Source organism: Mus caroli, unplaced genomic scaffold (genome assembly GCF_978045245.1).
Source record: "Mus caroli unplaced genomic scaffold, Mus_caroli_1 scaffold_4, whole genome shotgun sequence".
Classification (NCBI taxonomy): Eukaryota; Metazoa; Chordata; class Mammalia; order Rodentia; family Muridae; genus Mus; species Mus caroli.
In genome coordinates this window covers 79,163,912-79,707,716 of record NW_028227259.1, presented here as the reverse complement: position 1 = coordinate 79,707,716, position 543,805 = coordinate 79,163,912, and the positions used below count along the sequence as shown (strand labels likewise).

Below are 543,805 nucleotides of genomic sequence, written 5' to 3'. Positions count from 1 at the left end.
AGAAAGATCAGTTTGAGTTACTCCTAAATGTAAACTTAGACTCTGAAATCAGATCTGGATTCAGATTTCATTGCCACCGCGTACTATAGCCCTGAGAAGGCTGTTTAATCTTTCTGGTACCACTTTCCTCACCAACAGGTTAAACAATGAAAGAACTCAGTCCACAGTGTGGTTTCGAGGATTTGACTAATGAGGAAAACTCTGTGAAGTGATCCACAGAGCCTGGCACCCAGTCAGTCTAGATCCAGATTGACATCAGCACCCAGGAAGACTTGTTTTGTTTGTTTGTTCCTTGCCCTGCTGGGGATCAAACATGGAACCTTATATACGCTGGGCAAGAGCTGCACTCCGGAGCTATACTCCCCACGTACATGGCTATGCCCATTCCTATACCTCTGCTTGTCATGAGATCAACAAGACATAGATCATGTGGTAAGGAAATCTGGAAGGCAAGAGTCCAGATGTGCTCATAGAAGAATTAGAAGTGAAGGAGCCAAGAGACAGGAGGCGTGAGAATTCCTCCGGGAACCGGGCTGGCTGGGTCTCTGCTGTCTCCTACACGCAGATTGTAGCCATTATTTCTCGTGGTCTCAACAGTCTCTGCTAGTCTCTCAATGTGATTCCAGTTCCCAGGAGAATCAAGTGGGCTTTACTTTCTGCAGGCAGCTGAGGCCCATAGGGCCAGTACGTGGGGAGGATCTACTTTGTGCTACATACACAGATACTCCCGTAAATGATCTCAGTGGCCCAGAGTCGCCTCCTCCTTCCCCAATGAACCCTCGTGGGTTCATTGCTGCAACTTCCAACGGCCTATCCAGCTAATAAGACAAATATAAACCTGGACCCATGGGGTCCTCACACCCACATCCACACTCTGGCATCTGCACCGGTCACAGGAGCCCTTGGGTACTGTTGCCTGGCTCCATCTTCACACAGTCTCGCTCACAGGCTGCCTTTTAAAGGGAGCTTCCGCAGGGGACTCTTTCAACCCTCAGATAGGAATTTCATTAACAAATGGCGAATGCAGAAAGAAAAATGAAGAGCGTTCGAGGGAGCCTAACATTGTCTCATTCGGGCCGGGCCCTCTGCTTTGGTTGTTCCTTGTTTGTACATTCTGTGTCCAAAAGAAAATAGCTTTTCATTAATTGGGCCTTGGTCCAGGCTCTGAGGTTTGGCGTGTTGCCCGCAGAGCTGTGAATTCAGCCTAGCAGACCAAAGCCTTGAGAGGCGGCAACGTCTAACGAGTCCAAATAAGGAAGCTGGGGAAAGAGCCAGGGGCCTGATGCTCTTCCATGTCTCTCAGCAGCACCTAACGTGCCTGCGATCTTGGTGGCTAAGGGGACAGGGCTGAATGAAAAGTTCCAGCAGGCTCTCAGAAGTCACCACCTAAGCATCAAACCTGAATAACCAGGACAGACGTAAGGTCGGGCGACTTTCAGTGGTTCCCGCCTGCCCACGCTGCAGGTTTTTCAGGTCCCTGCTTGAGCGTGCACTCTCAGGCGTAAATAAAACGTGCGATCAGCAGCCACGTCAGCCAGCAGGCTATTTAAGCCGACAGGCACCAGCATCCGCTGCTCCCCAGCCCAGAGCTCGCCCAGACTTCCACGTAAGTAGCTGTCTACGGTCGGCCTTGAATGCTGAGAATGAACTTGTCTAGAGATGGGCCCAAAATACTAGAGTTAAAACATTTGCTCTTTTTTTTCTTTTTTGTTGGACAACGGTGGAGGTAAAAGGGAGAAAAAAATTAATTTTTACCCCCTTGCCTGCTCCCCCGCTCCCCCCCCCCCCCCGCCCCCAGTCCCCGGCTGTGGCGAGGAGTCAGAGTGCTGTTGCTAAAGATGTGTGCCAGATCGTGGATTCGAAGCAGGGAAGCAGAGAGATGCTCATGGTTGTTTTACTGATTGTTTATTTCTATTTTCATCACCCGGGTAACTGTTATTTATCATTTCATCATTTAGATACCAATAACCGTCGCTCTGTTTGCTATCTAAAAATCAAACACAATGTTTAAAATATGTATTTTTGTGTTGGTACGTGTTTGGGGTGCAATATCTGCATCGAGGAGAGGTGTCTGGACTTTGAACTTGCAGTGTTACATGCTCCTATGTCTTGTTCTCCCATCTATTTACAGTAATGGAAACAGTGTCCATGTAAAGAGACAGATGCTGTCCTCTGGCATTTCCAGAAGGCAGAGTTGTGTAATTTTTGAATTCTGATGCTGTCCAGGTATTCAAGGTGAATTTTTAGGTGGAGGAAGAGTCACTGAATAAAAGGAACAGGGTATCACATATTTTAGATCAAAAAGCCTTGAAGAGAGATGTCAGCCGTTCCCTGCCACTTGTCACAGCACAGGGCAGGTACTGAGGAAAAACCCACAGGCTGGGGAGGTGAGAGAGAAGAGGGAAGCCAGCTCACAGAAGACTAAACAGTGTGTTGCAAAAATGCACACAGCACCGTAAGGAGGTAAGCTGACACCAACAGCCTAGTCCATCTGTTTAGGTCGAGAGGTCTGTGATGAAGGCTATGTGATAACTCATACCTGTCATCTCAGCACCTACTAGGCTGAGGCAGGAGAATTGCCCTGAGGTTAAGGCTAGCAGAACTTCAGAGCAAGATCCTGTTTCAAATAAGCAAAGCAAGCTTCAGAGTGTGACCTTTCATGGGCCCATCAACCATCCCCACACCGACAAGGTTTTTTTGAGACCATGTTTCAATATGTAGCTTGGGTTGTAGGCCAGGCTGACCTGAATGCACCAGGACTCACTGAGTGCTAAGCTTATGTTCAACTCCAACACACATTTTTAAAAAGGATCTTCTTTCTTTTGTGTTTTAAATGTTTTTACTTGACATAGAATTTTATCACATTTTTCCTCCCATTCCTCCCTCCTGCCCCGCCTAGCTACGTTCCCCTGAGACCTTCCCATACCCCTCCCTTACTGTCAAGTTAATAGCCTTTTTCTTTATTATTGTCATATGTGTGCATTAATATATACATATGTACACATATACATATATACACTATACACATATACATACATGTATACATATATACATATAGGCATATACACACATATTCATATATACACAGATACATATATACACAGATACATATATACACATATACATACATATATACATACACATATACATATATACATATACACATATAAGCATATACACAGATACATATATACACACATATACATACATGTATACATATATACATATACACATATAAGCATATACACATATATGCATATACACATATACACATATATACATATATACATATATACATACACATATACACATACACACACATACATATGAAAGCTGAGTCTATATTTGTTGATGGTATATATGTGGTTTCAAGGCTGGCTTTTGCATTGGACAACCATTAACAGAACTCATCCTCCAACACTCTTTTGAATCCAGTTTCTAGACCCCTGGGGAAGCCCATGGACGCTAAATCAGAGTTGTGCCATGCGTATGTGTGTGTATGTGTGGTTTTTGTTTTCTTTTGTTCTGTTTTTAAGGAGCTTAAAGCCACTAGTCAGGAAGCTAACAGATTTGTTAGGCAGGGTGATGGGTTTACACCGTTACCACAGCAGGCACTTCCTAACCACCAAACTGAAGCTGAGTACCATGTTTGTAAGGGTCTTGTTCCAGGGAAGTGGGGTTTCTCTGAGCAAGATTTGGGGCCTGGGAACAAAGGAAGATACAAGTTACAAGGGTGTATAAGAGGAAGGGAGGTGAGAGACAGCAGAGGTTATGTGTGAGCCCATCCTCATTGGTGGCCTGGAGAAGAGACTTGGGGTGTGGAGGTTACGGAGAGGCAGATGAGATCCAACTGAGTGATGGATATTTTTGATTTCCCCTTCCTCTTGGTGTTTTGAAACCCAGATTGGCTTCAAACTCACAGCAGTCCCCCTGCACCATCCTCTAGTGGTGTCCCCAGGAAACATTAGGTTTCCTGGCAGCCCTTGGCCAAAGCATGAGTGAGTGACATTTGTCTTTCTGACTTCTGCCATTCCTACTATCCTCCCCCTCCTCCTCCCACCTGTGTGGATGCAGGTGCTTGTGTGGGGGTGGGGATGGGGCCACAGGGCCTCACTGAACCTGCCCTGGCTACTGAACTTGTCCTGGCTAGCTGCCTGTGTTTTAGAGTTTGACCATCTGTGTTATTTCCAAGGTTTCATTCTCTCAGGGATTTGTTTACCACTCTTTGGCATACCAATTAAAGTTATGATGTTAATAGACAGTAATTGCTTAATGAACCCTGGATTATTAAATACGTTCTAACAAGATAACCTATCTGGGAGTTCTTTGAACTCTTTCTTTCTTTCTTTCTTTCCTTATTTTTTTATTTTTGCTGCTGCTGTTCTTTTATTGTTTGTCTGAGTCAGGGTCTTGTGTAAGTTGCCCATCTGGCCTCACATTTGAAATGTAGCTGGGGCTGGCTGCCCTTGAACTCCTGATCCTCCTGCCCCTGCCTCCTGAGTCCTGAGATTATAGGCTTGTGCCATTATGCCAGCTTTGAAATGCTGTCTAAATATAATTATCACTTTAATTTAAAGCTAGCAATTAGGAAAGTCACTTTCAGGTAAAAATATATATAATTCCTATTCATCAAAATTAATTCCAAACAACTGAGAGAAAGAATATCAAGATTATAGGTTTTCAGTCTAAGTCTAAGAACGGGTCTTGCTAAATTTCCTTTTCTGAACAGAGGTAAAGCTGAACCTCAGAATAGAGCTTCTCAGAAAAGACTAGGCTGGGAGCCTCAGGGCAGTAGGGGTCAACACTGGGTACCACTGCTGTTCTGCAGCTGGAACTACTTCCTGCCATTTACAGTTCATGGAAAAAAAAAAGGTTTTAGACAAGCAATGAGTTCACACAGCTGGCAAAACTCATGTATAGAAGTGACAGAATTTCTTCTTTAGGTGACTTTTCTTTGAATACATCTCCTTTACCGTTATTTCCAAATTTTGTGTAGAATGGCTTATTTCAAAGGTTCTTAGATTTTTGCTCTTAGTGGCTATGCTGTGTAACCTGGATTAAGTTATTTGGACACTGATGGATTCTTCAGACCTTCAAAATGCTGAGTGAGTGGGGCAGTGGGTAGTGGAAATGTGGCTTGTGGTCTGGCGGGATGCACAGAGGATCAGCCTACCCCCATCGGCATGGAAGGACCACTTTCCTGCCTGCTTACCTAAGACATGCTGGTGGGGAACAGGCTTACTAAGGTTACAGATGAGCCCCACTGTGCAATGGAAGATGTGTGTCCCGGTAGAGGTGCCACAGTCTCCTGGAGACTCACAGGCCCTGATTTCAGTTAGAACCAAGATAGGTTTGCGGCTTTAAAGCTTTTGGTCCCAGGCATATGTGAAATTCAGAATGAGTGAGGTATGACCAACCAGGTGTAGGTTTGCCTCTTCCTTTCAGTTGCCCAGAAAGTTCCTGCATCTGTCCTCATGGAGACGTCGAACAGTCTCCTACAGACACCAGCACAGACTCGCCCTGGCAGAAGACAGTGCACACTACAGGGCAGAGCAGAATACAGAGGCACAGGGACCTACCTCCTCAGCTACAATAAGGCAGGACTGAGATCCGAAGACTGGAAGTCTTAATTAGGGTTTTAAAGTGTATTCTCTCTTTTTAAATGTATTCATTGTGTGCCTGGGGTGCATAGGCCACAGCCTGTGGTCGGAAGACACCTTGAAGCTGCTTCTCTCCGGTCATAAGGAGTTCTGAGGACTCAATCCACATAGACTTGTCAGCGAGTGCTGGCTGGGCCATCTCGAAGGCTTACAAGGGGATTATAAATAATGGCCTCTTCCCTTCCCTGTTGAAAATACCTGGCTGGAGCAATAATTTATCTAATCATCTTTGAATAAAGCCCATGAAAGTTCAAGAGGGCAAACTAATTTCCCTGGGATCTTAGCATTCAGCCATGCAGCCTCGGGGACCCACCCCGCACCCCCCTCCCCGCCCCTCAATTGCATCTGTGCAGAGGCACATTTATGTCCATTGCACGCGAGTTCTCTGAAGGAAACATTGCGCTTACACCTAGAGAAAGTGAACTGCTAGAGGCATCACCCTAAGAAAAAGTGTTCAGAATAAACATTGGGGCCTTGTTTATTACTAGGGGGTTGTTCCTCACTAGGGTGAGGTAGTCTGTTTGATTACTAGGTAGTGGCAAGTAGAGCACTATCCAACATAGGGAAGTTAGGCTTACCCATCTCCACGTTTCTTATACTTCACTCCAGTGGGTTTCATAAAATGTGACCAAATCTGAAAACCCTGCCAGTTTGTTTACAGTTGAACCGGTCTGTTCTCATAAGATGGAAACAAAGTAACAAACTCCAGGATAGACCTGGAGTCAGTTCTAATCTTAGAGACCGCTAAGCAGGAAACTGATGATAGCCATTCTGGCCATTGGATCTAGATGGATCTAGATGGAAATTTCCTGGAGTTCTTAAGGGCATCACAGATCTGCTTACATGATGTAGTCTTTGTTGATGTAGTTCCATTTCCTGCTAGTGTGGCTCCTCCCTAAGGAAATTTACATAGGCAGCCCTCCTTAGTGCCCAGGTTCCCTCCACACTGTCCAACTTCCTAGTCTACTGGTGCCTGGGAGTGAAACTTGCTATATATATAAAACTAAGTGATTCTGGAAGTACCTGTCAGTTCATTAAGCAGCCCTCTCAAAATTTGTCCTTTTGAGGGGTAGTGGAGAATTCTGGGAATCGTGATGCAGAGGGGGAAGGGGGCAAGAGGCTCTATTTCCTTCTTTCCTTTTAAAAAATTACTTTATTTATTTTTAAAGATTTATTTATTTATTTTATGTATATGAGTACACCATTGCTCTCTTCAGACACACCAGAAGAGGGCATCAGATCCCATTACAGATGGTTGTGAGCCACCATGTGGTTGCTGGGAATTGAATTCAGGACCTCTGGCAGAGCAGTCTATACTCTTAACTGCTGAGCCATCTCTCCAGCCTGAGGCTCTCTTTCATTTGTGAGCTCAATCTGGGTCAGAGTTCAGACTCTAAAGAGCTTCTGCATGAGCAGACAGCCTCAGGGACAGATCTGTAAGAAGCCGCAAGAGGACCTGATGCTATATAACTTGGCTAAGAGAAGACTAGAATTCACTTAATCATTTGCTGCTAGAAGGCACAAGAGCCAATGGCCAGTTACTCGCACTGACCTTCAAGGAAAAAGATTCAAGCTCATGGGTTTGAGCCACAGCACAAAGCACGCTACATTGTATGCCATGAAGTACCCGGATAAATGCAAAGGTACAGCAAGATACACAGGCAAGTTCTGGAAAACGGACCGACTACCAATCTTTCAATTGTTATGTCTTTGTTCATTTGTTTGTTTAATTTGGCCTTCTATTAAGATGTAAGACATCCACTAACTAGGGGCTGGAATGGTGGCTCAACAGTTAAGAACACGGGCTGCTCTTCCGAAGAATTCGAGTTCAATTCCCAGAACACACACAGGAGCTTACAACTGCCCGTAACTCCAGTTTCAGGGGATCTAGTTTGTTCTTGGGACCTTTTTGGGTGCACAGAGAGACATGCAGATAAAATATCCATACACACAAAATAAAATAATAATAAAAAATAGGCATCCATTGACTTATGCACACAAAACCCTTCCTTAGGTCTTATATCTTATGTTTCCTGTTTTTCTTTTTCTTTTGGCTTTTTGAAGTAGGGTTTACCTGGTTGTCCTGGAACTCACTCTGTAGACCAGGCTGGCCTTGAACTCAGAAATCCGCCTGCCTCTGCCTCCCGAGTGCTGGGATTAAAGGCGTGCGCCACCACGCCCGGCTGCTTCTATTTTTAATATAGATTTGTAACTTCATAGTCATAGCTTGTGTCGACAGCTTGCATGGTCATCTCTCCGGACTCTAGTTCCCACAAATGGTCCTGTAATGATCTTCTACTGTATGTTCACACACTAGTTTCTGGCAGTTGGGAGACTAGGAGATGTTAGGTTCCCATGTTTCCTTAAAACAGTGTGGAATGTGGAACCCACTAGAAAAAACAGAAACATAGTATAATAAGCTTTGGTCTAATATTTCAAACATCTGGGGGCTTCCCTAGTGTTTTAGTAAGAAGCTGAGTTCCAGTCATTCTAATAGATTCTAGAAACATTTCATATTTCCATATGGAGCAGAGGTTTTCTAGACCAAAAAAAAAAAAAGTATTCCAAGAAATCATGTCATTCTTTAGTTTTGCGTTTAAAAAACACTAAATCATTTAATGCTTGCAAAGTTTGACATCACTCAGTTCCTCAGCATCCTATCTTGAGCCACCAGGAAAGCTGGATCTCTACCTTGCATTTATACAGTGTTTGTTGTTTGGGTTCATAGATAATCTCACTGAATCCTACAAAAAGGACGTGAGACAACTGGCGGGTAGGGTGGCAGCAATGGCAGATGCAGGTATGGAGGTGCACACCAAGTGGGAGCTGTCCAAAGTCACACGGAGATTACATTACAGAGCCCAAGGTTCAGAGCTCAGAGTTCCTGAGGCTCCATCTAGTATCTTTCTGCAACATGTTTGAAGGTTAGAGAAATACCCTAGGCTCAGCGTTCCGTCCAAGCAGAACCTTCTAGTATATCTGTCTTCTTAGGTTTCTTGGAGATGTTAATGACTAGGCTAAAGTTTTACATCTGCTGTTTGTCCCACTAGCTGAACACCTGTTCATAAAAGCAGCTCTACTGGAAAAAAAGAAGTCCCATATAACTGAGTATCCTGGCAACAGGCAGCTTGGGTAGTTGGACTTTGGCATAACTTGGCATTGTACAAAGTGCCGGCGGTGTGCCGGTTTCTTTGTTGCCTAATCATAGCCATAAAATAAGGATGGTGGTTGGATCATAAAAAGTAATAATTGATTAAAGTGTGTTTGAACGAAGTGATAACTCCATTTTGTCAGAGTCTTCCCTGGACTTTTTAAAATACACGAGTCATCTGGGGGAAGCATCCTTGCTTCCTTCAGGCAAAGTGTAATGGCCTAAAGGGATACAGTAGGGCTCTAACCACATGATAATTTCCCTGTGCATCATTACATCTACATGCAACATTACATCCATGTGCAACATTACATCTACATGCAACATTACATCCCTGTGCATCATTACAGCCCTGTGCATCATTACAGCCCCCTAACTACTGTTTCCTAATGTAATTTGGATTGAGTAAAAATACTGTGGAACCACTATGTAGATTCTCAGAACAGATCGATAAATCACGGCAGCGCCACATCTCCAGAATTACAAATACACAACCATTTACAGGGTCAAGCAATGAGACCGAGAACATTTTCAGAAAGATACTCTAATTTTAATATTTGAAAGTGAAAAAAAAGTGACTGAACAGCTGCAGAATGCAAGCCAGGCTCATCGACTTCATTCTCCACAGTCCGTGTATAACTTATCATTATTGTGTATCTGTAATTACCAGACTGACTTCTATTACTGGCCTTTTTACTGTCAATTGACAAACACATCACCCTACTTGCAAGCTAGTGATCTGATGAAGCTAATTAATACTTTCCTAAACCAATTCAACTTGAGAAATAAATGAGCAACCAAATTTAGAAATATACTCTAAAACATATAAAGAAGTTCATTATAAAGCTTCCCTTTGTTGTATTTGGGACAATTCTTTTTTTTTTTTAATTACAAACTACAGAAAGTTGATGTATTTGTTATTTGTTTCCAACCTTGGGTATACAGATATTTTTAGCTTTAATAGTTCTCTTTAGGAAATTCAAGAATTTTATTCCATGAAAATCTCTGATGCATTAAACATCAAATATATGTAAAGACAAAAATAGATCATTTTTCATATTTCACAAATCTCTCTCTCTCTCTCTCTCTCTCTCTCTCTCTCTCTCTTCTCTGGTCTGAGGTTCCCTGGACACCTGGATGCCTGTAGGGTTCTCTAGGATGACTGTTTTGGGCCCCTTATTTATACTTGGGTGGCAGAACTAACTGTCTTTGATGTAATGGATATTTGCTAAGCTGTAGCACATGATGCTCTCAGTCCCACAGAAAGCAGAGGCCCTGAGCCAGTCTTACTCTTCCTCCCAGTCAAACGTTTATAAACTGCGAACGTTCAGGAGATGTGAAGCCATGGAATCCCCACTTACCTTTAACCACAAGTCTTCAGTCGTATTCTCCTTTAAGGGTTAAAGCGAGCTTCATCCTCATTACTGTGACCTGCATCTTGCTAATCTCCAAAGCAGCAGAGACAAGTCCCACAGGAGCTCCTGTCCCATACCTAAGTGACACATCTGATGGATAATAAGAGGGCCAGATGCCCCAGTTTGCTTGGGATGTGTCCACTGTGGCCTATTGTATAGCTGTGCTTATTAAAACCATCTATTTTACACATACATTCTAGCTTAGATGACAAATTATGTGGCTGCCCTAATTTCACAGGCTGAATATTAAAAACCACCCAGGTACTAGGGCGTTCCATGGGCCACCGAGCAGTCCTTTGGTGTGGGAATTTGGCACAGTGTAGTCATCAAATCAAAGCCTCTGTAGGCCTTGGACTAGGTCTCTTTCTCCCATCACTGGCACCAGTAAACTATTATCGAGGAAGACCATTGTATGGCCATTCAAAGGTTCTACGACTCAGATCGCCAGGAATTTAGAATCGAGATCATCCCAGACTCCTCTGGCCTCAAACCTTTGTGGATGAAGATGTAATTCCAGTCCTGTGGAAATGCGTGTCCTCTTACATTGTTCTGAATTGTTTCATGGGCATCAGATCGTCATTGGTCACTGGAGCACCCAGGCAAGGAGCAGTTTTTAGCCACACATTACTGGGAAAAGAACCAAGTTTCAAATAAGATAAAGGACACAGCCAAGGTTCTGTGGGGACTGGGAAGGAGAGTTTAAAATGGAACTGATCTCTGCTTCTCTGTCAGTGTCCTGCCTGCCACTCCACACTAGTTAATCCTTTCTTTCAGTAGGGAAGATGTAAATGTACCCTCTACAACGTATCCAGTCCAAATCCATAAGCATTCTCTTTGTAATGCATGCTACATAGTCAAAAGCCCCTAGTTTCTGCTTTTCACTAGCTGCCCCGAACCTTCACTGAGACTAAACTGTCCTAATCTGATAGTGCCACTTGGTAGTTTGCTAAGAGAATGTGATACAAAGTCGTAACTTGTGCCTTTCTCCTGGATGTCTTGGGTAGGGTGAGAAGGAAAGGAAAATACAAAGAATTTCTTGCCAAGGGTTGAAGAGGGATTCTGAGAAAAGGGGTGTCTGGGAATGGCGAAAACAATCGACTCCAAGTCAAATCGTGGCTCCAAGCTGGCTGCCAGTGCTCTGCTGGAGACAGCTTTCCAGATTGCCCTTTCTCTGTTCGGCTTTTTCTGGAGATCTCCAGACAGCTCTCTTTCTAGACAGCTTTCTCTTGCTATTCTTTGTTTGAGACAGCAATGTCTCCCAAGCAGTTCTCCCTTGCTATTTTTTTTTTAATCTGGTTAACTCATCTTTTGCAGATCGTAAGCCCCATCTTTTATTTTACACATCAGTCCAGTCATATACTCCAGGTTCCCTTTTGATTAGACTTTGAATCAGCATCCCACGACCCCAGCCCTTAATTCTTAGGAGACAGCAAGAATACACATTTTCTTTTAATACTGCAAAAGAATTCAGAGATCTGCCTGCCCCTGTTAAGCACAAACAATAAGCTATCTGAGTGGGGCCATGTCCTGAAATTATCATTTCTACTACACCTGGACCTAAATTAGCTCTGTCACAGTCTGACCTTGAACTCAGTCAGGAATCTTCCTGTCTTTGTATCTATCTGTCAAGCTTGCTTATAGTATAGGTGCCTCTATTCCTTTAAATCTGTGAAGACCCTGATAATTCATATTACATCTTTATATTTTGCATAGTTGAGGATTATATATTTTTGAACTCACGTTTTTAGAGTTCTTTTCCACAACCTTAAAGGTTGTCCTGAAGGTCCCAGCATTTACCATGTTACTGAGACATTAGCCACACCTTTGTCTCCCTGACTCATGCTGTCTTTGGTCATCATGGAGTCATTAATGTTAACAGGGAGGACATTCCTTGAAGGAAGAACATAAAATATGCACATTATTATATAGACACGTCTTATGCCCACAGCAGTCATGGACACTCATGGAGGCCCATGCCTGCTGGCCCTGTTCCAGAGGCAGGAACCATATCATCCTATCCCTATCAAGGCCATACTGGACTTGGTAATAGCTGGCTGGCCTTTTGATTATCACCCACTATTAGCAGCATGATTAATCCTGTCCCAGGCAGCCGGTGTCTACTCATTCTCCTCTGCCCCTTTATTCCACTGGTGATGCAATACAGCCTTAACAGTTATGTTTCCATGTCAGGATGAAGGAAGTGAAAACTAAATCCAATAAGAATTCACAAAACACCTGACAGTGTTTCAGGGACTACCCTAGATACTGGCGTAGTCAAAATTGCACTACAAACCCCCAAATCTGCAGAAGTTGCTCACAAGTCCCATTGATATCTGAACCAAAGCCTCATTTCCCAAGCCAGTTTCTAATTAAAATGGTCTTTTAGGAAAGCATTTGCTTTCCAAATAAGTAAACGGCTTCACGGGGGGGGGGGGGGGTATTTTAACAGGATACTTTTCTTTGATAGTTGTAATTATAGCTATAGTTGAATTTTAGCTATTCTCCAGTTGTGAGTTAGCCTGGGAGTCTATCTACAGTTCATATTCTTTCTGGAGGAAACTTTTCTGAATTCATGAACATCATTATGAAAGGCAGACTGCTTACACATGCAGATCACCCTCTTTTGCCCATTTATTTCCAAAAAGATTGGCTGAAATCATCACTTGCTTCCCAGCACACTCAGAGGAGCCTAAAGCTTTCCTGCCATCTTTCACAGTCCCCCAGGCTCCACAAAGGAGACTGAAACAGCCAGGCAGGCAGCAGGCTCTCAATGAAAAGAGCTCTGTGTCTGTGAGAATTGTATGTTAAGGGTCAACTAATGATCAACTCAGGGCTGGAAGCCATTCCCAGACACCTGTCCGGCCCCTCTGATAGTTTTTCATAACATCTTTCTGTTTTCTGAAGAGGATATAGAAAAATCCAAACCATTGCAACATAAGTTTCAGGAACTTCCACAATCGATTCGGCACAAATGTCGAATCTATGATATGATAGCAACAAATACACCCAGCGGCTCTTGCCAAAGGTAAGCTCCACCCTGTTCTGTAGAATGCTGCAACTTGTTCTCATTGGCACACCATGTTCTCCACCAATGGCATCCCTCAGCTAGATCTGCACTAATGAGAGAAGAGCATGTGAGGTAGGAGAGCCTGATGGTGTGAGCTGATTTTCCTGACTCGTCCAATGGGCTGGGTCAAAGCTGTATCTGCTCACTAAGAGACATGCCACCCGCAGATAGGGCATGGCCTCACACGTGATCCTGTGGCATCGCATAGCCCCTCTCCACAACTCCCCAGCAATGGTTATCTGTTCACTGGGCCACTTAGGAAAGGTGGTGTGGTAGTTAAGGGTGTAAGTGGAGAAGTCAGGCTTTTTGGGTTTTAGGCTCCACTAGGTCAATTAAAAGACTGGAGATCTGAGGCACCCAAGTGATTCTCCTGCCTCTGTTTCCTATCTTGCCATAGAATTGTTGGAATTACAGATGTATGTCCCCATGTCAGCCTTTGGGATAAAAAGTGGGGACCGGGGATAGAGCTTAGGACAGTCAGCACTTTTCTCCACCCCACCTCCCCTGGCCTCTTCTCCACCCTGTGAATATAGCCTCGTTAGTAATAAGGAAGAAAGAAAGTCAGGAAACCATGGTGAGGAATGAGCAGAAATTCATTCTTTATTCCTCCCCAAGTAGACTAGACAACTTAAAGCACAACTCCTGTATGACAGACAGAAGGTACCCTGAAGGTGAGTGACCCTCACCCAGCTTGCCAGGTCACGCATCAGCATCTTCTGAAGCTGCAGCCGCAGCATTTGAGGAAAGGTTCTGATTTCCAGCATTGGGCTTTACCCTTCCTGAGAGACCTAAAAAAAAAAAAAAAAAAAAGAGAGAGAGAGAGAGAGAGAGAGAGAGAGAGAGAGAGAGAGAGAGAGAGAGAGAGAGAAAGATTGTAACCCAGAAAGAGTTATAAATGGAGAAATGCTCTCTCCAGGTGTCCGATCAGGAGACAACCTTGCTGAATTGTTGGCTCTCATCCATTTAAAGAGCAGCTGCACACAACACAAGAAACACTTTATAGTTGTGAGCAATGCCTTGGAACACAGCCTGGGAGGTTACCCCAACACTACTTGGGTAAGGTGTGAGCAGCTGTGTCTCCTCTTTATGGGAGTGAAGAGAGTATTTTCCACTGAGTAGCATTTGAGATTTCAAAGTTTGTTTGTTTTTGTTTTTTTACTATATTAATTCAAACTTTACTTTGAAATTGGGGTGTGTGTGTGTACATGTGGAGGTCAGAGAAAAATCTCAGGTTACATTCTTCGGATCCTTCCTATCTTCTGTTTGAGACAGTGTCTCTCACGAGCCTGGAACTTCACCAAGTAGATGAGAATCGCTTGGGCAGCAAGCTTATAGTGATTTCCTTGTCTCCTCTTCTTGCCGTTGCCAGGGTTACAGATGTTAGCCACAACATCTGGCTTTTTACACGAATTCTGGGGATTTGAACCCAGGTCCTCAAACCCGACAACAAGCACGTTTCCAACAGAGTCCTCTCCCCATCTTGTTCTTAATTCTGCTATGTTTCTGAGAGAAGTAGGATTTCTAAAGGCAGAAGAAAGCAAACCTAAAGGAAGAATATTGAGAAGCAGCAAACTGAATGGAGAACAGCACAGGGCCTTTCTGAAAGCTCAGAAAATGTAGAACTAACAAAGAAACAGCACCTCATCTTTTTAAGACCCAGATGACTCAATGACAGATGTCCAATTCTGTGGCAAGTCCAAAGTATCAGAACGTTAGCATGATGTCATTTCCGCCCTTGCAGGCATGAGGCTCTTGGTCTGGCCCCTAGCAACCAGATGGGACAGCATGGGATTCAGGTGAAGTAGTCACCTCGGTCTTTCTGCCTTGAGCCATATGATGCATGTCCTAGAGTAGCATGCATGCATTCCTGTCATGGTGAATTACTAGTTCTGCCTAGGCTGTAGCTGTCACTCTGGTCAAAGGTGAAGAGGATATACTTGGACCAGATCCCCAAGAGACCTGAACTTTAGCTTCTTCATATGTCAGATGGTGTCAGAACAAAGCTTTAAAGGGCTACAGTCCATTACCTCTGTTGATTAATGTCGAGTAAATACAAGGGTTTTTAAAGAGAGGCACAGAAGCCTGTGTGAATATCATCCCAGAAGTCCAGGGAATGAGGCTGGAGCAACCACAGTAGGTCAGCAATGGCCCAGGTCACTTTGACAAGGATCTTCAGTTCTTACCACACGAATTCTTCACCAGAGGTGATGGATGATTACATCAGAGTCAAAGACTCAAATGGATAACTCAGTGATGGCATGTAATTTGTGACGTCCATATAAGGAGAATATATGTAGAGGCAGAAATCAGCCTTGATGCTCACGGAACCATCTGCTGCCTTTCCTCCTTCCTGCACCTAAGAGAAGAGGCAGAGTGTTCGGCTCTCCCCTGACCCCACAGACGGGTTAGTTAATGTTTCTTGACTGCAAAACAAGACCAATTCCACTATGGTTTCAAAATGAGGGCTTTGAGGGGAAACTCGAAAGACAAAGGAAAACCAGATCTCACCACACTGTGATCTCCTTTGCATATTCCATGGTCTAATAATCTCGCCCACTTTCTGTCCTTCCTCCTGACTCTTTCCATCCATCCTGGACTGTCCATCTGGGCAATGATATTTGCTTGTTCTGGTGGTGTGTGTGTCCCTGTGTGAGAGCACTTGCTTAATTCACTAACCCACTTAAACTGCAAAATCAAGTTCTGACTTCCAAGCGCTCCGGAAGAAGCAAAATAGTCACACTTTTAGCCTGTCAGGGATGAGAGTCCCTAGGAATTAGCTTTGCAGCCATTGTTCATCCTTGTTCTGGTGAGCAATGGACGCAACAAAGCTAGCCTAGAGACAAAGCCCAAACTCCCAAAAGGAAAATACTTCCAATCCCCGTTCTGAGCTGGAACAGGAAATGCTTTTACACAGTAAATAGTCATCAGATGGGGCCTTTAACCCTACGGGGTCACAGAAGCTGGGGATAAAAATAGCTTTGAGAGGTTTAGATGGTATTCATGGATGACGAGAGGACGCAGCTCTGGCAAGCATTAAAGTTGACAGTACACATGGTGACGGGGAGGAAGAGAGGCAGGATATTGCTGCTCACATGGGAGTTTTCCTAGAGAACCTTGGAAGAAAATGTTGATGTAAATGTCCTGTAAAGAGAAACAATCACACATTCTGTAGGTCAACAGGTCCAGCCCTTGTAACCACTCTAGAGAACCCCTGGCACCTCCAGAGAAATAAAATTATTTTTAAAAGCTAAAACTTATCTTTCAAGCTTACTCCCCTAAAATTATCTCAGTTTACCGCCTACTCGGATGTTGCGATGGCACAGAGCCAAGAACAGGTAGATAAGCCATAAGAGTTTCCAAACGCTCACAGTTAATTTCAGTAATTAAATGGTAAGAGATGACCATCGTTGGAATACTCCCCTTGTCTCTCCCACACTGGGTTTGGTTGAATGTGGTTCTCACTCAGGAGGTGTGGAGTAGTCCTAGACATAGCCGCAGATGGTCCCGAGACTTTGCTAGGCTTGACAACGACGGTTCTTTGCTTAGAGACAGTAATAACAAGGCTTCTATTTAAAAGAACACCTCTTCTCCTGGCATTTCTATCATGGATACTAGAATGTCGGGGCAAATAAATATTCTGCCTCCTCTTTTCAATTGGTCCATTTAGGGCTAGAGATAGAACCTAGGACCTTGTGTACGCTAGGTAAGCGTCCTATCCACTGAGCTATTGCCCAAATATTCTAGTTACTGTTCTATTGCTGTGAGGAGACACCATGACCTAACTTCTAGAAGAAAGCATTTAGCTGAGGGCTTGCTTACAGTTTCAGAGGGTTAGTCCATGAACATCAGAGTTGGAAATATGGCAGCAGACTTGGCACTGGAGAAGTATCTGGGAGCTGAAATCCTCGTGGCAGGCAGAAGACAGGGAGGGTGGAGAGGAAGAGGGAGCGAGGGAGACAGAGACAGAGAGACTGGGTCTGGTGTGGGTTTTTGAAACCTCAAAGCCCACCCCACAGTGATTTATTTTATTTATTTGTTCTCCAACAAGGCCACACTTCTAAGCCACCCACCAATGGGGAATCAAGCATTCATATGTATGAGCCCATGAGGGCATTCTCATTCAATCCACCACACAGGCTGACTTTTTGTTAGTTTCTAAGGGACACTGAAAGTTTGAGTGATCCCCCTTTCCATCTTCTGTAAAACATTAGTTAAGTAACCTCTGAGTAGGAAGATCCTGTCTTCCAAAGCAGAGACCCATCACTTCTCTTGGAAAAGTAGCCACACGGCATTTTTTTCTCGCTTGGGAAAATACAAAATATTTACAGAGTCAATTGCTTGCAGGCAGTTCACAATGAACACAAGAAAAATACAGGCAAAGAAAACTGGAAGATGTCCTAAGCAGTGATTCACCTGGATTATCAATGCAGCTCTCAGTTAGTGGCATGCTTGTCCAAAATGCATGCAACCCTGGGTACACTCCCAAGAGGCACACATGGGCAAGGGTGCAGATACATGCACACACACACACACACACACACACACACACACACACACACACACACACAGATGGGGGGGAGGTAGGCTCAGAAGTTCAGAATCTTTACCAACTAAATAGCAAGTTTGAGACCCTGTCTTAGGGGGGAAATCCACCTGCTTCACCCCTGTGGCCAACTCCAAACCACTGGAGTAGGTTTATGGTAGCAAATTTCTTTCTCTCTTGATTGGATATTAGGGGCACTACAGAGAAGTCATAATTCTGGGAGAGGGAGAAGATGTTTAAAAAGGGAGGTAGCCAAGGTTCATAGCACTTTGTATGAGATCGTTAATGTAAGTAGATATGTCCAAAGCAAAGGACTACAGGCTCACAGGACATAAAGCTGAGCCTGTGACACAAAGGTCAGCCCAGGCTTTGGAACGGATTTAGAAAAAAAGCCAGCTGGTTTTCATTTAACCTCTCGAAAGGGCTTGTGCAATGACTTCCCCAAGCACAAAACTAAAACACAATGACAGGACACACTGCTCTTCGAGGTGTTTCACAAGACGTGAACAACCGCAGCAGTTAACTCTGGTGTTAAGATTGAAGTTGACAGGGCTTCAAAGTAGTTGTTCGTTCTTTGTATATGAAATTGTTTAGGCTAAGTTCAGAGAAACTTCTCAATGGCTACTTTATTTCCTTACTGGAAACAGTTGAGGACCTTTACAAGGTCACCATTACCAGGGCCGCTTGATTCTTACAGTAAGACAGAAAAAAAGAAAGCAACAGCAAACATTTGCCTACCAGGGAGGGCTGAAATAATTGTGCCTGAGCTCTGCGGGGCAGTAACAAAAAACTGACGGTAGTACTCTTGTGTCCCCATAGCTAGAAGCCAAGTGTGCTTGTTTAGTGTACCTTGGAAAGCTAGGTGCTGTCCAAAGACCCTCCCACAGTCTCCTTAGCAGCCAACCAAGGCCAGCGGTCCTCTACCTACTCACCCTACCAGCCCTTTAAAATAAACCAGGACCTCCCCCACACAACCCCACTCAGTTTGGTAACAGAAAGCCACAGAAAACTAATAAAATAAAATGCACTTGATCCCATGTAGCGACATTAGCAACCCGTGAGTTATACACCAGCAGTTACAAAAAACCCGGGGAAGCGTGTACGCCCGTCTGAGTCACGTTCCTGCAGTGTGCTATTTCTGAAGGCCTGAGGATTCCACCGGGCATCAACAAAGGTCCTGGTGGAAGAATCAGCAGGACTGTATTAAATGGAATGGGCAAGAAGCAACACCAGAGGCAGCCGTTACCCCTGCTATGTTTCAGTTGACAGCTCGAATGGTGGTGGTGGCCTTGGTGGACAGCATAGGCTGGGATTAGTGTCTAATTAGTGTCTAATTAGAGACACACCCTTTGAAAACGGAGACAAGCCCCTCCCTCCCCTCACGCTGATACCCTCCTTTTTTTTTAATTTTTAATATTTTTATTACATATTTTCCTCAGTTACATTTCCAATGCTATCCCAAAAGTCCCCCATAGCGCCCCCCACTTCCCTACCCACCCATTCCCATTCTTTTGGCCCTGGCATTCCCCTATATTGGGGCATATAAAGTTTGCAAGTCCAATGGGTCTCTCTTTCCAATGATGGCCGACTAGGCCATCTTACGATACATATGCAGCTAGAGACAAGAGCTCCGGGGTTCTGGTTAGTACATCATGTTGTTCCGACAATAGGGTTGCAGATCCCTTTAGCTCCTTGGGTACTTTCTCTAGCTTCTGCATAGGGAGCCCTGTGATACATCCAATAGCTGACTGTGAACATCCACTCCTGTGTTTGCTAGGCCCCCGCATCGTCTCACAGGAGACAGCTATATTTGGGTCCTTTCAGCAAAATCTTGCTAGTGTATGCAATGGTGTCAGCGTTTAGAAGCTGCTTATGGGAAGGATCCCTGGATACGGCAGTCTCTAAATGGTCCATCCTTTCATCACATCTACGAACTTTGTCTCTGTAACTCCTTCCCTGGGTGTTTTGTTCCCAATTCTAAGAAGGGGCACAGTGTCCACACTTTGGTCTTCATTCTTCTTGAGTTTCATGCGTTTAGTAAATTGTATCTTATATCTTGGGTATCCTAAGTTTTGGGCTAATATCCACTTATCAGTGAATACATAGCTGATACCCTCCTAAGTTTCTCCCACTAAACTGAAGACAGATTGCCTTACTGTAAGGGGGCTAGCAGACCATGGGCCTGGAACCAACACTCAGTATTTCTACTCTAGAGTTCTGGCCATTGTTGGAAATCGTGGAATCTTTGGGTCCTCTGCCTCAATGTCCCTGACTGTGAGATGACTTTCAAAAGAGTATGTGTCATAGAAGGATGGGGAGGGGAAATGGGTGCTAACAGGAAAGGTATTTCTTTCCTTGTTTCCTTCTTTCTTTCTTAAAAGATTTATTTATTATATGTAAGTACACTGTAGCTGTCTTCAGACACATCAGAAGAGGGCATCAGATCTCATTACAGATGGTTGTGAGCCACCATGTGGTTGCTGGGAATTGAACTCAGGACCTCTGGAAGAGCAGTCAATGCTCTTACCCGCTGAGCCATCTCTCCAACCCAGGAAAGATATTTCTAACCTGATGGGCCACAGTCTTGGTGCAGAGTCGGGGATCCTTGGTACACATTTTAAGTAGAGGGACATCTAGTTCCCTGAAAATGATTTGCTGGTGACTTGGCAAATGCTTTGAGGCCCAGTCTCACGTAGTTGAAAAGCTCCTCCTGTCTGAAACCTCTTCAAGGGAACTAGAGGAGAGGTAAGAAGCCTTGACTTGGGAAGTAGGAGGTATAAGCCACAGATGAGAAGGTGGTTAGCTCTGAGCACACTATCCAGATAGTTTACCCCCAGGCACAAACCACATCAAAACCCGCTCGGGACTCTGCGATTGTTTGTTAATGCAACAAGCCAGGGTCATTCCCACACTACTGCTTGGCTAAGCCTGGACAGAATCTACGGCCAAGAATATCTTGAAGACCAACCGTCTTTACCTCCTAGTTTTCAACCGGGAGCATAGGAGGAGGGGAACACACCTGGTAGTTTTCTTAGCCCCAAGTCTGAAGCTACATCGGTATGGCGCAGCAGGAAGGTCGTTGCCGCGATATGCCGGACAACATTTGTTGCTGGAGAACTGGAAGCTGGAGGTGGACCTATTTTTCTGGGCTGAAGTCCGAGGTTTTAAATGATAGTTGATTTTGATCCCGATTAATTGGGTAAGGTTTGAAAGGTATCTCACACACATACAGGAGAACGTAGTGAGGTAGGTAGGCTCTTGGGATGGAGGCCTGGCATTGGGGTTCAGCTGCCTTCCGCATGCTCGTGGCTCAGCCTTCTCCACGCCACCACCCAGCAGTAAATCATAAATCATTATCGCTGTGTTTCCATTTCCGTCTCTGTACAAGTACATTGGAAAGATCTTTAAAGTATCATCCAAAATTTTATAGCTGTTATTTGCGACTAAGCGGGCAATTTAATTTTCCCTCTGTGATTTTAATGTCTTCACATTTTCTGCAGTACGTGCTATTTTGTAATCAGGGGGGCGGGGGGGGGGAGAGTAAACATCCATTGGTGGTATTGTTGTTTGTAAGTGCGATCTCCATTTCCCCAACTTGTGCAGTGAGCGTCTTTCCCCAAAGTGTGCGGTGCCCTGCGCTCCCTGGCAAAGCCCCCACGTGCTAGCCCGCGGCGGAGGCGGAGTGTGGCGGCCCGAGAGGCGTGCCCACGGCGACGGGAGCCCAGCCCTGCGAGCGTCCTCAGTCCCTAGGGCAGCTCCGGATCTCCGGAGGCAGCACTTCAGGCGCTTCCTCAGAATACTGTCCCCTCGGAGTGGCAGGCGGGAGGCGTCTTCTTCCTCCTCTCCATCCTTAGTCAGGTTGGGGACGGTCCCGGGGAAGGAGGGCTCCCCCCCCCCCAAACTCCGCAGTCAGCGGCGCGGGGCGCCTCGGTGGGACGGCGGGAGGGGGCAGGCGGACCTCGCTCACCCGGGGCATCTGGTTCCCCTGCAGACACGCACGGACCATGTCGGCGCAGACCGCGAGCGGCCCCACGGAGGACCAGGTGGAGATCCTGGAGTACAACTTTAACAAGGTCAACAAGCACCCGGACCCCACCACGCTGTGCCTCATCGCAGCCGAGGCGGGCCTCACGGAGGAGCAGACGCAGGTGAGTCCCCAAGCCTATGTATCCTCCGGGACTGGCGGGTTCCCGCGCCTGCCGCGGGCCTCCATCATATGTATCTCAGTCCCCAAATCATTCCGCAGTTCCCAGGGCGCCCAGTCCGTATCCACCCTACCCTGTCTCAGCACCATCCTCTATCTGGGTTTCCACTGCCTTCCAGATCCGGCCCCTTGCTTTCTCCTCCTGTTGTGGGAGCATCTCGATTGCTTTCCTTTCGGTTTCCAAGCTCAGTAACTCTCCCCGCTGTGCTGGAGAGCTTCGGGAAGGTTTATTCTCATCAGGGTTGTCATGGTTTAAAGGGACGTTAGCGATCAGCTATAAGGTCGGTCTTCCGGTTTGTCAGAAGACAAAACTAAGGCGGGGGAGGGGGTTGGGGGCGGGCGGGCGGGAAGGGTACTGGCGTGGGGATAGGGGTGGAGGACTGGACCTGCCAGGGACCTTAAGTTGCTCTTCCCGCCACATCACCTCATCTCTGTGCTGCACCTAACCGGCACACTGCCATACTTCGGTTCAGGTTTTGTTGCTGTTTTTATTAATCCCCTGACTCTGAGATTCATGTTCAGCTTTAGAGTCTTTCTCTGGAATTTACCAAGAAGGTAGCCCTCTGTTGCTATGGCCGCAGCACACGACCCCCTTGCATGATGATAATTTTTCTGTTCATAAAAGGCTTCCTCGCTATCCCATTATCCCCCAAATTTGCTTAGGGTAGAGACCACAGTGCCACCTGGCACAGTGTTGGAGCCTTTAGCCAACTCTCCCTCCAGTCCAGTCTACCCTCTAACTTCTTTCTTATTCCCTTTGGTCGTGGAAAGATGATTTGCCCCGTATGATAAACTATTTGGGAGTTGGTCCTCTTTCTCTCAAAGCATTTCACGCCTTTCAGTTTTCCTCTGAGCTGGGATATTCTTATCCCTTCATTTAATAGACTGGAGAAGGAGGGGCTTTGTCCTCTCTTCACCCTGCTCAGTTAAAGCTTAAAACCTTGTAATAGTGCTCCCTGGGATACTAGAACCAGAATCCTGAGCCCTAAGTCCTAGATGATCCTTGCTAAGCCGATACAACTTGGAGAATTTATCCATGGGTAATCCTCCCGGTCCCGGATCAAATAGAAAGGCTATTTAACCAGAATCAGAACCCAATAGAAGATGATTTATTGTAACCCAAGTCTAAAAGCTCGTGTTTCTGGCAACTCATCAAAAGACAAGCTGTTCTAGTCTTAGCATTTAAAAACCCATGCAGTATTTAATGATGTAGATAGAGATGTCTCATGTATTTAAGCTGTTGGATATTATGGATACAGTACCATCTAGGGAATCTAACCCTGACTTGGTCTCCAAGACTCTTCTGCCTGTAGAGCAGAATAGTCACGTTGCCTCTGTTGCGTGGTGGTGGAGATCCAGGCTAGGGTCTCGAGCATGTTGAGCCCATCCTGCCACTGAGCTGTGCTACCGGCCCCATGCTGACCTTTGGAGTGATAGATATCTGCCATATATTGTTTCAGATACTTGCTGAATCTTTGCTCATTTTGCCACTCCCTTAAGAGAGAAAGCACCATCAGCTCAACAAAGGAACTGAAGCACAGAGAGCTCAAGTTACTGAAACTGCAGCCAGAGCACAGCCTGCCTCCGTATTGGAGTCTCTAGGCCTCTCTCCCGTTGTCTATCCTCCCCTCTATCCGTTCCTCTGGAGGAAGGTTGGAAACAACTGTATAGGGTGGTAGGGGAAGGAAGGGCAGAAAGATCAGTTTACCCATGCATCAAGCAATGGTTATTCCAGGCTATTGCTAATCCTTCCCCTGGCTTCACCTGCTATTAGAGAATTGAAATGTAACTTAGCAGGGCCGGAAGCAAGGGCATCTGCCTTTCAGTGGTCAAGATCAACCAGTGCAGAAACCCACACGATGGGGGTATCTGCCATCCTCAAATGAACAAGCTCGGCAAGAGTGAGTGTGGGTGAGTCAGCCCCATGGGAGGGCCTGGCTTCCTCTTCCTGCCCTAGGCCAACACCTTCTTCCTCCAGAGGCCTGCTGCAGCCCAACGTACCCTCACCTCCCTGTCTAGACCTGTAGGAAAGTATCTGGAACCCAGAGCTCAGAGGCTCAGCATAGCAAGTCTCAGGAACGAGGCTTCTGCTTGCTCTGCCATTTCTTGCTGGACGGAGTCCCATCTCCCCATCCTTCTTAACTCCAAGCACTGCCTTCACGTGCGTGATTCCGTAAACTACTCTAACATTTACATTTTTAAGAGATGTCTTCTACAAAACAAAAAAAAAAGTCCTGCTGATATAAAAAGTCCAGTAATGAGATTGCAAGACAATTGCTTTCATCTGTAGTAGGTCTTTAAGGATGTTTAATAGAACTCTGTGGAGGCTGAGTTCTTACCTATCTGTGATGTCTACTGTCAGCACAGCCCCCGCCTCTCTTCCTTGCTAGTGTGGTCCCTCTTCCAGCTAAAATGATCACATATTTATCACCTATGCCAGAATCCCTTTTCCATCCTGACACCAGCCACCTCCAGAGAGAGAGCCTTGCTTGCTCTCTCCCCTTTCTTGGAGAGTGAGACAGGCAGGGTCTTCCTATGTAGTCCGAGCTGGCATGAACTGACAACTCCTCTGCCTCTGCCTGCTGTCTGTTGAGATTACAGGCAGATATCACAACACCCTGCATCATATTCCTTCCCTAAAACAAGGATTGTGTTACTAAAAGAGCTTCGCACAACCCACACTTGAGAGATAGTTACTAATCCACACTGTTCACACTGTGGCAAAGGTGAGAGAGACTTGGTGGCAGAAGCTTCCTGGCAGGGGACCTCCTTTTCTTTTTCTCCCCTACTGTCCATGAAGTAGGTAACATATCAACATCCTAATGAGATTTGAGGGAGGTGCACCTCAGAAATTGGTGTGAAAAACCAGTCATCCTGTTTATAAGTCACAGACGAATTTGTAGAACTCCTTGTAATAATCAGTCCTGCTATTGAGCTAAAGTCTTTGCTATGGGGAGGCACCTGCAGGAACTCAGTGCAGGAAGAGCCTCTTAGTCAGAGAACTTGACTGTATTTTGATTTGGGGACAAAGGAGCTTCTCTTATCACTAGTATTCTGTTAGTATTCTGTATATCTCCTAGATTTAATTTAAGTGAAATCCTACAGAATCCCACTCCCTTCTTCTTCTTCTTCTTCTTCTTCTTCTTCTTCTTCTTCTTCTTCTTCTTCTTCTTCTTCTTCTTCTTCTTCTTCTTCTTCTTCTTCTTCTTCTCCTTCTCCTCCTCCTCCTCCTCCTCCTCCTCCTCCTCCTCCTCCTCCTTCTCCTCCTCCTCCTTCTTCATTTTATGTATATGAGTATACCACTGCTCTCTTCAGACACACCAGAAAAGGACATCAGACCCCATTGCAGATGGTTGTGAGCCACCATGTGGTTGCTGGGAATTGAACTCAGGATGTCTGGAAGAGCAGTCAGTGCTCTTAATCACTGAGCCATCTCTCCAGCTCTACAGTTTTCTTCATATACACAAGTTTTCTTCATATACACAACAAGTTTTCTTCACGTACACAACTTGAGCACACACACATACACACACACGCACATGCGCACACACACATACACACACACTTAAGTACAGTGTAGCTGGCATTGGTTCTTGAAGAGGTTCCCAGTATTTTTATCTCTTTCTGGTGTTCTGGACTTGTTCCCAGAATCCAGTGTTTTCAGTTGTTGGATGTTTTATCAGTGGGATAAGATCCTCTAAAGGTCTCCTTCTGAAAAGAATGAAATGCTAGTTGTTAAGAGAAAAGGGCAAGAACAATGTTGTTTTGCCCCGACCCCTCCCTACCCCAGTGCCCAATTATCGTGTGTTCACTCAAAGTAAATACGTCTCCATCAATGAGCAGGAGTAATGAGAGCTCCCATTCATGAGCAAGCCAGGATGAATGTCTTTCCCAGGGGGTGGCTGCAACAAAGCGGGGAGAGAGACAAACAAAGCCAGGTGGAAAATTAGTATTTATGTGAGTCAGAAGCTACAAGATCCAGGGCTAGACAGGAAAGAAGCTAGCAAGAGTGCATTTTGTGACTAGCGGCTGGTCTGTTTAATTATGGTATATAATCATTGAATATTATATACATTATGTATACATGTTATATGTTGTATATTATATATTTTTGCCAGACAACAGCTGAGCTCTTCTCACACCTCTTCCCAACCCTCAGTGGCAGGACTCAATTTATTAAGCATTATTTAAATTATACCTAGCAAATTCACAAATGTGGTCCAGGTCGAAGCTATTTTGGGTAATCACTCATCGATATTCTGCATGTGAAGATGCGGGTGGCTCTTTTGAATGAGGCCAGCTGAACCACTTTGTCTTAAATGAGTCCTGATAGAAAGCGAGGGTTTTTTTTTCCCCTCCCTTCTAGGTTTTAATTAGTCTTTAAAGGTGGCCATTTATTCTGCTATAGTCCCTGGAAACCCTATTTAATCAGCATTCACCAGCTTCGGAACCCCCACAGTTACCTCATTAATGAAGCTGGTGCCCTGCTGCTCTGAAGCCAGACCCACACATACTGATTAATGTGCCCACTCTTCACAGAGTCCAGGGTTGAAGTCACTCTCAAACGAGCCTTCTCTTCTCCTTAAGATTAGTGATGCCCATGCAGGTGGGATTCATTTGGTAGGGTGCTTGCCTCTCGTGCATAAGCCATTGGTTCCATCTTCAGCACTGCGTAACCCAGACACCGTGAACAGCTGTAACAGCTCCCCAGTGTCTGAGAGGTAGAAACAGGAGGATCAGAGGTTCAAGCTCCTCCAGATGCGTAAGGAAGTCAAGGCTAGCCTATGCTACTTGGGCCTGTTTCAAAAGCAATAACAGGAAAAGATAGAAGAAATAAAAAATAAGACAAACCAATGTAATAATAATAATAATAATAATAATAATAATAATAATAATAATAATAATAATTCCAAGAGTGAATTGAGACATCCAGGGAGCAGGTCCCTTAGAGGTGGTTTTCTCTGGTGGTCGGACCCCTTGGTTTTCTGTTGCTTTGCTGGGCTTGCTTTGCTGCCACCCTCAGGATAAGGGTGGAAACACACCTGCTCCTGGCCAGGGTGAGACTCTTGCAAGTAGCTCTGCAGGTAGGTAGAGTGTCCTTACACAGCCCATGTTCAGCCCACTAAGCATCGATGGGAGAGTTTCTCAATTCTGGGGCCTTTCCTGAATGACAGCCTGTCCCCAGAGCTTGCTGTTCTGACGAGTCTCTTCTGTCCTGTGGTTCATTTTCTCTTGGGCTTATGCTCAAACTCTCCTCTAGCTCCCTAGATCTCAGGAGAGACAAGGCTCTTCTCCAACAGGGCCCAGCCTACTGTTGTGAGGCTGAAAGTGAGTGTCGAATAGGTGTTTCACACCGGACTGCCTCTGTCTGTAGTACACCTCTGTGTAATACAGCACACCCACAGAGTGGCCTGATCACAGCACTACTGTCTTTTTCCTCTCTGCCTGCCCTTTCATCCCCCTACCCCTAGACTAGGTAAAGCGTAGGAAACACACAAAGGACAATAGAGGCCACCAAAGCTTGCCTCTTTCTCTACAGATGAGCTGAGTGACTGATACTATTTTTAGGGGCTTCTCGTAGCTAGTCAGTGACACTAGAGGTGACTATTGCCTGTGCCTACACTGCTCATCTATCTTAGCCACCTGATCAATTAGACCATTGCTACAGCAATCTGACTGATCATTGCGGTTGTACTGCACGGCACGAGGCGCCAGGCTCAGGGGGAAATGGGTCATCCCATCTTCCCGGAGAATAGAAGCCTGCTGCTTCTGTTTCTGCAGCAGGGCCTCTTCCAAGCTGGTTTCTTCAAACCCCAGTTTCCTTCTGACCTGCTTCAGAGTTAGTCTAGTCCCAGGGCCCTCAATCCGAAGTAACATTGTAAAGGCAGCCTGGTTGTTTAGTGTGTGCCACAGCGCTTTAAAGCTTATTGAAATTTCTTGGACCTTCCCTTAGGGCCATTCTAGAAGCATCTCATTGAGGTGTCCCCAAAATCGGTGTACATTGGTAAGGGGGTAAATATTTGAGTGACACTGAGCCAGACAATTCCAGCTCATGGGTAAACCCACTGCACACCTCCTGCTTCTGTCCAACAGTCCACTCCATGGATTCCTAAGGAGTCGTGATCCAAAGTCACTTAGTGCTTAGTTGCGGTTTATTGAACCAATGGTTACCTGGATACTGCTGATGAGCAAAGGCCGTGCGGACACCAGCACCAGTCAGACATCATCTGGGGCATCGAGGCATTGTTTCAGTTCCTTTTACTCAGTCAACCAACATTGATTAGTCATGAGATTCTGTGTTAAGGAGTAAGATGCAATGACGGTAAGATGAGGTCAGCTCAGGCATTCGTTGGACCTTCCATTCCAGAAGAGCATGCGTGCGTGCAATTAAAGCAGTGATAGAGAAAGTTGTGTGACGTTGGCAAAGTACTAAAGAGGAAAACAAGGAGAGCCTGCTTTTACCACAGTGGTCCTGTTTAAGCTGAGACCAAAAGGAGAGCGAGGGGATCAGATGAAGAATATACTGCATGCACAGAGTTCCTGCGGCAGGGAAGGTTGGCGTCAGGGTGTGAGAACCTTCCCAGCATCCTTTGCGCCTCTCCTTCCCAGTTGGACCACACGGACAACTCCTCAGGGATGAAATAGACATTTTGGCTTTTCGGCATGTGACAGATAATTGTTTGTATCTCTGTCTTTCAGAAATGGTTTAAGCAGCGCCTGGCAGAGTGGCGGCGGTCAGAAGGCTTGCCTTCGGAATGCAGATCTGTTACGGACTAGGGAGTCGGGCCCTTGAGCTTGCTCTCGGAACTCCATCTGTTCTTCCTTCCCTCGGCTTACCCAGGCTGTTTTGATGTTTCAGTGCAGTGTTGAATGTCTCATTGTTTTGCTGTCCTGCTATTTAACACAATGTGTGTGTGTTTTTTTAATGTATATAACTAAAAAAAAAAAAATCCAAAATAACAGGAAGCTAAATGCAGTTCTGTGTAAAGCGATGGCTTGGCTGGGGGCAGGGATGTGGCTTGCATTTCCCTTTGGATTTTAATGAAAGATGATGTGGGAACCGCCTTCGTTTGCCCTTGACCATCACCTTCCAGTAGTAATTCATATGGACCATCCCCTTCAGAGCTGCCTGGCTTCTATTGAAAAGATAACAGAACAGGCAGGGGAACACCTCCTGAGTTCACTTCCCTGTGCCCCTTCCTTCTGCTTCACTAAACACACTGGTGGTTGAATGAGAATGTGGGTGTATTTGAGTCATTCAAATATTCATATATATATGTATATATATATATGAATGAATGAACAGTTCCTTCCCTTACAGCTGTGTTACCTTGGAAAGCAACCTAGTATAGCAGCTATGGATTCCAAGGGGCAGAAAAGCAAGTAGCTAAGGAAAAAAAAAGTTACAGAGTCTAGAATTTACCTTATTTAAGTGAACTTGTTAAATTTATTTTGATGAATAAAATGAACTGCTTTTTGTGTTAAAAATCATATTCTAAATAAAAAAAAATCTTTAAATTGAAAAATTCACGGAGTCTTTTTTTATCTTTTTCTCATTCTTTCTGTAGCTGAATAGAATGTTTATGAAGAAAGGAGGGCTGAAAGGGCCCCCATTTTCCAAATCTCCCAAGTGTGGTCCAGGATCTACCCCATCAGCATTAGCTATAAGCTTGTGAGACATGCAGAATCTCAGGCCATAGGCCTGACCTGCAGACTCAAGGGTCTGCTTTTCTCACAAGCTCCTCCCTTCCCGCAAGAGCCACACTGTTTCCAGGCTCGCCCACCCCCTTATTGTCTCAGCATGTGAATGCCTTAAGAGTGGTTATGTGTTCTATCACAGAGAAGAGTAACTTGGTTGCGGTGGATAGGAGATGTTTATTTACTTGGCTTTTAAAGAGGCAGCGGCTGATCCCACTGTGGTAGCACACACTGCACCTTTAATCCCAGCATTCCGGGAGGCAGAAGCAGATGGAGCTCTGAGTTTGAGGTGAGTTTCATGACAGCCAGGGCTACACAGAGAAACCCTGTCTTCAAAACAAAACAAAACAAAACAAAGGCATCAGCTCACCATCCCGTTGGCAATTCTGGGCAGTTAGAGTAACTCCAGAAAGTCACTGGTCCGTCTGTCTGTACACTTTGCTACCATTGGTTGGTTGATTGGTTTTGAGACAGGCTCACTATGTGGCCCAGGGTGACCTTGAACTAATATCCTCCTGCCCTCCATGCCCCCAAGAGCTAGGCTTTCTGGCAACTTCCTCCTGTATCTCATTGGCTGAAGTGGGTCACATGACCAGCAGAATCCGGGTTGTGAAGGTAAGAAAACAGGAAAGGATGGAGATCTGAAAGACCCTTTGAAATTCACACTAGACCATCCAAGTGTGATGCTGCGCACACTTCTGAACTCTCACCTACCGTGCTGGCTCAGCCTTCCCAGGTCTTTAAAATAGAGCCCATGAGTAGAACACCAAGAATCACTGCTAATACAAATGTTTACAAGAGCCTATCAAACATCCTCAGCCAGCTTCCTCTTCCTCGACCTTAAAGCAGCCCCTCTGTAAACAAATACACTAGGAACCACAAATACACCACGAGCCTAAACAGAATGCCCTGGCGTCTGGCGCATTGCCCTGTAACCTAAGTTCTGAGCAGCCATCAGCACCCAGGCTAAATTCTGACATCTTTTTGGAAAACAAGAAGGGCAAAAGCAGGGACAAAGCAGGAGTGGAGACATGACAGAGAGTATATGGAGAACAAGTTTTCTTTTTCAACGCATTCTCCTAGATGCTGTCTGTTCATGGTGGGAGGAGGAGGAGGACTGCCAAGAGGACTGCAGGGCAGCAGACATTGCTCAGACCTGCCCAAGGGCAGTGAAAGGGATTTCAATAAGGTCTAAGATTGGGTCAGAAATCAGTTTGTGCTTATGTATTTTTGGGGGGGTCACTGTGCTCTTGTGAACCTCACTAGATAACTTTCAGGAGTTGGTTCTCTTCTTTCACCATTTAAGGAACTCAGGTCATTGGTTTGGATGCAATCGCCTTAACCTTTTAAGCCAGCACACTGGCCAAAGGTCAGAAATCTTTCAAGTACATCGGAGCCATGCTGCAAGCAAGAACAACTCAGGACCAGAAATACTCATCAAAGTATGACTTTCTAGTAGAAGGACCACCACCCAAGCACCCAGAGTCCTTGAATAGCACATGCCGGGAAGCAACAAGATCCTTTCAGAAGTAAATTTGTTGCAAGGTCCAATCACCTTGAGTTGGCCTTTTTTCCCCCTTAAAGTGTAAAAACAATATGCGTTTAAAAAAAAAAAAAAAGCTTTGTGAATAAGCAACTATTACCATCCCTACAAGTCCCAGAGAAGACCGGGATGGCTTGTTTTGCTACATGAGGTCTGATGAGAAGTCAGAGCGTGGAAGCCTGGGAGGAGTTGAAGAAACAATTTCACATTTCTTGATTAAAAAGAGTCACATGCAGCAGGCACTGTCCTTTGCCTTGAACGAGTAACACTGACTTCAGAAACAAAGATAGCAAAAAACAGCAATACAAGCCAGGATCCCACCACCCAGAGGGAACCTCTTATTAATCTTAATGTTTTAGTGCAATATATGGGGGGGGGGGGTTTAATGACATTCACGGAGCTGTCCTAGAAGCAATGCAGTTCAACCCTTCCTTTGTCCTGAGAGATTGAAGAGATTCTTTCTAAGGGGTGGGGGTTGGAGGGGGGGGAGGAGATTGGCTCTTGTGTAGAGAAAACATCTTGATGTAGTAGGGAATTGTCGGGAGGAAGGAGTGAGGAGAAGGAGGAAGAGAAGAGGAAGATGCTGAGTGGCTTTAGTCCTGGGAACTTGAGGCTGCTTGGACATTCTTAGGAAGACAAGAGTTGGAAAAGAGGGATTGCTGACTCAGCAACTTCTCCGCTGCACCCAATGGGAACCAGAGAGAATCCGGAGTGCTGGGTTCGGGGACTTCACACTGGTTCTCTCTGGCTCTCCTTGGCTTTAGCATCCACTAGACTTTGGGAACTCCTGTACCTCAAGAGTTCCTGGTTAGAGCACCTACTGATCCATCGAAACACAACTCTGGCCCCCAAGGCTCAGGGAAGACATGAAGTCAAGGAAGTGGGTGCAGAAAGATTGTAAGAGTCAGAGGAATAGGACATCTGCTGTGAGATTTTGTCTCTGAGAAATAGCTAGGAAGCTAAGACCCAAGAAGTCTCAACGACATGGTTGTCTAAAGAGACCTGAGCAAGGAACACGGGGAAAAACTCACAAGGTCTCAACCCTTGACAAGGAACTACAGGCAATAAGGATACTAAGAGCTGGAGACGTGGTCCTCCCCAAGGAAGAGCCCCTCCCACAATCGATTATTCAATGTTAAGTGGTCATACATACACATCATACACATACAAAATACACATGCAAGTAACATTACATGGACTGAGCAGGTTGTATTTATGTATTTGGGAATGTGTGTGTGTGTGCATACAGAGGACCAGGGTTCAATTCCCTCCAGTTTCAGGAGATCCAATGCCCTCCAAGGGCACCTGAATGCATGTGGCCTACACAAATTTATGCAGGCACACACAAGCACATAAATGCAAGTGAATTAAAAAATGTTTCAGTAAATATTTATGCACATATACACACACACATACATACGCTTGCGTACAACCTTTACATTTTGATATGCCTGAGTAGCTCAATGGCTGGATACTTCCAAACCTCCCTGTGGCTAGCACACACTCCCCTCCAGTATTCTTGAATAAATACTTGCTAAATCTATATTTTATCTCTGCTACCCCAGATCTAATTGGGGGGGGGGCACTTTTCCGGATTTTTACGTGTCAGCCGGCCTTTAAATCTGATCTTTTTCCTTCCCTATCATGTTGATTCTGCTCCTCCTTCCTCCTCTGTGTTTCTTGCCCAGGAATCCTACAAGTTCTGCCTTTCACCCCCTGACCAGCCATTGGCTGTTAGTAACTTTATTGATCAATCAAAAACTAATTGGAGGCAGGAACTCTCCACATCTAGACATGTAGATTCCCATGTATTTAAAAAAAAAGTTTTAGAACCAATTCCCAACAACAAAACCCCCTCATACCAACTGTTTCACAGGTACCCCTGCCCAAACTCAGTGCCAAAATGATGTGCAACCATGAGAATAATAATAAAAAAAAAGTATGGGGAAACATTACATTTTCTTCCTGTGACAGGAGTGCTGGAAGGGATTGGCCCGGGGAACATGTCAGACCAGGATTTTAGGAGAGCAGACAGGTGTTATGATGCCTGGTAATGAGATGTGTTGCCTTCTATGAACAAGCATGCGAACAAAGAAACCGGTTCCCAAGACCCGCTTCCTTCCTCTCATCATCTGGGTTGCACCAAAGGCAGAGGTCCTGCCTGAAGAGTCTGCTCCTCTAGACGCAGGCCACCTGTGCTTCTGCTAGAGTCTGCTGCCTACGCTCGGAAAAACAAAAGAGCATAGGTTTGAATCTCAACTCAGCTAATACATCTAGGGAAAACATCAAACAGCCATGCGCTGACTCATAGCTTGTATGAATCATCCATAGAGCTCAGAGCAGCAATGCACAAGATTCTCTTTCTTCTTCCAGATGGACGCTCCCTTTTCACTCCTGTCTTTCTTTCTCTTCCTTCCTTCCTTCCTTCCTTTCTTTCTCTTTTTTTCCTTTCTCTTTCTTTCTTTCTTTCTTTCTTTCTTTCTTTCTTTCTTTCTTTCTTTCTTTCCTTCCTTCTCTTTCTTTTTCTTCCTTCCTTCTTTCCCTCCTTTCTTTCTTCCTTTCTTTCTTTTTCATTTCTTTAATCTTTCTGTATGGGAATTTAACATTTCCCCTAAAAGGAAGAATCCTTGGGGTACTATAATGTAGAATCCTTGAGGGGTATAGGTACTGTGATCTCAAATCCTTGGGGCAACTATAGGTACTCCTTGGGGCAACTATAGGTACTATGATCCAAAAATCAGAATACACACTGTATAAGAAGAATACACACTGTATAAGAAGTATTGAGAGAGTATTAGTATGGGCAGATAGAGTTGAGGCAGGTGGCTCAGATTTAGTTAGGCAACTAAACCAGGCCTCTCAACTCACATTCCTAAGACTCTTCTTTTCTCCTCATGGTCACAAAATAGCAGCTTTAAGCCAAGCATTGTTTTCCACCCACATCCCGTAGTCAGTGTCCAAACACTGAAGGAAAAAAACCCCAGCTTCTCTTTTAGATGTCTCTCCATTTATTTTATCAGAGAAGGAAAGTCTTTCCTAACATTTCTCTATGAGTCATGTCCTTCCTTCTCATTGTTAGGCCCCGGGCTACATGCCCCTCTCCATACCTATAGCTGGCAAATCAGAAACTTGGTGTTAATAACAGGAACTTACTAAATATTTGATAAATGGGCAAAAAGCAGGTAGGACCACCATGGTTGGCTTAGACAGCATGTTCCTGGGGCCCATCTTCCTAGGACATGCATTTGCTTGATAACTGGGGAAAACTGGCTTTTTCTTCCTAAGGAGGAATAAAAGAATTTGCAACATCGTTGCTTCTTAAAGCAGGGAATGGCTCAGGGGAAAAGGCTACTGTTTCCTACGGGTTAATGAAATAAGATCATAAGGAGGGCATGCAGAAATGGCTCAGTGGTAAGATCAAACACATGGCTGCTCTCCAGAGGCACAGGTTCAACTCCTATCCCATAGGATGGGATACAGTTCTAAAACGCCAACACATAAAATAATAAAATAATGGAAGGTTGGAGAAACTGTCCAGGCAAGAGTATCCCATGAGCAAAGAAAAAAAAAAAAACGATAAAAAGATTCTTTGGCACCCCAACTTAGACATGTCTCTTCCTCTACAAAGGGTAGCCATCATTCCTGTGTATTAATCAGGTGAGCCCTTTCTCTGAGCACTACAATATTTACCATGCTGGCTTACAAACTCTTGTTTATTCACCCCAGTGACAGAAGGCTTAGCAAACCCTACTTCCAACTCCTGCATACCAAGATCAGTCTCTTGGCTGTCTTTAGTTTGCTGGCAGAATGGAGAATGTTGTGGATCTAGAAGACTGCCAAAGGAGCCCGGCTCCCAGGATGGTCACATGAACAGAGCATCTGTCCTCCCACCAGTCCAATCCCAACTGAGATGAAATGCAAGAAGAAAAGTTTTTCTTTGTCTAAGCCGCCAAGAATCAGGTGTTTTGTTATGTGGTCCTCCAACATCAGCAAGCACAGCTCCTGACTAGCGTAAACCTCCTCAAAGTGGAAACCACTCCTGTTCTGTCTCCATGTTGTTCCTTGCCATCCCAATTTCTTGTTTTTCATTCCGTCAAATCTTTTCTACCAAATCGGCTCTGGCTTCTGGAGAAGAATGAATAAGAAAAGTGCCTTCTTTCATGGGTGGATTTGATTAGGGCCTTGTGGTTTGGACCATCAATCCACCCACATTTGCCAAACTATAGACATGGTGGCCAACAGCCTTGGTGAGAAGCTAGCAAGGGAGGACGTAGCACACCGGAGGCCAAGGTTAGGTCTTGTTAAACAAACCAGGGTGTCTGAGTCAGATCATTAAAAAGCACAGGCATGTGTTAGCACTAGCGTGTTCCTGGCTCTTTTAGATCTTGAGTTTCTGCCTAGAATTCCACAAACTATAAAATCCAGGGTGTGCGGAGCAGAGGGTTCCAGGCCACTTGGATGGACTCCAACTTTTGCTCTAACTCGGAACAAATGAATGTTGGCCCACAGTTGAATCACAGTGATTGAATCCAAAGAGGAAAGGGAAAGCCTAAAATTCAGCTCCTCCAAAATATTAAACATCTCAAGTCCTCACGAAAGTTAGAACATGAATGAGCAGAATTGAAGGGACCCGCTCTTACTTTGAGCTGTGAATGTTGCACTGCTGGGAGAGGACAGGAAGTAGCAGACAGGAAGCAAGAGTGGTCACTTCATCAGATGCAGTAGCACAGGTCTGTAATGGCAGCACTCAGCGAGTGTGGTCAGAGGGCTCACTCATTCCAGGCCAGCCTGGGCCTTTTAGAGGGTTCAGACCAGCTTGGGCTACATAATGAGACCCTGTCTAAAGTAACAACAGCAATGAAACAAACCAAACCGAGAAGTCACTTCCAAAATAGGTACCACCTGCAGGCTGTGATGCTCCAGGTCTGTGACGCTCAACTTTGCTGCAGAACGGAATCGCAAGGATGCTTTCAAAGCTACTTTTGGTCTGGACCCTACGGTAGAGATTTGGGCTCCACCGGGGTCAGCATCAGGAATTCTTTTGCTTTCTTTTAAAGCTCACTTGTGATTTTTAATGCATAAAGGAAGTTAAGAACTATGGCTCTCAATTCTAGAAGCTAGATCCAGAAGTGTATTTAGCAAGCTAATAAGCATACAACAAATTATCTGTTGCACATATAATGGTAATTTAACATCCTAGCTGAGATGCAACTCACATAAAATTCACCACTCAAAAGCTTGAGTTAGTGGCTTTTCCTCTATTATTCGTGAATGTCAATCACTGTTATCTACTTCCATGGCACACCTGTGATTGACTGAATATTTGTGTCCTCCTATAGGCTTAGATTTTTCAAAACCTACTTTAATAAGGGTTTTCAAATACTTTAAAACCGCTTCTAGCCCACAGTCCAAAGGCAGGGGAGAAAAGATGGTAAATAGGACAAGGGAATGTGGACCTGGTTAGAAGTAGTTCTTTGGGCTGATTCCAGTCTCCATTGTCAGGGTACCAGCAGTCCAGTTCAGTAGTGTCAGGATACCAAACACAAATCAACAGTGGTGGGACAATCCAGCAGAAACATCCAAGCCTCCGCTGCTGAATGGGCATGGGTCAGTGGGACAACCCGAACCAGCCAGGACTCCAGGAGTTCTCTGCTGTGCCTCTCTCAACAAAGTGAAGATCAGTGAAGACACAAGACCAATGAAGGATTGCAAGGCTAGCTGTGCAAGTGCCCAGTCACTGTCCATTGAGTCCTATTTATATTCTCTCCAAACATCACATGTCCTCTCACGAGTCTTGCCTCAACAAAACACCACCTGAGTCTGCATCACATGACACAACTAGAAACTCCCACTTCATCCTCCTGATCCTTATGTGTTGAAACCCTAACACTCACTGTGGTGTCTTCAAGATGATATAGGTCATGAGAGTAGATAGAGCCTTTGTGACTAGAACAGAACAGAGTTAGTGCCACAAAAGCTCCCTGCTCTGCAACATGTTAAAACGAAGACAGCTACCTGGAAACCAAGGAGAGTGATCTCTGCACACACAGGACCTGTTAGCACCTTGACTATGGACTTCCTCACCTCCAGAGCTGAGAAACAATCACATACATAAGCCGTCTTGTTTGTGATAACTCACCACACACCCCAGCTAACAGATCCTCCCAGAGATATCAAGGATGGTGGCAGTCAGTAGGTCTCCATCCTTGATGTCCTTCAGCTCCTGGAAACTGCCAACGTCATCTCTACCTCTGTTAAACTGTCCATCAAGAGCATTTCATCCACATTGCATTCCTCCTCCTCCATCTTCTCTTCTGCTTCTTTTTTAATTATGCCAGGATCTTAATCAGCAGCCCAGTTGTCCTCATGAGGCCAGGGGATTTCATGCTTCAATTTCTTGAGTTCTAGGCGGATGTGTGAGCCACTGTGCCCAGCCTATTCTGTACATCTTAGAGACGTGGAACATGGTGGTATAAGGTCTTTTTTCCTTCCTGGTATATGTTTTCAAGATTCCTTTATGTTGTAGGTAGATCAGTGTTTTATCCAGGGATGGGCAGGACGGTAGACACTTGTAATCCCAGCACTTGAGAGGCTGAGACAGAAGGAGCGTGAGTTTGAGGCCAGCTGGTTTTGCATAGTAAAACCTTGTGTCAAAAACAGAAACCCAAGAACAAAATCCAAATGACTTGATAAAATAACAAAGCAACAAAAATTTAAAACGGGTTCTTTGTACGCTTAAACAATACTCCATCTCGTGGCTCTGTTGTGTTCTGCCTGCTCATCATCTGAAAGCCGTCTGTGTCGATTCCACTCTTCCATGGCTGCGACTCGCACCCTGGTGAACTTCTGCATCCAGGTGTTCTATTTTCTGAACCTACATTCCTCACTCTTTGATACATAAGAACAAGTTGCCTAGTTGGAGCCCCTGGTAATTTCACATAACTTTCTGAGGAGCTGGCCAGCTGTGTTCAGCTGCTTCCTTCTGTACCTGGAGAGGGTTAACGTTCTCTGTTTAAAAAAATACATCAAAGTTGGGCAGTGGTGGCGCACACCTTTAGTCCCAGCACTTGGGAGGCAGAGGCAAGCGGATTTCTGAGTTCGAGGTTCTGAGTTCTGCAGTGTGGTACTCACCGACTGGTATTTCCCTAATGACTAATGCTGTTGAGCATTGCTTCATGTGCTGGTTGGCCATTTACCTACTTTCCTTGGAGGAAAAACCAACTTAAATTCTTTGTCTTGTTTTTTCCCCTTCCAGTTTTGAGACAGGGTTTCATTAGGGGAGCCCAGGTTGGCCATGAACTCACTCCTCTCCTCCTCTCCTACACCAAGTTCTGGAATCCAAAATGAGCTTTGCCAAGCCACGAGTTTTCTTTGCTCATTTTAAAGTTGGGTTATTTATCTGCTTGCTGAGTTGTAAGAGTTCTTTATAAATTTTGGCTAGTCGATCCTCATCCCATGTAATGTTTGTAAAGTATGTTTCCCCAATCTGGGCCGAACCATCATTTTTAAAATTGTTAATATTTTGTATATGAGTTTTTACCTACATGCATATCTGTGCATCATGTGCATGCCTGGTGCTTGTGGAGGCCGGAAGAGGGCATTGGATTCTCTGGAACTATGGGTTGTGGGTGGTTGTGAGCCACCAAGTGGGTGCTAGGAATCAAACCCAGGTCCTCTGGAAGATCAGCAAGTAGTCTTAACTGCTGAGCCATCGCTCCAACCCAGAACCACTTTTTTGATACTGCCCTTAGAAGCACAAAGTCTTTAAACCCAATTTATGTTTTTCTTTCTTTGGTTGCTTGTACATTTGCTTGTACATTTGACAACAAATATAATGGTCTGTTGTCCCTGTCCTTCTGCTTCTCTGAGCCTCAGCTCCCCTCTCCCATCCCCCACAGCCCCACAGCCCTGGCTTCTCTTGCAAAGCTGAAAGAAGAGGGGATGTCCCGACTGTGCTGAGGAAGGTCGATGCTTGATGGATGTAGGATGTGTGCTTCCGTTTGCAGATTGATGCAATCCACAGCAACGACCACCAAAATAAATCTTTAAATTAAACTTGCTGTCAACCTGACCTCTATCATACATCAACAACTGGGAGCACCGGCGTTAATGCATGGAAACTCTGTCTATAATCTGAGACTCTGCCATTGGTTAAAGAAGTCATAGGTCGTGTCCGAAGAGAGTTCAAAAACACTGGCAGCAACCTGCGAGCTCCTGCAGCTGGGTTTGGTGAGCTTTAATCAGGAAGCTGACTCAGAGCCCTGCTAGAGGAAAAGGCCCAGCAGGGGTGGCTCTAACACAGCCCCAGATGGAGCGGACTCTGCCAGGACCGGAGCAGCTGGCTGAGGGAAGCAAACCATCCATCCCTGTGCATCCCTGTGCATCCCTGTGCATCCCTGTGCATCCTCTCTCACAAGCAGTCCATTGCGTTGTCTAGTCCTGGTGCATAATAGTTATCCCATAAAGGGCACGTGAGCATCTGGCATCAAGGACCTTCCCCTCAAGCTTATCTGCTTTCTGCGCTCTTATTGTGCCCTTGGAGAAGAAAGAACAGAAGAAACCCAACTGCAGAACACCCGGGACTTCTGTATCATTTAATAACACGAGTTTATCTCTTTGGAGCCTGAGACTTATTTGGGGTTATTGTAAGTGATACCCAAAGGCCACGAATAGATTGAATGTAGTTTCTTTTCATTTCGGTAAACATTGATGGAGTGGCTTCAATGTGGCGGACACAGAGCTGGGCACTGAGATGTAGGGCTGAGGGAGACTTTCACTGCACAAACTCACCCAGCATCTGGCCTTTGTATTGAAGCTGAACACACAAGGCCCATATTCTGTGCCTTGAGTGGTGCAGTTGCCCCTCTGGTTTTCACACAGCATCAGGATGGAACAAAGTGTAAAGACCATGCAGAAGTGTAGAACGCTTGAGTTAGGGCCTCCGCCTCTTTTACAGAGAGGTATGAGGACAGGAAGAGCATCAGCTCACGTATGCTGAGATGTCCCTGCAGAGTCTCCTAGGTTACACTGTACATCCCAGAGTCTCTAGACTAGATGGTGCAGGGGCCATGACTGTGACACAGCTGTTCTGTTTTCCATTTTCAGCAGGTGTCAGAAGTTTGTCTAGGTGATTACATATCAAGCTTCCCTTGGAAAGTGCTAGAAGCTTTAGAAGGAAAACATTAATGGCATTCAAAGGCTTCGTGTTGAAGGGCTGGAGAAAACTGGCAGCCCTGGGTGGGGAGTGGTGGAGAGACTGGGCAAAGAGCAGATGGTCTTTCCTCCCAGTCCCATAGGCCACAGCCTGGATCGTGAGATTCCGTCCCATGGAGTGAGCAAAACCCCCAGGGAACTGTGTGCCAGTATAAATATGCAGCCTTGGGCTCCATGCCCAGTTGAGTAGGGCATGAGTAATGCACTCATGGAACAACTCTTAAAAACAGATTGCAGTGCTTTCCAGAGCATTGCCTCTCTGCAGATGCAGGGCTGACCTGGGCAAAGTTGAGCTTCAGCATGAGCTCCGAAGAATCACTCTCCATCCCCACCCATTGGGGGTCTGTGGCCTTTTCTCCCCCCATTCCCACCTCCTCCCACCCACACTTACCTGCTCCACATCTCAACCTTTAAGGGGTTCTCACTGGCTTAGCAATCCCCCAAGATCAATCACATAAGGACACCAGCAAGCAGCACACTTAGACTTTAAGATGAGCACCTGGCGCCTGTGCTCAGCAGTACGTTTGTGCTATGTGAACTCTGGAATTCCCTCCTTGCAGTACTGTGATTTTTTAAAATATCTGCCACCCTTTTTAATGACTTGGACTAGAATCTTTCCGTTTCATGGAAAAAAAAAAAAAACAATTTTAAAATTCCATCCAGTCTGGTGAACTTTTTGTTCCGAGGTACCCAGTGTCTCCAGAGGTGACCAAGAAATCGATAGTTGGGGTTGGAAAGTCTTAGGACTTAGCAGCAGGTGTGTGGCTGTTGGGACCCATCGGATAATCCCAAACTTCCCTCAGAACTGACCAAGGCTTCGCGGAGGGGCACATGAAGTTTGACATACCTCAAACTCTACCTTGCTGAGGAAAACAACAACAGCAGCAGCAACACCACCACCCTACTATTAGACAGCTTAAAATGTAACAGGCGGCACCGGCACGCCTTTAATCCCAGCACTCGGGAGGCAGAGGCAGGCAGATTTCTGAGTTCGAAGCCAGCCTGGTCTACGGAGTGAGTTCCAGGACAGCCAGGACTATACAGAGAAACACTGTCTCGAAAAACCAAAAAAAAAAAAAAAAAAAAAAAAAAAAAAAAAGAAAGAAAAGAAAAAGTAACAGGCAAGGAAAAAAACCTACTGATGATACAATTGCCCCTCAGTGTCCATGGGGCTTGGTTTCAAAGACCCACGTGGATACCTGAGCCAATGGATGCTTGAGATATTTGCATATAACCCATGTGCATCCTCCCATACTCTTGAAATCTCCTCTAGATTACTTACAACACTTACTACAACGTGAGTGCTATAAATAGTCGTCTAGAGAATAATCCGAAAGGGGTCTGTGCGTGTCTTGCACAGATGCAGATATCGGCTGTGCATGCAGACCCCGGACTTTCCCACATGGTTTCATCTGTTTTGGTTTCATTTCTAGTTACAGAACCTATAGATACAGAGGGTCCAATTGTAAAATATGTGGCCAAGTGATCCTTTGAAATACAAGTTTCTTCCTCTTTCTCCCTTTTCCATTCCTTCTATTCCCATCAAGCTATGCCCCAACTCTCAGGGAAAGAACTCGTCAGGAGAAAATGGGTACAGCTTGGAGGTGGTTTTGCTCCTAGATTCCAAAAGTTGAAGTATTCAGCGTATTCTAGGGTTGAGGTGTTGTGAAGGAGACCAAAAGAAGCGACTCCGTGAAATCTCTAGACTGGGAAGAGACATCCATAGCGGGGAGTGGAAAGCGGGGAGCTGAGAGGCTGTGAGTTCTAAGAACAGCAATGATGGAGTCTGGCTTGGCAACACAATCACCCAGAAGGGGTGAAAACCCCAGAGAGAAGCGGGTGCCTGTAGGCTAGTAGGATTGGCAGTAGCCTGGCACGCATCCCACGTTATCGTGCAGGGCAGAACACTCGAGAAAGCTAAACGTGGCAGGGAAACAGGAAGGGGACGACGCCGTCTCAGCAGTAACCAGTGTGGACCAGGACTAAAGGTCTTCCTAATTCCACAGGCCTGCCCCCGGTTCCCTTCACACATTATCTTGGCATTGAGGAGACTTCTGGGACTCCAGAAAAAAATATGAAGCTATTTTCCCACCAGCTGGATGGGAAAAGGCTCAAAGTCAGAAAGCAAGGAGAATTATAAAGTCTGTTTTTCATAGGTCTGACTTTGTGCCCAGGTCTCACCACCCGGAAGTTGTCTAGCGGCTTGAGGGAACAGGATACAGGGTGGCCCAGGGCTTCAGGAGGTTGCTATCTGACTGTGAAGGGCCAGTCTGAAGTCTCCTGGATTGACCAAGCGAGCGCCTCAGAGAAAGACCTGTAGACTCGTCCATTTCTCTGCCTAAGCAAAAGCATAGGTACGTCCGCAAAGCAACGTGTTGCTTCAGATCAGAAGGATGCCTGCTTCTCCCTGCTAATCTGGCCATTGCCTTCAAAAGCATGAATCACCTTACAGTTGCCATGACTTAGAACAGCTTTCTTCGGCAGCTTCACGTATGTTTGTTGGTAGGATGAATGAATCCTATGGTGAGAATTGCTAAGACACGGTGTTTACTTAACAAACAAGCTGAACTTTTGGAACTTTTCCTAAAAGGTAAGACTGATTCATCTGCCCATGTGGAGAGGATACTTATGGGAGTCACCTAAAAGAGCACGGGATTTTGGCAATGGATACAAAGTCTCCTTCTCGTCTGGTTCTTAATCTTCACGCCCTGCAAATAAGCATGTTTCAGCCTGATTGGATGATTCAGGATTTCCCCAAGAGTAGCCAGTGATCTCTGCCTCCCGTTTAAGTTTCAAGTTTACAGAGGGAGGGGGAAAAACTTAGCAAAACTTACAACATCTTACATTAGTGGGATACAGTTGATAAGTAATTGATGAGCCAAAATGGCTAAGTTATTCTTAATTAAAGTTCATGTTGGTGTGGTTTCCATTCTTGGTGTGGCATATTTTGTGTAGTGGCCAAGTGACCGTTGGAATCATGGCAAGCGGTTATTGTTCTAAAAGTCCTCTGTGCTCTCCCTACTCATCCCTCCTTCACTTGTCCCACTTCCACTCATCCCTCCAGCCCCAAAACCTCCGCTTTGGTTTTATTAATCACACCACTCCAGAGATCATAGAAATCCAATGGCTACAAGCATCATTTTTGGATTGCATCATTTAGTGGTACTGGGAAGGAAGCCAGGCTCCACCCCTGAACCACACCCCCAGCCTTTCATTGTATCTCTTTCAATCATGCTTGGGTTTTTTGTTTGTTTTTGTTTTTTAAGATTTATTTATTTTACATATATGAGTGCTCTATCTGCGTGTACACCTACATGCTAGAAGAGGGCATCGGATCATATTATAAATGGTTGTGATCCACCATGTGGTTGCTGGGAATTGAATTCAGGAACTCTTAACCTCTGAGCCATCTCTCCAGCTCTCATGGCCCAGTCTTTATCAGCAGCCAAGAAGATGCATTTCTGCAGCTGTGTGAGTTATTTTGCCATCCAGTGGCTTTAGATCAATGTTACATTGTAGCCCTAGTTCCAGGTTCGAGCAGAGTCCACACATGCACTCTCCCATAATGTGTAAGGATGCACTCTGACAGTATGAAATGACCTGGCTCTTCAACAGAAGCAACCAACACTAGAACACAACTTAATTTATTGTCCCTCTTGGGAACTACATGTGTTTAGTGTTGTTTTTGAGACAGTGTTTCTCTGTGTAGCTCTAACTACCTTGGAACGCCCTCTGTAGAGCAAGCTGTCCTCAAACTCAGAGATTTGCGTGTCTTTGCATCCTGAGTGCTGGGATTAAAGGCATGAGCAACCACCACCCAGCCAGGAACACAGTCTTAGTTCCCCTTGTGCAGAACTTTTGATTACATCAGACTTTTACTCTGGAATTTTTTTCCTTCACAATCCCATTTTTCATCAAAAGTTTTGACCACCTCCTCACTGGAATGTTATTGTTCTAGGATTTATATGATCTTTCCAATAGAGTAATAGTCAGCAACAGAACAACAAAGCAGTGAACACTAAGCTTAGAAAATTTCAGTCATGTTCTCTTTTTTAAACTTTTTTTAAAGACTTATTAATTTATTACATATAAATTTATTACATTCTGCCTGCATGTAAGCCTGCAGGCTAGAAGAGGGCACCAGATTTCATGGTTATCTCTCTAGATGGTTATGAGCCATCATGTGGTTGCTGGGAATTGAACTCAGGACCTCTGAAAGAGCAACGAGTGCTCTTAACCTCTGAGCCATCTCTCCAGCCCAATTTCAGCTGTTTTCAAATATCAGAGTCCTGCCCTGGAACATGAAGACTGTCACAGTTTACAAACTGGGGCGGGGGGGGGGGGGGCTCTTGGGTGCCAGCAGGACTGGATAGGAGCTTTCGTTGCAAGACAGTTTTTATAGCATACCACTTTAAATGAGAAGGTCATATTTGCTTAGAATGTTTGTCCACAGCAGATGGAAGTCCCCAGCCAGCCCAAGTAAATTGCACATATCTGAAAAACATCGTGAGAATTTTTTGCTCCTTTAAGCTACAATTCACTTTATCTTAAAGATAATAATGATTTTTTTAAAAAATCTCCTTTGGAATGTAAGTTTGAAGTTTTCTTTCCCCCATCCTTTATGGAAAGGCTCAAGGGATTTGGGCAGCAGCAATCAATTAAATGGGGTTTCCTCTGAGCTGTGCAAGAATCAGCCTGATTCTCAGGGCCTGCGTCCTTGTTTGGGAAATTTCCCTTTGCATACATGGTTGGCAATGCTGAGACCCTGTCCAGCCACTTCCAGTGTAGGACTTACAGCCTTCAGGCTAAAGGGAAGCCAAGAGTAGAAACTCACAGAGGCTGCAGAAATCTAGCAATCCAGTCTGAGCTGTGACTGCAGAACCAGTTAGGACTGCAAATGATTTTCTTCATGAGAATTCTGCAGCAGTTGTCCCCTAGATACCAAGGCTATGAGACTGGCTGTTTTACCAAGTGAGTTATAGCAGTCTCTCACATAGTTTAGAGGTCATCACCTTACGCAGTTTGCAAATACAGTTAGTCTCCAGTATCCTGGAACCCATATCCATATGTTCAACCAGCCAGTTTGAAAATGTTTTTGAGGGAAAACAAAAGTGTGTTTCCTGAAGATGTACAGGTTACACAATTCCCTAAATGACATAGTATAAAAAAACCAAACATTCATATTGCATCAGGGTTTCTGATGCCTACTTTTAGTTTCTGTAGGTAACTGCATGCATGAGTAATATTTTAGTCAGTGTTCTATTGCTGTGAGGAGACACCATGACCATGGCAACGCCTAAAAAGGAAACTATTTAATTGGGGGGCTGGCTTATAGTTTTAGAGGCTTAGTCCATTCTCATCATGGTAGGGGGCATGGTACCATTGACTCTGGAACCTCAAAGACCACCTATTCCAACAAGGCCACACCCACTCCAACAAGGCCACACCCACTCCAACAAGGCCCCACCTCCTAATCCTTCTAATCCTTAGCAATGAGGTCATTCTTATTTCAAACCACCACAGGTCCATACACATACTAGAAAGTAATGAAAATAAGTCTTAAACGTTTTTAAAGATTTGTTTATTTTTATTTTATGTTTATGGGTATTTTGTCTGTATGTTTCTGTGCACTATATGTGTACAGTGCCTGTGGAAGCCAGAATAGGAGGTTGGAGCTTCTAGAACTGAAGTTACAGAGGTTGTAAGCTGCCCATGTGGGTGCTGGGAACTGAATGTGGGTCCTCTGCAAAAGCAACAAGTACTCTTAACTGCTTAGCCTATCTCCAGCCCCAAGAAAAATAAATCTAAAAATAATTAAAAAAAAAAAAAAAGAGTCAGAGGCTCTGAGTCTGGTGCTGTTGTCCTTCTGTCTTGCCTGGGAGTGGGAGTAAACAAGGCTCCTCCAGGACAGCTTACGGACTGTTGGTGCTGTCTTTCCTAACGGCTTAGGCAGGCTTGTGTTCTATATGCTTCTAGATTCTCCGCTTGGGATTTTGTAACTAGCGCTCTATTGAGGTGCACACGTTTTTAACTGAGACATCTTTTTCTGAATGTGTTTGCATTCTTGAAAGGGGTAAATCCTTAGGTCATGGGAAAGTAACTCTAGAGGTGGAGCTTTACGCGTTAGGAAGCTGGTAAGAGAGATGGAATTTGGATAGGACCTAGCAATACGAATAAAAATAATGAGCGAGGATTTACCATGCGCCAACACTGGACCTACAGCATCCTTGTTGTCTTACTTCATCTTTACAGGAATGCTGAGGGTAAATGGAGAGAATATGAGCTCAGACCACCTACACCCACAGCTTACTGTCTCCTCGAGTGCCACCTTTCCTTTCAGGAATATGACTCCAGGAAACTTGCCCACAAAGATGAAACTGTTGTTATTATTCTGAAATATCTCGTCAGCCTTGCCAGCTCTCTAAGGCTCCCCTGGTCCCACCTTGCAGTATCTTGCCCTTTTTCTAATATTAATTAGCTCTTCCCCCTAAAAGAGCTGCCTTAAACCAGACCCCTCAAATCTCGGAAATATCACATACTGCCCTCCCTTCTGTATTCAGGAAGCAGAAGAAGGGAGATCTCTACATTGAAGGCCAGCCTGTTCCAGGCTAGATAGGGCTACATAGAGAGACCCAGGCTGCAAAATAATAATAATAATAATAATAAGTAATTATGATAGATAATGACAGTAGTATTAATAATAATTGGCAAAATCATTGAATAAGTGGAATGGTTTGAATTTGAGTAGTTTGAATGAAAATGGCCCCCATAGACTCCGGGTGAGGCATTATTGGGGGTGTGGCCTTATTGGAGGAAGGGTGTCATCAGGGATGGGCTTTGTTTCAAGCAAGAAGCTCAATCAAGGCACAGTGTCACTTTTTCTACCTTTTGTCTGTCAGAGTCAGGTGTAGAACTCTCAGCTGCTTCTCCAGCATCATGTTTGCCTGTGTGACACCATGCTTCCTGCCATGACGATAATGGACTGAACCTCTGCAACTATAAGCCAGCCCCAATTAAATGTTGTCCTTTGTAAGAGTTACTGTGGTCATGGTGTCTCTTCACAGCAATAGAACTCTGACTAAGACAATAAAGAATCCTTTATTTCTTTCCCATATTGTGCTCTCTGCGCTGTTCAATGCATACAGAGCAAAACCTTTTGGTTGAGACAGGTAGAAAGCACCAGACACAACAGATGACGCACAAACCACAGGGGAAATGCAACAGGACGGACAAAAGACACAGTAAGTGGAAAACTCAAATCTGCGCTCACTCTTAGTCTAAACCACCCCAAGAGGGGCAATCTTTGTATCCTCTAATGCGGCTTTGATGCTCCGGGTCCCAGCCACTTCTTAGCTCAGCTTTGCTCTGTTCCAAAGCTACACGGTGGGCTTTGGGAGGAAGAATGTAATAACAGTACTATTTTTGCTTCCGTTTTATTAATGATAATGGCCCAGAGAAGTTAAAGACACAGTAACTGTAATATACAGTTCTAGTCATGTATCTATACCGCTTCCCTCTAACATTTGAAGTCACATGATATAGTCATTTATAGTTCAGCCTACAATCAACCAACCATGTGGCAATCATTCCAGAGAAGCCTTAAAATGGCTCCCTGCCATTGGCTGTGTTTCAAGTCCGCCAAAGCCAGGAGGGTCTTTTCAAACACTTCACGTCCCACGGAGTATCTACAAACTTACCCATTACAGTTCATTCCACAATGCTGCCTACTCCTTGCACTGTGTTCCTGGCATATGGGTGTGTCTCATTGCCCTCTTATCCTGAAGGCTGTTGCTCCCTGGTCTCCATTCCCCAAGACCGGCTTTCCCTATTCCTGGCTGCATGCCTACCCTATCTTGCAATCCCTCTCGGGATGCCCATCATCCTGGAAGCCCTAGCACCTTGCCCATAGGAAACAGACAGGCAGGCAGATGCATGCTACAGTGAGTGGAAATGGTCTTTCATCCGGGAACACCTCCCACGTGGAAAAGGAAAAGTCTCACAAAGTCTGAAAGAATGGGTGTCTGTAGGCCCTTTCCTTACAGCCTCTGGGATAGCTGTTGCCAAGGCTGCTAGGGGTCAGGACCTCCTCTGATGGGCCCTTTAGAACTCACAGCCTTCTGAAGGAGGAAAGAAGAGTCAGCGAAGGTCGGGGAGTTGGTCCTTCCGTGACTCGCATGCTTGCCCACTCAAACCGTGCAGGTTCTTCCTGTGAGTGGGGATATGTAAATGAGCAGGGGTTGTATGGAGAAGTGTTACCTGCTTTTTTTACCAAAGTAAAAAACCTGTCCACAAGCCCATGGAAAGCAGCCAACAGCTGGCAAACCACTCCAGTTCCCCCATTTTGTGAGCCAATGCTAATAGGCCATCTTCCTTTCCATTAGCTTATTCTAGCCCTGTGTACTGGCTGGTTTTGTGTCAACTGGACACAAGCTGGAGTTTTCACAGAGAAAGGAGCTTCAGGGGAGGAAATGCCTCCATGAGATCCAATTGTAAGGCATTTTCTCAATTAGTGATCAAGGGGGGGAGGGCCCCTTGTGAGTGGTGCCATCTCTGGGCTGGTCCTGGGTTCTATAAGCAAGCTGAGCCAGGGGAAGCAAGCCAGTAAGAAATATCCCTCCATGGCATCTGCATCAGCTCCTGCTTCCTGACCTGCTTCAGTTCCAGTCCTGACTTCCTTTGGTATTGAACAGCAGTGTGGAAGTGTAAGCTGAATAAACCCTTTCCTCCTCAACTTGCTTCTTTGTCATGATGTTTGTGAAGCAATAGAAACCCTGACTAAGACACTCTGTAGTCTGTGGAACAAGTTTGATCTTTGCCATTGAAAGAAAGATGAAATTTCAAGACCTGTAAGTCATATAAAGAACTCAGAAATTGCTGGTTGTTTGTGAGCATAGAGGCCACCTGGGGCTGAGAAAAAAAGAAAAACAAACCCAGGTATGCCCCATAGTTAAAACAATCCTGGGAACCTCTTGACCAGAAAGATAAAGAGGAATGTGAGGACATAACAGGGCTATCTGAACTGAGTCAACAACTCACAGAACTCTGACACCCTGCACGTACATGTAATTTTTCTGCTGATGTTTGAATAAGCCAATAGTGTGTCGCTATGCTGAATTCCACACCCCTAAGCCCCTGACCCCATAAAAACCCCTAGCTTTCGAGCCTCGTGGCTGACATCCGTTATCTCCTCTGTGGGATGCATGTCAGTCCAGAGCTTCATCATTAAACTGCCTCATGTGATTACAGCAAGATGGATTCTCGTGTTTCTTTGGGTGCTCTCTCACTCCCGAGACTAGAGTGGGGGGAGAGGGGGTCTTACACCATCAAGATACTAACTTTCTCCTCTTTCTTCTTTGTGCACAACTACTTAACAAACCCTGACTAACAACAACCAACAAACAACCAATAACCCTCACTGCCTCTCGGGACCCTAGCATTTATACACCCTCTGAAATGTCCCCAGAATTCCAAAGGTCACACAATCGAAGAAACTATCTATCACTGGTAAATCGTGCCCCTGCTAGAACATGAAACAGATCACAGGTGCTATGGGCAATCTGAAGCAGTCCCGTATCCCACACTTGGGATTCAAAGGGAGACATATTCTTATATTTCTGTGTTTCTTAAAGAAACCAAAATTGGCACTACACAGGCAGGATGATCTGAAGTAGTTTGTGCCTTTTTGACATATCAAAAGGTTAATGGTAGCCTAGTGCTGTGCCACATGCCCGCCATTCTTATAACTTTGTCTTGTCGTGGAGGCATTGGGCCATCTCACATCATCACAAGAAGGATGACTGACTAGACACAAAGATATTGGGGGCACACTAGCAGTTTGCGTTGTAATGTTCTGAGGTAATGATAGCTATTGTGAATATGAGGTCAGCTTTATCTACATAGCGAGTTCCAGGACAACCTGTCTAATAATAATAATAATAATAATAATAATAATAATAATAATAATAATAATAATAATAAACAATAGTAATCATCATAAGTTAAACTATCTCGTATTTACTCATGTATAGAAAAAATATAAATGGTTTGGTACTCTCCATAGTTTCAAATATCCACAGAGCCTGGGAATGTACCACTCAAGGACAACAGGAGTTACTTTTGTAACGAACTGGTTGAGCTGAAATTAAGAAGCAATGCAAGAAAGCTTGTGCTCTCTCTGTCTACAGTCCAGGCATGCCTTAAAAGGACAAAAGATGCTCTGTCCCGTGTTCTAATTAACTTAACTCAGTAGCCTTCCATTGCCTTTAGGATGGAGACTAAAATAGTGAACCTGACCTCTGGTGCTCCAAGTACCTGGCTCCCACCCCACCCCACCCCACCCCAGCTTCCTCGGCATCTTACAGACATTTCTTTTAGAACCACATGGACCTGTTTCAGCCTATGGGGTGCTCTCCCATCTGCTATGAAGGATTTACTAGAAGGCTATGGGGAGTTCCTGAATCAGAGGAATAGCTGAGGGGCAGGAGACTAAGAGACACTCCAATGTGAGAGGTGGGAGCGCATGAGAGCACCTAGAAAGGGAGATGTCAGCTTCTACCCCTACAGCCCTCTCTACTTAAGACCCAAAGTTTCAGACAATGGCCACTAGGCCCAGATGGCTTGGTCACATATCCATTCTTTCACTGAGCTACCTTGAAGAAAATCCACTTCTTTTTTTTAAAACAGTCTCTTGAATAACCCTGGTAAACTGGAACTTGATATTTATACCAGGTTGGTCTCAGACTCAGAGAGATCTTTCTACTTCTATCTCCCAAGTGCTGGAATTAAAGGCATGGGCCACCACACATTCGCCCCCCCCTCCAAATAAAACTTTGTTGTGTTTTTCTTTTAAAGATTTAACTTTTGTTTCAAACGTGTGGCTGCTTTGCTAGTAACATACAGAACCGTACCATGTGCATTCGTTCCTGAGGTGGCCAGAAGAGGGGCTCAGACGTCGTCGAACTGGAAGTACAGGCAGTTATGAGCTGTCCTATGAGTGCTGCTGGCACCGAACCTGGGTCCTCTGCCAGCACAGCCGGTGCTCCTAACCATGGGACGTCGCTCAGCCCCCTTATTTATTTGTTCACATTATAGGGAATAGGATTTGTGCTCAGGGCCTCGAGCATGTCCTAACCCCAAGCTATGTGTCATCCCCCCACACCCACTGTGTAAAGCTTAAGGGACTTGAAGGTAACTCCTGGAAAGGAGATGGGAGATGCTCTCCAAAGGGAAGAAAATCATCGAAAGATAACCAGAAACTCAGCACACGTGTCTCTGAAACACATGTGTCCACTCTATGGAATGCCTTGCTGTCTACTCTGCAGTCACTTGGTCCTACTCAATGTTTGGGTTCCAGTCCAGCTGTCTCTCTTCATTAAAGAAAACCTCCCCCACTTTCCTAAGAGATGAAAGCTCTCTGTTCTGTAATCTTACATTACAGCATTACTATAATGGTATTATAATAGCATTATTACCATGGCTGTGTTACACTTACTTGTAACAGGATGTAATGGAGATGACCAGCCTGTAAGAGCAGAACTGGCATCTGATTGGCTCACTGTGCTGTACTGCCCACTCCTTGTACAGTGCCTCAAGAAGCAGTCAACAAACATTTACTTGACTGAAACACAAGACTGCACTTTCCTCATTGGCATTAATGACACCATTTCTCCCTCCCAGCAAACACAGTACATCTTAATACAAATTCACTCTTTATTATATGTAATTTTTCATTTAATCTTTACAGCACTGTGGAAAGACCTACTTTATATATAAAGAATCTGAGACATAGGGAATGGAGAAATTGGTTTAAGCTCAAATGCCCAGTAAATGGCCCAGGAGGTGTACAAACCCAGGTCCCTCTAACAGCAAACACAAAGTGAAAAATTATTGTTCTAATACTGCCTCTCAACACCCTTCCATATACAGGAGCTCCTTCACTGTAAAATACGATTCTGAGTAAATTCATCTTTATGCAAATTTAGGCAGGTCCCATAAAAATTAAAAATTTTAAATAGTGATACATGGAGAAAACTAAATTTAAAAACTCTAAGCAGATACAATTTGATAGATTTTTATGCTTGCTATTAAAACAATGCACACACATACATGTACACACAGAAACACACATGTACATATACACATGCACCCACAAACACACATACACACACACGAACATATACACACAGCACACACATACACACATGCACATATACACACACAAGCACACATACATACATATACACACACATGCACATATACACACACAAGCACACGCACATATACACACATACACGCACTCACATGCACGCACACACACACACACACACACACCCTCCAAGACACAGTCTTTTTATGGAGTAGGTCCTTTACTTCTGTCTCCCAAATTCTGGGAACACAGACACGTGCCGCATCACTAGTCTTTTCTTTTTAAACTTATTTATCTTTTTGTGACAGCATGTGACTGTTTGCTGTCCTCTGCTCTTGAACTCTTGGGCTCAGGCGATCCTCTCTCCCCTGCCTCCCCGAGTAGCTGGGATTGTAGATGCATGCCACATCACCAGTTGCCATGTAGATATCTCTTTTCTCTCCTTCGTGGTGAGTGGCTATGAGCATGGAGCGAGGCAGTAGAGACTGATAAGTTAAAGTAAGCTGTTCCCTAACAAGGACTATGAAATGCTCTCATCCTATCCAAAGAAGCTCTTCACATCTCATTTTTGTAGGTGGCGAAGGGAGACGGACAAGGCCGCTCTAAGAAGGACCTCGATGGTCAGGACTTTGTAGAGAAGGGCTGGAGACAGAATTCAGGAGGTAGCTGAGAGCAAAGCATGAGAGAGAATGGGAGCAGTGCAGTGCAGCGAGGTGCCGCAAGGGGGCCACCGAGATCCCAGTCTGAGGAGGGATAATGAGGCAGGCACTGCTTTCTCTTTTATTGCTGGGTAAGGTCCCCAAACTTGGTAGACAAGATCACACACGGTGCCATCTGACGCTCACAGCGGTGTTTTCTGGAAGTCTCATGTCTGGGAGGTGATCGGTAAGATGTAAATACCAAGGCTGGGAACAAAGTTATCTGTCGCACGGTCTAGATACCTAACTTGTGTCTACCTGGGGTGGCTTGCCGTAGTTAACGCACAATGGGTTCCGCCAGCTCCTTGACCCTGTCGGAACAGTGTGCTTTTAAAGCAGAAGGCTTGACTTTAAAGACGTTCGGGTCGTAGTATACAAGGTTCGCTGGGCTCCTGGAATAGGAGAAAAAGAAACCGACCCTATGTGAGGAGAACAGAAAAGGAACTGACATTTCCCAAGCACACCCTCGCCCCCATGCTAAGTAATGAGCATATTATTGTCCCATTGGGATTTCAAGGCCTCCATTAAACAGGTAAGAAAACGCAGGGTCAAAGACGCTATAAGCAAGATCTAGGGTCTGCAGGCTGTCATGTTCCAAAGGATTTGCTCTTTTCAAAAAAAAAAAAATTATGGTTTTGTTTTGTACTTTAAATCAACTTTCCCCCTTTCTCCAGACCCCTAGCCCTTCCTGTCCCACTTTAATCTTATATTGCAATACCTTGTGTGTGGATTAGCTAACTCCTGGACTCTCTCAGACACCTGAGAATGAGTCGCAGCGTAAGATACAGGCCACCGAGCATCTCGGATAGGGAGATAGTCTTCATGAACACGCTTGGATTTTGCTAGAAATATCGTTCTTTTACTAGGATTAGCAAGTAGGGCGGCAGGGGCTACCTGGAGAAGAAAACAAAAAAACAAAAAACAAAAAAGACACAAATGCCTTCCCAGAATTCCCTGCGTGCCCTGTCTTCCTCTCATTTCTCTCCTGCAACACTGCAGTAGTGCTCCCTGCTAACCCCTTCGCCTCTGCTCTTAGGCCGAGCAGTCCAGCCTTGCTCAGATGGCTGCAGGAGAACCGGCAGCAACTTGCCTCCCCCATCCCCACTCCATCGGCACAGCCCCCCACCAGGCAAGTACTTTCTAAAGCTAGGTTGGAGCACACCACGCTCAGGTGCTAGCCCCCTCCGAGGAACCCTCGTTTTGCTGACATTGGAGCAGGTTCCTTCCCGTATCTGCAGAACCCCCATGAAATCTGAACCCCACGTCTCTGACCTCATCTTTTCCCCCTCTCCATCAGGACACTGTGACCCTTGGCAGCCACACGGGGCCTCTGTTCTAGCTCTTTCTGCCTCAGGACCTCTTCATTTGCTAGTTCTGTGTGAGACATCTTTCCTCATTCTTGGCTGAGACACATATGCCTTGTTTCTAGATTCAGACCTCAGACCCTCACGGAGGGAGGGATTCCTGGTCTGCAGAAACAGATCATGCGTTCTAATGGGCCATCTCTGTGGTACTTATTCAATCTTCCTTTCTGTTTGTCTGTCAGAGACCATCTTACAAGCCCGTGTGCTATACAACTGAGCTTTGCCTCAAACCTGAGGTCCTCCTGCCTCAGGATCCTGAGCACAGAGATAATACATTTTTTTTTTTTCACCGTACCTGGATCACTCAATCTTCCTCATGATATGTATCTACAGCACAAATTTATTTGTCTATCATCTGCTTTTTCCATTACACTATGAACTGCTCAGAGGAGATTGTTTGCCTATGACCTAATAGGTGCCAAATGAATACATGTTGCCTGACTATTCGCCTCTTGTCTGACTTTGAAAGGCACGTCTTCCATATTGTTTCTTTATTGGTAAAAATGAGAAGGCTGTTGCATGGCAACCAGCCAGTCCTCCCTGTCAAGAGCAAAGACTCACACCCAGCTCACTAACTTCAAAGCCCACATTCTTTGCCCTCCACTCCTCTGCCTTCCTCCTTATCACATTGGTAGTCCTCCCTTCCCATCATAGAACACGTTCAACATTATCTTTTCTGATGATTTTGGCCTAGGCCTTGTGGAGGCAAAACAGCATCTTAGGAGCAATCAGAGAGCAAGCCAACAAGGGAAGGTGGGGGTGGCTTACGGGGCGGATGGGCAATTCACTCCTTTCTCTTTCATAGCATAGGCCCTCTATTTTAATCCTTGGGTGGGCAAGGTCTACAATCCTTGGGGTTGCAACAGCACTCAGGGTAGAGAAGGAAATCTTGGTTTCCAACTAGGAAAGAAAGAGAAAAACGGTACGTAAGTGCGTGTCCAGTTCAGCATTATAAAATATGGTCTGAGCTCTTGACTGAGCTCCAATAGCTCAACAGAAAGGATGAGAATCCTTCAGTAATTCTGGAAAGGATCAAATTCCATCTCACTCAAACTGGACTGTATGGGTTCCACGGCAGCTATACACAGACTTAATTTTTACATGGCAGGCATGGGAGAAACAGCCAGCGAACCAGCCAGTGAGGTGACATATTAACTCAGAAATCCGTGGTATTGCTGATCCTTGGTGGGATGAGTCAGGAGGTAAAGTGCCTGTCATACAAAGCTGATGACCTGTGTTCAATCCCCAGGACCCACATAAAGACAGAAGGAGAGACTGTCTCCATAGGGCTGTCTTCTCACCTCTGAAACTGCGCCACGGCATGGTTGCATGTGCGCATGCGTGCACCCGCACATCGGTAAATAGTTGTGGTGAAATTTTTAAAAATAAAACACGAGGTTGGCCAAGAGAAGGTGTGGCTGTATTTATTGTATGTGTGCACCCAAGCGAGAAGACTGTGTCCTAATTTTTTAACCCTTTGAGGAAAGGGGCTTTCTGCTTCACAGATCGCCACGGTGAAGGACATTTGCCTGCGCAGCTGTCGTCTAATTGGACGTACTGTTTGGCGTACTGTTTCCGTCCCTGTTTTGCTGACGGAAGTGCCAAGACATTGGAGGCTCAAGAGTGTATGTTTATATAACTAGGAGGCGGCAAAGCTGGGATTCAAACCGAGGATGGTGCATGTCTCAACACCATGAAGACCTAATTGAGCATTTAAAGTGCCTCGTTTGAGTAGAGCTTTGTTTGCTACGGGGCTGTAGGTGAACTGAAGGGCTATGTCTACTGCTGCCTTTAATTAAGCCTTTCAGTCAAAAGGGAATTAAAGCAATCAATCATTAGTCAATTACACAAAGTAAAACAGGACAAAGAGTAGGAAGACAATGGGTTCTAAGCTTTCCGTGGAATGCAGAAGTCCTGCAACAGCCAAAACGGAAGTGAAAATGTGAACGACAATTATCTCTTGATGGCTCCATTCTCTTCTGGTCTGTATGTTTAATAAAGGAATAAGATGACAACTTTATTATTTGTAGTAAGTTTTAAACTATTAATATAAAACTGAATGCATACTTAAGTGTGAATATTTGAGAGAATTGGGTCTGTTATATGTATAATTGAGGAACTGAGTGAAGATTGTGGCGTTAAATAAAAGATTTTGTGATTATTCTCAGGACATTAAAAAAAAATAATAACTTGGGGCTGGAGAGATGGCTCAGTGGTTAATAGTACCGACTGCTCTTCCAGAGGCCCTGAGTTCAATTCCCAGCAATCACATGGTGGCTCGTGACCATCTGTAATGGGATCCGATGCCCTCTGCTGGTGTGTCTGAAGACAGCTACAGTGTACTCATATAAATAACATAAATAAATAAATCTTAAAAAGCAAATAACTTCATTTGCAGCTGGAGAAATGAACTCGCTCAGAGAACGGAGCTCAGAACCTGGGTTCAATTCCTGGCACCCACGGAGTGGCTTGTTTTCTGTTCTCTCTGTAGTAAGTTGGGGGTGGAGGTGGGAGGATAGGGAGACGGTAGTGAGGAGTTCCACCTACAATACAGTGGAGCCACCAATTGCCATGCCTCCCCACCTTGATGGGCTGTATGCCTCAAATCATGAGCCCGAGTAAACCCTCCCCAAATTAGCCTCTTGTCGTGTATTTGGTCACCGGAGAAGTAGTAACCCGCACAGAGCGTTGCACGCTAAGGTCAGCCACCACTTACGGTCTTTGGAGGAATGTAGCTGGGATTGGTGCCTTTGGCTATGGACAGTCGCAGAATCCGGGGAGAAGGATCAGAGTAGCGAACGGTGCCTGGTACGGTTTCTCTGAGGGGGCGATACGCAAATGGAGACAAAATGTGACCTTTGGCTGGAAGAACCGTAAGAGCTCCTTGCTACAACCAGCCTACAGGTGTGCGCATGCTCTTTTCCCACACGCAAGCGAGACCTTTTTTTTTCGGGGCGGGGGTGGGCGGGGATGGGGGCGGAGGGGACCAGATTGCTGTTTCTCACTTATCCACAGTATGGGATGCATTTTATGTGTCACAATGTATGCAAATATTCTTGTATGTACAAAAGTCCAAGACACCACTTCTATGCCTCATTCTGATTTAATTCTTCAAAAGTTTGATTTCATTAGGGGAAAAAAAAAATCCTAGGATTATAATGTCCCATTTTGGATGGGTCCTGACCTACGGCCTGCCAAAAAAACTCACTTCCTACCAACACCTTATATTAGTTCCCTGAAATAATTAGTCCCCTCAGTCCCCACTCAGGATGCTCTGTGGACCATTCTCCTCTGTAGTGTAGTATGTGATAGTCCTTGTCTTAACTCTCAGACACTTAGCCAGTTATCACAGGCTGCGCACCATATATTTCTTTCTCTGATCAAAAATATACCAAGCAATCAGCAAATCTACAAACTTACCATGGCAAAAAGCTTTCCTCAAATAAGTGATGCCTTTCTAAGGATACCGAGCTACAGCTCTTGTTATTATAATTAAGATAATTAACATACATAAAACACACCCTTTCAAAGTATACAACTAAGTGGTTTCCAAAATATCCACACAGCTCAACCATCAGCATTAACCTGAGGGTATTTTCATCAACCTGAATTCATATAGTCATACAAAGACCCAGAATAATCGAAAATGATCATGAATACAAAGAACAAAATTCAAAGGCAGTTCATGATTTCAAAGTCTACTAAAAGGCACTGACAATCATGATGGTGTTATTGCATACAGACATTTAGGACCTGGAGGAAGGTTTGGCAGAAGTAAAAGTTTGCACGTCTAGTCAACTGGGTTTTTGACAAGGATATGAACGGCTCAGTGTATGTTTGAGTTTGATTTGCTAGTGTTCTGTGATGCATCCGTGAACATGTCTACTTGCAGGGGAGAGTGGTTTTGTAGCTTTTACATTGTGTACTGGATGTTTCTAGGTGCTGTAGATTACAAGCAGGAGCTGTCCTACCAGGCTGAGAGACTCCCTTTATTATCTAATAGCGAGAAGCTTTACTGTAAACTTTTTTGCTCCAGTATACCCAGTCAGATCTGAGTGCTGCTGTCCATCCCCTCCACCCCCGACCACCCACACCTGCTGCAGATATTCAATGGTTTTACCCAATGTCTTTGGATATGAACAGCCATGTCCGCTCAGGCTCAGACCCACTCAGACTAAAGCTGTGACCCTTAAGCAAACTCCGGATTTCTGCAGAGCTTAAGATACTCCACCTCTTTATCAGACTTTGTGCTTTGAATCTGTTGGGTTTGGCCAGCTTCTGGATCCGTTTGGAAGGCCGGGTAACCAGCGCAGGAGGAGAGATCTCCCAGATAACAGACTCTCTTCCGCAGCTGTAGTAATATTGAATTCTGCAAATAGCAGAAGAGAAAGAAAGAAAACAGAGACATATGAATTCAAATTATTACAGGCTTCTTCAGCATTGATCCCAGGCTGAGGAGAGCAGCAGGAAGCTTACATGTGCACTACTGGGTAATTCTCTTCACGGGGAAGAAGTAAGTTGCTTTAGAAATCGTTACAGCTGTCAAGTTTTCAGTTTCTATTATTCTACTCTAAAATAGGTAGTTTTCCTGCAAATCTTCCAAATGGATAAAAAGGTATATTGATGAAAGGAGATGGTTAGCTCTTTTTAAAGTCAAATACTTCTAGGAGTGGTGGTGAATACCCATAATCCTGTGCTCAGGAGGCTGAGGCAGAAAGATTCCATTTGAAACCAGGCTGGGCAAGACACATGCACACAAACACTCCATTGTAAAAGAAGAAGAAGAAGAAGAAGAAGAAGAAGAAGAAGAAGAAGAAGAAGAAGAAGAAGAAGAAGAAGAAGAAGAAGAAGAAGAAGAAGAAGAAGAAGAAGGAAGAAAAGGAAAGAGATAGGGAGGAGAGGGAGGGAGGAAAAGGAGGGAGAGAAAACATCAATTTTACAGTGGACCCCAAAGCTACACTGACCGTGCTTCCAAGCTTTCTGTGACAGAACACGAAGACGTCGTTGGGTGTACCATATGTTAACTGAAACAACAGACTATGCTGAGCTCATTATCTGTCTTCTTTCTACAAAGTCAGACTTTGGTGGCCCTCATAATGGGCAGGTGGGAGAGGAGGCAGGGTCCACCACCAGGGGAGAGTTTGCCAAGATGAAGCAAGCACTGGAAGCCACGCATCTCACTGTCTTTTAGAAGACTGTGAGCTCCCACGGACATTTTTCCCCCTAGCGGTTTTCTTCTCACCCTGTTCTTAGTTAAACTGTGACTTTCATGGTTTTCTGGGTTGAGAGCAGGAACTAAGCAGTAGATGGAAAAATATGGAAGATGTTTGGCAGCTTAGCGGACCAAACAGTCCATCTGGAGTTAGAGACGGGGTGGCTCCTTTGAGCAAGAGCGGAACTTCCTTCTCTGTTACAACAGGATCAAGGATTCCTAAGCGAAAAGGGACGGAAGAACTTGATTTGACCAAAACGTTGCTGACAACTACACCCACACTGCAGCCTGCTCTTGTGTGGCTTAGCTTGAGAGGAGGAACACATAGGAAAAAGTCCCCACTGAGGATAGCAGAACTATGGGAAAACTGAGGAGAGTAGGCGATGGAGCCTCATCAGATGAAGACTTAGAGCGGGCAGAATTCATACAATCCTATATGCTCAATAGAGAGGACACAAGGATCTTTCATACAGACAAACCAGAGGCCATTATATGAGAACTCAAAGAACCCTTTGGACAAGGGTGACTTAAAAAGCAAAAATGAAATGCATTCTCTTTATCCTGACACTGGAAGATTAGTGCAACTCTCTCCCTCCAGCAAGGAAACTTCTTTTTGCAGCTAATAGAGATGATCAGGGAAGTGGTCAAGATGCCAAACCTGACTAACAGACCTACAATGAAATCCCTGTGCTTGAGGCTCAAGGGACATTATGGAAGAGTGGGAGGAAAGACTGCATAAGCCAGTCGACCAGGCCGTCTGTCGTGAGGCTGTGCCTTCTATATATGACAGGGAGACTTCTACACATGACATCTCAAAACTATGGTAACCTTAACAAGAGCTTCACAATGACATCGCTGGCTGACATGTCAGTGGGAAATCTCACAAGGCCCAGGCCCTAAATGAAGAGCTTACAGGGGAGAGGGAAGATCAATCTTCTTTATAGACAAGCCCACAAGTTAGAGAAATTATCCAACCCTAAGAGGTCAGTCCAAAGCACAAAACACATATGAACAACTTTTAATGGACTCATCAGACTGTAGTTACATCTATTTACTGTTCCATACACACACACACACACACACACACACACATATATTATGCCATACATTTGAGAGGGAGTGGGGGAGGAACATGGGACATTTAAGTGAATTGAGTGAATTTGGAGGAAGGAAGCAGTCCTTTAAGGTTTTTGTAGACATGTGTAGCAGAATTTTTCTCCCAATTAATTTAAATATTAATGCAACAAGAAGTCTGTGATTGGACAGGGAAAAGGGAGGCAGGGCTAAGAGTTTCAGAGACAGAGACAGGGACAGGAAGAAGGAGAGAAGGAAGGAAGATGGAAGAGAAGAAAGACGATCCAGATTCTGTGTGGCTTTAAACAGTCACAGGTAGATATGAAAGTCATATACGGATAGAATAATTGGGATAACTTGTCTAATCTAGATGGGTAGCTTGTATCATTATCAATTGGCTCTGAAATGATGGTGTAGGTATCTTATGAATTGAGAATTTATTGATATATAAATCTGACTGATTAATTATAAGCTTCTAGAGTTTTGATTTACTGGGTTAAGGATTTGTGACAACTAGCCACAGGGGGTAGTTGGCTGAGAAAGTACAGGCAGCTTTGAGGCAGGCAAACCAGAGCTGAGAGGACCGTTGACTGAGGTTAGCCAAGGCAGTGAGACCACTGGGACAGAGAGTAGCTGATAGCGAGGGATGGTACCAGTTTTTAAACGTTCCCTGCAACAGACATGTATACATTTCAATTCAAATTCTTTAGAAGATTTTCTTCTGTTTTTGCTTTTTGAGACAGGGTCTCACTATATAGCCTAGAATGGCCTGGGACTCACTAAGCAGACCAGTCTTCATAGAGGTTCAAACTCAGAGACCTGCCTGTTTCTGCCCCCAGTGCCTGGATTAAAGCTACCTGCCACCACACCTCGCTTATACTAGATAATTTGATGGTGCATGAATGTGCTGAAGGGAGTAGATTAAATGCCTCATGTCTGTGGGAACTTAGCCTTAAATATCTAAAATCAGACAAATGCTGCAGACTGGACTCAGTTGGTCTCTCAACCCTCGGGAGAATCAGGGTCCCGGTACTCGGGTAGGCAAGGAGTCGGCAAAAATGACAGACATGAACACAGAGAGTGCTGGATCTGAATGTAATTTCTCAAAGCAAACATCAGACTTATATTACAGAAGAAAACAAGGAAGTTAGGTCATACATTAAGGTCATTCAAGGTACATTGAGATTATCTGATGCAAAATGACTCTACAAGAAACAGAGAAATGCATACATAAAATTTAGCAGGAATCAGGCAGTATTTACAGCTGGGATAAAAATCAGTCCTACCTAAGGCCAGCTTATTCTTAGAACCCAGGAGCAAGGGCTTTATGCCCTGGCCATAGTTCCAATTCTAGTCTTTTGTATAATTCACCTTCTTCCTAGGCCATTGTAAACTCCTGTATATGGGAGTGAGTTAGTTGTTATTTTATGTTTCTGTAGGGAACCTCCATTTAACAGGAATCCACCAACTTTCTTCTAATATGTAATGTATCTGCCATACATGACTGTAGTGAGAATTCTAAGTTTACTTTATTGAGCTAGCCATGAGATTTCTAATTCTTATCCAGTAAACTGCAATGCCTGATTTCTTTCACTATCTCTCTGTCAACATTGGAGGCTTTTCATCTGAATGAGTAGCATTTTTACGAAATTCAAAGCTCAAGGTCGGCTCAACAATTGCCTAGGATATTAGAACACTGGTGGAGGTCAATCTAACTTAGCTATTTGTCAAATCATTCCTTGGAGGCATTTATAATAAAACAATACTGAAAGAAAGCACTCTAAATACTTCACTGACTATCGAAAGGACATATCTGGACCACATCCGTGTTATGGGACCAAAGACTCTCCAGGAGACAAATTTCTGTGAAACTTTTTGCTTCTGGAATACAGCCAAGCTTTTGGACTTGTCACGTAGACTCCACTGGAGTGGATGTGGCAGACAGAGATTCTAGCTGAGTGTGATGACACATACCTTTAGTCCTTTCACTGGGGGAAAGGGGTGTAGATTTCTGAGTTTGAGGTCAACTTGGTAGACAGAGCAAATTCTACAACAGCCAGGGCTATATAGAGAGACCCTATCTCAAAACAATGATAACAGCAACAGCAACAACAAAAAACAGTTAAGAAGGCAAAACCATAACCCTAACAATTTGTCTAAATAAATGATGAAATATATATATATATATGAATGTATGCACAATTTATTATTTTTTTAAAATAAAGTCTTGTTATGTAGCCCAGGCTGGCCTCAAACTCTGCATCCTCTTATCTCAGCTTCCTGAGTCCTGGGATTAAAAGAGTGTACCACCATACCAACTAATCTTTTTTTGTTTTGTTTTGTTTTTCGAGACAGGGTTTCTTTGTGTAGCCCTGGCTGTCCTGGAACTCACTTTGTAGACCAGGCTGGCCTCGAACTCAGAAATCCGCCTGCCTCTGCCTCCTGAGTGCTGGGATTAAAGGTGTGTGCCACCACTGCCTGGCATCAACTAATCTTATTTCTTTCTTGAAGAAATTTTAGGAAAGTTTTAAGAAGGTCTAGAGACCGAAAAGATTAAGATTTCCTTTTCCTCCCTGTCAGCCCATTCCAGATCTCTTCCAGAGTCTCTTTTGGGTCCACAGAAGAGAAATGGATTTGTTGCAATTTTACCTTGAAAGCATCTCTAAAAAGTGGCAAGCCCTCCCAACAGTCATTGTGTCTTACGTACAATTTCACAAGATGTTTGCTGAGTTGTTTATAGTTTGTGATAATACATCAAACAAACATGATGGGGAAATGCCACCTGCTGGGAAAGATGATGACATTAATCATGTATAACTGACAATGACATTAACCGTGTATAACTGACATTCTCTTGGTTCAAACAAATGAGATAATTTCCTTTAAGGATTTTGGAAAACTGTTTCAAAACTTTAAAAACAACAACAACCACCAAGCACATCAATGTGTGCAGCCTATGTAAACATCATTTCTGAAACAAAAGTCTACTCCAGCCAACATTAGATTGGGAAGGAGTCCTGCGGTGCTGGAGGGTTTTGTGTGGCAACCTCCAACCGGGAACCCAGTGAGCCCGAGGTAGGTAGAGAGAGATAAAAATTTGGAGGCCTTGAATCACAGGAAACAAAACCCTTAGAAGATGATGTGTTTAGGGAAGGATACCCAGTGGGGAAACCACAGAAGCTGTTAGGGAGCAGCAGACAGGATGGAAACAAGGACAGAAAAGATCCAAGACCCCCCTGAGACCAGCGAGAGGAAGGGCACGGCCAGTCCTCTGAGGGAACCGGGGCAGCTTTCACAGACCCTTTCAGCTTCTAAAATGTCTCCCATAAAACAGTTTGTATATATGTTTGCCTGGGGAGGACTATTTCTCCAGTTCCTTAGTTGTAGTTCTTGGTGTAGGTTTGAGACCTCATGTCCCCTCACCTCACCCCATTTCCATCCACGTTAGCACCTCTATTGTTGTCCTTGAGAGGTCAAAAATTTGAAACAGAGCAAGGAGGGGCATAGGGAAATGTTTGGAGGGAGGAAAGAGGAAGGGAATGATATAATTATATTAATTATTAATCTCAAAAAAGCTAAAAGTATTTTTCTAAAAAAAAAAAAAAATGAAGTCCCTGGCTTGAAGAATTAAGAGCCTCTGTAAGAATTCCTGAAAGATAACTTAAGAAGGTGTTTTCTTAAGTAAAGGAGATGCTGGGGCCAGATGTGAGGTTTAGTGATAGAACCCTTGTTTAAAATGTGCAGGGCCCTGGGTTTAACACCCAGGACCAGGAAAAAACAAAATAATAATAGTAATAATAAATCATAATAATAACTTTAGTTTTTTCTGTTTGTTTTCTGTGTATAAGTGTTTTTCCTGCACCCATGTATGCGTATCAAGTACATGCCTGGTGCCCACGGAGATCAAGAGGGATTTTAGGATGCCCTGGAACTAGAGTTTAGAATGGTTGTGAGCTACTATGTAGGTTCTGGGAATTGAAACCAGGTCTTCCCGCTGGAGCAGTAAGTGCTCTTAAGCATAGAGCCATGTTTCCAGTCCCTCAAGAGAAAACCCTTTAAACAGAAGGTAAGATGCACATGTTGTGCAAGCCTGAGGACCTGAGTTTGGGTCCTGCACCCCCGTAAGTAGGTGGAAACAGTTATTCACCCCACCTGTTGCCCCAGAACTCTATGAGGCAGAGACAGACAGGTCCCTGGGACTTGCTGGCAACAAATCTAGTCCCAGGTGCAATGAAAGGCCCATTTTCAAAGAAATAAAGTAGGGAGTGATAGACAGGACAGCATAGATCCTGCTCTGGCCTCTGAACAGACACACAGGCAACTCCCACCCCATGTGAGCATAACATACACACACATTAAAAAGCATTAATGGCCAAGGCATTAGGAAATAGAATACAAATCTTCAAGGCTATTGTTAAAACTCATCTTGTTCCAGATAAACTTACCTGTTAGAAATAGGTTGGGGAGCTGGGCACGGGTGGCACACACCTTTAATCCCAGCACTTGGGAGGCAGAGGCAGGCAGATTTCTGAGTTCAAGGCCAGCCTGGTCTACAGAGTGAGTTTCAGGAAAGCCAGGGTTACCCAGAGAAACCCTGTCTCGAAAAACCAAGAAGGAAGAGGAGGAGGGAGACCACCATTCCAACTGAAGTGTCCAACAAGGCATCTTTACTCTTGCTCAAAGGGGTGTGCCCAGGAAGGAACTGCCAGACAGGAAGTGCCCAAGAAGCACAAACACACCGAGGCAGGAAGTGCATTTGATTTTTATTCTAATGTGATGTCTGTGTCTTTTCCCCATTGGCTGGGGTCCGACCTCACAGTCTCATTCAGTTGTCTAGTCAGGAGAGTACAGATGCACAGACAATGGAGGAAGGGGAAGGAATCACTCTGAGTAAATTGGAGTTTTACCAGGTAGTAGGATTAAAATATTTCCAAGTCTTATAAGGTGAGAGAGGCAAAAAGATCTTAATTCCTTGTCCTAAATAAAAGTTTTTATAGTATTTAATAGAAAAGATTAATTCGCTACTTCTTACAGTGTGAGACAAGAAACCACCCTATAGCACAGTAAGTTTGGATTCTGGGTTCAACAGTTTACAGCTGGCGAGAGAGTCGGGCTCTAAGTTTGTTTTCCTTGCGGAGTCCTGATGAAGCACCCTGATGGTTTGCCAGCACCAACCTGTTAGGGACATAATGTCGGGAGACCAGCCTGGGCTGAGCAAGGTCCTCAATTCTCTTGGATAGCGTAGCTTTCAAAGCAGCCTCAGAAACAGGGCGAATGGGATCTTGATTTCCCCAAAACAGCCTCCTGTTAACGAAGCAGAAAAGTAGAATATGGTTTTAAATAAAATCCTGCTGACAAGCAACTCAAAGATGGCTCCTAACACCTGTATAGATTTGCCTTCGAGAACCTTCTCTCTCTTTTATAATTGGTTATATATATATAATATATAAATTATATAATAGATATAATATATAATATATAATATATACAGTACACAGTATACAATATATAATATATAAAATGTAACATAATTTTTTTTAGTGCTAACACACATGCCAATGGCATGAATGTAAAAGTGTTGTTTCTCTTCTTCTGCCACGTTGGACCTGGGCATCAAACTCAGGTTGTCAGATTTGGCAGTAAGCATCCTCACCTGCTGAGCCATCCCTCCATCCTCATCTCTCATAGAATTTTATAGTTTCCTCACACCAGAAAGAAATAAGCAATGCACACTAAAACAAAAATGGATTAAGATAGCTTTGTCTACTGTGTTTAAGAGCAAATGGTAACCTTGGGTCAGTGAGATGGCTCAGCTGGTAAAGAGGCCCTTGCTATACAACTCTGGTAACCTCAGTTGGAACCCCGGATCCCACAGTGCAAGGAACAGACTGAGTCCCCAAAGTGTCCTCTGGCACACACACACACACACACACACACACACACACATGCACAGGGAAGGGAGAGGATATAATTACTATAAATTTGATGGTTAAATTAAATAAAATTAATAGGTTAAAATGAACCTATTACAGATAAGATAGATCAGTTTTGCCATTTTGAAATTAGCAGTATAATTTGTAGTCAGGTTGGGCACATAACATCCACACAGTGCTCCCTTTTTGGGTGAAACTCTGCATCAGGTGGTCATAAAATGAAAGGGTAACAGAATAACGTTAATTGCAACCCTTTGTGGAACATTTACTGTGTGTGCCAGGCCCCATTATGAGTGGTTTAAAGACATCTATAACACTTAGTCCCACTAGCCCTGTGCAACAGGGATGCCTGCTGTTCCAGGCTGAAGAAGAAACTGAAAGACAGTATTTACCTGATAAAGAACTAGTTCCCAGAAAGTACAAAGAGCACTTGAGATTAAGTAAGAAGACAAGAACTCCAATAAAAACCTGTCAACAATCTCTGTGAATTTGAGGCCAGCCTGGTCTATCGAGTTAGTTCTAGGACAGCCAAGGCTACATAAAGAAACCCTATCTCAAAACAAACAAACAAGCCCCCCACCACTAAAACCAAAACCAACAACAAAAAACCCACTACCAAAAACTTGTCAAGAGTTCTAAACAGATGTCGCATCAAAGGAACTATGTGAAGGCAGCTGTAAAACATGTTCAACACCTTGTCATACAGGAACTGCACTTACTACAGCGAGCTAAGGTTACATGCTTCTTAGAATGGCTAAAAGCTAAAACGCTGGGAATACTAAAAGCTGACAGAAATAGGAGAGACGATAGGGACTTGAGTCCGTGGACAATGAGGACAGAAAACAATCCAGACACACGTTCCCTTTCAATGTTAAATATACACTTAACATCTGATTCAATAACTATGCTCGAATCCCAGATACTTACCCAGCTGAAGTTAAAAAACACCAAAACCTGTACATAAACCTTATAACAGCTTTGTTCATAATTGCTAAATATTAGCACCAACCCTTCATATAGGCCCAATGATAACCCGAGGTTTCCATACAAAGGAGTGTTACTGGGTTCATGGGGATATGTTAAAAGGAAATGAGATTTCAAAACATCGACATACATGGAGAAGCCGAGAGTGTCTTTTGCCAAGTCAAACAGGCCCCCGTGGAGTTGTACCTCAAGATTCCAGCTATATGGCATGCCAGAGAAGGCAAAACTGTAGAAGCAGAAAGCAAATGGAAGGCTGCCCTGGGTTCAGAGAGGGGGAAGGGAGGAAATCAACAAAGGACAGAGTGGGTTTAGGGCAGTGAGCTATTCTGCATCCATTGTTTGTCAAACCCCAAAGAACCATAGGACACTAAAAAGTAAACTCTAGGACTGTATGAATGCTGACTTCTCAATTGTAACAGTTAACCACACCATTAACAATGTAACTACATTAACACTTAGTGACTAGCAGGGAAGATTGGAGGAGAGGAGTAACTAGACTCAATTTTTCTGTACATCTAAGACTTCTCTAAGTAACATGCAGGGCTTCACTCGGGAGCCAGAGAAGAAAAAAGGAAGTCCTTTAGTCAAGTGTGAAAGACCGTGGTCTGGGCTGCTGGAGACCCAGAGAACATCCTAGGTGAAGGCTCCGAGTCTAAATGAAGAGTATGCCCAGAGGCTGCCAAGGTGGACTTGCAGGATGGACACAGGAGTTTCAAGGGAGTGCAGAGTCACACCTGGGGCAGTGTTTCTCAAAACTCTGTTTATTAGAAGCATCCTGGGAGCTTCTGAACACCCCCAAAACTCTACCCCAAACTAATGCAATCTGATTTCTGGGTATGGGATCCAGTAGTCTTCAATCCGTATCAAAGCCCCCTACATGCTCCTCATTTGCAGACAAATTCGGAGACCACTGACCACGGTTAGCTCTTCATGTCTTGAGTCCCCTTGGGTTAACAATATTGGCAAAGTGAACCCAGTTAAGAAGAGATAGCGGCTGCACCTGAGATGCTTATGTGGTCGATGGAGCCAACACAGTCATTGCAAACACAGCCATGTCATATTGCCTTACCTGTCTGGAGTTCCCCATTGCTTTTTCGGTTTAGAAAGATCTTGAACTCTTTTCCTAGAATAAAAACTAACAAATACAAGCCAGTTAACTCAGAGCATGCTTAAGGAATATTTTTACAACAGACGACTCCTAGTCCAAGACATTTTCTCTGGGGAGAGGTAAGTGGGGCGTCTTAGGCTGCTGAGAGGGGGTCTGAAGAGATGGCTCGGGGAAGTGGTTAAGAGTGTGCCCCGTTCTTGCTGAGTACCCGAGTTCAGTTACCAGCATCTAGGCTGGGTGGTTCACAACTACCTGTAACTCCAGTTTCAGGGAATTCAGCTCGAGAGAGCCTGAGCCTCCGAGGGAACCTGTACTCATGTTCGCATGATGATACACGCACATAATGGAAAAATAAACTTCCAGACCCTTTCTACCATCCCCATCACAGCCACCAGATGCACTGGTATCCATGGCCCCTGCCTCCACACATGACCTCCGGTACTCTTCTCTGGTTACAACGTGGCCGTTTCACTGATGAACTTGCAACAGCTATCGTGATATTCACTAGATCAAACCTTCAATATCAGTCAGCACTCTAGCAGGTACCACTGATTGGAGAGGATGTGAAGGTGGGACGTGATAGGGGCAGAGGTGGAGACGGTGGTGGTGGATATGATCAAAGCATATTGTGTAATCCAGCATGGGGGGGCAATCTAGTGTGCGAGTTTCAGGCCATCCAGGGCTATATTGTGAGACACTGTCTCAAAATAAAAGGGGGGGTGTGAGAATAAAGACATAAGAATAAAGGATACTTTAAAGAAAAAATTATCCTGAGAGATACCAAGTTGTTCAACTATTGTGGACTAAAAAAGTCTTACTTCCTGATGGGAGGTGGTGACACACACCTTTAATCCCAGCTCTTGGGATACAGAGGCTGGTGGATCTCTGAGTTCCAAGACAGCCAGGGGCTACACATAGAAACTCTGTCTTGAAGAACGAAAGAGAAAGAGGTGTTACTTCTAATAATATAGACTACGTTTTATATAGATACACAATAAAGACATGAATATGCAACAAAGGAAAGGGCCTGCTGGCTCTAGAAACAAACTCTGGGTACCTTAACAGGACAGGGAGCACAAGTGTCATATCCAGTTGTAGGTGGCTTGGTGACACTTGCGGTGAAGGGACTGTACACACGAACTTCAGAACTAACTAATGGGATGCACTTCTGGAAAGTGGGAAGAGGCAATGGGTAGTAAGTGTAGTAACTTCCCAAGATGAACACGAGAAACCCGAGCCATCTAACTGGAGAACGAGCTGGAGGTGTTTGTTTATTCCGCTGCCTCCTGTGCCTTGGTTAGAAGCAGGGAACACTGGGATCTATTCACCTGCAGTTTCATGCAATCTAAGACACAAGAAAGGGCAGGTCTAGTATGAAATGTGCCAACCACGGTGTCCCAGCCGCTCCTTGCTGGGTCTTTCTTCTTCTCTGTTTAGTTTTATTACTTTTTAAATATTATGTGTATATGAGTGTTTTGCCTGCTTGTACCTCTATGCGCCCTGTGCATATGGTGACGGCAGTTGTCAGATCCGTCGGAGCTGGAGTTACAGATGGTTGTGAGCGGCGATGTGGGTGCTGGAATCGAACCTGGGTTCCGTGAAATAGCAGCCAGTGCTCTTAAGTTTTGAGCCATCTCTCCAGCCCCTTTCTTACTTTCGTGTGCGCTTTTTTTTTTTTTTTTTACTTTGGTGGTGGGTTGGCTTTAAGGGAACACTACGACTAAGCTACATTTCCCCAGCCCTTCTTCTTCCCTCTTCCCACTGGAACTGTGATACAAAGGGAAAGCAAGGGATCTCCCCAGAGGCCCCAAGGCAGGCGTCTGCTCCAGGAGTCAAGCGTCTGGCTTTTCTGGTCACCAGTTCAGGGATGAGAGTGCTATTATCCTCACAGTCTTACCATTTCTTTACAAGGTCACGGGTAACTGGGTGTGCTAAAAGAAAATAAAAGCGAAAATTAGATTCAACAGGAATAAAAGATACAAGATAACATCACAAATCAAAAGAGATCACAAAAGTAACGATTGGAGAAATAATATTGGAGTTAAATACATCATGCCGTGTACTAAAATAAACCAAACACAAGTCAAGGGGTTCATGTTTTTTAAAGCTGGGCTGGAAAAAAAAAACGATTTAATAACTGAATTTTAATTTTCTAGGGTTAAAGTTGACCAAGTAGATTAAAATATTTAAAACCCAAAACTTATGTGTGTGTCCAATAGAATATTATTTGGATGTAAAGAAAAATAAAATATGATATTTGCAGGAAAATGAATGAAATCAGAATTGTACTAAGCAAAACAACTTATATGCTCATGAGGACAAAGATCACTTTTTCTTCTTATATGCATATATTAAAATTTAAATTTTATATATGTGTGTGGCTGTGGGATTTGCCATAAAATTATGAGAGGGAACCATAGAAGGCAAAAAAAGGTCTCAAGGAAGGGGATAAAGAAGGTAATTGACTATATTATCAGCACAGAGTCTGACAGGAAAATGGATTTGGGGGAGAAGGATTGGGGAGGAAGATCAACAACAAAGATGTCGCAAATGCTGAACTGCGACCTATTGCTTTGCAGGCTGCTAACTTCAGTTTTTGTTTTTTTTAACTCTGCGTGTAAAACAAAAATCTATAGAAGAAACAAAACAGTCAATAACTATCGGACAGCAAACAGGATAAATGTTTGCCAATGTTAGATATTTGAAGGCTACAAAAGGACAGAACAGGAAACATATTGAAATATGCACCAAGACTTAAGCAAGCTAAGGATATGAGTCAAATTCAAATATGAAAATTCACAAAAGGCAAAAAAAAATTTTTTTTTAAATCGAGCTTACTTATAATCAAAACAATGAAGATGAAGAGTGAGATTTTTTTAAAGCTATCAAATTAGTAAAATGTCTTGGCTGGAGGTGAATGAGATGCACACCCCATGCACAGAGGGCACCAGTTTTTAAGTTAGTGCGCTCTGAAGGGTAAGCTAGGATTGTGGGTCAGCAGAGGCTTCATGCTTCGTGACCCAATTCCGTTTCTAGAAACGTACCCTGAGGAAATCGTTCCAAATGTGGGCAAAGATGTATGAAAAAAAAAAAAAAAGACTCAGTGTGGTGTCTTTGACAGTGAGAAACTGGTAAACTAGAGATATGTAAACCAGGAACCAAGTAAATGAAAATGCAGGCATAGAAGTTCAGGGTTTTGGTAGAAAAATGCGGTCAATTATAAGCTCGCCATCTCCGGAGACCTGTCAAAATAGGCATCATAATGACAGACTTTTCCAGACAGAGTCTCTTTGTAGGAGCTTTCAATCACATCTGAAGGCTCAGAGAACACAGTCTGCACTCCCCAGTGTTTTCCAAAAAGGAGAGCAGGTATATGCTGGCATCTGGGAGATACTGTTTCAACTCCAGCTTTGTTAGTGTCTTCAACTACATGAACTTGGGCAATCAAATTAAGTTCTGTGAGATTCATTTTCCCTCTTTCAGATTGGAGGAGAATAGATCTGTGAAAAAAATCTACGTAAAGATCTGTGTGAATTTGATCTGGGTAAAAATCAAAGATAGGTCAGACAGACAGATACATAGATACATAGATAGATAAGATAATAGATAACTCATTGACGTGTGTGCATGCAGGTAAAGCACCTTGTATATATGAATGGTAATTTAAATTACTACTTACAACTTTAGTGTACCAAAGGCTCTATTAGATCACTGTGAAAGAGGAAAACTCCAGCCAATGGCTGCCTTAACTCTTATGTGCAGTATGACAGATGTGGAGAGAACACAGATCAAAGTGCCTGTCCTCTCAAGGAGGTGGCAGCCTGATGGAAGAGACCTGTGGTAAACTAGAAAGATGAGAGTGTCAGAAGCCATCTAGGAGAGGCTAAGGCTAGCAGGTGGCTTTCCTGGAGGTGGCCCATGTGCAAGGCCTATGATGGGTGAGCACTGAAAGTCAAGGTCCCAAGACACCGAAGATTGCTTCTTGCTGCTGATATGCCTTTTTCCTGTCACTATTACATAATCTACTGTTTCCTGGGCATCACCCCACCCAGTGGGGCAGATTTCCTGCAGATCAACATAAAGATGAACTTTCCTGAATTAACACTGTTTAGATGAATTAATGATTTTATAGAATTCCTAATTTGATTAAAATAATTTTAGGAAGAAAATTTTCAGAGGTGGTTTTTGTTGTTTTCCCAGAAAGATATAACAAAGTTTGAATCAAGAATGGAATGTGCCCACTCCTCACAGAATGGTAAGAAAAGGCTGCATAATAAGGAATAAAATGAGCTTTCACAATTACACTAAAATAGGAAATAGACTTGGGATAAATTTGTGATCAAGAAAAAAAAACATTCATTCTAGGTTGGATCCAAGGATGAAGCCACAGGTGTGCACTAAGGCAAGGCCATGGGAAAGTGTGGCTTTGAATTTATAATGAGCTTACAGAATGAACGATAGCTTTGAACTTACTACTGACATCCTTCTGTGACTCCCCTTTTGTGTAACATTTTATCTATGAGTAATTTTCTAGAGAACTTTTGTCTAAGAAGCTGTTTAAAAAAAAAAAAAAACAGAAAGAAGAATGAAAGTGTGGCATTTGGGGCTCAGCCCCATCCACCAAATGTATATATCTATAAGTGTGTTTGTCTATCTGTATGTATACACATACATATATGTGTAGGTCTGCGTACATGTATGTGGAGTTGATGAGACAGGCAGTTGGCCTGTGCATGGGTGTGTGTATGTCTGTATGTGTTGCCTGTATAAATGATGTTTTTCCTTTGTTTTCTCTCTGGTTCATGAAGAGTTAGAGTTCCAAGCCTCTTGTCTGGTCAGTGAAAGGTCCTTGAGCCTGAGGATAAAGAAACCTGTGCTTATTGAAGCACAAAATAGAAAGAGAAAGGAAACCAGCACTTATTACAGCACAAATAGTCAGATTATCAGGCCAGGAACCATCAGTCTTTGACCTTCATCTGACGCTGTGTCTCAGCTGGTACCATTCCCCTAAAGGTCCAGGCATGCCCTGGCACTCCGGCATTTTTGGTTGTTCTTTCTAAGGCTAGGCTCATTCTGACCTAAGGAAAGGAAGCGGGTACTTTACGACACTGTCGTGAAGCTGCCATCCGCGGAAGCTGTGGCTTTTATCCCCTGGGCTTTCCCTATGCTACTAACTGGCTCTCAGCTTCAGATACACAGGTCTATGTTAGTTTAATGCTGAATCCATCCAATGGATTATCTGTAGATACCATTAATAGGAACAAATAACAAAACGGTTACTCGTTCACGCTGTGTCTCTCAGTGAGCTTCACTTTTCATAGAGGACGCCCTTGAGGTTGCCTCATAACCTGGCAGGATGTACTAGCTCTGCGGTGGCCAGTGGTAGGCAGTGTCCCAAGCAAAACAGCGCAATATCTTTTCCGACGTGGTCTGCGGATCAGACTCACCTGGCGATCATTTAGAAATCCTGGGTCTCAGCCTGCATCTCAGATCAATCAAATCGCAATCTCTGGAGATGGGACACAGGTGTTTTTTTCTTTTTTTTCTTTTTTTAAGATTTATTTATTTATTACATGTAAGTACACTGTAGCTGTCTTCACACACTCCAGAAGAGGGCGCCAGATCTCGTTACGGATGGTTGTGAGCCACCATGTGGTTGCTGGGATTTGAACTCTGGACCTTCGGAAGAGCAGTCGGGTGCTCTTACCCACTGAGCCATCTCACCAGCCCCCGACACAGGTGTTTTTAAAGGAGATAGATTTGGGGGTTTTTACAAGGTTGTGTTATGGCTAAGAGCAATGGCTCTGAAGTCAGACTGACTGAAACCAAATCCTGGCTCTAGGCTCTGACCTTGAGCCTGTGGACTCCAGCTCTCTGTTAACTTGGTGAAATGGGTCCACAGGGTAAGTGAAAATTAAACAAGACGGCGTACATATAGAGCTGCGTGGTGCCCAAACAGTAAATATCCAGCAAATGGAAGCCACAATTCATTTCCAAAATGTGTAAGTGAAGATGTTTAAGTTTCCACAAATTAAAAAAAGAATGCACTTGTAAGCCGAACTGTGACCATGCCCTTCTTTCTATTCCCATCGACTTGTGTGTATATGTTTTCCACCCATTTGAGGTTGCTTATATGAATACACACAGGAAAATTTAAATTAACAATTAATTCAAGGAGGGAGGTAAACACTCATGGGAGAAAAAGAAAAGTCAAACAGAACCGGAGAAAGCACAGAAAAGGCCAACACAGTGTCACATGCGGCGTTCTGCCCTGCAAGCCGGCTCACCAGCTTTCCTTCACACAGAGAGTTCCTTTACTCCTGATGTCGTTTTTTTGGTGGTTTCTAGTCAACTGAAGGCTGGAACTATTAAATAGAAACTTCTAGAAGTTGGCAATTTATACGTTTTAAACAACTTCCTTTCATTACAACATGTTACAATTGTTCAGAAAGACTTCCGTTTTAATCTCATACTACACCTAATTTATTTAAGTCAAGCTTCACCATAGGTCTTCTACATTTTAAAAACCATACTGTACATCAGTTGAGGACAATGGGCGTTCTCGGGCATTTGGAGAATGTCTTAGAATGTCTTCCCTATGGACAAGAGGGGAGCTATTGCGTTAAAATGGGGGTGACTTTTGGAGGGCTTCAAGAGCCTCGCTAGCTTTATCTTTTGTTTTTATTCTTTCATACAGATTTTTTTTCATAATATGTTACTAGTTCTTTGAGAATTATGTACATGTATACACTGTATTTTGATCATACACCCTACTCCTTGCCCTAACTCCTCGAGTTTGCATGCTCGTCCATATCTCATACATCATTGAAGTTCAAACATTGGGAGGAGGGTTCAAGGGTTGTACCGGTTTGTGGACTTTGCTGAGCAGGTCTGGGTAGATGACGTCTTGGTCTTCTATATTTGCCTTCCATGCACACAGGAGAGGCTCCGTGGCCTCTGGTGCGCTGACTTTCCCCTTGTCTGAGATGTGCTGGCACTGTTTGGTAAGGATCCTCTTACGGAGGAGGCTGGCACTGTTGAACATCCGAGGCGCCTGGCCATGGGCCTCCAGAAGCTGCAGGAGATGGGGCTTCACGATCTCAGGGCACGCAGGTCGCAGGCAGGTTGGTTGCTGCCTCAGGGTCGGGGGAGGGAGTGGGGAGGTTTTGGTAGTAAGGAAGGGAGGAGGTGGGAGCAAGGCGGGGCTTGTTTAGGCAGCACCTTCTGTTGGTCAAGTATTGACATACTGACATCATAAAATTTGTCCTATGAGATCTTAAAGGTGTCACGCAGGGCACAGATTAAAGCACTGTTGACCATGGAAAAGTGAACAGAATTTCTATGTTCCTATTTTAAATATATATATAATCTGTATGGGGCAAGTGAGTGTGTACATGCCTAAAGAGGCCAGAAGTGGGTGTGGGGTGCCCAGAGCAAGTGAGTTGAGAACCTGCTGGCTTGGGTGCTGGGCTCTGGGGTCCTAACTCCTGCCCTCTGGAAGAGCATGAGTCATCTCTCCAGCTCCAAGAAGTTACTCTTGAGGTAGTTCGGGAAGTGAGATTAAACTCAGAACACTGAGGAAGTTTCCAGCTAGGTACCACCAGGGAACATTCTTAATGTATTCCTAATGTATTTGAAAAAAGAGGTTTTCTTGCATAGGAGTTTCAGAAAGAACCTATTCATCACTTTCTAAATGACAATAAACAACCGTCAAAGAAATTTGGTTAGCTTGAATAAATGCAAGAACAGGATGGTTACATAGTACTCCCCTACAAAATCGTGATTTAAAAATGGGAGAAGAAATTTAAAACAGATTTAGAAAATGACTGGAACTCACAGAGACCCATCTGCCTCTTGTTTCCAGAGTGCTGGGATTAAAGGCATGTGCCACCTCGCTTGGCTTAAATTTTATTTTATTTTTTTAAATCAACATTCAGCAGAATAAAGGGCATGAGCTTGTAGAATGAAGAAAAAAGAGAATTCAGTTGTCACACGAACAATTTCCAGGGAGAACATGAAACGCAGAGCTCCTTGTGGCCCAATGGGATGCAAACAATGAAAAAGATTGGCGGCTACAACCATTGGGGGAAATAAAGGAGGGACAACGGCAATGTCTCCTGATCCAGTCTAAATGCCCCACTAGTAGGAAAGCTAGAGACCAAGTGTGATGTTCTCAGAAGCACACAGTGACGAAAAGAATTTGCTCTGAACTGAAGCAATCCTCAATCTAAAAGGGTGGTGTGCACAAAATAAGGCAGTGGGGAGCACAAGTTAAGATTCTACAAAACATGCAAAGAGTGGTCTATTTTAGCGAATATTTCTAATGAAGAAACAATGTATCATAAAGACAGAGCAGTGAGTGTTAGTAATAGTCCCCAAATGTGTGACCCTGTGTCCTAATTGGAACAATTAAAGGATAAAAATAATTTAATACCATTTTTTATATACTGTCTAGCCTAGCCTAGTATTACCTAACTAACTAGCCCAGATTAGCCTTGAATTTGTGATCCTTCTGCCTCTGTCTCTGCCTCTTTAAGTATTGCAATAAGAGCATGCACCATGAATCACTTTCTAAAAGAGATGCAGCTTTGAGATGATTAGGGAGCTTAACTGTATATTGTGGGTTTTTGAAAAAATAACTAAATTTGGTTATAGTAATGGCATAGTTATTGTGAAGTTTTAAATCCTTAGCAATTAGAGGTATTTATGGGCAAAATGCCATGGTGTCTGTAAATTTCCCTAAAACAAATTTGTCCTGCAGGATGCCCCCCAAATTTGGAGGAGGCATTGAAGAAAATGCCTAAATTAAACAGGATTGCAAGTGGGCAGTAGTGAAGCACAGGCCTTTAATCCCAGCACTCTGCAGGTGGACCTCTGGGAATTCGAGGCCAGCCTGGTCTACTTAGAGAGTTCCAGGACAACAAGGGCTACACAGAGAAACCCATCTTGATTTTGTTTTTGTTTTTTTCGGGTGTGTGTGTGTGTGTGTGTGTGTGTTTGTTTGTTTTTGAGGTTTTTTTGGTTTTTTTCGAGACAGGGTTTCTCCATGTAGCCCTGGCTGTCCTGGAACTCACTTTGTAAACCAGGCTGGCCTCGAACTCAGAAATCCGCCTGCCTCTGCCTCCCAAGTGCTAGGATTAAAGGCATGTGCCACCACTGCCCAGCAGAAACCCATCTTGAAAGAACAAAAACAAAACAAACAAAGACTTGATTCCAAAAACCTATTATTGAAACTAGATGATGGATACACAAGTTTTTATTATTATTATTGCTTTATTTGTTTATTTATTTAGTTAGTTATTTAGTTAGTTAGTTTTTCGAGACAGGGTTTCTCTGTATAGCCCTGGCTGTCCTGGAACTCACTCAGTAGATCGGGCTGGCGTTGAACTCAGAAATCCAACTGTTTCTGCCTCCCAAGTGCTGGGATTAAAGGCGTGTGCCACCACTGCCCGGCTTTATTATTACTATAACACTCTATTTTGTGTATTTGAAGATTTCTTAAAAAACAAAACAAAACAAAACCTGAAAAAGTGTGTTCAGTGTCCCAGAGTGACGCTAGTGATGTTAACTATGCATGTCACACAAACAAAGATCGGAACAAAAACATTTTAAATAAAATACTAGAAATAAATATTTTCATACAGTTCCAAGCTGCCAGGAAATACATGCCCACTAGTGCCACGGTGGCCTGATGGTTATGGGGGTAGCCAGCCGGTCTCTGAAGGGATATGAGGCCTGTTCTAGAAGAATTACTTCATGCTTGGGACTATAAATTTGGTCGAAAGTCCATAGCTCAGGAGACCCTAGGCACGAGGGGAAGCTGCCATTGTTTTGTTTAATGGTCATACTGGCTCCAGGAGCTTCTTTTTGTGGTAGGCAGAAGCTAAACCTCAGAGTCTAAACTGGTCAAAGGGCCAAATAGAAGTAACTGAACAGTTGTAGACTGGTTTATCCAACACCCAGGAAGAATGTAAGAGCAGTCAGGGTAGAGAGCCGGTACGTTCTGGCTTCTGGATAGAACAGAGCTGTTTCACACAGGTTTTCAGCAGCTGTGGGTACGGGTGCAGACCAACACATCAAGCCAGTCACCATTCCATCATGGACGGGGGAGGAGCCCCAAACCCCACCCCTATTGAGGAGACACTAGAAGTTGATTTAGTGGGAGTCACTCTACTTCGGGGTCTGGAAGCTGGTAGATTACTCAGGCCCCAGCAGATGGCATGAGCAAATTGGACTCTGGATTATTGATAATAACAATTTTGAAAAATAGGACATGAAGTTAGGAAAGAGATGAAACAGGGCTCACAAGTCCCTAAACTCACAGAGCTCATGTGCCTCATGGCAGGAGACAGTAGCGGGTAAACATGAATATCACATACTGCATGAGTGCGTGGATGCTTCAAAAATTAATCTCAAACAAGGAAACCTGTGGCTGGGGATGGGTTTTTTAAAAAAGGCAGAAAAAGAAAAATAATTCTAATGATGTCACTTATTGTAGTGTTTTATTTTAGTCTCACGTGGACAGCTAAAGACAATTATGAATACACATTTGCCTATTGTGTTTCTCTCTAAAAGCTTACATATTTAAATAGGCAACAGACCTTAGCAGTGATGTGTACAGCAGAAACAACTGTATTAAAACACAGGCTCCCTGCAGGTTCTCACTTGAGTCATAAATCAATTGGTCAGCTGTGGTATCCCTAGTACACTGTAAAGCCAGTACTTGAGAGGCTGGGGCAGGAGGAGTTTCAGTTTGAGGTTAGTTTGAGTTTTGTAGTAAGACTATCTTAAAAAACAAAACAACACCAAGAACAAACTAAATAAGTCAACAATTAAGTAACAAACCAAGCCAGGCAGTGGTGGTGCGTGCCTTTAATCCCAGCACTCAGGAGGCAGAGGCAGGCAAGTCTTTGTGAGTTTGAAACTAGAGTGAGTTCCAGAGCATCCAGGGCTAAATGAGAAAATCTGTCTCGAAAAACCCAAATAAATAAATAAATAGGCGAAGTGGTAATCCCAGTCCTTGGGAGGCAGAGATAGACAGATCTCTGAGTTTGAGGCCAGCCTGGTCTACAGAGTGAGTTAGTTCCAGGATAGTCGGGGCTACGCAGAGAAGCTCTGTCTCAAAAACTATAAATTATAAAGATACACACACACACACACACATATATATATATTACAAACTTTAAACACTAAGGGTATATATAACAAATTATAAACACTAAAGGTCTAGTGCTCTCCCCAACAATATCCAACTTTCTCCTCTCGTAACTGAATGCTCAAGCTAGAACCCCATGACTCAAGAGCAGCAGGGTTTCTTTGGGGACAGCAGGGAAGACTTTTACCCATCCAGTCTGTCCTCTTGCTTACTGACCTGCAGCACAAATACATTGGGGCTCCCTGCCTCTGAAATGTTTCACTTCTCCTGACTTTCTCCCATACAATGCCAGTCCTGCCTGGTCCAATTGGTCAATGCAAGTGTTTGTACAGGCTTTGAAAGCTGGTCCCAAGATTCCTCATCTGCAAACCAAAAATGGAGAGAGAGAGAGAGAGAGAGAGAGAGAGAGAGAGAGAGAGAGAGAGAGAGAGAGAGAGAGAGAAGAAGGAGAAGGAGAAGGAGAAGGAGGAGAAGAAGGAAAGAAGAAGAAAGAAGAAGAAAAGAAAGAAGGAAGAAAAAAGAAGGAAGAGAAGAAGAAGAAGAAGAAGAAGAAGAAGAAGAAGAAGAAGAAGAAGAAGAAGAAGAAGAAGAAGAAGAAGAAGAAGAAGAAGAAGAAGAAGAAAGAGGAGGAGGACAGGAAGGAGGGAGAGACAGACAGAGGGGGAGAAGAGGGACTGGTTGACATTAAGTAGAATCCCACATCACTTGTCTGGACTCTGTAGAGCAGCAGTTCCCAGCAGGTGGGTCTTGATCCCTAGAGTAGAATGGCCCTTTTACAGGGATAGCATATCAGATATCCTGCACATCAGATATTTTCATTATGATTCATAAAGGTAATGAAAGTAATTTTATGGTTGGGGTTCACCACATGAGGAACTGTATGAAAGGGTCAGTTTGGAGCTGAGACAAAAGGATGGACCATCTAGAGACTGCCACACCCAGGGATCCATCCCATAATCAGCATCCAAATGCTGACACCATTGCATACGCCAGCAAGATTTTGCTGAAAGGACCCTGATATAGCTGTCTCTTGTGAGGCTATGCCGGTGCCTGGCAAACACAGAAGTGGATGCTCACAGTCAGCTATTGGATGGAACACGGGGCCCCCAGTGGAGGAGCTAGAGAAAGTACCCAAGGAGCTAAAGGGGTCTGCAATCCTATAGGTGGAACAACAATATGAACTAACCAGTTCCCCCAGAGCTCGTGTCTCTAGCTGCATATGTAGCAGAAGATGGCCTAGTCGGCCATCACTGGAAAGAGAGGTCCCTTGGTCTTGCAAAATTTATATGCTTCAGTACAGGGGAACGCCAGGGCCAAGAAGTGGGAATGGGTGGGTGTGTGGGGGTGGAGGGTATGGAAGACTTTTGGGATAGCATTTGAAATGTAAATGAAGAAAATACCTAATAAACAAAAAAAATTTTTTAAAACTACTGTTAAAAAAAAAAAATGGGGCTGGTGAGATGGCTCAGTGGGTAAGAGCACCCGACTGCTCTTCCAAAGGTCCAGAGTTCAAATCCCAGCAACCACATGGTGGCTCACAACCATCCGTAACGAGATCTGGCGCCCTCTTCTGGAGTGTCTGAAGACAGCTACAGTGTGCTTACATGTAATAAATAAATAAAAAAAAAAAAAAAGAAAGAAAATACTCTGCTCAACTTGCTCTTCCTTATACCACACAGTCAAACAGAAGTCTCACTTGTGTAAGGAAGCATTAGGCGTGACTCCCCATCATTAACCGTAACACTGAGCACTCACCATCAGGCACCTGGCCATGCTCTTTCTGTTCATCCTCTGCCATCTTTAACCTTAGGTCACTCCTAGGCACTTATACCTTCCCCATGGAGTGAGGAAGAGAATAGGGTAACGATAAAGAGAAGGCTATGGGGTCTTACCACCCTGCTCAAATATCTGCTGTTACTGTGTGCATGGCCTTTGGTTGGTCATGTTAATTAACACTTCTGGGTTCCAATTAGCTCATCTGTAACGTGGGCACATAGAAAGTGCTTCCTCTAGCGGGTTGTCTTGAAGGTATGACGAAATGCTGTCAAATATTTAGACCACTCCATGGACACCGGTTCCTTGAGCTCAGTAGCTACTAACTGAACCTAGAGGATGACAGAAGCACCCATATAGAAGACTCCTTTCATCCACCTGTTGCAAGCTTTAGAGTAGAAAAAAACCCAAGAGTCTAAAGTCCCCAACCTGTCTTCATGTAGCTTAACACAGTAGAGAGGAAGATGGACAAGAGTCCAGTAATTAGGTCCAGGGTAGAGATGAATGCCTGTGATGTACTGGGTGAGCAGAGGATGTTGCCTGCTTTAGGGAGAATAGTTTGAGAGTCACCTTTTAGAGGACTTGATACTTAAACTGGGGTTTGGGGGTGGAGGAAGTGTGAATAAGAAGGAGGTGCCAGATACCTGCTGATGTGGAAGAAGGTGAATTCGAAGCGAACAATACAGGAGAGGAAGTCTGAAAGCCCTGTGGAGGACATGGATCATAGAGACACCAACACCATGGGGCCAGGGCGGCTGAAAACGGCAAGGAGGAAGGACTGCGGGGGACTTGTGCTTAGGTCAGATGACCTCCAACACTGCTGACTTCTACCTTCTTATAGAACCCAGGTCCATCAGCGCAGGGAGGGCACCACCCACAATACACTAAGCCCTCAAACCCAGAGTCACCTGGGATCTTGCTTCTTCACCTCTATGGGATCTAGCAAGGTGCAGCTGAAGGATCTGGAACAAGATGGCCGAGCACTTACTTCTTCCTCCCAGAGAGCATCAGAATGGTACCAGGTTTCAATCTTACTCCATAGAACCAAACCCCAGTGCTTTTAGCACAGCCTCTACAGCCTAGCAAACAGGATGATGGTGTGGGACCGAGTCATCGGTGGACAAGACTGCCACCTTCTGGAGGGAGGCTTCCAGGCCCTCAGAGTACTTGGGACCCAGTCATTCCTAGGGATAAATCTGGCAAGGTAATGAAGATGAAATGTCAACATGGAAGAAATTTTCACCTGGCCCTGCCTGCCTTCTAAGAAGTCCATACCAATGAGGGAGGGCAAGACAAGGAAGAACTCGACCAAGAAAAGTGCTGAGTGCCAGGAACAGAGGGGAGTTCTGTGTTTTCAAAAGCTAGTGTATGTGCTTGTAGTGGTAGAATGTTCCAGAAGACGTTATGCTGGGCTTCACTATATCGTCTTTTGTTTTGTTTATTTTCCTTCTTCCTCCACTAGCAATTACCTCCCTCAAATTGACTGTTAATTTTTAAAACAGATACATCTCTTGGTGGTGCAGTCCTGTGTGTATTCATATAAGCAATTTTGAATGAGTGGAAGACATAGCACATGATTGGTGGAAATATAAATAAGTCCATGCTCACAATTAGGCTCAGCTGTCAACTGGACACAAACCTAGAGTCACCTGGGAAGAGGAACCACAGTAAAAGCATTGCCTCCTTTGGGCATTGGACTGGCTGGGTTTATGTGTCATCTTGACACAGCTAGAGTCATCAGAGGGGAAGGAGCCTCATTTGAGGAAATGCCTCCAGATCCAGCTATAAGGCATTCTCTCAATTAATGATCAGTGGACGAGGGCTTAGTCTATTGTGGGTGGTGCCATCCCTGCGCTGATGGCCCTGGGTTCTATAAGAAGGTAGGCCGAGCAAGGCATGAGGAGCAAGCCAGTAAGCAGCACTCCTCCATGGCCTCTGCATCAGCTCCTGCTCCATTTGAGTTCCAGTCCTGACTTCCTTCAGTGATAAACAGAAATGTAGAAAGTGTAAGCTGAGTCAACCCTTTCCTCCCCAACTTGCTTTTTAGTCATGGTGTTTCATTGCAGCAATAAAATGCTTAGACAGGTATGTTTGTGGCACATTTTCTTGACAGCTAATTGCACACTGCAGCAATCTTCTGGAAGCTCTAGAGCTTCACCAACTGGCTTTGGTTCAAGTCTCTATTGTATTGTTTCAGCAAGGTCCTGGAAGCAGTGAGGGATTTAGATAATGAGATATGGCATGCTTTTGTTTTGCTTGTTTTGTCTTGTGTTTTGTGTTTGATGGGGTCTCACTATGTAGCTCTGGCTATCCTAGAATTCACTATGTAGACCAGGCTGGCCTCAAACACAGAGATCTACCTGCCTTTGCCTCCTGAGTGCTGGACTTAAAAGCATGTGCCACTGTGCCTGGCAGATAGATATGCATATTGTCCAGTGGAAGAAAGAATGCAGCAGGATTGTGCACTGTGCTACTGTGGAGGAAGAAATGGAAAATCATGCTTGTGCTTGCACAGAATTTTCTTGTGTTTCTATGAAGATATGCAAACTAGCAGTTCCCAGTAAAAGGTCAGAGAGGAGTTGGGAGAGGACGGTGCTGAGATGTGTACTTCTTTTTATGTGACTCTAGCCCTTGTATCTGGGAAAGTCTTACAGATTTCAAAATAGGTTTAAAAAGTTTTAAAATTGCATTTACACTGTGTGTGTGTGTGTGTTTGTACTAAAACAAGCCATCTTCTGACTGGAGTTGGTTCCGTCTACCACTGAATTTAGGTTGTCAGATCTGGTGGTGTTTTTTATCTGTTGAGCCATGTGGCTTTGCCTCAAAGTGTTTTAAATTCAGACAATTCTTGTCAGGGTGTGGTAGTGCACGCCTGTAATCCCAGCACTTAGGAGGCACAAACAGAAGACTCTGGAGTCAAAGGCCAGCATGAGTTACAGAGTCAATGCTGCCCTATAGAACTAAGGACATGAGGATACAGCCCCGCTGTGGGTTTGATCCCTGGCACTGAGAGAAGGAGAAAGATTTCACTCACGATGACTTCCGACTATACTCTTCTGAGGTCTTATTTAAAGCACTTCCCTAAATCCACACTGAATACTCTAGGGCAGCGGTTCTCAATATGCCTTATGCTGTGCCCCTTGAATCATCGTGTTGTGGTGAGCCCCCATTCAGAAACTATTTCATTGCTACTTCATAACTCTAATGTTGCTATTGTTGTGAATTGTAATGTAATTATCCGATGTGCAGGTTATCTGGTATGCTACCCCTGTGAGAGTCATTTGATCCCAAAGGGGTCGAGACCCACAGGTTGAGAATCCCTGCTCTACATGCATTCTAAGTGGTCTCTGTCCATTGTTTCAGGTAAGTGACTTTAAGGAACATTTTTTGAATGTGCTTTCTTGTGGTCTCCCCCCACCTGCTTGAACCTGCTTGCTCAAAGGTGGAGCTACCTGCTCATTCGTCCTGCCACGCCTACTGCTGAACCCTGTCGCTTTGTTGCTTGGAGGAGGCACACACGTGTTCGTCCTGCTACTGGACCCTGAGTTACTTGGCGGGAAATCGGGTTCCCTCCCCCTTCCTTTATAACTGAGTGTCTGGAAATAGTAAAATTGAGCTTTGATCAGAATCTTGTCTTAGCTTCATTCCCTTCTCTCGCCGCCTAGCCCCTCTTCTCTTCCAGGTTTCCAAAATGCCTTTCCAGGCTAGAACCCAGGCTGTGATCTGCTGGCCGGACACAACACTTTCTTTCTTTCTTTCTTCTTTCTTTCTTTCTTTCTTTTTTTTTCTTTCTTAGCTTTTCTTCTGTTTAAGAGGAGGTTATCATCGTCTGCTAATTCAGAAAAGTGAAATAACTGTCCCGTGAGGCACTCCAGCCTCTTTCCTTTTATGCTAAGGATATGTTATTGCTATGGACACATCCAAGCTCCCTAACCTCATAGACAGGGGCTCAAAAAACGTAATCTATATTATACTCACGCACCCACATCCCAGAGCCTCTATGTGGATACAGTAGTTCTAATCATTTCTATGGTTGTTAGGTGACCTGATGGTAGATAGAAACCATTATATGCTTTAACACTTTGAACTGAATCTTGATATATGCCTTATTCTTCATTGCACATCAAAGACAACACAGCATCTTCTAAATAGGTGCTCAGACAGTGTTTATTGGGTAGAAGCATGGCAGCATCCAGGCAGACATGGTGCAAGTCAAGGAGCTGAGAGGTCTACATCTTATTCCAAAGGCAAACAGAAGACTGGCATCCTTAGGCAGCTAGGAGGAAGCTCTCCAAAAGCCCACCCCCACGGTGACACACTTCCTCCAACAAGGCCACACCCACTCCAACGAAGCCACACCCCCTTATAGTGCCACTCCCTGGACCAAGCATATTCAAACCACCACACTGACTGTGAATGATCCCGGGCAAACAAGGATCCTAGCAGGAAAGAGCATGAGGCAGGTCAAGGAAGCTACACAGGTGAAGAGTGGAGAGGTGCGATAGGGAGGAAGGGGAAATGGGGTACGGGGCCTGGGAGCTGGAGGAGCTGTGAGGTTGACTCTCAGAGCGATTGGAAGCCACAGGAAAGACTGAGAAAACAGGACGCCGTTTGGGGTTTTAAATACCTTCTTTAGCTCGGGTGACAATGGGACTTCAGAGCATGAGACGAAAAATAAGAAGATGATTCTGAAAGCCAAAGTAGAAATCCAGGTGAGAAATAACCCTAGCCCGGGTGGGTGTTAGCATGGCCGGATGGGTGTTAGCATGGCCGGGTGGGTGTTAGCATGGCCGGGTGGGTGTTAGCATGGCCGGGTGGGTGTTAGCATGGCCGGGTGGGTGTTAGCATGGCCGGGTGGGTGTTAGCATGGCCGGGTGGGTGTTAGCATGGCCGGGTGGGTGTTAGCATGTTCTGTGAATGATTGTTTTTGTGAGTGAGAAAAAGAAAAAAGGAACCTGGGAAGAAGAGGAAACTGTTTTAGCACGAGCAAGCAGATGCTATTGTCTTAGATGGGAAACACCCAAGGAAGAACGGGGTTGGGAGGGAAAGGAAGACTTCCATTAAGCAGTACACTCTAGAGCTGGCAAGGTGGCGCAGCAGGGAGTCTCATGCATCAGATGCAAGCCCAGTGGTGTGAGCTGGATCCAAGCAACTCCACAAAGTTGTTTTCTGACCACCACCATCCCCCATGTGTGCCTTGGCATGCACATGCCCATATACATGCATACTACATCACGTGTACACACAAAATTCATGATTGAAAATAATAATACTAATAATGTACTTTATAATAGAGATACCAATACCCCATCTGACTGGAGATGTCCAGTAGGCTATTGAATATGAGAGTTGGAATTAAGAGAGAGAGAGAGAGTGAGAATATAAAAATTTAGCTTGGTGCTGGGCTTGGTAATACAGACCTATAATCCTAGCTACTAGGGGGGCCGAGGCAGAAGAATCACAAGATCAAACGCATGTCTGGAGACTGTAGCAAGACTATGTCAAAATAAAACATTAAAATATCTGCTGAGGTGCTCATCAGATGTAGTTATCTGACGTAAGCTTGACGACCTGAGTTTGATCTGAGGATAAAGGCAGAAGGGGATCTGAGATGTGGCTCACCAGGAGAGGGCTGCCCACTGTGCTTGAAGACGGTTAATGATTACGCTGTGTCTGGTTCTCAGTTACTCTGTACTGTGTGAAAATGGCGGCTTTCAGGCTGTATGCTGCCCCCACCCCCCCACCCCACCCCCCCACCCCCCCACCCCCGGGAAACTAGTTTACAAACAGACTTTGGTTCCAGCTTGGATGCAGCAGCAAAGGCAGATGGCTTTATATCTCACTGTACAGGTAGATACTGCCTGTTCAGCATGACCGTGAGGCTCAGGATGACAGGTGCGTCTTACAGGACCGAGGCACCGGCTGTAAACTTCCCAAAGTACATTGGGAACACATGAGCGGGACACATAAAAGCCATAACAGAAGAAAACAGGCTTGGGAACTTTTCAAAGACAGTCCAGACTGAAGAAGAGGACCATATTTTGAGCCCGTATAGAAGAGGACATCTAACTGCAATGGTGACCAACCCCACATCCTATCATGGGTCTCCACCGTGTGCACCGATGACCAGTAGGCAGAGAATTCCTGACTGTCCCGGGGCTCCACTCAGACCATCTCCATTATTGACACAGCATGTGTAATGTCTGTCTGTCCATCTGTCTGGATTGGAGCCTCCACAGGCCTGCAGTCCTTGCTTCCATGACTTCCACAGACCTGCACCTCACCTCTGCAGTTCACTTCAATTCTGAAACCGTGTCCCTTTTCTACTCTTGTTATTTAAGACAGGCTGGCCTCAGACTTATGGACCTCCTCCCATCCCTGCCTCCTAAGCCTTGGGTTTAAAGGTGTGTGCCACCACCCCAGGCTTTGTAAAACCGGGTTCCTTAATGTCTTAATCACCACAGTAACTCTCTGCTTCCCCTCCCCCACCCCTCCCCCACCCCATGTAATATTGCATACACATGATTACTGTGTGATCTGAGAGTTAATATTAGCAAGTAAGAATGAACTAAAAGAACCTGTGCTTGGCACACACTTTAATCTCAGTACCCGGGACCAGAGGCAGGCAGATCTCTGTGAGTTCAAGGTCAGCCTGGTCTGCCTAGGGAGTTCCAGAATGGAACAACCAGGGCTGGATGGAAAGACTCAATTTCAATGAGGAATGAGGAAGAGGAGGAAGACTTGACTTAGAGGGGGACCCCCCAAAAAATCTTCAAAATAGTTAACATAATTATTTAAAAGTCATGATTCCAGCAACCTCTTTTTCTGTCCTCTTGAGAACTAGTTAAATTAAGATCTCATTCCCTCCACTTAGTCGAGGCTGCTTGTGTTGAAGTCACAATGATCTCTTTCTGCTCAAAGCAGACAGACTGCTCCTGGCAGACTGGTGAGACAGCAAAAAGGAGCCAAGGCTTGGGATTGGCTCAAACATTGTTGATGCTCCCGGACAGGGCAATCAACTCAAATCTGCACCCTGATGTTGGTCTCCAGAGTCAGATTTCCTGGAGTTCATCACGTGATCTCCTGACCTCTAAGCCCTCATCCTCAGTCCTATTCTCATGAGGGTGTGCTGTCCCAGAGGACATAAGAAGTTCTGTGTTTCAAGGGAATAACCATATGTACAAAATGCTGCCAAGAGATTAAATAAGCTAATACCAATACTCCTACAGCTAGTGTCTACTGTATGAATATCGTGTACCAAAATCTGTTCTAGATCCCTCACAGGTTTCAACCCTGAATCTTCTTACAACACCCAGGACACAAAAGGACCCAGTGGATTTCATGACACAGAAGTCAGTAAAGAGTTTCTTCATCCAACAAAAATTATTAGGTTCTACATTCATGAGAGTGTGATGATGGCACTCTATTAGAGACACATATTAGAGTTGGATATGTGTGTTTTTTTTTTAATTAGCAGATCAAAGACTATTATTTTCGGTATGTGGAGAGATCAAATACTTGATCTAAGAGTGTCCTAGCTGAAGAAAGGTGACGTGATTCTGAGGTAGGAGGGGGTGCCCATGTACCTCAAGAGCAAATAAAACATAGGGAGCATGACAGTCCTAAAGTTAAGAACATGCCAGGTCAAGTTCAAGATCAGGTTAGCCAGCTGGAGATGTAGCTCAGCTGAGGAAGAGCATACTTATCAGTCACACACAAAGCCCTGGTTTCCATCTCCTGCCCAGCATAAACCAAGGATGGCAGTCTATGCCTGTAATCCTAAACACTGGGGAGGGAGAGGCATGGAGGAGGAGGAGGCACAAGGATTAGAAATTCAAGGTCACCCTTGGCTACATAATGAGTTTGAAGCCAGCCTGGACTGACAGAAATTTATCTCAAAACAAAATCAGGTTAAAGGTTAGGCTAGATCAAGTGAGGCTTTGGAGACCCTCTAATTAGACTTTAGATTATTAAGCCACACAAGGTAGGAACTACCTCTGGGGTGGTTGGGAGCAGGAAATCTTCATGTAATATACATGTAATATACATGTTAGAAGATGGCCCTGACCCCTCTGCGAACAATGAACTGGAGGGGAGGGCTAAGAGCCAAAGCACACAGCCACCTGGAGGCCATTGTGGTCAATGAGGCAAGACATAAAAACAACAAAGCAATAAATATAATACAAGATTAAAAAATACAATGATAATTTTGGTACTAATAAAGGTTCATAGTATATAGTTCAAAGCTAGGGTTTGTTTGTGGGGTTTTTTTTTTTTTTTTTTTTTTTTTTGGATACATTGAGCTTGCTTCGTGTGGACAGTCAAGTAGGAAAACCAGATAATTGAGTTGTAAGACATTAAAGCAATAATGTGAAAAGCTACTGGCAACGAGGCCATGGAACCGATGACATCATGCGGAGAATAAAGGGAAGTTCTAGAAGAATCCGAGAGGACTAAGCCATCGGTGGCTTCAACCTAAAGGCTGGGAAGAGAAGACTCCACACAAAGGAAATAGAGTCAGGAAGAGTTTGTGAGGTAGGATAACAGGGAAACTGCTATCCTGGCAGGAAATCTTGTATTCTGACAGTCAAACTGGTATTCCAACAGGGATACTACTATTCTGACAGCGATACTGGTATTTCAGGAAACAAGACAGGTTCCCAGGATAGGAAGAAATGTGTCAAACGAAGCATTCGCCTTTGCTTTGAGCAGGAAGAGATCATTGTGACCCCAATACAAGCAGCCTCAGCTAAGTGGAGGGAATGAGATCTTAATTTAACTAGTTCTCAGGAGGACAGAAAGAGAGGGCACTGAAATAATGACTTCATGTTAACCATTTTGAGGATTTTGGCGGGAAGGTCCCCTCTAAATCAAGCAGGGAAATAGAGTGGTACCTGGAAGAGAAGGGTTGTTGGGGGCTGAGGGAAGATCTGTGGTTGTTTCCAGGTACAGGAATTGTATAGTATTTGTATCTCAATGGGGAGGATGGTCCAGGAAAGAGGTGACCAAAGGATGCATCAGAGAGAGGTTAGATGGGACTGGTAACACAGCTCAGTGCGTGACTTGACAGAACCCACATAAAGATAGACTCTGCAGAATGGTTCTCTGACTCCACTGTGGTACACACACACACAACCACATATATGCATCATTGGTATATATCCATACACACACAATTATTTTTAAAAATTAAAGTTAGGGCCGGGTGTGGTGGCGCACTCCTTTAATCCCAGCATTCGGGAGGCAGAGGCAGGCGGATTTCTGAGTTCGAGGCCAGCCTGGTCTACAGAGTGAGTTCCAGGACAGCCAAGGCTACACAGAGAAACCCTGTCTCGAAAAAACAAACAAACAAACAAACAAACAAAACAAAAAAAAATTAAAGTTAGATGGGATGAGGTCCAACAAATAGAAGGCAGAAATGGCCACCAATAGAAGTAAAGACAGTATATCCACTGGCGATGGAAGAAAGGGGTCCCTTTAGGTGCAGCACTGTAGTTGAAGAAAAAAAGATAATGAGCCGGGCGTGGTGGCGCACGCCTTTAATCCCAGCACTCGGGAGGCAGAGGCAGGCGGATTTCTGAGTTCGAGGCCAGCCTGGTCTACAAAGTGAGCTCCAGGACAGCCAGAGCTATAAAGAGAAACCCTGTCTCGAAAAACCAAAAAAAAAAAAAAAAAGAAAGAAAAAAAGATAATGAGTGTGAGTAGTGTGTGAGTTTGTGTGTGCACATGCATGTGTGTGTGTGTGAGAGAGAGAGAGAGAGCGCGCACACGTGCTCGAGGAGGCCAAGCGAGGATGGCTGGGTGTCCTGTTTGATCATTCTCCACCTTATTCCTTTGACACCGGGGGCTCCTTCTGTCTGTCTCCCCCATCTTCCCCCTGCACTGGAGTTTGAGAATCACACTCACGACATGGGTGACTAGATCGGAACTCAGGTCCCCACGATTGCACAACAAGGCCTCTTCCCCACTCTTCAGACTCCATTTTGTATGCTTGTTGATGCGGTGTTAAAGGAAGAGATAGAGGGAAAGATGGACGTGCACACTGGCGAGTGAGGCATTAAGAAATGCAGCTTGAGATGGCTAAGGGGGCCATGTGAAGTTTCAAGGCTATGGATTTTAGAGACCAGGCCACACCAAGAGGAGAATAAGAGGAGGAAGTGGGTCCTGTGTGTGTGGGGGGGAGGGGGCGAGGATGATAAAGAAGGCATAGGGTCAAAGGTTGTTTCAAGATAAGAGTGCATTTGCTAATAGGACTGATTCATTAGAGAGGGAGAACCTGATGCTGTATGGAGTGGAGACAGATGTGAGATCAAAGTTCTTCAGGAAACAGTGGAATCTGAGGCCTAGGAGGAAAATGTGCTTCATAAAAAACAAGCACAAGTCTCCCCTGAAAGATGAGAAAAGACACTCTGAGCACTTGTGTCCGGGGGCCAATAAACTGCGGGTAAGCAAGTAAGTATCCATTTCTTGGTAAAATATAAGATGCAGTCTTCCATTGGGTGAAAGACAAAGGTGTGAAGCTTGGTGGAGACTAAAGGATGCACTTAGTTGTGGGCCTGGAGAGATGGCTCAGTGGTTAAGAGCACTGACTGCTCTCCCAGAGGTTCTGAGTTCAATTCCCGGCAACCATATGGTGGCTCACAACCATCTGTAATGAGATCCAATGCCCTTTTCTTTGTCTGAAGACAGGAACAGTGTACTCATACATATAATAAATCTTAAAAAAAAAAAAAAAAGAATGCATTTACACAGTAAGTAAAAGGGAATCTGCCAGGAAGCGCCCAGTACTAATTACAATTTGTCTAATTACAATTTGTAGTAATGAAGTTGAAATAAAACCAATCAGTACGGGGGCTAGAGAGATGTCTCAGTGGTTAAGAGCTGCTCTTCCAGAGGTCCTGAGTTCAATTCCCAGCAACCACATGGTGGCTCACAACCATCCGTAATGGGATCTGATGCCCTCTTCTGGTGTGTCTGAAGATAGTTACAGTGTAGTCATAAAAATAAAATAAATAAAATCTTTTTAAAAATCAGTACAATAATGTAATTTCGTATAGCAAGAGTGGAGAGCTCTAGGTATAAGAAGAGCTGGGGGTTACCAGGGTTGGAGATCTGTCAGAAGAATGGTGGCCAGCCAGAGCCAGTGAAGTGGTGGGAGACTAGGAAGGGGTGACCGCAGTGATAAACCCTAGAACTGAGGCCAGTTGGGAAGTGATCCCTAGGGAGAACATGGGCTGGCTGCTCCAGCACAAACGGTCTCTGGCAAAGAGCTGGAAGTGAGCTCAAGGGGCAGCAGCAAGGATGTTTCCGGTCAAGTCCCATCAGCCTTATGCCCTTGCAAGTTTGAGAGGGTCTGACCAGATGATGACCTGTTCCAAGCATCCTTTCAATATTTGTTCCCTGAATGTTTGGTTTTTCCCTGGGCCCGGACACCAGATACTGACAAAAACATTCTCACTTTGAGGATCTGTCTTTGGTTGGGGAGTAAGAGAAATCATTAAAAATAGAACAGCCGGGTGGTGGTGGTGGTGGTGGTGGTGGCAGCGCACGCCTTTAATCCCAGCAGTTGGGAGGCAAAGGCAGGCGGATTTCTGAGTTCGAGGCCAGTCTGGTCTACAGAGTGAGTTCCAGGACAGCCAGGGCTACAAAGAAACCCTGTCTTGAAAAAAAACAACAAAACAGAGCTGGTGAGATGGCTCAGTGGTTAAGAGGACTGACTGCTCTTCTGAAGGTCCTGAGTTCAAAACCCAGCAACCACATGGTGGCTCACAACTATCTGTAATGAGATCTGACCCTCTTCTGGTGTGTCTGAAGACAGCGACAGTGTAATTACAATATAATACAATAATCAATAAACAAAACCTCACGTGCAAATACAGGAATAGCTGGATGCAATGATGTACTTAGCCAAAGGATTATGAGAGGCTTCGAGCCCAGAGTGCCTCCAGTACATGGGAGGTTCAATCGTGGAAGTGTGAGGTGGCTTCTGTCATTAGGGTGTCAATTTCCCTTTGGATTCCTTGAAGTATAAAGAGAAGTGGCTGTAAAGCAGCAGGTAGAGTCAGGTTCCTTAAAACAGCGAACATTTAGCTCGGATTCAGCGGGGTCAGGGCTAAACCTACCTCTCAGAGAAGCCAGCTGGAGCCGTGGTAGGTATCTGGCTATCAAAGATGGGGAGGTCATAATCACTGCGTTGGGAAACAAGTCATCTTTTCCATCCTCCTGGCTCTCCGATGACTGAAGGGAATCACCGCCCCTTAGGGACTGGAGGGATTCACTGGTCTTGCGGGGCTCCAGGGGCTCACTGCCCTTGCGAGACCGGAGGGAATCACTGGCCTTGCGGGACTGGGGAGGATCGCTGGCCTTGCGGGGATCGCTGGAGTTGTGGGACCTGAAGGATGCGGAGGCCTCATGGGATTTGTGAGTCTTGGACCCTTCGTTGTCCTCTTCTTGTCCTTCCTCCCCAACCGCTTCGGCCTCATCACCATTTTGCACCTCCAGGAGCCTGAGCACAAGGGGCTTCCGTTGGAGTTCAGAGGTTGTGTGTGTTTCTGTCGTGGTCGTGGTGTTCTGCCCATCCGTCACCTCGGATCGCACGGATGAACCTGAGAAGTCTCCTTCCTCCATTCCGGTTAGAAGCTCCGACTACCCCGCTCTCAAACTCTCCGCCAGCCGCCCAAACTCAGTTCGCGGAGTGGACAGGTGATTCGGGGCCGCCGGCGCCTTGCCCGGGACAGACTCAGCTCCGCCCCCACCGCCTGGCCCCGCCCCGCCGGTCTGGCCTCAGCGCCTGGACCACCGGTTGCTATGGAGACGTGATGCTCTCCTAGGGTGCGTCTCTGTTAGACACCGCACCCGGAAACAGAGGCCGGAGAGAGGGATCCTGCTCCCGCTTCCGGTGTGAAGGGAGAAAACTCAACCACCCGCGGTACACATATGATTCCTGACTGGTTAGGTTTCCGAGGTTTCCCAACACTTTACAAAGGTTTCCCAACTCTTTACAAAGGCTGGAAGTGGATAGGAGATTTTTAAGACCGCCCCACCCCTCATCACTAAGGCAATAAGAAATCTGCAGTTGAGACGGGGCAGTGGTGGCGCATGCCTGTAATGTCAGCACTTGGAAGGCAGAGGTGGATTTCTGAGTTCGAGGCCAGCCTGGTCTACAGAATGAGTTCCAGGACAGCCAGGACTGCACAGAGAAACCCTATCTCAAAAAAAAAAAAAAAAAAACAAAAAAACAAAAAAACAAAAATAAAAACAAAAACAAAAAAACCCACCCCACCCCACTACCCCCCAAAAAATCTGCAGTTGGAATGAAGGCTGGGAAGCGGAGGACATTGATTAGCATGGCGATTGATCCGAGCTTAATATTTGTCAGAATAGTGTAGAGCGAATAATGTAGAGCGTTAACTGCTGCTTTACATGAAATTCTGCACGCCTTCACAGCAAAGTACTTCAGCGGGTTCTCAATACAAATGTACATTCAAGAACTTCTTGTGTACCTTCACAGGGCTCACTATCAAAGTGAGATTAGGATCTAGACTGTTAGATAGGCCCCAGTCCGGAGTGCCCCTCTGTAGAGGGCCGTTTCCTTGTGTGTTGGATACACATGTGTGTTTCCTCACCCCCAATAAACGCTTTTCTTCAACTGCTGATTCAGTCTGTGGTGCCTGAGGTGTCTGCTGCAGATTTTCCTGCCTGTTAATTCTATAGCTGGTGGAGAAAACGAACTTGACCAAGACGCCTAGGCTATCACTAGAGATGAATTAGTGCTATTGATCATGTAATTAATCCTCTGAACAGCACAATTGTGTGTACATCTATTTATTCATAGCGATATTTCTGAAATATACCAAGAGTTTTGTAGCCTTGTTAGGGCCCTTCCTCTCCCGATTCTCCCCCCCCCCCCCTTTTTTTTGAGACTAACTTACTTAGCAGTTCAAGTTGGCCTCGAACTTTGCAGTCCATGTTAGCCTCAAACTCCTGTGCTTGCGGCAATTCTCTTGCCACAACTGCTCAAGTAATAAGTTACAAGTGTGGGTCATAGTGCTGACTTCTCTGCATATCTACATTTGTTTGTTTGTTTGGTTTTGGTTTTTTGAGGCAGAGTTTCTCTATATACCCTGGCTGTTCTGGAACTCACTCTGTAGACCAGGCGCTCTCTCTCTCTCTCCTCTCTCTCTCTCTCTCTCTCTCTCTCTCTCTCTCTCTCTCTCTCTCTGTGTGTGTGTGTGTGTGTGTGTGTGTGTGTGTGTGTGTGCACTTGTTAGGATCAGTGCCCATGGCATCCAGAGGAAGGCATTGGATCCCCTTGAGCAGGAATTACAGGCAGTTAGAAGCTGCCAAAGGAGTTGGGAACTCAACTGGGAACCTCTGCAAAAGCAGTGCACCTCAGGTGTGGAGCCATCTTTTCAGCCCCTACTGCCTCTGTGTGTGTGTGTGTGTGTGTGTGTGTGTGTGTGTGTGTGAAAGCCTGGAAAGTGCTCATTTTCATCACCAAAATAGTATGAGATAGAAGGGAAGAATTGATGGGGTTTCAGTCCTCTGTTTTCAGTGGAAGGAATTAAAAATGTTAAGAAAGCAATCATCTGTGAGAATATACAGTTAAAGACACCATTTACACAATCTGGGGTACTTGAACTTACTATTCTATAAAAAACTAAAGACATTTTTGTGAAAGTTAATAGGAGTGGAACTAGGAGACTCATTCTAGGGTACGAATGTACCAGGTAATCTGTTGCATTAAAACTCATTTTTTAAAAATTGAATTAACATTTTGGGGGGCTGGAGTAGATGAGCTAGCTATTAAGATCCCTTACAGCTCTGGAAAGATGGCTAAGTGCTTAAGAGTGTTTATTGAGCCAGGCGTGGTGGTGCACGCCTTTAATTCCAGCATTCAGGAGGCAGAGGCAGGCGGATTTCTGAGTTCGAAGCCAGCCTGGTCTACAGAGTGAGTTCCAGCACAGCCAGGGCTACACAGAGAAACCTTGTCTCGAAAAAAAAAAAAAAAGACTGCATTTCCAGGGAGTCTAACACTACTTCTGACCTCTGCATGCTCCTGCATACGTGTGATGTACATACCATAATACACCCAGGCATCACACATATGCTTGAAAGTTTTTTTTTTTTTTGAAGACCACTTGCTGCTCTTGCAGAGAACCCACGTGATGGCTCACACGTGGTGCCACGTGGTGGCATCCTCTCCTGGACTCTTCAGAAACTAGGTACACATATACAGTACACTTTTGAGCATCCCTAAAGATTTTATTACATTTTTGTATATCTGTTGTATGTGTATGTATGCCTGCCACTGTGCACATATGGAGCTCGCTCTCTCTCTCTCTCTCTCTCTCTCTCTCTCTCTCTCTCTCTCTCTCACACACACACACACACACACACACACCCCTAATATGCATTCCTCAGTATGATGAACTTCCTAAGCTGACTGCTAAGCCCCCTTTTCTGGTATAGACAAATGTTAGAGTTCCACTGTTTCAAACAAAGTTCTAGCACTTCAGAGGTGCTCAATAAATGTTTACAAAGGGAATAAGCAAAACTGCATGCACCTCTTGGTGTTTTAACTGAACCTGTATTTTCTAAGCTTGAAAGGCTGGCAATGATACCAAGTTCTCCAAGGAAATAAACACCCCCTAGTGGGGCATGATGGGAAAATGACCAGCCAGGCAGCCCCTTTGACAACACAGTAGCTTGGGTGAGTTTCATTTCCCCTAGAGCTCTTGTGACATGTGTCTATGTCACTAGCTTAAGATGTCTCCAGTGCAGAGCTCTTTATTCAATTTCAGCATCGAGGAAAGAGAGTCATGTTGTCTCTCAATAGCTGTTCCCCAGAGGACAATCTCCAGCAAGCCACATCCCTTGTTAACAAAATCTAGAACTTAAGATCAGAATGTGATAAAACCTCCAAATTGCTCTCACCTCTGTTAAAGGCACCCAATGGTTTATATGTCCTAAGATAAAGCATATAGCATCTGAGTGTGAGCTGGAAGGGGGTCTTCATATGAGACAATCTTTTCAAAGGGAGAAAACCAGGGTGTTTAAGGAATGTGTCCATGGGTCCATTCATGGAGGGACTTGGGACAGAATCTAAAATCCCAGGTTTCCAGTAATCCTGAGAATCAATGGACGTTCCAGCTTCTTTGACGTTTTCTTGTCCGAGTGATGCGTATGATAGGACACTGCTAAGCACGATGCTATGGTGTTGAGTTTGAGGAAGAACTCAGTTCTCAGAGGAAGAATGTGATGTCTGTATACATATGTGTGCTGGCTAGGTTTTGTTTGCTTGTTTTTTGTTTGTTTTTCCGAGACAGAGTTTCTCTGTGTAGCCCTAGCTGTCCTGGAGCTCACTTTGTAGACCAGGCTGGCCTCGAACTCAGAAATCCGCCTGCCTCTGCCTCCCAAGTGCTGGGATTGAAGGCGTGTGCCACCACCGCCCGGCTGTGCTGGCTAGTTTTGCGCCAATGTGATACAAGCTGGAGTCATTTGGGAAGAGAGAACCTCAACTAAGAAACTGTTTCCATCACACTGGCCTGCAGGAGAGACTGAGATGCATTTTCTTGATTGATGATTGACACGGGAGGACGCAATGCATTGTGGGCGTCTCCCCCCCCCCCAGGCAAGTGGTCTTGAGTTGTATAAGAAAGCAGGCTGAGCAAGCTATGGGGAGCAAGCCAGTAAGCAGCACCCCTCCCTCCATGGCCTCTGCATCAGCTTCTGCCTCCAGGTTCCTGCTTCAGTTCCTGCCCTAACTTCCCTGGACGACGGGCTAAAATGTAAGATGAAATGAACCCTTTCCTTTCCACATGGCCTCATGCCTTAGTATTTCACCACAGTAAGACATACACCTCAGTTAAACCATGTTATTGTAACTTAAGCATGGCAGAGGCTGCTATGTGCTGTGAGCAGGGCTGTCATCTTCGCCATATTTGGTTATTTTGCCAGGGTTTCCTAATTTTAAAAGGACATATGGGCCAAATTCTCTCTCCGAATATATACATGTTAGTGAATTAAAGCAAAGCATTATAGTTGCAAATTGGACTTACTGTATCCAGTTCGGTATAGTTAATTGCTTGTACAAAATATCCCCAATGGAGCTGAACAGATGGCTCAGTGGTTAAGAGCACTGGCTGCTCTTTCAGAGGTTCTGAGTTCCATTCCCAGGAACCACATGGTGGCTCACAACTGTCTTTTATAGGACTCAGTGCCCTCTTCTGGCCTGTAGGTGTGAATGCAAGCAGAGCACTCATAGACACGAAATACATAAATCTTAAAAACAAACAAAACAAAACAGCAACAGAAGAATCCTAACGCCCTTTATGGTGGCATACATACACAGTGCCCAGGAGGCTGAGGCAGGGGGATTGCAGGATACACTGTAAGGCCTTGTCTCAAAAGACAAAACAAGGGGCTGGAGAGATGGCTTAGCGGGTAAGATCACTGACTGCTCTTTTGAAGGTCCTGAGTTCAAATCCCAGCAACCACATGGTGGCTCACAGCCACCAGTAGTGAAATCTGACACCCTCTTCTGGTGTGTCTGAAGACAGCGAAAGTGTACTTAATTGTAATAATAAATCTTTGGACCGGAGCAAGAGGGGTTGGCCAGAGCAAGTGGGGCCAATCGGAGTGAGCAGAGGTCCTAATTCAATTCCCAACAACCACATGAAGGCTCACAACCATCTGTACAGCTACAGTGTACCCATATATATAAAATAAATAAATCTTAAAATAAATAAATAAACTTAAAAAAAAAAAGAAGAAAGAAAGACAAAACAAATCTTGTGAAGAAAGCCTGTCTTAAAAACACATTTCTACCCTGTGTCTCATCTGGTGTATCAGGGTTCTTGTCTCCTCCTGCATTCAGTTAAGCTGGGAGCACTCATCTTCACTATTCTTATCCAGCACGTCTGTCCTTCAGTGTTAAGGGGACACTTAAAGGAAAGATATCTGCATTTTTATTCAAAAAACGTTTAAATGTTTTACTAAATGTATTGCTATTGATAAAGCACACGTGGGGGGGGGTAGGGGAGAAGTCAGTGAAGTCTTTGCTGTATAAGCCTGTCTATGTGGGTTTGATCCCTGGAAACTGCAAAAAACAAGACAGAACAAAACAACTCCCCCCCAAAACAAACAAACAAACAAACAAAAACAAAACCCCCAAAAAACAACAACAAAAAAAACCCCAACAACAACAACAACAACAAAAACCCTAGCATATAAGCCTTACGGTTCCTGAGAAAGGACACTTATAATCATCTTCTGACCTCACGTGTACACACAAGAACGTACACACAAAACATAAAGAGAAGCCACGGGTAGGATGAAGGCTTGCCAATACATTCTTTACTTTTGAGTAAAACCCTTAGCCCCGGGGTAGATGGCATGCTTAACATGTCTGAGGCCCAGGGTTCACTCTCGGCACAAATCTGCATTTCTCTCCAAATAATTTAAAAATTTTAAAGTTACAACTCTAAAGACTAAACAGAACAAAATCCTAGTGAATTGGCTAGCGTTCTCTGCATAGACACTCTGCATTGCGAGAATAACCATGGCTTATTTTTTATTGAAAGTGGAAAGTTTTGGCTGAGCCTGTCTTTCAGCCCCTCTGGTGGTAGGTGGATGGGAGCCGAGCAATGGGCCGGCGGGTCCTAGTCTCTTCTACATATCTGTGGCCAGATGTGTAATTAGGTCTTTGGCATCTTGCATGGTGGAGGGTATCTCTGAACCATTCTTGGTCACCTGAGTTCCAAACAAGAACAACTTTCTGTCGTTCCCCACTTCAGACAGAGCCAAAGCATCGTGGATATCTGTAATGTGATAAGCCGCTTCGAGATCCTTCTCCCAGGACAGAAAAAGAACAGAAGACATTGGTTAGTCTGTACTCTTTTGGAATACAAATACGCGTTCCTTATTCTAAAGGACTCTACCATCTTAAAACAAACAACACTGGGATTTTATTATAACCCCAGTGATGGTATGAATAAAAACGTTCTTGTCAGAATTATGCAAGTGTTTGGGGGAGGGTGACTTTAAATTTTTTTATTTCATTTAATTCATTGTTTTATTTGTTTGTTTTGTTTTTTCAAGGAGCCTTCCAAGTGTTGGATTTATAGGCACATGCTATTAAACCATACTCACCAATTAAGTTTTGCCCATATCAGATTTTTCAATTTTAGCACTTGTCACTGTGAGTTCTTTGTTGCTATCACTATTTACTCTGACCAAAAATTGTATATTAAATTTGTGGAATATATGGAGGCTTGTGGGTGTAATCGTATCTTCATAACTAACACACACACACACACAAATTAAATATTTAAAAAAATGGGAATCTCTGCTGGGCATGTGGCACACACCTTTAATCCCAATACTTAGGAAGCAGATGCAGTCAGATCTGAGTTTGAGGCCAGCCTGGTCTCCATAGTGTTTCTTCATAAACAGAACTATATAGAGAGACCCTTTCTCAAATAGAGGTGGGGAGGGGTGCAATCTCCAATTTAAAAATATAAACCATAAGCAAAGAAAAATGATAACCGCTGAGATACTGGAGAAAATGTTAGTGATGCATATAACCAACACATGGATTTTTTGCAAAAGATATTAAAGTACCCTTATGTTTCAAATAAGGAAAGAGAGAGGCTTCATGTCCAGCTTACTGGTAAGCAATATACTTAGTGTACAAAAGAACTTGGGTTTGATTCCTAGTACCACTAGGAAGAGTCAGAGGGGACATAAGAGGAAATAGGAAATCCAGAGATGTAGATAGAACTCAACCAGTAACAAACACCTTAAAAATAAATAAGGATAATGAAAAACAACGTCAGCCTCATCACAGTGGCAAAAGGAACAGTTACAGCAGTGAGTTTTGATGAGGGTACGGAGCTACTTGCATCCTGGTCGAAAAACCAACTCATGCAATTTAGGAATCTCTAATAAAACTATTTGCAAATCCGAAACCCCAGCACTTCAAGGTATGCACAGTTGAGAAATGCGTGTCCTCATGTATAAGGGCACACTCATCCGAGAGCTCATAGCAACACTCTTAACAGTAAACAGCTGGGAGTACTAAAAATGGGCAGCAACAAGAGAATGGCCAGAGTACAGTCCTTTCGGCAGAGTGCTACACAGCTCAAAGGATGTACTGGAGCTTCTAAGCCTTTGCAGTTTCCTCCTCCACTGGTCGGGATTGGACCCAGGACCTCGCACATGCTGAGCATATCCACTATCTTTGAACTATATTTTTTAGGCCCTGAGTCTTTGAAGCTTTCAGATACTTCACTTAAAAATGAAAAATCAATTATCAACCCTTCTTTTTCAAATGCCAGCAGTATGTCAGAATGTGCTGAACCAGCCTCTATCCTGTACATCAGTCCAGGTTCCTGCTAATGTAGGGGAGAGCATCGATCATAAGTACCTATTTTACTTCTGTGAACAACATCCCACCCATAGAAGACACAGGGAAAAGGCAGGCAACTGAGCTCTCCTTGATTGACAAACATAGCAACTGAGAGAAGAGTTTTAGTGTTCAGTGTTTGAATATCTAAAGGGTGTGAGTGTGTGTGTGTGTGTGTGTGTGTGTGTGTGTGTGTGTGTGTGAGTAGTAGAAGTAGTAGTAGTAATAGTAGTAGTAGTTGTTGAAGGAGGAGGAGGAAGAGGAGGAGGAGGAGGAGGAGGAAGAAATAGTAGTAGTAGTAGAAGAAGAAGAAAAAGAAGAAGAAGAAGAAGAAGAAGAAGAAGAAGAAGAAGAAGAAGAAGAAGAAGAAGAAATAGTCATAGTAGAAGATTTACCATTTTAGTGTTTTAAACCATTACTATCAAAAATTCCCCAAACTCTTTATCTCGATAAACTAAAGCTCTATCTATACTAAGCTAACTCCACCTTCCTCCCTCCTTCAGTCCTTGACAGCCACAGTTCCACTTGGGAACTCGACAGATTTGCTGACTCTGGATAAGCAGAATGGCTAGCTTATTCACTGAGGATAGTATATGCACTTTCCTCTGTGTGGTTGCATGCAGTAGAACTCCCTTCCCTCTGAAAGTTAAAGGAATGGGCTGTATGGAGACACCACGATTTGTTATGTATTCATCAGCAGATAGACACTGATAACTTCTAACCCATGGCTGTTGGAATAACAATAATGCTGCCATGACCACAGATGTATAAAAATAGATTGGCTCTCTGATTTTATTACTTTGGGGCATATACAAATGAAGGAGACTTGCTACAGCAAACAAATTCAATTTTTTTCCCTTAATAGCCTACACTCCTAAGAACAGGGCACAAGTTTCAAGTTTCCCCTTGGGTGTTTATTGCTTTTAATGCATGCATCAAATAAATTCAGTTTAAGTGTAACTGAGCTAAAAGAAGACTCTTTTTTTTTTATACATAGAAGCCGCTCAATTATTGTGTTGAATTCAAGCAGCAATCAATATTGGTTTGTTGAACTATGTTCATTGCACATGGTTCAATTCCTTCCATTCCTCTATGGGTCAACAGATAAGCAACTCAAGGGTGTGAAGGACACAAGATGAATAAATTGTCTTTCTATTGAAGTAGTGTATATTCCAGGAGATCTAATACAGATACAAAAAAAGGAGACTTATTTGTACAGGAGATTGAATACAGAGTGTATTGTTGTATATCTACCTATTAAAGCCAGGCATTTCTGAGTTAATAATGAAGCTATTGAGTGTGGGCTACATTCACATCGTTTTGGAGGAGAGTCCTGAAAGCCAGGCAAGGTGCCGTGCCACTGAGCCACAAAGCCAGATTTGCACAGGTTCTTACCTGTTTGTTGGCAAACACAACGAGAGGGAGCCCTGGATTTGGATTAATTAGCTGATGAAGGTATTTCTTGGCTTCAGGTAATCGTTTGTGATCAGCTGAATCTACCACAAAGATCAGCAGCCACCCCTTGGGGAGGTACATCTCCCAGTAGGAACGGAATGGCTCACTGCCACCAACTGCAGAGAGGAAGAAGCCATCACATAAACTCACAGGCATGTCCAGCAAGGAGGGGGCGGCAGAAGACATCTGGGCATGCTTGGGCTGTTTAGATAAATCTGGGTGTCTCTAGATGGTATTTAGGGCCATGAGGACAATTGAAGTCTTGTGGGGGGGGGGAGTAAAGTATAAGGGGAAGAGGCATGACCTGACTCTGGGTTATTAGTGAGGTGGGACAGTATTGCCACACAGGATCTAGGACTGCTAGCTAACTAGAAGAGGTTTGGGACTGCCTCCAATTTCATCCCTGATGATGCACATGGACTTGCTTTAGACCGCTGAGTATCTGTAACAGTGAGGGACGAGGAAGGATGATTACAGGAGATACAGGCGGGTGTCCTAAAGGCTTCCTCTAAGCCCCTTTTGTTGCCAGCACTACAAAGGGAGAAAATGGAGACAGCAGAAAACTACCCCACCCCACCCCACTGGCACCGGAGTATTCAACTACACATCATCCCTAAGTGCAGGAGAATCCCGCCCAGTGTCACATCCTGCAAGATCACCCCCTCAGCAGGGACCGAGGCTTCCAGCTGAAGATGCATGCTGATGAGAAGCAGAACTTACTCTCCAGGAACTCCATTTGCCTATCTTCAGAGTTGATGTGAACTGCATTTAAACCTTGGGTAGGAGCTGTGCTGTGCTGGACTCTGTTGGAAGCCAGCAAGTGGAGGACACTGGTCTTTCCTGCTCCATCCAGACCTAGTACTAGGATCTGCTTATTTTCTACCTGTGAAATAAAAGGTACACCAGTAAACCCATGCCAATCGGGACTGTGTTTTAGCTGGCTCCTGACAGAGTGTGCCTTGCTGTATTAGGACCCTATACCAGTAGAATTGCTAACCAGTCTAAACCCAGGCTATGGCTTTTGTGATATTACTCTCCTGTATCTTTTCTATTGTCCAATTCTTTATTAGTCTATCAATACACACACAAACACACACACACACACACACACACACACACACACTCGCATCTTAGAATGTATGTCCTGTGCAGTTCCATAGGTCTATGGATCCCAGACCAATTTCCATACATTTTTCTTCTTTTTTTTGTCTTAGCAGTTGGATAAACTGGCTACAAAATATTAGGACAAAGTTCCTCCCTTATGCTTTTGTTTGTTTGTTTCTAGGACAGGGTTTTTCTGTGTAACCGCTTTGGCTGTCCTGGAACTCATTTTGTAGACCTGGCTGGCCTCAAACTCACAGAGATCTGTCTGCCTCTGCCTGAGGTGCTGGTCTTAAAGGCTTGTGCCACCACCACCCAACTCTCTCATATTTTTAATAGAAGTATCATGATTAAGCAGGAAGGCTAAGGCTACAGGACTTGGAACTCATTGTGTAGATAAGGCTGGCTTTGAACTCACAGATCTACCTGCCTCTGCCTCTGAGGAGTAAAGATAAGTCCCCCATCTGGTTCAAAGGTGATCTAAAATAGCATTAGAATCCTAGCCCATCTCTTTTGTCTGTTGAATTTTTTGTTTTCTTGGGTCTCACTTTTTAGCCCAGAGCAGCCTTAATTCCCTCTAGTGCTGGCACTGAAACCACTCTCATCTGTTAAGAAAAAAAAAAAAAAAAAAGAAAAAACATCTGAGTGAAAGAAAGATGTTTTACGGTATGGCCTACTAAGGACTTATGTAGAAAGCAGGATCTATGAAGGCCTCAGATTTTAAAGACAGTATATATTTGGGTTTTGTTCTTTGGGAGAAAAATTATTTATGTTTATCTGGTGCACTCGTTTGAACCTGTGTGTGTGTGTGTATGTGTATGTGTGTTTGCATTGTGTTGCATGTATGTGCATGTGTGTGTGCATGTGTGTTACATGTGTGTGTGGTGTGTGTGTGTATGTGTGTGTGTGTGTGTGTGTGTATGTGGTATATGTGTGTGTATGTGTGTGTTCATGTGTGTTACATGTGTGTGTGTGTATGTGTGTTGCTTAGGTTTTACGTAGATGCTGGGGGTCCAAATTCAGGTCCTTGTGCTTGAGCAGTTGCACCGCACTGACTTAAAGAATTGGTATTTCCATGAGTATTTCATAGCCCTGCCCTAACCTCCTTTTCCATTCGAAGTGTTGCAGTGCCTTTCTGAGTCTACACTATGGTATGGACGAGGCCATTGAAAAATTTCAAAACTGCACACTTTAAAGTAATAGAGGCACTAAGAAATGGCTGCAGGGCATGCATTGTGTCCCCTACCATTTCCACTACAAGTCCTACCCAGGCTACCCTGTCACACTTCATCAATTCTAAGATCATCCCCATCACTGAAATTAGGATATATTTTATTCTGGTTGGTCATCTTTTGCTGCCAAAGCAGTTTTTCTTAGTGATATCTAAAATAAGGACACCCAAAGTTTTAGGAAATATTGTATTAAAAACTGTCCCCTACTCCTAATCCCCGGGCCTATCTTTCCTAGAAATTCTGCACTCAAGGCTTACATTTTGCTTATATTTTAAGCTGACGATACAGACTGGCTCAGCGGTAGAGTTCACCGCTTAAGTTCTGGGTGCTAATGGTAGCTCTAAGAATCAAGCCAAACCAAACCATAGGATCCTTCACGTTTATCATCTAGAGAAAGCTCAAAACACTGTAAATCAAGAGTTTAGAAGAAAATCTAATTTATTCTCCCCTAGGAGGGCGCGAACCCAGCCCACTACTAGAACTACTAGAAACTACGCAGTTTCTCACATTGGGTGAAGTGGCAGCGGCAGGCACATCCGAAGGGCAAAGTGAGAAGCCTGGCCCCGTGAAAAACACCCTGGAAGGTAAATACTCAAATCTAATTCTGAACATCACTGTTCTTTGTCAATAGTTATTTCTTTCATTATCTGTGCTTCTGTGGAGTCTGTATTTTACAAGGGATCAAGTCCTGTCAACAATTCAAATAGTTGAGAACCAGGAAGCAGCTCTGAGGCAAGAAACCAACTAAGGTTCTGACCTGGAGTTCTGAGACTAATTAAGCCTGCCACCCTCCCTTCTGAAAGCCATGCAGACAGTAACTACAGCGCCCGTGGGAAAGAACCAGGGAGCCCCCAACACATCATGTATTATTCAATATGCATGTTTTCAAGAACGCTATCTCTTCCAACAAAGAATATATTCACAGTAAGTTCGAGGAGGAGAGTTCAATATTGGTTTTGGCATTGTTTACGTGGTCCGCACGCTGAAGCGCTGCGGGACAGAGACAGGGGCAGTCTCTGTATTTCATCAGGACAATTAAGATTCCTGGTTTCTCCACCCTAGACAAGGAGGGGTAGGACCCGGGGACATAAGAAGGGGTAAAGTTGGGGACAGGAGGGGTGTGTTCGAACCTTGGCACTTCCCCCCATCCATAGACAGAAGCCCTCGGAAAAGACCCGATTCTCTGCGTACTTCGGCCACGATGACGTAACAGAGCCAGCGGGTCTGGATGCCCGCTGTGACCTCGGAAGTCCCGGTCCCAGGTCTCTTACCGGCGGCGGGTACAGGGTTTTAATGGAGGTGTTGGTGTTCTCCTTGACCTGTTCTGTGACCTGTTCCTTCTCTTTCTCCGTCCCTTGCTCCTTCTTGGCTTCCATCCCTGTCCCGTTCTCCTTGCCTTTCACATCATTTTTCCTTTTCTCTTCCTCCTTCCCTTTGTCTTTCCCATTCTCCTTGGTTTTCAGGTCCGCACTCTTTCTTTTCTCCTCTTCCTTCTCTTTTCCGGTTTCCTTGGTTTTCAGGTCTGCACTCTTTCTTTTCTCCTCTTCCTTCTCTTTTCCGGTTTCCTTGGTTTTCAGGTCTGCACTCTTTCTTTTCTCCTCTTCCTTCTCTTTTCCGGTTTCCTTGGTTTTCAGGTCCGCACTCTTTCTTTTCTCCTCTTCCTTCTCTTTTCCGGTTTCCTTGGTTTTCAGGTCCGCACTCTTTCTTTTCTCCTCTTCCTTCTCTTTTCCGGTTTCCTTGGTTTTCAGGTCCGCACTCTTTCTTTTCTCCTCTTCCTTCTCTTTTCCGGTTTCCTTGGTTTTCAGGTCTGCACTCTTTCTTTTCTCCTCTTCCTTCTCTTTTCCGGTTTCCTTGGTTTTCAAGTCCGCACTCTTTCTTTTCTCCTCTTGCTTCTCTTTTCCGGTTTCCTTGGTTTTCAGGTCCGCACTCTTTCTTTTCTCCTCTTCCTTCTCTTTTCCGGTTTCCTTGGTTTTCAGGTCTGCACTCTTTCTTTTCTTCTCTTCCTTCTCTTTGTCTTTCCCGTTCTCCTTGGTTTTCAGGTCTGCACTCTTTCTTTTCTCCTCTTCCTTCTCTTTTCCGGTTTCCTTGGTTTTCAGGTCTGCACTCTTTCTTTTCTCCTCTTCCTTCTCTTTTCCGGTTTCCTTGGTTTTCAGGTCTGCACTCTTTCTTTTCTCCTCTTCCTTCTCTTTTCCGGTTTCCTTGGTTTTCAGGTCCGCACTCTTTCTTTTCTCCTCTTCCTTCTCTTTTCCGGTTTCCTTGGTTTTCAGGTCCGCACTCTTTCTTTTCTCCTCTTCCTTCTCTTTTCCGGTTTCCTTGGTTTTCAGGTCTGCACTCTTTCTTTTCTCCTCTTCCTTCTCTTTGTCTTTCCCGTTCTCCTTGGTTTTCAGGTCCACACTCTTTCTTTTCTTCTCTTCCTCCTTCCCCTTGTCTTTCCCGTTCTCCTTGGTTTTCAGGTCCACAATCTTCCTTTTCTCTTCCTCCTTCCCCTTGTCTTTCCCATTCTCCTTGGTTTTCAGGTCCATACTCTTATTTTTTTCTTCCTCCTTCCCCTTGTCTTTCCCATTCTCTTTGATTTCCAGGTCCACATTCTTCTTTTTCTTCTCTTCTTTCTCTTTCCCTTGGTTGGTTTTCGGCCCTACCTCCTTCCCCCTCTCTTCTCCTTTCCCTATCTCTTTCCCCTTCTTGTTTTTCAGCTCCACAGACTTCTTTTTCTCCTCTTCCTTCTCCTTCTCTTTCCCCTTCTCCTTGCTTTTTACTTCCACGTCCTTCTTTTTTTCCTTCTCTACCTTTACTGCTGTTTCCCTAGTGCTCGAAGAAAACCTCTGACTCTCTTTCTTAGTCTTCCCCCTCTCCATCCCCGCCACCGCCTTTCCCTTTCTGTCCCCTGCGCGCCCGCGCGCTGGAGCCGCGCCCCGATCCTGGCAGGTGTGGCCCTGGTGTGGGGCTCAAGGTGGAGACGTAGGACCACAAGGCGTAGGCCACACCCATGGTCACCGCAGTCCTTGCCAGTGAGCGCAGCTGACGATCTGGCATTTCTGACATTTTGCGTAGGCGCGCCTGCCTGGGGCTGGCAGCTGATTTCGTTTAACTTGAGATCCCCAGGACTGTCCAGTGGAAGAGGGCAAGGATGCTAAAGGGGTTGGATCTAGCTCAATCTTGGGGAGCCTGGTGACCTTCATCAGAGAACTGGGAGAAACAGACAAGGACTGTCATGGCAAGAGGTCCTTAGGCACCCCTTGCTCCAGAAGGCACAAAGGCACTATTTGGCAGTGTTGAAGAAACTCCTAAAGAGTTTGAGCTATCTGGAGACGTCAACTCCCAATTTGCTCAACCAGTCGTGCCTCTAAGAATGCCTAGGGCACCAGAGTCCCTGGAAGACTCTCCATCTTCTCCCAGTTTCAACCACCACCCCAGAACACAACTTACACACACACACCCCGTCCCAATTCCACATGAATTCCACTGGGAGCCACAAAAAGGGCTGCTATTCACAACTGTCAGCCAAGGACAAAGATTGCAGGTCCTGACAGCTAGTCAGGAAAGATACCAAAACAACTCCAGAACAAAGCAAACAAAAACAGAAAGCAAATTGAGCCCAGGTTTAGTCACCCTCCTTGACCAGTATGTAGTAACTTAAGTGAGGTGGCATCTAGAGCTCATTGAGGAACTGACCCAGGAGACTGCATAATTTCACAATGTTAGTTTTTAGGAATGGGGGAGTAAGTCAGCGATAAAGACCCCGAGTTCCTGCTCAGTAAAGAGAGATTACGGACATTAGGACATGGTTGCCTCCTGCCTGGATCTTAGCACTGGGGAGCTGAGAAAACAGAGCTTAGGCTCAGACTGAAGAAGCTACAGGGAGTTTAATGCCAGGCTAGCATGTTGAGACCCCTTTCTCCCTCCACCACAGGGAAAAATACAGTTCCTACATGAAATTGAGTTTCTTTTGTTAGATATTCCAAATACACTAGTAAAGGAATGATGGCGAGTCCCAGGCGGCTTGAGTGATGGATGGGACGGGTTTTAAGGTTAGTTATCTTGAGTGGGCTTGAAAATATTAGGCTCAATACTTTACAAATGCACAGATCAATGTTGTGGATTTTTTCCTCAGATTTATTGTTTTATATTTATGTGTTTTATATGTGTATCACACATGTGTTGCCAGAGGGGCCAAAGAGGGTGTCAGATACCCTGGAACTGGAGTGACAGACAGGTGAACTGCTGTGTAAGCGCTGAGAACTGAACTCAGGGCCTCTGGAAGTGCGGTGAATGCTTTTAACTGCTGAGCCATCTTTTCAGCCTCTGAATTTTGACTTTTTAAAACCGAGTTCTCTCAATCCCACTAGATTTGTAGTTTTGTTAGGAGCAGCAGGAGACAATTTTAGATAGTCACCTTAAAAGAAAGTTCTTAGATATATTAATAAGGAAGTCCTTCATAAAATGCCAATACCCGAAACGTCGCTATTCACATTCACCGCTAGTCTATTTTAAAATTTATTTCAAAATGTGACACAGTGAATGGATGTTTTCCACATTGTTTATTAATGTGCATGCGCATGTGCGTGTACACACGCACACACACACACATACACACAGTGAACCAGCTAAAGACTTCCCCCAAATAGTTACACTCTCTCTCTCTCTCTCACACACACACACACACACACACACACACACACACAGTGAACCAGCTAAAGACTTCCCCCAGATAGTTACTAGAATGTTAATACAGATGAAGTTTAGATAAATAACTTATTTGAAATGAGGTTTCTGTGGCTTAGCAATGACTGTATCAAGTACTGCTAGCAATGCCAACTAAGAGGGCTATGTGTGTATTTCACCATGATGTCTTAGACCAAAATTCTCAAAGTTTAGAATATCAAGATTCTGTTGGTCAACATAAAAAAAAGTCCTTAAGCAAAGGAGATGTAACGGAATCAATTATTCCTGTAACAGAGTATTCAGTCCTCTGGAGAGCAATGTCGATCCCTCATAGACATTGCAGATACTGATTATGCTGAACACAAAAGTAGCCCCTATTTCTAATTCCACAGAGCAGGAAAGCCTTGTAAAACCCACTGGAGAAGTTCCAATAGAAATGCTCAAACACAGCAGCACTTTTATTAACAAGAACAGAGTAGTCCGATCACAGGAAATAGAGGTACGAAATAATTGATCTCTCGGGTGACAGAAATGAATACTAAGCATGGGGAGGCACCCATGTGTGTCTCACAACTGCTGAGTGTGAAAGTGACCTGCTAGCAGTGAAAGACAAGAGCAACATTTACACCACAAAATGATTGCAGACCACGTTACTTCGAAAAAGGTAACGAAGGTCATGTCCCATAACTAGAAAGGGGAGCCATCTGATTATTAATGGGGCCAAATGCTCTTGTGGCTTTCAATACCGCCTGATACTGTTTCCTCTTTAAGGTAAAGAGGTCAAAGTTTATGTTCTTGATAGTGGCCATTAAGTGTTCTGACTGAGAAGCCCAAACCCATTTGCCCTCAGAACACTGGGGCTAAGAGTCAACTACTTGGAACACTGATACATTTTTTGAGGTCTTCAGTGGAACTAAATCAGTATGTTAACATAATCTGAAAATGGAAACAACAAAGGTACAAAGGAGTCAGATGTGCACAAATATACACACAGGAGAGAGAGTCCCAATTCCAGTATCACAGGACAGAATTTATGGTTAAGATTATTTTAGACGGTGAGTTTCTGGCCACTCAGTTATTAAGATCCCTTTTCATCACATGATAGCTCTAAACACATACTTGGAATGCTCAGAAGATTCTACTTTTAGCCTCCTTGTAAGACATAATTTAAGGTGAGACTTGATAGGAACATGTATCTTCACACTAGATGAAACAGGAGAAACCCTGTCTATTTAAATCCTGGGAAACCTTAGATAATGTGTCGTATGCTGCCATCTTCAGGCCTCTCTCTGTAAAGCTATTTGGTATAAGCAGGCCAATTTGATGAGGCAGTCTGAGGAGGATGTCTTCCCATCTGAAGTGTAAGAAATCATTTCAGGACTATGGGGATGGAGGAGGGAGCTCTGTGCTTCCTGCTGTGTTACCTTTATTATGTTCCTAATGTCACTGACACTGGATTAAGGACAGCCTGCAACAAGTACACTGTCATCACCAGCCACTTTTCCCTCCTTTCTTCTTCTTCTGTTGCTGTTTCTTTTTGGTTGCTGGGGCGCCTGCGGGTTTCTGGTGTCTTGGGGGTACAATGTTACTTGCAGAGGACGATATCGTTGCCGCACTGCCGGGTCTCGGGGAGGTGGGTGGGCTGCTCACGGCTTTACTGGCATCCCTGAATTCATCAAACCAGAAAGGTTTTAGTCATTTAGAAATGTAATACAGGAGAAGGTGTAAGCACGTATGTGCATGGATTTCATTTTCCATACCTAATAATTTCCCACATGTTTTAAGGATGAATGTACCATCTCTCTAGCCATGACTCTCTTGAATATTTTAAACCATTTTATACCTAAAGAAAGTGTAATATAAGCTACATGCCAAATGTAAGTTTAGAAAATCAGCTTTAAATGACTTATAATTCTATATAGAACTAGTTCACATTTATTTAAATTAAATTCACATTTAAGTGAGTAGTAGTCTCTAAAGTAACTGTAATTACTTGTTAGGCTGTTTGGTGGTTTGTAGTGGTTAAACTCAGGGCAAGAGCTCTCTCACTCCCTCATCCCCACACTTCCTACAATACCCTTTTTAACACTATAATCACATAGTTATAGTGCTTGCTATAAAATCAATCAGTGTATTTTCTTCCTTTCACATACTGCAATCCTTATGAAGGGAAGAGGTCTGTGTTTCTCACACAGCATATGAGGGAAGTCTTAAGACTTGAACCAGCCTCCAGGATGAACTGCATTTGGAGACTACAGTTTTGCAGCCACAACTTACAGTTCAGAGGAGGCTCCTGCAGTCGCTCCCTGTGTTCCTTTTCCAATCTGGTCCTTCTTTTTACCCTTCTTTCTTCCTCGGTAATAAGAGCGCTCTCGCATTGGTAGCCATCTTTCTGGATCTGGGGTAACTTTTGGGTCATAATTCTTAGGCAGTTTTCCTAGAAATAATTGATAAATGAGAAATACACCTAGAACAGCTTCAGAATTGTCTAAATAGTGTGTTCATGGCTTGGAATAAATAACCCAACTGAAATTGGAGGTGTGGTCTTGTTAGAGAATGTGTCACTGGGGAGGTGGAACTTTCAGGTCTTATAAATATGCTCCTGCCTGGCCAGAGCCAGAGCCTCTGCTTCTTGCTGGCTGCCTGTAGAAGACAGTCTTCTCCTAGTGGCCTTCAGATCAAGATGGACAACTCTTGGCTCCTCTTAGCACCAGGTCTGCCTGCATGATGCCACATTTTCCACCATAATGACAATGAACTAATCCTCTGAAACTGTAAGGCAGCCCCAGTTAGATGTTGTCCTTTATACAGTTGCCTTGGTCACAGTGTCTCTTCACACTAACGGAAACCCTGACAGACAGCAGCACTCTGAACTTAGATAAACTCTTAAGGGAACACTAATGTAAGAAAATGTTAGTTCCAGTCAAGATAAAAGTCAGTGTTTGAAAATACCATGAGAGAATAATAGCATCTTTAGGTCCAGAGAGTTCTATTAGGAATACACTATTTTTATTGTTGAAAAAAGAATCTAAGCCAGGCATGGTAATGCATACTTGTGGTTTGAGTACTTGGGAAGCTGATGCAGGAGGATTGCCTTGAGTTTGAGGCCAGCCTGGGCTATCTCAACACAGAAATCTAACATGCATTTTTTTTCTTCAAAGTCTTACCTTTCTTTTTCTTCTTCTTCTTTTTCAAATCTCCCTGTCTAAAAAGAAATTGGGAATCATTATTATTCTTGAGATAATACACATTAAGTATAATATAAAACTTTTTACAATATAAATATTACCTAGTCTTTGAAAAGAGCTATCATGCCTAAATTACCAAAGTATCCTCTAAGTAGTGTGAGTAGTATATAAAGTATCTTAAAGTACCAGAGGTCTACTGCAGTTATTTATACAAACAGAAGCCTACCATGTTTTAGTGAGTAACTGTTTGGCAAGAATTTGAAAATCAAGAAGCTCTTTGCTACAGAATATACACAGGTAATCTTTTAGGAGGACACAGAGATCAAGTTACATTGGTTATGGCCCTAGAAGGGAGGCGGATGGATGGCAGAAGGGACACTCCTTACTTATTTTGCACTTCTTTTTAAAGACAAGGTCTCACTGTGCAGCCCCAGCTGACCTGGAACTCACTATGTAGATCAGGCTGGCCTTGACTCACAAAGGTAGCCTGCCTCTGCTTTCCAACTGCTGGGATTATAGGCATACCTAGCGTGTTTTTGTTTTCCCTTAAAAACATGTCTCATGTAGCCAAGGCTGTCCTTTAATTGATCCTCCTGCCTCTGAAGCATCGTGTCTTTCTCTCTCAACCAGACTGAGCATTCTTCTAACCATTCCACCTGCTATGATCCCAGCAAATCTCACATGAAACCTCCACTCCAACTGCTGGTGAAATGGTTTGGTTTTTTTTTAACTGGGTATAGTGACATTCATTTTTAATCCTAGCACTCAAAAGTGTATGTGTGTGTGTTTACAGACTTTGAATTAGAAAAACATTACCCTTGTTCCTTTGGTTGATTATCTCCAGTAACTTTTCCACCCTTCTTCCGAATGTAGGTAGCACCAGGAGAATTTTCAAGCGCCTCAACATCTACTTTTAGAGACATACTATCCGACGAGGGCAGGTGTTTGCTAAGACTGGAGTAAGACAGGTGTTCAGGAACACAACACACATTGGTATCTATCAACACATCTTTGCTAACAGAAAAATACTCTTTCCTGGATGGCTTTATCAACAGCAAAAATACTCTTAAATCTCCTATAAAATGACAAGTCACATCAAATACACAGTATATATTCTGAAGGGGAACTAATCAGCTATATCTTACCTCAGTGATGCAGTTCCAGGTACTTCCTAACTATCAGTGCACACAGGCTGGCTCAGTCAGAGGCTTTGACCAGTAGTTTCTTAGCAGCCTATATACAACTCAATTCAGGGAACATGGCTTGATTTGTGTAGCACTTTGAACCCAAACTCATCAACTAGGATATTTAATTTCTTCTTCAAGTCCAAGTTAGTACTGAACTCACTATACAGCCAAGGATGACCTAATTCTCCTGCTCCTGCCTTCCAAGTGCTAGGATTGCAGGAACATGCTACCATGTCCTGCCTGTTAAATCTTATCAGCAGTGTTTGCAATGTACAGGTATGTGACCCCTCCTCCACTCCATTACTGATACATAATTGTAAATTTTGCTTTCACTAAGTGGAAGCAAGTCTATGAGTTGAATTTTTTTTTTTTTTTTTTTTTTGGTTTTTCGAGACAGGGTTTCTCTGTATAGCCCTGGCTGTCCCGGAACTCACTTTGTAGACCAGGCTGGCCTTGAACTCAGAAATCCACCCGCCTCTGCCTCCCAAGTGCTGGGATTAAAGGCATGCGCCACCACGCCCGGCGAGTTGAAATTTCTAACAGAAAAATTTCTGCATGAAGTCCAAGTATTAGCAGAGCTCTGGTGCTCCCTCTCTAGCTAGACCGTGGAGGATACGCCTTTGCTTTCTCTGGATCCACAAGCGAGTAAGCAGAAATAAGCTGGGCTAGGGTGTGAATATCTTTTGAATTCTGTCTGAAAGAAGAAATAAAAAAGTTAATAAACAGTTTATAAAATCACCACTAACATAAACAAGGGGATCCCTTATGCCCCCGACGACAGGAACAAGGTGTGGATTCCACAGCATTTCCCAGAGCTTACTTCCACAGCTGTTCTAGGTCACTGACTGCCTCCTTCTTCCGGCCATATTTGAGCTTGAAGTTTGCAGCTTCTCTTATCAAGGATAAGTGAGCAGGGGATTTGGGCTACAGGTTCAACAAAACAAAACAAAATAGCAAAGTTTTAAGCTAAATATCTAGCCTGTGAGTGAAGTCCTACTTACTATAATCCCTTTAAAATGGGTCTGCTTACTAAATTCTTCATCTTCGTGTATGAAAGACCAAGTCATCAGTTTATAGAAAGAGCTTCTAAAAATACAAATGAGCTCTTTTGTTTCATCTTGCAGCTATACCTTATGTATAACAATTGTATTTGAACCTGGCATACTTTTATAGAAATTAATTTCAGAGTCTAGGTAGCCTTCCAATTTTTAAATAGTGACTCACTATTTTAGTTCTCTGAAATTTTTGGTTCAGTAGAACCCTTTATAACTGATGGAAAATATGCCCTTGTAACACTTTGCTCCACTCCTTTACCTGGTGGCTTTGGTACCACTGGATAGCCTGTGTGAAGACTTCGATGGCACTATCAATATCTTCCTCGTGGCTGTACATGGTCACCAATGCGGATACCTATGCAGCAAAGGTCACGGGAACAAAGTTATTAAACAAGATTCTTCCTTCACTCTCAAAACATAGCTTTTTCTTTTTTTTTTTTTTTTTTTAAAAAACCCACACTTTTTTTTTTTTTAATTTATTTTATTTAGAGTACACTGTAGTTGTCTTGAGACACACCAGAAGAGGGCATCAGATCTCATTACAGATGGCTGTGAGCCACCATGTGGTTGCTGAGAACTGAACTCAGGGCCTCTGGAAGAGCAGTCAATGCTCTTCCATCTCTCCAGCACCCTCAAAACATAGATTTTAAAAATTAAAAATAATAAAGAATGAATACAGATGAGTGGGATCTCTGCCAGTCCTTGATTCCCCATAAACTTTATTCTTTTTAGAGAACTAAATTTCTAGAAGTACTTTTCCAAATAAGAATGCATTTATCTATAATGCAGACCTCCTTCTAAAGCAGTATCAGTCTGCTAAGACAGAGCATGAGGAATGAGCATTTGATACATTTATACAAATACTGCCAGACAGGCAAGCGTCTGATGGGGAAGCTTCCAGCGCCGCTCAACTGTAATGTGGTCTAAGCTGCCAAAAGCTTACCCGGTGAATATGTGGGGCAGCAAAAGGACACGAAAAAGAAAAAGGTTGCATTTTTAAGAGACCTTGGTATAGCTGATGCAGTCTGGCCAGCGTGGTTAGAGGGAAACAACACACGTGATGGCTTCCTTGGATGTTAGCTTGACACAGCAGGAAGCAGGAACCTGGGCTGAGGAACTGCTCCTATCAGACTGGCCAGGGCTGCTCTGTGGGGCGTGTTCTTAGTTGCTGACTGACGTGGGCAGACCTAACCCACTGTGAGGAGTGCCATCTCTGGGCAAGTGGTCCTGAACAATATAAAAAACTGGAGGTGACTATGATCCTGGAGCAAGTCAGTACATGGTGTTCCACAGCTCTGCTTTAGTTCTGGCCCCCAGGTTTCTGTCAATACTTTATTGGTTTACTGTAACCTGTAAGCCAAATGAATGAACTCTTGCCTCCCCAAAGTGGTTTTGATCAGTATTTTATTATAGCAACAGAAAACTGATTAGGTCAGGCAAACAGTATCAGACTCTGCAGCTATTAAGAAGATAATAAAGAGTCCTCGCACAGTCTCTATGGAATCACATGTCACATGAAGTGGATACTTCTATTTTTTGAAATGGATAAATTCTTTAAATAGAAAAAGGCATATTTTTCAGTCATATAATAGTACAATTCTAATTAAAAAAAACAAAACCCAACAACGCTAGCATAAGCCTTACGCTATGAATGAAGAGAGAGCATTGTGGAGATGTCCCCATGTCCAGCTATGCACAGCTGTGCTAGGTGAAAGAAACAGGAAGAAGACAGTTCTTGTTCTTTTACCACCAAACCAGTGAATATTGGAAAGACAGTGTCACAGCTATGTAAACCTGAAAAGTTTTGAGCTATATAAATCTGGCTCTTTGAGACAGGGCTTCTCTCTGTAGTTATGGCTGGACTTAAACTCCAAGAGATCCTCCTGCCTCTGCCTCCTGAGTGCTGGGACTAAAGGCATATGCCATCATGCCTATTTTTTTTTTTTTTTTCTTTTTTTGGTTTTTCGAGACAGGGTTTCTCTGTGTAGCACTGGCTGTCCTGGAACTCACTTTGTAGACCAGGCTGGCCTTGAACTCAGAAATCTGCCTGCCTCTGCCTCCCAAGTGCTGGGATTAAAGGCGTGTGCCACCATTGCCCGGCTCATGCCTGGTTTAAACCTGCAATATTTGAATAAATTTATTGACCACTACTTTTAAGTTGTTTTAATAAAAACAAACAACAAACACCCCAGACAATAACAATACCATAAGCAATCTAGAAAAAAAAAAAGAGTTCCGATCTGCGATTGAGGCTGCCTTTTATGGGGAGTGTGGGGCCTAAATGAGATGTAACTCATTTGACTACCAGAGCACAGAATGAAGTATATCCCAGACAGACAGATTCCTGTTATTATGCTGCCTCATCACACATTAGGAGTCAGTACCAATGAAAGCGAACATAAGGCAAGTGCAGACAGGCACACAGAAACTCACCATGCCTGGCTTGTGCCTCAGCTCCTCTATACTTCTCAGGATTAGACACGCTTTGGAAATGTTACCTATGGAGAATAAGAAGAGTACCAGCACCACTAATGATAGAGCATACTGTGGAAAAAATACAAGAAAACTTACTTCCTGTCACTACTCCTTGGGAAAGAGATCATCAGTTATATTTTGCAATATCTCTTACTACATAAGCTCTGGGAACAGTGATCGAGTGCCCACTGCTCACTTCTTCAGGGACTGGCCTGTACAATATATACATATAGATACTGTTTTGCTCTGTTTTGTGTGCTGAGACTGTGGTGCACATGCTGAGTATGTATGTGACTGCACACGAGCATGGAGAAGAGGTGGGGTGGCCTCCTCCTTACTGTGCAGAGTCAGGGTCTCCCACTGAGACAGAGGCTTGCTGTTTTGGCTAAGCTGCATGGTTAACAACCTCCTAGGATCTGTCTGTCTCTAAGGGTGGAGTTTCAGGTACATACAGCCACGGCCGGTGTTTTATGTGAGTGTCAGGGATTCAAACTCCGCTCTTCATGTAACACAGCATGAGCTCTTTGGCCCTGCACTGTCTTCAAGCCTGAAACCATGTTTTCCTAAAGCTCCCAGAGTCACTAAAGGCAGAGCTGCTCTTGCGACTCCAGGCTGCTGAGTGACACCGCTTCTTTCTCAGATGGCAACCTGAAGGAGGTAGGAGCCCCTTCCAAAAGGCCTTGAAATGAAAAACTGCTGGTAGAATTTTATGCTCACTGAAAACTTGAATAACCCAAAGCCTTCACCTTTAATTCTCAACCCCATTTCACTAAGGACCTCTGCTCTCCTCCCTTTTTCTTTTTTACAGTTTTTCCTAAATGCCAAGTATTCTTCTCATTAACTTGTTGTCTAAGCCACTGTGGAGAGCCTGAGCCATCTGATATCTGTAGCTATCACGTTCCATTCATCTGTGCTGTTCTACAAGCACATGTATCTACTACAGCAGAGAAACTGAAACTTAAAACTTTGTTTCTGAGACAGAAAACAAAGTAGCCCACATTAGCTTTGAACTCACAATCCTCCTGCTTCAGCCTTCAGAGAGCAAAGATTATAGTCAGTGCTTTATGCCTAGCTGTAAATTTCATTCAATTTTGGTCAGTTTAAAATAGATACACGAAGATAGCAGCTAGCACACTGGACAACTCAATCCTAGATAACCAAGCTTAATTTTAAAAAAACGTAGTTTTCTGTTGCCTATCAAATGTATCAGACCTCATAATTTCTGTACATAGCAAAGTATAAAAAAAACAAAAAAGGAACAAGCTAAGACACTGCAACATACAAGGCAAAGGAACCCGTTTCTCACTTTGTACAGTCTCAGAGCCAGGTATCTCTATGTGAGACATCCTAGGAAAGGCAGGGCGATGCTGTGCATCACACGAAGCTCCTGCTCCTTATGGGCCTTTAAGGCCTGAGACTCGTTCTAACATAGGACCAACTCAAGGGAAGGCCAGCTTCCTTTCTGCTCAATCTGCTGAAGATCACAGTCAAGGATGCTTCAAACAACAGCTAAACTTTACTGAACAAAGAACTTAAAGTCAAAAATATTAATACCTTGGGAAATTTTCAATTGTGCCATGGTAAGCTTGATTTCAGCTGCATTTTCTGGATGTTGATCAGAAAATTCCTAAAATATTTTTTAGTTATGGGTAAAAACACATAAGTTTATTCAACTGTAAGACATTACAATTACTTATCTAGGCTGTATAAGAAGTTCAGCTTAAAGTATTAAACTTCTGATTTCAGGTCAAACTCTCCACCTGCCACCCCCTAAGACAAGGTTTCTGTGTGCAGCCCTGGCTGGCCTGAAACCCAACAGCTCCTCCTCCCTCTGGCTCCTTGGTGGTGGGATCAAAGGTGTGTGCCACCTCGAGAGACACTTTATTCAACACCAGTGCTTTACAGCAAGGTCTCCAAGCAAGGTGTAATGATATCACATTCGCAGAAAGTCCTAACGGAAATACTCCAGACTCTTGTTTTAAAGAGACGCTTCTCAGTGGGGTCCCTGCTGGGCAGCTTTCCCTCAGGGTGGCCCTATTTTTATCCCGTCCATTTTCCCAACCATCTAAACTCATGCAATACATAGTGTAATAAGACAACTGCTCTGGGAGCCTCAAAACCAAGTCAGTGCCTCCCTGACTGATGATGTGGCCTAGGACCCTCGGATGCATTAATAGATTGCTGAAATGGGGTGGCGGCATAGCTTGCTATTGCAAGCCTAAAGCTCAATCCCCCAATTCTTGCTGAATGGATCTCCAAATGAAAAAGTATTCTTCAGAATTCACACAAGTTAACATAAGGCAACACACAAAAAAGTTCTAGCTTAAAAGTCAACTACCGTGACTCGGGAACTCAGTGGTGCATTACCTCCTAGTCTGTGGGTTGTTACAGCATACATAACGCACCAGCACTGAAACAGCTTCACTACCTGACACATCAGTAAGCATGGAAGTTTCATGACTTACCTGAAGCAGCTCTATTGCTTTTGTATGCTGCTTTTCACGACAGAGCTGGGCGGCTTGGATTAGCACAGGCAGGAGATACTCAGGACTCTGCGACTGCAAGCTGGCAGCTATTTTTCGGCACTGTTCTGCCTAAAAGATGCCCCATCTTTATTAATAAGTGTATTAATAAAAGTAAACATTAAATAATCCAAAATAAAGGGATGGAGTAATCAGCTTGTAGAACAGTAGATGAAAAAAAAATGCAGGGTTAAGCAAATAAGTTTATAGCATCCATCTCATATTTTATTATTTTTATTTAGATTCATAGATTTATAACATACTGAATTAACTGATTTTAAGAGAGTTCTAAAAGCAGTAAGCAAAATGCAAGCTCTAAATGATCATCTGAATACCTAAATTCCAGGTATATGAAGTTTAGAATTTCTTCCTTTTTATGTTTTTTGTTTTTTGGTTTTCGAGACAGGGTTTCTCTGTGTAGCCCTGGCTGTCCTGGAACTCACTTTGTATACCAGGCTGGCCTCGAACTCAGAAATCCACCTGCCTCTGCCTCCCGAGTGCTGGGACTAAAGGCGTGCGCCACCATGCCCAGCTTAAAATTTCTTCCTTAAAGCAATCAGCAGATAGAAAAGCTACAGAAATATACTTCTTGCTGAAATGAAACATTAAGAAACCTTGACTCAGCTCTAATAATAAAAATATTATAAATGCTTCTCATTTGTGGACTAAAGTCTTGTGCTCTAATAGCATGAATTCAGAATCTAACTAGGATACAGATAAACAATTGAATCTGAGGCAGGCGGATTTCTGAGTTCAAGGCCAGCCTGGTCTACAAAGTGAATTTCAGGACAGCCAGGGCTACACAGAGAAACCCTGTCTCGAAAAACCAAAAACAAAACAAAACAAAACAAAACAAAAACAATTGAATCCCTTGGGCTGGAGAGATGGCTCAGCAGTTAAGAGCACTAGCTGCTCTTCCAGAGGACCTGGATTCTAGGGATCTAACAGTAGGCACACATGTGGCACACAGACATATATGCAAACAAAACACACAAAGGAAAAAGAAAGAACTCAACTTCTTAACAGTTAGGATTTGTGACACGTCAAGTGAAATAAAAGCTGGATCTTAGCTCTGAATGGAGTCTGTATTTCAGGAAGAGTAGTAAGGAAATCAGGGAAGGGCTGGGCATGCAGCACAACAGCATGAACAGGCGAGGCCAATCATCAGCACAGTTAGACTACCAGGAAAATGAGCCTCTTCCAGCTGTTAACACCCTTAAACTTACTAACGCCATATGCTGAGAGAAGGGGAAGAATTCACTTAAAATTATTAATACTAAGGAAGGAAATGAAACAAAACACACAGAGATCATACAAACACCCACTGTGCCTCATGTACCAAAGCAGTTCAAGGCCAGCCAGAAACAGAGACGTACCTGATTTGTATACATGGCAAGTAAAGCTTTGTTAAACTCGATGGCTTGCAGTTGTCTCTTTGAGAGCTTGAACTCTACTCCTTCTGCATTGGTTAACTTCACTTTCTTCTTGGAGTCAAAGACATTTTGGTCCTGACAAAGAAAAGTCCACCCACTATTAGCAGAAATTTCTATGTACTCTTTTGTGACTCTCCTTTCCACTTATTTATTTCACATATACATAGCAAGAAAGCTTGGATACACCTACTGGTTGGGGTGCCTAAACTAACAAGACATATCCACATTTGCCTTGGGTTTTCGTGCACCTAAACAAAAATCACTGCAATTCATTTTTCCCAGTCTAGTTATAGCTATGAAAAGGCAGACATGAAAGTCTTTAGAAGCCGGGCGTGGTGGAGCACACCTTTAATCCCAGCACTCCGAAGGCAGAGGCAGGCGGATTTCTGAGTTCAAGGCCAGCCCGGTCTACAGAGTGAGCTCCAGGACAGCAAGGACTATACAGAGAAACCCTGTCTTGGGGGGGGAGGGAGTCTTTAGAGAAAGAACAAGATTTTTGTTTTATCTTCCCATTGTTGATTTTTTTGTTTTGTTTTGTTTTTAGGTTTTGGTTTTCAGAAAGGGTTTCACTCTATAGCCCAGGGTGGCCTGGAATTTCCAGCCATTTCCTTCCTGCCTTGGCTGCTAAAGTGCTGAGGTGACAGGAGTGAACTGTCATGTCTGTTTGGTGTGTTTTGAGGACTAAATCAGGACACCACAAATCCTAGTCACTTAAGACTACAAAGAATATTCCTGCAGTTTCTACAAACCATGTCATTTTGAGTTTAGATACACAGTGAAGAAGGCAACAACCTTGCTTGAATCGTGGCTAAGTAAACCCCTATTCTTCTGCAACAGACACGCATGGAAGCCGCTCTTAGCAGACAACATGCATGTAGCGCACTATTTCCTCTGCCTAAGATCTCTTTTCTCAACTGGGCAGAAACACGAAGAATCAACTCCTGAAACTTCTTGCAGAGCAACCAGTGTGTACTTTGCCCTCTGAAGGCTCTCAGTTCAACCCCCAGCATGAGGGGGGTGGGGGGAAACCAAAATTATCGAGTAGCTTGCATTTCTTAAGAAAGCAAGACAACTAAGTCATATAGCATTCTGAAAGCAAATAATTTATTGCAAACATGTTCTTATTTTTATTTTTTGAGACAGTCTTATATGGTTGGGGGGGTTGGTTAGGGTGACACTGAATTCTTAATCCTCCTGCCTCTGCCTCCCAAGTGCTGGGACTACATGTGTGAGCTACTACTCCCCAAATGCCCATGCTTTTGAATCAAGTCTCTTACTGATTTATAGACTAAGTAAAAAATAAGTCCTTGATGCTTCAAACCAATTTGAAGCCAGAAGCAGTGGTATGCTTCCGCAGTTCCTGACAAACAGGCTCTGTCAGAAGGAACCCTTGAATCCTGGAGCTCATGGGCAGCCTAGGTTGACAGAACAGGATCCTGACAAAAAGAAGGGGCATTTCCTAATTAGTGCTCATATATTACTTGTTATAAATTAATTCTTCATGCACGCAATGTGAGACTTCTCTCAAACTTTGTCATGACTTTTTGAAAAGTTGTATTTTCAAGGTCTTCCATATGCTAGTATCATTTAGTGTAATCTTAAATTTTATTTTTGGTAGTTATTCCTTACTCTCAACTCATAAATTTTTCTTCATATGTAAAAATGCTGTTCTTTAACCTTTAAATCTTCAAGATTTGGCTTAAATTTACCAATTCAGAGACCTTTTCTCAAATACAGTAGTTAGGAATTATGAAGACAAGAAATTTAACATACATAATTATTTTCAACATAAGAAAGAGGTGGGCTGCCCAGCACCCACCTCTAAAGCAGGGTCTCACTCTATGCTCTGCGTTCAGCTTCCGAGTCCTGGGGTTATAGGCCTGTACTACTAAGCCTGGCTTCTCAGGATGAGATTTAAGTTTTTTTTTTTTGGTTTCTTGAGACAGGGTTTCTCTGTATAGCCCTGACTGTCCTGGAACTCACTTTGTATACCAGGCTGGCCTCGAACTCAGAAATCCACCTGCCTCTGCCTCCAGAGTGCTGGGATTAAAGGCGTGTGCCACCATGCCCAGCTAAGAATTTTTATTTCTTAAGTATTATCTATTACATGAAGTATTTTAAACATAAAGTAAAAACTAATAATGTAGAGTCAGGCATGGGAGCATAGACTTTTAATCCTGGCACTTAGTTTTAGGGCAGCCTCATCCACACAAAGCTTCAGAATAACCAAAGACAGACCTTGTTCCAAAAACAAAAACAAAAACAACCTAATCGAATAAAGTTCAACATATAAATTACATTTAGGTAGAGATGTGTATTTAATATTTCATAATTCTTCCTCACAATTGTATTTAAAAAACATTCATCCTCACAAATATTTCAAAATCCAGTACTGCTAAACTCAAATGCTAGCATCAATGTTTAGAAACCTATGACATCCCACCATCCCACATCTGGAGACCTCTATCAGAGTACAAAGGTACAATAAGGTCCAGGGATAACCTTTGGTGTCAGAAAAATGGTATCTTAATCCATGTTCTAACACTTCCTGGCAAAGACCTCTCCTACACACTGAACACAAGGAGTACTACCCAAAAAACAGAGTATTTCAGAACTCCACATGGGACAGGGGGGATGGCTCAGTTAAGGGTTCAAATCCTAGTATCCACATCCGGTAGCTTACAACCATCTATGATCTAGGTACAGTGTGATCGGATAGTTCTAGCCTCCCTGGGCATCTGCACTCACATGCATGGACATACACATACACAAAAGTAATTAAAATGAAATCTTTAAAAAGGAAAAAATGTGGGCTGGCGAGATGGCTCAGTGCTTAAGAGCACCGACTGCTCTTCCGAAGGTCCCGAGTTCAAATTCCATCAACCACATGGTGGCTCACAACCATCCATAACGAAATCTGATACCCTCTTCTGGAGTATCTGAGGACAGCTACAGTGTACTTACATATAATAAATAAATAAATCTTAAAAAAAAATGGCATAGTATGATAAAGCAAACATTAGTTGCTTCTCTTATTTTTACTAACTTGACTTCAAATTTCAACTTCAACTGTTTTTCCATCTCCTACTTGGCAATTAGTATCATAGTAATTTGATTAGCATAGCACTCTAAGTTACAAGTACCTACAGCCACACCTGTAATTTGTATAGAGGATAGGTGAGTAGGACAAACCAAGCACCTACGTATACCTTGTTCCCCTCCCTCAGGCACCCCCAAAAAAATTTAGCCTCAGGAAAGAAATGTAAAGCACCCATTCACTTATACACAGAGGCTCTAAACTAGGAAGGCAGAGCTTTACTAACGGCCAAGGCCTACAACTGCACAGATGATCTACTACTTGAATAAACATGGCAGAAACACCAATATTATGAATTAAAAATACTCTCCTCCATGATTTTGCTACACCTGGATTTCTTTTTGTCATGGGAAAGGAGATCACACCCTAGAATAAAGCTGGGATAATTATGTTCTCAGCATAAACACTATGTAGAAATTCCAGAGAGCTCCTACCTTATTAATGGTAATGATGTTATTTGCGATTACAGCAAGAAGTGCCACATCTGTTGGCCTGTGAACAAGCAAGTGTTAATACCAAAACCACTTTCCACAGCAGCCCATGAGAGCCCCGCCCCGACCGCTGCTGCACTGTACCGACTCACTTCAGCTTGATGATCTGATTGTAGAGCTGCAGCGCTTCCTCTGTGCGCCCCTGCAGCTGCATGATGTACGCCATCTGACCGTGGATGATGGCCAGTTCCGCCTGGGGGTCCTCCTCAGCCCCATCCTAAGAGCAAAGATGACACAGACGGATCTTACCAAGTGACAATCCTTATGACCCCGTGTAACTGCAGGGATCTTCCCTGAGACTCAGTTCTGAGAACTGCCACTGTAGACAACTGTGTATGGGACAATGGGAAGGAGATCTTGAAAGAATATGGCTACATACAATGTGGTAGTCAGTAACATGTGTTTTTGAGAATTTCTGCCCAAATTCCTAAAAGGTTTTCTTGCAAAACAAATTTTAAAAGAATGCTGCTTAGGACTGGAGAGACGGCTCAGTGTTGAGAGCAAACGCCACTCTTGTAGGGGCCTGAGTTCAGTTTCCAGGACTCACCCGGCAGCTCACAACTGTGTGTAACTATATTTCCAGGGTATCCAAAGACCTTTTCTGGACTTGCTAGACATTTGCTCTCACACACAGAGACATATACATTAACATAATGAAAAGCAAAATAAATCTTAGGGGCTGGAGAGATGGCTCAATGGTTAAGAGTACTGTCTGCTCATCCAGAAATCCTGAGTTCAATTCCCAGCACCACATGGTGGCTCCCAACCACCTACAGTGGGATCGGATGCCCTCTGCTGTCATGGAGGAGTACATGGAAATGGAGTGCTCAGATCCGCGAATCTTTAGAGGAAGAAGAAGAGCACCAGCAGCACACAGAAGCAGCTCACTGCCTAGACTACACTTAAAGAAAGCAGCAGCTGGGCTGCTGTCACAGACCTGCAATCCCAATCACAGGGACACTGAAGCAGGGGAAACAAAGGTCAAACCCCGCCTGGGCTACAGAGCAAGTTCAAGTCCAGCACAGGAGACTTAGTGAGACTCCCATCTCAAAGTGGGGGAGGGGTTTGCTGGGAATGTAGCTCAGTGGGACAATGCTGCCTAGCATGCATGAGAGCCCTAGGTTCAATCTCCAACACATAAAACAAACAAACAACAATAACAACATACAAAAAAACAGAGGCAGATAGCTTTCTTAATTCATGCTTGAGATGAAGCTAATGTAGCTTACACAGTGAAGAATTAATCTCCGATCCTATCAGGAAGATTGGCCGGTGTGCATGCATAGTGAATAGCCTAAGTTACGTTTTACAAGATTTAACTTTTACTTATATGTCTGTGGAGTGGCTGTAAGCCATCTGACCTGGAGCCGGGAACTGTACTCGGGTCCTCGGGAAGAGCAGCAAGGGCTCCTGACCCTTTGAGCTGCCTTCCCACCCCCATCTACTTTCTTATTTGAGATGGACTCTCACTTGCTTGGAATTTGCTGATCCAGGTTGGCTGCGGGCTCCTGAGATTACCTGTCTCCACCTCTGGAGGGCTGGGATTCATCACGCCCATGAACACAACAAACCCAATCCACAGCATCAGCTTACAGAGCAGGCCATATATATCTCCCCAGCACACAGTACCTGCTCTTTTACTAACCTACACTAACCCAGTGAAGGTACACTGGCTGGGTGGTATGAGATGCTTATTCCCAAACACACGATTTCATTTGCGTTTGAAGGAGAATATTAAAATTAAATATTTTTATATAAATATAATAGTTATATTCACTATTATATAAGCATAAATATTTAACATTATATTTAATATTATATAAATATAAAATTAAATAGCAAAAGAATCACAAGTGCAAAAAGATGCTTGTTTCAATGCAAATTATATAGAATACACAGAGAGATTTGCTGAAGGCAAGTTCCTAAAGAAAATCAGTATGTGCTTCCATGTGAACCAAATGCATGGGACCATCTCCCCACAAAGCTGAATGAAACCTCCTAAACTAGCAGTAGTCAAAAACATTACATTGGGGTTTTATGAATACTTACTGAATCTTCTGAAAATGAACGGCGACAAAGATCTATAGGAGAAAAACAGTTCTAAAATTAGCATCATTGGGCAAATCCTATTATTTTCACAGTTCCAAAAAGCAAAAACTAGTTCCTGAGCAGATTTCAAACAGTCTACCAACTGACATCTGTTCTTGGGCCTAAGATTTTTTTTAATTTTTCATATTAGATTTGTGTTTGTCTGCATTCTGTGCGCCTAGTGGTGACTTACATCTCTCAGGCCCACCACAGCTCTTTATGTGAGGACTGGACTGGGAGTGAATTCATTCAGGGCAAGCACTGCTGACCACACTAACCCCCAGACCCCATCAACAATTAACAACAACACAGAAACTTGTGCTATTTATATGTTCTTGTTCTCCTAAATATCCCTTCAATTGATCTGTTCCTTTGTTTTTTGAGACAAGATTTCTCCCGAAGACCCTGGTTGTCCTGAAACTCTCTATAGACCTAGCTGGCTTCAAACTTACAGAGATCTGCCTGCCTCTGCCTCCCAAATGCTGGGATTAAAGGTGTGCGCCATCACCACCCCGTTCAGTTGATCTTTATGCAAGCATATATGTGAATCTAACCTAAATATTTCTTTAAAATTCTAGAAATGGAATTCTTGGATAAGAAAGCGCACCAAGTGCATGCCTGGCGCCCATGGAGGCCAGAAGAAGGTGTCAGATCCCCTGTGACTGGAGTGATAGCTGGTTTTAAGTTAAACTTTAAAATCGGCTCCACACCACCCAAGCCTTCTTTCACTCTCTCCTCCTACTTTCCTATTTTCTGTTTTGGTGCTGGAGATTGAACCCCCAGCCTCTTGTTCGCCTAAATATCCCTTCAATTCATCTTCTGGATTGTTTGCTTTTCAAGAAAGGATTTCTCCAGAAGACCCTAGCTGTCCTGGAACTCTTTGTAGACCTAGCAAGGGGCTAACTAGACTCCTAGCATCCTGTTTTTATATCAAAGTCTTTAAAGCATGAAATGCATGTAGAAACATAATAAATGGGCTAAAATGTCCTTGAGTGGTAGTATAAATATACAGTTTATATATACACATGTACACAAGAGTAATATGTTTTACTTAGGTAGAAATAATAGAATAACAACTAATATGTATGGAATGATTTTCTTTAAAAAATTTTAAAATGTAAACTTTGGCTTCTATTCTGTGAATGTGTACACATGCATGTGTGCATGCTATGTCATGTGGAAGCAAGAGGACGCCCCGCCAGGATTAGTGGCAAGTGCCCTTGCTCGATGAGCCATTTCACTGGTCCAGAAATGATTTTTTTTTACATACTGTTTTGTCACAGTAAAATAATGCCAATTATTTTACATTTAGTATTCCTATAGCCCACTCAAAGACCTACTCTTTAAACTTAAACTTTAGAAACTTCTTTAACTCTTAAACAAAAATAGAGATAGGGCCAATGGGAAACAGGCTAGATAAACTCCTCAAAATTCTCACTACTCCAGGAACTTTCACCAAATAATTTTACAAATGTCAAATGCAATTTTGGGACTGTCTAAACTTATATAAGCCACACTGTATTTATAGACAGCATTAAAAACTCCCAACCTTCAGCTTTTTGCAGGATTTTCATGGCCTGGGTCAGCTGGCCTTGCCCTATCAGTGCACAGGCAGCGTTGTAACAGAGTTCGTGTGTGCCTTCTTGGAGACCCAAGTTCTCCTGCCACAGAGAGAAATGCCCGTCAGACAGTAGGCGTGCGTATGTGCTCACGGCTGCGTGGGTCAGAAGCATACTCACAGGAACCACTTTTTCCCAGTTGCTCTGGGCGGCAACGACCGCTGACAGGTTTGTTTTCCTCTCCTCATCGTAGTCGTCCTGGGAGTTCCGGACAAGATCTCTGTACACAGCCAAGCACTCATCGTAGCGTTCCAGGCGGTACAGCTGAGGGCCGAAGCGAGAGGTCAGAAGTGACTAACACAGTCTTAGTTTCCAGAGCACACTAATGGTTTCTGAAACTAAGCAGGGAATGTTAAAACACAGTATGAACAAGCCAAGCATTTATCTTTATATATTTTTAACTAGTTCTGTGTGCTAATACTTAGAAAAAGTTACTTGAGAAGAATCTATATTATAGTACATATTTGAAAGCTCTTTATCTTAGCTAAATGCCTAAAGTTTGTGAAAGGAAATCTTTGTGTAGAAGTCTATGCTGTTACCTAAATTGCAATGAAAAAGAAAAAGCCACACAAAATGATTACTAAGTGCCAGTAAACAGAAGAAAAAAAATAAATGCTAACCAAAGACTTAGAATCCCTTAGAAGTTCACTTTTTGTTACTCAGCAATCAGATATTGCACATAATGATAGTGGTACTAACAACAAAGTCACACAACAAAGTTAAGTTGATCTTAAAGGAGAGTAACAGGGTTGGGTGTGGTGGCAAATGCCTTTAAACCCAGCACTCAAAAGGCAGAGGCAGGCACATCTTTGTGAGTTCAATGCCAGGCTAGTCTACACAGCATATTCCAGGCCAACCAGAGCTATACAGTAAGAAAGACCATTTCTCAAAACAAAGTAAATAAACAAGAAGGACAGTAAGAGCTGCTACTCTGGGTCAGTTAGTTCCCTATGTGACCTAGACTGGGCTGGAGTCCACCCTACAACTACCCAGATAAGCCAACCTCTGTCCTCTCAGCATTAATACCACTTTTAGATCAGGCTTAATCTTGCCTCAAATTCTTAGAGGCTGGAGAGAGAGCTCTGTGGTTAAGAGTGCTTACTTGTTCCTGCAAAAAACCTGGGTTCAATTCCTAACACTTACATGGTGGTCCACAACCATCTGTAACTCCAGTTCTAGGGCATCTGATACTGTCTTTTGGCCTCCATAGGCACAAAACAAGCATGTGATGTACATACTATATATGCAAGCAAAATACCCATACATATATAAAATGAACAAATCTAATTTTAATAAATTTCAAAAAAGTATATTTTCAAGCCGGGCGTGGTGGCATAAGCCTTTAATCCCAGCACTCGGGAGGCAGAGGCAGAGGCAGAGGCAGGTGGATTTCTGAGGCCAGTCTGGTCTACAGAGTGAGTTCCAGGACAGCCAGGGCTACACAGAGAAACCCCTGTCTCGAAAAACCAAAAAAAAAAAAAAAAAAAAAAAGTATATTTTCAAAGGGCATAGTTTTACAAATAAAATATATATATAGTACAGAAAAAGTCTCCCAAATCCCTATCTTTCATAATTGTCCTATTTTAAACTTAGAATACTAGTTTAATATTAGAAATATTGTCTTAACTACATACATAGCTCAATGGGCTTTACCTTTCTAATCAGTAGTTCAAATGTTACACAATGGCCCCGAAGAAGTCCCAGTTTATAGAATACTGTGTGCAACTCTGCCAGTGAAGAGCAAGAACAGAGAACATATCCAACCCTCAAGAACTGGCTTGATGGTTCATTTTGTGGAGCATCAAGATTTCCTCATCCCTGCTCCATGTTAGGGGTAGAGCAATGCTTACTTCAGGTGATTGCCAACAGATATTTAAAGCAGTAGTTACCACTTGTCCATAAAGCTCCTTCAGTTTGTCTGTCTGCTGGGTGGCACTCTCTATTGTCTTCAAGGCATTCTCAATTCTGTTCAACCTGTACTCGCAATATGCCTTCTCAAAGGACAGGGAGTTACTGAAGGAGAAATCAGAAACAAAACCAAAAACATTTCTTCTTTGCATATAGCTGGTCCTTGCTACTTTGTGGGTTCCTCTTTTTCCCACCCTTTACCCTCCCCATTTGTTTCACTCCCTATTACTAGATAGGTGAGAAAGAAGAATTGGGGGGGGGGGTGAGGGATTGGAATCTAATTTTCTTCTTTTGGTTTCTTCTTTGAACATGGCCACTAACAACCACAACCCTCCCTGAAAGACCAACAACTGCCCAGCCCCTACCCCCAGACAGGGCCCTAGCGTTTACATACCTTCTGAAAAGTTCCCCAAATTCCAAACATCATACAATTTCAGAAATTATCAGAGGCTGGCAAAAACCATGCCTCAGGTACAGCACCCAACAAACATAGTCAGCTGCTATGGTCAGCCTACAGCAGCCCCATAGCTCTACACCAGGGATTAAAACAAAAGCACATTTGTGTGTGTGTGTATGTGTGTGTGTGTTTAAAGAAACCAAAACATGTCATGTTACATACATGTTAACCTACTGAATTGTCACATCTTTGTGACATCTTTGTGACTTGCCTCCCAATCACATGCCTTAAAGCAGCACAGCGTGCTACATCCATGTCCTCATCTGCTCTTTGTTTTCATGACTTCTGACAAAACTACTGGCATTTTGAAACAAGTATCAAAGAGGGCAATCATGGAAGAGCTCAATACAAGATTTCCTTAGCTACAGGTCAACTCGAATACTTAACGGGCTACATCTTGAGATTTGAGGATGTAACTCAGCTTGTCTAGTACCTCTGCAGCCCGGGGTCCATACCCAGCACCCTACAGCTGGGTAAAACAGTATAGCCAAAGCTGATGCATGGTGAAATCATTCCAATAATTAAAAATTTAACAGGCTGTGTTAACACGGCATTTCCTAAAGCTGGATGGCGTACATGTCTGCTATCTCAGCACTGTCTCCATAGGAGAAAGGTTCTTAAATCTACTTAATAAAATATACAATACTTGTTAACTTGTTCATGAAAATGATTTAAAAAAATAATTAGAAATAAAATATGGTATCTATAAGTGATTGGAAAAGATTCAATCAAACAAGCAGTTATTTAAACCACCAGATTTAAAACTCACCTACATTAACGTGATATTTAAAATTCATTTTGAAGTTTTGACTATAATCCCCACCCAGGAAAAACTTATCAAAGTAAATGTAAAAAAGTAGCAATTCAGGAAGTTCATGTGCAGTGAAATGATAAAAGAGATTAAAAAAAAAAAAGCCATCAATAATTGAAAACAAACAACTCAAAGGTCTTGGCCTGAACAATTAATGGATGGCAGTGGGTCAGAGGTTAGGTCAAGTTCACCTTAAAGACCTCTATCGCTGTAGCTGTTTATGTGCTGTTAGCTTACACATGTCTAGTGGATAGATCCCTAGAGTCTCCCTCCGGGAACCATTACCAGCCCCCAACTCTACCTTTGGAAACAAGAGTCTTATTTAGTACCTAGCCCAAGACGGCTTCAAACTAGAAATTCTGCCTGTCTCTTGCGTGCTGGATTACAAGCATAAATTGTATACGTAACTCGTTTCACAGTTACATTCTGCATTCTTTTATGTTTTACCCTCTTCTTAGCAGTTCAAAAGAAAGACAGCTCAGCCAGGCATGGTGGCGCACGCCTTTAGTCCCAGCAAAACAAGAAAAACCCAAGAAAACAGAAAACAAGCAAAGAAAAACAAAACACAAACAAAATAAAATTCTGAAATTCTTCCAACAGTCCAGCAAAAAGGAACCAAAATCACTACTTTGTTTTCCAACTTCAGAAAAAAACAACAAACGGAAAGAGAAGCAGGTCAAAGGTAAAGCGCAGAAGGGAGCAATGGGAGGTGAGCAATGGGCGAGGTGATAGTGATGGCCAAAGTATTTCCAATGACAGCAACGAACAATGACGACAGCCACGAACAGTTACTTACTTGGCTAACACTTTGGTGTGAGTGTTGATGACATTCAAGGCTTCTTTGAAACTTCCATTCTGGATAAGGCAGACAACTTTACAGTGCAGGGCAGTGACATCATCCTTGTTGATCTGCAATACTAGAGAACAGTGTTTAGGAAAGCCATTTCTAAATCCATTCCTCTTGCACACTTTTACTAAATACAGACGGGAATCCAGCTTGCCTAACGTATGTGAGGCCCTCAGTCTAATCTTCAGCACTGTAAAGCAAACAAAAAGTACAATGAAAGGCTGGAGAGATGGCTCAGTGGTTAAGAGCAACAACTGCTCTTCTGAAGGTCCTGAGTTCAAATTCCAGCAACCACATGGTGGCTCACAACCATTCGTAATGAGATCTGGCGCCCTCTTCTGGTGTCTGAAGTCAGCTACAGTGTACTTATGTATAATAATAAATAAATCTTTTCTTAAAAAAAAAGTACAATGTAGACGTGATTTATCTTTGGAGTGTTCTAAAGAAATATTCAAAATTTCCCTTTCCCATAAAGAGATCAAAGGGAAATACAAAGAACTCAGGCGGCCACGGCTCTATGCCAATAGCGTGTCAAGTGTCAAAATGACTAGGACCATGGTTCCCCTCGCTCCTAGTCAGCCACAGGAATCCAATTCTCACTTTAGGAGTCGTCGAAGGGACTTCTAGAAATTAATAGACAGGGCTGAAGGGACAGTCTTGGCTGATCAAAGAATTGCTACAGTTTTATACTGATATTAAATATTGGTTGTAGGCCCACTGAAGGGCTAAAGTGAATTCAAGTAAGCCTGGCAATCATCAGTTCTAATTAGTAGCTGTCTTCCTTAATGCACTGTGGCTGGCCACTGTGACTACTTTTATAGGAACTCAGGAACCCGAAGGTTTAAAGTGTATGTTACTGTGATAGCCTTTATGTAACTGGGGCTTTGTACAGCTGAAGGGTTTCGTAGTTACATCACCAAACCTGACACACACAGGTGTAGCTACTGTACAGAATATAGTACGGCCATATTACAGGCACATAGTGATGAATAACAACTTATGGAATCTCATACTGAAGGCAACTAAAATTAGAAATTATAACTTATGGGGGCTAAAAATGCAGGTCGGTTTCCTACGTTATTTTAAATGTCGGGACGCTCACTCACTCACTCTCTGGCTAAACACTACGGGGAAGACTTTGTGCGTGGAAATGGAGAACGACTTGACATTCACACCTCTTCCCTTTCCAATCTGCAACGCTTCCACCTTGTCTGCAACAGCGCGGATGCTACGTGTCGAGACAGGTTTCCTTCCCCGGCCCCGGCCCCGGCCCCGGCCCCGGCCCCGGCCCCAGCCCCAGTCAACAAGTTTCCTCCATGACACTGTCCTGATCCCTTCGCCCAAGATGAACGAAGAAAGTCAATCTGACATCTTTGCAAAATCCCGCCGCGGAGAAGACACGAAGAACAATTTGGAAGCGGTTCCGGACGCCATGGTCTCTTTAAGTCCCTCCTCCCCCTCGCGCCCGGTCTCGCGGGGACAGAGGGAAGTACACGTGGCCCTAAGCGACCGAGCTCGGGCCGCCGGTGGCCGTGGGGCAGCGACCCGCCCCCGGGCTTGGGGCCGAGCCTGAGGACGCAGCGATCCCCTCCGCGCTGTGCCGAGGGGTCGCACTCTCGACCCAGGCGACGTCCTCCTCCCGACAGCCCGGGCCGCCGGGACACTTACTCTTGTTGACAGTCTTGAGGGCACGCGTGAAGTCGCTGTTCTGCCCATAACGGTTCACCTCACTCCACAGCGCAGGGACTGACACCCCACCACTGCCGCCGCTCGCCATCTTGGAGGAGGTGGGGGTGGAGGGGGTGGGAGGAGCAGGGCGACCTCTGCCCCGGAAGAGGATCTCCAAGTTGACCCGGCGAAGGAGGAAGTTGGTGGTTGCTAGGCGGCCGGGAGTCGCGAGCTGGTCGGTCCCAGAGCTAGCGTCAGAAATCGGTTTTTAATTTTTTCTGTCTTGCGGCAAGACATTTGTTTGCCTGACGCCCCTACTCCTAATCCAAAGGTGACTGGAGGTAGGAGGAGTCAGATTCAGAAGGCGCTCGCCGAAACTGTTAGCCCTAAGCCGCCGGCATTCTGGGGAGACCCCTGTGCTCTGACTGTGGCCGGGCGACAGTCTTTGGGAGCGAAAACTCCCGATTCTTCGGGTGGTAGGAGGGGTACCTAATTTAAGGAACCGTAGAGAGGCTCTTGAAGGCGGCAGGTAGAGGCACAGCTGCTCATGGGTGCTTCGGGATTGCCATTTTAGGACACGAGCGGTGATTAGAACCTGGGACTGAATCTGGGAGAAGTGAAGATAGGTCTGGGACTGACGAAAATACAGTGAACGGCACCGTTTAACCTCCCTTTGAGATCTAGTTTCAGGAGCAGTGTGGGCTGGAAGCCCGAGGAGATGAGAAGGACCAGGTTCTGAAGTGAGTATATGACTTAGGTAGATGTCATACAATAAACTACGTCCTGGAGGCCTTCCTTAATGTACTTGAAGGAAACCTGTTCTCGCAGCCTAGCCAGTACACATTCTGCTTCCTAGGCTCGACTTCCTTGTGGAGAAGACCCGTGCATACTATGCAAGTGGTCTTAGCATTCAGCTACATCCTCTACAAGATTACACCCTCTACAAGGCTCTCTATTCCTGAGTATTGATCCTTAAGTGCTCTCTTTCAACGACCATGACGCAAAAGAAAGGTTTGGTTCAGGTCTCCCAAGTAGTAAGCAAAGTAAATAAGGTCTTTGACCAAACCTTCCTTCACTTCCCCTAGACTCAACCTCATGTTCTCTTAATGTTGCTACTTAGGTTTTAAACCACGTATCTACTTCATGTTTCTTGCCTGAGTCAAGTGCTGAAACTCTAGCTGATTGTCATATGTGTGGTCAGTATGATACATCATACTGAACTTAAGACTTTCTTTGGGTCATGATCTCATAGATATCAGCCACAGTAGGTTGGCTTTGTTGCTTTGGAACCTCAGTGAGGCGCTTCATCATGATGGAAATCATGCCATAGGGGCCCTAAGCCGCTCACTTAATGATTACTGGGAAGGAAGAAGCTGGAGAAGCCCCAGACAAAATGTCAGTTTTTTAAAAGTACACTCACACTAGGCACCATCTCTTAGGGCAGTGGCTCTCAGCCTGCAAGTTGTGACCCCTGGGGGGGGGGTTACAGATTAGATATTTAAATTACTATTCATAGCAATAGCAAAATTAGTTTTGAAGTAGCAACAAAATAATTCTATGGTGGTGGCTGTGGGGTCACCACAACATGAAGAACTGTATTAATGGGTCATGGCATTAGGAAGGTTGAGAACCACTGGCCTAGATGTTCCGCCACCTTTAAACAGTGCCAAAGGAGCCTTGACAGAACACCCAAGACCCCAACTATAGTGTATTTCCCAGCTGCTGAACATGCAGTAGTCTATTAAATCACCCAGTTCTGTATCCCCATCTTTGGGAATTTGCACTTTTATTCATTCAGTGAGTATCTCAGTACTATGTACATGCCTGTGATAGGAATTTACAGTTGCTGAGATAAATAGGATGTCCAGTGTCCTTGGATTATGCATTTCCTAGTTAGATGAGATAGACAATAAACAACAATATACTAAGTGGTGGTTAAGTTCTCTGAGAAACTGAGGATGACAATTGAGACTGGAGACCTAGTTTTTGTTTTTTTTCTTTAAAGATCAGAAAGTCTGAGTATCTGCATCTGTCTTAGGTGCTGGCAGAGCCTCTCAAACGACAGCCATACCAGGCTCCTGCCTGCAACCACATCTCGGCATCTGCAATAATATCAGGGTTTGGTGTCTGCTGATGGGATGGATCCCAAGGTAGGGTAGTCTCTGGATGGCCTTTCCTTCAGTCTGCTCCATTTCTGTCTCTGTGTTCCTGTTAGACAGGAACAATTCTGGGTTAAAATTTTTGAGATGGGTGGGTGGCAGACCTCAACTAGGGGCCATGTCTATCTACTGGAGGTGGTCTCTTCAGGTTCTATCTCTCCACTGTTGGGCATTTTAGCTAAGGTATCCACAGTGGGTCCTGGGAGCCTTTCCCATCCCTAGCATCTGGGACTTTCAGTGGTTCCCCTCTACCCCCAACTGCTACATATTACTATTCATTCTCCTGGCCCTCTGGACTTCTCTCCTGTCTCTTCCAATACCTGGTCCACACCCTCCCCCTTCCCTCTGCCATTCAGGTGCCTCCCTCCCTCTGCCTCCCATGATTATTTTGTTTCCCCTTCTAAGTGGTATGAAGCATCCACACTTTGGCCTTCCTTCTTGTTAAGCTTCATATGGTCTGTGAGTTGTTTTGTGGTTATTCTGAGCTTTTGGGCTAATATCCACTCATCAGTGAGTACATATAGGTATGTCCCCTTGGGTCTAGATGTACATACCTCACTCAGGATATTTTCTAGTTCCATCCATGTCTGCAAAATTCGTGAAGTTCCCATTTTTAATAGCTGAGTAGTACTCCATTGTGTAAATGGATACATTTTCTGTACCTATTCTTCCATTGAGGAACATCTGGGTTGTTTCTAGCTTCTGGGTATCTATGAACATAGTGGATGGAGCATGTGTCCTCATGATATGGTGGAGCATCTTTTTGGGTAGATGCCTAGGGATGGTATAACTGGGTCTTCAGGAAGAACGATTTCCAATTTTCTGAGGAACAAAAGCCAGATTGATTTCCAAACTGGTTGTACCAGCTTGCAATCCCACCAGCTATGGAAGAGTGTTCCTCTTTCTCCATGTCCTCACCAGCATCTGCTGTTACTTGGGTTTTTAATCTTAGACATTCTGATTGAATAGGTTGGGGAGAAACCCCTCTTCTTTTTTTTTTTTTTTTTGAGAACCCCTCTTAAAGGAAGAGGGGAGGCACATGGACTGGGGAGGCCGTGAGAAGGGGACATTTGAAATGTAAACATAATAATAGATCAGAAAGTCTGTCAAAAGTACTGTGTCATTATTCCATATTATGATCATTTAAAGGACTGAAGTTCCTTTCTCCACATCCTCGCCAGCATCTGCTGTTGCCTGAATTTTTATCTTAGCCATTCTGACTGGTGTGAGGTGGAATCTCAGGGTTGTTTTGATTTGCATTTCCCTGATGATTAAGGATGTTGAACATTTTTTCAGGTGCTTCTCAGCCATTCGGTATTCCTCAGTTGAGAATTCTTTGTTTAGCTCTGTACCCCATTTTTAATGGGGTTATTTGAATTTCTAGAGTCCAGCTTCTTGAGCTCTTTGTATATATTGGATATTAGTATATCCTATCAGATTTAAGATTGGTAAAAATCCTTTCCCAATCTGTTGGTGGCCTTTTTGTCTAATTGACAGTGTCTTTTGCCTTACAGAAGCCCCCATAATCAGCTACCAAACCCAGAAACTATTGCATATGCCAGCAAGATTTTGCTGAAGGGACCCTGGTATAGCTGTCTCCTGTGAGGCTAAGCCAGTGCCTGGCAAATAGCGCACAGTCAATGGAACACAGGGCCCCCAATGGAGAAGCTAGAGAAAGCACCCAAGGAGCCGAAGGGGTCTGCAACCCTATAAGTGGAACAACAATATGAACTAACCAGTATCCCCAGAGCTCGTGTCTCTAGCTGCATATGTAGCAGAAGATGGCCTAATCGGCCATCACTGGGAAGAGAGGCAGAGAGGCCCCTTGGTATTGCAAACTTTATATACCCCAGTACAGGGGAACGCCAGGACCAAGAAGTGGGAGTGGGTGGGTAGGGGGGGAGGGTATAGGGAACTTTCGGGATAGCATTTGAAATGTATATAAAGAAAATATCTAATAAAATAAAATGGTAGCCATTTAACTAGCATGCACAAGGCCATAGATTCAAATACTTGTTGGGTGGAAGAATCCCACAAAACACAAAAATCAACAAAAAACGAACACATACACACAACCACAAACCCCAAACCAAACCCACCAAAATCCCAAACACTACAAAGGACTATTTAATGTTTTGAAATGGTCTGACCCCACATATGCTATGGGTTGTATTTGTGGAAGGTCTCCAGGGAAAGAGAAGCCATGGTGAGGGTACACACACACACACACACACACACACACACACACACACACAGACTTAGGATTGATTAGCCTGACAGCTAGAGAAGCTAAGAAATCCCACACTGTCATATGCTGGCCAACTAGGCCATGTTCTGATGCATATGCAGCTAGAGACATGACAAAGTTTGTGTATGCTTTTACAGAATGCTCTCAGATACACACAGCATGGATTATACTGCACAGTAAGGAACTAAGGGCGTAGGAGGGTGTGGTCAGAGTAATTGCCCAGTGGTCAAGAGCTTTTACCATTCTTCCAGAGGCTCTGGATTTGACTCTCATAACCCACATCAGGCAATAACTATCTCCAGAAAAAAATATGACACTTCTAGTCTTCTGAGGGCACCAACACATGCATGTACCCACACCTGCCTACTTAAAAACAAATGGTGGAACTGATGACCAGTTAATGAATGATTCTATTAACCAGTCTATCCATGATTATAAATTTTGATGTGTCATAGGTAGGTTCAACCAGCCACAAAAAGAGCAGAAATATCAACACATAGCGATGAAATTCAAAGAACAGTAAGCCTGACCAGCTGGTAAAATTTAAGTCCCCTTAATGCTACTAATTAGCATTAAAAAATTATAATTCTCTAATTTCCAGTAGATATGTAGGCACAGCAGAGTGATAGTTTATGTTCACTGTCACCATGGAAACACACTGTTGGCTGTGACTCATCTTGAATGTGAGTGGTAGTATCCCAGGAGTTAGGGCATTAGAGCAGTGAAAAGCAGGAAGTGAACACCAGCATTCATTCACCTTTCTGCTTTCTGCCCGTGGGAGCATGACGGGTCTCTTACTGGCATGCCTTTCCCCTTTAAGACAAACCCATGCTCCAATGACTACTGCTAGGTGTCTTGGCAACAGTAACGTGAGGCGATTAATACAGCACAAGGCACACGAAGCTTTTAATCCAGCAGAGAGGTAACTGCTATAGCCACCATGGCTATGTGGATTCATGGAGAGATGAAGCCCAAGTAACATTTGAACTTTTGTAGGGGAAAAAGATGATTCGTCTTCCAAGGGCCTTGTGCATGCTTGAGAAGTGCTCTACCACCAGGCTAGATCCCTCACACCTTTCCCTTCCTGAAACAGAGTCTTACATGCCCCACACTGGCCTTGACCTTGTCAACCTCTTGAGTAGCTGAGATCACAGTTATGTTAACAGACCTTGCTCACAGCAGTGACTTTTAACAGCCCTTCAAAATACCTAAAGAACCTGTAAAATCAAGTGTAAGTTTTGTTTATGGACCTCAGGAAAGAGACCTGGCGAGCACCTCTTTCTTTTACCTCTAATCTCAACTTTTTGAAAACAAACAAGCAACTACCCCCCCAAACAAACCAGGGTTAAAGCATGGGCCAGGTTTCCTCAACACTGTAAAAACAAACCCCAACAAAGCACAAATACATTGCTTAGCTGGAGATTCATGTAGCATCAACTTAGATAATGACTTAGAATGTAGACCACACAGCGAGAATATTGTTATACACAAGTATTTTAATTTTCAATGTATCAACTCAGATCAAGCATTATCTACTGATTCACAACAACAAAAAGCTATTACTCTTTTTAAAAAGTTTACTTTTTAAAATTGTGTGTGTTGGGTGGGGAATGTAATAGTATTTGAAAGTAGGTGCATAAGGAAGCCATGGGGTCAGATCCCCGGATTTAAAGGGTATTTATTGTGAGGCAGTCTACACAGATGCTGGGAGCCAAACTCAGGTAGTCTGCAAGAGAGCCACACTGGTTCTTCATAGTGGTTCATACAGCAGACATATTGTTCCAGTTCCATAATTACATATTTACCCAACAGTGTATACAGAGGGTGAGAATAAATTTAGTAGTGTCATGCCAATTTTACTAACTATAAAGATTCCCTCCACGGCAAGTTGAGTCTCAATACACAGCTCAGGGTGGCCCTGAACTTAAGAGATCCTGCTGCCTCAGCCTCTGGAGTGCTAAGGTTACAGGGACATATCACTTTGTAGAGCTAGAAAATATTAGTAATATCCACTGACAATGTGCCAACTCATAAACACTGAATAATATTTGTTTATTAGTAACTGAATTGTTTTCTCTTATGTGAAATCATTTTGCTTGACTTTTTTCTTTAAATCCAAACTAGGACTACGTAACTTTTCTCCTAAAAATTAAATTGCTTCTTTACAAATTGCATTGTCTGACCTTCTTATCAGCCTGCTTTAAGGATATCCACGTGTTTAATATGCTCGCTCGAAGTTTGGCCCACACCAAATGATTGTTTAACCCAAATATCTGAGCAGCAAACTGAGCAGATCCTTCTGGAGAAAGTATAGTTGAACAGCCAATACCTATTGGATCAGAAAAGAAAAAGACAGAAAAATGAATTGGTAGCTTAAAAATTAAAAAAGATGATAATAAACCCAAATCTTATTTCTTAGAGATGCGTACTTAAGCATCTAAGCATAAAATAATTTAAAAACATAAGATCTGATTTAAAATAGTAGGCTGTAGTTAAAATATGTAGTCAAATATTAATAAATGAGGCTGGATAAAGACATTGAGATTGTATCTTGAAATTTTGGGCACACACAGTACTAAAAATTTTCAAGGTCTTACCACTGGGCAGTCGAAGAGATGACCACACATCCTGAGCGCCCCAGTCTGGTGTGATCGGGGGACAGCTGATAACCGGATATGCAGTATTGCCAGACAGCACTGGGCCTAGACCGTTGCTTCTGCCCGCCACAGAGACAAATACAGTAGGTACGCCATCCCCTAAGGAAAGTATAAGATGGTCAGGTCCTTTATAACAATAGCCAGGTACAAAACAGCGCGGGGCAGGTGAGACTGCAGTGGATAAGGGGTGTTTGCTGTCAAACCTGATGACCTGTGTGACCTGTGGAACCCATACGGTAGGAGAGAATCAACTCTTACAATTGGTACATGCATCTGCACACACATACAATAAAAATAAACAAAATAAGCTAGGCAGAACAGGCCTGATCATCTTTGAGATCTGTTGTATAAGAAATGTCATGAGGTCAGTGAGGAAATGGCTGGCTCATAGCTCCCTTCTGCTATTACTGCTTAGATTCAGCAAAAACGAAGAATTTCACCAACTAAACAGCTACCCTCATGTTGAGTTGTCCTTAAGTGGTGCCGGTAGACTCATTTAATAGTAATTAAGAGATTTTGTGGATACTTCCTAAATTATATAGTCTCTAGGAGCTGGGATTTATGCAGTATAGCACCCACAGTTCGAGTACCTAACATGCTTGAGACTACAGGCTCAAACTACAGTATCAAAAACCAACACCAAACATGCATATACACACTTCAATTTTTTTTTTTTTAAGATTTATTTATTTTATATTTAAGTACACTGTAGCTGTCTTCAGATACACCAGAAGAGGGAGTCATATCTCATTACGGATGGTTGTGAGCCACCATGTGGTTGCTGGGATTTGAACTCTGGACCTTCGAAAGAGCAGTCAGGTGCTCTTACCCACTGAGCCTTCTCACCAGCCCCACACTTCAAATTCCATAACAGCTTTGATATACAGAGGGTCTTACTCTGTAGCCCAGGCTCACTTTGAATTTACAATAGTCTTCCTGTTTTACTTTCCCAAACTGTGATACCCACTTCTGGTTCTATGTGGTAGTGGGTATTGAGTCCTGGGTTTCTTACATGCTAAATAAGCATTTTACCAACTGAGTTACACTCTATCTTCAGTCCGCCTAAAATTACATATATTTTTTTTTTACTGGCAAAGAATCCAAACATTCATTAGCTTATTAAAAGGATCTGAAGTTTCGAGAGAATCAAATGTCATTTTTTCTTGTTTAGAACCATTTTGTGTGTGTGTGTGTGAACAAATTCCAGTCATTTAGATCAATGATATCCTATCATTTATTTGATGTGCTATCTACTGAAACTAAAGCTTTCTTATATGCTTCTAAGAAATCTGACCAGGTACTAGAGAGGCTCTGCTGCCTCAGCCTCCTGCAGCTGAGTGAGGGCCCTCTTCTCCCTCCGTCGGAGCACACGAGAAACAATGCTAAGGAGCGCTGCTTGTTAGACAAGGAGACCACCCCTCCTCACAGGTCTAGTCTGTTTTCTAAGGTTTTACATGTATGGGTGCTTTGCCTCCATGCCGTGTCTATGCACATGTGTGCAGTGAACCACAGATGGCTGTATATGTTATATCACTAAGCCATGTTTAAAAAGATTATTTTAAAAGATTATATGTGTGCCCACATGAGTTTATGCATGCAGGTGACCATGAGGCCACAAGATGTCAGATCTCCTGAACCTGCAGCTCCAGGCAGTTGCTGCGATGCCTGGTGTGGCATCCAGCTGAGGCTGCTCTCCAGCTTCTCTATCCCTGCATTTAAGTGTTCTCCTTGTCCCCTCATAGGCTTCTACAGTGTCCCTTCTGAAGGTAAGTGTAAGAAATATATAGCATGACACATAGAAATAAATACGGGGAAAGCTCATTTAAGCATTATTGTTCAAAAATATGTATTTGAAAATCTTTTACCCAAATCAGAACTACCCGAAATTCCCTAGGCATTTAAAGTTTACCTTCATATTCTGCTTTAATCCTCAAAGTCTCATCTGGTCCTTTATGCGCAGATGTTACTCTAAGTTCACACGGAATCCCAAAATTTCCACAAGCCTTCTTAATTTTCTCACAGTGACCAAGGTCAGAGGTGGAACCCATCAGCACTACCACCCTGCACTGACTGTCTGACTTGAGAAGCAACTGGAAAAGAAAAACAGAACGATGAGAGATGGGTGACAGTTTATCTTGTGTGTGTGTGTGTGTGTGTGTGCGAGGGTGTTGAGCCTGGACGCTTTAGCTGAAAATGACCTTCAGTTCCTGATACTCTTGCCTCAAGTACCAGACAAATGGCTTTCCTTTTTCCTTACCTTCTCTTTCCCTTTTTGAAAGTGTCTCCAACAGCCCAGACTGACCTGACAGGCACTCACAGGTAACTGAGGATGGCCTTCAACTTCTGATGCTCCTGATAGCTGGGGTCTCAGGCTTGTGCCACCACACTTTGTTCTATGCAGTTGTGGGCAATCAAACCCAGGGCTGCTTTTTTTTTTTTCCGGTCCTGGAACTCACTCTGTAGACCAGGCTGGCCTTGAACTCAGAAATCCAACTGCCTCTGCCTCCCAAGTGCAGGGACTAAAGGCGTGCGCCACCACGCCCGGCTAAACCCATGTTAGGCAGGCACTTACAAACTGAGCTACACCTCAGCACCTGTATGTTTTTGTTTTGTTTTCTTAGACAGGTCACATTATGTACAGCAGGCTGGCTTCAACCTCAGAGATATGCCTTATCTACCTTCCAAGTGCTAGGATTAAAAGTCTGTGCCATCATGCACAGCTGATATTTTCTTTCTCAACAGACCAAATTAAGCTGTGCAAAACAGATCATTAAAAACAAAATAAAACCACCACCACCACTCACTATGCACAAACCTATAATCCCAACACCAAGGAGGCAGCTCAACCTGGTCTCCATAGTGAGGCCCTGTCTCCAAAAAACCAAGAACATATCCCACCCCCTACCCCCAGCTCTATCTCTAAGCCTTTTAATATTCAGAACAGTAGCAAAGTATACCATGCCAGAGGTTTTCTTCACTTTCTGTTGAATCTTTAAGTCATAAGTCAACCATATTAGGTTATCAACTTGTTAGTTGGCTTTTTGAACACTAAATATAACTAAGTTGGAAATACTTGTCTATGAAATGATTATGATTCATATGAATCATGTTCAACTCTCATGGGTTCAAAGTAGTAATATCCTAGAAATTTAGGTGAAGCACAGAGGTTAGACACAGGATCCCAGGTTTCCCACTAGCACCTGGGAACAGCACGCTTAACTTGGTGGCAGAGAGTTCTGGTCCACCAGTAAGTAGCCTGCTGTGGTCATTCCTTAAGGTGACACTTTTGTTCAAAATCACTGAAAACAGGATGTAAAAAGGCCTCTCTCACTTTATTCTTTTATTTCAGCCAGTTTCACTTAACCAGGTTCCACTCTGGCCTGGAACTTGAAACCCTTCATGGCTTGGCGTCCAGAATAGCTAACATTGTCGCTAAGCTCCATCACAAGTTTTGAAACATTTTTCATTTTTGCTGTGTGTGTACAAATGTGTAGAGGGGACACCCTCAGATGGTCCTCAGCTTTCCTTTCCCTTAAATTCTTTTTCTACTTATTTTCATGAGTGTACATGTGCACAAATGTGGAGGTCAAAGAGCTTTTGTAAACTTGGCCTTTTCCTTTCAGTTTTAAGTATCTGTGTTCTGGGGATTGTACCAAGGTATCAGGATTGTGTAGTAAGTGATTTAAACTCTAAGCCACTCTCGGTTGGCCACATCCATCCATCTTGCTTCCTCCCTTCCTTTCTTTTTGGCTTGGAATTTGCCAAGTTCGTTGACTAACAAGAGCGGGGATCAGGGGATCCTCCTGCCTCGAAAGGCACAACCTTGGGCTCACACACACCCGCCAGTACATCTGGTATTTCCTTTGTTGTTTTTTCATGGGTACTAGAAAATCAAAGCCAGGCCTTCGTTTTTTGTAAGGCAAGGAAACACTTTACCAACCACTGAGCTAACTGCTCAGTCCAATGGTGTCATGAAAGAAAATACATGATGTTATTACAGGTTTGTAGAGAAGGAATTACCTCCACTCGGTCTGCAACCCACTCAAAGTTTTTCTTTACCATCTGGAGTCCTTCTGGAGTTACTTCTTTGAGATCACGGTAAGACTAGAAAATAAAACGGAGTTTAAAAAATTACTTTCTCCTGCTATATTAAAACATGTTTCCTTCAAGTCAAGATCATGACACGTGTGTATAATAAGATGTATATGAAAATGCACCTTGACTTTCAAATGCTTTTGCAATGGGGAAAGTTCAATAGCAAAGTAAGTTTCATTTAAGGTCAAATGCTTTACTAGCAAAGTAACTGACTTAAGAATTACCATGTATACACACAGACAGGATTCTCCCTTGATTCTGTTAGAACTAAAGCCCCTTGTGGCCTCAGCCTTGACGTTGTGAGGCTCCAACATCAGATAAACACGGCCACTTGTTCTTTTGCTGTTCCAGAATCCCAAGATGATAAACACAAAGGAGATTTTCCTTCACTTCTACTTTTTTGGTACTGAAGGATGAATCCAGAGCCTTGTATGTGATAAAGAAGTGCTTGCCATTGAAAGTAATTTGTTTTTTTCAAAAAAGCCTTATTTTTGCATGTATGCTGTAGCTGTCTTCAGACACATCAGAAGAAGGCATTACAGATGGTTGTGAGCCACCTTGTGTTTGCTGGGAATTGAACTCAGGACCTCTGGAAGAGCAAGCAGTCAGTGTTCTTAACAGCTGAGCCATCTCTGCAGCCCAAGAAATGACTTTTAAAACTATCAATTAAGACTACTGTCCTTCCTCCTTCACCTCTATCACAGCTTGATAAATAAGCCGAACACCACATACCTGTTTGTCCTTCTGCTGGCTCCGATCGCCCGATGGCCATAGTCTCCAGGAATCATTATCAATGACATCAGCAAGAACAATCTCTTTGGTGGTTACATCAACGCCAAATTCAATCTAGAAGCAGCACATTGCCAAGGAAACGATTTGAAAATGACACAGTACTAAAGACATTTCTTAGTTACAATGTTCACTTTTATGTCACCTATTTTATGAATACCTTCATATCAACCAGCGTACAATCCTGGGGCAGCCAGGATTTCTCCAGAATTTCAAAAATAGCTTGTGTGGCATGACTCATGATGTCCACTTCAGTCTGCCCTATAACTAGGCCAGCAAAACAAAATTTTGCAGCAATGAGTTGCTCCTCCGACCACTGCGGATCATTATTGGCATCGTCCTAAGAATAAAGCACAGCAGTACAGTTCATTGCAAGCTGGCAACTTTCAACTTGCCAGAAAAAAAAAAAAAAAGTTCTTTCCTTTAAATACATATTCCTAAGAATTGCTATTTTAAATCTAATTTTCTCCCAGAATATTCTATGATTCAAGTAATTATTAATTAAAGTCTACTTTAAAATTGTATTTTTTATGTGTCTGTGTGTATATGTTGTGCTACACGTGTGGAGAGGAGACCAAGTTCTGGCTCTGGAAGAGTAGCAAGTGCTGCACTACCACTCCATACCACTCTATACCTCCATACCACTCCATACCACTTCGTACCACTCCATACCACTCCGTACCACTCCATACCTCCATACCACTCCGTACCTCCATACCACTCCGTACCACTCCATACCACTCCAGCCCCAATTTGACTACTCAAAAAAACCCAAAACCCTTATTACTTTTTTTTTGTCTTTTTAGGTCTATGTGTGTTTTGTCTGCACATATCCCATCTATACTCCATGTGCGCGCCTGTTGCCTGTGGACGCAGGAAGACTGTAGTGCACATCTGGAACTACTAGAGCAGCTGTGTTTGTGAACAGTCATGCGGTGCTAGGGCTCCTTGAACCTTGAACAAGTGCTCTTGCATGACGAGCCATCTCTCCAACCTCTACTGTTTACTTTTAATTATTCTTAGGTATTAGATGAGTCACTGATTCTAGGTAATGAAATAATTCATTCAAATCTGTCCTCTCCCTGCAAAGCCGTTTCTTATGTGCCTGAATGTCTTCCTACATGCATGTGTGTCACATGCATACAGTTTGAAAACAATGTCAATAGTGTATTTGTAATCAGGTAGCTGTATAACTTGTTATATATTATAATTAAATTTACAAAAATCCCAGCACTTGGGAAGCAGAGGCAGGCAGATCTGAGTTTGAGGGTAACCTGGTCTACAAAGCAAGTTCCAGGACAGCCAGCGCTACAGAGAAACCCTGTCTCCAAAAACAAAACAAAACCAAAACACAACAACAAACAAAACCATAAACTCCTGCAAACTCAAAATCACTTCCTTTTCATATCCAAAAATTTCAAATGTAAAAAACAAACAAACCGCCGGGCGTGGTGGCACACGCCTTTAATCCCAGCACTCGGGAGGCAGAGGCAGGCGGATTTCTGAGTTCGAGGCCAGCCTGGTCTACAGAGTGAGTTCCAGGACAGCCAGGGCTACACAGAGAAACCCTGTCTCAAAAAACCAAAAAAAAAAAAAAAACCAAAAAAAAAAAAACCAAACAAACCAATAACCTTTCTGAACAGGGTCTTATTCCATAGCTTAGGCTGGCCTTGAAATAGCAATTCTTCTATACCGTTCTTTCCTTTAAATTTTATTTGTAAGTAAGTATGGGTGTTTGGCCTGCATGTATGACTGCATCTGTTGGCCTGAAGAGACTGTCAGATTCTTGGAGTTACACAGGCATGAGCCACCAGCGAGCGCTCGCTAGGATCAAACTGAACCTCCTGAAGAGCAGCCAGTACTCTCCACTGCTGAGCCACCTGCAGCCCTGCCCTCATTACTTAAGCAATAGGCAGGAATGTGGGTATGGACCGCCAGGCAATGTGCAAGGCAATCTTTTTAATACGTTAACTGCTTGGTTTCTGCTCACTGAAACTTATTATGTTAGTCCATCATATCAAAAAAGACTCCCCCCTCCCCCTGCCAAACCTGATTTATCACTGCTTACATAATTCTACATTATCAACATAAATTTCTAGTAGGTCGCATATAGTTTCAGGCGTCTCCATGTTTATCATTTAGAGTGTAGTTTTAAGTCACAGAAAGCAATTACCTTGAAGAACATCTCCACTTTGGGTGGATAGAACTTGTACCCCTCCTGTACACCAGGGTTCCTTTTGAGGAAAGATCCAGTTGCTATTCTTCGGCACACCCACTCAATGGGGATCATTTCACACTGGGGTGCAATGAAGGCAGTCTCCCCACATTTCTTGGTGAAAGCAGTTTTTATACCTACAAGTTGACGATAAAAGGGGCGAAAGCAATGAATTTTTCTTTTAAGGAAGGTAGATAAACTCTAAAACCCAAAGTTTTCATCCTTTCATATTTTTCTTTCAATATCTTATGACATGGATGTATGTGGTTGTGCATTTCTACCCGTGAGTGTCAAAGGATCATGTACGTGGCTACGTGTGTGCATGCGTGCATGTCAAACACCAGTCCTCCTCCCTTTACAGAGTCTCTGGGGCTGAACTCAGAAAGTTAGTCTTGCATGGCAAGTGCTTTACCTCCTCAGCCAACTCAAAACATCTATCAAAAATAAATGCCGCCATGGGATTCAAGATGGCTCACAGGTTAAGAGTGCTTACTGCTGCGGGCGTGGTGGTGCACACCTTTAATCCCAGCTCTTGGGAGGCAGAGGCAGGTGGATCTCTAGTTGGAGGCCAGCCTGGTCTACAGAGTGAGTTCCAGGACAGCCAGGGCTACACAGAGAAACCCTGTCTCAAACCCCCCCCCCAAAAAGAGTGCTCACTACTACCCCAAAGGAGCAGAGTTTGGGTTCCATCACCAGTGACAGGAGGCACACAACCCACACAGGCCTAGCACCTGCACTCAAATGCACACACCCATACTATTATTATAAGATTAACAAAGTTAAGATTTTTTCCTATAGACTGGAATCAGTGTTTTACACTCCAGCCATTCATTCAGATTCAGTGCCCCCCCCCCCGACAACTTATCTAGATTGGTAGAAGGTCATCCAAGTGGCACTAAATTACCTCTAAAGATAACCTGACTACAGAATTCTCATGCTCTACAGTTCAGCATCATAGTAATTCTTATAGATTGATCAACTTATCAATCAGAACAGTCCTAAATTCTGCAGATACTTTTTCTTTAACTGCTTAAATCATCCCTGGAAAAGCCTCGCTCGGGGGTATCTGGAACTGCAGCTACTCTAGCCAACACCAAGGCAAGCACATGCTCTTACTTCCCTGCCACTGGAACCAGAGTTTCATGTGGTGACCTGGAAACTAACAACTTCTAGTCCTCCTCCAGGCCTGGAAGCAGTCAAGATCTTTGCAGAGAAGCTGCGTGGGGTTCCCAGCATTTGCACAGCTGTTTACCAGCAGCTGTGTGTAACTCTAGCTCCATGGGACACAAAAAAACAAAGCCTCATGATCCAAGGAGGAGAAGCACCCTAACTGCCCTCCTTCCACGTAAACATTCCATAGGTAAGCTCCAGTGTTAGTTCCACCTTTTACTTCCTTCAGTTTTTCACAAGGTCTTCCACTTAGAACAGGACAGGAAGGCACAGCTGCTATCTTCAAATATTTCTCAGGGTTTACAAGCAAAAGCAGGACTTACAATTCTGTACTGTCCTCCATAGGCAGAACAAAGCACAACTGTGCAGCATTCCAGGGAGTGAATTCAGGTTATTATTTGGGGCTGCTAATACCAGAAAGGTTTCTTTTTAAACCCCGGGAGGCTAAAGATGGCCTTGTTGTAGAGGGAAGTTCCACTGGTGATTCATGTGACTGATAAAGAGTGTAGGAAACTAAGTTTCTTTCTCTTGAATGTTTTCGCCGTGGGAGACAGTAGTCTGAATGCTTGGTCCCACTTGGTATAAAGCTTTGGAGGTGTGGCCTTGCTGGAGGAAGTTGGTTACTGGGGCAGGTTTGAATATTTCTCAGTGTGATGGTTTGTATATACTTGGTCCAGGGAGTGGCACTATTTGAAGGTGTAGCCTTGGGTTGGCATAGGTGTCACCGTGGGTGTGGGCCTAAATACCATTGTCTTAACTACCTTCAGATCTAGAGGTGAAACTGTCAGCTCCTCCAGCCATGTCTGCCTGGATGCTGCCATTCTCCTGCCTTGATGATAATGGACTGAACCTCTGAACCTGGATGCCGGCCCCAAATAAATGTCATCCTTATAGAAGTGTCTGTTCACAGCAGTAAAACCCTAACTTCTATACCCAGTTAGGTTTCTTTGCCTCTTTGCAGTGTAAGCTCTCAGCTATTCTCCAGTGTCGTGCCTGTCTGCTGCCTGCTTCTGCCATGATGGTTATGAACTCCCTGGAACTGCAAGCCCCAAATTAAATAGCAAAGTAACTAAAATGATGGGCCACATTGAAGACTGAACCTCAGGTTTTATGTAGGCCACGTAAGTACTTTATCACTGGGCTATCCTTAGCTTAAGGGTCTTTGGATTTTGGAAAGCATTACTTTCAAACCAGGAAGCTGTTAGAGTGAACCTTAAAAGCTCCTCTCTTCATTTTATTATATGGAAATTAGCCTGTGAGACATTCCCTATAGGTTAAGTCAAACACAGCCATCTCTCTCCCAGAGTCAGTTACCTGCTTTAGATGTAGTAACACATTAGATGTATACTGTATTCTTGATCGAAACAACTTCTCCCCTGGAAAATGACCCCTGTGAAGGGCAAAGGGAAGCACTCACCAGCTTCCTGTAACAACTGAAATATGCAGCTGGTGATCTTGTTGGAGATGGCGGCTTTGCCTTCCAGGTGGTTCTTCCTAGCTGCATTCCCTGCTGTGATCTGGTCCTTGGACTGCAGGAGGACTCTGCCTGGGGTGTCTAACAATTCATACACTTCTTTTGTTTTACCCTCGTAGAGCTTCTTCCCGACGTTCACTACTGTGGGAATAAAACATAATTGTAGCAGATTCTAAGATTTCCTCAATCGTAATGAATCCATTGCAATGTTGAACCACTCCATAGTGATTAGTGTCAATAAAAAATAATGAAACCACTTACACAGAACCTTGTGCTCTCATATAATTGTGTGCTAGTTTAATTAGAACTACAAAGATTAGAAAAGTCAGGCTCACAAACGTTGAGGTCACACATATAGCAAATGCACAGCTGGGGTGGTGGTGGTGCATGCCTTTAATCCCTTTAATCCCAGCGCTTGGGAGGCAGAGGCAGGCGGATTTCTGAGTTGGAGGCCAGCCTGGTCTACAGAGTGAGTTCCAGGACAGCCAGGGCTACACAGAGAAACCCTGTCTTGAGGGGGGAAAAAAAAAAGGAATAAAACACAGATCATCTGAGATCAACACCCCCTGTCTCTATCAGCTTGTCTTTGAACTGAAACAACTAAAACTATTGTAGCCATACTAGAATTTCTGTGCACACACTTGCAATAGATTCTTTACACTAACAGGAGGAAAATGCTTTATTTTCCCCAACTTTTCATTGCAGGCTAAATGAGAAAATTCAGAACAGTTTCTTCATTTCAAATTAATGTATAAGAGGTTCCTCTGTTCATCAAAAAAAAATAAAAAAATAAATAAATCAAGTAAGTAGTGGAGGCAAGGAATGGGGGCATAGCTCAGTGGAGTTTGCCCAACATGTAAAAGGTCTAGTCGAAAGTCTAGCACCAAAGGAAAGACAAACAAATCCCAAACCCAAAGAAAATGTTAGGATGTCCAGTTCAGAAGCTAGTTCCACACCCACTAGGCATGGAGACAACTACAGGCCCTCCTTTATTTACACTTCCATTAACTCAACTGGGCTATTTCTCCATCCTCTGCCATCGGTACCCTCTTTATTGAGGACGGAGGAAAGTACAGGAAATGTGCACAAAGGCACATTTTCTTTCCCGAGACAGGGCCTCATTCCATAACCCTGGCTAGCCCGGAATGCCCTTCCCAGACAAGACTAACCTCAAACTCAGAGACTCATCTGCTTCACTGTGATCAAAGGTGTGCACCACCAGACCAGGCAAAACCATCTAATTTTAAGTTACTCACAAGACCTAAGGAATGCTAGAGTCGCTGTAGTGGTGGCACACACCTTTAATCCCAGCACCTGGGAGGTGGAGGCAGAGGCAGATGGATTTCTGAGTTCGAGGCCAGCATGGTCTACAGAGTGAGTTCCAGGACAGCCAGGGCTACACAGAGGAAACCCTCTCTCAAACACCCGCCCCCCAAAAGGAATACTAGAGTCACTAGAGTCTACATTAGAATGAATTAGCTGAAAAAGCAACCAAGGTTTAAAGGTATTGGGATAGCTTCTCGTGTTCTCATCTGTAAAAACTCATTTTACTTCTCTGTGAGTAAACGTCTCCAGGCTTTTGCCTGTCTGCTAATCGTGGTCTAGGCCTGGAAGCTTCTAGCCTCTTGTACAATCTAATCATGGCCTAGAATGTTTTCAGCCTCTGAGACTTACTGCTGAATAAGCTCACCTTTTCTATTTCTTTCTGAGCTCTGGCTGGATGGTTCAACTCAGCTGCTCTGGCTCCAACTCATCTCTAGGCTGTGATGCAATCTGGCTTTTCTTTCCTCTCCCAAATTGCTCTACTTGACATCAAACCTACTCTAGCAATCTGTTCTAATCTTCTGCTTTCTACTCATTCTTTGGCCTGTTCCGTTCTGCCTTCACCTTTGTCTAGCTTTGTCTCTTTTCCACCTGTCACAGTACAACTGTGCCAGTGAAACTGCCTCCTTTTCTCTGCACGTCACCATAAGCAGCTTCCTTTTTTTCTCTCTTGTGAGAGTTATTTTGTCAAATCTTTCTGATTCATCAGATTGCCTGCCACTCAAATTAGACATCACTTTCAAACACGGCTGCTTCCTTCTACAAACTAACTTTACTGCTGTCAAAGTTGGAATTAAAGATATGTGCCACGGGCTGAGCTACATCACAACTAGAAACAGCACTCTTGAGTCAGTAACACATCCTTGGGGTTCCCAGTGTGGTCAGGTATCTTGCGACACTCATCCTCAGTACTGTTCCAATGTGTCTGTGTGCCAGGGCCTGTGCGCAGAACAGCAAATGCAATCTAGTTTCTGCTCCCAGGGGACCTGAATCTCAAAGGAAGCTGGCAATCGATTAAGACACTATAATAAAATACAAGGTAGAGACTATTCACAGCAGGCCCACCCTACAGAGAAGTCTAGAATGAAGTAAAAGCTGAATAGATGTGAAAAAAGATCAGAATTTAACAAGGGGTAATTGAAAGAGGCAAGACTAAGCAGCCAAGTCATGGTCAGCATGGCTAAGCACTTAGTGTTCCAGGACCATGTAGCTTGGTAGTGATTAAGACGCAACCAAGTAGATAGGCAAAAACAAAACCCCAAACTTAAAGAAGAGCAGATCAGGTCACACCACCAGCTGGCACAGGAAGCAGTTAAGTGTCCAAGAAGAAAAAAAAAAATCAATGGCCTATCACTGGTGCAGTGTACGGATAAATGGATGCAGGAGGCCAATTCCTTTCTTGGATCAAATTTTAGTTGGCCACAACTAAGTGAGATGACCTTTGGAGTGGACCAAACTTCATTTCTGGAACATCAGCTTTACAGCCTGTTACCTACAAAATACTGACTCCTCGCCCCAAACTACCCAGAGATAGTTTTCTTCTCATCAGAAATCCTAATTTTTGGTAATATTAACTATACTGCTGTGAGTGATTTGTTATGAAGCTTTCTTGTTTAAAACCATAAAAAAGGGCATCTTGTAAAAACTAAATACACTGGGGCTGGAGAGATGGCTCAGCAGTTAAGAGCACTGACTACTCCTCCAGAGGTTCCGAGTTCAAATCCCAGCAACCACATGGTGGCTCACAACCATCTGTAATGAGATCTGATGCCCTCTTCTGGTGTGTCTGAAGACAGCTACAGTTTACTGATATTTATATATATAAATATATATTAAATAAACCTTTAAAGAAAAAACAACCTGCTGGGCGTAGTGGCCCATACCTTTAATCCCAGCACTCAGGAGGCAGAGGCAGGTGGATTTCTGAGTTCGAGGCCAGCCTGGTCTACAAAGTGAGTTCCAGGACAGCCAGGGCTATACAGAGAAACCCTGTCTCGAAACAAACAAACAAACAAACAACAACAAAAACAACCCTAAATACACTATTCCAACCTACTTGCCTTTGGGTATCTAAGATTACAATTCTAATTAGCACTAAATAAATGTAATGTTTTTCCCTCAACTACGCTAAATTTGATTCTGGGTTGGCATTGGTGATAAATAACTTGTCTGACATTTCCACTATAGTTCAGTGAGGTAAAAGATGAATATTCTTCTATCTTCCTAACTTAACGTTTAGAAGAATTAACAAAGTTTAAAAAGCCCCTCATGGTTTAACTCCAGTTTTGAGCTGTAAATTTCCTTTCTGGAACTCTAATTTCCTTAATGTTTGTGTCCTCTTGAAAATCTCTATACTCAGCCTGACCCACTGTTGCCTTCCATCTAGTTCATTACTAACTCATTAGCTATGTAGATTTAACCCAAGAACCATGGGGCTGCTAAATACTAAAGAGCAACAGACAGACACAAGATACTGATTTAATATGGAAGACACGAGTTTTAGTCAAGACTTGATCCAAATTCAGTTCAAAGCACTTACATTGGGAGGCTCACGTGTACTCCTGCTTCAAGACAGGCCCTGGCTTCTGTGTATCCGTACTCAAGTGCACACAACCACAGATACAAAACCAACAAAGTAAAATAGAAGCCAGAGATTGCTCAGCAATTAAGAACACTCAGCTGTTTTACAGAGGACCCTGGTCCAGTTCCCAGGATCTACAGGGTAGTTTACAGCCATTCGAAATTAAACTATAGATATGAACACCTTCTTCGGACCTGTGTCAGCACAGGGCTGACAGATGTGGGGAAGAGGTTAGATTCTAAGATTTTTACAAGTTTAGAAGTACTGGCACAGTGGGTGATCTCAGAAAGTCTGGCCCTAATTCCCAATTTTATGGAGCTTTTCTACCTATAAACTTCAGGGTGGTTTTCATAGGTGGGAAAGAATGTGTTCGAGTTCGAACACGATCTGCTTCCTTATTAATCTAGAAACTTGTGTTGTTCCAAGACAGTGTTTTGCTAGTGGATAAAGTAACTTTGCACTCTCCACACCTATGGTGTGTTACTAGCCCACGCCCACAATCCCAAATTCCAGGGATTGCAAAGCAGCACCAGATCAAAAAATTTTGGACCTGTTTTCACAGTTTAAACTACGAAACTTGCAGCAAAGGGGATTATTGGCATATTAACTTTACCAGAATAAACAAAAACCCTGATAGATTTTTCTTGGTTGTTTATCTGCTTATTACAAGGCTTCTAGGCACTTGGTTAGTTTCTGGCCATTTCTCCTTCATGGTACTTTCCAACTCTGCTACTTTCCTTCCCGTCCCGGGGCCTTTTTAGGGGTATTTAGGTAGGCTCTGGGTGCTTAAGAGTTTAACGCACGTCTCCCAGCGCCTGGACCACGTGTGCAGGCTCCGGGCCCCAGGCGCCGTCTTGGGGAAGCCGATCGGGCACTTTGTCAGAAGGGCTGCAATCCGACCCCGGGGCCTCACGCGTCTGCGTCAAGCCTGCTAGCTCTCTGACGGAGGGCTGGGGGACCCTAGCGGGTCTGAAAGCAAGTTACTCACCTACGGCTGTCGCCATTATCCGAGGTGAACTAGAGGAGCAGACCGCGCGGGAAAAAAGGGCAGCGCTCTGGAAAACAAGAGCGATCACACGATCAGAGGGCGGGAAAGGGAGGTGCAAGCTCAAGGACACGCCCTAGCGCAGCGGCTACTAAAACTCCAGCCCCGCAGCCCACCGGCGAACCCGAAGTACCGGGCTGGCTGTGCTTGGGGCTGGAGTCGTGTCCCCAGGCTTCCCGCCGCGCAGGCGCGCTGACGCGACCCCGCTTCCGGGAGGCCCCTCCCCGCAGGCAGCCAAAAGTGGCGCGCATGCTGCAAGGCCCCCGCTGGCCGGAGAGGTTTCTGGGTTGGAGCGGACCAAGTCCTGACGGCTGGGGGACGGCGTGAGACCAAGGGGCACGCACGGCTCAGGTTTTCTGAGGGACCCTCGCGATCAGCTGCGCCACTCTCATCACCTACTCCTTGGGCACGGGAAAATAACGGAGCCTCCCACGTGCAGGGAAAGCAGCGATCCTGACCTCGGCCTCCTCCCCACCTCCTTGACTCCGTAGCTCCGCCCCTCTCTTCGCCCTAGTTGATTGGCGGAGAGCGGGAGGCAGACCTGGCCACGCCCCTTTATGAAGCGCGCCGCCGCAGTAGCGAGAACCTTGCCCGCCGGGGAAGGAGGCAGTCAGTAGCGCGAGCCTCTTGAGGCGTTCGATAGCGGAGCGGACAGCTGGTTGGTGCTTGGACCACGCCGCTGCAGCAGGTCCCTCCACGTGCTTTCCGAGGCGCCATGGAGCTGGAGGAGTTGGGGATCCGCGAGGAGTGTGGTGTGTTTGGATGCATCGCTTCTGGAGACTGGCCCACGCAGCTAGATGTGCCGCATGTGATCACTCTGGGACTCGTGGGGCTACAGCACCGGTAAGCAACAGGATGGAGGGGTGGGGGTGGAGTGGCAAGTATTTGCACAGTTCCACGAGCCGCTTCCCAGCTCTGTGCTACGGGGAACGCAAGACTAGGAGGGTGGATCAGGACTGGGAAGGGGGATCAGGGCTAGGAGGGTGAATCTCGAGAATCAGGACAAGTACCAACTCAGGATATTGATCAAGTGGGGGGTGGGGTACACTTTGCCTGCATAGACATTAACTTAGGCTGTCGCGTTGCTCCCGAATGCTCTTTACAGGTTAGCTCCCAAGAATGTGCATCTCTTGCCGCGGGTTAGTTACGCTGGAGTTTGCTTACACTAGCCAGGTTGGGAAGGGACCGTTCAGCTCTCCTTGAAACTAGAATTGTTCTAGAGATAAGCTTCTGTAGGGTGGTGGTGCTGAAGGTCCTGAAACACTTGAAGGTTTTTTTTGTTTGTTGTTTTGCACGGGGCCTCCAGCTTGCAAGAGCTTTGTTTGCAAGGGCAGAGCTACTGAGCAGATTGTCAGCCTGAAAGCAGTTAGAGGTTTGGAGATCGTGAGTTTAAAAGTAGGTATAGCTATGAGAAATTGGGAGATGCCTTTGGGGTAAACAAAGCACAAAAGACCTTTGCCTCCATAATTTCTTGACTTCACTGACAGTGTAAATCTGTTTATGGAAATAATACAAACTAGGGTTTTGTCTCTCTTCAAAAACTATTATATCACGGAGTTTTACAATACAGTAGCAACAATGTCTAGACCAGAGCTGGGCAGAAACCCTTTTTATCAATGTGGGTGCTACATGCATCACTAATTTATCCTTCCCTTATCAAACTTAGCCTAGAAGTTGTCCTTTTGCAGAGTCTCATTTCACATTCTGCATACTCTGCATACATTTATTTTTAAAAAAGCATCTGTGGCCACCCTGTGGTGGCACACGCCTTTAATCCCAGCAATTGGAAGGCAGAGGCAGGCGGATTTCTGAGTTACAAGGCCAACCAGGTCTACAGAGTGAGTTACAGGACAGCCCGGGCTATACAGAGAAACCCTATCTTGAAACACCCCACCACCACCACCCCCCCAAAAAAGTTGTTTTGAGAATGTGTGTATGTATATGGTGTAGGGGACTACATGTTTTGTGTTTGTTTCTTTTTTTAATTAGTTATAACTTGCTGGGTGCAGTGACTAGCTCAAAGCACTGGAGAGGTCTGCAGAGGCAAACTGATCTGGAACTTTTGAGACTACATAGCAAATCCCAGGCCTGCCATAGCTGCAATGAGGCCCTGTCTCAATAAACAAACAAACTACAACTTATTCTTAGTGACTTGTCACTATGTTATTATGTTTCCTATACTTGCTTTTTTGTTTTGTTTTGTTTTGTTGAGACAGTTTCTCTGTAACTGGCTGTCCTGGAAATGAGTTGGCCTTGAACTCAGAAATCTGCCTGCCTCTGCCTCCCCACTGCTGGGATTAAAGGCGTGTGCCACCACTGCCCAACCCTATACTTGCTTTTATATGAGAAAGCTATAAGATTAGATAGGGTAAAGACAATAAAGATAAGATGTGTTAGTGCTATCAACGGATTGTATTTTATTGTAGAGCCCATAATCTCAGCCCTGGCAAACATAGCAAGACTAGTCTACCAAAAGAGATTGACTTTATTAGGATAACTATTTAACTAAACCAAGCAAGCATTTGGTAGGAGACTAGTGTTGAAAATATGACTGTGGGTTGTTTTGCTTTTTTCCTTTTTCTCTTTTTTATTGCTTTTGTTTTGTTTATTGAGACAGAGTTTCTCTGTGTAGCCCTAGCTGTCCTACAACTCACTCTGTAGATCAGGCTGGCCCTGAACTCAGAAATCCTCCTGCCTCCCAGGTGCTGGGATTAAAGGCGTGTGCCACCCCTGCCAGGATTGTTTTTTTCTTTTGAATAGCAGTGATAAGCTAGTTTCTTGGGAACAAACATACTACCTAGCAACATAAGAATGTCATTAAGATTTACTTAGGTCTCAGTACAAATCTAGGCAAGGCAAGATTTTAAATTAGAAAAACTTCTTAGCCGGGCGTGGTGGCGCACGCCTTTAATCCCAGCACTCGGGAGGCAGAGGCAGGTGGATTTCTGAGTTCGAAGCCAGCCTGGTCTACAGAGTGAGTTCCAGGACAGCCAGGACTATACAGAGAAACCCGGTCTCGAAAAACCAAAAAAAAGAAAAAAAAGAAAAACTTCTTTATCATTCAGTAGAATTAATTTTAATTGGGAAACCAGTAGAACACCATGCCATGATGCTTAGGGAATATAATAATTGCCTGTTACCCTAAAACAGTAGATCAGGGTCAAAGAGGAGTAAGAGCACATTTTGAGGGGTGATGTGCTCAGGGTGGCAAGGGGGCCTCACATGGAGTAAGCACACACTGTCTACCAAGTAACACACCCAAGAACTAATGAACTAATGAGTGTATACTGCACTGATGAATGTAAACATGGGAATATTAAAACCTGAAACCTAGAGAGGTGATCATAGGTGAGTATATAGTAGCATTATAGACACTATTTCTTCAAAAGAGGTATGCTAGAGTTGGGTGGGGGTGGCGGGCACATTCCTTTAATCCAAGCACCCAGGAGGCAGAAGCAGGAGAATCTCTGAGTTCCAGAACAGCCAGGAATACACAGAGGAAAAACCAATCTGGAGAAACCAATACAGAGAGGTGTGGCTTATTGTAGAAGCCTCCATTTTTCACATCTCACATGAAGATGCACTCATATAAGTGTCATAAAAATCACCAGATACTGTTTGGGCTTGGAGACATCATGTCTAGTCATTTGCAGAGTTCTGAACAAAGTAGACTTCTCCAATCGCTCACTTTGATCTTTAAATCACCATCACATCTTATGGAGCATAGAGCAGTTTGGACCTATTTATTTTAAATTCCTCTCTAAAAAGGAATTTCTAGACACATCCCATGAATCAGCCCCCTGAAGGTTCTTTGTGTAGTGTGGATATGGCTTATTCTCCAAAGGTGGGCATGGGGGCAGTGTTACTCAGTGTGGCAATACTCTAGTGGTATCTTCAGAGATGGAGTTTACAGGAAGCTGAGCGGTTGGGCATTGTGGAGTAACAGTGGTCTCACTAAGTTAGCTCTCGGATAGCAAGCTGCTATAAAAGGGTGAGCCTGACCCTGGAATTCTAGCTATGCTCGCTCTCTCCCTCCCTCACCATTACACTTGACCTTTACGGTGAGGCCACACACACTGAGCTTCTCGCCAGAAGCTGGACTGAAGGGACTTCCCCAAACATGAACTTTCAGCCTCCCAGACTGACCAAAATAACCTTTTAAAAGAGAAAAGGTACATAGGCTGGGCATGGTGATGATGCACACCACTAACCCAGCGCTCGGGAGGCAGAGGCAGGTGAATGTCTTGAATGGAGGTCCATTTGGTCTGCAGGCCGAGTTCCAGGCCAGCCAGCCAGCCACAAAAACGCTGTCTCAAACAGAAAGAAAACCAAAACCAAAGAAAGTACAAAGCTTCTAGCTTTCCTGTATTTTGTTACAGTAAAGGAAAGGAGACGATTGATACTTTGTTAATTAGGAAATGAGCATGTCCTCGTCAGTGAGTGGTCCCGTTCTCAGAACGGGAAATTAAAACCAATGGCTAATAATACTACATATTTTTATACTTCTCAACATGTGTGAAACTTACCTGGTGGAGGTGAGGGTCCTGATGGAAGAAACATCCTGTAGAACCTTCCAGTTCTGTTAAGCTTTGAGGAAACCAGTTTGCAGTGGTCTCAGGAGATGTTTTCTTGACAGGTGTAGACATTGTTTCTGTAAAGAAACACCACCAGGAAAGCACTCAGTAGGGAGGGGTGTGCCCAGACAGCCTCCAAGGCAAGCATCCAAGGCCTCTTCCTGAAGTGTGTTGAGGAACACAGTGCAGTAGGAGGTTGAACTTTTGGGGTGCCAAGATTAAGGCTGTTGGTGTTAACAAGGCCGCTAAAACACCAGCTTAGTCTTGGCAGCCCTCGTAAACGTCTGGATCTGTTTTGTTATCTTTTAGGCTACAGGTAAGTACTTTTGTGTACTGAGCCAGTAGCAATCTCTTTGCATGACTTTCACTGGAGGTTAAAGGTGGGCCAACTCGTCTGACTACATTTTATAAATTAAAAAGATGGTACTACAAGATTTTCACCTTACTTGAATTACAAGAGTTGGGGTCTGAGTTGAGTTTCCTCTACCCTCCAGTGCTGTTACAGGTCACCTAAGCACAGGGATATGTATTACAAGAAATGCATCATTAGGCCATTTTGTTGCTATGCATGCAGGTCAGTCACTCAACAAGGTATCTTGGTTCAATCCAGAGACTCGGTAAACATTTGATATAGGAGGCTGCTGCCAGGGTAGCACAGCTCAGTTGTTTCACGTCATGGAGCCTCTATAAATAGTGACGCACTAAAATGATGATGCAAAGGACAGTCTAGCAAATACAGAATCCACTAGCAGGCGCCTGCTACCATTATCATCAGGTGCCACGTGCTGCTTCGTGACTGTGCTGTGCTTTTCATTGACTGGCAGTGTGGCCTTTTCTCCCACATGACCAAATGGGTAAGATTTTGTCTCGGGGTGCTTTATGGTAAACATCACTAAGCTATAGCTTTCTGCTGACTGCTCTGTAATCTTCCAAGATTCCTCTTAGCACATACAACCCATGCCCTCTGTTGTCCTGCAGCACAAGACTGTACTTCCATGAGCAAACAAGACACTTTGAATAGGGAACAGGAGGCAAGCATGGCCTCTGCCCTCTCAGACGTGTGTAACTCGCTAGTTCAGAAGCACAAGATTCTCTAGGATCCAGTTTCTGCATTTTAAATTGGCCGTGATGATCATAGCTATGTCATAACTTGTATGCACTAAATTCTTATATATAAACTGTTTAGAACAGTGTCCAGAATAGAAGTATGGCCTACGGTTCTAACCCATACTCTGGGATGCACTCAGTAGAATTGCATACAGATGTTCATCGACACACATGCAGTTACTCATAATGGCTGGAAAAAACCTGGGATAATATAGTAGAATGGAGTGGGGTGTGTGTGTGTGTGTGTGTGTGTGTGTGTGTGTGTGATGAGATGCACACACTCGTACAATACACCGTTCCGGAGTGATACAATGTTCCTACCACAAGCACAGTTAGAGATGGATCTCATAAGCACTGATACAAGAGAAGAACTTGACATTTAAAGTTCACACTAAGAAAAAAAAAAGCACGAACCTTACTTAGGTTGATCCATGATTGATTAATGATGGTCTTTTATGGGATGGAGTTAAAAGCTAGCAGGTTTGGGGGGATTGTGGGATCCAGAATGATTATTTTGTTGGGTTTTTTTATTTTTTGTCGTTTTACGTACTTTTGCTGTGTAACGCAGGCTGGCTTTGAATTTTTTATCCTTCTTAGCCTCCTGAGTATTGATTTGGGTGCTGGTCACATGAGCTTGCTGTCGAATTAGGAGCAGAGACTAGAACTTAGTTTGTCTTATCTTCAGTCTTGTGCACATTCCTGTATACAGTCAGCCATTTGTCTACATGCATTCTGTATTCGTGGTTTCAATCCATAAATACTGAGTTGTTGTTTTTTTTTAACTAGCTGTACTGAACAACAAAAAAAAGACTTTTCTTGCCATTGCTCTTTAAACAATAGTGTGACTTTATAGCAGTTACACTATATTAGCTATTAACAGCAATTAAGAGATGGCTTAAAATATCCAGGAGAATATATGTAGCTTATAAACAGATACCGAGCCTTTTTATATTAGGAACTTGAATATCTACATATTTGGGTTTCTTTATATTGCGTTGAACTTCCTCTTCTGGTATCTGGTGGGCTCGCAGTTTCACTCTATCCCAGGCTGGCATGGAGCTCCATTACATATCCTATGATGACCTCTGCTTCACTGTGGTCTCCCCTCAGCCTCCCGAGTACAAGGAAATGAGTTGTAACATCTGGACTTTAATTTATATAATTCTAAAAAGACTTCAGAGTTTGGCTTATCTTCATAGTTATTAAAACAGTATACTTATTACCTACCCTTTGAGAAAACCACGCTTTATAGCTTTTTAATTTGTGGGCCCCATTCCTTTTCTGTAAGTGCCCTTTGAAGGGCATGGTTATTGCAGTTACCTGACTGGGAACGCATCCAGTGACTTTTTGAGTTCTGCTTTTAATGAGCTGTGAACTAATTTCCCAGCATTCTCTACTCTCAGTTCACAAACATTGTATTTAGTGTAGTTTGTCAGGGATAGGGCTAAATACCAATGTTATCAGGAAAATGCAACAAAAGTTTTTCACAGGAAAAAAATAAAAGCCCTAGCACTTTCCAGGCCCTTACAGACTTCCTGATCTTCCTGTGTTTTTCTCTTGTTGCTCCCAGTTCCATAGCTTTCAAAATGACCTTCAGGTAATTCTTAAACATAAGGTCAGTGTGTGACCCCTTGTGGTATGTGTTAGTTTTCAAGTATATTAAATGAGAAATACTGAAGTGATTAGGAAAATTAATGAGGTGAGGAATTAGGAATATTTTGGTCAGGGCTTAGAAAGAAATTGAAGTTAGAAATAATATTTTTCTAATAATAATTATAGTCAGTCGAATAAATAATGGTGGTGAGTGGACTTTATTTTTACAAGACTTTTTTCTTGATATAAAAGAGCAAAGTTCTTAGAGGAAAGGCGTTGCCAGGGTTACCATGTTTGTGTTTGGGAACTCCAGGAGACCTGCGTTTTAGGATGCAGTCAGTTTCATCATGAAATCTTTGTTTTCTCTGAGGGCTATCATTTGTCTTTTGTAAAACTCTGTATTCGTGTTTTGAATTTTTATATGTAGTGGTATGACATTGTTTCCAGTCTCTGTCTATCCCAAACTGGATAGGTCTCCGGGCGGTTTCCTCGAGTGTCTTTGTTTCTGGCGGTCTCCTCAAACACTGCTTGATTTTTATTTATTTATTTATTTATTTATTTATTTTAAATCAGGTCAAACTTGTATCGGTGCTCTGACCTCGTTTTCAGACCAGTGCTTTCCAACTCCTGGATCATGTGTTGTTAAGGTGTATGTGTGACTTTCAGCATCTTCTAAGGGAATATGATTACCTGTAAATTAACAGGACCCTTTCGGTTATTCAAACACATTATCAATTCTTGTGTTTTGAATATAATTCACTTAACACACCAGGATTGTCATAAATCACTGAGAATTATAATAATTTCAGTAGGGAGGGGGTCAAACTTTTTTTATAACTATTCAATCTGAAAATAAGTCAAACTGCTGCCTGATATAGCTGCTTTCAATCAATAGGTTTTCATTGGATATTTACAAATATAGGAAGCTATATTAGTAATTTCTTTTGGTAAGAAATGGGAATAGACATTTTTCTTCCTCCTCCTATACTCTGTACCAAATTAGACATAGTAAGAAAGCTCAGGTAATATACAATAGAGTTCTAGCTTTCAACTACCTAAGGCTGAAATATCAAATACTTAAGACGGAAAATATCAAATGAACACTTAAAATCTGACCACCTAGACCGTGGCCTGGGGTAGCATCCACGGTGTTTTCTCTCCTCTGTTAGAAAACAGAGTAGCAGCTTAAATTTAATCTGTTCTTTAGTTGAAGGTTGTGCTGAGTCCCACTATCGGGGCAAAATTATCTCTTCCAATACATAGCCTTGAGACTGAGAACATGTATTCGTCAACCACATTTTAAGGCGGCCATGTTGGAACTGCCTCCTTCAGCGTCTCTTAAGTATTCTGCATTAAACTGCAAAGCAGTGTGCTGAGCGTGGAACTGGGATGGTATTTTCAGACCAAGTCTGTTTGTTTAGCACCTAAGCATGAACAAGGATGCTCCTGAGTGTAGTTTGTATGAAGGCAGGAGATCACTTTAGTAGCTTTAGCAGTTTTCATGCTGAAACAGTATTCCCCCAGAAGAGCCCCGGGTGTCCTGCGATTCAGTTAGTCTAGGCTAAACTCAAACCCATAAAGATTCACCTACTGCTTATGCATCTCGAGAGCTGGAATTAAAGGCAGGTAAGTATGTGCAATAATGGGTATAAGGAGAGCTTCTTCAGGCCTGAGCACAGAGCCTTGTTAAGGACATATTTGCACAGTGAGACCAAAATGAAGGTTGTGGCAACATCAGACCTCAAATGATAGACTGCATTCCGGAGTCATGTGGAGCTACTCAATAAGACACAGTCCTTCTCTCTAACCTTTGAGACAGCGTCTCTCTACGTAGCCTTGGCTGGCCAGGAACTCAAGACATCCGACTTGCTTCTGTCTCCTGAGTGTTGGAAGTAAAAAGCATGTGTCACCCACACCCTGCAATTCTCATTTTTAGTCACTCCACTGGGAATATACAGTTAGGCTCCTGGAAGACTGGTTAGGATACTTTTTGCCATAGATCAATATATAACTTTTTGTGCGTTTCTGCTTAATGTAGATTCATTAACATTGAATTCACTGCCAACAGCGACTGTAAGGCATGCCAAATGAAGGTTATCTGATGTCTTTTCTCAACAAAGCACCTAACCTTTAGGAGCTCTAGATAGCACTGCAATCGGGTGTTGTTCAAATAAGTCACCTCCAAGCAAGTGTACAAAAATGTGGGAAAACATCGTTGTTCATACCCTGTGGGTACTGAGATGGATCAAAAGTCCAAAGTCATCCCCAGCTACATAGGTGACTAGAGAGAGGCCCGTCTGAGCTACGTGAGACCTCTATAAACAAACACATTTCATTAGGCCCTCTATTAACTAGAGCTGGTACACTGGAAAATGCACTTGTATTTCTAGTGTTAATAAAGTAACCTTACCACAAGAGCTTAGCTTATAAATTATAAAGTACATTGATTTTTCAAATATATTCAACTGTTTCTTAAATGTTTTTCCAGCTTAGGTACATGGCATTTCATTTTTATTCTCTTAAATCTCTTGGGAAGGCAAATATTTGAGGAAGGATTTCTCTGCATATGTATGTGGATGTTCATTTTCCAGCTCGAAATTAAAAAAAAAAAACAACCCACCAATCTTGTTCACATTATGAAATAAAGGCAATGGTGTTGCGTTATCTGAGCTGACATGGGCAAACCTGAGCATGCCTTTGTCAGGATACTACAGATTTCCGTGCTGCCTTTTGCATAGCAAATGTCCCTTAGAACCACCTCAAGGACTGATTTTCTTATTGCAAAACATTAAGTTATGGGCAGCTGTACCTGTTGACTGTACCAGAGCCTCCCTCATATGCTAGGAGAGTAGGTTGTTGCCACAGGCTTTTGAAGAGAGATAAATAACTTCTCATTCATGAAAAACTTGATTTTAAAATTTTCTTATATATAAAAGCTCAAGACAAGAAGGAGAGCATGATTATTCTCGGGTACTTTAATGAAATCAATGTGTGGGGAGGTTATCTTGATAAACCAGTAAGTGGCCTTAATCATTACTGATGTAGAGCAGCCAAAGGGAGGGAGGGGAGGAGTTACTGTTGAGTAATGGGTACTCAAATCAAAATTGGCTAGGTTTTAGTGCCAAGTGATTTCCACGCATAGTGCAAGCCTGGGCATCTGTTTCTATCCCTATAACTCGGGAGACTTTCAAGATTGTAGTGGAACGATAAAATGGTTCCGTAACTGCAACGCTTTTATACCCCAGAGTTGAGCACAGGTTCACCATAGAGTCAGGTACTTGCTCTGGGTAAACAGTATATGCAAGTTCCCTTAAACCTTAAACACATTACCGCGATCTGCTCTCTGCTCCTCTTCCCACCCCATAAGAATTGAAGCTGGAACCAAGGCTTTTTTGTGTGTTGTTTTGTTCTTCATAGTAGCATTGTTCAAAATAGCCAAAAGGCAGAACCCTAATGCTCCCTGACAGGTGAATTACCATGCAGATTAGATCATACAGGAACCTGAAGGCTTGATGCTAAATAAGAGATAAATCATCTGTGATACTGCCTGCCTGAGTAATCACATTGAGAACGGAAACAAAGCAGTGGTTTTCCTACAGTGAGAATTGGGAGCGCCTCCTTGATGGACGAGGATGTTTCAGTTTGAGATAACAAGAGAATGCTGTCGCCTTCTCTCTTTTTTTGTTTTGTTTTTCGAGACAGGGTTTCTCTGTATAGCCCTGGCTGTCCTGGAACTCACTTTGTAGACCAGACTGGCCTCGAACTCAGAAATCCGCCTGCCTCTGCTGGGATTAAAGGCATGCACCACCATGCCCGGCTGCGGTCCCTTTTGTAAGTAGCCAGTCAGACATTCTAACTCTGAACTCTACTCTCAGCTCCAACTGCACCTGATCTTCCCCCCATGGGACTTTTTCTTGCTAAGAAGTGTAGTCTGAGTGTTAAGTTCCCTTCCGCAAACCTATGAAGCACAGGACGTCTTGTCTGGTAAAGCAGAGAAGAAAGGCTCCTAGAGTGTATGGCTCTACTTGCAAGTCATCACTGGCCTTTCTCCCGCAGCCCTGTGGTTTGAGTGGAAGAGGTGAGCCATCAGGTGGAAAGCTAGCTCTCTCCACCTTCCTATCCTTTACCACAGGGCAGGGGTTCTCAGTCAACAGGCATCGCCTCACCCAGAGGATTTGTCCTGTCTCCTAGTCTTAGCATTTCTGGTGCTGGAGACCAATGATTGAAATTTTAAGTCAGTTGACACAGTTCCCTCTGCATTTTTAGAACAGCCGACAAAAGGTTGCCTTACTCTTTCCCTTCCATTCATACAGTTCATAAACATAAGCGTTACTCAGCATTTTACATAATCTTACATCTTAAGTAGCATCTTGGGTTCTTGTAAAACATCATGAGGGTCCTCCCTCCCCCCGTGACCTCATCTAAGCACAATTGTTCTCCAGAGACATTCCCACAAATACCATGGGAGTTAGGGCTTCAATACAAGAATTTTCTGGGAACTGAGGTAGAATAATTTATTTTTGGCAGTACCCTATAATAACATTTTATTTTGTCTTACACTTGTAAACAGCGTTTTGCTTTACCTGTGTCAAGACATTGTTTTACATCTGAAAAGCTGTCTTCTGATCTGTGGCTTACTGAATCCTCTCTAGTGACTTCTCCAGCAGTGACTGACTGTAGGAACATAAGGAGATCTGTAGGATTCATTTTATTTTATATCCTTTCAGAGTTGGACTTTAAAGTCACTAGTACTCTGTGGGATCCTTTGCTTTTAGATTCTTCCACTTTGAGCACCTTTCCCTTAGGTCCCTGGTAGGTATTGATCCTATGTAAATCTCTTAAGTCTTCTCTGTGCAGGGACCCCGCCTGTGGGCAACTTTATCTGTAGATAGCTAACTTCCCTTTGAATGGAAATAGCTGCAGAAATACCTAACATACTTGTTCTACTTCCTTGAAAGTTTCAGTCCTAACTGCTTTTCCCTCTTGGCATTTGTGTCATTTAACCACAAATAAACCCTTTAGGAAAGTAGGGTTTAGAGGTTCTCAGGGCTGCCTTGCTCAGTCCGCCCATTTTAGGCAAAAAATGTGTGTACTTGGCTGCTTCAGGGTTCCATCACAGAGGCTGACTTAGAACTTAGATTCCTGGTGGAGAACTGGTTCAGCTCCTTTCACATCTTACCTGTTTGTGTGTATTGTGTCTCTATCCATTGAACTACATTTATTTTTAAAGAAAGGACTTCGTGATATTTCACAGAAGACCTCCCCCACCTCTAAGGATTTTTTGACTGCCACTTTCAGATTTACTATTTTATGTACTTGGTGTGAAAACTTACCTTCTGTGATCTGAGATTGCACATTGGCTTTTTGAAAACTTCATCTATTTTAAGAAATCCTACTTTACTTCTTACTTTGTAATTATGTAACTTTTTAAATTTGTTTTAACATTTTGGAGAACAAACATCCATTAAGTCTTTCGTTATCTCTCTCTCTTTTTTTTTTTTTTTTTGGTTTTTCGAGACAGGGTTTCTCTATAGCCCTGGCTGTTCTGGAACTCACTTGTAGACCAGGCTGGCCCCGAACTCAGAAATCCGCCAGCCCCTGCCTCCCGAGTGCTGGAATTAAAGGCGTGCACCACCACTGCCTGGCCATTTCGTTATCTCTTCAGGAACTGGTTTATTAACTGACATTTAAGGGGCCCGGCTGATGATGGTTCAGTGGGAAAGTAGCACGCATGCCCGACAACCTAGAGGTGTTAAGCTGGAACCCTTACTGCTCAGGGTACGTTTGTATAAAGCAAGGAGAGACAAAGAGTGGGGTCTTGGCCACGGTGGGAATAGGTCCAGATGCTTTCAGTTAGGAGACCATGAGCCTTGTGTGAGATGCCACTGACCTGAGTTGTCATTTACAGAAGTGGATAGGTGTAAAAGGGTCAGGGGGCAGTCAGGAGTGTAGAGTTGACTTCTAGCACTTCTAGAAAAAAGGACAGGGGTTAGCGGGGGAGAGAAGGAAGAAAAGGAAGGGAACTATCTTATCTACACTTAAAAACTAGAATATCCAACTGGCTAGAGCTAACAGGAAGGGCTGTGGAGCTGTGTGGTAGCACTTGGTCAGCAAGCCCAAGGCCGTTCATTCCTCAGAACTGCATAAGGTGGGGGATGGGGTGGTCGGTTATAGAAGTTAATTTTTCCTTAAAAAACAAAATAGAAGCAAGCAGGTGGCAAAAGGCTGCGGACACCAGCTAAAGGGAAAAAGAGAACTGTCACCAAAGATGGCCCCAGCTACTGTCCCTGGCTGCTTCACCGAGTTCTCTTAATAGATCTCCAGGCAGAGAGCCTGGCTGTGTGTGCAGCTGCTTGTCTGTACTGAGACAGTGATGAAATGGGAAATAGGCTTGTTTAGTCCTGCCCAAAGCTGGAGGGAAATCTCCATCTATTGACCTTGCCTGTGGCGTTGACACTTTGATGGGAAAGAGGAAGGTCTTTGTCACACAAGGTCCTCCAGGCAGCCTGTTTTCATTCATGGCATACAATTTCCTGGAAGAGCCCTAGTTCCTGGGGGCTCCATTACAGATTTTTTTGGGGGGGGCAGAGGGGGTCTTTTTATCTATTTAAGAGGTGGGAATATTAGATGAGAAATTAGGTCTTGTTTGAAACTGTGAATAACAGCATCCGGACAGCATTATTTGATATTTTCCCTTTAGAGTATAAAAATAAATCCTGAAGTATTCAGACCTGTCTATGTTTCAGTCATGTCAACCCAGCCGTAGTTAGTAGAGCAGTTTAGTGCTGTTTTAATGTGTCTTTGCTGTGTTGGGATGTAAGAAGTGGTGGTTTGGAAATTCATACCTGGTGCCAAATAGTATGTTGGGTTTTTGGTTTTTTGGTTTTGTTGTTGTTGTTTTTTGTTTTTAATCTTGATAGTTCAGGCTACATTTATCGGATGTATTCAGAAATTGTAAACACAGTGACAGACAAAAGAATGGCGTTTTTCTTTTTACCTTCGGCGATCTCTGGGGCGGTAACTGGGCTCAGGGTTGCCAGGCACTTGCTGCAACCATCCTTCTCCTCTGTTAACTGTGCGGTCGGTTCAGACTGCAGGATTGCGTCCAGGGCATGGAAGAACTTCATCGTCCTCGCGCTGTCTCCTGACCTGTGGGCATGCTTAACTGTCCTGTATTCGTACTTGAGATTTTTATACTTTGCCCGGCACTGCTTCCAGTCTCTGTATACTCCTAGTGATCGCAGCCTTTTAGCAACGTAAATAAAGACTTCTTTATTTCTCAGCGTTCGGTAAAGTTGTTTTCGTATATTTCTTTCTGCCCAGACACTTAGTAAAACCTTGACCTCCTCCTCGGTCCAGTGTTTCCCAGGTCCACTCTCCATGTTTAAAGTGACCTGGAAGTGATTTGCTATTTCTAGCTCATGTTTTTGTTTCCTAGGAAACCAGAGAGCTGGTTGTCCATGAGCTCCGAAGAGCTTGAGAGGGTGTAGTTTAACTGGTTCAAGCTGCCTAAGGGAGTAACTTGAGGATCTGCCAAATAAGCAGGCTCCCTCATTAAAGAAGCCTGCACCTAAATGGTTGCTAATCTTATTTGGGCTTCAGGGAAAAATTAACCTTGGGACAAAGGGGATGAAAAGTACTTGGTGGGGGGCAGGGAGTCTCTTTTCTTTTATAATTTTTGGCTTCATTGAATGTGTTGTTTTTGTTTTTTTAATTACTTGGAAATGGTTGGCAGTAGCTGTGGGGATTTTTTAAAAGGTTTATAGCAAATATGAATAGGTATGTACTTAAAAATAATTGAATTTGAACCTAATTGATAGCTCAGTGGTTAAGAGCACTTGTTCTTGCAAGGGAGGGGACCCAGGTTCTGTTCCCAGCATCCGTGTAGCAGCTTACAGATGTCTGTATGTAACTCCAGCTCTAGGGGATCTGACACCCTATATCGGCCTCTTTGGGGATACCCAGCACCCACATGGTGCATATACATACATGTATACAAAACACCCAAACACAGAAAAGCAAAAGGAAACGCATTTGCAAAGGCATTACGTTTTGACTGAGGTTTATAGCTAATAATCACTTAAAGGTTTATATCATGCTGGGGGCGATGGTGCTCGCCTTTGATCCCAGCATTAGGGAGATAGGGGCGGGCAGATTTCTCTTGAGTTTGAGGCCATCCTGGTTTACATAGCAAGCTCCAGGACAGCCAGGCTACATGGAGAAACCGGTTACCGCACAAGGAGGGTGGGATTGATTTGTTGGAGGAAGTTTGGAAAGTATAAAAACCAAGAGACAAAAAAAACGTTAGCCGGGTGTGGTGATGAGCACCCGTTATCCCAGCACACTGTATGTTAGAGCAAGAGGCGCCCATGATGTGGTATGCTGAGACCTTGCCTCAGAAAATTGTACTTGATGTGTCATGTCCAGTTTATGCAGCTAAGTATTCTTGCCTTCTCTGATATTGCTATCTACATACTTCAGTGCTTGAGGCTTTATTCAGAGGCAGATTATAGGCATAAGTTATCCAAATTCTGGCGTTAGGTTATCTGTTCTGAACACACAGTAAAACCGGTCATCTGCGCATTTGTTGTGTTACTTCATTTTCTTTATATTTCTCTCTGAATCATAATCATAGCTCCCGTTTCACAGGATTGCTATGAAAGCCAGATCAGATGATGTGACTGAAGGGCCTGGCATATCAATTAGAAGTAGATGACACTATCCTGTTGTCACAGGACAGCGATGTCTCGAGCCTCTCAGCTTATGGGTTCTTTTGGGAAGGGGATGCGTGATGAAGCTCTGCAGGAAACGTATCAAGTGGTCTGATTTAACAGGTGATGGCCTTTATTTTGTTCGCAGAGGTCAGGAGAGCGCTGGTATTGTGACCAGTGATGGGAGTCCAGTGCCTAAATTCAGGGTGCATAAGGTAAGTGAACATGAAAGACACTGATGCTGGAGATGACTGTTGCCAGCTGGTCAGTAATGTCTGCGGTGGTGGGGGCCTTTAATGTTGTGTGTGTGTGTGTGTGTGTGTGTGTGTGCAGAAACAGGTGGATCTGAGTTTGAGGCTAGTTTGGTCTGTGTAGTAAGACCCTGTTTCTAAGTAAGCAAGTAAGTAAATAAAGAGATAGATATGGGAGTGTAAATAAATTTATAGCTAGAAGCCATATTGGATAGATCTGCTTCCAATGGTTGTCTTCACATTTGTCAAATTAGGATGCATTTCTTTCCTGCGATCTTTTGCTAGGCTGGCTCATTCAAGCCAGGAGGTCTATTTAAATCTATTTAAATGTTTTAAGATGCTTTATTTTTTTTTAATGCCAATTTCAGTTTATATTTGACAGATTTCATTGCCTAGTAATAAAATCTTATTGCTAACTATCTGTCATAAGATAGAAGTGTTTCAGTATTGTGACAACCCTAAACTAATGAAGTGAATATCCTGAGTGCAATTTAGAAAGTGAATTCACGGGCCGGGCGGTGGTGGCGCACGCCTTTAATCCCAACGCTTGGGAGGCCGAGGCAGAGGCAGGCGGATTTCTAAGTTCCTGGACAGCCAGGGCTACACAGAGAAACCCTGTCTCGAAAGTGAATTCACCTGGGCTGTGGTGGCACTCACGCCCCCCACCCCCAAGAACTCAGAAGAGGGAGGCAGGGGCAGGCTAATCTCTGAGGACGTTCAAGGCTACATAGAGAAGCTTCCACATTCCAAAGTTAATTCATTCAAATTCTGGAGCACAGAGACAGATTGTGTCTAATTTGGGTTGCCCAGGGAAGGTCTTGTTTCTTCCCAATCCTAGTTTCTGTCTTTTCCCTAAAATCTACTTTTACTTTGACTTCTCAAGGGAATGGGTCTTGTAAACCATGTTTTTACCGAAGACAATTTGAAGAAATTGTATGACTCAAACCTTGGAATCGGACATACGAGGTACGCCACCACGGGAAAGTGTGAGCTGGAAAACTGCCAGCCATTCGTTGTTGAGACGCTTCACGGGAAAATAGCTGTGGCCCATAACGGGGAACTGGTGAACGCCGCTCGGTTGCGGAAGAAGGTAAGTTGGTTTTTATGAGCTCCTTTTTTTTTTTTTTAAAGATTTATTTATTTATTATATGTAAGTACACGGTAGCAGTCTTCAGACACTCCAGAAGAGGGAGTCAGATCTCATTACGGATGGTTGTGAGCCACCATGTGGTTGCTGGGATTTGAACTCCGGACCTTTGAAAGAGCAGTCGGGTGCTCTTACCCACTGAGCCATCTCACCAGCTCCAAGAGCTCCTTTTTGAAAGGAAAAAAGGAAAGGAAGTTGAAGATCTCCGATAAAGGGCATCTTCTAGTTACTGCCGCTGTTACCTCCCTGCACGAAGCCATTGCATCAGAATTGCCTGGCCTGCTTGCTCTAAATCCAGATTCTTGTACTCCCCAAGTGATCGGAGCAGTGCCACTTTGTGATTTGGAATGTTGGTGTATGGTTACTGTCAACAGCACAAAGCGCTACTGTAAACAGCTCCTTATGACTCTGTTCCTATGCTCAGAGTCTGTGACAGAGGAAAACTGAAGCACTGTTGCCTATGTCCAGACTCAGCGCGGCCATATTGCTGTGACCAAACGTGGGGTTTTCTTAAACCCACAGTTAGTGTCCTGTTCTTCCCATTCTCCCTCCGGTCTCCTACCTCAGGACCCCTGTGTTAATTCCATGAGACTGTCTCTCGTTCAGATGCCCGTCCCATGTGTAGGCCTTGAGCACTTAAGGGCCCACAGCTGGGCCTTGATCTTCCTACATCCCTCCTTGATTTCACTCATTTGGGAGCACAGTGGTTCACAGAACTTTAGGAAAATGTTTAATTTGTGCATGTTGGTGTGTTTTAAGAGACATTATGAAGGATTCGGAACAGGTGATTGGGGGGGCAGTGGGCTTGTGGGAGGAGGCATGGGGCTGCTGCCTTTTGGACATCACTCTCCACTGTTTCAGCACCCAGAAGATCCATGAAGCCAGTCCTTTTAGGTCTTCTGGACACATACATACATGTCTGCCTACATGATTAGCCTTTGGTCATCTTGACCTTTGACCCCTGTACTCTCTTTGCAGGTTTGGTCTAAGGCTGAATGTAGCCCTCTGGTCACATGATTGTTTTCCACAGTAGCTTCCCTCTATTCTTAAGCTGTCAAGAAGTATCTAGCCACCAGTCTTATCCTTATTATATTACTGTTCAAAATACACTTATATTTCAGTGGATTGTGTGCCAGGAAAGATTAGGCTGAGATCATTATGCACTTTTTGGCTCTCCGGATCTCTCAATTGTAGATAAAAGAACTATGTTTGGAAGTAGAAAACAGTGTCTATTCTGAACATGCATAGCCTCCTTTGTTATGTCCTAAATAACCTGTCAGTGGTTTGCATTGTGTTAGTTACTGTAAGAAATAAAGAGGCTGGCTGGGGTGGTACATTCCTTTAATCCCAACATCTGGGAGGCAGGCAGCCAGGGCTACACAGAGAAACCCTGTCTTGGAGGGAAAATAATATAAAGAGGATTTAAGCACCTTTTGTTTGTTTGAGGTTCTGGACATTGAACCCAAGACCTTATGTGTGCTAGCTAGGCAAGCAGTGTGCTACTGAGTGCCATGCCCGTTGCTGTAAGGGCCATGAGCATCTGAGGAGGCTGGTTTTGCAAGAGACTGGCGCTATCCCGCATAGGTATCAAGGGCAGTGATGTGTTTCTTTTATCTTTTTTTTGTGACCAAGTCTTACTGTAGCCCAGATCAGAGTGCCAGCTCTAGCTAGCCTCAAACGGCAGTCCTCCTACCTCAGTCTCCCAAGCCCTGGGATTGTAGGCATTTCCCCTATCTGAACAATATCATGAAAGTGGAAGAAGAAAGCGGAGCACAGAATGAGTATTCCTTGTCTGAAAGGCTTAGGTGAGAGGCCGTTCAGATATTGAAGTATTTATGTGCCCTTGTGAGATGCCAAGTCAGCATTGAAGGTTATATTTCATGGCACAAATAAAACACATCGGCTAGATAAAGATGATTTTGTATGATTTTCTTTTTTAAGCTGAGGGATTCTTTGCTCCATAAACATAGAAATTGCAAAGACACAAAGTGCAGCTCTCTTTCTGTCACAAGTTTTGAGCCTATGGTGTCAGGGCTCTCTACTGCTAGTGTTACTTAGTGCTCTGGGCTTTCCGTGCCAGGGACCCAGCGTCTAGTGTTACAGGCCTGAGCTCGGGGTGTTGGGTAGCCAGAGCCAGTGAGCTGTGGCAGCGTTTTGGAACCCCTCCAGCGCAGGTCTTGGCAGCTTCTCCACAGCTCTTGCTGTCTCTTTCCTCCTCAGTACTCTGCATGGTTCTTTCTGGTGTGTGTGCGTGTGCCCGTGCCTGTGCCTGCCTGAGTGTGTGTTTTGGGCCATGTGCATGATGGTGTCCTTGGAGACAGAAGAGTGCATTAGATCCCTAGCTACTGGAGTTGCAGGGGTTGTGTTTGAGCTGCCATGTTAGTGTTGGGAATTGGACTCTGAGCAGCTGGTGCTTGTAGCTACTGAGCCATCTCTTCTGCCCTTTCCCACAGTTCTTTATAGTTCTCTGGAGTCTTCTGGAGCCTATGATCCTGACCACCCCCTTAGAACTCTTTATCTTCCTTCCTGGGTGTCCCCGGGATGAGAAGCCCCAAGGGACTCTTGTGTTCTTCATTCAGTTAACCCAGCCTGCTGGACCCGTAATGAAAGGTCCTAAGTAGACCACAGAGCTAATCAAATGAGCCAGCTGATCCAATTGGTGGCTGTGCTGCACCATAGGGACAGCGTACAGGAAGGATGGCTCCTAGACAGCTGTCCAGAGGGTGAGAGGAGCCTTGCTCATATATTTTGACTAGCTGACTTGATTCAGAGAGGAGCTGTCCCTGAGGGGCTTATTAAATATCTCCTACATTAGTCATTTAAAATGCTGATTCCTGGCTTCTCTCCATGGTCAGAAGTGTGGATGTTCATTTATGCCACCAGCATTGGTGCTCTTTGCTACTGTTAAGGAAGGAATGTGCCCTATTTATCAGGATTGTGGAATGTGCCCTATTCATCAGGAAGGTAGAAAAGGCTGCAGGTCAAGCCATTTGCAAATCTACTCACCCTCAAACTTAAGTTCTGCTTTATATCTGCTAGGGTACTTTTTTTCTGTTTAGTTCTAGAAACTTCCCATTGCTCCTAACAGTGGACTGCTGCCGAGAGTATACACATGCCCTTAGTGGGACACAGGGGTTGTAACTGGGTATTTGTAGAATGCCTGGTTTCTATTACTGTGTGCTTTTGGATGGGGGGTGGGACATCTCATGGTCTAATGATGAAACTTTTCTCTCCTGTAGCTTCTGCGGCAGGGTATTGGGCTTTCCACGTCCTCTGATAGTGAAATGATTACCCAGTTACTCGCATACACCCCTCCTCAAGAAAAAGATGATGCTCCAGACTGGGTAGCAAGGTAACTATAGAACTGGACTATAGCTGCAGCTCTGGCCATGAGAGCTTTGCTTGTCTGTGTTTATAGCCTGTGATGCATTCAGTTCCTTGTAATTCCAGAATTAAGAACTTAATGAGAGAAGCGCCGGCAGCATACTCCCTGGTTATAATGCACAGGGATTTCATTTACGCCGTGCGAGATCCATATGGAAATCGTCCTCTCTGCATCGGCCGTCTTATGCCAGTCTCTGATGTAAATGACAAAGGTAACGAGCTTCAGAAGGAATTTGATTTTCGTAATGCTTTTTTTCAGGGTTGCTTTCTTCCTGTTGTCGAGTCTTAAGATCCTTGCCTTTCCTCCCCCAAAACTGGTTACAGGGAGCCTATAGATAGGGAGAAATAGGGAAGAAAGAATTTATGTGAGTGCATCCACGCTTTGTATGTGGCTGTGTGCTTAAGGCTGCTAGAAGGGACGGGGTGTCTGGCGTCATCCTCAGTCAGTCTACCTAAGCTCATGAGCAGGGTCTTGCCTGAACTTGGGGATTGCAGGATGCCAGGCTTACTCTGTGCGTCCTGGGATCTGAACTCTGGTCCTTGTGATTTCACAGCCCGCTCTTTAGCTTTATTGTATGTAGGGGGCGGGGGTATGTACACATGTATGTATGCATACAGGTTGATTAGAGGTCAGAGGTCAACTTCAATTATCGACTTCTGTTGCTTTCTATCCACTGGCCTAAATGCCTCTTTTAAAAAAAAAAATTACTTGAGGGGTCTGGGGATACATACAGCTGGTTAATCCAGTACTTGCCTGGGTTGTACAAGGCTCCTGGCTTCTGTCCCCAGGACTAAGCAGCAAACACTAAACAAGGAGCCCTGAACTCATTTCCTAAGTTGATTGTCTGGTAACTTACAGAGAAAAAATCCTCAGAAACTGAAGGATGGGTGGTGTCTTCAGAGTCTTGCAGCTTTTTATCCATCGGTGCGAGGTAAGTTGTATCCTATTCTTTTTTTTTTTTTGGTTTTTTTTTTTTTTTTTTTTTTTTTTTTGGTTTTTCGAGACAGGGTTTCTCTGTATAGCCCTGGCTGTCCTGGAACTCACTTTGTAGACCAGGCTGGCCTCGAACTCAGAAATAATCCTCCTGCCTCTGCCTCCCGAGTGCTGGGATTAAAGGCGTGCGCCACCAAGCCCGGCTCTCCCTCTACATTTATGAGAAAAAGTTCCCACCAATATTCCTATATTCCTAGCCTGTATTCTTAGCATGAATATGAGACAGTGAGGTTATAACTTTGAAAAAAACCCTGAGTTTTGTACACATATATGGAGGATACTGTGTCTCATTTCCCTTCTGCATCCCCACCCCACCCTACCCCCAAGGAGGGCTGGTGAGAGAGGAAAGAGCAGACTCTCTGTGAGGCCTGGTGACACACACCTAATGCCCAGAGCTTGGTAGTGGGGAACTTGAAACTCTTAGAACTCACTCTGTAGACCAGGCTGCCCTTGAGCTCATAGAGATCCTCCTGCCGAGAGCACTCCCTCCCAAGTGCCGGCATTAAAGGCTTGTGCCACCACTGTCCATCTGAATATTATTTTTGTTATTTATGGTGTGCATAGCAATAGTACTGACTTTAATGTTCCAATGCTACCTTCTGATTCTGAAAATCCTATCAGTCTTTAAAATGTCACTACTCACTTGATTGTTTTGTTTCCCCTCGTGTGTATGTGTTTGGTTTTGATCCTAGGTCTCTAACCCAGGCCACCCTGCAGCCCGTGGTAACTCTCCTTCCTCTTCCTCCCGAGAGCTGAACTTGCAGACTGAGACACTGCGCAGCTCACACCTTTTAGTTTTACTTTATGGTTGCATTTATTTATTTTTGTAGGGAGGGGCACATGCAACATCAAAGGCTATCTTGTAGGAGTTAGTTCTTTTTCCACCCTGTACCCTAGAGATCAAACTAAGGTCTTTAGGCTTAGCAGCAAACGTCTCTACCCACTGAGCCATCTCACTGGCCACAGGCTGGCTTTAGAAAGTAGGAACTCAGGAGCTGGAGAGATGGCTCCGTTGGTAAAGCGCTTGCTGTGTGAGCATGCAGACCTGAGCTTGGATCTCTAGCACCCAAGTAAGCTGGTTACATTATAATCCCAGCCCCTGGGGAGCAGCCGAGGAGAGGTGTCTGTCTGTTCTATATTGATTTTGTGTTGTGAAGGTGTATGTGTGCTACTAGGCACCTTTAAAGAGGTAAGAGGACAACTTGTGAGACTGTTTTTTTCTTCTACCATGTGGGCTCCAGAGATCAAATCTTAGATTGTCAAGGGTCCTTACCTACTGAACAATTCGCCAGCTCCTTAAGTCAAGCTAGTAAAAATTAATTAAAACACCCTCTCCTCTTTCTCTCAAAAAAGGGCAGAGTAACTTTCAAAGTGAAGTGATAATATAGATTGTAGAGAGAATGTGTGCACTGTCAAGACTTGAAAGTGGGCACATGGAGGAGAGTACTTACCGACCTCTTTATTTTTCAAAAATCAATAAAATACAGGTCCCTTGCTTTTAAAACCTTACATTTTAAAAGCAACAGAGAGATTAAAAATCTTTTCCTTTTGCCTTTTAAAAATTAGTATATATTCATTGTATAAAATGATAAGCTTCACAAATGTCTTCTGGTTGTTTGTGTGTTTTTCCTAAGATATTGCCATGAAGTCAAACCCGGAGAAATTGTAGAAATATCCAGACATGGTATCAGAACTCTTGATATAATTCCAAGGTCTAACGGAGACCCAGTGGCTTTTTGTATCTTTGAATATGTTTATTTTGCAAGACCAGATAGTATGTTTGAAGGTAAGTATATTTCTTCCCTCTGACTGTTTAAATAATGTCATTTATCTTATTGAAACATGAGAGCCCTTGGCCCAAAGGCTTCTGTGGCTCTGGGGAGGAACATGGCTGTATACTGTGAGTCTGTTACTGAGTTACAAGTCATAACTGCTCCCCTTTGCAACCGCTAGGTTTTGTTTTTCTTTAAGTGATAAAGATTGTCTCATACATGTTAAGGTGAAATTACACAAAGTTAAGACAGTTTGGTTTCCTTTCCAAACATTCCAGACCAAATGGTTTATACAGTAAGGTACCGGTGTGGTCAGCAGCTGGCAATTGAAGCACCTGTGGAGGCGGACTTGGTTAGCACAGTTCCAGAGTCTGCTACGCCTGCAGCACTGGGATATGCAACAAAGGTATTTACTTTTTTTTTTTGGTTTTTCGAGACAGGGTTTCTCTGTATAGCCCTGGCTATCCTGGAACTCACTTTGTAGACCAGGCTGGCCTGGGACTCAAAAATCCGCTTCCCTCTGCCTCCCAAGTGCTGGGACTAAAGGTGTGCGCCACCACCACCAACTGGCAGGTATTTTTAATTATGACCTGTGAGTTGGTCACCTGGCAGTGAAATAAAAAAATGTGACCTAATGGGATCTAATGTTGACTCCTGTGCATGAGTTATTAGACATCTCTTTCAAGAAAGAGTGGGCTGAGCCATGAGCGCATGCAATAAGTAGTTTTTAATCACCCAAAGATTAGAATATTGGCTCTAATTTTAAATGATTAACAGCACACAGAATAGATTTCACTGTGACATTTCCATGTGAGTGGCATTTACGGTGTTTTTATTCATCCCTCCCCCACCCGCTCTGCACTCCTGCTTCCCCACAGTAGCTCTCCTCTGCTTTCTTGTCACATGCCCTTTAGAACTAACTGTTGTGCTAACTCCTTTGTGAGTTTCCACTGCACTTCTTCCTTTCCTTGGTATACAGTCTATTTTCTCTTATTCTGACTCTTCGTAGGGTCACACAGAGGAAGTGTCTGGTCCAGCATCTTACTTGAAAGTAATTGTGGCCTCCAGTTTTTAAAAAGATAAAAAGGCTGTTTTGTGGTAGCATAGGCTTTCAACCCCAATGATAGAGAAACCAAGGCAGAAGCATTGCTTTGAGTTGGAGGCCAGCCTAGGCAACATAGTGAAACACTTCTCACACCAAGATGGCATTATGAATACATGCAGAATTGGTGGTAATATAGAGGAGCATGGGTACTTAGCTTCTAAATGTACATGTGCTACAGACAGCTAGTTACCTTGAGGAATGGCTGAATACCTTTTGTCTCTAACAGGCTACTAATGTGCATTTATTTCCCCTCCATCAGTGTGGGCTGCCATACGTGGAAGTGCTGTGTAAGAACCGGTACGTAGGAAGAACCTTCATTCAACCAAACATGAGGTTAAGACAACTCGGTGTTGCAAAGAAGTTTGGTGTGTTGTCTGACAACTTTAAAGGCAAAAGGATCGTTCTCATAGATGATTCGATTGTGAGGGGCAATACTATCTCACCCATCATAAAACTCCTCAAAGAATCCGGTGCAAAAGAGGTGAGTATTTTAAAACATCTGTGTAGCACCAACAATGAACCATATGCTGTTGGCATAAAAAGTGCTGTATCTGTGAAACTCTGCCTATCAGATTGCTCTATGGTAGTTGGGCAGCAATAGGGAAAACATGTGCTGACTACTCTCTTTTGGTTTGGTTTGGTTTTTTCCGAGACAGGGTTTCTCTGTGTAGCCCTCGCTGTCCTGGAACTCACTTTGTAGACCAGGCTGGCCTCAAACTCAGAAACCCACCTGCCTCTGCCTCCCAAGTGCTGGGATTAAAGGCGTGCGCCACCACGCCCGGCTGTGCTAACTACTCTTACACTATATCAAGTTTAATCTTTAATAGATTGAAAAGCTAAGGTTTAGGACTTGGGATGCAGTGGCAGAGGATCAAGTGTTTAAGGCCGGCTGTGGCTGTTGATAATCCTATCTCAAAAACGACAATCAAAAAGCCCAAACATTTTTCTCAATATAATATTTCTGAATTAATGTTATATATTGTTCCTTTAGACGTCATGTGTCTTAGCCTATTGCTGCGATTCAATACCACAACCAAAAAATGAGTTGGAGATGAAAGGTTACACTTCCATATCACAGTTCCTCATTGAAGGAAGTCAGGACAGGAACCTGGAGGCAGGAGCTGATGCAGAGGCCATGGAGGGTGCTGTTTACTGGCTTGCTTGCTCCTCATATAGAGCAAGCTTTCTTATAGAACCCAGGACCACCAGCCCAGGGATGGTACTATCCACAACAGGCTGGCCCCCCTCCCATCAATCACTAATTAAGAAAAATACCTTACGGGGCTGCCTCCAACTGGAACTATGGAGGCATTTACACACACACCCTTTTTTTTCCTTATTTATTTATTTACTTGCTTACTCACTTTACATCCTACTCACTGCCATCAGTCACCTTTGCCTCCAGACTTCCTTACCCCTCTCCCCCTATTCCTTTGCTCAGGTTCCCCACCCTGGCACTTCCAGTCTCTGTGAGGCCAGGTGCTTCCTCTGATGGAGGCATTTTCTTGATTGAGGTTCCCTCCTCTCAGATGACTTGACGTTGACAGAACACTAGGCAGCCCATCATGTTACTGTACCTTTAATAGACAAAAAATAGTTTAAAATATTTTTAAGTTCTTTGAAAAACCCAGAGAATGTGTGACTCAGTTCATTGCAGTGTTTGTTCTCTTTTAACAATTTGAATTAACATCTCCAAGATGCACATTTACCTTATGTACAGTTGTATTTTTAAATTTTAAACTTTATTCTAACTTTAAATATTTCAGTCCCTTAAATTATAGAAGATGCCATATATATTTAATAGTTGAATGAATTTGAAAATTGTGATGGAAAGCATTAAGAATGGCCTATATTTAGAACATTTCAAGAATACTAGGGTCTTCCAGGTTTTTTATGACTGATTATGGTTCTGCAAATCTCACTGTTGAAACTATGAAAGTTAAGAGTAGAAACAAGGGAATATAGTAAATTCAGCATCTGTTGGCTATAGTAAAAAAGAATTGCTAGCCACATACCTTGCAAATAGATTAAGTGTATAAAGTGACACTCCTGCCTGTGTGATACAATATAGTGTGGCCATTTAAATCTATATGTAGATTTATAATATGGAAGATTAAAATTAAAATGTAGCTACTGGTTATAACCATGTAAATGGACCAAACAGAAAGGATAAAAAAACAATACTAGACGGAGGGAGCTGTGTTATGATTAGTAAGATTTTCATTATAACCTAGCAGATTTTATTTTTTACTATGGTAGAATAAAGGTCAACAAAGTACCATTTAGGCATTTGAACAAAACAAAAGTAGCACTAGCAATGTACAGCCATTCAACAGGAATGCATAATCTAGACTATGAGAATATGATGTGATTTTTTTTTTTCCCCTACAAGGTGCACATTCGAGTTGCTTCACCGCCAATAAAATATCCGTGCTTCATGGGAATAAACATTCCTACAAAAGAAGAGCTCATAGCCAATAAACCAGAATTTGATTGTCTTGCAGAGTACCTCGGTAGGAATTAACATTTCTGTAAATAGTAACTGTTTTAAATTTTAAGTGTACTTTCGTATAAAACAGCAATCAGTGGGAAGATAAATTTGAGCACTGGGTTATAGTGGTTATGGTTCTGGCTATGCAAGTTTTGGGGGACCAGGGTTAAGTTTGTAGTGTTCCATGGGGTAGTTATGTCTGTAATCACAGAGTTCAGCGTGTGGAGACTGCATACCCAGAATAAGCATAACATTAAGCACTGTTGCAAAGAGTAAAGGGGATTGGGACACTTTATATTAGAACCGTAGCCAAGCAAGATCAGGAGACAGAGGATCTATCACATGCATTCCCAGTTTCCTTCTCCTTTAAAAGTTTGAATTGTCCTGGCTGGCTTGAACTTAGCACCGTCTTCTAGCCTCAGCTGACAAAGCAGCAGGTACTGCATGCAGGCTATGTCATCATGTCGGGCTTCCTTTTTTTAGGAAGGCTAAGAGAAGTTTTCATCCTTAGACGATGTAGCTGTGTTGTGGTGAGACATGTTTTCCCTTCCTCCTGCAGGAGCAAACAGCGTTGTGTATCTGTCAGTGGAAGGACTGGTTTCATCTGTGCAACAAGAAATAAAATTTAAAAAGCAGAAAGTGAAAAAATGTGATATTTCAATTCAAGAAAATGGAAATGGTTTGGAATATTTTGAAAAGACAGGACACTGTACGGCTTGCCTCACTGGGCAGTACCCTGTGGACCTAGAATGGTAGCTGCCTGGACAGATGTGTTGCTTCCAGACTGTAGGGTCATCAAGAAGTGGTTTACATACTGTTGTTACTCAGTTGGTACCAAGTGGATACCACATGCTTATATATGTATACTTTAAGCTTTGAGATTTTCTGAGGTTATTATTAAATTGCTATATTGAACATGAAGATTACATGTAATGCAACATCTGAGGATTCATTTTGTACAAGGACTGACTTTTCACGCAAGAGCAGGCAGGGGGTTAGTGGCCGTTCCCAGAACCATGCTTGAGAGGTTTAAAAGAGGCTAGATTGGGGGTGTTCTGTACAGGGGCTTTATAAAGTTTCATGAAGAATTTGAGTTCATTGTGCCCCATAGGTATCTAGTCTGTACGGTCAAGCCTGTAACTATGGCCTTGATCTTAAGATTCTTCCACCCCATACACGTGTGGCTCTGAGGACCAGTGTACAATTCTTAAAAAATGAAAACCTACATGGGAAGCTGAGGCAGAATCCTGAGTTCAAGGCGAACCTGGGCTTTCCTGTCTCAAGATAAAAAGTCTTTTCTGTGCCTGGGACCCCCCATCCATCGTTCATACACTTAATACCTAGTAGGAATGTGCGTGCCTGTTGTAGGATGTTTCACCCTGTGTTTTACAGTGCATGGCCATCAGCCTCTCAGAAGCTGATGATAATTACCTTTTGCTGAATTAGTTTTCAGTTTCACTGTGATGGGGGGAGATGTACAGGTTTACAGTCCTTTCCCATCTCTCTTTGGGATGTAATGAATGACTAAAAAATACATCTGGAGCCTTTTGTTTTTTGTTTTTTTCCTACACATGAGGAGAAAATATTTACTCTAGCAAATAACTTAGTACATTGGAAAGAGAAAGTTTTAATTTCAAATAAGACTTTATCCTAGGTTGATTAAACTTGACTGTTTGAATTGAGTGCTTGATCATTCACAGAAATGTATACTTGTATACATATTATACGTATGATTTAAACAGAGCAAATAGACACATACTAGGGCTGATTTTCTTAAAGGCCACTGTTTTGGGAATTAGATTGCCTGTACCCAAGTGTTAGCTCATAATCATGTTTTTTCTACTTTATTTTGTTAGGTATTTTGTTAGGTGACATTTTTAATTTTTTTATGATGCAGATTCAGTGGATTGAGGTGATTTACTAACTCCTGTTTGTGTAAGATTGTTCACATGGAAAAATAACTATTTCTATATTGTTGCCAAAATTTGTTATATACTTTCCAAACCCACTTAGAAATATAATATTTATTAATAACTGAAATTATTAGTCTACATTTGGTCTATAGTATCATGCGTTGCATAATGGCAGGTCAAGATAAAATGTTAGTACTTTACGGTCATGTGCTGCAGGGCCTGAGGTTATTGTGTGGCATAGACACAGGCAGATTGGCATTTCACAGACCCAGAGCCATTTCAGTGGGTGCAGCCTCTTACGTTAAATGCATTTCCCGTGGCAGTGAGGAGGGGTAAGGCCTTTAGGTCAACTTTTAAATGGCCTTTTTAAAATTTGATGTTTTACACAGAAACTCAGGGAAGGTTCTACAACCAAAATCTCTAATTTGACTTTTGTGTTTTCCATAGTTTTTATTTTGTTTTATTGGAATATTTTATAAAGCGAAATAATAACCAAGGTCGTTTGTACAACTTTCTTAATTATTTCTTCATTATATGCTTTTATTTTACAAGTTTCTGAATATGGATTAAATTAACATTTTTTTTTTACCAGTTTCAAGCCTTGTTTTCTCTGCTTTAAATGTATATAACTAGAGTACTATATGCTCAAAAGATGAAAAATGTGTTTGAACACAACGTCCCAAACTAATATAAACCTACTTTCTGTTTTGGCCTTTTTTTTCTTTCTTTTTTTTTTTTTTTGCTGCAAATATATGTAATAAATGTGTTTATGTGTGCTTTTTTAAAACAGTACTAACCTGGCACCAGCTGGTGAGATCCTGTTTCTCTGATTCAGGAATTTTAATAAATAGTCCATCTCTTGTGAGCTGGGCAAACATGCCAAGTAGGAGGGTAGTAGAGTAATTGGGAAATAGAATGTCAAGTCAACACCGTGTGGAACAATTTCTTTGGAAATGATGGAGGCATGGTTCATGGTTCAATGTAATTTGGAGGGCCTGAAACATCCAAACATAAAATGAACAAATCAATACATCCAGACAATGGGGTCCTATCTAGTGTTAAAGGAGATAGGCTGGGAAGCAACCCAAGATTGAGACACATATTAACACTGAGTAACCCAGTCATCTAGAAGCAGGAAGCTTGTAGGGCAGGGACGAAGCAGTTTACAGGTGTCTGGGAGGGTCGGATGAGCAGGGACGTGCCTTGAAGGCCTGGATCCTAAGACTGAAGCACGAAGCTCTCCTCAGTTCCCAGCCCTCTGGTTCATAGTGCTCAGAGTTGTTACCTAAAATCCACCCTTCTGGCCTGGCCTGGTGACTTGGTTTGGTTTGGTTTGGTTTGGTTTTTTTTTTGTTGTTGTTGTTTTGTTTTTCGAGATGTTTTGGTTTGGTTTGGTGTTTTGTTGTTGTTTTGTTTCATTTTGTTTTTCTAGACAGGGTTTCTCTGTGTAGCCCTGGCTGTCCTGGAACTCACTTTGTAGACCAGGCTGGCCTCGAACTCAGAAATCTGTCTGCCTCTGCCTCCCGAGTGCTGGGATTAGGCCTGGTTCAGAATTACCTTTTTCTTTTCTTTTCTTTTCTTTTCTTTTCTTTTCTTTTCTTTTCTTTTCTTTTCTTTTTTTTTTTTTTTTTTGAAAAAGGGTCTCAGTAGAATACTCCAGCTAGACTGAAACTCAGAAATATGCCTGCCTCCTCCTGAGCTCTGGAATGGATTAAAGATATGCACCCACCACGTCTGGGTTTTTTATTTTAGTCTTGTGGGAGGGGGCGCGTGTGCACTAAGTTATAGGTGATGTTTGAGCAAGTGCCTTCTCATAGAGCCATCTTGTCGGCTCCCTAAACATGTTTGCCTTAAGAGGGTCTTCCAGGACCAGTTGTCCGGGGCCAGGCTGGGCTCCAGCTCTGAGAAAGGAGAGAAGAACAAAACAGCCCCGAAATGAAAATAATGTGTCCTTGAGAGCAGATGGTGAGGAAAGAGGCTATGAACAGAGCTGAGGGTGAGTTACTCCCCAAAGTGAAGCCCAGTGCGTATCCCATAATATAAAAATAATATAAAAATGGCCTCTGGTCGGATAGGCTTAGGAAGTCTTGCCTGGGATCCTTTTTTGTCCCCTGTTGGACTTATCTGATTGTCTCACTCTATCTGCTGCTTGCTGTTGGGCTCCTGCTTGTGATAGGATTAACTTACTCACTAGAAACCCGTAGCTTGGCTGTCTTGGATTGGTCATGGTGTGTGCTCACAGCAATAGAAGCCCTACGTAAGACAGTGGGGAGTAGTGACTTGCTCTGAGGGGTCAGGCTAGAGAGACAACTGTCTCAGTGTTTAGACTCAGCTAGATAGACCTCACCACACTAGCCAGCAAATTCTCCCAGGAAACACTGGTCTACTGCCAACGGTACCAGCATAAGGAGACAAAACATGGAGAGATACACAGCTTTGCAGCAAGAATATGCTTGCCTGGTTTTGTTTTTAATTCACGTATATTTTATTATCTTTTTTTTATTAGGTATTTTCCTAATTTACATTTCCAATGCTATCCCAAAAGTTCCCCATACCCTACCCCCACCTCCTACCCACCCACTCCCACTTTTTGGCCCTGGCGTTCCCCTGTACTGGGGCATATAAAGTTTGCAAGTCCAATGGGCCTCTCTTTCCAGTGATGGCCGACTAGGCCATCTTTTGATACATATGCAGCTAGAGTCAAGAGCTCCAGGGTACTGGTTAGTTCATCATGTTGTTCCACCTATAGGATTGCAGATCCCTTTAGCTCCTTGGGTACTTTTCTCTAGCTCCTCCATTGGGGGCTGTGTGATCCATCCAATAGCTGACTGAGCATCCACTTATGTGTTTGGTAGGCCCCAGCATAGTCTCACTAGAGACAGCTATATCAGGGTCCTATCAGCAATGTATGCAATGGTGTCAGCTTTTGGAAGCTGATTATGGGATGGATCCCTGGATAGAAACTTATCCTAGGCAAATGGCTGGACCTGGCGGGCATTATCCTGGGTGAGGTAACACAATCACAAAAGAACTCAAATGATATGTACTCACTGATAAGTGGATATTAGCCCAGAAACTTAGAATACCCAAGATATAAGTTAAAATTTGCAAAACACATGAAACTCAAGAACGAAGACCAAAGTGTGGACACTTTGCCCCTTCATAGAATTGGGAACAAAACACCCATGGAAGGAGTTACAGAGACAAAGTTTGGAGCTGAGACAAAAGGATGGACCATCTAGAGACTGCTTGCCTGTTTTTAAAACAAAATCTCAAACATTTGATTTTACAAATGAAGCCTCAGGAGCTAGGTGCTGTGGTGAAAGCCTGCTAGCTCAGAAAGGCTGGAAAAGCACCCACTGGACCTTCCTCATTTCAGAAGGAAGAAACTAGTTCTCCACACTATCTTAAAAGCCCTTCAAACTGAGTGTTGCTCCCTCCTACTTCCTGTTCTTTATCTGCTCTGACTTCCTCTCACTTGTATTTTCCCTATGTTCACTCCCTGTCAATGGTTGCCATTCCACCTCACAACCTATGGTTGACTTTATTTAATCTAGTTTACAAGCAAACAGAAAGCTCTTGGATTAAAGGTGTGCACTAGGGCTGAGCCCTATAACTAGACAGGTTTTTTTCCCCAGTACACAGTCTTGGGGGTCACAGTATAAGATGCCTTGCAACACCTGTCGATTCACAAAAACAGCAGGCCTTGCTCTGGCTAGGACCACAGACTATCAGTAAGTTCACAATAAACGGCATTCTGTTCCCTCCTGTTGACAGACTTGTTTACCACTTTCCAGTTTCACGAACCTCATCCCGTAACACTTGTTTACCTTGCCAGCAAGATGAGTCTAAGTGTGGTGCACATCTGCTATCTCATCTGCTTTAGATGCTGAGGCCCTGGTACATGGAGTTCAAAATCTGCCCATGCTGTATCAACTGAGACAGCATTGAACAGATACTGAACTGAGATCCACCCTACTCTGCAATCCTTGATTTTTAGAAAGCTTTAAATTGAGCCGGGCGTTGTGGCGCACACCTTTAATCCCAGCACTCTGGAGGCAGAGGCAGGCGGATTTTTGAGTTCAAGGCCAGCCTGGTCTACAAAGTCTACAAAGTTCTAGGACAGCCAGGGCTAGACAGAGAAACCTGTCTAGAAAAAAAAAAGTTTTAAAATAGGAACTGGGGTTGGAGAGATGGCTCAACAATTAAGAGCACTGACTGCTCTTCCAGAGGTCCTGAGTTCAATTCCCAGCAACCACATGGTGGCTCACAACCATCTGTAATGGGATCCGATGCCCTCTTCTGGGGTGTCTGAAGACAACGACAGTGCACTCATATAAATGAAATAAGTAAATCTTTTAAAAATGTGGAGAGCCTTTTCGGGTGTTGACATTGGCCAAGGACAAGGAAATGGCCTTCTGGTAGGAATCTGACATTGGCCATGACAAGGCTTCAGCAAGAATCTAACTTTAGGCTATAATAGGGAATAGTAGGTTAAGGCAGGAATTTTAATCTTACGATGGAACAAAAGAGGTAGACTTCAGGCAAGATTTTGGGCTTGGACAAGGAAGTGGGCTCAAGTATTTTGGTTATTATGACAGGCCTTTTAAACAACTGGAGTAGTCACGGGACTTTGCTTACTGCCTTGTTAGCTCATTGTACTGCTAGCCCTTAATACTTGCATGTAATTTAAGTGGTATAAAAAGCAGATTGGAAAAATTAAATTTGCCTTCAGTCTCAATATTGACTGGGGTCATGCTACAATGTTGTCTACCCTTTTTTCTTTTTAATCCTCACTCCTGCGCTGGAGAACCTGTTGACTGACTGAGCGGGCTTGGTCAAAATAAAATAGGAACGGATGATTATGGATTATTACACTCTAGAAAAGTGTCTTTAACATGAGATAGCTCAAAAACAGTAGGAAGAAAAGAAGCAACTGGGAAGGAAAGGGGAAAACACAAATTATTGAAGGTAGGTGTCTTAGTCAGGGTTTCTACTCCTGCACAAACATCATGACCAAGAGGGGAGGAAAGGGTTTATTCAGCTTACACTTCTACAGTGCTGTTCATCACCAAAGGAAGTCAGGACTGGAACTCAAGCAGGTCAGGAAGCAGGAGCTGATGCAGAGGTCATGTTCCTTACTGGCTTGCTTCTTCCCCTGGCTTGCTCAGCTTGCTTTCTTAAAGAACCAAAGACTACCAGCCCAGGGATGCCACCATTGATATCACTAATTGAGAAAATGCCTTACAGCTGGTTCTCATGGAGGCACTTCCCCAACTGAAGCTCCTTTCTGTGACAGATGGGAAGAGGCCATGGATAATCACCATGTCTTCATTCAGAACGGAAGCCTGGTGGCCTTTTCCACTCTGCTCACGTGCCCATGGTCAGTCCTGGACATGTCTCTGCTTGTGTGAAGCTTATCTGTTGGAGTTGGCCAATCCAAAATGAGAGGGGGGACCCACCCTGTACCACTAAAAATATTTAAATGTTCAGAGAGAGTGGGTGAGGGGGACTTGGTTTTGAAAATCCCCTCTCCACTAGTGAGAGAATGTATATACTCCGTATATACTTTGGCTTTTAATAAAAGATGTTTGCTGTGATTCATTTCCAGTCTTTTAAATTCTTTATTCACTGGGAAAAAAACTAAACCAAGCTAAGATCCCTAGATAGAAACTCTTGCGCTAATAGAAAGAGGCATTGCGTCTGATACAGGCCTATAATCCCAGCACATGGGAGGCTAAGGCAGGAGGTTCTTGAACTTCCAGGTCAACATGGCAATATTGAGAAGAAAACAAAACAAACAAACCATGCTGGAGTCAGACATCTAAAGGATGAGGTGTTATGGGTTGGGTTAGCGAGTTAAAGAATTCCTTAAATAAAGCCGTGAAATACTGAAAGTATTGGAAAAAGCAGCTCACAATGAAGGTCTTTTTAAAGTGTAAACTTCAGGCCCTGACTGGAAAAGCTTGAACGCCTACAGGGATAAGGAATTGGGATCCCCCTTTAAAATCATCCCAGGTGGTTCTGATGTCGTTGACCAGAGACTGGAACAACAGAGCATCAAGGTGAACAGGAGGCTAAGAGGAGAGGTCCACTGGGCAGGTAAAAGATGGTGTTCTGGGCTAGAGAGATGGCTCAGTAGTTAAGAGCACTGACTGCTCCTGAGTCAAATCCCAGAAACCACATGGTGGCTCACAATCATCCATAATGAGATCTGATGCCCTGTTCTGGTATGTTTGAAGAAAGGTACAGTGTACTTAGATATAATAATAAATAAATCTTAAAAAAAAAAAAAGATGGTGTTCTTTCTAGAGAGAGAAAAGACAAGTGTGCTGGCTAGTTCTTTGTCAGCCTGATCCAAGCTAGAGTCATATGGAAAGAGGGAACCTCAACTGAGAAAATGTCACATTGGGCATTCTTGCTACATGACTGATGTGGGCAATGACACCCCTGGGCAGGTGGGCTGCTCTTCCAGAGGGCCCAGGTTTAATTCTCAGTATCCACAGGGTGACTCAACAACTAACTCCAGTTCTAGACGACATAATATGATCCTTTTGTGGCCTTGCTCCAGGCACCATGTGTTGCATAAACATGCACTTAAAAGACCTATACACAGAAAACACTTTTTAAAAAGGAGAGAAAGAAAAAGCAAGCTAAGCAAACCAGTAACCACCATTATTCCACAGTCTCTGATTCAGGCCTTGAGTTCCTGGGCTGACTTGTGATGGTGGTAGTGCTTTGATAAATCTTGGTTCCCCCAAGTTGCTTTTGGTCATGTTTTATCACAGCAATAGAAAGCTAACAAGAACAAATATAACACTTAAAAAGGTGTCTGGCGAGGCCCATAGTACACAGGAAAAATGTGGTTTCCAAATGGGTATTTCCTGCACTGTTTGGGGGGACAGATGAGAAGGCTGGCCTGATTCCATGACAGGCTTCAAATTAGCAGTTTAGGAGACTAGGCCTAAGGCCAGGCAAATCAGTTACTAGGAAAAAAAAAAAAAAAAAGGCTTCAAGCAGTCAGAACTGCCCTGCTATCTGAGACTGCCTGGCCACCTAGCCTGAGGTAAGGACAATGGGTCAGCAACAGTTTCCAGACTTCCTCTGCAAAGATTTCTAGACTTCCCAGTAACAATACCTAGAGATAAAGTAAGATAAAGCTCACCTACCCTGGAATTCCAATGTGCTTTCAATGGAGCCTGCGAGCTCACTTGCTTTTACTCTGTCCTTGTAATGGGGAAGACCCCACCACGCTGAACTTCTACAGAATAAAACACACTTTGTGTTTACATACTATTTGAGTCCAGGGTGTCATTCTTCATGGACCCTTACAAGTTTCTGGTTTCCAGCAGATAAGGACACACTCCTTTGTTTTTTAAGGCGCTGTATGTAGATAGTGCTTAGCCACTCCCACCTCTCCTTCCAACAGGAACCGATACAAAAATCCCTTCTCCTTTCCTCTTTACGAGGGCACAGTAACTCACCACTGTGGTCACCCTTCCCATTTATTGTAATAATTGTCCCCTCGGGAAAAAACACACATCCAGGCATACAGTGGCTTTAGGGACCGCTGTTGACCTCAGACAGGCCTGTGTTTCTTCATAGGGAAGTGTTGTTAACAGCTGCAGACGCCAGTTAGCAGTTTCATTCTGACAGGAGGCTTCCCTGGTATACTTCACCGCTGCCATGACGGTCGCAACCAATCTTGAGTATGTTCCCAGAAGGTGTGGAGGGGCTAAGCCCAATTTACTCGCCAATTAGGCGGTGATTACTTTACTTCAGACTTTGGGATATTTCTACCCGCACTTTAGGAACGAGGAGACTCCGGGTCTCAGAGAGATGGCTCTGCTGTCAAGGGAGCTCACTGGCCATCCAGAGGTCCCTTCTAGGTCCCCAGCATCCATGTGGTGGCTCACAACCACCTGAGACTATGCTCCAGGGAATCCGTTGGCCCCTGCAGCCACACGGGACACGCAAATTCACGCAGACGCACACGCAGGCACGGGTATGTTGCAATCGCACACGCCTGCACAGGCATGTTGCCTGAAGCGTACCGCAGGGCTGAATCCGCACGGACCAAACCCGCTGGGGCAAACGCGGCGGAGGTCCGTGCGCCACGCCTGGGCGGAACCCGTAGGAGAGAGCCCGCCCCCGACGCGGGCGTGACGTCGCGGGCGCCCACAGATGACGCGAGAGGTCTGTTTTACGGCTCCTGAGCGCCTGCGGCTGGTCTGGGAAGTGCACGCCACGCGCTGTCGTGAGAAGGTGGGGCGGGAGAGCGCGGGAGACTCGGGGAGACTGTGAGCTGCTGGACCCGGGTTTGGAGCGGCTATATGGGTCGACTCGGTCACCTGCTGCGCCACCTCCTAGCGTGGTCCGGAGAGCCAAGGAGAGGCTTTTGTGATTGCAATTAATGTGGCTGCTTGAGATGTATAAGATGCAGACGGATAATTTACCGATATTTATAATGCCCAGTGTAGGGAGAACCCTTAATATCAGGATCTGTTGGTGATTAAATGGCTTTATTTACAGTTGTACATTAGCGAGCTGCTAATCTTAAGGCTATAACACGAAATTTGCTTGTTAGTTCATCCCTTTTCATGGTTGATTTGTTTTTCTTTTTCTTTTTATTTAAAATTGAAGTGTGCGTGTGCGCGGGTGCAGCATGGTGAAGAAACAAAAAGGACCTTTCAGAAGTGGGTTCTCACCTTCCATTATGTGAGTCCCGTGATCACACTTAGGTTTTCTGGTGTGATGGCAAGTTAGTTCCTCCACTGACCTATCTTGATGGCCCAAGTCAGTCTGAAGGGAGGGGAGGGGGACAGAGAAGACCGGGACAGGGGACAGAGACATAAAATTCAATGGCTGACATGAATATCTGGACAAGACTGAATTTTGCCACTGGGAACTTTTAGATTCAAAGTAGAAAAACTCCTTAATTATAGATTTTGTGTGGTGAGTTTTGTAGTTAGTTATAAAAATAACATTTTAAGAACTAAGTTATAGCCGGACGTCTTAGCGCACACCTTTAATCCCAGCACTCGGGAGGCAGAGGCAGGATTTCTGAGTTCGAGGCCAGCCTGGTCTACAAAGTGAGTTCCAGGACAGCCAGGGCTATACAGAGAAACCCTGTCTCGAAAAACCAAAAAAAAAAAAAAAAAAAAAAAAAAAACCTAAATTATAGACTTGTTATTCTACTGCTGTGAATTATGTTAGTAGATTATATTTTCTTGTGAGAAAATAGCAGTTACACATGCGCTTGCTTTTTAGAGAAAAGGCAGCTTTTAAACAGACTTTTTTTTTTTTTTTTTAAACTTTAGGTATAACAGTGTTTTACCTGCATGTATGTAAGTGCACCATGTTCGTGCCTGGTGTCTTCAAAGGCTGTCAGATCACCCAGAACTGGAACTATGGACTGTATTGAGTTCCCAGTTGGGTGCTGGTATGGAACCTGTGTCTTCTGAAAGAGCAAGGACGGTTTAACTCCTGAGGCACATCCTCAGGTCCAAACTAGATTTTTGTCAAAATATGTATAATACATTAATGTGGAAAATTGGGTGCTTAACAAAATTTATTTGGGTATTCTGTGTTTTTTTTTTTTTTTTTTTTTTTTTTTTTTTTAGATTTATTTATTATATGTAAGTACACTGTAGCTGTCTTCAGACACTCCAGAAGAGGGCGCCAGGTCTCGTTGCGGATAGTTGTGAGCCACCATGTGGTTGCTAGGATCCGAACTCTGGACCTTCGGAAGAGCAGTCGGGTGCTCTTACCCACTGAGCCATCTCACCAGCCCCTGTGTTCTTTTTTTTTTTTTTTTTTTAAAGATTTATTTATTATATGTAAGTACACTGTAGCTGTCTTCAGACTCCAGAAGAGGGCGCCAGATCTCGTTACGGATGGTTGTTAGCCACCATGTGGTTGCTGGGATTTGAACTCTGGACCTTTGGAAGAGCAGTCGGGTGCTCTTACCCACTGAGCCATCTCACCAGCCCCTCTGTGTTCTTATATAGGCAAAAATATCGGGAGATACTCTACTGCAATAGCCTTTTTTTTCTTTTTTTGGTTTTTCGAGACAGGGTTTCTCTGTGTAGCCCTGGCTGTCCTGGAACTCACTCCGTAGACCAGGCTGGCCTCGAACTCAGAAATTTGCCTGCCTCTGCCTCCCGAGTGCCACATTTCAATTTTTTTGTATCCTTTTTGACTTTGTGGGTTTAAGAAGGCCTTTTCTTTAACTCAGCTGGATGGTAATTAAATGACACAATTGAAGATTAATTCTATTCTGAATCAGTAAGTAAACCGCTTAACTTTGAACAGGTAAAGAATTGGAATAATATGACACTTGATAAATCTTATTTTTCTCTGATATATGTTAATAGGATTCAGAGGAAAGTCTCCTTTGCTTTGAAGGAAACTAGGAGTTACGATATTTTTGTTAGCATTGATCCCTAGTGGTTTTTTTGTTTGCAGTTTTTTTAAGACAGAATCTCTGTGTGTAACCCTGGCTGTTCAGGTACTCTTTATATAGACCAGGTTGGGATTAAATGCGTGCTCCATCATGCCTGTTTTTTTGATTTTTTTTGGGGGGGGGTTGCTTTTTTTTTTCTTATATGTGAATGTCACATCTTTCCCACATATTTAAGTGTGATCCAGTGTTCATTGACTGTTGTCAAATTGATTTTTTTTAAATGTCATTGCTTTCAGCAAAGTTGCCACAGGTATTTCCTAAGTTTAGAGCTTCAGTTATGTATCTATGCTACAGATTTTGTTTGTTTTAGTAACACAACGTACTGCTGTTACCAAAGGGACAGTAGGAGATCATTTATTCTGAGCCAAATATGAGTGATCAGGTTTCAGGACCACAGATTTAGGTTACCCTAAAAATCACATCCCAGGGTAGAAGCAGGTCTATGAACTTGTACAGTTGAAAGACAAAGGAAAGTAAAATACCAAGGCTTTTCAAATACATTGGTGAGAATTAGGTGGATTCCAGCAAATCTTATAGGTTTGGGGTGGGATCAGATGACGTTCGTAGCTCTGGGCGTGGTGGGAGCTAAGGTACTTATCCTCACAGACACTTCAGGTGATAGCCACAAGGACATTGGGTGGACACAGGTGGGCAGTAAGCCTGCTGCCAGGAGAACCCAAGATAGTTGATCTTTGAGTATGCAACATCCCCAATCTCTAGCCTCCCGCACTTTCACAGTCAGCCGTGCAGAACCTTAAATAGACAGGTCTTACCTGGGCACTTCCTTTCAGTTCATTGTTTTGCAGTGTTGGGGACTGGACTTGGGCACACTGGCAAACGATCTGTCACTGACCTAGTTACCCAGCTGATGGTCATTTTTGCTAGTAGACAAGTTCCCTCCTCACCCCCTGACAACTCCCCTAACGTTTGACTTTTCTTTCTGTGTAGATTTCTCGGCCACCAGTGTTTAGACAAACCTCAATAAAATGACTCTTCAGGAGTTGGTGCTTCGGACTGCCTCTGTCTATATGGACAGAACAGCTGTATGTTTTGACGAAGGCAATAACCAGCCTCCAGTGTGCTATACCTACAAGGCTCTGTTGAGCGAGGCTTCAGAATTATCCAATTTTCTGTTAGCACACTGTGACTTTGGAGGAATTCGGGAAATTGGTCTCTATTGTCAACCTGGGATAAACTTACCCTCCTGGATTTTAGGGTAATATTTCTAGTATAAACTGATATTACTCTAAGCCAATTTAATAGTTTTTAGTATATAGTATACTTTGTAAGCTATTGTTTTATTTACTGTTGGATTCTTCTGTGTTAGCTTGTTATTTTCTAAAGAAGTCGAAGTACACATTTCCTATGGTATTAATTTCTGATCATGTACATTAGTTAATTTGAGCTTATTAAGGACAGACTAAAAGTTTTTAGTAATACAATATTTAAATATGTCAAAAGTATAAAGGCCTTATTTGTCTGTCAAAAGAAAACAGGTAAAGCATTTTATAATTGTCTTCAGGTAAAACAAAACAAAACAAAAACCAAACAAACCATTGAGCCATCACTCCAGAGCCTGTTAACTCTCTTAAAATGTTATCTTTCGGACGGGCGTGGTGGCGCACGCCTTTAATCCCAGCACTCGGGAGGCAGAGGCAGGTGGATTTCTGAGTTCGAGGCCAGCCTGGTCTACAAAGTGAGTTCCAGGACAGCCAGGGCTATACAGAGAAACCCTGTCTCGAAAAACCAAAAAAAAAAAAAAAAAAAAAATGTTATCTTTCTGTATATTAAGTGCTAAGAGCTCTTTCTTTTTTTCAATACTGAGTACTGAACCCTTGAACATGCTAAACAAACTCTGTACAATTGAGCTGCATCCCCATCCCGGGTGGGCTAAGAAGTGAAAATAGAATTTTACAATATCCCAGGTAGTCATTGGGTACAAGATAAAATAACTACAACCAAGGCTCAGCCCTAAACTTTGTGAAATTCTAATGAACAGCGAAGCTCATAGAGACATCAAGTGCTCATGGAGAACTGTAGTCCTTGTCCTAACCTTATACTTGCTCTGCAGGATTCTCCAGGTCCCCGCAGCGTATGCGCCCATTGATCCAGACTCCCCACCGTCCTTATCAACTTACTTTATGAAAAAATGTGACCTAAAGTATGTTCTCGTTGAAAAACAGCAGCTTAGTGTAAGTCTGGCCATTGCATGGTGGGGGCGGGGGATTGTATGACGTGGGGAGGGATGGGGGGGCAGGCAGACAAAGTTATTGACTGACTTCAATTTAAGAGTTCTTGCATCTGTCTTGACTTCTGAATTCACTAACTCTGGCGTTGCTTCTCAGCCTCAGCGATGCCATTTTTCTGGTTGAGTGTGTGGTGTGGGAGGTTCCCACACCATATAAGATGGTTAGTACCATTACCGTCTCCTGCACATTAGATACCAGTAGCACCTTTTAGCTGTGGTACCCAAAAATGCCCAGATCTTCCCTAGTGTTCCCTGGCTCCCTCCCCAGTGCATGCTACATTGAGAACTACCACTTTATGATATGGAAGTGTCTTCTAGTCTTACGATGGTTCTCTAGTTTTCCTTCCTGTTTCCAAATTGTTTCCTATGGTGGAACATGCCATAGTCCTTGGAGAGTTTACTTTTATGTCAATTACAGCGGGCCACTGTGTTAAAGAATTATAACTGAACTTACATTTTGAAAAAGGGATCAGCTCTTAGACCACACATTCGTGGCAAATTTGTTTTTTAAAAAGTTTTAAGTATGGAGCTGAGAGATGCCTCAGAGGTGAGGAGCACTTGGCGCTCTTGCGGAGAGTGTGGGTTCAGTTCCAGCACCCATAGAGGATGGCTTAGGAAAGCCTGTAACAGCAGTTCCAGGGTATTCGATACTCTCGACTAGACTCTGCAGGCACTGCCTTCACACGGTGCACATACAGATATGCAGGCACACAGATACACATAAAACAAATCTTAACAAAAAAGTTTTAAGTAGCCAGGCGTGGTGGCGCACGCCTTTAATCTCAGCACTTGGGAGGCAGAGGCAGGCGGATTTCTGAGTTCCAGGCCAGCCTGGTCTACAAAGTGAGTTCCAGGACAGCCAGGGCTATACAGAGAAACCCTGTCTCGAAAAAACCAAAAAAAAAAAAAAAGGAAGGAAAAAAAAAGTTTTAAGTATCTGCCAACCAGTGATGTATCTGAGAAACACTGCTTTAGAGACAGGAGTTGACACTGGGTGTTCAGCAAGAGGTAGTCCATGCTGTATTATTATTTAATTATTGTTTGTTTAGAAAACACTGCCTACTGGATGAAGAGTATTATAGGAGTTCTTTTCAGTTTAGTTTTCTTTTACCCATTCTCTATGTGAACCAGTTTATACTTGAGAATAGCCTAAATGCATTGTATGTGTTTGGGTACACGGACATATGAACTGTGAAGCTGTACGAAAAGCTTCCTAGAAGCTCATGAGTATTAAAGTGTGGTGAATAGAAAGACATTTGAAAGATTCATTTGGTTAATACGTGTTTTTGAAGTAAATGTCAGTGTCTGCCTGGAGCCTTCCCTTGCACTTCTGAAAGTGCCCAGTCCTTTGTTCCTGCGAATAGAGTAAACTCAAAGAGCAATGCCAAGAAAGGCTTTCCTATCTTGTTCTTTTCTTGTTTGTTTGATTGTTGTTGTTGTTTTGGTTTTTGAAATAGGGTCTCACTATGTGGTTATCCTGAAACCAAATATATAGATCCAGATTGTCCTTGAACTCACAGAGATCTGCCTGCCTCTGCTTCCCAATTGACAGGATTAGATGCTTGTGCCACCACACCTGGCATGCTTATTTTTCTTACGTCTTGTTGGAAGTTTTAAAAAAGAAGGTTAGGTGTGAGAATTAATTGTCACTATCAGGATGCTTTGTGAAGGTATATAATAAGGGGTTGTTATGCAAAGCCCCATAGCTAGGACCTTGCCTTCCTTGGCCATGATTTCTGTGATCTGTGAGCATTCTTCTTCACTTAATGAAGAAGCAGTGAGCAGTCCATTGAGCATCCACTGTTTTCCCACCAGACCAGTTACTCTTGTGTAGGAAGAGTTCTGCCTCCCAGGAGTGCTGTCCAAAGTCTAGAGATATTTCCCATTGTCCTGATAAAAACAAGCTGCTGCCAGGTGTGGTGGCGCATGCCTTTAATCCCAGCAGGGATTAATTTCAGACAGATTTCTGAGTTCGAGGCCAGCCTGGTCTACAAAGTGAGTTTCAGGACAGCCAGGGCTATACAGAGAAACCCTGTCTCCAAAAACAAAAACAAAACAAAAAGCTGCTATTGGCATCTGTAAGTAGTAGATGGTGCTAAAATTCCTACACTGTACAAGGCAGGCTCCCACATAGAATTGTGCTGCCCAAATGTCAGTGATGTAGAGCCCTGATGCTAGATAGAGAGAAGGGATTTGGAAGGATTTTGGTATATAAAGCCCTCTAAAGTTATACCCTGTTGGGGAAAAAAGAAGAGCCGGTTCTCTAGAGCCTCCCAGGTCTGCAGTGTGGTGGGGCCTAAGGGGCGGGACTCAGCAGAGTTTTAATGGAAAAGAATGATTTTGAGCTAGGTCTTAAGAATGTATGGGTCTTGAACTATTTTTGTTGTGGTGGTTTTTTGTTTTAAACAAATATCCTGTTGTTAAAACAGGCTGCCCTCAAACTAGATATTAAAGTGATGACCTTGAACTTCTGTTTTTGGTTGTTTTGAGTCTTTTTTTTTTTTTTCTTTTGAGATAGGGTCCCTCACTATATGGCCCTGGCTGTCCTGGAACTCACTATGTAGACCAGGCTAGCTTCAAACTCACAGAGGTCTGCCTGTTTCTGTCTCCTGAGCACTGGGATTAAAGGCGTGCGCCACCACCCCTGGCTAACTTTGAGTTTCCATAGGTGAATCCTGCTGCCTCCACCTCTGACCAAGCCAGCTCAGTCTGTCAACAGAGGTCTCGAGGGAAGGAGTGAGGGTTGACATGAAAGGGTGATTAGACAACAGTATGGTTATTTTTCTCCAACCTGCTTTTATACCATTTTAAGTACATGTAAATAATAATAATGTCAGTTCTAGGTCAAGGAACAAACAAGGCGATAAACAGGGACCCTTAATCACTGTCTCTGGGGGCTTGCCAGAACGATCAATAGGACATATTCCTCAGCTCAGTGTACCTTGAGCTTACTTCCATGTCCTGGCCCAATGTCAAATTCCTGCCACATTTTTTACAAGGCAGCCCCAAAAGCTCTCTGCACACCTACTCTGTGCTGAGACTACAGATGGGCACAGTTTGCCTTTAGCTTTGGTTGTTATTGTCTTAGCATTATGGGCTGTATATACCTCATCCCACTTCTGACACACATATGCAACAAACACACACGCAGCAAGCATTACAAGCTGCCAGGTTTGACCTTTTGTTATTTATATTTATTTAATATGAAATCTCAGATTCTTTCAATTAAGCAGTTTTTAAAAACCAGCCCAAGAAGCTGTAATCAGAAGACCCCCATTTTAACTATGTCCAGGTCAGGTGTGGCTGTGCACTCTGTCGTCCTAGCAACCAGGAAGCTGATGCCTCAAGTTTGAGGTCTTATGGTCTGCATAGTGAATTCCAGGCCAGCCAGGGCCACATAGCAAGAACTTGTTCCCAAAAATCCAAACGCAAATAAACTAAGCATAGCATTGTTTCTTCCAGCTTATTTCATGTATGAGTACACTGTCTTCAGACACACCAGCAGAGGGCATCAGATCCCATTGCAGATGGTTGTGAACCACCATGTGGTTGCTGGGACTTGAACTCAGGTCCTCTGGAAGAGCAGTCAGTGCTCTTAACCGCTGAGCCATCTCTCCAGCCCCCATCCAGCTTATTCCAAATCACACAAAAGCAGCCAAGTCAGAGCCCTGCAGTTGTTGGCTCAATAGGCAGACAGGCACAACGTCTGTCAGCTCTGCTCCCAGATGCTTGCTGTCCCCTCCTAGTGCAAGACTAGCCAAGCCCCGCTGTAGAGGAAGGGTTCAAGAAGTGGCTGTCATTTAACAGTGGAGTCCTGTGCTTTCCCCACTGGCGTCAGTTGGATCCCATCACATACAGGTTAAGGGCCAAACTCTTTTTTGCTGATTATGCAAAGTAATTGAGGATTCTCGTCTTATCTCTTGTCGATACCAGACCTCATCCTCTCCTTCATTTTTGCACATTTTTAAAGTGCTTAGTGTTCTCCAGCTTTCCTAGATCCTGTGCTCTGTGTCAGTGACTGCCTGAACCACCCATCTTCTCATTTGGAGAATAATGAACATTGCCTATGAAGTCTCTGACCCTTTGTGTGGAGTTAAGCTCCGCTTTCTCCGCTAACATTTCAGTCATGTGCCACTATTATCTTTACCATGTTCCATTGTAAATGCGTGCTTTTCTACATGTCTGCTTTGGAGGTGAGTTGGAAAGTAATAACATTTAACCCTTGAGTTAATAAGTGAGACATGTCTCAGTTCTGTCTTCATACCAGGATACAAGTTAGTACCTGCATCCTCGGTTAAGCCACATTCGTGGGTAAATGGCTATTTTACATTCTCTATAAAATAACTATTTTTAACATGTTAATCTTATTTATTTGTTTGTTTTTTGAGACAGGGTTTCTCTTTTTGGAGCTCTGGCTGCCCTGGAACTCACTCTGTAGCCCAGGCTGGCCTCAAACTCAGAGATTGGCCTGCATTGCCTCCCAAGAACTGGAATTAAAGGCATATACCACCATCACTTGGTTTAACACGTTAATATTTGTAAATTTCTTCTCTAACAGAAATTCAAATCTTCACATGAGACAGTTCTGAACTATGACACAGTTTCCGTGGAACACAAGGACCTGGCACTCTTCAGACTGCATTGGGAAGATGGTGGGGTGAGCACAGTGCTCGGTGACAGAACAGATCAGCACAAGGTGACGGATGGAGAGGACAGAGTGAGTGCTGAGAGCAGGAACCTAGAGAAGGAGCACATGGACATGCGGCATGACGGTTGCTTGGCTTATGTCCTCCATACCTCAGGGACCACGGGGACACCGAAGACTGTCAGAGTGCCCCATGCATGCATACTGCCTAATATCCAGCACTTCCGGTAGGTCCTGTCCTTGGAATCCTTCCTGGAGTTTGTGTTTTAAGCTGGGTGACATGGGACTGAGAGGCTAGAGACAGAAAGAGAACAAGTTTGATGCCAGTTTGTACTATGGAAAGAAAACAGGAAAACAAAGCAAAATAAAAATCTTGTATTTTAAAGAAGAATACATTTAAGTATGTATTCTATTGTAAATCTTGATCTAAATGTATAATCCTAAGTAACTGAGCAATTAGTTAGATCCAGGCAAATTACAGAATAAACAAATGATTGGACAGAAGCTGTGAGTGTGTGTGTGTGTGTGTGTGTGTGTGTGTGTGTAAGTGTGTGTGTGTGTGTAAGTGTGTGTGAGTGTGTGTGTGTGTGTGAGTATGTGAGTGTGTGTGAGCTCAGGGCCTCACACACGATGGGTAAAGGCTCACCTGTGAGTTGTGTCTAGCCCCCGTTTGCTTTTGACACTAGATCTCCCTGAGTTGCCTAGGATGGCCGTGAACTTGCTCTGCAGCTAGGCTGGCCCTAGCCTTGTTATTCTGCTGCCATAGTTGTCCAAGTCATTGGGACTACAGGCCTGGGCCACCAACTTCACTTTTTGACTTTTATTTATTTATTTGAAAGATTTATTTATTTATTTTATGTATATGAGTGCACTATAGATATACAGATGGTTGTGAGCCATCATGTGGTTGTTGAGAATTGAACTCAGGACCTCTGCTCACTCCTGCCCAAAGATTTACTTATTATTATATTTAAGTACACTGTAGCTGTTTTCATACATACCAGAAGAAGGCGTCAGATCTCATTAAGGATGGTTGTGAGCCACCATGTAGTTTCTGGGATTTGAACTCAGGACCTTTGGAAGAGCAGTCAGTGCTCTTACCCATTGGGCCATCTCACCAACCCCCAGTTTTTGATTTTTTTTTTTTTTTTTTTTTTTTTTTTTTTTTTTTTTTTGGTTTTTCGAGACAGGGTTTCTCTGTATAGCCCTGGCTGTCCTGGAACTCACTTTGTAGACCAGGCTGGCCTCGAACTCACAAATCTGCCTGCTTCTGCCTGCCGCCGAGTGCTAGGATTAACGGCGTGTGCCACCATGCCCGGCTACTTTTTGATTTTTAATTATTAGTTTAAAAAGAAGAAATGTTTCTTTGGCAAAGGTACCAATTAAATATAGGAGGAAGGAGTTTTTCTGTATGGCTGTGTCAGGATAGGAGGCTGAAATGCCCAGTTCAGCTTTCAGCTTAATCTATTAGATGACGAGGAGTCACCTGCAGACCTGCCTGCCATTAATTCCCCCTGGTGTCGGTGTGGGTTTCTTCTTGAGAATACTCATTTTGTGAAGAAAAAAGCAGAGAGTACAGGACGTAGTATAGGTATGGCCCTAGGGAAGTGGGGGTAGGAACAATTGGTAGGAGGAGTCTGGTAAGATACTTACATAATTTTATGTCATTAAAAAGAAATCTGTTGTTCTCTTCTTGAGACACAGTTCCTCTGTGTAACCCTGGCTGTTCTGGAGCTCAGAGATCTACTGGCTTCTACCTCCCAGGGCTGGGAATAAAAGTGTGTGCCTCCACAGCCCAGTGGGATTTAAACTTTGTTAGGAGCCTGTTATAGTTTGCTCTGTATAATTGGTGGGCTGAGGCAGAAGTGTGAGGCTCTCTGCAAACACCATGGCTGGCAGAATGTGAATCCAGGGGAGGTAAGAAGGGAATTTGGTTCAGCATGACTCAGTAGCGGGTGTTGGTTCATACTGTGAGGTTCTGACATGGCATGACATGGCAGAGTTTATTTTCGGCATAGTTAAGTATACCACAATTTGGGGCAAAGTTTCCTGTGATAATTAACTCAGTCCTGTGTGTACAACAAAGCTTAAGGCATGACTTCAAGGAGACCTTGTCAAGTACCTGTAGCATCTTCTATAAAGGCATGTTCTCTAGATTAGCTGAGGAAGCAGGCTCAGGGTAAGGTAAACAGTGCTCCCGTAAGTGCCTCAGGAGGATTGGTCTATAGACTGACTGAGATAAACATAAGGGTCTGGCCATCTGGAGGGTGCAGAGGTCACCGGGCTATTAGCCATATCTGTTTCCAGCCTTCTGCTGATTTGTGAGCACAAGTGTAACCATTTAAATTTTTTTTTACCCCGAGACAGGGTTTCTCTTTATAGCCCTGGCTGTCCTGGAACTCACTTTGTAGACCAGGCTGGCCTCGAACTCAGAAATCCACCTGCCTCTGCCTCCCAAGTGCCGGGATTAAAGGCGTGCACCACCATGCCTGGCCCATTTAAATTTTTTAATATTTATACCAAGAAAAACCCAGAAGGTAGAAGCTGAGGTAGAAACCTGGTAGCTCAGTGTGGTAGCTTTGTTTTCCTAACTATATAGAAAATATCTATTCACAAGCCTGATCTTACAACTAAACTGCTAGCTCTTTAGGAATCTCTTTCCATCTGTGTCATTCTATGAGCTAGCCTCCCTTTCTCTTGAGCACCAACAAACTCAAGAGGGCTCTTAGCTTGCTTTCCTAGAATACTGTTTACCTGTGCCCTGCCAGCTGCTTCTCTGTTGTTTCTGAAGGCCCAAAGAGAAAATCCCTATCTCTTACCTGGAGGTCCTCCCATAAAAGCTCTTCCAAGCCAAGAGACAGAGAGAGAGCGTGCACGTTCTAGCAAAGGCCCGGATACTGTAAAAGAACTCTATAAAGCCTCCTATACAACCTTGCCAGGCTGAACCATAGCCATGGTGGTGTGGCTCCAAGGCACTAGGTGCTGAACCATTTCATCTTCATGGTGAGGTAGCTCCAGACCACCCAGCTGATTTTGCCTCACATCATAGAGCAAGGGCCATAAAACCTCTTCTAAGCAACTTGCCCTAAAATAGGCAGGACCTTTCCATTCTTTAGCATTCTTATCAATGGAGGCTTTTAGAGGCAAACCCAAACTGCATCTCTTCAGGACACACCTAACTACATCCGACAAATGCTATATCTACTTAGGCTTGTTTTTTTTTTAAAGATTTATTTATTGATTATATGTAAGTACACTGTAGCTGTCCTCAGACACTCCAGAAGAGGGAGTCAGATCTCTTTACAGATGTTTGTGAGCCACCATGTGGTTGCTGGGATTTGAACTCTGGACCTTCGGAAGAGAAGTCGGGTGCTCTTACCCACTGAGCCATCTCACCAGCCCCTACTTAGGCTTTTATATTTTGCTAACAATTAAGTTTTCTATGTACAATAATCAAACATCCTGTAACACACAGTATATAAGCATGCTTCCTACACAGGGGGATCCTAAGTTCAAGGTTCATAGTGAGACCCTGTCTAAAACAGAAGGATTGGAGGGATGAAAGAAAGTTTGCTGACTTCGAACATCTCACCAGGAAACTAGACGGTATATATGAAGAACAATTCCATTAAAAATGAAGTTTGGGCCATCCATTATGAGAGGCACAGGTATACCATATTTAGATTTTTAAAGATTTTTTTTTAAACTCCAAGTTCTTTTTTAAGATTTTAAAAAAGATGATTTATTTATTTTATGTGCTTTATGTTTACCTGCGTATATGTTTATGGAAGGGTATCAGATCCCCTGGAACTGGAGTTAAGACAGCTGTGAGCTGCCATGGAGGTGCTGGGAATTGAACCGGGGTCCTCTAGAGGAGTAGCTAAAGCTCTTAACTGCTGAGCCATCTCTCTAGCCCTTCCCCCCCCCCCTTTTTTTAATGTTTTTTCCCAAGACAATGTTTCTCTGTATAGCCCTGGCTGTCCTGGAACTCACTCCGTACACCAGGCTAGCCTCAAACTCAGAAATCCGCCTGCCTCTGCCTCCCAAGTGCTGGGATTAAAGGTGTGTGCCACCACGCCCGGCTTTAAAGATGGTTTTTTTTTTAAAGATTTATTTATTTATTATATGTAAGTACACTGTAGCTGTCTTCAGACACACCAGAAGAGGGAGTCAGATCTTGTTATGGATGGTTGTGAGCCACCATGTGGTTGCTGGGATTTGAAATCTGGACCTTCGGAAGAGCAGTCGGGTGCTTTTTACCTGCTGAGCCATCTCACCAGCCCTTTAAAGATGTTTTTAAGTTGAGAGTCAGCTTTCTTAGGGAGGGATTTGTGTGTTCAGTTTAAAAGCAGCAGTGTAGACTAAACAAACCCATGCTTTGATATCCTAACTTAAACTCTCCTGGTCTCTTTGTTCTCATGCAAGAGAAATTTCCAAATAATAGAAAAAGGAAAGACTGGATCTATCTTAACATCAGTGAGTACCCTTGACTTGTATCCGAGCATTCAGGAGGTTGAGACAGGAGGATTAAGACTTCCTGCCTAGCCTGGGATACATTGTAAGGCCTTCTTTCAAAACATACACATGAGGGGTAGAGAGATGACACAAGGATTAAAAGGGCTTGCTGCAAGTTCATGCTGAGTGAAGTTGGAATTCCAAGACCCACGTAACAAGCTGGGCACCGGACACATGTTCTATAACACCAGCTCAGAGGAATCCCATGCTATTATCTGGCCTCTAGCATCCTCCTCTCACATATGTTGTGCATGCGCATGCGCACACACACACATACACACACATACACACACACACACACACACATACACACACACACAGAGTCTTAAGAAATAAAAATGAAAATATCAATCCAACAGAAGCAAGAGTCTACTGAAAGGAAACCAGAATGTAAGAGTAGATTATTATTAGGAACTGACTCACAGGCACAGTGTGACTGAGAAAGTAGAGGGGGCATGGGTAGGCAGCTAGGAGGCAATCAGCAGCAAGCTGCAACCCCAAAGGCATTGGCACAGTCAGAGCACAGTTAGGTGGGGTGGAAATTAACTGCAGATCCAGCTGCTGCTGCTGATTATGATTTTTAAAGCATCTTTTATTTTAATTTGTTTTTATTATATGTATATCTGCTTGTGAGTATGTTATGTGCACGCAGAGGCCAGAGACTTCGGTTCCCTCTCAAGCTGGAGTTAGCTCAACTAAACCGCCCAACCTCTGAGTAGGTGCTGGGAGCAGCAGCTTGCCCTGGACCACTAAGCCATCTCTCCAGTCTTGTTGGTTTTTCTTTAAGGAAGAAATCCAGCCAGTTCAGGACTGATAAACTCAGCTGGTTGCAGACTGGAATGTTCAACCAAACAACTGACACAGAGAGGTGTGCTTTACTAAGTGGCGGCCACCATCCTTCTAGTCTCTCACTTCATCCTTAAAGGAAGCCTGTTTAACTGGTGGTGCAAATCTGAAACCCTAGCTATTGAAAGGCTGAAACAGGAGGACTGCTGGGAGTTTGAGGAGAGTCTGGACAACATAATGAGTTCTAGGCCAGGCAGAGCTGCATAGCAAGACAATGCCTTTTTAAAAATGAAAGAAAAACAGAAAAAAACAAAAACCAAAATGAAAGCATAGTAGAAAGAGAATTCTGGGGGTTGTAATTCCCTTTGTCTAAACTGACATATCAGGAAGTGGTCACACATGATAAAACCTGTGGCAAAAGAAAAAAAGTATTATTTGTTTAGTTTTAAGTTGAGACAGAGTCTTACTATACAGCCATGGCTGTCCTGGAACTCACTGTGTACACCAGCTGGCCTCAGACTCACGGAGATCTGCCTGCCTCTGCCTCCCAAGTGCTGGGATTATAGGAGTGCACCAGCACACCTAACTAAAGGGCTTTCTGTCCCACCTTTTATAAGGGGTTTCCAGTAGCAATAGCGCCATTTTGCATAATCTGAAGAATGAAGTCTGAACCATGAAAACTTTTCGTCTCCACGATGGCACTGCTGGTGCTGCTGCTGCCTCTGCCTCTGCCTCTTCCCCTTCCTCCTCCTCCTCCTCTTCCTCTTCCTTTTCCTCTTCCTCTTCCTTTTCCTCTTCCTCTTCTTCCTCCTCTTCCTGCTCTTCCTCTTCCTCATCTCCTTTTATACTTATCTCTCCTCATTTCATGTGTATGACTATTTTCCTTGCATATATGTCAATGTAACGTTGTGTCAGAGAGGGTACGAATCCCCTGTCCAAGAATTTTAAATGGTGATAAACTACCCATCATGTAGATGCTGGGAACTGAACCTGGGTCCTTTACAAGAGCAGGAGGTGTTCTTACCCACTGAGCCATCCTTCCAGTCCCAACTTGGGGTTCTTTAGGGTTTGTCCATACCCAAGCTTAGGCCTTCCTCATGACGACTGTGCTCTGTTTGCCTTTAGGTCACTTTTTGACATCACTCAAGAAGACATTTTGTTTCTGGCTTCTCCTCTGACCTTCGATCCGTCTGTTGTGGAGATATTTGTTTCTCTGTCCAGTGGGGCCTGCCTGCTTATCGTGCCAACTTCTGTCAAAGTGCTCCCATCAAAATTAGCTGATGTTCTCTTTTCCCGCCACAGAGTGACTGTTTTACAGGTACACTTCAGTCGCAACAGCAATGTTTTCTTCTGCATTCTTCTAATGTTCCGTGTTTTAGAGGGTCCTTTATACTTCAGTAGTTCCTCCCAGCGCATTAGTGATGGTGTAGTTGTGATGGCACATGCTTATTTTAAAATGGAAGAGAAGTCGGTTAATCATGTCTATAGTATTGCATGTACTACAGGTACCACAGCACTCACCTGTAGTACAGTACCCGGAGGAACTTGACTTTGACTGTGGATGTGCCGTTGGGGTGCCTTCTATCATAACATTCAAGCATATTGTGCTTCCTACAAAAAGCTAGTATATTACCCTTTTACAAGTGGGCGCAGAACCAGATGTGTTAGCATCTGCCTCTAATCTCAACACTTAAGAGGTGGAGGCTTCCAAGAAGGAGCCTAAAACCAGCCTCTGCTACCTAGTGATCTCAAAGACAGCCTGACCTACATAGAAACCTGTCTTTAAAAAGCAAACAACAACAACAAAAAATTGGAACTGGAGAGGTGGCTTAGTGTGCAAGAGTGCTTTTTATGAAAGCACAAGGACATGAGTTCAAGTCCCCAGCACCCACATAAAAGCCAGGTGTGTCACATACGCCCGAATCTCAGTGCTGTGGGCAGAGGCAGGTGGATCCCAGAGGTCACCTACCTGCTAGCTCAGCTGCAATGGCCAGATCCAGGTTCAGTGAGAGACCCTGTCTCAAAAGGAATAGAGTGGAGACGGATAGAGGGCTTCACTGGATATCCTCTGGCCTCCGCATGTGCACGTGTGTACAGTAGCACACACCATATCTTTCCCACAATTTTAAAACACATTATTTATTCCTTGAGGATTTTATACATGTTTTGATCACATTCACCCTCTCCCGAGTCTTAAAAGATCCCTCCCTCCCTCCTCCCTCTCTCCCCTCCCTCCCACTCTCCCTCCCTCCCTCAGTTTGTGCCTTTTTTTTCCCCCCTCATTAAGGCAGCCCAAATTGTTTTGGGTCTGTCGTCTTCCCCTGGCACATGATTGGCTTGCCAGCGCTACACCTTTTAAGAGAAAACTGACCCTCTCTCAGCTGCTTGACTAGGGATGGGACATTTTGCCCAGTTCCCCTCTCCATGCTGGGACCTGGTCTGTCCTGGGCTTACATAGACTTACATAGTGCGTGTTGCCACATGCATTGCAAATTCATCTGCTGTTCTTGCAAAGGACCTGGGCTCAGTTTTTTGCACTCACATGGTGGCTCATAGTTGTCTATAACTCTCGTTCTAGAGGATCTGACACCATCATCTGACCTCTGAGGACACCAGGCACATGTGGTACACACACCCACACAGGTGAAACACTCACACACATATAGTAAACAGAAAGATTATAAAATAAGACTATGTAGAATACAAGTGTTAAGATACTACATTGGAAATGGTTAAAAATACTGAAGAGATGGTGCTGGAGCGAAGAGCACTTGCTGCTCTGGCAGAGGACTTTAGTTTGGTTCTCAGCACCCACATGGTGGCTCCTGAGTTCCAGGGATCTGTCATCCTGAGGCACCCACATACAAGCGTGGAAGCCCAACACTCATATAGATAAAATAATCTAAATTTTTACAAAGATACTACATTATAAGTGGTTAAAGATACTGAAGCTGACTGGGGGTATCCAGCTCACGCCTTTAATTCTAGCAACTGAGGCAGATGCTGCAGGTGGATCCAAGTGAGTTCCAGGCCAGCCAAGACTAAGTTGTCTGACCCTATCACAAAAGGCAAAAAATAAAAAAATGCTGAAGACATGGTGCTGAAGAGGTGGCTCAGTGGCCAAGAGGATCGGAGTTCAGTTCTCAGCACACACGTCGGGTGGCTGCTGTAACTCCAGCCCTCGGGAATCTGACACGCTTTTATGACCTTAGTGGGCACTTGCACATATATGCACATACCCACACATAATCACACACTAAACAGTCTTAAAGAAAAATTGAGCCCTGTGTGGTTGTGTGTACGTTAAATGCCAGTGCTCTGGCAGATCTGTGAAGAAACCCTGAGTGGTTTCACCAAAAAGATAGAGATGGGCCTTCTGCTACTTTGTCTTAGGGCAGAAGGAAGAGGAAAGGAAGAGGAGGAAAGGAGGAGACAGAGGAGGAATTTCCTGTGCAGATAGCAGTCATGGATCTAGACAATCAGGAAGTACAATGGGAGGAAGGCGCCAAGACTCCTAAGCATTTAGCAACATACACACTTGATGTAAAAAATCATCTGTACTTATATGTATAAATGCATGTACATACTCATGCATTTCTATATATGTATATTTCTACTAAGGAAATGCCAAAAGTACAACTAGAAACATATTTTGTTACAATAGCATAAAAATGATGAAATAGGAATAAGTTTAAAGAGTAGCAAGACTCATCCACTAAAAACTGTATAATGTTGATAGAAATTAAAGACCTACCTGTGTAAATAGGCTTCTGACATTTATGTAGAAACTGCAGCATTGTCAAGAGCGCAGTAACATAATTTACATGTACTGTTCTACCAAAATCCCAGTAAACATTGTAGAAATTCACAAGTTGATCCTAGATTTTGTATGGAAAAAGGCCTAATTTATATAGTGGAAACCACTTGGTGGTAAAAAGGCAGTGAGCTGTTTATATGTACAACAACATGGATGCACTGTGAAATATTTACTCAGGCCTTTATAAATAGGGCTTGCCAGTTGAAAATTAGAGCCTTGGGTCTAGAAAGATGTCCCAGTGGGTAAGAGTGTTTCCTGCTCTCTCATAGGGCAGGGTTCAGTTCCCAGCACCTGTGTCTATTTGTTACCAAATGCCTACAACTCCAGTTCTAAGGCATATGATGCTCTTCTGGCTTCTGCAGGCACACACACATACAAACATACCACAAAATAAATAAATAAGTAAATAATTAAATTAAAAAAAAAAGAAAAACACAGCCTTAATGTTCATATGGGCTCCAAATGCAGAATTTGAATTAATTAGGAGGAAACTAAGTGGTGTGTTTGCATTTCCAGGCTACGCCAACATTGCTGAGAAGATTTGGATCTGAGCTCATCAAGTCCACTGTCCTGTCAGCGCATACATCTCTGAGAGTCCTGGCCCTCGGTGGGGAAGCCTTCCCCTCGCTGACCATCCTCAAAAGCTGGCGAGGCAAAGGCAACAGAACCCAGATATTTAACATCTATGGTATCACAGAGGTATCCAGCTGGGCCACTTTTTACAGGATCCCAGAGGAGATTCTTAATTCTCCTGTGAAGTAAGGGCTTTAGTTATACTCAGTAGAGGGGTGCAAGGATAGAGGCTGTCCCTTTCTGAGACCTTAGCACTAATGCTGGGGGGAGTGACTTTTGTTTGGGGTGGCAGTTGAGCATGGTGGCTATAGAAGTCATGTCCTTGCATAGGAAGCACACTCCTGCCTGGGAGCTGTGCTCCTGACCCTGCTAATGGGTTTGTCAGGCACTGTCCTGATATTTTATCTAGTGGTACAAGTTAAGAATCTAAATCTTTCCTGTAACTCATCTGGAGATCCTGGCAGACCCTCTTGGGACTGAATTGGTAACACATCCCTTTCTGCCAGACTTGTTCCTCATACAGTCTTTGAATTGTACAGTAAACTGTTTTGTCTTTATTTGCTATAGTATACTTTTAATACACTGGGAAATGGTGTGTTTTTTGCAGACATGAATCCCCTGTGCAGCTGGGGTCTCCACTACTTGGAACGGTGATTGAAGTCAGAGACCAAAATGGTTCTCCAGTTCTCGAAGGCACTGGCCAAGTATTTTTAGGTTGGCTTGTATTTGTTGTTTGTTTGTTTGTTTTCCAAAAAGAAAAATCAGCTTCGTTTTTTATTTACTTTATGATTTTTTTTTATGTGGGATGTACTTTTCAGTGATAAGTTTTAATCTTCTCATAATCTTGAAATATTTAGAGTTTACCTGAATTATTTTACATGCAGTTTCTAATAATTTAGAAAGTTAACTTGAAATGTTAGCATTTGTAGATAAAACTATGTCTAGCAGCAGTATTCTAAGGATATATTTAAAATCATACATAGTTTTATAAATAAATTTATTTTTATCTCTTTACTAGCTCCATAAGTTACTGCACCTAATTTTATCAGGTAGCATTTGTTTTTTTTGTTTTTTGTTTTTTTGGTTTTTTTTCGAGACAGGGTTTCTCTGTATAGCCCTGGCTGTCCTGGAACTCACTCTGTAGACCAGGCTGGCCTTGAACTCAGAAATCTGCCTGCCTCTGCCTCCCAAGTGCTGGGATTAAAGGCATGTGCCACCACCGCCCAGCTCAGGTAGCATTTAAAAGTCACCTCATTTTAATACAGATAATCAAGGTTTGAGTCTTAGTTACTGAATTGTAGAGGTTCTTTGATTTTGATATTGATAAATAATTTCCCATGGATTTTATGACATTGGACTTTGTCTTTGAAAGGTGGGAAGAACAGAGTGTGTTTTCTTGATGATGAAATGACAGTGCCCCTTGGCACCATGAGAGCCACAGGAGACTTTGTGACTGTGAAAGATGGAGAGATATTTTTCTTGGGAAGAAAAGACAGCCAGATCAAGCGCCATGGCAAACGTCTTAATATTGCACTTGTGCAACAGGTAGAGCCACTTACATATTAAATCTTAATCTACTTTAGTAAAACTAAATCTACCTGTATGTAAGGCAGTAGAGGCAGCTGTCACCAAATTTCTATGCCAGATTTTTATTGGCATTGTCTAAAGCTGACACCTTCGTATTTGTAATTAATCAGAGCAAAAGACATGGAGCTGGGTGTGGTGACGCATGCCTGCGAACGTCACTCAGGAGGCTGAGGGTTTCAGCTCACGTCCAGCCTGAGCTATAGCAGGAGCCTATCTTAAAGAAATAAAAAATCAACGACAACAAAAATTGCAATAAAAGGCAGGAGTAATTCACTGTTTCTCTTTTTCCATCAGGAGGATGTTTGCTTGTTTTGAGGCAGTCTCTATATGTAGTCCAGGCTAGGCTGAAATTCCGAGGTTCCCTGCCTCGAGCTTCCTCATGTTAGGATTACAGGTGTGTGTTCCCAAGCCTGGCTTGAGGTGACCATTTTAAAATCAATAATGGGCTGGAGAGACAGCTCCAAGGTTAGCGGTGCTCACTGCTCTTTCAGAGGACCCGGGTTGGTTTTGTAGCACCCACATCAGATGGCTCCCAACCTTGTGTAACTCCAGCTGCAGAGGATCCAGCATGCTCTGGTCTCCCCCAGCACCTGCACTCTCATGGTGCACACAGCTCACATGGGCACACATGCACACGTAAGAATAAATATAGTGACAGCATAGATTTTGAGATGCATGAAAATACATTGGTTTATTTGCTTTAGAGTGCATTATTTTTTGAAATGCTAACTTTATCAGGACTGAGTTTAGACAGCACATCTGAGCCTTCAGGAGTTCATTTCAAGATGGTTCCATGAGTAAGTGATGGTGATCTCTCTTACAGGTTGCTGAAGAACTTCGCCAGGTGGAGTCTTGTGCAGTCACTTGGTATAATCAGGAAAGATTGATTCTCTTCATCGTATCCAAAGTTGACTTAGTAAAGGACTGCATCTTTAAAGAATTGCAGAAACACCTTCCAGCACACGCCCTGCCTGATGACATGGTGCTGATCGATACCCTGCCATTTACATGCCATGGTAAAGTGACAAATCGGGTGTGGGGTGCTCAGTGCTGGAGAGCACTATGGTGCTCCTTAGTCAATGGCTACAGAAGGACTATTGTGAGTGATACTGGCACTAATTATGGTAGACCCTTGTAACTAGCTCCCGTGAGCTGATAGTCTTCTGACGTGTGATTTACAGATGGGCAATTTCTCCCCAGATTATTTTGCTTAGTATTAATTACGTGTGCATTCCTGTGACAGTACCTGATAGAGGGGAGGGGAGATTTGGGCTCACAGTCTCAGGGTGTGTCTGTTCACCATGATGGGATGGCTCAGTGAGCAGCTCAGATCATGTGATGGTGGGCCAGGAACAGTGAGAAGGATGAAGACAGGCTTTGTCAGGCTGTCTCCTCGATTCTTGCTATGCCTACAGCCCACTTCCAGGAATGGTCCTTCCCAGTTCGATTATCCTCTGAACATCCTCACAGACACAGCCAGGGATATCTGTCAGCTTTTTAGGTGACTCTGGATGCAGTTAGGTTGACCTTCAAGCCAGCCATCCCAGCTAGTCAGTGCCTGTATTCCTCAGAGATCACTAGAGAAACAGAACTAATGTTTAGATAGATACATAAAAATATTACAGGGAACTGACAGAGCTCTCATGCTATGACTGCAGGCTGGACAGGACCTAAGAAAGCAGGACTGTGGTTTTCAGTGTTGAGACCTGAGAGCCAGCAGAGCCAGTGGTTTAAGCCCCATGAGGAGGCATCTGACATACACGGCCAGGCTGAAGCTGAGGCTAACTCCCTTCTTCTGGCTTTTGTTTTGTTCAGGCTTCCAAGGGCTGGGCTGATCACCAGCCAGTTTGGGAACACTGCTTTCGGTACTGAGTCCAGTGATTGACATGCTAATCTGATCCTGCAATATCAATTTAGATGCACACAGAAACAGTGTTTAATCAGTGTTAAACAGTGGGCCAACCCCATGACCCAGACAGGTTGACAGTAAAACGAACCATCACACTGGGAGAACTGCCGTTCTGCCTAGTGCTGCTTAGCTTCGAACTATATACCTTTTTTGGCAACAGGAACCTTGATAGCTATTTCAGGGTAGCCTTGATTTCAGTTTGTAGCCCAAGCTACAAAACATACACTCCTATATATCAGACACAGTGCCACATACCTGTAATCCCAACACTATGGAGGCTGAGGTAGGATGATTACAAAGCTTGACGCTAGCTCGAGCTGCATAGTAAGACCCGCTTAATAAAAGAAAATGTGGGGCCAGAGAGGTGGCTCATCTGGTAAAAGTGGTTGCTGAGTAAGTATGTCTAGTGGCTTGATGACTTGATGGCATATAGGAGACTCTCAAGTCCTGAAAGCTGTACTGACTTACACACCAAGCACATACACACACACACGAGCACACACACTTTTTTTTTTTTTTTTTTTTGGTTTTTTGAGACAGGGTTTGTCTGTGTCGCCCTGGCTGTCCTGGAACTCACTTTGTAGACCAGGCTGTCCTGGAACTCAGAAATCTGCCTGCCTCTGCCTCCCAAGTGCTGGGATTAAAGGCGGGCACCACTACTGCTCCTCCTGTTATAATGTTTTCATACAAGGTACACTTCATTCCTTGTGCTTCACTTGTATGCAGTAACCCCCACCCCACTCACTACCACATCTTGCGCTCTTTAACTTAGATACATGGCCTGTTTTCCTCTTCCGTGTTACTCACTACAGTCTTTGTAGCCTTGGCCACAAACTGCTTATCTGTTCTCCATGATTTCTGAGCTTTACAGTGAAGAGTGTGACCAACAAACACAATGGCTCTGGGGCTAAATGGATTCAGTTGCTTATTTTATGGGGTGAGTCACCTAGGATCTTGTACACTCAACACATACTCTACTACTTAGCTGCAAACCTTGGTTAAAGTTCAAATGCTATTTTAATGTTTGTTATTTCTCTTCATATTAAGGTAAAGTTGATGTTTCTGAGTTAAACAAGATATATTTAGACTACATAAACTCACAACCTAGGAATGAACTCCATGGAAAAGAGGAACTTTGGGGAAAATTACAGTATTTATGGAAGGTACAACTTTTTAAATGCAAATTCATTTCTATAATTCATTCATTATTAGGAATTTCAGTGTCCCCAGTAAGCCAGTAAACGTATTTTAAGAATGTTATTGCTGTTATTGTATATGCTAATTAGCATACCTCCCTTAATTCAGTTTGTACATAATAAAGGTTAGAGTGTTTAATTAAATATCTTCCAAAGACATTCACTGGAAGAGAGGTAGTTTAAAAGGTGCCGGTGTCTACTTCCTACCTGACGTACTTTCCCCTGCGAGGGGGGCACCTGCTGTTCTTGCAGTGCTACAACCATGCTCTTCCGAGTGGGCTAGCCTTACGCTTGGGCTTCTCTCATTAGTCTTGCAGTAGCTGCATGCTTCTGCTCAAGGCATTATTAATGTGTGCCTTAATGGGTAAGCAAGCTTTCTTAGATATGATACAGGTTTTAGCCAGGCAGTGGTGGCATGCGCCTTTAATCCCAGCATTCAGGAGACAGAGGCAAGTAGGTCACTGACCTGGTCTATAGTACTAGTTCCAGGTTAGCCGGGGCTGCGCAGAGAAACCCTGTCTCAAAAAACAAACAAAAAGGTCCCGTGAAGTGTGTGCATTTGGTGCCTTAGGAACTGAGGGCTACGTTCTTATCACTCCACTTGTAAAGCTGTTTGACTTACGGGACGTGGATCGATGTTATTTCCATGTTGGGAATATCAGCTGTGAGGGCTAGTTGGTAAAGCAGATGTTTCTGTGAGTTTATTCCTTATTTTATAGATAGGAAACCTGCTCTAAGCGGAATTGTATTTAGCAATTACACAGCGACCCCGTGACAGAGTTGGTAGTGCAATGATGACCTAGAGAAAATCATTTTTAATTGAATTGTTAGCATCCCCCTGCCTTTTAAAGTGATGCTATCTGTGAAACAGGCACCGTAGCTCTGTATCACTTGCTACATTGTCAAGTCCTTTGGTTTGGACCGCTTACCATCCTTCTCTCTCCTCTGTAGTCTATTCTGTGTCTCCCTGAGGATCCAGAGGATACTGTGAAGGTTCCTGCCAACTCCGTCTTTTTAGATAGCGGTGGGGATTCCCTCAAGTCCGTGCGGCTCCTCAGTGAGATTGAGCAGCTCACCGGGACAGCCGTTCCTGGCCTTCTGGAAGTTATCCTCAGCAGTTCCCTCTTAGATGTTTACAACCACATCGTTCAAGCCGTGTTTACACCGGAGGACATGAAAGCCAACAGGAGTTACACCACAAAAAGGAAATTCAGTGATGCTGATCCAGAGGAAGCCAGCAGGAAGCCTGCACGTTTGGAGTCCTCCTGGCCTTCAAACCATGCAGGCGAGACCAACTCCGTGATCGCTCTGAGCAGAGGGAGTCAGGTTTTGTCTCTTGGCGCTGGGAGGCTTTTAACTCAATTAGGACTCTGCCTGCCAGTCTGTTCTCTGGATTTAACCCCACAGACTAACACTCAGATATTAAAAAACCTAAGCCCTCCAGCTCCTGATGAAAACTTGGAAAAGCCCCCACTTTTTCAGCAGGGGAGCCCCGTAGTTGGGGCTATGGCGATGGTATTGCGCGAGAGGTGGCGGTCAGACACAGGCAAATGCGTCGACGCCTCCCCTCTGCTGGTGAGAGCAACTGTGCAGGATAAGCCCTCCACAACCGTGTATATTGGCTCACACTCGAACACAGTGAAGGCTGTCGACCTGTCCTCTGGGGAGACGAGGTGGGAACAGCTACTAGGAGATCGAATTGAATCCTCAGCGTGTGTGTCTAAATGTGGAAACTTTATTGTAGTGGGTAAGTTTCTGAATCTGGGGTTCGTAGAGTTAAAGTGTGTGTGTGTGTGTGTGTGTGTGTGTATGTGTGTGTGTGTGTGTGTGTGTGTAGGGAGGGTTGTTTGGTTGTTGTCACAGGTCAGTGGTTAGTTAACTCTGTCCTGCTTAGCAGCATGGCTTGGAGTTAAGAGTCCCTGGATATAAACCTAGCTCTGTATTGCTAAACTCTGACTTTGGCAGGATGTTGCACTTCCACCTTCACTTTTCTCATGGATAAACTGGAAACGATAACAAAACACAATGCTCTGTATAATGTTGTATTGAATAATTGTATAATGTTGTATTGAATAATTGTATAATGTTGTATTAGAGCCTCCTAGCCCACGGCAGATCCCTTGGGTCGGGAATCTTGGAGAGGAAGCTGACGATCAAGATCTCATACCTCTTTAGGCATCTGAGGCTTTATGTGCTGGAAGTCAGGCTTCCAGGACGGCTCACAGGCAGCATGGTCAGCGTGGGGCTCCGGCCTTAGGCTCGCTCTTCCCTCACTTTTTGCTGAGAATATTCAGGCTGTGCCACCTGAGCCTCTCTGTAGCTGTCTGAATATTTGTATGGCATAGTATCTGACTTCCCTCAGAGTGGGTGATCCCAAAGAGAAAGCCACAGGAGCCACATGGTGCCTTTAAGACCTACTCGCTAAAACTGGAGACTACCATTTTTGCTTAATTTTGTTCACTGAACATAAATCATCAAGTCCAGTCCATGCCCTGGGAAGAGAATTGGTCTCCAGGTCTTGAAGATCATCTAAGAATTTATGGGTGTATTTTAAACCCATGACAACTATCAGAGTTATGAGCAGGGTTAAGTGAGCCATTAGTACACTGCAAGGCACAAACGAAGCTCTCAGTGAGTGATGGCCACACAGAGAGTGTCGTGGAAATTGAATCCTGGGTGGGAGCAGAACCATGTATAACGTAGGCAGTGAGACTCCTAAATGGCTGCCCTCACATTCCATCCACTTGGTCTGATTTCTATGTGCCCAAGTGTTTGTAGTGACTTCATTTGTAGGGTTTTTTTTTGTTTGTTTTTTTTTTTTGTTTGTACTTTTTTTACCTTCTCTCCCTATCCCCCACCCCCAGACAGGGTTTCTCTGTGTAGCCCTGGCTGTCCTGGAACTCACTCTGTAGACCAGGCTGGCCTCGAACTCAGAGATCTGCCTGCCTCTGACTCCCAAGTGCTGAGATTAAATGTGTGCGCCACCACCGCCTGGCTTTTTTTTTTTTTTTTTTTTTTTTTTTTTTTTTTTGCCATTTTTACCATTTTTACTCAACTGTACCAAGGTCTGGGATCTCTGCTCCCTTCTCATCCACAGCCACCACTTGGGAAAAGAAGTTCAGTGTAGTTGCTAAGAATACAGGCGCTTAGATTTATTAAATCCTGACACTGCCAGCCACATGGTAACTTTGAAAGTTTGCCCTGCTGGTTAATCTGCTTCCTTGTTGTCATCCATGAGTGTGGACACAATTATGCTAAAATGTTTGAAAAAGTCGGCCAGGGATGTGGCTCAGATGGCAGAATGCTGCCCTGCATGCTCAAGGCTCAGTCCCCAGCACTGCACAAACCAGGTGATGCACACGTGGAATCCCAGCCCTCAAGACGTAGGGCAGGAGGATCAGAAGGCCTATCCTCCCCTCATAGGGCTGAGGCTAGCCTGGGCTAAAGACCCTGTCTCCAAAAGAAGCCCCCAGTACACAGGAAATGCCCAGCAGACATTGGTTGTTACTAGTGTTAGCTTTTCTAAAACAGTCCTGAGCGCCTTTCTTCCTTGTGTGGCTACAATAACTGTGGGATGGAAGGAGAGTAACTTGATGCTCTGTGATGCTGGTCATTTATCCAGCAACAGCCAGGATGGATTGGAGTCCGGCTCCGTCCGTGTGGGTGTGTGCGTGAGCTCCTGAAGTCAGAGGACCACTTGTAGGAGTCGGCTCCATCTTTTCCGTGTTGCTCTGGGGACCTAAGTCAGGTTGTCAGGCGTGGTGGCAGGGCCTTTACTGACTTATCTTGCTGGTCTGTAGAACTTTCAAAAAGTAAGGGACTACTGGTTGTAGTGGTGTTCACTGTCACTTCAGCACAGGAGGTAAAGGCCCAGAGCTGGAAGGAAGACATGTGCCAGCGCACCAGCACTGAGAAAGGATTTTACACAAATGACTGTAGTTCAGTTTTCCTTTATGTTTACTGAAATCTAAATCAGATGGTGAGCATAAATATATGAGAAGAGTGTGAATAGAAATTGTCATTACTTAGATATTTTATATCAATGTATCTCAGTCTCATCTTTTACATTTTGTTCCTCTGTAGGCTGTTATAATGGATTAGTCTATGTTCTAAAAAGTAATAGTGGAGAAAAATATTGGGCATTTACTACTGAAGATGCTGTCAAAAGCTCACCAGCCGTGGATCCAACCACAGGACTCATTTACGTCGGATCTCATGACCAGCACGCATATGCTTTAGACATTTATGTAAGAATTCACTTCATCACTGTTTATCATAAACACAGAAATGGACGTGACTGTTACGTGCTCTTGTGTGTGGGAGCAGGAGTTAGTGATAGCCCAAGCATAACACTGGGTCTGGAAAGAAGTGATTAGTTAAATTTTAACATCTTTAGACAATTTTAGCTTCTTTTCAAATAATTTCAGTAGTATAAAAAATTTAGAATGATAATAACAGAAAAAAATTAAAGTAAGAGATCAGTAAGCTCTTTTAAGGGCCCATTATATGAAAATAAAAACTACAAGAAATAGGCTAAGACAGTTTTTGAAATAAGTGAATCAAAGCTCACTTATTGGTATAAATAGAAATAAAGAGTAAATATAAGTTAATTAGAAAGACCCAGATAGAAGACAAAAACAAGGGACATAAATACATGCGATCCCAGGAAGAAACGGCTGAGGACATAAGTATCTCAGACCTTTAGTCTTCAAAGCCACGAGAATGAGACTCTGAGATCCCAAAGCACATAGCTCCCCATGCTACAGTGATTGACAGCCAGTGTCCGTGAGAGAAGTACCAGCTGGGAAGACATTTGAGGGGCTGTGGTGTGGATAAAGCTCAGTTGGTACCTTGCCTAGGATGCACAAAGTACTTAAGAGGATTGGTAGTGCAGGACCATCCTTGGCTACATGCGAGTTTGAGGTCAGCTTTGCTACATGCTTTAAAAAGGACATTAATTTTAGAAGATCACACACACACACATAGGAAGTTTAATTAAGAAGCAGTGTGATGAGTAACGTTCATGTCCTTTGACCGAAGAAATTTTTTTTCTATGATTCTATTCTGGCAAAATAATCAGAAGCAGACAAATATATACATAAAGTTGTTTATAAGATTGAGCAACTAGTTTCTAATAGTTTTTAGATCAGGAAGAGACATCATTTTATTTTGCATACAATGTATTAAATTATTTTTAAGTCATTTTATAAAGTCAGTGGAAGAAACACACCAAGTTGTATATTCAGAATGAGTATATGTATGTGTGGGCACACACACACACACACATATACAAGAGCGCGTGTACATGTTGCCTTTGCACTAACTTACCTGGCATGGTGGTGCATACCTGAAATCTCTACACCGAGGAGGCAAGGGCAGGAGGATTCAGAGTGAGTGAACAGGGAGGGCAGAGGAGAGGGAAAAATCTACATCCCCCTGGACTGTGACAACTGCCTCACAGAACAGCATGCGCAAGGCTCTGGGGTCAATCCTAGCACCAGAAGGAGCAACACGTGAAGTCGAGCCCAGCCAAACTTTAGCTGTCCTGTATGCCGGCTTATTAACCACAGCACCACACAGTTAATTCAGATTCTTATTTGCAGGAAAAGAAGTGTGTCTGGAAGCTAAACTGTGAAGGCGCTCTCTTTTCCTCTCCGTGTTTGAGCCTGAGCCCACACCATCTGTACTGCGCTACGCTAGGGGGACTCTTACTGGCCGTAAGTCCTGTAGGTATAAAGTGACACGTGTTGTTTGTTTTACCTATCTTTATCTTTGATTTTGATGTTGAAAAGTCAGAAACTTTTCAGTTAAATATAATACATGTATTAATGAGCTAGAATTCACTTAAAATGATTGAAATTAGTTGGAAAAAGGAGTGAGAGTTTATGTTTTTATTGTCACTTGTTTCTTCAGCTAGTTTTAACTGTTAAAAGATTGAGTTTTACATTTGTAAGTATTTGTGTGTGTGTGTGTGTGTGTGTGTGTAACACCTGTCTGGAACTTGACAAGGTCAGAAGAGGCAAGGGCTCCCCTGGAACTGAAGTTACACAGATGTTCTAGGTCTATGTGTAGCTCTGCTTTGCACTGTGCTCTGGGCTGATGTTCTCTGCGTCCCAGTTCTGCTCAGTAAGCACTGATTTTCTGACAGTGTGTGGATGCCGGATTCATCAAAGCACCAGTGTGTCACTGTCACTGTCCCTCTGGCTTTGAAGAGTGTTCGTTTGTTGTAAAATGGCTGTGCATGTAACGGCACTTGCTGCCAAGCCTGACAACCTGAGTTAACTCCTTCCCATGTGATGGAAGGTGAGAATCAGTTCACACACGTTGTCCTCCAGCCTCCCTCCACGTGTGCCTGTGGCATGTACTTACACACGTGCATGTGCACACACACAGTGAGTAAGTGAATGTAACTTTAAATGGTAAAGGTCCGTGGTTAGTAATTTCCAGTGCTATCGACTGCTTTGGCCACGACAGGCTTCTGGGAGCACGGTGTGGAAGCGCTCCTGTGGAAAGCCACTCTTCTCTTCCCCACGGTGCTACCAGCACTACGTCTGCATCGGCTGCGTGGACGGCAGTTTGCTCTGTTTCACACACTCAGGGGAGCAGGTAGGAAGATCAAGTTCTGTTCTGTGTAACCCTTCCTAACCCCCAGCCCTGGAGACTGAACCCAGGGACTTGACCAGTGACTGTTCTGTTATTGAGCTGTATTCTCAGCCCTTGGCTGACTAGTGTCTCTCTCTCTCTCTCTCTCTCTCTCTCTCTCTGTGGATCTGAGGTTGATATGTCTCCCTAATTTACTCTACCATACATACATACATACTATCATCTCGTGTGTGTGTGTGTGTGTGTGTGTGTGTGTGTGTATAAATTTTTATTTCTTTTGATTCAGGGTCTTACTAGCTATCCTGGAACTCACTGTGTAGACCAGGCTAGCCTAGAACTGAAATCTGCCTGCCTTTGTCTCTTGGGTGTTTGTATTAAAGGTGCGCACCATTTGACAATGTATAGATTTTATTAAGATTGTTTGTATGTATGTATGTATGTATATATGTATGTATGTATGTATGTGAGTGCACTGTCGTTGTCTTCAGACACCCCAGAAGAGGGCATCGGATCCCATTACAGATGGTTGTGAGCCACCATGTGGTTGCTGGGAATTGAACTCAGGACCTCTGGAAGAGCAGTCACTACCCTTAACCTCCAGCCCCCAGATTGTTGTTTAAAGCTTTAAAATTTGAGTAAAACGTGGGTTTTTTAGGGGGTTTTGTGTGTGTGTTTGTTCTTCCTGTTTTTTGTTTTGTTTTGTTTTGTTTTTGTTTGTTGTTTTTTTTTTTTCCTAGAGCTGGAGTTGGAACCAAGTTCCACCCCCTGTCCAAGACTGTTTTTGATAACATATTGAAGACCTGCTGCGGTTTTTTCCGTTAAACAGTGTCTCTGAACATACCAGGATTTCCCAAGTATGCTCAAGGTTCATTACAATCATGCTCTGCTGTGCCTGATCCTGGTTTTTACCACTGGAGCAGTTCCGTGTGAGAGTGCTACTTCCCAGAGAGGGCGCCATTTCTGGTGTCTCCATCTCACCTCTGCCGTCTGGATGAAGAGACCCCGTCAGACTCAAGTGTTGCGTCAGGTGAGTGGGTGACCCTTATTCCTGTTTTCCTTTACAGGTCTGGCGCTTTGCTGCTGGAGGGCCAATCTTCTCATCCCCATGCGTCTCAGCAGCAGAACAAGAAATATTTTTTGGTTCCCATGACTGCTTTATCTACTGCTGTAGCAAGGAAGGTCACCTCCGGTGGAAATTTGAGACGACAGCCAGGGTGTACTCAACGCCCTTTGCTTTCAGTAACCACCTCCGTAGCGATGATGCACTGCTGGCAGCGGCATCCACTGACGGGAAACTGTGGGTCCTCGAGTCTCGGAGTGGAGAGCTGCGAAGTGTGTATGAACTCCCCGGAGAAGTCTTCTCCTCTCCTGTGGTCTGGGAATCAATGCTCGTTATTGGGTGCAGAAATAATTATATTTACTGTCTGGATTTATTGTGTGGTGATAAAAATAACCAGGTGTAGTCCTTGTAAGTATGTGTCAGTGAGAGGGTTGGGAATGTCACTGTAAATGGATGGGTTTATATTAAAGATTCTATTTTGGTTTAGGAATTTGTCTGTGGTCCTTTCCATAGAGAACAGCCATGTTTCTTTCCTTTGGAAGCAGCAGAAGCGTCTAAGATAGATAAAGCACCCGATTGATGCATTCGTAGCACTTTTAATTATGTGGGACGGTGTGCTGGCTAGTTTTCTGTCAACTTGACATACCCTAGAGTTACCTGAAAGGAAGGAGTCTCAACTGAGAAAATTCCTCCGTAAGACTGGGCTATAGGCAGGCCCGGAGAGCATTTTCTTAACCAGTGGTTGATGGGGGAGGGCCCAGCCCATTGTGAGTGGAGCCATCCCTAAGCTGGTGTTTCTGACTTCTATAAGCAGGCTGATGAAACTATGAAGAGCAAGCCAGTAAGTAGCATTTCTCCACGGCCTCTGCATCAGCTCCTGCCTCCAGGCTCCTGCCCTGCTTGAGTTACTGTCCCGACTTCCCTCAGTGATGAACTATGCTGCTGAGGTGTAAGCCGAATAAATTACTCTTTCCCCATCTTGCTTTTGGTGGTGGTGTTTCATCACAGCAATGGTAACCCTAATCAGGACAGGTGGGTCATCGTATGTAGTAGATTCACATTTGCTTTACTTTGTCAAAAGAACACTGCTCTGTCTCCCATCAAGCCACCCCCACTGTGTGTATTAAGAAAGTGGGGGCATAGCACCTCTGTGGTCCTTGGGTGGCACCTTTGAGAGAGGATTAAGATTATTTGAGGCCATGCATGTGGGGGTTGCTGCTGAGGGACTGGTGGTTTGTTTGTAAGATACACCAGGGTGGTCTGCACTGCTGTGTGACGCTAGCATCACCATCACTGGGACTCTGCAGGGCTCTGCAGATGTGGTCAATGGATCTCGAACTCCTAGGATTTCAGAACTGAGAGCTGAATAAACCTTTATTTATAGACAGTCTGTGATGTTCAGTCATAGGCAAGTGGACAAAGACAGGTAGTGATCACCATTCCTTGGAGGATGTTTGTAAACTGGTTAGCATCTGAAGTTGAGCCACTGACCGAGATCCGTCTGTCTTCACTGGTGTGCCATTACAGGTGGACATTACTGGTGGGTGCCTGAATAGAAGGCAGGGGAAGGAAAACTGTCTTTTTTCAGCTGGGCTCCCATATTTTCGTGCTCTTGGATACCAGAATTCCTAGACTGAGACATAGCACCACCTACCGTATCTTCCTGCCTCTCTGCAGGTGACACCATTGGTACCCTGGTCTTGAGCATTTGGCCTTTATCTGAATTGCACTATACCATAGGTTCTTTGGGTCTCTAGTGTGCAAACAGCACATGGCACTTCCATTTTCCACACCCTCACGAGTCAATGCCTAGGTCTCTTCTTTTATAGCAGTTTCTCCAGAGAAATCATATTAGAGTCTATATTTTGCAGTAAGTAAATAACCTTTCATTTCTCTCTCCACCTAGGTAAATCTATCTCATCAGTTATGTTTCTTTAGAGAACCCTGCTACATTAAGGTAGTTTAGTAAGTTTCAGGGGTTTGAAGATCTCTGTGGAAAAGAAAGGATCAGAATGTATATTGTGAGTCATAAACAGAATACTCCATTTACTATGTACTCTGAAATCTGTTTATCTTTTGTGTTTTGCCTGCGTGTGTGTAAGAAGTGTACCACACGTGCCTTCCCTCCAGAGACCAGAGGAGCGCGTGGGATCCTCTGGACCTGGAGTGAGCACCGTGGAGATGCTACCAGCTAAGCCTGTGTCCTCTGACGGAAGCAAGAGCTCTCAATAAACCATCCCTCTAGACTGAGCTAAAGGTTTTTAAAGGTAGGATCTGTTTATCAACTTAGGTTCCTTCTTCTGATGGGGAGAAGGGGGGTAGAAAACCAGTACATGCATTGCTGGGACTTGAACCCAGGGCTTTGTTCATGCTAGGCAAACGCTCCACTACTGGACTAGGTTCATACCATTTCTAAGCAAGCAAACGTGCCTATGTTAACCACACACTCAGTTCATCCATCATTCCTTCTATGCAGCCCACGCTGACTTGAGTTTCTCACCAAGTTATTCTTGAAGGTCACATGCTCAGATGGGTCAAGGTGTAGCCTGGTGGTAGCTGGTCCTCAGCGGCACTGCTCACAAGCCCCCGGCTGAGACTAATGCTACTGCTGAGCCTACAGTAAGGAGACTGCAGGATGATTTGATCCAAGACTCAGATCGCTAGCTTCCAGTTTGGAATTGATATAAATATTTGTCATCCTTATCATATATTCTTCCACTGGGATTGTTGGGTGAAAAAAATAAAGTAGCATTAAAAACAACTTGAAGTTTTCATGTTCATCCAGAACTCCAAAGATACGAGATTACTCAAAGATTGCCACTGAAATCAATCAGAACTTCAGCTTAAAAAGGACATTCCATCAGTACCAAAGATCTTGTATTTTATTGAATGGTCTTATCCCTTAAATAATGGGGCATTTTTATATTTCAAACTGTACTCAACCAAAATCTCAAAATAATATTAAAATCACACTAAGGATTTTTTAATTAAGTATCTACTTAATTTTATTGTTGGTAAAAATATTGCAAGACACTCGTAGCTAATGTTGCTGCTTTAAAATAAGCAAACTAAACATCACAAGAAGAGACGGTGGATACATACTATATATTTGCAGATAAACAGCTAAAATGAGAATTTAATGGTAATCGACCATGTTTTATAAGAAACAATTGCACTTGAAACAGTTTCAAAGTAAACAAAAAACTCTACTTCCATATATAAGTCTATGAACAGAGGTTAATCATCTATAACCTTGCCAGAAGTTTATTTAAATAAAAAAAAAGCTTGTATATTCGTATATTTAGTACAGCAGTCATTCATTTTTTTAAAAAAGGAAAAGAATTTTTTGTTTTCACAGAATTTCCCCGTAGTTTGTTGCTCAAAGAGCGCAACACAGAAATAGGCAGAATAACACTTGATTGGTATTTAGTGCAGGCTTGGAGTGATTTCAGTGAAATGTTAAACATGTACTCTTTAGCAAGTATGACAACTGCCTTTTTCCTCAGTAGATTCTTCTTTCCAAGATACTAGTGGGGCATCTTTAACTAAGCTGTTTCTTGTGCTGTGTATGGCTCGTGGTATTGAGTCACAATGAATGCATCTACTATTCTTTCTTTCTTTAAGACAGGGTCTCCATTATGTAGCCTTGGCTGGCCTGGAGCTCGTTATGTAGACCAGACTGGCCTTGAACACTTTAAGAGTCACTTGCTTCTGCCTACCAAATGCATGTACCACCACGCCAGCCCTATTATTTCTAATCATCTCATTTCTGTACCTGTTTCCTGCCATGACTGTGGTACTGGCCAAAGCTGGCAGGAAGCAAGGGAGAAGTTGATTTGGAAGAATCACTGTAGCACTATCATTCTAGGGCTTTGGGTAGAAAGATTCCCACGCAGAAGTGTTATATCAGTGAGGAAACCATTAAGCTAACAATTGTCTACACATAAAAGTTAGGAATGAACACCAGTGTGGGAAACGTGCAGTGAGATATTAGTTGCTTACAATAACAGTAAAAAAAAAAAGTTACATTGATTCTTAACAGTCTGAAGGTCCAGTATATATAATACTAAATCCAACTTGCAATAGTACAGCTATCCACTTGACCACACATGCCAGCTGCTTCATGAAGCTGAGCTATTGTTTCTAGAGAGAACATGGTTTCTATATGGCAAACAGCATCCCTGTCATCCTGTACGGTAGACAGAATAACAGCACATTGCATATTGAGTCAGCACAGAGGAGAAGTTGTAATGGATGCTATAAGACATGTTAGTGCGGGAGGAAGAAGGGTGTAGTCCCCCCTGCCCTGGGCAAAGAATCCGCACCTACATTTTAGGGTAAGAATCTATGAAAAGGAAAAGAAGCCAACAGCATGAAATGCAGAGCTAGTGCCAGCAGTGCGAGGGCATTGCTGGGATGTCTAGTGTTGTGTAAAGCAAATCTAGAGAAATGAATCCCTGTGGCTTTGAAACTGGGACGTCCCTTCTTTGTATGCACATGTATGTGTGTGATAACAAGGCCACGGAAAACTCTGAGATGCTTTTTTTTTTTTTTAAAGGTATCAAGGTGAATGCTCTAAATTGTAAATGCTTTGGAACATTCGACTCTGAATTATTCAAGTACATTAAAGGAAAAAAGAAAAAAGAAATTCTCTGCTGGAAGTCCTTAGTATAAATAGGTTACACATCTTGGCTTGTTCATTTTCCCTAACGGCCAAGGGAAAACTTGAGGGGCATGGAAGGCCGGCAACCGAAACTATCGTACATACATGGCTGGTGTGGGTGAGGTGACGACTTTATTTTCTTGTCTCACTTTTGCATCTTCAGGTGGGGCAAGCCTTCTCTTCGTAGTCTGAAAAGCTCAATGATGAAAACCAAGTCTACCCCAAGGTCCTTAACCTTTGGGTTATAAAAGAACACATCGGAAGAGTTTTCCCAAAAATGTATATTCTAAGCCAGCCCTCTGCTCCCAGAGCCTGGGCTGCAGCCTGGGCTGCAGATGAGCCCATGCACTACGGAGAGATTCTCAGAGACAAGTCTGACACAATTCCTGCTCTCACCGGGTTAAATACAAACGTTCCTTAGGAGCCAGCGAGGCCAAATGGTCCATGTGTCTTTAAAAAGGTACTGGTAAGACGGGGCACACCATGGATTGAGCGTAGTGAGAGTGCGAGTGGGTTTGCTACGTTATGGTTTTTAAGGTGGGGGGAATTCATGAAAACCAGACATAGGCACAGAGTTGGGAGCCAGCTTTTTCCTTATTTCTCCAGTTCCTGCGTTCAGGAGAGTGACACCATGTTTAATGTACATGTGAACCTGTCACTGTTACATATGCAAACATAGTAGGGTCAATGTTTTGGATAGAAGAGAATCAAAAATAAAACAACTTACAAAGCTTGGCAAAAGGACATGTTCTGAAATGGTGCATGGGTATGCATATGTGAAGGCCATGGGTGGGCATGGCGCTCCCCTGAGGAGCTCGCACTTGCAGATTTTGCTTCACGTGGTCCCTCAAACAAAACTGTCTCTTGAGAACTAGAGGGAGCTCAAGGCACCAGGACCCAGGGTTGTGCAAATACACTCTTTACAACGAACCCCACCACTTCCGTTGCTAAACATTATTTTGGAGCCTAGTAAAAGCATGCTTCTTTTCCCTAGCCTGGTTCCGTTAACCTTGTATAAAAAAATAAATAAATAAAAAGGGCAAGAGAAGAGCCGACAACTGGCCGAGACGTGGATAAAATCGCTGTTTACTTAATAATCTGCGGACAGTCGCTCCAGGCCTTTGCTTTTCTTTTGGCCAAAGCCAGCCAGGCAGGTTCTGTGGACACGGGAGCAGCGTCTGGGGTGGAGAACCGCTTGGTGACCTCTTTTACCAGTGGTGCTGAGGGCGCAGAGTCTGAGATCTCCACTGCAGTGTTTCAAAGGAAAAGAGAAGGAAGAGCCACGTAAAAACAGAAAGTCTAGTTAACAGAGTTATATATACTTACTGTATGTGAGATGCTGTACACACACACACACACACCAGAATAGCTGTTATTCACAAAGTGATGTAAGAACATTTGAAAATCTGCTCTTAAACATTTTAAGAATTCAGTAGATTGGTAGCTATGGTCACCGTGTTACACAACAGATTCCTTGCACTTCTCTGAAATGTACCCGTTAGTAAACACCTCCCCAGTTCGGTCCCCAGAACGAGATTCTGACTTTAGAAGGCATGAATTTCAAGCCATGCATGATAGAAGCCAAGATGCCTCAGAACTGCTATGTCCCTGAACTCCTGAAATTCCTACCTCCACCTGAGCCCTAAGATGAACCCATGGACCGGACAGTGGTGGCGCAGGCCTTTAATCCCAGCATTTGGGAGGCAGAGGCAGGCAGATCTCTTGAGTTCAAAACCAGCCTGGTCTACAGAGTGAGTTCCAGGACAGCCAGGGCTACAGAGAGAAACCCTGTCTCAAAAAACAACAAAACAAAACAAAAGATGAACCTTTGGAAACTGCCAGCTGTCATGACTTCTAGTGTTGTCTAGTAATTCCGATGTCCCCTGTCACCTGTTTGTGAGACATCTCACACTGTAGCCCAGGCTGGCTGCAAACTCATGGTAATCCTCCTGACCCCGCCTCCCAGGGGTTAAGAATTGCAGGCTATCACGCCTGACTATCCTGCTTTCTCTACTAGAGATCTTGGGTTTCTACGAGGAGGTTCTCTGTAAGGATTTCGGAGCACTCACAACTTTAGTGCCCAGGGACGCGTCCTGCATTCTTCTAGGACTCAGGGGATACGAATTGAATGTGAAGACAAACACTTTGAAGCAAAGGCTTGCTTTATTAAGCTGGAGCTGCTGTAAGCGGGAACAGAAAAGAAAGAAACTCTCAGTCTCACGCTAATACTTAGAACCCGCAGCGTAAGAGCAAATGCAAGAATGCTTGCGGGCCGAGATCAGTGTTTTGAGGTAGTTCTGGTATATAAGCACTCCTGCTCCACCACTAAGTACTAAAACCCTTTTATAATACCTCCACGTTTCCAGACCTCGGGTAGCAGGTAGCCGAGGCAAAGGCTTAGACACCGCTAAGGTTTGCGCAAATCTCTCCAGTGATCTCATGTCTGACGTTTAATTCTCTAGAGTTGGGGGTTGACTTGCTGCTATGTATTCAAAGGCTAAATTATGAACCCCAAACAAGCTCATTCTCATGCACTCGGATCTTAGGTATGTAAACCTTGCTCCACAACTTAAAGCTGATTGGCTAATAAAAAGCTAGAGCCTGTGATTGGGCAGTAGAGAGAGGAAGGCAGGACTTGAGAACTGAGTGAGGGGTCCCAAGAGAGACCACTAAGAGGAAAAAGAAGGTGGAGAGAGTAGGCAACGAGGCCGTTTGGATCCTGACCGTCAGGCCAGACGCGCACCTGAGGGCAGGCTGGTGAAGCAGAAGCAATCCCGTTGAGACAGCATATGGAGTTCAAAGGGCTACGGTTTGGATAGAGGGGAGAAGAGCATAGAGCCTGCCCAGTCGAGGCTTACAGCTTGGAAATAAAATACTAGGTTTCTGTGACTCTTATATGGGCAAGTTAGAATAAATAATTCATTTACGCTCTAGTGCGGTGGTACAGAATTCTTCTGTGTTGGGAGGCAGAAGCCTCGTCGTGTGTGCTTGGGTGTCAGAGGCCCTCAAAAGTGGATTCATGATTTTCTCACTCTACCTGCTTTCTCTCTCTCCTCATGTGTATGCTTGCCCATCCACTTCCTAACCTAGGATGAAACAGCCCAGGGCCCTCCCAGCTTGATAAATGACCTGTCTTTGGGTATTCTGTTAGCCTTCATAGAATGGACCAAGACAGACACACTATGCTCTCTGGGGACCACCACAGACGTATAGGGAAGCAGATGCCCTGTTAGTGCCTGGGAATATATGTATTCAGAACGATACATTTTCCAAGTGATTGGAGCCAGGCAATAGTTGGGCAACCATTGGGACATTTTATTTTATTTTACATCTTTCATGTGTTATAAACAAAGAAAGGTGTCTGTTGTTAATTAGCACCAAGGACACAGTGCAGAGATAACTTTCTCTGTGAAGCCAGTTGACAGCCTTCTCTAGAGTCACATCAGTGGAAATGCCCGAGCATCTGAGCCGTGTCACCTAGGCAGAGAAGTCACCAGGAAATTGGAGGGGGTGGGGGTGGGGGTGGGGGAAGCTTCTGCCTCCAGTTCACTTTCACACAGAGGATCAGGTGGCAGCTTTCACACACTTACCTCAACTGCGTCATTTCCGATGATATGACACTGGCGTCTACTTCCAAACCCAGGCTCCTTCTGCCTCAGTTTTACCTAAACTTTCCACCTTGCCTTGCCCAATCCTGTCAGACTCAGCTCTTCCTTTGTTTAAATGTTCTGGCCTATGCTTTTCTTTGCTGTAGCATACACACACACACACACACACACACACACACACACACGAGATAGATAGATAGATAGATAGATAGATAGATAGATAGATAGATAGATAGATAGATAGATAATAGATAGATGATAGATACACCAGATGATGGGCAATGAGGTGCTAGTGATGACTCTTATTGTCCTGTTAAATGTTCAGAAACCCAGCAAGCCACTTGCTGTCTGTCACACTGGTAGCTAGCCATGGATGACGTATTTACACCATGGACGATAATAGAGGCTACGGAGCAGAGGTGTTTGTACCCCCGTAAAGAGCTGACTGTTCTTGCTGGGCATGGTGTTGCATGCCTTTAATCCCAGCACTTGGGAGGCAGAGGCAGGCGAATTTCTGAGTTCAAGGCCAGCCTGGTCTATACAGAGAAACCCTGTCTCAAAAAAAAAAAAAAAAAAAAAGAGAGAGAGAGAGAGAGCGCTGACTGTTAAGGAGTCTTACTGTCTCTCCACGAGACCTGGGGAAGTCCTGGCACTTGCATCAGTGTCAGAGTTTGTGCCCTGGTCTAGAGAGAGCCTGTGCTCTGTGACGTCTGAGGTGCTGTGGCAGTCACTACACAGTGGAAAACTGTAGGTACAGGCAAGTGGGGAAGGGCCCATGCTCTACCTGTCACAGACGTGGGGAGAGTGTTGGACTTCTTCAGCTGCTCTCTGCGCTGCAGCCTGGACACGGCCGTTTCTGGCTTTTTCTCTTCAGATGGAGCAGCAGGCTTGTGCACGGGACCAGTTTTGCTTGCCCGGCTGCTTCCAGGCTGTAGGCTGACACTGACCTGCGTTGGGAATGACAGGCAAAGCACGTTCTCAGTGACATGACCCCTGACCCCTAACCTCTGCACCCCAGAGGGGCCCTGGGCTTCACGTGTGAGCGGTGCGTTCAAGACAGGCCTCCCCTGAGAGCTCAGTGTTGTGTACCAAGGATGGAAAGTTACTTTCCAAGCGGATTATAAAGTTAGGTCATAAAACATGGCTCTTGATTGCCTGTGCACACTGCGCAAAGTCACTGCCATATCTCCCATATATAACCATTTCCCTTCTCCAAGATAGATATAGAAGATCCTCATGGGAATGTCTGAAACCAAGGATAGAACTAAACCCTGATTGCTCTGTCTTGTTCTTACCTTAGATTTGTACCACTTCAGCTTATGACGGTTTTCTAACTAAGCTTTCACCAGGAAGTACTTTATGGCTTCCTGGCATGAGTTAATCTCCAGTATCATTACAGTCACACCTTGGGGCCATTCTTAAGGAAAATAGGATGGATGCAAACACTGGGACTCTTTGACAGTGAATGTGATGACCAAAGCAGATATCAGGTGACCAGCCAGTAGTTGGCACCTACGGTTAAGACACACTGGGCAAAGAGTCTTCATGTCCCATGGAGTAGGACAGGAGGTTCCATCACACCAAAACAGCAGTTTATCTCTGTCAGGTGTTATTTGTGGAATTTCCCACCTAATATTTCTGGATCATGACTGACCTTCAGTCATTCAGACCACTAACGAGTGCAGCCTCACACAGGGAGCAAGGGCACTACTTGAAACCACTGTGTGTGAGCTGCTGCTGCTGCAAATACATCTTAGATTCTGCCAAACCAGGTTTCCCCTGCGAGCGTAATAAAAACCAAATTAAGTTTTACACTGGAAACATGCCTCCCTGATGTAAAGTTTGTCAGTGTATTTCCTTCCCTGCCCTTGGGAAACAGCACCTCCAGATAGAACCTTAAAAACCAAGCCAGCGACTTAGACGAGAGAGCAGCTTGGGGCAGCAGCACTAGCGGCACAGTGAGCTACGCACGGTCTCTTTGGAGAGCTTTTCTGCTTGCTTGGCCTCCCGGGCTTGCTTCCTCTCCTCCCGAGTCGCTTGCTGCTCCCGGAATCCCTTCTGTTTCTGGAGTGCCAATGTTATCCACAGCGGCTGAGCGGTTTCAACTTTCTCTGTCACCTTGGAGCCGTCCAGAGAGTGCCTGCTCTGAAGCACGGGCTTCTCTGTGAAGGAAGAAGGTGGCGTTTGCTGTGAGGAACCGACGACTAGCTCATCATCTCCTAAAGTCCGGGGTGTAGGTACTAACAGGCTGATGCCCGAGGGACCCCACGGAGGGAAAAGGTGACATCCTTGACTAACAGGAAAACGGGGCATTTTCCTTCCCTAAATGTAGAACTATTTTACAAATATATATATAAAATCTCCAGTGTGATTAAAAGCTCATGTTTACAGGGGACCCAGATGATATGTGGTTCACTGCCTTGGTGAGGTTTGTGTTTAGCAATGGCACTGCAAAGGAGGAGGAAGGGGAGGAAAGGGGACCCCAGATTGTGAGAGAAGCTCTCTTAGAAGCAGGATGCAGGGATTGGATCCAGCTATGAACAGCAGAGTCCACTCCAAGGGGATCCCAGTATCCGATATGTATCCTTATCAGATCTGCAGACTCGATCACAGAGAAGGTGCTGTTGTTATCTATGAATCAGGTAGACAGAGCCCTGCCATTTCTATGCAAGGCATCAAAAATGGCAAAGCCACCCATGCCAAAGACCTGACCCACATTCCCACGCAGTGATGGGGTAATTCAGATGCCACGGTGTTTTTCTCGACATCTATCTCCAAAAAACAAAGTGAAAATGAAGACAAAATTGTTTTTAAAGGGAAAACAAGGAAGTTTGTAATTCCTGAGAACTGTACTTTGAGTAGAGTAATCTGGGGTTAGGAGGGTCATATTTCTCTAAGAAGGATGTACTACCTATTGCTCTAATGAGGTACCTTGGACTGGATTTTAAAGAGTAAATGTAAAGGCTTATTAGGTCTGGCCCACAGGACCAAAAAGCAGGATATTAAAATTGGATTTCCACTTGAGCCTCAGCCAAGAATTCTCCCAAAGGCTTGTGAAACAATAATCACCTAGTCACACATTCCAAAGTTGAGGACCACCTACTAGGACTGGACTGTGAAACAGCCAGTCAGCCACCACTGAGACATGGGAAAACCGAGGTGGCCGCTGAAGGCTAGCCGTCGTCTGGATATCCCACTGTCTCTAGAAGACAGACTCCTTTGTGAGTTAGAGGTCTAAAAAATGAGCAGAATGCCTTGGAGAATGCGTAAGACCTTCATCGGGGTGAAAGTGTGAGCTCTTCAATTTGTCAACTTTTAAAGATTTACTTTGAATTGTGCATGTGTGATTGTGTGTGTGTTTATGTGTGTGTGTACATACACAAGTACAGGTGCCCACCCAGGACAGAGGCATTGGGTCCTCTGGAGCTGGAATTATAAATAGTTGTGAACTGCCCAACAAGGGTGCTTGCAGCTGAACTCTGGTCTGTGTCAGAACACTATAAGATCTTAACCCCCGAGCCATCTCTCCAGCCCCTTATTTATCTCATTTAAATCTATGAATAATGATGAATATCCAGGCTGATATGGACACCTTCACTCAGCCCACATTACCAAAGGTTGTGTGTATCTAAGATTAAGAAAAACCTTTTTGGCTGGGCAGTGGTGGCGCACACCTTTAATCCCAGCACTTGGGAGGCAGAGGCAGGTGGATTTCTGAGTTCGAGGCCAGCCTGGTCTACAGAGTGAGAAACCCTGTCTCGAAAAAACAAAAACAAAAACCAACCAACAAACAAACAAAAAAGAAAAAAACCAAAAAACAAACAAAAAAACTTTTTGTTTTTTTGTTTTCATTTTTCAGGTTGTTTTGTTTTGTTTTGTTTTTCAGGTTGTTTTGTTTTGTTTTGTTTGAGATAGAGCTTCGCTATATTGCTCTGCCTATTCTGAAACTAACTACATAGACAAGGCTGGCCTTGAACTTGCACAGAGCTGCCTGCCTCGGTCTCCCAAGTGCTGGGATTAAAGGGGTATGCCCACCACTATGCCTAGCTTGAGTTAAGAGTCTTGAGGAAGGCTATGCACAGGAGGGTCTGTGCAGGGCTGGAAGGGACTGTGGTTTTATTCTCACTGTTAGCATATTAAAGATTCTATAACGAGGTAAATATTTGGAAGAGCCTACTTCCTTTTAACTACATGACTCTTTAGATGATCAGTAAATGGTGTAAAAAGTTACTTTACTATTAGTTAATGAAGCATCAAAAACTAGCAGGGGCAACAAGTTCTTTAGAAAGAAATCAGATCGATAAGAAATTAACCAAAAAATAAAAAGGGACAACGTGATTTGCAGAGCAGATACATAGTGTCCCTCCTGGACCTCGCTTAAGGTGTAGATAATATCCTGGAGGTTTTAGCTAGTGACGATGGTTCTACATGTATGTAATCAATGAATAGTTACAGTCTATGCTTAGCGATTTTTAATCTGTCAGGGAATTCAAATATGTTTGGTCTGCCCTGGCCTAGAGCAGTTGACTAGCAAAACTCCACTGAAGAGAGGTGCCATTTATTTTTGTTTGTTTGTTTGTTTGTGCTGGGGCTCACTAGCTGGGTTCCTGTAACTGAACTCTGGTCCCTGTAAGAGCACTGTGAGTTCTTAACCACCCAGCCAGGGCTGGCTGGCCTGAAACGGCCAGGTAGCCCATGCTCACCTCTAACTCACAGAGACATGTCTCCTTCTACTTCCCAAGTACTGGGATCAAAGACATTTATGCTGAAGGAACTCAGCGTGAGTTTGGCCAGCATGGCTCTGGTGGGCCCTGCCTATTTTTCCCATTCCCACCTGCCTTGCTAAACACATTATATCCCAAAAGCTAGTTAACCATGGTCCATTCCCTTATGTGGCTCCTTCCTCCTCCTGAGGCTGACTACAAGGTCCAGCTAGCAAAGCATTGAAATCAAGCAATCAAAAGGCCCCTTTTGGCTTACCTAGTTTAACATGCCCAATTAAAGTTAAACACCTCATCCTAACACGGGGTTTCCCCCTTTACCTTTATAAATTGCCATTTATATAAATATCCTATGTTCCATACCCATCTCCTCTCTATGCAGAGATAGTCTTTTGTTCTTTGAGACAAACATCCCGCCCCTTCTCCCTTTTCCCTCCCCCTTCTCCCTTGCCCCCTCCCCCTTCTCTCTTGTCCTCTGTCTCCTGTCCTCTCTTATCCCCTGCTCTTGTCCCTCTGGGGCAAATAATTCTCCCCTATGCTAAGAACTTGCTCTTGGGGGTCCTGAGTCCCTATGCCCAGCCTATTTAATTTGGAGTCTGACAATCCAAAATCTGAACACCAGGAAGGATGACAGGGATGGTAATAGCTTTGGAGAGAAAATTAAGGCATGTCCAAGAGAAATGAGCTTTCTCTTCCTGGAGAAGAGAAGAGGCTGATAGGGACTTTGCAGGCATGAGAGCTAACATCCAAATGAGAAAATGAGTTCACCCTTCAAACAGCAGTCACTACAGGCAAGAATTTACAGGCTACTATCAACATCTCATGCCCACCCAGAAAAGCAAGTGGGGCAGATGGGTCATTTAGAGAGGACTGCTCTTTGGGGATGTACCACCACCATCTTTCAGTAGGTTCACCAAAATGGCAAAAAAGGGAAGAGAGGAGAAGCACCCTATATATGTTCTTCTGGTCACAACTATGAGATGGGTGATACAGTAGACATCAAGGGGATAGATACTGTTAAAAAGTCACACCTCATAAATGTTGCCATAGCGAAACTAGAAGAGTCTAACGCTGTTGCCCAGCATGCTGTTGGTACTGGTGTAAACTGGTGAAAATCAAGGACAAGATTTTTTTTGGTTTCTTTTTTCAAGACATGGTTTCTCTGTGCAGCCCTGGCTGTCCTAGAACTCAGTTTGTATACCAGGCTGGTCTTGAACTCAGAGATCCACCAATCTCTGCCTCCTGTGTGCCACCAGCTCCCGGCAAGGGCAAAATTCTTGTCAAGAGAATGAATCTGCATGTTGGGTATGTTAAGCATCCTAAGACTAGAGCTGGCTTCCTGAAATGGATGAAGGAAAACAAAGTGGAGAAGAAAGGTGCTAAAGAGAAAGGTACCTGGATCCAACTGGAGTGCCAGCCTGCCACAGCCTGAGAAGCACACTTTGTCAGAACTAAAGAATGACCTTGGGCTGCTGGAGCCCATCCTTATGAATGCGTGGCTGACTGGCTGACCAGGTAACAACAACAACAACAACAACCTGCTAAAAAGTAAAAATAAAACCGGGAAAGACTTGTTGAGACCCTGCTATGCCATACCTAAGTTACTCCCTATCATTACTGTGGCTGCTCTCAGTCTGTGGCTTGCCCTAGGTGACTCCATTTTGAGTGCAAATACAGAGGTAAGATGGTCCTGCATCCTACGCACACATTTAGACATCCCTGGTCCAGCACTACCCAAGAGGCAGACGGATACACTTTTCCCTAAAAGCAAAACGAACTGCCTGGAAATCGATCACCAGTAGATTAGGAACATATGGGCATTGTTAAAAATCATCTTAGAAAAGACTAAGCCTGAGGATTTATAGAACGGATCACATGGAAGAAGGACCCAGCCTGCTCGCCTGTCCCCCATAAAGATGCTGAAGTCCTTCCATGGCTCTCTGATCCTTCACCTACAGCTGTTTCTGCAGCTGGACTCAACTCTAAGGTCTGAGGCTTCGTTAACTGAAACCCTGCTTCCTTGACAGTAGTCCTGTGTGTGTGTGTGTGTGTGTGTGTGTGTGTGTGTGTGTGTGTAGAGTTCATGAAGGCCAGAAGAGGGTGATGGATCTCCTGGAACTGGAGTTACAAAGAGGTGTGGGGTGCCATGCTGAGAATCCAACCATGGTCCTCTCTAAGAGCAACAAGTATTCTGAACCAGAGCCATCTCTTCAGCCCCTCCTACTGGCTTTCTTCTTGTTTTCTTATCTGGTTACTCTGTAACTCTGTGTTGGCTCTCTGCCTCCGGTAAGTCCTCTCAGGATTCCCAGAACACTGTTGAGAGTTAACGTTTTATAGGTACTCCATTGCACAGGTGCATGCACACATGTGCATGTATTTACTTTATGACGTGTAATCTTCGATAGGAGATTTAACATCAGTAATTAGGATTGGAATAAGAGATCTTGGTTTGCCAATGGCCAACCCAAGGAAAGTAGAGACAACTTGGCAATGGCTAGCAACAAAACTGATGTCTCTTGTGACTTTATTGTTATTTGATCAGTTCTGACACTGCAGAGATGTAACCAGATCCACCTATGGTTTCTGGCAATAGCACACTCGAGCACACACGTGGCACAGCAGGACTTGAGGGGCTTTCATGAAGGTAAGATAAGTAACCAAGCTAACACTTCTCAAGGAAGCAGAAACCACCCCACACCTAAACACTTCAAAGGAGAAATTCCCTGGCCACCATCCAAACTTTGTCTCTGGGAAGATTAGGTGAGCGTTCTTAAAAGGCATGAAAGCCAATTTAGCTGCTTCAAATGTTTAGTATGAAGAAAGAGGCAGCCAGTTCTGACGTTTCTGTACGGGAAGTCTGCAGTATGCGGAAAAGGATGTTAAGTTGCATTTAACCTAGCACAGCAGAGCTTGGAACTCTAACTTCCTGCCTCTACTACCCAGACTGAAGGGCAGACACTGGTCTAGGAAATTCTACTTTTGATCATCTCTACAGACTGGCTAACGATATCTGCGTTTAACTGGGACCACATTCCAATTCAAATAATGTATAAAATGTAAAGGGACTGATTTGGGGCAAACCTGTTCCTAACTGAGGTGTTCCCAGAACCAGTTTCCCGTGGGCTCCCTCTCAATTCCCTCCCCATCGAATGAAGCCACATCCAATCCCCAGCCACACACCTTTTCTACCTGTTTCAGGAATTAGCGAATTGTGCCACTGGCTTGCTGGCAGAGGTGGGGAAGCTGGCTTCTTTTCTGGCAAATCTTTCTCATTCCTTTTCGGCCCCTTCAGCGCCTCTGGCAGTGATGGTGAGGGTGGCTGGTTATCACTGCTCTCCTTGGCAGTCTCACTGGGCTCGGAGTCGAGCTTCCCAGCTCGCCTAGTGAGCAGCTCTACTAAGTGGGGTCTGCTCAGTTTGGAGAGTGGGGATGAAGGTGGGGTCTGGCTGGCAGGCTTGGGAGCCAGGGCCGGCTTCTGCATGGATGGCATTTTGCTTACTGCCTTGTCTTGCTCTGGAGCTGGGGTCTGGCCACTGCCTGGTGGTAGACCAGACTGGGCCACAGCAACATAGTGACCACTAGAATGGCTTTCAGCAGAGTCCTTCCGAGGGGATAGAGCTGGCTTTCTCTCCTGGGGAAGGGATGGGCCATGCTTGAGGAACGTGGCTTCAGGCTCTCTCTCTCCAGAGACACTCCCAGTTGCGAGGGTGGCCCCATCCACACTGTCTCCTGTGCTGCTGTGCCTCTTTTTCTTCTTCTGTTCGGCCTGTTGGTCACAGTGGAAGCGCAAGGAATAGTTGGTCCTTCTCAATTTTATTCCAAAGGGCGAGGCCTTTTCCTCGCCTCCTGGCATCGCAGGGTCTGGGTTTCCCACGTCACTTGTGGTCTCGCTGTCCAAAGTGGTCGTGGACTCGGTGCGGGACGCAGCTTTCTGCGGAGAAGGCAGGCCTGGAACGAGGAAAGATGGAAGGTCTTTGGCAAATTTGCATCCGTCTGTGGTGTCTGGTGGCTCCTGGCTTACCTCTTGCTGAGCCGCTGCATGAGGCTGGGGTGCTGTTTCTTCGCTGGGTGCTAGCCCCGGCTTTTTCCTTCCGCTCTCCCCGTCCAGGCTTTGCCTGAAGGTCTCTGCGCCGCTGTCTGAGAACTTCTGCCAGGCAGGCATGATGGAGAACTTGGCGTTGACTGGCGGCGTCCTGCGCACGTTCCCTCGGGAATCGCACCGCGCTCGAGGCGCTGGCTCGTCCCCGGCTCTGGCCGGCTCTCTGTCGCCACGCTGGTCGCCCTCCGAGTTCTTCAGGATTCTGGATCGAATGGACGCCCACTCGGCTAGCGCGGCCGCATTGCTTGGTGACTCTGGGGCAGGTCTGGACTTCCCACTGCCGGCCCTGGACTCCACAGTGGGGACGTCCATAGGGCGCTTTTCTTCTGACAGCCCCAGGAGGGACTTACATGCTGTGTCCTTGATCTGGCTCAAGTTGACCGCCGGGCCGCAGAGCTGCGCTCCGGTGACCAGAATGGCCGTGTGTGGGATGCTCAGCGCTGATGGCAGGGCGTGTGAGGTGGCACCGCGGGGCGCGGGCGGTTCCTGGGCCGCTGGGGCCAGGCTCGCCGCGTCCTTAGCCGGTGTTACCGGGCTCAGGTTGACTTTGGGGAAGAGAATCTGCCTACTCCCGGAGGATACCTGGAATGTGTAAGGCCGGGGCATGGTCTGCCGCTCGTCCACCTCCTGCCACCGGAGCTCCTCCACCTTCCGGTCTATGTCTGCCGCAGTAGCTTCATTCTCCTCCGGGGCCGGTGTTCCTTCCATCTGTCTCTCCTGCGGCTGAGGACTGTCTGTCTGAGCGGTTTCTTTCCCTTCCCCGTCCACACCACCGCAGTGCGCGCCCAAGTCTCCGCTCTGCTCGGCCGGCTCGCCCTCTCCTCTAGGCTCCTTCGCGATCTCTCTCTGCCCTGCGGATTCCAGGTCTTCTCGTTCCCGTTCCCCTGGCTTCTCAAGGTCCCGCTGCAGTGGGCTTCGCTGGTCAGCGTCGTCCGTTAGCCAAGGCTGGCTCTCTCCTTCTGGACTCTGCGGACCTTCCTCCACCAGCGGCTCTGGTGTCTCCTTTCCTTTCAGCTCTTCTATGCGCTTGGCCTCCTCCTCCTCCTCCTCCTGCAGCATCCCCTTGGCGTCCTCCTCCTGAGCGCGCTGCCTCTCCGCCTCGTGCTGCCTTAGTTCCTCCTCTTGGCTTTCAGCATCGCGCTGCCTCAGTTTCTCCTGTCTCTCAGCCTCCTCGCGTTGCCTCAGTTCCTCCTCCTGCCTCTCGGCCTCGAGCTGCCTCAGTTTCTCCGCCTGCCTCTCGGCCTCGCATTGTCTTGCTTCCTCCTCTTGCCTTTCGGCCTCGCGTTGCCTTGCTTCCTCCGCCTGCCTCTTGGCCTCGCATTGTCTCGCTTCCTCTTCTTGCCTTTCGGCCTCGCGCTGCCTCTGTTCCTCCTCTTGCCTCTCAGTCTCGCGCTGCCTCAGTTTCTCCGCCTGCCTCTCGGCCTCTTCCTGCTCACGCCTGCGCTCTTCTGCCTCCAGGAGGGCAGGATCGTCGGCTCCCCCCAGCTCTTGCTCTGCACAGCGCTGTTCCTCCGGACAAGACTGGTGCCCTTCCTCTGGAGGTGCCTTCCCTGCCCGTGGCTGCAGGTCCACCTCTTCGCCCTCCTCCCCCTTCTCCTTCACCTCTTCTTCCTCCTCCCCCTCCTCCTCCTCCTCCAGCAGCTCCTGTCTGAGGCTCTCCTCCCAAAGCCTCCTCTCCAGCGCCTGCCGCCTCTGCTCTTCCTGGCGCCTCTTCTCAGCGGCTTCGGCTTTTTGTCGTTTGCACTTGGCTTCAAGTTCCCGCCAATACTCTTCGTGCAGTCTTTTCTCTTCGTGGGATTCCAAAGGTTCTGGTTCCTCTCCGTGCCAAATGTGCTTGTCTTCTCCTAGCTGCCCGTTCTGGTCCAGGGAGGACTGACTCTCAAAGCTGCCCCGTTCATTCTGTCGGTCCTGGCATGGGGAAGGGAAGCGCGATTAGCATTTTCCCACACCTCCCTAACCAACATGCCAGCCATTAACCTCCAGAGGGCAGGTGGTCCTGACTAGACACAGCAGCCCTTGCAGCGGCCCGTTGATGGTTAGCTCTCGTTGCCAACCTTACTGCACTTAGAATCATCATGGAAATGCACCTTTGGGTGGTTCCACAACAGTGTAAGTGAGGTAGGGAAGGCCCAGATTAAATGTGGGTGGTTGGGGTGTTGGAAGGAGAAAGAGGGAGAAAGCAAGCTGAGCGCTATGCCTTCTCTGTTTCCCCAACTGTGCACACAATGTGACTGCTGCCTTGCTGCTATGACTTCTGGGTCACTGTATGCCTAAACCATTAGGCAAAGTAAACCCTCCCGAGTTCCTTTTGTCAGATATTTGTAACAGCAATGACAGTGATAACAAATGTATCCCTCTTTATCAAAGGTTTTACTCCCACCGTTTCTGAATGCTCAGGGCAGCTGAATCTCCAGAAACAATGGTTCAGATGACTTAGTACCGTAGGTCTTACATTGTTCTAATTTGTTATTGCTGTAAATCTTTTTAGCATAACTAATTTAGGAATTAAACTTTATCGTATGTATGTACGGTAGGATAAAACAGTATATAGAGAGTCAAAATGTTTTCCTTCCCTGGTGAATGTAGGCACTGGTTATACAAAGCAAGAGGAGCAGCGGGAACAGAGAAAAGAATATATTTTGTTTTGCCCTCTAGACCCTCCATCTGCCATTTCCAAATTTATTTCTCTTAGTTTGGATTAATACCAGGGAAAACAATAGCCTGGCATTAGGAAGATGAGCAAAAAAAGGGGAGGGGGATTTGGATTTTACTGTTGTCTCCTGAAACTTAGAAGGCCAAACCCTAAAAAACCTTGGCTAAACAGAGCTGGCCTGCCACAACCCCTGCCCGCCCACCCCCGCCCCCTGCATCTGGCCCCTCCCTATAGGCAACACCCTGACCTCCTCCTCCTTTGGCTGCAGAGGTTAAGCGACCCCGCCTGGTCCCTGGAAACTTCGAACACTCAAGTCCCTGATGGGGAAAGAACGAGAATGTACTATATGGCTCTCTCTACTGTCGCACAACAGGAAGGTAGAATTAGGGCCCGGCCAGGAAGGGCACCTGCTTTACCTGCTGAGCCACGTCACCTACCTGGGCAAGCCACCTGTGCTTCCTTGACACCCTCTGGTTTTTTGGCTTCACAGAGAGTTTGTGCCTGGCAGCACTGTTGTCCAGACGAGCGATGGCCAGGGGAATGGCATCGAGGTTGACACTTTCGATGGTGCCGGCTGAAGACAAGTGCCTTTTTGACCGAGAGGGTTTAACTGGAGCAACCTACAACACAGAGTAAGATATAAAACGTCTCTGTGGATCAGAATACAACCCAGAGGGAAGCCTACAAAGGCACTACCCACTAGGCTCTGTTTGCCCGGCTTAGCCCAAGGGATGTGTTTTTTGTTGTTGTTGTTGTTTTGTTTTGATTTTTTGTTTTTGAGTCAAATTCAGTCCACAATACAAAATTTTGAAAAATCACAGCCAGTTCCTTAGTAGCTTCTGAGGTGGGAGAAAGCCAGGGAGTTTCTTTTGCTTGCTGAGGATAAAGGGGCACAGAGCCGGCCAGAGAAACAAGAGAGGGCACCGCACCTATGGGCATGGGGGACACCTCTAACAAGCCTCAGCAGGTTGTGTAAAAAGAGCAGGGGATGAAGCAGGGGGGAGATAGTAATGGGAGAAGCTGGGAAGGGGGGGAGGAAAGGGAAGGAGAGGGGGATGGGTATGACCGAGATACAGATACGCATATGAAACTGTCAGAGAATATGAGTATTGTTAAAAGTTTAAAAATGTTTTGACATGTTCACTCAAAACTCGCAAAAATTTAATGAAGTGCTCTGGTGAGAAATCACCAAGTGGCAAAAACACGGCCCAGGGGTAAGCGTCATTCCCGAGAGGAAGCTGGGAGAGCTGCAGTTCTGGAATAAAGACACCTTCACTAAGAGACCACTTCCCACCCCAGCGTGGAGGCACACTTGTAATCTTAGTATTTTGCGGGGATAGAGACAGGAGAATCAGGAAGGTCACCCTTGGCTATGTACTGAGTTCGAGGCCTGCCTGGACTACAGGAGACTCTTGCCTCAAAAAATAATTTAAGAGGCAGAAGAGATGGTTCAACAGGAAAGACCTGGGTTCACCTACATGGTGGCCCACAACTCCAGTTTGAGGGGATCCGATAGCCATTTCTGACCTCCGTGGGCACCAGGCATGCATATACACACAGGCAAAACACGCATGAACAAAACATAAAATGAATAAATCTTTACAAAAAAAGACCGAAGCCTTAGACAAACTTCACACATCCAGAGAAGCTAGCAGCCATGGTTCAGTCTCTGTCTCAGAAGATGCATTGAATGACTGTAGGAAGCTACACCAGTAACTATGAGAATGTAGACATCCAGTGTGTAAAGCGTGCCTATGCCAGTGTCCAGCAGGGGGCGCTCTCGCCGCTCTCTTTCAGTGTCTCACCACTAGCTCTGTGCACAAAGGCCAGCACTGGACAGGGCCGGGCTTGTGAACTGTGCACTGTGGTATGTGTAAAGTCCGTGAGGTTTGCAATTACCTTCCATATTTATTCACAAAAGATAAAAAAAGGCCAAATAAGCATACAATTCTAATCAGCAAAAACTAATTAGTACAAATTCAGGAATTAAGAAGTATGGAACAAATATTTCCTCTTAACCTCTTAAGAGGTTAAATATTTGCTTAACCTCTGCAGCCAAAGGAGGAGGAGGTCAGGGTGTTGCCTATAGGGAGGGGCCAGATGTGGGGGGCGGTGGGGGGGGTGGGGCAGGGGTTGTGGCAGGCCAGCTCTGTTTATTTTTTAAAAAGATTTACTTATTTATTTTATGCATGTGAGTACACTGTGGCTGTACAGATGGCTGTGAGCCTTCATGTGGTTGTTGGGAATTGAATTTTAGGACCTCTGCTCGCTCCGGTCAACCCCGCTCGCTCAGTCCCTGCTTGCTCCGGCCCAAAGATTTATTTATTATTAAACCTAAGTACACTGTAGCTGTCTTCAGATACTCCAGAAGAGGGCATCAGATCTCATTACGAGTGGTTGTGAGCCACCATGTGGTTGCTGGGAATTGAACTCAGGACTTTCAGAAGAGCAGTCACAGTGAGCCATCTCACCAAGCCCCAGCTTTCAATTGTTTATGATTGCTCTTATAACAGATATAAAGTTCGGAGACGAATTAAACATTTATTTCCCAAAGAGGTACATGATGGGAGGGGGAGTTGGGGGGGTGGGGGGGTGCAGAGCCACTGTGACAGACTGAAGTCAGGGCGGGACACTCAAAGCTGAGATCTCAGTGTTAGGCTTTGTTTCTAGACATCTCCACTGAACCTCGTCTGTGTCTGAGTAGTGCTACTGTTCAGAGCCACCCCCTCATGGGTGCAGAGCTGGTCACTGTCACTGTCACCCTGCAGTCTCCTCAGAGAAGGCCTGCCCCAAGTAGGGATGAAGATTCTTATCAGAGAAACCCAGCCCCTGCAGGACGCATGCTCTGGGTGAAGGGTCTAAGACGCCTCAGACGGCAGGTAAAATCCCAAGGCCATGTGGGAGGAAATGATTTGTAGGAAAGTCCGAGGACCCAGGTTCAGATCCCATCACCCATGTAAATAGCGGGACATGGGCATTCATGTGTCTGTAACCCAGTGCGGTAGAGGACAGAGACAGAAGGAACACTGGGGCTTGCCGGTCAACTTCACTCCTGGTTCAGAGAAAAGACCCTGTCTCCAGAGACAAACACACAGTGAGAGAGGGGGGCTTTTGACATCCTCTCTATGCATATGCATAAGCATAGCCACCCACCCACCACACAGACACTCTCACACACACACTCTCACACACTCACACACACTCACAGACATACACACACTCCCCCACACTATCTCACACACATACACACATACTTACACACACACTCACACACACTTATCTACATACACACACATATACACACACTCTCACACACATACACATATACACACAACATACACACATATACACTCTCTAATGTACACACACTCGAATACACACATACACTCACACACACACATACACACATACACACACTCTCACACACATACATATACATAGAAACTCAGATATACACACACTCCCCCACACTATCTCACACACATACACACATACTTACACATACACACTCACACACACTTACCTACACACATACACACACATACTCACACATACACACACTCTCACACATATACTCACACACACATACACATATATACACACATATACATTCTAATGTACACACTCAATATACACTCACACACACAAATTAATAATAAAGGTGATATTAAAGGTGAGTGTGTGTAAAAGCAATGAAAGATAGAGTTGGGTTTGAGGTTTGTACATTGTACACAATAGAAGACTTCCTAACAGTCCTGAGTATCCGCAGGCATCCTAGAGTGCCCTTCTCAACGGATTAACAGTGTCTTGAAGTACAAGATCTGTTTGCATATAGGGAAACTATCACTGTCTAAAACTCCCAAGGCATTATGGGAATATGGCTGTTCTTAGGAGCAGGGCTCAGAAGTCTAGCAGTTGTGTTGCCATGGAAACGATTGCTTTAACCTCTGCCACTGGTTGCTCTGGTTTATGAACAGAAAATGAAAACAGCAGATTAAAAAAAAAGGATATAAAAGTCTAGATAAAAAAGTTAAACCCCATTACCTTCTCTTCCATGTCACTTCCGGCTTCAGGTAGATTCAGAGGACTTGAGGAACTTGGTGTATCGCTGGACTGGAAAAGAAGAGAGCACTTGGGGTCAAACGTGGGGACAGGAAGTGCTGGGCAAACAACCTGCACAGTCCATGCCTGATCAGGGTGGCCTCCTGCTCCACTCGGGGAGGGGGGTGGAGGGTGGGGGAGGAACATCTGCTCTCCTGAAACCAACAGGGATCACTGTGGCAACTGGACTACCTTTGCCACATTTCTTCATTTCCTGAGGTCAGCGTGTTTCCTACCGGGTTAGTTCCCAGACTCAAGCCCTCTTGCTCCTTTCCAAAGCCTGAGAGAAGCCGAGGGGCTACTTGGCAGCCACCTAGCCTGGGAAATCCATCCATGTTACACATAGCTCCAACCTCGGAGCTTTCGGATTTGCTGGGAGCCTTCTTCCTACCTTTCACCCGTGAGACTCCTACTCAGACAGCGAAGACAAAAGATGATAGCTACCCCACATCCCCCGCCCCTGGAGCCAGATGCAAAGGGCTGGCCTGAGACAGTGAAAGAAAGACCAGGGAGGGAAAGCCGAGGGAGACGCACCAGGCTTGCCCTGAGACATCCCCAGGTCACATACATCTTTAGGATGGGGCGCCTATACTTTGGCCTTATGCCAGTGTGTCAGCTTGCCCGGTCCACTCTATGCTGCCCATTTTAAAAGGTGTCTAGACACACAAGTCAGGACTTGGGGTGAGATGAACTAATGAGCCGGTGCAGCAGACCTGATGGCCTGAGTTTAGTTCCCAGAACCTGTAAGGTAGCAGAGGCAGGAGAGAACTATTCTTATGAACTGTCTTGTGAATTGCACACATGTGCCATGGTATGGAAACACACACACACACATAAATTGAAATTAAAAAGAACACAAGTCAGCTCTAGACACTTTCTTGCTTGCCATTATTATTCAGAATTCAAAACAGGACTCCCCCGTTTACCAGGCTTCCAGCATCTGGCCCTGGCACCTGTCCTCCTCAGCACTCATCCAGCCACACGCAACCAGCTTCCTGGTCTTCTTTTCAAGAGAAGCCGGCTTTCTTCTGGGTGTTCCTGTTTAGCCCACTTCTGTGCCTAGCATATTCTTCCATCTCGTCATCCCTTGGTCTCGTCCCAAGCCCACGTCTAAAAGAAAAAACCCAACCTCTCTCTCCCACCAAGTTACTTACTGTCCGGTTCTCGGGAGGCAGCATTTTGCCTGATCTGAAACAATCTTTACCTGCATGGTGACTTGTGTGCTCTGTAACACTTTCTCTTTAGGATATAAGCCACCAGAGTCCCTCCCGTGACAAATCTCACTCATCTCTCTACACCCACACCTAAGATAAAGTCTGCTGAACAAAGCCTCCCTCTCTCCTGAGGCCTCGGGGCCTCCCACTGTGAAATCATAAGTCATATAGCAAGGACAGTCTTCAGTCCTCATGAGTTCCGTGTTACAGCGATGGCTGCGGGTGCTGCTGTCTGAAATTGGACAGGTGAGGAAGAACACTTTAAAATCAATGAGGAAGGCGGGACACTGGTTCCTGCTTCACCCACCATCCATGCATGGGTCAACAGGTGGGTACTAGGGGTCATCACGGCCTGGTCTCAGCAGAAGTGGCAGTAGGATGGACTGTCCCTCTTCACTGCAAGCTGCTTGTCTTGGTTCCCACTCTTTGAACAATCCCTTCTGCTGCTCAAGAACTCAGAATTCAGGATCCATTCAAAGCACTCACTGAAGAATGTCAACACACCAAATTTAGACATCGAGGTGCTGGAGTTTGGCTTTCCAGGTTGAGGTGACTTCAAGCTGGCCTGTGTCACTATCTCACCAGAACCCCACTGCTTTCTTTCCCATCTGTCTTAAATTAGCCCAATTTGACCAATAACTGGTCAGCACTGCTCAGCTGGCATCTCCAGGTCTGGAGGAGACCCATGTGGAAACATGTGGTTTTAGATACAAAGAAGCCAGCATTTAGAGAAGGAGCGGAAACAATTTTACAAGAACAGATATAGACGGGGGCTATGAATGAGAAGTCTAGAGGAGACAAGGCAGCTTGGTGGGGTGAGGTCAGGTAAGAGCATCCCATCCCCCTTATCCAGGAACAGTTCATCTACCCAAGCCTGGAAGGATGAATAGTAGGCCCTGGGCAAGAGCATTTGCAAAGGGCCTGTACCTTCCTCCTCCCCATCCTTCTCATTGGTCCTCAGCACCCTCAGTTCCCTCACAGTCTAAGCATTAGAAAAACTCCTCCCCACCTCCTTGATTGTGGGCTTGTCAGATGCCACCGCCCACTGCCCCATACCCTGTTCTCTTGGCTCATCAGAATCAAAACTCCCCCTGGAGGAGACTTACTTTGTTCTCCGAGTCTGAGGGGACAATATCCTGCTGAGTCACAATCTCCATGGGACTGGTGAGGACGAAGTCCTCCTCTGAGCTAGCGTCTGTGCTGCCTGCCTTCTTCATGGGAATGGCGTTTGATGGCCGCTGCCCAAACTTGATATTCTTGCCCAACTGTCGCTGGGGAGAAACAAAGGGAAGGCATACTGAAACAGCCAAGGTCTGTATAGCCAGGACCAGGTTCCCCGGCAGAGACAGGAAGCAGCAAGGGGAGAGAGGCACGGCCATGCCAAGGAACCTCGAAGCAGTCTGAGAGTGAGTCCACTTGTTTCCATTTAAGAGCCGTAAGCTTTGAAAACTCCAGCCACCTCTTGTATCAGTGCCCAGTAGGTACGGGGACCACATTTCAGAACCAAGGTTGGAAATACATGTTTTTAATTGTTTTGACCCACCACGTATAAGTCTAAAATCTTTTTCACGTGTGAAGAAATCATACAGAAGATAGATACATGAAATGGAGGACCAATGGGTTGGTGGGGGGGAACCAAGACTCTTAGGGTGGGTACAACATGAACTCCGTAGCCACTTCTGGATGGGTACACATTCCCCCGTGAGTTTTTATACTTCTCCCCCTAGCTTGTGAAGGCCATGTCAAAGCCACATGCTCAGGCTCACAGTGGGTCACGGCTGGGGTGTGGAAAGTCCCAGGTTCAACAAGACTTCCCTTGACAAATGTGGAAATCGCACCAGGGATGGAGACGGTCCAGTTTTCTTTCTTTGCTACAATGACATTATCATGAAATAGGGGACCGCAAGGAACCTGGGGTGGGGGCAGGGAGAAAAGGGCCACAGAAGGACTGATGACTGGCAGGCGACAGCGGCAGGGGCAGCTGAAGGGGGCTGCCAACAGTAATCTAAACAGTAGATTAGGCGAAGGCCATTTTTAAAAAGGAAAACCACTGGCTCCAGATGTGGCCAGCATCTCCAGATGTGGACAGCATCTTCTGGGGTGGGGGGTAAACTGCCTCCCCCCAAGAACCACGGCCCTAGAGCAATATTCATATATGGTTCAAGTGTAATGCAGTTTGATATTTAGCTTTAACCTGGCTGATAGTTCTAACAGAGCTTCCAATATGAGATTTAGCATCTGCTCCAACCCTGCACTTGTTAGTTTTCCTGAGCAACCCAGAAAGAGGGAACCTCAACTGACAAATTTCCTCCACCAGATGGACCTGTGGGCATATCTTTTTTTTGGGGGGGGCGGCTGTTTCTTGATTGTTAATGGAGGAATGTCCAGCCCAGGGTGGGTGGTGGCATGGCTCAGCAGTCAGTTCTGGGTGCTACTGTATAAGGTTAGGTGAACTGGAGTCACTTAAGTGGCCTTCCTTCAAGGTCTTCAGTTCCTGCTCTGAGTTGCTACACTGGCTTTCCTCAGTGATGGACCGTAACCTGTTTGATCAACAGTTTTCTCCCCAACTTACTTTTGGTCAGTGTTGTAGCATAGCAACAGGAAACCAAGCTAGAACAAACCCATTCACTTTGCAAAACCCAGCCCAGGTTCCTGCAGGGAGAGGTGACTGGCTCAAATTGATGGGAAGGCTGGGGGGGTGGGGGTGGAGACCCAAAGGCATCTGAGCCTAGGTCTTTACAACTAACCTCCAGGGTTAAGGCCATTGCAGTTCCTGCCAGCTCTCATAAATCTGAGAGCGTGCTCCCCTCTTGCAGGGACAGTTATGTAAGGAGATGAGGTGGCATTTTTAAAATATTTCTCTAGAGATCCTTGGCAAAAGAATTCCTTGAGGGATATGTCTCCTCTTCCTTAGAACTCAGCGGGACCAAGTCCACCCGTGGCCAGCCAGCCCATCCCCTACCCCAGGCTTGCCCACCGAGCAGTGAAATGCATAACAGAGCTGAGCCCGGGGACTCCCCTCTCTGCACAGTGCACCCCCCCCCCTTCCAGCCACCCAGCATGCCAGGTCAGGAGCAAGGGCTGGCACTATGTCTGCTGAGATTTCAGCCTGCACATGGCCCCTGGTTTCACAGGAAAAGTGCACACCCCCAAAGCCCCCATTCAGCCAGAGAAGGAAAGCTTCAGCAGCCCCCCAAAAGTTTGCAGGTTGCTGAAAAAAGGATGTTTTCCAAAAACAAGTCTAGCAGGAACCAGCAGTTAGTATCTGCTCTAAGCAGGTCAGTAAGCAGCATAGTTAGAACAGCCGATGGAGTCAGACAAGAGGACACGGAGTCACAGTCACAGGCCTGGCTTCCTCTGCAGCCCTGGGGTAAGAGGGTGGAGATGTGGGGAGAGAGGGGATAGGGGTGTTTCCTGTGGCCTCCCCATTCAGCCCTCCCTAGGAGTGTTGCTCATGAGCCTGACACTGCTTGAAATCTCCTTGGACTGGGGAGACTCCCACTGGCAGAGTCCGGGATGAGATGGGAGTGGGTGGGTTCTCTTTCTCTCTTCTGAGACGGCATCTTGCTAATGTAGCCTAGGCTGGCCTTGGAGTCTTGATCCTCCTGCCTGCATCCCCTGAAGGTGGGAGTTACAAGCATTCACCACTTGGCTGAGCTTTCCTTCCATTTCAATTGATGAATCAGGACTGGATGAATTTGTGGACTATTGGGAAATCCAATACATGTGTATAATACATATAGACATATGCCAGGCGACTGGCACATCCATCCATCCATCACTGCACACCTTGGCTACTTGTGTTGGGTATGTTCAAAGTGACCAGGGCTCCCTTTTAGAGTATGGCTGTTGGCTAGTTCTGATGCTTAAGAGGCAAGAAAGAATGTGGCAAAACACAGTCACAGCCCAGGCAGAGATAAAGTCCAACAACAAGATGAACATCGTGGCTGCAATCGGGAAAGGGAAGGGCAAGCGAAGAACAGATGGTAGATGGGGTAAGGACGGGTGGTGTGGGTGGGGGCAGGGAGGGGGCGGTGCACAGACTCACTCTGGGAAATGGGCAGAGGGATGTTAAAAGATGACAGTGAAAGGATGAAAAGGAAGATAGGGAGATGTGACAGCGACAGCAAACGTGGAGCAAGGGCAGAGTGGATCCCAGGACAGTGGTTTCTGCAACTGGGGACCTGGGGCACAGATGAGGGGAAGGGAGCGGGAAGGAGAGCACCAGCCTGCTGCTGTGTTCGTAAACAATGCCCTGGCTAATGAGAATGGCAAGGTGCTCTTTAGTGTAAAGGCCAACTTGAAATTTCCCATGGGACACAGAATCCGGCTGGTGGCTGGGGACCCGAGGGAGAGGAACTTTGAGCAGCAGTGATGGAGACTGGGAACAGGGCTGGTCTCTGTCCTGTGGTTTTTAGGTAAGAGCTGGTGGGCCAAGGTTGAGGCAGGGCTTGGAGCCCAGTACTCTACGTGGTTGGGCCTCTGTCATATATGGATAAATTATTTTTACTGCCTTCAGTTGCTCAGGACATTGTCACGGAATGACCCACAGTAGAGGTGAGCAATGACTGAAAAATTAGGCTGTTATAAGCTGGCCCTGGAGTTTATCTCCCCTGCAAGTTCTGTCTGTGCACACATAAGAGCTGGTGGGCCCAGGTTGGGGCAGGGCTTGGAGCCCAGTACTCTACGTGGTTGGGCCTCTGGCAGTCAAGGACCCGTCTCTCACATCCTGCCACATGCCCTTCTCCAAATGCCTCCTTAAGGTGACTCAAAGGAGATTGGGCTACTGTGACATTCTGTAAGATGTATTGGCAACTAAGAGATCACTGCTCAAATCCATCTGGTAAGTTGAGGTGAGGTGTCATATGTGGATAAATTATTTTTACTGCCTTCAGTTGCTCAGGACATTGTCATGGAATGACCCACAGTAGAGTGAGCAACAACTGAAAAATTAGGCTGTTATAAGCTGGCCCTGGAGTTTATCTCCCCTGCAAGCTCTGTCTGTGCACACATCGCAGCTATAGCGGGAGAGGAGAGTGGAAATCGTTCCGTGTGCTGCTAGTGGCTATGAATGGAGCTACTGTTGCAGCTGGAATGTGAGCAGAAATGAACTATATTTTGTCCATTTCATTTGGACCATTTTGTAGTATGGAATGCTCGGGAGTGACACGGCAGGAACGCACATCCATATTTATGAGGCTGGATGCTGTGGTGTGGAAGTGCCAAGCACATTGTATCCTGCAGCTCTCTGCACTGCCAGTGTTTAGAATTGATCAGATTCTTTTTTTCTGCAGCCATTTCCCTACCTCCCAAACCATGCCTGTAAGCACGAACCACAGAGAGGGGAAAAAAGTGCTGCCCTTTTGAGCAAACTGCAGACCCTTCCATCTCAGAAGTGAATCCTTTTCTCAAAGAACAACTTGTTCTAGGAAGACTTGGCCAAGAATGGGTGTTTTTTGTTTCTGCCCTTGACAGCTTATTAGATGAAGGAAAAAAAAAAAAAAAAGATCCTCAAATGTATGATTTTGGAATTCTCAAGTGAAATCAGTTCAGTGGGAGATATGAGGCTACTAAGAATGGGGGGCCCCACCCCACTCCCCACCCATGCCAAATAACCTGTGGTACAAATGACATAGCCATTTCCCGACTAAAGTGCAATACAATTGTATAAATCACCTGCAGGCTCGGAATGGGCTACCCCTAGTCTCACCAGCAGTGGGTACACACCTCACAGCTGGGCCTGACCTTATCTGTGTTTCCAGGGTAACTATATACGTAATGCCAAGGTCACTGCAGCACAAGTATAACTGAGCACAAAGCTTGTACAGCCGCCCTGTGCAGCAGCGAGCAGTCGGAGCCTTCAGGTTTGCCCATCACACGCACCCCTGTATTGCTCAAGTGGGGAAGGTAAGAGTCACCCAGATTAAAAAGTACTTGGCCCAAGGTCACATGACCACACGGAGGCAGAGGCCTGACTCAGACTCTTCGGCTCTCCTGTGCTCTCTCATCCATTCAAATGGTATCCATCCTACCGGCTGGGGACCACATGGCTCAGGTACCAGGTCCTCAAACAGGACACTACTGTTTTAGTCCCTGTAACTACGTGTTCACTAAAATTTGCTCTCATGGTACATTTTCATACCCAGAAAAACATGAACTTGTTCTTTTAAGGGGACTCAGTGGTTCGCCACAGGAATGTTGCCCAGGATATAGTGATATTACTCAAGACAGGGCAGGTTCACTGTGCTGTATGCCATTTTTCCATCAGTGAAGCCAGGCTGCCTCCTGTGGGGGCTCCGGGACAGCCCCAGATGCTATGACACAGGCGGGCACTAGGGGGCGATATCTCCAAAAGCAAATACCTGTCCACTCATGAGTTCTAAATGGACGTTGGTCAGATAGTTTCTTAAATAATTTTTGTTGTTGCTGTTGTTGTTGTTGTTAAGTGATATTCTAGAGAATTTCATTATACGAGACTATTTAGATAACTGTGGCTAATCACCTACATAGGACGTTCACTGTCAAAGAGACAGTATCCATTCCTTTCTTTTAAAACAAAAAAACATCAAAGACATACACAATGACAATTCCAGACATAAAACACACATGCCTCTGACACAGCTAAACTCTCATTCCATGCTGGAGGCTACGAGTATGCTTCTCGCAGAGCATCACCATCAGCACACCGCTGTCATGGGAAATGCGAAGCACTCATGCAAGTGTATGAGAGCACTAGGTTTGGGGGACTTACCAGGAACATACTGCTTAGTCGACTGAAAAAGAAAGCATAGTCTTTGGGGAGTGATTTGGTTAAGGCTTTAGGTCACTTAAAAAAAATCCCATTTGCTCTGACCATGGTCCCCACTCCCACACCTTGAAGAGCAAAGTCTTTCCAAAGTCACCACTACAGAGATCAAAGGAGGCTCCTGAGTCCCGGGACAAAAGAAAAATTAGGCAGACCTCATGTGACTGGGGCTGCACACTAGTCATTTTGATCTGTTCACCCCACCCCTCCTTCTTGGGTTAATCAAATTGTCACTTCAGGAAAGTTGATGGCTTTACATTTTATCAATTAATGAGGTCACATTACTTAAAACCATAGGGTCACCAGGGCAGTGGTGGTGCACTCCTTTAATCCGGCACTTGGAAGGCAGAGGCAGGGGATTTCTGAGTTCGAGGCCAGCCTGGTCTACAGAGTGAGTTCCAGGACAGCCAGGGCTACACAGAGAAACCCTGTGTCGAAAAACCAAACTAAACCAAACCAAACCAAACTAAACCAAAACCAAAAAAAAAAAAAAAACAAAAAAAAACAAAAAAAAAATCCAAAAAAATCTCCCAAAACCAAAAAACCATAGGTCATGTTAAAAGAAGTCAGTCACTCATATATTTTATTGGGTTTCTATTTTTTTCAATACTGCGCCATTACATGCACTGTACAATACTTAAACCCACTTTTTAAGGTGGCAGTGGTATGTGGTAAATGTTACAGAGCAGATATCACTGAAGGCAACAGGCCAGTAATCCACCCTTCAAAGAATTTCTTGACTCCCTATAAAAATACAGTATTTCCTGGGCTGAATTCTGCACAGCATTCTCTTTAGTAAAGGGGCGTGAGAGGCCAGGGGCTCCGAACCTATCGGTAATCAAAAGCCTGCAAGAGGGAAATGGGGTAATGCTTCCCCGACTACTACTGTCCTCTCTCTTCAACCTGTGTGAAAAGTGACAGCTTGCTTCTTCCAGTCTCAAAGTCCAAGACCACAGCCAGCAGGAACAAAAAGAAGAAACGGCTCTCAAGTGTTGGCACTGCAAGCCAGACTGGGCTGGCTGTGCCGGCAGAGACCTGGCCTCTGTCAGTGGTGACTGCAGGCATAAAGATCTAGGCAAGGTTGGGTGTGGCTCCAGGGTGTTGGCTCCTTCCTGGTTTTTCATACATCACCTTGTACTGAGTGTATGACGGCAGGTCATAAAATACACCGCTTGTGGCCAGCAGAAACAAGTACAGGTAGAGAGGATGGAAAAGTTACTGTTGCGTGGGACGCTTCTTTGTATCACTCAGTTCTCGGACCACCACTGTTTCTTTATTTTGCTTTTTTTTTCTTCTCAGACATTCACTATTGAAGACACAGTCAGCTGAGACAGGGTAACTCAGAGCCCTCTGTTCAAAGTCTCCAGCAGGGTTCTCAGCCTTCCTAATGCTGTAATCCCATAATACAGTTCCTTGGGCTATGGTGATGCCCAGCCAAAAATAAAAAAATTTTTTTTGTTGCAACTTCAAAACTGCAATTTTGCTACTGTTATGAATTGCAATGTAAATATCTGATACGCAATCCTGTGAAAAGGTCCTTCAACCCCCAAAGGGGTTGAGAACCACTGGCTTAGGTCATCTCTAGGAACCCCCACCTCAGAGAAGTTGATTGCCCTGGCATTGATTTCTGGTGAGGGAAATGTTTCTGAGCAATGGCACAATCCTACATGACAGTCTTTGTTCCTCTTTAAAAACCTTTCCTGGATCCATTCTTTTGACCACGTTTGGTATAGCATTGCTTTGCCACGTTTTCACTGTTAGGGAGTCACCAGCTAAGTCAATGTTAGTTGAGGAGACCACCCACATTGCAGGAGAAAGGGGTTGTATGGTCCCTTCTAGACAAGGTGGTGGGGGTGGGGGGGGCTGCATTTACAGACACACCAGAGTCTCGCCTCTCCCCACCTCATGCTGGAGACTCACACGATGGAAGTGAGCAAGGATAGCAGCTGCTCAGCTAACTTAATGGTTAGGAACTCTTTCCTCACACGCAAGCCTCGTAGCTTCTCTTAGGGACTTGTTCTCATGTCCAGTCAAACAGGAAGCAACAATTGGAGGAGAGGAGAGAGGACAAGCCAGGGGTGGGATGGCGGTATAGCAGTGCTAAGCATGCCTCTTTAATGGGGAACTGAGTGAGGTCTAAGAAATCAAAGCTTTCTCTCCTGAAGTGACCCTTGACCCTCCCACTCCATCACTCAAGGACCAGCCAGGGACTCTTCCACTTCCCTCCACAGAAGATGGGGGTGGGCTGGGCTCCTCTGGCTCTGATCCTCCAGTCTCAAGCTGCCTTACCTGAAGAGTTTTGACTTTGCCCAGGATGTTGTCCTGTGACATTGCTTGAACTGTCTGCTCACTTTCTGCTCCCCCATCAGGGATAAAAATACTGTCATGGGAGAACGCCCGTGCTCCCATAGAATAGTTGAAGGACCTGGAATGCAAATCACATGCTTCATTTTATTAGGATGATAAATGACTTCTCCAGATTCAGTTTTCTGGGTCCCCCCTCCCCGCACCCCCACCTCAAAGACCCCCATCTCTTAGCTTATTTAGAAAGTCCTTCTACGCCACAGCCTTCCTGCAGAGGGTTGGCAAGGAGCAGGGTAGACGAAAGGTTCCTATGGGAACGGGAGAATGTGGTCCTAACACTCTTTCTCAGAACCATTCACAGGGAGAACTTGGAGCAAGGTATTTATCTGTAGAACCAATGGTGCTGAACTTCTAACTGGAGGACCTGCCCAGCTGAGCTGTGGCTATCAGGCTTGTTCCAGAAAATCTTGCTAACTAGTACTTATGAAGTGATCTTGCTAACTAGTACTTATGAAGTGGCACAGATCTAAACAGGTGTCTTTTACTTTCAATCAGACTGCAGTGCAGATATATAGAGCAAAGCCTTTGGAAGAAGGGACTATCAATGCTTGAAGAATACAACCGGGGTGTGGGGGGTGGGAAGAAACCCACAGGCAAGCCATTGGACAGGTTTTGCATAGTTCTTCAAAAACTGCTATGCTTTAGCCAAGGCTCCAAGTGTTGGAAGCTGGGTCCCCATTCTACTAGCATTAGGGGGTACTAAAAGCTTTAAGAGGTGGGGCATTGTGAACAGTGTCCTCAGGAGGAGTCTATGCAATTCCCAAGAAACCATAGTTCTCCAGGATGAGTAAGAGGAGGAAGTCTAGCCCTCCCCACACGCTGGCTTCCCCTCCCCCTAGGTGAGGCACACTGTAAGGAGCATCCACTTCTGGCTTATTTCCATGCTGCTGTGATACTATCCAGTGACCCAATGTAACCAGGGGACCTTGAGCAGGGCTGGCACCATGCTATTTGGATTGTCAAGCTTCCCAGACTGAATCCAACAAACTTTATGTACCCAGCCCTCTAGGAACTCGGGTATTTTGTCACAGGCCAGAACAATGTTACACTTAGTGGAAGACAGTGTCACACTTAGTGGAAGAAGTGTAACAGCAGAGAGCTCAGGATGCATGACGCCCTAGGCTTAATCTCTAGTATGGAAAAGAAGAGAAAAACAGACACTTTCCAGCTATAGGGATGCACCTCAAAGGTATGTGGCCATCTGTCTACCTGATGAGAGAGACACACAGTAGGGATCTCAGGAGAAGGAAGCCCCAGGACACAACTGGTCCTTACTCTGGCAGACAGAGTGGCTTATCCTTCCTATGGCAAGGCAGCCCATTGCAATGGTGCCAGGTGACAAAGGCTTAGAGAGCACCACCTCCTTCTTCCTCCTTAGAGAGGACCTTAAAGGGAGTTTGTCTCAGAGACCAAGGGCAGGAGAGCATTGGAGGCACTTTCCACATTGCACTGCAGGTAGACTGTTCCTTTACATTGCACTGCAGGTAGACTGTTCCTTTACATTGCACTGCAGGTAGACTGTTCCTTTACATTGCACTGCAGGTAGACTGTTCCTTTACATTGCACTGCAGGTAGACTGTTCCTTTACATTGCACTGCAGGTAGACTGTTCCTTTACATTGCACTGCAGGTAGACTGTTCCTTTACATTGCACTGCAGGTAGACTGTTCCTTTACATTGCACTGCAGGTAGACTGTTCCTTTACATTGCACTGCAGGTAGACTGTTCCTTTACATTGCACTGCAGGTAGACTGTTCCTTTACATTGCACTGCAGGTAGACTGTTCCTTTCCACATTGCACTGCAGGTAGACTGTTCCTTTACATTGCACTGCAGGTAGACTGTTCCTTTACATTGCACTGCAGGTAGACTGTTCCTTTCCACATTGCACTGCAGGTAGACTGTTCCTTTCCACGTTGCACTGCAGGTAGACTGTTCCTTTACATTGCACTGCAGGTAGACTGTTCCTTTACATTGCACTGCAGGTAGACTGTTCCTTTACCTAGGTCGAGATGGAGCTGGGAAGACTGATTCAACCATAGCATTTAATTTGCCGAATTGCAGGAAGAAAGCATGCTAAAGAACAACCTGAGGTTCAAGGCCAAGAGGCTTGAGTGAGAGCCTGTGTGAACTTAGGCAAGTACAAGTAGCCATGTAGCCTCTGGTGTGATGAGACCTCACATGAGAGTGTTAATGTTGTGGCACCGAGGTTGCATCGGCAGAGTGACCGATGGAATGAAATCCCATGCCAGCCAGCTGATCTATCTTAGAGACAGTTCTAGAGTATGGCCAGACAAGAAGGACAGAGGTATGGGAGAGGAAGACACATGCCAGGAAGGCTGGTGTGTACAAAGGCTGGAGATTCAAAGTCAAATGATGGTTCTGCCTTCAGGAGAATCACAGCCCTTACAGGGCAGTAGCTTGGTTTGTGAACCATGGCACATTATTGCTTTTGGAGGTATGAAGTGAAATGAAATCTCTCACCATCTCCCAATCCTAAGAAACGGTGGTGAGGGGCTTAAGAGATGGCTCAGTGGTTAAGCACACTGCCTGTTCTACCAGAGGTCCTAAGTTAAATTCCCAGCAATGACATGGTGGCTCATAACCATCTGTAATGGGATCTGATGCCCTCTTCTGGTGTGTCTGAAGACAGCGACAGTATACACACACACACACTCACACACACCCCTTATTACAGTTTAAAAAAAAAGAAAGAAAAGAAGAGGAAAGGGAAGGGAAGGGAAGGGAAAAGGGAAGGGAAAAGGGAGGGGAAAAGGGAAGGGAAAAGGGAAGGGAAAAGGGAAGGGAGAAGGGAAGGGAGAAGGGAAGGGAGAAGGGAAAAGGGAAAAGGGAAAAGGGAAAAGGGAAAGGGGAAGGGGGAAGGGGGAAGGGGGAAGGGGGAAGGGGGAAGGGGGAAGGGGGAAGGGGGAAGGGGGAAGGGGGAAGGGGGAAGGGGGAAGGGGGAAGGGGGAAGGGGGAAGGGGGAAGGGGGAAGGGGGAAGGGGGAAGGGGGAAGGGGGAAGGGGGAAGGGGGAAGGGGGAAGGGGGAAGGGGGAAGGGGGAAGGGGGAAGGGGGAAGGGGGAAGGGGGAAGGGGGAAGGGGGAAGGGGGAAGGGGGAAGGGGGAAGAAAAGAAAAGAAAAGAAAAGAAAAGAAAAGAAAAGAAAAGAAAAGAAAAGAAAAGAAAAGGTGATGCTATATTTTTAGCGAAGGTTAAAAAATGAACTTCCAGGCCTGTCCAATGACATCAGGAAATAAAGTTTCCAATCAATGGGACTAAACCTTTCCATATTTTCTGTCTTAAATTCAAACTTCCGGCTAAAGTTCAGATAAGAGAAGAGGCAATTCATTTCTACATGGTCTATTAAAATTTTTATTTAAATTATTATTATTTTTAGTATGTATATCTGCAAGTGCATGTGTGAGCACATGCACACAGAGACCAGAAGGTTTGCTGTGCCTCACAAGCCGTCCACCTATTTTTAGGGCCAGGGTTTCTCACTACATCCTGCACCTTGCGCACTAGGTGAGGTTCGTTAGTTAGGACACCCCAGGGCCCCCAGAGGCTCCCCAGTGCAGGCATTACCAGTGTGCGTGCTTCCAGGCATGGCCTTTCACATGGGTGCTGAGTCTGGAACTCAAGTCCTCACACACACACAGTACACACTTTACTAACTGAGCCATTGCCCCAACCCATCTACATGGTGCTCTTACGTATGTACACAGACTCTCCACTATTCATATAGATGTGTATGTGCCCACGCACAATTCCATGCTTGATGCTTAATAAATGTCCACTAACGTTTTACAGTTCTGTGTGCAGGACATAACAACACCTGGGTATCATAACAGCCACTATGTCTGTCTTGACTGAGTCATGAAATTCTTAGTATGTGTGTCCCTGTTAATTATTTTTGTATATAGGCTAAGAACAGGCACCTGCTCTGCTGTGCTGGCCCTGTCATTTGATGTCCAGCATTCCTGCTTCTAGATGATTTATTATAACAATTATAAGAAATATGGTACTAATAGTAATTCTAGCTAAACACAATAAGACATTGTGTGTGTGTGTGTGTGAGTGTGATTACTGAAGTATTTACACCCTCTTTCTGTAATATTTAAAACCTACATGTAGGATCCATTATTAAGCCTGCTTTTCAGGTGGGAAACTCAAGCTCAAAGGCCTGTGATGACAGAGACTGTCAGTGATTCTGATCCTAGCTCTGTGCCCTCGGTCTGCTTGTCTGCTTTTACAGAGAGAAACAAGCCCACCCTGCCTGAGTATGGTAGCACGTGACAGTAACCCCAGAACTCAGGACACAGGGGCAGGAGGATTGCCCTAAGTATGAGTTGGGGCTTTACACTGGGAGCCTGTCTCAAAGACACAAATAACAAACACAAAACTACAACCAACAAACAAAACCACAAACCAATACAGAAACAAGCCCATTCTATCTTATACTTTCTAAGTCTTACTCTCTAATTTGTTTTCAGCTCTGCTTTGGTTTTTCCCCAAGATGCTATTCTGTCTCTCTGCATGGCTACACAAATCAAATCCTACTCTCCCCAGTTCTCTTCCCCCTCCTCTCCCTCTCTGTTGTGGGTGGGCCTGGTGCTGTTCTTGTGAACCAATCACCCAATGAATAAAGGAGCCAATCACTGGGCGAGTAGGCAGGACTTCTGGGTTGGATGGAGGAAGAGAGGAAGCAGGAGAGAATTAGGATCTCTTTTGGAATGGGGACAGCAGAGGGGTAAGATGTAGCTGCTCGAGTTTCCCAGTATTATGGTGGATCCGCAAAAATTCACCACCACTGGAGGAATCCGATTTTAATAAGACTTACAAGATTAGGTTTGAGTTGTTTCTGAACTACATGTGTTGCATTTTCCTTCACACAGTCGCTCATCTAGGTTCAAGAGAGAAAAGTACGATGGCAATTCATGGGTTTGCCAGAGGTGCACCACAAAGGCTGTGGGGGGTTTGAAGCATGGGGCTGTCCTGGTAAGGACTCACCAGTGGGAACCTAGTGAACTGGGTAGAGAGACTGTGGAGTTCTGAGTCAGAGTCTCCACGGGATAAAAACAGGTCAGCCATCGCCCACCAGTGTATGGCCAGTCAGGCTGCAGAGGCAGAGAGTTCTGCACAAGCACGAGAATGTGCCGGCAAGTCTTTATCTTTTTAATATTTCCTGCAACACCCCTCCCTCCCTCCCTCCCTCCCTCCCTCCCTCCCTCCCTCCCTCCCTCCCTCCCTCCCTCCCTCTCCTCCCTCCCTCCCTCTCCTCCCTTCCGCCCCCCCCACCATGTTTCTGCAATTACTTTCAGTCTGGGATTAGCTCCACAGACAAATCTAGGGTTGATGTCTTTACAACACTCTATCCTTTCATTTAGAACACAGCATGAGTCTGTGTGTTAAGACCATCTTTTGTTTCTCTCGGGAATGCTTTAGGGCTTTTTTGAACAGAGGTCCTGAACATAACATGATAGATTTATTCCTATATACCTGGTGAGTTTGATTTTTTTTCACGAATGGTATTAAAAATCTTTATCTTCTGTTCTCTTGCTAGTGGAATATGAAATGAAATTATTTTTAACATAATGATCTTATAAAAAGAGACTTTGCTAAGTTTTTTTTTTGTTTTTTTTTTTTTAATAACTATAGGAGTGTGATGGCCAGTCTTTGTATTTCCTATCCAAAATACAACTAGGTTGTATCCCACATGCCTTTACCTCACACTCTTCAATACCATATCTCTTTTGCCTTTTCATTTACCTACACCCTTGCTTTTTCCCTCTCCATACTGAGAGGCAAAGCCCTAAATTCTTTTGTGGAAGAAAGTCAGAAGTGGTGATGGTTGGTCTTGTGACTCTCCAGACCCAGAGAGGAAAACACGTCATGATTTTAACTTTACTGGCCAGAATTCTGATGGATATTCCTCAATGTCTGTTTCATTGAGAGGAAAAAAAAATCATCTGAGTTTTGCTTTCAGAAGCTGAAAACTTTGTACCTCATTTGCTTCTCGGCAGTGTTACTTTGGTGTGAGCAGGCATGACCTCTTCTCCAGTCTGAAGCGCTGCAGTGCTTCTTAAACCCATGGCTTGATGTCTCTTTCCTCACTTTTGGAGAATCTCTCAGCCCTTCTTTCTTAGGTTATCTCTCCACAGTTTTCCTCTCTTAACTCTTTGATGGGCACTTTCAACATGAGCCATTTGTCTTTTGTTCCTTTTTTTCCTGTACCTGTGATTCTTTTTACTCAATCTAAATGAACCCAGACGAGCCGCTGCATGAAGGAAATCAATATCTGCTAAGACTTGGATCTAGATCTCCCTGCTGACCTATGCCCTGGCCCATTCTCTTTGGCTTTGTTTGATAGTACAAATATAACAAATAAAACTTTTGTTGAACTTCTTAATTTCAGATTAAAAAAAAAATCTAAAATCATCATTCATTTACTTACTTTTTTATAGATCCCAATTTCCCAGCAGAATTCTCTGCCACGTCAACTACTTTCCTGAACAGGCCAACCATCATTGAAAAACTTCCCAGACTCCTGTATCTCAGCCTCCTTGGCTCTACTGTTGCTCATTTCCCCTGCTGTCTGTTTTGAGATGCCAGGGAACATTTATTGAGCTCGATACACTATGAATTAAAAAATTAAGAGGATGACTTCCCTTCTTCCAGAGAGAACTCAGAGACTTGCCTGCGGACAGCAAACAGCAATGGACAAGGAAGGGCTCCTCAAGCCAGCTGCATGCTGGTCCATGGCTGACCAGCAACTTCTACAAGGCTTGGGCTCATCATAGATTTCTCCTCGTCTCTAAGGGATATGTACCCAGAGTCTCACCAGAGAGCCTGAGTTATTTCCCAGAATTCCCTTCACTGATAGTCCCCGAGCTTCGGTTTTTCTTCCAGCAACACAGACTACTAAAACCTGTCCTGGTTTTCCACCCTCTTTGCCTGGGCAGATTTCTCAATAAGCACTTCAAAAAGAAATCTGCTGCCTAGACTTGGCCTTGTTCTTCCAAGTGTCCACTTCTCTTACGATCTTTTTTTTTTTTCTGTTATGATTTATACATTCTTTTAAAAAAAAACCATTGATTTTAAAATGTCTTTGGTCATATTCTTTCCCTCCTCTGAGTCATCCCAGTGCCTCCACACTCCATCAACTTCAGGTTCCTTCTTTGCCAAAAACCCACAACAACCCCAAATAATAATAATAATCAAAACCCCCAAAACAAAAAATATGAAACCATGACAAAAGCACATCACAAAAACCAGGCTGGAGAGATGGCTCAGCAGTTAAGAGCACGGACTGCTCTTCCAGAGGTCCTGAGTTCAATTCCCAGCAAACACATGGTGGCTCACAACATCTGTAGTGGGATCTGATGCCCTCTTCCGGTGTGTCTGAAGACAGCAACAGTGTACTCATATACATAAAATAAATAAATCTCAAAAAAAAATACATGGAATCCATTCTGTGTTAGTCAATTACTCCTGAGCATGGGACCTTCCATGGAAAATGACAGATATAAGCTCTGGTGCTCCACTGGATTAAAAAGGTCTTTTCCCCGCCCACAGCAGGTGACAATTGTGAATAACTTCTTGGTTAGGGGTGGGACTTTGGGTCCACTTCCTCATCTCTATGCTAGAATTTTGTCTGTCCTGAATTTTTATAGGTCTTGTGTGTGCTGTTACAGTCTCTGAGTTCATAGGTGCATCTTCCCTGTCGGGTTTAGAAGACAGTGTCGACTTGGTGTTATCTACCACTATCTGGATCTTACCTTCTGTCTCTTCTTCCACACAGATCTCCGATCCTGAGAGGAGAGGTTTGATACACACCTCCCATTTAGGCCCGAGTGCTCCAAAGCTAGAGATCTTAATCTCTCCAAACCTGGCTACTACCACTGCCTAAAATTCTAATGTTTATGCTTCCAGCCCCAGGCGATTGCTGTTTTCTCTGTCAGCCATCTATACTTATTTATTTATTTATTTTTTGGCCTCTTGCTCTAAGCCAAAGGCCACTGATGACCACAGGATGCTCAACTCTGTGCCTCAGCAGGAAGGAGATGCCTTCAAACACATCTGTGTTTGTAGGTATTCTTCCCAAAGCTATAGCTGATGATGTCACAGCCCTCTTTATCACAGGAGAAGTAAACGAAGGACATTTTATGTTTATTATAGAGTCAAGCACATGATAAACACAGCAGAAGCTAGTGTTGGTATAGCCATTGCTCTGTAATCCCGGCCCTTGGGAGGACCGGGAGAGTTCAAGATCATCCTTGGCTACAGGGCAAGTTCAAGGCCAGCCTGTTACATACAGCCATTACCCTTAAGGGGAGCAAACATGCATATGATTTTTTTTTCTGTTAAATTTAGTTTTTGCTTTCATTTTAGAGCACCAAGAGGAAATAGTAGAGGAGTGTGGTAACGAATGTCGTAGTTCCATGAGTGAACACTCTCTTGTAAGTGACTTCATCTAAGTTCCCAGCTGTTTGTGTCATAATATGCAATCATTAGTGATCGCAAAAGTTAGTTTGGGCTCCAGGCACCTCTACTATGTAGACGACTTCCTTTTCTCCGGGTGTGGGGCCCGAGAAACAAAGACTTCAAAAATATTACTCAAAGCTTCAGAGATTAGGCAATCTGGAGTGGAAACCACAGAGCCCGCATGGAGGAGAACCCAGCTTGAAATCTCTTCCAAGGAACAAAGAGCAGGTGGAATTATTGTCCTTAACCAGCTGGAGGCTTCAAATTACACGCTTGGGAGTGGGGGACAATTTACCACAAATTGTACCTTAGCAGAGTTCATCCGGACCCTTTTATTCTTGACATTTAAAGTCGTTCCCAGCTGATTGTGAGGTAGGCAAGCCCCACTTCTTTCTCTTTTCTTTGGTTGTGAAGGGACTGAGAGGCAAGAGGCTTCTGTATTTCTTTGCTACAGCCCCCCTTTTTTTTTCAGGCTCCTCCAGACCAGGTGGAAGGAAAGACCTGGTGTGCGGAGCCTCTCTTCTGATGCTGGAGAAATGGAGCAGCTTCTAAATGACTGCAAGAGATATGCAGAGCACCTCAATCTCACGGTCTTAAGCTCTCACTGTGGGACTGTGCATACAATGCAAAGTAGCAGGGGAAGAAAGGAAAGCCGTTAGGGCCCAGGGCCGTATCAGCTCTAATCGGTTACTGACCTCACAGGACCAGGCAGACAGGCCTGCAGGCATTATGGCTGCACTGTGCACAGGCCCAGCAAAGTGTGGACAAGAGACTCAGACTGCACTGAACTCAGCTCCTGACTCACACCACGGAGGGTTCCACTTTAAGACGTTGGTATTTGGTGATGAACCTAGATGCATGAACAAAGTCGCTCAGTCACACAAGGCAAGAGCACCAATCACAAGGGCCCTGGCAACCCGAAATTACAAAGGGTACACAGAAGACAGTAAGCCACTTTTACTTCCAAACCCACCAACATCAAATGGGATACTGGTGTCTATAAACCTTACAAATATCCATAATATTGGTTCAAGGTCCTTTTCAACTGTAGCAAAATATTTAACACGAAAGTTTACCATTTGACTCAATTGAATTGTGCAACCCACTGACATGGAGTATATCATCTTATTATACAAGTCATGCATGTCCATCCTAAACAAACTCCGGATCCCTTCACTAACAACTCTGCACTTCGTCCTCCTCCTCCACGGTCCCTGGTGACCACTATTCTACCTTCTCTCTGTACGAATTTGCCCATTCTAAGTGCCTCCCATAAGTGGTATCAGAGGTAGGAGGATCTCTCTGAGTTCATGTCCAGCCTGGTCTACACAGTGAGTTCTAGGCCAATCAGAACTTCACAGTAGGACGCTGTCTCAAAAAAAAAAAAAAAAAAAGTAGTCTTAGGGTTTGCATGGCTGTGAAAAGACACCATGACCAAGGTAACTCAAAAAGAACAACATTACCTTAACCTCAGGTAGACTCTTCAGACAAGGGCGAAAAGCAACCACAGTCTTTACCAAAACACTGCGAAAATAATCTCTAGGCCACATACTGAAATTCCTCTTCACTGAAACATCTAGAGCCAAGCTTCCACAGTTCAAATAACTCTCAGAAACAAAATCTTCCATATCTCCACTAGGACAGCCCATTAAGCCCCACTTAAAGCATTCCATGGCTTTCCATATCTAAAGTCCCCAAATCCACATTCTTCCAAACAAAAGCATGGTTAGGTATCACAGCAATACCCCAGTCCCTGGCACCAACTTCTGTCTTAGGGTTTCCATTGCTGTGAAGAGACACTGTGACCAAGGCAACTCTTATAAAGGACAACACTTAATTGGGGTTAGCTTACAGGTTCAGAGGTTCAGAACATTATAATCATATCAGGAAGGATAACAGTGTCCAGGCAGGCATTGGAAGAGCTGAAAGTTCTACATCTTGTTCTGAAGGCAAACAGAAGACTGACTTCCATGTGGCTAGGAGGAGAGTCTCATTTTCCACTCTCACAGAGAAACACCCACCCCCAACAAGGCCACACCCACCCCAACAAGGCTACACCCACTAAGAATGCCACTCCCTGAGCCAAGCATATTCAAACTACCACTGTAGCATTATGACTCATAACTATACAAAGACCCCAAACTCTTAGCTGGTAGACCAAGAGCTCCTTTTCCCCCTAAAGACTTGATATTACCACCATACACAGTCCTAAATTAAAATCACTATCTGGAAGATTAGAAGTTCTAAAGGACAAAAGAGGAGGAGGAGAAAGAAGGGGGGAGGGGGATGAGGTGGAGGAGGAAGAGGAGGAGGAGAAGTTGGTGATGAGGGAGGAGGAGGAGGAGGAGAAGTTGGTGATGAGGGAGGAGGAGGAGGAGGAGAAGTTGGTGATGAGGGAGGAGGAGGAGGAGAAGTTGGTGATAAGGGAGGAGGAGGAGGAGAAGTTGGTGATGAGGGAGGAGGAGGAGAAGTTGGTGGTGAGGGAGGAGGAGGAGGAGGAGAAGTTGGTGATGAGGGAGGAGGAGGAGGAGGAGAAGTTGGTGATGAGGGAGGAGGAGGAGGAGGAGAAGTTGGTGATGAGGGAGGAGGAGGAGGAGAAGTTGGTGATAAGGGAGGAGGAGGAGGAGAAGTTGGTGATGAGGGAGGAGGAGGAGAAGTTGGTGGTGAGGGAGGAGGAGGAGGAGGAGAAGTTGGTGATGAGGGAGGAGGAGGAGGAGGACGAGAAGTTGGTGATGAGGGAGGAGGAGGAGGAGAAGTTGGTGATGAGGGAGGAGGAGGAGGAGGAGGAGAAGTTGGTGATGAGGGAGGAGGAGGAGAAGTTGGTGGTGAGGGAGGAGGAGGAGGAGGAGGAGGAGGAGAAGTTGGTGATGAGGGAGGAGGAGGAGGAGGAGGAGATGTTCTTGACATTGGCCTAACAACATGTAAAATTTGAAGGTGCAGTGCTGGTGTCTGATTCACAGAGCCATTAGCCCTAAGGGTTCCATCTAGGAGGTTCGGACACAATGAGAGCACCCCAGGACCTACTAACTATGGAGTAGAGGCTCTGAATGGGCGGAGGCAATTGAGGTAATGCTTGTTATATTAGCACTGAGATAATTAGTGTGGTGTTGGGGGTTCTGTTTTTCTTTATTTGTCAAAAAATTTTAAATTATTTTTTTCTTTTATACTTATTCACTTTACACTCCACTCACTGCCCCACTTCCTGGTCACCCTCCCCCACAATCCTTCCCCCATCCCCTCTCCCCTTCTCCTCTGAGCAGGTGGGGGCCGCCTCTGGTTATCTCCCCAGAGGGTCCTATTTTTCTACATCCTAGGACTTTGAAGCCTCTGAACTATCATCATTGTCATTGGGAATTTGAAAGGACAGGAGGAAGCAGACGCTGGCAATTCTCCCATGTTTCTCCTCTCGCATTTCATGGGCGGAGTCAATGAAGGAAACTCTCGTGGGAGGCTGCTTCATAGCAAATAACATGACAGGATACAGAAGGAAATACAGGGCTGCTCTAAAGACTGCGCTCTGCTGCAGTGCGTGGGCTTGGTTATTATGCTAAGACTCTCCATCACCACTAGGAATCAACATCTTAACCTCTGTTCCGGGGAAGGGTTTACTTTCCCTGTTATTGTTGACTTCGAAGCCGCCATTTCAGATGATTTCCCTGGACCATTTCTGAGGATGCCGCTGCCATGATGCTCTGTTGCTTGCACCAGGGTCGGCAGTGAGGCCCCAGAGTACGTGCACTTTTCCCCACGTGTCTTTGGGGCTCACAAAATGAAGAGGAGGACCCACTGAGGGCAACCGTAGGGCCGAGAGGTGTATGACATCACTGCTGCCCAGTTTTTGCCTCCAATCTGTCGGGATGTGATTGGCACAGGGAATGACCTCCAACTCGAGCCCTTCCCAACTGTGCTTTCTCTCTGCATTAATTGTACACTGCCCATTTGCCAGCTCAGGAAACAACAGTGCTTCCCTTTTGCCAAATACCACTGAACAAAGCTGCAGTGTTTTCCCAGAATGCCAGGATGGGATGGGGCCTGATATTACTGTGCAAAGTGGAAATTATGTTGGATACTACACATAGAGCTTAGGACTAGTGGCATGTCTGTGCAATACATGCACAAACTGTTCCCAAGAAGGTCAGAAGAGGGTGTTGGATACCCTGGGACTGGAATATGGATGGTTGTAAACCACCGCGTGGGTGCTAGGAATTGAACCCGGGTCCTCTGGAAGAGCAACCAGTGCTCTTAACTGCTGAGCCATCTACAGCCCCTGACAAGATCTCAATGGCATTGCTGATCACCATGTCCTCCATACTTTCCACTATCAGGTGATATATGTAGTGACTGTTGACACTGTAACTTGTGCCCTCTGTAGAGCTAAAATCATCCTGCCTAACAGCTTCCCAGCTACCACTCAAGGGCTGGACAGTTTCCAGGACCCACTGATGGCACCCCGGAGTCACAGCCTACAGAGGGAAATTCTCCCATCTGCCTCTGAAGGCTCTCAACAGCTGCACGGTGAATGCCGCCTCAGGCCAGCATGCTCCCCACCCCCTGCCTTCTTATCCTTTGTCTTCTCTCTCTCTCCCTTTTTCTTTTTGGACAAGCATCATGTAATTTGGGACCATAGATATTGGGTAATTACTATAGCGATGACTTCAGACATAAGGAAATATAATTACAGTCCAATTTCAGCTTGTTTCCATGACAACGGGGCAACTGCAATTGATCAGCAGTTTTCTTTCTAAATAGATCCATGAGCCTCATTCAAATGAAATGCTAATGAGCAATTAAATACCCTCATCAAACAAACTACAGTTGTTGGGGGAAAAAAAAAAAAAGAAACACCAAAACTGGAACTGGAACTGGAACTGGAACTGGAACCAGACTCTATCAGGTGTGGTATCTTCAATACACATCCTGGATTCTGGGATCCTCTAAAAATTTGTGGTGCTTAGTAGACCACAGAGTACTGAATTGCCTGTCAATTACAACAATTGAACAGGGTATGTCACACATATTCAAGGGAAAGCGAGACATTCTGAAATCTTAAATAGTCTAGAGGTGGGAGCTAGAGGGTTCTCTAATTGTCCCTTCATCACAGGACACAAGAGATCAGGTAGCAAGTCTCCCAAGCTCTGGACTCCTTGGGACTCCCTACTATCTACCATACTTCTCGGTTGTTCCATATGGAAAAAAGATCTCTTCATAAACCTCCCTCGCTACCATGTGAACCAATTTCCTCTAGGCTTGTGCTCTGGAAGTAAAGCGCAGGCAGCGGTGTCTCTATCTTTGGTAATATTGCGTTGTGTTTATTAAGGGCTTTAAAACAGATTCCGCAATATCAGGTGCACATTTTGATCTTATGATAATCCCGGGAGAGATGGCTTGTTGGCTTAGCAGATCCAGGGATTGGCTGGCCTTGGGTCATCCAGCACAAGAGGGTCAACTTCTGCCTTCACAAGACAAACCCCACCTCTTCCTGTGCTTTGTCCCTCAAAACCGCTCCTGCTGGCTCGCCAATAGCTCTTTCCCTAAACTTGCACAGTCCAGGTTGACTGCTAGCCGGTTTCGATTTTCCATCCAACAGTTTTTTGTTTTTGTTTTTGTTTTTTCCTTAAACTTCTCTGTTCCTGTTCAATTTACCTTTCCTTTTCCAGAGAGTGAGGGATGTCGATCGATGTTCTTTATCACAGTGGGGACACTGAGGAGGGATTAGGCGAATACTGATGTGTCACAGGGGGAATCATCAGGAAAGTAAAAAAATGCAGCATACATGCATTTGTTCGTCCAATAATTACCGGATGCCTGGGACACACCAGCCACAGGGCTAGGGGCTGGAAATGCAAGCACAGTAGGTCATAAGACTCGCTGTTACGGGAAGGTGAAGAAGCTTCGAGAATCCTGGGGGAGACTTAGTCATGCTTTTGAGAAGAAGGGCTCAGGAGGTAGAGGTTTGGTTTTTGGTTGGTGACACTATTTCAAGAGGCTCTGTAAAGTTTTTAGGTGGCACTTAGCTGGAGAGTATGTGTGGGTCCTTGTGTGTGTGTGGGTGTTTCCCCCTAGTCTTGTCCTGTCTTTCTCTTTGTTTCCTGTCTGCCATGAAGTGGACAGTGTTTTTTCAGCCACATGCTCCCACTGTTGGGATGTGCTAACCAAGTGCGTGGGAACCAGTGCACTGGAACAGTCTGGTCACAGCTATGCAAAATTAACAGGCTGATGAGTCCGAGTGGAGCAGAGGGGGACTTGCTTCCCCAGGGGGGAAGATCAAGGAGGGGTTAAGTGAAGGGAATACAGATGGGATTGCTCCAGATGAAAGCCACCAGGCCTAAAAGTGCAGCCTGATGTTAGAGCCACATCGCTAACAGCATCTCTCTGCCGCTCCGTTTCACTGTTTGTAAAGTAAAGGTAGTAGATAAAGTCTCGACCTTACCGTAAATCCTTCTTTAAAAAGATTGCTATTCCTTTTAATTGCATATACGTGAGCACAGAGTGTCCTTGGAGGCCAGAGGTTATTGGCTTCCCCAGAATTACAAGTGGTTGTAAGCTGCCGGATGTTGGTGCTGGGAATTGAACTTGGGTCTTCTGGAAGAACAGTATGTGCTTTTTAAACCACTGAGTCATCTCTCCAGCCCCTGTCCTAAATCATTTTATCAATTTATGCTTTACCACCAAGGGATGAAGGTTCTAACCACTACACATTCTTGCCAATACTTTTTAAAAATATGTCTTTTGGGCTGTAGCTTATGTCTATGACATATTTCCCTGTTGAACAAGTATGGCTTATTTTAACAGCTCTCTCTTCTTCTCTTCTCTTCTCTTCTCTTCTCTTCTCTTCTCTTCTCTTCTCTTCTCTTCTCTTCTCTTCTCTTCTCTTCTCTCTCTCTCCCTCTCCCTCTCTCTCTCTCTCTCTCTCTCTCTCTCTCTCTCTCTCTCCCCCTCTCAGAAATGTCTACCTAAATCCTTTGCCTATTTTTTTTAAAAAAAGGTTTTAGTCTTTTATTATGGAATTGTAAAAGTTCTTTACCTGTCCCCCAATATAAGGCTCTTCCCAGAAATACCACTTGGCAAGTGTTTCCTTCATTCTCTGGAGGATTTTGCATTCCTTGAACTCAGTGGAGACACAAAAGCTCCAACTTTGTTTCCTGTAACCTGACTCAACTTTTCTCAGGAGTCTAGTAACTTTTTATAAGTATGGACTCCTTAGAATATTTTTTGGACAGGGTCTTTCTTTGTAGCCCAGGTTGGCCCACTTTAATCTTTCAAATGAACAAAATATGTGTGCCTAAATCATGAGGACATTTGTCTGTGGGGTTTTTTGGTTTTTTGTTTGTTTGTTTGTTTGTTTCTTTGTTTTTGCTTGTGACATCTTTACCTGTTCATTGTGTAAAGTTAGCACACGCCTACAGAAAGAGATGTAAGACTATCCCCTCTTCTACTTTTCCCTCCCTCCACTCTTCGATAGAATCTGACTAGGGCGCCTGAATTATCCCGGAATTCACAATCCTCTTTCTAGAATCCCTTGGATCCTGGGATGTTAGATGTACACTACTCTACCCAGCTTGCCCCATTCCTCCTAGCATCCAAGTTTCTGCTTATGCCATTACTTTGATGGGTTTATACCCTGCCCTGCAGCTATACCAAATCCTGCCCACTGTTAGAAGACACCTCAAGGCCCTCTCATCCCTGAACCCTTTCTTGGTTATTCAGATCTGGATGTGAGCTCTCACTGTGTCTGGAGACTTATTAGCTTCTAGCGGACATTTGTGAATGCTGCAGTTGGGTGTGCCAACTTGGACGTCAAGTGTCCAGGATGAACTGGAAGAGGAGCAGGAAGTAATCAGACACCTGAGCCCAGAGATCCAAGAACAGGACGACATCATGGCCCTAACGATGCTGCAGCCTCTCTGGGAGGCACAGCCGTGGACGTGTAGAAACACACTGTTTACTGTTTGCAGTTGCTCAGGGATTTATTACTTCTGTGACCTTGGGCTAGCCACTCTAACCTCAGCTTTCTCGCCTTTTAACTGGGATACTAAGGATCTTAGAGAGTCATGCTATTATATGAGCTCACTGATGCAAAAACACCTTAATGCTAACAACGTGTGGCCACTTCAACACATGCCATCGGATCCTCTCTGTGAAAAAAGGGTGTGCGAGCAAGGGAATCCTGCCACATAGGAGATCCCTCTTCTTAGAGACTCACATGGTGCATAGCATAGTAAAAGCCCTGTAAAGACTTAAGAACAACTACTAAAATATGTCATATATAATCAATAATCATATATACATGCACACATATTTACCAAGATGGCGCTTTCCCTCTTTTGACATGTAACATTTATTCCTTCTGCTTTCTGTCATTGTTGTTTCTGAGACAGGGTGTTGCTACATAACCCTGGTTGGTCTGGCCTTCATCCTGTAGCATAGGCTAGCCTTGAACTCACAGCACACCTGCCACCTCAGCCTATATGATGCTGACTTGTAAGGTTTATTTATCATACTTATGGAAATGTGCTATTAATTGCAGTTGACGAGCAAAGAAGATGCTATTAAATTGTTTAAAACTATCATGGCTTAGGCTTCACTTTCCCAGAGCCATGTATGATTTCAGAACACCAGCCAAAGAGCCACAAAGGCTCCTCGGCTTCAGGAACAGCAGAATGGTCTGAACGCTCCAAGGGATGGCCAACGTCAGGCCAAGGGAGCACACTAGTGAGTAGCTGTTCTTGGCCACAGAGACATTTCTAGAACTATAGACTCTCTGAGTCCAACCTGTTAGATTTCAGCAACTTTAATGACCAAATCCCACCTTCTGGGGCCCTAGGCCCCTGGACAGGCTCAGCCTCCCAGGTTTTTAGGGTAACCCTAATATTCAGGAAACTCTCCCTCAAACACTGGATAGAATCTGCCACCTTAATCATGTCCACACCCACGTCCATGGCACTTGGAAGTCTTGTGTGTCAGTGAGCACTTTCTATTTTGGGGATGGAAAGAAAAGAAACCTTTAGACTCATTTCTAAATCTTTATACAGCATGTAGTAGCATGCCTGTCAACTGAGCAGTAAATTGGACATAGTTTTAGGAAGGCGTAGTTTTTGATTTTTTCTATTTGTAACTAGGGCAAATGAGAAGACCTTCATGTACTATATCCTGGAAGGAAGGGATGCACTGCTTCTTGTTGTTTAGAGACAGACCTCATGTAGCCTTGGCTGGTCCGGACCTCACTGGCATACGAGGCCGCCCTTGAGTTAACAGTCCTCCCTCTCTCTCCTGCTATAACAGGTATGTACAGCTATGCTCAAGTCTCATTTTAAGTTACTTTTGTTTTCTTATATCACTATTTTAATTTAAAGACAGATGCAAAAATCCATAGTCCAAACATCCTTTTAGCTTCTTTCCTTAAGAAATGAGTATTTTTTACAATACGTAAAATTACGAGTATAATTACAAATATGCAATTAAAATATGTCCCATGCCATGTGTGCAGGCTTCTGAACAAAATAAGAACAAGTGATAGTATCTATATGGTAATGGAGTTGCTTAGCCCAGTGTAGGACTGCCCAAGATTTCCTCAAGCTTTAAGGAAAACCCTCCAGAAGTAAATGGCATTGCAGACATTAAAAGGGAAGAGAACATGTAAGGCTCCAAACCAATTGAACAGGACACAGGGAAGCGACAGGTCAGACCACCCTACTACAAAACCAAAGTGTGTCTTCAGAGGGTCTATCTGTCCAAGGGTGGACTCTTCAGACTAACTTCTTCTCCCACCAATTAAGTCTTGGTTCCACGACAGTAGTTTTGTACCTCACTCTGCTAGGAGATGAAAAAGACCCACATTCATGTTTTACAGCATGAGAGGCTGGACCACAGTCAACTCCATGGCAATGCCTATGCCGCAGCAGCCGGTCACGTGACCGTTTGCTATGCCTCCCTCGGAGTTTTATTACTCTAAAGGAGAGCAACCAAAACTGACCATTTTCTTATGTGGTAAAACCAATGGAAAGCAAGCACAGGCTGGTCGAGCCAGAGTTAGCGAGGTCAGAAGCAATGGCGGTCAGTGAACACGGCCGTGGGCTTAGCTAGCATGTGCCTCCTGTCTGGGGGTTTTGTAACACAAATAGTTATATGCTAGACTTTTCTTATTGTCACACACTCTAAAGAGCACCTTTATCTTTGCCGCATGTTAGGTAAGTCAGGAGGCTGAATAAAGCCTGGTCCCTGAATTCTCTAGTCAGCCCAGTAAGGAACAAGCAAAGTGAAGGTCTCGATAGAATGCAGCGTGTTCCTTGTTGAGTCAGGGAGAGATGCTAGTGAGCTCAGCAGGGCTGAAGACATCACGCCCATAGTTGGGATGGTTTCCAAGAGCGCTACCAGCATTCAGGTGACAAAGGCCACACCCCAAACCCTCCATTCCCTTAGTTTTAAGATTCTTGACCAGATTTATAGTGCCTGTGTCCTAGGAAGGAAGAAAGAAGTGGAGAAGGGGGGAGACAGATAGAGACAGAATGAGACAGAGAGAAACAGGCAGGAAGAGACATGAAGACATAGACACAAAGAGAAAGACAGGAAGGGGGAGAGAGTCACAGACAGAAAGAGACAGAGAGTGAGATAGACAGAGGCAGAGAGAAGGGGAGAGGCAGACAGCTAAGAAACAGAGGGGTGGGGAGAGAGACACACAGAGAGAGACACAGACAGACAGACAGACAGACAGACAGACAGACAGACAGAGGGAAAAAGCAGAAAGGAAAAGGATAAAGGAGGAAGGAGAGATGGAGAGGAAATGCCTGCCATGAAGAACACATTTCCAAAGCAGTGGGAGCTTCCCGGGGTGTGTCAGGAGGCTTCGCCGAGCCTCAGAGATCTGTATTCTTGCGTCAGGTGTAAGCTCCAGACGGTGGATGTCTTTTCTTTGCCAAGTAATGGATCATGGGAACTAGGGTCTTCAATCAAAGGACCCCTGTTGAGCCCGGCCAGTGAAGTGCTGCCCTCTGCCACCAGTGAGGGCAGACAAACACAGGCTCAATCCTCAAGGTGACTTCCCCACCCTCATGCCCAGGTGGGACACCTCTGTGATGCTGCCCCTACCCTCCAAACCCCAAACCGGACCCTGCAGGTGTTTCTTTCCTCACCCTGGGACTCTGCCAGAGACCTGCAAGGAAAGGGCGAGCTATTACCTCAGATTGTTTTCCGGGGTTTCCTCATCCGAAGAGAAGGTCCCATTGCTGGCACTCTGGGGTGAGTGACTCTGCCTCCCAGCCGATTCCTCCCGAGACAGTGGAGTGCCTTTCTTTTTCCTTTTGCCAAACAACTTCTTAAAAGGCTGGAATTTGCCTCCCCTCTTCTTGTCTGTGAATTACAAGATAAACACACGGCTGCAGTTTGATAGGGCTAAGCCTCTGACTAGGAACGAATTACCATTCAGCCGCTTCTGGCCAAGAGAGCCAGGGCAAAGGGCAGCCAGAGACCAAGCCCGCTGCTGAGAACGGCAGGGCCGCCCAGGCGTCAAGGTGCACAGCGAGCGAGGCAGGGCACAAGCCACATGCATAATGCACCTTCTGACCCTCAGGCTTCTAGAAGATCAAAAGGAGGTTCCGACTGCAAGGCCAGGAGGGCGCCCCCCACCCCCACACGCACGTGCCACATGAGGGCGGCGCCTCCTTTCTTTACGAAGCTGATGGTCAGGGTCATCTTCTGGGAGAAGCTGGGAAAAGCATCCAAGCCATACAGGGATTTTCAAGCGTATATATACGACACGAACCCCCCAGTCATTCTGGTTTAGCCTTGTCACATACAGAGGATAATGGTTAACTCTTGGCACAAGCTGTGTGTCATTGCCACCCATGACCAGATAGCCCTTGATTATCTCCCATATCTCCTTTAAAATTTCCCAGGGAAGAGATCCCAAGCAGTTGCTATGAACCTCTTTCCATGTACTACTGCATCTACTAGGGACCGGGGCTTGCTGCTAAACTTTGCTGAAGATATTGTCATCGGTGCCTTCTACTCTGCTCCTGTGGATACAAAGTCCTTGGCTTCACTCCAGTTCTACCATGGAACAGAAAGTGTAAACCCTTCTTGTCCAGAGAAGTACCATTTACCATCTTTCCTTGAGAACCTTAGAGCAGCTCACAAGGTAGTCAGTCTCATGGCCATCTTTAAAACGGCTTCACCCTGCTGGGCAGTGATGGTGCACGCCTTTAATCCCAGCACTTGGGAGGCAGTGGCAGGTGGATTTCTGAGTTTGAGGCCAGCCTGGTCTACAGAGTGAGTTCCAGGACAGCTAGGGCTACACAGAGAAACCCTGTCTGGAAAAACCAAACCAAACCAAACTAAACCAAAACAAAAAACCAAAAAAAAAAAAACAAAAAAAAACAAAAAAAACCCAAAAAACCCCAAAAAAACAAAAAAACAAAAAAACCAACCAACCAACCTGTGATGTGACTAAATGTTATTAATGTTTCTGAGGCAGGCTTTGCCCGTGGGAAGTGGCACCATCAGGAGGGGTGGCCTTGTTGGAATAGGTGTGGCCTCAGAGGAGGCACATCACTGTGTAGGCGGGCTTTGAGAGCTTCCGGTGCTCAAGCTCTCCCCAGTGCAGAAGACAGTCTCCTCCTGGTTGTGTTCCGATCGAGATGTAAAACCCTGAGCTCCTTCTCCAGCCACCACATCTGCCTGCAGGCTGCCATGCTTCCCACCACGATCATAATGGACTGCACCTCTGAAACTGTGAGCCAGCCCCAATTAAATGTTGTCATCATCTCCAGAATTTATGCTGTACATCCTCTTGGAAATATTTTTATTAAGTTTAGGAGTTCATATTATGCTTATTTTACTATTAAATTTGTTAGTCTTCTTTTGAAAAGATTTATTAATGATTCTTAGGTCCAGCCTACGTTTAGACAGTAAAACATAAAGTGACATTAATTGATATGGATTCTTTTTTAAATTATTTTTTATTTTTAAGATTAAAATATAATTACATCATGTCGCCCCCCCCTACTCATTCCTCTTCCCTACAAACCCTCCCATATATCACACCTTTCAAATTAAGCCTCATTTTCATTCTTATTACATATATAATATATAGAAATGAATATATACATAAGTATAACTGACTTAGTCCATGTAATGTTACCTGTATGTGTGTTTTCAGGGCAAATCATTTGGTATTGGATATCTCTTTCCTGGGGAAGGAGGCCCTTTCTCCCTCTCAGTGTTCCTTGGCTGCCTACAGGTCTTTGTGTAGGGCCGAGGGACCTCATGGACTTCCCACCCATGGTGGCATGTCTGTTGCCGCTGCTCTTGTTCATGTTTAGTCAGTTATGATGGGGAGACTATGGGAGTAGAGTGTACATTCTTTAAATCATAGCAAGAGTTATAAATTCTTACATATTTCATCTCCCCCCCCCCGATTCATAGTCTCAAATATAAAACCTCCCATCCCCCCAAACACTAGTTATAACAGTTGCAATTCCCTGCCACAACACGTGTTAATCTGGATATGTGTCTATAAACATCCATTAAGTAAGCCTAGGACTCCAGGAACACTGGAAGTCAGCCTCATAGACTCAGTTGGCTTAAGGGCACACAGCCCCTGGTAGCCGCTATTTTCTTGACCAACAGCAATGCTATTGTTAATATTTTTTGAGGCAAAGATGGGGCATGAAAGAACAAATTTCACCAATTAGTTGGGCAATTCCATGACTGGCAGAACCCAGCCCACGCCCGCAAAGCTAACTCGCAACATCCCACAATCCCGAGCACCCTGAGAGCAGAGTATGGCGACAAACACGGATGTGTCTGAGCCGACATCTGAGGATTTTGCCACACAGACTCTACTGATCTTGGGTAAGAAGGCAACAGGGAAAGGAGGAAGGACAGTGATTACTAGTAATGTGTGTTCCCTGGCTGCAGACACAGCTAGTGATTAAAGGTCTGGGCCCCAAAGACAGGAGTGTTTGGCTCAAATCCTTATCTGTTCTTCACTAACATCTACCTCCCTAGATACCCACGCTCCTTAGCTTTATGACTGAGTTCATGGGTGAGCAGTGGGTACCACATTTCCTTAATATTCCAGCAGATTCCCACTTTAATTTTCAGCCCGGAAGACCTCATAGACGCATACGCATACATGCTACTTTAAGATCACAGTGATTTTCATTCCCCAAGTACTGAATTAAATTAATTTATTTCTATTGTCCAGTAATTAGGGCTTCCCCTCTCCCATTATCCACTATTTCATGGACATCATCATTTACCACTGGAGGCCTGCATCTCATAATCACTAGTTTACATATAGATAATCCTAAAAAATTAAAAATCACCTGGAAGATCAGGCAAATAGGATTCCTTTCATATGGATAAAATTCTTATGTGACCAGGCAGTGGTGGCGCATGCCTTTAATCCCAGCACTTGGGAGGCAGAGGCAGGTGGATTTCTGAGTTCGAGGCCAGCCTAGTCTACAGAGTGAGTTCTAGGACAGCCAGGGCTATACAGAGAAACCCTGTCTCAAGAAACCAAAAAAAAAAAAAAAAAAAGTCTTATGTGTTTTATTTCTAATCTTAGAATTATTAAAGCACCTAACTTCTCTGCACTTCCTTCTAGGGTGTGCCACCAACTTCAGAAGTGGATGGTAGAATTCGTCATAAATGATCTGAGGTTCTCAGAAGTTGACAATGGGTTCCTAAAGTCAGAACACCGGAGATTCCAGGTAAAATAAAAAGGAAGTGCACATCTTCACGAAGCAACTTGCAGAGTCACTAATGTGCTATCACCACCGCTCTCCACAGAGCTGAGAACAGGCAGCGCTTATTTGGAAGCTTATCTTGAAGTCTGGTTGGGTTAAAGAAACTTGCATTTCTCTTCCTTGTGCTCCTCTTGTCTTCACGTCTCTCCCCTCATGCTCCTCCTCCTATCTTCATGCCCCTCCCCTCATGCTCCGCCTCCTCTTCAAGCCCCTCCCCTCATGCCCCGCCTCCTTTCCAAGTCCCTCCCCTCATGCTCTGCCTCCTCTTCAAGCCCCTCCCCTCACACGCCACCTCTTCAAGACCTTCCCCACATGCGCCTCCTCTTCAAGCTCCTCCCCATGCTCCTCCTCTTCAAGCTCCTCCCCCATGCTCCTCCCCCTCTTCAAGCTCCTCCCCCATGCTCCTCCAAGTTTTCCAGGAGCTTTACTGTGTAACCCAGGTTGGCTTCAATCTTGCCTCTGCCTCCCAAGTGTTAAGATTACAGGCACTGCTTCCTGCGGGTTTCTCTGAACTCACTTTGATAAACAGTCTTCATCAATCTTCCTTTCTCCCCCCCCCCACTTCTACCTCCTACACCCCCTTCTTGACCATTTGCATGTTAGGCAAATATTGTACCATTGAGCTACATGTAGACTTCATTATGTTTTTTAGTTTCTCTAAGTAGTCTTACACACACACACACACACACACACACACACACACAGCCTTCTTTCCTCTAAATTCCAGTGCACACTCCTCTGTAAAAATGAGAGTTAACTGAAACATTTGAGACTTCACTGGTTAAATAAACTTAATGGGGGCTGGAGAGATGGCTAAGTGGTTAAGAGGACTGACTGCTTTTCCAGAGGTTCTGAGTTCAATTCCCAGCAACCACATGGTGGCTCACAACCATCTGTAATGGGATCAGATGCTCTCTTCTGGTGTGTCTGTAAACACCTACACTGTACTCATATATAATAAATAAATCTTAAAAAAGTAAATAAACTTAATGTTTTATGTGAACTTCTGCAAAGACTCACATTTAAATAGATACATTAAGATAAGGTATACAGCAATTGTCTGGATCCCAAGTTTCTACTAATTGAAGGAATTTTCTTACCCTGGAGCCATCCGAACACTTTTTTGAGATGGAACTTCCAAGTTTAAAAAGATAACAGAAGACACCACATGGTGCACAGGGACTCCGTGGACACTGCATTTGTACCGGACCCCACAGTTCTGGGACATTTTAGTCACAACTAAGGAGCTGGCAGCATGTCACTTGGACTCCCCATCACAGGGCCATGAGATGGCAAAACAGGGATAGTGTTCTGCTCCCGGGAGCAGTGGGCTGATAACCAGCAGTTTGTCGGGTCACCAGAGGAAAAGGAAGTATCTGCTCATTTTCTAGGGGAAGCAGGGAGGAAGAGGCATTTGCTGCCATGTTGAGAAGATGAGAAGACAGTAATGGGACCCCTTTAGAGCCCGGCAGGGATCCCCAGAACAGGGAACACCCTCATGTCTCTCTGCACCTACAGAATCCCACATAGTGCCTGATGCTCAATAGTAGGGATCATCTGTTCCTACCCCTCCAGGGCCATGTTCTTTCCCGGGCACATAGAGGTATAGTTAGATGCTTGTGGAGTTCAGGACAGCACTAGATAAGCAACATTGTTTCCAGAAGGCATCGATATTCATGAACTCGAGCCAGCCTTACAAAGGCCTCCGGGACACTGGCAGCACAGATAAAGGAGAGGGTTCCTCTATGCTCTTGATCAGTCCAGCAATCTCACCTGCTTTGAAAGATGTAAATTTGTCCCACCTTGATTGATGGACACAATCTCACCCACAAGACATACTAGGTGAGTGCAGAAAAGTTCCCCTGGCTGAACGAGGTATGTAGAGCTAAGGCAAAATGTACACAGAGGAAGCCCAAACATCTCATCACTTCAGGCCACTGCCTGCGTGAGAAGACATGGAGGAGTTGTTGCAGGTTCCCATCTAATTAAAGATGACTCTTCTACCATTATGTCACTGCAGCCTTCCCTCCCAAAGCTGCAGGTTTCCAACAAATGTCCTCAAGCAAATGTCAGTACTTCATCAGTGCCAGATTTACCATGTTCAAGTCTATCTATACATACATACATATGTATCTGTATATATATGTATGTACATATATACATATCACATATTTAAATATATATCATTCATGTATATATCATCTTCACATATATAATATTCATTCATATCACTCTAGAGGGTCTCACTATGAAGCCCTGGCTGTCCTGGGACTCATTAGTTATATAGATCAGGCTATCCTTGAACTCACATAGATCTGCCTGTCTCTGCCTCTCAAGTGCTGGTTTTGCCACCACACCTGGTTTTATTTAGGTATTTAGGTAATTCTTATTTATTTATATCTGCACAATCGGGCTGCATTTTAAAATCAGGGTTAGAGTTTATACCTTAACTCTTAGCACCAAGCCTGGGGTAGTATTTTCTAATTCAACACAATATTTTGGGAAAACCCCAAATTTCACTTTCCGAGAACTAGGAAGTTGTGGTTGACCCTGATTAATAGTGTGTGTGTGTGTGTGTGTGTGTGTGTGTGTGTGTGTGTGTGTGTGTGTGAGATTTTTCAAGTCAGGGCCTCACACTGTAACCTTCTGCTTGAACCTCCTAAGCAATGCTGAGACTCATGAACCATGAGATTCAGTGGGAGGCTTTTACTCACTGCTGTGAATTTGTTTTAGCAACACGTATCAATTTAGAACAACTCTATGCTTAATATAATCTCATTAAATGCCTTGTGCTTACCCAGGTCTGAGCAAGGACCTCCTTGACCACAATGGCAACTGTTTCTGCTTTTTGCCTTGCTTATCCCTCAAACCCAGGAGTTTTAATATTTCTAGTATTTTTCGTTGGCATGTCAGAGTGCCCTATTACATATGCCTCACCATTCATGAGGGAAATCAAATAGTTAGAAATAGCAACAGAGGCAGCGAAAATTTTCAACGTGAAGCCTCAGTGTTTGGATACATCTCTCCCCCGTCGTGTGAGGTGCGTAGGTAGCGGCTTCTCTCACTGCCAGTCTGTGCCATTCGAGTTTCAGAGGGTGTGAGCCAATGCAGGCTCCACCGTGAACTGAGACCAACTGTGGAAGAGCTGACTGCCATTGCTACACAGGGGTGGGGCACACACATGTTATGATACACAAGGGCAGAACACATGGATGTCATGGTACACAGGGCACATAAATGTCACGTGGAACACAAGTGGGGGACGCACGAATGTCACGGTGCACAAGGCCAGAACATGAGAATGCCATGCTGCTCTGCGCAGTGCACACGAAACACTTGTAGGATCCAAGTTTTAGGTCCAGCTCGGATAAGACAAGTCGTTGGATAAGACAGAGTCTGCAGGGAGGGGCTTCTAGACATCACACACCCCAATTATGTCACGTACGTCTGGCTGGAGACTGGGGGTTCATTTTGTGCTTTCTGTTTTGGTTCTGTTTTTCTTTTCACCGAGTCTGAGAGTAGAGCAGGAACTACATTTTATTTACCTTCTATTAGCAACAAGGAGAAATCTTTACTTCAAGTTGAAGAGACAGCGGAAAGGAGCCTGCCAGTCTTGGGATCTAGAGAGAGCCTAGACCCTCTCCTACTTTGTAGTCTCTGAGGACTTTAGTTCCTCCTGCAAATGTTTTCCGGATGTTCAAGGAGGTAGTTCAGTGCTGCCATGTGGGTGCTGGGATACTCTGGTAGAGTAGACAGTGCTTTGAACTGCTGAGCCATCTCTCCAGCCCCTAGAACTTGTTTCTTTAGAAAGCTAAGTGAGTTAGATTATGTCCCGCTACCCACACTTGTAACTTCATACAATATCCATTATTTTCATTATGCTTTCTCTCCCTCTGCTTTGTCGATAGACTATGCTGGCTTTGTAACCATTGTGCGTCTTCAGCAAAATAAGTGACCTTTGGCACCTGGGAGAGGCAAGAGCGGAATCTGCAAACTGGCAGAGAGACTGACTCATTTAATATCACTTCTCTGTGTTGGTATCCAGGACCTTACTCTAGGAAGGAAAAAAAAATGCTGATTTTCAAGAAGGGAGTCACAGTCGAAGAACTCGACTGTCTGTCCCTGTCATCCTGCTACTGCCCTTGAGCCTGACGCACTGAGGCTACCAATAGCTAATGTGTGACCTTCAAAATCTGGGCAAATATGCAGGCCTGCTGTGATGGTTAACAACCTTCAACGTCAACTTGACGGGATTTAGAGTTGACTGGGAAGCACACATCTGTGCCTATGGTAGTATTCCCAAAAGGGCTAGAAGGAGACCCATCCTGAATATGGGTAGCACTGCCCATATACACATACAGGGTGGCATCCTATGCTGAAGGAAAAAAAAAAGGAGAAAGCAAACTCTGTACCAGTCATCATTTCTGTCTGCTTCCTGCCTGCATCTGCAGCATGGTCAGCTGCCTCTCACGCCTGCTCTAACCACTCCTAACCATGATGGACTGTGCCTTCCAACTAGGACACAATAAACCCCCTCTATATATTACATTGATTTTGTAAGGAATTTTGCCACCTAAATGATAAAAGAAACTAAGATACCTGCTTTCCAACATACAGTAAGACAGCAGGACTTGTAGTAACCACTTAGGGCTCCGTTTAGCCATTAGGGGCAAAGTCTGATGGGCCATAAACATTCTTGTGTTTATGGTCCAACGATAAAGAGGTGGCTTTAGTCACTGCTAGTTCTGTTTCAGGATATTCAAGTTGTGCAACCCCCACCTCTGCTTGCCTGCTTTTCTTACTGTCTTGCATATTCAGGAATATGCACTCTGCCTGGGCTTTTGGTCTCCTACAGGTCCTATGGTTTCCCATCTTGTTCAGCAGACTCAGCCCACGGATGTAGAGTACAAGTCAGAGCTACCTTTGCAAGAGTCCTGTTTGCCAGCGTAATCAGGGCAGATCTGGGTGAGCGCCCGTCCACGTGTGTTTCCTGCCGCCAGCTGTACAGTGCCCTGACTCAGCACTGCCACACTTCAGGAATTTCAGAGCCAGCTAACCTTCAACACCTTAGGAGGGTGTCTTGCAGCTTTCCCAAAGCCACAAAGCACTCGAGATTCTGGTCTTTCTCGAGAGATAACTAACTGGAGCCTTGTTGGGGGTAGGGAGGGAATTCCCACGAGCAGCCGATGAGCTGTGGGAAAGTCCCGAGATGGTCACCAAGGAGGTGGTTGTGTGTGTGTGTGTGTGTGTGTGTGTGTGTGTGTGTGTGTGTGTGTTAGGGTAAGCTGAGAGTATGTGAAGCCCAGGGAAGAGGGGTAGACTTTTAGACTAAAGTGAACTGAGGAGACTTGGCAATCTATCTAATGGGTTATGACCAACATTCTCTTTAAAATAAGTAGAAGAGATGAAAATGGAATGCAAAGTAGGGGGGAAATTACTTCATGATACTTTGGTTTTTATTTCACATGTGTGTGTACACAGCTACGAACACAACAGACACACACACACACTCAGCGATGTATTTCCTGCTAGGATAAATTAAAATGTATTTGTAAAACATTATGAAAAATGGCCATTCAGCTCGTTAAGACACCAGGGTCAGAAAACATCCATCCACACAAACTGTCACCTTAGCGACAGCCACGCTTCTAAATGAAGATGAGAAGGCACTGCGAACAGAAACGGGCTGAGAGCCACTGGAGTGATTAAATGGGACGTCTGGTGCCACCCAGACCAGAGCTGGCACTCACCTCTGGCTTTGAGCATCTTGTTTAATTAAGGACTCAAAGCTCCCATTTCTTAATCACAGAAAGAAGAAAGCTTTCTTAAACCTGGGTCTGAGTGGCTGCTTAGCTTGGCTGGGGCTTGACTCGAAAACTTCTGATTAGGAGTGTAACATTAAGAAAGCACCGTGTTACTTTTTATGCACGATTTACCGACACCATAAAATTCCCGTCTGGGTTGGTTTGTCTGCGTGTGAACATGCTGGAGATGGAGCCTAGAGTCGCGCACATACCAGGCAAGCACTGTACCCCTGCTGTACTCGTAACCCGTGGTATTTCTTTTTGCATACTTTTCTTTTTTTTTTTTTTTTTTTTTTTTTTTTTTTTTTATTAGACATTTTGAAGGCAATAGTACACTCTTTATTTAGTTTCCTTTTGGAATGGATCATTTCTATCTCCATGAATTGTTGCACAACATCATATTCTTCTGGCTTTCACACCTGACTTCATCATATAATATTTGAGGGTGAACAAGTAAAAGTTTAATGAAAATATTTCTTCATTATCATATATTCAGTTACTGCCAGCTTAATAATTGACATTATCTAAGATTTGAACATTGCATGAAGGTTCTCAAAAGTTTTCAGATTCATAATATTTCTCTAGTGTGGAGCACTAACTGTTGAAAAGAATATTACCCGTGTGAAACATATGCCACATTTCCCCAGGAGAACTATTCAAATGATGATGTCCGGGAGTTGGGAGAGTCAAGGAAACTGCTAGTATACTTTTTCCTATGCTTAAGAAACACAGCCGATTTGTGGTGAGATGTCAGGCAGGAGGAGAGCCTAGGTTTCTCAGTTCTGAGCCCCATATCCAGCCACCAGGCCACTCAGGCCCTCGTGCTGGAAGACTCAGACTGGGGAGAGATCCTCTAGTCATCTCTACCAGTTTTTCAGAGTTCTTCGTCTAGATCAACATCTCAAGTATTTATGTAGCATCTGGTTCTTAGGAGAGAGGTGGAAGGAGACAATTCTAGAACTGTTCAGTGGAAACCCTGTTTTATGTTCTTGCACACATCATGTGGGACTTTTTAGAACTTGTTGACCTCTAGCTGCCCAGCATGAAAGTAAGACTGGATTAGGGAGCCTTTAGACCAGTGGATCTCACCCTGTGGGTGGCCACCCCTATGGGGGTTGAATGATCCTTTCACGGGGGGTCACCTAAGACCACTGGAAGACATATTTACATTATGATTCGTAACAGTAGCAAAGTTATAGTTATGAAGTAGCAATGAAAACATCTTTATGGTTGGGGTCTCACCACAATGGGAGAACAGTAGGTAAAGGGTCGCAGCATTAGGAAGGCTGAGAACCATTGCTTTTTTCAGACTTTTACATTCACGGTAGATTCCCAGCGGTATTTCAAAGATACATCATTATAAAATGAAGAGGGCTATCTGGGGAGCAAGTGGTATTCTCTTCATAAAAATTAACACAGGTAAACTACCAACCTCTGTCCGCATGCTGCTTAAAGGTTTACATTATTCCTGCTAATTTTCCACATCACAGGCTGGAAATACAAGCTAAGTGAGGCGAGCTGGTTTGCTTGGCACTGTCCAAGACAGTCAGAAGCAAGACAAGGTTCAGACCAGGCTTCCTGATCCAGAAACCCTGCTCCACTACCCTCTGCGTAGTCCAAGGTATATCTCAGACAGGCCACCAGCCTCAAAACTCAACCCCTAGACACAGGTGAGCTCTGGGGGATGGGACCTGCCTTGGAGTCTACAGTTTTTCACTTCCTAGCTGTAAGACTTGGGGGCAAGTGCCATCCTATCTTTAGTTTCTGTCCTCTTGTCTTAAAAAAAAAAAAAAATTGGGACTAAGGACTTGTAAAGATTAAGTTCGACGCCACATTTCAATTATTTATCACAATGCGCAACAGACAGAAAGTCTCTCCAAACTATTAACTACTCAAGTGCTAGGGTGAAGACACAATTAAATCAATAAGTGGTTTTGTTTTGACCTCTGTGTGACAGTTCTCAATTGTTATAAAGAAGGAGCGGAGGAAGCAGAGATGGAAGTGTGCAGAACACACGAAGGCGAAGGGAAGGAGGAACCAGGAGGAATGTCAGCAAGTGTGCAATGCAGAGAAACGTTAAGGAGACCAAATTATTTTTAGAGCAATGCAGACATAAATTGTTCTCTTAACGCTATTTTACCATGGCTCTGGGACGTATCAGATCTCACCAGCGTGTTGAAAGGGTTTTGGGCTGAAAAGAGTAATGTCAACTCTCCCTAGACTCTGTCCACCATTCTTGGCAAGCTCATGAGCTGGTGACATCTGGGTGTGTCATATGCAGAAGTGACGGGCACTTACATAGAATAAAAGGATGGATTCAAGGACTGCAAGATAAGGGATTTTCCCTTTCTCCTGGATAGCTAGAGCCAACTCTACCCTAGTAGGCACTGAATACAGAGGTGTGGTACAAAGGCCGTATGGTGAAGGACAGATCCACGTGTTCAGAGGCATTCTCCTGCCTACAGTGACCCAGGAGGCCCGTTCAAAGGCCAGGAATCTGGTAGCCTTTGCAAGGTAACAGCCAAGCTTAGGTTCCTTATGTTTAGTGATGTTTAGCATGTCTTATGCACTAAGACTTGGAACTGCACATTTAAAAAGGTTTCTTTTTATCTTACATGCGTGAATGTTTTGCCTGCGTGTCTATCTGTGCCCCACGTGCACGTAGCGCCCACAGAGGCCAGAAGACAGCACCAGATCCCCTGGAACTGGAGCTATAGAGGGCTGTGAGCTGCCAAGTGGGTGCTGAGAACCAAGCCTGCAGGGGTCCCCTGCAAGAACAAGTCCTCTTAACCACAGAGCCACATCCCTCCATTTACATCTCACATCTTACCATTTAAAAAATAATAATAAATGAGAGCTGGCGAGATGGCCCAGTGGGTAAGAGCACTAACTAATGTCCTGAGTTCAAATCCCAGCTGTGGGGAGCGGATGTGGCGGTAGTCCCAAGATGGAGCCCGGGACTGCAGCCAAGTCTTATGACATGCACCTGACTTCCTCATACACCCGAAAATAAGCCACGTCCATCGTGAGAGCTGCGCAGGCGCACCATGATGCAAGATCAGGCCATTTGACAAAGGCCAATGAACTGAGATTACACGGACTGGGCTGATGGGGCGTGGTTGAGGGGTTATATAAGGGATTGTGATTGGGGGCTAAAGGAAGATTCCTGCTTGCATGTTGAAAGGTTCCTGAATAAACTGATTTGAGAAGAATACTGTGTTGTCGCTCTTTTCTGCTGGTCGGAGATAGAAGCGACACCCAACAACCACCTGTAATGAGATCTGACGTCCTCTTCAGGCGAGTCTGAGGACAGCAACAGTGTACTTATTTATAATAAATCTTTGGGCTGTAGCAAGCAGGCACTGAGCGAGCGGGGCCAACTGGAGTGAGCAGAGGTTCTAAATACAATTCCCAACAATCACATGAAGGCTCACAACCATCTGTATAGCTACAGTGTACTCATATACATACAATAAATAAATAACTCTTTTAAAAAAGGATATGACAGCCAGAGCTATATAGAGAAACTGTCTCAAAAACTCTAATTAATTGCTGGAATGTTCGGTTCAGTGAAAGGCACTTGGCCAGCAATCACAGGCTCCGGTTCCATCCCCAGCACTGCATAAATCCCTGCCTTGCTGGAGCCATGTGTACACCTTGGTTGGTGGTTTAGTCCCTGGGAGCTCTGGGAGCTCTGGCTGGTTGAGGCAGAAGGAATATGGGGAAGAGTGCTGTGAAATGCTCTCTTCTGGACACGAGGCCATGGCACTAATCAAACTGCAGCTATGGAGCTGTGGTTATTCACAGAAGAACACACCAACAAGATCAGCCAACATTCTACCAGGCGGCAGCATCTGGACTCAGATATATATATATATATATATATATATATATATATATAGAGAGAGAGAGAGAGAGAGAGAGAGATAGAGAGAAACAAAACAAAGATAGTGAGACACACAGAGAGAGACAGAGATAGGGACAGAGGCGGGACATGAAGAGGGAGGGGGGTGTTGAGGTTGCCTGGGGAAGTAGGAGGGAGGGTTCAAGATACACTGCTCACATGCATGAAACTGTCACATGCATGAATAAATAAAGGATGGCCTACTAAAAATAACACTACCCACACCTGCTATAACTCTTAGTTTATGAGACAGAGAGCAGGCCCTGAGCAGTAAGGTCATGGGCCACACTTCTCACACGGCTCCCATGGAGGACAATGGCCACACAGCATGAAGCTTGGATTACATGGTGTACTGGCTATTTTTGTGTCAACTTGACACAGCTGGAGTTATCACAGAGAAAGGAGCTTCAGTTGAGGAAATGCCTCCATGAGATCCAACTGTAAGGCATTTTCTCAATTAGTGATCAAGGGGGAAAGGCCCCTTGTGGGTGGGACCATCCCTGGGCTGGTAGTCTTGGGTTCTATAAGAGAGTAGGCTGAGCAAGCCAGGGGAGGCAAGCCAGTAAAGAACATCCCTCCATGGCCTCTGCATCAGCTCCTGCTTTCTGACCTGCTTGAGTTCCAGTCCTGACTTCCTTTGGTGATGAACAGCAGTATGGAAGTGTAAGCCGAATAAACCCTTTCTTCCCCAACTTGCTTCTTGGTCATGATGTTTGTACAGGAATAGAAACCCTGACTAAGACACATGGTATGTCCTTGTCCTACCATTACGCAACCCTTCCCTTCCTCAGGTTATTAAAACACAGATGTGTGTGCAGGACATAAGAGGGTCCACTCTAAAGCACCCTGTTGCTTTCAACACAACAAAACAAACCATGCCACAGTAGAGGACACACCCTTGTAGAAAACCTTATAGAGCAATGGAACTGGAAGCCAAAGTCACAAGATGGCATCTTAGTCTTCCCCCTGCTTTCCGGTTTCAGAGAGCAATCGCAGAGAGCCTTCTCTTCACGTTCTGCACACTTACCTCCTGTAGTGACTTAAGCTTAACATTTCCTGGTCAGGATGCCAAATTCTTCTATGTGATCGGCTACCTAAGCCACTGGCACCGACTGGCAGATGGTGGGTGTACGCATGGCTCACGTGAGCCCAGAAGATGTTTTATGTTATTATCAAACTTCTACAGAGGAGTGTGACCTCAAGGCTAGGCACAGGCACCGTTGGGTTGACTTTTGACTTGGTTCCAATTCCAGTAAGGAGAAAACAGCCCCTGGAATATCCAGCCCAGAATTCTGCCCCTGGCAGTTGCTCTGAGGGGCGCTGTACAAGCAGTGTAACTGACTCCATGTTCTGGGGGAGGGGTGCCTTCCAGAAGTTGTATGCTGGCTGAGTGCCTTCACATTCACTTCAGGCCGAAGGGACCGTGTCCCTTTCTTAAACTTAGACCAATGAGAATGAAAGAATGGGAAACTGTTTGGATACGTGGACATCTGCAGGGTTTAGCTTCAGAGATAGGAACATGGCATCTCAAGGAAGTTTCCCTTCCACTCTGGAGAGCAGAATGCCAGCTCTCAATGAGTGATGGGGCAGACGATCACAGCCCTAGGGAGACACAAACCAAGGTTCCTGACTCTCCTCTCCATCAGTAGCCACCTAGGTCAAGGCCAAATGGTGCTCCCTGGCCTAACAGATTACGGCACAGGATACCCCAGAGCCTATATTTTTGCCTGAATTTTCTTGAAGCAAATAAAGCAATTATACGTAAGCTAGAAAAATAAAGGTGCCCATGACCCCTAGTGCCAATTGCTTGTTAAATCCACCAAGTCGTTAGAAGTGTCTCTTAAAGCAGTAAGTGGCTTCGAGTTAGAGAGAGGTTATAGGGCCAGCGGTGGCATTAGGCATTCTGCGCCTGTACCTGACTTCAGGAAACAGGCCCAGCCAAGACAGTGACTCATCCTGCCTGTCAGAGTTACAATAGGAGCTTGATCTGCAGTGGTGGGGCAAGCCAGACAGTGCTTCTTAAAAAACAGTTCTGCCCTAGTAACTGTGAAAGATTAACTGAAGTCAGTGCAGGAAACAGACAGCCCCAGTTACCATTTTATACACTGAAGAGAGGTGACTAAAATACAACGGGAAGAGCCACGAGCTTTGGTCCAGAAGATCCACAAACACTGTATTAGGGGCCAGGCATGTTGTATAATGAAATCTATCATAAACATAAGACTCAGGGCGACTTTTCATGGACTTAGAGATCACTCTGCATAGACTTCCTAAAGAAGTCATAAAAATTCCCAGCCAAGAAAATCCAGCAGTAACGGGTAGACAGTCCTCTCACTTAAATCCACTTTTGCTCACTCAGCAATTATTTACTGCCTTTTCATAGTAAGGAAAATGTTCCAAAGAGGATGAAGATGGCCGAGGACCAGAGAGGCGGTGACTGCTCTGTGAGAACGGGACTATTATCTCCAGATGAAGAAAGCTGTCTGGTTGAAAGGCAATGAATTAAGTGGTCTTGAAGAATGGATTAAAATATGGGATATTCAGAAGCTGGGAAAAATGTCTCTGGGTGGTGAACACAGGAAACAGAGATGAGGAAAGGCAGGGAGGGAGTCAGGAAGCAGCAAAGACTGCTTACGGCAGGAGAACTCAGGGCTGGACTCCAGTATGACAGAATAGCACTTCAGACTCCATTTACAGAAGGCTGTAACATGGATGTGAGGGATTGTTGAGCAGACAGTGGGTTTGGACGTTGTCAGGACAGACAGCACAGCCACAGCTGGGGGCCTTGGAAGTATCACATTAAGTATAGTCCAGTAGGTGTCTTAGTCAGGGTTTCTACTCCTGCACAAACATCATGACCAGGAAGCAAGTTGGGGAGGAAAGGGTTTATTCAGCTTACACTTTCCACATTGTTGTTCATCACCAAAGGATGCAGGACTGGAACTCAAGCAAGTCAGGAAGCAGGAGCTGATGCAGAGGCCATGGAGGGATGTTCTTTACTGGCTTGCTCAGTCTGCTCTCTTATAGAACCCAAGACTACCAGCCCAGGGATGGCACCACCACAATAGGCCCTCCCCGCTTGATCACTAATTGAGAAAATGTCTTACAGATGGATCTCATGGAGGCATTTCCTCACCTGAAGCTCCTTTCTCTGTGATAACTCCAGCCTGTGTCAAGTTGACACAAAACCAGCCAGTACCAGCTTTCTTGAACATGAGCAGCCTTCAGGACATGGCACGAGAAGCCACCCAGACTCTCTAGAAATCCAGGAATCATTACTGGGCCTACAGCAGAGCTACCAGCTTGTGAACACTACGCTCAATTTTGGAGAAGCATCAATGTATCAACATTGAAGGGAGCAAGGCTACCTTCTCCTTCATTCTCTGTTCTCTGGCTTTAAAAATGGTCTAAAGTTCCCATAATTCATCATCTCTGACCTGGATCCTGAGCCTCCAGGATGACCTTATCTTCCCAGTAAGACAATTTGGCGTGCTGGGTGTGGTGGCACACACCTTTAATCCCAGCACTTGGGAGGCAGAGACAGGCAAATTTCTGAGTTTGAGGCCAGCCTAGTCTACAGAGTGAGTTCCAGGACAGACTGGGAAACACAGAAAAACCCTGTCTCGAAAAATCAAGGAAAAAAAAAAAAGACAACTTGGCTTGTAGGCTAGCAAAAAATAAAACAAAGCACGCCGGGCGTTGGTGGCGCACGCCTTTAATCCCAGCACTCGGGAGGCAGAGGCAGGCGGATTTCTGAGTTCGAGGCCAGCCTGGTCTACAGAGTGAGTTCCAGGACAGCCAGGGCTACACAGAGAAACCCTGTCTCGAAAAACCAAAAAAAAAAAAAAAAAAAAACAAAGCTCTGGGAAGATTTATGACCAACTTAAATATACTTAAAGAACAGGTAAAAGTCAAATGTGTCCTCAAAGGATTACAATTATTCCTATTCATCTAATTAGAATAATTCTGAATTAATATTCAGAAATACTGTACTAGTGAATTTCTACATCTCACAAATCCTTATTATACAAACTATTCTTTGTGACTCCCTTCGCCGTTGTTCATCTTTCTAAATGTTAGGATTACAGGAATATTCATTTTTCTTCCTTTCCCCCCACTGTTGACCCATCTTTTTCATCTAACTTTCTGTGTTTCTTTTAAGCCTCCTATTGAATGATCTGCTCCTTAAATGATTAATTTCTCAGAGCCCTCCTTTATTCCCTGCAGGAATAGTACCCTGCTCCTTATTCATGTATTCAGGATATTCTCCCCATGTCTTGGAGGATTTCGCTCCGTGCTCTTTGAAGTCTTCTTCTGCTCTCTGCATTGCAATCCCTTTGAGCTCCTTTGCTGTTTCTCTCTGTCTCCAGCCTCCTATGCTGGACGCTTTCATCAACAGCCTCACAATGCTTGGTGGTCATTCATATTTCATAGCGAGTCACTAAGAACCTGGTTTTACGCTAGCACACGGTACGGCTTGGTAGACTTCATCAGAGAGCATTTGGGTGAAAAGCCAAGAATCATTAAAAAATATTTTTTAAAAAGATTTATTTTTTTATGTATATGAGTAGCTGTTTTCAGACACACTAGAAGAGGGCATCGGATCGCATTGTGGGTGGTTGTGAGCCACCATGTAGTTGCTGGGAATTGAACTCAGGACTTCTGGAAGAGCAGTCAGTGCTCTTGACTACTGAGCCATCTCTCCAGCCCTAATTTTTTTTTTTTTTTTAATTAATAAGAATTTTAAAGACAGGTTCTCTATGTAGCCCAGCCTAGTCGCAAACTCACTGTTTCGCTATGCAGCTCAAGCAGGCCTTCAATTTGCAATCTTCCTGAGCATCCCAAGTGCTAGGACTCCAGGTACAACCACACCAAACCCGCCTCTGCCTCACACTTCATATTTGTTAGTTTACAAGCTGAGTTGCTACAACAAACAGACGGAGAAACACAGTGACTCAAACTAGTCAGCTCTATTTCTATTTTAACGTCACTCGTAAGTTGGTGAACATCGCAGGGCAGTTAGACCCGGAAGTTCCTTCATCCTTAGCAAGTATTCCTTCCTTTCTCGTCCTTCCTCCTTCCCTCACTCTCTCCTTTCCTTTCTCTTATCCCTCTCTTCTTTCCTTCTCTTCTCCCTTGTATATGATCGTGCTTGTGTGTGTGTGTATGTGTGTGTGTGTGTGTCTGTGTTGTGGGGATAGGTGAGTGTTCTTGGCTTGAACTCAGGAACTCATGCTTGCAGACTGGGCACTTCACTCCCCCAGCCCCTGTTTTGATTTGGTACTATGGATTTATGCTGGTTGGTTTATATGAACGTGACCCAATCTTAGACATATCTGGGAGGAGGAAATGATTAGGAATTGAGAGAATGCTTCCGTAAGACTGGCCTGGAAACTCTAACCAAGACAGGATGGAACCCAGAGTAGCGACAGGGCCCGGTTACTTCCACTCTGTTGCTCGAGGATCCTAAGGTGTTGTCCTTGTCCCTGAGGTTGAAGTGCCTCTTCAGCACCAACGCATGCAGCCATTGAAGAGAGGGAAGATACAAGGACAGCACGTTCCTTCTGAAAAAGCATAGTAGGTCTGGACTCTGCTCTCTGGGAGCAGGGTAGGCGTCTGGAAAAGAGAGTCTCTATCTAGGCAACTGTGCTCTTTGCCAGATGTGAGGGAATTTGAGAAGTCAAAAAAGAATAAAGGGAGACTAGACATGGGAGAGCTTTGGAGCCTTCCCTAAAGTTGGCATTTTCAAATGTCAGCATCCCCAGGTTTCCCAGGTTTTTGATGGCGATCTCCCACCGTTTTACCCCGCTTGCTAGGGTATTGGTAGTCACTATGCTGGGTACTCTTTCATCTACCCTGAGTCTCATTAGGGCTGCTTATCCTCAGCCTCCTGTGTCTGAGTCTCAATCTGGTTGCCCTCTGACTCTGTTTCTCCGGAGAACAGGCTTCACAGTTCACATGGTACAGAGTCTGGTTAGCCACCTGGGTGAAATGGGGCTGAAAAATGGGCCCAACTGCACTTTGGACGGAACCCCCCAAATGCCCATCCACAGCCTCCCACCCAACCTGGGCGCCTGTGTTTCTTGTGCTCCCATTCCTGGGGATTTTTTTAGAGGTTCTTGGGGTGCTGTAAAAACTAGGCATGACTCTTGTGCTCAGGCACACTTCCTTGGATAGTTTTTAACCCATAGATTCTAGTTGAGAGTGGCACACATCTCCTGGGCTCACTTAAGATTCTGTCCCTGCTCTCTATTGTTTAGAAGAGCCTAAGGCAGAGGGAAAAAGTGAACACAGCTTTGCTGCATTAGGTCCAGAACGGGAAGTTCAAGATCTGTATTCGATGCTCTCACGGGAGAAAAATCTCAAGCCACAAATATCCATTTGCTTAAAATAAGGATGGTTTTATTTCCATTCATCCTGTAGATGTACACCCCTGATCTCCACAAAGTAACCACTAATTGCATTTCATCCGAAGTGGTCCTTTAAAAAGCTTATTGGCAATGATACCCAAGCTCACAATTGTGAAGCCAACCCCCACAACCACTTACTAAATGTATATTAAATTACTTCACTTCCTTTCGAAGGACCTTCACACGTCATTCTAACTGTGAGGCAGATAGTTTCAACGTATTGCTGTCTTTATTTATGGTTTAAAATAAAGAAATCTAGAGAGAGCCTTCTAATATAAAAATTTTGCTAAAGAATTTAATATAAGGTACCTCTTTATCCCAAAAGACAAACTGTCTTGTTTAGGAACAAAACTTGCATTGCATATTGACATGAAAAAAGACTGGATTCCTTCCCATTTCCTACTTTCTGCTCGTGTTAGGTTGTGCACACCACCACAGTTTGGATCTGAAATGTCTCCCTCATGTTAAATGGCTGCACCCACACTGGGCACTCCTGGTAGGCTATGCCTTCTGGAAAGCCTTTCACACTGTTGAAGACATGCCCTTGAAGAGACTGTGAGACCCAGTCTGTCTCTCTTTCATTTCCTGACTATGACAAGAAGAGTTTTGTTCCACAACACACGATAGCCACAATGTGACCCCACAGGGTCAAAGTAACAAGGCCAACTGACCATGGACAGAACATCCTAAAACTGTGAGCCAAAATACACCTGTGCTCTTTATCAGTTACTGCCAGCATTTACATAAAAATGGAAAGTTGACTAACATGCACAGAACATTCTCTAGCTTCTTCCGTGCCCAGCTCCTGCTTGTCTGTCTATAGACCATCTCAGCTGTTGTCTCATACAAGAAACCTTTCTTGACGGTCCCCCGGCACACTTTCAAAGGCTGATTCTGCCACTGCCCCTGTGTATGTCCATAACACCTGGGTCTACTCTAACTGCATTCACTAGGTGTAATCGTTGCTTATTTGCCAGTCTCCATCACTATACCATGTGCTCCTGGAGGGCAAGGTCCACATCTTGTCTTGACATCCTAACGCCTCAAAGTACAAGGCACGAAAGCCCTACCAGTAGCAGCCACACCAGAGAGAAGAGCCAAGAAGGAGTCTATATGCACTGTCTTAGGGTTTGACTGCTGTGAACAGACACCATGACCAAAGCAAGTCTTATAAGGACAACATTTAATTGGGGCTGGCTTACAGGTTAGAGGTTCAGTTCATTATCATCAAGGTGGGAGCATGGCAGCATCTAGGCAGGCATGGTGCAGGAGGAGCTGAGAGTTCTACATCTTCATCTGAAGGCTGCTAGTTGAAGACTGACTTCCAGGCAGCTAGGACTAGGATATTAAACCACACACCGACAGTGACACACCTACTCCAACAAGGCCACACCTACTCCAACAGGGCCACACCTTCTAACAGTGCCACTCTCTGGCATAACAGGCACCATGGACCACAGCTTGCTGCCCTTTGTATTAAGTCAACCAGATACACGGGGTGGGAGGAGGGTGGAACATGGCCACTGCTGGGATGAGGGGTTAGACTTAGCTTGAACCTCTAACTAACAATGAGTTCTTCAGTGCTTTCGGCAGTGAAGATGGATCCTTCACTGCTTCATATAACAGCTTCAAGGACACCTGCTGGAATGAGATATCCTTGTCTAGGACCATAGTAACCATGCAAATGGACTTAGCCATAACTGCACTGACAAAACGCCCAGGCACAGAAACATGTTTCAGGGATGTAGTGAAGCAGACAGAAGGAGGAGAAGACACACCCAACAACATTTTGTTACACTTTAAGGATTAGGCATGAGGCTGTGTAGAGAAGGTGCCCCTCCCTGAGCCTTGCTTAAAACTCTGACTGGCCTCCTAGGACAAAGAGGAGCGCAAAACCGAGATGAAGGTCGTGAGTTTATTCCTTCATGTTTTCTATCTTGGGGTACCTGCCTCCACTACCCTCAATCTCTGTCAAATGCTGCCCTCCTTCTCTCAGCCATCATATGCTACAGTGGCTCTCTGGCATGTCCCACTCAGGGTCCTTTCTGTGGCCTGATCAGATGTCCTTTATAAGTCATGATTTACCATGAAGCAATCTCCTACTCCTACTCCTAGGAAGTATCTACATATTTAGTACATGGACACTTTACCTTTTAACTCTGTATTCTCGGAGCCTATATATATATGTATATGTATATATATATATATATATATATATATATATATATATAATCATAATACATGAACAATTTAAAAAAAAAATATATATATATATATATATTTGATCATAATACATGAACAATTTAAAAAATAATAAAATTAACTGTCCTGAAATCTCCTGGCTTTTGGGGAAGGCCTGTAGTAAGTTCACAAGTTTAGAAATTCATGGTTTTCATCTGATGTACTTCACATGGGATCATGTAGGCAAAACACATGCCCATGTGTGAAGGTTTTGATTTTGCTTTGAGTCAGGGTTTAACCATGTAGTCTTGGCTGGCCTGGCACTCACTATGTAGCCCAGTGGTTCTCAACCTTCCTAGCTGCAGCCCGTTCACAGTTATACTTTAAGACAGTTTTGAGGTATTTGTAAGATAACACCTTTAACTGTAGGCTGGTGTTCTTAACACACCATGGGACTGGGATCAGCAGGGGGATGTCGCAGGCTGTTTTGAAGATTAGTTTTCAAAGGTCGAAGGCTGTTTTTAAATTGCCCTAAAGACTTTCCTTTACAGGCAATCTTTTTTTATTTTTTAATTTTTTTAGATTTATTTTATGTATATGAGTCCAATGTTGGTGTCCCTGTTTTTAGTCATACCAGAAGAGGGCATAGGATCCCAATGCAGATGATTGTGAGCCACCATGTGGTTGCTAGGAATTGAACTCAGGACTTCTGGAAGAGCAGCCAGTGCTCTTAACTTCTAACCCATCTCTCCAGCCCCCAGGTTGATTTTTTTTTTAACCTGACAACATTCATCTTGTTTCTACATTTATATGCTTTTTTTTTTTTTTTTTTTTTTTGCACTGCTTCAATGCATTTAGAAACCAGATAAGTCATTGCTCATTTCAGCTAAATTGGGGATGAGGGGTGTCGTTGGGTCATTTCCTCCTTGTTCTCCGATGAAAACGGAGCCAGTGGTAACATTTTACAGTAGAGATCCATTTGCACTTCTATAAGTCGAGCACGATGACATCTGTGTCACACGGGCCCATGGGATGGTAGCTATTCATCGCACTGCCTGGTACATCATGGGTTTTGGAATATCTTCACAGAGCTTGCATTCGTTTAATGAAATATGGATCTAGGCTGAAGATGTTTCTTTCTCTTTCTTTCTTTCTTTCTTTCTTTCTTTCTTTCTTTTTTTTTTTTTAGTTCACACAAAGCAACTTTTCTTATAATTTCTCAGGAGATCACAGCATTGAAAATAAAGAATTTTTTAAAAACCAGTAGGAACTCTAAGATCTCTCTGCAAAGGAGAAGACTGTGGATGCATTTCTGGTTTCTCTCCTCCCCGCTCCAACCCCACTCAACTCCATGTTGTAACGGAACCCCACCTCTTCACCGTGTCATCCTTCCTCTGCCCCTCAGAAGGACGGGAAGACAAAATGAGCCAAGCTGCAAATCCAAAGGCAACTCCTCCCTTTACCTCTGAGACTACAGTGGTTGTCAACCTGTGGGTAGCGGCTCCTTCAGGGGGTCACACTTCTCTTTCATGGGGGTCGTACACTGGATATCCTACACATCAGCTATCTACATTATGATCCGTAACAATAGCAAAATTGCAGCTAGGACGTAGTAGTGAAAATCACTTTATGGTTGGAGGTCACCACACCACAAGGAACCTTATTAACGGGTCTCGATGTTAGGAATGCTGAGAACCACTGTGTTAGAGCATCAGGTTAGAAATGTGACTGTGTATGAACAAAAGCCTTCCCAAGGAGGAATCAACTTAAGATGCCCCAAATATGGCATCTTGGCATGTGAGAAAACAGCCAGGAGGAGCAGTCATGCCTGCCTGCTCCTCGACCTTCTCCCCTGAAGCAAGGCCTTCCTTTGAGAGGTGCACTTCCTTCGGCCAGAGGAGATGAGTCTGCTTAGCACTGAAGGACCAGAGACTGGGAGAAACATTGCCAAGTTCTTTCCATTTACCAAGAGATCACCCTTTCTTCAATCATGTCCCCCATGCCTGTCCTCTTCCTCCTCACCAAACTACACAGACACCACCAGTCCTGTGCCTTTGGGTCTTCCATCTCCTTATGAAGGCTCTCATCCTGCCAAAGCCTTCTGTTGGATTTATATGCAAATCTATGTGTTGTTATAGGCTCCTCAGCTACAAACTAAAAGAAGGCCCAGAGAAGAAAGTTCTCTTCCTCCACAACACAGACAATAATGGCCCATCTCTCCACACCTGGTACAAAATGCAGTACAAGAGGAATTAAAGATTGATTTGTAGTGTGAAAACTAAATCCCTTAAACTCCTTTTTAAATCGTCTTTGTGATCCATCAGCACCCTCGTCTCGTTTTTCCCTGCTCTGGAATCCACTTCATAATTAATCACCTTTAGTCCTTTCTTCCCAGTTCTAAAACCCAAGGGGACTTTCACCGAGGTAGGTCAGGTAAGGCCCACAATCTTGATGATCAGTTCAGCTGCCCCGCCCTAAGCAGCCTCAAAGTCTCTTCTGGCAATGAGCCAAGACAGCTTCCATTCAGTTTTTCAAACACGCCTTTCTTTGGGCCTTTACCTCAGCCTTGCAACTCTTCCCTTTGTCTCCCGCCTGGATGCCTTCCAATTACCAGAGAGATGAAATATTGGTTCCTACATTAAATTTAAACAGTCACTGCATAGGAGGCATTTTTTGTTTTGTTTTTGTCCTTTGTATTTGCAAACCAGGCTTTCTCTGATAACACTGCTGGCTGTCCGGGAAACTCGATGTGTAGATCAGGCTGGCCTTAAACTCAGAGATCCCCCAGCCTCTGCCTCCCCCTGCCTCTGCCTCCGGAGTGCAGGGATTAAAGGCGTGCCCCACCACGCCCAACTAGTTGTTGCTTTCTTTTACCTCGTGCTTCTCTTTCACATTACTGACTACGACCAACCCTATTTATCTCAGCGACTGTTTAATATCTATATTAGTGAAAGAAATGCGTTATAAAGAGCAGAGCTCACTGTAGATACCACTGTTGTGGTTTGGAGAGAGTCCCTCCCAATCTCCAAAGAGGATCCATGCTTTGAAATCTTGGTCCCCAGCTGGTGGCTGGTTGTTGAGAAGTAGTTGGGTCCCGAGGGCACTCACTTCAATAAGTTATTCTGTTGAAGAAGTCACCGAATGGGTTCTTAGGAGGTGGGGCCTAGTGAGAGACAGATTACTAAGGGCATGCTTCTAGAGTGTCCTTGGGACTTCCTGGTAACCACGAGGCAAGCAGCATCACTCCCCCATACCCTTCCAAAAGGAGTCACAGCCATTTCAGATTTCTTCTGAATCCCCACCAGCACACGTCTCTTGCTGATGAACGTGATCTAAGTGGTACATACTTTCTATATATTTAGGACAGAGACATCCGTCACATGATGTCGGTTCCTTTTCTGTTTCCCTCCTACCATCTCTTCTTAGGCCATTTTTTATAGCACAAAAGTTTTAAATTATGCCTGGTTAAATCTATTGTTTTTTTTTCCCCTCTCCCTTTATGGTTGTTTAGACTTTAGCTTTAAAAGTTAGATGTGCTGTCAATCATTGGCCATCGTTTGTGGGTGTGGTTGGAACCTGGGCACAGGGCACATGACCTTCAATGAGTACCTTGGAGTCAGTGTCCAAGGAGACCGTGTACTTGTGTGATCTAGACAGTCAATTTGTCTGATGCCTTCACCCAGAGGGATCAATTTCATTTCTCAACGAGCCGAGCCTTCCTGATGGAGATGTGAGCAGGAACTAAATGAGCCGGCAGCATCACAGAGTCTGCCCATCCCATCCCATCCTTGTTGCTCCTAGGAAACAAGTAAGCCAGACAGCGACCTTTCCATACATCTCATAAAGTAAAATGTAACCCTGAGAGCAACCTTCCCACACATCGCATAATGTGAAAGTTTCAAAGTTCTATACAGCTTTACTTTTCTAAGCAGAATCCATAAATGGTTTATGAAAACGAATGCAGCTTAAACGTCTTATCATTCTCTGATGAAAGCGTCGGCTTACTAAATGCCCGCTGTTTATTGCTTTATGGCACTCAGTCAGATATTAGGAAAAGATGCTTTTATAATGTTTTCCCCTCCCCCCACCGTGTCTGTTGCAGGAAGAAATCTATTTTTAACTGTATGAAAACAGGATGAGACATTTCACTCCTTTTAAATCCACAGATTGCAGTCCACTATATCACGACACAGGAATCCTAATGACTTACTGGAATCCTGCCCCAGATCACAAAATCAGTCTGCTCTATGATTCAGAGCAGAAGGCAAAGCAAAGGGCACATCCTGCCTGGGAGACCAGGGAGGGCCAAGATTCTAACTGCTAGCTGTGTATTTCCAATGCTAATCTTCCATCTACATTCTATCTCTCTGCTGAAACCCTTCCACTTGATCTCACACCATGCATAATTATGTTACAAGAGAGGGATCAATATCTCCACCATTTTCCAATTTAGATATAGTCAGCACTTGTTCTGACTTTTCCTACTCACTACCGAATCTTATTTATACTTTTATCATTCCTCTCTAAGCTACTACCCCCACACCTTTCTTCTTCTTCTTCTTCTTCTTCTTCTTCTTCTTCTTCTTCTTCTTCTTCTTCTTCTTCTTCTTCTTCTTCTTCTTCTTCTTCTTCTTCCTCTTCCTCTTTTCTTCCTCTTCTTCTCCCCTTTCCTCTCCCCCTCCTCCTCTCCCCTCTCTCCGTCCATTTGAGCCAGACATGGTCTCACTTAAACAACTCTGATTGGCCTGGAACTATCTATGAGGACCAGACTGAACTTGAACGTTCAGAGACCCACCTGCCTTCCGATGGCCTTCTGAGTTCTGAGATTTCATGTGCCACCAAGGCTGGCCATATTTCCCCCTTTTTGCAATAATTTTCTAATTGTACCAGAGTTTAAGGACTGATGGATTCAGAACATACTGTGGACATATGTTCATGGTAGCTTTATTGATAATTGTAAGAACAACACATACAAGACTGACTAGGCACCACCCCTCCAGTGACTGATGGCTTCTGAGAGAGGGAGAAAGAGTCTCTAGAAACCAGCCCTCTGATAGTCAGTCAGCCAGTTCCAAATTGACAGCCCTAAACATGCGTACCAAAGGGCAACAGTAAATGAGTTCAGAAGGAATATATATATATATATATATATATATATATATATATAATATGTTATATATGTATATTTATACTACTATACATACAAAAGTACAAATGTGCACATGTAATATGCATATAAGTCATAATTATAGAGGAAGGGGTTATGAACTTGAGAGGGAGACAGACAAGGCACATGAGGAGTTGGAGGTAGGAGGGAGGGGAGGAAATAATTTAAATACTCATGTAAAACTTATGAGAACTTAGATACTACAGTATTCGTGTGGCCTGACAGAACAAACACATACATTGGACTCAGCAAAAATTAAAGGCCCTCTTCAAAAGGCTCAGGGGGGCTCAGGAGATGGCTCAGTTAGTAAAGTGCTTGCAGCACATGGCTGAGGACCCGGGTTTCATCTCCCAGAGCCCACATAACAAAAGCAGCAAGCACATCTGTAATCCTGGTGCTGTGAAGGCAAAGCCAGCAGGGGCTCTCAAGTTCCCTGCCTAGCCAGCCTAGACAAATCGCTGAGCTCCGGGGTCAGTGAAAGATGCTGTTTCAAAAAAAAACAGTGAAGAATAATTGAGGGCGACACTTGTTGATCACAGACCTCAACACATGTGTGCACACCTGCATACATACATGTGCGCACATATGAACGTGTATGTACACACACACATACACACACACAGAGTCAATGGTAAGAGAATGAAATGATAAATCATAAACTAGGAGGACACATTTCCAGTTCCCAATTAATTTGTAGCCCAAATATATTTCAAAGCCCTACATTCAAAAAATAAGAAAATAGATAACCCAAGAAAAATGGGGAAAGATTTGAGCAAACACATCATTAAGGTGCACAGACAAATAAATAAAAGACTCTACGTACTGGGCGTGACAGAGATGTGGAGGAGGGGTAATTCATACACTGTTTTGAGAATGCCACTTTGGAAAACACTCTGGTTGTTACTTAAAAAGCTAAACATACATCTGTCCTACCACACAATCCAGCCATCTCACTCCTAGGTATTAACTCAAGAGAAATGAAAACACACCCAACAGAAATGACTCGAAGGAGAAGGTGGCAACAGCTTCGAAAGGAAAACAATCCTAACGTCCCTCAATAAGTTCACAGACCAGCATGTCCTTATTAATAGAACTCTCCATGGCGAGAAAAAGAACTGAACTATTTAAGGGACTAATATCCAATATATATAAAGAACTCAAGAAGGTGGACTCCAGAAAGTCAAATAACCCCATTAAAAATGGGGCTCAGAACTGAACAAAGAATTCTCACCTGAGGAATACCGAATGGCAGAGAAACACCTGAAAAAATGTTCAACATCCTTAATCATCAGGGAAATGCAAATCAAAACAACCCTGAGATTCCACCTCACACCAGTCAGAATGGCTAAGATCAAAAATTCAGGTGACAGCAGATGCTGGCGAGGATGTGGAGAAAGAGGAACACTCCTCCATTGTTGGTGGGATTGCAAGCTTGTACAACCACTCTGGAAATCAGTCTGGCGGTTCCTCAGAAAATTGGACATGGTACTACTGGAGGATCCAGCAATACCTCTCCTGGGCATATATCCAGAAGATGTCCCAACCGGTAAAAAGGACACATGCTCCACTATGTTCATAGCAGCCCTATTTATAATAGCCAGAAGCTGGAAAGAACCCAGATGTCCCTCAACAGAGGAATGGATACAGAAATTATGGTACATTTACACAATGGAGTACTACTCAGCTATTAAAAAGAATGAATTTATGAAATTCCTAGCCAAATGGATGGACCTGGAGGGCATCATCTTCAGTGAAGTAACACAATCACAAAAGAACTCACACAATATGTATTCACTGATAAGTGGATATTAGCCCAAAACTTAGGATACCCAAGATATAAGATACAATTTGCTAAACGCATGAAACTCAAGAAGAATGAAGACCAAAGTGTGGACACTGTGCACCTTCTTAGAATTGGGAACAAAACACCCAGGGAAGGAGTTACAGAGACAAAGTTCGTAGCTGTGATGAAAGGATGGACCATTTAGAGACTGCTGTATCCAGGGATCCATCTCATAATCAGCTTCTAAACGCTGACACCATTGCATACACTAGCAATATTTTGCTGAAAGGACCCAAATATAGCTGTCTCTTGTGAGATGATGCCGGGGCCTAGCAAACACAGGAGTGGATGTTCACAGTCAGCTATTGGATGTATCACAGGGCTCCCAATGGAGAAGCTAGAGAAAGTACCCAAGGAGCTAAAGCGATCTGCAACCCTATGTTGGAACAACATGATGTACTAACCAGAACCCCGGAGCTCTTGTCTCTAGCGGCATATGTATGGAAAGATGGCCTAGTCGGCCATCAATGGAAAGAGAGGCCCATTGGACTTGCAAACTTTATATGCCCCAATATAGGGGAATGCCAGGGCCAAAAGAATGGGAATGGGTGGGTAGGGAAGTGGGGGGCGCTATGGGGGACTTTTGGGATAGCATTGGAAATGTAATTGAGGAAAATATGTAATAAAAATATTAAAAATTAAAAAAAAAAGAACTGAACTATTGTATATGCAGACACATTGGTTGCTCTGAGGTACTCAAAATAATGCATCAGTTAAAGAAGATGCATACAAGAGAGAATGGCTGATTGGTCCAGACTTAGATGATTTCTTCATATATAATTCTAGAAAACAGAAGGCCATCTTTAGTGGCGGGCAGAATGTTAGAGGTTGCCCAAGGTGAGGCACGCTGGAGGAATGAGGAGGAGGGTTACCTATCCTTGCTGTTGGGCAGTGGGCTCGGTTTCCATCTCCTCTCCACGCTTCTAACCTATTACAACTCCCTATTTAACTTGGCTGCATGGGTACCTTCTGCAGGGACCACTCATGCATTCACTCAGTACACAAAATAGAACCTTTTATATTTGCATCCATTTTACAAACAAGCATTTTGATCCATCAGTATCTGTTGAGTACCTGCTATCGGCTGTGCGTTGTGCTGCATGTTGGCCATGGATCATTGGGTGATATTCAGTGGCCCGGTCCTGTGGCACTCAGGAAAATATCCATGCTGCCATGTTAAATAAGGAGCCAGAACATCAATCAATCAACCAATCAATCAATCTGTCCTGGTGCAACTGTGTCTGTGGATTTATACCCATATAAAAGACACTCCTTGACTGATGTGAGCTATTTCCTTAAAGATTTATCAGCAGTTGAGAATAACTCAAGCTGAAAGCACATTTGATAGCTAAATACCCATAGCTGAGCCAGGTCCTGCCTAAAAGTGTTCAGATCGCTTACCTTAGCCTACGGATTTATAGTAAAGTACTGGATACTTCACATGATTAGATGAAAAAGAAAGAAAGAATGAGAAAGAAGCAAGCTGTGTATGGAAACTCTGCAATATGAAACAAAGAAATACATGAGCCAGAAATGAGGGAACCAACGTGGTTCCACTTCTGGAATATGCAAGGTTAAAAGATCTTGATAGAAAAGGACATGGAAAAGAAACCAGAAGTTTAAGAGTCATTGTCTCTGGGATCAGCTAGCAAATTGCCTTCCTTTTCTGCTTTTCTCCATTTTCTAGGCCTATTGGCCAAGTTAAATTTCTCATCCATCTTTTCTATGAATGCCCAAGACACAGTGTTGATGGGAGCTCTGGGGTCCACACACCAATGCTTACTGCGTGACCCACGCGGGGTGCTGCGTCACACATCCTAGTGACCGTCACATATGCTCTGGTGTTGGCGGTAAGGCCTCACACTCCCAGCAGTCAGAATGGAAAGAGCTGTGTCTTGCTCCTGCAGTTTCCTTACTTTCAGATGGCAACGGTGCATGGAAACCTAAGGTATGTGAGAGGCCAAGCTTAGCCCTCTGGGACAGATCCTCAGAGGCAAGACTCCTTCAGAATCACTGAAAGAGTCGGAAGGCTGGGCATGGCGGTGCACACCTTTCATCACCACCACCATCACCGTCATCATTATCATGATCATCACCATCACATGCACACATCTCTCTCTCACACACAAAGAAAAGAAACCCTGTTGAAGTTGGGTATTGTGTTCCATACCTACTACCCCAGGCCTTGCCATAACTTCAAGGCTAACCTCAGCTACAGAGTGAGATGTCTCAATAAACCTGAAAAAAAGAAGGTCGTGGTTTGAAAGTCACTCATTATGTAGAAAAAGAAGCTGTGGAAGGGCTGTGAGGCGAGAGCATGCAGAGTCAAAGCTTCCAATCATGGCTTGATCTTTTCCAACACTCCGAGGCTGCCTTTCAAACGGGCTTTTCAAATGGCTCTCCGAATACACAGGCACTGTCTTGTGCCCCTGGGTCCCCACACAGGCCTGAGATGCTCAGTACATCCTGTCACAGGGTAACTGGTACACACCTGTAATTTGCCTGGAAAAGGCCAGATTCCCACCCAGTCGCATACAGAAAAAGCCACCCATGCTCCTTATGGAGGAAGCTAAGGGCCATTTCCATCTCCATACTCAAGCCTCCTTAGCTGGAGTCAAGGGGCAGAAAGAAGAGAAGTGAAAACTGGCAGGGTGGGGTGGGGGAGATGGCTCAATGATTAAAAGCATCGACTGCTCTTCCAGAGGTCCTGAGTTCAATTCCCAGCAACCACATGGTGGCTTACAACCATCTGTGATGGGATCCAATGCCCTCTTCTGGTATGTCTGAAGACAGTTACAGTGTACTCATATATATATAAAATAAATAATTTGAAAAAAAAAAGACATGTGAATAACCAAAGCTATTTAGGATTACAATAATGAACTTAAAATATAAAGCTGGAAGAAACCCTGCATTGAAAGTACCTACCCAGTGTATTTAATGTGGTGGACAGATGCGGGGCAAAGTGGACTGTTTTAAACCTTAAAGGAAAGATAAAAGATGTGAGGAAATATTAAGCAGTAGATCCGTGTAATGCAGACAAACACGAGGGAGTTTTTTGGTTTTTGTTTTTGTTTTTAATTGCTAACTCATCACTTTTTGCTCAAAGTTGCATTTCCTGTCATGGTAAAGACACTGAAGGCTGAGGGGTGAAGTGAGGCCTCTAGGGGAACTCAGAGCTATCACCTTATCTCTGGTTGAGTCTATAAAAAGTTCATTTTTCCTAAACTCACAAAGCTCTCTGCAGTTCTTACTGATGTTCATAATGTGATTATGAGATGGCACTTGTGTCAGTTAATGTCCACCCCGCTGTTCATACAAGGTAGCTTTGCTGTAGGTTTTCATTGTGTCTGAGGTACTCTCAACTGGCGGACCACTTACTGCATGAACTGAGAAGGAGGCATTCTCTCAGTCACGCGGCTCTCAGTCACATGAGGGCTACTACAGGAAAACACCTTGGGGCTGAGTGATGTCTGAACAATGCAAACATGGTTCTTACAGGGGCAGAGACTGCCTCACGTGTCCTACCTAACACGTAATTGTGTTGACTGAGGTTTGCACTTCCCAGTTCAAGATTGAGGTGCCAGCAAAACTGGTGTCTTTGTGGGCATGGCAGTGCACACCTTTCATCACCACCACCATCACCATCATCATTATCATGATCATCATCATCACATGTACACCTCTCTCTCTCTCACACATAAAGAAAAGAAACCCTGTTGAAGTTGGGCATTGTGTTCCATACCTATTACCCTTCTTCACAGATGGGCCTTCGCCCGGTCATAAAGAAATAAACTCTGTTCCTCACAAGAAGACAAAGGACAAAGGGTCCCAGAGAGTTTCCGTCACACCCTTTGTAGCAGCGGGGTTTCCACTCAAGAGCATGGAAACTTCCTGACCTAGTCCCCTCCAATGGGCTCTGCCTTGAACCCCAAAGTTCACAGCTTATGAAGCAAACACAGAGAATGAGTCTGAGACAAGCAGCCTTGGCTGGTCTATCCCAGACACCTTGCTTTGTTCACACCTCTGAGCAGTCCCCCATCACTACCGCTGAACTATCAAGGTCACCTCCCATCTCCGAGGAGAACTTTAGCCATGACTTTCAATCATGTTTCATCTCTCCTCTTGTTTTACCCTCAGTGCATCTCCATGACATGCACTTCGTCGTTTGACAGAAAAGGAAACTTCAGCATGGAGGTGTTGAAGATTGGCTTCACATCTCATGGTTAATAAGTAGCAGGGATCAAAGAGAAGCCTTGAACTTGGGGGTTTTAGCCTTCTATGACACACATAGACCCAAATGTCTCCCATTGTCCTCGGGATCATTTACTGCCTCAGGATGGGCTCTCTATCCTCCATCCTTCAGAGTTTGTCTGGCTTCTCAAGTGTTGGTAATGGGGCCTGAGGAGTCAACTCAGTGGTTAAAGACTTGACTCATAAATATCAGGACCCAAGTTCAGATCTGAGACTCCATGTAGATGCTTCGGGAAAAGAGAGAGAGAGAGAGAGAGAGAGAGAGAGAGAGAGAGAGAGAGAGAGAGAGAGAGAGAGAGAGAGACTTGTCTGTGTGATTTTAGTCTCCAATGGTGAAGGAGACAAGATCCCCAGAGCAAGCTGGCTAGCAAGCAAGAATAGCCATATGGACTCACTCTGGTTTTGACTGAGAGACCCTGCCTCAGGAAGAGCAAAGATAGAAGAGTAATTTAAGACAACTCCTGACATCAGCCTTAAGCCTCCGTATGCCCGCACATATGAGCACATGAACATGTACACAGAGAAAGAACCCTAAATGGGATATACATATTCCACTCCTCCTCCCCCAAGGCTCAGGGACCTGGGGAAGAGGGATGGGTTATAAGAGTTGGATATTATAAGAGGTGGTGGATAACACCTAGGAAGGAAACAGTGTTTTCAGGCACAGCATGGCTGCTGCATATAGGGGATCACAATTGTGTTAGCGTGAACAAGACCAGCATGAGTATTGAGGTAAAATAATCCCAGAAGAGAGTGGGGAAGCAGGGCATGGAAGCCAGTTCCTGCCTGAGGAGCTGTTGGCCTTTGATGGCTGCTGGAAGAGTGAGAGTTGGTTTTCTTTAATGATCTGACCCCTGGGAGGCTGACCACATGCCAGGCTAGTCCTGACGCCCAAGGCCAGCTGAGCAACCCGAAGTGGACTTGATGGGTTACCAATAAGACCACGGTAACTCTTGGGTGGGTAGAAAGGGATGAAAGAGTGGTTATGGGAAAAGTTGATGAGAAAGAATGTGTTTCATAGAATAAAAAATTGTTTAAAAAGGAAAAAATAAAGATAGCACACAGGGAAAGGGAAATTTGATATATATATATATATATATATATATATATATATATATATCTCAATCATCTGAGAGTAACAAATGTCTGAATTACATATTTTAATATTTATATTTAATACACTTGGTACTAAGCCATACTTGTGTATTCATTTGTTAAACTGTATTGGTTAAGTCATCTAATGTTTAATTGTTCATTGTGTTGAGGTCTTGTTTCTGTTTGAAGATTAAATTTCTTTCTCGTAAAGGGTGTTCGCCTACTTACACATGAACATGTGCCGGCATGTGACCCAGAATAGGTCACCAGTAACACACGTTCCAGCAATTTGTTTAGATTTCAACACAGAGCTTAGTAGTCACTGAGGATGGGGTTACAGAAATGCGTGGATTATGACGAGATGCAGTGCCAGCGTTTGAGCGAGTGGGGGTACCAGGCTCAGGGCTGGGGTGCAGGGCAGGTGTGCCAGCTCAGAACTTGGTGGGTATTCTCCTTATGTATTTCCTGCTTAAAGAAAGAAAATTAGCATCAATGCTGGGCCTTCACTGAACTACAGGTGGAGATGAGTTAAGCAGTTCCCGTGGGACAGAAGGGGAGGGGGAGGGGGAGGGGAGGGGGAGGGGAGGGGGAGGGGGAAGGGGAGGGGGAAGGCATGATTAAAAAGAGGTAACCAGGAAGATCATTGATGACTTGAAAATAGAAACCAGTCACCTTCGATAAGGCAATGTGTATGTGGGAGACACAATATACCCATGACTGACAATGGGAAATACCACTCATTTCAGAATTTCTTTTTTTCTCTTCCAGACAGGATGCATCTGTGTAGCCCTGGCTGTCCTGGAACTCACTCTGTAGACCAGGCTAGCCTCAACCTCAGAGATCTGCTTGCCTCTGCCTCTAGTGTGCTGGGATTAAAGGCGTGCACCACCACCACATAATTATCTTTAAAGGAGTCTGTACTGCTTTTGGTTTTGTACATAAAGTTTTATCAGAACATGGATACACCCATTTGTTTAAGTGGTAACTATAAATATTTATGTACTACAAATTGCCCAAGAGTCTCTGCTTAGTCCATGAATCACTCAAAGCTGATAGTTTTGTGGCTCTTTACTAAAGTTGGCAGCTCTCTGTCGCAAATGTCCTTTCCATAAGCCAGCCACAAAGGAAATACAAGGCCAGGAGCTGTTAGTTCATAAAGGCCGAGAAGTTTCCTTTGTTACCAAAGACACATCGCTCTAGTCCACGGCCTCATCATCGACAAATCTGTCCAAGAGGGTCTGTCTGTGAAGCTGAGATTCTCTTCCTCGTTCTTGTGGCCTGGCTCTGAATTTGTCAAGCCCTTTAAGTACCAAGTCTGACTATGGTTATCCCCTAAGCCCATCTGCAGAAGAAATTCAGTGGGTAGAAAAAGAATGAGCTGTTAATACAACTGTGTGCGAAGTCACTGTAATCGTCTGGTCGAACAGGAAGCAAGCTGCAGGTTCTTTTTTCAGTGCTGTAGACTGAACCCAGGGCCTTGTGTATGCTAGGCAAGTGTTTTAGCACATATGTGTGTGTGTGTGTGTGTGCATGTGTGTGTGTGTGTATGTGTGTGTAGATGTATATATGTATATATATATATATATATACACACACACAGCTCTAGCTATTGGGGCCTTGGGGAAGTGACTAGATTATGAGAGATTTGATTTCATCAACTGATTAATCCTCTGAGGATTCAAAAGTTGATCAAATTATTGGGAGGTGGGTCCTGGTTGGCAGAAGCAGGTCTTAGAGGCGTGTTTTCTGAAGGATCCAGACAGCTGAGCCCCTTCCCATCCCCCTCATCCTCCTGGATGCTGTGTGAGTCTACCCAATCCATTATAGCCTCTCTGGCACGACACTCCACTTTATCTCAGCTCTGAAGCAACAGATCCAGCCAATGCTGGCTCGAAACCTCTGAAACCAAAAGTCAAAATGGATCGTTCCGTTTTTAAAAATTATTTCTCTCAGGTAAATTGTTCCTGTCACAGACACAAAAGTCTCACTGACATAATAGCTCACACTATGAACTACATTCAATGGGAAGCTTTAAAACTCTTCTTAACATAGAATGTAGAGAACGGTCTTAGTATTTTTGCTGACTCAAAATCATCATAATAAAATGTAGTGTACCATTGGCTTCTGAGGCCATTAAAGGATGAAGGCTAATTTAACAGGCTAACGAGCCAAGAGTACAGGTTTTTGTTGTTGTTTTTTAAATATCTATGATTCTCTCCTCTCCTCCTCAAAAGCCGTTATGCAGTGGGATACCAGGAACAAAAAGATGAAAAGCAAACACAGAGCTCATATCCAAATCTAGATTCCCCTCAAATGCCCATATAGTGGGATGGCTTAATATAATTTAATTCTTTAGTCATTAAATATTCACAATATGCCTCTGTCGGGCCAGTTATGCTGTTAGCTTCAACCAATCAACAATCACCCATCATTAGCAATGGGTTCCTACCTTTTTATTTTATTTGTGTGTATATGCATGTATGTGTGCATGCACATACATGGGCATGCATTTGCCACAAGCAATGTGTGGAGGTCAGAGGATGACTTTGGAGAGATGGTTTTCTCCTTCTGCCATGCGTCCCAGGATTGGAAATTGGGCCATCTTGCTGGATGAGTGTCTTCTCTTTAAAAACAGGATTCTAACACAATGTGATTGCATGCAAATCAGAAGGCTCACCCTGGTAGCTTCATGTGGAGCCACAATGCTCTCTGAGTACTACCCCACAAAGCCCAGTATTTCATCTTGCAGGGCTCAGCTCACACTCGCCCTTCGTTTGCTGATAATACAGAACAATAGCTAAGTGGACAAGGGAAGAGTTTATGAGTGGTCAGAAAACGACTTCCCCTAGCCAGGATCTGGCCATTGGCACCAGCTTGAAGAGGTGGTTTCAGAAAGTGAGTTTTATCTAAAACTGGGGACATCCTTGTATTATAAAGTATATTTTACAGACACATTTCATAACTCATGATATTCTGATCAGGATGTACTCCCCGGCCAGGAAGATGATACGTTATCTGTCTCCGTTCCCCTACTTTACTAGTGTGTCACTCCCATCTCAGTATCCCGATGATGAACTAAAGACAGCACAGAGGACTTTTTACCTAACCAGGTATAAGTCTCTTTCCCTTGTAAGAAGATGGTCTTGAGACTCAAAATCAAGCATAAAGCACAGTAGACGTGAGTTCTGGAGGAGGAGGAGGAGGAGGAGGAGTTACGTCAAAGACAGATGCTGATGGAACATGGTGGCCAGAACTCAGGAGTCTGAGATGAGAGAATCACTTGGAGCCAGGAGTGGAAAATCAGCCTAGGCAATTCAAACATATATGAACGACGAGCCTAGCAAGGCTCTGTTTCAACAATGGGAAAAGGGGGAGAGTTTCAAGATGAAGAAAACATAGAAGAAAAATTATTCAAAGAAGATACCTGTATTTCAGACATTATCCATGTGGAGAGTCATGAAATGGAAAGCTGTGTATTTTATGGCCTTACAGGAATAAGAACATGAGCCAGTTGTGGTGGCTCATGGAAGCAATCTCAGCACATGGAAGGCTGGAGCCATGAGTCCAGGGACAATCTGGGTCACAGAGTAAGACCCCGATTGTAGAAATACAACAACAACAACAACAACAATGACATGAAGACCCTTAGAAGGAGACTGAGGGGATGGTCTGAAGCTTGAAAACCCATGACACCCAATCTCCACTTGACCTGACGCCAACCAAGGGTAGCTGGTCCCACCCCACAGCAAAGGAGAAGTTAAGTGCTGGCTGACCCAGGCTTAAGCCTATAGTGGATCTATACTAAACTGCTACTAGTAACTGAAAGCATTTATGTTTGCAGGATTAGTCATAGGCTTAGTTAACACAACCAAAATAAATGAGATGTATAAAAGACTGAATGACTCTGGATTAAGTTCAGTATTTGCTGGCACTATGTAGAAAGTTCAAGAGGGTTAACTGGAAAACTACCACAACAGAGGAGAAGTTAGTGGCTCTGATGGGGTATGAATTGGTGGCTTCCACAAACAACCAACAGAAGATTATCATGGAAGAAACGACCTCAACAATTATGCCACCCAACAGAATCAAATAGCTTAGTAGAAGCATGAAGAAAACTTCAAGACAGCCAGCTCACGGTGGGATGTGCCCACCATCTCAATACTCAGGCGGTTGAGGTGGGAGGGATGCTTACAAAAGTTCAAAACCAACACATGCAAACTCACCGACAAATGAACTATCAAATGCCTGGTATTTAATAAAAAAGTTTCAAAGACCATGAACATCTTATTCTTCTTAAGATGGAAGTAAAATTTAATTTAAATTACAATAATAATAAGAAAAGCTCTTAAAAAAAACATAGGGTATTATGGTGTGTATATTCTCAGCCCAGAGAGTGGCATTATTAGAAGGTGTGGCCCTGTTGGAATAGGTGTGGCCTTGCTACAGTAGGTGTGTCACTGTGGGTGTGGGCTTTAAGACCCTCATTCTAGCTGCTTGGAAGTCAGTCTTCCACTAGCAGCCTTCAGATGAAGATGTAGAGCTCTCAGCTCTGCCTGCACTATGCCTGCCTTAGATGCTGCATACTCCTACCTTGATGATAATGGACTGAACCTCTGAACCTGTAAGCCAGTCCTAAATACATGTTGTCTGTCCTTTATAAGATTTTCCTTGGTCATGGTGTTTGTTCACAGCAGTAAAACCCTAACAAAGATAAGGGGAAGCCACCTGTCTTAATTAGGGTTTCATTGCTTTGAAGAGACACCATGTCCAAGGCAACTCTTATAAAGGCAAACATTTAATCATCAAAGCAGGAAACGTGGCATTGTAGGTAGACATGTTGAGGAGAAGTCAAGAGTTCTACATCTTGATCAAAAGGCAACCAGGAGGAAACTGTCATCTGCACTGAGTGGAGCCTGGGTATAGGAGGCCTCTAAGCCCACCTACATGTGACACATTTTCTACAACAAGGCCACACCTCCTCTAATAAGGCCACATCTCCTAATAGTGTCAGTCCCTATGGCCAAGTGTTCAAACACATGAATCTGTGGGGGCCAAATCTATTCAACCACCAAACCACCCTATCAGAAATTAGGATGCTTTATAAACACCGTTAATTAAAACAATATGAACAGCTACACAAATAGGCAGATGAATGGAAATAGAATAGAAAGCCCAGAAAAAAGACTGAGTACATTGGTAAATTAGTATGTGATAAAAATAGCATCTTTAATCATCAGAGTTAGACTCCTGAACAAATGGAACAGCTGGAACACACACACACACACACACACACACACAGGCACACACATACACACACACATGCACACACAGACACACAGAGGCACACACAGACAGACACACGCACAGACACACACACACATAGGCACACACATACACACACACAGACACACACACACAGACACACACAGACACATGCACACACAAACACAGAGGCACACACATACACACAGGCGCACACATGCAAGAATACATGAGGGAACCTACCTCGATTACTTGTCCCATGATGGAAGAACACACCACCAATGAACCAGTCTTTAGAAGAAAAATCTAAATCTGACAGCACCTCAATCACTACTAAGTACATAGGGCAGAAAAAAATATAAACCACCACACAGAGGGACAGCTAGCAAAACTCACACTGTACATGGCCTAACAGAATGGACTCATGGTATTATACAGAAAAAAAGAAAAAGGAGAGAGAGACAGAGGGCAGACTTCTAGATAGATAGTTCCAGTGCTCTTTGAAAGGCAACCACACCTCATATTCCAAGATAACTTTGTCTTTAGCCTTACATAATTTTTTTCTAGAGATTTTTATACTAATGTGCAGGACACGATGTGCTTCCTGCCTGGACTCCTGCAGCTGTCTGTCACCGCTGCGCATTCCCAACCACAGCCTTGCACCTTCCCAGCCACACCCACGTGGCTGCAGAGGCGAACAGGTGGGCCTTTAAAAAGTTCATGCCTCTCAGCATCTCCTCTTACCTACAGGATCATGCAACATCCCCCCTCCCTAGGGTATAACATTCATGAATTAGCCCTAATCTGCAGCCTTCCAGGGGTCTAGCCTACCACCCTTAGAACAAATCCAGGCATGCTGGATTACCAGGTAGATTTTCTAAGACACAAAACACTTTCGTCCAAGCCACTTTTGTTCAAGGCTATCCCTTCGCCTGGAATTTTTTTTTCAGCCCAAAGGATGAGTTATTATGTGTCTAACCCTCACTGTCTGCTTCACAGTGACGCTTGGATTTGGAGAGTCAGGAACTGGCCACAGTAGCAAAGGCTTGAAATTGTGTGCCTTCTTGTCTGCACTGCTATGTTCCCCACCCAGCTGTTGTTATGTGAATGAAGATGTCTCTGGGCTTATGGGGATGTTTTCTGTCTGTAGAAATACACTTATCAAGTGACTGTGACACAGGTGGCTGCTGATCAAAGTGTGGACAGGCAGGAGCTGTGTAATCGGCCTCCCAGTCCAGCATCTCACCTCTATGCCAAGAGGTGGTGGTGGTAGGGTCCTTTAATCTGCTCCACACTTTCCCCCTTTCAGTCACAAATAATCCCCTCTGTCTTTCCCTGAATCTCTTTCAACAGTTCCTCGGATTTCCTTCTTGGCGTGCCAGGTGGTCACTCATGTTTTCACAAGCGGAAACAGACCGACCTTTACCCGATGCCTTTCTCAACTTTTTACCCTTGAGCACTGACCTACTATCTGTCACCCTCACACTTACTGGGCAATCCTGACCTTGCAGGACTGTGAGCTGCACATATCTGAGCTCAATATCCACACCACGCAGTCAACAGGAAGAGAAGAATATTGCCCACTATCACATTAACTGACTGCAGAACCTTGGCCACAGCCCGTTTCCCTAACATCTGGCTCATGGCTACAGCCACCACATTGAGCTGCCTCCTCTTTTCTGCCACTTCCTCCTTGATTTTAGACACTGCTTTTATGTCTGGTCCCCAGAGCCCTCAAAGGAGTTTTCTGAATCCAGGAGGCTTTCTTGCTTCATCTTCACCCTCCCTCTTGTAACAGGGAGCAGAGATGGCAGGAAGACCCCCTGTGATTCACCTACTACTCAGAGGATTCGGAAATAACCCACCATTGATGCTTTCATATTGTCTCATGTTCAGGATGCTGTATTCAGGGCAATCAAGGTTAAAAGGTAGGCCAGGCTCCACTGCAACAACTTGGCCAAGTACCAGCAAGGGTGGAAGATTCATTGTTCTGCATTATAGCCCAAAATAAATGAAAGGGACAATACCATTATGAAATGTTCTTGAGATTCCACATGCATTTTCATCCAAAAGCTTTGTAGGGCACAACTTATTATTGGCTGTTATAAGAAGAAAAGTCTCAAATATTCAAATGAATACCAGTCATGGGGTTGACCTGTGTCTCCCTTAAGCCCAGCAAAAAGATGTACTGGACTCTGCACATTTAAACTTGATTGTGACTTTATATGGAGACAGAGTCATTATAACAGCTATCAAGTTAAAATGTGGTCATTCGGATAGGCTGTAATCCAATATAACCGATGCCCCTGTAAAAAGACGGAATTTGAACTCTGGCACAAATAGAGGAAGATAATGCGAGCACCTAAGGCTCTAGAGCATCATGTACGAGCCAAGAACACCTGCTGCTGCCAGAAGACAGAAGACATTAGGAGGCTGAGTCTCTCTCACAGAACTCTGAAGGGATTAATGCTTCAGACACCTCGATTTCCACCCTCTTGCCTCCAGAATTGAGAGACAGCCGGCTTCTGCTGAAGCTGCCCAGTGTGTGGTACTTAAGTTACAGCACCCTAGGAAACTAGCACGATGGATGAAGTCTCCAGTCTCCTCCAGCCAGCAGTGCCAGCGACCCACTCCTAGTTAAGAGGAACTGTGGCCTCCATTAAAAGAAAAAAAATGGTCTTGCTTACTGCAGAAAATACATGTACAGAGCCCATTCACTTCAGAATCCTTTTCTTGTTCATGTAAAAACCAATTTAAATGACAATTCTCTCCCAGTACTCTTTTGCCAAGCTAGGGTATAGAAAGTAGACACACATGGGTTTATACATTACACACACACACACACACACACACACAGAGTTCTCTGTTGTTAGGTCTTGAATAGGCTGCCAGTTCCCATAGTCGCTGGGGCTGATTCCAGCTGATTCTTGTCAGCTTAGCAAGATGAGATTGGAACAGCTGCTTCTTCCATACACAGCATTGTCTCAAAAAGATGGTCAGATTGAATTACAATTAGATTACAGAGCTGTCAGAGAGGGCTGTAATTATAGCATTTTATTCACCACGTTTACAAGGCAGACATATACGGAAAGGGAATGAAGGCAGAAGGTAAGGCAAGAAAGCCACATCACTTACCTCAGCAGGAAATCTGACAGAGGGGAGAGGGGAAGCTCCTTAGTCGGCAGGGGAGAGGAGCCCCTTGCCACCGACAGCTAGGCTTTGTGTTCAGGAGCTAGAGGACAAGATGTGGTGGAAGAGGAGGGCCAGCCAGGTTGCCATGACTCACCCACAGCTCCAGAGTAGCAAGGGAGGAGCTGAGGCCAAACCAAGGCGGCTCCTGCCAGGATGGCCAAGCCCGGTCCCTTGATTTGGTCTCCTCTATAAGAGCATATTCATTTACCCAGCAGCTGTTTATCACGCAGCTCCGAGGGAGCTTGGAGACTGTCTCACTTCTGCTAGATGGCACAAAGACGAGAGAAGAAGAGTTCCCACGGCCAGTTATGCTGGTCAACTCCCTTGCTAATCAATAATGCATTTAGCACCACAGGAGACGCGACAGAACCTACTCAGCCTCCCTCCAACCTCGGCATCCCACAGATAAATTGAAGATAGCAATGTTTATGCAGTGAGCGAACTCTTTGAAGGGTAACGATTTCAACAGCCAGCCGGACTCGCATCCGTGGATTCAATGAAGCAACAGATGCCTACTGTGTGCCCTGTATACGTAAGATGCTATGCCAGAGATGAATACAGAGGGCTGATATAGATTTGTTTCTCAAGAGCTCACAGTTCTTTCGAAAAGGTAGAGCACAGAGACAGAGAACGTAAGACATCCCCGACACACACAATGATAAATGATAATCACTACTCAGTTATATATGTAATTGCAGTAGACTTAATGTTTATGTGCCTCCCAAATTCATAGGTTCAAATCCCAACCCAAGTCCATGTTCGTATAATGGTATTAAAAGGTGGAGCTTTGTGGATGAAACCTCCATGAAAGGGATTAGGACTGTTACAAGAAGGACCAGAGAAGGATTCCCTCACCTGTTTCAATATGCGCGGATACAATACAGAGTAATTTTCTCTGTGAGAAAGGAGGTTCTTTTTAGACATGGCATATGTCGGCATCCTTATATTTAACTTCTCAGCCTCCAGAACCTAGAGAAATAAACTAGACACCAGTCTACAATGTCTTCCTTTAGCCATCTAAATGGACGAAGACAGAAAGTTACACAGGGAGGAAGCTGCCTGGTTCTATCTAGCGTCTTACCTCTTCCTTCCTTCCTAAATGGGACTATGTATAGTGCTTTCTGTTTGTTTATTGGTTTGTTTTAATCATTTTCAGGTTTACCTGTTTTCTTTCTCCTAAAAATACACCCTACTACACAATTCAATTATCTTTCCTCACTACCAGCCCATGCTATTTCCATCACAAAAACGTCTTCTCCCAGAACACTGTGAAAAGCTCCAACTCCATCCCCTAATTTAAGGTATTGATTAATTATAGCGGAACCAATCTCTGGGAGGAAAGAAAACATCTCTAACAGTGCCACCTACGATAAAAGCAACTACAGGAGTTTCTCTCAACTTAGAGGAGAGACTATGACATTTTTCTTCTCTTCAGTGCCCTGGGCAGACAGAACCCATCTGCTGGCTATGTCACTCTTCCCTTGCTAATTTCAATATACGCCCTGCTCCCCTCTACGCAACCCACCTTAACCCAGCATCACAGGCAACTGGAAGATTCCCAAAACTGACTGTGATGTGGAGGTCATTTGCATTTAAGGTCAGGTTTTAATTCTAACTAGGAATGTAGTTTCCTCATTCATACTTACCATTCTGGATTCAAAATGTGACAGGCAGAATTTGCTCTCAGAGATAACTGTGCTCCAGACTGACAGCTGCCCTCCAGTATCCATCCATCCATCCATCCATCCATCCATCCACTCTTGCTTTCCTCAGTGAAGTTGAGCTCTGAGCCCTGTGACCAGGTATACCCTGCTGTGTCTTACGAAGTTCACTGCTGAGTTCTAGCTCATGGGCTACTAGACCAATCCAGAAGACACGCTCATAGGGAAGGTGGGTGATGTTAATTCATCCCTTCCCTCCATCCTGCTGCCTCAAACATGGTCATGGTAGCAGCCACCTGGAGCCACACAGTCTTGTATGTCCCAATGAAGGAGAGCCATTACAATGCCCCCGAGTCTCCTACTTCTGAGCTGTTAGAAGAGACAGGAAGTTCTATGCTTTTCATATTATATTTTTTGGGGTGTGGGTGGGTAGCAAGGTTCCCAGCTCTCTATGGCCAGGCTTATTAACTAAGAGATAATTTTGAGTTGTATTTTCGATGACGTTAGGGGTCCCACTCCTCTGTCAGAAAACAACAGCAGAGAAGAGTCCTATGACTTTTCTAAATTAAAAAAAAAATCAAAGAACTTTTTTTTTACTCAGCCTGAGATATTTAATGATGAGAATATCATATTTCTATAGGTATCACCCTTATCATATAGTATCTTTGCAAGTCCATCTATTCACAAATAAACTCTAAATTCTAGATAGAGACAAAACTGGGCAGGAGGACTACCAAGTCTGCCTCTGAACCACAGGCTCAAGAACTCTGCCATCAGAAAGAGCGGACAATCCTGAGGATCTAGACAGGTGGATAAAAGTGAGCCAAGTTTAATATAATAACGAGTGGACTTTTTAAGTCTCAGCCCAACATGAATACACACACACACACACACACACACACACACACACACACACACACACACCTGTGCTCATAGTCAAGATACTTAAACAGCTTATAAGACAATTTAGGACTGAGAAGATAGCTCAGTTGGTTAAATGCCTACTGTACAAACATGAGAACCCAAATTCTGATCCCTAGAACCCAAGTAAGAAGCCAGATGTGATGGGGTACATCCATAACTCCAACACTGGGGGGAGGGGCAGAGATAAGACTATCCCTGAAGCTCAGTGCTTGGCCAGCCTCTCCTAATTGGTGAGCTTCGGGTTCAATGATACACATTGTCTTGTAGTGACAATTTTGGAGTTTTAGTTTCTTTAAAAAACACAGAAATGTTATAAGAACATGTTTTCATTTTAATCCCATGTGTGGTGGGATATAGGGCTGCTTCAGATTGTACACAACAGCTGACTGTGATTTGCCTCGGGCTTTGGTCGGGGCATGATTTTGCCAGCTGCAGATAGTTTCTGTGATTGTGCGACATTTGGAATTCTGGGACTTTTCAGAGGGTATAGAAATGATAGGGTCCCCAAGAGGTTGTTTGTTGTTGTTGGATGCTGTTGGTCAAGGTTTGTTAAGTAGCCATACACAAAGAAACAAGAAAAAATTAGATATCCTGATGGCAAAGATCAAACTTGCCCCAAGGAACTTGATGCCCCTAATCAGCAGGAAGGAGTCGAATGATAACTCTGCCCCCTTTGAACCACCCCCCCACACACACACTTTATTCAGGGTCTCTTTTCCTCTCCTTTTTTCCTTCTTATCTAGTGTTGGGGGTTGAAAGGGTGGAGGAAAGAAGAACCCACAAAGTAGCAAAGACGGCTACAAAGGAAAATGTAGAAAGCAAGCAAAGACAACCAAAGTTGATCTGGGGTCTCCACATGCACGAACTACATTAACAGATACATAAACTTCACTAAACACTACACATAAATACAATCAAAAAAATGGATTTCATGGGTTTTTAGTCGGTTTTGGAATGACTGAGTCCGTTGAACCATACCCCAATAGTCCTGTCTGTCACACAAATAGCATGTTTTTCCACTTGCTACTCTCACACGGTTCACAGAAACGCGCATGGGGTTTAAAGGGCCAATGGGAACAGGACTCTGTCTCCTAAAACTCTTCCTGGGGTAGGGAATTGTTAATTTCTGGTGTTTGTGGGCAACAAATTGAGCCTGATGTCGTTTTACTTTTAAAAGTCAGATTAGACATGCAGGGAACCTGGTTTCTCTTGTTTGTTTGTTTGTTTGTTTGTTTGCTTTGCTTTGCTTTGCCTCAGCCTGCATCCTTCCCTGACTTTTAATAAGGAGAACTCACGAGGCATGACCAAAGAGCACAGGATTATAAGGGACCACTTTGCTTTTTAAACATGTCTTTAAATGCCTTTCTTTGAGCTGAGTGGTGGTGGGGGATCCCTTTAATCCCCAGCACCTGCGAGGCAGGGGCTGGTGGATCTCTGAGTTTGAGGCCAGCCTGGTCTACAGACAGCCAGGGTTACACAGAGAAACCTTGTCTTGGGGAAGGGTTGGATACGGGGATACATTTCTTTATTGATACATGCAGGGCTTTGGGTGTAGGGGAAGAGGGGAGGGAGAGAGCCTGCGTCCGGCCAGAGTTCTGCTGCTCTGGGTGGGCGGACATGGAAGGACTGCGCACACTTTCCACGCAGCCCCGGGTGGGCATCTGGCTGTGGGAAGCCACTGACCCCACATGGCGGGGGTGGACAAGGGGCAGCCCCCGGTACCAGGTTCTCAGTCTCCCGCATCCCACACTGGACATGGCGGAGGAGCTGAGAACAGAATAGGGGCCCTGGGGGTGCCAGAGAGGAGGTGCTGGGTGGTTCCCACGCAGGCAAGTGTCTTTAGTCCGGGCCTTGATGAACAGAGACAGTCTATGGTTTTAGAGCTTTCTTGTAGAAAGGCAGGGGGAAAGAGAGAAGATAAAAAGAGAAAGACCGGCCATGGCCAAGAGGAGAGAAGGGGGAAGGGAAAGAGAGAAAGAGAGAGAGTAAGAAAGGTGAAGGCTTAGAGAAAGAGAGGTAAAAGCTTAGAGAGTAAGGGAGCTTAGAGAGAGAGTAAGGACAGTAAAAGCTTAAGAGATCGAGGAGGGGCCAAACAGCCCCTCTTATAGTGGGCTTGTTATCTTGCTGTTGCTAGGTTACTGTGGGGAGGAGTCTAGCTAGAAGGCCAGAAGCTTGGGACAGTGTCTATGTGACTAATAGCCACATGCTTCTCTTGTGGGGGTTGTGGGGGTGTTAACTTCGACAGGAGCCAGGGTCCAGGAGACATGAGGGAAAGCCTACTGTCCCATGTAGGTGAAAATCACCACCCATCGGGTACCACGGGGTTCAAGACCTCAGCTCGACTGGAGACCAGGCTGTCTGTGCATAGCCCATTGCCCCACAGGTACAGGCATCATCTTGGAGTGAGATCTCTTTCAGGGAAGACAGAGTCCAGACCTGACTAATACAGGGCATTTTTAATATCAGAAGAGGAACTTTTAAAACAAATGAGCATCCAGAAAAGCTCAGAGGTTCAAGGAGATAAAGACCAGGCAGCAAACTATAGCAGCCCAGGTGCTTCAAGGGTTCCAGATCCAGGGGTTTCGATGGCCACCTGGGAACCATTAGGAAAAAAGAACTCTGTGGCCCTGCAGTGTCGGGAGCACAGACTGGTCTGTCAGCCTGGCCCTGTGAAAGTGACACAGGCTGCCTTCTGCACAAGGAAGAAGGCTCGAGACAGGGGAAGCCCAGCTTGCCTACTTGCTATCCCCATCAAGTGCCAAGCCATGAAGTATATCAGCTGGGATGTGTCTCCATGCAAGTCTTTCTGACTACACCAAGGCTTCAAGAGATGAGCCACAAAGCCACATCTGCCAGGACAGGACATCATTCTCTCACTGCCAAGGGACACTCTACACGAAAGTAGAAGGCTACTAGTCCCAGACAGAGGTGAGGGTAGGTAAGTTCCATAAGGACATGGGGGAGTTAGGATCCTCTCTTGCTAATTGGAAATTGCTACTCAGGGGGCAAGAGGTGATGGACAGGGCTTGTTGATATGGAGTGCACCCTGGGAATACAGATCACAAGGCAATCCTGGTCTGTGGGTAAAAGAAGGCTGGGACCTTATGACCCAGGGTCCATCATGGAAATAAGAGACTTAAGCAGTATCTCCAGGGTAGTTGAGATGTGACGCATAGGGTGAGTTAACTTTGCAATTCCAAACTCTACCTCCTGTAAGCTTGGATAAATCACAAAGAGTCACTCATAGAATGACTTCCCAAGTACCAACTAAAACAGTCCCTGAAGTGCTTGGTGACTATTCCTTTCTTGCCCCTCTTGCTCGTCAGGAATTAAAGTGGTTGTTACTGTGGTGAAATGAATGGTGGGGTTAAAACAGTGAGGTTGGCAACACAGAGGAAAGGAAAAAAAGAGGGCTTGAAGGTTGGTATAGGATTGCCACACTGACCCTGAGAGGAAGCATAGGACTCTGGGAAAAACAATGCTGGGCTTAGGGGACTGCAGCTCTTAGAACCATCTGCCCCTGCCCTGTGAGCGCACATGCCCACCCCCCCCCCCCCGCACCCACCATGCTAGGTACTAATTAATGCCCTTTCCCTAGTACTTTTGTGTAGTTTCACCTTTACAACTATTCTTTTACCTAAAGAACCTAGTTGTAACAGACTGAATTGTGGGTAACGATGACGTCTAAGAAAGCCCCCGTCGATCAGAGGTAGACTGGCATCTGACCTTCCTGAGGGAGGGCAAGGGAAGTTAAAATGGTAGACCAAGTACAGATGGAGTCCGCCCTTTGCTGCAGCTCTGCTCAGCCCCGCCCCTCAGCACCCTCTGCCCCGCCCCGTCATGTCCTTCCCTCCCCCTCCTGTCCCAGCCTTCGCCTCCTGTCTGCTGAATCCACCTTGACTATTTGCAGGCTTCACCTGTGCCATGCTGGGACTTCTCCTTCAGGAGCACAAGAAGACTGTTTCCAGGCTGGGGCGGAGGGAATGCTGAGAGAAAGAGGCATCTCTCCTCCCCTACCTCAGGTGCCAGCCTAGGCCAGGAAGAGGGAGAAAAGGAGAAGTAATTTCCTTTGCTGCCCACGTCAACCGCAGACACTTCTGCTCCCTCTTTCAATAATGTGAAGTTTCAGGGTTTGATTGACATGCCTATCTGCCCTCCCGTCTCCCTCTTTTCAGCCTTTAGCATTTCCGTTCTTTTATTAAATGCTGGAGTTGTGTCGAGTCCAGTCCCAGCTGTGCAGCCTTAAGCCTGAATGAGTATTGATTGTTCTCTCAGTTGTAGGTTTCAATCTCTGACAGGTGGATATTATCCACCTTGCGTTTTCGCCCTTACAGACGGTATTGGTAGTTATGCTCCTGGCTCGGGCTGGCTACGGAACTTGTCTGTTCTTTGGCACGATAATCTAGAAATGATGTCCACACTGGGCTCGGCATTGCTCACTTCAGTTCATATTCAACAACAGAATGGTGTGCAAACATTTTTCTGCCTATTTATCCAATTTGCCAATTACTTTCTTTTTAGGTCGGTGAAATTTCCCACTGTTTCACTGAGGTAAATGGCTACTAGAGACTTTCAGTTAGAAGCTTTTATTAAAGTAACACAAAGTTCTGAGAAACCACCAGAAGGTAAGGTTTTAATTTTACTACTACTATTATAGTCTTGTATTTCCTTTTGGTATATGTGAGGTATATATATTTGCATACCTTGAGTAATATATATATATATATATAACATATATATTTCATGTATATAGCATATATATGAAAGTTAAGATTCAGTTAAACTATATTTTCCTCATTCAAGCACAAAAAAATGTTCTCAACGCTGTGAAAATATACAGCTATTAAACCAGTTGTTAAGAAGACTTGATTGTCCATCAAGAGGTCCTGAAGGGCAGTGAGATGGCTGAGAGAGAAGGGCATTTGCCATCAACCCTGATGACAGTTTGATTCCATAGACCCATGCTATGGAAGAAGACCAAACTTCCAGAAGCTGTCTGGTGACTCCACTGTGTGCAGTGGAATGTGACACCTACCCCCAAAAGTGTAAAAAGGTTTTTTTTGTTTGTTTGTTTGTTTGTTTTTTGTTTTTATTTTATTTTATTTTTAAATAACTAAAAGTTCTTAAGGGCTGCATAGTGGCACAGATCTTGCCTAGAACTCACAAGGACCTGGGTTCAATCCCCAACACTTCAGAAAAAAAACAGAAAACCATAAAAAACTATATAGTTATGATATAAAGTAGTAACAAAGCTAATTTTGTATAGGGGCACTCAGGAAACTTCTTTACAGTACCTATCCCCCCTCCCACTAATTCAGAAATTAGACACATGAGTTCTACCCGAAAAGATGACATTTCAAATTAATATCAGAAGTAAAACTTTAAGGCTCAGCCAACTGAATCCTCTAAGTGACTGCATTGTAGATAATTTTTACTAACATGTTTGTGTTTATATTTATTTTCAAAATGTTTCTATAATTACAGGTACGGTAGTGCACGCCCATAATCGCAATACTGAGAAGGTTTGAGTAGGATTTGAGGCCAGCCTGGTTGGTCTACATGGGACCAGTCTCTGGCCTTCATAGCAAAAGAAAGAAAAGGAAGGAAGGAAGGAAGGAAGGAAGGAAGGAAGGAAGGAAGGAAGAAGAAAAGGCCTATAATGTGACTCATGACTTTTATAATTATAAAATAAAAATTATGTCAAAATATTTAGCTTTAGTCAAAATTTTCCATATATTTTAGAACTATCTTTTCCCCCATAAGTGGCTTATTAAATGGATAAACTGATAAACAAATTAATTTTACTTAGTCATTAAGCAGGTTCCTAGGACTTCTGTTTGTCAACATTTTGACAGCTTGTCTAAATTACTGTACTCTTTCATCTTCGAAAGCCTTAAGTATATCATTTAATTAAAAAATGTAGCTGAAATCCACTTAATTCAATTTTAAAACGTATCAAGTAAGAAGTAAAATATCCTCCAATACCAGATGAGACCCCATAACAGACCTATCTATAAGCATGCTTCTTATAAACAGGATGCGAATTGCCATGTCTCCTTTTATGCATAAAATGTACCACACACTAGTGTTCTGGGCAGGACACACACACATCCTCTGTCTGTCTACATCACAACTCAGCCAACTTTCCCATCACTGAACAAAACCTCCCAGCTTCTTGCTGTAGGCAGTATGGCATCAGTGGATTCGTTTAAAATTATCATTTATGGAGACAGAATCGAACTATTTTTCTCGTGGTGGCCTCCAACCCCTGGCCTTAAGCAACTCCCCTGCCTCAGCCTCCCAAACAGCCAGGACTCCAAGTGTACATGCCAGTGGTCATACATACATTTTTTTCTTTTTTTTTTATAGCTTATACTTTTATTGAGTTCTTAGTGTCATCTATTAAAGAGGATAGATAAATACTACCCAACCAGCTTCTTGAAAGATTCATAAATTACACTAATAATGTATGAATTTCCACATTTTCAAATTCTTAAAGGCATTTATCACTGTCAACTTTTAAACTGTTCTTCGTGCAATTCTTGAAAAAAATTTTCATTGGTATCTCCACAGACTACCCTTTCTCTCTCTTTTATGTCTGGTTCTTTTGTACTGGTATCCATATTCATTGTCTACTCATTGACTGCCTCTGTCTGGTTGTCCATGATTACACACTCACTACTCCATGCCCCTGTATGTTCACATGCAAATCCCTCCTTTGTCATGCTGAGTACAGGTTTGCCCTGAGTTTGATGGCATCAGCTTCATCTAAGGTCGTAGCAGCGTCGTTAAGTTTTCTATGTTTTTATACTCTTGCATACAGGCATAGACAACATCTACTCGCCGTATCAGCCACCAGCTTCGAGATTCCGAGGGCCCTTGGAAGTCCTGCTGCAAAGAAATGGCTCGCTAGAGCATCAGAGCACGCAGCCATGAGGTTATCTTCTTGACTTAAATCATTTCATGTGTACACACACGGCAGCAAGAACCACACGCACGGCACACCTCAGCACACTGCAAGCAACATTAAAGAGACAGTGCCATCTGCACTCTCGAGAGATTGAAAAAAATCCATCTACGCAAGACGTGCATTAACCCACATAAAAATACCTGGATTATTTTTTGAAGAGCTAAAATAAAATGCATTAAAATTGGGGAGTGTTTGATTTGAATGGTGCATTGTAAACATTTTCTTCAAACTAATATTATTTTAATTTCATTCTTTAAAAGCAAAAATTTTTTAAATTAAACAGCAGCATTTGTCCAACTTTGAGTAAACTAAGAAAAAAATCTACTTAAGTATATAGTTTAAAAAGGTTTATTTTATGGTACCCGTGTGTGATGTCTCAACAAGGCTCTTTTCTTGCTGTTGCTTTCTCCTCCTTTTCTTTCTTCCCTTCTTCCATTAAAAAAATAAGAAGCTTTTTACCATTTTGTTTTGTTTTAAGAGACAAGGTCTCGTTCTGTTGCTCAGGGTGCCCCCAAACTCCTAGGCTCAAGTGATTCTCATGCCTCGGCTTTCAACTCGCCTGGGTTACAGGCGTGTATCTATGGTCTGTCTGGCTCCTGCCTGCCTGGCTTATTATGGTTTGTTATTTTAAGTAAACTGGAATAGACATCTCTGTGTACATGTGCTATACTGAGGAGACCTCCACCTTTTCTGGTCGGCGTTTTTGTGAATGTAGAATCGTTTTAAAATATGAAATCTTCTTAAACTATGTTGCATTCCTCAATAATCTTTCCCTGACTTTACGTAAAGGAATTCCGGAAGTTAGTAGACATGGCGAGACTCGTTCCCAACCCTTCATTTGGCAGCCATGGTCAATGAGCACACACTTGAAAGAGGCTCCTAGGGACTGTCACTGCAGTGAGCTGTCGGGATATTTGAAAATGGCTGGGCGACTTTTATACTGGGAGAACTAAACATATCCTTGTGTTGACTGAGCCAAGCTCCCAGCGTGCCCACTAGACGCGACCTTGTAATGTGGGTCTGAGTGCAATGTGGGGGAGAGAATAAAGAAACATACTCCTCCCATTTTGTCTGCACTCACTCAGAGGCTGGGTTCATAGTTGCTGATAAGTGAAGATTTCATTGTGTTGAGTTATTTTTATGTGAGGAAAAATAAGTTGTGGATTAATTAAAGAGCCACAGAGATAAATTAACTCCATTTATCAACAGCGTAATATAATGGACAGTGGCTCTCTGGGGCTGACTCTTCCACCAGCCTCCCTGTTTAAGGGGCTGGGAGTACAGCCGAGTTGGCAGTGCTTGCTTAGCTGCATAGCTGCATAGCTGCATAGCTGCATAGCTGCATAGCTGCATAGCTGCATAGCTGCATAGCTGAAGTCCAGGGTTTGATGGTCATCACCATAAAAATAGTGTGTGGTTGCACATGCCTGCAACCCCAGCCCTCCTAGGTGGATTCAGGAGGATCAGAAGTCAAGGTCCTTCTCGGGTATATAAACACTCTATTTGAGGCTAAGCCATGGCGGGGTGGGGGTGGGGCTGTGCAACAAAAACATAATTAAGGATATCCCAAAAGACTTAGGGTGACTTCCAAGATGAAAGTGACATCGTTTTACTCATTGGTTTAAAAGAGAGAGAAAGAGAAAGAGAGAGAGAGAGTGCTGAGAGAACCTTCTGAATGTGTTGTTTCTACACTTTAAAAGCAAATAATAAAATATTTTGTTCATGGGAACAAAATAATACATGGGAACAAAAGAAGAGGTCTTATGATATATGGAGGTCTGATGACCGGAGTGAGAAACAGGGGATTCCAGATTCAGGTCTGAAAAGACAGCCTTTTACTTTCAGAGCCCTGACCTGTGTGTTTCAAAGGTCAGGGAAGGAATTGAGAGGAAAGCAGTTGCTATTAGGTTGTTTGCGGGTGGAGTGATTGTACCTCTAATGTTACTCTGTTTCAAAGAAGCTGCCCGGAGGGAATCCGCAGGACCGCCTAGGGAGCATCCAGCTGAAGACTCAAAAGGAAGCTCAGGTTCACCTAAGCATCTGTAACTTCAGGCCCTGGTTCCCTAAACCCCAGCCACCTGCTGCGGTGAAGGGCTTGCTCTGGTCTCCTCCTGAGTCCTTGGCATTTGCCCTTCAGCTTTAAGGGAGCAAACCTTTTGCTGTCATTAGGTTTTGAAAAAAAGAAAAAAAAAATCAGGAGGAGGGGACAGATTTTCTTTCTGCATTCTGTGGACACTTAATGGCACATGGCTATGTTTTAAAGAGAAACAGTATTTGTGACCTGTGGTACCTAGAACTTACAACAATAACCACACACCTCACATATCCTTTTCTTCCTCTGCTTCGCCATAGTACTACACAGCTGGAGGCAGGCCTCATAGTCACCTGGGCTCTCGGTTCTTCCTGTTTCCATCCCAGATGCAGGCCCTTCCAAGGAACAGGTGGGAAGAAATGCCGAAGGAGGGTGTAACCAGATCACCGCCAATCTGGTAATTCTCTGGTTAACCTCTCTTCTTTGTCTTTTTTTTTTTTAATTAATTAATTTATTTTATGTATTATGAGTACACTATTGCTCTCTTCAGACACACCAAAAGAGGGCATCGGATCCCATTACAGATGGTTGTGAGCCATCATGTGGTTGCTGGGAATTGAACTCAGGACCTCTGGAAAAGCAGTCAGTGCTCTTAACCACTGAGCCATCTCTCCAGCCCTCTTCTTTGTTTTTGAAGCTCAGGGTTGGGCACTACACATTTCCTTGTATCTGAAAGGGATGGGGGTGGAAAGCTATACAGCAATAAATTATATTTTAATTCAGATGAGGCCTCACTCTCTTCCCTAGACTGGCCTCTGGGCTCAAGGGATCTTCTTGCCTCGGTCTCCTGAGTAGCGGTGTTTATGCCTGTACCACCACACCTGGCTTAATATACAGATATTTTAACCCACAAATGAACTCTGGGTTTTTCGCGATTTACATGAGAGGTGGGCACCTGGGAAGCCCACTCTTTTATGCCTCCAGATAACATGCAACTATGTAGCCATGGAGATGATCACACAGCCAGGTAGACCTTGTGATTTCTGATGAGAGAAGATCAGAACTGTGTAGGAGACTCACATCATCAAGAACAAAAAAACCTTTAAAAACCGTCCTGCACGAGCCGGACATGGGCGGAGCTAACAGGATCTGGACCATCTCAAAGGACATGGGCAGTTTCATCGTCCAAGTCACAGAAAATTATAGTGGGGTGTGGCTTTCTCAGACATTGTAAAGTCCCCTTGGCGGACCGTGTGCAGCCCTGCAGATGGTGTATATCCACAGGCGGGGATGAGAGGGACAGACATTCAATCTTAGCTTAATGCAGAATGCCTTCCCTGACTACTCTTACTCCAGGTCTGATTGTCACCGTTCAAAAGGGAAGTGTGTGTGTGTCATCTAAATAAGCCATTTCCTACTTCCTTTTAAAATACAAACTCAGCTGTTGAAAGTTCAAGCAAGACAAGGCTATACCACACACTGAGAGTCAAGCAGCAAGGATTCCCCGACCCTCTCATCTCCCTTCTGTCCTGCCAAGAAAGGCGGGTTCAGTCCACACTCTCCCACTGTACTCCAAGCCACTGTGAGAACTATCAAGGACTATCCCACGGAAAAAGAAGACGAATGGAAATCAGAGTTAAAAGTCAAGCTGCAGGCAGGGAGTGGTGGTGCACGCCTTTAATCCCAGCACTCGGGAGGCAGAGGCAGGAGGACTTCTGAGTTTGAGGCCATCCTGGTCTACAGAGTGAGTTCCAGGACAGCCAGGGCTATACAGAGAAACCCTGTCTCAAAAGCCCCACCACCAAAAAAAAAGGTCAAGCTTCTCTGAGCACTACCAATAAAAACAAGAGAGAGGCTCTGTTTGCTGAAAACTTCTGGGGTGATTTTAATTTATCTAATACTGACGAACAGGAAGATTAAATAAATGCTATCCTTATCTGTAAAATGTTTGCCTGGCATGGTAGCACATATTTATGATCCTACCACTTGGGAGATGGAAGCAGGCAGTCAGCAGGTTGTAGTCTGGGTTACCCAATAACCCAGTAACTCTGCCTTAAGAAGAAAGACAAAATAAAACCATAGCATCTTCAGTGATCATTTCTCCATATTAGATTATTCCTTAAGTAGAATACTTCATGTCTCAGAGCCAATATGGAGCTTAGATACAGTAGAGCCATGTCTTGAGGAGAAACAGGTATGTACAGCCACCTTGGTTGCCCTTCTCCCTTGCCATGCCTAGAAAAAAAAAGTTTGAAGCCTCTTTCCTATTCTAGCTACCATTTCTAATTAGGGCGATGAGCCCGGTTTCCCATAATCACTCTGGTTTTCTAACTCCATTGCCTCTTGTACTTGGGAGATGGGAAATGAGATAATCCAGATTGATAGGATAAACTGTAAGGACGTGCACGAAGTGCCAAGTGGAGACAAATGACCTCTGCCAAGAGTCCAGCATGGATGACGGGTTTCTCCTGAGGTGCCTGGCGTGGCATTGTTCACGTCTGGGTGCTCTCTGATGAATCCAACACGGGAGAGGTCATTGTGTGGATGACCAGGAAGTAAATCCAGGCATTTTTATACACAAAGCACAACAGGGAAAGGCAGCTTCTGTCTCTTTAACTGGCAACTCGTAGCAGCCTCTTTGTACCATACCTGCGACCTGGGCGCTCAGAGCCTCGCTGTGGACAGTCTTTGTTAGTTTAATTTCCTCCGAGGCCATGGCTTTTAAACGGTACTGAAATAAAAAGAGTACAGTATGCGAACGTGTGAATGCGATGCTTGCAGAAACGAGGGGCTGGGCGGCTCGCCCCACTCACAGCATCGGGGGTGGGTGCCCCAGCCCCCCCATAGCATTGGTTCTGCTGGTCAGGGATGCCAGGTTGCACCTGTTGGCGAGCTGAGGCATAGAAACATTATCGAGTGGGAGTAGAGAAAACCAAGTGTCACCCGTGCTCAAACACTGGCGCTCTTATCGCTTGCCACCGTCCACACAAACAGCACACAGACAGTGAATTACAGCCTCTGTCACGTTGCTGACCCTCGTCTGGAAGAAGACATTTGCTGTGTTCCTCAGACCAGAAAAGGACAGGTAGGATTTACACAGGGCCGCTTCCCTTTTGATTAGTAGCTGAATCAATGTTTATGCCAAGTCACACCACTTAACCCCTAAACCAGGCTTGAGGAAGCCGTAGCCCATCAAACGTCCAAACCCTTAGTGTTTCGACGGCTCTGTTTCAAAATGATATCTACATTTGCAGGAAGAACAATGTCGACAGGCATCATTGCATTAATCAGAATAAGCCAAACTGGGACAAATACCACACAGTTTCTCTTACATGCAGAAACTAGATCTGAAATTATATATGTATATGTTCACATACTTACATGTGTACGTGTGTATGTATATGTCAAGACTCAAAGGGGACCATGATCGGAGAGAAAGATATTAAAGAAATGGGGGGACAGGCAGTAGTGGAATACACATAACAGGAAAGCAGAGGCAGGCCTTGTGGGGACAGAAAGGGAGGCAGCTGGGAGGAGGCAGGATTATGGGGGATGGGACCACATAAAATGAAAGTCAAATAATACATATTTACGAAGATGCCACAAGGAAACTCAGCAGTTTGTAGGATAACTCGCAATTTTAATTTAAAATAAAATGGGAAAGATCTCCAGGGCTGTAGAGATGGCTCAGCGGTTAAGAGACTGTCTGCTCTTCTAGAGGTCCTGAGTTCAATTCCCAGCAACCACGTGGTGGTTCAATCTATAATGGGATCTGATGCCCTCTTCTGGCACGCAGTTGTAATGAAGATAGAGTAATGAAGAAGAGGCACTCATATACGTAAAATACATAAATCTTCAAAAAATATCTCTAATACCCAAACGTGCAACTCCTTGTTTTAGCATTTCTTGGGGGGTAGACAAACAGGTTTATGAAAAACTGTTATATGTAATAGCATTTTCAATTGTTCCTGCATTATTTTTCCCAGCAACTTAAAATTATTTGCAGATATTTATTTTTACAGATATTGTTTATTAAGAAAAAATTCCCTGACAGAAAAAAATGATTTTTGAAACATTTAAACCTCTGTAAGGTCAAAAGTTATGGGTCAAATGTACAGTAGTTACTCTCCTTTTTGCTATGACAAAACCTGACTGAAGCAACTTAAAGGTAAAAGATTTATTTCGGTCCGTATTCTAAAGGAACCCACTCTATCATGTCACAGAAAGCGTGGCAACCTGGAGTGGCTTGGCCCGCGGTTGCTGGAGCTAGCCACTAGGCTTCCCCACCTCTCTGTGGAAGAACAGCAGAGAACAGGCGTGCTGGTATTCGCTCCTTTCCCCTCTTCCCCATTTTATCTGTCTGGCTCCCCAACTCATAGAATGGCATCACCCACGTTCAGGGTGGGTTTCCCTCCTCAGCTAATTCTCTCTAGAAATGGCCTTACACACATGTGCACACATGTACCGGTCACTGGGACCATGCCTCGGGAAAGAACTATATATGGTAGATCTAATGAAGCGACTCCTTCTTCTCCAGAGAGTGAACAAACGGTCAAGCCTGGCCCTTCTGTGCACTCTGGGTTGTCTCCACACGACCGTCCCTCATACGTGTCCCAGGCACGAATCTATCCATTGTGATGTGGCTCAGCCAGGGAGTCAGCACCCTGAAGCCCTTGAACTTCTAAGTGTGAGCTAAATGAGCTTCTTGTATTTATAAAGTCCATGGCTTTGAGTACTTTGTTATAGCAACAGAAAACAGATAAAAGCAGTTTAGTTCTGTCTTCCTATGTTACCAGTCACAATGCATTTCCATTTTAAGCTCTATTTCTCAGAAAGGTAAGTTGCATTGTTTTTCTGTTTTATGACTTTTGGTAAGGGAGTACCATGTTCCTTTGGTCCCTACCTTCTTAGCTAGTGCTAGTAAGTTGTCTCAGCACCATGATGCCATATTTTAAAGAACTTCTCTTATACCTTACCATTTTTTGTTACTAGCTCCATTTTTGAAGTATGCTTTCCTTCTGTTACCAGGGCATCCATCGCCCTCTTCTGTCCTTCTCTGGTACTGCACTCATGTGGTACACACACATATAGGCAAAAACATTCATACACAAAATAAAATTAAAAGGGAAATTTTATTATTAAAAAAGGAAGCCTCTTCCCTTAAAGCTCATGTATTACTTCTTGCTTCTTTTAATTCTACTGGATTTATTGCTACGGTAATGAACACAGTCTTAACATAAATGTCACCTCTCCATTTGAAATGGTCCACATCAACCCAAGGAATTAACTACCATACAGGGTCGGCTCACTGTCAGAGCACACTATCTCTGCTTCCCATGTGTCTCCAGCCACTCAGGATGCTGTACTGGTACATCACAGAGTGTAGGCTAAACACAGAAATTCTATTCTCCAGCTTTGGAGAATAGAACTCCCAGATCAAGGTCCAGTAGATCTGGTGTCAGGGAGAGGGGCCCTTGCTGGTTTACTTGGTGGTATCTTCCATGTATGTCCTCACATGGCTGAAAGGCTTAGGCTGCTCTCTGGGGGAATCTTTTATAAGGACATTGCTTCCATTTGTGAGTGCCCTGCCCTCAAGACCTGGTCACCTCCCTGGGGTCTTGCCAGCCACTACCACCCTGGAAGTTTTCATTTAAGACTGAAGCATAAAGAACAGAACATATTGGTTTTACTTTTATTTTGCTGGCCTCTGTACATGTTGTGGTATTAACTGTTCCTTATTCAATATTAACATCTTAGCTGCCTCCTTAGCTGAAATGGTCTTATCATTGGATGGGGTATGGTGGCCCAGTCCTATAATCCCAGCACAGGTGAAGCAGTGGTGGGCAGATCTATGTGAGTTTGGGGCCAGCCTACACAGTGAGTTCTAGGTCAGCCAACTACATAGGAACACTTTGTCTTTTTTTTAAAAGAAAATTCATCGTCATTGAAAAAATGGATATTTTGTAACTTCATGACTTTTCTTTGCTTCTGCCCTCATACTGCCACAACTGGTACAATGTTGCTTTTGGATATAATTTCCTCAAGATGGACTCACAAAAGACCTTTGTTGGGCTGACCTGAAATCAGTTTTGTATTTCCTTTTGTAGAGTCTATTGTCACCATAGCCGGCAAACACTGTCTCTAATGTTTGTAAAGATGGGACAAAACACAGCTCACACAGTGGCATATGGGAATGTATTTCTGATTATTTTATGCCAACTCCCACTGATTCTCCAAAAGACATCAGCTACTTTCTGAGTGTCTGTGAAGTGCACTGTATCATCATACAAGAAAGGAGACTATAAAACAGGCATTAGTTTGGTGTAGAGCACAACACAAGCAATTCCAACACTTGGGCCTGAAGGCTGTAGGAGTTGCCCTGAATTCTAGGCTGGCCTACACCACAGAGAGAAGAGTAGGTCAGACTATAGGATGAGATCCTGTTTCAAAGAAAGGAAGGAAGCAAGCAGAGAAATGAGGACAGAAGAAAAGAGGTGGAAGAGGAGGAGGAGGAGGAAGATGAGGAGGAGGAGGTCTTTATTTTAAAGAATTGAAAAAATATTTTAAAATTTATGTATATGTGTGTGCCTGCCTGGCTGTCTGTGCATTGTGTGCATGGTAGTGGCCAGAAGGTGGTGTAAGATTCCCCTAGAACTGGAGTTAACAGATGGTTGGGAGCTGACTGATAAGGATGCTTGGAACAGAACCTGGTTAATAATAATAATAATAATAATAATAATAATAATAATAATAATGTATACATCATTTTACCTGCATGTATATATGTCCATAAGCCAGAAGGGGGCACCAGATCCCATTACAGATGGTTGTGAGCCACCATGTGGTTGCTGAGAATTGAACTCAGGACCTCTGGAAGAGAAGCTGGTGCTCCTTAACCTCTGAGCCATCTTTCCAGCCCACAGAAAGTGTTCTTAACCTCCGAGACACCTCTCTAGTCCCCTGAAGGGATCCTTACCACTCACATCTTCACCATTGCTAGGCAAAGCTTCCATTGTTTACCTGCTGTTGTGCTTCACAGATGTGAATCTGTTCTGTTCCCACTTGAGGGCCCATTTCCCCTGAGGAATGCCATCATACAGGGTGGCTGTGTTGCTCCTTTAAGAGATTCCCCTAAGGGCTGGCAATAGTGCTGAACAACACCTGTCACGGGGCAGGGAAGAGTCCCTAACATCCCTGATCATGTTATTTTACAAGGCAAAGGAGGCTCAGCAGATATGACACTGTGAGAGATGCTGAGACTGGAAGGTCAGGCTTAATTATCTGGGTGAACCCAGTAAAATCACAGGGGTCTTTAAAAGTAGGAGAGTGGGGTGTGACACTCACAGGAGGAGCTGTGCAGAGAGCTGTGCAGGTCCCTAGATGGGAGAGGCCTCAGTGGGACACTGCTTCTGGTGTTGAAGAAAGAGGAAGCTGCCACAAGCCAGGGAAGGCAGGAAGCCTCCCCAAGCTATCCAGGAGTAGGAGATTCTCCGCTGGAAGGTTCCAGAAGGAAGCAGCCCTGATGGCTTGTTTTAGATATCTAGAGCTACAGTGTATCCTCCGCTAGTCTGTTTGTAAGACTGTGTTACAACAGGAAACTAATGTAAGTTCCCAGCAAAATTACTGAGGCTTCTATGGATAAATCCTTTTGGGAACCTCCAGTTTACAGTGTCTCCAGGATGTCTATAATTGGGGAAGTGTTAAAATAAGGGATCCTGGCTGCACTCTATTTACATCCAAATTCCCCAAAGGCGTTTCACCACAGACACTTTAAAGACAATCTTTCAAATATTTCTTCAGAATCCCTTAGCCTTGTGTACACACCACCTGAGAGAAGCGTAGTATAGCAGGGAGTTCTTGGTGCGGTTGGGCCATCACACGGGTGAGAAGGCAGAGGATGGGAATGCTAACACTAGCCGCAATTCCTCCACAACTCTTTTATTCCACCCAGGTATCCAGTCCCAGAGGATGCTGCTGCCTGAATTCATGGTGTCTTCCCTTATGACTGCCTTGTCTGGCCTCAGTTGCAGAGGATGTACCAACCCTGCAGAGACTTGAGGGCCCTGGGAAAGGGTGGGGAGGGGGAGCACCCTCTCAGAGGCAAAGGGGAGGGGGAATGGGAAGAAGAACTGTGAGGGGGGCAAGGTCTGGAATGTAAATAAATAAAATAATTCACTTAAAAAGTCCTTATTTGTTAGATAATCAAAGCTGGGAACCGGGGCTCTAGCAGAATGGCGACACTTGTTACAGGTTACAGAACCGTATCTACCATCAGTTCTTGAATGTGAAGTTCAAGTTCTGCCTCCAGGGCTCCTCTAGGGCTCTTTTCCACCATGGAAAGGACTTGGTGAGGCTTGTGCCCAGCATTCTCAATACCCCAGCCTTCTTCCTTGTTCCCCCGCAGCTCTGAACTTCAGAATTAAAGTCCTTTATTTCAGAGAACTTAACACCAGTTCTGTGGCTGTGCATATAAATAAGGTTTGGGTTTTTGGGTTTTTTTTTCCTCTCCTTTGATAGGAAATGGTAGTGGAGACCCCTCTCCCCGCTGACTTTAGCTTTTTCTGTTCAGGGTCCATTTTGGTCTCCTTAGGAGCAAAGCTCTTACTGTTTGTCCTTTGTACGCCTCAAGTGCAGAGCTCTGCCTTTTCCGTGGGAGGCATTTGGCATGTTTGCCCAGATGCTGAAAGGGCCCTGGGATGTGAACGCTTGCCAGTTCGAGCCAGTGTGGAAAAGAAGTGAACTTTTACTTATTTTAATAAGGCAAAGATTAAAATGGGTGGCATTTTAAGGGTGAGGAGCCGGCATAGTTTTCTCCCCTGGTTTTAACCTCTTTAACTTCTGAGGCTTAAGCAGCCAATCAAGTAGCTGGGTTCTCAAGTTACACCAGAAGAAGGAGAGGAGAGGGTGGGGGGGGTCCCCCCTCCCAAGAAGCATGTTCATCTGGCATGACCTCTGCTGATTGTGGGTCCCCCTGGTTTGTCTGGCAAACACCCTCTTCTCTTTCCAGAGGGCTCACATGGCACGCCTGGGAGGTCCCTCTTCACCCTGTGCGGGCTGTCGACTTTGCCTTCTGCGATCCAGGCACTGTGTGCAGAAAACATTCTCAGATATCGCTAACCGCACTTTATCCCGCTATCTGTTTACATATCTGAATTCAGTTTGGTGAAGTTCGGTTCACGTGGCAATGCCCTTGGTGTTTGCTCAAGCTAGATTCACAGGCTCTGAGGCAGGAGGGGACTCTTGGCTTTCAAGCTGCCTTCTACTTCCAAGCCCCTGCAGAAGCAGGACAAGCAGCCACAGACAGATGGTAGGTAGCAGGAGGGCATGGCACTAACCCTAGACAACAGGGTCTCATTTATATCCTTAGCCCCGGCACCAAGTCCAGTGCACGAGCAGCCACAGGCATGCTAATGGAAGAGCAGCCACAGGCATGCTAATGGAAAGAGAGGGGGGAGGGGGATGGTGAGGGGAAGGTGGAGAAGAGAAGCAGAAGAAGAACAGGAGGAAGAGAGGAGAGAAGCCACAAAAGCCATCCCAGTACTCCGCAGGTGTTATTTTGAGATGTCTTGGAAGTAACTCTTTGGGGTTGAAAGCTGGGGATTCAGTCCACTCTCATGCACAATATGGTAACATGATATTCAACTCTGGTTGGAGAGGAACCAGAGAGAGCTTGTATTTGACTGTGGTCCCAGAGTCCTTGTTAAGGATCTGCCAGGAGGCCTCAGAGGAGAGATGCACAGGTAGTCTCCACCGACTGAGCTGCTAGCATGATTCAACCTCATTCTTTGGCTCTGCAGTCTTAAAACATAGGCTCTTTTGTCACCAAAAGAGGATTTACCGGGTCCTGTTTGCCACAGTTTCCCCCTTCTCCACCTGTGCTGCCTTCTTAGGTGACGCCTGGCAGATGGAGAGGGGACTCACATTTCAAGCCTTCTCAGTCGGCGGCCCCCAGATTCCTTCCTGAGCAAGAACTCTTCCCTAAGGAGGTCCCCGGGAGATGACAGTATAAAGTACGCCTCACATTTTCATCCCCGGCAGCTGGTATCATCTAACCCCCTCGGGAGAGAACACGGCTTTGTTGCTTAGGCTGGCAATCTAATCTCTGGGTCCTCGGCCAAAATATCAATTACAGGTTCAGCTGCATGATGGGATACATCAGAGTTCAGGCAACAGGCACAATGGCAGCCTAAGTCAGGGGCTGGGGGGCAGGTGGCTGAAGGGAGTGGGCCATATGGCAGGGGTGAAGTCAGGTAAAGCTGACTCTTCACGCCTTTGCAGATTAAGTAATCTCATCCTGAAGTGCTGTCGGTCTCCTGAAGCAACTGCAGAAAAGGATGCTTCCCTGAGGCGGTTTTCTCGGAGGATTCAATTAGAAACCACGGATGTGCCCACAGCCAGTTAGCGCTCCTGAAGTAGGATGAGGTCATTAAAAATGGTTCGTAACTACAAGTCAACTTGTTGTTGTTGTTGTTGTTACCAGCCACAGTGGGTTGGGTCGCATACAGCACGACTCCAGTTTCATAGAGATGGAGAGTAGACGGACAATTGCCAGGGGCTGGGGGTGGGGTAGGGATTGACTGTATAATGGGCCCAGAGTTCCCTCTGAGGTGATGGAGATGTTTTGGAATGGGTCAGAGGTGGTAAATTTATGGCACTGTGAATGTACTAAATGTATCATTGAATTTATTCTCTTTTAAACACTTTTCAATGGGTTATTTTATGTTATTGTGCTATGGTATTGGGGACTGAACACAGAGCATCAGACATACTATGTGGGCCCGCCTACCCCATCGCATCCGGTGCCTTCTTCTTTTCCTTCCTTCCTTCCTTCCTTCCTTCCTTCCTTCCTTCCTTCCTTCCTTTCCTTTCCTTTCTTCTTCCTTCCTTCCTTCCATTTTCTCTCTTCCTCTCTTTCTCTCTCTCTCTCTCTCTTTTTTTTTTGGGGGGGGGTGGACAGGGTCTCACTAAATCACCAAGGTTGGCCTTGAACTTTTGTTCTCCTGCCTCACCTTCCCAGTCAGCTGGTATTGCAGGCTTGTACCAACACATCCATCTTAAAAACTTAAAAAATCGTAGAAAACAAACAAAAGAATGTTAAAAAAAAAAAAAACAAGTTGATTGAGCAGATAACCTCCTGTTAAGTGAATCTTATTCGAATATTTTAAATGTACTAAAGTATTCATAGCTTCTCAACAATATCAACTCACTGAGAAATATGGAAAAGCCTTTATTCCCATTCCATCGACAGATGGATGGGGCCAGCACAGTGCTTGCCAGAACCTTGTAGTCAAAAAATTTAAACAAGTGGCTCCCGATTTATTTGGCCTCAAGCTGGTGTGTGTGTGTGTGTATGTGTGTGTATCAATGTATGTCTCTGTGTGTGACTACCTGTTTGTGTGAGTATATGTGTGTGTGTCTGTGTGTCTGTATGTGTTCATTTGTCTCTCTGTGTGGGGGTGGGCAGAGGTCTAACTTGTGTGTCTTCCTCTTTGGTTCCCATCTTATTTTTGGAAACAGGGTCACTTACTGCACCAGGTACCCATCAGTTGGCTAGAATGGCTGATCGGGAAGTCTCTGGGATCCTCCTGCCTCTGTCTCCAGCCTGCAACTCAGCTCTGGTATTATAGGCAAGTAGGCATTTTGCCTTCTGAGCCTTCTCCCCAGCCCTGACTCTCATTCTTAGCCAGCAGGGGCAGTCTCAAGAGGAGCAGCTATTCACCAGCAGTTGCCAAGCAACAACTACATCATCAATGCCAGCTGAAGGGCCAGCAATGCAGGTCAGTGGTTGCCTGGTATACACTAGGCACTGTCACAAACTACAAAACAACAATACACCCTTACAATATAGATTAAATAAATAGACCTGTGCCTCCTATCCTCGGACCACCAGCCAGTCTGGCCATAGGGAGCAGGGCTCTGTGGTGGTGATGGCATCAGACAAGGATGGCAGGCCATCTTAAATAGACAGAAGACTGAAGACCTTGTCATTTCCATGAGCTTTGGATCGGAGCAAATGCATGCTACAGAAAGCGAGGATCCCTGGGGAAGAGGCGCCATTTTTCTTTTTGACTCTGGTGCTGGGGAAAGGGAGAGGGAGATATAGGCTTCAGGACACACCTACAAAGTAGTCAGCTACAAGCAGAAAGCAAAGCACCAAAGCTTAAGGGGAGTGAAGCACAGAAAGGGAGGTGGGAAGATGGGGCTGATAGGAAACTGCTGGGCAGTGCCCCCAGGAATGGCCAAGCTTGCGCCCAGGGAAGGTAGAGGGGGGCTGTCAGTCTTCCCCACATCTTCCCATCTGTCCTGGCTGGTTCTGTGTGTCAACTTGACACAGGCTGGAGTTATCACAAAGAAAGGAGCTTCAGTTGGGGAAATGCCTCCATGAGATCCAGCTGTAAGGCATTTTTTAAATTAGTGATCAAGGGGGAAAGGCCCCTTATGGGTGGAACCATCCCTGGGCTGGTAGTCTTGAGTTCTATAAGAAAGCAAGCTGAGCAAGCCAGTAAGGAACATCCCTTCATGGCCTCTGCATCAGCTCCTGCTTCCTGACCAGCTTGAGTTCCAGTCCTGACTTCCTTGGTGATGAACAGCAGTATGGAAGTGTAAGCTGAATAAACCCTTTCCTCCCCAACTTGCTTCTTGGTCATGATGTTTGTGCAGGAATAGAAACCCTGACTAAGATACCATCCATCCATACTATATAGACAGGACAATAAGGCCTCCTTGTCCCCACCAGTCAGTCATCCCTGTACAGCCTCCCTGTCCTCGCCACTGTCCCTTTCTACTTGCCTCTTGCTCTTCTTCTCAGTAAATTCCTAACCTTTCTGGTTTGACCCCAGGCATTGTCATTCCTCCTATGGCTTTGTCTTATCTCTCAGATGGAGAACAGCATTAAGCATGTACAATCCTGACTGAGACTTAGACGCTCCTCAGAAGTGACTGCTTTTGCCTGGGACACCATTCTTAACTATGTGTCCTCGAAGGCATGGAGGGTGTTCTGCTCCACGTTGGTTGTAGCTCTCCTGTTGCAGGCATATCTCTCGAGGCTGCACCTAGTGTACCACTCCTGGTACGGCCTCACACTCGGGATCGGTTAGGTGAGCTTCATGTAAGAGGCACTTAAATGTAATGGAAAGTAAAATGTATTGAGTGTTTCAGAATCTCCTGGTTGGAGTGTATTAAGCAAGTGACTTGGAGCATGGCGTGTGTGTGTGTGTGTGTGTGTGTGTGCGTGTGCATGTGTGTAAATTTTTTCTATGTTTCGTGAGCAAAAATATTGTGTTCCTGTCACTAAATGTTCTACACACCACAGAAATTGCAGTATTATTTTCCTGAAAAAGCTCCTAAAAAGGAAAAAAAAAAGTAAGCAAGCAAGCATCTGTCCTCAGTATTTGTCAGGACCTGAGGGGGAAAGCAAGCAGGGACTGACAGGGAGTGAGACCCGGATGAGGAGTCTTTCCCCTTTGACGGGAATGAGAGGGGGAGCCACCCTGAGATGGAGCTGAACAATACAGACGGACTGCATGGCTGTGTGCAGTTTAACTGTGAAGGAAATACACTTAGAATTCCAAAGTCACATTGGTAAGAACTCGGAGACACTGATTGTTGGCTGTGTTTGAACATGTGCCTCAGAGGGCAGGTGTTAGAAGCTTCGTTTTGAAGAGAATAAATAGTGTTAGGATGTGGGGACCTCCCTGGTCACAAGGAACTGTGCCTTCAAGGATGGACAGATGTTATCCCAGTGGACAGATGTTATTGCCGTGTGGCTTATCATGAGTGAGCATGTGTTTGGCCCTCTCTTGCTCCCCAGGCTTGTCCCGTGCCCTTTCTCCTTCCATAGCATGAGAGAACAGGGCTATTACCACCTGCCAATGGCAGGTGCCTGGACCTTGCAGCCTCCAGAGCCATGAACCAAGGAAGTCTGGGTTGTTTGTTTCTTTGTTTGTTTGTTCTTTATAAATTACCCAGGCCTGTTTATTCTGTTGCAGAGGTAGGAAAGGAGCTAAGGCAGAATCTAAACCACAGAAATGTATTTATTTATCTTCTTTGGACCTGACCTAGCCTCCCCACACTCTCTCCCTATCCCCAGTCAGCCTGTCTCAGCACACTGGCTCTTGGCTATGCCTGTGGCCTGCAAGCTCTGTTCTTTCCTCCCAGCCTTAGATTGCTGCTTCCTCTGCCTGGAATGTGACTTCCTCAGAGGTCCCGTTCCTGAGAAGAAATGCCATGACAGGCATAACAACACTCTGACCAGGCTTGGGGCATGAATTAAGTGTAATCAGGTGTTTAAATATACCACACATGCCAGCAGGAACACTGACGGCCGTCTTCCTTGACCTTAACTTCCATCTCTTCCCCCAGCTTCTCTGAGGTCAGGAGCAGAATGACTCTCTATTCTTGGGAGGGAGGCAGGTGGGGAAGGTCTCCCAGGTCCAGTGCTCAGACGATGAGGACTGAGTACTGAACCACAGAGCCACGCTCTGTGATCCAAAATCACCACGAGACAGAAGGCACCTTCCTACGGCACAGGATGGAATAACAGCAAGAAGCCAATAAAAATAACAGTGACACACATATTTTATGCACCCTATTTGCAAAGGCTCTTCCTATGTTTGTTGGTTTTTTTTTTTTTTTTTGGTTTTTCGAGACAGGGTTTCTCTGTATAGCCCTGGCTGTCCTGGAACTCAGAAATCCGCCTGCCTCTGCCTCCCGAGTGCTGGGATTAAAGGCGTGCGCCACCACACCCGGCTATGTTTGTTGGTTTAATCAAAGAGCCGATATTCAACAAATATCAGCACCTTGTTCAAGTTCACTCAGCTACTAAGTAGGAGGGCGGGGAACCTGTTCTAGAATCAGATCTCCGGTGACAAAGATCACCAACGCCCATATTTAGTGAAGGCGCCCTGCCCATTTTACAGTCCAGTGCTCACAAGTGTACACACACACACACACACACACACACGCACACGCACACGCACACGCACACACTCATGAAACATTCTCCGGTACCTTCTCTATAAGCAACTTCCCAGCCAGTGCGCTCTATGTAGGGGACTTACTGTTATGAACGGACACAACTCCTATTGTTGCCGGGTAATTCACCACCGAACTTTTCTTCTTGTAGAAAGGTGGACCCACCTCGGGGATGTGCGTCAGGAACCAGGGCGCAACACTGAGACAGCCTGGGAATCACAGCTCTTGGGAACTATGGAGAAAAGAGCAAACAGAAGGCACATTTTATGTCTTTCATCTTCGCCTCAGAAGCCATTAGCACGGATCTCTTTTCTGTTTCTTGACCAAAGTCAGTAAAAAGAGGTGGGCTTCGCTTGCTTGCTTTGCCAGAGTTTTAATTAGGTCTAGGCGATACTGCATTTCGTTGCGTATCTTACATGTTATTGTATGGCTTTACGTATATTTATGAAAAACTTCCTGTTTTTAAGGGGACCAAAAGAACCACATTGATGACTATTGGGACTTTCATGTTCCTATACACAGTTGTTTTACATTTCCTCTTCATGGGAGATGAGCTACAACTGGAGGAGCCACAGGAGAGTGGGGGTGGGGGTGGGGCCGACCAGGTCCTCTCTTTCCCCAGGGGGAGGAAATCTTTCCACCCAGATTACATTCAGATTTAACCAGGTTAACATTTCCTGTGGACATGCACCCTAGCTCTGCCTGGGTAAAACCGTGACACATAGCAGTGGATTTTAACTGGGAACTGAGAGAAGAAAAGCCTAGTTTAGACACAGTTCTTTGCAAACCCAGTGAAACAGGACAGAACCAACAAGAAACTACTCCAGATGGGTCCGTAAAACTGCCTGTGTAGAGGAGGCTTCTCAGCTCCTGGCCATGAAGGACTAATTCATATCAGACTAAATTCTAACCGAATGCAACTAGACACTCAGGTGAAAGTCATCTCAAAAATGTGTTTAAACGGGTGGGGAGAGCTGAGTATGGTGATGTACGTCTGTGATCCCAGTATGCAAGAGTGTACACACACACAGGCACACAGACACAAATATACTCATAGACACAGACACACATAGGCACATACACAGAAATACAGACACAAAGATACACACACAAACACACAGACAGACACACACATACACAGATACATACACAGACACACAGACACATACACAGAAACACACACAGACACACAGACAGACACATACACAGATACACACACAGACACACAGACACAAATATACTCATAGACACAGATACACACGCAAACAGAGAAACACACAGACACACAGAAACACAGACACAAGATACACACACAAATACACAGACATACACACAGACACACAGACAGACACATACACAGATACATACAGACACACAGACACATACACAGAAACACACACAGACACACAGACATACACACAGACATAAAGACACATACATAGACCACACACAGACACACACAGACACACACACACACACGATACAGGAGGCTGAGACAGGAGGAGTAACCCAGATGCAGTTCAGTGCCACCTTCATTTCCCAGCATCTACATGTTTTTCAGAAGTATAGGACAAGAGTCCTGGAAACCGCAGAGAAAGACACAGTTCAGAACCACGCCCTGTCTGTCTCACAGGTTGGAGGAGAGACTAAAGGGGAAAAAGCAAGATTGCCATGAGCCGTGGGGAGGGACTACCCCACACAGCAAACAGCACTGACAGGTTAACGGAGCTCTTGGTAGTTCCTGGTGCTTGCGTACGGGACAGCTATAGTTCAGAAGCTGCCACTGCCGCTAAGTGCTGGTAAAAACAATCAGCCAATCAATCAATCAATCAATCAACCAATCAACCAATCACTCAAACAAACAAACACACGGATCAAACAAAGACCCAAAAAATACCCACTTAACCAGCCTTATGTCACCGTGGTGCCCAGTCTCTTTGACAGAGTGATTGTCAGAAGCCAAAGGAAAGGGCCTTGGGAGAAAACAACCCCCACCCCCAGAAACCATCTACAGTCTCTAGGATGTGTTACGCATAAAGTGCTGCGTTCAGTCAGCAATGAAGTAGCAAGGGGCTGGAGAGATGGCTCTGTGGTCAACAGCACAGACTGCTGCTCCTCCGGAGGACCTGGTTCTATTCCCAGGACCCACACGGAGGCTTACAACCATCCATAACTTGGGTCCCAAGGGATCTGGTGACCTCTTCTGGCCTCTTTGGGCACTTCATGCAGATTTGCACAGACATATGTGCAGACAAACACTCATACACACAAAATAAATAAAACGAGTAAACCAACAATGGTAAGACAATATGAAGGAGAGGAGGAAGAGGAGGAGGAAGAAGAGAAGAGAAAAGAAGAAGAAGAAGAGGAGGAAGAGGAGGAAGAAAGAAGGACGATGAAGCAGCAGCAGCAGCAACAACAACAACATGCCAAACTCTGGCATGATCCAGAGGTGAGGATAAGGATGCGGTCTTTAAAGAAGCTATGATTGACACATTCCAGTTTTGGACACATTCCAGTTTATAAAGACTATGAAGGACTATAACACACACCACTTAGCAGCTTACAATGCAAGCAAAAAAGGCGGGGGGTGGGGGGTGGGGCAAAGCAAACTCAGTAAGGGTACAAAGGTCACAGTTACACTAACTCTTGGCCATCTATGCAAGATTGTGACCACAAATCTTTTCAAGGCCCAAGTCAAGCAGGTACAGAAATTAACGTCGATAGTTCATAAAGCAGGTCTAAAGAACTTTCAACCAATGGAAATAAATCAGAGTACTATTAAAATGAATTATTCCGAAATGATTAAAGATTAATAGGAGGCTATAAAAACAGCTGTTTGTCAAAATTGAGGTAAGACGTACACAGTGAAAAGTACTGTTATAGGGTGACTCATTTGACACATTATTGTTTGGATACAGGGTCTCACCGTGTGACTCTGGCCCCCCTGGAACTTGCTGTGTGAACCCATGTGGCCAGAGCTTACAGAGATCTGCCTGCCTCCATTTCCAGATCTCTGGGATTAAAAACGTGCACCAGGCTCATTTAGGTACATTTCTGATAAAAAGCCCAACTTTAGGGTCATCAAGAAAACATAGAATACATCTATACTTCCAGAAAGTTCCCTCATGGCCCTGTCTATTGGTTCACTCCATGACCCCCTAGGAATACAGTCAATTCCCATGAGCACAGTCAGTTCTTCCTAAGCGTCATGTATCAGGCACACACAGTGTGCTCTTTGTGTCCATCTGGCCGGACACACCCAGGACACTGTCTCAGAGAGCTGTCAGGTCTGCTAAGTGTATCAGCACTGTGATCTTTTTTATGTCTGAAAAATATTCCTTTCATGAAAATACCACATTTGCAGTATCTTCTCGTGTGGTTGGACGTTTGTTTTCATTCAGGGCAATTTTGGATAAAGCTGTTTTATTTTTCTATCAGCTTCTTGCAAACATGCATTTTGATTTCTCTTGGGGAGATCCCTAGCAGTGGAACCAGCAGGTTTTAGGTCGATGGGTGTTTAACTCTCAGAAACAGCCAGACATCTTTGCAATGTGGTTGTCCCACATTGCATGCCCATCGATAACATGATAGCTCTGGCTTACACAGCCTCAAGAATGTTTTGGTGTTGCCGACTTCCATTATGACCTGTCACTGTGACACCTCTAACTGTGTCACAAAAAGACAAAACAATCCCATTTTCTAAATGGGACTTCGATAGACTGTGCCCCAAAGAGGATAAGTAAACCCGTGCACCTGTGGGAGGATGTAGCACCATCAGTCTTGGCAAACACAAGCACACGGTGCTGAGACGCTAACTTGTAGCCTCCTCATGAGGAGGCCACCATGAGAAGCACAGAAAATCAGTGCTGCCGAGGGCATCAAGGCAGACTGCTTGTGCATTGTCTGTGGGATTGTACATTGCTATGGTTGCTTCGGAAAATGGGAGGGTAGTTTCTCCAAGCATTAAAAATAAAATTGTCATGTGATATAGACTTTGGAATTCTGAAAAAAAATATATGTATATATATTCAGATACATATTCATTTCATAAATTGAAATGAATTTCAAATTTAGTATTTCAATTTTCAATTTCTTTTTTTCTTTTCTTTACTTTTTGTTTTGTTTTGTTTTCTGAGACAGGGTTTCTCTGTGGAGCCCTGGCTGCCTGGGAACTCACTCTGTAGCCCAGGCTGGCCTCGAACTCAGAAATTCGCCTGTCCCTAGTACCCAACAATCAAAGCTAATCAACCCCCTATATCTAAAGAAGAAGATAACCCAGTGAAGTCCGTGACCTTGTACACTAACCAAAAACTTAATAAAAAGAAACTAACAGCCGGGCGTAGTGGCACACGCCTTTAATCCCAGCACTCCGGAGGCAGAGGCAGGCGGATTTCTGAGTTCAAGGCCAGCCTGGTCTACAAAGTGAGCTCCAGGACAGCCAGAGCTATACAGAGAAACCCTGTCTCGAAAAACCATAAAAAAAAAAAAAAAACAAACAAAACTAACAAATATATCTGGGTAGTTTTCCCAAATATGAGCACAAAGTCACCAAGAAAGAAGCAATACATTAACAGACAGGAGCAAACATCACAAGGCCAAAAAACAAAAACAAAAACAACAAATTCCGACCCAGAAGGCTGAAAGAGACCGCCCTGGAAGGCGTGGAAAGCAAGTTGCACAATCCAGTGTCACAGGACCACCCCATGGAGAATCAGGACACTCAGGAAGCCCAGCATGTGGCCACACCTACGGGATTAATTTCCTCCTACAAGCCGGGATACCTGTGACCTGGGAACAGAGTGTAACAGATACAGGGAAGCTACTCAGAGCTTTCTGCCCAGGAGCGGAGACTGCTCGGCCTGTTAATTCTGGTCAGGTGGGATGAGGTTTCCCTCAGCAGGACCTCAGATAGGCAGGCATGGTCCCTTTAAACAGTCTCTCAGCCCACTCGTGACGTTTTGGTTATTAGCCTAGCCTTTAACAGCTGAAGCATCTCTCCAGCCCTCACCCCTTTCTCATTAGCAATAGGTGACACTTGTGAGTTTTGGTGACTCTCAGTGGACAGCATGACCTGAATAGTGATACTTTCCTCCCTGTCCTCCCCTACAGACAGCAGGGCACAGCAGAAATGGTCTGGACTTCAGGTCAGGAGACCCTTATTTTAGCCTAGATATGAAATCTATAAAGCTAAAAGTAAAATAAAAGCATTGTCATTGGTAACCGCCCCCCCCCCCCCGCCCACACACACACCTTATCAGAGGAGGCAGCTCCGAGGGGGACTTCAGAGCACCTGCACCGTCCTATGTTTTCCTATCTTTCTATTGTAGAGGAAACACATCTTAATCAGTTGGGATAATCTGCAAGACTCTTGCTATTATTTATTTTTATTTCACATTCTCTTTTCACCATCACATTTCAGAGGCAAGTCCTCTATTTCTGCTAGCTCCATTATCTATATCTGCTAAGTCCATCATCTATGTCTGCTAGCTCCATTATCCTTGTCTGCTAGGTTCATGATCTATGTCTGCTAGGTCCACGGTCTATTCTTGCTAGTTCCATTATCTATGTATGCTAGCTTCATGATCTATTCCTGCTAGCTCTATCATCTATTTCTGCTAGCTCCATTCCTATGCCTGCCAGCTCCATCATCTATGCCTGCCAGCTCCACTGTCTATGCCTGCTGCCCCACCCTCTCATCACTGTTCTCTTAACTCCCCAAATTACTGCTCACCAGTCTGCTCACATTCCACTTTCAAAAGACACTTACACCTTCTGAGTTCCAAGTAAAACTCTTGCCCAATTTGCATCGAACACTCACAACCCTCCTACCTATAGCTCCACAATACAGGATGCTGTTATCTGAGGTCACTATACACTTTCTTCCTTTCTTTTCCTTGGTTCTGTGTCTTCCTAGCTGCACTGAACCCTCCATACGCTCTCCTCCACAGATAAATCTTCAAAGGGACTGTCTGTTCCTTACCAGCTGTAAAGTCAGTGTAGTTGTTGGAACACTAATACCGGCCATTAGACAGGTTTATTCTCCAAGACTCTCCATGTCTGGTTGTTTGGGTTTATTGTTCATTTATTGTTTTTAATTTTATTTGTCTCTTTGACTTTCTTTGACTTGTTATCTCTGTCACCGCCCTGATCCAGGCTCTCATCTAAGCAGGCCTGATGAGGCTGCAGTATTCTGTGATTCAGCAAATTAATTCAGCGCATCCTGTTTGCATAAGTTACTCTCTTTCTACGAAACATATGATTATGTCTGGTTACTTGCACAGTAAGTTTGTGAGCGTAGCATCCCGGGATCCACAGACTGACCCCGCTTTACCTCTCTAAGCTTGTGCCCATACCCAACATTTACCAACCCCCTAAACAAATTATCAATGTCCTTGCTTGCTATCACACAAGAATATCCAGGATGAGTCTCTACCCTACACTCCTCTCCTCTCCTGGCTATCCACATCACTTCCTCTTCCTCTTTTCTTCCCCTCTCTCCATCTTTCCATCCCTTGCAGTGCAGGAGGCATAAAACCCATGCTGTGCCCTTATGGAAGCTAGACAAATGCTCTTCTATAGAAACACATCCAGTCCCAGCTCCTATTGTTTCTCATACAATAGTATGAGTATAGGGGTTGTTTGTTTTTGTTTTTTTTTTTTTTTCTGGGTTTTGCTGAGACCTTCCACTTGACACCCCACTGCCCCTGCGCCTCGTGATCCCATCCCACAGAGGTAACAGCATGAGTAAAATATCCACAAAGAACCCAAACTGGTCAGGACTGCAACTATCACTCCAACCAAACCAGAAAGCACGTGATGTGCAGGGAACAGAAGGACAGGGAAGGAAGGGTCCTCTGTGCCTGTGTTGGTGGCATCAAGATGCTACTCCATTACAGAGGGCAGAGGGGGAGGAGGACGAAGGACAAAGGGAGGGTTTTGTTCTGTGGCTCAGTGAAAGTACAAAGAGAACCTGACCATGGTCCACAGAACTGGCTCCATTGTTTTTGGTAAAGTAGTTCAGCAGATAAATACCTCTGTGGATGCTTGAATTGCAGATGAGCGACCCATCTGCTTTATTTCCAGCTTCTCAAAGGTCGGTGTTCACAAGCACATCTTAGCGGGTAACTGCATCCCCACTGACATGTGACTGGAGAATACGCGGCTATTAACTTACTATAGCCTTGAGGTCACAGCTAGGGTTCGGACCTGAAGGCCGAGGCTTTGGTGAAGAATCTAGAACCTGCTTCCAGGGAGAAAAGGCAAACTTTGAGAATACCTCCTGGGCCCTTTCCTTTGAGAATACCATTCTCTGACCCAAGGCTCCCAGTCAGATGGTAACAATTCTTTAGGCTTCAGACACAGAGCAAAGACAGCTAGCCACTCCCAAACCTGTAACATCTCATTCTCTACTCTCTCCCTCCACTTCATGATTCACCTAGCTGTACTCTCCTATACTGGGACTTCGGAATATTGTAGAGATTCTCTCCTGGTTTAGCTACGAAAAGAAATCCCATACTAGCCCACTCTCAAACAGTAGGAATACACTCCCACCATCCATCCATACCTAGCCCCTGATACCTCAAGGTCATTTCAGGAGCTGCAGAAGAATAAGCTGATTGGCTTATCTCCAGTTTCATCAAGACAGCTTATTCACAACAGCTTAGGCAATAACTGCATCTCCCTGACACTAGACTGGAGAATCATCTATTCATCAACCAGGAAAGCCTGCAGCCTCAATGGTCCTATTTGTCTCCATGTGTTGGTTTGCAGTCAGCTGCTGAAGTGCTAACAGCAAGCTCTGTACAAACCATCTCATCCCCTGCACCACGGCAGTAGTAGAAAAGTAGTAGAAAAGGTACCTGGCCCTCTTGTTTTTCCCAAATCCCTCCATCTAAAAGGTATCCTGAGATCCGACCAATCTGGGTCTTCCATATCTTTCCAGGAATCCTTTGTGTACACAAGCACACAGAGCTATATAATAATTAGTGTACTAAATTCTTCCTCTCCCCATTGACAAAATAGTCACATTTAGATCCAGTAATCTCACTTTTGAATAGATGTTCAAAGGTTTTTTTCTAATAAAATTGATTTTTATTTTATGTGCATTGGCGTTTGCCTGCATGTATGTCTGTGGGGATGTCAGATCTTAGAGTTACAGACAGTTGTGAGCTGCCTTGTGGTCTCGGGGAATTGAACCCAGGTCCTCTCCGAGAGGAGTTAATTCCCCTAACTACTGAGCCATCTCTCCAGCTCCAATGTTCAAAGTTTTAATCACTAGGCAAAGAGATTTCTGCACTTGCATATGCAGTACAGTTTATTCCCACAAGCCACGTTACAGAGGAACCTAAGAGTCCATCAACAAATGTGTGATGGCTGTGCAGGAGAATTCCACTCAGCCTCAAGGAAGAAAGACAGTGCGTCATTTATTACAATAGGGCTCAACTTTAGGACAAAGCGTCAGATCAGATACGCTAGGCACAGAAAGCTAAATCCCACATCTTCTTTCTCATCATGAGCAGAATATATGTGCTGGTTAGCATTTATCAACACAAGACAACCTACAGACATCTGAGAAGACAGATTCTCAGTGGAGAAAACGCCCCCATCAGACTGGCCTAAAGGCAAGTCTGGGAGGTCATTTGTTTTTTATTAACGATTGATGTGGTGGGGGTGGAGCAGCCCTAACCTCCACATATAAGAGAATGCCTATGGAAATAAATGGGTAGATTGGTTACAAAAGAAAAAGAATCTGACTTTTGAACTTCTAATGCTCGGATCTATTTATGGATATCAGACTGATTTATTTACTTATTCCCTTTGGGACTTCTAAAGAGCAAGCATCAATTTAACATTAAAAATAGTGTTCATCTGAGTAAATCAAAATGTTTCACGTTGAACTATCTCATTAATCTTCCATGGTATTAGAGGGACGACATGATTTATCAATATTTATAGCCTTAAAAGGGCAATGTTGACTGGGCAAATGTCCTATCCACAGTCACGTGGTCTCTTTTGTCACCCTGGAGCTTCTCGTAGGAGGAAAATTATTTACTTCATCTACCTGAAGCAGACAAGGATACTCTTGAGGCACCGATATGGCGGCTTAACAGGGTAGAGCTGGTGAGTTACTGCCCATTGCTCAAATTTTGCTCCCAGCCTGAGTTTACAAATAAAGTTGTAATGAAAGGCAGCCTCAACCACTCGTTAAAGCATCACCTTACCACTTCTGCGGCAAGGTGGCAGGGTGAGTACTTACTTACCTTAGGCCGTCGTCCCCAAAGACTAAAGGATTCATTATTTGGCCCTTTACAAAAAGTTTGCCCTTAACACAGAGAGCGCCCCAATCAACAGAACAGATTAAATAGCACTTCTGTCTGTTACTTCTAAATTATCAACTATTACTAGGACTAAAGATGTCTTTTACATTTATCTAATTGTGGGAGGTGGGTCAAACATCTTGCACAAGACTTTGGAGGTCACAGGACAACCTATAGTGGTTGGTTCTTGAATTCCACCACCCAGGGCTTGAACTCATGCCTTCAGATTTCCCTCAAGCACTTTAACCCACTGAACCTTCTCTCCGGCCATTGGATTTTGAATTCTTCAGTAAAGAGCGTCTTGAATTCATCACTTTTCTTTCCCTTACCCTCACCATTGTAAAAGCATGGCACGCGGACAGGGGTGGGCTTCGGCAAACACATCTGTATTGGAAAGTGAAGCTGTATTAGACGGATCCTAAGAGAATCCTTTATCTGCATTAGCTTGCCCTCTTGCCACCTACTCATTTCAAAGGAGATTATAAAAGAATAACATTCAAAGTATTTAATTTAAAAGCTCCAGATCTAGAAATAAGACTACCCATCTTTGATTCACAATTCTGCTTTTCATCAAAGTGTTACTTGGAGTCTTCCCTGCCTCGTCAGGCTGTGGTTAACACCAGCTAAGGGCTTGCATTCTTAGAAGCTGAGAACCCAAAACCGGTATCAATAGTTTAAAAAGGAAGACACTTGCCAGGGGGGGTGACTGTGCAAGCCCTTAATCCCAGCACTTGGGAGGTAGAGGCAGGCAGATCTCTATGAGTTTGAGGCCAGCCTGCCTACAGAGTGAGTTCCAGGACAGACAGTACTACAGAGAGAGATCGATCCCGTCTTGAAAAACAAACAAGCAAACACACAAAATCAACCAGACAAACAAACAAACAAACAAACAAACAGAAAAGGAAGAAACTTCATTTTCCTGAGATTCGATTCCTCTGATGGTCACATATAACAAAACCATTCTTGGTCCCCAAATCTGTGTTTCCCCTGCCCACATGCCACGAAAGACAGCCTTCCCTCTGCATGGTCCCTTCTAATTTTATCCTTTTCTAAAGATAAATGTAAATTTATGCAAAAGCAAGGTGCTATTTCTGTCCTTCCTGGCAGAATCACTTTCATTAAATGATCTCCCGATTAAAAACAAACCTCTCACGCTAAGCTACCCACACACACCTGAGACTCGGAGTCAGTCTTCAAATTACCAGGAACAGTGACCACATTTCAGGTAATTATTTTCTTCAACGACATTAACGGTATTTTTTATAAAGCTACGGATATTATTTAGGATGGATGACAGTTCTGTAATTTTCATACTATATTAAGAACCCTTGGATAAACCTCTTATCTCTCACATTTTATCTTCTCTCCATCCTTGTCTTGCACAGATAAGGCAGGTCCAATATGAAAAGAAATGAAGGCTGAGGGTGGAGCTTAGTGGTGGAGCCTTGACTCACACCTGCACGGCTCTGGATTCAATCCTCCGAAGGGAATGATGAAATATACCCAAGGGAGCTAGGTTGGGGACTGCTTCTAATGCTTTGTCTTAAGTCAGCTCCCAAAAGTCATGCTTCTAGATGCTCAGGGTCCCTATCCCCAGCCGACTTTGATTGGTAATGAAGAACTGCTGTACAGCCAATAGCTGGATAGAGAGACAGAGGCGGGACTTTTAGATTGTTCTGGCAAGGGGTGGGAGTCGGGGGACAGAATCGCTATGATTGGGGAGCAGAGAGATGAGGTAGCAGAGATGTTAATTCAGGAGGAAGACTGGAGGGGAGTGTGTGCTAGTCATGGAGAGGTTCGCAGCCACTGAGCTAATAAGGCATATTAAAAATATTGCCCTCTGTGTGTGTGTGTGTGTGTGTGTGTGTGTCTTGGATGGGTGCAGACTGCATGTGACCCATAAGGGCTCAGTGCAGATTAACTGTTCACCGCTGCAGTGCTAATCCTTATTCTCATACTTAAATTAGGGAGAAACAACATATACCTTTCCCTCAAAAGAAAGAATGTAAAAATACAGGATACGGGAATGATTTAGGTAGGATTTTCCATTACATATGGCTTTAATAATACATACTACTTTTTATTAAAGAGAAATTCAAAGAAAGCTGTTAGTAATATCTTAATGTTCTTTAAAGTCAAGGATAAGACTCTAGGTCCTATCAAATATCATGACTAGCAAGATGTATGTGGTCTGAAGAGGATGCCAGCGCTACAACCAAAACCCGGGGAGTCAGAGAGCTCACTCACACACAGAATGAGTGTGTGTAGTTTTTCCACAAAGACCCTGTCTTTGTCAGTATTCTATTGTGAAGAGACACCATGAGCAAGGCCACTCTTATAAAGAAAAGCATTTAACTGGGGCTTTCCTACAGTTTCAGAGTTCTAGTCTATTATACACACGGCAGGAAGCATGGCAGCTTGCAGGCAGACGTGTGCTGGAGAAGGAGCTGAGAGTTCTACATCGGATACAAAGGCAGCAGCAGGAAGAGAGAGACACAGAGTCTGGCTGGAGCACTGAGAACCCCAAAGCCCACCCCCAGTGACACACTTCCTCCAACAAGGCCATACCTTCTAGTGTCACTCCCTGGTGACAAAGCATTCAAATCTGTGAGTCTATGGGAGGTATTATTCAAACCACCACAGACCCCCCCCCTGCCAAGCGACAGGTGAAAATACAGGAGTACAGTACTAAACTGCTGATCAGCCATGACAACAGTCCCTTTTCCTCAAGACGGTGTGATTGATTGATTGATTGATTGATTGATTGATTGATATGGCTTCTCTGTGTAGCTCTGAGTGTCCTGGAACTCACCCTGTAGACTAGGCTTGCTTTGGACTCAAGAGATCTACTTTCTTCTGCCTCCCTATTGCTGGGATTAAAGGCCACCATGCCTGCCTACTCAAGATGGCTTTATTAACAGGGCTTGAAGAGCGCTCCTTTTCTACACCATCCAATGCTACAGTGTCAAAGTGCTGTCCACAGCTTACAACATGGCCGCACTTCTGCATCAAGAGATGACTAGTGTTCATAGGGAGAAGTGGCTTTGGGTTGGTTGTGAAGAAAGATGTTTGTTTGTTAGTTGCTATACAGGGAAGCAAGAACTCTTAAAGGCTGAAGTGACCAAGAGGGACACTCATGTTCTTCTGGAGTGCACACAGCAACACTGACAAAGGAAGTGTGGTCTCAACACTGGATCCGAAAGAGTCTCTCCCTAGCTAGGTCCTTCTGAGCTCCACTGATGGCAGAGGCAGCCAGGTGACATCAGCTCTGTGAATGTGATTGTTGCCTGTCACCAAGTGACACACATTCCCCTCTCTCCCTGCAGACATATCAACACAGAGATGACAGCTAGCCATAAAGATAAAGCATTATTTCCTCCTAAAACAAACATTGAGTGGACAATTTGCGGGCCTGAGATTTAGCATCTTCCATAAAACATTCATAAAACAGCTGCCAATTAAGCTGAAATGATTGCAGCTCAAATGCCCCGCCTCTCTACTTTGAGATTAGCATGCAGAGTGCTCACTGGGTCTACTTTTATTCTAGAAGGCAATGGCCTGGTGGACAATCTTTATTATTTCTTTTGGGGGCACTTATAAACAGACTATTTATAGGAATTCTGGAGCGGGCAGAGACAGCCAGGTAAAAGCACCATTTCAGCAAAACAGAGGAGCCAACAGGCATCTCATTGTCAGAAAAGCCAACCCTAAAGATCCAGACTCCCTCTCCCTCCCTCCCTCCCCCATTTCTCTTTTCTTATTTTTACAGTTTCATACATGAACAGATTTAACCCCTATTGTTTTCTCTTCTTCCCATTCTTCTCCTGATAACCTCTTTTTTTCCCCCAGCTAGTCCCTCTCCTCCCTCCCTCCTCAAACCCCCCCCCCGTGTGTGTGTGTGTGTGTGTGTGTGTGTGTGTGTGTGTGCCCTACTGGGTTTGGGGCTGCTGGGTGTGTACTGATGGGGAGCTATTTCTCAGAGTTTGGACAAGTTATCCGTGGCAACAACACTAAAAATGACTCCCCTTCCCCTGGCCACCATTAACTACCAAAAGCTCCTCAAAGAGCTCTCTCTCTCCATTATGAAAGGTTGATTGGGCCAATCAACCAATTAACCACAGCAGCTGTGGGTTCAAGACTGCACTGGCCATGTCGGAGGCTCCAGATACATCAGAGAGCGTTTTTAGACATCAGGAAGACATTGAGTCCAGAGAAACAGGGCATTTGGCATCCCTGTTTGATCTGTGCAGAGATTCTTTGCACTAAGTGTCAGCAGCCACATTTAGAGCTTTCCCCCGTGAGCAACTACTGCAGAACGATGAAATTGCATGCACGCGCATGTCTTCCTTTAGAACTTACCTCATTCCCTAGGGGATTAGATGACTTCTAGCAAGTACGAGTGTAGCTCAGTAAGAGTAAACTATGGATGGAAGTTGAAAAATCCAAAGGATAATTAAAAACACCATCCCCAGGCTCCAATAGAAGAACTCACTCAGTAGAGTAACTATTAATGCAGGCTAAAACTAATCGTCACACGGCACTGTGTGCCAAAAGCACACACAAAGCTATTTCGACAGCACCTTGAGTGACAGGCAGGGGCTACTGAGTCTCACTGTGAAGCCTGACTGTGCCATTCACTACTGTGTGAGCTTGGGCCTCAGTATGGGAAATGGGGTGGTAATATTACCTACTTGACAGGATAATTGTGGGGTTTCAGTGAGCGATAAGCATAGAGCATTTAAGACACTTGACAGGCTGTGAATGCTTGATAGTGAGGTACCACTGTCCCACAAAAGTCTCCTTCCTCATTCCTCAGGTTCTCTCAAGATCCCTGTGCCCGCCCACTGCTTCCTTGGGGTCTATGGAGTCTAGCAGGAGGATTATTTATCTCCAGCCCAGCGCAGTGGGCTTGACCACGTGACCTGGCATGGCCTAGGCATGTGAACCAGCACGTTTCCTCTGGCTCTGTCTTCCCTCAGCCGCCAACCCCAGCACGTCTCAAATAGGGGCCGTTCCTCTGGCCTAGATCTCAGAACACAAAGACACAGAGCTCAGGAGTAGGTCTGAGGCCCGTTTGCCCCAGATACAGAATATGGACGAGAAATAAACTGTTCTTGCAAGCCCTGAGACTGGGGGGTCTGTTGACCCCAGAACAGCTGGCTAAAACAGAATTATTGTTTTATTTTTGTTGTTTTTGTTTTGTTTTGCTTTGCTTCTTTGCTTATTGGATCAAATTGTGACTTCAATCAAAGAGAGTCCAGAACATTTTTCTCAAAAAAAAAAAAAAAGTCAGTAGATAAAAATGGCAAGTCTCCACAGTAGATTTCTCACAATAGGTTAAAGGTGGCCTACCAGTAACAAAGACCTCGTGGACACGTAGTGGATATAATCGAGAGAGCTGGTTTTTCTCCTCTATCTGCTGACTGCGTCCTTTGACTAAACTTCCCAGACAGCAAGGAGCCCCTGTGCTGGGCTAATTCACTCTTCCCAGCTCCCTCCTAAGCAGCCAGGATTTACCTTAGCCAAGCCCTACGATCCAGTAAAACAAGCAGTTTCTCACTTTAAAGGGAATTCCTTAATGCAAATTTCTTCGTAGTTTACTACCAGGCTTGCTGATTCTCTTCTTTCCTGCTCTTTGTGGGGAGGGAATGGCTTTTAGAAAATTAGCTTATGAGAATCATCAACTGTCACATGGAAACCTTTCTGAACACATCAGAAGGGATTTTATCTCCTCTCTCAGTCCAAAGCACTGTGGTCTTTCCCAGTGGTGCTAAGTACAGGCCACTGTCATTAACCTCTCTTGGTGTCAGGAGCTGGTCCAACCTGCTAGTGGGAGGAGTCAAAGTGGGGAAATCAGAGAGAAGTCAGCACATAACAATGTCTTGTCATGTGACACACCAGGGAAACAGGAGAGAGGGGTGTTTGCAGACAGAAGAGTGAGGTGTGCATAAGAGGCAGGGGCATCACTTGGGCGATCAGGGAAGAGACACCTGAGGAGCGCAGTCACGGTGACACCTGAAGGACAGAGACTGTGCAATGCATGAGATGTGCTCATGTAAAGCCCTGATGGGGAAGAGATGAGAGCGTTTTAGTTGCTCAGTGAAACAATGTGATGTTTCTCTTGTTCTCAACAGTTCAGTGAAAGAAAGAGAAACACGAGACTGAGTTTGCCTTCCTTAGGGTTCTATTGCTGTGTAGAGAGATGCTACTGTGTACAATAAATCTAAGACACCTGGAAGATAACTAGCCCAAAACGTCAGGGGTGCACCATGACTAAGGCAACTCTCAAACTCTTTTAATTCACTTATAATTTCAGAGGTTTAGTCCAGTATCATCATGGCGGGAAGCGTGTCGTCCAGGCGACATGATGCAGGAGGAGCTGAGAGTTCTACATCATCATCTGCAGGGAGCAGAAGGAGACTGAGTACCACACTGGGTGTAGCTTAAGCATACATGATCTCAAAGCCCGCCTCTACTATGACACAGTTCTCCAACGAGGCCACACCTCCTAATAGTGCCTCTCGCTACGGTAGAGCATTCAAACACAGGAGTCTATGCTGTTCCTTCCTATTCAAACCACCGTGGAGCTGAAGAGCAAACAAACCCAGACCGCAGGGAGCTTTAGAGGTTTCGATCTTATTCTGAGAGGAATAAGAAGACATGGAAGGATTTTAAGGAAGGAAGTGGTGAGCTCTGTTCTGCAAGTGATCAAAGATATGTGGGGATGGAAGAAATGGAGAGAGAGAGAGAGGAAGCAGACAGAGGAAATGTCTAAAAGGGAGAAGAGGTGAGAGTGTGAAGAGGAAGTGGAAACATAGGAGGCATATCCTGGGGTAAAAACGAGTGAGTCATGAAGGAAGGCTCATGCACCTGTCCTGAAGGATGAAGGTGCTGATGCAGTCTAGAGAGAGGGAGAGAACTGGAGGGAGATCCTGGCAAAGCATGAAGGCTGAGATGCTACTGTGTACAATAAATCTAAGACACCTGGAAGATAACTAGCCCGAAACGTCAGGGGTGCAGTTGGACGCGTAGGGCTGTGAGTTCCAGGAGCCCGGGGGAACAGTAAACTTGGGAATGGTCACCTTTAGGTGAGGAGGGCATTCTCATGGGAAGGTGGCACTGCACAATGTCAAAGCCAGGGAGCAAGGAAGTACTGTGAAAGAAAGGGTGGTGTGAAGAATATAGAAGCAGATAGAGATAACATAAAAGAGCTTTTGCGAAGATGGTTTTGAAAGCAATGAAGGAAGCTCCTGCCCTCTCAAAGCTGAGGAAGGCCTTGGAAGCCAAGAAGGCACAGTCACAAAGTGAAGATCCTCACACATCACCAGCCTTCAGGTGGCCCAAGACTCCATCTCCAGATGCAGCTGAAGTCCCCTCTGAAGCGCTCACCCAGGAGAAACAAGCGTGAACACTATGCCTTCATCCAGTTCCCCTGACCACAGAACCAGCCATGAGGAAGACAGAGATAACAGCATGCTTGTGTTCACTGTGGATGTCAAGGCCAGCAAGCACCACACAGGCCGTGATGAAGCTCTGTGGCGCTGATGTGGGCAAAGTCATCACCTCGATGAGGTCTGATGGAGAGAAGAGGGCGTATGATCAGCTGCATCCTGATTATGATATGTTAGCTATTGCCAACAAAATTGGGATTATCTAAACAGAGTCTAACAAAAGGAGAAAAGGAGAAGGAGGAGGAGAAAAGGAAATGAAGGAGGAGAGGAGGAAGAGAAGATGGGGAAGGAGGAGAAGAAAAAGAGGAAGAAGAGGAGGAAGGGGTAGGTGAAGGAGGAGGAGGAGGAGAAGGAGAAGGAGAAGGAGAAGGAGAAGGAGAAGGAGAAGGAGAAGAAGAAGAAGAAGAAGAAGAAGAAGAAGAAGAAGAAGAAGAAGAAGAAGAAGAAGAGGAGGAGGAGGAGGAGGAGGAGGAGGAAGAAGAAGAAGAGGAAGAGGAGGAGGAGGAAGAAGAGGAAGAGGAAGAGGAAGAGGAGGAGGAGGAGGAGGAAGAAGAAGAAGAAGAAGAAGAAGAAGAAGAAGAAGAAGAAGAAGAAGAAGAAGAAGAAGAAGAAGAAGAAGAAGAAGAAGTTAGTAGTGGTAGTGGTACTGGTAGTAGTAGTTGCCACTGCCACTCAAGTAGCCAAAAATATTTATTACAAAAATAAGAAGAGTAATTTCAGTGGAACTCAGCAGTCACTATCTTGAGCAAGGGTCCAAGGTCAACACTGTCAACAGTACATGAATCTCAATCCTCCATCACCTGACGCACACAATGAGAACACAAAGCAGACACCGTGATGAACTCAATTGCCTCTCGTGAAACTGAACCACGGGAAGAGACACATCTGTAAAGTGATTCCGTCTGACAAAAAAAAAACTGACCTGTATTCCACGGAGGCGTCAGGATCATGGGTGGACTGAAGCCACACTCACCAGCAAGCAATGTGTAAACTCAAGCATCGTGGCTTATTCAAGCCGACGGCCAAAAAAATGGGAACACGTTTTCATCTAGGCCATCTCCAGAACTTGCTCATTTAGTGGCCAAACTCAGCTCTCCAGCACTGCTTTCCCAAATATGTTGTTAGAATTTGGGGTGTGTGAGAGTTTCTCTGTGATTTCCCACAGTACAGCCCTTTAGAAATCGACTCTTCTTTTTTTCCCTCTTGATTTACTTATTTTTATTTTATTACATTATTGTTTTCCCTGCATTTATGTCTGTATGAGGGTGTTGAACGCCCCGGAGCTGGAGTTACAGATGGTCTGTGAGCTGCCATGTGGGTGGCTGGGAATTGAACACAGGTCCTTCGGAAGAGCAGTTAGTTAGTTCTCTTAACTGCTGAACCGTCTCTCACCTTTAATCTCTCACCCTTACTCACTTTTAATAGAACAATCCGATGTGTACCACACTGATTTTTTTTTTTCTTTTTTAGTCTTTCAATCCTGTAGAGACTCAGTTTTTAGTTATAAGAAAAAGGTCTTCAAAAAGTCATTTGAACTAGAAAAATTCATGGCAGATCCAAAGCTGAGAGACTTATATCAAGAATACTACAGCAATCTGGAGTAGAGTAAGAGGGTCACTCGCTTAGGCACAGCCTACCTGGATTATATCTAACCACTAACATTCAAAGGTCTCAAAAAACAAAAACAACAACAACAAAAACAGGCTTAGGTCTGACTCTCCGCAGCCAGTTTGCATGCGCTGTACTCAAAAGGCACTGTAACTTCAGAGTTAGGTTTTTTTCTCTACATCTTATTTTACTCAAGTGTCATTTCATTTATTTTCCAATTTTTGGGTTTTTTACTTGCAAATAAACAAAGGTAGAACATGTAAGAGCAACTGTATGAACCTGTGGAAAAAAGAAAGAAAGAAAGAAAGAAAGAAAGAAAGAAAGAGAGAGAGAGAGAGAGAGAGAGAGAGAGAGAGAGAGAGAGAGAGAGAGAGAGAGAGAAAGGAAGGAAGGAAGGAAGGAAAAGCTGATTTTTTTTTCTCCCCTATCTGGTGTTTACCAACCTCAAACTGTAAGTTTTGAGGACATTAGGAATTTTGTCTTTCTCTTGAAAACCTAGAGCTTCATCATACTGAGATACCATACAGCATTAGACTTCTCCTCTTTAATGTTAACCAGGTGTATGGTGCACAGAAAATAGAGCCGAGGTCAGTGAGCAGCAGAAGCTAATAACCCTGCAGCAGAATACAGGTTCCTGCAAGAAGAAGATGGTCACGTGTCTCAGCGTTTCCTTCTGGCCATGAACAGAAAATCAATGTTTCAGTGTAGTGAATCGGATTTGAAGCCAGGGCGGTAGCAATGAGTGAAGCTATAGCGTTTGTCTAGCACCCGTGAAGCACTGGGCCTGATCATCAGCACTGCAAAAGGAAAAAAAAGTCTAAAGATAAACAATCCTACAGCTGAAACTGCACATCAGAGCCTGCTCAGCTCAGCAAGATGAAACAGAAAATAAAAAAAATAACATGAAGTCACAAGAAAAAAAAAAGACAACGTCTAATAAATATTAAATGATGTTCAACACAACTGCCTGTTAGGAAAATGCAAATCAAAAGCATGAAATACCACTTCACATCAACTGGGATGGTGTATTGGTTTCCTGAGCCTGCCCCTATAAAAATGTCACAGACAGGGTGGCTTAAATGTCAGCCACACCTGTGGAGGCTGGAAGTGCAAGACCAAGTCATGAGCAGGCTTTGGTTGTCCTAAGACTTTCCTCACTGGCTTGTAGATGACCGCCATCTTGGCTTGTCTTCATATGGCCTTATTCCTATTCCTGTGCACGCTGCTGGATCTTTAAGAGTGTTTTTAAGAACACTGTCTTGGTGGATTAGGGCCCATTCTTATGATCTTGTTTATTCTTAACATCCTGCAAGGTTCCATCTCCAAACACTCATGGGGAATCATAGACAAATTTATTTTACGATGTGAGCTTTTAGGGAGTCACATTTAAGTACGCAACAGATGACAGTAGCAAGAGTTGTGGAGATGTGGAAGAGTGTGGTCCTTGTGGTCCGCTCTCACACTGCTGGCGGGGCTGTGAAATGGATGATACAAACAGTCTGGAAAGCCAGCCATCTCAGCATCCCAGAAGGTAAAGCCCAGCATAACAACTTCCGTATCAGCCTTCCACTCGGAAGAAGTTGCCATGGAGAAGTGACTGATGCAGACAGCCGAGAGCAAGCGCATGAGGAGCAGCACAGGACCATTAGGATGATTAGAATAGACATGGGGTCTGATACATGTGTGGATGAGGTTGAGTTACACATAAAACTTTGAAACTATGTGTGGAAGATAGATCAACTTTCATTAAAAAAAAAAAAACATAAAACACAAAAGGTTCCTCAGAAACAGAAAACAGAATAGTCTAGTAGCTGGAAAAAAATACAAAGTACTAAAGAATACGATTAAACACTCCAGAGTCAGTCAAAATCAACTATGCTTTCCTGGGACACAGGGCTTCCTAGTCCCCAGGCACCCATGCAGACACCATGTTCTGACCATTGTCACCCTCTCCTGTCTCCCACAACTCAACCAGTGCCCTAGCTCCAGCCTTGCCTTCCTTTCTAGCAATGAGCGAGATCCCTCTAATAAAGAAATAGACTCTTGGCTCTTCCCTGCTTAAACTTCTTTACTGGTTCTCTTGTTAATCTTCAGGAGAAAACAGAAACACTCCGCACGTGCGCCACAAGACTCTTCAAGTCCCTTTCAGGGATGCACCAGCCTCACCTCTTGACTCCTCTTCACACATCTCCGTGTACTGCTGACTACTGAGCGATCATCCTTTGCCCACATTCTCCTTCGCCTGACAGCTCCCTGTTAGTCCTACCGTCCAGCGGAGTCTTTGGAATAGACAGCCCTAGTTCAGCACCAGTTTAAGGCTACCTCCTCTGAAAGGCTTTATCTCCTGCATCTGAGCGGGATCTCTCTCCTCCTTCGTACCTCACGCTTCTCCTGCAGTAGGATTTCAATCCTGTGCTTCCGGTCCCTGTTTGACTAACTCCCTTTACACGTTCACGATGGTAGAAGTTGAATCACCTTGTCCACCACCGAGGTCCTAGTCCTCAGCAGCACTCCAGGCAGGTGTCAAATGTTTAACGTGAGCTTATTAAACGGTAAGCGAAGCACCACATCTAAACCTACTGCAAAGATGGTAACACACACTGAAGCTGTAGGCCAACGTCACCCATGAATGCAGATGTCAAATCTGAAATGCAGTATGAGCAAGCAAATCCATCACTCTAGTAAAATAAAAATACATCATGGTCAAGATGAATTTACCTCAGGACTGCACGGTTGATATATCGGTAGGAAGCCTAACCATAAAACACACATAACAATCACTTTGGTAGATGACAAAAGTCACCTGACGGACTTCAACATTCATTACGGGGATCATTAATCAACTTAGAATGGAAAGGTGTTAACTTTGTGCAAAGCATCATTGTGCCTCAAGACAGATCAACAGACACAAGATAGGAATGGGACGGGGTTCCTGTGAAAATGACAAGGAACGTTTTGTACTGTAGCGGAACACAGTAAGAAAAAAAGGGGGGCGGAGCTTAGGGCACATCTCAGTGAGAGCGTGCTTACCTAACATGTCCAAGACCCCAGGCTCAACCTCCAGAGGATGAAATGAAGGGAAGGAGGGAGGGACAAGATGAAGAAAGGAGATGTGAAGAGAGGTGGGGAGGTGAGAAGAGGGGAAGGAGAGTGTGTGGAGAGCAGAGGAAGCACCGAGTGACAAGGATCAATGTCTCAGACCACCGGGAACTGAACAAGTCTTCCTGTGGGTGAGGCTCAGAAACACGGTGAAGGCTTCCTTGTGTATTTACACTGACCAGTGTGTGCACAGACTACCAACTGCAGCTTCCTCCTCCAGGCTGACCACAGTCAGAGACTGCTCCTCTATAGAGACCTCCTGTGGACGCTAACTAGCCCTTCCTCCCAGGGCTGTGCATGAAAAACCAGCTCTGTATAACGAACATGCTGAGGTTCCCAGCTGTGCAGTTGGCCCCCTCCATTAACACAAGCCGGCTACCGGACACCAGTTTCTCTGTACGTGATCTGTCTGTCTGTCCTCTTCACTCCCTTGTTGCCCCAGTCAGGTTTTTAGGACTAAGCTGTGCATAGCAGTGAGAAAGGAAGATGGCTATTTCTAATTATCACTATCTACTCTCATACCACCAGAACTAGTCAGAAATCTTACTAGGTTTTATAGAAATGAGCAAAACGTCTGATTCATGAGAATGTTAATTTTCCAAGGCTAAGCACAAAAATATAGAACTTAAGAGTATGAAGAAAAATTTCCACATTAATCTCAAGACTTAATTTAACTCAAGTTCAGACAAGCCAATGGAATTGTTGTCTGGAATTGGACACTGTATGTCTAAATCTCTTATAGCAAAATAGGTCAATAATATGGATTTTTTTTTATGGATACAGACAAAAATCAGTGAAAATGAGCTCTTTTTTTCAGATAGTAAAGTGGAACCTAACGCTGAAATTTCAGCACTGTAGCCATGAGAACAGGGACGTCCAAGAATGATCATGGTCACCTCCCAGGTGAGTCTAAGTCCTGTCAAGCTGAAAATGAAGATCAACTACCACACTCAGAATTTTAAAAGAAAACAAAGCCAAGAATACAAGAGGAAAGACCGGTAAAGGCGGTTATATTTAAACAGATTGATTTCACCTAGCCCCCCGCTCCAAGTCCTGTAGTATGGGAGGAAAAGGGAAAAAAACAAAAAGATAAACCAGGAGGAGGTGTGATAACTTTAGGGCAGTGTTTCTCAACCTCCCAGATGCTATGACCTTTCATACTGTCCCTCTTGTTGTGGTGACCGCCAACCCTAAAATTATTTCATCGCTAATCATGACTGTAATTTTGCTACTGTTATGAAACATAACGTAAATATCTGATATGCAGGATTTCTGATGCGTGACCCTCAAAGGGGGAAGACCCACAGGTTGGGAACTGTTGCTGTAAGATTTCCCAGATATAATAAGGAAATAGATTGATAGTAAAAACGCCCTTTGAAGAGGGCACTGTTTTGCTTTGAATGTGAATTGTACACAGTAGGCTCTTGTTCTGAATGATTGGCCCTGACTGATGTGCATTTTAGTTATTTCTCCTTTTGACATGCTAAGGAAGGGTGTCTTAGGGTTCCCACTGCTGTGAAGAGACACCTCAACCAAGGCAACTCGTACAAAGAAAAACATTTAATTGGGACTGGCTTACAGGTTCAGAGGTTTAGTTCATTATCATCCTGGCAGGAAGCATGGCAGGCAGCATGCAGGCAGACCTGGTGCTGGAGGAGGAACTGAGAGTTCTACATCTTGATCTACAGGCACCCAGGAGGAGACTAGATTCCACACTGGGAATAGCTTGAGCATTGGAGACCTCAAAGCCCATCCCCACAGTGATGCACTTCCTCCAACAAGGCCACACCTACTCTAACAAGGCTACACATTCCTAATGGGCCACTCCCATGGACCAAGCATTCAAACATAAGAATGTATGGGGGGCATACCTATTCAAACCACCACAAAGGGTTTTTTTTTTTTTTTTTTTGGCTCACAGGTCCAGAGTAAAAGTCCACCATGGTCAGGAAGTAAAAGTGGTGGCAGGAACCCAAGGGAGTGGGTCACACTGAACCCAGAGTCAGGTTGCAGAGAGAGATGAACATTTGTGCTCAGCTTGCTGTCTACTTACTCAGTCAAGGAGCTCATAGGATAGTGAGTGCTGCCCATACTTCAGATGGAAGTGGAACTTAGATAACCCTCAACAGTCATGTTCAGAGGCTAACCTAAGCTAGCTCATCTTTCCTAAGAATACCCAAAGGCTTGTCTCATAGGGAATTCTAGATCTTGCCAACTTGACTATTAACTATCTCAGTGGTGCTGGGGTTTTTTTGGTGGGTGAGTCAGTTCTGGAAATCTTGGGAGGTGGAGCCTAGCTGGTGCCACAAGCCACTTGGGGTATCTTTGAAGGTCAACCCTGGCCCCTGCTCTCTGTTCACCTTTGCCTCCTGGTCTACAGTAAGATGAGAACCTTCCTCTATTCATTCCAATTGTCATGATCAGCTTCTTCACCGTGCCTTTCCCACAACAAGACCAAGATAAACTTTGTCCCTTTAAGTTGTTTCTATTAGGTATTGTGGTCCCAACAATGGGAAGTACTAGTATAAGCCCTATGATAACATTTCATAAATCAATGAATAAATATGGAGGAGGTGGCAACTGAAGAAGCAGCTAAATTATGGCACTATAACCCATCTGCTCAATTTTAAATGTAATCAATTAATACAATAAATTACCTATCTGCTCATTAGATAATATAATGTAGGTGCCTATTTCTTGAGACAGACAAACCATCATGGTGTATGGCAAGCAGTACAGGGGTTAAGAAATAATCCACGGTTCCTTTCTAGAATCCAGAAACCATGGCTACGTTCTGCCTATGCCCTGCATGTATGAGTGAAGCTAAATCCTAAGACAATGCACATTTTTTTTTTTAAGCAAAGAATTGTTCCACGTTACAATTACTGAATCTGAAGCTCGCCATCCAGACTAGCCTGGTTAGCAAGGGATCTCTGGATCCTCCAGCTTCTGAGATTACAGAGGCATGCCGCCATCAGGGGTGTTGTACACTCGCGCTAGGGACCTGAACTCAGGTCTTTCAGCAAGCATTTTAATTTTTCCAGATTGACTGACTTCCTTCCTTCCTTCCTTCCTTCCTTCCTTCCTTCCTTCCTTCCCTCCCTCCCTCCCTCCCTTCCTTCTTTATTTATAGACAGGCTCTCACTGTAGCTCAGGCTGGTTCTGAGGTAACAGAGACCTGCTTGCCTCTGCCTCCTGAGGGCTGAGTGTGAGCCACACTGCCTGACTTGTGGCTTCTGTTTTTTACGTTTTTGCCTTTTATTTTATTTTATTTTATTTTATTTTATTTGACACTATAGAAGGGCCTTTGAGGGAGGGCCTGGTATTTGAGTTCTGTGCACACTTAGAGCTTCGTGCAGAGTGGTTCCACTGGAGGTTCTGAGCCAGACCTCTGATGTTGTAATCCTTCATCCTGCTTCCTAACTCTGTGTGTGTGTTTAAAAAGATTTAGTTATTTATTTTATGTATATGAGTACACTGTGGCTGTCTTCAGACACACCAGAAGAGGGCGTCAGATCACACTGTAGGTGATTGTGAGCCACCATGTGGTTGCTGGGAATTGAACTCAGGACCTCTGGAAGAGCAGTCAGTGCTCTTAACCACTGAGCCATCTCACCAGCCACCCTAACTCTGTTTTTATACAGGACTCCCCAAGCTTATATTTTCTTCTCTGGAGTTTGAGCTAACATGGCACCTTCCCTCAGGAGAGGTGTTGAGGATTAAGTGGCATGATCTATTGGAAGGTTTGAGGACAGAGCTTATAATAAAGTATAATTAACTCTTACTATTCTGTAAAAGTCAGATAAAAAATGATGGACTCCAAGGCACATGGGATGGGGCCCTGCGTGATGGAGTAGGGGGCTGATGAAGAGGCAGAAAGATCTAGGCCCAGGAACTGCTGAATCACCTTTGGGGACAGCTTTTTATTTTCCCCTCTGAGGCTGCAGGTACACATTTTCAGAGAACAGTCTGTTTGTGGGCACAAGTACTTACATAACACAAGAACATCTGTCATTCTGGTAGGAATGAGACAGACACTCGACAACACAGGGCGGCTTCATCAATCACACTTATTAAAGAAAGATCTCTCTTGCTGATGTGTGCACACACTTCGGAAAACAAGGTTACTGAGATAGCAAAAACAAACACAAACTGGAAGGGTAAATAGAGAAGGTACAGAGGATGCTACTGGCCCCGGGAACTCTCCCCCAGTCCAGTGACAGTCACTTCCAGCCCCTGCCATGATCAGAGTGAAGGCTAGAGAGAACAATGGGCAAGTCTGAAGTTCAGTGAGGAGTCTGGCAGGCACTGGGTTCTAGTGGCCATGAGCCTTGGGGACTCTGGGCACAGGAAGAGAGGGCTGAGGGATGAGATTCAAGAGGGTCAGCTATGAGCTTCCAAAAGCAAGAGAAATCAAATGCGCACAGCTCAATGGTGGGGAGCCTTGGTAGGTAGGTCTGATGTGGCCGCATTTTTGAATGCAGAGTGAAGCAAAACCAAACAAGTTTCCAGCAACTCAGAGAAATGTGTCAAAAACAGACAAGGTTCTCATTGTGTTGTATGTAAGTCTGACTTTCAAAACCTGAACAACAAACTGGAGTTATAACATGACTTTAGTGTCAAAATTATTACATAGATAAGCAAGTATGGGAATGCATGGGGGGGGGGAGGGCAGGCAGGGCAAGGTTCAGATACATAGAGGGAAGCTATGCCCTTAGATTTTAATATAAATGTAGTTATATTTATGCCAAAAACATTTTCTCTTATGTTAGGTGTTCGTATTCACCCTCATTTCGGGGACATAATCCTATTTCTACCTGATGGCTACTGTCACCATGTCATCACAGAGAAGCTGTCCCCCACCACCCCCAGGCTGGTCTCATAGCAAGCATTTCTTCTGAGGTGGGCTGGAGGTTCCGGGGCCATGGCACAAAAGGGAAACCAAGCCAGCATTGTGTTGACATTCTTCTCAAAGCTGTCTCCTCCCTCCTCCCCCCTCCTTCCTCCATTCCTCCCATCCTTTTTCCCTCTCCCTTTTCTTCCTTCTTTCCTTTGGATTCTAAGCCCTGGTTTTAAGATTCAAAGAATATCAGTTTTCTTGCCTCCAGAGGTGCATCAAAAATTAAAGGAGTCAGCCAGCCAGCCAGACAGACAGACAAAATAAAGATGAGAAAGAAACAGAGGAAAAAAGAAGGGTGGGTGCTATTTCCTGAATTAGGACAGAAGACAAAGGATTGGCTGGGGTTTTTTATTTGTTGGTTTGGTTTGGTTTGGTTCGATTTGGTTCGGTTTGGTTTGGTTTGGTTTGGTTTGGTTTGGTTTGGTTTGGTTTGGCATTGCTTCTCAGAAGGCTTTGTAGCCAGGCAGTGACAGAACATTAATGACCAAATGTTGAAGCCATGCTTCAAGTCACATACCACAAAGAAGCCCGTTTTATCAGTCCATATGTGAGCACAGAGAAGGACTATTGATGACAAAACCTCAGTGTGACTTTTCACATTTCTGGCTGCTTTGGGTGGGGATCAAGGATTCTCCCACGTCTCCCATGCCACTCTGCCGGCAGACTATGGAAGTCGGAGCTTTCACATGTGGGGGTCACAGGTATTGCCTGTGCTTCGGGATGACACACAGGAGAAGCCTGGATTTCCAGCCAGAGATAAGAAGAGTTAGTGACTTCTCATCCCTGCTTCCTGTCCATCTCCTGACCAGCGACCTGAGTCCCTGGATTGTAATCTCAGTCAAAGTCACAAGGTAGAATGGAAGTCACCAGTAGCTTGGTGTACACCTGCCCAATCCTAGGTGAGGTGTGGTGTGCTATGAATGTCTTAATCCAAAAAATGTCCCATTGAAGGCCAGTAGTAACAACAATCCTGTCTGTTTCAGTCCCTACCCTAGTTCCAGAGGGTCAGAGTATCTGAATACTGACATCCTGTATGCCAGATTCTTTTCTGACCTTTCTTCATGTTTCTAAAGAGTTATTTGCATTTGGCCATGATGAGTGATGAGGACCAGTTGTGGTAATCCCCAACCATAAAATTATTTGCATTGATACTTCATAATGGTAATTTTGCTACTGTTATGAATCACAATGTAAATATCTATGTCTTCCAGTGGTCTTGGGAATCCCTGCATAAGGGTCATTCGACTCCCAAAGAGGTGGCAGCCCAAAGGTTGAGAACCACTGTCCTAAGTGGTAAAATAAAGACATCATGGGACTCGCCTCTGATATTCCCACCCTGGGTATTGCTGTCTGTTGTGTAGCATCTGAAAAATATTGATTCGTGTTTGTCTAGTTTTTTTTTTCTTTTGTCCTTTAAAAAGTACCAGTTATTTTTCCTTTTACATTTTATTTTATTTTATTTTATGTCTGTGTGCATACATGTGTGTGTGTGTGTATGTGTGTTTGTGTGTCTCTGTGTGTGTATGCATGTGGGGGTGCACACACAGAAATTGTCCTCTGAGCAAGAGGACAATTGTAGGAATCTCTTCTCTCTACTACTGGAATCAAGGGATCAAAGTTTGGTCATCAGGTTGGCAGAAAGTGCCATTACCTGCTGAGAATCATTGCCAGACCAACAACACTTTGAAACTATTCAGTACTGAGGGAAAATGTAACAGAAGATATAAAATATACACACATCCATGTCCCCTGCCCCCACACCGGAGCCAGGCTTTACCTGGAATTGCTTTGGGGTTCCCAGTATTGTGCTAGCTCTCTTAGTCAAAACAAGCATGGTTCCAAGACAATGCTTGAGCTACCGCAGGCTTTTAGCAAAATCATACCATCAGCTTGCTTCTTCTATTGGATGGTTTTATGTCGACACAAGCTAAAGTCATCTGAGAGGAAGGAACCCCAATTAAGAAAATGCCTCCATGAAGTCGGGCTGTAGGCAAGCCTGTAGGACATTTTCTTAATTTGAGATTGATGAGAGAGGACCCAGCCCATTGTGGGTGGTGCCATCCCTGGGTTGGTGGTCCTGGGTTCTATAAGAAAGAAGGCTGAGCAAGCCGTGAGGAAGAAGGCAGTGTGAGCAACACACTCCTCCATGGCCTCTGCATCTTCATCAGCTCCTGCCTCCAGGTTTCTGCTGCTTGAGTTTCTGTCCTGACCTCCTTTGTTGATGAACAGTGACACTGAAGCATATGACAAACAAACCTGTTCCTTCCCAACTCTCTTGGTCATGGTGTTTCATTGTGGCAATACTGTCCCTAAGGCAGAAATTGGTACCAAGAGTAGGGTACTGCTGTGACAGACCTCACTATATTTTTGAGAGGACTGTGGAAAGACTCTGGAGTGTTGAGAGCTCAGCAGGCTGTACCGTATGACTTTAGAAGTAAGGAGTATTGTGGAAAATGCAGACAATGAAGGCCTGGCTTGTGATGTTTCAGAGAGAAGCAATGACTCCACCAGACCATTGGTGTGAAAAATCCGTGGTGTCCGGTCAGCTGAAGCTAAGGAAACAGCTGTGACTACGGAGAGACCAGAACCACTGACATAAAACCTTTCTCTTGCTGGGACAATGGATGCTGGTTAGCTGGGGCTTGAATCAATCGTAATCAACAACAGATCAGCATGAGCAAGGTGAACTCTTCGGGGACGTGTTCCCTCGGAGCCAGCACACAGACTTTATATTCCAGAGGCAGCCAGGGTTGGACTACGTGCTCACAACTGAATTTTGTGGTGTAAGAGTCACCCAGATTGTACTGGTTTGGGAGACATGCAGAGCAGCCGAAGCCTGGCACTGTGAGAGGCCAGGAGAGGCCATTGGTGAAGGGGCAGCAACAGTAGCAGTTGACGGCCCAGACTGAAGGAGTCATGTAGAGAGGTGGAACCTTGACACCATGAAGAGAGCCCATGAGAGGCTATTGCTCAAAGTGCAGCCCAGGTACGGGAGAAGACCCCAGCATTTTGGAGATGCCAGTACCATGGAATGACCACCAATCCTAGCAATGACTAGGAGTGGAACCTGCCCGAGCTTAGAAGCTCAGTGGTGTGTGCTGCAGAGGGCGGAGCTAGAGAGGTGACCAAAGCCCCTCCCCTTTTCATGACTTCCTTTTTATGTTAAAAAAAAAAGTGTGTTCTGATTGTTTAAGCAAGCATCATATGCATGTGGATGCCAGCACAGTCCAGAGCATGGTGTCAGATCCTTTGGAACTGGATTTACAATCAGCTAGCTGGAAGCTGCCTAGAGTGTGTGTGCCAGGAACTGAACCTGGGTCCTCTGAAAGAGCAGTGTGTGCTTTTAAGCACTGAGCCACCCCTCAGTGCCTCTGACCGGCAAGTATTGCTTTGTTGCTGTTGTTTTGTTTTCTTAGACAGGGTCTCACTATGTAGCCTTGGCTGGCCTCAAACTCACCACAGGATCCACCTGCCTCTGCTGTCTGAGTACTAAAGGCACATGCCACCACAGCCTGTTGCCAAGTACTGCTCTTATATCCCTTCTTTCATACTTATTCACCTACTAGTCTAATAAATCAATACAATTTCTTTTAGCACATTGTATGAAGTGCTCGTGAGAAGAGACGCTGATATATTTATCTTTGTTTCAACAAATCCAGCTTAATTCCCATATACTTTAAAATTCCAATCACATTTCTAATTGCCTTTGACATCTTTTAAAAATCCTTTTTAGCCTTTGATTTTTCAGACTTGCTAATTTTCATGTGTGTGTGCATGCATGTGCATGCAGATGCTCAGAGGCCAGAAGAAAGCGCCAGATTCCCCGACACTGATGTTACAAATGGCTGTGGCCTCACACTCCAGTGCTAGGAACCAAACCTGATCATCTGGAAGAGCAGTGAGTGCTCTCAACCAGGGAGTCACTGCTCCAGCTCCTGCTTCCTACGTTATTTGAACACTAGGTGCAAATTAGACAGTCACTTTTTGTTAACTGCAAGGCCTTAGATAGAATAAATGCTCAGCTATTATTGGAATTACAGTTTTCCTTACATTTTATATTCATGTTTATAATACAGTTGTTGGCTGATGGTTGACTGACAGATGGATAGAAAAACAAATCTAAAATCAAGGCACTATCCTATTTTATTGCCTATATTAACAATGGCAAACACGTAATTCCTTTGATGATAATGTCAAAACTCTACCTACAGGCTGTATTGTCCTTTGGTGTTTTCATGACCTTTAAATTGCTAGCTAGTATACTCAGCACAAAGGGGGAAATATAATTTACACCATCACTAACTGTTTGTGTTTATAAATAAATCATTTCTGGTGGGAAAAATGGGGTTTTCACATAGCAGATATAAGAAAATCTTGGATATAGGACCCAACCAATAGCAGAGCTCTGAAATGATGACGTGGGTGAGCAGACCACCTACAGCTTCTGCCCTGTAGGTCAAGCCTGCAGATGAGATCACATGCTAGCACTCTCTGCTTTCCAAGGCCAGTGGCAATGGCTGCCTCTCCGAGTCACAGAAGTCCCTGACTTTCCTCCTTATTCTTTCTCATTCGTATTATAGCATATATTTATTTTAGATGTTCAATTTAGATTAATTAGAAAGAGACTGGAGAAAAGAAAAACCCTAGGAAAGTGTTTACTCAAAGACATAGGTACCTAGTACGTGGGTAGTAGTCATGCAATCTAAAGCAGGGTCCATGAGGAGGCTGCTGCCATCCAAGAACTTCTCTACAGCTGACTTACATTGAACTATTTTAGAAAAATATAAAACAGATTACAATAGTCTTAGGGTTTGTATTCCTGCACAAAACATCATAACCAAGAAGCAAGTTGGGGAGGAAAGGGTTTATTCAGCTTACACTTTACTGTTCATCACCAAAGAAAGTCAGGACTGGAACTCAAGCAAGTCAAGAGGCAGGAGCTGATACAGAGGCCATGGAGGGATGCTGCTTACTGGCTTGCCTCCCCTGGCTTGCTCAGCTTGCTTTCTTATAGAACCCAAGACTACCAGCCCAGAGATGGCACCACCCACAATGGGCCCTCCCTCCTTGATCACTAATTGAGAAAATGCCTTACAGCTGGATCTCATGGAGGCATTCCCTCAAGGGAGGTGCCTTTCTCTGTGATAACTTCAGGTTGTGTCAAGTTGACACACAAAGCCAGCCAGTACGACAATAAACCATGAAAGCTTGTAGAGTAGCCATTCAGAGAAGATGTGTAAAGTCAGTGGCTCACAGATGCGCTAAGTCTTGAAGGAAACCACACAGGATTTCGATTGGTGGGGGTGAATGGGGCAACTGAGTAAAAGCTTTATGATCTACTTGCCATGTCAACACATCCACAAGCCCCTGTTGCTTCTGGTCTCGTTGGAAGCAGACCAGACTCCACTGAGGATCTTGATTGCATAGTCAAGCTCGATGAAGACGCTCATGAGTGGCTTCATCAAGTGTGATGCTGTGCACATGTAATCCTAGCCCCAAGGCAGTAGAATCATGATTTGGAGCTAGCCTAGGCTGCACAGTGAGTCTTTGTCTCGAAGAGACTAAAGTAACTGTGTGTGTGTGTGTGTGTGTGTGCATGCATATATGTGATGGTGATGTTAGTAAAACCAGAATGAAAGCACTCATGATGAGTCCATATCTACACGGCAAGGGCTATGTCCATCCTATGATGTCCGCTTTGCTGTGCCTTTTCTGGGAGTTGTCAACTACCAGTAAACCAAGGACTCCAGTGACCGCTCTTCCCAGAAGAGTCATTGCCAGGCTACAGTCCAAGTGCACTAGGTTTGCCTATGACTCTTTGGGGAGTCTTGGAGTAACTCAGCCGGGACCTAGTGCACGTGGACTGGAGGATGGCAAAATGAATGACACTGTGTCTGTGCCTGACTCTGGGGGCAGCTTTAGATGAGCTGATTGGAAAGCAGTCAAGATAATTTATGAATCTCCTATGGTGAGTCGGACAAGCATTCGGCAGCACACTAGGGCAGCCCGTTCAAACACTCCAGCTGTATAAGATGTATATATCAGATCTGTTCCCAGGTAAAGACACTGAGGCTGAGGGATGTCTAGTAACCTGGACCTGCCTACAGCCCTCAAAGCCTGGGAGAAGAAATCATTAATTCTGTGACCAGACTTGGGAATTAAATCCAGGTTCGTGTATTGGTTTCAGTTCATACTTAAGTGCGGATTCAAAGTAAAATAGTAACGCGTGCCCTACGCATGCTGATTGCCATAGAATTTTCATCCAGTGTTGCATTTTAACTTTATGACAGGCAGGGGATGGCAAGGGTTACAGAAGGACAGGAGATGACTCTCGGGAAGAGAAATATACTTAGTCTTAGATGCCTTACTGAAACAGAAGACAGGACAGGCATGTGGCGGCACGAGTCCAAAAGGGGAGACCTAACTGCACCACACTGAAACGCAACTCACATTTCCTGACCCTGTGTGACAGCGCTATCCCACAGAAACAGTGCACACCACACAGGTGGTCTGAACAGTCTCATAGTCATGGTAATACAAGATGGATACAATTAAAATGTATATCTTCTGCAGTATTTCAAAATGCAATCAATAAGAAATTATTAACATCCTGAAGACTTAAAAAAACAACACATTATTGAGATCCAGTCGGTATGGATTTTACACTTACTGCGCTCCTCAGCTCAGGCTGGTCACACTGCCCGTGCTCAGGGTAAGCGTGGGTAACTAATGGCACCATGTTGGACTATACAGATCCCAAATGTGACAGGGATTCCGTATGGTGTCATCCCCACCCCACCCACCCCCACAACTTAGGTAGACCAGACAGTGCTAAACGCTGGCAAGTTCTAACTCCAAGAGGTCCCTGATCTTCCTTGTAGCCGCTGGTAGGTTGATTGCTACAATGCCTAATATCCAAAATACGGGGAGCATTCTGACCCTGTATAGCAAGACTCACACATTAAATGCTTGGGAACAATCCAATATCCAAAATACGATCCTTTGTCTACTTTATGTGTACACCTGACTGAAATTATCTCTAGTTCAAGATCTGTGTTATTCAGCACTGTGACTGCAGTACACAATGTACTCGCCACATAAAGAAGGCCTTCTCCACGAATCACATAGAATCATGGTAAGGGTTTACACGGAAGCATCAACCAGGTGGGTCAGAGAGAGCTCAGAGGGTAAATGTGTTTGCCACAGAACCTGACAAACTGAGTTCAGTCCTCATAACCCTCAATGTTACGGAGAAAATCAACTCCTGAAAGATACCTGTGGCCCACCATGCATTCTGTGACTTCCACATATGCACGCACAGACACATGTGTGCACACACAGGTGCACAACACATACACACATAGTAACACAGTTGAGAATTAAAAAAGAAAATGTTACTTCTCAGCCTTTTGGTTAAAACACCAAAGAGATTTTAAAAGTTCTATTTATAAAACGTGAGCAAATACTTGCTATATTAGTTACTTTTTAAGTAGAATTAAGGGCTGAAGAGGTGGGTTCAGCAATTAAGATCACTAGCTGCTCTTCCAGAGGACCCAGATTCAATTTCCAGCACCCACTTGGTGGCTCACAACCATCTCCAACTGCAGTCCTAGAGGATGTGATGCCCTCTCCTGGCCTCTGTGGGTACTGCATGCACACAGTGCGCAGACATACATGAAAGCAAAATCCTCCTACACATACATGTTTTTAAATTGGTCAAAAATCTAAAAAGTAGAATTTTGTAAAGTGCAATCAGTACAATCATAAGATACTTTTATAAAAATAGTAGAGAGAAATATTAGGAGGAAGTGAATCAAACAGAAGAAGGTAGCCATCAATTTACTCCACAAAGGTCAGCAAACCTCACACTAGCACATTACACACACCAGGCATTACTCATCAGTAGCCAGATGGGGGCTTTTCTTTTTCATAAATTTTTTTTTCCTAAATGGGCATCTTACCACTTTCATGATTCAATTATTTATGATCAACTGACACAGATGCTTGTGGTAATTAGAGCACAGTGCCAATGGGGACATTAGATAGGTCTCCTTGGAGTCAAGTGGAGGGAAACTTATGAGTGAGCAAGGCCACTGGTAGGAGGAGGGGTGTCACGTCATTGCAACCAGAGACGAGGGATGCGATGGTGACGAACACTGTGGAATCACTTAAGGAGTTTGGAGAACATTGCCCCAGTTACAACCAACCACAAGCAAAGCACCATGACAAGCTTGTCACAGACAGAGAGAGGGAGAGGGAGAACAGATGGGGCTAGAGGGACATGCAAGAAGAGCCTTTCATGGGGAAAAGCTGAGTTAGTGCTTCCTGAAGAGAGACGGTGCCTCTTCACATTGCCTGACAGGATTTTATAGCCTAATGTTGCTATACCCAGCTGTGAACTCTGCAAGCTACAACAACGGCTAGGCTGGTTCCGCAGGTGCAATAGTGGCATGAACATCATGGGGGTAACCAACCACTTTCTTATAGAATTAAGTCCTCCTTCACAAGATGAAACCCATGCCTATACCTTTTTTTTGGGGGGGGGGATCAAGAATCTATGGATAGGCAGGTCACAAGCCCCAGAGGTGAGCCTACTATCATTATGCTGCTAAACGAACACTGTATTAAACCAATTCCTAATGACTTATCATTATACCCATAGATGAATTTATCTTTCACTTTTCATCTAAGAAGCTTCTATATGCAGTAGATGGTGATTAACATATAGTCCCACAACTGGTCCAGGTGCAGAGAAAAAGAAACTGCATAGTACTTAAATGGTATACACACACACACACACACACACACACACACACACACTACCCTCTGTCCAGGCTCAGGGGTCACTGAAGAAGAGGCAGAGGAAATAGGGTAAGAAACAGAGGTGATGGATGACAATGACAATTCAGGGCAGTTGTGGGTATGAACTCACACCAGTTGTGACAACACATACAAGCTTATGCAAGCCCAATCCAGCTTTCATCTCAGCATGGAGAGGGTAGTTGGGCACACAATCCCACCCCTGGTGTTAGAGTGATTGACAATTGTCAGCCACTGGGGAAAGAAGAGTCAGTGTTCTCCAGGAGTGTAGCCCCTGGTACTTGGATCATACTCCAGTGGAAGACCACACATCCGAAAACATCTGGGGCAGCACAACTTGGCCTTGTAAGGTTACAGGAAAAAAGGTACACAGTCAGGTGGATATGGAGGTAAGGGATGTTGGAAAAGTTGGGAGGGGGTGATATAATCAAAACATGTACAAACTCTCAAAGAACTAACAAAATTTAAAAACATGTAATAAAGGAAAGCCTGTGCACAGTCCAGTAGGACACAGGGAAGTTGGTTAGCAGAGGAAGAGAGAGAGGAAGTCAGAGGGAAAGGAAGCCTGTGGTACAGAAACCCTGACACGGTGAGACAACGTGAGCAGAGACACTGAGCAGTGAGATGCGGGGCTGCAAGCAAGAGCAGGGCCACAGCCAGGAGTCTCAGCTTCATCCTCAAAGCCTTGGAAGCCAAAAGCATCCAAGCAGGGCAGGGACACAAAACAGAAAAGAACTATGTAGATCCTGAGCATTGTACTTGAACTAACTAGGTTAGAGAAACAAGTGAGATAAACTGGAAAGCAGACAACCTAAAAACCTCTCAGCTGCCTAGAAATCCAGATTCGGACAGTGATAAGGTTGAAGATGATAGATTAATGACTGGCAACACAGAAAGTACAAATTAAGAGAACAGAGATTGTGGGGTTTGAACAGGAATGGCCTGAGTGGAGTGAATGATTGGCCCATAGGGAGTGGAAGCATTAGGAGGCGTGGCCTTGTTGGAGGAAGTGTGGCAATGTGGGGGTGGGCTTTGAGGTCTCCTATGCTCAAGCTATGCCCAGTGTGGTATATAGTCTCCTTCTGCTGCCTGCAGATCAAGATGTAGAACTCTCAGCTCCTTCTCCAGCACCATGTCTATGCACGCTGCCATGCTTCTCGCCACGACTACAACGGACTAAACCTCTGAAACTGTAAGCCAGCCTCAATTAAATGTTTTCCTTTATAAGCATTGCCTTGGTGGTGGTGTCTCTTCACAGCAATGGAAACCCTGACTAAGAGAGAGATGTATTGATCTTTGATTATTTTCTTAATTTGAGGGCTTCATACACGAGTACACTGAATCTGAATACTGTCCACACCCCTTCCCCATCCAACTCCTCTCTTGTACCTCTAACCATCCCCTCTCAAACTGATGACCTCTTCTGACTTTGCTATATACACACACGCACGTACACACACACACACACACACACACACACACACATACATGCACACACATATACACACACGCCATACTGAATCTAGTTGTTGTTGTCCTTTCTTGCACTTGTGTAGGATGACCCCTTAGGTTTGGGGTCTTGTCTCTGAAAAAGTTAAAGAAAAAGGAAAACCAACTCCCTCCCTCGGCAGCCACGGGTGGCCTGTATTAAGCTTCCATCTTAACGAAAAGATCTAAGTAAATTCTAAGAAGGATTACTTATGAACACACACACACATACATGCGCGCACACACATTAAATGCCAACAGTGGCTAGAGAGATGGCTGAGCAGTTCTAAGCACTTGTTGCTCTTCTAAGGAGCCAGAGTTTGGTTCCCACATCCACATGGACACTCTTTTCTGGCCAGACATGGCACACACATGGTGAATGGCCATAAATGCAGGCAGAACACCTATACACACAAATAAATCCTTTCTAAGGAACAATTTACTGTAGAGAAATTCCTTTATGTGGGAGCTTGGATGTTCTTTTAAAGGATGTTCTATAATTCAGCCACACATCTTATAGACATAAAGCCCATTTCCTTTCCAGCTTAATCATAATCAAAACTGTCAGTGGATGACAAGATGGCCCTTGTCAAGTAGCGTTTGTTGTGCCAGAATGGAAGGTATGCCTCCAGACTGAGACCAGGCACCAGGCTGAAAAACTTTTAGAACAAATGATGGGGTACTGGGGGCTGTGCAGGGAGAGGAGGGGAAGGGGCTCAGTGGGAGGCAGTATGGGGGAGGGGAGGAGCTATCTTAGGCTGAGGCAGCTCTGTAACAAACCTCCACAGGGCTCCCAGTCATGCACTGCCGCCAACTTTACAGTCTAAGATCAGCAGTAAATTTATATCAGCTATTATTTTAAACTCTCAGTCCAGACAGCTTGAGAGAAACTCATTGCCTGGCTCACTCATATTGGAAAAAGCATATATTCATGTGCGTGTATTTCTTATCAGCAATTATTTCAATTGTTTTCACACCAAACACACACAGACACAGACACACACACACACACACACACATACATGCCTACACACACACACACACACACACACACACGTACACATGCCTACACACAAATACAGACATACACACATGCACACACACATGCACACACACACACAGACACACACTCACACATGCCCTTGATGACAAACTCCTATCTTGTTCACTTATATTCATTCAATTTGTCAGTACTTCAATCTTTCCCACTACAAGAAAACACGAGAGACAAGGTAGTGATATTTCCATCCTCCACACATTGCGATACCAATGACAGTGTAACAGGAGTGCCCCTTTGTGCCAACAGCCAGCAGACAGCAAGTGCTTCCTTGGAGCTGGCTTTGGCTGCCTGGAGTGCAGCCGAGATTTAATGAGGCCTTCCAGTCTGAAGGTCACAGTGGCGTGCTGAGTAACGGATCTCTACAGAGAACCAATACACTAATCCCAAAGAGCTGCATAGGACTCTGGGACAGCCAAGGCACCTTAACAGAAGGGACAGGATGCCCATGACAGCATGTCCTAAAGGGAGTCATCTACACAGTCAGGTACCTGCCAGAGGATGCTACACAGCAGGCATACCCTGGGCACAGGCAGGGTCTCTATAACCTGCTTACTCCACAAAGCCCTGTCCTCGCTTCTATATCTGCTTCCAAGAATATTAATCACCTTTCATATAAACATCAGGGCAAAGGATTAGAGAAGAGGGAATTGCAGAAAAAGCTTCAACATTAAAACACTGTTCTTTTTAAACTACAACTATCAAGTGCCCTGTGTCTAAGAACTCTTGTCATATGTGTGTGCATATGCATATGTGTATGTACACGTATGTGAATGAGTATACAACTCCTCTCTTCACTCCACTGACATTCATTTTCTTACTATATGCTAGGATGTACTGCGATATAAATTGGAGGTAAATAAATTCTTTATCAAGAGAATATGAAACCAATAGCTACGAAAAGCAAATCTCCCCAGGTCTAGCTGGTTTCTGCTACTGTGGAATCCTAAGGAGGTGACCTAGCTCTCACTTAGCTGAAGCTAGCATATGGCGTATGTCTGTGGGTGGGTATTTCCCAGGCTGAAATCCATTTCCATTAGACTTATAGAATTGCTGAGATTTACCAGGGCCGGCAGCTCAAATCTACAATTCTAGCACATAGGGAACAGAGGCAGGGGAATTCAACAAGTTAGAGGCCCAGCCAGGGGAGGAAAAAAGGCCAAGATTCAAAATTGCTTAATGATTTCTATGAAGAAATCATAAATCGACCACAGCTTTGCTTCCTTGGGAAACAGAGCGAGTGAAATTGGATGCCAGTTAGAACAGAAAGAGACTAGACATTTTCATTTTAGGGAACAGGAACTCAAAGCATTCAACCCTCATCAGTGAAGGGATCCATGAGAGATTAAGGCAATGAGAGCAGAGGTGGAGTGACATCTTCCCAGAAGGAGGGCGGGGGTAGATGAGCATGTGCCCAGATCTTAGATTCCAAACACTATTTCCCGTGGTAATTCTTGAAGGGAGTGCTTTAGGTCTGCTCTGGGGCAGGGAGGGAGGTGAGTCAGGCACACCTTGTTTGACCATAGAGCAAGGAATTAATCACAGACTTATAAGATGTAACAAAAATTGAGGTGACATCAGGAGCTTCCTACAAGACCAACCTAGGGTGATGTGAGCATCTGAAAGAATAAGGTCAGTGGGTGAGCGCAAACTCCTGGATTCAATCCTCTCTCTCTCTCTCTCTCTCTCTCTCTCTCTCTCTCTCTCTCTCTCTCTCTCTCTCTCTTCCTACATATATATATGAATGAGAGCAGACGATGGATGGATGGATGGATGGATGGATGGATGGATGGATGGATGGATGATAGATACAGATGGTAGATGGATGGATAAGTAGATACATGGATAAATGGATACATGGATGGATGGATGGATGGATGGATGGATGGATAGATGGATGGATGGATAGATGGATGGATGGATAGATGGATGGGTAGAGTTATAATTAATACCCAGAATGAAAACCAAGGATGAGGAAGGAGTATCACCAGAAAGCAAATAAGAGAGTGAGGAATAATCAAAACTATCCCAAGAAAAGAATGCCAACTAATACATGAACATAGATGAAATAATAATAATAAAAAGCACCATTCAGCGACCCCTAGATAATCATTATTTTAGGCAAAGTTCATAAACGGATGCAAAAACCACTTGGTGAAAATGATTTTTCTCTTTTCTTCTTTCCTTTTCTTCTTCTCTCTTCTCTTCTCTTCTCTCTTCTCTTCTCTTCTCTTCTCTTCTCTTCTCTTCTCTTCTCTTCTCTTCTCTTCTCTTCTCTTTTCTTTCTTTTCTTTCTTTTCTTTTCTTTCTTTTCTTTTCTTTATATGTGTATGGGTAACTTGTACATCTGTAAACCATGTGTGTGCAGAGCTCAGAGAGACCAGAAAGGGCCTGAGACTGCAGTTATAGCTGTTGTGAACTGACATGTGAGTGCTGACAATCAAACTTGGGTCTCCTGGAAGAGCAGCCAGTGCTCTTACATACTGAGCCATCTCTCCAGCCCTAAATGTTGAGTTTTACATGAGGACCCATTCCTTCATACAATTCTCCAGTTCCCAAACCCAGATTTTAAAATGAATGGAGCACTAGATCTTCTGAGCGCTCTGTGTGTATGACTACACACTGGAACATGGCATCAGATCCCATTACAGATGGTTGTGAGCCACCTGGTTGCTGGATATTGAACTCAGGACCTCACAGGTAACAGACATTATTAGCTAGAAGGAATCATGGGTAACAGACATTAACTTTATTATGTTGCAGTGGTACTGGGCAGCTGGATATTGTTGCCATGGCCACTGGTTCTGCTTGGGAACACTACAGTCTGCAGCTGTTCTACTATCTTCTCCTGGGTTTAACGGACAATAAAAAGCAAGTCTTCCTCAGCTCCAGGTAGAGAAAGACAACACATAAAAATTTGGGTCGCATTTCTTTAGTAAGTAAAGGTAAGGGGTGATGATCCACTATTGATCAACAGATATAATGGAGGACTGTGTCAAGCAGGTACAATGCTGAGATCCCTATCTGGAGCCTGGTTCCAACTGTGAAAAGATATTTATGAAATGGGAAAGTGGTAACCCTGACTGGACATTAGACAAGAAGGGGCTGCTGTTAATTTTTTTAAGGGTTTTATTGTGATGAATTTCTTAGAGCGTACTTTTGAGACAAGATACATATTGAAGAATTTATTAGCAAAATAATATAACAGCTAGATTTTTCTTTAAAATATCCTAGTTGGATGACAGTGAAGGCTGCAGATCAAGCAATTCCATATTGGTATTTGTCCACCGTGGGGGATGGGCTTGCAAGGGTTCACCCGTCTTCTCTAGTGTCATGTGTGTTTGGAAATTTCCACTGGGAAGACATGGTTCTAAAATAAGAAAGCCATTTCAGCTATAGGCATGGAGAAAGTGTAGCCAGGTAGAATCCTTGCCTGCCCAGATTCTGGGTTTACACAGTTCTGTTCAGTCACCATATCCTTTCAGAATGCTACATGTTTTCCAGAGTACATACAACTCAGTGGCATACGTGGCATCCATTTAAGGGAACAGGGAGCATGCGTGGTGGTTACTAATATGGTCCACAGAGCCAGATGGTCTGGCACTGCAAGCCTAGCTCTGCCCACAGCTGCCTACATGACACATGGACACCACTGGACTTCTGTTGCCTTTTGTTTCCTCTTCTGTACATGAGGAATCAAAGTACCCACCTGCTGTTGACTGTATCAATTCATCCCAAAGCTGACTTATTGAGGCACCCACCTCCAACGTGACTGCATTTGAAAAAGGGATGCAATTAGGATTAAGTGAGGGTGGGGCATTTTCATCATGAGCTCATGGCTTGATGAGAGGAGGTTCTCCTCTCTCCCTCCCTTCCTTCTCACCCTCTCTATTGGACACAAGAAGGCAGTCCTGTACAGGAAGAATGGAGGCCATCACTAGGAGCTAACTAGGCTAGTTCCTTGACCTCAGACTCCCCAGTCTGTAAAACAGTGAGGGATAAGTGTGTCTATAAAAGGAGAATGAACGGATGCTGTCAGAGTCTGAAGTAGGGAGCAGCAGGCCAGGAGAGGGAGGCTGGATACTGAGTGAAAAGTACAGTTATCTGGGGGATTAGTGCTAATGTCCATGCATAGTAGGGCAAGTATAATTCACAACAGTACTGTAGACTTCAAAGTAGCTAGTAGAGAGACTCCGGAGGGTTCCCAAACACAGAAATGACTGTGTAAGTTGACAGAGACGCTAATTATGCTGGCCAGATACACCAAGTACAAAACCATATGTCAATTTAGAAGCTACATTGAAGAACATTATTCACGAGATAAATAAGTAAATGAGCTATGTGCTATTTAAGACACATGCTTATAGCAGCCTGAGCAGAGCAGTTCAGTCCACAGAGAATAACTGGAAGTCTCACACACAGGTAAGCACTCAACACAGGCCAACTACGGTTAATGCTACCCAACAGCTGATCACATTAAGCCAACTCTACACTTCATCTTCTACTGCCACCAAGCACTCCATATAAGCAACTGTCTCACTTTGATAGGCATTAAGCAATATAACTCCATCCCAGATTTCCTAAAATTGGATGGATGTGGCATTTGATTGTGACATATCTACGCTTATAACAGATTGATGAAACATTATGCTCCTTCATATTAATAAAAAAAAAAAAAACCCAAGATGCAGAATAGCAAGAAATCACCCAACTGCCCTTCAGTGAGTTACTTTATGCAGAAATACATTTTGTCCTGAAGCAAGAGTTCCAGATACCCGTCTGTATATATAAGGTCGCGGCGGTGGTGGCACATAAGCGGGGCTGGGAAATGACAACCCCCTTGACTCACGTATTACTGCTCTTGTGACTAAGATTTTGAAACATAACAAAGCCAAGTAAAAGCAAAGGGGAGCTCTATCCCTTCTCTGTAATTTGGGGACAGCTGATGGTACTGAGATCTGGGTAAGGGAAGGCCGTGGTCCTTGCTGAAAGCAGAGAGATCCCCAATCCACAAAGCATGCCAAGACAGAAGCAGTGCACGTTCACTGCTCACTGTAACCGGAAACAGGAAGAAGAAATAAAACAGTAACTTGGGATGCTAATCACACGCAGGGCTGTGGAAACCTTCTTTAGTGTGAGCAATAAGAGGAGGTGATGTCTGTGGAGAATTTTTAAGACACAAACCTACTTTTAATTTTCACAGTGCACTGGCAATTCAAGCTAATGGTGAGAGCTCCTCCCGCGGAAGCCTTTTCTAGCGAAAGTTTTATCACTATATACCCATCAAGGTCTGACACTGTGTAAGCCTCCAGTTAGCACATTTTGGTTTTGTGTCTCCAATAAAAATTTATGGTGTGTGGAGGTTAGTGTGGCGGGTGCCGGTGGAGACAGACTCTGCCACGCAGATCCCTTTGCTCTGGCTCATGTACACTGTGAGGCTGTAGTGACGTGCCCTGAACAGCAGACTTGAATTAACAGTGACTACCCAGTACTGCCCTATGAGTAAAAAGATGTTCAGTTTTTTCACTTCTGTTGTTCAGGTGACCTTATAGCAGGTAAAACATTACTAAATGCCAGGTATGATATTTCTATTTGTTAAGAGTAAATTTTATTTTATATGGATACTATCTTAGCTAATATTACTATCTCTAAGATTGAAATTGTTGAAATTTTTGTTACAAGACTCGTTATTACTAGTCTTAGGTAATTGTGAGTGCAACATAACAGCAGTGGTCCCAGGCGGAGGGATTTAAAGAGTGATTTGTTCTAGGAGACAGGGTCGTGACTCAGTAGCAGAGTCCCATGGACAAGGCACTACAAAATAAATATAACCAAAATGGCCCGTTCTGGCTTAAATATGAGCTATGCTATGACCTGATACCTCGGTTTTTATATCAATCACATAGCACTATTAAAAAACAAAAACAAAAACCCACACCTTGATTTGTCATGAGTTTTGACTGTGAAAAACAAGCGTTAACACCTCTGTTACTATGGTATCACGTGCATACATCAAACATGTTTCTAAAAGGGCAGGACCACTCAGGCCCAACAGATAACTATGCTTCACAAAATAAAAAGACCCAAACTGCCCACTGCAGCTATATATTATATATATGTGTGTATATATATATATATATATATATATATATATATATATATATATCTCCATTCACTGGCTACTCTGTCAAACTATCCAATGTTCACATTTGACTTACAACCATCCAGGTAAGAAATCATAGGTTGGAACTTCTCAGAGCTGAAAAACTACTTGATTCTTATCAAGAGTTTTTACATAGATTAATAATATATTCAGAGATTTTGCAACTTGTATGAATTCAGGTGAAGAAGGCTAAGGTTAATTACTAGAATAATTCTAAACTTCTATATAATTTAGCAATTATTCATCTGGCGGCTTATTAATAGAGAATAATTTAGCAACTTGGAAAAGGTAAGTCATATCTTCCTATCATTCTTTCAATGAGTTTTCAGTCTCGAAATTATGTGAATCACTCTCTTAGGCAGCAACCACGAGGAAATGTCAGCAAATATTTGCTGTATCCTTAGCAACTTGCTTGTCTCCATCACTGGTTTGAAAGACATTTAGAACCAGAGTGTCTGTTGGTCACTGGAATGAAAAATATAAACCAATCATAAAATGTGACCAGAGAGGGCCCAAGTGCTAGAGCGGGAAATGAGCAATTCAAAGTACGCTCCAAAGCTCATCGGTGTCGCGTTTCCTGGGGCCATGTCAACTGGCCATCTGTTCACCCAAGACAGAGGCAACACTAGAAACAGAGCAGTGATTCCACCCGAGTGGGAACCTGTGAGTTTAACTGGGGTTATGTACAGGAGGGGCTACACTAGAGCGTGGACAACTACACCCCCAAAGTCTCTTTCTCACCCAACAACTATTGACTGCAACAGACCCTCACAGGACAGGGGATATGTGAGCCTCTCCCCCAACAACTGTTAACTGCCTGTATGTCCTCAGAGGGGGGAGTCAGGGCCTCGTGAGCTCCTTCATGGCATTAATGGGCTCAATCCATGAAAGTCTCTTCTTGCAAATTACAGCTGTTTGGCATTTAAGAGGGCAATGGTCAGACTCAGCCCCTGCGGACATTCCATGAAGGTGTCTGATGGAAGCCAGAATCACATGTCTGTAGTCATGAACAGGCTGACACTGAGAAAGCCATCAGGGGCCAAAAAACCAATGAGGGTTAAAAATTGCAGTCTCTACAAGATTTGCTAGGGAGGCCCATGTGAAAGTAGAAAAGAAATGACTGGGAGTGGAGCCCCGTCTGTAGGGTTTTGTGTTAGTACTAAAGAGCATGCCTTATCCCCAAAGGTACAAACGTTTCTAAATTATACATCCATCTCTTCTGTCCAGAGTAGGAGTGCTGGCCTAGGGATAGTCCTAAATCTGCCACTCACAAACTGGTTGATCATGGACAACGACGTATAATTTCTCTAGGCCTCCGTTTCCTCATCTATACAATGAGGACAGTGCAGTCATGTGGTAAATCACATGGCTTCTAGGTGAGATGAGAGATGTGCATCGTGTAGCCCAGCATCTGGCTCAGGCACCCTACAAGCTACCTTGTTGATGGTACTGACGAACCATTAAAAATCGTAATAATTATATCCCTGTAGTTAGAACTTAATACTGACTGTATTGTCCTATATGCTTTTGTTTTGTTTTGTTTTGTTTAGGTTTGGGTCTGGAGCAGGCAAAACTTTACCCATTCTTGATCAAGACGGGGTGCTGGCTCAGAAGCACACAGGCAGGAAGGTCAGTAGACTTTTATTCCAGCTCAGGTAGTGACTGAATCTTTTCCCTATTGGTCTGACCTCATAGTCTTATTCAATTGGCTAGTGTGAAAGGAATTGGTAAGCAGGAAATGTAGGAGGAAAGGGGAAAGAAAGTGTCACTGTTCCAGGCCATCAAAGTCCTGGAACACAGCAGTAAAGCATTTGCATAAAAGTCTTAAAGGTGTGTGTGTGTGGGGGGGGGGGGAATAAAAAGGTTTAAATTCCTTATCCTAAATACAAATTTTATAGTGTTTGATAGAAAAGATTCACATTTAATATGTCTTACAAATCCCTCCTCTGATTTTTAAACATTCTTTTGTCAATAAAGAGCCAAATGGATGGAGGCTTTTGTAAGCCAATCAAGAGATTCTGATGGACTTTGATTTAGACATTTAAATATCTCAATCCACATACCCTGTAAGCTCCAATTGCCCAAGACTGGGCAGCTTCCTAGAATGCTGGAGATGCTGTTCACATAAAATAACAAGCCATGTGTTCTCATTTCAGTAAACAAGGTTGGTTGCCCCAACTGCACAGGACGGGCTCCATCACATGTAGGCGGGAAGTATGCAGGCAGGAAGTGTATCAGGATGTATGCCTGCCCCTAATTGGACAAAGGAGGAAGGAACAAAGTCTTGTAGGTTTGGCCTTTATAGGCACCTGAGTGACCTCATTCAGCACCACTTCTCTGAAAGTCCCAGATTCAGACCTGCCAGTGTTCAGCTTCCAGGCCAGTATTTAACAACGTTTGCTTCAATTGGACAATCATAGATTTGATCTTCCTTAAAATTTTCAGGCTTAACAATACTAGTCATATATAGGGAGTCCTTTCCTCCCTATATCTGACAATTGGGGTCTTCCAGATAGGCCTTCTGGGGGGGTATCATTAAACTACTACACCTGACCTGACACCCCAAATCCAGCTGGAAGTTCATAATGGCAGTTAGGGTTACCTCTTCAGAAGGAGGAAGGATGATAAGAGCAAGAAGTGGCTAAGCAGTTTAGGGTAATAAAGACCCCAAAGAAAAGTACATTTCCTTCTTGACTAAAAGCAAGGAATGTCCTTGGGACCCTTGGAAGATTCATCCTTGCCAGAGGACAAAGATGCCAAAAGTGTCTGGGGAATTCTGATCTGCGTTCTGTATGTTTTAAAAGTATATTTCATTGTTGCGTGGGTGGCCTATGGAGAGAGTCTTGGTTGAATGAGTAAACAATACTCCACTGTATTACACAGCCTGAGTATTCTCTCTGCTATTACCTGCCACTGTCACTGCGTAAATGATTGAGAAATTATTGCACCAAATGAGAATTACCCTTTAGTCTTCTTTTCCCATAGACATTAAACAGAAAGTTCCTGGCTCCGCTCCTTTCATTACTTTACACAGCCTAAGTATCCAGGAACAAAAGCAAAACAAAACCGTTTCCTAGTCATCCAGTCTAATAAAGGGTGAAGATCTTCAGGCAGCATGACCAGTGTGTCTGTCCTCAAAGCTCCTGGAGTTTGTGGCTCTGTTACCCCCACCTACTGAACTAGCGGCCGTTCCTCCTGTAGGCTTCTAGACACCTTGAAGTCAAGCCTATCTTCAGGATGCAATTAGTGCTGTGCATGAGTAGTCAGGAATGGATACATGCATAACTGAATGCATGCATGCATGCATGAACTCAAGCATTCAGGAGCACATGGGGTAGGACCCGTTACCTGGCTCAAAATAAGAGGACCTGGACAATCTCTAAGATATCAATTTTTTTTGATTGATGATTGGCCTATGATTTATAAATCTTATTGGCATTGTACATGTCCTCACTGTCACTAATGTTGAATAGCAACAAATTATAGGACAGACTTTTATTAGTGTCAGGACTTGTAAAGCATTTATGAAAAAACTGCCCATTTTGTGTTACTATAAACAATACAAAAATATGTAAGATAAAGCGTACCACACACATATGATATGATATGATATGATATGATATGATATGATATGATATGATATGATCATGCCATGGTACATTGTGGAGGTCAAAAGACAACTCTGGAATGAATCTCTCCTCCCACTGCAGTGGTTTTAAATATATTATCAATAGAGTACAACCATTACCACCATCCATCTGGCAAAACTGAATGTCTGCCTCTTAAACAGGAAGTTCCCAATATGCCTCATCTCACAACCCCTGGAAACTGACATTCCGTTGACTATCGATACTTTAAGAATCTTGTATAAATAGAGTCTTACCATTTTTGTCTTTTTGTGATGAGTTTATTTCACTTAGCACAATATCCTCAAGATTAAGTACAGAAAACAATTTTAAATATTTTATTTTTTTAAAAGCCACATGAAAGAAAAAGAAAACCAAGTATGGCCATGTGTACAAGTGTGTGTGTGTGTGTGTGTGTGTGTGTGAGAGAGAGAGAGAGAGAGAGAGAGAGAGAGAGAGAGAGAGAGAGAGGAGAATTTAGAGATAGGCCTTACATGGTTGCTGAAGCTGCCTTGGAACTCACTATGTAGCCCAGGCTAGCCTCAAACTTGAAGTCTTGGCCTCGCAAGTGCTGGGATCACATGTACACTCATGTACACCACACTCCCAGTGTTTGAAGCATGTGTTTTTAAACTGAATACCTTGTGGAAAGGCTAGTGCACAAGCCTGTTAGGAATCTGAACTGTCCTCTGAAAAGCTCTACCAGGCCCAGCTCTGTTTACCGTGCCCTATATGCTCATCCTGGTTCTGCAGAGTGGATTTCGAAGGACCTGGGGTTGAATTACAACACCACCCTCTCTCTGACCTTGTAAAACAAAGGTAAAGTCTACTTCACAGAAACGGAGATCGCAACCTTAAGTGCTAGATAAACCTGGCTCCACTTTCTCTTCCCCTCTCTCATTCTCTCCCCCCACCATCAGCCTCTGTCTCTGTCTTTCCTCTCTCTCCCTCTTCCTCCTTTCTCCCTCTCTCTCTTCTCTCTCTCCTCCCCAGCCTCTTCCACAAGTGTGTGCTCCTTCATTATGGGGCCAGACCATTCAGTCCGACCTTTCTGAGTCACAGAGCAGGAGCAATGCCCCTCATGGAAATGGATAAAACCTCTCCACACCCGGGGAGCAGAGGGGCAAACGGGGCTATGGGCTCTGACAAGGCCTGCCTTCCTCAGGACTTAGATCACAACTAGGCTTGTTAGTAAAACCGGTTTTTGAAAAAGAGAGTTAGTAAAAGAGTGTGGGCAGAGGGAAGCACGCAACAGCAAACACGGAACGCTGACTGGCGAGGACACAGTCCTCTGATCTCTGATTCTGAAACTGGGTCACCGTACCCTCAGCAGTAACCTTGGAATTCTAACAATGGGAGGACCCAGGCTGCGAAAGCACAGAATGCAGAATGAGGTTCAGCGCAGCCATCGATGGCACTGGCAGGCCTGGCTGTGTCAGCAGCAGAAACACTCCAAGGTGTGGAAGTGGCTTGCTTCCAGTAAGAACAGAGGATCCTGAAATAAGTCCTCTCCTGGCTTCTTACTTCCTCTGCCTAGTTAGTAAACAACTGCAGGGGCTAGGAAGATGACAGCCAGGCTGTTCCTGGCGAAGGCTGTCTCCATATACATCAGGTGAGGTTGGACCTCTTCATTTCTGTAGCATCTTCAGACACTAAAACCCTATTGGTCTAGGAGTAACAGGATTCATAAACGGATTCTTTCATTTAACCTAGTATTTCCACAATAGCTTTGCTCTTATGATCACATATGTACACACAAGCCTAGTGTGTGTATATGTAGATGTATATGATGTATATGTGTATACACATACACACATATGGGTTTTTTGGGGGGGACAGTTAGGGTTTCAAGACAGGGTTTCTCTTTGTAGCCTTGGCTGTCCTAGAACTCACTTTGTAGACCAGGCTGGCCTCGAACTCAGAAATCCGCCTGCCTCTACCTCCCGAGTGCTGGGATTAAAGGCGTGCGCCACCACTGCTGGGCCACATCTGTTTTTCTAGAGGGAGGGCAGATCTTTATTCACACTGAACACAAAGTTAATACACCTGATTTTTGAAACTGAAACTAATCTAAGGGGGTGGGGGGAGAGGGGGCCCTAACCAAGTCAAAGGAAAAGATTTCCAATAATATGGTTTAGGTACAACTTCTGTTTTAGTCTATGAATTGTTTTTTAGTCTTCAAGAAAAGTATAGGTTTTTTGTAGACTTGTCAGGCAGGACAGTTGCCAGATTATAATAAAGTTCTACTTCCTCTAGCTAGCTACATAGCTCTCTGGAATATTTTATCACCTTGTTTTTTCTGTCTTGAGATTATTATACGATGATCATAAATTATTCACTTCTTAGGTTACATTAAATGGTTTTAATGAAATATTTAAAACTTTTTAAATACTTGACATTTGGGGAGCTATTTTTTTTTTAATGCATGTTTGCTTTACAACCAAAGTTATATAGACACACTGAAGAATCAGAGTCCTACAGGCCTTGACACAGAGTAGCTGTGCTTTGCCCATCCCTGTTTTCCCCGACTCCCAGAGGCAGCCACGTTCGGGACTCCGAGTATTTCTTTTTCTAGGCATATTACTCCTCATCGGTTGCATTTGCTACTTCTGATTTTCCTGTTGTCTTTCCGTCTTTTAACTTCTTACCCTCCCCACCTGCCACATCAGTTTACCATTCTGTCCTAGAGTCCTGTTTACACCAATCCTGGATGAATGCTACGCACAGCTGAGACATGTGTCCCTAACGGCTATTTGTCATTTCTTCAGGAACTCCAACATGGCCGCTCTCCTCCTACCCCCAGTGACTGTTTATGTATGGAACTCCAATTACTTTCACAACCATCCACAAAGTGCACCTTCTCTTGGCAAGTTAAACCAGGAATTCTGTTAATTTAGCTAGGTGGGACAGAGGCAGGAGGAGCAATGGCCTGTCTGCCAGCCTGGGCTATATATAGTGAGAACCTATGTCTCCACATCAAAACCAACCTTGTTGCATCCTCGTGAAGACATGCATGGTCCCGAGACTACCAGCCCATCCCTACTGGAGCTGATCTGCCTTGCACACCCACCTCAAGGCTGTTATTTTGAGATTTTTTTTCTTGTACCATCCTGAAATTTACTTTGACTGCTATGTAAAACATATTTCCTGATATCCACAGTTTCCTTTTCTTTTTGATATCCTGCCTTGATTTATAAAAAAGTAATTTCCCAGTAAAGGGAGTCTGAGAGGGTATGTCTTTGTGTGTGGCTGACAGGTGTCACTGTCTGATGAGCTCCGCAGCCAGTCTAAGCACTATTACAGAAATACACATCTGATGAGTCTCACAGCTAGCCTAAGCGCTATTACAGAAACACACAGCCTGGGCATGAAAAGCGAGGAACCTGGCCTCAAAACCACCTTCAGTTTTCTAGTAAATACATGTCTGCCTTCTTTTAAAACCCGTGGTAATTATCGCAGTTCAATGGTCTTCATTAGACAGCCTCATGTTCTTGTACAACCTAAATGAGATCTGATTATTACAGGGACAAGTTATTACAGAGGAGGCAAGAAAAAAAAAAAAAAGAGGAAAAGAGTAATGATGTCCCCCACCCAGCTCTGAGAAGCCAGCCTGCTATTTGCTTTAGGGACTACAAGATGCACTCTGACTATAAAATAGCATTTCTTTCGGGAGGCTGATGAGAAAATTTCCACACAGCTAACATTGAAAGAGATTGCCGATGAGAATAAATCCAATCTTGCCCTGCTGGAACTTCCCAGATAAGCCATTTAGACTAACAATGAAAAGAAGGCCAAGAAAGCAAAAATATCCTTCAGTAAGGGTTTTTGTTTGTTGCTTTGCGGAACCATTGGCAATGGCCTCAGTCACAGAGAAGAGGAACTGTTTATTTGGGCTCATGATTTCCGACGGCTCAGTTGGTGATTGCTTAATTCCAGATGCTTATGCGGAAGGAACATCATGGCGGGAGAAGCCTGTTCTAAAGGAGGCTCGCACTCCCTGCCCATGGTGGACAAGAAGCACAGAGAGATACGGGATGGTGCTGCAAGATAGATGGTCACACTTGTGTTATCTACTGAAAAAAAACAAAATAAAAAAAACAACTGTTTTTAGTGTGGTGTTTTTAGCCTTAGTACATACCTTTAATCCAAGAGCTTTCTGCTTGACTATTGTAAACAGGATTAAATAAAGTCAGCCATAGGCCAAGAGACAGAGCAAGCAACTAGTTGACAGGAAGTAAACACCAGATTATTAATTAGAAAAGCACAGGATGTAAGAGAGTCAGGAAGACAGACAGACAGACACAGGAAGTAGACGTGGAGGACATTGAGTTGGAAGTTGTTCTGAGATGGTGTGAGAGAGAGGCATTGCTTCTAGAACATCAGCTGGGGAGGAAGTTCAGCTAGGAGCTTTCCCTGCCTCTGGTCAGGCCAACATCTGCCTCCCCCATTGGTATAGTCTAACAATTGAGATTTTGTTAAAACAAACAAACAAAACAGGAAGGGGGTCAGAGATAAGATACTGTCAAGGACCCACCCACTTCCTCCAATTAGGTACCAGTCCTCATGAGTGGAAAACCTCTCAGAAAATTGCACTGTGCATCAACACACAAGCATGCAGGAGACATGCCATATCCAAACCCTAAGAGAAGCACTTTCAAACGCTAACGGTCTCTAGAGTTTGGTTTTATAATTACTTAGGGTACGATCCACTCTTGGGACTTGGACTTCATGTCTCTGCCTACTGGGCTCTTCGGTTATCGTTTATGATTCAGAAACTCTTCAGGGTCTTTCCAAACTCATGCAGATGTCTAAAGAGATAGAGAGGCTTGCTCTTAAAGACGTGTGGCCTGGGGACAAACAAAATTATAATTTTTAAAGTGTTAAAAGAGCGCAGTGTGCCTCATGAGAGTCCCTGTGGAGAATGGCAAAAAGGCAGTACCCAGCATGCTACTATTTGTACTAGCTCATGTGGGCCAGAAAGTCCTCCAAAGGAGGACTGAGCTCTAACACAGTCATTTCAATACACGATTTGCCACTTTTCAGAAAACAGGTTTCAATGGAGTGAAAACCTCAGGTTGGGAGAAGAATCCTGAAGGAAGACATAGGCCACAAAGAGGGTTATTTGATGCGCTAATGGGGTAAAATAATTTGCAATTTTGTCAAATGCCAACTCCATAGTCCAGATACCAAAAAAAAAAAAAAGAAGTGATTAAGTCTTAAATTTATTTTTAACTTCTTGAAGAAAGGGTTTCTCTAGGTAGCCCTGGATGGCCTCAAGCTCAGAGATCAGCCTGCCTACTGTTTCCTCCCAATCGCTGGGATAAAAGGTGTGCACCACCTTGCCAGCTCCAACTGAATTTTCTATGGATGGATTTGCAGAGCAGCTAGACTGGGAAGAAAAGGATGCTGGTGTTAATATCATAAACGCCCAGCACCCAGCAGAGATATTCTGCATTTCCAATGATAATGCAGCTAATCGGTTGCCCCAGTGAGTTAGGGTGGAAAACCAAGGTATTAAGCAGGAAAATATGACATTCCTACCTAAGGAGACAGCACAGATTTGCTAGGCCACACGCCATTAGATGATAAAAATGCTGACAAGAACAATAATAGCACAAAACACAGTGCTTACTGCATAGGAGGAAAGTCCCAAACTACAAACTCTCCTGTCAAACCTCATTGAACCCAAGCAAGTATATGACAGGTCCCTGAGCTACAGATTAACACATTTAATTAAAACTGAAATCAGATTTGAATTTGTGCCTTGTGGACTGAAGAATTCAACCTCATCGGGTCTTGTTTATTTGTACGAAAATACAGAAATAACCTCATGCTCTTACTTATCAAGTTATTTGAAAAATCAGTAATTACGAAAAAAAATGTGGCAATTTGTTATCATCCATCTTAAAAAACCATTTGTTTCTTACCTATTGTTAAGTAAATTGTTTCCTTTGATAACGGATTGAGAATTACGCTGAAGAATTGGGTCTCTTAAATATTTTAAGAACCACAGTTATAGCCATTTTAACAAAGGGAAGAGAGCTCCTTTTCCCTCTACCCTAGGAAGTGTGGAACCGTGAGAGTCACCGGACATTGAAAACTAAAGGTAAAGCGACGGGGTGTGGCTGTGGTTCAGTGGTAGCTCACCCAGCACCTTGGAGATTCTGGGTTCCATCCCAGAGGTGAAAATATAAACATTTTAAAAGTATGATGACTTCCTGGACTCTGTTTGGACTACATCAGAGGTTCTGTTATGCTTTAATGTAACAAAATGATTAATCGCAGAGAGGAAACACATAGGTCTCCTGTGTCAAAGCCGTCATTTGCCTGGGGAGGAGGCAAAATGGGATCTACTCATTAAGGCTTCCCGCTTAGTTATGGTTTGGATCTGAATATCTCCCTCCCACCAAAGGCCACCTGCTGGAGGATTTCCCTTCCATTATAGGGAGAAGCAGAGCCTTTAGGAGACAGAGCTAGGTGGGAACTAACGGAGGAGTCTCGGTTAGGGCTATGCCCTTGGGGTAAACATGTGCAGGTCTCCCCTCTTCCCCCTCCTCACTCCCTCCCTCTTGCTTTTTGGCTGCAGTGATCTGAACAGTTTTTGGGTGCCATGCCTCCTGCCTTGATTGATGTAAAGCCTTGATAACGGATACAGGAATACCGGGATACCCAACTGAGATCACCGAAGGAAGTAACTGTGGACTAAGCCCCGCCCCCGCCCCGCCCCCAACTGCGTGTCCCAAATAAGCCTCTCCTCTCTCGAAGTTGTCTCTGTTTTTCTGACACAACTACACACAGCTGGTGAGCATCCTCTAAGTTATAATGACTACAGTAGGAAGAGCAACAGCCTGTCAACCCTGCCATGATTCAAGCAGCGTTTTCTGTGGAGCGGGCATGGCCCGCTGGCTGGACCCAGGGAACACTCACACAGCTGGTCAGACTCAGCCTTTATAGGCAGAGATAGTGGTGACTGATGCTCTTCTAACAAATGATCTTCCTTTTCCCTTCTTCCCTACTTATCTCCTCAATGCGTCCTTTGAGACGTGAATAGACATCTTTTAACTGTCTACAAGATTTGTTCTTTTCCAAAAGACCATACTGTAGGGCTAGGCTGGGGAAGGAGTCAGAAAATCCAATTAGGCAGACAGCTTTGCCTCCAGGAAATCGGACAGGATGAGCTTTGTAAAGACAGACCACTTATTCATTCACTCACTTCACCAGTGTTTACTGAGTTCTCACCATATGTCAGACACACTGGTGCAAGCCAGAGATAGAAAGTGCGCATACCAGACTTAACTCCTGATTCCTTGAGGCAGCATCCCAGTCATACCCAGGCATGTAAACTGGCCACTGTGATGAGGACCCCGGAGGGAAAAGGTCTCATGAGAGCCGGGGTTAGGGCGCTTCCTGTGGATGGATGAGACTGGAGCCAATGGTCAGGAGTGGGGAAGCTGCAGGTGGAGAGGACAGAGGAGTCCTGTTCAGGAAAGGGTTCTGTAGCTACAAAGAAAAAGCCAGTGTGGCAGTAGGCCAGAAGTAGGGAGAGGTTTGAGAAGGGTTTGAAGCGGAAGAGAAACAAATTCAATAAATGAAGCTTGCAGTTTCCATATCCCACGGGCCCAAGGGTCCCAGGACTGTGGAACGGCCCGATTCGAGACCCCCGCCCCCAACCTCTACTTATAAGCTGCACAGGCCCTCTAATGAACTCAGCTAAGACAGTCTCAGCCCAGACCCTGCTTAGAACAACGCTCAAGGGTCACTCATTCAAACCGGGCATGTGTTTGGGACAAACGAGAGCAGAGGATCTAGAGTCTGGCACCTACTTTGGGGACCTGAGCTGCCCCACTTAGCGAGTCTATTTTCACAGCAAAACGATGGAGGTGCATAGTAGGTCCACACCTACTCACCTCTGAATAGTAGGGGAGAAGGACACACTGCCAAAGCCAAGTGATGAGCAACTACGAAAGAGACGCTAATATTTAAAGATTGGCCCCAAAGCCATGCTAGCAGGAGGTGAGGGGCCCAGGCATTCCAGACACTAAGCAGGACTATAAACTGCTAGCAACACTGGGAAAGACCATTTGCAGTTTCTAGAAAGCCTGAAAGCAAAGTGTGTACCCCCGCCCCACTGTAAGTTAGCAATTCCACCCACAGACACATACCCTAAATAAAGGCTCATACACATGCACAAAGGAACGTGGATAAAAATATTCTCGGCAGCATCCTGAATGACAGAATCCAGCTAGAGGCAGCCTAAATATCAGCCACAGAGCAAGTAGATGCAGCTTAGTCTGACCTCCATGTTCACTGCATCTGTTCCAAGCATGGGCAGACTATTCCTGTCTTTATCCTCCCAAACAATACAACATAGCAGCTATGTTAGGTATCGTCCTACAACCCTGGCAAACACTGAAACAGATAGGTTATAAATTAAATACAAACACTGTTTTATCTTGCATGTGCTGGAACAGTATTTTTGGCATCAAGGATAAATTCTGTAAATAGGTCTTAATGGAACAATAACAGACTGGGGTGGGGGTTGGGGGTGAGGGTTGAGTGGGAGAAGACGTTCACTGCCAGGCCTGATGATTTCCACCACAGGAACCACTGGTGGAAAGACCTTTGACCTTCACATACATGCTGTAACATGTACGTCTCCATAAAGACACATAATAAAGAAATGCAAAATATTTTTAAAAGAACAACTTGAGATATGTAGGACATGTTTTTGTGTAACATTCACTATGGAGGTAAAGATAGGAAATGTTTAATACTGATTTTTAACAATTTAGTTTATTTTTCCACTGAAACAAAAACTGTAAATGTTCACCAGATACATTACATTATGTGCATGTGTGTGTGTGTGTGCGTGTGCGTGTGCGTGTGTGTGTGTGTGTGTGTGTGTGGTGTATGTGTGAGTTCATATGGACATGTGCACATGTGTGCAGATGTATGTGTAGATGTGTGCATGCTCGTGCTTGGGCCTGCAAAGACCAGAGATTGATGTTCTGTGCTTTGCTCATTCACTCTACATTTTATTTCTTTTTAAAAATTATTACTGATTCTTGCACCCTAATCCCACTCATTTCCCAGACCTTCCATATATGTGCCCTCTACCCTTGTAATCTCTGCCCCCAAAGAAAACAAAAAAGAAAAACGAACGTCTTGCCAAGATGCATCATGGTACAGACACCATACACTCATCAATTCAAACAGCTCACTTGCAAATGTTCACTGCATGAGTCGCTGATCTGGTTGGAGGCTTCTGCCTTCTGTGTCACAGCCGATCCTGGACCCTCACTGAGACTTGGACATCCTGCCGTTGTTTCCCTGAGTCATGGAGGTCCTGCCGCTCAGTTTCTGCAGGTTATTTCTTAGGGTTTTCCACTGAATTGAGAATTCATCAGTTTGGCTGGGATTGTCTGGCCAATGCAGGGTTCTGCATGTCATGGGGTTACAGACATATGACACCGGGCTTTTATATAAGTGCTGGGATCCCGACTCGGTCCCCATGCTTGAGCCACAGGCATTTTCCTGACTGAGCTACCTTCTCATCCCCCACACATGTATTAAACATGTTTATCCTCACAACATTCATTATGTCTTCATAGAAGACATAGTTTTCCCTGTGTGGTTCAGAGCTATTCTTTGGCACCCTGCTGTGCACCAGCACACCAGAGCCAGCTCTAGCTCATAACACCCTCATACCCACAACTCACCTTTTATCACTTTAATAAAAACAGTAAGATATTCAGAGGAGACAGCAGTGAGATGCCAGATTCAAATAGAAGTCACCTCTAGAGAAAGGAAAAGAAGGAGGCTGGACTTGGCTTTTAGTGGGAGATGCTCCAGTGATTAGGAGCCTAGCCTTTAGCCCTTTGCATGTGGAAACTACTCACAACAGCATAAAGAGAGGAAGGAGAAGAAAATCACGTGGCTTCTCAAAGCCAATTTTGTCAAAACAGAAGGAGCTAGATGTCTGTAGACACAGCCCTGGAGAAAGAGAAGGCTGAGGCTTGCCTTGAACCAGAAAAGGTCTGGGTTTTAGGCATGGAGGAGCCCATCACTAGCCTAGGTAACTTCTGAATAAAAGTCTATGCAAGGAGTAACTGAATGGTCCACTACAAATACAGACTTCATAATAGGTGGCGCCCAAAGATCCTTCCACATCCAAGGCTTCACAGTTTCCTATTATATAGGGCTCTGGTACAGGCAACAAGGGAATGGCATAAACTTCCCCCACTTAGGTCATACTTAATCCATATTGAGGATTTGAAAGCATCGTATGCTTAATTTCCTCCAAATCTCATGTTTTTATATTCTTCCTGCCCCTCCCCTATGTGCTGAGACAGAGTCTCTATACGTAATCTTGGCTGTGCTAGAACTCACTATGTAGACCAGGTTGGCTTTGAACTCACAGAGATTCATCTGCCTCTGCGTCCTGAGTGCTGATATTGAAGGCATGTGCTACTATGCCCGGCTCGTGTTGTTATTTTATTGGTCACACTCAGTGAGTTCTCTGACCAAGCACCCCATGGAGAGGAAGTACCTAGCCTTGCAGAGACCTGAAGTGCCAGGATTGGGGGGAGGGCGTGCCCAGGGGGGCCACCCACTCAAAGGAGAAAGGGAGGGGGTAGGTGGAAGAATTATGGGAGGGGGTCACCAGGAAGGGGTTCAGTAAGAAGGATGTAAAGTGAATATATAAAAAATTAAATTGCCGGGCGTGGTGGCGCACGCCTTTAATCCCAGGACTCGGGAGGCAGAGGCAGGCGGATTTCTGAGTTCGAGGCCAGCCTGGTCTACAAAGTGAGCTCCAGGACAGCCAGAGCTATAAAGAGAAACCCTGTCTCGAAAAAACCAAAAAAAAAAAAAAAAAAAAATTAAATTAACAAAAAAGGAAAGCAGAAGTGTTTTTTTAAAAAAGACACTGTAGATGAACCATTTAGTCTGAGATTTTTGGGGAAAATATGTAAATTCATACACACATACACATATATACATATATATTATATTTGTATATAATATATATGTATAATATATATAATATGTTATATATATTATATCAATACCATGTATATCTATACAAATACATGCAAGTGTATATTAGAGAATATGCAAATTGTTGAATTAGTAGCAATAGAGCAATTTGAATGAAAGAAAGAATAAAATCATTCGTATACTTAAAAAACAAAACAACAAACAAAACAAAACAACAAAGAAACTCCCAGGGCTCTGGAAGCCAGAGTCTGAAATCAAGATGCTCTCAGGTTGGTCTTCTCTGCTTGGCCACCTGCTCCCTGTGATTTCCTGTGTGTATCTATGTCCATTTACGTCCAAATCCCCTTTCCTCATACAGACAACTGTCACAGTAGATTAGGGGCCACCCTAGGGGCTTCATTTTGTCTCTGCAAAGACCCTTTATCTGAATAAAATCACACTGTGAGGCACCAGGGGTTAGAATGTTAATGGGAACACAGTTCAGCCCCTAGGCGGAAAGTTCTTCCTATTGTCGGGAAGGTAGCAAATTTACTGATTTAAAGTATTTGTTCTCATAAATCCTGAAACTTCTACTTCTTGTCACTAAAATTGGTAAATGGCTTTGCACTTAACCAAGAAAGAATTGGCATATATGGCAATTAGATATGATGCGCTACCAAATGTAGACATGCGTGCTATTAAAGTCAGATTGATTATTTTTGATGCTGACAATAAACAAGGCTTTCCTTTAAACAAACTTTCATTCACTGTTTAGAACTAACCTGGTCAGAGAATACCATGCAACTGACTTTAAGGGTCAAGATTTGGTATAAAACGTGACATGTATATGGTTTTCCCAAAATGCCACAGTCTGCGGTAATTGAGAGAGAGCAGAGGTCTGGATTCATCTTCACGAGCACACTGGGCACTGTCTAGTGGCCAGTTGGCAAGTCTGCTCCACACATGCTAGTCAATTAATTTACCTCGGTGAGTGACAGACTGAGTTCTGGCTGGCCCAAGGAAGCCTTGCTGTCTGCTAGCTCACACAAGGCTTCCTTTCTCGTGCTGGTAAGTCACAGGAACGAGAGCCAGGCCTCAGGGTGAAGCCATCAAAGGACCCCAGGAATCATGGAAATCGGCCATTTGGAACAGTTACTAGAATAACAGCTTAAAATACCCCAGTGTGAGCGGCTGAAGGACACTGTACCTCCAAGACACCATGACTGTTTTTACCTTGGGGAAACTGTGGTTTTGGCCAATTCATGCCTTATGGCAAATACAGGTGAGTATGCTATCAAAGCAGGTCCCAGGTCAGCAGGTGTGTGTAAAATCTAACTCCACTTGACAAGAGCGGGCCAGAAGAAACACAATAGTAAGACAAGCACTGGACAGCACACTCATTGTAGATGGCTGCCAGTCTAGCCAACCCAAAGCCCTCTGTGGGGCTCTAAAGGTATGGCCAATTTCTTCAAAGATGAAATCTACAGTCTCAGAACAGACCAGTGATTCAGAGGCCCACAATTACCCACATCCTCAATGAAATCTAAGCAGCCACCTTTTCCTCAAAAAAATGGCCAGTGTTCTACACAAATGCCATTTGCAATGGGATTATAGAGTGCTTCTGTTCTTTACCTTGGTAAGAAAAGCCACTGAGATGGTAAGGTGCCAGTGTGTGTGTGTGTGTGTGTGTGCGCGTGTGTATGATATCTCCCGGGAAGCAAGTGTTGACTGAGCAAATCACCCTGTTGATAGCTTCAGTCTTTTTTCCTAGTAAGTGGGGAAATGGTATTTAAACCATTGTTAAAATGATATGTCAAATCTGTCACAATTAAAATTATTCTCTCAGAGCAGGTCAGAATAAACTTCGGTAATTAACTTGCATTCTAAGTTGATGGCACTTTGTAAAATTAACCCAAACCACAAGAGTTCATACATTTTTACCCAAGTAGGGTATACGGTATATCTAGTTACCATTAAACTTTCTATACAAAAATGTAAAACATCAAATACATATATAAAAACGGGCACAGAATCCAATACAGGTTTATAACCCATCCACACTGGACTCTGCCCCTCTAGGTTTCTCCTGGTTTTCTCACTATGCTCGAGCTTCAAAGACACTTTACTAAACACCCTACTTGGGCTTCAGCAACAATTCATTTATTCAGTGAGCATAAAGAACTAAAACTTCAGGGCTGGAGAGATGGCTCAGCGGTTAAGAGCACCGACTGCTCTTTGGAAGGTCCCGAGTTCAAATCCCAGCAACCACATGGTGGCTCACAACCATCCGTAACGGGATCTGATTCTCTCTTTTGGTGTGTCTGAAGACAGCTACAGTGTACTTACATATAACAAATAAATAAATCTTAGAAAAAAAAAACTAAGCTAAAACTTCAAATAAATGTCTCAGATCCCTGGATATGCTAAGGGGCTTTTAGAAAATTACCCTAAACAGCCAACAAAACCCAGCAAAACATTTGTGGTGCTTAATATAACTGGAAAAAAGTATATATGCATACATATGGTTATTTTAAATGGTAAGAATCCTTGAGAGAAATGCATGTCAGTGTAATTTGCAGAATATTAACAACTGAGGGTCTGGTATAGGCTAGACATAAATCAAAGAAGTAGTTCTTTTTAGAACAGTTGCCTAGGCTAGGTGGTGGTGGATCACACCTCTAATCCCAGCACTTAGGAGGCAGAGGCAGGTGGATCCCTGTGAGTTTGAGGCCAGCCTGGTCTAAGGAACTCACTTTACTGAGTTTCAGGACAACAAGGGTTACACAGAGAAACCCTGTCTCAAAAACAACCCCCTCCCCACCAATAAAAGGGGTGCCTAAGACTAGATAGGTGTGGTGGTTTGAAAATGCTTGGCCCACTATTAGGAGGTGCAGTCTTGTTGGAATAGGGAATAGGCGCGATCTTGTTGGAGGAAGTGTGTTTCTCTGTAGGCGGGCTTTGAGAGCTCCTAGTGCTCAAGCTCCGCCCAATGAGGAAGAGGGCCTTCTCCTGGCTGCCTTTGGATCAAGATGTAGAACTCTTTTTTTTTTTTTTTTTTTTTTTTTTTTTTTTGGCTTTTCAAGACAGGGTTTCTCTGTGTAGCCTTGGCTGTCCTGGAACTCACTCTGTAGACCACTCTCAGCTCCTCCAGCACCATGTCTGATAGCACAATGCCACCATGATGATAAGGGACTGAAACTGTAGGCCAGCCCCACCCAATTAAATGTTTTCCTTTATATGAGTTGTCTTGGTCATGGTGTCTCTTCACAGCAATGAAAACCCCAACTAAGATAGTATAAAATGGGAATGGCAGTTCTCTAAAATTATCAGAATATATTAACTATGCATAATAGTAGGCTTTGTTATAACATCTTTATGCATGTACACAATATATTTTTATCATGATTAACTGCACATCGCCCTCTTATGCCTCCCCTCCCTCCATGGTCCCCTCGTCTCTCCCTCCCAATGGTCCCCTCCCCCAATGGTTCTCTCCTCTTCCCAACTACTCCTTCTTCCATTCTTCTCCCTTCATTTCCCCATCATGCACTGCACCAACTTGCCCACTCACTTTCTCCCCACTGTACTGCCCGACCATCTCCCCATGCCCCAAATTCAAGCTGCCTAACAGCAGACCCAGTCTTTCAGGACAACATTAGAGTCACACTAAGGATGCCCAGTCAATCCTGACTACCCTGATTAACAGCTAGAGACACAGAGTGCGACGTTTCCTCCCCACAAACGAGTTGTGTTCACCAAGAACAATGTGACCTAGGACCTGGTATTTCAGAATAACAACAAAAACTACTCAAGGGTTTAAGCAAATTGCTCAGTGGGTAAAGTGGGACTGAAGTTTTGGATCCCCAGAGCCCACATAAGTGCTGGGGAGGGGGGTAGGGCTGCAATCTCTAATCTCCATCTCCTGGGAAGAAGAGAACCCCAGGACAAGCAGGTTAGGGTCACTACTTAGAATTGGTGAGCTCCAGGTTCACTGAGAGACATTGCTTCAATAAAGTGGAGACTGAGGAAGGCACCTGACTTCAACTTTGGGCCTCCACCTGCATGTGTGCACAATTATGCACACGCCATTTGCATAGACATGTTGCACAGCCATGTGTGTCAATACCACACACACACATGGTGGGGGTAGAGAGAGGGGGAAACAGAAATAGACACACACACATACACACACACACAGAGACAGAGAGGGACAGACAGACAGAGAAAGAGACTCTAATATAACATGGTGGAGGTGAGAGCTGACTCCTGGAAGTTGTCCTCTGACTCTGCATGCACATCATGACATACGTGCACCTGAGCCTTTGTCAAAGTCAGCAGATGGCTCCGTGGGTCAAAAGCTCCCCAGAGACCCAGTGCCCAGTATGTGCTTCCCCTTGGTGACTCCAAGACCCTTCACACACAGCAGGCCTTCAGGAGGAATGAAGGAACCCAGTCTAAGGGAAAAGAAGTCAACACAGTTGCTCTCGGCTTAGATAATCACTTATGGGCAATCTTGGACACTTAACCACTTAGCCAATGTTGCATCACTGTAAAGATGCTGCAGGTGACTTTCTCTGGGTCTTTCATGTTAACTAGATTCTCGTGCTATAAATCTCTACATCGCTTACACACACAGACACACACAGACAGACACACACACACAAACACACACACACACAGACACACACACAGACACACACACACAGACACACACACAGACACACACACACAGACACACACACAGACACACACACAGACACACACACACACACACACAGATACACACACAGACACACCACCCCAAACACACACAGACACACACACAGACACAGACACACAGACACACACACAGACACACACACACACACACCCCAAACACACACAGCAAACCTCTGACGCAAAGCATGGAGAAGTCAAGTCAAACAACCTTAAACAAACAAACAAACAAATCTGCCTGCACAGGCTGGGTCTCAGAACGCTCTGACTAAACTCCAAACACCTTTCTCTCCATCGTCAGTATCTCCACTGGTTTCCTATTCATTTCTTCCCATCCCTGGCTATGGCCTCATCACCACTCCAGGTCTCTGGTGAGAGCTGTGGGCATTCACACCACACACACCTTCACATCACTGTTGAGACATCCAGAAATGCCTCGGTCATCTGGCCTCTGGCTGGAGTGTGGACCTGGGTTAGGTCCCCGACCAGGGCTGGTTTTGACAGAAGGCTTTGTGCTCAGAGGGGTACCTGTGGGAGTCAGTGAAACCTCTGAGATGTAATGTATGGAAGCTTTTTAGGATGCTGGGTTGAGGCTGTTCTTGTGAGAAACCTGGGGTTCTTATAAGAGTTGTTATAAAAGGTTGAGTCTGGCCTCTCTCTGCTCAGAGCTCAAGATGTAATCTTATACACACACACACACACACACACACACACACACAGAGAGAGAGAGAGAGAGAGAGAGAGAGAGAGAGAGAGAGAGAGAGAGAGAGAGAGGGAGAGAGGGAGAGAGGGAGAGAGGAGATGGGGTCTCATATAGCCCTGGCTGGCCTTGAACTCACTATGTAACTGCAGCTAACCTTCAATTCCTGATCCACGTGCCTCCACTGGCCAAGTTCTGGGACTACAGGTCTGTGCCACGGAGGCCGGTTTTATGTTGTGCTGGGTGTTGGATTCGGGGCTTCATTCACAATAGGTGAGCACAGTACCAACAGAGCTACACATATTTCTGTTAACAAATCAAGTGATTTTTAAAATGAAATTCTAAGATTAAATCATAAAATAAATGCAAACCTCAAAATTTTTATGATGGCTAATGGCAGATGATAACCCTATCTATCAATCCACTCGATAACGCCTCCTCCTTTATAGGCAGGCTCCTGGAGCCCAGCAATTGAGGACCCAGCATTACAGACCATAAATATATAATATATATATAAGACTATAACATATAATAAATATATAGCATAATATATATAATATACATATAAGACTATAATACCGACCTAGACTACCTTGTCCAAATGACTTCTGTGCATGCGCACTTGCCTGCTAAGATCCCCGTAGGAAGCATCTTTGTGGGCGGCAGGTTAACAGTAGATGCCGTGTCAAAAGAACTGATAGGGCTCAGAAAAGAAATTCTGCAAAGTGAACCCTCCAGTAACAAAGGCAGCAAGGGGGCATTGAGGGACAAGGGAAGCGTCCTGTTTACAGCGTCACAAAGGGCTGAGGAGCCCAGCGGCTGCAGCAACACAAGAAGAGCCTTTCACTTGCTAGTGACCCACTTTAGCTGCACAGGGACCTTCACACCAGGTAAAGGTGTGACCTTCATGAGGCGTGTGCTTCACAGAGCACCAGACACAGAAACATTCTAAACCCTGTCCTTCACGCCCTTCATGGTGACTCTAGATATAGCTCACTCACTCCTCATACCTAAAGGAATATTTCCAGTGGGCTCCTCAGACTACAATACAGAGTAAAAATTAAAATAATTTTTGCAGAATCTGGTCCACAATTGTATGTCTGCCTGTTTAAAATCAACTGAAAACTACTGTTATCTTTGTACATTCCTTTAAAAGCATTAAGGGTATATGGTTCTAGTAGTAGTCACCCTCCTCGTTCCTATGACCCATTGACTACCAGGCGCAAAGCTGCTTAGGGACTCGAGGACTTATTTAACCTCACACTCTAAGGATGCATAGCCCATCGTGGCTGGAAAGGCTTGGAGGCCACGGGCTTGCTCACACCTGACTGGATTATGATCCTGAAAGCTGGGATGCCAACACCCCAGGGACGGTGGCACTTACTTCTGGATCTGGGATCTGCCCTTGTCAGTTCGAACTCTCTATAGAACCATTCTCCAACACCCAAAGGTTCGTCTCCTTGACTTTAGATCAGTCAGGCTGACAACAAAGATTTACCATCAAGAGGGCAACACCAGAGCCATAGAATGCAAAGGAGGAGTGAAGTCAAAGCAGAAAATGACTAAATGTCAAATGTACAGGCACATGACTGTGACTTTTGGGAGGAGGAGGAGGAGGAGTCCAGGGCCAGCCTGAGCGACACAGGGAGACTCCATCTCCAGAAGCTTAAGGGTGTGTCTAGCTCAGGTTGAGCACTTGCCTTTTCTAATACACAATTAAGCCCTGTGTTCAGTTCACAGCACCATAAAGGCCAAAGCAAAATTACATAAGAGAGCCTGTAAATTGATGATACTTAAACTTAAACAACGGCCAGAAAACCTTCAGCTGCAGACCCAATTACTTTGCCTCAGAGAACAAACGTTGGAGTACATGTAAAAACTTCCCTCCAACTAGCCTCCTAATTTTCTCCTCTCGTTTTCTATAATGTAGACTGGACGAGTCAACCAAGGAAGGCCACACACAGCCCATACTTCTCTTTCCCAGTTACATGAACTGACAGTGCTCTCTTCAGTGCTTAACGGGTTGTAACAACACCCTGGGAGTCCGCACCACTTACTCTCTGGCCTATTGTAAGTTGCCAACTTTAAGAAAGGTACAGAGCCAATGCTCGGGAGAGCTAAGCCACTTCTGAGGCTGTGGGGCACAGCTAAGACTCCATCCACCTCTGGGCTCTGGGCTCTGAGTCCAGGACACCCCTCACCTCCTCATGGTAGCGCTGCCAACATAGCCAGCCAGGTGTAAATGGAAATAACTTTCATTCAGAAGTAAAAAGAGAGCCACCTTCGGGGTTTCTGCCAGACCGAGTGAATAAACTTTAACATACAGATTCTGCCAGTGTTCCTTAGGGATCCCTGGTTGGGTAATGTGAAGTATTTAGTGCACAGCACGCCCCTGACAGTCTTTCCCCTCTCACTCCCATCAGGAGCCTCCAAACTGCCTCCTGAAATCTATTTCTGTCTCTGTCATCGGGAATTAGGATTCATTCATGGTCCAGCATCATTCATCCATGCTTACACATCTAAACCAACTACAGAGCCATGTGGCAGCCCACAGCCACCACAGTAACACCATCAGTTGTGAAGACAACGGCCTTAAGATGTTTTCACACTTAAATTTCACACTTAAATGTCAGTCCGTTATCAAAATGAATTTTTAAAAAATTTCAAGGTAATCCACTTGCCTCAAAGTATCTGTAATAATCAAAGCCACCTTAAAGCTGCCAAGAAAAATTCAAGTAGGAATTACCCAACACCCTGCCGCATAAAAATTTCCGGACAGACAAGACTGGTTTCCATGTGAGCGCTCTGCGATGGATATTCACTGTGACAGGCAGTTAGTGGCATTCACCAAGAAAGGGTAGTGATAATTTATCTGTCTGTATGAATCACCACACGGTCCTTATAATCTCTCTGGACATTTCTCAGTGCCCGTGGCTGGAGCTGATCCCGACGGTAACAATATCATAAACAACATGACCAAAACCTTCAATCACAAGAGGCCAGAGCCAAGAAAACAAATACAAGTTGTATACTGTTGGATGTCTACGTTAAAATAGATTTTTAGAAATCCACTTCAGTGTTTCCAGAGACCTGCTGGGATGGCATCTTAAGTTAGTCTTCAGTGTCCTTTCCATATTATAGCATTCAGGGTTCTGTATTGAAACAGAACCAATAGAATGAATATATATTACAAAAGAGATTTATGACATCAGTTACACATTACAGGCTAGGTCATCAAACAATTGTCAGCTATACTGCAGAGGCTAAGAACACAATAGAAACACAGTCCGTGAGGCTGGAGGTCTCAACAGTCTGAGTCTGATACTAAAGGCCCAGCAGGTCCTTGAAGAGTCACTGGTCTTTGTTCTACATAGGAAGACAAAGTAGCTGGGTTCTAATGTCAATGAATGATGGTAGCTGCAGCTGCCATAACAGAACGGATGCATTAACCAGCAAGGAATGAAAGCAAGAAGGCAAAGGCCACATTGCTTTTTCCTCAGACCTCTATCATCTGAGATGTGAAGAGTGAGGACCATTCTAGAAGAGTCTAGTGGGGTTTTACCCACTCAGTTCATCCTTAAATACACCCACAAACCCACCCAGTAGCTTGTCTCTTAGCTGATCTGAGGTCCAATCTGAGATTAACTATCACACAGGCTATAGTAAAGAAGGCTTATCGGCCATTGAGACAACTCAGTAGACAAAGGCACTTGACGCCAAACAAGCTGTACTGTGGCTTCCACATTTGTCAAAGACACACACACACACACACACACACACACACACACACACACACAGAGCGATGCATAGTGAGGGCCCAGTGACATCCTCCCGCTGGACAGAGGGCAGGTGTCTAATAGCAGATTTCTAATGTAAAACTTAGCTCTTGGTCCTTGCTGTTGTATCAATACATATTGCAAGACCTTATACATCTCATATATCATTTGAGCCAACAAACATTTCTTATGAACATTAACACTAGGTCTCAGATGTCTGCAAATCATATTTACAAACAGTTCAACTTAAACACCTTTATTCTGTTATAGACTCTGCTTACTTAGAGAGACTTATGAAATGGGTGTACAGTGCACTCGCACAACCAATTTAGCCCATTCATCCAACTAGTTTTTCTCTCCCCACCTCCCCTCCCCTCCCCCTGTGCACGCACCACTAACCACATACTTTCCAGGCTGTCACTCGACTGCAGCTTAGTAATAACACGGCATAAATGCCATTTCATCTTGGAAATGCTCCAGGGCACACAAGAAAACAGTATTAATTTCAAAGTGCTATTGATATGAAAACGCTGATAAAGAGTCACACACGTGTGTAATTTGATCTAAGGTTACACGATAATTCAGGTGAAGAGGAAACAAGCGGGTAGGTCTGGTGTGGCACAGGAAACATACACGGTAGAAACTTTGGGGGGCAATTACTACTCCATCTCATGTTCTAACCACGGCAGTCACCCCTGTGTATAAGGGTCTGGTGTCCTGGTTACTACACAGTGGGTGTCTTTAGAAGCCATAAATATTTTAAACCTTGTCACTTGGACTTGCCACTGAAGCCATCTGTTGATGAGAGAGAGAGACACCCATTTTGTAACTGTATCTTCTGGAAAGTTGACCTCCTTAAGAAGTTGGCTTATTACCAACACTTGCCATAGCAGTGAGGTACTAGGGTTCAAAGCAAGTTCCACAAGAGTGGGAACCACGGTTCAAGTTAATAACAAGATTATACACCAAAGAAAACAAAAATTTATAACCATCCATATAAGAACGTGCACATGTGCACTATAAAATTACATTAAATGATATGAGACTTTGGGGGCAGACATGATATCTGATCTTTGGATTTATGTCATAAAACACCTCCAAACACATAAAAATCTGGTACAAGAGCAAGTCAAGTGCATTTGGATACTAATGATGCAGGAAGATTTACAGATTACACTTAGAACCGTTTGCATGGCCTAGGAAAAATAGCTCTTTGATAGGGATGCATGGCCCCATTCCCAGAGGTCAGCCAATGAGATGATTTTTGGGATAATCAGTTTTTATGCCAGCATTTCATTTAATGTGGTTCTGAAAAGCCACTTAATAAATGAGACCTTTGGCTAATGAGGCAAATTGTGAGTTTCCAGCAATGGCATTTCTAAACATCAGTTTTCCTTATCCCTTTGTGTGTGCCCATCCCAGGCTGTCTTCCAGATCTCATTATTCAAGGTGTTAGGCTGGCCAAATGCAGAAACATACACAGCTTGTTAACAGGTGGAAATCAGTATTACAGCGTCCACTGAGGTTCTGACATTTCGAAAGAAGAGAAAGATGAAAAGGAAAACTCAGAAGCCAGACACGATGGCATAATAGATAGTATAATATAGTATAATTCTAACTGAGGCAGGAGGATTGCCATGAGTTGGAGGCCAGTCTGGACTATCTAGGGAGTATGAGGCCATCTTGGAATATATAAAAAGACTCTCTCAAATTAAAGAAAAGTATTACTAGGGGCCTGTCAGACCGAAGCTTGGATTTGACACAGATAAATAATTTTAGTCAAAATGGACAGACAAAAATATCCTGGCCAGGGGGAGAATGTGAGGTGATTGTTTAAGTGTGACACATTAAGCAAACAAACAAACAAACAAACAAACAAAAAACCTTTTTAATCTTCCCCAAACAAACTCGAAAGGTGACTCCATAGTTGCCTTTAGAGTGAACCACAACCTTCCTGTCACGGTGAAATGAAAAGCCCATTCACTCCCTGCTATAGAGTTGTTTTAGGAAAATCTCCAGAGCCTGGTGTGTGGGCCAGCACCATGCCTCCAAGTGGCCTCCCTTGCCTTGGCAAAACATACTCAACTCCACAGGAAAACCTTCCAGCCCTAGCCAAGAATCTGTAGACTTAATTTCCTGAGAATCCTAACCTAACCTGCTCCGTGCCTCTTGTTCCATCCTCTGGACCCAAGAGCTTTGCCTTTACAACATGGGCTGCACAAACAAGCCCATCACTCCTCCATCCCCCGACATGCTCTTTATGCTGCTTCTGTGCCAGAGTAGACCTGAATAGCTGTGCCCATGGTCACCTCTGTTCAAACAGGCGACTGGATACCTGTCCCGGAGATAGCTTGGAAGAACGCACTACCACCAAACATGGTCTTGAACCTAGATAAGACCAGACCATGGAAGCCCAAGAGAAAGGGAAACTTGCAATTTTCTTATCAAAAGAAGAGACCAGAAGCTAGGAAGGCGAGTCAGTTGGAAAAGTATTTGCCTTGCAAGCACAGAGATCTGAGGTGGATCCTCGGGTCTTTATTTTTTTAAAAGAGAAAAAAAGCCTGGTATGGTGGCACTTTTGAAGTCCCAGGTTTGGGGAAGCAGAGACAAGAGGGTCCCCTAGGGCTTGATGGCCAGCAATTATCGCCTAATAGTGAGCTCTAGACCAAACAATACAGACAGCACTCCTGAGGAGACCTGAGCTTATCCTCTGACCAACACACGGGCATGTGTCCATGTGTGTGTGAGCATATCATTACCCTCCAAACGGTATCTGCCCTGTACCCTCTCCTGTGAGCCTAATAAATAATTCAGTGAATTATGAATGCCAAGCATTTTAATCTAGGTGTTAAAGTAACAGCAAATATAGACAATACAAACCACAAAATGGTTAATTCATGCTGACATTCTGTCCAACAGTCGTGGGATTTCCTTCATTTCCCTGGGATGGATCTAGTAAAACAACAACATAAGAGGACATTCTGGAGAAGAGAAAGATGCCTTGTTGTCCTTGCTACTGTAACAAAATATTTACTAAAGTAACTTATGAGTGAACAGGTTTACTCAGCCCATACAGCAGGGAAGTCACAGCTTGCGGGAGCCAGGTGACATCCCATCCAGAAGCAGAGAGAGATGAGAGCATTCACACTAGTTTACTTTCTTTACTTCCACACAATCTTCCATCCTGTGCCTAGGGAATTAGCGCCACCCACTGTGGGCAGGTCTTCCCATCTCCATTAACCTAATTAAGGTAACAGGTATGGCCAGAGGCTTGCCTTCCAGTTGATTGTAGATTCTGCCAAGTTGACAGATAGTACCAGACATCACACCGAGGTACAACTCTCCAATCACAAAACACCAACTACTTCTTAGTGGCATTGCTTTGCAGGCCCATAGGTCACGAATGCTCATCTGGAGAACCTGTCCTCTGGTGCCATTGGGTATAACTCTCCAATGTTTATCTTTTTCTTTAAAACACAACTAAAATAGATAGATCCCTTCTCAAACCACATACTAGCAGAGCCTTGTGGTCTCAGGGTGTACTGTCCCTAACTCTATTGCCATAGTACCACCACTTTGGTTGAAATTATCTGTGCCTTCATCTTGAAAACCTGAAAAATTACACACCAACTGTAGAAGCCATGTGAAGAGAAGGCTGAGGCAACCAATCAGGGTGCACAGGCAAACTGGATGTGGCTTTAAGCTGGGTCATAATTATAGAAACTCTCCCACCTCAAGCAACTGCTAGGAGGAAGAACTCTCTTTTAGTATCTGCAGATGTACTGTTATAGATTAACTGGGATGTAACAAATTAACCTGACCCAAAGTCTATACATTTCAAGGAACTTCTATACAACACAAAACAATACTCGATCTCTCCAACACAGACCTACCAAAGTTTTTCACTGGTAAATTCACAGATTTGTCTAGTGCTTTTCTGTAGGGATTATCTCTTGTGTACTGTGTGGGAGTATCATCTGTCAATAATAATCTAATGGCCAACAAGCTGAGGCAGTATTAGCAGGTAACACATCTGGCAGAGAGAGAGAGAGGAACTCTGAGAAAGAGCCAGACATGGAAGATTCCCCGTCGTGACTAGAAGTAGGTCAGAAGTATGAATCCAAGGAGTGGTAACTAGCCATGTGGCAGACATAGCATAGTATAAACAGGTTAATATAAGTTATGAGTGAATCAGGGAACAAGCCTAGCTTATGGCCCAGACATTAAATAATAAGTCTCTGAGCTGTTACTCGGGAACTGGGGTGTGGGTAGAAAAGCCCACAGCTACACCTTTCCTACTGAATTCATAACCCAATCTAGTAAAGCCGCATTCAGCCGAAAGGTCTGTTCCCAGCGTCAGCATCAGACCTGTGGCTCAGTGGAGAGAAAGCAGAGTCCAGAAGCAGACACTGGCATTTATAGGGAGACTGAATTGCCGGTCTGGGTTATTTCATTTTGCACATGTATTTCTTTGTACAACACTGAGAATACTCCTTTCCAACACTTTCAATGGGGGTGTGTCGAATACAAAATGGCACTCGAAACAAAAACAAAGTTGTCGAGTAAGGTTAAAAAAAAGAATGTCTTTTTTTGATAAAATGGTGCTGGAATAGCCACATACCCACAAGCCACAGGAAAACATACCAGCGTCAAATGCACAGACCTGACCACTAAAACTATGAAGCATGCAGAAGAAAGCATGAGCATTGAGGTTTATAACTATGGATAAGGTAGTGGATTGTTTTTTCAGGATACAGTTTCTTTGTGTAGCCATGGCTGTCCTGGAACTCTCTCTGTAGATCTGGCTGGCCTACAAACTCAGGGATCTACCCGCCGCTTCCTCCTGATACTGGAATTAGAGGCTTGCACCACCAGCATCCAGCAAGGTAGTGGCTTTTTAATAGGACTGAAACTCAAACATTAAAAAAAGAGAAAAAAAATCCACAGAACAGTGTAACAATAAAACTTTGGGGCCGGGCAGTGGTGGCGCACGCCTTTAACCCCAGCACTTGGGAGACAGAGGCAGGTGGATTTCTGAGTTCCAAGCCATCCTGGTCTACAAAGTGAGTTCCAGGACAGCCAGGGCTATACAGAGAAACCCTGTCTCGAAAAAAAAAAAAAACAACTTTGGTGCCTCAGAGTTTAAGCTCAAATGAGAGGATAGCTCACAAACATAAAGTGCTTGCAAGCCACACATTCTGTGATGGACTTGGATCTATGAACAATAAAGAACTCTCCACTCAGTAATGAAGAGTCGACGTAAAATGCATCCGGGTAGAAATTTTTCCAAAAATATACAGGTAGCCAGTAAATCCATCAGAAGATGCTCACGACATCAGCCACTGGGAAGATTCAAATTTAAACTAACAGGGAGAACTGGGCACGGTATGGTTCAAGGCTAGCCTCGGCAGCATGCCAAGTTTGAGGCCAGCCTCTATCTCAAGCTAGCAAATAAATAAACCGTCCCAATGTGGTATTACCTCATGCTCACCAGCATGCTTAGAATGAAAGTGATGGAGAGACTGGCGCGGGGTGGGGGTGGTGGTAAAAGAGTGGTGTGGTACTTTTGTGGTGTGCATGAGGCTCTGGGATTCACCTCCAGCGTTGAAAAGAGAAGAGAGATAAAAAACCAAACTGGAACTCAGCTGCAAATTATATAGTCATTTTGGGAAAACAGGTTGGCAATTCTCATATTTTTGCTTTCTTTTGTCTTTGATTATTTGAGGTGGTACTGGGAATTGAACCCAGGGCCTCCTACACTCGAGGCAAGTGCTCTAGCACTGAGCTACAACCCCAGAAATTTCTCATAATATTAAACACAGAGGTTCCCGATGACCCAGCAGTTCTAATCCTAGATATAGGTCCACGGACTGGAAAATGGTGCTACATAATCTTTGTCCCCAAATGTTCAGAACTTTATTTATAATTGTTTCAAACTGAAAACGGAGCTGGTGATATGGCTCAGCAGTTAATGGACTTTGACACTGAGACGGACGATATATGCTCAGTTCCTGGAACCCACACAGTGGTAGGATAGTTGTCTCTGCCCTTTGCACAGTGACATGAGTGTCCACACTCATACACAAAATAAACAAATAAATACAAAGACGTGAAAACAACTTATGTTCACTAACTGATGAACAGATAAACACTTGTGCTATACCGATGTGATCAAATTTTATTGTGAGATGAAAATGAAGAAAACCCCATACAGTCTATAACACATGTAAGATCGTAAGTAAAAGAAACCAGCAGTCATAAAAGGCCTCATACCAATATATCATATTAGCTTCATACACCTATGCAATGTCCAGTATATGCAAATCTATGAAGACAAAGTTTGTCCAGGGTTAGGGAGAAGGAGTAACAAAGGAATGGGGATTAACAGCTCCATTTTCAAATCAGACAATGACAATGGTTATCTGTATGTACTAAAAAAAAACCTATATATTTAAAAAACAATAAATCACATGTTTTAAATGCATGAGTTTTATGGTGTGTGAATATCATAATAAAATTTTGTTAAAGGAAAAAAAGCTGGAAATACAGAGAATAAAAGTTAATAATTCTTTCTTAACAAGCTAGGATGCAATGATGTAGGAATTAAGGCCCGGCTTCCAGGCACTGTCTTCAACGCCAGCGACTTCGATTGAATTCCTTTCTATTGACTGTGAGAGGGTGTAACTGTGGTGGGTCCTACAACAGAACATAAAGAAAGCCCTATGCTCTTTCATCCACTCACGGCACACATACATGTGTGGATGGTGAGATTTTTAAGAACAAACAGAAGAGCAGCTCTTACGATGAATCCCAGTCACCTAATACTTCAATCTGAAATCCCTGTAAGAGTAGAAGGAAAAACACATGTGAGCCACGGTGGTCCACATCTGAAATGCCAGAACATGAAAGGCTGTGGCAAAATTGAGGGGTAGGTCAGCCTGGGCTACACGAGGAGACTGTCAAGAAAGAGGGAGAGACAGGGGAGGGGAGGGAGGGCAGGGGCAGAAGCCTCTAATTACTAAGTAGAAGCATTAACATTCCCATATTTAAAGGGGAAGGAAATCAATCTGAATTTTCCCTTTAACAAGATAAACATGACTGCAGATGGAAGAGCAAAGACTGGACACACACATTCATTCTGGTCAGTTGCCATAGAAACCAACGATTTTCTGCTCTTGAAACACAAAAGTCATCTTTCTGAAGAGATGCTAGGTTCTTGGGGTGCATATCACTGTTATCGGTGCCTTTCTTATAAAGACTCAATTTTCTCTTGCCCTGAGTTATCATAGGCTTAGCTTAGTATAAGAAGGTTAGGAAAATACAATTCTTACCCCCAAAGAAGCACGGTCCTTGATTCTTGGAAGTCCTCAGGGCAAAGAGGGCATTGTGTGAGCTATTTTGATTCAGGTAGTATTAAGAGAAGGGTCCAGTTTGAAAGGTCACACAAGATCTGACATGGAAATAATGACAGCAAACAGGAGGCAGGTCTTGCCAGACACAAGACACAGACTGAACATCTGCCAGGTAAGAACGGAGATTCTCTGCCTCTCTTGAGACCACTACCCCCAACCCCCAGTCACCTGTCTGAAAGCCCCTGAGCTACAACATCAGACAGACTCTGCTCGACCAGAAAAGGACAGACATAAGAGTTCATGAGAAGGAGATGGCTGGGAAGCACCTTAATTTTCCTCCCCACGACTGCCACCTGGAAGCAGGCACAGTTTCCACATGTGTCCTGGAAACCAAGCCAGAGGATTGCAAAAGTGGAAGGGAACTTCAGATACTTGGGCCAATATACATACACATACACATATACATACACACACACATACTCATACACATACACATATACATACACACACACATACTCATACACATATACATACACACACATACACACACATACTCATACACATACACACATACACACACATATACACATATACACATACACACATATACACATACACACACATATACACATACACACATATACACATACACACACATATACACATACATACACACACATATACACATACACACATACACACACACACACACACATATACACATACATAACATATAGTCAGTTTCTCCTTGCTCGCTTGGCTTCTCCCCTCTCTTCCCCTCCCACCCCCTCCTATCTCTATCTCCTCCTTTGATCTGATCTATTTTCTCTTTGGGAATAGGGAGAAGCACTGGAGATATCTTTGTGATTCCCCCTCAGTATGCAGGCCCTTTCTACTGCCTATACCCAGCAAGATGAAAGGGCTTCCTTGCCCTTTCCTCTCCTAACATGAAATGATCTCCAGTGAGATCAGCTGACATTAGCACTGAGAAGTTTGGCCTAAATTTATTTTATACTCTTGTGATAACATTTGACCCAAGGCAGTCTCCATACATAAAGAAGCGTACTCATATGTATGTGTGTATATATCTTCACCCCCACACATAAAATTTATAACCTAAGACTATATCTTGGTAACCAAGCAACTGAGGCTTAGCCAATCATAGCAATGGAACCTCCAGCTGCCAGGTTATAACCAAATAAGGCAAATGCCCACTGCTGCCCAGGAGGTTGCTTTTGTGTACGTTGCTTCATTTTCTCTGGCTATAAATACAACCTGCACTTTGCTGGAGATGGGGCACTCAGAGCCTACTTTCCAGTTCTACAACCTTTATTCTTGTTCAATAAATTTTATTAAATCAACCTCAGGTGCTTTCTAATAGAAAAGAATAAACACTGAGTATCTTAAAAGAAGGTGCTTAACTCAGCACACACACACTCCACACCCACCCGAACTCCCACGCCCACACACTCCACACCACACCCACACCCACTCCACGCCACACACACACACACACACATACACACACCACACACACACTCCACACCGCACACCACATACCACACACACACACTCTATACCATACACCACACACACACACTCTACACCACATACCACGCACACATACCACACACCACACACCCACACACACCACACACACACTCCATACCATACACCACACACACACACACACTCCACACCACACACACACACACACACTACACCACATACCACACACACACACACACACACCACACACACACCACACACACCACACACACACACACTCCACACCACACACACACACACACACTCTACACTATATACCACGCACACATATCAAACCACACACACACACAGACACACACACACACACCACACACACCACACACATACTCTGAGCATGGCTCAGTGCTTTCTCCCAGACCTTTGCCAGAATGAGCTCTCTAGCTGGCCCTCTTAAAACCCACCACACTTGCTCAGCATCAGCACAAAGGAGAGCTCAGGACAGGCTCCATGGGAGTTTTGTCTCTAGACCCTCTCTGCATGGACGCATGCATTCTTCCTTTTTTAAAACCCCATCTCTACCAATGATTTTGAGCCTTTGTCTCCAGCCCTGTTCAATTCACCCAAATCCAAACTTACCTGCTGGGTCTCCCATGCTGTCATAACAAAGAGCCACAGCCTTGTGGATCAAAAAGACATACATTTATTCCTCACACTTCTGAGGTGAGATGTGAAACAGGGCCACATCTCCAAAGCTCTTAAAAGAGCCCTTCCTTGCTTCCTCCAGCTTTTCCATGGCTCCCGGATGCTTTTGGCTTGGAGCAGCATAAACTCCAATCCCTGCACATCATCATGCAGGCCTCTGTGTATGTTTGTGATCCTCTTCTTCTAGGAAGACACTAGCCTTTGGATTTAAGGCTAAACCAAAGTACAAGATAATCTCCAAGATCTTTACCTGAGTTTCATTACCTGTTGCTGGGATGAAACACTGACAAAAGCAACCGAAGGGAATGGGTTTGTTTGGGTGCGCAGGTCAGAGTAGCCCAGCCCAGCAGGAAACGGCAGGGGGGCGGAGAAACGATGCTTCAGCTGCCTCCCTAGATTTTATGCAGTCCATGATCCTCACTGTAATGGGAATGGTGCCACCCACAGTGGACACCTCAACTAAAGCAATCAAGGCAATTCCCCAAAGACACGCCCAGAAGCCCTTCTCCCAGGTGATTCTAGATTTTGCCACATGAACAACTAACACTAACAATCACAGCTCCAGCTCCACCCCTTGTCAACTTCACACACAACCACTCTTAAACCACAATATTCCACGTTTGGTCCCTGTAGTCTTTAACAATTCCAACACTTTCAAAGTTTAAAGTCAACTGTGAGCTACTACAAAGTAAAAAACATGCTACACACTTCTTCCATAAAATGGCACAAAATCAATCATCCCATTCAATGAGAGAAGAGGAGAGACACAGTAGAGAAAGATAGGATGAAAATCAGATCAAAACACGAAAAAGAAAATCCTGGCATTCCTTGTCTAGCATACAGGGCTTACAACATAATTAACTTGACTCCAAAGGGCGTGAGCAGCCTACATACCCAGGTCTTCTACCAATGGCACTCATAACCGCTCTCTTGGGCTGGTTTCACTTCTTGCCCACTATTTTTTATTGGATACATTGTGGTACCTCTGGCTCCCTGGAGTCTCCAGTGCTACTGCAGTTTCACCTACAGTTTGATGTAAAGACTCTCACAGATTCAAATCCTGCCACAGAGTCTCCCGAGGACCTACACCACCCCCAACCTCCATTCCTTCATTAAAAGCCAGTAGCACATAAGACAATCCTGCCGAGTTCTGCCACTAACTCAGGATGGAACCTAGATCCCTTGGACCACAGCTGTACGGGGGTCTGTGTGGGGACCCTCTTAGGCAGTGACTTTCAAAGAACAGGGATCCCTATCACGAAAGGTTTTCCTTTAAATAAATTCCATCTTCAGAAGATAGAGCCTACGATGGACGAAGTTTTGCCCTTAGGACACATCAGCAGTCATCCTGAGGCAATACAGGGAATTTCCCTCCAGGGATGCTGATTCCTTGAACATTTACGGCTGTCTTCACATCAGTTTGAATGTTCTCTTGTCTGAAAATTTCCTCTGCTAAACAAATTTGTTCGTTAAGCTTTAATGCAACCTCACTCAAGTTCTCAGGACATAGATAAAAACTATGCCACATTCTTATATCCCTTTAATGGTTCCTATTCCCATTCCTGGTGGAGTTCTTTTTTTTTTTTTAATTAGATACTTTTTATTTACATTTCAAATGTTATCCCTTTCCTGGTTTCTCCGGAGGAGAAAACCCCTTTCCCCTATCTCCTCCCCCCTCCCCCTGCTCACCAACCCACCCACTCCCACTTTCAGCCATGGCATTCCCCTATACTGGGGCATAGAGCCTTCACAGGACCAAGGGCCTCTCCTCCCATTGATGACCGACTAGGCTATCCTCTGCAACTGGAGCCATGAGTCCCACCATAATAACTCTGTGGTTGGTGGTTTAGTCCCTCGGAGCTCTGGAGGTACTGGTTAGTTCATATTGTTGTTCCTCCTAAGGGGCTGCAAACCCCTTCAGGTCCTAGGGTCCTTTCTCTAACTCCTTCATTGGGGACCCTGTGCTCAGTCCAATGGATGGCTATGAGCATCCACTTCTTAATCCCCTCTGAAGCGTCATGAGCTGGGCCTCCAACGCCCATGTTCCCCTCGACAGCCTTATCTTCCAGGCTCCCATCAGAATGGCCCATGAAGTTCTGCTTCCAGCCTACAATGGCTTTTCTAACTCAAAGTTCCAAATCCTTCCACATTCCAGGCAGAAAGCAATTCTAAAGTCTCAAGGATCACTTGGTCAGGGTCGTCAGACAAACAGCCCCGTGTCTCAGGCCTGGGTTCTGAGTTTCTTTTGCTGTTGCTGAGATAAACTACCCTGATAAGAGCAACCTCACGGAGAATGGTTCTATTCTGGCTCACAGTCGTGGGTTACAGCCCATCACAGCAGGAAGTTGCAGCAGGAGGGGCCTGAGGAAGCTGGTCTCGTAGAGTCCACAGTCAAAAAAGCAGAGAGGGACAAATTCAACGTTCCCTTTGCTATCCCCACCAGGAAATGGCACCACCCACAAAGGGTAAATCTTCCCACCTCAATGAACTCAACTGGGGAGTCCTCACAGACAGGCCCACATGCTCTGGATAGTCCTCACAGATAAACCCACATGCCTTTGCCCAGGTGACTCTAGATTCTGTAAAACTGACAACACTAACCACGTCGCTACTTCCACAACATCTCTAACTGTAAACTGAGCCAGATTCCAAAGTCCCAGGGAGAGTTTTTGAGGGCCACTATTCAACCCTCTATGTATCTTAGGCTACCTTCAGTCAAACTCTTGACGGCTCCTTCAAATCACAAAACACCCAGGCCTGCAACAACTGAGTCACCACCATCGTCCAGTCGCCTTCTGTGCCTTCTCTCCACCTTTGAGGAACAAAGATTGCCAAGTTGCTTTCACAATGGCTTTAGGCCTTAAACCACAGTGGAAAATTCCTCATCTAGAATCAAAGAGCTTTGACGTGTGCTTCACAATGCTCAGAAAACAGTTAACGGATAGAAGCAATAATATAGTTGCTATATTTCTTATCTCTTGCTTGGGTAATCAATCAGTTGTCAAAACTAAGGCACTTCCTAGTACAGTTGTGCACACACACCCTAGTTCCAGTATTCATGAGGCAGACAAAGAGGGATCATGTGTTCTAAGCTAGCAGGGGCTACATGGTAAGACTCTGTCTTGAAACAACCCCCACTACCACCATCCCAGTAGAAACCAGCCAACTGCTAAGCGGTACTAAAGGTTTACATACTGGACAGCACCCTTCAAAACTGTTCAAGGGTTCCTCAAGACAGTGGAAACGTAGAAGCAATCCGATAGGATGTTACTTGTCCTTAAAAGATGAGCAAATCTTTGGCACATAATACAACATGGATGAAGCTTGATACCTTTAAGCTACACGAAGGGAGTAAGGGACAAAAGGGCTCATGCCGTATAGTTCAACTTATCTAAGGTTTGGAATTCTAGAACAGAGAGGTTGCTGGGGCTCAGTAGTACCGGGGAGTCTGGCTGTTCAATGAATGAGTTCCAAGCTAGCATGTGCTGGGATGACGGAAAGGTTCTGGTGAGGGACAGAAGTGGTTACACAGCACTGTAAATGTGTCTAATATCACTGGGCTATGCATCTAAAAATAGGTAAAAGAGTAAACCGTATGCCATGGATAGTTGGTTATAACTATAAATAATAATAATAATAATAATAATAATAATAATAATAATACAACTAAACGCTACCTGGCCAGGAGCCCAGCATCAAGTCTGGACAGCAGCCACGCAGTCTGAGGATAATACAATGTCCTAAGCCATATCTCACCAAGGTTGTAGGACGTACCAAGGAGCCAGGACTCATTCACCAGTAGAAGCTTGAGGATAAGACCAAGGCACCTCCAGGGACCTCAACCACACAGCAAGTCACTACAGAAGGAAGGCAAGTGAGCACCCGCCCTCTGTGGGATCACAAAGGGCCGTGTGAGCAGGTTCCAGAAGCCTGTGTTTTCCCCCAGGACTCCGAGTTCTCATCCTCTTCTACCTGGATTATCTCCCTCAGCTGTTGCCCAGCAGACACCTGGCCATCCTGACTCTGGGTACCAACCTCGGATGACTTCAGTCATCACAAACAACTGTGACTAGCCTGTGCCCAGACAAGAGACTGCAAAAGAATACTGTGTTCTGTGGGGCCGAGGGTGACATTTTTGGTGAGTCTGTGTGACATAGCATCAGTTCAAGGTGAGAACAGAAAGCCAGATGGGGAACAGTGGAAAATGGAAAGGTTGAGAGAGTTTTGAGGCAGCTCTTAAACATGTGAGTGTTGGCCGGGCGCGGTGGTACACACCTTTAATCCCAGCACACAGGAGGCAGAGACAGGTCTCAATGAGTTTGAGGCCAGCTGATCTACGATTACACAGGTTTCCCTATCTCAAAACAAATCAAGTGTGAATGAATGAGCAGAAGAGAAAAGATGAAATGATATCTCCAAGAAGTATATGCCTCCCCCATGTGTGTCTTTGTTTGTGTGTGTATGTGAACTGTTTATGTGTTTAGATGTGTATGTATCTGTGTGTCTCTGTGTACAGTGTGTGTATTGTGTATTTATGTGTATGTCTCTGTGTATAGTGTGTAGTGTGTGTTTATATGTGTGTGTGGGCATGTCTCTGTATATAGTGTATAGTGTGTGTATGTGTGTGTTTATATGTGTGCATATGTGCATGTCTGTGTATAGTGTGTTTGTGTTTATATATGTGTATGCACGTGTCTCTGTGTGTACTGTGTGTTTGTGTGTGTTTATATGTACATGTCTCTGTGTGCAGTGTGTGTATATATGTGTATGCACATGTCTCTGTGTGTACTGTGTGTGTATATGTGTGCTTATGCATGTCTTTGTGTAGTATGTGTGTGTTGATAAAGGACAACTGAAGATATCTGTATTAAGAAAGAAAAGAGCTGGGCAGTGGTGGCCCACACCTTTAATCCCAGCACTTGGGAGGCAGATTTCTGAGTTCGAGGCCAGCCTGGTCTACAGAGTGAGTTCCAGGACAGACAGGGCTACACAGAGAAACCCTGTCTTGAAAAATCAAAAAGAAAAAGGAAGGAAGGAAGGAAGGAAGGAAGGAAGGAAGGAAGGAAGGAAGGAAGGAAGGAAAAGAAAGAAAGAAAGAAAGAAAGAAAGAAAGAAAGAAAGAAAGAAAGAAAGAAAGAAAGAAAGAAAGAAAAGAACTGGTGAGAAGTGAGCAGTCTATGAACAGAGTTCCCAAGGCTCAGTGATAGAACACTTGCCATGGGTTCACTCCCCAGTTAAAAAAACAGCCTATATACGCCTGCACTCAGAAAACGGAGGCAGGAGGATTCCTGTGAGTTCAAGACCAGCCTGGGATCTTTCCCCCCAACAAACAAACAAAACTTGCTGAGTGGAAGGAAGTAAAGAGGTTAAGAGAGTAACCAGTGTGCCAGGCCTGAGGAAGTGAGGAGGAGGAGGAGGAGGAAAAAGAGAAAGAAGGGGAGGAAGAGGAGGAAGAAGAAGGCCCTAAGTGAGATAAGAGCCATGGGGAAAGTGTGCTGCTCAGTCCCTAAGGCAACAAAGAGCCACAAAAAGCCTAAGACTCTGGGGTTATTAAGGGAAATGTTTGCGGTTTAGGAAGAGAAACAAGTTCCTGTTGGATTTCCCGAAAAGCAAGAGGCCAAGTCACTCAGAATGAAGACAGTGTCAAAGTGGAGGCAAGGCTTTGGAAACTCTGGTAAGGAGTCAAGGGCAGTAAAATCACACATTACTGCAACTGGAAAACTCCATCACTGATCTGTGTGCCTGTCTTTTTTTTTTTTTTTTTTTTTTTTTTTTTTTTTTTTTTTTAGTGTCATAATGGGTTTTTAAAGTTCACTTTCATTGGATATAATTGTAAACATTTATGGGATGCAGCCCAATTTTTAGTGTGTATACCATCGAAACCCCTTTGTCCTTACACATGGCAATGGACACAGAACACAACCTGTAATACTGTAGTAAAGAGAGCTGGAGCCTTAGATGCACCCTGGATCTTCCAGCCTGGGGCTAGGCCAGTGTTCTGGGAAGGCTGCTGTTCCTGCTGCTCCTGCTGCTCCTGCTGCTGCTGCTCCTCTTGCTCATGCTCCTGCTCCTCCTGCGTGCTGCCAGGCTACCTCATCGGTCTACTCCGAGGACAGGATAGGTGAAACAGGAAAGTTTGCAGGCAGGACTCTAGCTATGGCCCAGCCTATTACCCTCTGGTAGGTTTTAAAGGAATGGCCCCCGTAGGATCATATATTTGGGTCCCCAGTTGTTGGAACTGTTTGGGAAGAATTAGGAGGTGTGTTCTTGTAGGAGGTGTCTTACCTCACCACTCCCAACTAGCTCTCTCCGCCTCTTGCTTGTGGACTGAAACGTAAGCTCTCAGCCACTGCTCCAGTGCCACGCTTGCCTGCCCGCCCCCACGCTTCCCTTCTGTGATGGCCACAGAATCTGACTCTCTGAAACTGTAGGTCCAAATAAACTCTTCCTCCTATAAGTTGATCTGGTCCTGGTGTCTTCTGGCAGCAAACGCAAAGTAATTAAGAGAGGCCCTTCCAGTATACCCAATGAGGTTTTCTTAGCTCAGGGGTGGAACACAGGAAACCCTGCTTCAATCCCCTGCACAAAGGGGAAATGGGTTTCTAAGAAAGCTTCACGAAGGGTTTATCACTAAGAAAGTAGTGAGCTTGGAAGACAAAGATTGTCAGAGAGGGCAGCTGTGGTTTGCAGAGTTGTGCCCAAGCAAGTCACAGTACCCCAACTGTGGAACATACTGTGGAGGCTGTGCTCGTTATGTTTTGTCACCTTGACCCAAGCTAGAGTCTCCAGGGGAAAAGGAATGCCTATTGAGGAAGTGCCTCCATCAGATTGGCCTTGTGGGCATATCTATGGTGCATTTTCTATTAATGATTGATGGAAGAGGGCCTAGCCCACTGTGGGTGGTGTCATCCCTGGGAAGGTGGTCCTAGGTCCTATAAGGAAACAGACTGAGAAAACCATAGGGAGTAAGCCAGTAAGAGCTGTTCCTCCATGGTCTCTGCTGGACTGGACTAACACGTAAGCCAAGTAAACCCTTTCTTCCCCCATGTTGTTTTGGGTCACAGGGTCTGTCACAGCAACAGAAGCAACATGGAGCTGAGGTCATGAATCCTATTACTTCGTCCTTCAATCCTGAATCCTGGTTGTGCAAACACTGTCTCTCCTCTTTAAATAATGCCAAAACATTACTAAGTGTTCCATGAAATAGGCTCTACTAAAGCCAGCATTGGGAAAGTCCAATTTAGAAAAAAACAAAACCATGAAGAGCTTCTTTCTTTCTTCTCTCATTTGCAAAGAAAGAGAAAACTATGACATTTCTGTTGAAGTGTTCTGAGCGCTGGGACAAATGAACATACGTTCACCAGAAGTCAGAAAACAGATGCTTCTGACCTGAGACGAGGTGCCGAGACATTTCTTTCACACTGAAATCGTATTTGGTGCAGCAAAACTAAAACACCCGCAGAGGAAATACATCTCCCTATTTCCTCTTAAAGGTACAAGTGCTCTCTAACCACCCAGATACAAATACAGTAGTTTGTAAGAATATCAGTAATTTAGGCTGCATAAAAACAAAGCCAGGTAGGCTCCGGAAAGCAAGCGGAGGGATTCAGTACTTCCCTGGCATGTCCAAGGCTCTGGGTTCAATGCCCAGCACTAACCAGGAAGTTATTACAGCAAAGTGGTTTTATGATTTCATTTCACTCAAAGGAAAGTTTAGCTATATCCAAGAGCAACTCTTGTTCACTTATAAGAAAACCAAAACAGACACCAGAGCGATAGCTCAGCAATTAAGGACACTGATTGCTTTTCAAAAGGATTTGGTTCCCGGCACCCACAGGGCGGCTCACAACTGTCTGTAACTCGAGTTCTAGAAGATCTGGATGTTCTCTTCTGGACTCCATGGGCACCAGGCATACATGTGGTGTACACGTACATGCAGGAAAAACAACAATACACGCTTAATTAATTTATTAACTATTAAAGGAAACAAACAACCTATATTGCTTGAATCTACCCGTGCAGCACCTGGGTCATACGTTCTGAGACCTGAGATGCCACCCTCCACATGCTGTGAGCACAGAGCTGTGGATAACAGCTATATTCGTATTTTGGTTCCCACCTAATTACCAATGTTAATTCTACAGCCCACTAAGGTTTACCGAATGCTACAAGAGCAGCTGTTTCTACACAACTCTCTTAGTCACTTGAAGCCTAGAGAGCCTTCCATCTCCCATCTTCACGTCTCCGCAAGGGCATGTCAGAAAGCAATGCGATCTCTAAAACCGCCCATGAGCCTCCTTTCACTTAAAAAATGAAATTTAAAGACAAAGGACCACTTACTGAAAACTTACACCTCCCCCATGTAGTTCCTCCCGAAGTCACTCTTGAAGGCAAGTTTCTAAAGATTCATAGGAAGAGTCTGGCTAAATTCGAAGTTTCACAGATTACAGAAAAATATTCTTTGCCAGATGGAGAGAGTCAGCAAAGCATACCTGGGCGCTTTCTCCCCATTGCCCTCTGTGATGGCTTTCAAGTGGCAGTAAAGGCCATAAAGACTTTAAGCAGAGTAAACTAAGTGCGGTTCATCAGCTTCGGGTGGAAATCAGTGATTGGAGTCAAAAGGCATGCGATGGGGGAAGCTTGGCTATGACAGTTCTGGTGTTACTCAGCAGTATCTTCCTTTTGCCTTTGTAAATAGAGTCTAGTTGGTTTTTGTTTTTTTTTAAAAAGTGAACTCGATCCAGAGAATGAAAAGAAAGGCAGGATGGGAGACAGTATTTGTAAATCATCTACTTGCTGATTGGTATCTAGATATACAAGTCATACAACTCAACAGCAAAGAAAGACAAAAGGAGAAGGGAAGGGGAAGAAGAGGAGGAGGAAACTGAGGGAGAGAAGGAGGAAGGAAGGAAGGAAGGAAGGAAGGAAGGAAGGAAGGAAGGCAGGCAAAGATCTTACTTAACAAATGAGCCAAGGGTTAAAAGAGACATTTCTCCAAACAGGATACACTAATGGCAAATAATCCCATTAAAGGGATATTCAAGGTGATTAGACTTACGGATACACAAATCAAAAGCAAAATGAGATTGTAGCTCTCAATAGGATGACAAAAGATGTCAAGAGACAGAAGACAACAAGTATTGGTGAAGGTGTGGAGACTAGAATCCCAGCCCATTGTTACCAGGAATAGAAAATGATGTAGTGACCATGTGATTTAGCTTGGAGAGCTCTCACAAAGTCCAACACAGGATTGCCGTATGGCTCAGCACCGCACTCTTGAGTATAGCCAAAGAGTAGAGCAGGATACAGCCACTGTATATCCACCTCCACAGCGCCTTTATTCACAGTAGCCAAACATCCACCAATCAATCGAAAAATGTGTATGTTCTGAAAAGATAAATGCATCTTTAATCTTTTATGTACATTCAATCATAACATATGCATTGTCAAAAAAGAAAGGCCTGGTACATACTCTTGCACGGATGAACTCTGAATATATGTGAAATGAATAGATGAAACCCCCAAACTCAAATGTTATACAATCCTGCTGATACGGAACACCTGGAATAGGCAAATTCCCAGGAATGGGCCAGTTAGCCCAGAGGATGCCACACAATTGCAGGAGAAACAAAGTGGAGGAGAGCGGACTCCTGAAACTTGTCCTGTGACCACCCCCAACCCCCACACTCGTGCCGTCCACCCCCCACAGTGTCCAGACATAGAACATGGCGATAGGTGGTTCCTATGTTTAATATTATGAATGTAATAAATGCCAACAAGTCATACATTTAAAGAGGTGTGGATGTTGCAGACACCAAACCCAGGTACTATTGTTGAAGCCAAGATGTGCTTGCAGACAGGAGCCTGGTATGGCTGTTCTGAGGCTCTGCGAGCACTTGACCAATACAGATGCAGATACTCACAGCCAACCACTGGACTGAGGCCAGGGACCCCCAATGGAAGGTTAGAGGAAGGACTGAAGGAGCTGAAGGGGATTGCAACCCCATAGGAAGAACAACAGTATCAACCAACCAGACCTCTCAGAGCTTCCCAGGGACTAAACCACCAGAGAGTACACATGGGCTGGTCCATGACTTCCACTACTTATGTAGCAGAAGACTGCCTCATCTGGCATCAGTGGGAGGGGAAGTACTTGGTCCTGTGGAGGCTTGATACTCCAAGCATAGAGGGATGCTAGAGAGGTGAGGCAGGAGTGGGTGAATGGGTGAGGGAGCACCCTCTTAGAGGCAAAGGGGATGAGGATGGGATAGGGGGCTTTGTGGAGGGGTGACTGGGTTGGGGGATAACATTTGAAATGTAAATAATTAAAAACGATGAATAAATAAAAAAGAATAAAACAAAATGTCATTGCTATTATCTTCTAAATGATAAAAGAAAATAATAAAACCAAATGTTCAAAAATGAGAAAAAAAAAAGAGGTGTGGATGGTGTTCTGTTATTTCACCACAATGCGGAGACAAGGGTTTTATTTTTATTTTTTTGAACATTTGAAGAAAAAAAACAAAATATTGGACATTCAAATGTGATAAGCAAAGGGACTCCCAACACGCCCCGTTAATGCAGTGTCAGTCAGAGCAGAGCTACCTTCCCTGTGCCCCTCCTCTTCTTTTTCCTCCGTATTTCCTAGTTTTATACAAAATAACTGAGCGTTCCAAGGAAGACAGATGCATGCCAAAAATATGATGAGAATTTGACTTTAAAATACGAATCACATTATAACAAGGATTGTGACTGTCAAAATGGGGTAATGTGCGGGTTGGGGGGACTAGAAACAACATCGGGGCTGAGCCAGAGACGCTGAAGGTCCCTGTCTTCACTAGAAGCAGCAGAAGTACACTCGCAGGCCTGAGTGTGTAAGTCACTCAGTCGCCTCCTCTGTGGACAAGAAGAGTTAAATAATTCACACAGGGCTGGTTTCACTGGCTGTGAAGTCTATCCCAGGAAACAAAGCGGCACAACCATGGATTCCGTGCCAGCCAAGGTCAGGGATCATAGCCCAGGACTATCTCCGCAGAGAGTCTACCAAGCTAGCTTCCCAGCACTGCAGACAGAGGCATGGGAGATCAACGTAAAACTAGACCATCTGTCAAAGGAGAATGTGGCTCACCCAGACCAGCATCTCCCACTAGAAACGGGCCGTGGCTGGTTTCCTTCTGCTTTGCTTCTGGATTTGGTGCTGAGGATTGAACCACACAGTCGGCCACTGGGCCACGGTCCCGGAACAGGACAAGCTGCCCCCCAGCACACCCCTCTACCTCTGTTCAGCTCCTTCACATCACCAACAGCAATGATGCTGAAGATGAACGCTTGTTCTCTTCAGCCTTTTCACCTCAGTTGAGAAGATTCATCTGCAAATGAAGACCTCAGGCTAGACCCAGCTTATTAACAATACTTAAAAAAAAAAAACCATAATAACAGTGTAATGATTCTAACAGTCAGTCTCCAAAGATGTGTTCCAATTGTAATTAAAACAGGTTTGTCCCAGGGCTCCCACTTCATTTAATTTATATTAAAGTAACGTAGGCGAGCCCGCTGGTCTATCGAACGGCCACCCTAAATCCAGCTGGTGAACTACTCAGTGCCTTGAGCCTCAAGGCTTGAAATGAAAGATGTCCCAGGGCATTTTCTTTCCGTGGCACTAAAGAAGGCAATCTGTATGTAGTGAGCTATTGCAATACTCCCTGCCCATCAGTGGCCGCATGGATCTAATCAAGACTGTAAGGACATTTACTTAGAAATGGATTGTAAGCAGTGTTGAAGAGACTGAACCCGTGGCTCTTCACTTAATTAGACTTAGTATTTTAGAATCGGAAGAGATTACAAATATCCTCATGGCTTCTTCTATTCCATTCATACCACCCTGGGCTAGTCTACCTTGATAACAGGTGCCATTCCCTGCCTGACCGCCCATTATAGACTAACAGGATAAATGCATCACTGTTTATTGTCCCTCTCTTGTAACAGAGTATCATCTCTGCCATGCAGGTCTGGTGGGCAAACATGCTCAACAGTGCCGGGCACAGAGGCAGTCTCAGATGCGTACATCTGTTGGCTGGCTAACTCTTTCCCCTTCCACGTGAGATATTTGAGGCCCATGGCCATAAAGCGACACATTCAAAGTCATATGAGGCCAATTAGAAGCAATACGGAGCTGCAGAACTGGACCTGTCTTCTCTCACCCACCCCTAGAAAGCCAACGTGTTTTTTGAACTCAGTGCCCGGGCATCTGCCACAACAGGTGTTGCTTAGTCTGATCTTGTTTCTACAGCAAAAGTGCACAGACTGCGTGATTTACAATCACAAAGATTTTTATTATAGCCCTGGAGGCTGGGAAGTCTAAGATTAAGTTGCTCACAGGCTTGGTATCTGGTAAGGGATGGCTTCCTGGTTTATTGGAGTACACTGTGTTCCACATAAGCTGTGTTCCACAGGGTGGTGATACCTCTCCATCCTTTTCCTACTGCTAAATTCCTACCCACCCTTCAAGACCCTGCTCAAATATTGTTGGCCCATGAACCTCCTCCTGCTCTTTCTTCACTCTTCCTTCCCTCCCCAGAAATACCACGCCTTCCTCCAGTCTCACGCCACTGAGACCATGTAAGCTCTTCCCCATTGGTCTTCTGTAGCCACGTGTGTTCTTTATTTTTATGTTACCTACCAACTCCACAGCGCCCAGCACAAACAGCTGGGGTGGCAAGGGACAAGGGGACCCACAGGGTACCTCCTGCCTTTCCACATTCAGTGTGACTCCTATTGCCAATCCAGACTCCACCATTGCAGCTGCCCATGGAAACGACCCAAAGGGGAAGAACTCTTATTGCTAGACAGAGGATGCCATTAGTCCTGGCTACACAAGGAATCAGTATGCAAATCGTCAAACATCGACCAGAATGTGGTGTTCAACAATACGACACAGTTGTTGGGGTTGTTTGTTTGTTTGTTTTTTGTTTTTCAAGTGAGAAACCATGGCAAGGGATTGTGAAGATGGCTCAGAGGTTAAGAGCACTGGCTGCTCTTCCAGAGGATCCCATTTCAATTCCCAGCACCCACTTGGCGCCTCACAACTGTCTGTAACTTCAGTTCGAGGGGACCAAACATCCTCACACAGACATACATGCAAGCAAAACACAAAGTGCACATAAAATAAAAATAAATAAAAAAAACCTATGGCAAACATAACTGAGGTCTACCATGTCACATCCACGTAATCTAACCCTAAGCTGTCACCTGTGTTACACTAGGGTGCCCAGCACATTTACAGTAGTCAGGCTTGGGCTTGAAGATGGAAATGGTACTTTTCACTGAAGTTCACAACACAGGACACAGGCACTCATTTCCCTTACACCTACCCCCTACCCCCGCCCCGGGGAAGTGGGAATTCCTGCCCAGTTTGGCTTCTCTGTACCCAGAACCAACTAGAGCTATCTGCAACCATCAAAAAGCATAGGAAAAGATAAGTTAGAAACATGCCAGTTTAACCCCATTTGTGTCATAAATATTTATCTTCTTTCCCTTGCTCCTTTAAAAGGACAGATTTGTGAATATTCACAATGTCTGGATTGTGAGTTTAAGTGAAGCATCAGAGCTCCCTAACAAAACGGTTGTTTACGACTTGTCTCTGAGCAGTGGATAACAAACCAATAATCACTGGGAACTGAGCATGTACCAGAAAGAAGTACTAGACTTGATGCCTCTTAACACAGACATCTTTAAGGTATTAGTCATGGCCACAGAGAAGAGTGCAGCAGCTACTCTGTCCGCAGTTCACCCGTGAGCACCCATAAGAAATGCTTGTTAAAGTGCCCACTCGGTTGGGCACCGTATTTTCCCCAGAGTTACAACTGGTAGCATCTCTTACTTCTGTTATTGGGTTCACATGTATGTGTTTACATGTGTGCAGGGACATGTGTATGCATGTGTAAGAAGGTCAGAAGTCAACACTGGGTGCCCTCACTCTTCACCTTATTGTCTGAGTCCTGGCCTCTCACTGAACTTAGAGTTTGACTGGCTGGCTGGTAAGTTGCAGGGGTCCTCCTGGCTCCGTATCCCCAGGCCTGGGATCAAAGGCATGCACTATCAAGCCTGGCCTTTTAACATAAGAACACATAAGCACATTACTATTGAGCCATCTCCCCAGCCCCTATTGTCTAGTATTTTAATATGCCTTTCTCAGAACCTAATAGGGCTACAGGACCTCTGACCCATTTCAGAAGATTAAACAGCCTAAATAACATTATGAACAAAATGATGCCATCCTGTCCTTGGATGACTGTGCGTAGAAAAATTAGTAGAGCTTCATATCCAACATACAATGACCTCAGCACAGACCTGATATAACAACTGTGTACATCTAAGTCCACTGGCGGTCCAGATTTCCTGCTCATCCTACTAACAGGGTGTGCTCTGGGCAATAGAGAGCTCAGCCCAGTTACTCAGCCTCTAATCAGAGGGGTTGGTCTAGCTCAGTGATGCCTAACCAACATACAATGCAAGCTACATATATAATGAAACATTTTCTTAAGTTATCTAATGAACACACTGAAAACCATAAAGATATCCAAAATCAAGAATAATTAATATTTTACTTAATCTATCATAGCCAAAATGTTACAATTTCAATGTGTAGTTAACATTTAGAAATCACTAGTGGCTTTGTTTACAACTTTTCTCATCCCAATAACCCAGCACGTATTTTAGACTATCAGCACATCTCTTGGGACCAGTGGGGCCATATGCCACTGCCCTGGTCTAATTAGCCTCTGATATTTCTCTCAGCACTACAAGATATTCTAATAAAGAAGACGACAGATTTACAGATCAGGCCACACTTAGAAATGCTATAAAGTAGCTCTCCAGAAATTCTTAAAACAAAACTAAAAACAAACAAAAAGGTGTTTGCTTTTCATTGTAACATTGTTCTTTATAACTCAGCGGCTGTTAAACCAGTAAATTGTCCTATCAATCACTCTAACCCTGACTCTCACCACCAAGGTCCTACAAACCTCCAGGTAAGTTAAGAACATTCGAGACAATGTATAAGTGAGTGTTGTCTTAATGAAGCATCTTAAAAAGTAGTAAGAAGGGGGGAAAAACATAAAATGGGAGTTTAATAAGAATAAGAAAACTGTCTGTTGATTATGCTATCATCCACATATTAAGGTGATGCTGTGAAATAAAAATCTGCACATGATTTGCAATCATTTCCCCAAGTACTCAGCATCGACAGAGAGATTCCCCAGGCTCCCCCACCACCACACACACTGTATTGTTTATTAGTCCCTTTGTGATCCGAGATCTGCCTCCGCCAGATGGCTGGTCTGGGCTAAGAGTACAATAAGCAATTGCAGAACAAAGCAAAGCTAGCTAGCCTTCCCAGGCACTGAACCTATGACCCCGACCTCATTAACTCTAAGAAACAGTTAACCCATCACAAACGTGGACTGGCAGGTGCACCATAAAGAAAGCCAGGAAGCCCGACCACGGCTGCCACTGGGACACCCAAAGAGAAAAAAAAATGTCACTCAAGATGTATTAGTCAGAATTCCTCAGAGCGAAATGATGTTTCCCTTGATTCATATATCACTGGTATACAAATATGGAAACATCACATGGCACCTGACTATTATATACATTATATGTTTTATGTATCAGTTTAAATTTTAAATTAAAAATTGAAGATTTTTTTCAAAAACATCTCAAAAAACAAAAAATAAGAAATAAAAAAAGAGAGAAGGAAATTCTGAAGCAGTGTCAAAACAATCCTGCTGGCTCTGTCACAGAACTCCCAAGAACACCAGCTGCGACTGATCTTCCCTGAAGACCATACATGGCTATGGCTGTGGGGTGTGGTGTGGTAAAATCTTGTCGCCTGCTAACCGTGATCTCAGGATGATGGCGTTTCTTCCCTTTCATCTTCTCCTAGTTGAGGAAAACACAGGCTAACAATCACATATGTGAAATTTCATTGATAACTTACTGACGCGGGCTCTTCTTAGACTTCAATAATTACCAAGGGTTCAAGCTGCCCAGCTTCACCCACAGCCTGACTCCAGATCTGCCTTAGTGCCAGCCAAACCTTTGAGGTGAGTGGACCTGGCCAGTGGGTTCCTCCCCCAGACCAGTCAGTACCTTTTTATTAAGCTGGTCCTCTTTACTCCTCTCTCAGAATAACTCCTCTGCGCAGCTACTACCAGCTCCTCCATCCTATTCTGACCATCTGTCTCTAGGGAGCCACTGTTTTCTGACCTCCCCCAAGTGACTGGCTTTGAACACAACGCCAATCTGAGAAGCAAGAGTACTGAAATTTCCTCTCAGCACAGCACCCATCGGACAAGTTTACCAATATTTGGAAGGACTGCTGAGGATTCCAGTACTCATTTGAAGATGAACTTTGTATTGTCAGTGTTTTAACTAGCACACACATACGAACTTTCTAGAATATAGAAGCTTATGCATATGGTATTGTTCTATTTGGCTTCTGTAAGATATGTGGTAATGTCACTTTACCATTGACTGGCTATAAAGCATCTCTCGGGGGCATTTTCTGTCTTTCTACTGACATTCTGTAAAATCAGGTTCCACTTATGGAGTAGGGGCTCTGCAACCCTGCACTTGTCTCGTGTGTGGAGACCACACATCTACACTGCTGAGCCGCTCTCATCTGCTTCAAAGTCTTCTGTATAAGAAAGTATCCAAATGACTTAGTGTCTGTCTCTAAGAATTTTCACACCAATAATAAAGGGGGTGAAATGTCATAAAAGCCAAATTTATTATCTTCCTAAACATAAATTAGAGCAACTGGGACCATCCGACAGCTAAGTTTCTTTTGCATTTTGTCTTACAAGACAGGGTCTTTCCATGTAGCCCTAGCTGCCCTTGAACTTCCTTTGTAGACCAGGGTAGCCTCCAAGACATCCACCTGCCACTGCCTCCCAAGTGCTGGGACTAAAGGTGTGTACCATCATGTCCAGTAGCTAAGTTTCTTGATTCTTACAAAAAAAAATAACAGTTCATTAGGGAGTAAGCATTAGAAAATAAAGAATAAATTTGAAGATATACTTTGCATTGTCAATGTTTTAACAAGCATGCACACAAGAACTTTCTGGAATATGTTAATAAAGATACAACCTTCATTGCTGCATGGGCCATGCCAATGAGTCTGGGACACTACAATGATACATGGTTTCATTAGATGCAAAATCATTTTTATATGGCTTGGGGTTTTTTACTTATGTTTTGAGACAGGCCTTCCTAGGCAACACAGGCTGCCCTTGAACTTCTGATCCTACTGCCCTGGTCTCCTGAACATCAGGATTCCAGGTATGCCCAGCTTGCAAGTGAATTTCTTCATAGCTAACCTAAGGACAAAATTGAATGCTTAACACTAAATACAACTATATCTACATTGAGTTACAACTAATCTCAGAAGAAGAAGAAAAAAATGATTGACAAGCAGAAATACACAAATTTCCAAAACACGTAAGTCATGAAGCTGCTGCTTCAAAGCACCACTATTTATACAAATCCGGATTTAAAACTTGTCAGCTTTGGGGCTGGAGAGAGGGCTCCACAGTTACTATCCCGTGCTGTTCCTGCAGAACGGCCACTGCCAGGTGCCAGTTCCCCGGGCTGGAGGGCTCACAACCACCTTAACCCCAGTTCTAGAGTAACCAATGCCTTTGGCCTCTGCAGGCACTCTGCACGCATGTGCACGTACCCCACATGGATACAGAAACACACATGTAATTTAAAAATTAAAACATGGTGATGGAGAGTCAATTCCGAGATTAAGAATGCTTTCCACTCCTCCAGAAGATCCAAGTTCAGTTCCCAAGGCCCACATAGGGTGGCTCACAACCATCAGGAATTCCAAATCCTGATGATACAACCCTTCCACTGGCCTCTGTGGGCATATCTCTCTCTCTCTCTCTCTCTCTCTCTCTCTCTCTCTCTCTCTCCTCTCTCCTCTCTTTTTTCTCTTCCCTCTTTGTCTCTCCTCTCTCTCCTGTCTCTCCTCTCTCTGTCCCTCTCTTCTGTCTTCTCTCTTTCTCTCTTCTCTCTCTCCTTTCTTTTCCCTCTTTCTCTCTCCTCCCTTCCTCTTTCCCTTCTCTCCCCCCTTTTACCTCTCTCTCCTCATCTCTCTCCAATTCTCTCTCCTCTCTCTCCTCCCTCTCTCTCTCCTCTCTTTTCTCTGTCTCCTTTCTCTCTTCTCTCTCCTTCCTTCCCCGCTCTCTCTCGTAGAGGTGGGTCAGCACATGTTTCTGTGTAATGCCAGTATCTGTGAGGTAGAAAAAGGACAATCAGGGTTTCATGGCCAGTCTTAGTTACATAAAGATCTAAAGGCTAACCTAGGCTACCTGAGAATCTTTCTCAGAAAAGGCAACATTTTAATAAATGCTTGTGCTCAATTAGCTCTCCATCGTATGCTTTCTGAGGTCATGTCCCTCACTAGATCTGGAATTCACCATTCAACAAACCCTCGGGACCCCCACTTCCACCCCTTGGGACCCTCACTTCCACTCTTAGCACTGGGTTTACATACACATTTCACCATGCCCGGCCTTTCACATGGGTAATGGGGATCCAGACTCAGGTCCCCGTGTCTGCACAGCAAACATTTTGTCCCGTGAGCCATCTTTGTAGCTTCCTCACAATATTTTTAAAAGCAGGAGAATCCCAGAAACAAAAAATGTATTAAAGTTAAATAATTGCTAAAACATAAGAACTGTTACTTTTAAAAAAAATGGAACACACACAGAGATTCAACATACTACATGTATAATAGTTGATGATAGTTTCTTACATGTACTTTCTAAAATCACTTTTACTGCCTTGTGATTTTTGAGACCAATCAATGCACTATAAAGCACCCTCTGTGGCTTTTAAGTCTTCATTTGTGCCTTACCCACAGCCGGCACTCATTTATAATGAAGTCTTTTTATAGTTGTGCAGCTATATTGTGTCTCTTCTGAAGATATATTAAACCTTTGAGCGCCCAATAAAAATGACCAATTAATTGACTCTATCGCAAAAACCTGAGAAGCTACTCCAAAAATATTTACATTAAAGACCAGCCAAGTCAAAATGAATTACTGGCTTCCTGTGTAAGCTTTCTTACTTACAAACCGACTTCACAATGGACTTCAAACGAGTCCTTTCAAAGGAAGCTATAAACCATGTGCTATATTAGGGAAACGTTAAATGTTGCACCCACATTTATGGTTCTTTTTAAGGAATGAAACATCTGCCTCCATCAGTGTGAAGGGACCCCAGAAGAGTAGTGTGATCAAGAGGAGAAACAGGCTTTGAGGTCCAGCAAGACTCAGGCTGAACCCCCACATTGTCCCTCACTAACTTTGGGACCTTGGACAAGTTCATAAAACGCTCATTGAGTCATAATTTCAATTATCAAATGGAAACACAAGGCCTCCTGCCCGGACAGTCGTGAGGGCTAAACTAGATAACATACAGATAGACTGCTTAGTTTGGAACCTTGGCCATGAGAGTCACTCAATAAATGTCAACTATGACAAAAGAAGTGTTTATGAAACACATGTGTGTGGGGGAGGGGGAGACTAGGCTCCCTAAGATTTTCTGGGCAAGCACTTTATCATTTGATTCTCTAAGAATGTCTTTCTATTTGTAATGTGACATTGAAACTCCAACTGATGGAGGGGTTTGAAGGAGAAACGTAGAGACCCCACAACAGACTTTTACAGAGTGCACTTCACCGGACAATCCTTTCCATTGGTGCTTTCTTGAGTACCAGAATCATTTAGTGGATCTTAAGTAGCATCTTTAAAGTGATATGGAAAACACATGGGAACTCTAACACCACCTCGAGAGTTTAAAAACATATCATTGGTGCTGGGCATGGTGATGTGTGCCAAAAATTCCAGCAGGTGAAAGGCCAAGACAGGGACTAGACTACACAGCAACTCTGTCCCAGGGACTGGGGACGTGTCTCAGGGACAGAGTGCTTGCTGAGTATCTGTAAGGTCCTACATCTGGTCCAAAAAAACAAAAAACAAAAACAATCACGCACATACATGTACACACACACGCACACACACACACAGTGTTTGCATACCAGGAAATAATACATCTCTTAATTCAAACCCACCCTTTTACCTTTTAATAATGAGAATAAAGATAAACTGTCCTGCCTTGCTTACGTTGATATTTCGCAAAGGATATGTGCATACCATTTCATCTGACCCTCACACAATTCCTTCAGGAAAAAAGGAATCTTACAGAGGAGGAAGCTGAAATTTTAAACTACTTGCCACACAAAGGGCTTGTTACAAGAACAGCCGGTTTCAAGTGCAGTCCCCCAACTCAAGAAGCTGGCATATTTACCTACTCTTCCTTGTATAGAATGTATCCAGGATGTAGACTTTAACTAGACTGTTGTTTTCTAGGGGAAGCCCAGTGTCTCAGAGGAGGTTGTGATTCGGGGCCAAAGCACCAGGCATGCGATCCAGCGTCGGCCCCTGGCACCATTGCTTTAGTGGCAAGAGTTGGCAAGTCATTTAATCCCGCTGTGTCTGGATTTCCTTACCTACAAATCACAATGATAACATCTGCCCTGCCTCTGCACAAGGAGCCCGTGAAAAACAACCATGCTCAACAAGTGAAATGTCCTCCTATTCCTGTCAGCTATAGGGTGGCATCACAGAGACCACCCGAAAGGCCCCATGTTCCATGAATATGCATATCAACTATGACTGTAAAAGTAAGGCTCTAGGCTTTCATGGACCCACACGTGGAAATGCTTTGCAGCTCTTGACACATAGTAGGTCTTCAGCAAATACTCATCACTGTAAGCCAGCTGCACCCATGTGCATTTTACTCATTTGCATTTTCTTTATCACTAGCTTGTTCCACCACTAACTACTGAATACCTCTGTGCCTTGGTAGAAACAGACTGCAGCTTGATGTAGACGCACACACCAGCAATCCCAGCACCCTGGAGGTGGAAGCAGGAGGATCAGGAGTTCAAGGCCATGCTTGGCTAAACAATGAGTTCAAAGCCAGCCAGGGCTAGATGAGACTCTGTCTCAAAACAAAACAAAGCAAAACAAAAACAAACAAACAAAAAACAACGAAAGATATACAGATTGCAAAAGCAGACAATAACTGGGCTCCTGCCATACAAGCACGAGGACTTGAGTTTGGATCCTCGGTACATATGTAAAAGCTAGACATATGAAGGAGGTACTGGTGGGGCGGGGCATTGGCCTGCCAATCCAGCCAAATTGATGTGCTTCAGGTTCAATTCAATAAGAGACCCTGTCTCAAAATACAAGGAAGAGAATGATGGAGAGCGTTAGACCGTTGGCCTCCAGCAGCTGCACGTGTGTGAACAGATGGGCGCATGCACACATACACGATACATGCACATGAGTAGTACACATGGAAACATACATAAAACGGACAAAAATTGCTACAAAATTGCATAAGAAGAAAACATAAAATGCAGCTTTCCGCCTAGCAGCAATAACTTCTGCTGTTAACAGTGCTTTGCCGATTATGAAGAACTATATAATTTTGTTTTTACCTAACTCTAATGTCAGCACTATTGCCTTCCTGGCTCCAAATTCAGTGCTCTGTTTATATTGAAAAGTCTTGAAAGTCTCCCAATTGTCACAGGTGACTCTAAACAAAAACTTTGGAGTAAGATTTAAGTAAACAATAGTAAAAAAATAATAATAATAAGGTTTTATTGCAGGACCCCACCCCTCACCCACACACATTTATGAGTTAGCATAATGCAACCATATAACCAATTCAAGATACATTTTCAAATGTTTCTTTTTAAAACTGGCCTTGAATTTCTTTTTTCTTATAGGCAGTTTTCTCTTGAGGGGGAAAAAAAAAGTCAAGCAATAAAGGTGGTGGCCAAGGTGCCTTCCTTTTGTCGACTCTTTAAAAATTACTCAAAATCGATCACTGTATTCAGATACCCAAGTCACAGACAATGCCAAATGACCGCTAGCCATCTTATTATATAATTCAACAACTACTGGAGGTAATTTTTACGGGGGAACATTGATTTAACTGACAGTTTAATTAATTGCTTATTTGCCACGGGATATCTACTAAAACCTTTTACTAAAACTGCCGTATCCTTTGTATTCTAACCACTCCCCTGCCACCGCTGCCACCTCCCTATCACACACACACACACACACACACACACACACACACACACACACCCTCACCTACACCCAATGCCAGATCAGTTTCCCGGCCTGTATTTGTAAAACCATATTAAAATTTCACAACACATGGTCACAGTTACTAGGTTTTCTCCACCCTCCCCCTACACTGAATCAATGTCTTCAAATATACATTTCCCCCTTGAAATCCACAATTCGGAAAGCCATTGAGAGTGTGCAAACATCTAACATAAAATTCAAATGTCTGTTCTTGGCTGATACTCGGTTCTTTTTTTAAAAGCCATAGTACCCCACCCACTGCATCCAAGGGGTTAGAGGTCCAATCTCGCCACCACAGAGCTCTGCAAGAAAGGGCGGTTATAGCTGCGGGGAAACAGCCGCGATGGGAGAAGATAAGGCGAGCCCATTTCACGCCCCGGCGGCTTGCGGTGCCCGGCTCCAGCCCTGGGAGGGAAACCTTTGTTCGCCTCTGCCATCAAACTGGTAGCTCATCAGAACTGGGGCAACAAGAGTTTGTGCGCATCGGCTCGGCAGAGGTTAAACAAAGCAATGCAGCCTGGGGACCCGGCTGAGCGTGTCCGCGTCTCAGCTCCTGGTTAGCGAGGTCCGGCTCTGCGCTGGGGACCCGGGAACCGGACAAGGCGCGGGAAGGAGCGCGGGGCTGAGCGAGTCCCACGCTCTCGGCAAGTTCCCGGGGTGCAGTCCTCTCGCAGGTTCCTTCCAGGGACCCACGAATGAGCACGCTCCGCACAGATCCAGAAGAGAGGGACTGCCCCGCGCATGGGGTCGTCGCCCCAAAGACCTCCGCCGGCCGTGCGAGCCCACGCCCGGGGCAAGGTAGGAGTCTCGCGCGGGCCCCGCCGGAGAGAGAAGCCACCCGCTGCCCATTGTCTGTTCCCGCGACCGAGGGGAGCTCACCTGCGGTTTCGCAGGGCGCCGCCGTGGAGAGAGGGATTGGCGAGAGCCGCACGCCCCGGGAACGTCCCAGCCCGCCGAGCCTCCGCAGCAGCAGCAGCCCCAGTAGCGCGGCCGGCTCTCAAGCGCCCGCGGCCTCCATTGCTCTCCCCGCCGCCGCCACCGCGCGGCACTGCGCGCCCAGCCCCGCGCGCCGTGGTCACATGCTCCGCCCGCGCTCGCCTCGGCCGCTCGGACCCGCGCCCGCCCCGCCCGGACACCGCCGCGCTGCCCGCCGAGCTCGGTTGGTGAATGCCGGACACTTTGCACCCGGGCTGACTTGAAAGCAGGAGTTAGCCCAGGACACCCTGTGGGACTTACCAGTGCCCTCTCCACCGCTGCAGGAATGGCCAGATGGAGGGCTGAAGGCGAGGGTCGAGACGCACCTTGCAAGGGGCAAGAATAAAAGACTGTCAGTCAACCACCTTCTCTGGAAGTAGTCCCGGTCCCGGGTACCAGCATAAAATAGTAACTCGAGTGACCTGGACCATAAAGAGGTTTCACCCTGCATGGTCCAAGCTATCAGAATGGATCTGGGACTCCTGAGTCGCACAAGTGGAAAGATGTCCCTTCAGAGATAGAAAAAGCTAGCGATTGTATTGCTGAGTTCCAGTGCATTTGAACACAGTGATATTCGGTCATTATTGTCCCCACTCATAATGAAATTAAATATTGACTTCGATATCTTAGAAAGATTATCTTGTCTTTTTGTGGGTTAGTCAGAAGCAATGAGACTTAGCTCCATACTTGCTGTCATGGCTATTTCAATAGAAGCGTTGGAACTCACGTCTACCGGGCCTTTTGATGCTGCAAATACAAAGATACCAAAATTCAGGCTTCTTATTTAATACTAAAGCAAAAATCTTCTGTGACAAAAGACGCAGAAAACCAACCGTAACATATACTCTATAACGAATCAAAGGTCCCAGTGTCCAAAACAGGATCAATAATTTCAATGCTGGTGGCAAGCGTGATTCAGAGCTGATACTGGATAGTTCCAGTGCATAGCGGATTAGTCAACTGGGCTTTTCTGGGTAACTTCTTGTTGTTGTTTTGGGTTTTTTGTTGTTTTTGTTTTGTTTTGTTTTTCCAGACAGGGTTTCTCTGTGTAGCCCTGACTGCCCTGAAACTCATTCTGTGGACCAGGCTGGCCTCGAACTTACAGAGATACATCCGCTTCTGCCTCTCAAATGCTGGGATTAGTGTATTGTTTCACTGATCATTGCTTACATATATCCTAAACTATTCCTCAAAATAAGAATAATAATGAGTTTTAGAGAGTTAAGTTAAAGGTTCCTTTAACTTTGGTTTAGTAGCAATAGAAATTTCTAGAAGCTCAAAATGAAATCTGGGCAGAGTATACAACGGGGATCTTTTTCTTGGCACACTATACTCTTGACTCTGTGCCAACTGCACAAGAACCACTCTATAGTAATTCAAATTCACATAGTGTGGGTTCTACTGACTTTTCATTTTGTAAGACAAATATGGCAACTTATACGCCATTAAATCTTCTAGAGAGTTGATGCTCATAATAGAATATTCTAGTGCCAGACTTTATGCATCATACCTCAAATCGAAAGCTAATAGGAAACTTTGATTATCTTTTGAGCTATTTGGCTTGGCTTTTGACTATCACATTGTATCGATAACAGCTCGGTCCACCGGATAGTCAGCATGGAGCTATTAAGTTTACCCTAGAATAACGGAACTTTCAGACCAGATCCTGCCCATTGAGGGGGTGTGGCTGCAGACTAACAGAAACTTTCAACGTGGCTCTATAGTAAGCTGTCCTGCTGGAAAGGTGACAGGTGACAGAATATCTTTCTTCCGACTTCTCAAGCGTACTGGTCCATAGTTCATACCAACAAAATATAGAAGGGCAACGGAATATATACAAAAGAATTATATAAGAATAAACTCAAAATACATGTTAAGCATAAAGGTAAGGCCTAAATCGATCAGATTCTTAGGGAAGAAAAAAAAAAAAAACCTTCACAGTGAAGGTATGGAAGGGACAAGCTATATTGAAGCTAGCTATATAGGGATATAATGACATTTTATTTTGCAATAGAAAGAATGAAGTGCTAATTAACACATACATGAGCCTTGTATGTATTAGGGCTGAACCTTGAGAACATTACAGTAAGAGAAAGAAACCAGACACAAAAGACCATATAAGGCAAGATCTCCTTATATCGAGTATGCAGATAGCCGAGTCTCCTCAAACAGCCACAGGTCATGTGAGGAAGGTGAGCTGAGAGAAAACAGAGAGTGGATATTTGTAATGATGAGGGCATTTTATAATTGTGGAATTTGTTCCACAACTGTGGCTCTACTGAGATACCGTCAAATCATACACTACAATGGTGACTTATGTGGTTTGTCAGTCACGGATCAATAAAGTTCTTAAAGATATTTTAAAATCTTTTTGTGTGTATTTGTATGTGTTCATGTGTGCACATATAAGTGCGGGTTCACATGCATGTATGCACCTGTGTATGTGGAGGTACCAAGGGTAGACATTAGGTATCTTCCTCAATCTTTCTCCACGTTATATTTTGAGACAGTCTCTCACTGAAGCTGGGGTTTATCAGCTCAACTAGACTGTGTGGCTGCAAGCTCCAGGGATCAAGCTCCTTCTCTGTCCGCCCAGAGCTGGAGTTACAGGCATGGCCATCATTGGCACTGTTGTGAGATTCCAGGGATCCCAACCTAGGTCCTCATGCTTGCATGATAAGTGGTTTCCTAACTGAGCCATCACTGTAGATCTCCAGATAAAGCTGTTTTCGAAGAAGACAGCGTAAGATGTATCATTGATATCTGATTATAGGGATTTCAGGGTAAAATATACCACGTGATAAAAATTGCAAACAAAAGTACATAGCAGGGCTGGGGAGATGGCTCAACGGTTAAGGGCACTGGCTGCTCTTCCAGAGTCCTTTCAGAGGTCCTGAGTTCAATTCCCAGCAATCACATGGTGGCTCACAGCCCTCTGTAATAGGATCCTATTTCCTCTCCTGGCTTGCAGGTGTACATGCAGATAGAGCACTCATATACGTAAAATAAATAAATAAGTCTGAAAAAGGTACATAGCAATATTGAAAGTCTATGTACCTGACAACAGAACATTTGGTTTAAGGCAAAGCCCAAAATAAAAAGGAAAGTATGTAAATCTACTTTATAGTGAGACATGTTTTACTTTGTCTTTGAAACTGCTCTGTTAAGTAGAGAAGGGACTACACAGAAATGAACAAGCTTGATAGAAAAGCTACCAAATGTGTGCCCAACAAACAGAAAACTTACACTCTGTGCTAAAACAATTGCAATATTCACAAAAAAAGTTTTAGATAAAAATACAACAAAACTCAATGAGTTTCAGAGGTCAAAATTCATACATGTTATATTCTTTGGCCAAAAGTCAATGAATTAGAAATTTATATTAAAATCCTACCTACATGGTCTTTGTTTTGTTTGTTTGCTTTTGTTTTTTGCGTTTAGTGCTGAGAATTGAAGTCAGGGCCTTGCACATGTCAGGCAATGGTCAACAACTAAGCTCCATCCCCAGCCTCTTGAACTTCCGTTTTTTACTTTGCCTTCTCTCATACATCCTGATCACGGTCCTCCCTCCCTCCACTCCTCCAAGTCCCTCCCTCCCCAGTGTCCCCTCTCCCCCAGATCCACTCCCTCCTAGTGACTTCAACTGAATTTGGCATTACAAGATGGAATAAGACCAGGAGTGTAACCTCATATCAAGGCTAGCTAAGGCAACCCAGTAAGAGGGAACGGGTCCCAGGAGCAGGCAGAAGAAGAGTCAGAGACACCCTCACTCCCATTGTTAGGAGTCCAACAAAAACCCCAAGCTAAAGAACCACAGCGAGTGTGGCCTGCTGCAGACTCATGCAGGCTCTGTGGTTGCTGCTTCAGTCTCTGTGAACCCCTATGAGCCTTGCTTAGTTGAAATTTTATTTTAAGCAACTTTTGTATTAAAGATGGACAAAGGATACTTTCCAGTAAATTCACCCACATCAATCTTGATTTGTATCTGGTGTGTGTGTGTGTGTGTGTGTGTGTGTGTGTGTGTGTGTGTGTGTATGTTATATACACGTGTGTGTTGTGTGTATGTGAGAGATGTGTGTGTTGTGTGTGCTGTATACATGTGTGTTGTGTGTGCTGTATACATGTGTATACATGTGTGAATGTGAGATGTGTGTGTGTGTATGTTGTATATGTGTATATTGTGTGTATGTGATGAATGTGTGTGTATTGTACGTGTTGTGTGTGTTGTATATGTGTGTATGTGTGTGTTGTGTGTGCTGTATACATGTGTATACATGTGTGAATGTGAGGTGTGTGTGTGTGTGTAGCAGAAGCTGGTGAGATAGAAAACAAACAGTAAACTTAACAAAATAACAGGTGATTCTTAGGAAACATACATATAAAAAATTGATAACATAGACTAATTAATCTCTGGCCTATCAGCCAAGAGACATAAAACTTAAGCCTTTCATAGTGAAATGAGAAATAGCTAGGCATTTCTAAATAGAATAATAATAGATTTCCAGGAATCTAATCATGAAACTGAAGAAGGTGGAGGAAATGTGATTGTAGAAGAAATAAAGAAAACCACAGGCTGTTTTTCTCTAACATTGCCCAGTTGACTTGTGGGTCAGTTCCTACCAACTCAAAAGGAACCAACAATTTCCTTGGAGGCAAAAACCGTTCCAGAACATGGGAAAAGTGCAACTTCACAACTCATTCTCAGAGGCTGGAGAACTTTGAAGTAAAAGCCAGACTGAGTTTCTCACACATGAATGGAAACCTCGGCCTAGTTCCACTGGTTAGTGTGTATCTTTATTTTTTTAAAATCTAAATAAGGCCTTTAAAAACAACCCCAGTGGTACCTTAACAATAAAACAGTCCAGGAAAAGGGGAAGGGACGGGAGCTGTATAACATTATGAATGTGTTTGATGCCATTAAATTGTACACTTAAAAAAATATGGCTATTGCTGTATCCCTTGCAGGGCTCATGATTAGGCGGTCAACTTGGTGAGACTTCATAGGTGTAGCTCCTGACATTTCTAAGAGACAGACTCACAGAAAACTTAAGTTCCTCTGGCTTTTACAACCTTTCTGCTCCCTCTTCCAAAAGGCTCCCTGTTGCTAAGGTGTTTTGTAAATGTATCAGTTGGCTCCACAATGCTGTATTCTGATTGGTTGTGACTTTCTGTCATGGTTTCCCTCCATCTTAAAGAGAAACTTCCTTAGTGAGGAATGAGGTCTACTATTCTCTGTGGAATAAGGACAGTTGTTTAGAGCACAGTCAGGGAATTACTGATTTAGTAGAGCAGTGGTTGCAGGTCTCGTCCAAGACCTAAACCTCATGTATATTATGATACAAAATGTCGTTCTAAGTGTGGGCAGAAGTGCTTGTCTCCTCATCTTTTCTCTATTAAGTCCCATCAAGGATTACCCTTGTCACCGCCTAAAGCAAGGGGTAAGTCAATGGGACAAACTCCATCTCCCTTTGCCACCAGTGTGCAAGCCCAGATCTGGCAGGAGGGCCTCTGTCCCCTGACTTTGGACAGTGCCCTGTGGGCTGGCAACTCAGAAGTGTCAGCCTCAGTGGCCTCTCAAGACTGTCCTCACTGTCCCACCAGCAGACACGGCTGGTAACTCAGAACTTGCAGAGGTCTGCTGGCCAGGACAGGTTTCTTAAGAACAACGTGGGCAGTTTTAGGATGTACCTAAGGAAACCAGCCACCAGACCTGTATGGTACTGAGGCAGAATGGACCACTCTTGAACATTCTGTTCGATCTCAAATCAGCATTCTTTGAGGAGGCTCCAACTCAATAGCAATGAGTGCTCTTTTTACTCCCACATCCAACATCAGGGTTTCATAGTTCATTCCATGGCCATCCTGTGTCAGGAAGGTGCAATGGCTTGCCCAACCCAACCTGCTGCTGCCATCATCCAACTAGCTGCTGCTCCAGCCCTGGAGACAAACTCACGTTGGCGTGTCTGCTCCACACTGGTGGGACTGCACCTCTTTGGATCCACCCATAAATGCTATGAGGAGAAGGCCCCCGCCCCTAGACATGGACTCTACCTTAAGCACATTCAAACATAGACTAGAAGAACCCTTTTCTAACAGGCTATGAATACATCTGTTTCTCCTGACTGCAGAGCAGTCTCCAGTGTATTTGTTCCTGTTCTTGTTTCTGTGATAAAAGGCCTCGAAAGCAGTGTAAGGGACTAAGCCTTTACTTTGGCTCACAATTTAAAGGTGAAGGTATAGTGGCAGGAGGCGAAGGCAGTGGTCACATGATACCCACAGTCAGGAAGCTGAGTGTTAAATGCTAGGGCTCAGCTCACCCTTCCTACACAGTCTGAGACCCTGGACCATGTTCTGGTGCTACCTACATTTAGGGACAATGGTTCCTCATGTTACTCTCTATGGCAATTCCCTCACAGACACAGTGGAGGTTTGTTGCCATGGTGATTCTAAATCCCATCAAACTGACAATGAAGATTAATGTTCACACTTGAGTTGCATCACGTATAGCTGACAAGGCGAAATGTGGCCAGTGACAGACACTGCCTATGTTTCTTATCCAAGGTAATAATGATCTAGAGCCATTAGACAACACAACCCAAAGTGGGGGAGGAGTGACAAAGGTCAGTCATGCCTGATTGTGGGAATCCTAATGAGATAAGCCTATTGAGATATTGAACAGATTGGCTCCCAGCCTCTGGTGGCCATCTAAGGCAAGATGGTCAATGAATTGTTTGTGTTCGAACCCCCCCCCCCCACACACACACAGAGAGAGAGAGAGAGAGAGAGAGAGAGAGAGAGAGAGAGAGAGTCAATGAATGTGCTTGAACGCCACACACACACACGAAATTACATTTGTTTTCCAGATTTAGGTCCAAAGTGTAGGTTTTCCTCCAAGAAGACAGTTTTCTGTGCACTTTGAGCATCCTTGCACACCGCTGTGGATGATCCAGGGATGCAAGTCCCTTCCTGATGCTTACCCATGAAATTCTCAGCACTGTGTTTGAGGTAAGCAGCCTTGAGGGTTGAGGAATTGTCTACGAAGAGCAAGGTGCACCTGCTACAGAAGAGATGAATTTGCACAGCTAAGTGCTGCTAAGCTGTGATGGGAACCTCTGCATGACTGCTATTGATCTGGACTTTTCCACATGCCTCAGGAGCTTGGGACGGAAGAGCAAGTTGCACCTGCTACAGAAGAGATGAATTTGCACAGCTAAGTGCTGCTAAGCTGTGATGGGAACCTCTGCATGACTGCTATTGATCTGGACTTTTCCACATGCCTCAGGAGCTTGGGACGAAAGAGACCAACTCAGACCCGTCGCTTATGCTGCTTGCTGTACCATGAGCAATAGGGGCCTTTATCCCTGACCCAAGAATCTCATTTCCTGCCTGCATCATGAAACATTCAGATACTAACTCATAGCTTTGTCCATAAACTGAAATCCCAGACCCACTGTTTTATTGCATATTGTTCTGCCCAAGTGTTATATTATTTTTATTCCAAATTTCAGCACTTTAAATTTTCTTGAAATTAACTAAATTCATTCATTATATTATCGAATGCCACTAGCTCCTCCTCCTTTCCCTCCTTCCCTTCTTCCTCCTACCCTCCTGTCTTCATCCTCCCTTTCCTCCTCCCCCTCTTTCCCTTCCTCCTCCTCTGTTTTAGTTTTTTGATGTCTCATGCATTCATTTGCTGCAATTACTTCCTCCTTTTTATTTTAAAGTTTTTGTGATTTTTGTTTTTAAACTTATTGTTTTAAAGATCCATTCTTGATTTTCTAAATGTCACGCTGTGTTGTTGATCTTTCAATTTCCGACTTTCTGTCTTATTTTTAGCAGGCAATAGTTGTTGCTCTCTCTCTCTCTCTCTCTCTCTCTCTCTCTCTCTCTCTGTGTGTGTGTGTGTGTGTGTGTGTGTGTGTGTGTGTGTGTTAACCTTGGGGTAATGTTTACTGGATTGTTAATGGCTCTCTGCTCGCAGATGTGAAATTGTATGTCTTCTGATGACGTACCATCTCTACTCCAGATGATTCTATCTCAATTATTACTAATTCTAAGTCCCAAATAATTTCATTTCTTTCTTGATTTCTTTTTTTCTTTTGGCCTTTTGAGACTGTGGACTATGCTGGCCTCATACCCACTATAGCCCTCCTGCTTAGTCTTTTGCATATTAGGATAGAATTATACACACTGCTCTCCATTTGTTCTCTTGTGATTTCTTTCACCCAAGGGAAATTTGTAAAAGTTTCAAACTCCCAGATGCTAGAATTTCTTTTTATTTTAAAATTTTATGATCAGAAAAAAAGTTTGACTTAACCCTTTTGACTCTTAGGTTTTCTTTGTAACTAAAAAAAATGGCCTTATGTGTTCGTTATTGGGGATTGAATGTAGGAGCTCATCAATGTTATCATTAGACTACTTCCTCCTGATTAGGGGCATCGAGATCCTTGGTGTAAGTGTGCTCTTCACTATCGGGATATCTAATTCCCCCTCCTCTTCCTCCTCCTTTTTTCTTCCTTGCACATGGCTACTTAACAAACCACAACCAACACCATCCAGCCATGAACCAAAATCCACACTTGGGGCCCTAGCATTTATGTACCTTCTGAAGAGTCTCCAGAATTCCAAATGTCACACACTCACAGAAACTACCTATAGCTGTCAAAATCATGCACCCGCTAGAGCACGAGGCAGAGCATAGTCACCTGCTGTGGACGAACAAAAATAGCCTCATGTACCATACCTGGGATTAAAATGAAAACACATTCTTATATTTCTGTGTTTTTAAAGAAACCAAAATTCTCGCTACAACATGATTTTTAGATTGGCCCATTTTCCTGCAAATATGATGTTATTTTGATGTCACGATCGTTGTGTTTACTAACTACATATCCCTAATCCACTCATTTACACTTCTTTTTGTGAGCTGCCTGTTCAATTCACAAGCCTTTTTATTGGTGGATGATTTTGGTTTGGAGTGTTGAATATTTTCAGTTCTTTACATATTTTACATATGCCCCCACCCTTTCCTCTAATCCCTTCAGTCACCTTGGCACCTCTGGCATTTATGGGTCCCACTGACCCCATCTCACTTTAAAGCAGGATAAGAATGTCATAAAATAATAAAGCAAGAGCCCAAGGCCACTGATTTTGTTAATTTTGTACCTAGCTGCTTTGCTGTACCCAAGGCCACTGATTTTGTTAATTCTGTTGTTAATTCTGTACCTGGCTGCTTTGTTCAGTGTTCATCCGGATTCAGCTGTCTGGTGGAGTCTTCACGGTTTTTAAAGATAGGATTCTATTATTTGCAAACAGGGGTAAATTGGCTTCTTCCTTTCCTACTTGCATCCTGTATCATTGTCTTATTGCTCCTGGGAAGGCTTCAAGCAGGACACAATAATACTTACTCCCTCTACTTTTGTCTTCTATTATTTTTACAGACACTACCGAGTCTCCAAGCCTTTACTATTTAACTCAGCTCCTTTTTGTGTTCCCATGGACTCTTGGATTTGGTCTTGACTGTATCCCAGAGTCCTAGCCATTGTGGTTGTGCTTGCTTATTTTTCGTTTGCTCACTCTTTCTTTCATGTGGCCGTTCTGTCTATATGGCGGAAGCTCTCCCGAGTTCACCATCTTCTGACATCATAAGGATGCTGGCCTTCCTCTCCAGCTCCTAGGCTGAGTTAACCTGCTCCTTTGTATCTTCTTTCAACACATCAAATATTTTTACCAGAAAAGTAAGAATGAAGTTGGAGCCACTCAGCCCCAGATGGCAGGGAGAAAAACAGAAGTCACTTTCAGAAGCAGGGCCTGCCCCACCCCATCACTGTCTGGGTCAGGGAACCAAGGCTTCAAGAGGAGACTGATGGAGCTTCCTCTAAAGTAGACCATATTAGGACACAAGTATGTTTTAATAAATGTAAAAAATTAAAGCCAGTCCTTGTGTTTCAGCCTCATTCCACAGGAGATGACTCGTGCTTTGTCCTACAAATCTGGTCAACTGCAAGACTATGCCTCATTCGTAGAAATTCTCATCTATTTGATGGAGTGTAGGAGCTCATATGTAGGTTTTCCTAGAAGTCCTCCAGGTAACTACAATGTTGTGATCCAAAGGCACTGACAAAAAGACTGATGTTAGAAGGAGCTAATGGTGGAAAGACAGACAGTGAGCCACGTGGTCAAATCTTTAAATGGAGAGAAGGGTATGAGACATGTGTGGTAAATTTACAATGAGCAGGGAGGATGGGTACGCAGTATATAAATATAGTAATAATAATGTTAAAATTATTTAAAGCGACAAGACCGTGTAACTATAAACACATGTCAATGCATTTTGTTCACCCATTAGGAATTCTGATTTAAATTCTTGTATTTTGAACCAAAAATCAAGGATTTATTTAAATATATGGCTGGCATATTTCCCAAGAAAGATATTCCCAAGTCCCATCATGATAAAGTTTTGTTTGAGTAAATGTTACTTAATTTTAGAATTAAGAATATTACTAATATAAAATTATAAAACATGTTGGAAAGAAAGAGAAAGTAAATTGACTAGTATGTTTATTGGCAAATCTATAATCAAGCTCCATGATTAAAAATTATTTAAAAAAAAGTAAAAACATTTATAAAAAGAATAATCACTTTTAAAATGATAATCACTTCAAAGCACCTGCAGTATGATGGTTATAAAATAACAAGTTTGAAAGCAACAAATTTATAATTACAGAAAACACTAAAAATGAACATTTAAGAAAGTGTGTCTTGCTGTTGCTTTGGGAGAAAAGGTGGAGACAGATATTTTATCACATGTATTTACTACAAGACTTTCCGAATGACATTGTAAATGGTCTTTTTTTTCATATTTTGCTATAAAACATGAATTTACTCAAAGGAGATAGAATAAACTATAAACATAGTGGAAGAGTAAGTGGTCCTGTATTCAAATATGCAGCAAATTATTGCAAAGGGAACATCCTGACCACATAAGGCACACTAGTTACCCGGATGTCTACCCACCCTCAGGGACGTTCACAGAGAGCAACTTGTTTTAAGCCAAGAGGAAACAGAGCGGGTTGCTCGCAGCTGACTCGCTGGCCTGTGCTGACTTTTAAGTTCTTTCTGAATCATAATGAAATCTAGTTATAAAAGAGGGGTTTCTTCAAACGTGACCAGTGGGTACATGATTAGTATTGGCATCTGACATTTTATTTTGTATGTCTACTCTTTTCCGAGGGTTGGCACACACCTCAATTCTTCAGAGCTACACAACCTTGAAAGGGAAGTTATAAAAAGGTGTTTTCAATTTACACGGCACAGGGACGGTGTTGACATACTATTCGGAAAGACTGGGGATATTAGATAGGATTTGAAGCCACAAATAGGTATTATCAGATGCATATTGGACTTTTAACAAAAACACTTTTCTATATTTACTTTATATACTTTCATATTCTGAAATTTTAGACGAGTACACTGAAGAATTTAGTTAGCAAAAAAAATTTTTCATTTATTATTTTACAAAACTCTGAATATATTTTAACTTAATTCTTAAAAAAAAAGTGTCATGTGGAGAGCACATAGGACAGCCCGAATAAGGCCCACATAGATAAAAGTGTCTCCCACTGCCGCCCTTCCTGCTTGCACTATCACACACAGCGATAACTATTTTATCCACAGTTCTGTGATGAGATCACTAGGCACATTTCCTCTAAGGCCAGGAAAATGTTTTTCAAAGTTGATGAAATTGTAAGTAATTTCCCAACAGGTAGCTGAGTTTATTGATCTCCAGTAGGTCTGAACTTTCAGAAATAGCAAAAAACACCTCAGGGGGAAAAATGGTATCAGTTGAATATTTGGTTTTAGAAAATGTAGTCTGAATGAGAAATGTATCCCACAGACAGACCCAGAGACTTGAACACTTGGCCCCAGGTGTGTGGGGGTGCTGTTTGAGGAGGTCTAAGAGGTGCAGATTTACTGGAGCAAGTGCGTCCCTGGGGGGAGGGCTTTCGGAGTACACAGCTCCCCCTACTTCCTGGCCACTCTAGGCTCTGTGTGGTGAGCTCGCTGTCAGCCCCTCTGCTTCCCTGAGGGAGTCCTAACTCTCTGGAACCAGAAGCTCACATAAAGTCTTTCTTGACTTTTAAAATAAAAAGAGTTCTGCTAGACTAGATTCAGATAGACTCCGCTGTGTGATAGACAGCACACATGGACTGATGTCACACTTATGGAACAGCATCAAACGGATCATTCTCTGAATTCATTATGCTATGGGCTATAAACACAGGCATGAAAACCGAACACACCTAAATAGTGCAAGAATCCTTCCGTGCATATATTATGGTTCACTAAGGCACAGATTATTAAAGCATAATGTGAGCATGTCAAAGCAATTCACAGTATAGACACATTGTAAGGAGTAATTTTAGTTGGGAATAATAAAAATTCACATATCACATCAGTTAAGCTATTAATACATATTTTGTCTTTTCACATATGAAAATATACATATAAGGCTCTTTTAAAACTAAACATTTTTACATAAATATCCACTGATTTAAATAAAGGTTGACAGAGGTAGAATTTGTGTCAGTGTTCATGATTCACAGGAACAAGGACTTCAAATATCTCATTACTCTGTGTTCTTAAAAAATCCATGCAGAAACTCACTGAAAACCATAATCTGAAAGGTAAATGAGGACAAAAATTAGTCACTCAATACATTAATCAAAACTTAAATTCTATAGTTTTCCATTAGAGTCTCTAACAAGAGCTTGTTTTCCAAGTCTCATCATCTTTAAGAAGCATCATTCTATTTCTTGAGGAATAGCTGGACACGCGAAGGGAGAGGCAGTAAGAACAGGATTTGGTTTGCTGAGTCACAGGTTCTCTCAGTGATCTCCCGTGATGCTGTGGTTGAAGAAGACAAACATCTGGCCTCCTCTTCCCCTTGAGCCTGGCAAAGGCTCCCAAAGTACTTGTGCAGAGAGCGATCGGCAGTAATGATGAGAAGACTAATGGCTGAGGGCTGTGGAGACGGGGCAGGCTAAGGGTCAGTTATCGATGCTAATGACGTATTATGCCATGTACTGAAGCCTCTGTAAGGCCCAAGTAGACCAGGGTTGGAGACCTTCCAGAGAGCCGAACCCTGGAAGCTGTGCACACACACCCTGTGCCTTGTGCGTGTTTGGCCATTCACTGGTATCTTTGGTAGTAACTGGGTGACCATAAGCAAAGCATAAGCATCTAGCAAATTCAATCAAACCTGGGGAGAGATCCGTGCGGCACGGATCCGGGGTTTAAGAGCAGGAAGGTCAGAAGCAGTTATCTGGGACTGTAACTGGAGCCCACACGGGGAGGTGTCGCGTCCACTGACCCTCTCACCAATGGGATCTGACATGGTCTTCGAGGAGAACAGTTTAAGGAATAGAGTTACATTACAGGACACCTAGTTGGTGTGTGGCAGAGAATTAACTGTCGGAAGGGTTCTGTTGACTTCATGACAGTTTTTTCCCTATTTCTTGTGGTGTTAATAAAAACATAATAAAAAATAAAACTAGGTTATCCATTTTTACTATTAGAGAGACACTAATCTGAGAAATGATTTTATGTGCATGTAATTTGTGTCTCAGTGCTCATTGGAGAAATCCTTTAACATTCAATTTTGTGATATTTCCCAAGAAACTTCTACAAAAAGGAATTATTGGCTAATAAATGCACTGTGATACTTTCAGAATCAATTGTCAATTATTACAAAATTGTAAGTTGTGAATTGTTAACAGTTGTAATAGTTTGTGATGCACCTAGACTAGGAGGATTACAATGATAACCACCGTAAGAGCTGGTGGAGCGAGGATAGCCAGAGCTTACAGCAGCGCCGGTGGCTCAGAAACAGCGGAGCTCTGTGGAACATGGGCTGCAGAGGAGTGCTAGTGGGTAAAGAGCTCGAGCAGGGGAATGCAAGGAAGGATCGATTTCAGGGGCTTGCTGGCCAACCCATCTAACTGCCAGGGAGAGCCCTGCCTGAGAGGGTAAGGTGGAGCTTGACAGAGGCCATCCAGCACTGAGTTCACACACAGGCGAACACATCTCACTCACACACACACACACACACACACACACACACACACACACACACACACACACACTACGTAGACATTTACTATGAGACACTGGGAACCAAACCAGGGGGCCTGTTGATGCTCGGTGAGCAGTCTACACAGTGGAGGGTCCCCAGACGTTGTCAGTGGCTCCTATGAGGTCCAAGAATCCCAAGTCCCCAAGAACTTTTTAGGAGATCTACAAAGTCAAGACACCCCCCCCCCCCATCCCACAACACCAATGAATCACTTGCCATTTCACTTCCTGTTCTTTCTCATGGGTTACAGCTGACTCTTGTAGAGGCTACCTGATGTGAGAGGCCAGCAAGTAGGACTTTTAGATGTGCAAGCCATGGGGATATCACAGCCTAGCCACCCAGCTTTGCTCGTGAAGATAAGCGGCTGTCCTGGACCATCTGTAAGGCTGGATGATGCTCCTGAACGTTATGTGGAGAGGCAGGGGCTGTTGGTCCCACATTCTACTTGGCCAACCACACAGCTAAGCCATCAACAGTCAGGAATGGAAATGTGTTTGGCACCTTGTTCTGAGGCACTGCAACCAAAGGTAAACCTAAGCACCCTCAAAACAACCCCGTACCCGACTGGGTGTAAGGGCGCAGTGACTCAGGTGACAGGAAAATAAACATTTTAAGAACATAAAAATTCATGCAAAAAGCAGCCATCAGCCATCATTAGAGCGGGCCCGAGACACTGGCCTCAGGATGTGAAGCCACAGAGCAGCCCTTGTTGGTGCTGGGACTCGGAGCCTCTGAGGAGATGCTAGTTATCTTCTACACACAGTGATGCTATTAAAAGAGGCAAAGAAATGCATCACGTTGAAGAAACTGACTCAACCATTTCTGTCAGTGAGTGAGTCTGCATTCTTCAGTAACTATCTGTCAAAGCCAGGGTCTGACTCAGGCTTCTTTCCTATCTCCAAGGAACTGGTCTTCAACTCTGCGTCAGCCAGAGGCATCCTGACATCAACTCCTTGGGAACAGATCCTCATGTCTATGGAAGCTTGGAAATAAGTGATGTCGGCAATTTCAATCCTGAATCTATATGCAGGGCACTCTTCCTAACAGCCAGGGAGACGCCTGTCAACCGCAGAGTGTGAACTAATGGTTTAAGTACACGTCAGGATACTGCACTATGCAGTGGTAATAACCATCCAATGGCACACACATATGGCTGTGGCTGGACCTCACAAGTGCACCACAGATAATAAGAAGCCAGAAATGTACAATTTCACTGATAAAACCCCAAAACAAAGGAGAAAGAACCCATGCTTTAACGGTTAAGAGAGCCTGAGAGCAGAGTTTGCGTCTATGCTTTCTGTGTCTGGGTGCACGCCAACTAGATGTGCCAATGCAGTCCCAGTGAGCTATGCACCCTTGATATGGCACCTTCTCTTGACTCTCTGCCTGTTGTAGGCAGGGTCTCACGTAGCCTAGGTGGGCCTAACTTATGGTGCAGCTAAGGATGACTTTGAACTCCTGACCTTCCTGGCTCCACCTCCTAAGAGCTGAGAAGAGTTTTCTGAACTCATATTGGGATCTACTGCAAATTCTTACTATTCTCCCTATGTCTGGCTCCCTATGTGGCTCAGACACGGCTGTGAGGCAGATCCACTACAGACAGTCTTTCACTCAGCCTCTTTATATGCACCCTACACTAAGGACGGGTGAGTTTGAGTCTACATCTGCATGTGATGTCACCTTCACATGGTTTGTATGCCCCGTCCTAACTTTTGAAGCTTTCTCCCACCCTGTTCCCCACAGCCCGCCATCCCTGCCACACTGAGCGCTCTGCACCTCCTGCACTGTCTCTAAGCCTTTCCCACGTCATCAGCTGTTATTTGTACACTGAATTTGGTAGCTGGTTAATACCGTCCTGTGACATCTCATATTTCTTAGCAATTGCTGATTCCCCCACTCCTCTGCAGTGCTAAAAGTGAGCCCAGGGCTCCTGCATGCTCCTCGAGTGCTCCTCCACAGACCCATACTCCTAGCCCTTCCTGTTCTGTTTAGATAAGGTTAACACACAGTGAAATGCACAGAGCACATGTGCAGCTGATGCACATCACCTGCACATACCATGTGACTATGACATGCCACCAACACACAGGACATGTCCATTGCTCCAGGAAGTCCCTGGGAACACCTTTCCAAGCCATCTCTCTTTCCCTGACAGGGCAATTCCAAAATTTTTACAACTACAGGTTATCTTTACCTGTCCTTGGTACCCAGTACATACCTTCCTGGTAACTATGCATTGATATGATCAGGAGTCTGTACAGGAGATTTCAGAGTAGAGCTCAGAGGTGATGTAGGAAGACCAAGTCGGCGCATCTCTTGGATTGCTCGCTCTCTGTAAGTGAAGATTATATGCTATAAGCACCAGGAGAACCTAACACGTGGCTATCAGGGGTTATTAGTCCACTACAGAACACCTGCTTGTGCAATCTATGTTTCTACCACCTTTATTTTATTTTAGTTGGCTTCATCTTTGAAATGGGGCCTTACTGTGTTACCCAGGCTACCCTGGATTCAGGGGCTCAAGGGATTCTCCTGCCTTGGTCTTCCCAAGCAGCTGGAACTACAAGTGGGTAGGATGCCTGGCCTAGCCTTATATACTTTAGCCAAATTTGCAGGATTTAAAAAAAAAAAAAAAGGTTGATTCACTTTATTTTCTGTGTATGAGGGCTTTGCCTGCAGGTATATATCTGTACAACACATGTGCCTGGTGACTGTAAAAGGCAGAGGAGAGTTAGTTATGGACGGCTGAAAACCACTGTGGAGGTACCAGGTCCTGGGAAAATGCAGCCAGTGCTCTTAACCACTGGGCCATCTCTCCAGCCCCAATTTCTAGTTGTTTTCAGGAGTATGTAAAATATTTCAATTAAAAGAATATATATTAGAAGAAATTATTCAAAGCAATTATGCTATAGCTATATCAGAACATTAGGGCATTAACAAATAACATTTAAAAACATAACAACCACAATGATATTTTAATGATAGTTTTAAAAAGTTAGGATACCAAGTATACATTCAAAAATATACAAATCCCCATTAAGCCAGTAGGGTGGCGTGTGCCTGTAATGCCATTGCTGGCATGTGCCTGTAATGCCAGTACTTGGGGGGTGGAGGGCAAGGCATGAGGAGAGAGAGCTTGTCTCAAAAAATCAAACGAAAGCAAACAAAAACCAAAACCAATATACAACTAGATGTTAACTCAAAATATTAATAGTGATGCCGGGGGCACTCACTTTCTTCTTTAAGCTTTATATAACGTGCGGCTTCCTGGCCATTTCTACATCTTGTGCGGTGTTTGGTGCAGTTGAGCACATCCACTTCCTGCCTTGTCCTTTCCTGGTTCCGATTCTTCCTCCACAGCCATCTCCTATTCTTCACTGGACCCTTGGCTTCTGCCCAGCCTCACATCTGTGTTGTTCTCTGGGCCTGCTCTATCAAGTCCTTCCTGATTCTAGGCAGAGAAGTTCAAATTCCAATGCCAATAAACTTCTACAGTCTCCTCTACCCCAGCAGTTACACACTTCTTCTAGAGACAGGCTTTTGCTATGAAGGGCAGGCTGTTCTCAAGCTCACCAGCATTCTGTCTCACCCTACTGAGTTTGAGGACTACAGGGGAGCACCATCATGACTGCACACACGTGTGTGTGTGTGTGTGTGTGTGTGTGTATGTGAACAGTTGTTTACACACCCACGTCTGAAGCAGTCCTCAGTCACTTATACCTCACTAATGTCGCTGTCACTGGAGTCCAGGTCCTGAGAACAGTGCTCCCGCACTGCACACTTCCCTCCTCTGCCCTTCTCTCTCATCTTTCTCTGCATATCCACTTGGCCTTCTCTGTGCCTCTAATCTCCCAAACTTTAATGACAAAGGAGCCCACTTTCTCCATCACACTGTGCCTTCCAGTGTCAGGAGTGTGTCAGTGCTGGCTGTCCCCTCAGAGGCCCCCAGTCTGTCCTTTCCTTCAGTTATTCAGTATTCAGCTTTTCTTCGTAGTACAGTTGCTCAAACCTTTTTTTTTTTTTCAATGTTATAGCAGGAAGTGCCTAAGAAATGTAGCTTACAGATTAATACTAAAGCAGTTTGCTGTTTGCAAACCATATTAAGTACTCTTTAAATGGGATAGAAGATATGCAGAAATACTGTGTATTGCTACAGAACTGTCTTACCGTTCGTACTTCTCGTTTGACATCTGCCTTTTCAGATTATCATAATCTGTCTGCAACTGTGTTACTTTAGTCCGAAGCATGGAGGTTTCTCGGCTTTGGGTAGTTCTTAAAAAAAAAAATGTATAGATCTTAGAAATAAAAAACCGAATGACCTCTTTTTGTAGAATCAAGTGCAGATTCAAATGAGCTGATTCCTAAGAACAGACAAGGATCACAGCTTTTCAACAGGGGCTCTCTCAACGGAGCATCTGCACAGTCCATGAACTAGCAACACAGGATGCAACACAGGTTCCTTGGTTCTTCCTTGCCTCTTGCCTCACAAAGAACACTGTCTCAACTCCCCTGGCCCTGTACAAAGCCCATTTTTCTGCATGCTCGCAAGTCCAGGCTCTTCTCTTCTGGGATGATGTCATCACCAGTCCCCTTGATGGTGATGAACAAAGCACTTGAGAACCAAATCTCACCCACTCCAAGCCTTTCATGTCTACAACCAGCTCACCTGGACACGCCTCCCCTCAGCAAAGCCTTTGTTCACTCCTCAGACTCAGGTCCTCCCATGAAGTTCACTCTTCCCTGGCTCGCTCCCACGGCCCACCTTGGGGATGAAGATGTGCACGTCTACGGCTTCAAACCCCATGTCTCCTGAGTGACTCCTCTGGATGTCCAGATGCAGCAGTTAGGAGAGTCAGGGACCGTGGGTTTGTGCCCTCGCTACCTCGCAAGTTGAAACTACTTTGTCAAAGACACTTCCCCACGCACGGCTCAGCGACACTCACAGTTTGCTTTCTGAGAGATTTAGCTTCTCCTTCAGCAGCTGGATTTCTGTGTCCTTCTCGTGGGAGGTTAAATGGGACTGGAACTCTTTATCTCTGTTTGTAGCTAACAACGACTCAAGGTTTTTAATTGTCTGTCTCTCATTCGTCAGCTGTTTTCTTAACAGTTCTGATTCTGATTTTACATTCTCTAATTCTGCTACCGCCTACAGAAAAAAACAAACATTAATTCAGCAAAAGTTTAGGCTTAGTCTGAAAAATTCTTTTTTTTTTGATTATTAATATTTTTATTACATATTTTCCTCAATTACATTTCCAATGCTATCCCAAAAGTCCCCCATAGCGCCCCCCACTTTCCTACCCACCCATTCCCATTCTTTTGGCCCTGGCATTCCCCTATATTGGGGCATATAAAGTTTGCAAGTCCAATGGGCCTCTCTTTCCATTGATGGCCGACTAGGCCATCTTTCGATACATATGCAGCTAGAGACAAGAGCTCCAGGGTTCTGGTTAGTACATCATGTTGTTCCAACAATAGGGTTGCAGATCCCTTTAGCTCCTTGGGTACTTTCTCTAGCTTCTCCATTGGGAGCCCTGTGATACATCCAATAGCTGACTGTGAACATCTACTCCTGTGTTTGCTAGGCCCCGGCATCGTCTCACAAGAGACAGCTATATTTGGGTCCTTTCAGCAAAATCTTGCTAGTGTATGCAATGGTGTCAGCGTTTAGAAGCTGATTATGGGATGGATCCCTGGATACGGCAGTCTCTAAATGGTCCATCCTTTCATCACAGCTACGAACTTTGTCTCTGTAACTCCTTCCCTGGGTGTTTTGTTCCCAATTCTAAGAAGGTGCACAGTGTCCACACTTTGGTCTTCATTCTTCTTGAGTTTCATACGTTTAGCAAATTGTATCTTATATCTTGGGTATCCTAAGTTTTGGGCTAATATCCACTTATCAGTGAATACATATTGTGTGAGTTCTTTTGTGATTGTGTTACTTCACTGAAGATGATGCCCTCCAGGTCCATCCATTTGGCTAGGAATTTCATAAATTCATTCTTTTTAATAGCTGAGTAGTACTCCATTGTGTAAATGTACCATAATTTCTGTATCCATTCCTCTGTTGAGGGACATCTGGGTTCTTTCCAGCTTCTGGCTATTATAAATAGGGCTGCTATGAACATAGTGGAGCATGTGTCCTTTTTACCGGTTGGGACATCTTCTGGATATACTGAAAAATTCTTTATCTTACAGTATAACAGCGATTGTCCGGTTGTTACGTTTTTGAGTGCCAGTTGGAAGACTTTAAAACATTTTTTTTAGTTGTAATAAGAGCATCGTGATTTAAAGTCCCCTTGGCTTTAAGGCGTACTCTGCCTCTCCAATGATGATCAGCCATCTCCCTCATCATGAGAGGGTAAGGATATGATAAGCCTCCCGCCCCATCAGCCATGAGTCCATGCTCTCTGCAGCATGCCAATTCTCTGGCCACAGTGAAGCAAGTGCTGTAACTTCTCAACACACGACTTGACAAGAGAAACCAAAGACATGCTCACACGAGAGCACACACAGCCCAGTCAAAGTCTCAGCTTGGGGATGCGCAAGTTCAGTAAAGAAGGCTTAATTAATAATGTAAATGCCTTGAGATTTTATTATTAAAAAATTCAAGTTAGAAAACTGTTTAGTCTTTAAACCAAAATTTAATTTTAAATAAAAAAAGAATGTAGCCGGGCGGTGGTGGTGCACGCCTTTGATCCCAGCACTCGGGAGGCAGAGACAGGCGGATTTCTGAGTTCGAGGCCATCCTGGACTACAAAGTGAGTTCCAGGACAGCCAGGGCCACACAGAGAAACCCTGTCTCAGAAAAAAAAAAAAAAAAAAAAAAAAAAAAAAGAATGTATATTCCTGATCTACACCTAGAAAATGCCTAACTTCTTAAGTACCATCTATTCCGAACCCAATTTTATCTGCTTTTTATCTTCTTGCAGTGCTGAGACCAAATCCAGTGTGTCTCACAAGAAGGCAAGGACTCCCGGCTCAGCTACACCCCATCTCATTCTCATGCTCCCTAGACAAACCTCAGCAGCCAGGCGGTCAAACCCAGTCATCAAAATCTTGCAGTCAAAGGGAACAAACGGAACACCCAAAAAAAGAACGTGAAGTCGGGCCGTGAGTGAGTGCCCACCCATGCGTCTCAGCACCTACCCGCTCCAGCTCCAGGCTTTTGGAACTCAGCTGCTGGGTCATGACGTCTTTGCCTGAGTCGAGCTTGATGCACAGTTCTCGGAGAGACGACACGTCACCTAACACGGTGGCTTTCTCGCTCTCATGACGTCGCAGCTCCTCTTCTAACTGAGACATGGCCTTAGCCATTGACGAGATCTGAGACTCGTACGCATGATGGGCATTGATGTGCTGAGAACACAAAGCCAAACATGAGTAACTCAGTCATTCAAAGTGCAAGCCTTCAAAGACAGCTTCTGGGATTTGTGTAGCTACAGACTTCCGTCAGAAAACCAAGTGCCAATTCTTGCATATGCTAAAACATTCTCAGGAAGTAATGTGCTATTTTAAGACAGCCAAAGAGGGAGTTAATGCATAAAAGGAATGACATATAATTATTAACCATAATAACTAAATATCTCAGGTATATATTTAGAAGATACAAAGATGAAAATTATACTGAAGTGCTGTGAATGAGTGCTTTTTAAGTTTTTTCCTTATAAATGTCCCTTGTTATAATATTGTTTTTCTCATCACATAGTAACATATAATATAAAAATATATTTATATATATTTCTTTTAAATTCTAAATTTCAAAAGTAGGGTTTATTTTAATACTAAATACCTAAAGTTATATTTAAATTTAGTCTAGTTTCATTGGTTATAAGATTTAATGATTTTTGAAATAATGAGTGAAATTTGAAATACTCATCAAAGACTTCCCCAAGATAACACACATTTTAAACTTCTTGTTATTTAAAATTTATACGATAACTATGAATTTATATGAAATCTACTTTGGGGTTTCAGGAAGATAGCCACTCTTAAAAAGCAAAATGACTTTAACGAGAGCACACACTAGTCCAGTCAAAGTCTCAGCTTGGGGATGGATGGGTAAGTTCAGTAAAGAAGGCTTAATTAATAGTGTAAATGCCTTGAGATTTTATTAGTCAATTCAGAAATCAATCAATTAAAAAACAGCAATATTTGCAAGCAGACTTATGAGCTATTACAGCTACAGAAAAGTAAATGCTTGCATGTTCCACTCACTGGCAGGACGCCCTCCTGGCATGCATGAGTACCCAACCTCAGCACGACAAAAACAGACAAAGCGAAACAAAAGACCTACACAAACTCATTCTATACAGCACATAAGAATATTAGCAATAATAAGGAATAAAACTATAAGGAACCATTTCTCTAACGAAGAATTTGTAGTTACTTTGGAGTTTGGAGGCCTGCCATTACAGATGCTGCTAACTTGAGTGTGCTGTTTGACTGAGTGATGTCCTCCACAGGCTCTGGTGGCTGAATCCTCTGGTCTCCAGCTGGTGGCACTCTTGGAGAGGCTATGGAAATTTTGGGACATGGAAGCTTGCTGGAGGAAGTGTGTCACTGGGGATGGCCTTAGGGAGTTTGTAGCCCTGCCCACCCCTGGCTTACTCTGTTTTCTGTGTGAGTGACCTCAGCTTCCTGTTGTGCCCTGCTGCCCTGTCGCCCTCAGCCCGTTATGAACACCCCCTCTGGACCTGGAAATCCCAGTAAACTCTTTCTTCCGTAAGTCCCTTTGGCCATGGTGCTTTATCACAGCAAGAGAACTCACTGATAACAATGAGGGGCATCATTTCCCCTTCAGATCTGGACACTAGAGCCAATATTACTTTAAAAAAAATATTTTCTTCGTAACCTTATGTGTTATGGGTATTTTGCCAGCAAACCTTTAAGACAATCCAGGCTTTCCCCACCACACCCCTAAACCATTTCTAGTTTCTGCTCATTACTCGATTGTGAGACTTCTAGGCTTTCCAGTGTTTGTAACAGCTCTGACCCCCTTCGTGATCCCCAAGTCTGAATTGGTGTCCTGGAGCTGTGGCAGCAACAGACATTTCCTCTTTGCATCTCCGGGGGTGAGAGACACAGATGTCAGGTGGCAGCAAGGCGGTTCCCTCTGGAGATGCTGGAGCACAACCCGCTCAGCCTGTATCTGAGGTTCCAAAGTGAGCATGAAGCGACTGTCAGCAGTGTCTGCCTCTGGCCTGCGATATGTCTTTGCTTGTTAAATTGTCCTCATTTTATAAGGGTTAGTCTTACGCATGGCCCCATTTTACTTGGTTATATCTGCAAAGATATTACTGTAAAATAATAGTCTAAAAGTTTATTGTGTGTGTGTGTGTGTATATATATATATATATACACACACACACACACATATACATACTAAACTTATACCAAGTTGAAATTTATACCAAGAAATAGGCAATCTAATTATATCAAACTGTGAGTCCTTATTAATTTAACTGAACTTAAAACTATATTAATAAAATTTTTCTTCAACTGTCATTATGATGAAAGCTTATTTATGTCTAAATGCTCAACTCCTGAGCCATTTCTCTGGCCCACAGCTAGTCGTTTTGCCCAGCACCCATGAAAGCAACTAGCACACCATGTCAATAGGAACAGGACTCTCAATATCCCAAGTGTGGACGTAAATAAACTTCACTGAAAGGTGAACGGCTAAAGCACATTTGAATGCGTTATTATGCAGCCTTGGAAAAGGACAAAAGGTGACTTAAGACAGACACACTTGAGAGTGAATGAGCCTGAAGATGGAAGAACTTCACAAGGTGAAGATTAGCACACTGTTAAGAATGTACATAATGCATGGGACCACACACTTATGAGTGGCCGAATGGCAAACCTTCTGCCACCTGTCTCTTACTACTGTGAAAAGGGACCGGGCACCTGCTAGAGCATGGCAGTGGTAGAGCATTCCTACCCAGCCCCTTTCCTGGACAGCGCAGCCTCACCTCCTGGATCTCCTTCTCCAGGAGGTCCACTCGCTCCCGCAGGTGCCTTCTCTCTGTGTCGATAGACAGCAGCTCCAGGCGGACTGAGCTGTTCTCCCCTTCCGCTTGCTGAGCCTTGACCTCCCAGTCCTCAGCACGGCTGTGGAGCATCTGGAATCTATCCAGCAAGTCTTTATTTTCTCTTTCCTGGTTTAAGAGCAATTACATTATTTCTAAGTCCGTACTGTCAATGGAACATCTATATCACAAACTCTCTCTGTCTCTCTCTGTCTCTGTCTCTGTCTCTCTCTCTCTCTCTCTCTCTCTCTCTCTCACACACACACACACACACACACACAGTGGTAACACTGGAAGCTGCTTGAATTTAGGAAACATAGCATGCATATAGGTTATCCTAAGATAAACGGAGAAATATAAACTTAGTAGGAAAGACTCCTACTCTCAAATATCTAATATCTAATCTCAAATGCGCAACATTTAAGGCTGGAGGCAGAATTAAAGATACAAGAGAGTTCTTAGAAAGCCAGTCTTAAGTGCAAGCTAAACAATGTTTCTCACCTTGGCGGCCATCAGGCTCTCCCACCGCGACACCTCAGTGATGTACTTATGGACTCTGCTCTTCATCTCTTCTTTTTCTTGCACTGCTGCTTCCAGCTCCAGTGAGATCTCCTGGAAGTCAGCAGAGCAGAGAGACAGTCAGGTCGCAGTCACATGCACACAGCAGAGCAGAGAGCCGGTCAGGCTGCAGTCATGAGCACACAGCTCCTTTGGAACTGAACAAGAAAAGTGTGGAAAACCTCTACTGTGTCATTTTTTCATGGCTGGCCTTGGGGTGTGTGTGTGTGTGTGTGTTTGTGTGTGTGCGCGTGCGCGCTTGTTGAGTGTGCAGTGAACGCATATATACATAGGTGTACAAGTTGATGTCAGAGACACAGAGCAGAGGAGGATGCCAGATATGGGGCTCTCTGTCTCCCTCCCCCTTTCTCCGGAGACAGACCTTTCACTGAGAGTGACGCTCCCCATTTCAGCAAGGCTGACTGACCTACAAGCTCCCATGATCTGCTAGTCTATAACCCCAACTCTGGGGTCACAGGCAGTCATGCCAGCCCTTTTACACAGGTGCTGGGGATTTGAACTCAGAATATCTTACTTCATTTTACAGCAAGCACCCTTACCCACTGAGCCATCTCCCTAGTCCAGATCTTGACTTTTTAGCAAACTTTGACAAAAAACTCCCATGACAGTTCTGACCTTGTATTTGATTTTACATCAGGGCCAGTTAGCTGGTATTAGAAAGCTGATATAACTACAATATGGTTGACATTGAATAATACTGAAAGCAATTTTTATATTACATAAAAGAAATCATCAGTCTCCATAGCATAATTCTGTAATAAACTAATACAAACAAAACTTTACAACATCTGCTATTTAAAATATCGTTATTGATTTACAGATACGTCTCTAAGAGAATGGAAGTAAGCACAAGTTGTTAAACCTGTAATGGTCCTTTTACATAAAAGACGTGCCTAAGACTGATGCTGTGTCCTCCCCACCCCAACAAAAGCCATGCTCCTTAGCAGCAAAGACTAAACAGTATCAGGCCTGGTAACACACCTGTCATTCCCACCCTTGGGAGGTGACAGAAGAGGATCAGGATTAGCATCCTTTGGCTACATAGGGAGTTCAAGGCCAGCTGGGACTACACGTGACCCTGGGTCCAAACAAACAAACAAACAAACAAGCAAGCAAACAAACCAACCCAACTCCTAGGAAGGAAGTTCAACTCCAGATGGAAAGAAGACTGTCCTGCGCTGCGCTGCGCTGCGTTGTCAGGCCGCTGTGCTGTGCTGGCTGTGTTCTGAGAACTACCTTTGCTGATGCCGACAGACACCATTCCCTCAAGGAGTTACCCTGCTTACATTCAACATTGTTGCATTTTTGAAGAATGTATTTAGAAGTTTAATACTTAGCAAAAAAGTAAGTTCATGAAAAATCTCTGCCTGGTTTCATACCTGATTTTCTCTCGCCATTGTGGCCAGGTCATCTTGTAACCTTCTATTTTCCTTAAAAGAGATCTCTCTAGATTTCCCAACATCATCAAGCTCCTTGTGAGATGCATCAAGCTGGCGCCGGAGGCTGTTTATCTCTCGGTCTCGAGTAGTCAAAGTTTCTTGTAGCTGGCTGTCAAAGAGTGGTGTAGTAGTCACAGCTATAGAAAGCTCACGTGAAGTAAGACTGCACAGTCTCAGTAGGTGCATGAGCGCAAGAGAGGCTACATGCTGCCCATGGACACTGACTGAAAATACTCAGGGACTGTAGAGTTCTATCAATCATTATATACAAATAAAGCCACAAAATAAATATTATTATACAGGTTAAGCAAACATAACACCTTCAAGTGTTAGAAAATACAATATAAAACCACATTAAATATTTAGTGTTTACATTGCCTTTATTATATAAAACATAAAGGCATGTAGCATAAATATAATTAGTGACTTTTCTTTCTAGATAGCTTAAAATATTTCTGGAGACTAGATACAAAATGTGAAAATTTTAAGATTACTCAAGATAGGTTTAGTTGAAGAACAAACACAAAAGCTGGTCATTAAAGCAATCTAAGTTGAGGCAGCAGGACTTGAACAGGTGACTATGTAAGCACGGAGCACAAGCGGGAAAATGCAACGGCAGTGCGAGCCAACAGCAGCAGGGAGCAGGTCAGAGCAGAACTAAGCAAGCAAGGATGCCCCAGGCAAAGCCGGAACTCCACGGGACACAGAGCTCCAGACTCTGCTAAGTAGGAAGGCCGTGTTTGCTGGAACTTTCTCAGACATGGAATACCACTCATTGGTTACTCACTTAAGCGACGTTTCATACTCTGCAACTATGACCTTCAACTGGGCAATAACTTTTTCCTGAGAAATTACAGAAACATGAAAGATTTTAAGTCACTCATCCAGAATTATCTTCTGCTAAGTCTGCATAATCAACCTCATTTAGGTAAGTTCAATTATATAAATTATACACAAAAGCAAACTCTAAAAAACCACAGTTCTATACCCATCTAATATCACATCTTGGTATGTCTCCACCCACCGAAGAGCTGAAGTGGCTTCCTTCAAGTGTACTTTAATGAGACCAAATCGCATTCTAAGAACAGATAAAATCCCATGTAAAGACTCCAATTACTAGGACAGGAGGAAATCTAGCTACGTCAACAGGCAGAGCTGTGGGTCTCAGGAATTCCTCAAGGGCTGTAAGAACTGCGTATTTCACGTGGAGACTAACCAGGCTCTCCTGCTGAGAAGCCAAGAACATGGGGCAGATACTTACTTTACTAAGGAGGCTTTCCTGCAGGTTGGCGATCTTTTCTGTCTTCTCATCCACAGTCTCCTGGAGAAAGTCCTTTTCTTTGTCCATCACTCCAATGGTCTTCTTCATTGCGTGAGTTTCTTCGCTCTGCACCGTCATCCTGTGGTTGAGATTCTCTATGGAGAAGAAGAGTGTTTGTAAGGTAAGGGCAATTTATGTTAGCAAAAGAAAAATTTCAAAGGGCTCACCTAGTTTTTGCTCCAGCATTTTAATTTGCTCTTGGGCTGATTCAAGTTCACCTCTTTTTATGGAAAGCCGGTGCTGACAGTCATCAAGTGAGCGCTGTAGCTGCTCATTGACGATCCTAAAGCAGTGGACAAAAACACATGGCATTCTTTATCTCTCACAGACATAGCTTTGTTAAATGAGTGCTCTTAAAATAGTTTGATTTCTTATAAGTTCCTTTTATTTCTTATTATAAAGCTCTTCTAGTCTAATCAACAGCTTTTATTATACAATATTACTCCTGCTGTCCACCATTCTTTCCCAAAATGCTTTCATCTCCCTAAAAATGATATGGTATAAAAATGAAATTAATCGTATATTCTCTCCCAGAAGATTTTCGGTAGTTTTAAAGTTCTCCTCAGTTCCCTCACATCAACCCCCTTTTCCTCAAAATCTCCGTCTGAGAGCAGAGTCACAGCCCTGTTTTAATGGCATGCCTGGCACTCCAGACTCTCCAGAAGTCCTCACCGTCCAGACCACGTGAGCTTGGAAGTTTGCTTCTTATTTTGGCTCTCTGAGTGGTAGGTGACAGTAGGTCACGTGATGGGAAGACAGGCATTTCTTACAGTGTGATGGGATAACAACAAAGGCTGGTTTCAGGGAGCCAGGGGCAGGACTCATGGCCACTTAGGCCGTCCATGGGAAACCCTGTCTCTAGTGTCTGTTACTAGCTGGAAGTAACTGCTCATTTTCAGCAGTAGCATCCTGAAAGCTGTCACAAGATGTCTTGGCTGTCGCAGTCACAGGCTTCTGGATGCTTCTATCTCTGTGCAGGAAGCATTTACCCTGTCTGAATGGCTGAAAAGGCCACTCTCACCTCAGTTAGCTGGGAATAACTTCCTTTGGGTTTCCTTTGAGGATAAGACACTGAAGAAGATACTAATGGGAGCTTGACTCAGAAATGCCTACTGAGCAAGGTCTAGTTCCCAAAACAATGATTAAAGTGGGGCATTCCTATAGAAATAAGTTCTGAGGGATACTGGGGCATTCTGACAACAAAACACTAACATAGAGTTCTCACAGCGAGCAGACGAAGACAGAGGCAGGCAGAGTTGGACTGATTTCTTAGAACTGTACAAGGAACCAAACCAAGTCAGAAAGAGGCCAGGCTCAGGTGATTTTACTCCGGAAAAGCATCTGCAGTCCAAGTGGGTGCTCCTGGAACCTAGAGCCATGGTGTGTAGGGAGAGCTAAGGGGAAGGGACTGTGCACACCTTAGTTCATGTATGTCCCTGGAGGACTTTTGTTACAACTATGTTCCCAAGTTAGTGAAACAATTTGCTTGTTCAGGATCACAAACTATCAGGGAAAAAGCATATCTATATACATATCTGTGTTTTCTGATGGTCTTGGGTAACCCATGTAAAAAGGTCACTCAACTCCCTCAAGTTGCTGTGCTACCTGGACAGGAAAATGGAATGACTAATAGGACTTACTGAAAAGCAATGGCTGGCATTGCTTAAAACTCTAGGCAGAGCTATGTCTCCTTTGCACGTAGTTTTATAAATGATGTGATATGCTGTTGGGGGTGGGGCTGATGAAGGCACAGAGGACAACATCTGGACTGACAGGAAGGAAGCCCTAACAAAGGCTTTGCCTCTTCTATCCCAGTGTAGAGAGGGCTTGGGAAACAGAAAAGTCTGACTGAGTACTGCTGCCCAGAGGCTTCCTAGCAGGAGCGGGGAGGGAGGCTCATGGCTGGGCTGCCACTTTACTGTCTCTAAATTGGAAGGAAACTTTGAAAACCAAGTCTTCAGTAAAAAAGAGATCAGTTTCTTAGCTTTAAAAGTTACAGAAGAAAGAAATGATTTCCCACCAGAAAAGAAAAAAAGTGAAACTGAACTTCATTCTGTCTCCATCTTCATCTGACTGACCTACGCCCGGCTCAAATCCCCCTCAGCCTCAAAGTCCACAGCCATATTACACTACAATGGCTACACATACTCTCATTTTGGGGGGTAAAATGAATTATTTCCTTTCGTTACAGGGTGTATCTAAAACATCTTAAAAACATCTCTTAAAGGTTCTTTCATTCATAATAAATGTTTCATGTTCTAAAATGAAGTTCCACCCGAGAGAGATAAGTTTGGAAATTCGATGACCTGTTAGGGGAAAGCTATTGATGGGCTTTCTTGGAGCTTCTTCTATGAGCCCATGGTCCATGCCCACTACTGACTATGAAGACTAGGAATGACGTCACATGGTGCACCAGGAAAAGGAAGAGTGATAGGGATGATTTCAACATTAGCTCCACAAGCTCAGACATTGTCATTTCATGGGAGCATTCATGTTCTTATTGCTAAGAAAATACGGTAGGGATACACGCTAAACAGTTTAGGTATCCCACCCCCAAAACAGTTTCAGGCAGTCCATGAATTTTCATTTCTTTATCTAAAATGATTTCTGATTCCTTAGCAAACAGTTCTCAAGGGAAACTAGTTGCATATATCTGGATACATCAAACATTTCTGAATATATCTAACATCTTAAAGATTTGCTTACTTTATGTATATGAGTGGTCTATCTGAATGTATACCTGCATGCCAGAAGGGGTCATCAGATCATACTACAGATGGTTGTGAGCCACCACGTGGTTGCTGGGGACTGAACTCAGGACCTCTGGAAGAGCAGACAGTGCTCTTAACTGATAAGCTATCTCTTTAGCTCCTAACATTATTAATATATATGTATGTTTCTGAATATATCCAAACAAATCCCAAGTAACTGCCATCTATGGCATAATCACAGACCCATGGAGAGTTCATGGCCATTTGCAGGAAACTGCTATTGCATGTTGTCATCCTAGATAAACATGTAATGCTCTTGGCTTTAACTGATGTAATGAAGACTCAGGGCTATGCTACACAGGATTCCAGATGTTAAACAGGAAAGACCACTTACTTGAGCAGAGAGATTTGAGGCCAAGTCTGGGCAATAGTAAAAACTCACATAAAGGTTACAGTGACTGCAAACACGGTGACAGCCCTGTTAGAGGTGCATCGACAGCAATGACAGAGATGCAGATGCCTGCCATGGGGTGACTGAGAAAAGGGAGTTGTCTAACTGGGCTGGAAGCAGCTCATCCTTGAGCACAGGCTGACAAACCATCACTGATTGCTTATTTCTTTCTAGCTGCAGAGAGCTTTTATGTTTAAGTGAGTGAAAAAAATATTTCCACAGGAAAACATTTTATGACATAAAAATTAAATGGAATCCAAATTTTTGCATCCATAAATAAAACTGTGATGAAACAGAACCGTCACCCTCTCTCACTTGCACACTGCCTACAATGGCTTTCGCCCTTCAGAAGCCAGGTTAAAGGCGCAGTGAAAACTGCATGGCCCAGGGCTGAAGTTTGCTGCCCCAGTTCTAGAGACTAGCTAGCACGCAGAGGCGTCCAGACCCATCATCCCCGCACACAGGCCTTTCCTTCTTATCCTTGAAGGTTTGGGTTAGGCTGATAACTGCTGGACCTCATTAAATGTTGTAGCTCAAGAGAGGCAAGAGTCATTACCATTTTCAAAATGGCTATTTTCATACTGTCTTCAGATGCTACACCAAGAGGCCAGACCAGAGACCAGCGATTTGTACAATTAGAGGTTCTGTCTGATCCAGAAGGCCTGGCTGAACACATGGATATCGGGTGGGAAAAAATGCCTAATACAGGAAGGCAAAAAGAAGATGGTCCATGACCATGAAAGGAGCAGACATCTCCTCTCTCTGAGAATCAGATTCATGGATGAAACTTCATGTCTTAGAGTAACAGAGCTCTGTGAGCCACACTGAAAAGGGCACGAGGCTTGGACAACGTTCTGCTTCTGCAAAGGGCTGTGCTGTGCTCTGTACTGAGTTTAGTGCCGAATTTAGGCCTGATAGATTGAACTCAAATTTTTATCAATGTTTATCAACTGAATATTGAAGACATACTAGACTTGGAGATAGGCCTCCCCCCTTTCATCCCCTCTCCCCTTCCCAAAACACAGAGAGGGGTGGGTAGAGGGAGAGAGAGGGGTAGAGGCTGAGGAGAGGGAGAGAGGGGGATCGAGGGAGAGAGGAAAAGAGAGATTTGGTGAGTGGAAAGCAGAATTCTGATCTGCAATACACACGATAGAGGGAACAATTCTCATAACCCTCTCCTACTGCACAGTGACTGAATGGCAATAGCTGAAGGCAAAAACAGGCTGAACTCATAAGAGAAAATGGTATTGGTATCAGAACAAAACCAAACCAGACTATGGCATCCACAAGAGGACACTGGCTGCTCTGTCACCCAGAGTCTTCTGTAAGGAAAAGAAACTGGTGGTATGGTTCTGATCTGAAGGAAAAGGAAAATGGCAGCTCTGGTCAGCTGGATACAAAAGCAAAGCGGGTGGACTAGCAATTCTGCAGATGAAGATGTAGCACTGTCTCTGCCTGGACTTTGGAGCTGAGGACATACCAGATGAGGGGCAGGCTCACTCTGCCCTCCTCCATAGAATACCTGCAGAGAGAGGAAGCAGGAAGGATAGAGCTGTCTCTGAACTTTTGTAAAGCCTTCCTGATAAAGATGGTAGTAAGGCATTGAGGGAGAAAAGGTTGTTGGTAACCCTAGAGCCCCCGAGTCTCTCCCTCAGCCTTCCTCTTCCTGATTACTTCTGTCACGTGGTCGGGGTTTCTTATACTGTAGGTCTGTGACTCCTGGCTTTTGTATTTGGAGTCTGTGTCTTTTATGCTCATCATTTCTTTGCCCTTCTGAATTGTAGGTGAAACTCTTGAACCTGTTTTTTTTGTTTTTTTAATTTTTTATTAGGTATTTTCCTTGTTTACATTTCCAATGCTATCCCAAAAGTCCCCCATACCCAGCCCCCCACACTCCCCTACCTACCCACTCCCCCTTTTTGGCCCTGGCGTTCCCCTGTACTGGGCATATAAAGTGTGCAAGTCCAATGGGCCTCTCTTTCCAGTGATGGCCAACTAGGCCATCTTTTGATACATATGCAGCTAGAGACAAGAGCTACTGGTTAGTTCATATTGTTGTTCCACCTATAGGGTTGCAGTTCCCTTTAGCTCCTTGGGTACTTTCTCTAGCTCCTCCATTGGGGGCCCTGTGATCTATCCAATAGCTGACTGCGAGCATCCACTTCTGTGTTTGCTAGGCCCCGGCATCGTCTCACAAGAGACAGCTATATTTGGGTCCTTTCAGCAAAATCTTGCTAGTGTATGCAATGGTGTCAGCGTTTAGAAGCTGATTATGGGATGGATCCCTGGATATGGCAGTCTCTAGATGGTCCTTCCTTTCGTCACAGCTCCAAATTTTGTCTCTGTAACTCCTTCCATGGGTGTTTTGTTCCCATTTCTAAGAAGGGGCTAAGTGTCCACACTTTGGTCTTTGTTCTTCTTGAGTTTCATGCGTTTAGCAAATTGTATCTTATATCTTGGGTATCCTAAGTTTCTGGGCTAATATCCACTTATCAGTGAGTACATATTGTGTGTGTGAAGCTGTTATTTTACCAAGTCAGTTTTCTACAGCCGCCAATCTACTGCTCAATAACCCTTCAACTGTAACTTATCAATCTATTAAAAAAAATCATTATCACTGCCATCCTTCCTGATTGCAATGTGTTACTAGTTCATGACTAAGTTGCATAAAGATTTTGTTGACATTCAAAGATTTCTTCCAAATTTTTGTTTTTTGTTGTTTTTTTTTGCTTTTGTTTTTTCCAGAGTTTCTCTGTAGCCCTGGCTGTCCTGGAACTCACTTTGTAGACTAGGCTGGCCTCGAACTCAGAAATCCATTTGCCTCTACCTGCAGAGTGCTGGGATTAAAGACGTGTGCCACCACTGCCTGGCTTTCTTCCTAATTTTTATGGCAAATGTAATTTAGAGCAATAGATTCCCTCTGACTTTTCAGATAGAGGGTTCATGCTAACCTTAAGTTATCTCTCTTGCCCATGACAGCTATGCAATTGGGGTGGGGGTGATGTGGGACACTGTTAGCTTTTATTTCCTTCAATTGGCTGTCCTTGAAACTGACAAATGGCTAACTAAATGGCCAATATTCCAATGTTACTTTATGCATTAGTGTACTGCTCTTTTATTCCCATGTAAGTCACCTTTTGATTTTATGAAAGAAACATTTCTTAAGTTTGCCTTTGCCCTCAAGGTTTGCAGCTACCATCTCAGTCCTGACCTGCGATCTCCTCTGCTTATCATCCGTCTCTGAGACTTCAAATCTATGTTCTATGTTCTAGCACAGTCTGCTTCCTACCCCCTTGGTTAATTTTTCTTTTTCTAAATTAGAAAGGGTTAAAAATAGGAGATATAACATTTTTATTTTATATTATTTTAAAAGAGGTGAGAAGAAGATGGAAATGGTCCACATGGCAGAAGTTCTAAGATCCGTGCAGGCCTTCCCTATAGAGTGCAGCATCTTAATTATATACTAGAGTGAACTTTAACAGCAGATAGGGCAGACAACTCTTTGATGATCATGCCAACTTGTGAAAGTTTCAAAACTATGACTACAAGACCTCTCCAGATTCACTCAGTAAATCCGAGAGCCTAAAGACATCCCTAATCCTTTGTAAAAGCTCCTAGGGGACTGTACCATGAGGCCACCTTGGAAAAACACTGTTCAAAGACACAAAGCAAAACACCATTGAACCTTGCATACCCAGAAGAAGCATGTCACAGAGTAAAATAATGAAAGAAAGCTTGAATGGACTTACCTAAGGGAGTTCATCTCTGTTTTCTGATGAGATGAGTCACCAGTCACATGGCTAAGCTTTTGAGCTTGGAGTTTTGATTTGTTCTCTAATGACTCCATTGTTTCTTTCATCATTAACATTTCAGATTGCAATTCATATTTTTCATTTTCAAGCTATAATTTGAATTTAAAAATTAATAAGCATATGTGATAATATCTTATTTTTCATAGCTATTCTTTAATAATATTTCTAGAAGATAACTATGGAGCTATATTAAACAGTAACTGTCATCTGTACTCTTAGGACCAACATGTCAGCGTGGGTGCCTCCGTTTGCCCTTCCTCACTGTCACTACAATGAGAGAAAACACGCAAACAAAACTAAGACCAGGAAATCCACAACAGCAGTGAGACAGGAAGCCAAACTACAGGCAGGATGAAAAGTCAGAGGAACGTCCTAAAACTCACACAAACCCACAAAACCCTCCATTGTTCATTTCCAGGTTTTAGAACCAATATATTCTCCCCCTAACCCCCACTCCTACCCTTACCCACCAGAAAACCTGGAAACCTGCAGTAAAAAGACAGCAATTAAATAAAACTGGGAGGTGAAAGGAATGTAACCACAACACAGTCAAGATTTATGGAGAAACAAAGTGAAAGTTTTCCCCGACCGCATGGAGCAAGACCTGACTTCATAAAGATCACAGTGCTTTTCTGCCCGGGAGCATAAGACTTGAAGTGTGTTAAGATTTCACTAAATTATAAATCTGTGAAATGCTGACTCTGCAGGTATGCTCCAGGGCACCAAGCATCTTGCTGTCCTTCACTGCATCACAGTAGCATCACGTCCCAAGCCTCGCACTGCTCAGTCTCGCTTGGGTTTGAATTTTACAAGAGTAGAATCACACCGTGTGCCTTCTTCAGTAACTTAGTGATTTGGTACAATCTGCGTCTGTACCAGTCACACCGCTCAAGTTAGTACATGTATTTCTACATGTATTTCTGCTCAATAGAAATTGTATTGATTTCTATTGAGCAGATGTATGATTGATAATCCACTGTATGACTGATGATCACATATTGGTTCAAATAAATAGTGTAGGCTCTGTGGGACCTCCCATCTGTCACCACCAATCCAGTGACACACAACAGCAGATGCAGACAATACAGAAGCATGAACAACTAAGTCACTCGTGTCTTTACTAACCCAACTTACAGAGCAGGGAGTGCATCTGGTCTAGGAACCATCACGTGCTAACCTGTCATACACAACAACTACCTAGAAATGGACAGCTGGTCATGCAGTTGCCATGACCATCCAGCTGTGGTTCGAACATGCAATGTCCAAGACAGACTGAGGTAATAACCATGGTTACCACAGTTTGGGGACGTGGTGGACTCTTTAGGAAGCAGGACCTAGTAGAAGCAAGGCGGTTGCTGGGGAATGGCCTGAGGAGACACATCGTGGCCCCTGCCTCTTCTCATCTTCTCTGCTTTCTGGATGCTGTGTGAGCAGCACTAGTCTACTGGACCCTCTCCACCACAAAGGTCTGCTTTGCTTTAGAACCAAGCAATGGAGTAAACCCTTGAAACCATAAGCCCAAGTAAACCTTTCCATAAGTTGCCTGGCTCATAAAAGGTGACAAACACTGAAAACCAGCAAAAGGAATGTGGACTGTGGAGACTCCCTGGCCACAGAGCTCAGAAACCTCAGGACTGGCTTGTGGAAGGGATCTGAAACTAGAATGCTATAACACAGAGCTGCTTAGGCAACTAAATGGGAGAAGGGAAGACCAGAATGCTAACAGGAATGTGGATGACTAAAGGCCAGGTTCATAGGCTTACATGGGAACAAAGACTCTGAAAAAGGACTAAAACCATTGTACAGCAAAACATGTAAGCTCTGTCCATTCTCTGAGACTTGTGACTATGTCACAAACCTGAGATAAAAGGTGACGGACTAATTAACCTGGGAGAGGAAACTTTAAGGCAGTCAAGCACACACGCTGCACACACGCTGTGGCTGCGGCGTGGTTATTTCTCATAGCCTTTAGCCTGGTTTATGGTGAGAACTGGGAGCGAACACCAGAGCAGAGAGTTTGAAAAATGTGCAGTTTAGCCAGAAGATAAACGCAAGTGAGGCCAACAAAGGACTGGCTGCTGAGGAAGCTAGCGACACTCTGTAACAAGCTAGAAGCCTGGAGAGCTTTGCAAGGCTGTGCTCACCTCCGTTCAAGGGCATGACCAGAACAAGTAGAAGCCTCTGTGAAAGGCTGGGCTTTGAGGAGGAAGAGGTGCATCCCTACTCACGGCTTGGGAACCATTTCCCAATGTTCAGCCACCGAGAACTCAGCAGCTGCTGCAGCTATGGTCTAGCAGGCCTGGCTACTGCTTAAACTGGCAGCATACATTGTGTGATCCTCCTGCTTCAGCCCTGAGTAGCTATGTCTAAATAATCTTAACATGATTTCTGGTTATGGTCTATTTGAGGCAGGAAACAACTTTTTATTCTTTGCATCTTCATCTATGTAGCCATTTGTCCAGGAAAGAATTACTAAATAATCATTCCTCACTCACTGATCCAGGCTTCTGTGTATATTAAGCTCCTTTTATGTATATTTGTTATATTTGGTTTCATCGGTCTTTATTAGTCCTTACCTTAACTATAATGGCCCTAAAATCCACTATCATGTTCTTTAAACTTCTATATGACTTTTGGCTCTTTGTTTCTGCATAAAATCTAGAATTTCAGAGTAGCCAACTATAGAAAATATATACTACGTAGTGAGTCTAGAATAGTTGCATCTGTATTGAACATACAGATTTTTTTCTTGTCATTATTTCCTAAACACAGTATAACCACTGTTTATGCAACATTTACATTGTATAAGGTATTATGAAATCATACACAGTCCTGTAAGAAACCTAAATGTAATTTAAAGGCTATGGGAGAATATATAGGTTATATTCAATATTATGCCATTTTTACACATTTTTATACATAAACTTGGAAGTTCTTCAGACTTAGGTATCTGAAGAAGTCCTGGAAGCAATCTCCTACAGATACTGCAGGCCAGCCAGTGAGCTTCACTCTTTAGTCTGTATGAATTACATAATTACTCGTCTAAGACCAAACCACAATAATCACAGCTTGCCGCTTCTGAAACCTGTAACATTCCAGGACTCTCTTACATGTGGCCTGTGTGTTGTTACATTTTCACAGAAATCCCAAGAAACAGAAACACTCCTCCTATGTCAAAAATGAAAAGCTGAAAGATAAGAGCGGAGAACCTGGCCTAGCAGGGAAGTGGGATTTGAACCACATGACAGGCCTCACAGCTGGCACTCCTCTTCTCTGCATACTAAGTTTTCAGAAACATACAGCATACCAAAAGCATAATAACCGGCAGAGTCATTCATAAGCCCTGATCCATTACCTGGTGATTAATATATGTCAAATGTTCAATAGTTTTCTCTAAGTCTGATTTTCCAACAGCATTCCTTTCTTGGATGTTCTGAAAGAGAATTTTATAGAAAATGTTCATTTGTATTAAATAATGCAGATTTGCAGAGCTATGTTTCCTATTTCATAGAAGCTATGAGTGTTATAGAATGATCAGACATTTTATAAAAGCATTCTTTCAGTTAGAAAAGTTTTATTGCCTATCTTTGTGTGTCATGCAGAAGATAAAATGGGAGTGGACTCAATTATAAAGACTTATGTAGATTGAACCTGGTTAACAGGCTACACACACACACACACACACACACACACACACACACACACACACCCCATTAATTCTGTTACAAAGCTGCTGACTGATCCGAGAGCCTCATGCTAGGTTAGTGCTCTATTGCTGAGCTATAATTGAGATGTAAGGAAAACAGGCTAAACATAGGCAACAGAACAGCACGGGTCCAATCTTAAAAACTAGCTGGTCAGGATATAAATGAAGGCTGGTTCTCTCGTTTATTACCTCAGTCTCAATTGCTGCCAAGTCAAGAACACATAATGTAATGGTCACTGAGTTTTTCTAGTAAAGGTGCATACTCATTCATGCTATTCATTTTTAAACTGTATTTGATATTTAGATTATACATCTGGTTAAAGAGATGACTACTATGTTAATTAAATCACTTAAACGGTGCTGATATATGCTCTGTAAAAGCACCAAGCAAGGTGTTAGGGCACAGCCATCAGTAAAGTCTCTGACATCATAGCTTATATAAAGCCTTGTAAAAAAGACAGACCTTAAACAAGAAACCATAAAGGCAGAAGGTCAGGAGTTTCACGGTATCCTCAGTTATAAAGTACATGTACGTCAGCCAGAGCTACAGGAGACCTTGTCTCAGGAACAATTAGTACTGGGAAGGGCCCTGCGGGCTGCTGAAGGAAGGACATCAGGAGCTGTGCCCAGCCAGGGACCCTGCGTGCAACAACGTTCACCTAGGTAAGATGTGCCGCCAACTGTAATGGGGTAACTGCTTTCTGATCAGACTTGAGGGGTGCTCCACAGAAGGGAGTCTGATATTGTAAGCCTGATTGAAGGCCCAAGACTACTGAGGTCACAGTCTACAGGGAAGAACCTGTCGTTCTGATCTAAATGGTCATGTTGTTGAAGTGCCTCCAAATGTGTATATTTGTACCTATAGACCTGGGCTGGGTCAGAGAAACTTCTTCCTTGCAGTGGACAGCAGTCAGTGGAAAGACACACAGCTCCTTAAAGGCTGCAAAGAAGAGCCTTACACTGGACATTGAGATGGACTTGCCCTCCCCAGCCTCGGATAAGGAAACATCACAGAAGGGGAGGCAGGAAGGATGTGGGGCTGGAAATGGGAAGGCTGCTGTGGTGGCATGACCTTCACACTCATGAACTCAATAGCTGCTGGGTATGTGCACAAGACCTTCACAAGCGCAAGCCAGTCGGAATTCTTGCATAGATGTGGTAGATGATCTCCAGGCACACCATTTACTGAGGAGATGCCGGCTACTGACAGTTTGAGGAGGGAGAATCATTTTCTTTTAAGGATATGGTTGTTGACAGGATTCCTATGCCCCCGGGATGGCCCCACAAGAAACTAGAACATGAAGGGAGCTGGGAGGGCTTAAGAGGAGCACATATGATCATGTTCCATTGTCTGCATGCATGAGAGCATATAGGGAAATAACTATAGATAAGTGAATATTTCCCTAGGCAAGGAGCTCTGTTTCTATACGTCAAATGGAATCTAGAGCCTGGCACTCAATAACCAGCATTAAAGGACCAATGAGAGAAGAGCATTTGAAGAGGTGGAGAAGAAGACTGCTGGCAAGAAAAGTCCCTTCAGCCAGAAGCCTTGAGAAAGAGGAGTGAGAAATAGCAAAAATGAGCATAGAGAAAAGATGACAGACAGTAAAATAGGCCAGGGATGATCACCAATGATCTTGTAAACAGGCAAATAACTGCTAGAAAGAGTCTAAAGCAGGGCCCAAAGGGTCCCACAGTAATGGTGCACGCGCGAGCATAACGACCACCACAGGAGGGGTCAGGAGAGACAGGTGTGAACAACTGGATGGAAAGAAGCTCTAGGAGACTGGATCACAGGCGAGCGAGGCTGCACGAGTATTTAAAGTCAGCATAACTCAGGGCTCTCATCTAAACAGAAACGATCTACTGTGACGGTTCGTCTCACACTTGGAACAGAACCCTCATGTTGTTCAGGAGGCAGCACTGGCAGGCCTTGGCTGACAGCTGTGACTCAGAGCTTTCAGAGAGTTTAGTCATAATGGCTGCTCGAAAGCAGGGTGGCCAGGGGACCAAGAGGAAACAGTGCAGAAGGCTGAGGAGTCACATGACTAAGTCTGTTTTCTAAAGAAAAGGTCTCTTGGAAATTCCCAGTCTGCCTCTTACAGCCCAGAGGGTTCTGATAATCTGCAGGCAGTGTTCTGAGTTTTTAGTACTACTGCAGGTTTACAATTCTAATTTCACATTTGTGGTCATTACAGCAGAGATGGAAAGGGTAAGCAAGAAGCCTGTGCTAAAGGATGCCATACTGCACAGAGCTTTCTCGCTGGGAATTTTAACTTTTTTTTTTTTTTTTTTTTAATCTCTAGAAGGAAACATCCCAAAAGACTTCAATTAAAAAATTCTTATACTGCCTTCGGTTGTAAAACTTTTAACTGAAAATTTGTAATATAAAGATTATGCTTAAAAGGCATATTTTTGTTTGAAATTTTAGTGGCTAATTTTAAGGCATTGATTTCATAGTATTAACTGGAAGTAACCATGGCTTCTCCAGTAAGTTCACTCAGAACTTACCATGTGGATGTACTATGAAATAATGCCTTGGTATATTAACACATTTATTCGGGAACAATTGTAAAACTGATAACCTACCTAAGAGAATTGAAAACATCACACAAATACTCATACAAGCACTCTCATGGCTATCATGCCAAGACCCACCAAACATTAAACACATAGCCCGGCGTGGTGGTGCACACCTTTAATCCCAGCACTCAGGAGGCAGGCAGATTTCTGAGTTCCAGGCCAGCCTGGTCTACAGAGCGAGTTCCAGGACAGCCAGGGCTATACAGAGAAACCCTGTCTCAAAAAACCAAAAAACACAAAAAACCAAAAAAACATTAAACACATGTGTGGGTTGGGGACCTAACTCTGTGGTAGGGTCAATCCCCGGCCCATAAAAGGAAAAAAAAACCCACATATTTAATGATTCAGTTCATATGAACTGTCCAGAGAAGGCCAACTCACAGAGGCAGAAGCTGAATAAGTGATGCCTTCAGCTAAGGAGGCCTGGGGGACTGGAACTATTATAGTGGACACGAGGATCCTTACTGCTGGGAGGAGGTTTTCTAAAATAAATTATGGTGACAATTATAAAAGTCAGGGAGAAAAAGAATAGCAAAAGCCACTGTACTGCCCCCTCATTAAATAGGTAAGTTGTATGCTAGGTGAAAAATATCCATAAAGTCATTAAATAAAGAAGAAAAGGATGTCACACTTGAACTAAAACAATCCTGAGTTCAGGGTGTGGCTGTAAGGACCAATAAGGAATGTCTTGGGTTTGGGAGGCCAAATGTGTCTTCCCAACTCGGCCACCATGCAAAAACAGCTATGGACAACACTTTATCAATGGTGGAGTATTCTTAGTGCCTACCACACTCAAGAAAGGTAGTTCAGTCTGGGCTGGCATGCTGCTGTGCTGTGTAATGCTATCTAGGCTGTTCTGTGCTATGCTGGGCTGCGCTGCGCTGTGCAGTAACCTCACAGGAGAGCGCCGTCATGAACGGAGGCGGTGGGGTGGGTCTAACGAGTGCGTGCTACTTTAACTTCCCCCAATACTTAATAACTCACACTCCAGAAAGCTGTAACCTGTATTACTTACTTTCAACTTTTCTCTCAGAGCTTCCTTTTCTGCTGTAATTCTTCTCAACTCAGATAACGCGCGTTCTTTCTCCTTTTCTACACAACTAACAAGATGGTTGGGGGATGTCGAATTAGTGGACTCCTTCCTTAGTGTAGACAACTCTTCCTTTGCCTTAGAGAATTAAAAGATATAAAGATACTTAGGATATATTCCATTTTTAAAGGGGTTGGGGTAGGGATATATTAAATGCATGCTACTTTCCATTTCTTCCCAAATCCCAATAAAATAAGAGTAGCAGGATTAAAATTAAATACTAAAGTCCCAGTGACAATAAGACAGAGAGAGGCTGAGGCCACAGCACACTGGAAACTAGAGGCAGCTTGCTGGAGAATTAACTAGGCAGCCTCAAGAAAGCTGAGAGCTAAGTCTGCTGTGGGGAAACGCCAGAAGTGGATCCATTTAATTACTGCACTGCCAAGTCCTGGAAAAGCTCACAGAAGTAAAAATGTCTCTTTTAACTTCTATGTCTTCCTCCTGTCAAAATAGTAAGGGGCTTCATGGGAGGCGGGTGTGGAGCAAAGCAGCTAGACTCCAGGATCTGGTCAGCCAACTCACTGCTGCTAAGTCAGGCTCTGTAACAGGGCCAGGCTGCTGGCCTCCCCAGAGCAGATTTTCACCAGAAACTAACCCTTGAGAGCATGTATGCAGTACCATCTCCCACTGACTGGCTACACTGGGCTCACAGGATGCTCTGGGGATCCACCGGTCTTGACCCCATGAGTGCTAAGGTCACAGGTGAGAACCACCGAGTTCAGGACTTGACCTCAGGTCCTCAGTGCCTGTGCAGCAGGCACTCTAACTTGGAGGCTAACAGGCAAGACTGCAAATAGGAGGTGCACGGCCGTTTTATCTCTGGGATCCAGACAGGTGGTAGCATGTCTAAATCCAAGGACAATTTTGGCTCAGAGACAGTTAAAGTCTGTTCAGCTAATTTAGAAAGACAATCTTTAAATGAGCTGCCACACTGACAAGCTAGAAAAGAGGGGACAAACACAACAAAAAAAAAAAAAGGAGAGAGAACTGTCATTTTGAGTTCAGGGTGTGGCTGTCAGTCACACAATGCCAGTCAATACTGCAGGACCCGGAGGTTCTGTTATAGTAACGGTTTCTAATGCTCTGCTGGGTTAATTAGAAGCAACGTCTTACTTCCTTATACAGGACATTCAGCTTGTCCCTTTCCGCCGTCAGCAGCTTCACGTTGGACTGTATGTCCTCCATGTATTTCTCGAATCTCTCCAGCATGCGCTGAAGTTCATCCCTTTCTCTTGTGATCAGGTGAACGTCCGTGCAGGAGTCACCCTGAAACAACACATTACAGAGACGAACAACACCATGTGTTATAATTATGACTGCATGGTTGTCACAATCCTGCTGGTGACTGAACCAGGCTAACAGACAGAAGAACAGACGTTCTCTAGTGTAATTAAAGAACTCCCGAGAGCATGCCATGAGAGCAGACGAAAGCGCTGGCAGTGCAGACTCCCTAGCTCTAGGTTCTCAGGAAGGTACACGGCTGCCAAGAATACAACCTGTGCAGACCTCATCAGCTGCTTCCATACCTCATGTCCTTAGCTGTGCCTATTACACATGGTACCTAAACTATAACCTCTAGACTAGGAGATCAGCAGCACACAGAAACCTGTTATATGCATGAAGTTGAGGGTCCATGCTGGAATCTTTGGGAGCATAGTATAGGGCATTTTGTCAAGCTTCCACATAATTCTGATACATGGTAAGTTTTCAGTCATTACTTAATAACTCTCTGCCAACTAAGAGTCCAGAGGTATGTGTGTACCTGTTTTCTACGACTGACCATTAAGGTCAGCTTCTCAGGTACAGGCCCCAGTTGTCCCAGCTTCAACCCACAGAGAGCTTTCTGTGCAATGGTCCAAGTATCAATGATTGGGGTGGACACTGACTCAGCAACTACTTGCAACATCTTAAGGGATTTATCTACGATCGCAGTATGATCCTAAAGATGCAGTCTTCATGGCCATCATGAAAAGGAGATGGTAATGTGTATAGCATGTTAATGTCAGTGAACTAAACAGAGAAAAGCTGATAAACTGCTATCCTAGCGTGGTGGTCTGAATGAGTATGGCCCCATAGGCTCCTATGTTGGAATATTTGGTCCCAAGTTAGTGGAACTGTTTGGAAAGAATTGGGAGGTGTGGCCTTGTTAGAAGAGAGGGGCAAGCTTTGAAATCTCAAAAGACTCCTTTCCCAGTGTGCTCTCTGCCTCCTGCTTGTGGATCCAAAGGGGGACTCTCAGCTCTTCCTGCTGCCACACCTTTGCTCTGCCATCACAGATGCTACCCTAACTCTGAAGCCATAAGCCTAACTAAACACTCTGCTTTCAGTAAGATGCCTTGGCCACGGTGCTTGGACACAGCAAGAGAAAAATAACTACAATTGGAAAGAATCTTGGCTTATAATATTTGATATTCACTGAGTGTATGTAATACCAGTAAAGACTCAATAAATGCTAACAGTGTGTGAGGGAGCCTCCTCTTAGGAAAATAAGGCACAGTTAAAGCATGCTGGGCAAGCCTGGGTGTCATGGCCACAGTGAGGGCAAGATGCTTTACACGACAAGAGCAGATCAGGATTTCAAGATAATCCAGGCTTAAAAACCACAGGGGGAACTTGTGTGCTAACTCTACCATTTAAAGCACCTTACTGAATGTAGTCTGCACAGATCCTAGGAAAGGAGTGCAGTGAATGAAGATTCAAGTCTGTTTCATTACTGTCTACGCCTCAGCTTCAATGTCGCTTTCTACAAAGTTCTTCATGTAATTCAGATGTATATAACACTCCAAGTGTTCTGAATTGATCCTGTATACTCTTCAGTGGCACTTAATATAAATGAGATCTTAAAGTTATTTAGCAGTCAGGGTTGTGGCTCAATGGTAACAAACCCCTCAAATCTGCATGATGCTTTTCATGTACTCTCTCCTGTGTGAGAGGCACAGGACGTGCCTGTCATTTTGTGTTCAGTACCTGGTATGCTCCCTCAACGTTTCCTGGCTGGTCTGCTTGAGCAGGGATTCTACACTTCTCTATAAATGTATCTCAAATGTAATAGCATGTAATACTTATGTGAGTATTACTATAATATATGCTAATTCACCCCCTTTCTCCATTCTATTGTTCTCAACACACTGACAAGCAACACGCACAGTGCTCAAAGCACAACATCATGTCAAGACCTCCTTTTCTTCTTATCTCGAGACAGGCTTCACTATACAGCCTTGGCTGCCCTTGCTTGGCAGGCAAGTTGGCCTTAAATTTGTGGCAATCCTCTTGCCTCTCCCATAGTACTGGGATTACAGATGTAAGTCCCCACAGTGGGCCAGGAGCTAATCTCTATAGTACATGCCTCGTTCACAGCAGACAGGATGCATCTGCTGAACTGAATTGTCTACACAGATCAGAGATTCTTTAAACCAGCAAGCAAAGAAAGAAAGAAACCATTTCTAGGTGGGAACTAGACACTGCTAAAGGATTCTTCTGTTGATCGCCTCATCCAATCTGTATAAGGTGCACATGAGGAATCAGGCCTGCGCATTGTATCATACGCTGATGCAAGAAGCCGGGACTTATGTGAGGTTTCCAATGCCAAAGTCTTGTGCTTGTGCTGTCCCCAACTCAGGGGACCACAGTGGGTGTAGTTAAATGGGAAACACTCCCGGCAAAGACAAGTAAAAGCATGAAATCTTCCTTATTCGTGGGGCTGTGATAATGAAGGTCACGAACCATAAGTGTCCCTTTTTCTGATTCCAAGAAACTGTGCCTAACAGCTTACCGCAGGCAGGAAGCTGACAGCCACAGTAAGTACCAAAGCCAGCTTCAAAGAGGCCTTTGTTGTCTGCCAGCAAAGTCCTTAAAATATGGACTTTTCTGTGGGCCATGTGCTCCCCAGGTCCCCATGCTCACAACGGTCTCACACACTCATCCAACACATGTGCTTACCACAGCTGGCCACCATGCCTGCAGCTTACTATTGGTGCTGTAAAGCATTTTGAATGCCCTAACTTTTTGAACTATACAAAATGAATTCTTTGTCTATGACAGATAACATGACACTTGAAAACTGCAGAGGAGCTGAAGAGGCAATGGTGTCTCCTAACTGTTCCCCCACCTCACCAATGTCTCGCTTGCCTTCCCAGTGTGAACGAAGCAACTGAGTAAACTCTTAGTGTTGACATGACTCTCTACTTAACACTTTATGCCGTTTATACATTTTGTGATTCTTCTTCACAATAAAAATGAACAATCCAGTGACTTATCTCTCCTGAGAAATAAGAACATAATTAAACATAAATGGGCTTGCACTGTCTTTCTCAACAACTCATTCTGCTTATAACAGATAGCGTAGTGTTGATACTGACCAAATCTGAAATCACATATTCTGAGCTAATGGCTGTTCCAGCTTCATTCTCTTTTACCTGTTCTGTAGATAATGCTACTGTCACAGAAACCTTTAGGACTTCTACAGCTCTAAAGCTTGAGATTAAAAAGAAAGAACAATTTAAATATAGTTGATAGTAGTAAGACACTGATAGTGATCAGGACTTAAATAGAAGCATGTGACTTTAGTCTATCAGAAATCATGCTCAACTTTTAATACACACACAGTGACAGATGCAATTAGGAGACACCGTGTAGATGTGCACAGAACTAGTGTCAGAACATGCACTGGACCCTGCTTTCAGTCCCCCGAAAGCAACAAATCAAAAAGGTTTATAACACACACACACACACACACACCACACAAACACACACACACACACATACACCACACACACACACATACACACACACACCACACAAACACACACACATACCACACACACACACACACACATCCTTTTGATTACTCTTGTAGAAGGTCTTACCTTTTCTGAGCATTTGACTACAGGAGGTTTTTCCCGAGCGGAGTGATTAATCGCACAAGATCTCCGCTGGATTAGATGCTGCAGTTTCTCCAGCTCTTTCTTGTAATAATCGCGCTCTTCCTCTATGCCTTTCAGAAATGTGTCCAGACGAGAGGGTGACTTGTCCCGACGTTTTATCCCATGTTCTAGCCTCATCCTCTCAACCTCCAGAGTCAGTTCTCTTTCTGCAGATTATAATGTTAGCCTTAGTAATGCTGCATATACAACATGGACTAGTCAGGTAAATAAATAATCTACAGAATGAAAACTATTAGCAATCACAAGCTGTTCTTGTGTGGACCACAGGATCTGACATACTGGGCAAATACTGATGAAGAATGAGAGGACAACACAAGACAAACATTAACATTAATTAATGTCCAATAAGTGAATGTTATCCTGTGTTGGTATTATCACAGGTGGATACTATTTAGTTCTATAAAAAGAAACAATGCATTTCTTTAAGAGGGAGCTTCTAGAGACCCCAAAGAAGCTGAGAGGAAACACGCCTGTCAGCAAGCATGCAGCAAGCATACGTCACTGACCTCCAATTTAACACGTGCACAAAGAAACCAAAACAACTCACAGTTTTCGTCCAATAAACAGAACTATTAGTTTTTGCTGCCGTTATTTTTGAGACAGGATACCACTACACTGTAAGGACTCACTCAAAGTCCCAGGTTCAAACAGGCTTTGCCCTGTAAAGTACCTGGGACTGTAAGTACGCCACTGTATCCAATCTACCTTACAAGTTACTTTCCCGTGATCTAAAACAAAGCAAACAGTAATGACGTCACATATTTCAGCCTAGTGAGACAGGCACACAAACACTGACTTAAGAGCTCAAGGGGAGGCTCCAAGGCCTGACACTATTCCTGAGGCTGTGGTGTGCTTACAGGCAGGAGCCTGGCATGACTGCCCTCCGAGAAGCCCCAACAAGCAGCTGAGTCAGGTGCAGATACTTACAGCCAACCAATGGACTGAAATGGGGGACTCCAGTGGTTGGATTAGGGAAAGGCTGGAAGAAGCTGAGGAGGGCCACCCCATAGGAAGACCAGCAGTCTCAACTAACCTGGACCCCTGAGCTCTCTCAGACACTGAGCCACCAACCAGGCAGCACACACCAGGTGATATGAGGCCCCCAACACATATACAGCAGAGGTCTGCCTGGTCTGGTCTCATTGAGAGAAGATGCACCTAACCCTAGAGAGACTTGAGAACCCAGGGAGTAGGGCAGTTTGGTGGGATGAGGAGGTATGGGGTTAGAGTCATCCTCTTGGAGATGAAGGGCCGGGCAGGGGGAGGTATGGGATGAGGAACAGTCAGAGGTCAGACTGGGAGGGGGGAATAAAGACTGGACTGTAAAAAAAGATTAAATAATAATAATTAATAATAAAGTCATTTTGTGATCTATCTAATGCACTGCTATCTTCCTCCTCATTTCTTCAGCAGACACACAGTCCACTAGATGAACTGGCTAACAGTCCCAGACATTAGAAAACTCATGATCTGACCCTTTCATGCTGCGAGGAAATGGCCAGGGAGGGCAGAGAAAGCAGGAAAGTGAGAGGGGATGGGCAACTGTGGGTAACTTAGGAAAGCAAAGCTTCCGTCCGAGTGAGGAACGCCCACTGCACACGGTGGGGAGCAGGTGGAAGGGCAGCTATGTGGTGAAGGGAGTGAGGGCAGAGCTCCTGGAATGGAATGAGGAGCTACGGGGTAGTGGGTGACCAAACGGGGACACCGGGGGTGGGTTTTAAGGCAATATAAGAAGATTCCTTAAAAAGACTCCGAACTTCAACTTTCTACCATCTCAGAATGGTCTTCTCAGGCTGTCTCAAAGGAGCATACACTTCCATTGCAAAACACTCGAGTAGCCTCTCCTGCACAAGCCCATCAAAGTACAGGGGAGGGGTTCCTACTATGTCCACACTGCCTAGTTCATCTGTTTCACTGCCTAGATCATCTGTTACACTGCCTAGATCATCTGTTACACTGCCTAGATCATCTGTTACACTGCCTAGATCATCTGTTACACTGCCTAGATCATCTGTTACACTGCCTAGATCATCTGTTACACTGCCTAGATCATCTGTTACACTGCCTAGATCATCTGTTACACTGCCTAGTTCATCTGTTACACTGCCTAGATCATCTGTTACACTGCCTAGATCATCTGTTACACTGCCTAGATCATCTGTTACACTGCCTAGATCATCTGTTACACTGCCTAGATCATCTGTTACACTGCCTAGATCATCTGTTACACTGCCTAGATCATCTGTTACACTGCCTAGATCATCTGTTACACTGCCTAGATCATCTGTTACACTGCCTAGATCATCTGTTACACTGCCTAGATCATCTGTTACACTGCCTAGTTCATCTGTTACACTGCCTAGATCATCTGTTACACTGCCTAGATCATCTGTTACACTGCCTAGATCATCTGTTACACTGCCTAGATCATCTGTTACACTGCCTAGATCATCTGTTACACTGCCTAGATCATCTGTTTCACAGCCAATGCTCAACAAATAGTTGTTAACAGATGCACCAAAGCTCACCTGCTAAAAGAAAGAGGGTCTTACCTGTGACTGCAAAACTCTGCAGCTTTTTGCTAAGTCTTTGCTTTTCTTGTTCGAGCTGATGAACAACAGTCTCCAGGTCTGACTTTAAAAGCAGCTCACTGTTCAGTCTCTCCTTCTCCTTATGGCTTACGTCCAATTCCTGCAAGATGGTAATTCTATAATTGAATATTCTAATAACCTTATTACCCACTGTAGCAATTACAGGTAAAATGGGTACTTTCATGAGCATATATAATATATATACACACACACACACACACATATATACACATACATATAGCAGTATATACAATATATGTATAACAGTCTATTTACAAGTGTGCATATACTTTAGTGACAAAGTACCATACAAAACCAGCTCTCTACTGAGGCCCCACAGCTATCACTCTGTGCTGGGACTCAGGTCACTGCCAGTCTTAGTCCTCATCAGAGAAGCGTCTCATAGCAGATGGGAGCTAGCACCGAGACCCGTAAGTGGACAATGTGTGGAGAGTGAGTGCCTTCTGTACTCAGTTCTAAACGGGATATGTTTATCAAACCTGCCCTCAAGGATCTATGTAGTAGAGGATCTGGAAAGAGTATGCGAGGCAGAGATGGTGGATGATTCTAGGGAAATAGTGTCTTCCAGAGACAACAGGACTGATGCACTCCCAGACTGTGGCAGAGTACACAGGGCTCGTCCAGATTCAAGGCAGACAGGGGAAGCGGACAGGGGAAGGGGAGACTATCCCACCCCTAGCCAAGAAGCTGTCTGAATTTGGCATCTGCTGGGAGACAGAAATCAGTTTCCACAATGGAGCATCACTCTGTACATTAACCACCCCAGGCAGGCCCATGCTCAGGAGAAGTTGGCCATCACTAAACAGACTCCATGGTTTTTGTATGTACTTTTTGTTTTGTTTTGGTATTTTTGGTCTTACTGTTTTTTGTTTGTTTTGGCCTTTGCTTTTGCTTTGCTTTTTTTTTGGGGGGGGGTGAAAATTGGGTAGGTAGGGAAGATCTGGGAGGAGCTAGTGGGGAAAAATATGATCAAAATACATTGCATGTAAAAACAACCGTAAAAGGAAGTAAACAAACAAAGGAAAAAAACCCAAACATACCATGAAACCCTGATGCTAACAGATGCTCTTTTGTGGAAAGTAGAACTCTTACGTTTTGTAACTCATCTGTTTAGCACTTGCCTTACTTCTCTCTAATGAATATGCACAACACAATTTACTAAGCCCTATGCTTAAGGAGGGCAGCAGAACAGACCTAGGGACACAGTCACTGTTTCTGCCAGGGCAAGTACTTAGTGGACATTAGCTATCAGTATCATTGTTATCTCCGAAACACATACAACACAGAAATACTAACAGGAAATACAAGAAACTCCTGAAAGTGAGTGTCAGCCAACATTACTGAGAAACGATCACGGATGTGAGACAAGCTCTGCCAGTCGTCCCCAGCATTCACGATGTGAGTGCAATAGTGCAGCATTCATGATATGCATGCAATAGTGAACCCTCTTGCACAGGGGCCATGCTCCAAAGAAAACCTCATCAACACCCCCTTTACAGTTACGAGGCTCAAGAGTGAGCTCCCTCAGCAGGCTTAGTTAACCCAGTTACTCAATGCCAGAGTCAAGACTTGCTGAGTTCAATTTAAAAGGAAGCCACTATCACTGGACAGTGGTGGCATACATGTCTTTAATCCCAGCACTTGGGAGGCAGAGGCAGGTGGATCTCTGTGAAATTGCTAGGGCTGTTGCACAGAGAAACACTGTCTCAGGAAGGAAGGAAGGAAGGAAGGAAGGAAGGAAGGAAGGAAGGAAGGAAGGAAGGAAGGAAAAAAAGAGGAAGGAAAGGAGAAAGGATGGAAGGAAGGAAGAAAAGAAGGGAGGGATGGATGGATGGAGGGAGGGAGGGAGGGAGGAAGGAAGGAAGGAAGGAAGGAAGGAAAGGAGGAAGGAAAGAAGGGATGGAAGAAAGGAAGAAAAGAAGGGAGGGAGGGAGAGAGAGAAGGAAAGAAAGAGAGAAAGAGAGAGAGAGAAAGAAAGGAAAGAAAGAAAGAAAGAAAGAAAGAAAGAAAGAAAGAAAGAAAGAAAGAAAAAGGAAGGAAGGAAGGAAGGAAGGAAGGAAGGAAGGAAGGAAGGAAGGAAGGAAGAAGCAAGTCACTATCATGAGCTCTTCATACTAAATGTACAAAAATCTACAAATAGTGAATGCATGCTACCATACCATAGAAATGTATGTATCCCAAATACAGCAGCTAGTCTATACATAATGAAAAGATGCAATTCACTGTCGGTCGTTGTTTCTAATTTTACAGGAACCCTTCTGACACAGCAGGCTATCACACTGAAGAGAGCCCCCTCCCCTCTCGCCCCAGAGTGACCACCAGTTTTAACTTGTAAGGCATTCTGCTAAGTCCAGGCAGTCTCTGTATCGAGGGGTATCTTGGCATGAAGCCTGGCTTTCTCCCTAAAAGGTCACAGGGAGAAGCACTGTGACTAAGAAAACCACTTGAATGACACCAAACAAAGCAATTTCAAGGAGTATTTTTATAACAGTCAACAAATAAATGACTACCAGTTGTGATGTCATTGTTATCAGTGACCCGAGAAGCTATAGCGTAGTTAGAGGATATAGATTTGCTAACAGGGTCTCAAATGTTCAGTTCAACCTACAAACCTGCACTACAAACGGTTAGAGAATAATAACAGTATGGAATTGCAAAATCACACTGTGGACCATTTATACTCAGCTGTGGAAAGGAATTAAGTGCCCATCCATGCTGCGACCTCACAAACCATGAAAACATCCCAAATGAAAGAAGAACCCTCCTACAAAAGGATGCAGGATTCATCATTCACCAAACAGTCAGGAGAACTCTAGCCCCTGACAGCAGGTGAGCAGCTGTCAGGGGCTAAGCAGAAGGCAATGGGGTCACTTCTCATGGGTATGAGGGTTCTTTCCAGAGTGATGAACGTTCTGGGATTGGCAGTGACGGCTATACAGTTCTGTGACTGTGGCAGAACCACACAGCCCACTAAAGTGACTGAATAGTATCCATACACATTGTATCTCAATAGACTTATGAATCAGGCATCAATCTGGGGAGAACACTGGAACAGTGTGTCATCAACTTACCCACTGCAGTTTTGACATTTTTTCCTCAAGGTTCCGCATTTCACAGAGGTTTCGTTTAATCTCTTTCTAGGAATAAAAAGCTTGTTAGGTAAGGATCTGAGACCCTATGGCTGTCCGTCACTGTGGCGTCCTGACTGAGAGCAGCTGGCTTGCATTCTCTCTATCCATTGGGAATGGGATTTGAATCTAATGCTCAGCCCCGGTGAACAGAGAGCAAAGCTGAGATGAAGCATCTGTTTAATACTGTGGTGTCCTCAGTGCTTATGTGCACTCGCTTATCACGTAGAGAGCCACGTTTCCCTTCTTGGTCTTCAGTGTTGAGAATGATGGCAGTCAATTCCTGCCATGCTCTTCCCTGCTCTCGGCCTGCTGTTACCAACCTGGATTGCACACACTACAACCGAGAGTGCAGAAAGCCAGTGAAATATTGGGATCCAACAGCAATCTATTGGTGCTTCAAGTTGACATCTGTGGGCCTTGTCAACAGGCCACAAGGCATCACATTCAATGCATTGTATGTAGAAGCACAGACGATACAGAAAGGAGAGAGAGAGAGAGAGGGAGGGAGGGAGGGAGGGAGGGAGGGAGGGAGGGAGGGAGGGAGGGAGAGAGAGAGAGAGAGAGAGAGAGAGAGAGAGAGAGAGAGAGAGAGAGAGAGAGAGAAGACAGAGGTATATGGCAATACACTAAAACCAGAAAAGCAGAACCAAAACTATGAGTTACATACCCCACCCGAGACAGCCCAGTTCTGAAGATCAAAACCAAGGCCTCAGTGTGAGGAGAGCACTCTATAAACTGGGTTACATCCCCGATCCATGTCTTCTTCCAAGAATGTTTGGCTGGCTCATGAGAGTCCATATACACTTTGGGACTATTTTCTACTTTTGCAAAAACTAGCACTTCGTTCTGATAGGACTTGAGTTGAACTCACAGACTATGTTACAACACAGGTCTCCTTAGCTACACTCACAGGCACACAGGATGTCTTTCCACTTCCAAGCCCTTCAGCTGTCACCAGCGTTCTGTTGTGTCTTAAGTTTCTACTTCACTGGTTAACTTCATTCTCTCTAATGTAGTTACAAATGGGATTTACGAATTTCTTTGTTGGATTTTTTTTTATACTTAGTATATAGAATTTTATCTGATGTGTATGTGTGTGTGCACACGTATGTGTGTTTTAACATGCAATTTTGTTAATTTGTTTATTCTATTTCATTGTGTGCAAATCTTTGGATTTTCTACAATTAAGATCATGTCAGGGCATGGTGGCGCACGCCTTTAATCCCAGCACTTGGGAGGCAGAGGCAGGTGGATTTCTGAGTTCGAGGCCAGCCTGGTCTACAAAGTGAGTGCCAGGACAGCCAGGGCTACACGGAGAAACCCTGTCTCGAAAAAAAAAAAAAAAAAAAAAAAAGATCATGTCATATGTGATCAAAGAATTGTTACTCTTCTATTCTGTTTTATCATTTGTGTCTAATTGCTGTGTTTTAGGTTAGCTTAATTTTATTAAGATGTTTCAGAGAGTACCCCAGGCTAGCCTAAAGCACTGTCTTCCTGCTTCAGTCCCTGCAAATGCTGGGAATTCTAGGCATGTGCCTCCACTTCTGCCTCAGTACGATGCTAAACAGAAATAACAAACATATCCTAGACTCACTCCTGATTCTAGAGTAAAGGATTTTAGCCTTTCAACACTGAGTGTGTTTGCTGTGGCCTTTTTATTAATAGTTGTATTATGCTAACATAGTTCCCTTCTCTTTCACTAACTATGGAGTTACCACTGCCTAACACAAATGCAGTGGTGCACACAGTGGGCTTCACCCTGGGGTCTACCTACTCTTGGTAGGAAGAGTTCACAAGCATGATACCAAGCTATGAGCACAACCAGTCTTGTCTTGAACTGTGGTGCTGGAGAGGGAGCCCAGGTGCACGAACACACTAAGAAGTGTTTTACCACTGAGCCTCATCTTCCCTGCGCTGGCTTTTGAAGACTGGCATCTAGTGACTTAATTTGCACACAGTGCTCCTTAGAGCCTTAGAGATGATCTGCTGAAGACCCGGCCTGTGGTCTAGGTACATGTGAGTTCTCCACTCTTACTCTCCCTTTCATAACTGCGGTTAGCACTCTGCTTCAAAGAAATCTTCTTAATGTTTTAAAGGCACACTTTGAAGCATCAGATACCCAGATCATTTAAGGCTAGGCTGGAGCTGGCTGAAGGCTTTATTTTTCTCCCATTGCATTTCACTGGGATGTTTTTCAAACACAAATTTACTTTTAAAATACTTACTAGCACTGTAAACTGTCACTTTGACCAAGTGATTACTAACAGTGGTAATGATAATACCATGTGGAGGAATATTCTGACACTTTAGAGTCAAAGACTTAAAAGAAGTTCAATTCATACGTGTTTTTTTTTTTAACTCTCGGACAGTATGATAGATTGATCATAAAAAGGGCATCAAGTATAAAATGTTAAAATGGGGTACATTTTGTGAGGCTTTTAAGGAGAAAAGGTCATTCGGACTCACTGCTGCATTTTAAATAACAGTAAAACTTGCTTTAAGAGATTAATATTATAATCAGGAAATTTGACTCTATGCATCTTTTTTAGCAGGAAGATGAAGAATGGTAATTACCAACTATAAAATACACAAGGGAAATGTTTTAAAGATGCCTTTAGGGGGCTGGAGAGATGGCTCAGATAATAAAAGGCAAAGTGCACAGGCTTAATGACCAGAGTTCGGATTCTGGGAAGCCCTGTGAATGCTGGGCTGACCGGGCAATGGCCAGTAATCCCGGCACTAGAGTCTGAGATGGGGTCCGCAGGGCAAGCTCACGAGCTAGACAAGCTGAATCAGTGAGCACTGAGTTCAGGAACAGAACCAGGCCCAGTAAATAAACAGTGATTGAGACAGACATCCAATGTCAGCTTCAGGCTTCCACACACATGCTCACAGGTTGGCACGGTCACCAATGCATATATGTAAGCCTACACATGTGAACACACACACACACACACGCAAAAATAATCTTTCAAGGATTCTTGAGTTAAATCTGACAAGAAGATAGACTTCAGAGATAAAAGGACAGGGGTGGAAACGATAGAGGAAATCAGGACAGAGTCTAGACATTTACTCTATGAACAGGTGTCCATCAGGAGAACTAAACCAACTACAACATAGGCAGTCTCTTAGGGGGTGGAAATGATGCTTAAGAAAACCTTGAATTATCAGGGATCAGGGATTGGGGTGGGGCGCAGCCTTTAAGAGCACTAGCTGCTCTTCTAGAGGTTCTGAGTTCAATTCCCAGCAACCACAGAGTAACTCACAATAATGTATAATAGGATTTGATGTCCTCTACTGGAGTGCAAGTTTACATACATAAAATATAAATAATATTTTTAAAAATGCCAGGTGTGGTAGTGCACACCTTTAAACTCAGAAGCAGAAGCAGGCAGATCTCTGAGTTTAGAGTAATTTCCAGGACTGTAGAAAACCAACCAAACAAAACCCCTTAGATCACTAAAGGCAGAAACAGACCCCCCCCCCAGAGCAAACCCCAAAGGTGAGCATGGCTCTCCCTCCCTCCCGAGCCCAGATCTCCCTCCCCCTGGGCTCAGCTCTGTGCTGAGATCACCTTTGCCTCCCCGAGCTCCTTGTCTGCTGTCTCCAGCACTTGGTCCTTGTGCCTTTCCAGCCTCTGGGCTAACTGGTCGATCTCGGTTAGCTCCTGGCAGAGCTTCTCGTTTCTGTTGCTGAGGTTCACAACTTCAGTTGTCACTGTTTCCTTGGTTTTCATGAGCTCTTGAATATGCTTCTCCAGCTCTTTATTAGCTTGCTGGAGGAAATCAACCTAAATCCAGTTTATAATCAGAGTGACTGAGTGTATGTAAATTGAGAAACTATCCAAATTCTGAACTTTCAAACTAGAAGTTCTAAACACTGTATTTTAAAATGTGCTGAAGTTATTAAATCCAGCGATTTTTTTATGTGCAACCTTAAATACTATATTTTTCCCCAAAACTCACAATGTGACTTTAATAGATCTATATGTCCACTGGCATTGATTTTCAAATACAAAAAGATAAGAAATTCGTGTGAACTTGCTCCCAACAGAGCTTTAAAAATATGACAATACTGTCACAATGACATTAACTTGCACTGCCCAATACAGTAGCTACTGGCATCGAGGTGTAGCTGCTGAGACTGGAAAGATGGTGAGTCTACACTGAGATGTGCTCAAAACGCAAAATACACGAGGTGTCAAAATCCTGGGATTCTGTTTGTTTGTTGTTTTTTAGAAAACTAAAAATTATTATATGCTGAAATGAAGTTTTGGATCTATTGGATAAATACATTATTTACAATTAATTACATCTGTCTGGATTCACATTTCCATTGGACAGAAGTATCTGAATGTTGCTCCACAATCTTTGAACAAACTCCATCCAGCTACATACAGGTAAAAAAAAAACATGAGGCTTGTGTGTCCTTGCACCATGCTTTGATCTGAGCATGAAAAGGCAGATGGTGAGGACTGGACTTGGGTTTTGCATGTTACACAGCATTTTATTACAAAGCTACATGCTCACCACATTAATAGATTATGTATTAGGATATGATATATAATATGTATGTAAAGTGTAAAATAGATATATAGCATATATTACAGCCAGTACATATAATCTATGGCATATAGTATATATAAATATATGTGTACCTTAAGATCATCTTTTACACTATAAAATAGTCATTAAGTTTTTAAAAATACAGAGCCATCAAGAATTCCCCAATATATAAAAATAAGCTTTTAAAATATATTTTAAAATAGTTTTTGTGTTTTTTCTATATACTTATATATTTTGTTATCGTTTTGTTCTTTTAAGATAGAGTCTCATGTAACCCATGGTAGTCTAGAATTTACTACGGGGCTGAGGCAGGCCTAGAAACAAACAAAACAAAACAAAAACTATGAATAAGTGAAGTGTGGTCATTGTAATTGTGCACTCGGGAGTGGGAGAGGCCGGATTCTAGGGCAAACTGAAGGCACTGCCTAGGGTTCATGGTCCTTTAAGTTTGTGACATTAGACCTATCTTACTTGCTGCCTCATTAAGCATTCTGATTTCTCAAAAGCTACCCTTTATTTCTACAGACTCTGGCTCTATCAGAGACCCTCGAGAGCCAGGCATGGTGGCGCACACTTTTAATCCCAGCACTGGAGAGGCAGAGGCAGGCAGATCTCTGTGTGTTCAGTGCCAGCCTGGTCTACAGAGAGGGTTTCAGGGCAGCCAAGGTTATATAGTGAGATCTTAAAATGGATAAACAAAAATAAATAAACAAAATAATAAACAAACAAAAATTGTCTTATAAATAATACTTCAGCCTGTCACTTTTATAAACTCACAGATATTATAAAAAAGAAACTCAAGTTTCTATATAGTTAGTGAACTCATCCTAAGAGCATTACCTGGACATTTAAGTGAGCAATGAGCTTCTCATTGGTTTTATTTCTGGTCTCCAGAGACAGGACATCAGTGGAACAACCGCCATCCAACGCAAGTGACAGTCGCTGTATTTCTCTTTCTCTCAGTTCAATCTGAGAACAGAAAGTTCTGCTTTCAGTTGACAAAGTCTGGTGGCAAAGCGAACCCTTAACTGCACAATCATTCAGGCACTCTATACTAGTGTCCCATAGTGCACACAAGCGGCCACCATTTATACTGCAACCCACACGTGCACATAACACAGAACAGAGCAACGTCAACAGTACCAACAGCACTCAATTATGGGACTGACTCTAACTTAATGTTTTAGTTTATTTCTCCCCTTTAAAATTAGGCAATTGTTTATATGAAGAGAAATGTCTTGGCAGATTATACACACGTCCAAGTACTGGGTAAGTCTGACACACTGCAGTACTCGGCAGAATGAATGAATATGTGAATGAAAGGGAAAGAGTAAAAATCAAGTTGCTATCTATCTCAGTATTAAAAAGGACATGAAAATAGAGTGAATTTAATTATTATTTATATTTAGTCAAAGGATCAGTATTAACCATATGCTGACATTAATTCACATGCAAGAATTAGGAAAACTGCATGCAGGTACACACACGTTTTTGTTTTCTTTTCCTCAAGAACAGAGAGGAAAAAACGATTCAGTTCAATAGTTACTGATACACAGTGATGGGTGTAAGGATGAGACAACGGGCTCTGACTTTCAGGAACAGAGAGCATCACAGGGAAGCATCTGAATCGTGGCTGGCTAACAGTGAGGGAAAGGCTGTGACGAGAGCACCAGAAGTTACAGGGATGCAGACCCACTCTGCATTCTGGCCTGTAACACACCCAAGGCCTTGCTAATACACAGTGTCCACACAAGGTCATAGCAATGCTGTCTCAAGAAAAAGGATGCCCCAGGCAGGATGCACCAAAGCACAAAATCTGGGAACTATCTGAGGCAGCAGAAATGGCTCAGCGTGACTGGACTGTAACGTGCAAGGAAGCTCACTGCTGGAGAGGAGTGTGAAGAATTGACCATTGATCCAGAACAACCCCCTGCCCATGAAGTCTTCAGAGACCCTGTGCACAAATATTACTGTTTAATGGTACAACCAGGAAGCTCCAACAAAGAGATAGCCTGAGCAAATGCTGATAGTATCAGGAGAGGTTGGGGACAGCAGTGTGCTGGTATGTGCCTGTATTGCTTTCTGTGCATGGCTTTGAGCATGCTCTGTGAGTGCCTGCCACTGAGCTGACTCCCTAGCCTTCACAACCTGAAATAAGTTCTGAGAAAAACAAACTCCAGCAAAAAGAATCAATAGCAGAGAGGACTCAACTATGATGGATAGACAGCATGGGTACTTTTAATCAGAATAGCGGAGCAAATCCTCCACACACGTCAACCACCTCAGAGAGATGGTGAGGTTTGGGCAGTTCATGTTTATAAAGTACTTGAGGGAAATGTGGTTATAAACTGAAAAACAGCAACAACATTCAATTTGTGCTTTTTTTTGGGGGGGGGTGTCCTTTTTTTTCTCTGTTGAGAACTGAACCCAGCACCTTATGCTAGGCAAGTTCCTTACCGCTGAGCTACAACTCAGTGTGAATACCTGGTATTTTAGTGCAATGGTTCTCAGCCTTCCTAATGCTGAGACCCTTTAATGCAGCTCCTCATATGTGCTGACCCCAGCCATAAAATCATTGTGTTGCTACTTCATAACTGGAATTTTGCTATTGTTATGATCATAGCACAAATATCTGATATGCAGGATATCTGATATGTGACCCCAAAGGAGTCACAACCCACAGGCCAAGAACCACAGCTTTTAGTGTCTTTACAAAAGTGGTTTTTGGTTTGTTTTTTTGGTTTGTTTGTTTGTTTTTTTGATGATATTAAAATTTCCTTTAACTCCTTTCTAATCCAAATAATTTTCAAAGTACTTTAAAAACAAGAGGTATACCAACACATTAGGTACATATAGAATTATATGTACAGATTATAAAAAAAATACAGTCATGTACATGAAAAACAAGTTACCAAGCTTAAACTCCGGGAAGCACAGTAGGAAACAAAGTATGCTGGTCAGCCACATCGTGAATTTTGCAGGCAAATGGATGGAACTAGAAAATATCATCCTGAGTGAGGTAACCCAGACACAAAAGGACATGTGAGGTATGTAATCACTGAAAGTGGATATTAGCCAAAAAGTTCAGAATACCCATGACACAACTCACAGACAGTAGGAAGCTGAACAAGAAGGAAGGCCCAAGTGAGGATGCTTCAATCCCACTAGAAGGGGAAGAGAGGGGCCTGGGTGGGAGAGAGGAGGGGGAGGGAAGAGGGAGGCAGGATCAGGTATGGGAGGAGACAGGAGAGAAGCCCAGAGAAGACAGGAGAATGAATGGAAATGTGCCGCTGCAGTGATTTGGGGACAGGGGAGAACCATAGAAAATCCCAGAGAACTGGAATATGAGAGGCTCCCAAGACTCACTAGGGATGACCTCCACCAAAATGCCCAACAGTAAGGAGATGGAACTTGAAGAGCCCACCTCCAGCAGTCAGACATGGCCCCCGGTGGAGAGACAGGGTCACCATCCATCTTCAAAATTTTTGGCCCAGAATTGTAACGGACTAATAGAATGACTCTAGCTGCATATGTATCAAAAGATGGCCTAGTCAGCCATCACTGGAAAGAGAAGCCCATTGGACTTGCAAACTTTATATGCCCCAGTACAGGGTAACGCCAGGGCCAAAAAGTGGGAGTGGGTGGGTAGGGGAGTTGGGGGGGGAGGGTAAGGGGGACTTTTGGGATAGCATTAGAAATGTAAATGAGGAAAATACCTAATTAAAAAAAAAAAGAAATACAAGGTCAAAAATGGAGCAGAGACTGGAGGAAAAGCCATCAAGTGACCTGTCCAACTTGGGATTTATCCCTTGGGTGGGCACCAAACCCTGACACTATTACTGATGCCATGTTGTGATTGCAGACAGGAGTCTAGCATGACTGTCCTCTTGAGAGACTCTGCTAGCAACTGACTGAGACAGATGTAGATACTTACGGTGCACAGAGGTTGGGGATCCTATGGAAGAGTTAGGGAAAGGACTGAAGGAACTGAGGAAGATGGAAACCTATAGGAAGACCAGCAGTATTAACTAACCTAGACCCCTTGCAGCTCCCAGAGACTAAGCCACCAACCAAAGAGCATACAGGGGCTGGTCCGTGGTCCTGGCACATATGTAGCAGAGGACTCCCTTGTCTGGCCTCAGTGGGAGAGATTATGTCCCATAATCCTGTAGAGACTTGATGTCCCGGGTAAGGGGGACAGGGGAGTTGGGTGAGCTGGGAGTGAGTTGGGGGGAGGGTTGAGGGGGGTGGGATGGTGGAGTGGGGAACATCCTCTCATAGACAAAGGGGATGAGGGAATGGGTGAAGAGCCCTTAGGGGGCGACCAGGATGGGGGGCAACATTTGGAGTGTAAATAAATGAAACAATAATAAAATTAAAAGACACCAGCACAGAGAGCAAGAACACAGAGCTCACTGGAGTTACGATCTAATACAGTGTCTACTGAGCTCTAGCCTCTTAGACAACTGCGTTATACTGTAGTAATAACTTCCAGAGAAGCTGCACTGAAGACAGCAGCCCAGAAGAGGAACTGTCAAAGATTTATATCCAAAGTAAAAAATAAATAATTAAAATAATAATTATACAATTATTTTCTTTTGTGTTTGTAAAAATGATTCATTTCCATATTCTGTGTGTGCACGTTATAAATGGTGGTTGGAAGACAACTTTTAAGAGTCGGTTCTCTCCCTCTGCCATGTGGGTCCCAGAGGTCAAACTCAGGTCATCAGGCCTGGTTGCAAGCACCTCTACCCACTGAGCCATCTTGTTGGCCCTCCTAACAAATATAATTATAAAACAAATGACTATAAAAGTATGTTGTCATACTTCAATAAATTATTCTTGAAATGAACATAGTTAACACTTATAAGTTTTATTTGGGGAAATTTTTTTTATTTAGGGAGAGAGATGCTTTAAATAAAAGAAAAATTAAAACTAAAATTACTGCTCACCTCAATGAATAATAATGGATCAGTAATGGAGAGCTACTCCACCTATTAACTCAACTAACAAGCTTTTTGGAAAAGAAAAAGGCTGTGCTTAAAACTAGGAATCTATAATATCAAGTAGAAGTCAACTCTAGTCACGGTCGATCAGAGCACGCACATCCCCACCCAGAGCCACAGATGAAAAGCCCACCTGCTTGCTGTAGTCTTGCACTCCTTTCTCCATCTGTGCTAGCTTCTCCTGAAGCTGCTGGACCTCCTCCTGCAGCTCCTGAATCCTGAAACACGTATGACTAATGTCAGCATGTGTAACAGATACTTTAGTTGAGAGAGACAAGACACCACAATGGAACATCCAAGTGATGCTGCTGCAGGAGCGACGAAGGGCTGTGCTCAGGGTTCCAGTGCCTCAGCAGGAAGACAGTACATCACCTTGAAGAGCAGACAGCAAAACTGAGAGGCAAGAGATTTGAAACTCACATACATCATGCAAGAAAACAGCTCACTTTTCCATTGGGTCCTTAGAACAACTCTGAGGTACGGCTACCAAGTCTTAGCAGGAAACTGAAAACCCAGTCCAAAATTCACAACATCCCTAAGTGGAGTAGGGTGGTTTTTGGACCCCAGCCAACCCTGTGTTGCCTATAAACTACTTTACACTTCTGGAGAGCAAAGAACTGAGAAAACTGCAATGTCCTAAGTGACCCCAGCAAAGCCTGCTTTTCCCAGAACCTGTAAGTTCTAACAAAATCGAGACTTTGTCCAAATCACCTGAACTCTACATGGATTCTATTGGCTCGGTATGGCATAACCCACTTTTGCCTAGAAAAGCCGGAAGCAGGTCTGCTTTGAAGACAGAATTTCCATGAGCTGCAATAAGTAGGTTGCTGAGACCTCATCCTAACTCTTACCAAAGCCAAAAGTGTCTACTACTCTAAGTTGAGAATAAGAGCATGCATGCAGGCATGCAACACCAATACAGAAGAGATGGTGTGCAAACAATGAGTGTGTGTGTGTGCATGCAGAATAAAACCACCCACTGTTTTATAGACTGATGGCACTTCTACAGTGTAAATGATTTTCTAAATAATACACCAGGCTACCTGAGTGTACCCTGAACAAATGAGCAACCCACAAAAGGTCAAGACAGCCATATAAATACAGGCACATAATTTTAGGAGAGAGTAAATGACTGAAACAATCTTAGGCAGATCCCGACCGATGCTCTTTTAGATATAGATGGTTGAAAACCTCCTGTGTTCTCTGTATGAACCACAAAATCCTTATGAACTATCCCTGTGCGCCCCACAGTTTGGATGCCTCACCCAGGGTCACTGGGACTTGCTTGTGTCCCTTAACTGTCCATCTGGACTGCAAGCATTTCCAACTGGCAGCAGCACCTTCCTCTGATGATCTCAGAGCACTTGCTCAGGGTCTCGCTCTGGAGGCCTGAGGAACATTTAATGAAATGGAATACATAGCTAATTCTGATTTATATTTAAGGAAATATAAATACAAGACTACAGAATTCATGAGATAAGAATTTCAGACCATGTTAGGAATCTATTCATGTCCAGCTGGCATTTTGCTATATCTGAAGCAGTAGAGATTCTAGAAAAAGATAACCTACTTAGATGTGAAAGTGACTCTATTGAGATAGGTTCTTAACAGCAGTAAGTTATTTTACAGAAAGTATGGGCAGAAACCTCAGACCTGTTTGAAATCAGAGTTTTTAAATAAGTAAAAAAAAATCCAGATTATTCTGGAAATACCTACTGAGACTGAGCACCAATACAACGTTCTGTGCTAGACATGGGGATGCAACAATTGACAAGCCCAAACCGTCCCACTATGCACCTTATAATACAACAGTGACCACGTGATCAGTCATGTCCACAAAGATGAAGATGATGATGAAGATGCTACTGCTGCCGCCACTGACTTTGGTGTTAGGGATTGAACTCGGGTCCTCAGGCATGCTAAACTTCTCTCCCACTTCCAGCCTCAGCAAAGGAAGTGCATCACACACCTGTTGTCAGCCACTTGCAGGAGGTCCGCAATGTACGGGTCTTCTGGTTGAGGAACCGGGTATGAGCTGACTTCTGAGGGTGGGGCTGGTTCATCGATTTGCATCCGCTGGCGCCTAAATGCAATGTTCCTTTTCCTGCCACCTAAGAAAGCCGAGACGGACGTATGGCTTAAAAACAAAGGATAAACAGAGTGCTTTTCTAGGTACTAAACAGCACAAGCTAACCTGTTATCAAGAGGGCTCATCCGTAAATACCCACATTGATCTGCGACTGAAAAATGTGTTCTTGAAAAATCTAATAAGGCAAGGTTATAAAATAAGTTTTCTGTGCCTACAGGCTAGGCAAATGCACAGTTTAAACTGTCCCTCTGCTAGATTAGATTTTGGCAGGACTTAAAGCTGAGTGTGCCTTGCAATGATCAGTGTCGTGTGCTAACATAACACGGTCAGACAAGGAGCACTGACAGCAAGAGTAAGATACACATGTGTATTAAACACTGTCAAAAGAACAGACAACTGGAGCTGGGAGACTGCTCAAATGGAAAAGTGTTTGCCGTTCAAGCATGGGGACCTGTGTTCAGTCCCCGGAAACCGTGTGTTGGTACTGTGCCTATAAGCCCAGCACCCGAGAGGAGGAGACAAGAAAACTCCTGGACTTGCTGCACAGCCCGTCTATCCTAATAGGCAAGCTCAAGACGCAGTGAGAAACCTTGTCTCAAAACAACCTGGTGGAAAGTGATAGAGGAAGAAACTGGAAGTTGACTTCTGGCCTACACACGTTCCTGCACACACACACAAAGAGTGGATAACTGAAACTCTAAAGAGCAAAACTAAATATAAGAGGATGTCACCTATAATATGCTAATCTGAATTAGTAGTGAATACCTATCCATAGCTATCTTTGTAGGTAGCAGGGACATGTTGAGTGGATAGGTGATCTTGGAGTGGTATAAAACTCAGCAGCTAGCAAGACTAGAGCTACACTTTCTAAACTAATAGATTCTCACAAAAAATAAGTATAGCCCACAGTTCTGTATCCACGAGCACTTTACCCAGCTTGGTTAAGAAGGAAACCAGAGCGTTACCAGGGGTCTGCACCACAGCACGCAGGTTCTTCTCTTGAAGCTGCTGGATCTTTTCATCCTTGGCTTTGCTCTCTTTCTCCAGGAGTTTGACCTTGTGAACATACTGGTTGTTCAGAAACTTCAGATCAGCTGACTCACGGGAACATTTCTTCAGTGTCGTCTTCAGGTCTTACAGGAAGGAAGAGGAACACAGTTCTAAGGCTCAAGCCATCCACACGGACTTGAAAGGCGCCACCTGAGCCTTACACACGCTCTGTAGGAAGCCGAAGTCACTGTCTGCCACTATCAAATCTGAACATAACCCGCAAAGCACAGAAAGAGACTTTGGGATTTTGTTGTTGTTGTTATTGTACACACCCAATGTGTACCATGGATTTGATCCAGTAAGTTGGGTTTCAGGTGAAGAATTTTGAAAATAAAATTTATAGTAAGATAACCAATAATTACCTTTACCTTTGAAATCTACTTTCTGGCCCAAACACTTAAGTACCTGATACCTGGCTCTCACTTATTCATTACTTTTCGTTTGAGAAAACATATTCCGTTCTGCCATCTGATATTCTCTATACTAATTACTAACCAAGAAGCATAATCCACACGTAGTGCGCATGATCACAGCTATGGAGTGTGCATTTAGTCTACTCTCTAACCACAGTTCTCTTCACTGGATTTAGAGAGATGTTGGTAGGACTATCATTTTCCATATCAAGTATTTTAAAGGGACCTTAGCCTTTTCCACCTAAAAACCAAAGAAGGCAAGGAGCCTTCACTTAAAAAAAAAAAAAAAAAACACAATCAAAGAAAGTTTCACGTACCTTTAATGTGCTTGTCTGAGTATTCTCTGAGCTTCATTAACTCCAGATACAATTCATTATTCTCCTTATTCAGTCTTGTATTTTCAAGTTTATAAGGTTCCAAAGCAAAATCGAGATTGGCACTTTCCTTTTCCGCCTTTCCTGAGGACAACCTGCACTGCCGCAGGCTTTCTGTCGTATGAACAAGGTCACTAACGGTAAGAGAGAAAAGACAAATGTAACAACACATTCCATGACATTTTAGTAACTTAATACATTTCTAAAACGGATTAAATATGTTAATCTTAGGGTTCTTTCAGGGTATCAAAGGGTCCTCAAGTTTCTCAAAACAGGCCTAACTATAAACTATAAAATACAAACACATCAAACGGTTGTTTGGTTGATTTGTTCAGTTCTGAAAGTAATTTCATTGATAATTTTACCTTCGGTTTAAAAATCCTATTGCTTAGGAACATCCCATTAGGGCATTCAACAAAATGAGTTAGCATGCCCGATCGCTGGCCACTCTCCCCACTCGCTCCTTCTCTAGGCGGTAGAGCCTGTGAACCTGGCTTTTCACTGAGTAAATATGGACTGATTGTGTGCCCTATGCTACCTCCAGGAAGACACCAACCAGAACCACTCTTACCTCTCACAACATAGATCAATAAAAAACAACACTCACTCCATAGATGTTCTATGAGAAGAAAACACACACACACACACAAATGCACTCATTAATGAAGAACTTATATTCTATAGACAGTTGTCAAAGAGACATCATGGCACACGATAAAGCAAACATTTCCATGCTTACTAGTTGAGCAATCTATAGTAGCTATAGGTGAACATGGCAGTCTCATGAAGTTTACAATGCAAGGAAGACTAAACCAAGATGTCAAGGATGATGCACGGTGATTGTAAAATGCTGTGCCTGTCCTACACAGCACAGAGTGTGAGAAGGTGCGGCACAGGCGCAAGAACAGAAAGGGAGAGCACTCTACAAGCAGAAGTGACCAAGACAGCAAGGCTGAGAGTACACATAACCTTACAGAGCATTACATGACTCCACACATGGGAGACAGGGCTTCAGGAACCCAAGGGATCAGGTCATGAGAGGTCTGGGGGCTCAAATCAAAGACCAAACGTTATCTTTATCCATTCTCTGCTTTCTGCCAGCATCACTTGTAGTCCTACTAACCAGCCTTCTTAAACACCCCACTCCAATCTCAAAGAGCCTTTCTGTTAAGGTAAGATGTGACAGTAACATTAGAGTGCCTTTCTAGACTAGCAGAAACTAAGGGCCAGCTCAGCAGACAGAATTTAAGGGGGAAGTTGTATGGGAGTATAGCTCAACGGTAGAGCACTGGCCCAGCACACTCAAAGGCTGTGTTTGTCCTCACCACTGTGAAAAGATAACAACAAACAACAAGCCAGAGACGGGAGAGGGCACCTCTGACCTCCATCAGACACCTCAGAGTGTGATTCCCTTCAGGGAAACGCTCAGAAATGTTGACTCAGAAAGGCACGATGGGTATAGCGACCCCTAGCATCCAGCGCTGCAAAGGCCCTCTTTTGAAGACCAGGCTTAGGATGATAGAGAGACCAGGCAAGCTTAGGACTTCTCCAAAATCCAGTGGTTGCTTTACCATGAAAAGAAGGTCAGCTATGAACTTGGTAAATGGATTAAGGATTACACACATGAATAACTATACTTTCATCTTTACCTGAAAAGTTTTTCTACCAAAGGCAGACTGTCCACTGACAGGGTCTGGCGGTAGCCCAGCTGGTCTAACCTCTTCCGAATGTTAATATACTTTCTCTCTGCAGCTGTAGTCATCTTGCTTCCAAAACCAGTTTTAGTCACACTCCAAACTTAAAGCCCTGAAAGAGAGAATTAACACAAGCTGTTAAACATAACTTTAACATCAAAGAATCATTTGGTTTCTGTTAATGTAGTCAGTGCTCTATAGTACTAATACTTATTTAAATCCAATACATATGATCTCCATATTGCTACATTACAACATGTGTTTCTTCATGAACCTGAATCTAAAACTTAAAAAAATGAAAATTCTAGAAGGAAACAAAGGTTTTCCAGAGGCAGGCAGGGGATCCTTGCAATTCTACTTTCTTACAGAGCTGTACCTGGCAGGCAGGCAGTTATCCTGCTCATTCCAGGCAAGTGCTCTACAGGGGGCTATGCCCACAACCCACAGGGCATCCCTTAGTGACAGTAAACATAAAAGAAAGACATGCTAAGTAGGACCTCATAAAAGTGGAAACCATCAACTCATCAAAACATGCTAGTAAGGAAAATGTAAAGGCGCAGCCAATGGTCGTTCTCTCTTAGTATTGGGAAGCTCTGGATTCGAGCTCTGAAACATCAAGAAAGAGGAATGCGAGTGGGGGAAATGAAAATCAAGAGTACCAGAAAATATTCACAAGATCTAAGAAAATATTTACATACTGAATAGAAAATAAACTCTTGGAGCTTAGTAACACAACAATCCAATAAGAAAATCAGGGCTTCTCGTAGGAGGCACAAGACTCGAGTCTCAGAATTTGGGAGGCAGAAACAAGCCTGTACCCTGTACACAGTAAGTCGGAGGCCCAGGGAACACATAGTGAGACCCGGTCTCAAATTATCCCCCCAAGGATAATTTGGTCTGTGCATTTCACCATGTAAATTTCACTCCCATATTGGTTCTTTTCATTGTCTTGAGACAAAGGCCTTATAACATCCTGACTGATCTAGAAAATTGTATTAAAACTAAATTTTAGTTGTACAAACATTTGAAAAGACACCTTGCAAAAGGTATCTTGAGGGAAATATATGAAAAGGTGCTTAACATGCAAAGGCTCTCAGCAAATGACATCCACACACCACCCAGAGAGTAGAAAACCACTGTGGAACGAGCCAAACAGCTTCCTATTAAGTGAAACACAGTCCTAGCTGATAACACCGTAATTCTATTCCTACAGCTTTACAAAAGGAAACGGACAGGAATATCCACAGGGGGACTCTAGCAGCTTCACCTGTAACTGTACAGAGCTGGAAAGGGGATGAACAAGCTATCCTACCCAGTACCCCGTAGCATGGCGCAGGGAAGAAGCAAGGAGCTGTCAACACACACTACCCTGGAGGACTCTCAAGGGACTACTCAGGCAAAGCAGCCAGACACCTGCTCTACGTGACCACATGTGGAGCCGGCTAGAAAGAGTTTCATGGCCGGCCGCTGGAGAGTCTCTGGAAAGGATAGATCTTTCTTCCCAGAATGATAGAGGACTGCCTGGGGTAAGTTACCCAGGCACAGACATTCATGGAAAGTGCTTAAAGGCACACTGAAGGTGCATTTCACTGTCTAAATTTCACTCCCATATTGGTTCTTTTCATTATTTTGAAATATACCGTCCTGACTGGTCTAGAACTCATATTATTGACCAGGTGGCCCCATCTTTTTCTTCTGCCTGTGCCTTTGAGTGCTAGGACTACAGATGTGTCCCACCAGGCCCAATCTTACTTCCTTTTTTTTTTTTTTTTTTTTTGTAACACACATGTAAGTAGCTCAGTATACATTTTTACGTTTGTCTATTTTTATGCTTGTTTGTTTACCGTGCTCGGGGTTAAGCGCTGAGCCTATGACATGGTAGGCAAAGCACTCTTTACTGGGCGATACCTCCAGCTGTTATACTTGTCTTCCCAAACACCTATGACTATTTATTATCTCTACCAATCTGCCCTAAAATTGAGTTATGCAGAGACCATTTCTAACCTTTACCAAAAAACTGTAGTCATAGAACTCATATTTCTAAATCAAATAAAAATTACGTCCTTGGGATCTTAAGACTTCTGGTGAGTGGAACACAGCTTCTGCTCCAATCCAATTGCGCTCGGGACCTGAGACTGCATTAGTTAGGGAAGCAGAAACCGGCCTGAGTAGGGCCACAGGCCTCATCCGGCCGACCCACGACCCCAGCCACAGGATTTTGAGACTGCTGGTGAGTGGAACACAGCTTCTGCTCCAGTCCAATCACGCGGGACCTGAGACTGCTTTGGTTGGGGAGGGAGAAATCCGGCCTACATAGGGCCACAAGCCTCTTCCGATCAGAAAAGCACCGGGGTAGCTAGGGCGCAGGGTCGGCTGACACTCGCCAGTTACCCACAACACCCGCCACAGGATCTTAAGACTTCTGGAGAGTGGAACACAGCTTCTGCTCCAATCCAATTGCGCGCGGGACCTGAGACTGCATTAGTTAGGGAAGCAAAAAACCGGCCTGAGTAGGACCACAGGCCTCTTCCGGCTGGACCAGCACCGGGGTACTGCCAGCTACCCACGACCCCCGCCACAGGATTTTGAGACTGCTGGTGAGTGGAACACAGCTTCTGCTCCAATCTTTAAACAGTGACAACGACAACAACTAACCCCAGAGATTACCAGATGGCGAAAGGTAAACGTAATAATCTTACTAACAGAAACCAAGACCACTCACCATCATCAGAACCCAGCACTCCCACTTCGCCCAGTCCAGGGCACCCCAACATACCGGAAAAGCTAGACACGGATCTAAAAGCATATCTCATGATGATGGTAGAGGACTTCAAGAAGGACTTTAATAACACACTTAAAGAAATACAAAGGAACACTGGTAAACAGGTAGAAGACAATAAAGAGGAAGCACAAAAATCCCTTAAAGAATTGCAGGAGAACACTGCTAAAGAGTTACAAATCCTTAAAGAAAAACAGGATAACCTAATCAAACAGGTAGAAGTCCTTAATGAAAAACAGGAAAACACATCCAAACAGATGATGGAAATGAACAAAACCATACTAGACCTAAAAAGGGAAGTAGACACAATAAAGAAAACCCAAAATGAGGCAACACTGGAGATAGAAACCCTAGGAAAGAAATCTGGAACCATAGATACCAGCATCAGCAACAGAATACAAGAGATGGAAGAGAGAATCTCAGGTGCAGAAGATTCCATAGAGAACATCAGCACAACAATCAAGGAAAATGTAAAATGCAAAAAGATCCTAACTCAAAACATCCAAGAAATACAGGACACAATGAGAAGAGCAAACCTACGGATAATAGGAGTGGATGAGAATGAAGATTTTCAACTCAAAGGACCAGCAAACATCTTCAACAAAATTATAGAAGAAAACTTCCCAAATCTAAAGAAAGAGATGCCCATGAACATACAAGAAGCCTACAGAACTCCAAATAGACTGGACCAGAAAAGAAATACCTCCCGACACATAATAATCAGAACAACAAATGCTCTAAATAAAGATAGAATACTAAAAGCAGTAAGAGAAAAAGGCCAAGTAACATATAAAGGCAAGCCTATCAGAATTACACCAGATTTTTCACCAGAGACTATGAAAGCCAGAAGATCCTGGACGGATGTTATACAGACACTAAAAGAACACAAATTCCAGCCCAGGCTACTATACCCAGCCAAACTCTCAATCAACATAGATGGAGAAACCAAAGTACTCCACGACAAAACCAAATTCACACATTATCTCTCCACGAATCCAGCCCTTCAAAGGATAATAACAGAAAAAAAACCAATACAAGGACAGGAACCACGCCCTAGAAACAACAAGAAGGTAATCCCTCAACAAACCTAAAAGAAGACAGCCACAAGAACAGAATGCCAACTTTAACAACAAAAATAACAGGAAACAACAATTACTTTTCCTTAATATCTCTTAATATCAATGGACTCAACTCCCCGATAAAAAGACATAGACTAACAAACTGGCCACACAAACAAGACCCAACATTTTGCTGCTTACAGGAAACTCATCTCAGAGAAAAAGATAGACACTACCTCAGAATGAAAGGCTGGAAAACAATTTTCCAAGCAAATGGTATGAAGAAACAAGCTGGAGTAGCCATTCTAATATCTGATAAGATTGACTTCCAACCCAAAGTCATTAAAAAAGACAGGGAGGGACACTTCATACTCATCAAAGGTAAAATCCTCCAAGAGGAACTATCAATCCTGAATATCTATGCTCCAAATACAAAGGCAGCCACATTCATTAAAGAAACTTTAGTAAATCTCAAAGCACACATTGCACCTCATACAATAATAGTGGGAGACTTCAACACACCACTTTCACCAATGGACAGATCATGAAAACAGAAACTAAACAGGGACACAGAGAAACTAAGAGAAATTATGAATCAAATGGATCTGGCAGATATCTACAGAACATTCTATCCTAAAACAAAAGGATATACCTTCTTCTCAGCACCTCATGGTACCTTCTCCAAAATTGACCACATAATTGGTCACAAAACAGGCCTCAACAGATACAAAAATATTGAAATTGTCCCATGCATCCTATCAGATCACCATGGACTAAGGCTGATCTTCAATAACAAAATAAATAATAGAAAGCCAACCTTCACGTGGAAACTGAACAACACTCTTCTCAATGATACCTTGGTCAAGGAAGGAATAAAGAAAGAAATTAAGGACTTTTTAGAGTTCAATGAAAGTGAAGCCACAACATACCCAAACTTATGGGACGCAATGAAAGCATTTCTAAGAGGAAAACTCATAGCTCTGAGTGCCTCCAAAAGGAAACTAGAGAGAGCACACATTAGCAGCTTGACAACATACCTAAAAGCACTAGAACAAAAGGAAGCAAATTCACCCAAGAGGAGTAGACGGCAGGAAATAATCAAACTCAGGGGCGAAATCAACCAAGTGGAAACAAGAAAAAACTATTCAAAGAATCAACCAATCAAGGAGCTGGTTCTTTGAGAAAATCAACAAGATAGATAAACCCTTAGCCAGACTCACTGGAGGGCACAGGGAAAGCATCCTAATTAACAAAATCAGAAATGAAAAAGGAGACATAAGCCGGGCGTGGTGGCGCATGCCTTTAATCCCAGCACTCGGGAGGCAGAGGCAGGCGGATTTCTGAGTTCGAGTCCAGCCTGGTCTACAAAGTGAGTTCCAGGACAGCCAGGGCTATACAGAGAAACCCTGTCTCGAAAAACCAAAAAAAAAAAAAAAGAAAAAGGAGACATAACAACAGATCCTGAAGACATCCAAAACACCATCAGATCCTTCTACCAAAGGCTATACTCAACAAAACTGGAGAACCTGGATGAAATGGAGAAGTTCCTAGACAGATACCAGGTACCAAAGTTGAATCAAGATCAGGTTAATGATCTAAACAGCCCTATATCCCCCAAAGAAATAGAAGCAGTCATTAATAGTCTCCCAACTAAAAAAAGCCCAGGACCAGATGGGTTTAGTGCAGAGTTCTATCAGACCTTCAAAGAAGATCTAATCCCAGTTCTTCACAAACTATTCCACAAAATAGAAACAGAAGGTACTCTACCCAACTCATTCTATGAAGCCACAATTACTCTGATACCTAAACCACAAAAAGACCCAACAAAGATAGAAAACTTCAGACCAATATCCCTTATGAATATTGATGCAAAAATCCTCAATAAAGTTCTTGCTAACCGAATCCAAGAACACATCAAAACAATCATCCATCCTGACCAAGTAGGTTTCATCCCAGGGATGCAGGGATGGTTCAATATACGGAAATCCATCAACGTAATCCAGTATATAAACAAACTCAAAGACAAAAACCACATGGTCATCTCGTTAGATGCGGAAAAAGCATTTGACAAGATCCAACACCCATTCATGATAAAAGTCTTGGAAAGATCAGGAATTCAAGGCCCATACCTAAACATGATAAAAGCAATCTACAGCAAACCAGTAGCCAACATCAAAGTAAATGGTGAGAAGCTTGAAGCAATCCCTCTAAAATCAGGGACTAGACAAGGCTGTCCACTTTCTCCATACCTATTCAACATTGTACTTGAAGTCCTAGCCAGAGCAATTCGACAACAAAAGGAGATCAAAGGGATACAAATTGGAAAAGATGAAGTCAAAATATCACTCTTTGCAGATGATATGATAGTATATATAAGTGACCCTAAAAATTCCACCAGAGAACTCCTAAGCCTGATAAACAGCTTCGGTGAAGTAGCTGGATATAAAATTAACTCAAACAAATCAATGGCCTTTCTCTACACAAAGAATAAACAGGCTGAGAAAGAAATTAGGGAAACAACACCCTTCTCAATAGTCACAAATAATATAAAATATCTTGGCGTGACTCTAACTAAGGAAGTGAAAGATCTGTATAATAAAAACTTCAAGTCTCTGAAGAAAGAAATTATAGAAGATCTCAGAAGATGGAAAGATCTCCCATGCTCATGGATTGGCAGGATCAACATTGTAAAAATGGCTATCTTGCCAAAAGCAATCTACAGATTCAATGCAATCCCCATCAAAATTCCAAATCAATTCTTCAACGAATTAGAAAGTGCAATCTGCAAATTCATCTGGAATAACAAAAAACCTAGGATAGCAAAAACTCTTCTCAAGGATAAAAGAACCTCTGGTGGAATCACCATGCCGGACCTAAAGCTCTACTACAGAGCAATTGTGATAAAAACTGCATGGTACTGGTATAGTGACAGACAAATAGACCAATGGAATAGAATTGAAGACCCAGAAATGAACCCACACACCTACGGTCACTTGATCTTCGACAAGGGAGCTAAAAACATCCAGTGGAAGAAAGACAGCATTTTCAACAAATGGTGCTGGCACAACTGGTTGTTAACATGTAGAAGAATGCGAATCGATCCATTCCTATCTCCTTGTACTAAGGTCAAGTCTAAGTGGATCAAGGAACTTCACATAAAACCAGAGACACTGAAACTTATAGAGGAGAAAGTGGGGAAAAGCCTTGAAGATATGGGCACAGGGGAAAAATTCCTGAATAGAACAGTAATGGCTTGTGCTGTAAGATCGAGAATTGACAAGTGGGACCTCATGAAACTACAAAGCTTCTGCAAGGCTAAAGACACCATCAATAAGACAAAAAAACCACCAACAGATTGGGAAAGGATCTTCACCTATCCTAAATCAGATAAGGGACTAATATCCAATATATATATAAAGAACTCAAGAAGGTGGACTCCAGAAAGTCAAATAACCCCATTAGAAAATGGGGCTCAGAACTGAACAAAGAATTCTCACCTGAGGAATACCGAATGGCAGAGAAACACCTGAAAAAATGTTCAACATCCTTAATCATCAGGGAAATGCAAATCAAAACAACCCTGAGATTCCACCTCACACCAGTCAGAATGGCTAAGATCAAAAATTCAGGTGACAGCAGATGCTGGCGAGGATGTGGAGAAAGAGGAACACTCCTCCATTGTTGGTGGGATTGCAAGCTTGTACAACCACTCTGGAAATCAGTCTGGCGGTTCCTCAGAAAATTGGACATAGTACTACCGGAGGATCCAGCAATACCTCTCCTGGGCATATATCCAGAAGATGTCCCAACCGGTAAAAAGGACACATGCTCCACTATGTTCATAGCAGCCCTATTTATAATAGCCAGAAGCTGGAAAGAACCCAGATGTCCCTCAACAGAGGAATGGATACAGAAATTATGGTACATTTACACAATGGAGTACTACTCAGCTATTAAAAAGAATGAATTTATGAAATTCCTAGCCAAATGGATGGACCTGGAGGGCATCATCTTCAGTGAAGTAACACAATCACAAAAGAACTCACACAATATGTATTCACTGATAAGTGGATATTAGCCCAAAACTTAGGATACCCAAGATATAAGATACAATTTGCTAAACGCATGAAACTCAAGAAGAATGAAGACCAAAGTGTGGACACTGTGCACCTTCTTAGAATTGGGAACAAAACACCCAGGGAAGGAGTTACAGAGACAAAGTTCGTAGCTGTGATGAAAGGATGGACCATTTAGAGACTGCCGTATCCAGGGATCCATCCCATAATCAGCTTCTAAACGCTGACACCATTGCATACACTAGCAAGATTTTGCTGAAAGGACCCAAATATAGCTGTCTCTTGTGAGACGATGCCGGGGCCTAGCAAACACAGGAGTAGATGTTCACAGTCAGCTATTGGATGTATCACAGGGCTCCCAATGGAGAAGCTAGAGAAAGTACCCAAGGAGCTAAAGGGATCTGCAACCCTATTGTTGGAACAACATGATGTACTAACCAGAACCCCGGAGCTCTTGTCTCTAGCTGCATATGTATCGAAAGATGACCTAGTCGGCCATCAATGGAAAGAGAGGCCCATTGGACTTGCAAACTTTATATGCCCCAATATAGGGGAATGCCAGGGCCAAAAGAATGGGAATGGGTGGGTAGGGAAGTGGGGGGCGCTATGGGGGACTTTGGGGATAGCATTGGAAATGTAATTGAGGAAAATATGTAATAAAAATATTAAAAATTTTAAAAAAATTACGTCCTTCACCACTAGTAAAAATTATAAGTGCAAATAAATGAATACATGCAAAACCTGATGCTCCCAACACCCGGTGTAGGATAAAGTACCAATGGCACCGTTCCTATTTAAAGCATAAAGCCAAGAAGGCTGTCCCAAGAAAATAGCTTCCCCAACCACAGGGCTACTTCTAAATTAGTGTTTCTTCTTGATTATCCCCGTTAACAAATCTAGGATCTTCGTTTAGAGGCTTCCCCTAGGGCTTTCTAGGACCCTCCACAAAAGGACTTGACTGATGCCAGGGGTTTATGAAATATGAGTTTTAGAGAAACTATTGTGGTCACAAGAAAAACATCTGGCAAGATAAATTAGCTGGGCAAACTCCAAGAACTGTGGCCCCTCCTTGACAGCTGCCAACTCCGGGTACCAGGAAACCATCTTTCTCCATCCTTCAGGAAGGCAGAATGAGACTAGGAATCAAAAGACTATGGGCCATAATAAGTAAAGTCCTCCGGGGTGGGGGTGGAGGTGTGATATGTACATATTAGGGTTTCCCCTATATTCCAGATCACAAGCTTTAAATCAAAACAGCCGAAAAAGGGTAGGTTTCGTAGTTACAACTAGCTGTCCACTAACCCCCCGGGGCGTTGTTGTCTCAAAGCGGGCACCTCTTACTTTCTCAGAAATATGCAACCTGCGGATACAGAAGCGTTTAAAAAAAATTAATAAATAAAACAGAGTGCGGGCACCGCAAAGGGCACAGGCCGGAGCGGCCAAGCAGTCCTTCCCCGGCTCAGGCCGGAGGGTGGAACGGCAGGTCTCCTCGGGTCGGCCCCGGGCCGCACGGACGGACGGACGGACCGACGGACGGTGGGACGGTCCCCGCGCCGCCCTCCCGCACTTCCTCCCGGCAGCGCCCGGGCTCCCGCCCTCGCTCGGGGGTGGGGGTTGGGACCGCCCCGGTGGCCCCGCGACCCCGCCCGGCCCCCGCGGCCTCCCCGGGCGCGCCTCACCGCCGCTCCGTCGCGAGGTACATCGCCCTCGGGACCCGCCGTCCCCGCTGGCTCGTCCCGCTGCGGCCAATGGCTCCGGCACGAGCACGGTTTGAAAATGGCGCGGAGAGAGACGGTCGCGGCCCACAAGGAAGGAGCGCCGCCGTTGCCCCGGTAACGGACCGGAGCGGCCCACAGTGGCGGCGCGCGCGCCGGCCGCCCGTAGATGGCGGCTCTCGGCCCTCGGTGCCCGGAAACGTAACGGTCGGCCGATGCCGGGGCTACGGCGCCCCCTGGCGGGGAGCCCGAACCTCTGCGGTGCCCGAGGACCTTGCCAACTGGCCGCTGTCGGTAACCATCAGCTATGCCCCAATGACCTTTTCACAGGTGAATTCCTGCTGATCGCCCTGTCTTCCCCCTGGATGTTACTGTCCTTGCAGATTCTCCTGGCTACCACCTGATAACAGTTATTGCCCCGTACCCGTGTAAACCCCTAGAACAGAATCCGACCATTAAAACCTACTTGTTTATGTTTCTCCCTGCTGCTTCCAATTGTGGGCTCCTTGAATCAGATATTCTTTTATTCAACTGTATTTCTCTAGCATCTGTCACAGTATTTGTAAATGTTAAGTTGAAATGAATTGCTTACAATAGCTTGCTCATGGATACAAAGATCATGGTCAAATCCCCAGAGTCCACCACTCTCCTAAAAACTTTCTAGATGGTTGAGTTGAATTTTTGTTTGTTTATGTGTTTGTTTTGTTTTCTTTTGTTGTTTGTTTCTGCTTATATTCTTTACCAAGCCGGCCTTTCCTCTGACTATGTACTTTGTCCGCTGCTCAACACGGAACTGTATGTTGGGATGTGAATCGCTCTGTGCCGATTCATTCTTTGTTTTCACGTCTCAGTCTCCATTTTGTGTGCTTTGTCCGTTTTTAATTGGAAGTTTTAAGGAGCTAATGAATCTTGTAGAGATTTTCATACCATCTTGCACATATACAAGTAAGCATATGTTTGTGTAAAGACAAATATCTTTTTTTTAAAAAAAAAGTCATAAATATCAGAAATTGGCTGTGCATAGCCATCTAGTGAAGAGAGATATTGTTGGCCCCCCTTACCCCAAACACACACCAACTAAATAATAGAACAAAACTCAGTGAAGAAATGCAAGGGGTACATGGGATTGAAAGCTACAGTTAGCCTTTGTTCCAAGTGGCATTGATAACCCAGAGTCAGGGTCACTGCTGACCTCTGAGGCCTAAGGTCAGGGATCCTGGCACACAAAACTTGAAAGATGAGAATGCAGAATGCTGCTGCTTCCCACCCAAGTCCTAGCGCTTTAAGCGAAATGCATGGCTGTGGAGGCAGGGAGGAAAACAGATGCCCTCACAACAGAAAGTGAGCTTTGCAGACTTAATATCAGCACTTTGTAGCTATGAGGCATCCTGGTAATAAGAAAGCGGCTTGAGCCGTGTATGGTGGCGCACACCTTTAATCCCAGCACTCGGGAGGCCGAGGCAAGTGGATTTCTGAGTTCGAGGCCAGGCTGGTCTACAGAGAGTGAGTTCCAGGACAGCCAGGGCTACATGGAGAAACCCTGTCTTGAAAAACCAAAAAAAAAAAAAAAAAAAGAACTCTCAGCTGCCTGCCTGCCTGCCTGCCTGCCTGCCTGCCTGCCTGCCTGCTGAAAAACTCCCTGACATGATGGGTATTGTCTTAGTTAGGGTTTTACTGCTATGAACAGAGACCATGACCAAGGCACCTCTTATAAGGACAACATTTCATTGGAGCTGGCTTTCAGATTTAGAAGTTCTGTTCATTATCATCAAGGTGGGAACATGGCAGCATCCAGACAGGCATGGTACCAGAGTTGCTGAGAAGTCTACATCTTCATCTGAAGACTGCTAGCAGAATACTGGCTTCCAGACAGTTAGGATGAGGGTCTTAAAACCCATACTCACAGTGACACACATACTCCAACAAGGCCACACCTCCCAATAGTGCCACTCCCAGGGCCAAGCATATACAAACCATCATAGTTATGGATCCTAACTCTCTCAAGTTGTCTTGGTCGTGGTGTCTTAGTACAGCAACAGAAAGGTAACTAAGCCAAATGTCCTCCAAAGGCCTGTGGGCTATGGCCTGGTCTTCAGCATGGCACTGCTGGGAGGCAGCAGATCCTTTAAGAAGTAGTTTAGTGGAAGGAAACTAGGCCTGCCATGATTGTTCTGCTTGGTCACAGGTCCAAAAGCAACAGAGCCAACCAACCATAGATGGCAGCCAGAAGCACCCCACACACACACACCCAAAGTGTTTTTGCCGTTTTAATCTGATAAATCAAAGTACTTTGTCACAGTGATGGAAAGTTAATACCATGAGCTTGCAGGTGAAAAGAATGTCGTGGATATATTTTAAATGATGGGGATGAGGCTTTCTCAGGCTCACACTCTAACACTTGGACAGACAATCCTTTCTGAGAGGAGTTGTCCTGAGTACTGTGGAGTGTTTAGCACCCTTCCTGGCTTCTCCACATTGGATGCCTCTAGCAGCTTCCACCTGAGATGGTTGCTATAGTCACAGTGCCTTCAGGACTTTCCAAATGTCCTTTGAGGTAAAACCTGTAACTGCAGGCTTTCCCACCCACACTCCAGTTCCCAAAATTATATATGAATAAATGCCTAGGCCAAAAGCTTTGACTTCCCCATTCCCCCACTCATAACTCAGTTATCTCATTTGTTCTAAGTTCTGCCACCTGATTATCACCTCTCCTCAGGTTCATGTGGCCATCTTCCTCAGAGTTCAGGGTGAATCTCACCCCCAACTGACTCTATCCCAGAATTCCAACCTACTAGATATCCTACCTTCTAATCCTGCCTCAGCTCATTAGCCAATCAGCTTTTTACTCACTGGTGATGCTTCTACACAGAGCACAAGAGATTATCCCTACATGTCCCCCTTTTAGTCCTATAAAGGCTCTTTCTCTTTCAATAATAAATTATAAACAATAATAACAGTTATGAAAACTATCAGATAAGATTATATTGGCAAAGTTTAGTCCATATGTATTTGGCAACCCTGGAGAAAGTATTGTTATCTATCCTATCTTGTTGAGTTTAAAGTTCTATACCTAAATCAATATCTATCATAATCGTTGTGAGACTATAACTATCTAGTCTTCAACACCATCAGAGACCTGAGAAGGAATAAATATTACCTAGGTATGCAGGAAGTGCAGGCAAGAAACTTCCAAAATTATAGAAATGACATACATACTTGGATGCATGGACAGTCCCCCCAAATTTCTCTGTGTTGTTGGAGCATCATCTTCAGCCTTCTGGCCCAGAATACTCCACAGACTTTTCTGTGAAGCAGGAGTTATGAAGGACTGCTTACCCTGTCTTGGTAACGCTTGGCAGTCTACTTCCCTGTGTCTCATTTATCTAGTTTGGACAGCATGCTGTCAGCAGTTTCTTGCCTAGTGCCTAGCTTGCAAATTCCATAAGGAGGTTCTTCGATGCTCATCATCTTCCTTGAAGTAGAATGGGGTGCTGCCAGGCATTGTCAAAATGTCTTTTGTTAATAAAACATCCTTAAATGTGATTTCTGTGGATCTCTGAGGTTTTTGAAAACCATCTATCTATAGTATATCTGATTTGTTTCTAGCTATTTACTATCTGTTCAACTTTGAAAACATCTTATTGTAATTAATTAGACTTATATCTAACATAACCATGAGTTTGATTGTCTGACTACTTAACTTGCATTTTTAATTATCCTAAACAGTTTGCAGTAGCAGCTTTCAAGGACTAGAACTTCACATTAAATAAGTACAATACCTTAATCAAGAGTTGAAACAGCCGGGCGTGGTGGCGCACGCCTTTAATCCCAGCACTTGGGAGGCAGAGGCAGGCGGATTTCTGAGTTCGAGGCCAGCCTGGTCTACAGAGTGAGTTCCAGGACAGCCAGGACTACACAGAGAAACCCTGTCTCGAAAAACCAAAAAAAAAAAAAAAAAAGAGTTGAAACATATATACATAGTGTTTTATAGCAAAATATAATTCTAAATCTGTATCAATATACAAAGTCCATACCAATGTAAAAATATTTGACTTCTTGATATTCTTTGGTCTAAAAGTAGGTTCAATAATCTACCCTTTTACCCTATTATTTCTATATCTCCCTTTTTTTCTTTCCAACCTTTCTCCCCCCTCCTTTGCCCTTAGTATAAGAAAGAAAGAAGGATAGAGGAAAGAAAAGGAAAGTAGGAAATCCCTGAGTCTGACCTCCTTTTTTTTTTCTCCCTGATCAAGACAACTAACAACTCGCAACACCCCACCCCATGCCTTAAATGACGCAAACATTCATCATCCATTGAGTAGCCAAAAATCATCAACCCCACCTCTTGGGAATGGGGCATTGTTCTCTTAAAATTGCTTCCTGCTGTCTGGGGTCATTGCTTTCCCTTTTTGGGGGAAGGGGGGCACTATGAAAATTAGGATATTGGTTAGTCTTAAGAAAGCTAGCTCTTAACATTTGCTGTCCAGTCTCTGTGTGCGAGAAAGTTCAGGGCCTAACTGAAATCCTGGCTGGAACAGTCTGTGATGCTGAATGATCTAGCTAGCTGTTTTGAAACTGTCCCAGACGCAGATTTTTGAGGAAACAGCATCGAGGCAGTCTGAGGTAGGATCAAGCACGATGCTGGAATATTTATGTCTCAGCGTTTGATTCATCCCTGAGGGCGAATCATGTCAGGGCCATTTTAACTCCCTTGCTGTCTGTAAACATATAAACTTTCACAATATATATTTCTGCATTAATATATGTATGGAAGTGCAGTTTGTACAGTTCAGTTAAAGTTGATTATTTGCTCTCTGTTCCAGCAGAGACGGCATCTCTGTCTATCTTAAGTTTGTTTGGATTATATAACTAAACTGTTATCTAAATGTTTATCTATGACATTTGAAAGGATGGCATGATAAGTCCAGAGGATTTTATACCCAATAAGATTTATTAACTATGTGATAGCTGAAGTTCTGGCTGGAGACAGTTTCATGACTCAGTGAGTCTGTGGAGAATTAGAAGCTGTGGGAAATCTTTATTCTGCTTGCCTATAGGTGCTGGAACATTCAATAAAGTATGCAGTGGTACACAGTTACTCTGGATCCCCTCTGTCCTGATTAATGTGACCCTACCCTTGGCATCCCACGCCATAATGTGTAAGAAGGTGTATTCTAATGGATATGTATGACAAAGCACCATCAGTTTCAATCTGCAAAGGCATTTCCAAGATAGCCACCATCTCTAGTAAGTGTGCACTATCAGAATCAGCCTTTTCAGAATTTAAGGCAGAAGCCCATTGGAATGCAAAACATGTGTCAATAGTATGATGTATCAACACGTGTACTTGTCTTAATTCTCCAAACTCTATAAGGTGAAACATATAATCTATTGTATGACATTAAAGTAGCATTAAATATAATGTGTACTCTTAATGTATTGCATCTCTATGGGTTGCCATTCTAATTCCTCAAGTTTTAATGGATTTTTCTTACCTGGAACTACCTTTTCTGCTGTTACTGTAGATGCCAGATTGGATTCCTCTGAAGGTTCTTTATTCGGATTTAAAGAGTCCTCTAACCTCTGTTCTATGGTTTCCAATCTAGCATTCCATCTTTCACTCCTGTCCTTGTCTATGTTATTCTGATCTCTCTTAAGAAGTATCTTAGTTGGGGTTTTACTGCTGTGATCAGACACTATGACCAAGGCAACTCTTATAAAAGGACAACATTTAATTGGGGTTGCTTACAATTTCAGAGGATTATTATCATGTTGAGAAGCATGGCAGCATCCAGGCAGACACTCTGCTGGAGAAGGAGCTGAGAGTTCTACATCTTGATCCAAAGGTAGGCAAAGAGTCTGAGCTTGAGCACAGACCTTAAAGTCTGCCTACATAGTAATGCACTTCCTTCAACAAGGCCAGACCTTGGCAGCTATGGCAGCTGACACCATCCCCTTGGGTCTGTCTAACAAGCTGCCCTTGCCGGTTCTGGACGGGAGCTTCAGTTTTCCCTTCCGTGAGAGCTGAGTCTCATCATACCCGTGTGGACCAGCTGGGAGCCGAGCCTACCTTCCCCAGCTCCGGGAAGCTTTTCTGCCTACTGTGGTATGCCTGAGGCTCCTGTTGCCTGCTTGCTATCTGGTGCTCACAGGGCCTCCCTCTGCTTGCTCTCTCTTTCCCACCCAGCTAGGAAATTGTGTCGCTCTGGGAAGTATTTCCCACCCCCACCCCCACCCCCTAGCCCCTTTCAGGGCTTTCTTGACCAGCTTCTGAGCTCTCATAGGCCCTGTGCTTGGATAACATGCTGACAACCTGAGTTTAGTCCTTGGGCTCCACATGATAGGAGAGACCCAACTCCTGAAAGTTGTCCTCTGACACCACACATGCACTGACACACCCAGCCACACACACAAAACAGGTAAATAAACATAGTAGACAACTAAAATACCAACTGGGATAAACTATGAATTGATGCAATTAAAAGAATTTATATGGCTCAATGGTTAAGAGCACTGACTGCTCTTTCAGAGGTCCTGAGTTCAATTCCCTGCAACCACTTGGTGGCTCATGGTCATCTGTAATGAGATCAGATACACTCTTCTGGTGTGTCTTAAGACAGCTACAGTGTACTCACATAAAATAAATAAACCTAAAAAGAATTTATATAATTTACTTGAATCTCAGAAATAAGCTATGAAAAAGTGGTAAGAAATATAGACAATAACTTGACAGCCCCTAATAATGTATTTGAGGGCAGCAGGGAGGTAAATACAATAGATTGTATGCTATTCTCAAAGAATTCATTAAAAACATGTTTTAAAAAGAATGTACTGACGAGATTAATGACCATGGTAGGCAGAACAGTCCCCAAGGTGGCCCATGCTGCTGTGTGTGGCACATGTGAATAGGTTTATATTAGTTATTTTTTCTTTGCTGGACCAAATACCTGTCCCAGACAACTTAAAGAAGGAAAGCTTCATTTTGGCTCATTGTTTTATTTTTATTTTAAAAATGACATTATTTGTGTCAGAAGAGGGACATTCAGGTGATGGCAACTTATTTCTGAGCCATCTCTCCAGCCCTGGCTCCAGTGTTAGAGGGCACACCATCCATCACGGTGGGAGGAGGCATGGCAGAGCAGCAGGGATGCATCGGGAGCTGCTCACATGGTGGCTGGGTCTAGAGGCAGAGCCTAGGATGGGAAAGGAAGAAGTTCCAGGCCTGCGCACAGTGACCCAGCTCTGCCATTCAAGCCTCACTTACTAAAAATCTACAAAATCTGAAACCACTCCAACAGCTGGGATCAAGTTCAAGCATACTGAGGGACTGGGAGGCCATGCCCCAGGAGACCAGCATTCCCAGGAGACAGGGAAGACTTAAATGCTTAACACAGACTTCTTCCTGTTCCCTTCTTTTTCTTTTTCCTTCCTTCCTTCCTTCCTTCCTTCCTTCCTTCCTTCCTTCCTTCCTTCCTTCCTTCCTTTTTGTTTTTGTTTTTGAGACAGGGTTTCTCTGTGTAGACCTGGCTGTCCTGGAACTCAGTCTGTAGACCAGGCTGGCCTTGAACTCAGAAATCCGCTTGCCTCTGCCTCTTGAGTCCTGGGATAAAAGGGCATGCACCACCACGCGCAGCTTTTTTTTTTTTTTTTTTTTCCTGCTCCCTCTCTAGACAATGACTTGGTCGACTTTTTCCCCACTGGAGGGAAGTGTTGGGTGGAACTTGCCAGTCACCCACTAAGGGGGAGGAAACTTCTGTGGTGGAGAGCCAAGCTCCCCCTTTTTTGTCTGGGGTTTCCAGTCCTCTGTGTTAGCTCAACCAGCCATTTCTGAGAGACAAAGAGAAGTCATGTCACTCTCAATCACACAAAAGTCTTGGCTGTCAGACCAATCCTGGTCTCTGGGTCCAGATTCTCTTTGCCCTTGGGAATTCTGTCTTTTTGTCCTAGGTTAGGTTTCCGCTGCTGTGAAGACACCATGACTGAGGTAACTCCTGTAAAGGCAAACATTTAATTGGGGCTGGCTTACAGTTTCAGAGGTGCAGTCCATTATCATCATGGCAGGAAGCACGGCAGTGTCATGGCAAGCATAGCACTAGGGGAGCTGAGGTCTACATCATGTTTCAAAGAAAAACAGAAGACTGGCTTCCAGGTAGCTAGGAAGAGGGCCTTAAAGCCCACTCCCACCGTGACATACTTCCTCCAACAAGGCCACACATCTTAATAGTGCCACACCCTGGGCCAAGCATATTCAAACCACCACATTCTACTCCCTAACCCCCATAGGCTTGTTCAAACACATGAGTCTATGGGGGACATACCTAGCCATAGCATAATGCAAAATACATTTAGTCCAACTTTCAAAGCCCCCCATAGTCTATAGCAGTCTAAACATGGAAGCCCCCAAATAGAATAACACATTAGCATGTGTTGGGCAGGAACAACGGCAGGAGTGGGTTCTTATGTAAGGTGGTTTTGCAGGGATGTCTGGGAAACAGCTGAGCACATACAAGTAATGTGGCTTTGGATGCTGTTGTGCAAGCATAGTCACTGATTTTCCTGTATCCTTCCTCAGCCTGTGAGCTTCTTATGAGATAGAGACTAATGTTCCTTTCTTTATAGGTATAACCTGAGCAAAGACACAGGCACCTAACAGAAGATGGGGAATATTAATTGAATTAAATGATCCAGGTCTTTTAGCTGATATTCTGTCTAGAATCCCAGTTGGTTCTCTTCTGCAACTGGCCAAGAAATTGTGTGGTTGTTTGAATGAAAATAGTCCCCTTAGGCTCACTGGGAGTGGCATTATTAAAAGGAATGGCCTTGTTGGAGGAAGTGTCTCCCTGGGGGTGGACTTTGAGTTTCAGAAGCTCAAGTCAGGCCCAGTCTTATTCTTTATTCTTGCTGCCTATGGATTCAGATATAGAACTCTCAGCTCCCTCTCCAGCATCATGTCTGCCTGCACTCTGCCATGCTTCCCACCATGATGATTGTGGTGACTTGGTTCAGGGAATGACACTAATAGGAGGTATGGGCCTTGTTGGAAGAGGTGTGGCCTTGTTGGAGGAAATATGTCACTGTGGGGATGGGCTTTGAGACCTTCCTCTTAACTATGTGGAGGCCACTCTTCTCCCAGTGTCCTTCAGATGAAGATGTGGAACTCTCAGTGCCTCCTGCACTGTACCTGTCTGGATGCTGCCATGCTCCTGCCTTGCTGATAACAGACTGAATCATTGAACATGTAAGCCAGCCCCAATTAAATGTTGTCCATATAATGCCTTGGTCTTATGTCTTGGTCATGGTGTCTGTTCACAGCAGTAAAACCCTAACTAAAACAATGATAATGGACTAAATCTCTGAACCTCTAAGCCAGCCCCAGTTAAATGTTTTTCTTTATGAGAGTTGCCATGGTCAAGGTGTCTCTTCACAGAAATAAAACCCTGACTAGGACATCATGCTAAAATGTCAATACTGCCAGCTACTTCCAGTCCTTTTATTTAAGCAGCAGAGACTCAATTTCCCTGTTATCATGGTATATAGTTTGGCTGGCAACATGATTATCACTGTCAGATAGGGAACCAGCCATGGCAGTTCCAGGCCATCTAGGGCCTAGTGACAGGATTTGTGGTGCCCTGGCAACAAAAGAATGTCTGCGCTGTGTGAATGAGTAGGCTTTAGGAGAAGCTATTCTCTAGTAGAAGACACTGGGAAATTACTCTGAGGAAACCATCACCCTTAAAAAAACACAGGCCTAGCCGGGCGTGGTGGTGCACGCCTTTAATCCCAGGATTCAAGAGGCAGAGGCAGGCAGATTTCTGAGTTCGAGGCCAGCCTGGTCTACAGACTGAGTTCCAGGACAGTCAGGGATACACAGAGAAACCCTGTCTCGAAAAAACAACAACAACAAAAACAAAACAAAACAAAACAAAAAGCAGGCCTACAGCATCTCTGTGACATAGCAACTTCATTTTTTCGTCTACAAAGTCATGGGGCATTTTCATTTCAATGCCAGTGCAAAGAATCAGTCTTTCTTCACTGTTTGGATTGAGAAGAAATAGAGGTAAGTGTGGAGCTCTGAGGGAGTGAAAAACTCGATAAATATTACTGAATTTAAAAACCAACCAAATAGCAGGCCTTCTCCATGTCACATATTCCATGCCAAATGACAACAAGCCAGAAAAATATTTACAACTAACACCATAGACCTAAAAATACCTCCCTTTTGCAAATTGATAGTAAAATGAATGACAGTAGAATTCAGTAGAAAAATAAATTTAACATAGGCAAAAGTATGGAAATATACTCAACCCCTGAAAAGGATGGGCATGCATGTTTGTCACTTTTCATCACTGTGACAGATACTTGAGAGGAACAGTTTCAAGGGAGCAGAGATCCATTTTTGACTTGAGATTTCAGTAGTTTCAAACTGTAATGGCAGTGGGCACATCTGACAGAAGAGGATCCTCACATATGGCATCCAGAAACCAAACAAGGAGCCCAGGACAAGCAGGAGTCCTCAAGAACACAGCCCAGCAACCAACTTCCTCCGGCAAAGCTCTGTTGTGGAAGGTTCCCATCTCATCTCAGTGATTCCACCACATTCTGAATCCATAAAGGGATAATTCTCTAGGTCAGCCCCGTCATGAGCACCATAACTTCTAGAGAGCCCACCACCTGGAGATTAAACCTTTAAGAACTGAGCCTTCGAAGGGATGCTTCATATCTAAATCAAATTAGCACACAAGACAGCCACACAGAAAAAGACAGATGAGACAACACGCTAAGAGTCTAACAACGCAACTCTCGCTGCTGTAGTGTCCTCATGCATGTGAGGTTCTGTCTGAGAGCTGGCTTACACAGCTGCCTGCTTAGCAAGTGCTGTCCCATCCCATCACATGGCAACCTTATTAAGGAGCTAATACCAGCATCCACATCTCACACACAGCTTTCATGACTTGCCAGAAGTCATTAAACACATGCCAACACCTTGAACTCTGAGGATTATAGCAACTGTGAATTGTGCAGACCACCATGAAAGTAAGCCCTGGAGCACAAGGGCATACAGATGCTATTCAGAGAAAGATCAGCTCAACTTCATGAGGACAGAATTTCTAATGTCCTCAAAGGTCAATTAGATCAACCATCTAAATAGGGTACAGATGTCCTCTCCCCCAGAATGCCCGTGGTAGTTGCCATAGGAATATATCCATGGCAACAGAACTGGGCTTTGCATGATGACCCTTCAGAATAATATCCTAATCCTCCAGTTTTTTCTCACAGGCTCTAAAGCTATTATTTATCTGACTATATCCTCTAGAGTAGAGACACCCCAGTTTCTTTGTCGTCTTATTAAAATGGTTTGAGCTGAAGACCTGTATATATTTCTTTCCTATGATACATCTGCACTGTGTTTTCCATGCATATAAACACAGACTCGTATTGGATTGGCTATGTTCCAGTCTCCAGTGAAAAGCAATGCATGGTCCCCTTTCTGTGTCTCATGGGCGATCTACAGTTGTTTCCATCATTCCTGACACCAGGGTTCTGAGTGTGACAGGACTTTTCATGGCCCAGTTATGCATGACCCAAAGACCTAGGGTGCTGAACAGTCATGGTCACCAAAGATCACCCTAAGACAGTGGCTCTGGGTTTGCTATCTCTTGTTTGTGAAGATTAGAGATACAGACTCTCAAGGGCATATTCAAAGCAGAAAGAAACTTTATTAAGAATTATAGGAATGTGAGAAATTAAAGAAAAACAGAAATAAAGGAAACAAGACTGGAAGGGATGGAACTTCCTTGTCTAAGGTTTTATGGAATTTTTGCAGACACTGGACAAAAGCTGATGTAATTGCAATGTGATTGGTTGACTCTCTGGGCTATTGTGGGCCAAGCCAATGAGGGCTTTCTCTACATTCCTCTTTTTCTTATCACAGGTGTCTTAGGGTTTTACTGCTGTGAACAGACACCATGACTAAAGCAACTCTCTTGCTCTCTCTCTCTCTCTCTCTCTCTCTCTCTCTCTCTCTCTCTCTCTCTCTCTCTCTCTCTCTTTTCGAGACAGGATTTCTCTGTGTAGCCCTGGCTGTCCTGGAACTCAGTCTATAGACCAGGCTAGCCTAAAACTCAGAAATTTGCCTGTCTCTGCCTCTTGAGTCCTGGGATTAAAGGCGTACATCACCACGCCCAGCCTAAAGCAACTCTTAGAAGAGCATTTAATTGGGGCTGACTTACAGATTCAGAGGTTTTGTCGATTATCATCAAGGCAGGAGCATGGCAACGTTAGACAGTCAAGAAGCAGGAGCTGAGAGGTCTACATCTTCATCTGGAGGCTGCTAGCAGAATACCAACTTCCAGGCAACTAGGATGAGAGTCTTAAAGCCCACACCCACAGTGACACACCTATTCCAACAGGGCCACATCTTCTAATAGTGCCACTTCCTGGGCCAAGCATATACAAAAACAAAAACCAAAACCAAAAACAAAACATTCCATTCCCTGGGCCCCATAGGCTTGTTCAGACATATGAGTCTATGGGGGTCATATGTAAACATAGCATAAAAATACATTTAGTTCAGCTTCCAAAGCCCCCATTGTCTATAGCAGTCTCAACAATGTTGAGAGTCCAAAGTTCAAAGTCTTTTCTGAGATTCATCCAATCACTTAACTGTAATCCCTAAAGCAAGCCAGTAAGTAGCATCCCTCCATGGCCTCAGCATCAGTTCCTGCTTTCTGAACTTCCTAGTTCCAGTTGTGACTTCCTTTGGTGATGAACAGCAATGTGGAAGTGTAAGCTGAATAAACTGTTTCCTCCCCAACTTGGTTCTTTGTCATGATGTTTGTGCAGGAATAGAAACCCTGACTAAGACAGTGTTCCAAGAATTCTATGTAAACATTGGTCAAAATGTGTTTGTCTGTGTCTCACAAAGGCATAGTCATTGGTTAAGTAACAAAAGCACTTCATGCCATCTCCAACACACACCTGATAAGCCCAGCCACAGCCTTAATTTGAGTAGTTCATGGCACCATCAAGGACACTTGTCATTCTCTTCCCTCAATGAGGGAACTTTATCTTTGGACCCTTTGTCTCAAGGTCATAAAATGGTTATCACAGCTCTCAAGAAGTGAGTCTGCATGCAGGGCTACCCAAAGTGAGGAGTGAGATGAAGAGACAGAGATCATCTGACAAAAATAAAAGCATACAAACACACATATTATAGGCCACTCTCTTCTCAGCAGGGAGGAAAAACTCTCTGGCTGAGTTCTCTTTACTGGACAGACAGAATGACATGGAATTTATCTCTAAAGCAATCGCTGGCAAAGAAGCTAGGATCTCCTAAGGTTGTCTACCAGACACACTTAGTTTATAAGCAAGTATGACAAACTATTATAATCCGTTTAGCATGTTTGAGAAAGTTCACCTCTTCATCTCAAATCAAGGGAGAAGGCATTGAGGACTATCATTCAATCGATACTCCTCTAGTGGAGGGAAGTCTTGGCTGAGGATACTCATTCAGGGCTTGTCAGAATAAAATGTGGTTTTTTTCCTTAACCAGACCTGCGCGTGCCATGACAATTGGCTTTGGTGAGGGAGCTTCAGTAGCACCCAGGAACAGCAGGCATGGTCCCAACTCTTGGGAGCTGTTTCTAGGAGCGTCTACCTAGAGTCTAATCTACCAGCCTTTCCTAAACGTTCTGCCAGCCCCTTGTAATCTAGTCAGATACCCGTTCTAAAAGATCCTGAGTGTCTGCTGTCTGCAGCTGGATCCTGATAGGAGAGGATCTGGGAAGGTCTCCAGGGAAGATGAGGTGTTTTCTACGTAGAGAAGTGGAGACTCTGCCAATTCCAGGGGCTAGGAGATGGGTAACCGGACCAATGGGAATAAAGAGGCATTTACCCCTAGGGAGGGACTGCAGGGAGAGACTTTCAGGGGAGATGGTTCTCCACAGAACACACTACAAAAAAAAAAAAAAAAAAGAAAAGAAAAAGAAGGACAGGTTTAAACACTTGGCAGAGAGAGGGCTGAGGTAATGTTTTGGTCAGTACAGTGCTTGCTGTGCAAGCATGAGACCCTCAGTTTGGATCTCCAGTACCGACATGACCGTTTACAAACACCCATAATTCTAGTTCTTCTAATCTCCATAAGTATCAGGCATACCTACTGGCATGAAAAATGCTCATACACATAAAACAATTAAAACATTTACATTTAAAAATAATGTAAAAATAATTCTAAGCATCTAGCAGAGTGGTCTAGAGCAGCCCATTTGAGAGCGCACACACAAGGTAACTATCAAATTGGGGCTTACAACACCTAGCAGAAGTAGACTAGGGAAGTCCCACTGAGGCAGCCAACTGGAGTTCAGGACTGAGCGTCCCGGGAGGAGCAGTACCTCCTCTCAAAGTGAGGCTGTCAAGTAAAAGAACAATAATAAGAAAGCATCATCAAGTGCTTACATCATCCCATAGAAACCACCAGAGGGAGGCGCTGCTCAGTCATGCTGGGGTTGGGGATCCACAGCTCTGGGCGGAGCACAGCTCTGGAGCAGGGCTGAGCTCCTGGCTTCCTGTGTCCACTGTAGAAACCTTCCTATTACAGGATAAACAGCAGTAGTCCCTACTGGAAATAGTCACCTTCTAGCTGTTCTCAAGAGCATAGTGCTTTAAATACCCATAGCTGCTTGCTGCCTTTCCCATTCCTGTCCCCAGACAACGTGTTCCTTGGTGGATACTTAAAAATGGCTGAGTTTCTGCTTGCCAGGGCTTGAACAAGAAACAACCTAACAATTGCTGGCCCCAGGAAAACCTTTAAAAAGAAAGTAAATATCAGGTATACCACGTCCTAATGAAGCCAAACAAAATTTCTTGCCCAAACTCCTCAAACCTTTGTAGACACAATGTTATTGTGCCCTGTGTGAAGATTATCCTTGTATTACTCAAATGCTGATTTCTGTGCCCCCATATCTGGTTGCAATCCTTATACTAAGGCTCTGCAGTCTCAATGTTGTGAAAACACTGGTCCCTAATTATTCTGATTGGCTAGTAAAGCTAGCTGATCAGTCAGTGACTGAGCAGGAGAGAGAATAGGAATGGACTTCCTCCCAGCCAGGGGAGCAGGGAGAGAGGGAGGAAGTGGGGATTAGCCAAGGGGAGAGTGTCCAGGAGACACCTTGAGAAAACCCCTGGAGCCCAGAGAGCCAGATCAGTACTAAGCAGCAAGTACTGTGAGATCCCGACTTAGAGCGTTTCTCCCTGGAAGGTAAAGCCCTAAAAACATTTCTAAAAATACAGCTAGAAAGAAGCTCTTTGTTCTCTGTAGCCAGCAAAAAGCCTTTTTGTTTCTATACTTTACAACCAGAGATGTGATAATTGTAAAAGACCTAGCCAGGCACTTGCCTGGCTTCCTGTGCTAAGGACACGGCGATAAAAATTCATAAAGAACTCACTCCCTACTCCCCATGCCTTGTAAATTTCACCAAAGACATCCGACAGAGAACTCTGCCCAACTCCTCCCAACTCCACCCAACTCCTCCCAATTCCTCAGCTAGCTGTTAAAAGCCCCTTACTGTTACCGCTGGGGCTCAAGGAGTTTGTCCTCAGCTAGCTGATAATAAAACCTCTTGCAGTTTGCATCAGGTGTGGTTTTCTCTTGAGTCATTGGAGTGCTGGCCAGCTCATCCTGGGACTTGAGGGGAGGCCCAGCTTCGGGGGTCTTACAGTACCACTGGGATTCTGTGTTCCTTCCATCTTCAGACATTATTTTGTTGGTTGGGCTCTGGTTCACAAATCGGCATGTTTAATATTGGCCCATGATTTTAACATGTAGCAGGTTGAAAGCCATGGCTTGTGCCAATTGTGATTGTTACACTTGGGAGGTAGTCCTTTAGAGGATTAAAATAGAGTAATACTGCTCAGTTGTTCTGCCCTTAAAACTTGTTAAATAAATATAGTAAGTCTCAAATATCTGGGAGCTAGATGGGTTAAAAGGAAAACTTATGAATTGTCACTAACAGCAAGTACTAAATCATCATCAAAAAACAAAAGGGCTGCTCATGCGTCACAGAACCCTAAAGTGGATCTTTGACCCTCTCTTTTGTCTCCTATCCCATGTTTTTTCTTGTTGGAAATGGTTTGACGTTCAGACTGTAATTTCAGGTTGTACTTACCTTTTGTAAGGTAGTTTAGGGGAGAACTTTTAGAAAGAATATTAAGTCTTCATTTAAAAAACAAAGAAGTCAAATCACTCACTTAAGATAACCCAGCAAAGAAGTGTGAAGGTTTAGGCAAGATAAACAAATGAACTGATGAACGGAAGACATTTAATGGTTCCACTGTAACTAGGCAAAGGATCTATATGCACATTATGGAAAAGCCAATGCCCTCTAGGGCAAACAGAAAAGACTATGGATCATCTCACACAATGGAAAGGTAAGCCTGGGCCATCAGGCTCTTCATGACCAGAGCTACCACTGCTCTGACTAGATCCCTAGCCCTCCACATCCTTAAAAGGAGAGGAGGGCAAGGCTAGAGGTCTTGGGCACCATAAGGACCTCCACTTTCTTTTCAGAGTGGGGGATCTTTTCTAGGACCACTATTCTCTTGCATTTCAAGGATTCATACAATGCACAAACACAAAGGGAGAGATGGAGTGCTATGGCTGGCTCAGGCTGCCCATTAGAGCCACCCGGGGGATTTGTGAAGCATCAGAGTTCCTTCCGTCTTCAGACATTATTTTGTTTGTTGGGCTCTGATTCCCAAATCGGCATGTTTAATATTTGCCCACGATTTTAACATGGAGCAGGTTGAAACCCAGTGGCTTGTGCCAATTGTGGTTGTTACACTTGTTATTTCCATATCAGACCAAGTAGAGGCCTGTTAGTGAGGAGGGCTGGGAAGGCCCACACCCAGTTTTTAGCAGGGAAATTTACAGAGGTATGGATAGACAGCCCTTCTCCTGAAGAGCACACATCTGAATTTTACAGGAGACATGAG

The 543,805-nt window shown here is 44.2% G+C and overlaps 9 protein-coding genes and 3 long non-coding RNA genes across 42 annotated transcripts; 5 read left to right on the top strand and 7 right to left on the bottom strand.

The window, feature by feature from the left end:
- Window positions 1–1,392: 1,392 nt before the first annotated feature.
- Window positions 1,393–29,566, top strand: Hopx (HOP homeobox). Of its 2 annotated transcripts, none has more exons than XM_021163081.3 (3): window positions 1,393–1,606; window positions 21,828–21,984; window positions 28,740–29,566. In XM_021163081.3, the coding sequence occupies exons 2-3, from the start codon at window positions 21,841–21,843 to the stop codon at window positions 28,815–28,817; spliced, it is 222 nt and encodes a 73-aa protein (XP_021018740.1). In that variant the 5' UTR covers window positions 1,393–1,606; window positions 21,828–21,840; the 3' UTR covers window positions 28,818–29,566. The 2 variants fall into 2 exon arrangements, with proteins under 2 accessions (XP_021018740.1, XP_021018739.1); XM_021163080.3 differs by lacking the exon at window positions 1,393–1,606 and adding an exon at window positions 21,538–21,694.
- A 22,926-nt stretch (window positions 29,567–52,492) lies between these two features.
- Window positions 52,493–94,703, bottom strand: Spmap2l (sperm microtubule associated protein 2 like). 4 transcript variants are annotated; one of them, XM_085836200.1, is made up of 10 exons: window positions 94,063–94,703; window positions 70,910–70,943; window positions 68,974–69,039; window positions 66,163–66,291; window positions 58,933–59,070; window positions 57,418–57,520; window positions 55,470–55,601; window positions 54,056–54,231; window positions 53,596–53,729; window positions 52,493–53,510 (listed from the first exon to the last, which is right to left on the bottom strand). In XM_085836200.1, the coding sequence occupies exons 1-9, from the start codon at window positions 94,565–94,567 to the stop codon at window positions 53,615–53,617; spliced, it is 1,398 nt and encodes a 465-aa protein (XP_085692326.1). In that variant the 5' UTR covers window positions 94,568–94,703; the 3' UTR covers window positions 52,493–53,510; window positions 53,596–53,614. The 4 variants fall into 4 exon arrangements, with proteins under 4 accessions (XP_085692326.1, XP_021019372.1, XP_085692327.1 ...); XM_021163713.2 differs by having other exon boundaries at window positions 52,493–53,729; XM_085836201.1 differs by lacking the exon at window positions 94,063–94,703 and adding an exon at window positions 75,878–76,171 and having other exon boundaries at window positions 52,493–53,729.
- Window positions 94,704–100,495: 5,792 nt separating this feature from the next.
- On the bottom strand, window positions 100,496–109,033 carry Arl9 (ARF like GTPase 9). 4 transcript variants are annotated; one of them, XM_085836781.1, is made up of 5 exons: window positions 107,266–107,401; window positions 106,643–106,712; window positions 104,523–104,685; window positions 103,743–103,918; window positions 100,496–100,789 (listed from the first exon to the last, which is right to left on the bottom strand). In XM_085836781.1, the coding sequence occupies exons 3-5, from the start codon at window positions 104,536–104,538 to the stop codon at window positions 100,613–100,615; spliced, it is 369 nt and encodes a 122-aa protein (XP_085692907.1). In that variant the 5' UTR covers window positions 104,539–104,685; window positions 106,643–106,712; window positions 107,266–107,401; the 3' UTR covers window positions 100,496–100,612. The 4 variants fall into 4 exon arrangements, with proteins under 4 accessions (XP_085692907.1, XP_085692904.1, XP_085692905.1 ...); XM_085836778.1 differs by lacking the exon at window positions 106,643–106,712 and having other exon boundaries at window positions 107,266–109,033; XM_085836779.1 differs by lacking the exons at window positions 106,643–106,712; window positions 107,266–107,401 and adding an exon at window positions 107,407–109,033.
- Window positions 109,034–111,222: 2,189 nt separating this feature from the next.
- Window positions 111,223–135,771, bottom strand: Srp72 (signal recognition particle 72). Its single transcript, XM_021162168.3, has 19 exons — window positions 135,644–135,771; window positions 133,925–134,045; window positions 131,842–131,965; window positions 130,073–130,216; window positions 129,883–129,994; window positions 128,295–128,326; window positions 126,338–126,462; window positions 126,189–126,246; window positions 122,601–122,732; window positions 121,168–121,296; window positions 120,257–120,329; window positions 118,661–118,725; window positions 116,487–116,582; window positions 115,993–116,096; window positions 115,789–115,866; window positions 114,802–114,939; window positions 113,965–114,002; window positions 113,075–113,234; window positions 111,223–112,463 (listed from the first exon to the last, which is right to left on the bottom strand). The coding sequence occupies exons 1-19, from the start codon at window positions 135,750–135,752 to the stop codon at window positions 112,286–112,288; spliced, it is 2,016 nt and encodes a 671-aa protein (XP_021017827.1). The 5' UTR covers window positions 135,753–135,771; the 3' UTR covers window positions 111,223–112,285.
- Window positions 135,772–135,854: 83 nt separating this feature from the next.
- Window positions 135,855–147,541, top strand: LOC147005168 (uncharacterized). 2 transcript variants are annotated; one of them, XR_015046945.1, is made up of 4 exons: window positions 135,855–136,383; window positions 137,682–137,793; window positions 144,308–144,473; window positions 147,154–147,541. It is a non-coding gene; the product is annotated as an uncharacterized LOC147005168 (long non-coding RNA). The 2 variants fall into 2 exon arrangements; XR_015046946.1 differs by lacking the exon at window positions 147,154–147,541 and adding an exon at window positions 146,708–146,805.
- Paics (phosphoribosylaminoimidazole carboxylase and phosphoribosylaminoimidazolesuccinocarboxamide synthase) lies at window positions 141,527–172,070 on the bottom strand. Of its 6 annotated transcripts, none has more exons than XM_029477240.2 (11): window positions 171,671–172,070; window positions 161,926–162,050; window positions 157,343–157,409; window positions 152,394–152,591; window positions 149,765–149,943; window positions 147,752–147,931; window positions 147,535–147,648; window positions 146,728–146,811; window positions 144,617–144,797; window positions 142,648–142,806; window positions 141,527–142,379 (listed from the first exon to the last, which is right to left on the bottom strand). In XM_029477240.2, the coding sequence occupies exons 1-11, from the start codon at window positions 172,053–172,055 to the stop codon at window positions 142,213–142,215; spliced, it is 1,839 nt and encodes a 612-aa protein (XP_029333100.2). In that variant the 5' UTR covers window positions 172,056–172,070; the 3' UTR covers window positions 141,527–142,212. The 6 variants fall into 6 exon arrangements, with proteins under 6 accessions (XP_029333100.2, XP_029333101.2, XP_021017491.1 ...); XM_029477241.2 differs by having other exon boundaries at window positions 152,394–152,588; XM_021161832.3 differs by lacking the exons at window positions 161,926–162,050; window positions 171,671–172,070 and adding an exon at window positions 157,799–157,817.
- Window positions 157,729–187,207, top strand: Ppat (phosphoribosyl pyrophosphate amidotransferase). Its single transcript, XM_021161829.3, has 11 exons — window positions 157,729–158,242; window positions 173,533–173,599; window positions 174,519–174,725; window positions 178,022–178,134; window positions 178,233–178,378; window positions 179,026–179,098; window positions 180,795–180,946; window positions 181,211–181,338; window positions 182,297–182,518; window positions 184,430–184,550; window positions 185,088–187,207. Exons 1-11 carry the CDS (start codon window positions 158,115–158,117, stop codon window positions 185,282–185,284), a joined length of 1,554 nt encoding a protein of 517 aa, XP_021017488.1. The 5' UTR covers window positions 157,729–158,114; the 3' UTR covers window positions 185,285–187,207.
- Window positions 184,545–194,558, bottom strand: LOC115031102 (uncharacterized). Its single transcript, XR_003836688.2, has 3 exons — window positions 193,611–194,558; window positions 187,239–187,436; window positions 184,545–185,132 (listed from the first exon to the last, which is right to left on the bottom strand). It is a non-coding gene; the product is annotated as an uncharacterized LOC115031102 (long non-coding RNA).
- A 96-nt stretch (window positions 194,559–194,654) lies between these two features.
- Aasdh (aminoadipate-semialdehyde dehydrogenase) lies at window positions 194,655–226,293 on the top strand. Of its 8 annotated transcripts, XM_085836772.1 has the most exons (17): window positions 194,675–194,706; window positions 195,085–195,159; window positions 195,762–195,944; window positions 197,855–198,122; window positions 198,978–199,098; window positions 203,713–204,026; window positions 210,226–210,418; window positions 213,434–213,675; window positions 214,098–214,204; window positions 214,863–215,035; window positions 215,901–216,093; window positions 218,034–218,149; window positions 219,134–219,929; window positions 222,266–222,429; window positions 223,786–223,908; window positions 224,657–224,788; window positions 225,850–226,293. In XM_085836772.1, exons 4-17 carry the CDS (start codon window positions 197,893–197,895, stop codon window positions 226,246–226,248), a joined length of 3,303 nt encoding a protein of 1,100 aa, XP_085692898.1. In that variant the 5' UTR covers window positions 194,675–194,706; window positions 195,085–195,159; window positions 195,762–195,944; window positions 197,855–197,892; the 3' UTR covers window positions 226,249–226,293. The 8 variants fall into 8 exon arrangements, with proteins under 8 accessions (XP_085692899.1, XP_085692901.1, XP_085692898.1 ...); XM_085836773.1 differs by lacking the exon at window positions 195,085–195,159 and having other exon boundaries at window positions 194,655–194,706; XM_029476921.1 differs by lacking the exon at window positions 195,762–195,944 and having other exon boundaries at window positions 223,786–223,899.
- A 2,453-nt stretch (window positions 226,294–228,746) lies between these two features.
- On the bottom strand, window positions 228,747–450,203 carry Cracd (capping protein inhibiting regulator of actin dynamics). Of its 10 annotated transcripts, XM_085836770.1 has the most exons (12): window positions 449,359–450,203; window positions 349,061–349,206; window positions 279,730–279,901; window positions 259,999–260,134; window positions 257,656–257,677; window positions 252,011–252,175; window positions 249,634–249,702; window positions 246,027–246,209; window positions 242,018–244,844; window positions 236,088–236,278; window positions 234,901–235,063; window positions 228,747–231,755 (listed from the first exon to the last, which is right to left on the bottom strand). In XM_085836770.1, exons 4-12 carry the CDS (start codon window positions 260,094–260,096, stop codon window positions 231,595–231,597), a joined length of 3,879 nt encoding a protein of 1,292 aa, XP_085692896.1. In that variant the 5' UTR covers window positions 260,097–260,134; window positions 279,730–279,901; window positions 349,061–349,206; window positions 449,359–450,203; the 3' UTR covers window positions 228,747–231,594. The 10 variants fall into 10 exon arrangements, with proteins under 10 accessions (XP_085692896.1, XP_029333738.1, XP_021018603.1 ...); XM_029477876.2 differs by lacking the exon at window positions 257,656–257,677 and having other exon boundaries at window positions 228,750–231,755; XM_085836767.1 differs by lacking the exons at window positions 257,656–257,677; window positions 449,359–450,203 and adding an exon at window positions 430,013–430,077 and having other exon boundaries at window positions 228,750–231,755.
- On the top strand, window positions 430,186–433,462 carry LOC110295493 (uncharacterized). 2 transcript variants are annotated; one of them, XR_002378080.3, is made up of 3 exons: window positions 430,186–430,376; window positions 431,813–431,912; window positions 433,303–433,462. It is a non-coding gene; the product is annotated as an uncharacterized LOC110295493 (long non-coding RNA). The 2 variants fall into 2 exon arrangements; XR_002378081.2 differs by lacking the exon at window positions 433,303–433,462 and adding an exon at window positions 432,217–432,464.
- A 9,666-nt stretch (window positions 450,204–459,869) lies between the features above and the next one.
- On the bottom strand, window positions 459,870–527,157 carry Cep135 (centrosomal protein 135). Its single transcript, XM_029477920.2, has 26 exons — window positions 526,781–527,157; window positions 517,144–517,300; window positions 515,438–515,628; window positions 514,623–514,790; window positions 513,538–513,679; window positions 511,702–511,786; window positions 507,403–507,531; window positions 505,572–505,787; window positions 501,938–502,003; window positions 498,807–498,945; window positions 496,177–496,400; window positions 492,425–492,577; window positions 491,237–491,389; window positions 487,288–487,365; window positions 483,870–484,021; window positions 477,126–477,241; window positions 476,899–477,053; window positions 476,425–476,480; window positions 475,578–475,746; window positions 474,121–474,231; window positions 473,563–473,748; window positions 470,738–470,947; window positions 468,532–468,734; window positions 467,756–467,860; window positions 465,807–465,920; window positions 459,870–462,133 (listed from the first exon to the last, which is right to left on the bottom strand). Exons 2-25 carry the CDS (start codon window positions 517,254–517,256, stop codon window positions 465,818–465,820), a joined length of 3,423 nt encoding a protein of 1,140 aa, XP_029333780.1. The 5' UTR covers window positions 517,257–517,300; window positions 526,781–527,157; the 3' UTR covers window positions 459,870–462,133; window positions 465,807–465,817.
- Window positions 527,158–543,805: the final 16,648 nt, after the last annotated feature.

Excerpts from the sequence above, each read along its gene's own strand:
- Hopx (XM_021163081.3), top strand. The coding sequence starts at position 21,841 with ATGTCGGCGCAGACCGCGAGCGGCCCCACGGAGGACCAGGTGGAGATC. Across the intron at positions 21,985-28,739 it reads TCACGGAGGAGCAGACGCAG|AAATGGTTTAAGCAGCGCCT; the intron begins GTGAGTCCCCAA and ends TCTGTCTTTCAG.
- Spmap2l (XM_021163713.2), bottom strand. The coding sequence starts at position 94,567 with ATGGAGGAAGGAGACTTCTCAGGTTCATCCGTGCGATCCGAGGTGACG. Across the intron at positions 59,071-66,162 it reads CGACATTATGTCCCTAACAG|AATTCAATATTACTACAGCT; the intron begins GTTGGTGCTGGC and ends TGCTATTTGCAG. Across the intron at positions 53,730-54,055 it reads TTAGCTAATCCACACACAAG|GAGCCCAGCGAACCTTGTAT; the intron begins GTATTGCAATAT and ends CTCCTATTCCAG.
- Arl9 (XM_085836778.1), bottom strand. The coding sequence starts at position 108,990 with ATGGAGAGGGGGAAGACTAAGAAAGAGAGTCAGAGGTTTTCTTCGAGC. Across the intron at positions 103,919-104,522 it reads GCAAATGGAGTTCCTGGAGA|TTGGTGGCAGTGAGCCATTC; the intron begins GTAAGTTCTGCT and ends TCCTCTCTGCAG. Across the intron at positions 100,790-103,742 it reads TTGTGTTTGCCAACAAACAG|GATCTCGAAGCGGCTTATCA; the intron begins GTAAGAACCTGT and ends TCCTGGGAGAAG.
- Srp72 (XM_021162168.3), bottom strand. The coding sequence starts at position 135,752 with ATGGCGAGCGGCGGCAGTGGTGGGGTGTCAGTCCCTGCGCTGTGGAGT. Across the intron at positions 126,247-126,337 it reads AATCAGATCATCAAGCTGAA|GCCAACAGATGTGGCACTTC; the intron begins GTGAGTCGGTAC and ends GCTTGTTCACAG. Across the intron at positions 120,330-121,167 it reads AAGCAATAGAGCTGCTTCAG|GAATTTTCTGATCAACATCC; the intron begins GTAAGTCATGAA and ends AAAATATTTTAG.
- Ppat (XM_021161829.3), top strand. The coding sequence starts at position 158,115 with ATGGAGCTGGAGGAGTTGGGGATCCGCGAGGAGTGTGGTGTGTTTGGA. Across the intron at positions 179,099-180,794 it reads TTTTTATCCATCGGTGCGAG|ATATTGCCATGAAGTCAAAC; the intron begins GTAAGTTGTATC and ends GTTTTTCCTAAG. Across the intron at positions 180,947-181,210 it reads ACCAGATAGTATGTTTGAAG|ACCAAATGGTTTATACAGTA; the intron begins GTAAGTATATTT and ends CAAACATTCCAG.
- Paics (XM_029477240.2), bottom strand. The coding sequence starts at position 172,055 with ATGGAGAGTGGACCTGGGAAACACTGGACCGAGGAGGAGGTCAAGGTT. Across the intron at positions 162,051-171,670 it reads CGCCCCAGAGATCGCCGAAG|AAACAATGTCTACACCTGTC; the intron begins GTAAAAAGAAAA and ends GTTTCTTTACAG. Across the intron at positions 146,812-147,534 it reads GCCAGCAGAAGGACAAACAG|TCTTACCGTGATCTCAAAGA; the intron begins GTATGTGGTGTT and ends TTTATTTTCTAG.
- Aasdh (XM_085836773.1), top strand. The coding sequence starts at position 197,893 with ATGACTCTTCAGGAGTTGGTGCTTCGGACTGCCTCTGTCTATATGGAC. Across the intron at positions 214,205-214,862 it reads CACTGGCCAAGTATTTTTAG|GTGGGAAGAACAGAGTGTGT; the intron begins GTTGGCTTGTAT and ends TGTCTTTGAAAG. Across the intron at positions 216,094-218,033 it reads CCTGCCATTTACATGCCATG|GTAAAGTTGATGTTTCTGAG; the intron begins GTAAAGTGACAA and ends CTTCATATTAAG.
- Cracd (XM_085836770.1), bottom strand. The coding sequence starts at position 260,096 with ATGACAGTATTTTTATCCCTGATGGGGGAGCAGAAAGTGAGCAGACAG. Across the intron at positions 236,279-242,017 it reads TCCTGAAACAGGTAGAAAAG|AGAAGCCCGTGCTTCAGAGC; the intron begins GTGTGTGGCTGG and ends CTTCCTTCACAG. Across the intron at positions 231,756-234,900 it reads TCTCCCCACGTCTGTGACAG|TGGAGATCTCAGACTCTGCG; the intron begins GTAGAGCATGGG and ends GAAACACTGCAG.
- Cep135 (XM_029477920.2), bottom strand. The coding sequence starts at position 517,256 with ATGACTACAGCTGCAGAGAGAAAGTATATTAACATTCGGAAGAGGTTA. Across the intron at positions 491,390-492,424 it reads TGAATGTCCTGTATAAGGAA|GCAAAGGAAGAGTTGTCTAC; the intron begins GTAAGACGTTGC and ends TAATTCTCTAAG. Across the intron at positions 473,749-474,120 it reads AGAGCCTGATGGCCGCCAAG|GAAAGAGAAAATAAAGACTT; the intron begins GTGAGAAACATT and ends CTCTTAAACCAG.